The sequence below is a fragment of the Phyllobates terribilis genome, unplaced genomic scaffold (genome assembly GCF_046119375.1).
Source record: "Phyllobates terribilis strain yellow unplaced genomic scaffold, ASM4611937v1 Scaffold_5__5_contigs__length_657084704, whole genome shotgun sequence".
NCBI classification, from domain to species: domain Eukaryota; kingdom Metazoa; phylum Chordata; class Amphibia; order Anura; family Dendrobatidae; genus Phyllobates; species Phyllobates terribilis.
The window spans coordinates 82,884,595-83,426,952 of NW_027362765.1; the positions used below are offsets into that span (position 1 = coordinate 82,884,595).

The window sequence follows — 542,358 nt, forward strand, 5'->3', positions numbered from 1 at the left end:
AATGACGCCATCATTAGCGTCAGCATCCCACTTGTCTGTCTTTTGCAACGCTCTCTGCAGAGAATTAAAGAGGAGGCATTGCAGCCAGAGTATGATGAGATGGATCAAGAACTCGTAATGGGCGATTACACACAGCCCAGCCTCATCTCATCCCAACGTGCATTGGGGGACAATGAGGGAGAGAAGGAGGAGGAAGAACAGGAGCTGGTATCATGCGCTGTAGACGGTAGTACCTGTACAACTGTCATACAGTCGGTTCAGTGTGGATGGCCTGAGGACAGGGGGGAGGAGGAGGAGGAGAGCATGGCCAGTCGTCATCTTGGTGAGGACACGGAAATCTTGCCCGTTACCAGTCTGGCACGCATGGCTGACTTTATGTTACGCTGCCTTAACTGTGACCCTCGCGTTGCCAAAATGTTGGGTGACAGTCATTACTGGTTGGTGACACTTTTAGACCCCCGCTACAAGGAGAACTTTCACTTTCTTATTCTTGAGGTGGAGAGGTCTACAAAAATGGGGCAGTACCAGAAGGCCCTTGCTGCAGAACTGTTAAAAAAAATTCCCATCTGAACACGCTAGCGGCAGAGGTCACAGTTCGTTGACCAACCAAGGCGTACAGGCGAGAGAGACGCAACTCCAATCCAGCAGAGGCAGGGGAACACTGTCAACGTTCTGGGACAGTTTTCTGAGACCCGCCCAGCTTACAGGCCCTGAGGCATGGGGTACTCTCACAAGGAGTGGAAAGTTTCAAAAGATGGTGAGGGAGTACCTTGCGGACCGTACCAGCGTCCTCCGTGATTCTTCTGTGCCTTTTAATTATTGGGTATTCAAGCTGGACACTTGGAATGAACTCGCTCTGTACGCCTTAGAGGTCGTGGCCTGCCCTGCCGCTAGCGTGTTATCGGAGCGTGTTTTTAGTGCAGCTGGGGGAATTATAACTGATAAGCGCACTCGCCTGTCAACTGACAATGCTGACAAGCTGACCTTTATCAAAATGAACAAGGGCTGGATTGGGCCAGACTTCTCATCACCACCAAATGACAGCAGAGTAACATAAAATCAAATCCACTGTGTTATTTCGGGGAGGTGTATTCCCATGCACCGCTTCACACCCACACATGGGTATACACTTCCTCAATTCGGCTTTTTTTTGCTCTTCTCTTTATCCTCAGCCTCCAACACCACTATACAACCAGGGTGACCGTGGTCCGTGTTGCCAGTATTGCAAGTTCCTCCGTCCTAATTTTTGGCAGCTTTTGCTTGGAAGGCATAGGCAAAGACTATGGGAGACCCACTCCGCAATAATGGGAATAATGTTTTTAATATGCTGTACTGCAAGGCTCTTGTAAAGGGCATTAAAACCGTCTTGTTAAGCTACTGCAACCTCCACGTCTCTTCCAAGGGGCATTAAAACCGTCTTGTTAAGCTAATGCGACCTCCACCACTTTTCCAAGGGGCATTAAAACCGTCTTGTTAAGCTACTGCGACCTCCACGTCTCTTCCAAGGGGCATTTAAACCGTCTTGTTAAGCTACTGCAACCTCCACGTCTCTTCCAAGGGGCATTTAAACCGTCTTGTTAAGCTAATGCGACCTCCACCACGTTTCCAAGGGGCATTAAAACCGTCTTGTTAAGCTACTGCGACCTCCACCACTTTTCCAACGGGCATTAAAGCTGTCTTGTTAAGCTACTGTAACCTCCACCACTCTTCCAAGGTGCATTTAAACTGTCTTGTTAAGCTACTGCAACCTCTACGTCTCTTCCAAGGGCATTAAAACTGTATTGTTAAGCTAATGCGACTTCCACCACTTTTCCAAGGGGCATTAAAAACGTCTTGTTAACCTACTGCGACCTCCACGTCTCTTCCAAGGGGCATTTAAACCGTCTTGTTAAACTACTGCAACCTCCACGTCTCTTCCAAGGGGCATTAAAACCGTCTTGTTAAGCTACTGTAACCTCCACGTCTCTTCCAAGGGGCATTAAAACCGTCTTGTTAAGCTAATGCGACCTCCACCACTTTTCCAAGGGGCATTAAAACCGTCTTGTTAAGCTACTGCGACCTCCACGTCTCTTCCAAGGGGCATTTAAACCGTCTTGTTAAGCTACTGCAACCTCCACGTCTCTTCCAAGGGGCATTTAAACCGTCTTGTTAAGCTAATGCGACCTCCACCACTTTTCCAAGGGGCATTAAAACCGTCTTGTTAAGCTACTGCGACCTCCACCACTTTTCCAACGGGCATTAAAGCTGTCTTGTTAAGCTACTGTAACCTCCACCACTCTTCCAAGGGGCATTTAAACTGTCTTGTTAAGCTACTGCAACCTCTACGTCTCTTCCAAGGGGCATTAAAACTGTCTTGTTAAGCTAATGCGACTTCCACCACTTTTCCAAGGGGCATTAAAAACGTCTTGTTAACCTACTGCGACCTCCACGTCTCTTCCAAGGGGCATTTAAACCGTCTTGTTAAACTACTGCAACCTCCACGTCTCTTCCAAGGGGCATTAAAACCGTCTTGTTAAGCTAATGCGACCTCCACCACTTTTCCAAGGGGCATTAAAACAGTCTTGTTAAGCTACTGAGACCTCCACGTCTCTTCCAAGGGGCATTTAAACCATCTTGTTAAGCTACTGCAACCTCCACGTCTCTTCCAAGGGGCATTAAAACCGTCTTCTTAAGCTAATGCGACCTCCACCACTTTTCCAGGGGGCATTAAAACTGTCTTGTTAAGCTACTGCGACCTCCACGTCTCTTCCAAGGGGCATTTAAACTGTGTTATTAAGCTACTGCAACCTCCACGTCTCTTCCAAGGGGCATTAACACCATCTTGTTAAGCTAATGCGACCTCCACCACTTTTCCAAGGGGCATTAAAACCGTCTTGCTAAGCTACTGAGACCTCCACCACTTTTCCAAGGGGCATTAAAGCTGTCTTGTTAAGCTACTGTGACCTCCACCACTTTTCCAAGGGGCATTAAAGCTGTCTTGTTAAGCTACTGTGACCTCCACCACTCTTCCAAGGGGCATTAAAACCGTCTTGTTAAGCTACTGCGACCTCCACCGCTCTTCCAAGGGGCATTAAAACCGTGTTGTTAAGCTAATGCGACCTCCACCACTTTTTCCAGGGGCATTGATATTGTCTTTTTATTCCACTGCGACCTCCACGTCTCTTCCAAGGGGCATTAAAAGCATCTTGTTTAGCTACTGCGACCTCCACATCTCTTCCAAGGGGCATTTAAACCGTCTTGTTAAGCTACTGCAACCTCCACGTCTCCTCCAAGGGGCATTAAAGCTGTCTTGTTAAGCTACTGCGACCTCCACCACTTTTCCAAGGGGCATTAAAGCTGTCTTGTTAAGCTACTGTGACCTCCACCACTCTTCCAAGGGGCATTAAAACCGTCTTGTTAAGCAACTACGACCTCCACCGCTCTTGCAAGGGGCATAAAAACCATCTTGTTAAGCTAATGCGACCTCCACCACTTTTCCCAGGGGCATTCATATTGTCTTTTTATTCCACTGCGACCTCCACGTCTCTTCCAAGGGGCATTAAAACCGTCTTGTTAAGGTACTGCGACCTCCACCACTTTTCCAAGGGGCATTAAAACCATCTTGTTAAGCTACTGCAAGCTCCACCACTCTTCCAAGGGGCATTAAAACCGTCTTGTTAAGCTAATGCGACCTCCACTACTTTTCCAAGGGGCATTATAACCATCTTGTTAAGCTACTGCGACCTCCACCACTTTTCCAAGGGGCATTAAAGCTGTCTTGTTAAGCTACTGCGACCTCCACGTCTCTTCCAAGGGGCATTAAAGCTGTCTTGTTAAGCTAATGCGACCTCCACCACTTTTCCCAGGGGCATTGATATTGTCCTTTTATTCCACTGCGACCTCCACGTCTCGTCCAAGGGGCATTAAAACCGTCTTGTTTAGCTAATGCGACCTCCACCACTTTTCCAAGGGGCATTAAAACCGTCTTGTTAAGCTACTGCGACCTCCACGTCTCTTCCAAGGGGCATTTAAACCGTCTTGTTAAGCTACTGCAACCTCCACGTCTCTTCCAAGGGGCATTAAAACCGTCTTGTTAAGCTAATGCGACCTCCACCACTTTTCCAAGGGGCATTAAAACAGTCTTGTTAAGCTACTGCGACCTCCACCACTTTTCCAAGGGGCATTAAAACAGTCTTGTTAAGCTACTGAGACCTCCACGTCTCTTCCAAGGGGCATTTAAACCATCTTGTTAAGCTACTGCAACCTCCACGTCTCTTCGAGGGGGCATTAAACCGTCTTGTTAAGCTAATGCGACCTCCACCTCTTTTCCAGGGGGCATTAAAACCGTCTTGTTAAGCTACTGCGACCTCCACGTCTCTTCCAAGGGGCATTTAAACTGTGTTGTTAAGCTACTGCAACCTCCACGTCTCTTCCAAGGGGCATTAAAACCGTCTTGTTAAGCTAATGCGACCTCCACCACTTTTCCAAGGGGCATTTAAACCGTCTTGCTAAGCTACTGCGACCTCCACCACTTTTCCAAGGGGCATTAAAGCTGTCTTGTTAAGCTACTGTGACCTCCACCACTTTTCCAAGGGGCATTAAAGCCGTCTTGTTAAGCTACTGTGACCTCCACCACTCTTCCAAGGGGCATTAAAACCGTCTTGTTAAGCTACTGCAACCTCCACCGCTCTTCCAAGGGGCATTAAAACCGTGTTGTTAAGCTAATGCGACCTCCACCACTTTTCCCAGGGGCACTGATATTGTCTTTTTATTCCACTGCGACCTCCATGTCTCTTCCAAGGGGCATTAAAAGCATCTTGTTAAGCTACTGCGACCTCCACATCTCTTCCAAGGGGCATTTAAACCGTCTTGTTAAGCTACTGCAACCTCCACGTCTCCTCCAAGGGGCATTAAAGCTGTCTTGTTAAGCTACTGCGACCTCCACCACTTTTCCAAGGGGCATTAAAGCTGTCTTGTTAAGCTACTGTGACCTCCACTACTCTTCCAAGGGGCATTAAAACCATCTTGTTAAGCAACTACGACCTCCACCGCTCTTGCAAGGGGCATTAAAAATGTCTTGTTAAGCTAATGCGACCTCCACCACTTTTCCCAGGGGCATTGATATTGTCTTTTTATTCCACTGCGACCTCCACGTCTCTTCCAAGGGGCATTAAAAGCGTCTTATTAAGCTACTGCAACCTCCACGTCTCTTCCAAGGGGCATTAAAACCGTCTTGTTAAGCTACTGCGACCTCCACCACTTCTCCAAGGGGCATTAAAAGCGTCTTGTTAAGCTACTGTAACCTCCACCACTCTTCCAAGGAGCATTTAAACAGTCTTGTTAAGGTACTGCGACCTCCCCGTCTCTTCCAAGGGGCATTTAAACCATCTTGTTAAGCTACTGCAACCTCCACCACTCTTCCAAGGGGCATTAAAACCGCCTTGTTAAGCTAATGCGACCTCCACCACTTTTCCAAGGGGCATTATAACCATCTTGTTAAGCTACTGCGACCTCCACCACTTTTCCAAGGGGCATTAAAGCTGTCTTGTTAAGCTACTGCGACCTCCACCGCTTATACAAGGGGCATTAAAACTGTCTTGTTAAGCTACTGCGACCTCCACAACTTTTCCCAGGGGCATTGATGTTGTCTTTTTATTCCACTGCGACCTCCACGTCTCTTCCAAGGGGCATTAAAACAGTCTTGTTAAGCTAATGCGACCTCCACCACTTTTCCCATGGGCATTGATATTGTCCTTTCATTCCACTGCGACCTCCAAGTCTCGTCCAAGGGGCATTAAAACCGTCTTGTTAAGCTAATGCGACCTCCACCACTTTTCCAAGGGGCATTAAAACCGTCTTGTTAAGCTAATGCGACCTCCACGTCTCTTCCAAGGGGCATTTAAACCGTCTTGTTAAGCTACTGCAACCTCCACCGCTATTCCAAGGGGCATTAAAACTGTCTTGTTAAGCTAATGCGACCTCCACAACTTTTCCCAGGGGCATTGATGTTGTCTTTTTATTCCACTGCGACCTCCACGTCTCTTCCAAGGGGCATTAAAACCGTCTTGTTAAGCTAATGCAACCTCCACCACTTTTCCAAGGGGCATTAAAACCGTCTTGTTAAGCTACTGCGACCTCCACGTCTCTTCCAAGGGGCATTTAAACCGTGTTGTTAAGCTACTGCAACCTCCACGTCTCTTCCAAGGGGCATTAAAACCGTCTTGTTATGCTAATGCGACCTGCACCACTTTTCCCAGGGGCATTAAAGCCATCTTGCTAAGCTACTGCGACATCCACCACTCTTCCAAGGGGCATTAAAGCTGTCTTGTTAAGCTACTGTAACCTCCACCACTCTTCCAAGGGGCATTAGAACCGTCTTGTTAAGCTACTGCGACCTCCACCGCTCTTCCAAGGGGCATTAAAACTGTCTTGTTAAGCTACTGCGACCTCCACCGCTATTCCAAGGGGCATTAAAACTGTCTTGTTAAGCTAATGCGACCTCCACAACTTTTCCCAGGGGCATTGATATCTTTTTATTCCACTGCGACCTCCACGTCTCTTCCAAGGGGCATTAAAACCGTCTTGTTAAGCTAATGAGACCCCCACCACTTTTCCCAGGGGCATTGATATTGTCTTTTTATTCCAATGCAACCTCCACGTCTCTTCGAAGGGGCATTAAAATCGTCTTGTTAAGCTACTGTGACCGCCACCACTCTTCCAAGGGGCATTAAGACCGTCTTGTTAAGCTACTGCGACCTCCATGTCTCTTCCAAGGGGCATTTAAACCATCTTGTTAAGCTACTGCAACCTCCACGTCTCTTCTAAGGGGCATTAAAACCGTCTTGTTAAGCTAATTGGACCTTCACCACGTTTCCAAAGCGCATTAAAACCGTCTTGTTAAGCTACTGCGACCTCCACGGCTTTTCCAAGGGGCATTAAAGCTGTCTTGTTAAGCTAATGCGACCTCCACAACTTTTCCCAGGGGCATTGATATTGTCTTTTAATTCCACTGAGACCACCACGTCTCTTCCAAGGGGCATTAAAACCATCTTGTTAAGCTAATGCGACCTCCACCACTTTTCCCAGGGGCATTGATATTGTCTTTTTATTCCACTGCAACCTCCACGTCTCTTCCAAGGGGCATTAAAACCATGTTGTTAAGCTACTGTGTCCTCCACCACTCTTCCAAGGGGCATTAAGACCGTCTTGTTAAGCTAATTCGACCTCCACCACTTTTCCAAAGCGCATTAAAACCGTCTTGTTAAGCTACTGCAACCTCCACGGCTTTTCCAAGGGGCATTAAAGCTGTCTTGTTAAGCTACTGCGACCGCCACCGCTCTTCCAAGGGGCATTAAAACCGTCTTGTTAAGCTAATGCGACCTCCACCACTTTTCCCAGGGGCATTGATATTGTCTTTTAACTCCACTGAGACCACCACGTCTCCTCCAAGGGGCATTAAAACCATCTTTATAAGCTAATGAGACCTCCACCACTTTTCCCAGGGGCATTGATATTGTCTTTTTATTCCACTGCGACCTCCACATCTCTTCCATGGGGCATTAAAACCGTCTTGTTAAGCTACTGTGACCTCCACCACTCTTCCAAGGGGCATTAAAACCGTCTTGTTAAGCTACTGTGACCTCCACCACTCTTCCAAGGGGCATTAAAACCGCCTTGTTAAGCTAATGCGACCTCCACCACTTTTCCAAGGGGCATTAAAACAGTCTTGTTAAGCTACTGCGACCTCCACGTCTCTTCCAAGGGGCATTTAAACCATGTTGTTAAGCTACTGCAACCTCCACGTCTCTTCCAAGGGTCATTAAGACCGTCTTGTTAAGCTAATGCGACCTCCACCACTTTTCCAAGGGGCATTAAAACCGTCTTGTTAAGCTACTGCGACCTCCACGTCTCTTCCAAGGGGCATTTAAACTGTGTTGTTAAGCTACTGCAACCTCCACGTCTCTTCCAAGGTGCATTAAAACCGTCTTGTTAAGCTAATACGACCTCCACCACTTTTCCAAGGGGCATTAAAACAGTCTTGCTAAGCTACTGTGACCTCCACAACTTTTCCAAGGGGCATTAAAGCTGTCTTGTTAAGCTACTGTGACCTCCACCACTCTTCCAAGGGGCATTAAAACAGTCTTGTTCAGCTACTGCGACCTCCACCGCTCTTCCAAGGGGCATTTAAAACCGTGTTGTTAAGCTAATGCGACCTCCACCACTTTTCCCAGGGGCATTGATATTGTCTTTTTATTCCACTGCGACCTCCACGTCTCTTCCAAGGGGCATTAAAAGCATCTTGTTAAGCTACTGCGACCTCCACATCTCTTCCAAGGGGCATTTAAACCATCTTGTTAAGCTACTGCAACCTCCACGTCTCCTCCAAGGGGCATTAAAGCTGTCTTGTTAAGCTACTGCGACCTCCACCACTTTTCCAAGGGGCATTAAAGCTGTCTTGTTAAGCTACTGTGACCTCCACCACTCTTCCAAGGGGCATTAAAACCGTCTTGTTAAGCAACTACGACCTCCACCGCTCTTCCAAGGGGCATTAAAACCGTCTTGTTAAGCTAATGCGACCTCCACCACTTTTCCCAGGGGCATTGATATTGTCTTTTTATTCCACTGCGACCTCCACGTCTCTTCCAAGGGGCATTAAAAGCGTCTTATTAAGCTACTGCAACCTCCACGTCTCTTCCAAGGGGCATTAAAACCGTCTTGTTAAGCTACTGCGACCTCCACCACTTCTCCAAGGGGCATTAAAAGCGTCTTGTTAAGCTACTGTAACCTCCACCACTCTTCCAAAGGGCATTTAAACAGTCTTGTTAAGCTACTGCAACCTCCACGTCTCTTCCAAGGGGCATTAAAACAGTCTTGTTAAGCTACTGCGACCTCCACCACTTTTCCAAGGGGCATTAAAACAGTCTTGTTAAGCTACTGCGACCTCCACGTCTCTTCCAAGGGGCATTTAAACCATCTTGTTAAGCTACTGCAACCTCCACCACTCTTCCAAGGGGCATTAAAACCGTCTTGTTATGCTAATGCGACCTCCACCACTTTTCCCAGGGGCATTAAAACCATCTTGTTAAGCTACTGCGACCTCCACCACTTTTCCAAGGGGCATTAAAACTGTCTTGTTAAGCTACTGCGACCTCCACCGCTATTCCAAGGGGCATTAAAACTGTCTTGTTAAGCTAATGTGACCTCCACAACTTTTCCCAGGGGCATTGATGTCTTTTTATTCCACTGCGACCTCCACGTCTCTTCCAAGGGGCATTAAAACCGTCTTGTTAAGCTAATGCGACCTCCACCACTTTTCCCAGGGGCATTGATATTGTCTTTTTATTCCAATGCAACCTCCACGTCTCTTCGAAGGGGCATTAAACTCATCTTGTTAAGCTACTGTGACCTCCACCACTCTTCCAAGGGGCATTAAGACCGTCTTGTTAAGCTACTGCGACCTCCATGTCTCTTCCAAGGGGCATTTAAACCTTCTTGTTAAGCTACTGCAACCTCCACGTCTCTTCCAAGGGGCATTAAAACCGTCTTGTTAAGCTAATACGACCTCCACCACTTTTCCAAAGCGCATTAAAACCGTCTTGTTAAGCTACTGCGACCTCCACGGCTTTTCTCAGGGGCATTAAAGCTGTCTTGTTAAGCTACTGCGACCTCCACCGCTCTTCCAAGGGGCATTAAAACCGTCTTGTTAAGCTAATGCGACCTCCACCACTTTTCCCAGGGGCATTGATATTGTCTTTTAATTCCACTGAGACCACCACGTCTCTTCCAAGGGGCATTAAAACCATCTTGTTAAGCTAATGCGACCTCCACCACTTTTCCCAGGGGCATTGATATTGTCTTTTTATTCCACTGCAACCTCCACGTCTCTTCCAAGGGGCATTAAAACCATCTTGTTAAGCTACTGTGACCTCCACCACTCTTCCAAGGGGCATTGAGACCGTCTTGTTAAGCTAATTCGACCTCCACCACTTTTCCAAAGCGCATTAAAACCGTCTTGTTAAGCTACTGCGACCTCCACGGCTTTTCCAAGGGGCATTAAAGCTGTCTTGTTAAGCTACTGCGACTTCCACCGCTCTTCCAAGGGGCATTAAAACCGTCTTGTTAAGCTAATGCGACCTCCACCACTTTTCCCAGGGGCATTGATATTGTCTTTTAATTCCACTGAGACCACCACGTCTCCTCCAAGGGCCATTAAAACCATCTTGTTAAGCTAATGAGACCTCCACCACTTTTCCCAGGGGCATTGATATTGTCTTTTTATTCCACTGCGACCTCCACATCTCTTCGAAGGGGCATTAAAACCGTCTTGTTAAGCTACTGTGACCTCCACCACTCTTCCAAGGGGCATTAAAACCGTCTTGTTAAGCTACTGTGACCTCCACCACTCTTCCAAGGGGCATTAAAACCATCTTGTTAAGCTAATGCGACCTCCACCACTTTTCCGAGGGGCATTGATATTGTCTTTTTATTCCACTGCGACTTCCACCACTTTTCCAAGGGGCATTAAAACCGTCTTGTTAAGCTACTGCGACCTCCACCACTTTTTCAAGGGGCATTGATATTGTCTTTTTATTCCACTGCAAACTCCACCATTCTTCCAACGGGCATTGCATTTCCTCCTATTTTTAGTCAGCTTTTGCTTTTCAATGCATAGGCGAACACTAAGGGAGACCCACTTCCCAATAATGGGTAGAAGGTTTTTAGTACGCTGTAATCCACGTCTGTTTCAAGGGGCATTGCAGTTCCTCATAATTTTTGGAAAGCCTTCCATTCACTCCTTAGGCCAACAGTGCACAGGAGACCCAGTTGCTATAAATGGAAAAAACAGTTTAGTTAAGGCCCTCTGACCTCCATGTCACTTCCAAGGGGCATTGGAGTGCCTCAAAATTTTTGGTAGGCATTGCACTCACTGCATGCCCTATAACTGTGTAGCCGAACCTCTCCTTTTGGTACATATCCTACTAGACATGTGTGGTTGACTGGCCTGATATTGGTGTGAATGGTCCCTGTTTCTCCTGCTCTTTCTCCTTTGCCACCACCTCATCCATCATTCATCACCTGAAGATTTGTTTTAACAGGAGTCATAGAACTGGGATAGTAGCAGGAAAACATCCAGCAATCCTCGGAGGAGGTAGGATATGCGCTAAAACACTGACCACCTCAGGCCTAGCCTCTACTACATGCATGCACTTGCATTCCAAGAAAACAAAGCAGATGCTAACTTATATCATCATCATCATGCTCCTCACCTTGGCACTCTCAACTCCCCTGATGGAGAAGCCAGGGCCCACCGGAGGAGTCTGGTTCTCTGGCGGCTCGTCCAATGCTGCCGTAAAGCAGGCCGGGCTACGAAAAGTGTGGGGGGATGTTCCAAGGAGAAATAGGGGCGGCTGGGGACCCTTTATGGACACCCGGCCGCCCCCAGGCGGCTGGGGACCGTGTGTGGACACCCGGCCGCCCCCAGGCGGCTGGGGACCGTGTGTGGACACCCGGCCGCAGGGCGGCTGAGGACCGAGTATGGACACCCGGCCGCCCCCTGGCGGCTGGGGACCGAGTGTGGACACCCGGTCGCCGGGCGGCTGGGGACTGAGTATGGATACCTCGCTGCCGAAGCAGCCATGAGGTAGTGGCCAGCTTCGGCCTCCTCCAAATTAAAAGGCCCCATTTCAAGTGCAAGCAAGCTAGCAGTATGGTATTGCAGCCTGGGGGTGGGTGGGTGGCAGGCTGCATACTTGCGCTTGCATTGCAAGGAATGGGGGAGGTACAATTGAACACTGCCCTGGGATAAGGACTTGAACGGGGATAGTTGCAAGTCTGCATCTTCTCATGCGGAAAGGATCACTTCTGATGGGCACACTTTTAGGCAGTGACCTGGGTGTCAGAGATGCTTCCAGGGGTCTTCCCCATGCTGTTCCCATGTCTTTTCAGCACTGTATGCATGTGTCACACAGCAGATGGCCAGATAAGATTGTAAAATGTTAAAATGACATTTCCCAGTGAATGCATTTGTCACGGTTGAAATCAATACAAAAGTGCAAAAACGCATAAAAAATGCTACTTGTGAACATAGCCCAAGGTGTGGAGGAGTATTTTTGTTTTTGGTTATTTATTTTACCTTATACACAAGTCTTTACCCTGGAAAGGAAGTTCCTTAACATATTTCACAGGAAAACCGTTTCAGTTTCGTTTTTGAGCGTTTTATTGTGAGCCCGTTAAAGTGGGTTAATACTTCTGACCACGTTGTTGACAGCAGTGACCTGGGGGTCAGAAATGCTTCCTGGGGCGATGCCCATGCTGTCCCCATGTCTTTTGAGCAATGTCACTATCGTTTTGGGCACTTTTTCGGCTTTCTACAGACTGTCGGGGGTGCCGCCGCAAAAATGCTTGGGTCTCCCATAGACTAACATTGGGCTCGTTGCTCGGGTCGAGCACCCGAGGATCACGGCGAGCTCGGCTCGAGCTTCGAGCACCCGAGCATTTTAGTGCTCGCTCAACACTAATGGTAACCCATCAGTCTACTGCGATTGTGTCTCACATTATGACAGGATCCATCGGCCGCTGTGATTGTGTCTCACATTGTGACAGGAACCATCGGCCCCCACGATCGTGTCTCATATTGTGACAGAAACCATCGGCCCCCACGATCGTGTCTCACATTGTGACAGGAACCATAGGTCCCCATGATTGTGTCTCACGTTGTGACAGGAACCATAGGCCCCCATGATTGTGTCTCACATTGTGACAGGAACCATAGGTCCCCATGATTGTGTCTCACATTGTGACAGGAACCATAGGTCCCCATGATTGTGTCTCACATTGTGACAGGAACCATCGGCCCCCATGATTGTGTCTCACATTGTGACAGGAACCATCGGCCGCCACAATCGTGTCTCACATTGTGACAGAAACCATCGGCCCCCACAATCGTGTCTCACATTGTGACAGGAACCATCGGTCCCCATGATTGTGTCTTGCATTGTGACAGGAACCATCGGCCCCCACGATTGGGTCTCACATTGTGACAGGAACCATTGGCTCCCCATGATCGTGTCTCACATTGTGACAGGAACCATCGGCCCCCCACGATTGTGTCTCACATTGTGACAGGAACCATCGACCCACCACGATCGTGTCTCACATTGTGACAGGAACCATAGGTCCCCACGATCGTGTCTCACATTGTGACAGGAACCATCAGTCCCCAAGATCTTGTCTCACATTGTGACAGGAACCATCGGCCCCTCCACGATCATGCCTCACGTTGTGACAGGAACCATCGGCCCCCACGATCGTGTCTCACATTGTGACAAAAACATTAGCACCCTGTGATCGTATCTCACATTGTGACAAAAACCATCAATCCCCTGTGATCATGTCTCACATTATGGCAGGAACCAATGGTCACCCGTGGTCGTGTCTCACATTTTGACTGAAACTACCAGTTCCCTGCGATAGTGTCTGACATTGTGACAAGAACTAATGATCCCATGTGATCAGATCTTACATTGTGACAGGAACCATGGGTCCCCCATGATCGTGTCTCACATTGTGACAAAAACCACCGGTCCCCTGAGATCATGTCTCACATTATGAAAGGAACCACCGGTTTTGCGTGATCATGTCTCACATTGTGATAGGAACCATCGGTCCCCCATGAACATGTCCCTCATTATGACAAGTACCATTGGTCTCCCGCTATCGTGTCTTAAATTGTGGCAGGAACCATTGAAATCTCTCAATCGTGTATCATATTGTGGCAAGAACCATTGGACCCCCGCGATCATGTCTCGCATTGTGACAGGAACTATCGCTCCCCCGTGATCGTGTCTCACAGTGTGACAGGAACCATCAGCTATAACACTATGAATAAAATGGTTGTTTATACCGGAAGGGGCTTTGCACGCTGTGTAGAACCAGGGAACCCGTCAGCTTGGGAATCAGGAGGGACTTGAGCCGCTACTGAAATATTGTGATGATGGATTTCATGGTGGGTTTCCCCTTTAGCTCTGTTCACATCACATCAGAGATATATGTGAAGCCGGCTCCGGGTTTATGAATTCCCATGGATGACAGAGTCCCATTAGCCCTCTCTCCTCCTCCTTGACTTCCAAGACCTATACTTTATTATATTTTTCCGCCTCTAGAGTTGTATAGGGTCTTTTTGTTTTGTGGTACGAGCTGTCGTATTTATCATTAGTATTTTGGGGTCTATATGACTTTCTGATTACTTTTTATAGCATTTTTTTAGGGGGGGAAGCGTAATTGTCAAAATCCAGTTTGGCAATTTTGATTTTTTTTTTGTTTCAGAGTTCACCATATATTTTATTTATTCAGACAGTTACCCAATTTCATTGTTTTTTAGATTTTATTTACATTACGGAATAAAGAAGTGATATGAACTTTCACTTTGTTTTTAATTTTCTTTAAATATTTTTCATTGCTTTTTACACTATTTATGAGTCCCCCTAGGGGACTTGAACCTGGGATCACTTAAACAATACACTACAGTACTGTGATATTGCAGTGTATTGTACCCGGGGTCGGCCTTGGGTATACTGCCTGTGCAGAAGAGGATGCATTACCCTTGTGTCCCTCACCATCATCCAGTCTAGTATGGGCACCAGGGGGGCCTCTACACATATCACAAGGGTAATCAATGCGGGTAATAATGATTGCAATTTAGGGTGTGTTTTTTTTAAGAAAGTAGCCAACCTTTTTACTTTGACTAAACGAGGCATTATGAAGATAACCCATTGATATGAATGAGCACTATGTAATACTAATAATACTATGTAATACTACATTTTTCCTGTAGGGGTACTGCAGGAAAATTAAACACTGCCAAGCTTCCCCAGATTAGAGTTGATCGCTGGAGGTCTCAGCAGGGGGACACTTTGGGATCTACCTAATGTCATGTAACCCTTATACCATCTTGGGAACTGTCCAATATCCTGACTTGAACTGATCTCCAACCACATACAGTACCGCCACCTGGCGTCCAAACAAACCATATTGTCATTGTGTCTATTGCCACCTAGTGGCAATCATTGCAACTTCCTTTCCATTTTCTTCTACTTTGCTGTGAGGGCAGCACTCTCAGTCCTCTGAAAAGATGCAAATTAAAGGACACCAGTTTGTATTTGTTGGGGAGTAAATAATAGCATTTTTTGCAGATTTAGGAGCTTTGGCAGCCCCAGACTTCCAGATGCTGTATATGAAAGTTTTCTTCACACAGCGGTGGGTTGTCGAAGGTTTCACAGTGCTCCGTCCTCCCATTATTCAGGTCAGCGTCAACACATAAGGCCTGTCCACCGCCGCCCCCTGAAATGAAATATCACAGTACTCTACATTTTTCGTTTTTATAAAATTGAATGAAAAAATATGCAAGAAATGTAAATGTAACCAATCTAATAATCTCGCATGGAACAAAAATAGGAGCCATGGTAAATTATGGGTATGATCACACGGAGTAAACCCAGCAGGAATCCATGGCAGAAAGACAGGGTTTCTGCCGCAGATTTGCACTACGGTGATTCTGAATGAGCATTACTTCTATTCAATCGGGGCTACTCCGTTTACAGCTATCGAACACAGGTTTTTATGAGGAATTTTCCCTGGAAAATTGTTCAGTAAGTGACACTTACTAAGGCCCCCTTCATATGTCAGTGTCTCCTGCACGTATGGTGACTTACACATGTAGACCCATTTAATTCTATGGGACGGCACAGATGTCAGTGTGTTCACATGGACCATGTGTCCAACACGTAGACATGTCTGTTTTTTTCCTGGCAGCACGGACCGCAATACTTCCCGCACACGTGCACACTGATGACATTCGTGTGTCATCTGTGTGACACGTACCAGAATGAAATGCTCCAGCATCTGGGAAAAGCTACAGTTAGCGTTGTACCCAGGCGCCGGGTGCTGACTACAACTGTCATCATCCTCGCTTGGTCTCCCTGCGATCAGCGAGACCAGGTGACGCTGATGTACCTACTCCCCCTCCAACCTCCAACTGGCTGTTATTTACCACCCCTCAGGGCCAGCTACCACCTTCTTAGACCAATTCACCACCTATCTACTCCATTTCCTTTCCACGGACATCCCCACTATCATCATGGGTGACTTCAACATCCCCATCGACACTTCTCAATCATCTGTCTCTAAGCTTCTATCCATCGCTTCCTCCTTCGGCCTTGCTCAATGGTCTTCCGCAGTCACTCACAAGGATGGACACACACTGGACCTCATCTTAACCCGTCTCTGTTCCCTATCTAACCTATCTAACTAACCTCTCCCTCTTTCTGACCACAACTTACTCACATTCTCTTCCCTCTCCTTTCCAGGTCCGCAATCCCCCATCTAGAAAACTTGCACACCCTTGCAGAAATCTCAAACACCTTGACCTATACTCACTCTCTGAATCCCTTCTCCTTCTTACAGACATAAATTCCTTACACAATGCAGATGCTGCTGCTCCTGCTTTATATAACACCACAACAGCTGCAGCTCTCAATTTGGTCGCCCCCTCACACATACCAAAGCTTGCACAATCAACAGGCAACCCTGGCACACCAGCCTGACTAAAAAACTGAGAAGGGCTTCCAGAGTTGCTGAACGGAGATAGAAAAATTCCCACTCCAACGAGCACTTCATCACATTCAAACAGTCCATCACTACATTCAAGTCCACACTAACTGCAGCAAAACAAACCTACTTCTCATCGCTCATATCCTCCTTGTCTCACAACCCTAAAAAGCTATTCAAAATTTTCAATTCTCTCCTCCGTTCCCCGGCTCCCCCTCCCTCCCCACTCATTTCAGCTGAAGATTTTGCCTCATTCTTCAAGCAGAAGATTGACAACAGAAGGCAAAGCTTTAGCCATAAGTCCCCACAGCCCCTTCTCATAACTACGCGACTCTCCGCCTCCAAAACCAGCTTCTCCGCCATCAGGGAAGATCAACTTTCCTTTTTACTCTCCAAGTCACATCTCATCACCTGTGAACTTGACCCAATCCCGTCCCACCTCATCCCAAACCTCACTGCAGTCTTCATCTCAACTCTAACCCACCTCTTCAACCTGTCACTAACAACTGGCGTCTTCCCCTCATGCTTCAAACATGCCTCGATCACACCCATCCTGAAAAAGCCCTCCCTTGACCCATCCTCTCTGTCTAGCAAACGCCCCATCTCACTTCTCCCCTATGCCTCAAAACTACTGGAACAACACGTCCATTTTGAGCTGTCCTCCCACCTGTCCTCCTACTCCCTCTTTGACCGCTTACAATCTGGCTTCCGATCGCATGACTCCACTGAAACTGCCCTGACTAAAGTCACCAACGACCTAATGACTGCCAAATCCAAGCGACACTACTCTGTCCTCCTCCTCCTGGACCTGTCATCTGCCTTTGACACAGTGGACCATTCCCTCTTGCTACAGACTTTCTCAACTCTCGGTGTAACATACCTGGCGGCGTCCTTGCATGGTGGTCCATCTCCCACTGTGCAAGAGCGCGCACTTGATCTCCAATCCAAAATGTCTCTCTGGCTTCCCTCCATGCTGTCTGTTTGTGTCTGCTTCTGCTGCTTAAGGGCGGTGCCCGATCACTTCCTGCTTTTTGTACCTGCTGTGGGTCACACCCCTTGTGCGTCCTCAGCCTATTGCTGTCTGTCACCTGGTATATAGCTCAGCTGCTCCCATCTATCCCTGCCTGAGCATAGTGTTTCATTCAGTGTGTGCTTTCACTCTGAAGGTGCCAGGTCCCGTTCTTTGTCTCCTGCCTTTCGGTATCAGTTCCCGTGTCTGAGCTGAGTCCTGTCTTTGTCTCCTGCCTTGCGGTATCAGTTCCCGTGTCTGAACTGAGTCCTGTCTGTGTACTCTTACCTGCTGCCTTTCCTGGAGGCTGTATTTCCAGGCCTGTCTGTACACGCTCCTTGCCTGTTCGTCCCGCCTCTCTGGGGGCCGTATTCCCAGACCCGCTCCTGTGTCCCGCTGCAGTGTCGGTCTCGCCTGTACACTCAGTTCCAGTCTGTACTCTCTCCTATCTTTCATCTGTCTTTTCTCTATGTCCGTTCCTTTCCTTTTTCTGCAGAGTCTGAACTCGTACCTAACTCCTGCCTGTTGTCTCTGTACTCCCGTTTGTGAGTTTGTGGTCCACTCGCTACTTCACTGCAAGTACCCTGTGGGTGTCTGGCTCTGCCTTTCCCTTCCTGTCTGTTCCGTGTGAACAGAGCCCTGTCCCCCCTACTCAGCCTTGCCTGCTCTGACTCCTTTGCTCACCGCTCCGGCGGTTCTAGCCTGCTCTGACTCCTTTGCTCACCGCTCCGGCGGTTCTAGCCTGCTCTGACTCCTTTGCTCACCGCTCCGGCGGTTCTAGTCTGCTCTGACTCCTTTGCTCATCGCTCCGGCGGTTCTAGTCTGCTCTGACTCCTTTGCTTACCGCTCCGGCGGTTCTAGCCTGCTCTTACTCCTTTGCTCGCTGCTCCGGCAGCCTTGCTCCGCTCTGACCCTTTTGCTCGCTGCTCCGGCAGTCTCGCTCCACTCTCGCTCACCGCTCCAGGCGGCCTCGTCCTGCTTTACTCTTGCTCACTGCTCCGGCAGTCTCGCTCAGCTCTGACCCTTTGTTCACCGCTCCTGGCGGCCTTGTCCTGCTCTACTCTTGCTCACCACTCCAGGCGGCCTTGTCCTGCCCTGTTCTCGCTCACCTCTCTGGGCGGCCTTACTCTGCTGTGTTTGCCCGCCACATCTGTGGTTCTGTTCCTGAGTCCCAGTGTGTACTGGGTCCTATGCCGCCAGTGTCCCTACCTGCTAGTGCCTCCCTGTCTGCACTCTAGCTGTGCTTGCCTGTACCCCTCTGCCTGTATTGTTCCTGAGTCCCAGTGTGTACTGGGTCCTACCCCGCCTGTGTTCCTACCTGCTAGTGCCTCCCTGTCTGCACTCTAGCTGTGCTTGCCTGTACCCCCCTGCCTGCATACCCGCCTGCCTGCATACCAGTCGTGCCTGCCTATACCCACCAGTCTGTGTGCCAGCCTACCAGTCTGTTCCTGTATTCCCCTGTGTGGGTCAACAGCCGTGTCCGGGGTCTGTCCTGGAGTAGCACCTGGTCCCTCTGCTCGGTTCCTCCTTGGTGCACTGGCGTCGTATGCCGTCGTGCGACCCTGGTCGGATCGGGTGAATACCTAGTTAAGCCCCTCCAGGCATTCACTCTCCGGCACGGTCCAGTGGAATCACTACAATCACACGCACACGCCGCTCAGCCCGGGCGTGTGCATTACACTCGGCATCACAGATGCCCTATCTTGGATCTCCTCATACCTAACAGGCCGGACATTCAGCGTCTCCCACTCACACACCACCTCCTCATCTCGCCACCTATCTGTTGGTGTCCTCCAAAGCTCAGTTCTAGGACCCTGCACTCACACTTTCAGTATCACCTCTATGCTGATGACACACAGACCTACCCCTCTGGACCTGATATCAACTCCTTACTAACCAAAATCCCACAATGTCTGTTCGCTATTTCATCTTTCTCCTCCGCTAGATTCCTAAAACTTAATATGGATAAAACTGAATTCATCATCTTTCCACCATCTCACTCAACCCCCCCACCTGACCTATCTATCAAAGTCAATGGCTGTCCACTCTCCCCAGTCCCGCAAGCTCGCTGCCTCGGAGCAACCCTTGACTCTGATCTCCCCTTCGAACCACATATCCAAGCCCTTTCGACTTCATGCCGACTCCAACTCAAAAATATTTCCTGGATCCGCACATTCCTCAACCATGAATCCGAAAAACACTAGTGCATGCCCTCATCATCTCTTGCCTCGACTACTGCAACCTCCTGCTCTGTGGCTTCCTTCTACCACTCTCGCACCCCTGCAATCTATCCTAAACTCTGCTGCCTGACAAATCCACCTGTCTCCCCGCTATTCCCTGGCCTCTCCGCTCTGTCAATCCCTGCACTGGCTCCCCATTGCCCAGAGTCTCAAGTTCAAGACCCTAACCTTGGCATACAAAGCCATCCACCAACTGTCTCCTACATACATCTGTGATCTAGTATCCCGGTACTTACCTGCACGCAACCTTCGATCCTCACAGGATCTCCTTCTCTACTCCCCTCTTATCTCCTCTTCCCACAATCGCATACAAGATTTCTCCCGTGCTTCCCCCCTACTCTGGAACTCTCTACCCCAACACATCAGACTCTCGCCTACCGTGGAAACCTTCAAAAAGAACCTGAAGACCCACCTCTTCCAACCAGCCTACAACCTGCAATAACCCTCGCTCCACCATACCGCTGAACGACCAGCTGTTCCCTCACCTACTGTTTCCTCACCCTCCCCTTCTAGATTGTGAGCCCTTGTGGGCAGGGTCCTCGCTCCTCCTGTACCAGTTGGCGACTTGTTTTTGTTCAAACTATTGTACATGTTGTTTGCTATGTATACCCCTTTTTCACATGTAGAGCGCCATGGAATTAATGGCGCTATAATAATAAATAATAATAATGATGAATCGGGGCCGAAGTATATAAGAAAGTTACAGAACTTCTAATTATATGGTGATTGAACATCATTTACATCAAAATGGAGAAGCCCTTTAAGAAAAAAACACCACACAGCGATCCATCAGACTTATTAGATGCCCCGTCTTACCTATTATGAAGCCTTGGCTGTTTCCAGACATAAACATGGAGGCGGTTTTAGACGGTAGCTGGAAATGTCGGACAGAAAGGAATGGAGATAATCGGTTTGGATTTCCTTCCTCCGGGACAGTCAAGAAGTTTGTGGACTGGGAAGGACTGCTGGGAGCTGAGGTCATCGTAAGAGACCGATGTCGGGGGGTTGGTGAGAGTCGGGCCCCATGAGAGTAAGATCGGGGTCTAGAGCGTGGCGAAGGTGGAGGAGTCTTCACTATTTCTGGTTTCTTCACCACCACCCACTCATACCTCTCCATGTCTGGGCGAATCTGCAAAGAAAACAGACATGTTTACCCCATCCATAAGATGAGAGATAAATTGCTGATCGCTAAAGGTCTGACACCTGGGACCTCCAGAGATCCTGATTTTGGGAACCCTGAGAAATATGTTTGAACAGAGCAGAGGAGCAAATATTGGACCTCCACTCCATTCATTGCCTATGGGACTGCCAAAGAAAGCCCCTATGGATAGAGGATATTTTGGGGAATACCCAATTTAAGGTCTTTTAATTTTAAAGGACTGTTCACTTACAGTAAACACAAAGCATTCCCCGGTTCCAAAATATGAGGACACCTGTCCGCAGCTTTTCTTTCGTTCATTCCAGTCGGTGGAGAGGTAGGCGCCGCATACCTGAGAAGGAGAGGTGGGAGGGAGACATTATTATATATGGAGACTCTGAGATCACTGGCGTTTAGGTGGAGGGTTCCAGTTTAGGTTTTGCACAACCCCAGGGGTCTCGCTATTCTGATAGGTTGGGGTAAAATTCCCGTCTGGACATTGGTAAAAGATTTTGAAATGGGGTCGTTTAGATGCCGATGCACAGAAGAGCAAAAAGGAAAAATCCACCAAAATCATTAAAAGGCATACACCTTACTCCAGCTCTCCCCGGATCAAGGCTGGTTTACAAAACACCACTGTTGTTGAATAGGCCCACTAAGTCTTAACAAGAAGAAAATTGTGCAATATTTTTCTTTTTTTTTGCATGATGTTTGCCAAACAGTTGAAAAATTGGGAAACAAGAAGCCTTAGGCCAGAAAATGTCTATAATTTTTTGAGCAAATCTGCAGCTGCTCGTCGGAGGAGCAGGTTTTATTTTCTGACTTTATGACGGCATAAAAGTGCGCCAAATGTATTTATGGCTCACGCCTATCCAGAAATTTGGCACAATGATCAATTTTGTAGATGACGTATGCTAGAAATAAGAGTAGCTTTTTCTTATACTGTGATTAGGATTTTAATGGCCGTTGACCTCCCAATAGTCCTGGAGGTGAAAAAGTGCATGGAACCATCTCCAGTTTTTTACCCCATGGCTTTGTGCACACGACGTCGTTTAAAATCAGAAGAACCCAACGTGTTTTTAAAGGATAAAACTCTGGAGGTTTCTCCTGAATAATCTTTTGGGTCATTTTTTCCCTTTGGGTTTGTGAATTTATTTTTTTTTACTGCCGTGATTTTTTATTCCATTGAATAATGAAGAAACCGCTAAAGTTTTTTAAGCCACGATGCTCCAAAAAAATGTCCTATCATCTTCTGAGCTTTCCCATTGTAAAGTACAGAGCCTCTTCCGAGCGTAAAACCCCAGAAGAATGGACGTCGCTTCTTTTACCCCCTTGCCGTTTCTAGATCCCTGAAGAGGTTAAAAGACACTCAAAAGCCTGAATGTGTGAACAGCGTGTCATTTTTACATATAAAAACGTTCAAAAGAATGAACATTTCTAAGTTTTTCAGGCGGTTTCTACTTGAAAAATGACGTCTTGTTTACATAGTCTATAGCTATTTTTATGGGGGAGAGAGAATAACAGGTTTTCTACCTCGCTTGCAGTCGTCTTGATGAGCAGGACCGTGGGCTCCATCCCTTCACAATGAGAATAAAATCTGCAATCAGAGGCAAACACATAATAGGAGAAGCTGTGATTTTCTACAATTGTGACAATTTACATAATGATCCTCTTAAAGGGACCCCCCACATTTCTAAAGTAAGCAATGTTTAAGGGTTTACCCATATCCTTTCTGCTTACTGTACAAAGTCCAGCTCCAACTTCCATTCTTTCTCTATTTTTCCCATATGAACTTTATTTAGCTGGTCTGTACGATTACAGCGACGCCGCATATGTGTTTTTTTAAAAATATTTTATTGACTATAAAAAAAAGAAGAAAAAAAAAGGATTTTTCATATCTTCATAAATGGGTATTGTTGGATAGAGCTTATAAATACAAGAAATTTTGCAATTTACTGCTTATGAAAATTTTGAGATATTATATATTTTTTTCTGTTTACAGTTCGTTGCCTTGGAAACCGACCACCGCTGTCAGATGGTAAAACAGGTGCAGTGCTTAGAAGTTCATTTCTATTGAGCTTGTAAGCGCTGTTTTGCAGCTGGCCAGGATCACAGCAGCACGCGGTTACCTCCTAATCCCAGCCAGCAGCAGCTCAGTGCTTACAAGCTGTACAACAGTGGTAGTCAGTCTCCTAGGCACCAAGCTGTAAACAAAACAAAAGTCTTAATATCTTAAGAACGACTGCCAGTAAATTGCAAAAGTGCTTGATTTTACCAGCACTATTCGAAAATATATATATCTACAAAGATGGGATTAACCCTTTAAAGTAAAAATAAAAGTTTTGACTTGGAAAGCCATATTCTTTACTTTTCTGTCAATGGAGTTGTCATTTTTATTCCTCCCATTTTGGGGTACAAGCATTTTTTGGACAGTTAGGCAATTCTGGAATTTTTAAAAAATGTTTGTGATATTTTAATTAGTTCAGCTCATTCCAGTTGTGGCTTTTTTTTGCTACGTTTTTTTAATATTCTTTAGGGACCCGTATTAAGCTTGCAACAGCCATGACACCCCTTCTGCACCCCGCAATCACATCACATGTACTAATGAGATTACAGAGGGTCCAACCTTGTCTAACCGCCTCACTATTAAATGCAGCATCTAAGGGGTTAAGCTGTTGCATCCGGAACTGGTCTTAACCGTTGCAATTACAGGCTGGTGCCAGCTGTATAACACAGCTCAACTCCTACATCACATGTCTGGAAAGGGTTTGGATAAGACATTCCTACCACAAAAGCAGGACACGAGGAAATTCCTGCACTGAGTGTTCTCCTGTCAGCCCTGACCCTTTTATATTGACTAGTTGCAGCCACCACTAGGGGGTGCTCCCAGATTTAAACAGCAATTATCAAGTTCAATAAACGTGAGCTCCCTCTAGTGGTGTATAGTATAATATATCCAATTAGAAAATCAGACGTCCCCTTTATAAATAGAAAATACCTTATCATACCCTGCACTATGCATAAATCTGTACGCCAAGTGTTTGTTTAGCATGCTGTAACTGCTGCACGCTTGCTTTTTATACAGCAGGGAATTTTGGGTAGATTTGAAAACATTAAAGGAGCAAACTTTAAAAAAAAAAAAACCTTTAGCAGCTCATCTCCTCAATTTTCTGTTTCTCGGATACATACAAGCAATTTTGGGATTTATTCGGCTATTTTGTTTTGGGGATTGACCTTTGGAGCTTTGTATAAATTGTAAGAAAAATAGAAGACGCCTTAAGAATCCTGAACAAAAGGATTCCGGTCATATCAGTGCATTTAGTGCCCCCTGGTGGAGAAATTCAAAATTGCAGATTATGCCTGATAAATTTGTTTCCAGAAGTGTCTGGCAGCGGCTTTCTCCACTCTCCCCATCGAAAAACTTCAGAAAATGGAAATATTCTTCTATATATCCAGAGACCGATAACTTGTAATGACTAAATACTTCACACACAGCCAAGAATTTGCCACAATTGTAACCATTTTGGGCAATCTTTTGTTCTCCTGCCTGCCCTGACCCAGTTATACCCTTCTCCTTTGCTGATACTTGTTTAAAAAGTATATATTCGGAGGTTACAGAAGATTGTCTACACAAACCCTCAGCTGTGACCCATATTAGATTCAACCTCTGGATGTTAACACGCATGTTTCTATTCACTGACAATAAGCAGAGATCCTTAAAACAGTGAGGATTTGACCTACAAAGTTAATAATGTTTTTAGAAATTTTCCTGATACACCAATAGAACCCTTCTGTTTTAAATAATAGAGTGTTAGCTCCCGCCCCCCCCAAAATATATTGTAAATGTAACAAAAAATGTAATAAAAATTGTAAAAATAATAAAAGGCATTTCAATGAGTGTGCTTGTTATGCAAATAGATGAAGACTGACTCTCTGAAGGCTCTCGTCATGCTCGTGACATAGATCGGACCGAAAAGATCTCGCTAGTTATTGCAAATTCAAGTAGGGTGAAAAAAAATCTGCAATTCTGCCATTTTTTTTTTCTCTCTCTTTTTTTTACTTTTTACAGCGTTCATTATGCGGTAAAAATGATTCTCCGGGTCAGTATGATTACAGCCATACCAGACACACAGCACCCTTGCTCATCAGATGTGATGTAGATGCGATCAGTTGCGGAGTGGAACTTCACTGTATAGTGAACTGCACATTTACCGTTTGGCTTTTACAGGCTCTTAGTTTCCCTGCCCACTGAGTTTACTGACAATCCATCATTGAGCTCCTGATGAAGAATTTGTAACTTTTTTAATCTGTGGTTTTCTGAACTCCTCTGTGCTGATTTATGACCACATCAAAGTTCAGCTGAACCTTCGCGTGGTCATAAATCAACAGAGAGGAGCTCAGAGAACAAATGAGATAAAAGAGTTGCAAACTCAAGCTCGCTGATGGATTCTCAGCTAACTCATTTTGCAGCTAGCAATAGACAGTGCAACAACAAAGAGGCTCTAGAAGGAAAACGGTGCAAAATTTTTTATGAAACCCAATTGCAAAAAATATTCTTAGCCCAATATACATGCATTACCTTGAAGGTATCCATATCCTTTAAGCTTCAGGCTACAATCTATGTATGTTTTCTGATAGGGAGAGACCTTCCTGACTATATAATCATTGACTCCTAGTCTTCTGCTAGTCCTAGTCGTCTGATCTACATGTACACAGTGGTGCTGTCATGTCACAGGTAGCAGTTTTTGGTTATCTCCGCACTCGCAATGCTTACTACCAATAAAATACATAAAGCAGAATAGCTGGACAAGACGTCACCTTCCATTACACAATTACAGCCCCACATGCAAAAATACATTCAGCAATGTTCTGTCCTAATCCCTATTTCCTGACCTTGATAAATGTATTTTTGTTTGACTCCTGGCAGTGGAGTGGCAATAGATTAGCTGCATTTTAGACAAGCGGCTCAGCGAGAGGAACTCAGGCATTAAATTGCTTTTTTTCCTCATAGAGGGCTATCTCTAAAAGCAATGCTAAATAGGAAGCCTGGGGAAAAATGACTGGGTACAAATCGTGCTATTTTTGGGAAACTTTGAGCAGTCAGACCTAGGCTGCACCATTATAAAGACTTCCCTGCAACCTCAGGGTCAATCGAAGAGAGAAGGTGGGCTACATATCATATCCTATATCAGCATTACCTAGAACGATAGAGTGTTAAGAGGGTACCAAACATAATAATTAGTATATATGTACACTACAATAGATGAGCAATTCGATTTGTGCTGCCCTAGTCAAGCATCCAGTCCAGTCATACATGGCAGCCAGTCTTCACTTCTGCAGTTCCGGCACCCTCGGCCTGGGCGCCCATTGCACTTACCAGGTCCCGCGACCACATGACATACGTCGTGCTGTGACATCATGACGTTACGAAGCTTAGTTAGCTCCAGGGGCAGCCAGGCAGAAATGGAAATGAGCTACCATGGAGGACCGGATTGAACCCCAAGCCAGGGCAGAGTGAATTGAATAGCCCATCTCTAACTCGACCCATCCAATTAGTCTTCACTTCTGCACTTCCGGCACCCTCGGCCTAGGCGCCCATTGCACTTACCAGGCCCCACAACTCGACACATCCAATTAGAACATATTAGCAGCTCATGCCAAATTTGCAAATATTACAAGTTCCTATGGATAGGAAGAGTCAAAAGGTAGGGCCATCATACCCCATAAGACCCTAGTGGCCGCCTCTACGGTATGATTGCCCCTTGGCTCCATCTAGCCAGTCATGGTGATCGTTACCCTTTGTAGATGTTTGATTCGTGAATTTACCTTTGCAGACTATAGCCATGCTCCAGGGTAGAAAACAACAGAACAGGGGGGTACAGGGAGTAGCGTTCTGGAATCCATGACCACACCACCCTCATTTCATGGGCTGTTACGATTTCCGAGGTGAAGTTTGAGATGTCTACGGACATGTGAACCGGTTGCCTGTAAGAAAACAAGGCACAGTTATTGCCAAGTAAACGCTATGCCAATCTAAAAAAAGGTCAGTGTACATCTCTATCTAACTATACAATCCGCCATATCTAATGGGCCCATACTCTGTAAGGGTAATTACACTAATGAAAGGGCTGACACCTGTGCAACACACTAACGTGTTACCTAGATAACATTGGTAGAGGTCCACAAGCCGGGATCCTCAAAATGAAGGGGAGGCAGTAAGTACCCCCCCTTATCACTTACGTATGTGCTTCCAAAGATAGAATCCCCCTTTAAATATCCATTCACCTTCGTTGCATGACGGTGATCCCACTCTGTGACAAAGCCTTACTGTTGGCCATGTGTAGGAGCCAGATCTCCTTGTGGGAGAAAAGCCGAATGCTGAAGGCTTTTTCCAAGAGCTTCTCCACACAAACGTGGCTGGAGATGTTCTTGACGAATTCCTGGATGTCACATTTAATATCCTGCCCCTCATACTCAGCGTGGAGTTTGTACTGTTTGAGCAAGGCCAGAGCCACCCGGTACAGCACCTTGTTTCCCTCCAGAAGGAAGACGTCAAAGACCCTTACGACGTATTCAAAAGGCAAGTCTCCGAAGATCCACATCAACCAATCTGAGAAGACTTCTGATGAGTTTTCACAATGTGTGGTGACAAACTTATGGCCAGCTTGGCAATACTTTTTGGCTAGGTCACCAAAAGTCATGCTGGAGGCTTCGTAGGACAAGAAGCTTTGTTCCATGTAAGTCTTGTGTGGTTCTGTGCATGAAATTAGGCGGCAAGTCCTTTCGAAGCACTCTGCTTCATCTTCGCTGAAATGCATCAAGAGGGCCACCACAGCGGGCAACGCAGGGCAATATGTGATGTCCGGATACTGATCGCCAATGCATATGAGTATCTTCTTCACAGCAGTTTCACCTCGGACATTAAGGCAGTACATGGGCATAACACCACCATCCAAGAATTCAGGCAAGGGGTGATCATTTAGTCCACTTTGCCCAAAAAGGCGTTCAGACACATCATGAAAAACAGTTGTGGTAGGTGTAAATATCCGACAATTCATATTTTTAATAATTCGGTTGTAGGCTTGAGCCCGCAAGGCTCTATTTTCACCCCAAGTTCCTTCTCTTGCCATCTTCTTCAGCTCCTTCTGCAATTGAGGAAGTTCCACATGGGAAGTTTTCCGAGCTTCAGTCTTAGTTGGGAATTGGTCCAAGTCTACAAAGTGCCCACAGTCAGCGTAGGCATTGGTATTGATTTCCCAGACATCTTCATCTGGTGTAATTATCACCGGTGGTGCACAAGAAATACTCATTTCTGGGAAAGAAGGAGAACATGTTAGACGATGGTTAATCATTTAGTAATTGTTTTTAGTTTTTGATAGGTGGTTGCTACATTTTGCCCATGGAGCTGATGTAGTAGTACTGTCCCTAAAAAACAAAAAGTGCTAAATTCGCCAATATGTAACGTTATGTAAAGGGGTTATCTTGTGATGACCAGAGCCGTTCACTTTTGCATTGGAAGTGAAAGGTACCAATGACGTTGGGAGCCACACACCAGCCGAGACACGTGCTCTTTTGGCATGTGTGATCAGACACAAAAAATTCCAAAGGCAAATCTTCAAGCCTCTATACACGTTAGATTAATGTCGGGCGAACTTGCCAAGTTTGGTGGGATTGTCCAACCATATAGTATGTATGTGGGCCTTCCAAATCACCCCTACCATCTGTATGGGAGTACTACCGACTCTCCTGTGGCAGATGATATTGAGGAAAAAAAGGATTGGGAAAGTTGAATTATAACTCTTGACTGATTTGTTACCTTGGGAGATAAGCCAGAGATGTCTGACAGTGGTCTACTCCCCTTTTCCCATTGAAAACACATGCATGCTTGGTCAACCAAGCATGTGTATGGGGTGTTGGAAAGAATAGCTGTTGGCAAAAGGAGCATTCCGCCAAGAGCTATCTAAAGACCACCAAACACATTAGACTAAAGTTGCCTGAACCTGGTGGGACTCACCGACCATGTGATGTGTATGAGGGTCTTTCTAAGATTTCCTACACAAATGATGTCAGGGGATAGAAGGATAGGGCATGCTCAATTACAAAGCCTGATCCTTTTGTCTTCGTGGAAGACGATTTGCTTGTTTGGATAGTTAACGTTGGCCAATAAATCATAGTCATGTGCTGCCGACAACATGATGCTGTACTGGGACAGATGAAGCAATGACACAGTTGTGTCTGCCCGTGTTAACGGGTCAAAAATAAAGTTGACTAACACTCGTTTATGGGCAGAAATTGGCCGGTGTACGTGTTCTTTTAGACTTCCCCCAAGAGGAAATAAGAGATGATAGATATCTATGAGGACTGGCTCTATTTTCCATAAATACATGCACGGTTTCACGTACTGAAGCTTCTTTCCAAGTTGTCACTGTTTGTGTAGCTAAAGAGCGCAAGGTGTGACCCTCAAAAATAAACCTAGTGACCCATTAATAACTATGTGAATTACTTTGAAGTAAACAAGCCCTGTCCCATAAGTAACTCACAACAAATGTGCTACTGTTTATAGTGGATTTAAGGTCACATTTTGCCCTTGTTTTTGGAACAATGCAGTGACAGTATATATATACACTGCTCAAAAAAATAAAGGGAACACTCAAATAACACATCCTAGATCTGAATGAATGAAATATTCTCATTGAATACTTTGTTCTGTACAAAGTTGAATGTGCTGACAACAAAATCACACAAAAATAATCAATGGAAACCAAATTTATTAACTAATGGAGGCCTGGATTTGGAGTCACCCCGAAAATTAAAGTGGAAAAACACACTACAGGCTGATCCAACTTTGATGTAATGTCCTTAAAACAAGTCAAAATGAGTCTCAGTATTGTGTGTGGCCTCCACGTGCCTGTATGACCTCCCTACAACGCCTGGGCATGCTCCTGATGAGGTTGCGGATGGTCTCCTGTGGGATCTCCTCCCAGACCTGGACTAAAGCATCCGCCAACTCCTGGACAGTCTGTGGTGCAACGTGACGTTGGTGGATGGAGAGAGACATGATGTCCCAGATGTGCTCAATCGGATTCAGGTCTGGGGAACGGGCGGGCCAGTCCATAGCCTCAATGCCTTCATCTTGCAGGAACTGCTGACACACTCCAGCCACATGAGGTCTGGCATTGTCCTGCATTAGGAAGAACCCAGAGCCAACCGCACCAGCATATGGTCTCACAAGGGGTCTGAGGATCTTATCTCAGTACCTAATGGCAGTCAGGCTACCTCTGGCGAGCACATGGAGGGCTGTGCAGCCCTCCAAAGAAATGCCAAAGAACACCAGGATTGGCAAAGTTGCCACTGGCGCCCTGTGCTCTTCACAGATGAAGGCAGGTTCACACTGAGCACATGTGACAGACGTGACAGAGTCTGGAGACGCCGTGGAGAGCCATCTGCTGCCTGTGTGGCGCCCCTGAGGGTTCAGTCGCCACAGGGGTACTGCACCTCAGATAGAGGTGTGGTATCTCCTCTTCCACGTAAGGATGGAGCATCTCTCGGGACCCTACTTCATCACTCAACACTACACCACTCCTGTCCTGTAGGGGGCCTAAATGCACCGGGGTGCTGCCCCGGTCCGGGATAGAGGAGATGGGGGGAACCAAAGATAGGGGGAACCATCTAGTGGGTGAGGGTGGAGGACACACTTTTAGGAAGCACTTATTGATTCATATTTAATCTATGGCCATCTTAGGTTCAAGGTCTTTGATTGAGGGTCTTCTGTCAGGGTCCAGCAAGAGGCTGTAGCTGGCTGAAGATTCGCGGTCCTCGTACTCTGGCCTTGAGACGAGGAGCGGGTCAGAGTTAACCACTGTCTCTACCCGGTCAGGGTCCTGTCCTAAGAAGGTCTTGGAGGGGAGCAGAGGAGATAGGCTCCACAGGCAAAAGGATCCCAGGGGGATACGGACGGAGCGGAGTCGCCACCTGTATTCTTTACTCTGGCCTAGCCAGAGGGATTCCTGCTGCAAAAGGGGTAACCGGCCCCCGATATCTGACTTTGTTACTTCACGTCTCAGTCAGAAAAGCCCGGAGGCTTAGTGGATCCCAGGGGGATACGGACTGAGCGGAGTCACCACCTGTATCTCTCACACTGCGTTTATCCAGTGGGACCCGGCCTTACACCACGTTCATGCCACACACAGTCAGGAGAAGACTCAATGGGAGAACTTACAAAGGAGAGGAACACACACCAGCAGGGTCTCAACAGGTGCTACTGATCTACCTAGGAAGTGCTGAACCCCCTTCCCGGTGGCCTCAGTACGCCGTGTGTAGCAGAGAGAAGCTTTGCGGCTGAAAGTTCATCTAAAGTGAGTAAAGACCCGGATGACTTCATTCACCGCTTCCGCTTGTTTATTCCTGCGCGGCACTGCACCCACCATCCTTTCTCACACTGCCCTGAGGCCTGCTCCGCCTGCGGGGAGCCGTCCCATCTTAGCTGCCCCTAAAACCAGCCTCAGTGGACTGTTGCAGCGCTGGTGTCCTTCACCAGAAACCACAGGTGGCGTAGTCGAATAACCAATCATCCTTGAAAGCCCAATATTTTTATGTGACAGCCCTGGGCACGGATCGGGTCGAGGCCACGACTGCATCCCCCGCAACCCCTAAACTGACCCGGCTCCGTGTAACCCCACCGCTCAAGGAGGGCGAGGTATCACACCTGCAACATCCTTCATCATGACCAGTTTGGCAGTGGGTCAGTAATGGTGTGGGGTGGCATTTCTTTGGAGGGCCGCACAGCCCTCCATGTGCTCGCCAGAGGTAGCCTGACTGCCATTAGGCACCGAGATGAGATCCTCAGACCCCTTGTGAGCCCATTTGCTGGTGCGGTTGGCCCTGGGTTCCTCCTAATGCAGGACAATGCCAGACCTCATGTGGCTGGAGTGTGTCAGCAGTTCCTGCAAGATGAAGGCATTGAAGCTATGGACTGGTCCGCCCGTTCCCCAGACCTGAATCCGATTGAGCACATCTGGGACATCATCTCTCGCTCCATCCACCAACGTCACGTTGCACCACAGACTGTCCAGGAGTTGGCGGATGCTTTACTTCAGGTCTCGGAGGAGATCCCACAGGAGACCATCCGCAACCTCATCAGGAGCATGCCGAGGCGTTGTAGGGAGGTCATACAGGCACGTGGAGGCCACACACAATACTGAGCCTCATTTTGACTTGTTTTAAGGACATTACATCAAAGTTGGATCAGCCTGTAGTGTGTTTTTCCACTTTAATTTTGTGGGTGACTCCAAATCCAGGCCTCCATTGGTTAATAAATTTGATTTCCATTGATGATTTTTATGTGATTTTGTTGTCAGCACATTCAACTTTGTACAGAACAAAGTATTCAATGAGAGTATTTCATTAATTCAGATCTAGGATGTGTTATTTGAGTGTTCCCTTTATTATTTTGAGCAGTGTATATATATCTTTTCTCCTATTTTTTAAAAAAATTTCCTGTGTAGGTTTGGGTTTATTTCATAATCTATAATCCACCCACCAGGTGAGAAAATTGGAGGAGCACAGGTGAGACTAAAACATGTGGGATCCAGTGATCTGCGCAGCTTTAGTGTAGAACTTACATGTTCTACAGCAAAGAGCTCGTAAGAACTATGCTTCTTGCGCAGGAGACTGGTCACCGCTGATAGTCTGCAGAGGTGGCCTGTAACCTAGGCAATAAGCAGTAAACAATATGGATTTTCAGCAGGCTAATCCGCACGGAAAATCCGCAACATATCAACATACCATTAAAGGTAAAATCCCACTTCACTCATTATTCAATATGCCGGAAGCTGAGTTACTTGGAGATATTTGCTTGAGTTATCACACTTTATGATACTCTTACACCTTCATACTATGAACACTGCTGTTAACCCCTTAAATGCACTGCTGGTCTCTGTCAGTAGGATGTGATCCCAAGGGTGAGCCACTTCATGCACTCAGCACTCTTAACGCCCTCATTGTGGGGTGTCGATGGCTACCATCTTAGTACTCCCATGAAGCCCAGCCTGTGTCCTGTGCCTGTGATTCATAGGAGACCCTTTAGTTTTCCTACAATGCAGTAAATAGACAATCACAGGTTTGGGTCCCTAAAGGGGACTTAAAAAAAAAGTAAAAAAAAAAGTTTTAAAAATATAAGAAAATAAAAAAATATATATAAAAGGTCACAGTTTCCAAAGCGAAGAAATACAAAGTAAAAATATAAATAAATTTAGTATCACTGTATCAGTAAAATTACAATCTATCAAAACAGAAAATTATTTAACCAGTCTGGTAAATGTTGTAAAGCAAAATAATAAATAAAAATGCCAGATTTTAATTAATTTTTTTTAGTCACTGCGCCTCACACAAAAAATGGAATAAAAAATTATCAAAGTGTTGTATGTATCCCAAAATGGTACCAATTAAAGCATAAGTTTACCTCGCAAAAATAAAGCCATCATACAGCTTAATCAATGGAAAAATGGCGTCACTTTTTTTTATACAAATTTCAACTGTTTTTTTATCACTTACAGAGTTTGTCCAGTAAAGATAAGTTATCCCCTATAGATCAGTGGGTGTCCAGCCACTATCAGTAGAATGATAGTGCGCTTTTATCCCTGTTGGGATGGAACAGCAGTGCGCAAGTGCGACTGCCACTCTATTCATTCTCTATGGAGCTGGCGGAAAAAGAAGAGCGCAGCACTCAGCAGCCTTATAAGGAATGAATGGAGCGGCGGACGAGTATGAGCATTCTAATAGGGATAAAACTGCCCTGCTCTGCTGATCTGTGCAGGTTCCAGTGATCAGACCCCTGTAAGTTATCTCTCCTTCTTACATGGCAGGGACAGCACAGGGACAGCTGCACCAACTCTGCAGTGCAAAGCCCCCATCAAACATCTCCCTATATCTCAGCTTTCATGACCTCTTTGAGTGTATAAGATGAAAACAAAATGGAATATTGGGATTAAAGCTCAACCACTTCTGAAGTTTCCGCCTTCGAGGTGACTAACCCTTTAAATGCATATCAACTCTTAAAGTGACTAGATAATGATAGTAAATATTTCTTACCAAAATGAGGGGAGAACAAAACCGGCCTGGGTGCACCAATTGTACCAGTTTCCAGATGGGTGACAAGCAGCAGATATAAAGACTAAGGTCTCAGCTCACCTGTATATTATGAAGAGCAGGTGTCTTCTCCCCACCTCCAGTCGTCTGCCCACCCATCCGTCCGCCCACACAGGCCTTGTTTTCTGTTTTTACTGTAGATGAGCTGGGAGATTACTCTCATGCCTGGAGAGGAGAGAAGCAATCACTTCTCAAGGACACTTATCAGGAGCAAATTTCCTCCAGTACAAAAAACATCAACAGACATTAGTCACCTCCATAAACAGCAAATTTTACTATCCAACAACATCCATTTCTTTTTAAGGCGCTCACGCGTCCTGCCAGTGAAAGCAATAAAGTGATTTAAAGGGTAACTCTACATTCTGATACAACATTGGTTATAATTGATCGGGACCTGTCACGGTGTACATTTGTGAAGACGATAAGCTGAGAAGCTCCAAATTCCCAAGATGGTGAGGCGTAATTCAGTAACTCCAAGGTCTTGTACCTCTGGTCATTTACGTCAGATAGGTGTCAAACAAGTATTTGCTAGGCTGACAGCTATCACTCCTGCCACCACCCACACCAGCCCGCATTCAGGTGACTGCTACATTTTTCCAAGTGTGTAAGTACCGATTTTTCGTGTCTGGCGGCAGCAGTAAATCATGACAAATCTCTTCTGGAAAAAAAAGGATAGGGCATGCTGAAATTCAACTGCCTGAACCTTGTTTTTCCCCTTAAGCTTGATATCGAGAAAGAATGAGTAGGCCACACATAAGAAGGTCAAGCTGTACTACCAAATTTTGTGGCTTCAGCTGAGATTAAGGGGGTATTGATAGGGTCAAAGGATATTCCATAAAGGCCTGACACATGCGGCTACACGACACTGTGGATTGAGAGGTGGACGTGCTAACATAACATTCTGCATTCACTTCTAGAAGTTCCCAAAATTGCCCAAAAAAATAAAAAAACGTGGTTGACTTTTTAAAATTCCAGTAAAAGCAAATTGAGAAAGATGCACATGCGCAGCGAATTCTCGATTTTCAAGGGCGCGATACCCTCCGTACATGTACTTATTGGCTTGTACCATCTAAAAACAAAATGACTGAGAATGTTAAACAGCCCAATACTTCTTTCTTCCGACAAGCATGCTCAGCTTTTTTGAAACTCCCATGGAAGAGAACAGAGTAAGCTGTGCATGTGCAGCCACCTCCCCATTCCAAAATGCATTAGACCCTCTATACACATGCTTATTGGCTTTTCAGCTATAAGAATAAAATGATAGCGCATGTTGAAATCTATTTGTTTGATCCTTCATTCCTCCATCAAAAATGCTTGGTTAAATTTGGAACTCCTGTAGAAGGGAACAGAGAGCTGTGCATGTGCAGCCATTACCCCATTACCATGGGATCCTCTGTACACATGCATATTTACTTTTAACACCTAAGAACAAAATGACTGATCATGTTAAAATCTAACAGCTCAATCCTTCTTTCTTATGACAAGCTTGCTCAGCTATTTTGAAACTCTCATAGGAGAGAACAAAATAAGCTATGCATGTGCAGCCACTTCCCCATTTTCAAAATGCATTAGATCCTCTATACACATTCTAATTGGCTGTTCACCCCTAAGAATAAAATTATTTAGCATGTTGAAATCTATCTACTTGATCCTTCCTTACTCCATCAAAAATGTTCATCTATTTTTGAATCTCCTGTAGAAGAGAACAGAGAAAGCTGCGCATGTGCAGCCATCAAACTACTATGGATGGCACAAAACAGGACCTCATTCTAAAGATAGAACTAGCATCTATCAGATATTTATCACAAATGCACAGGATTTCCAAGGTGGGAATACCCTTTAAGGTGTGTACAGCCACACCTTAAAGGGGTAGCGATTGAGGCAACTGAATTTAGTAGCGCTTTCTGGGGTGCAGCAGGAACAGTCTAACTCGAGCCTTGGTGCATCAGGGGGCCCCAAAGACCATTTGCCACAGAAGAAGATGGCAGAATTATCTACTACACATGGTAGGGGTCCAGGATCCTCCCACCACCCGTGGATCGTACAGTGGCATGGACTTTTCATCGCTCACTAATGCCATAAATACACATCACAATTTTATAGTCAGTACCTTGAACTGGATCCAACGCCGCTTGTCACCAGTAATCGCATAAAGCACTATAAACTGTGATACTTAACAAGCAGTTAATTGTCAGCGAGCTGCCAGGTCTGGGCATCGGACGGGGAACCTGATGTCTGCCATTCCCTGGTATAATGCAGCCATTGTTACCCAGAGATTGTGCCTCCTTATTGTGACAGGAAACAAGACTTCTGTGCTCACACTTACTGTACCACATCATCCCCTGCTACATTCAGAAAATGTGCAGCCACCAGTTCTGTGAACTATAGCAAAGCGTAAAACAGATTGTAAGAGGGTTTCTAAGACTGAATCACACTGGATAGGCTTAGGTACGTGGCTGAACAGTCAGCATCTTGCATGATAAAACTAAATACAGTGGCCAAGACAATATCACACGTGATTCACGACACTTCTGGTCGGTATTAACTATATAGGAACACCCCACAAGACCTGCCATATACAGGGAACACTCCACAAGACCTGCCATATAATGGGAACAACCCACAAGACCTGCCGTATACTGGGAAAACCACACAAGACCTGCCGTATACCGGGAACACTCCACAAGACCTGCCGTATACCGGGAACACCCATCAAGACTTGCTGTATATCAGGAACACCCCAAAAGACCAGTCGTATACCGGGAACACCCCACAAGACCTGCCGTATACCGGGAACAGCCCACAAGACAAACCGTATACCGGGAACAGCCCACAAGACCTGCCGCATACCGGGAACACCCTACAAGACCTGCCGTATACCGGGAAAACCCTACAAGACCTGTCGTATACCGGGAACACCCACAAGACCTGCCGTATATCGGGAACACCCTACAAGACCTGTCGTATACCGGGAACACCCACAAGACCTGCCGTATACCGGGAACACCCTACAAGACCTGTTGTATACCGGGAACACCCACAAGACCTGCTGTATACCGGGAACACCCACAAGACCTGCCGTATACCAGGAACACCCCACAAGACCTGCCGTATACCGAGAACACCCCACAAGACCTGCCGTATACCGGGAACACTCCACAAGACCTGCCGTATACCGGGAACACCCAACAAGACTTGCTGTATATCAGGAACACCTCACAAGACCTGCCGTATACCGAGAACACCCCACAAGACCGGCCGTATACCGGGAACACTCCACAAGACCTGCCGTATACCGGGAACACCCAACAAGACTTGCTGTATATCAGGAACACCCCACAAGACCTGCCATATACCGAGAACACCCCACCAAACCTGCCGTGTACTGGGAACACCACACAAGACCTGCCGTATACCGGGAACACTCCACAAGACATGTCATATACCAGGAACACCCCACAAAACCTGTCTTATACCGGGAACATCAAACCAGACCTGCTGTGTACCGGAAACACCCCATAAGACCTGCCGTATACCGGAAACACTCCACAAGACCTGCCGTATACCGGGAACACCCCACAAGACCTACCGTATACTGGGAACACCCCACAAGACCTGCCGTATACCGGGAACACCCCACAAGACGTGCCATATACCGGAAACAACCCACAAGACCTGCCGTATACCCAGAACACCCCACAAGACCTGCCGTGTGCCGGAAACAACCCACAAGATCTGCCGTATACCGAGAACATCCCACAAGACCTGCCGTATACCGGGAACACCCCACACGACTTGCTGTATACCGGGAACACCCTACAAGACCTACCATATATCGGGAACACCCCACAAGACCTGCCGCATACTGGGAAAATCCAAAGACCTGCTGTATACCGGGAACACCCCACTAGACCTGCCGTTTACCGGGAGCGCCCCACAAGACCTGCTGTTTCCGGGAACACCCCACAAGACTTGCCGTATACCGGGAACAGCCCACAAGATAACCCATACACCGGGAACACCCCACAAGACCTGCCGTATACCGAGAACACCCTACAAGACCTGCCGTATACCGGGAACAGCCCACAAGACAAACCGTATACCGGGAACAGCCCACAAGACCTGCCACATACCGGGAACACCCTACAAGACCTGCCGTATACCGGGAACACCCTACAAGACCTGTCGTATACCGGGAACACCCACAAGACCTGCCGTATACCGGGAACACCCTACAAGACCTGTCGTATACCGGGAACACCCACAAGACCTGCCGTATACCGGGAACACCCTACAAGACCTGTCGTATACCGGGAACACCCACAAGACCTGCCGTATACCGGGAACACCCACAAGACCTGCCGTATACCAGGAACACCCCACAAGACCTGCCGTATACCGAGAACACCCCACCAGACCTGCCGTATACCGGGAACACTCCACAAGACCTGCCGTATACCGGGAACACTCCACAAGACCTGCTGTTACCGGAAACACCACAAAAAACATGCCGTATACTGGGAACACCAAACAAGACCTGCCGTATACCGGGAATACCACACAAGACCTGCCGTATACCGAGAACATCCCACAAGACCTGCCGTATACCGGGAACACCCCACACGACTTGCTGTATACCGGGAACACCCTACAAGACCTACCATATATCGGGAACACCCCACAAGACCTGCCGCATACTGGGAAAATCCAAAGACCTGCTGTATACCGGGAACACCCCACAAGACCTGCCGTTTACCGGGAGCGCCCCACAAGACCTGCTGTTTCCGGGAACACCCCACAAGACTTGCCGTATACCGGGAACAGCCCACAAGACAAGCCATACACCGGGAACACCCCACAAGACCTGCCGTATACCGAGAACACCCCACAAGACCTGCCTTATACCGGGAACACTCCACAAGACCTGCGGTATACCGGGAACACCCAACAAGACTTAGTGTATATCAGGAACACCCCACAAGACCTGCCATATACCGGGAAAACCCCACCAAACCTGCCGTGTACCGGGAACACCACTCAAGACCTGCCGTATACCGGGAACACTCCACAAGACATGCTGTATACCAGGAACACCCCACAAAACCTGTCATATACCGGGAACATCAAACCAGACCTGCTGTGTACCGGGAACACCCCATAAGACCTGCCGTATACCGGAAACACTCCACAAGACCTGCCGTATACCGGGAACACCCCACAAGACCTGCCGTATACTGGGAACACCCCACAAGACCTGCCCGATACCGGGAACACCCCACAAGACGTGCCATATACCGGAAACAACCCACAAGACCTGCCGTATAACCAGAACACCCCACAAGACCTGCCGTGTGCCGGGAACAACCCACAAGATCTGCCGTATACCGAGAACATCCCACAAGACCTGCCGTATACCGGGAACACCCCACACGACTTGCTGTATACCGGGAACACCCTACAAGACCTACCATATATCGGGAACACCCCACAAGACCTGCCGCATACTGGGAAAATCCAAAGACCTGCTGTATACCGGGAACACCCCACTAGACCTGCCGTTTAACGGGAGCGCCCCACAAGACCTGCTGTTTCCGGTAACACCCCACAAGACTTGCCGTAAACCGGGAACAGCCCACAAGACAAGCCATACACCGGGAACACCCCACAAGACCTGCCGTATACCGAGAACACCCCACAAGACCTGCCTTATACCGGGAACACTCCACAAGACCTGCCGTATACCGGGAACACCCAACAAGACTTGCTGTATATCAGGAACACCCCACAAGACCTGCCGTATACCGGGAACAACCCACAAGATCTGCCGTATACCGGGAACATCTCACAAGACTTGCCGTATACCGGGAACACCCCACAAGACCTGCTGTTACCGCGAACACCACAAAAAACATGCCGTATACTGGGAACACCAAACAAGACCTGCCGTATACCGGGAATACCACACAAGACCTGCCGTATACCGGGAACATCCCACAAGACCTGCCGTATACCGGGAACACCCCACACGACTTGCTGTATACCGGGAACACCCTACAAGACCTACCATATATCGGGAACACCCCACAAGACCTGCCGCATACTGGGAACATCCAAAGACCTGCCGTATACCGGGAACACGCCACAAGACCTGCCGTTTACCGGGAGCGCCCCACAAGACCTGCTGTTTCCAGGAACACCCCACAAGACTTGCCGTATACCGGAACAGCTCACAAGACAAGCCGTACACCGGGAACACCCCACAAGACCTGCCGTATACCGAGAACACCCCACAAGACCTGCCATATACCGGGAAAACCCCACCAAACCTACCGTGTACCGGGAACACCACACAAGACCTGCCGTATACCGGGAACACTCCACAAGACATGCCGTATACCAGGAACACCCCACAAAACCTGTCATATACCGGGAACATCCCACCAGACCTGCCGTACACCGGGAACACCCCATAAGACCTGCCGTATACCAGGAACACTCCACAAGACCTGCCGTATACCGGGAACACCCCACAAGACCTGCCGTATACCGGGAACACCCAACAAGTCCTGCCGTATACTGGAACACCCCACAAGACCTTCCGTACACCGGGAATATCTCACAAGACTTGCCGTATACCCGGAACACCCCACAAGAACTGCCGTATACCGGGAACAACCCACAAGACCTGTTGTATACGCGGAACACCCCACAAGACCTGCCGTATATCGGGAACAACCACAAGACCTGCCGCATACCGAGAACACCCCATAAGACCTGCCGTTACCGGGAACACCACAAAAGACCTGCCGTATACCGGGAACACTCCACAAGACCTGCTGTTACCGGGAACACCACAAAAAACATGCCGTATACTGGGAACACCAAACAAGACCTGCCGTATACCGGGAATACCACACAAGACCTGCCGTATACCGAGAACATCCCACAAGACCTGCCGTATACCGGGAACACCCCACACGACTTGCTGTATACCGGGCACACCCTACAAGACCTACCATATATCGGGAACACCCCACAAGACCTGCCGCATACTGGGAAAATCCAAAGACCTGCTGTATACCGGGAACACCCCACAAGACCTGCCGTTTACCGGGAGCGCCCCACAAGACCTGCTGTTTCCGGGAACACCCCACAAGACTTGCCGTATACCGGGAACAGCCCACAAGACAAGCCATACACCGGGAACACCCCACAAGACCTGTCGTATACCGAGAACACCCCACAAGACCTGCCTTATACCGGGAACACTCCACAAGACCTGCCGTATACCGGGAACACCCAACAAGACTTAGTGTATATCAGGAACACCCCACAAGACCTGCCATACACTGGGAAAACCCCACCAAACCTGCCGTGTACCGGGAACACTCCACAAGACATGCCGTATACCAGGAACACCCCACAAAACCTGTCATATACCGGGAACATCCCACCAGACCTGCCGTATACCGGGAACACCCCACAAGACCTGCCGTATACCGGGACCACCCAACAAGTCCTGCCGTATACTGGAACACCCCACAAGACCTTCCGTACACCGGGAACATCTCACAAGACTTGCCGTATACCCGGAACACCCCACAAGACCTGCCGTATACCGGGAACAACCCACAAGACCTGTTGTATACCCGGAACACCCCACAAGACCTGGCGTATATCGTGAACAACCCACAAGACCTGCCGCATACCGAGAACACCCCATAAGACCTGCCGTTACCGGGAACACCACAAAAGACCTGCCGTATACCGGGAACACTCCACAAGACCTGCTGTTACCGGGAACACCACAAAAAACATGCCGTATACTGGGAACACCAAACAAGACCTGCCGTATACCGGGAATACCACACAAGACCTGCCGTATAGCGAGAACATCCCACAAGACCTGCCGTATACCGGGAACACCCCACACGACTTGCTGTATACCGGGAACACCCTACAAGACCTACCATATATCGGGAACACCCCACAAGACCTGCCGCATACTGGGAAAATCTAAAGACCTGCTGTATACCGGGAACACCCCACTAGACCTGCCGTTTACCGGGAGCGCCCCACAAGACCTGCTGTTTCCGGGAACACCCCACAAGACTTGCCGTATACTGGGAACAGCCCACAAGACAAGCCATACACCGGGAACACCCCACAAGACCTGCCGTATACCGAGAACACCCCACAAGACCTGCCTTATACGGGGAACACTCCACAAGACCTGCCGTATACCGGGAACACCCAACAAGACTTGCTGTATATCAGGAACACTCCACAAGACCTGCCGTATACCGGGAACACCCAACAAGACTTGCTGTATATCAGGAACACCCCACAAGACCTGCCATATACCGGGAAAACCCCACCAAACCTGCCGTGTACCGGGAACACCACACAAGACCTGCCGTATACCGGGAACACTCCACAAGACATGCCGTATACCAGGAACACCCCACAAAACCTGTCATATACCGGGAACATCCCACCAGACCTGCCGTATACCGGGAACACACCATAAGACCTGCCGTATACCGGGAACACTCCAAAAGACCTGCCGTATACCGGGAACACTCCACAAGACCTGCCGCATACCGGGAACAATCCACAAGACCTGCTGTATACCCAGAACACCCCACAAGACCTGCCGTATACCGGAAACAACCCACAAGACCTCAAGTATACGGGGAACACCGCACAAGACCTGCCGTTACTGGGAACACCACAAAAGACCTGCCGTATACCGGGAACACTCCACAAGACCTGCCGTTACCGGGAACACCACAAAAGACCTGCCGTATACCAGGAACACCCCACAAGACCTGCCGTATACCGGGAACAACCCACAAGACCTGCCGTATACCCAGAACACCCCACAAGACCTGCCGTATACTGGGAACCACCCACAAGACCTGAAGTATACCGGGAACACCCAACAAGCCCTGCCGTTACCGGGAACACCACAAAAGACCTGCCGTATACCGGGAACACTCCACAAGACCTGCCTTTACCGGGAACACCACAAAAGACCTGCCATATACCGGGAACACCCCACAAGACCTGCCGTATACCGGGAACACCCTACAAGACCTTCCATATACCGGGAACACCCCACAAGACCTGCCGTATACTGGGAACATCCAAAGACCTGCTGTATACCGGGAACAACCCACAAGACCTGCCGTATAGCGGGAACACCCCACAAGAACTTCCATTTACCGAGAGCACCCCACAAGACCTGCCATTACCGGGAACACCCCACAAGACTTGCTGTATACCGGGAACACCCCACAAGACATGCCGTATACCGGGAACACCCCACAAGACCTGTCATATACCAGTAACACCCTACAAGACGTGTTGTATACCGGGCACACCCTACAAAACCTGTCGTATACCGGGAACACCCACAAGACCTGCCGTATACCGGGAACATCTCACAAGACTTGCCGTATACCGGGAACACCCCACAAGACCTGCCGTATACCGGGAACACCCCACAAGACCTGCCATACACCGGGAACATCTCTCAAGACTTGCCGTATACCGGGAACACCCCACAAGACCTGCCGTATACCGTGAACACCACACAAGACCTGCCGTATACCGGGAACACCCCACAAGACCTGCCGTATACCGGGAACACCCCACAAGACCTGCCGTATACCGGGAACACCCTACAAGACCTGCCGTATACCGGAAACACCCTACAAGACCTGTCGTATACCGGGAACACCCACAAGACCTGCCGTATAAAGGGAACAACCCACAAGACCTGCCGTATACCGGGAACACCCCACAAGACCTGTCGTATACCGGGAACACCCCACAAGACCTGCCGTATACCGCGCACACCCCACAAGACCTGTCGTATACCGGGAACACCTCACAAGACCTGCCGTATACCGGGAACATCCCACAAGACCTGCCGTATACCGGAAACACCCTACAAGACCTGTCGTATACCGGCAACACCCACAAGACCAGCCGTATAAAGGGAACAACCCACAAGACCTGCCGTATACCGGGAACACCCCACAAGACCTGCCGTATACCGGGAACACTCCACAAGACCTGCCGTATACCGGGAACACCCCACAAGACCTGCCGTATACCGCGCACACCCCACAAGACCTGCCGTATACCGGGAACACCTCACAAGACCTGCCGTATACCGGGAACACCCCACAAGACCTGCCGTATACTGGGAACACTCCACAAGACCTGCCGTATACCGGGAACACCCCACAAGACCTGCCGTATACCGGGAACACCCAACAAGACCTGCCGTATACCGGGAACACCTCACAAGACCTGCTGTATACCAGGAACACCTCACAAGACCTGCTGTATACCGGGAACACCCCACAAGACCTGCCGTACACCGGGAACACCCCACAAGACCTGCCGTATACCGCGAACACCCCACAAGACCTGCCGTATACCAGGAACACCCCACAAGACCTGCCGTATACCGGAAACAACCCACAAGACCTCAAGTATACGGGGAACACCGCACAAGACCTGCCGTTACTGGGAACACCACAAAAGACCTGCCGTATACCGGGAACACTCCACAAGACCTGCCGTTACCGGGAACACCACAAAAGACCTGCCGTATACCAGGAACACCCCACAAGACCTGCGGTTACCGGGAACACCACAAAAGACCTGCCGTATACCAGGAACACCCCACAAGACCTGCCGTATACCGGGAACAACCCACAAGACCTGCCGTATACCCAGAACACCCCACAAGACCTGCCGTATACCGGGAACACCCCACAAGACCAGTTGTATACCGGTAACACCCCACAAGACCTGTTGTATGCTGGGAATGATCCCAAGTCCTGCTGTTTTAGAGATGCAATGATTCATCTATACATCACAATTTGGCCCTTGTAATGGCTCCGATCCTTACATTAGCCCATTTTTCCTGATTAGGGTTAGGTACACAGCTCAGCAGACAGTATAACACAGGATAGGGTTAGATACACAGCTCAGCAGACAGTATCACACATGATAGGATTAGATACACAGCTCAGCAGACAGTATCACACATGATAGGATTAGATACACAGCTCAGCAGATAGTATCACACATGATAGGGTTAGATACACAGCTCAGCAGACAGTGTCATACATGATAGGGTTAGATACACAGCTCAGCAGACAGTATCACACAGGATAGGGTTAGATACACAGCTCAGCAGACAGTATCACACATTATAGGGTTAGATACACAGCTCAGCAGACAGTGTCATACATGATAGGGTTGGATACACAGCTCAGCAGACGGTATCACATATGATAGGGTTAGATACACAGCTCAGCAGACAGTATCACACATGATAGGGTTAGATACACAGCTCAGCAGACAGTGTCATACATGATAGGGTTAGATACACAGCTCAGCAGACAGTATCACACAGGATAGGGTTAGATACACAGCTCAGCAGACAGTATCACACATTATAGGGTTAGATACACAGCTCAGCAGACAGTGTCATACATGATAGGGTTAGATACACAGCTCAGTAGACGGTATCACATATGATAGGGTTAGATACACAGCTCAGCAGACAGTATCACACATGATAGGGTTAGATACACAGCTCAGCAGACAGTATCACACATGATAGGATTAGATACACGGCTCAGCAAACATTATCTTGAGTTAGATACACCGGTGCTTGATCTGTTGACACGTTCTGCCGCTCTGCACTTATTATGAGACATATTGGGACGTATTACTGGGGTACATAAAGTACAGACCAAAAGTTTGGACACACCTTCTCATTTAAAGATTTTTCTGTATTTTCATGACTATGAAAATTGTACTTTCACACTGAAGGCATCAAAACTATGAATTAACACATGTGGAATTATATACTTAACAAAAAAGTGCGAAACAACTGAAAATATGTCTTATATTCTAGGTTCTTCAAAGGAGCCACCTTTTGCTTTGATGACTGCTTTGCACACTCTTGGCATTCTCTTGATGAGCTTCAAGAGGTAGTCACGGGAAATGGTCTTCCAACAATCTTGAAGGAGTTCCCAGAGATGCTTAGCATTTGTTGGGCCTTTTGCCTTCACTCTGCGGTCCAGCTCACCCCAAACCATCTCGATTGGGTTCAGGTCTGGTGACTGTGGAGGCCAGGTCATCTGGCGTAGCACCCCATCACTCTCCTTCTTGGTCAAATAGCCCTTACACAGCCTGGAGGTGTGTTTAGGGTCATTGTCCTGTTGAAAAATAAATGATGGTCCAACTAAATGCAAACTGGATGGAATAGCATGCCGCTGCAAGATGCTGTGGTAGCCATGCTGGTCTAATGTCCATTCCTTGTGTTCTTTAGCCCAAACAAGTCTCTTCTGCTTGTTGCCTGTCCTTAGCAGTGGTTTCCTAGCAGCTATTTTACCATGAAGGCCTGCTGCACAAAGTCTCCTCTTAACAGTTGTTGAAGAGATGTGTCTGCTGCTAGAACTCTGTGTGGAATTGACCTGGTCTCTAATCTGAGCTGGTGTTAACCTGTGTTTTCTGAGGCTGGTGACTCGGATAAACTTATCCTCAGAAGCAGAGGTGACTCTTGGTCTTCTTTTCCTGGGGCAGTCCTCAGGTGAGCCAGTTTCTTTGTAGCGCTTGATGGTTTTTGCAACTGCAGTTGTGGACACTTTCAAAGTTTTCCCAATTTTTCGCACTGACTGACCTTCATTTCTTAAAGTAATGATGGCCACTCTATTTTCTTTACTTAGCTGATTTTTTCTTGTCATAATACAAATTCTAACAGTCTATTCAGTAGGACTATCAGCTGTGTATCCACCAGACTTCTGCACAACACAACTGATGGTCCCAACCCCATTTATAAGGCAAGAAATCCCATTTATTAAACCTGACAGGGCACACCTGTGAAGTGAAAACCATTTCCGGTGACTACCTCTTGAAGCTCATCAAGAGAATGCCAAGAGTGTGCAAAGCCGTCATCAAAGCAAAAGGTGGCTACTTTGAAGAACCTAGAATATAAGACATATTTTCAGTTGTTTCACACTTTTTTGTTAGGTATATAATTCCACATGTGGTAATTCATAGTTTTGATGCCTTCAGTGTGAATGTACAATTTTCATAGTCATGAAAATACAGAAAAATCTTTAAATGAGAAGGTGTGTCCAAACTTTTGGTCTGTACTGTACATTCTCTTTACATGTAGAGAATCTGTTAGCCATTAATGTGCCCCCTCTGTAGTGATGTCAGGGTTAACTTTATTACAGATCAGTTATGTCCAGTAATAATAACAGCAGTCTCCACGTGTCTGCCATGTTTGTTGTGTAAATTCCCCCGGGGGTGGCACATGACGTCGTCATCCTCCTTTCCATGTGCCCTCTGTGATTAGGGTCATATGACTGATCCTAATGTAAAACCAAAAATAAAGTTACCAGGTTAATTGGGTGTAATTCTGGGACTATATAGCTGTTGTAGAACTACAGATCCCAGCAGCACAGTCAGGAAGTATCAGCTCAAAGACACTGGACTCAGTGCATTCATTTGGCTGTTTGGGTATCCTGTAAAGATGGGGGTCCCCATGTCTAGATATGTCACCCTAGGACAGCCTTTCACTACTCGAATAGCGGGTCTAAGTAAAACTTCTGTGGCCTTTAGAAACAACATTCTAAATAAATTCAGACCCCAAACCAGACCCTTAAATTACTTTCAGACTCCCCCACCCTTCGAATATATATATTTACTGTATATCCTCTATAATAAAATCAGACCCTAAATATATTCAAAGCCCAATCCCGACTCCCTGAATATATTTTGATCCCCTATATTAAAATCAGACCCTAGGCCAAGCCCTAAATAAATATATTCAGACCCCAAACCAGACCATCTAAAAATATGATTATCAGAGTCCAGATTAGACCCCCTAAATTCATTTAAGACCCCTTAATTAAATTCAGAAACCTAAAATATAGTCAGAACTCCTATATGAATGTCAGACCCCAGACCAGGCTCTTATATTATTCCCAGACCCCAAAATCAATTTCAGACCCCCTAAATAGATTTATATTCTCAATATTAAAATCAGACCCCATATCCTTAATATATTTGGTCCCAAAACATATTTCAAGCTATTATATAAATGTCAGATCTTGAATATATTCCTCCCATATTAATTTGCTACTACAGAACAGACCTTATATTAATCTCAGACCCCCCAACTAGACCCTACAATTCATTTCAGACCTCAGACTCCCTAAATATATTCTGGCCCGCAATATTCATATAAAACTCTATAACAGACCCCTAAATTCAGCCCCAAGGCCAGAATCCTATACTATTATTAGTCACCAGACCCCTATATTAATATTAGACCCCTAGACAAGACTTTAGTATTAATATTAGACCCCAGACCAGACCCCTACATTAATATTAGATCCAGACCAGACCCCTATATTAATATTAGAACCAGACCAGACCCCTACATTAATATTAGATCCAGACCAGACCCCTATATTAATATTAGACCTCAGACTAGACCCCTATAATAATATGATGCCCCAGACTAGACTCCTATATTAATATGAGATCCCAGACTAGACTCCTATATTAATATGAGATCCCAGACTAGACTCCTATATTAATATGAGATCCAGACCAGACTCCTATATTAATATTAGACCCCAGACCAGACTCCTATATTAATATTAAACCCCAGACCAGACTCCTATATTAATATTAGATCCCAGACCAGACCCCTATAATAATATGAGGCCCCAGACCAGACTCCTATATTAATACGAGATCCCAGACCCCTATACATTCAGACTCCTAAAATGACTGCAGGCTAATGCTGAGCCCTCACAGGGACAATTAGGTGAAAATTAAATATTTATGGGTGACAGGGTAAAAATACGGGACCTCAGGGTAAACCAAAGTTACAAAATAGTGGGACCACCCATTTATGACATAAATCAATTTTAATCCCTTAAAACCATTCAACTTGATTTCTTAAAGGGACAGTTGGGGTAATTATTCTGCTTTTTGTCTTTTTCAATGTTATTCTATAATATCAAAGTGCACAGATAAAATAAAATACATCCACAAATAGAGTAGATATTACACGTACTGCCATGCAGCTGCAGTATATGCAGTATTCAAAGCCGCACAAAGAGCCGCACACAAAGCCGCACACAGCCAGCGCCATCAGGAAGGGAAGTACTAAATCTGCAGCAGAGCTGTGTATTCTACAGTAGAGGGCGCTAGTGTGTAGACTGTTTTGCGCTCACTCAGCCCCGACTGTTTTGACCTGCCCGGGTAACCGTACGTCACGTGATACAAACAGGAAGTGTCGCTCTTCTCTGCCGCTGCTATGGATCCTTGGTGGGTGCAGTATAATCCGGATCGTTGTTAATGTGAAGTGTTATGTATTATCCGTCTAGTACAACAAGTCCCAGTAATGCGTGCAAGTATGGTGCCCAGTAGTGTGCCAGGCTGGTAATAGTGATGGTGGGATCTGTCTAGTACCACTTTACAAAGGCTGTGTGTCATTATCCTCCACCCCTAGTGTCAGTGTCACTATCCTGTACCCCGAGTGTCAGCTTCGCTATCCTCCACCCCGAGTGTCAGTGTCACTATCCTGTACCCCGAGTGTCAGCTTCGCTATCCTCCACCCCGAGTGTCAGTGTCACTATCCTGTACCCCGAGTGTCAGCTTCGCTATCCTCCACCCCGAGTGTCAGTGTCACTATCCTGTACCCCGAGTGTCAGCTTCGCTATCCTCCACCCCGAGTGTCAGTGTCACTATCCTGTACCCCGAGTGTCAGCTTCGCTATCCTCCGCCCCGAGTGTCAGCGTCACTATCCTGTACCCCGAGTGTCGGCGTCGCTCTCCTCCGCCCCGAGTGTCAGCTTCGCTCTCCTCCGCCCCGAGTGTCGGCGTCGCTCTCCTCCGCCCCGAGTGTCGGCGTCGCTCTCCTCCGCCCCGAGTGTCGGCGTCGCTCTCCTCCGCCCCGAGTGTCGGCGTCGCTCTCCTCCGCCCCGAGTGTCGGCGTCGCTCTCCTCCGCCCCGAGTGTCGGCGTCGCTCTCCTCCGCCCCGAGTGTCGGCGTCGCTCTCCTCCGCCCCGAGTGTCGGCGTCGCTCTCCTCCGCCCCGAGTGTCGGCGTCGCTCTCCTCCGCCCCGAGTGTCGGCGTCGCTCTCCTCCGCCCCGAGTGCCGGCGTCGCTCTCCCGCGCCCCATTTTTTTCCAGTAAAATGATGGATGACATGAAATACCCCCATTTCCTTCAAGAATTCGTTATTTTGTTGTGAACTCAGAACACCCAATGGGATCCTAACCTTACAGAGGCCCTGTAGTGTTTGCTGTTCTCTTCCCGCTGCTTCTCTTTTTTTTTTTAATCCACCATATGGTTCCAGAGATATGGGCCTTATAATTTAGTGTTTAGTTTAATGTTTTTCCTAAGGGGATGTGGCTCACAAGCTTCTCTGGGGGCATGTGCTTTGCATTATTACCCTGTGGGTACTGCCCCTTTGTAAACATTACGGTACTGTATGAAAAGGCCGATATCCCTATAACGGTATGGCTGGTTTTAAAGAAAAATAAATAAATTAAAATAATAAAAAAAGTGCAAAAGCTGCCTACTTTTGACCATTGAGGCTCCATTCAGCTGATTGTTGGGGGCTGTCGGGTGTCGGACCCCCACTTATCTGATATTGATGACCTAATCAAAGCATGGGCCATCAATATCCTTGTAGTGATGTGTTAGGTCTGTTCACATTGTTACAGACTTTATATAGAGTTGTCATTCACTGACACCAAGCAGGGAGATTAACAATGGGATGATGTGAAAACACCAAATATTAGAAAGGTTTCCGAATGTTTGTTATATGATGATTAAGCTTCATTTAGAAAACAATGGACAATCCCTTTAAGGCAGCAGATGTCCTGTTTAATATAAACGTGTTGTGCGATATTTTTGCTCTTTTTTCCACTGTCCTCGCTCACTATTTATTGTGTACACATGATGGGAGGAATCGGACGCACCCACGAGTTTCCATGAATCGTCATGGGTAACACAAGTTATCAGTTCTTATTACGATGTCCCTCCTGTTCTGTAACCTGAAGACTACAGGGAAACAGAAAACCGTACTCGCCTTCCTGACCGGCACCGCTCCTTCATACTCAGCGCTCATGCCCAAGCCAGCATGTGGGCGCTGCAGCCAATCAGTAGCTGCTGATCAGCTGCAGTGTTCACCGAGCTAGGGAGATCGGGGGCGCAGTTTTCAGTTAAACACTCTTTCGCCTAGCAGCAATCACCCTCCCCCATAATATGTACTCTCATGCATGTGTTTTTGATGGAGAGGCAGAACAAAAGGATCAGGCATGCCGAGTACACACACATGATGGTCGTCCAGTTGTGCTAAAATTCTCGGCTTCATCCAACATTCATATGTATGGGTCACTTTAAACTTTACAGGGCCCCTCAACAAGAGAGGTAATCATGAATGATGAGCAGGTAATACCCCTCTATAGAATACGTTCATCAAATATTGAGGGTCCTGTGCCTTTAACACATGCACACTCAGAGTATGTGAAGTCTAAGTGGCTGATGAGGATTATATTTTGGTTGCAGGTTGTCTGCGTATGATTCCTCCTATCACCTCGCACAGGAAATTGCAGAGAAGATCCACGAGCGGAATCGCTTCGTGAGAAATGGAGAGAACCTAGTAAAGGTAAAAAGTTTTAAAGGGGAGCTCTGCAAACCAGAGCTGTTCTATATGGCCTAGAGTTGGGTGACCATTGAGTATCTCCATCATTATTGCTGAGGGTCTTTATGTTTTTTGTGTGCTTCTAATGACGTCCTCTCCTCAGTGTGGACGAGATATAGTAAAATGTCATTGATTTTGCTGCTATTGTAATAAGCTGTGGATTTTACTACTGAATATTCTTCTACACCCCCACCTTCTCTCCAGGGCTCTTTTTACACTTCTTTACTGTCTGTATTTGTCTTCCAGTAGCTCTAATGCTGTTGGTTGAGATGCACCTAATGACCCTGTCTAATAACACACACCCTTACGACATCCTCATTGATCCGACTGCCGGGTTGTAGCATAGCTCAGCTATGTTATGCTCGGCTCTGAGGATCTGACTGCTATCGGCTGCAGACGCACCTAATGAACCTGTCTAATTCATAAAAAAAACAGATGCACCTAATGACCCTGACTAATAAAACACTCTTACGGCATCATTAGACAGCCTGGTTGTAGCACAGCACCGCTATGTAATGCTCAGCTCTGAAGATCCCACTGATGCCAGCTGCCGATGCACCTAATGACTTTCTCTTAGTCATTAAAAAAAAGGATAACCCTGTGTAATAAAACAAGCTCACGCATCCTCATTACTGTGACAACTGCTTTGCTATGTAAGATAGAGGATGATCGTGTTGACTAGAGGAGACTGGAATATACAAGGGCACATAGTAAGTTAACTAGTTAATTCATACAATGTTTGTACAGCAACCAACACATTGATTATTTCATGTGGATATAGATTTTTTTAAGGAAAGACGTCTGTTGAAATTTTTTTATAAAATCATATTTGTACTAATAGCAATAATCAAGCAGAATAACTAGTTTACTACACGGCTGTCTCCCGTTTTTCTCCTCTCTCTTCTCTGTACCTTTCTATTTTCTGTGTCTTTTTGTTTTGTTCATTCTCTTTCTTTCCTCTCATTCTGTGATCACATCTTTCATTTATTTTCTTTCTTTCCTTTTCTATACTTTTTTTTATTTATTTATTTCCTTGTTTTTAGTTTTTCTTTACTTTTTATTCTTTTTCTCTACTTTATTCTTTCCTTTGTATTCTTTTGCTGTTTCTTTCTTTCTTTCCTTCCTTTTTCCTCCTCTGTATTTCGAGATCTATCCACAGTATCTCTACCAGGAAGCGCAGAGACTATCCACAGTATCTCTACCAGGTCTGCAGCACTAAGGAGAAGCAGGGTGCAATTTTTCTTTTTCTTTCTTTCTTTCTTTCTTTCTTTCTTTCTTTCTTTCTTTCTTTCTTTCTTTCTTTCTTTCTCTCTTTCTCTCTTTCTCTCTTTCTTTCTCTCTCTTTCTTTCTCTCTCTTTCTTTTTCTCTCTTTCTTTTTCTCTCTCTCTTTCTTTCTCTCTCTCTTTCTTTCTCTCTTTCTTTCTTTCTCTTTCTTTCTCTCTTTCTTTCTTTCTTTCTTTCTTTCTTTCTTTCTTTCTCTCTTTCTTTCTTTCTTTCTTTCTCTCTTTCTTTCTTTCTTTCTTTCTTTCTTTCTCTCTTTCTTTCTCTTTCTTTCTCTCTTTCTTTCTCTCTTTCTTTCTCTCTTTCTTTCTCTCTTTCTTTCTCTCTTTCTTTCTCTCTTTCTTTCTCTCTTTCTTTCTCTCTTTCTTTCTCTCTTTCTTTCTCTCTTTCTTTCTCTCTTTCTTTCTCTCTTTCTTTCTCTTTCTTTCTCTCTTTCTTTCTCCCTCTCTCTCTCTCTTTCTCGCGCTCTCTCTTTCTTTCTCACGCAGAGTGTGGGGCCTGAGGTACTAAGGAGAAGCAAAGTGCGATGGGGAAATGTAGTTTTAGCAGATTAAGCTACCACCCATTCAGCTCTTTGAAACTGGATTCACAGAGGAGCAGATGGAGATGAAAAAAGGATATACACAAAGCGAAAAAAAAATATGTTGGGCTTGTGCTATATATTAACAATTGTGCTATATATCTACTATATAATCGGCTTATCTCGTCTGTCTGTCCGTCCAGGAAATCCCGCGTCGCTGATTGGTCCGGCCGGACCAATAAGCGACGCGGGATTTCTGAACAAGATGGCGGCCGCTCCCCGGTCCTCCCTTCACACTTACTGTCGGGAGATCAGCGGCCCTAGCCGCTGATCTCCCGATGGTAGCCGCATGGAGGTCAGCGGCGATGCAGCCGGGAGATGACCGGTGCTAGCCGGTCATCTCCCGGCTTCTCGCAGCGGAAGTACCCGCACAGGCAGCGCCGCTCCCTGGTCCTCACTAACATGGTGCGCTGACTGGTCGCGGTCGCCGGCCGCGACCAATCAGCGATATTGGCGCGAAATTTAAAACACCGCTTTTCTGATTGGTCGTGGCCATCCGGCCGCGAGATGGCGGTGGATTTGAAACACGCAGGCCACCATCGGGAGATCAGCGGCGACGCAGCCGGGAGATGACCGGTGCTAGTCGGTCATCTCCCGGCTGCTCGCAGCAGAAGTACCCCGACCGGCGGCCTCACTCCCCGGTCCTCCCTTCACACTTGCCGCGTGATCAGCGATGTTGTCACAAGCAGTATTGACACCATGACGTAATTACAAAATTCATTAGGGGCCCCGGGGGGATACATTGGGGGGTTAATTTAAAGTAGCGCACAATCCATTTAAACACTGCTTCGCTGATTAGTCGCGCCCGGTCGGCCGCATACATATTCTAGAATACCCGATGCGTTAGAATCAGGCCACCATCTAGTTAACAATAATTATGCAGACACTGAGCTTCATAAAAAAATATTGCCATTGTGGGAATAATCTCTTAAGTGTTTATTTATTCAAAGCTTTTCTGACACTGATTTTTGGTGAATATTCTGCTGGGAAGTCAGCTTTGCTGTTCATACGGCCCTGGCGTTTTCTGAAAGTGCTTCACTGAGTGATGTGTGCCTCTCGCAGCAGAACTTAGAAGCTCACATGACTACACTGACGGGAAATTAAAATCTGTAGCAGTTCAGCAACTAAATTATTGGCTGGGACAATGGAGGCAGCATTTGCGGCAAGTGGTATTGTGACTGTGGAGCGTCTATATATATATATTTGGGAATTGCTATGTATGCGATTTCCTTCTAACTCCGTTTATTTCAGGCTCTGTTTGTTGTCTGGTTTTGCTTAATGCGTCATATGAAACAGTTCTAATGTGGTGACAACAGGTGAAATTCGATTAATTGCTGTAATTATAGTGGTTGGTGACTCGTCCTCCATAATTGCCTTGTTGTTGTTCTGAATCGAACACTCTATTAAATTTCTAATATACAGTGCATTGTGAAAGTATTTGGCCCCCTTGAACTTTTCTACCTTTTGCCACATTTCTGGCTTCAAACATAAAGATATAAAATTCTTATTTTTGGGGAAGAATCAACAAGTGGGACACAATCGTGAAGTGGAACGAAATTTATTGGATATTTTAAACTTTTTTAACAAATTAAAAACTGAAAAGTGGGGGAACCACTGACAGATACCACTGGAGAAGCAAGCTGTCGAGCAGCGCCCCTGCTTGGGGTCGGCAGCTTCAGCATTGCTCTGCGCATCAGTGGAGGAGCAGCTGTGGAGCAGGAGCGGCACCCCTGCATGGGGTTGCAGCTTCAGCGCCGCATGATACGGCGGCTTCCGGGCCCCATGTGGCTGCGTGCTTCCGGACTCTGTATGTAGCCGAGGGCGCGCCCCTGGTGGTCAAGTGACCGGACTAGGAAGTAGGACACTTTCTCACACGGAAGTAGTTTTAATAAAAAAAAAAAAAGTGGAGCAGGTGTTGCTATATAAGCTTCTATGCACCATTGCTCCAGGCTTCCAACTACTTCTGTCCCTGTCATAAAATGGAGACAGAAAGTGAGCAGCAGCATCAGCTTTAGCAGCCTCTACCTTCACCATCTCATCGGCTGCTTGGGAAGCCCCAGGAGGAGACACAATGCCCTCGAGTTACCGGTAAGACCCGGACCTCAGGAAGGCGAGGATCTGCAACCAGGTCCAGCCATCGTAGCTCCAGCAGGATGGACGAATCTGCTGCTTCCAGGGACGATCCTCCGGCTGAGAAAGGTCCTTCCTCCAAAACGGTACCAGCCCTTTGAGCCGTTTGGGTAAGTGATCTTCGAGAAAGTTCACTTAGTAATAGAGTGTCCCTTCTTCATGTCTATTCTTAATAGGGGAAGAAGTGTACCTCCAAATCAAAGCACAAGGAATGTGCATGATGTAAGGCCATATTGGCAAACTCATATCCCAAAAGGCTGTGCCAATCCTGTATTAACCAGACTTTGGCAGATGAGACCCCTAGTTTTGCCTCTGGGTTAAAAACTCAAGTCAATCAGAGATCAGCAAAGTCCTCTCTAAAAAAGTAAAGAGAAAAGAGGATACAGATTGTGAGATCTCCCCAGCCTCTGATGTCTCACTCTCATCGGCCTATGAGGTGGACTCTGATTCATCTTCTTCCTCCTTTAATAGTGGTGCAGAGCAACATTGTTTCCCTCTAAATGAAATTGACGGTCTGGTTAAAGCGGTCCGCTCAACTATGGGCATTACAGATACTAGACCATAAAAATCGGTCCAGGATGTTATGTTCAGATGACTGGGACAAAGAAAAAGAAGGTGTTTTCCGATTAATGATAAACTTCAGGATCTGATACATAGGGAATGGGAAAGACCGGAGAGAAAGGGCTCTCTTCCCCCTTCCTTTAAGCGGAAATACCCCTCTGAGGACTCAGCCTCTTCCTCCTTGGAGAAATCCCCAAAGCTAGATGTAGCTATAACAAAGGCATCTAGAAAATCATCTCTCCCCTTTGATGATATGGGGGCTCTTTAAGGACCCTTTGGACAGAAAAGCTGATACCTTTCTCAAAGGGACCTGGGAAACAACTGCTGGGGCTTCAAAGCCGGCGGTTGCTGCCACTTGTACGGTCAGGTCCTTGATGATATGGCTGGAACAGCTTGAGTCCCTAAAAAATAAGACATCCAGAAAAGAGATATTGTCCAACGTCCCACTCATGCAGCTTTCCTAGCGGACCCCTCTGCGGGATTGGTTAGGTTGGCAGAAACGTCGGCCGCCATGTCCAACGCAGCCCGTAGAGCCTTGTGGCTTAAGTGTTGGCTGAGAGATATACAGGCCAGAGCGAGACTGTGCTCTATACCATGTGAGGGGGAACATCTCTTTGGACCGGTTCTGGATAAAGTCTTAGATAAGGCAAGCGACACGAAAAAATGGTTCCCTAGCTTATCCATGCCTGCTTATAAACGTTCATTACGTAAAAGACATCTGAGAGATCAAGATAAATGGGAAGACCGCAGGCCAAAAGGTAGAGGGCTTCTGTTCGGTGGTTCTTCTACTCGGGGGCCCCGGAAGCCGAGTCACTTATTCAAAGCCCAGGTAGGGAGGAGACTGTTGGGCTTCTTGCCTGCCTGGACAAAAATTTCAGCCAGTAATTGGATCCTTAATCTGATAGGTTCGGGTCTGAGGTTCAAGTTCCAGTCGATTCCTCGTGGGAGATTCATCTTGACCCCGGTCCGTTCCTCAGTGTCAGAGCAACTGGCCCTACAAAAGAAGGTGCTGGACTTAGTTCATAAGGCAGTCCTGATGGAAGTCCCAGCATCCGAAAGAGGGCTGGGGTTCTACTTGCCTCTCTTCCTGGTTCCTAGGCCGGACGGCTCCTTCAGATGTATCATTAACTTAAAAACCCTTAATAAGTTCTTAATAATTCCCACCTTTAAATGGAGTCTTAAAGTTCAACAATAAAATTACTGTTTTCCGGCTGTTACATGGTAGTATTAGATTTGAAAGATGCTTATTACCATGTACCTATCCATGAGGAATACCAGAAATACCTTAGGGTGACCTTGGTCATGGATGGGGAAATTAAGCATTTAAAGTTTAGGGTCCTGCCGTGTGGTCTGGCCATAGCTCTCCATAGCTCTCCGGGTATTTACTAAATTTATAGCGGAGGTCATGGCTCATGTCAGGGAACGTGATATTTTAATTATCTCTTATCTAGATGATTTCTTGGTGGTGGGAAATTCTGCCTTCCAATAAACACCTAAAAGAGGTGATCACCATCTTAGAGAGTCTGGGCTGGGTGCTAAATTTTGAAAAATCTAGGTTAGTACCCTCAAAAGTTCAGCAGTTTTTAGGGATTATGCTTGATTCAGAATCTAAAGAATGTTACCTCCCGGAAGCTAAAAAAAACAAAAAATAAGGAATCAGGTGAAGAAAGCCGTAACAAATCCAGTCATGTCCCTTAGAGCAGCTATGTCCCTGTTGGGTACCCTGACATCATGTTTCCCAGGGGTTCTGTGGGCACAATACCACTCCAGGGTTCTACAGTGGGATGTGCTATATAATGAAGTTTCGCTTAAGAGACACCTGGAAGGAAAGATGTCCTTGTCACCCCGGTCACTAAAGTTCTTACAGTAGTGGGAGGATGAGGCGAACCTATCTCGAGGGGTTCCCTGGGTACTTAGAACCACTAGAACAATTACCACCGATGCGAGTCCCAATGGGTGGGGAGCTATGGGGGATATGGTAGCCCGCGGGACCTGGTCAGATAACGAAAAAGGTCTCTCCTCCAACGCAAAAGAACTGCTGGTGGTAGACAAAGCGGTTAATAATTTCTTAGTTTTCCTCCAGGGTCAGAATGTGAAGATCCTTTTGGATAATAGAGTTGTGGTGGCATACGTGAACCACCAGGGGGGTACATGGTCAAGATCGCTGATGAGAGTGACGGATCATTGCTTTCAGATCACGGAAAGTCATCTCCTTTCCTTGACGGCCCTCCATATAAAGGGGAAAAGAAAATACAAGAGCAGACAACTTAAGCCGCTATCCTCTGAGGCAGGGGGAATGGAAACTAAAACAAGACGTTTTCTCCCAAATAGTCAGAAGATGGGGGGCCTCCGGTGGTAGACCTGTTTGCCACAAGACCAAATTGGAAGACAAGGCTCTTCTGTTCCCTAAATCCCAGAGAAAATCCCCTGGCAGTGGATGCTCTCCTGATACCTTTGGATTTCAGCCTGGCCTATGCCTTTCCCCCGTTGGCTCTTCTTCCCATGGTCCTAAGAAAGATCAAGGAGGACAAGGCGAGGGTTCTGCTGATCGCACCATTTTGGCCCAGGAGACCCTGGTTCTCATGCCTGAGGAGCATGTCCATCTCCGATCCTTTGGTCCTGCCCGAGATTCCGGATCTCCTCTTCCAGGGTCCAATAGTCCATCTTCAAGCAACTGGTCTCCACCTGACGGTATGGAACTTGAAAGGTCACTGCTAAGTCAGAAAGGGTTTTCTCAAGGTCTAGTAGCTACCCTAATGCGTAGCAGAAAACCTGTTACGACTCAAATTTATGCCAGAACTTGGAAGAAGTTTTTGTCTTTTTCTGGATCTAGAGTTGATGAGGGGGTGCCAATAGGAAAGATTTTGGAGTTTTTACAAAAGAGTCTTGAACTGGGGTTACCCACCAGCACCCTAAGAGTTCAGGTTTCTGCCTTAGGCACCCTATATAGCTGTGATTTGACGGGTAACTTATTGGGTTTCTCGGTTCATTAAGGCAGCGTTTAGATTTAGACCCATCATTAGAAGCACCTTGGTTCCCTGGGATCTAAATTTGGTTCTTAAGACCTTGACTAGCTCACCCTTTTGAGCCAATAGAATCAGCAACCCTTAAATCCCTCTCCCTTAAGACAGCGCTGCTAATAGCTTTAACCTCGGCAAGGAGGATTAGTGACATTCAGGCCCTGTCTATGGCCTTGCCATTTACTCAAATCCAGGATCAGGTCTAAAAATCACTCTATCTCCCTAAGGTAGCTACTCGTTTCCACAGACTTCAGGAAGTAGTCCTACCCTCCTTCTGTCCTAATCCGAGTAACCAGAAAGAAGCAGAGTTACATACATTAGATGTGAGGAGATGTGTGGTTAGGTACCTTTGAGTTACCAAAGACTTTAGAAAAGATAGCTCATTATTTATATACTACCAAGGGGCTAGGAAAGGGTTTAAAGTCACAAAGTTCACCATAGCTAGATGGATTAGGGAGGCACTTCTCTAGCTTCTACATCTAACGACGAGGAAGTGCAAGAAGGGTCACTCCACCCGGGCTGTTGCGACCACCTGGGCGGAGAAGACAGGTGTCTCTATAGAAGACGTATGTAAGGCTGCTACTGGTCCTCTCCCTCTACATTCTATAGACACTATAGACTAGATATTGGTGTTTCGGCTGACCTCACCTTTGGGAGAAGAGTGCACCAGGCTGTGGTCCCTCCCTAGATTACCTCATCTCTGTAATTCTCTTGTGGTGCTGTCATGGTCGACCGATAAAGTCTTTAGTTACTTATCGGTAACGGGATTTTTTGGAGACCATGATAGCACCCTTATATTCCCTCCCTTCACATGGTGGGAGCACTCCCTGTTGATTAATTATAAATTCACACTTAATGGGTGTCGTGTGGTATGATAATTTTTTTGTGATTGTTAGCTGTGTTCATTAATCTGGCGGTACTCTCAATGCTCTGTAATCCAAACTGAGGCGGGAGAGAGGTGGCGCCCCTTTTAAGCCTGTAGGTTTCCTGTCCTTGGTGGGCAGATCCCCTTTTTCATTGTGCTGTCATGGTCTCCGAAAAATCCCGTTACCGGTAAGTAACTAAAGACTTTTTTGTTACAAAGCTCCGAACCAGGGGAGGAGTCCTGAGGAGATAATTTGCATATTCCCACTGCATTTTGGGGTAAGTGAAGAGTCTCCGCGAGCTCAAAGAACACTGGATTTTGGCTGTTGGAGCTGAAAAGAGGACATCGGTAAACCAGGGGAGGAGTCCTGAGGAGATAATTTGCATATTCCCACTGCATTTTGGGGTAAGTGAAGAGTCTCCGCGAGCTCAAAGAACACTGGATTTTGGCTGTTGGAGCTGAAAAGAGGACATCGGTAAACCAGGGGAGGAGTCCTGAGGAGATAATTTGCATATTCCCACTGCATTTTGGGGTAAGTGAAGAGTCTCCGCGAGCTCAAAGAACACTGGATTTTGGCTGTTGGAGCTGAAAAGAGGACATCGGTAAACCAGGGGAGGAGTCCTGAGGAGATAATTTGCATATTCCCACTGCATTTTGGGGTAAGTGAAGAGTCTCCGCGAGCTCAAAGAACACTGGATTTTGGCTGTTGGAGCTGAAAAGAGGACATCGGTAAACCAGGGGAGGAGTCCTGAGGAGATAATTTGCATATTCCCACTGCATTTTGGGGTAAGTGAAGAGTCTCCGCGAGCTCAAAGAACACTGGATTTTGGCTGTTGGAGCTGAAAAGAGGACATCGGTAAACCAGGGGAGGAGTCCTGAGGAGATAATTTGCATATTCCCACTGCATTTTGGGGTAAGTGAAGAGTCTCCGCGAGCTCAAAGAACACTGGATTTTGGCTGTTGGAGCTGAAAAGAGAACATCGGTAAACCAGGGGAGGAGTCCTGAGGAGATAATTTGCATATTCCCACTGCATTTTGGGGTAAGTGAAGAGTCTCCGCGAGCTCAAAGAACACTGGATTTTGGCTGTTGGAGCTGAAAAGAGGACATCGGTAAACCAGGGGAGGAGTCCTGAGGAGATAATTTGCATATTCCCACTGCATTTTGGGGTAAGTGAAGAGTCTCCGCGAGCTCAAAGAACACTGGATTTTGGCTGTTGGAGCTGAAAAGAGGACATCGCGCGCATTTTGAAGCTTTTTTTTTAAGCTTTTTTCACTGTTTTCAGAACATTAACAATAAGAACATGGAAGAGTCCAGGAGCCATTTGGTGAGCTGCATATCCTGCTACATGTTCACAGACTTGCCAGTGGAAAAGCCAGACTTCACATGCCAGAAATGCAAGCTTGTGTCCCTGTTGGAGGAAAAGTTGTGAAATCTAGAAGAGAGGTTAACTACCTTGAAAATCATTAAGGAAGGTGAAGAGTTCTTAGACAGAGCAGAATTATCTCTTCATGATTCAGAAAGAGAAGAAATTCGAACTGCACCTGACGAAACAGAGGAATGGAAACATGTGACCCACAGAAGCAGGAGGATCGAGAGGCAGTCAGCACCCATACTGCTCAGGAACCAGTACCAGGCTCTCACGCAGGAGAACCATGAAGAAATACAGCAAAATAAGACTTTGCCAGCAATGAATAACCTTGTAAGCCCTCAGAATCCTCCTGGATGGAGAAAGAAGAATGTTGTGAAGAAAAAACGGAGAGTGGTGGTCATGGGGGATTCCCTGTTAAGAGGAACAGAGGCCGCTATCTGCAGACCAGACATAACCTCAAGAGAAATATGCTGTCTTCCAGGAGCAAAAATTAAAGATGTGTCTGACAGGATATCAAGACTCTTCAGACCTACAGATCACTACCCATTCCTGCTAATACATGTGGGGACGAATGACACCGCAAGAAAGGACCTGGAAACCATCTGCAGTGACTTTGAAGACTTAGGCAAGAAAGTGAAAGAATTGGGAGCGCAGGTGGTCTTCTCATCCATCCTCCCAGTGGATGGCCATGGAACAATGAGGTGGAATAAGATTCTACAGGTGAACAACTGGCTACGTCGATGGTGCCGTCAACAAGGATTTGGATTTCTGGATCACGGAATGAATTACCTATACGATGGACTACTTGCTAGAGATGGGGTGCACCTTACGAAGACTGGAAAACATGTATTTGGAAGTCGCCTTGCTACACTCATCAGGAGAGCTTTAAACTAGAACAATGTGGGAAGGGAAGCAAAAGGCCAGAAAAAGCCATACAGCTGACAAATACTATTGAGATCTCTGCTACTGGAAGTGGAAAAGAAGAACAAAGACAAAAAAATCTAAATAATAAAAATATGGGAGGAAGAGAAACCAATCACAAACTAAAATGTTTTTATACAAATGCACAAAGCATGGGCAACAAACAAGGAGAATTGGAACTACTAATGCAGGAAAAGGAATATGATGTCATTGGAATCACTGAAACTTGGTGGGACGATACACATGATTGGAATAAAAGGCTAAAAGGATACAACTTATTTGCAAGAAACAGACTTGATAAACGAGGAGGAGGTGTTGCATTGTATGTTAGAAAAGCGTATATCTGCACAGAGATTGAAGCTTCAGAGACTGGGAGTTCTGTGGAAACTGTTTGGGTAAGAATACAAGGAGAGAACAACGGAAAGGACACCATTGTAGGCATTTACTACAGGCCACCTGGGCAAGCTGAAGATATGGATGAACTCTTTATGTATCAAATGACCAAGTTCTCCAAAAAATATGACGTAGTGGTCATGGGAGATTTCAACTATCCAGACATTTGTTGGGAATCTCTCTCAAGTAAAACTAACAGGTCAAGCAAATTCTTATCCTCTCTTGCTGACAACTTTATCTTCCAAAAGGTAGGGGAGAAAACAAGGGGATCTGCTACTTTGGATCTAATCCTTATAAACAGGGAGGAAATGGTTGAGGAGGTAAAGGTGGCTGGGACCCTAGGAGGCAGCGATCATGCTATTATAGAATTTTGGATAACTAGAGGAGCAAGACATGTGAAGACTCAAACTTCAAGGTTAGATTTTAGAAAGGCAGATTTTAAGAGACTCAGAAAGAGAATAGGAGGGATCCAATGGCTGGATGTCCTTAAGGACAAAAATGTCCAGGAAGGATGGGAAATTTTTAAAAATGAGATTCTCAAAGCACAATCGTTAACAATCCCGAAAAGTAGGAAGAATGGGAAGCATTTAAGGAAACCAGGATGGATGAACACAGAACTTAAACACATGCTAAAAAGAAAGAAAGAAATGTTTATTAAATGGAAAGAGGGAGGCATATCTAAAGAAGATTATAATGCAGTCTGCAGATCCTGCAGGGCACGTATCAGGTTAGCTAAAGCTGACAATGAATTAAGGCTTGCAAGAGATGTCAAAAGCAATAAAAAGGGATTTTGGGGGTATGTCAAAAGTAAAAGAAAAGTCAAAGATGCTATAGGATTTTTACAGGATGAAAATGGAGAAATGGTAAGAGAGGATGTTGAGAAAGCCGAACTTTTTAATTCCTATTTTGCATCTGTTTTCTCTCAGAAAGAAAATGTAACATCAACTGATCTTCACTGTCCTTTTAAAGGAATAGAGGAATCCAAGTTATCAGTAAACAGAAAGATTGTGAGGGAATATTTAGCTAACATAAATGAGTTCAAGTCTCCAGGTCCAGATGAATTACACCCCAGAGTACTGAAGGAGATTGTAGAAGAAATTTTAGAACCACTCTCCATAATCTTTGAAAATTCTTGGAGAACAGGAGAAGTCCCAGAAGACTGGAGAAGAGCAAATGTTGTTCCTATCTTCAAAAAGGGGAAGAAGGTGGACCCAGGGAACTATAGGCCGGTGAGTCTGACTTCTATACCAGGAAAGATCTTTGAACAAATTATTAAACAACATGTATGTAAGTACATGGATAAGAATGAAGTGATTAACCAGAGTCAGCATGGGTTTGTAACTAACAAGTCATGTCAGACTAACTTAATTTCCTTCTATGACAGAATCACTGACTGGGTGGATCAGGGAAATGCTGTAGATATAGTATATCTTGACTTCAGCAAAGCATTTGACAAAGTATCTCACATCATCCTTATTGAAAAAATGACCAAGTATGCAATGGACCAGGCAACTGTTAGGTGGATTCATAACTGGCTTAGTGATCGGACTCAAAGGGTGGTTGTAAATGGCTTCACATCCAGCTGGATGAATGTCTCAAGTGGGGTACCACAGGGCTCCGTCCTGGGACCTGTATTGTTCAACATCTTTATCAATGATTTAGATGAAGGAATTGAGGGTAAACTGATTAAATTTGCTGATGACACAAAGCTAGGAGGGATAGCTAATACTAGAGAAGAGAGAGAGAGAGGATTCAAAAAGACCTAAATAAACTGGAGCAGTGGGCAGCAACCAACAGAATGGTTTTTAACAGGGAAAAATGCAAAGTACTACATCTGGGCAATAAAAATGAAAAAAGCATATACAGAATGGGAGGAATAGAGCTAAGCAACAGTACATGTGAAAAAGACTTAGGTATACTAATAGATCATAGACTGAACATGAGTCAACAGTGTGATGCAGCAGCAAAAAAGGCAAATACAATTCTGGGATGTATTAACAGAAGCATACAGTCTAGATCACGTGAAGTCATTATCGGTCTTTACTCCTCTTTGGTCAGACCTCATCTGGAATACTGTGTACAGTTTTGGGCACCACATTTTAAAAAAGACATCGACAAACTGGAGCAAGTTCAGAGAAGAGCGACCAGAATGGTGACTGGTCTGCAAACCATGTCCTATGAGGAACGGTTGCAGGATTTGGGAATGTTTAGCTTGCAAAAAAGAAGACTGAGAGGAGACTTAATAGCTGTCTACAAATATGTCAAGGGCTGTCACATTGTAGAAGGATCATCTTTATTCTCATTTGCACAAGGAAAGACTAGAAGCAATGGGATGAAACTAAATGGGAGGAGACACAGATTAGATATTAGAAAAAACTTTTTGACAGTTAGGGTGATTAATGAGTGGAACAGGCTGCCACGAGAGGTGGTGAGTTCCCCTTCAATGGACGTCTTCAAACAGAGGCTGGACAGACATCTGTCTGAGATGATTTAGTGAATCCTGCTTTGAGCAGGGGGTTGGACCAGATGACCCAGGAGGTCCCTTCCAACTCTACCATTCTATGATTCTATGAACCCTCTGCAGAAATAAATAAAGCATGCTGTGCTACCTGCAGCCACCACCATGGGGAGCTCCCAGCACCACTCCTATATATTGTACTCTGAACAGTCTGCAGTGAATGAATGAGCTCCCTCTAGTGGTGGCTGCCTTGTTTATTTTTCTTTGTGTGTGTGTTGATTCAAAGTTGTGGTTTTTTTCTATTTATTTAACAATATTTTTTTCTCTTAATTTTTGCTTTTTTTTTTTTTTATTAGTCCTCCGTGGGGAGACTTGAGCATGCGCTGGTGTGATCACCTGTGCTATATATTGCAGCACATCATTATGGCGGTATATGGGCCACACGCCGAGAAGGGGTTAAATCCGCGCACATGGTAGTAGAGCGGTTAATGAATGATCTCCGTTGTGTGCTTTCTTCCCTATACACCCAATTACCGTCCCCTAGATATGATGTGATGCGGAGAAACACAAATCTGTAATTACCACTGTACTGAAAACATGGTCTCACAATCAGTCTACCCCTCCTCCCCCCACCTTCCTGTTAAAGGGATTGTCTGTTTTCTATAAATATCAGGAAAGGTTAATGACCTCCGAATATAAACAACAATAGTGTTTCCATTCACCGACAGCAAGCGGAGTTCTAGGGTAAGAAATTAAACAGGTGCTTATTATGGACCGTTGTTTTTTAGGGTACAGGCAGAGAGAGAGGGAGATGTACACACACAGTGTCAGGAGCATCTAGAGCGCTGATCAGTGGGACTACAGGTCCCAGCAGACCAGACTGGCATGCACACTAGATAGATATGGTACTGTTCAATAGTTTAGACCCAGCTGTTCATGCAATGGTTTTCCTTGTTCTTATTGGAATGTGCACATTGTAAATTCAGACTGGAGGCAGCAAAACCACAAAGGAACATGTATGGAATCACATGTGAAACAAACTAGAATAGGTTTACTCTGATGATGGCTTTACACCTCCTTGGCATTGTTATGAGCTTCATAAGATATTACCTGGAATGGCCTCCAACGAACATGTCTCCTCCTGAAGACTTAATTCATGGAAGCACCGGCAATCAGGTATGTTTTGCAGAGGCCGTGCTGGTACACAGCTCCATACATTGCTGAGCCCTATAACACAACTGTTCTAAGCCAGAATATGGCAAAAACCACTCAGCTAAGTAAAGAGGAACAAGAGTCAATCATTACTTTAAGACATAATTGTCAGTCAATTCAGAACATTGCTAGAATCTCTTAGGTTTCTTCAAGTGCAGTAATGGAAACATCAGGCACTTTGAAAGTGGTTCTCATGAGGACTGTCCCAGGAAAAGAAAGACCTTTGCTGCAGAGGATAAGTTCATCAGTTACCAGCCTCTGAAAACGCTAATTGTCAACACCTCGGATAATAGCCTTCATAAATTTATGCTCAGACATCAGGAAGCCAATGCATCTCTACATCAACTATCCATAGGAAACTGCTAGAAGCGGCCTTCATGGTCAAATTGTATCAATGAAGCCCCAACTGAGGACCACAAACACGAAGAAGATACTTATTTGGGCCAAACAACACAAGGACTGGACATTAGATCAGTGGAAATCTATATTGTGTTCTGAGGAGTCAAAATGTGCGATTCTTGGTACCAGCTGCCATGTCTGTGTGAGATGCAGAGAAGGTGAGCGGATGGTTTCTACATGTGTGGTGCCCACCGTGAAGCATGGATGGGAGGTTTGATAGTGTGAGGAACTTTGCTGGTGTCACTGATGCTGATTTATTCCAAATTCCCGGGACATTACCCAGCATGTCCATCACAGGAGTCTGCAGTGATGACATCCCATTTTCTGATCTGCTTCTCACGTGTTTCTTTACTCATTGTCTTCCTTTGTGCGTTTTGCTGCCTCCAGTCTGAATCTACAATGTGCACTTTCTAATGAGAACAAGGAAAACCATTGCATGAACACCTGTGTCCAAACTTTTGACTTATATATATTGTCAATGGCAATTATAATACCCATACATTATGACCAGAAGTGTTGTCCTGAGGATGCCTCACTCTGTCATCTGTCTTTATGAGCTTGTCTTGTAAACAGTCGTCCTGAGTGTTTGTAGTGACAACAGCGGCACTGGCGATCACCTGTAATCATCGTCTGTGGAAACTCCTGAGATTTATTACAAGTTTGTTTTTCCGCTGAAAATTTTTACATTTTTGTTGTTTGCACCACACGGGGTACAGAGGGGGGGCTGTGCGAAGGGAGTACATGACCCCTTCAGGGCACCAAGAGAAAACCTAGAGATGGCCTCCCCTCCGACCTCTCTAATTATGTGGCAGGTTAGATACACAACTCAGCAGATGGTATCACACAGGATAGGGTTAGATACACAGCTCAGCAGACAGTATCACACATGATAGGATTAGATACACGGCTCAGCAGACACTATCACACAGGATAGGGTTAGGTACACAGCTCAGCAGACAGTATCACACAGGATAGGGTTAGGTACACAGCTCAGCAGACAGTATCACACATGATAGGATTAGATACACAGCTCAGCAGACAGTATCACACAGGATAGGGTTAGATACATAGCTCTGCAGACAGTATCACACAGGATAGGATTAGATACACAGCTCTGCAGACAGTATCACACATGATAGGATTAGATACACAGCTCAGCAGACAGTATCACACATGATAGGGTTAGATACACAGCTCAGCAGACAGTATCACACATGATAGGGTTAGATACACAGCTCAGCAGACAGTATCACACAGGATAGGGTTAGATACACAGCTCAGCAGACAGTATCACACATGATAGGATTAGATACACAGCTCAGCAGACAGTATCACACATGATAGGGTTAGATACACAGCTCAGCAGACAGTATCACACATGATAGGATTAGATACACAGCTCAGCAGACAGTATCACACATGATAGGATTAGATACACAGCTCAGCAGACAGTATCACACATGATAGGATTAGATACACAGCTCAGCAGACAGTATCACACATGATAGGGTTAGATATACAGCTCAGCAGACAGTATCACACATGATAGGGTTAGATATACAGCTCAGCAGACAGTATCACACATGATAGGATTAGATATACAGCTCAGCAGACAGTATCACACATGATAGGATTAGATACACGGCTCAGCAGACAGTATCACACATGATAGGGTTAGATACACAGCTCAGCAGACAGTATCACACATGATAGGGTTAGATACACTTCTCAGCAGACAGTATCACACATGATAGGATTAGATACACAGCTCAGCAGACAGTATCACACATGATAGGGTTAGATACACAGCTCAGCAGACAGTATCATACATGATAGGGTTAGATACACAGCTCAGCAGACAGTATCATACATGATAGGGTTAGATACAGAGCTCAGCAGACAGTATCACACATGATAGGATTAGATACACAGCTCGGCAGACGGTATCACACATGATATGGTTAGATACACAGCTCAGCAGACAGTATCACACATGATAGGGTTAGATACACAGCTCAAAAGACGGTATCACACAGGATAGGGTTAGATACACAGCTCAGCAGACAGTATCACACAGGATAGGGTTAGATACACAGCTCAGCAGACAGTATCACACATGATAGGGTTAGATACACAGCTCAGCAGACAGTATCACACATGATAGGGTTAGATACACATCTCAGCAGACAGTATCACACATGATAGGGTTAGATACTCAGCTCAGCAGACAGAATCACACAGGATAGGGTTAGATACACAGCAGACAGTATCGTGCACAGTACCGCCTGTCCTTACATCACATGATAATAACCCGTCTTCTCTCCACAGATTAATGTGACGGTTCGGTCTCTTATGAAGCGGCTGAATGAGAACATCGGACTCCTGCGAGACTCTCTGCTGAGATCGGTCTCCTCACGGCAGATGTATCCTTCACTTTATCCGCCGTTCATGATGGGGACAAGCGGCACAATGGTTTCCTAATACATGTTACCCTCTACAGCAGTATCCATTACTACACACCCGCAATCCGCCAGAGTAGAAATCTGTGTTCGCCCATGAGACTGAGCCTCTGTGCACACAAATTATACTATTGTGGATATTTAAAGAGGATGTCCATTTCATGATTATTTTCCAGTATTAAAGGGTTTCCATCTCTATAGATGGATATTGTCGGATAGAGCTTGTAAAAACAAGGAATTTTGCAATTTGCTGCTTATTAAAATTTGCAAAGGTTATTGAGATATTAAAGGGCATATTAGTATACTGTATATCAGGGCTGAAAGGTGGTGACTGTATCTCATATGGGACAAACCTGGTGACAGGTTCCCTTTAACACTTTTCCTTTGTTTAAGGCTCGTTTCCTTGGAGACCGACAACTGTGTAGCTTGTAAGCACTGCAGTGAAGCTGGCAGGGATTAGGAGGGAACAGCGCGCTCCAGCCATCCTAGTCAGCTTCCAGACAGTGCTTACAAGCTGAATAGAAAAGAGCTTGTAAGCGCTGCACCTGCTCTGCTGCCTGGCAGCGGTGGTCGGCGGAAAACATTTTCAAAATTGTTTGTATTCCCAAACATAATTCATCTTGACGTGAAAGATGTGGGAAAAAAAAGGGTCATAAAATATTAACCCTTTTGCTTTTATTATGTAATAGATGCAAAAGATGTGATTTCTGTAATAAAACAAGCAAACAAAATCTATTTAGTAGAAGTCTATAGCAAACATGACTATAACATATTTGTTCAACCTGCATGATGAGGTACATGAGGAAAAAAAATAAATAAAAGCAACAAAAAAGAGAAATAAAATCAAAGATGGAATATTTTTCTGCACAGACGGTTAGAAACCGACTCCATGAGGGTGGTATGAGGGCCCGACGTCCACAGATGGGGGTTGTGCTCGCAGCCCAACACCGTGCAGGACGCTTTGCATTTGCCACAGAACACCAGGATTGGCAAAGTCGCCACTGGCCCCCTTTGCTCTTCACAGATGAAAGCAGGTTTACACTGAGCACATGTGACAGACGTGACAGAGTCTGAAGACGCCGTGCAGAGCGATCTGCTGCCTGTAACATCCTTCAGCATGAGCGGTTTGGCAGTGGGTCAGTAATGGTGTGGTGTGACATTTCTTTGGAGGGCCGCACAGCCCTCCATGTGCTCGCCAGAGGTAGCCTGACTGCCTTTAGGTACTGAGATGAGATCCTCAGACTCCTTGTGAGACCATGTGCTGGTGCGGTTGGCCCTGGGTTCCTCCTAATGCAGGACAATGCCAGACCTCATGTGGCTGGAGTGTGTCAGCAGTTCCTGCAAGATGAAGGCATTGAAGCTATGGACTGGCTCGCCCGTTCCCCAGACCTGAATCTGATTGAGCATATCTGGGACATCATGTCTCGCTCCATCCACCAACGTCACGTTGCACCACAGACTGTCCAGGAGTTGGCGGATGCTTTAGTCCAGGTCTGGGAGGAGATCCCACAGGAGACCATCCGCAACCTCATCAGGAGCATGCTGAAAGTGTAATAAGGTTATGAAGGGGGAGATTTATCAAACACTAAATTGCAGCCGCTTGTCTGGATCATCCTCCAATAAACCATGAATTAGACGTGGACGATAAGCTTTCCACCCAATAGATTTCAGGATTCGGATGATAGAAGCTCGTGAAATTCCCAATTCCAAAGAGGCTCTTCTGGTGGACTTTTTTGGACAGACTGTTTTGGGTCGACCAGTTTTTGGAGCATTAAGGATTGAGCCAGTGGCATTGAATTTGTCACAAATGCGGTAAATGGTTTGCCTCTTATGGCTTGAGTACCAAATGTTTCAACCCAATTTGCTCTAACGGTTTCAGCATTTTGAGATTTCCAATACTCTGTTAAAATCCATTTTCTTTGATCTGTATTTAAATTATTTGCCATTATGTGTTATCTGAATTATCTGAAAAGAAAACAGATTTGGGGGAGATCTATCTGTGAAAACTAGATCTGTGAAACTGGCTCAGTTGCCCTTAGCAACCAATCAGATTCCACCTTTCATTTTCCAAAGAGTCTGTGAGGAATGAAAAGTGGAATCTGATTGGTTGCTAAGGGCAACTGAGCCAGTTTCACTTTACACCATGTTTGATAAATCTCCCCCTTCATAACCTTATTACACTTTCTGTCCACCTACTTTTGGACCACCATATATACTAAATGAAAACCGGATGGAATAGCATGCCGCTGCAAGGTGCTGTGGTAGCCATGCTGGTTCAGTATGCCTTCAATTTTGAATAAATCCCCAACAGTGTCACCAGCAAAGCACCCCCACACCATCACACCTCCTCCTCCATGCTTCACGGTGGGAACGAGGCATGTAGAGTCCATCCGTTCACCTTTTCTGCGTCGCACAAAGACACGGTGGTTGGAGACAAAGATCTCAAATTTGGACTCATCAGACCAAAGCACAGATTTCTACTGGTCTAATGTCCATTCCTTGTGTTCTTTAGCCCAAACAAGTCTCTTCTGCTTGTTGCCTGTCCTTAGCAGTGGTTTCCTAGCAGCTATTTTACCATGAAGGCCAGCTGCAAAAAGTCTCCTCTTAACAGTTGTTGTATAGATGTGTCTGCTGCTAGAACTCTGTGTGGCATTGACCTGGTCTCTAATCTGAGCTGCTGTTAACCTGCGATTTCTGAGGCTGGTGACTCGGATAAACTTATCCTCAGAAGCAGAGGTGACTCTTGGTCTTCCTTTCCTGGGGCGGTCCTCATGTGAGCCAGTTTCTTTGTAGCTCTTGATGGTTTTTGCAACTGCACTTGGGGACACTTTCAAAGTTTTCCCAATTTTTCGGACTGACTGACCTTCATTTCTTAAAGTAATGATGGCCACTCTTTTTTCTTTACTTAGCTGCTTTTTTCTTGCCATAATACAAATTCTAACAGTCTATTCAGTAGGACTATCAGCTGTGTATCCACCAGACTTCTGTACAACGCAACTGATGGTCCCAACCCCATTTATAAGGCAAGAAATCCCACTTATTAAACCTGACAGGGCACACTTGTGAAGTGAAAACTATTTCCGGTGACTACCTCTTGAAGCTCATCAAGAGAATGGCAAGAGTGTGCAAAGCAGTCATCAAAGCAAAAGGTGGCTACTTTGAAGAACCTAGAATATAAGACATATTTTCAGTTGTTTCACACTTTTTTGTTAAGTATATAATTCCACATGTATTAATTCATAGTTTTGATGCCTTCAGTGTGAATGTACAATTTTCATAGTCAGGAAAATACAGAAAAATCTTTAAATGTGAAGCTGTGTCCAAACTTTTGGTCTGTGCTGTGTGTATATATATATATATATATATATATATATATATATATATATATATATATATATATATATATATAATATTTTATTGTATTCCCACAAAATAAGCCCTCACTCTCCACTGTATAAAATGGAAAAATAAGTTAAGATTCTCAGAATAAGCATAAAAAAAAACTACCTATATGCCGGTAAACATTCAGACTGACCCACCGTGAAATAAAATTTAACAATAAATGTATACCACACTGTGGCTGGCCTAAAAAGGAGACTCCTTATAAAAAAAAAAGGGAGGGGGAAAATTGAGTAGCAATTGGCTATTACTGTGTATAACCGCGTAGATCCTGCAGTCGCTATTGATTGTGGCATCTAAGGCGTAAATTGCAGTGATCAGAGTTCTCTCCTTTTTCCGTCACAGCCACTTCCACCCCATTATGATCCAGATTACTGCAGATTTCTGGCCTTAACCTAGATCCGGTGTAGCACACAGCTGGAGGGAGACCGGAGACAGACCCTCGTAGACGAGCTTCTCACCAAAGAGCGGCAGCTGCAGATGTCTTTCAAGTTTGAAGGCCCCGAACCCGACGTCATACGGTGAGAGATTGGGTCCGGGGACAAAGCATTTTTATTTTTTCAACATGTTTTGCTCGTAATATACTAGTAGTGTGGGGCTCGTTCACTTTCCTGTTTAGGCAAATCGACGAACCATGATGGGGACTGAACGGCTGCTAATAAGATAGTTCTGTCCTCCCCAACCGTACAGTACTTGTTCTCAGCAGCACAACAGCTGTGTGCACAGGACGATGCGACGTGCTGCTACCAGCCATCAGTTTTATACATGCACAAAAATACAATCGTCGGGGGATCATTCGATGGGTTATAGCCACCAGGTTTACATTAGCAGATAATTGGTAACAAGCTTTCCTGCAGGCAATCCAAAAAAGGTCTTAAAGGGGGGTATTCTCATCTCCAAGACCCTTTCTCAGTATGTAGTAGGTGTAATAATAATAATACTACTAGCAAATACGTCCAGTTAGAAATTTTAGTATAGTTCTTCAGATTCGCTATGTCACTGACCTCATGTGCAGGGCTTTACAGTAGCTTAGGTATCCATGGTTACGACCACTAAGAGCTTTCTAACTAAATAACTGTCACTATAGTGGTCGGAACCATGGATACCTAAGCTACTGTAAAGCCCTGTACATGGGGTAAGCGACATAGCGAATCAGAAGAACTATACTACATTTCTAATTGGAGATATTTGCGAATATTATTATTATTACACCTACTACATATGGGGATAGGATCTTGGAGATAGGAATACCCTTTTAAGGTTCACAAATCCTGGAGAGGTAATGAACAGTATCACACAGGATGGGATTAGATACCATGTCTCACAGACAGTATCACACAGGATGGGATTAGATACCGTGTCTCACAGGCAGTATCGCACAGGATGGCATTAGATACCGTGTCTCACAGGCAGTATCGCACAGGATGGGATTAGATACCGTGTCTCACAGGCAGTATCTCACAGGATGGGATTAGATACCGTGTCTCACAGACAGTATCACACAGGATGGGATTAGATACCATGTCTCACAGACAGTATCACACAGGATGGGATTAGATACCGTGTCTCACAGACAGTATCACACAGGATGGGATTAGATACAGTGTCTCACAGGCAGTATCGCACAGGATGGGATTAGATACAGTGTCTCACAGGCAGTATTGCACAGGATGGGATTAGATACAGTGTCTCACAGGCAGTATCGCACAGGATGGCATTAGATACCGTGTCTCACAGGCAGTATCGCACAGGATGGGATTAGATACCGTGTCTCACAGGCAGTATCGCACAGGATGGGATTAGATACCGTGTCTCACAGGCAGTATCGCACAGGATGGGATTAGATACCGTGTCTCACAGGCAGTATCGCACAGGATGGGATTAGATACCGTGTCTCACAGGCAGTATCGCACAGGATGGGATTACATACCGTGTCTCACAGGCAGTATCGCGCAGTATCGGATTAGATACCGTGTCTCGCAGGCAGTATCGCACAGGATGGGATTAGATACCGTGTCTCACAGGCAGTATCACACAGGATGGGATTACATACCGTGTCTCACAGGCAGTATCGGATTAGATACCGTGTCTCGCAGGCAGTATCGCACAGGATGGGGTTAGATACCGTGTCTCACAGGCAGTATCTCACAGGATGGGATTAGATACCATGTCTCACAGACAGTATCACACAGGATGGGATTAGATACCATGTCTCACAGACAGTATCGCACAGGATGGGATTAGATACCGTGTCTCACAGGCAGTATCGCACAGGATGGGATTAGATACCGTGTCTCACAGGCAGTATCGCACAGGACGGGATTAGATACCGTGTCTCACAGGCAGTATCGCACAGGATGGGATTACATACCGTGTCTCGCAGGCAGTATCGCGCAGTATCGGATTAGATACCGTGTCTCACAGGCAGTATCGCACAGGATGGGATTACATACCGTGTCTCGCAGGCAGTATCGCACAGGATGGGATTAGATACCGTGTCTCGCAGGCAGTATCGCACAGGATGGGATTAGATACCGTGTCTCACAGACAGTATCACACAGGATGGGATTACATACCGTGTCTCACAGGCAGTATCGGATTAGATACCGTGTCTCGCAGGCAGTATCGCACAGGATGGGATTAGATACCGTGTCTCACAGGCAGTATTTCACAGGATGGGATTAGATACCGTGTCTCACAGGCAGTATCGCACAGGATGGGATTAGATACCGTGTCTCGCAGGCAGTATCGCACAGGATGGGATTAGATACCGTGTCTCGCAGGCAGTATCGCACAGGATGGGATTAGATACCGTGTCTCACAGGCAGTATCTCACAGGATGGGATTACATACCTTGTCTCGCAGGCAGTATCGCGCAGTATCGGATTAGATACCGTGTCTCGCAGGCAGTATCGCACAGGATGGGATTAGATACTGTGTCTCGCAGGCAGTATTGCACAGGATGGGATTAGATACCGTGTCTTGCAGGCAGTATTGCACAGGATGGGATTAGATACTGTGTCTCACAGGCAGTATCGCACAGGATGGGATTAGATACCGTATCTCGCAGGCAGTATCGCACAGGATGGGATTAGATACCGTGTCTCGCAGGCAGTATCGCACAGGATGGGATTAGATACCGTGTCTCGCAGGCAGTATCGCACAGGATGGGATTAGATACCGTGTCTCGCAGGCAGTATCGCACAGGATGGGATTAGATACCGTGTCTCACAGGCAGTATCGCACAGGATGGGATTACATACCGTGTCTCGCAGGCAGTATCGCGCAGTATCGGATTAGATACCGTGTCTCGCAGGCAGTATCGCACAGGATGGGATTAGATACCGTGTCTCACAGGCAGTATCACACAGGATGGGATTACATACCGTGTCTCACAGGCAGTATCGCACAGAATGGGATTAGATACCGTGTCTCACAGGCAGTATTTCACAGGATGGGATTAGATACCGTGTCTCACAGGCAGTATCGCACAGGATGGGATTAGATACCGTGTCTCGCAGGCAGTATCGCACAGGATGGGATTAGATACTGTGTCTTGCAGGCAGTATCGTGCAGTATCAGATTAGATACCGTGTCTCGCAGGCAGTATCGCACAGGATGGGATTAGATACCGTGTCTCACAGGCAGTATCGTGCAGTATCGGATTAGATACCGTGTCTCGCAGGCAGTATCGCACAGGATGGGATTAGATACCGTGTCTCGCAGGCAGTATTGCACAGGATGGGATTAGATACCGTGTCTCACAGGCAGTATCACACAGGATGGGATTAGATACTGTGTCTCGCAGGCAGTATCGTGTAGTATCGGATTAGATACCGTGTCTCACAGGCTGTATCGCACAGGATGGGATTAGATACCGTGTCTCACAGGCAGTATCGCACTGGATGGGATTAGATACCGTGTCTCACAGGCAGTATCGGATTAGATACCGTGTCTCGCAGGCAGTATTGCACAGGATGGGATTAGATACCGTGTCTCGCAGGCAGTATTGCACAGGATGGGATTAGATACCATGTCTCACAGGCAGTATCGCACAGGATGGGATTAGATACAGTGTCTCACAGGCAGTATCGGATTAGATACCGTGTCTCGCAGGCAGTATCGCACACTGTATGTGCACACATAGCAGAACTGTTTCAGAAGTGTTTGTGAATTATCTGCTCCTCGCCTCCTGATAGACTATTTTTGCAGCTCGTTATTTCATCACAGTTTATCTCACAAAAATTGAAGAGTCGCAGAAATTTCTGCAGAAAATCAGCTTTTTGTGACTTTACCAATCATCCTTTGGTCAGACGCCCGTCCTGGGCGTCCATGTATTCCTATGGGCTGCGGCGTCGCCTCTCCAGGCAGCGACTGTCTAACCCTGGATGTCGCACGCTCTCTTATCCTCCTGTCTCTGCAGCGACATCTGCACGTCCCATTAGTTGTTCGCTGCAGATTTCACTCTTGCAAAGTGGCAGCAAAATTCTTAGTGACAAAATCTGCACAAAATCGTACCAATTTAGTTGCCATATACTGCAATACTAAGGAACAGCAAGATATAATGCAAGCGATCAAATGATTGCCGATCCCTATGTGGACTAAAATAACAAGTAAAAAGTAATTTATAAAAGTTTTTACCAATATTAAAAAAAGGAGGACTGGTAACGTTTCCAATCGCCCCCTTTTCCTAAAACGAAAATACATTTAACAAAGAAACATATGTGGTAAAAGTACGAACAATGAAAATATCCAATTCTTTAACCCATGCAGTAAATGCTGTAAGAAAAAAAAAATTAAAACCCCCAAATTTTTATTTTTCAGTCCGCGCGCCTCCCAAAAAATAACGCAATGAAAAGAGTTAACTGTCTTATGTGTGATAACATGGTTCTGTGATTAAGCTGCACTTCGCCATGCAAAAAACAAGCCCTCATACTAAAAAAGTTACGGATCTAAGAAAATGGTGACGAAACAAATTTTTTAATGTTTTTTTTGACCACTAAAGTATTCAAGATAACTATATAACTTTGGTATTATCATAATCGTAAGGCCTGAAGAATTGTGCCGCCAGGTAATTTTTAGCGCACATTGAAAATGGTAAAAACTGAGCACATAAAAGGGCTGAAATGCTTTTTTTTTTTTACTATTTCATTGATCTTGGATTTTTTTTTCTCCAATTTTCAGTCTATTAGATTTTAAAATGAATGGTCTGATTATTACAACTCATCCCACAATAAATCAGCCCTCCTGTGGCTATGTCGATGAACAAATTAGAAAAGTTATAGCACTTAGAAAAAGGGTAGGAAAAAAAAGAGAGCAAAATTAAAATTTGCCTAGTTGTGAAAGGGTTACATTTGCAGTATGTTTCAGACTTTACCCATTTTAATGTAGTCTGTATGAAATGGTTACTTGACGCATGTAGATTTTGCAGTGGCTTTGCATTTTCCGATGGATTTATTAGGCTGTGTGCCCACAATGCGTTTTTTAAGCGTTTTTGCGGCGGCAATTCCGCTGCAGAAATGCTTAAAAAAACGCATGGTAGAAGGTCTGCCATGTTCCCCAATGATAATCCGCATGTGCTGTGCACATGCTGCGGAAATTTACGCTGTGGATTATCATTGCGAAAAAATACGCAGCATTACCAGTTATTTTGCGGAAGCGCGGCGTTTCCGCCGCCATTGACTTGCATTGCAACGCATGGAATCGGCATCACTGCATCTATACATGCGGAATCCATGCGTTTCAATGTGCGGATGGTACCCGGGTTTGGAGAAGAGGCCTTCTGATGGCCCCCCGGTGTCCTTATCTTCGCTTGCCGGCAGATCGCAGTGGACTGAAGGACCTGCGCTGGCGTCATTTAGTCATGTGACAGCAGGTCCTTCAGTGTACCACGAGCTGCCGGCAAGCCAGGACGGAGCGAAGCAAGACTGCGGGGGCCATCAGAAGGTAAGTATAGATTTACTTTTTTATTTTTTTACCATTCTTAAGGTCACACTATATAAATCCATGCCGGTTGCATGGATTTATATAGTGTGACCAAGTTGTCAAGCACTTTCCATGTGATGCTAAAATCGCTTGGAAAGCGCTTGTCAACCCGCATGCGGAAATGCATGAGAAGAACGCTTCACATCCGCATGTCCCTGGCAGGAAAACGCATGTACAATCCGCATGTACAATCCGCATGTGCAATCCACATGTACAATCCGCATGCGTTTTCTTCTGCCAGGGAGATGCAGAAACGCTCAGGAAAAAATCCAAAGCATTTCTGCATCGTGGGCACATGGCCTTAATCTTTTTTTTGTTGTTGTTGTTTTTGCTTTTTACTGTGTGTAACTTCATTTACATTTATTCTGTGTGTATGATCTATATCTATCTATCGTACAGACCAAAAGTTTGGACACACCTTCTCACTTAAAGATTTTTCTGTATTTTCATTACTATGAAAATTGTACATTCACACTGAAGGCATCAAAACTATGAATTAACACATGTGGAATTATATACTTAACAAAAAAGTGCAAAACAACTGAAAGTATGTCTTATATTCTAGGTTCTTCAAAGTAGCCACCTTTTGCTTTGATGACTGCTTTGCACACTCTTGGCATTCTCTTGATGAGCTTCAAGAGGTAGTCACCGGAAATGGTCTTCCAACAATCTTGAAGGAGTTCCCAGAGATGCTTAGCACTTGTTGGCCCTTTTGCCTTCACTCTGCGGTCCAGCTCACCCCAAACCATCTCGATTGGGTTCAGGTCTGGTGACTGTGGAGGCCAGGTCATCTGGCGTAGCACCCCATCACTCTCCTTCTTGGTCAAATAGCCCTTACACAGCCTGGAGGTGTGTTTGGGGTCATTGTCCTGTTGAAAAATAAATGATGGTCCAACTAAACGCAAACCGGATGGAATAGCATGCCGCTGCAAGATGCTGTGGTAGCCATGCTGGTTCAGTATGCCTTCAATTTTGAATAAATCCCCAACAGTGTCACCAGCAAAGCACCCCCACACCATCACACCTCCTCCTCCATGCTTCACGGTGGGAAGCAGGCATGTAGAGTCCATCCGTTCACCTTTTCTGCATCGCACAAAGACACGGTGGTTGGAACCAAAGATCTCAAATTTGGACTCATCAGACCAAAGCACAGATTTCCACTGGTCTAATGTCCATTCCTTGTGTTCTTTAGCCCAAACAAGTCTCTTCTGCTTGTTGCCTGTCCTTAGCAGTGGTTTCCTAGCAGCTATTTTACCATGAAGGCCTGCTGCACAAAGTCTCCTCTTAACAGTTGTTGAAGAGATGTGTCTGCTGCTAGAACTCTGTGTGGCATTGACCTGGTCTCTAATCTGAGCTGCTGTTAACCTGCGATTTGTGAGGCTGGTGACTCGGATAAACTTATCCTCAGAAGCAGAGGTGACTCTTGGTCTTCCTTTCCTGGGGCGGTCCTCATGTGAGCCAGTTTCTTTGTAGCGCTTGATGGTTTTTGCAACTGCACTTGGACACTTTCAAAGTTTGCCCAATTTTTCGCACTGATTGACCTTCATTTCTTAAAGTAATGATGGCCACTCGTTTTACTTTACTTAGCTGCTTTTTTCTTGCCATCAGGGGTGGATTAAGAGTAGCAAGGGCCCCGGGCAGTTTAGAAGGCGCGGGCCCCCCCCTGGCGTGACGTCATTTAGTCATGTGACGGGTCACGCGACCGCTGACGTCGGCAGGCCTTCAGAAGGTAAGTATATATTTTTTATTTTTTACCATTCTTTTACGGTCACACTATATAAATCCATGCTGTTTGCATGGATTTATATAGTGTAACCAAGTTGTCAAGCACTTTCCAAGTGATGCTAAAATCGCTTGGAAAGCGCTTGTCAACCCGCATGCGGAAATGCAAGTGAAGAACGCTTCACATCCGCATGTCCCTGGCAGGAAAACGCATGTACAATCCGCATGTAAAATCCGCATGCGTTTCTTCTGCCAGGGAGATGCAGAAACGCTCAGGAAAAATCCGGAGCATTTTTGTATCGTGGGCACATAGCCTTACATTAATTGTATGACTCAATATTGAGCACACGTAGCCATCTATACACAGCGGGAGGCCTCACGTAGCCATCTATACACAGCGGGAGGCCTCACGTAGCCATCTATACACAGCGGGAGGCCTCACGTAGCCATCTATACACAGCGGGAGGCCGCACGTAGCCATCTATACACAGCGGGAGGCCGCACGTAGCCATCTATACACAACGGGAGGCCGCACGTAGCTATCTATACACAGCGGGAGGCCGCACGTAGCCATCTATACACAGCGGGAGGCCGCACGTAGCCATCTATACACAGCGGGAGGCCGCACGTAGCCATCTATACACAGCGGGAGGCCGCACGTAGCCATCTATACACAGCGGGAGGCCGCACGTAGCCATCTATACACAGCGGGAGGCCGCACGGCGCCATCTATACACAGCGGGAGGCCGCACGGCGCCATCTATACACAGCGGGAGGCCGCACGGCGCCCCCCCCAGAGACAATAGGAGGCCGCACGGCGCCATCTATACTCAGCGGGAGGCCGCACGTAGTCATCTATACACAGCGGGAGGCCGCACTTCGCCATCTATACATAGCGGGCGGCCGCACGGCGCCATCTATACATAGCGGGAGGCCGCACGGCGCCATCTATACATAGTGGGAGGCCGCACGGCGCCCCCCCCCCAGAGACAGCAGGAGGCCGCACGCAGTCACGCACACACACAAACATATACAGACATATACACACACGCATAAACACATTTGAAACACAAAAATACATATAAACAGACATCACACAATGATATCTGCCTGCACACACACACACACACACACACACACACACACACACACACACCATCCCCCGGCTCCATTCCTCCTGCCTGCTCTGACTTCTCCGTTGCAGCAGTGCAGGCCGGGTGCGAACTGCGTGACGTCACAGCTGGGAGACACGGGCGCGCACAGGGCCGTGTCTCCTAGCAGTGACGCGGCCGGGCGCGCACGGCGTGATGTCACAGCTAGGAGACACGGTCGCGTCTCCTAGCAGTGACGCGGCCGGGCGCACACGGCGTGACGTCACAGCTAGGAGACACGGCCGCGCACAGTGCCGTGTCTCCTAGCAGTGACGCGACCGGGCCAGCACAGGGAAGTTAACTGCTGCAGTGCTGGCCCGGCCGATGAAGAAGTAGTGGCGGCCGCTGCTGGGGGAGCGGTCCGGCGCCCCCCCTCCCGCCACTGCTACCGGTATGTCCCGCGGCGGCCTGCACATATGAGGGCAATCCGGCATTAGTCACCCCGCTCGGGGCCCCGGGCGGTAGCCCGGATTGCCCTCATTATAATCCGCCTATGCTTGCCATAATACAAATTCTAACAGTCTATTCAGTAGGACTGTCAGCTGTGTATCCACCAGACTTCTGCACAACACAACTGATGGTCCCAACCCCATTTATAAGGCAAGAAATCCCATTTATTAAACCTGACAGGGCACACCTGTGAAGTGAAAACCATTTCCGGTGACTACCTCTTGAAGCTCATCAAGAGAATGCCAAGAGTGTGCAAAGCCGTCATCAAAGCAAAAGGTGGCTACTTTGAAGAACCTAGAATATAAGACATATTTTCAGTTGTTTCACACTTTTTTGTTAAGTATGTAATTCCACATGTGTTAATTCATAGTTTTGATGCCTTCAGTGTGAATGTACAATTTTCATAGTCAGGAAAATACAGAAAAATCTTTAAATGAGAAGGTGTGTCCAAACTTTTAGTCTGTACTGTGTATATGTATGTGTATGTATATAGATAGATAGATAGATAGATAGAGATATATATAGATAGATAGATATAGATCATATATACTCATAAACATTGAAATTGCAACATCAAGAAGGAAAAGTAGCCACGAAAACTACTCCACTGTTCTTTCGTCACTTGCACATCTCGTCTATTGCCACTTCCCTAATTTTCTTCTGTGTCGCAATTTCAGTGTTGATATTGAGTTTCATGTGTTGCAATTACGTTTTTTTTTAATTCACATTTATTTCCTTTGAGTGTATTGGATCAACACAAAAAAACAGATAATAAAAGTCAAATTTTACATTATTTCACACCAAACCCTGAAAATGGGCCTGATAAAATTGTTGGCACCCTCAACTTAATATTTGGTTGCACACCATTTGGAATAAATAACTGCAATCAATCGCTTCCTATAATCATCAACAAGCTACTGACACCTCTCAGCTGGAATATTGGACCACTCTTCTTTTGTAAACTGCTCCAGGTCTCTCATATTTGAAGGGGCCTTCTCCCAACAGCAATTTTAACATCTCTCCCCAGGTGTTCAATAGGATTTAGACCAGACTTATTGCTGCCACTTCAGAACTCTTCAGCGTTTTCTTTCCACCCATTTCTGGGTGCTTCTTGAACTATTTTTGGGGTCATTGTCCTGCTGGGAGACCCATGGCCTAGGATGCAAGCCCAGCTTTCTGACACTGGGCACTACATTGCGACCCAAAGTCCTTTAGTAATATTCAGATTTAATGATGCCTTGCACACAGTCAAGGCACCCAGTTCCAGAGGCAGCAAAATAACCCTAAAACATCTAGGAACCGCCACTATATTTGACTGTAGATACTGTGTTATTTTCTTTGTAGGCCTCGTTCCGTTTTCACGGAAAACAGTAGAGTGATGTGCTTTACCAAAAAGCTCTATCTTGGTCTCATCTGTCCACAAGACTCTTTCCCAGAAGGATTTTGGCTTATTCACGTACATTTTGGCAAACTGCAGTGTAGCTTTTTTATGTCTTTGTGTCGGCAGCAGTGGGGTCTTCCTGCATCTTCTGCTATTGCGTTTTATTTCATTCAAATGTTGACGGATAGTTCACGCTGACACTGCACTCTGAGCCTGCAGGACAGCTTGAATTTCTTTGGAACTTGATTGGGTCTGCTTATCCACCATCCGGACTATCTTGTGTTGCAACCTTTCATCAATTTTTCTCTGTCGTCCACGTCCAGGGAGATTAGCTACAGTGCCATGGGTTGTAAACTTCTTGATTATGTTGCACACCATGTACAAAGGAACATGAAGATTTCTGGAGATGGACTTGTAACCTTGAGATTGTTGATATTTTTCAACAATTTGGGTTCTCAAGTCCTCAGACAGTTCTGTTCTCCATGCTTAATGTGGCATACGCATACACAGACTCACAATGCAAAGATTGATTCAACGTCTCCCCTCTTTATCTGGTTTTAGGTGTGATTTTCATATTGCCCACACCTGTTACTTGCCACCGATGAGTTTGAATGAGCAGCACATGCTTGAGACAAAGTTGTTTACCCACAATTTTGGAAAGATGCCAACAATTTTGTCCTGCCCATTTTGGGGGTTTTGTGTGAAATTATGTCTAATTTGCCTTTTTTCCTCTGTTTTTTTTTTTTGTGTTCCAAACACACACAAAGGAAATAAACGTGTATAACAAAACATGTAATTGCAATAATTTTCTGGGAGAAATACTTCATTTTCTGGAACAATTTCAAGGGTGCCAATACTTTCAGCCATGATTGTGTATATATATTGTGGAAATTAAGTATTTGATATAATGCTGATTTTGCAAGTTTTCCCACCTACAAAGAATGGAGAGGTCTGTAATGTTTATCGGACGTACACTTCAACTGTAAAAAAAATTCCAGAAAATCATATTGTTTGATTTTTACATAATTAATTCGCATTTTATTGCATGAAATAAGTATTTGATACTATAGAAAAACAGAACTTAATATTTGGTACAGAAACCTTTGTTTGCAATTAGAGAGGTCCGATTTTTATGTAGTTCTTGACCAAGTTTGCACACACTACAGCAGGGATTTTGGCCCACTCCTCCATACAGATCTTCTCCAGATCTTTCAGGTTTCGGGGCTGTCACTGGGCAATATTGAGTTTCAGCTCCCTCCAAAGATTTTCTATTGGGTTCAGGTCTGGAGACCGGATAGGCCACTCCAGGACCTTGAAATGCTTCTTATGGAGCCACTCCTTAGTTGCCCTGGCTGTGTGTTTCGGGTCACTGTCAAGCTGGAATACCCAGCAACGACCCATCTTTAAAGCGATTACTAAGGAAAGAAGGTTATTGGCCAAAATCTCTCGATGTATGACCCAATCCATCCTCTGTTCAATATGGTGCAATCGTCCTGTCCCCTTTGCAGAAAAGCACCCCCAAAGTATGATGTTTCCCCCGCCATGCTTCACGGTTGGGAAGGTGTTCTTGGGGTTGTACTCATCCTTCTTCTTCCTCCAAACATGGCGAGTGGAGTTGATACCAAAAAATTCTATTTTGGTCTTATCTGACCACATGACCTTCTCCCATGCCTGCTCTGGATCATCCAGATGGTCATTGGTAAACTTCAAACGGGCCTGGACATGTGCTGGCGTGAGCAGGGGGACCTTGCGTGCCCTGCAGGACAGCGTAGTGTGTTACTAATGGTAATGTTTGAGACTGTGGTCCCAGCTCTCTTCAGGTCATTGACCAGGTCCTCCCGTGTAGTCCTGGGCTAATTCTTGACCTTTTTCAGAATCAACCTTACCCCACGAGGCGAGATCTTGCATGGAGCCCCAGACTAAGGAAGATTGACAGTCATCTTGTGTTTTTTCCATTTTCTAATAATTGTGCCACCAGTTGTTACCTTCTCACCAAGCTGCTTGCATATTGTCCTGTAGCTCATCCCAGCCTTGTGTTGGTCTACAATTTTGTCCCTGGTGTCCTTAGACAGCTCTTTAGTCTTGAGCATGGTGGAGAGGTTGGCGTGTGATTGATTGAGTGTGTGGACAGGTGTCTTTTATACAGGTAATGAGTGCAGAGTAAGAGGGCTTCTGAAAGAAAAACTAACAGGTCTGTAAGAGCCAGAATTCTTGCTGGTTGGTAGATGATCAAATACTTATTTCATGCAATAAAATGCAAATTAATTATGTAAAAAATCATACAATGTGATTGTTCTGGTTTTTATTTTTAGATTCTGTCTCTCACAGTTGAAGTATACGTCCGATAAAAATTACAGACCCCTCCATTCTTTGTAGGTGGGAAACTTGCATAATCGGCAGTGTATCAAATACTTATTTTCCCCACTGAGTGCGTGTATGTATGTGTATATAATATGTAATAAGTTTGTGTGTGTGTATATGTGTATATATATATATATATATATATATATATATATATATATATATATATATATATATATATATAATGTATGTGTGTGTATACAGTACAGACCAAAAGTTTGGACACACCTCATTTAAAGATTTTTCTGTATTTTCATGACTATGAAAATTGTACATTCACACTGAAGGCATCAAAACTATGAATTAACACATGTGGAATTATATACTTAACAAAAAAGTGTGAAACAACTGAAAATATGTCTTATATTCTAGGTTCTTCAAAGTAGCCACCTTTTGCTTTGATGACTGCTTTTCACACTCTTGGCATTCTCTTGATGAGCTTCAAGAGGTAGTCACCGGAAATGGTTTTCACTTCACAGGTGTGCCCTGTCAGGTTTAATAAGTGGGATTTCTTGCCTTATAAATAGGGTTGGGACCATCAGTTGTGTTGTGCAGAAGTCTGGTGGATACACAGCTGATAGTCCTACTGAATAGACTGTTAGCTGCTTTTTTCTTGCCATAATAATACAAATTCTAAGTAAAGAAAAACGAGTGGCCATCATTACTTTAAGAAATGAAGGTCAGTTAATGCGAAAAATTGGGCAAACTTTGAAAGTGTCCCCAAGTGCAGTTGCAAAAACCATCAAGTGCTACAAAGAAACTGGCTCACATGAGGACCGCCTCAGGAAAGGAAGACCAAGAGTCACCTCTGCTTCTGAGGATAAGTTTATCCGAGTCACCAGCCTCAGAAATCGCAGGTTAACAGCAGCTCAGATTAGAGACCAGGTCAATGCCACACAGAGCTCTAGCAGCAGACACATCTCTTCAACAACTATTAAGAGGAGACTTTGTGCAGCAGGCCTTCATGGTAAAATAGCTGCTAGGAAACCACTGCTAAGGACAGGCAACAAGCAGAAGAGAGTTGTTTGGGCTAAAGAACACAAGGAATGGACATTAGACCAGTGGACAGGGGCGTACATAGAAATCATGGGGCCCCATAGCAGAAGCTCTAATTGGGCCCCGCCCCCCAAATAAATAAATAAATATGGACTATGGCCATGGAGAAGCGTGAATATGCATTCTCTTTAGTAGCAGGCACTGTCAGCAGGAGCTGCGGCTCAGCACTCCTCCGTGCCCACTACTAAAGAGAATGAATATTCCCTCTTCTCCACGCCCATTGGGAGTGGAGAAGAGGGAATATTAATTTCCCTTTAGCAGCGGGCACACATGATAGCTACTTCAGCGGCTACTGTGTGTGCTCCGCTCCACCGCAACCTCCCTCCCCTCACCACTATCCACCAATACAACTCGTCCCCCGCTGCTTGGGGCCCCTCGGCTCAGGGGCCCCATAGCAGTGGTGTTGTCTGCCGCCATTGGCTGTACGCCACTGCCAGTGGAAATCTGTGCTTTGTTCTGATGAGTCCAAATTTGAGATCTTTGGTTCCAACCACCGTGTCTTTGTGCGACGCAGAAAAGGTGAACGGATGGACTCTACATGCCTGCTTCCCACCGTGAAGCATGGAGGAGGAGGTGTAATGGTGTGGGGGGGGCTTTGCTGGTGACAATGTTGGGGATTTATTCAAAATTGAAGGCCTACTGAACCAGCATGGCTACCATAGCATCTTGCAGCGGCATGCTATTCCATCCGGTTTGCGTTTAGTTGGACCATAATTTATTTTTCAACAGGACAATGACCCCAAACACACCTCCAGGCTGTGTAAGGGCTATTTGACCAAGAACGAGAGTGATGGGGTGCTACGCCAGATGACCTGGCCTCCACAGTCACCAGACCTGAACCCAATTGAGATGTTTGGGGTGAGCTGGACCGCAGAGTGAAGGCAAAAGGGCCAACAAGTGCTAAGCATCTCTGGGAACGCCTTCAAGATTGTTGGAAGACCATTTCCGGTGACTACCTCTTGAAGCTCATCAAGAGAATGCCAAGAGTGTGCAAAGCAGTCATCAAAGCAAAAGGTGGCTACTTTGAAGAACCTAGAATATAAGACATATTTTCAGTTGTTTCACACTTTTTTGTTAAGTATATAATTCCACATGTGTTAATTCATAGTTTTGATGCCTTCAGTGTGAATGTTCAATTTTCAAAGTCATGAAAATACAGAAAAAACTTTAAATGAGAAGGTGTGTCCAAACTTTTGGTCTGCAGTGTGTGTGTGTGTGTGTGTGTGTGTGTGTGTGTGTGTGTGTGTGTGTGTGTGTGTGTATATATATATATATATATATATATATATATATATATATATATATATATATATATGTATATATATATATATATGTATATATATATATGTATATACATACATATATATATATATATATATATATATATATATACATAATGTGTATATTTCGTGTGTGTGTATATGTTGTGTGAACTTACTCTGGGCTTTTTGTATTATAAATATTATAAACCCTTATTTTTCCTGAGTATATGTCCTCGCCATTGTCTGGCCGTACACAGCATGGAACAACTATTTGACCGTCCAATTTAAGCCATTATGACTGCCAGTTTGAATAGGGCACAGGGGCAGAGGTAGCAGAGCGATGAATCCGCCCTTTCTTCTTATTTAAGAGCTGGAACATTCTGACTTCTGTTCCGGCCCTTCACGCCGTGTCCGTCAGCCCCTGTTCCCTGAGCTGACAGTTTCCGTCCCCCTTCCTCCCTCCATGTGACGATCTCTGTTACGCTTACTGCTCCGCTGATCATATGATGGTTCGGGTCCCAATGCCCACATCTTCTCTTCTGAAGAAATTTGGGAAATTAATCAGAGTTTATATTTGGTCATAACTCACTAACTCCCGCTCAGGCCTTGAAGACTTATCCTGGTCTGCGGGAGTCAAAATACTTATTTTCCGATGGAAATTTCACAACACAGCCTGGTAGAATATTGCTCTGGTTACTACCTAATCTGCAAGATGACAAAGGGACTTCTATCCATGTGAATCCTTATCCCCAAAAAGCTTCTCAGTTGTTGTTTTATGGTTGTTTTTTTTTAGTAAAATTCTTGTTTCCGAATACATGGTCGTGGCGTCATTTGCATGTGACGCCCACCTAATCATTGTACAGTGCCCACCTTCACAGCATCCAGATCTCCTAATGACAATGCCTTAGTCAGCTGGATAATGGTCGATCAGTAATGGTCTGAGGAACATGACAAAAAGATGAAAGTGATGATTTGTTTCTAAATTCCCAGATCTCAGACCAATCATCTGTGGGATGTGCTGGAAAAGCTAGTCCGATCCATGGAGGCCATAACAAGCAACTTATAGGATCTGTTGCCGGATACCTCAGGACATCAGAGGTTGTAGAGTCCAGATCAAGTGACAACACTAGGACTTGATTCTCCAGCACATCCCACAGATGATCTATGGGACTGAGATCAGTGGAGTTTGGAGACATGTCGTCGCCTCCATCTCTTTCTCATATTCCTCAGATTATTCCTGACCAACCATTATCCTGCTGAAAGAGGCACTGCCATTAGGGAATCCCACTCCCAGGATGGGGGCTTTGTACAATGGTTAGATAGGTGGTACATGTCACTGCCATATGCTGCCAGGACACAAGGTTTCCAGCAGAACATTGCCCCATAACTCTTCCTCCGCTGCTTGTCTTCTTCCCATACCGCATCCTGGTGGCATCTCCTCTCCAGGGGAAGTAACACACACGTACCCGGCTGTCCACATTATGGAAAACCTGATTCATCAGACCAGGATGCCTTCTTCCATTATGCCAAGGTCCACTTCAGATGAACGCGTGCCCACTGAAGGCAAGGGTTGTTATAGGCACTCTGACCGGGCGCTAGCTGCGATTCTCTGCATGTCCTAAGACCTTTCTATCATAGCTGCGATGTTCTGCTTGTCCCAACAACTTTCTATCATAGCAGCAATGCTCTGCATGCTTTACATTTTTCTATCATAGCTGCGATGCTCTGCATGTCCTGACATCTTTCTATCACAGCAGCAATGCTCTGCATGCTTTACATTTTTCTATCATAGCTGCGATGCTCTGCATGTCCTGACATCTTTCTATTGTAGATGTGACGCTCTGTGTCCCGATAAATTTCTATCCTAGCTGTGATGCTCTATGTCCTGACCTCTTTCTAGCCTAGCTGTGATGCTCTGTGTCCTGACACCTTTCTATTATAGGTGCGATGCTCTGCATCTCCTGAAACCTTTCTATCATAACACATTTATCAATATAATTTGAGGTACAGTTGCTTTTCTTTGGCATTGGACCTGGTAGGCACTTGTGCGCCTTAATTCCCCACACACATCAATAAGCTTCAGGTGTCCATGAACCTGTTTCTGAATGAATGTTTTTCCTTCCTTGGATCACTTTTTGTATGCACTAACTACTACATACTGTGAGCACCTTAGAAGACCCACCATGTACTGAGGGCACCCCACAAGATTTGCCAGATACCGGAAAGACCCCACAAAACCTGCTGGGTACCAGATAGACCCCACAAGACACACTTGATACTGGAAAGACCCCACAAGATCTGTCGTACAGCGGAAAGACCCCACAAGACCTGCCATACACCGGAAAGACCCTACAAGACCCGCCCGATACCGGACCACCCCACAAGACCTGCCGTACTGATGTATAATTTTTCACTGATGTGTGTTGGGCTGCTGTTGGCTTTCTTGTATTGGGTACAGTGGGCTCAGAGTGCAGCATACAGTTTGGGATCCCACAATGTCTCTCTCAGCCCCACGCCTGTACAACGCCATCCTTTTAAACAAGTGTGATAATTAGTTAAATCTGCTAGTGTAATCAGAAGCGATGTGCACAGTCCAGCGCACAGCCGTGATTTCAGGGGTTTAGGCGATTAAGTGAACGCAGGCAGTGGGTGGCTAATTGGATAATCTTTAATCTTCACACCAGTAAAAAAAAGCCGAGCCGGTCCGATCACAGGACACAGAGGAAGTTCTGCTTACCAAACATGTCAGGGAGATTACACTTTCCTGCAGAGATAATCGGGCTGTGTCTCTGCATCGGTATAAAAGAGGCGATCAGTAAGAGGTGACGATTGTCACTCATTTTTTTAATGAGTCGGAGTTAAAAGTGATTCAGTACAGGACAATACAATCCCCAGGGGTAGGCTAGCGGCTTACTGTCAAAGCTTCATGGACTGTAATCAGTAAGGTGTAAATGCTACCCAAACCTCTTTTTAGAAAGTTTGATACAGCTCAGTATACTTCTGAACACTGTGGGACCTGATAACAGCTGATCAGTGGGTGGGGGTTCAGGTAAGGTTAGGTTATCAATATCACAGTCCCTTTAAGTGTACAGGACAGCTAGCAGGACAGATAGTATAACCATAACTTACATGCCATAAAACAGAATGGCGCTTAACACTTTAGGTTAGGTGACTGCCACCTTACCTATATACATGCCAGGGAGCTACCCTTCATGGGCATGTCAGAGGATGACCATCAGTGCAGCTGAGTGATCCACCCCCCAATAGCATTGTGGCTCGGCTGCACCCTCCTGTGCATTGTACCTGTGAAGTCTGCTGTGCAGTGAGCTAAAACTCAAGAAAGAAGCAGTAGCACTAGGGATATTATGCAGCAGTACTAAGCAGTGTTGCTGTTAATCCAGCACTGGAGAGAGATCTAACATTTAATTGCAGGTGCATGAGGAAATTCTGTAGCAGCTGCATAAGGAAATTTTGTAGCACTACTGAGCAGTGTAGCTGTGAATCCAGCTATGTGGTGAGATAAAACACAAGAAAGAAGCAGCAGTGTTGATGACATTATACAGCAGTACTGAGCAATGGAGCTATGAATCCAGCACTGGGTGAAAGGGGGTTGAGATATTATACAGCAATACTAAGCAGTTTAGCTATGAATCCAGCATCAGAGTGAGATAAAACACTTACTGTGGATTTAATTACAGTACAAATGAATGAGATTTATACAAATCTCATAAACATGCAAGGGGAGGGGGAAGCATGCAGTAGATTTTCAGCTGATTTGCGACGTGATCACTGACAGAAAATTTTCATCATGTGCTGACTAATAAAAATTATTTACATAATGCATTTGTAGGACATTCTTTCTAGCAATCCTTAGTGTGGCCATCTGGCCAGTTCAGTATATATGGCTCTGCTCTTTTCTGATCATTCTTCATAAGTCCCTGTGATGGAGGTGTAACAGTAGGCATCGACCTTCAGATTAGAAAGGAGGAGGCAGGAGAGCCTCATTTCAGGAGACTTTTCAGGATAAGCTGCCATGCGCATGAACACGAGGAATAACTCTATCTCAGGCCATAAGATGGCTTGTATCCTGCACCTTTCATCAGTTTTCCCCTCTGAAGGCTCTGTGTCTAATTTCCAGTTGTATCTGAGCTAGTGGGTGAAGACTAGCTGTTATGATGATTTCCTTACTCAGTAGTCAAACAAATGAAAGATTCATGCTCTCCTTTCTCTCTATCTAGCACATTTTGAGAAGCAACAGCAGTGTGGAGAACATTATACAGCAGTAATGAACAGTGTAGCTGTAAATCTAGCACTGGATTGTGATAAATACAACAAAATAGCAATATGGAGGACATTATACAGCAGTACTGAGAAGTGCAGCTGTAAATTCAGCCCTTGGTTGTGATAAACATCTTCTTCAAAGCAGCATCTTGGAGGACTTGATACAACAGTACTGAGCAGTGTAGCTGTAAATCTAGCACTTGGTTGTGATAACTACCACGAAACAGCAGTATGGAGGACATTATACAGCAGTACTGAGCAGTGTAGCTGTAAATTCAGCACTTGGTTGTGATAACTACCATGAAACCGCAGTATGGAGGACATTATACAGCAGTATTGAGCAGTGTAGCTGTAAATTCAGCACTTGGTTGTGATAACTACTACAAAGCAGCAGGAATGAGGATATTGAACTGCAGTACTGAGCAGTGAAATAAAACATAGGAAGCAGCGTAGCAGTATTGAGTAGTGTAGTCGTAAGTGCAGCACTGGGGTAATATAAAACACTCAAAGTGGCAGCTTTGTAGATCATTTTAAATTATTTCTGAACAGTGTTGCTGTGAATGGAGGAGTGGGTGGGATAAAACATAGAAAGCAGCACAGCATGGAGGACATTATACAGTAGTACAGAGCAGTGCGGCTGTGAGTGGAGCACGGGGGAATGATAAAACATATTAGGAAGCAGTAGGATTTGTCTCTGTTTACTGTTTCCTCCTCTATATACTTCAATAGACATCTGTAATCCGATCCCTCAGTGAGCTTGCAGTCTGACATTTCTTGAGCAGGATACATTTTATCAACTTTTCCAGAAGAAATGGCTCATATGTGGAGAAAGACAAATATTTCTCAACAGATTTGTGGGTTTGGAAGGCAAAGTCTGTATATCTGAAGTCATAACCTAACCCGTGCTTCCTTTCTTCCCTGCATCCATCCCAGACGTTGTCCGAAATTTACAACACGGGCCCCCTGTGATCAAATAATGATATGTCTTACAATGGTGAAATTCAAAAGCGCATAAAAATTTGTATCAGCATTTTTTTCAGTGTTTTTGATGCCAAAATACGATGGGGTTCTTTTTTTCACAGAACTGTATAAAAGAGACAGAAGGACAGTGAAAAAAACGCACCAAAAATGCATAAAAAAAGCACCAAAGCTGCAAGAAAAATCCTGAACAAAATGCCCTTGAGGATCAGGTTTTGCTGCAGAAAATTGACTCCAAAAAAAACATGATGTGTGAACATAGCCTATATTTTTACATTAGGTTTTTGTACTTCCCAAAACTGATCAGTAGATGGCGCTATACACCACCTGATGGCACGTTATACTGCAGTGAATAGTCAGGGACGTCATCACTTTCCTGCCGCCATCCTCTGCTGGGCCTAATTTGCATCTTTTGACATTTCTAAATTGTTCGGCTTATGATATGTGGGAATGGAGCCTTAAAGGGGTTTTCTAGAAGAAGAAAATGTCATAAAATAATAATCAAAAAATATATATCAGAAAGTAATAGAAAAGGAGTCTGGCTTAGCTATTGAGCCAGACTCCTTCACATCCCGCTTTGACGTTGTGCCAACATATGATACTCTCCAAGCCGAAAGTGACTTGCAGTCAGGGCATGCTGGGACTTGTAGTTTTGCAAGAGCTGGTAAACACTGCTATAAATTAGGTCGTAATTTACCATTGCATTAATTTCTCCTTTTAATCTTTGACCAGGTCGAGTCTGATGGCCGGCGGTGGAGCTGCGGGATCTTCTCAGTACAATCCCTGGGTGTTGGAGGAGCCGGAGGAGACACGGGGTCTTGGGATTGGGGAGCTGAGGCAACAACAGCAGCGGATGATAGCAGGTAACCTGTGCCAGCACGTGACATCGGGGTCAATTTTGGACACATTCTTTGTGCCGATCCCACCGGGTAAAATTGATGGGTGTAGGGTAGAATATGCAGGACTCGAGATGAGGACATGAGAAGATTGCACAGTAATCATGCGGCTCTAGGACAAAGCAGATTTCTTGGGAGACTCTTCCCTTTAACATCAATGGTAGAAAAGAGACATTGCAAACAAACCTGTGTATTCTCCTGCAAATAAAACATCTGCACTTAAAACAAAAGCATTATTTTTGGTCACCCTCTTGTCTTTTCAGCCACAGTTCATGATGTACATGTAAAAGGGATTGTCTGGTATGCAGAACAGATGCACCCATCATATATGGACTCCCATAAAGCCCCCATACATACTAGATAGCTGTACGAGCTTCTCCCAACTACTATATCTCCCGACTTGCCCATACACACGGACTCTCAGCCAACTGCTCCTGTTCTCTCTATGCCCGCAGGATGAATCCTTATCTTTGCCGACATCGTTAGGCCTCCATACACATTTTATGTTCGGTCAAGCTGCTGAACTATTCCATGCATCCGTAAAACCGCAGCTCTAACGTATACTGGCCAGACAATGGCCAACAAGACACTTTTTGACTTCCGCTTGTTGAATGGGAGGTGTATGCAACATTAATAACATTGTCCAAGACTTCGATATTTATGACCTCTTCTTAGGCTCCCCCTTCAATGGGGCTGCTCAGATCACATACTGAGATGCAGTACCAAAAATGGCTGCTCCTCGCAGTATACTGAGCTGTCACCGGAACTGATCAGTGTGGGGGTGGATGACGGACCCCCACCAGATTTCATACTGATGACCTATCCGATCTCAGTACTGGATAACCCCTTTAAAATTGCACCGGTGACCACTTTGTAACATCCAGTTTTCACTTTCCTTCCTCGGCAGATGTGACGGGCAGATCTCCTATTCCCAGTGGGGAGCAGAAGTCTGAATTCTGCATTTCTCCTCCTGATTGCATCCATGTGTGATACCCTTTATAATGCCAGCCGATGCCAACGTCTATAGCAATCCAGCCTCTCACCACCCGTCCATCCTAATGGGCTTCAGGCGGGCTGAGCAGCGATCACCAACGCCCTTTTTTTTTTTTAAGGGCTGTCCACACCAATTATCAGACGATTTTCTGCGTGTAAGTACGCTCATACCGTAGCATTACAGAAAATTAGGCCTAATTTGTTGCAAACGTTTTCCCTGGGTCCAATTTCAAAAGAACAAAGCTGTCAGATCGACAAGATTACATGTTCTGGCAGTGCGAAAGCGTTCCTAGAAATCAGCCTGCAAAAGATTCTCCCCAGCCGTACGGCTCCACCGAGTGCTGCTCGCTGCTGGAGGTCCCGTAGTTATAGAAATAATCCTGCACTGCGGAAATTCACAGTGTTTGCTGATTTTTTTTTAGGTATTTCTAATTTTTTTTTTTTTTATTTGTCAATTTTATACATCTCTGATCCTTCTGGATTTTTGATCCCAGGGCAGCAGTAGCCTCTGCTTTCTTGTAGTGAGGTACTAGAAGACTAATTAAGAAAAGGAGGGAAAAATAAGACCCCCAGAGTTTTCTAATGCCGAGAAAATGTAATTAGCGCACATCTGGGCCTCTGCACACCGACACCGCAATGCCCTTGTGGTGTCTGGAATCCGCGGAGCTGTCCCAGATTAGGACTGAACGAATTGCTGTCTGGACAATCCATTGTAACCCTTTGTGTCCCGGGTTTCTAAACGTGTGCCGCGTCATATCAGCAAGTAATGCTAGGTAAATGCATAAAATACAACACTGCAGTACTTCTTGTATCAGTATGTTACATGATCCTCCACCCACATCCAGAGCTGCATTCAGAATTCTTCTGTGCAGACCGATACTCTCTGGAGGACTCGGCACATCTGTGAATTGCATTCATTTCAATAGGAACTGTGTAATACCTCACTTGACCTGTTGGGGAGCTGTAGAGAAACACTTGCACCTAGATTCACCAAAGATTTCAACTCATCGCTGGATCGTGCAATTACCCCAATTTCAGGACAACGTTCTACTAAAAAGGAGAAGAAACCCATAACCCTTTAGCACCATATGCTGGGCCTTTAAGAGAATATCCACCATTGGGAACATTTTTATTCTTTCGTTCTATGTATTTGGGGCTAAAAATCATTTTTGCAATTGGGTTTTTGTTAAAAACGTTGCACCATTTGGCTTTTACAGGCTCTCTGTTTCCCTTCACAATCAACTTTTGGTGTGGTCGGTGGTCATAAATCAGCTGAGAAGAGTTCACAAAGAGACAAATAAAAGAGTGATATGAGCTCACTGATGGATTTATAGTTAACTCATACTGCAGACAGCAATAGGTAGGCCATAGAAAGCAAACTGTGCAAGATTTGTAATGAAACCCCAATTTAAAAAAAAAATTTTTTTTATTCCCAAATACATGCATTTAGATGAAAAAATAAATAATAAATATAATAAAAAAAAGTCCCCAAAAAGCACTGTAAATGTACGCCATTGGGATGGATTAGTAGGAGCTGCACCCGCATCATCAGCGGATACCCAATAACCATTCTCAAAGCCAGCTTCGATCTTGGCCGGTTAACCCCTTAGATGCCGCCGTCAATACTGAACGTGGCTTCTAAGAAGTTAGAACTTGAAAGTAATTAATATCAGAAGTTCATACTTGTAATGTTACATGGACATTCTATGTCTGCCCACAGAACAAGATGCCGGCCTGGACGCCCTCTCGTCCATTATCACCCGCCAGAAGCAGATGGGATATGATATCGGAAATGAGCTGGATGATCAGAACGGTGAGTGACTAAGCGTCTCGGATTATAGCAGTAGGTAAATGGCCTCTCTTTGTGGTGTACTGACCTTATTTATGACACTTTGGACACTTTGCCTGCCTCATACATGACCTTTTCCACTAGTGATACTAATATTGTAATATGCCGCTCGCAATGATGGCTGCCTGGGCCCCAAAAATGACGAGCAGAAATGTTAAAAAAGAGCTCACCTGTCGAGGAGCATGGCAAAATACTGCAGTAATAGCAACAGTCCAAACAGTAGCCGACACTCACTTCTTCTTAAAAGAATTGCTTTATAGATCCAGTAGTATAAAAGGCCCAAAAGAATGGTTGAACACAACAGTACAAAAACTAAAAAGGCAGAAAAAAAATGTCCCCTGCGCTCCCAGGCAACATGTCTCAGACCCGCATGGTCCTTTCTCAAGGCTTGACAAAGGTCCAAAACAGTGATGGCGAACCTTTTAGAGACAGAGTGCCCAAACTGCAACTCAAAACCCACTTATTTATCGCCATGTGCCAACACCGCAATTTAACCTGAATATTGAGCTTTTAGTTTAGAAAAAACAACTAATACAAAGAGCAGGTGAGCGCAGTATAGAGCAGCCACGGGAAGGAGCAGGGGTATGAGACCGCAGAAATAAAGAATGTGCTCACCCCCATCTTCTTATATGCCACCATCCTTGTATATATGCTGCGCTCCCCCATCCTTGTATATATGCTGCCCTCCCCCCATCCTTGTATATATGCTGCGCTCCCCCATCCTTGTATATATGCTGCGCTCCCCCATCCTTGTATATATGCTGCGCTCCCCCATCCTTGTATATATGCTGCGCTCCCCCATCCTTGTATATATGCTGCCCTCCCCCATCCTTGTAAATATGCTGCCCTCCCCCCATCCTTGTATATATGCTGCCCTCCCCCCATCCTTGTATATATGCTGCCCTCCCCCCATCCTTGTATATATGCTGCCCTCCCCCCATCCTTGTATATATGCTGCCCTCCCCCCATCCTTGTATATATGTTGCGCTCCCCCATCCTTGTATATATGCTGGCCTCCCCCCATCCTTGTATATATGCTGCCCTCCCCCCATCCTTGTAAATATGCTGGCCTCCCCCCATCCTTGTATGTATGCTGCCCCCATCCTTGTAAATATGCTGGCCTCCCCCCATCCTTGTATGTATGCTGCCCTCATCCTTGTATATATGCTGCCCTCCCCCATCCTTGTATATATGCTGCCCTCATCCTTGTATATATGCTGCCCCCCCAATCCATGTATATATGCTGCCCTCCCCCCATCCTTGTATATATGCTGCCTTTCCCCCATCCTTGTATATATGCTGCCCTCCCCCCATCCTTGTATATATGCTGCCCTCCCCCCATCCTTGTATATATGCTGCCCTCCCCCCATCCTTGTATATATGCTGCCCTCCCCCCATCCTTGTATATATGCTGCCCTCCCCCCATCCTTGTATATATGCTGCCCTCCCCCCATCCTTGTATATATGCTGCCCTCCCCTCATCCTTGTATATATGCTGCCCTCCCCCCATCCTTGTATATATGCTGCCCTCCCCTCATCCTTGTATATATGCTGCCCTCCCCCCATCCTTGTATATATGTTACCCATCCCCCATCCTTGTATATATGCTGTCCTCTCCCCATCCTTGTATATATGCTGCCCTCCCCCATCCTTGTATATATGCTGCCCTCCCCCCATCCTTGTATATATGCTGCCCTCCCCCCATCCTTGTATATATGCTGCCCTCCCTCCATCCTTGTATATATGCTGCCCTCCCCTCATCCTTGTATATATGCTGCCCTCCCCCCATCCTTGTATATATGCTGCCCTCCCCCCATCCTTGTATATATGCTGCCCTCCCCCCATCCTTGTATATATGCTGCCCTCCCATTCTTGTATATATGCTGCCCTCCCCATCCTTGTATATATGCTGCCCTCCCCATCCTTGTATATATGCTGCCCCCCATCATTGTATATATGCTGCCCCCTATCCTTGTATATATGCTGCCCCCCATCCTTGTATATATGATGCCCTACCCTCATCCTTGTATATATGCTGCCCTACCCTCATCCTTGTATATATGCTGCCCCCATCCTTGTATATATGCTACCCTGCCCTCATCCTTGTATATATGCTGCCCTCCCCTCATTCTTGTATATATGCTGGCCCTCCCCTCAATCCTGGTATATATGCTGGCCCTCCCCTCAATCCTGGTATATATGCTGCCCTCCCCTCAATCTTGTATATATGCTCCCCCAATCCTTGTATATATGCTCCCACCAGTCCATGTATATATGCTCCCTCCACCAGTCCAAGTATATATACTCTCTCCCCCAGTCCATGTATAAATGCTCCCTCCCCCAGTCCATGTATATATGCTCCCTCCCCCAGTCCATGTATATATGCTCCCCCCCAGTCCATGTATATATGCTCCCCCCCAGTCCATGTATATATGCTCCCCCCCAGTCCATGTATATATTCTCCCTCCCCCAGTCCATGTATATATGCGCCTTCCCCCAGTCCATGTATATATGCTCCCCCCCAGTCCATGTATATATAATCCCCCCTTAGTCCATGCATATATGCCCCCCCAGTCCATGTATATATGCTCCCCCTTAGTCCATGCATATATATGCTCCCCCCCCCAGTCCATGTATATAAGCTCCCCCTTTAGTCCATGTATATAAGCTCCCCCTTTAGTCCATGTATATAAGCTCCCCCTTTAGTCCATGTATATAAGCTCCCCCTTTAGTCCATGTATATAAGCTCCCCCTTTAGTCCATGTATATAAGCTCCCCCCTTAGTCCATGCGTATATGCTCCCCTCTTAGTCGATGCATATGCTCCCCCCTTAGTCCTTGTATATATGCTGCCCTCCCCCCATCCTTGTATATATGCTGCCCTCCCCCCATCCTTGTATATATGCTGCCCTCCCCCCATCCTTGTATATATGCTGCCCTCCCCCCATCCTTGTATATATGCTGCCCTCCCCCCATCCTTGTATATATGCTGCCCTGCCCCATCCTTGGATATATGCTGCCCTGCCCTCATCCTTGGATATATGCTGCCCTCCCCCCATCCTTGGATATATGCTGCCCTCCCCCCATCCTTGGATATATGCTGCCCTCCCCCCATCCTTGTATATATGCTGCCCTCCCCCCATCCTTGTATATATGCTGCCCTCCCCCCATCCTTGTATATATGCTGCCCTCCCCCATCCTTGTATATATGCTGCCCTCCCCCCATCCTTGTATATATGCTGCCCTCCCCCCATCCTTGTATATATGCTGCCCTCCCCTCATCCTTGTATATATGCTGCCCTCCCCTCATCCTTGTATATATGCTGCCCTCCCCCCATCCTTGTATATATGCTGCCCTCCCCTCATCCTTCTATATATGCTGCCCTCCCCCCATCCTTGTATATATGTTACCCATCCCCCATCCTTGTATATATGCTGCCCTCTCCCCATCCTTGTATATATGCTGCCCTCTCCCCATCCTTGTATATATGCTGCCCTCTCCCCATCCTTGTATATATGCTGCCCTCCCCCCATCCTTGTATATATGCTGCCCTCCCCCCATCCTTGTATATATGCTGCCCTCCCCCCATCCTTGTATATATGCTGCCCTCCCCCAGTCCATGTATATATGCGCCCTCCCCCAGTCCATGTATATATGCACCCCCCCCGTCCATGTATATATGCTCCCCCTTAGTCCATGCATATATGCTCCCCCTTAGTCCATGCATATATATGCTCCCCCCAGTCCATGTATATAAGCTCCCCCTTTAGTCCATGTATATAAGCTCCCCCTTTAGTCCATGTATATAAGCTCCCCCCTTAGTCCATGCATATATGCTCCCCTCTTAGTCGATGCATATGCTCCCCCCTTAGTCCTTGTATATATGCTTCCCCCCCATCCTTGTATATATGCTGCCCTGCCCTCATCCTTGGATATATGCTGCCCTGCCCTCATCCTTGTATATATGCTGCCCTCCCCCCATCCTTGTATATATGCTGCCCTCCCCCCATCCTTGTATATATGCTGCCCTGCCCCATCCTTGGATATATGCTGCCCTGCCCTCATCCTTGGATATATGCTGCCCTGCCCTCATCCTTGGATATATGCTGCCCTGCCCCCATCCTTGTATATATGCTGCCCTCCCCCCATCCTTGTATATATGCTGCCCTCCCCCCATCCTTGTATATATGCTGCCCTCCCCCCATCCTTGTATATATGCTGCCCTCCCCCCATCCTTGTATATATGCTGCCCTCCCCCATCCTTGTATATATGCTGCCCTCCCCCCATCCTTGTATATATGCTGCCCTCCCCCCATCCTTGTATATATGCTGCCCTCCCCTCATCCTTCTATATATGCTGCCCTCCCCCCATCCTTGTATATATGCTGCCCTCCCCCCATCCTTGTATATATGCTGCCCTCCCCCCATCCTTGTATATATGCTGCCCTCCCCCCATCCTTGTATATATGCTGCCCTCCCCTCATCCTTGTATATATGCTGCCCTCTCCCCATCCTTGTATATATGCTGCCCTCTCCCCATCCTTGTATATATGCTGCCCTCCCCCCATCCTTGTATATATGCTGCCCTCCCCCCATCCTTGTATATATGCTGCCCTCCCCCCATCCTTGTATATATGCTGCCCTCCCCCAGTCCATGTATATATGCGCCCTCCCCCAGTCCATGTATATATGCACCCCCCCCAGTCCATGTATATATAATCCCCCCCTTAGTCGATGCATATATGCTCCCCCTTTAGTCCATGCATATATGCTCCCCCTTAGTCCATGCATATATATTCTCCCCCCAGTCCATGTATATAAGCTCCCCCTTTAGTCCATGTATATAAGCTCCCCCCTTAGTCCATGCATATGCTCCCCCCTTAGTCCTTGTATATATGCTTCCCCCCCATCCTTGTATATATGCTGCCCTGCCCTCATCCTTGGATATATGCTGCCCTGCCCTCATCCTTGTATATATGCTGCCCTGCCCCCATCCTTGTATATATGCTGCCCTGCCCCCATCCTTGTATATATGCTGCCCTCCCCTCATCCTTGTATATATGCTGTGCTCCCCCCATCCTTTTATATATGCTGCCCTCCCCCCATCCTTGTATATATGCTGCCCTCCCCCCATCCTTGTATATATGCTGCGCTCCCCCATCCTTGTATATATGCTGTGCTCCCCCCATCCTTGTATATATGCTGCCCTCCCCCCATCCTTGTATATATGCTGCCCTCCCCCCATCCATGTATATATGCTGCCCTCCCCCCATCCTTGTATATATGCTGCGCTCCCCCATCCTTGTATATAAGCTGCCCTACCCTCATCCTTGTATACAGTTGTGTGAAAAAGTTTGGGCACCCCTATTAATCTTAAGCTTAATGTTTTATAAAAATTGGTGTTTTTGCAACAGCTATTTCAGTTTGATATATGTAATAACTGTTGGACACAGTAATGTTTCTGCCTTGAAATGAGGTTTATTGTACTAAAAGAAAATGTGCAATCTGCATTCAAACAAAATTTGACAGGTGCATAAGTATGGGCACCTCACCAGAAAAGTGACATTAATATTTAGTAGATCCTCCTTTTGCAAAAATAACAGCCTCTAGTCGCTTCCTGTAGCTTTTAATGAGTTCCTGGATCCTGGATGAAGGTATTTTTGACCATTCCTCTTTACAAAACAATTCCAGTTCAGTTAAGTTTGATGGTCGCTGAGCATGGACAGCCCTCTTCAACTGATCCCACAGATATTCAATGATATTCAGGTCTGGGGACTGGGATGGCCATTCCAGAACATTGTAATTGTTCCTCTGCATGAATGCCTGAGTAGATTTGGAGCGGTGTTTTGGATCATTGTCTTGCTGAAAGATCCATCCCCTGTGTAACTTCAACTTTGTCACTGATTCTTGAACATTATGTCAAGAATCTGCTGATACTGAGTGGAATCCATGCGTCCCTCAACTTTAACAAGATTCCCGGTGCCGGCATTGGCCACACAGCCCCAAAGCATGATGGAACCTCCACCAAATTTTACTGTGGGTAGCAAGTGTTTTTCTTGGAATGCTGTGTTTTTTTGCCGCCATGTATAACGCCTTTTTCTATGACCAAACAACTCAATCTTGGTTTCATAAGTCCACAGGACCTTCTTCCAAAAAGAAATTGGCTTCTCCAAATGTGCTTTTGCATACCTCAGCCGACTCTGTTTGTGGCGTGCTTGCAGAAACGGCTTCTTTCGCATCACTCTCCCATACAGCTTCTCCTTGTGCAAAGTGCGTTGTATAGTTGACCGATGCACAGTGACACCATCTGCAGCAAGTTGATGCTGTAGCTCTCTGGAGGTGGTCTGAGGATTGTCCTTGACTGATCTCACCATTCTTCTTCTCTGCCTTTCTGATGTTTTTCTTGGCCTGCCACTTCTGGCCTTAACAAGAACTGTCCCTGTGTTCTTCCATTTCCTTACTATGTTCCTCACAGTGGAAACTGACAGGTTAAATCTCTGAGACAGCTTTTTGTATCCTTCCCCTGAACAACTATGTTGAATAATCTTTGTTTTCAGATCATTTGACAGTTGTTTTGAGGAGCCCATGATGCCACTCTTCAGAGGAGATTCAAACAGGAGAACAACTTGCAAGTGGTCACTTTAAGTAGCTTTTCTCATGATTGCATACACCTGGCTATGAAGTTCAAAGCTCAATGAGGTTACAAAACCAAAAAAAGTGCTTTAGTAAGTCAGTAAAAAGTAGGTAGGAGTATTTAAAACAAGAAAATAATAAGGGTGCCCATACTTATGCACCTGTCAAATTTTGTTTGAATGCAGATTGCACATTTTCTGTTAGTACAATAAACTTCATTTCAAGGCAGAAACATTACTGTGTCCAACAGTTATTACATATATCAAACTGAAATAGCTGTTGCAAAAACACCAATTTTTATAAAACATTAAGCTTAAGATTAATAGGGGTGCCCAAACTTTTTCATATAACTGTATATGCTGCCTTACCCTCATCCTTGTATATATGCTGCTCTCCCCCCATCCTTGTATATATGCTGCCCTCCCCCCATCCTTGTATATATGCTGCCCTCCCCCCATCCTTGTATATATGCTGCCCTCCCCCATCCTTGTATATATGCTGCCCTCCCCCCATCCTTGTATATATGCTGCCCTCCCCCATCCTTGTATATATGCTGCCCTCCCCACATCCTTGTATATATGCTGCCCTCCCTCCATCCTTGTATATATGCTGCCCTCCCTCCATCCTTGTATATAAGCTGCCCTACCCTCATCCTTGTATATATGCTGCCCTCCCCCCATCCTTGTATATATGCTGCCCTCCCCCCATCCTTGTATATATGCTGCCCTCCCCCCATCCTTGTATATATGCTGCCCTCCCCCCATCCTTGTATATATGCTGCCCTGCCCCATCCTTGGATATATGCTGCCCTCCGTCCATCCTTGTATATATGCTGCCCTCCGTCCATCCTTGTATATATGCTGCCCTCCGTCCATCCTTGTATATATGCTGACCCCCTCGTCCTTGTATATATGCTGCCCCCCCTCGTCCTTGTATATATGCTGCCCCCCCTCGTCCTTGTATATATGCTGCCCCCCCTCGTCCTTGTATATATGCTGCCCTCCCCTCGTCCTTGTATATATGCTGCGCTCCCCCATCCTTGTATATATGCTGCCCTACCCTCATCCTTGTATATATGCTGCCCTACCCTCATCCTTGTATATATGCTGCCCTGCCCTCATCCTTGTATATATGCTGCCCTGCCCCATCCTTGTATATATGCTGCCCCAATCCATGTATATATGCTCCCTCCCCCAGTCCAAGTATATATGCTCCCTCCCCCAGTCCATGTATATATGCTCCCTCCCCCAGTTCATTTATATATACTCCCTCCCCCAGTCCATGTATATATGCTCCCTCCCCCAGTCCATGTATATATGCTCCCCCCCCAGTCCATGTTTATATGCTCCCCCCCAGTCCATGTATATATGCTCCCCCCTTAGTCCATGCATATATATGCTCCTCCACAGTCCATGTATATAAGCTCCCCCCTTAGTCCATGCATATATGCTCCCCCCTTAGTCGATGCATATGCTCCCCCTTAGTCCTTGTATATATGCTGCCCCCCCATCCTTGTATATATGCTGCCCTGCCCTCATCCCTGTATATATGCTGCCCCCCCCTCGTCCTTGTATATATGCTGCCCTCCCCTCATCCTTGTATATATGCTACCCTCCCATCATTCTTGTATATATGCTCCCCTAATCCATGTATATATGCCTCCCAATCCTTGTATATATGCTCCCACCAGTCCATGTATATATGCTCCCTCCCCCAGTCCATGTATATATGCTCCCTCCCCCAGTCCATGTATATATGCTCCCTCCCCCAGTCCATGTATATATGCTCCCCCCAGTCCATGTATATATGCTCCCCCCAGTCCATGTATATATGCTCCCCCCTTAGTCCATGCATATATATGCTCCCCCTTAGTCCATGTATATAAGCTCCCCCCTTAGTCCATGTATATAAGATCCCCCCTTAGTCCATGCATATATGCTCCCCCCTTAGTCGATGCATATGCTCCCCCTTAGTCCTTGTATATATGCTGCCCCCCATCCTTGTATATATGCTGCCCCCCCATCCTTGTATATATGCTGCCCTACCCTCATCCTTGTATATATGCTGCCCTGCCCTCATCCTTGTATATATGCTGCCCTGCCCTCATCCTTGTATATATGCTGCCCTACCCTCATCCTTGTATATATGCTGCGCTCCCCCATCCTTGTATATATGCTGCCCTCCCCCCATCCTTGTATATATGCTGCCCCCCACTCGTCCTTGTATATATGCTGCCCTCCCCTCATCCTTGTATATATGCTGCCCTCCCCTCATCCTTGTATATATGCTGCCCTCCCCTCATCCTTGTATATATGCTGCGCTCCCCCATCCTTGTATATATGCTGCCCCCCCCATCCTTGTATATATGCTGCCCTACCCTCATCCTTGTATATATGCTGCGCTCCCCCCATCCTTGTATATATGCTGCCCTCCCCTCATCCTTGTATATATGCTGCGCTCCCCCATCCTTGTATATATGCTGCCCTCCCCTCATCCTTGTATATATGCTGCCCTCCCCTCATCCTTGTATATATGCTGCGCTCCCCCATCCTTGTATATATGCTGCCCTCCCCCCATCCTTGTATATATGCTGCGCTCCCCCATCCTTGTATATATGCTGCCCGCCCCTCGTCCTTGTATATATGCTGCCCCCCCCTCGTCCTTGTATATATGCTGCCCCCCCCTCGTCCTTGTATATATGCTGCCCTCCCCTCGTCCTTGTATATATGCTGCCCTGCCCTCGTCCTTGTATATATGCTGCCCTGCCCTCATCCTTGTATATATGCTGCCCTGCCCTCATCCTTGTATATATGCTGCCCTGCCCCATCCTTGTATATATGCTGCCCTGCCCCATCCTTGTATATATGCTGCCCTCCCCTCATCCTTGTATATATGCTGCCCTCCCCTCATCCTTGTATATATGCTGCCCTGCCCCCATCCTTGTATATATGCTGCCCTCCCCTCGTCCTTGTATATATGCTGCGCTCCCCCATCCTTGTATATATGCTGCCCTGCCCTCATCCTTGTATATATGCTGCCCTCCCCTCGTCCTTCTTTATATGCTGCCCTGCCCCATCCTTGTATATATGCTGCCCTCCCCTCATCCTTGTATATATGCTGCCCTACCCTCATCCTTGTATATATGCTGCCCTCCCCTCATCCTTGTATATATGCTGCCCTCCCCTCATCCTTGTATATATGCTGCCCTCCCCTCATCCTTGTATATATGCTGCCCTCCCCTCGTCCTTCTTTATATGCTGCCCTCCCCTCATCCTTGTATATATGCTGCCCTCCCCTCATCCTTGTATATATGCTGCCCTCCCCCCATCCTTGTATATATGCTGCCCTCCCCTCATCCTTGTATATATGCTGCCCTCCCCTCATCCTTGTATATATGCTGCGCTCCCCCATCCTTGTATATATGCTGCCCTCCCCTCATCCTTGTATATATGCTGCCCTCCCCTCATCCTTGTATATATGCTGCGCTCCCCCATCCTTGTATATATGCTGCCCCCCCCTCGTCCTTGTATATATGCTGCCCCCCCCTCGTCCTTGTATATATGCTGCCCCCCCCTCGTCCTTGTATATATGCTGCCCTCCCCTCGTCCTTGTATATATGCTGCCCTGCCCTCGTCCTTGTATATATGCTGCCCTCCCCTCATCCTTGTATATATGCTGCCCTGCCCTCATCCTTGTATATATGCTGCCCTCCCCTCGTCCTTCTTTATATGCTGCCCTGCCCCATCCTTGTATATATGCTGCCCTCCCCTCATCCTTGTATATATGCTGCCCTCCCCTCATCCTTGTATATATGCTGCCCTGCCCCCATCCTTGTATATATGCTGCCCTCCCCTCGTCCTTGTATATATGCTGCGCTCCCCCATCCTTGTATATATGCTGCCCTCCCCTCGTCCTTGTATATATGCTGCGCTCCCTCATCCTTGTATATATGCTGCCCTGCCCTCATCCTTGTATATATGCTGCCCTGCCCTCATCCTTGTATATATGCTGCCCTGCCCTCATCCTTGTATATATGCTGCCCTGCCCTCATCCTTGTATATATGCTGCCCTGCCCCATCCTTGTATATATGCTACCCTCCCCTCATCCTTGTATATATGCTGCGCTCCCCCATCCTTGTATATATGCTGCCCTGCCCTCATCCTTGTATATATGCTGCCCTGCCCTCATCCTTGTATATATGCTGCCCTCCCCTCGTCCTTCTTTATATGCTGCCCTGCCCCATCCTTGTATATATGCTGCCCTCCCCTCATCCTTGTATATATGCTGCCCTACCCTCATCCTTGTATATATGCTGCCCTCCCCTCATCCTTGTATATATGCTGCGCTCCCCCATCCTTGTATATATGCTGCCCTCCCCTCATCCTTGTATATATGCTGCCCTCCCCTCATCCTTGTATATATGCTGCGCTCCCCCATCCTTGTATATATGCTGCCCTCCCCTCATCCTTGTATATATGCCGCGCTCCCCCATCCTTGTATATATGCTGCCCTCCCCTCATCCTTGTATATATGCTGCCCTCCCCTCATCCTTGTATATATGCTGTGCTCCCCCATCCTTGTATATATGCTGCCCCCCCCTCGTCCTTGTATATATGCTGCCCCCCCCTCGTCCTTGTATATATGCTGCCCCCCCCTCGTCCTTGTATATATGCTGCCCTCCCCTCGTCCTTGTATATATGCTGCCCTGCCCTCGTCCTTGTATATATGCTGCCCTGCCCTCATCCTTGTATATATGCTGCCCTACCCTCATCCTTGTATATATGCTGCCCTGCCCTCATCCTTGTATATATGCTGCCCTCCCCTCGTCCTTCTTTATATGCTGCCCTGCCCCATCCTTGTATATATGCTGCCCTCCCCTCATCCTTGTATATATGCTGCCCTCCCCTCATCCTTGTATATATGCTGCCCTGCCCCCATCCTTGTATATATGCTGCCCTCCCCTCGTCCTTGTATATATGCTGCCCTCCCCTCGTCCTTGTATATATGCTGCCCTCCCCTCGTCCTTGTATATATGCTGCCCTCCCCTCATCCTTGTATATATGCTGCCCTGCCCCCATCCTTGTATATATGCTGCCCTCCCCTCGTCCTTGTATATATGCTGCCCTCCCCTCGTCCTTGTATATATGCTGCGCTCCCCCATCCTTGTATATATGCTGCCCTGCCCTCATCCTTGTATATATGCTGCCCTGCCCTCATCCTTGTATATATGCTGCCCTGCCCTCATCCTTGTATATATGCTGCCCTGCCCTCATCCTTGTATATATGCTGCCCTGCCCTCATCCTTGTATATATGCTGCCCTGCCCCATCCTTGTATATATGCTACCCTCCCCTCATCCTTGTATATATGCTGCGCTCCCTCATCCTTGTATATATGCTGCCCTGCCCTCATCCTTGTATATATGCTGCCCTCCCCTCATCCTTGTATATATGCTCCCCCCTTAGTCCATGCATATATATGCTCCTCCACAGTCCATGTATATAAGCTCCCCCCTTAGTCCATGTATATAAGCTCCCCCCTTAGTCCATGCATATATGCTCCCCCCTTAGTCGATGCATATGTTCCCCCTTAGTCCTTGTATATATGCTGCCCCCCCATCCTTGTATATATGCTGCCCCCCCATCCTTGTATATATGCTGCCCTGCCCTCATCCTTGTATATATGCTGCCCTGCCCTCGTCCTTGTATATATGCTGCGCTCCCCCATCCTTGTATATATGCTGCCCTGCCCTCATCCTTGTATATATGCTGCCCTGCCCTCATCCCTGTATATATACTGCCCTGCCCTCATCCCTGTATATATGCTGCCCCCCCCTCGTCCTTGTATATATGCTGCCCTCCCCTCATCCTTGTATATATGCTACCCTCCCATCATTCTTGTATATATGCTCCCCTAATCCATGTATATATGCCTCCCAATCCTTGTATATATGCTCCCACCAGTCCATGTATATATGCTCCCTCCCCCAGTCCATGTATATATGCTCCCTCCCCCAGTCCATGTATATATGCTCCCTCCCCCAGTCCATGTATATATGCTCCCTCCCCCAGTCCATGTATATATGCTCCCTCCCCCAGTCCATGTATATATGCTCCCTCCCCCAGTCTAAGTATATATGCTCCCTCCCCCAGTCTAAGTATATATGCTCCCTCCCCCAGTCCATGTATATATGCTCCCTCCCCCAGTCCATGTATATATGCTCCCCCCTTAGTCCATGTATATATGCTCCCCCCTTAGTCCATGCATATATATGCTCCCCCACAGTCCATGTATATAAGCTCCCCCCTTAGTCCATGTATATAAGCTCCCCCCTTAGTCCATGCATATATGCTCCCCCCTTAGTCGATGCATATGCTCCCCCTTAGTCCTTGTATATATGCTACCCCCCATCCTTGTATATATGCTGCCCCCCCATCCTTGTATATATGCTGCCCCCCCATCCTTGTATATATGCTGCCCTGCCCTCATCCTTGTATATATGCTGCCCTGCCCTCATCCTTGTATATATGCTGCCCTACCCTCATCCTTGTATATATGCTGCCCCCCACTCGTCCTTGTATATATGCTGCGCTCCCCTCGTCCTTGTATATATGCTGCCCTGCCCTCGTCCTTGTATATATGCTGCCCTGCCCTCATCCTTGTATATATGCTGCCCTCCCCTCGTCCTTCTTTATATGCTGCCCTGCCCCATCCTTGTATATATGCTGCCCTCCCCTCATCCTTGTATATATGCTGCCCTCCCCTCATCCTTGTATATATGCTGCCCTGCCCCCATCCTTGTATATATGCTGCCCTCCCCTCATCCTTGTATATATGCTGCCCTCCCCTCATCCTTGTATATATGCTGCCCTGCCCCCATCCTTGTATATATGCTGCCCTCCCCTCGTCCTTGTATATATGCTGCGCTCCCTCATCCTTGTATATATGCTGCCCTGCCCTCATCCTTGTATATATGCTGCCCTGCCCTCATCCTTGTATATATGCTGCCCTGCCCTCATCCTTGTATATATGCTGCCCTGCCCTCATCCTTGTATATATGCTGCCCTGCCCCATCCTTGTATATATGCTACCCTCCCCTCATCCTTGTATATATGCTGCGCTCCCCCATCCTTGTATATATGCTGCCCTGCCCTCATCCTTGTATATATGCTGCCCTGCCCTCATCCTTGTATATATGCTGCCCTCCCCTCGTCCTTCTTTATATGCTGCCCTGCCCCATCCTTGTATATATGCTGCCCTCCCCTCATCCTTGTATATATGCTGCCCTACCCTCATCCTTGTATATATGCTGCCCTCCCCTCATCCTTGTATATATGCTGCGCTCCCCCATCCTTGTATATATGCTGCCCTCCCCTCATCCTTGTATATATGCTGCCCTCCCCTCATCCTTGTATATATGCTGCGCTCCCCCATCCTTGTATATATGCTGCCCTCCCCTCATCCTTGTATATATGCTGCGCTCCCCCATCCTTGTATATATGCTGCCCTCCCCTCATCCTTGTATATATGCTGCCCTCCCCTCATCCTTGTATATATGCTGCCCTCCCCTCATCCTTGTATATATGCTGCCCTGCCCCCATCCTTGTATATATGCTGCCCTCCCCTCGTCCTTGTATATATGCTGCGCTCCCTCATCCTTGTATATATGCTGCCCTGCCCTCATCCTTGTATATATGCTGCCCTGCCCTCATCCTTGTATATATGCTGCCCTGCCCTCATCCTTGTATATATGCTGCCCTGCCCTCATCCTTGTATATATGCTGCCCTGCCCCATCCTTGTATATATGCTACCCTCCCCTCATCCTTGTATATATGCTGCGCTCCCCCATCCTTGTATATATGCTGCCCTGCCCTCATCCTTGTATATATGCTGCCCTGCCCTCATCCTTGTATATATGCTGCCCTCCCCTCGTCCTTCTTTATATGCTGCCCTGCCCCATCCTTGTATATATGCTGCCCTCCCCTCATCCTTGTATATATGCTGCCCTACCCTCATCCTTGTATATATGCTGCCCTCCCCTCATCCTTGTATATATGCTGCGCTCCCCCATCCTTGTATATATGCTGCCCTCCCCTCATCCTTGTATATATGCTGCCCTCCCCTCATCCTTGTATATATGCTGCGCTCCCCCATCCTTGTATATATGCTGCCCTCCCCTCATCCTTGTATATATGCTGCGCTCCCCCATCCTTGTATATATGCTGCCCTCCCCTCATCCTTGTATATATGCTGCCCTCCCCTCATCCTTGTATATATGCTGTGCTCCCCCATCCTTGTATATATGCTGCCCCCCCCTCGTCCTTGTATATATGCTGCCCCCCCCTCGTCCTTGTATATATGCTGCCCCCCCCTCGTCCTTGTATATATGCTGCCCTCCCCTCGTCCTTGTATATATGCTGCCCTGCCCTCGTCCTTGTATATATGCTGCCCTGCCCTCATCCTTGTATATATGCTGCCCTACCCTCATCCTTGTATATATGCTGCCCTACCCTCATCCTTGTATATATGCTGCCCTGCCCTCATCCTTGTATATATGCTGCCCTCCCCTCGTCCTTGTATATATGCTGCCCTCCCCTCGTCCTTGTATATATGCTGCCCTCCCCTCGTCCTTGTATATATGCTGCCCTCCCCTCATCCTTGTATATATGCTGCCCTCCCCTCATCCTTGTATATATGCTGCCCTCCCCTCGTCCTTGTATATATGCTGCCCTCCCCTCGTCCTTGTATATATGCTGCCCTCCCCTCGTCCTTGTATATATGCTGCGCTCCCCCATCCTTGTATATATGCTGCCCTGCCCTCATCCTTGTATATATGCTGCCCTGCCCTCATCCTTGTATATATGCTGCCCTGCCCTCATCCTTGTATATATGCTGCCCTGCCCTCATCCTTGTATATATGCTGCCCTGCCCTCATCCTTGTATATATGCTGCCCTGCCCTCATCCTTGTATATATGCTGCCCTCCCCTCATCCTTGTATATATGCTGCCCTGCCCCCATCCTTGTATATATGCTGCCCTCCCCTCGTCCTTGTATATATGCTGCCCTCCCCTCGTCCTTGTATATATGCTGCCCTCCCCTCGTCCTTGTATATATGCTGCCCTCCCCTCATCCTTGTATATATGCTGCCCTGCCCCCATCCTTGTATATATGCTGCCCTCCCCTCGTCCTTGTATATATGCTGCCCTCCCCTCGTCCTTGTATATATGCTGCGCTCCCCCATCCTTGTATATATGCTGCCCTGCCCTCATCCTTGTATATATGCTGCCCTGCCCTCATCCTTGTATATATGCTGCCCTGCCCTCATCCTTGTATATATGCTGCCCTGCCCTCATCCTTGTATATATGCTGCCCTGCCCTCATCCTTGTATATATGCTGCCCTGCCCCATCCTTGTATATATGCTACCCTCCCCTCATCCTTGTATATATGCTGCGCTCCCTCATCCTTGTATATATGCTGCCCTGCCCTCATCCTTGTATATATGCTGCCCTCCCCTCATCCTTGTATATATGCTCCCCCCTTAGTCCATGCATATATATGCTCCTCCACAGTCCATGTGTATAAGCTCCCCCCTTAGTCCATGTATATAAGCTCCCCCCTTAGTCCATGCATATATGCTCCCCCCTTAGTCGATGCATATGTTCCCCCTTAGTCCTTGTATATATGCTGCCCCCCCATCCTTGTATATATGCTGCCCCCCCATCCTTGTATATATGCTGCCCTGCCCTCATCCTTGTATATATGCTGCCCTGCCCCCATCCTTGTATATATGCTGCCCTGCCCTCATCCTTGTATATATGCTGCCCTGCCCTCATCCCTGTATATATACTGCCCTGCCCTCATCCCTGTATATATGCTGCCCCCCCCTCGTCCTTGTATATATGCTGCCCTCCCCTCATCCTTGTATATATGCTACCCTCCCATCATTCTTGTATATATGCTCCCCTAATCCATGTATATATGCCTCCCAATCCTTGTATATATGCTCCCACCAGTCCATGTATATATGCTCCCTCCCCCAGTCCATGTATATATGCTCCCTCCCCCAGTCCATGTATATATGCTCCCTCCCCCAGTCCATGTATATATGCTCCCTCCCCCAGTCCATGTATATATGCTCCCTCCCCCAGTCCATGTATATATGCTCCCTCCCCCAGTCCATGTATATATGCTCCCTCCCCCAGTCTAAGTATATATGCTCCCTCCCCCAGTCTAAGTATATATACTCCCTCCCCCAGTCCATGTATATATGCTCCCTCCCCCAGTCCATGTATATATGCTCCCCCCTTAGTCCATGTATATATGCTCCCCCCTTAGTCCATGCATATATATGCTCCCCCACAGTCCATGTATATAAGCTCCCCCCTTAGTCCATGTATATAAGCTCCCCCCTTAGTCCATGCATATATGCTCCCCCCTTAGTCGATGCATATGCTCCCCCTTAGTCCTTGTATATATGCTGCCCCCCCATCCTTGTATATATGCTGCCCCCCCATCCTTGTATATATGCTGCCCCCCCCATCCTTGTATATATGCTGCCCTGCCCTCATCCTTGTATATATGCTGCCCTGCCCTCATCCTTGTATATATGCTGCCCTACCCTCATCCTTGTATATATGCTGCCCCCCACTCGTCCTTGTATATATGCTGCGCTCCCCCATCCTTGTATATATGCTGCCCTGCCCTCATCCTTGTATATATGCTGCGCTCCCCCATCCTTGTATACATGCTGCCCTCCCCCCATCCTTGTATATATGCTGCCCTCCCCTCATCCTTGTATATATGCTGCGCTCCCTCATCCTTGTATATATGCTGCCCTCCCCTCATCCTTGTATATATGCTGCGCTCCCCCATCCTTGTATATATGCTGCCCTCCCCTCATCCTTGTATATATGCTGCCCTCCCCTCATCCTTGTATATATGCTGCGCTCCCTCATCCTTGTATATATGCTGCGCTCCCTCATCCTTGTATATATGCTGCCCTCCCCTCATCCTTGTATATATGCTGCGCTCCCCCATCCTTGTATATATGCTGGCCTCCCCCCATCCTTGTATATATGCTGCCCTCCCCTCATCCTTGTATATATGCTGCGCTCCCCCATCCTTGTATATATGCTGCCCCCCCTCGTCCTTGTATATATGCTGCCCTCCCCTCGTCCTTGTATATATGCTGCCCTCCCCTCGTCCTTGTATATATGCTGCCCTCCCCTCGTCCTTGTATATATGCTGCCCTGCCCTCATCCTTGTATATATGCTGCCCTGCCCTCATCCTTGTATATATGCTGCCCTCCCCTCGTCCTTCTTTATATGCTGCCCTGCCCCATCCTTGTATATATGCTGCCCTCCCCTCATCCTTGTATATATGCTGCCCTCCCCTCATCCTTGTATATATGCTGCCCTCCCCTCATCCTTGTATATATGCTGCCCTCCCCTCGTCCTTGTATATATGCTGCGCTCCCCCATCCTTGTATATATGCTGCCCTGCCCTCATCCTTGTATATATGCTGCCCTGCCCTCATCCTTGTATATATGCTGCCCTGCCCTCATCCTTGTATATATGCTGCCCTGCCCTCATCCTTGTATATATGCTGCCCTCCCCTCGTCCTTCTTTATATGCTGCCCTGCCCCATCCTTGTATATATGCTACCCTCCCCTCCTCCTTGTATATATGCTGCGCTCCCTCATCCTTGTATATATGCTGCGCTCCCTCATCCTTGTATATATGCTGCCCTGCCCTCATCCTTGTATATATGCTGCCCTGCCCTCGTCCTTGTATATATGCTGCCCTGCCCTCATCCTTGTATATATGCTACCCTCCCATCATTCTTGTATATATGCTCCCCCAATCCATGTATATATGCCTCCCAATCCTTGTATATATGCTCCCACCAGTCAATGTATATATGCTCCCTTCCCCAGTCCATGTATATATGCTCCCTCCCCCAGTCTAAGTGTATATGCTCCCTCCCCCAGTTCATTTATATATACTTCCTCCCCCAGTCCATGTATATATGCTCCCTCCCCCAGTCCATGTATATATGCTCCCCCCCAGTCCATGTATATATGCTCCCCCCCCAGTCCATGTATATATGCTCCCCCCTTAGTCCATGCATATATATGCTCCCCCACAGTCCATGTATATAAGCTCCCCCCTTAGTCCATGTATATAAGCTCCCCCCTTAGTCCATGCATATATGCTCCCCCCTTAGTCGATGCATATGCTCCCCCCTTAGTCCTTGTATATATGCTGCGCCTCCATCCTTGTATATATGCTGCCCCCCCATCCTTGTATATATGCTGCCCCCCCATCCTTGTATATATGCTGCTCCCCCATCCTTGTATATATGCTGCCCCCCCATTCTTGTATATATGCTGACCTGCCCTCATCCTTGTATATATGCTGCCCTACCCTCATCCTTGTATATATGCTGCCCTACCCTCATCCTTGTATATATGCTGCCCTACCCTCATCCTTGTATATATGCTGCCCTACCCTCATCCTTGTATATATGCTGCCCTCCCCTCGTCCTTGTATATATGCTGCCCTCCCCTCGTCCTTGTATATATGCTGCCCTGCCCCATCCTTGTATATATGCTGCCCTGCCCTCATCCTTGTATATATGCTGCCCTACCCTCATCCTTGTATATATGCTCCCCCAATCCATGTATATATGCCTCCCAATCCTTGTATATATGCTCCCACCAGTCCATGTATATATGCTGCCCTCCCCCAGTCCAAGTATATATGCTCCTTCCCCCAGTCCATTTATATATACTCCCTCCCCCAGTCCATGTATATATGCTCCCTCCCCCAATCCGTGTATATATGCTCACCCCCCAGTCCGTGTATATATGCTCACCCCCAGTCCATGTACATATGCCCCCCCAGTCCATGTATATATACTCCCTCCTTAGTCCATGCATATATGCTCCCCCCCAGTCCATGTATATAAGCTCCCCCCTTAGTCCATGCATATATGCTCCCCCCTTAGTCCATGTATATATGCTCCCCCCCAGTCCATGTATATATACTCCCCCCTTAGTCCATGCATATATGCTCCCCCCTTAGTCCATGCATATATGCTCCCCCCTTAGTCCATGTATATATGCTCCCCCCTTAGTCCATGCGTATATTCTCCCTCCCCAGTCCATGTACAGGACAGACCAAACATTTGGACACACCTTCTCATTTAAAGATTTTCCTGTATTTTCATGACTATGAAAATTGTACATTCACACTGAAGGCATCAAAACTATGAATTAACACATGTGGAATTATATACTTAACAAAAAAGTGTGAAACAATTGAAAATATGTCTTATATTCTAGGTTCTTCAAGGTAGCCACTTTTTGCTTTGATGACTGCTTTGCACACTCTTGGCATTCTCTTGATGAGCTTCAAGAGGTAGTCATCGGAAATGGTCTTCCAACAATCTTGAAGTAGTTCCCAGAGATGCTTAGCACTTGTTGGCCCTTTTGCCTTCACTCTGCGGTCCTGCTCACCCCAAACCATCTCGATTGGGTTCAGGTCTGGTGACTGTGGAGGCCAGGTCATCTGGCGTAGCACCCCATCACGCTCCTGCTTGGTCAAATAGCCCTTATACAGCCTGGAGGTGTGTTTGGGGTCATTGTCCTGTTGAAAAATAAATGATGGTCCAACTAAACGCAAACCGGATGGAATAACATGCCGCTGCAAGATGCTTTGGTAGCCATGCTGGTTCAGTATGCCTTCAATTTTGAATAAATCCCCAACAGTGTCACCAGCAAAGCACCCCCACACCATCACACCTCCTCCTCCATGCTTCACGGTGGGAACCAGGCATGTAGAGTCCATCCGTTCATCTTTTCTGCGTCGCACAAAGACACGGTGGTTGGAACCAAAGATCTCAAATTTGGACTCATCAGACCAAAGCACAGATTTCCACTCATCTAATGTCCATCCCTTGTGTTCTTTAGCCCAAACAAGTCTCTTCTGCTTGTTGCCTGTCCTTAGCAGTGGTTTCCTAGCAGCTATTTTACCATGAAGGCCTGCTGCACAAAGTCTCCTCTTAATAGTTGTTGTAGAGATGTGTCTGCTGCTAGAACTGTGTGTGGCATTGACCTGGTCTCTAATCTGAGCTGCTGTTAACCTGCGATTTCTGAGGCTGGTGACTCGGATAAACTTATCCTCAGAAGCAGAGGTGACTCTTGGTCTTCCTTTCCTGGGGCGGTCCTCATGTGAGCCAGTTTCTTTGTAGCGCTTGATGGTTTTTGCAACTGCACTTGGGGACACTTTCAAAGTTTGCCCAATTTTTTTGACTGACTGACCTTCATTTCTAAAAGTAATGATGGTCACTCGTTGTTCCTTACTTAGCTGCTTTTTTCTTTCCATAATACAAATTCTAACAGTCTATTTAGTAGGACTATCAGCTGTGTATCCACCTGACTTTTGCACAACACAACTGATTGTCCCAACCCCATTTATAAGGCAAGAAATCCCACTTATTATACCTGACAGGGCACACCTGTGAAGTGAAAACCATTTCCGGTGACTACCTCTTGAAGCTCATCAAGAGAATGCCAAGAGTGTGCAAAGCAGTCATCAAAACAAAAGGTGGCTACTTTGAAGAACCTAGAATATAAGACATATTTTCAATTGTTTCACACTTTTTTGTTAAGTATATAATTCCACATGTGATAATTCATAGTTTTGATGCCTTCAGTGTGAATGTACAATTTTCAAAGTCATGAAAATACAGAAAAATCTTTAAATGAGAAGATGTGTCCAAACTTTTGGTCTGTACTGTGTATATGCTCCCTCCCCCAGTCCATGTCCATGTGCCCCCCAGTCCTTGCATATATGCCCCCCCCCAGTCCATGTGTATATGCTCCCCCCAGCCTGCTAGCGCCCCTGTTCGTCGCATATTAAAAAAAAAAACCATAATAAACATTCCTACTCACCTTCCTTCCTCTCCCGCGCTGCGTCCTCTCCTGTAGCCGACAGCTGACTCCAGCGCCCTAGCGACTGGGGCGTATGATGTCACTGCCATGCGCCCTGTCGCTTGTATGCTGACGTCAGCTGCTAGCTGCTGGCCTCTGATTGGCCAGCAGCGTGTATTGCGGCGCACGGGCCTGGCAAGTTTGTGCGCTACACAATACACTTCAGCTAGATGTGCGTCCGAGAACCCACATCTAGCTGAAGTAGCGGTTCTGGTGTCGGCACTCAGCGGGGTAGAGTTCGCACCCGCCGGGTCCGATCCAGTAGCGCAAGTGCTGCGGCGATGGCGCGCGTGCCCACCGGGAGGCCTCTGCGTGCCCCCTCTGGCACGCGTGCCATAGGTTCGCCAGCACTGGTGTAAAACATGTTGCCTGAAAGCAGAAATATTGTCGCTCCCCTTTTCCCATTCAACAGGATATACAGAAGGTGTGGTCTTTGCTACATCCTAAAACATAACGGGGGCAAAACCCAGACACAAAGAAGGTATATGGTAAGAGCTAATGTTTAGGAAGAATTGCACTATCACTAATGCTTAACTCTTATCGTCCATAAGGGGCTCACTTTTCGATCGGATCACCATATTTACCAATAAGCAGCCAAAATTCGGATTCGCAAGTTCACTCAAATTTGGCCAGGAAATTAAATTTGCATTGAATTTATGTCTTCTTATTCTGTGGGGTGTAAGGCAGCGCTCAACATCATGCTGGGGGACACTCGCTGCATCGGGTCAATTAAAGCACACCAGCCACGTTGTCCAGTATTTCACAATCCGGCAGTTTATTACTCTTCATAACTGCTTATAACCGAGTCCCACTCAATGGCTCGCCAACATTTACACATATAATGTCCAGGAGCCTTTCAAGTGGCAGACAGGCCCACTTGGCTCCAGTTACAGTCTTCAGCAAAGTCACTTATATCAACGTCCATATAATGCAGTGTTTTACCTTTGCCGGGTTTTAGCTGCTTCAGACTTGTTCTGCTACCGCTGTGGCTTTACGGCTTCCCAGATGGGGGTCTCCTGCCCTCGTACCTTCAAAGGCTACTGGTATGTTTTCACACCTAACATCCAGCCTCTGCCTTCCAGGACTCGTGTCTTCCAAGCCTCTTGCCCTCCAAGGCTACTTGCATCGCTTACACATAAGGATCCAGCCTCTGCCTTTCAGGCTTCACTAGGCCTCACTCTCTAGCGGTGTCTCACACAGGAACAGGCCTCACGCGTTTCACACCTGTTTCAAAACTACCAGGGTTTATATATCTTCCAGTGCATACAGGACCTGTGCTGATGTCACAGTCATGTGATCAGTCACCTGAGGGGGAGGTACATGGTCAGCCAAAACACACCCTGGACCATTACAGTAATGCCGCAAGCCGCTGCATTACAGGGGTGATCAAAAAATATTAATACCTGCCAAATCCCTGGCCCTCACCTTGACCACAGAGCTGCACACTTGGTCTTTCTTGTCTAGTCTTCACTCTAGTCCACTGGTCTTCAAGCCATGGGCCCCATGGGGTCTTGTACACCTCTGGTTCAGACTAGGCTTCATAGCGACGTGACGTTGCGAGGTGGTGAAAACTGACCAGGGATCTGTGTGTTCAAGGTGAAGATCATGACAAGGAGAGGTGGTGGTGGTGTTGTTTATTTATTTTATAATTTACTTTTTTATGTATTTTTCATTTATTTATGTTTGTTCATTTATTTTTATTTTTTTTAACTTTATTTACTTGTTTTAACTCTCTTTCCAGCATTTTTGAATCTTGGTATGTCGTAATCACATGTTAATATGTGGGATTAAAAAAAAAACACTATTAAAATATCCTCCCACCTCAAAAAAAAACCACTTCGTATAAGATACATTTACTTGTACAAATAAACAAAAAAGTAGAAATAAAATAAAAAATAAAAAAGTTACTTCTGTGGTAATGCAACGGAGCAAAAATCAAGAAATGTAGTTGGTCATTGGGGGATAAGATCAGAAGCGCATGGAGCCGGACGCGTTGCTGAGTGATGGCAGCATAGGGGTTAACCCTCTGTAGTGGCTGGTATGATGTCATCGCCATGATGTCACTGGTTTATAGAGGAGAGATTCTCACCAGCTTCCTCGGATCCGTCTGCTCATTGCTTGGCCGCTTGCTCTTTTCTTGTCAAGTGGCTGATATTTGCAAGGTGCTTTGTCCTGCGCTGGGTCAAGCAGACAAGAAAACAAATCATTTCCTCGAGGAAGGGTGTTTTTTTTTCTTCTTTTTTTCTCGTACCCTGCCAAAAGCGACACATCTCTGAATGTAAATATTTGTCTCTTGTGAGAACCGCGCTCTGACTAAACAAACACTAAAAAGAGGCAGAGAAGATTCAATAAACGCTCGCGGGGGCCCACAAGACCCCTCCGGCTGATAGACGATGCAAAGATGCCAGTGTGGCAAGGTTACCAAGCTGTGGTCGAAACGAGATAATCAGAATACATAAATAGTAAGTTGGCATCTGTACGGGACCCTAAATATCAATGGGGTCCATATAATAGATCTGTAAACGTCCATCGGCCATGAGCTAGAGCTAGGACTCTATGTCGAAACCGGTGTAAAATCCGTCCTCATGTGGTTTTTTTTTTTTCTACTGAAAAATCTGGAATTCTGTGCTGAAACCACATTTGTCACGGAATTTGCCCCATCAAATAAGGAAAATCCATGGTGCGGATCTACGACACGTCAAAGTACAGAAATCCAAAGGAGAACTTCCCACATGTCGAAAATGCTGCATAGTTCATGAGAGAAATCCCACGGAAATTGACAAGAAATTCAGCAAATTTTCAATCTTGGCTATGGATGTCACTGTGAAATTTTCACCCTCTGCAATTCAAAGGGTGAAGTTCTCCACCTTCTTCACTTCAGATGTCATCGAGGTCCACAGTAAATACGTTCTGCAAGAATGTAGATTTAGGCTTTTGCTGTAGACTCGCTTGCATTTTTCCAGTTCTTAGTGTCGAGGGTGAATTCAGATGTGGCGGAATTCGCTGTGGATTTTACTTTCGCAGGTAAAATCCGCAGAAGATAACAACACGGGGCAAGTGGAAGAGGTTTTACAAACCTTATTTACATGTTTTGGACATTTTCCTTGAAGATTTGTGGTCATTTAGCAGTATAATGTCCATGTGATACATTTGGATTTTGCTAAGGATTTGTGGCAGCATCTGTAATAAAATTTTTCACTACGTGTGGATTTATCCTTATTCTTCCAGACCAGTCTTCCTTTATTACTTGCTTTCTTTAAGTTTGCTGATATGGGAGAAATATTTAGTCTCAGAGACACCCGATCTTCGTAGAAATGTGGATTCTTTTCTCTGTTCTGCGAAGCTCGTCCTTTTTACACTATGGCCGCCTGCAAAACTTAGGTAAAGGATTTTCATTCTAATTACGATTATCACCTGTCCACCTATGATTGCCAGGGGTCTAACCACTGGGACATGCACCATTCCCGAGTATGGGGTTTCCAAAGTCCCCATGGGCCACCACCCATTCACGTGTATGGAATTGATGAGAGGTGATAGTGTTACTCTCTAAAGAAGGTACCTTGTAAATTTTTCCTTAAATTTTGCTTCCAATCATATGCAAAAGATTAGATGTGACCCTTTCACATGGAGACTTGTGGCATTGAGTCATCCGACCTCGATCTTGTCCTCGGTCCCGCTCCCGTGAGTCATCCTTTTTGTTTATTAGAAGCGAGGCTTTGTGACTAACCGCTGCCCATAAACCGACCTTTACAGGGAAGCCGCTGTCCCCTCATTACCTTGATGATAAAATTTCCCCTCTCCATAATCGCAAACACAACCATGTTCCCTTTTGTTGCTCGGCTCGTTTTTTGACACGCCACAATTTTATGGTCACCATAAATGTTTATACGATGATTGAGCACTGAACGCTCACGGAGTTCCAGAATAAATGGGATGAGACAGAAGCTCAGGCAGGGAAAAAAACATGAGCAAAGGGGTCGATGAACGTTTACAACAGTTTGTTTCAGTCCCATTAAAGTTAATTTCCACCCAGAGTATTCACCAATCAGCCATAGTATTTATCCACCTATGTAGACTGCCCTTGTGCTCCCAACACCGCTTTGACACCTAAAGGCATGGACTGAAGAAAACCTCTTAAGATGTCCAGTGGTATCTGGCCCCAAGACATTAGCAGCATGCCCTGCCCTTTATGTCCAGCAATGCTCATAATCTTCATTCTAGTTCATCCCAAAGTTGTTGGATGGAGTTGAGGTCCGGGCTCTTTTTGGCCGGTCATGTTCTTCAAGCAAACTTCCCGAATCATGTCTGCATGGACTTTTGTGCACTGGGCACAGTCATGGGGAATAGAAAAGCGTCTTCTCCAAACTGTTCCACAAAGCTAGATGCTACAGTTGTCCATAATGTCTTGTGCTGAGGGATTAGGGTTTCCCTTCACTGGAACTAAGGGGCCGATGCCAAGATCATATCCTCACCCAAATTCTACAGTGGGCACAATGCAGACAGGCGGGTAACGTTCTCCTGGCATTCACCAAACCCAGACTCACCCATCGGACACCAGATAGAGAAGTGTGATCCATCACTGCACAGAACACGTTTCCTCCAGAGTCCAATGGTGGTGGCTTTACACCACTCCATTCGATGCTCGGCATTGTGCTTAGTGATGTACAGTTGCATGCAGCTGCTCGGCCACAAAGCTCCTGGCGAGGGCGCAGTGTTTGAGCTCATGTTAATAACAGAGGAGGTTTGGATTCTGCTGTTATGGGGTCAGCAGAGCGTTGGTGAATTTTCTGCTCCTCAGCACTCGGCCCACCGCTCTGTAACGTTACGTGATCTCCATTTTGAGGCTGAGTTGCTGCGGTTCCCTCCACTTCTCAATAATATCACTCACAGGTGATGGGGAAAGATTTAGGAGGAAGAAATGTCGTCAACTGACTTGTTATCCCGGTGGCTCCTATTACAGGACCGTGCTGGTATCAAGGAGCTCTACATCACCAGCCATTCTGTCACATGGTAGGAAAGGCAGTCGGCATGGTGGGGGACCGGATGTTAAAACCCCGGGGGGCATGGGGTCAGATTTTATACACTGGGGGCGAGGAATCAAATGTTATACACCGGGGGCGACGGAGTCGAATGTTAGACTGGTCACCACCGTGTTGGAGTGTCCTTGGAGGACAACCTTAGTCTCCAGTTGTTTGATTGAGTTCAATGAGAAAAATGTAGTTATTCATGCCCCCTGAGGTGCTGGTGCAGGAAAGTGAAACCTTTACTGCCAGGTTTTCTCACAAATTACTGCAGCCGTCAGACACCGTGATGATGAGCTCAACACAGGGTCTCTTTTTTTTTTTTTTTTTTTTTTTTTTTTCAAGAAAAGATTGTAGGTTTTAATAAATCTGGGGACTGTTTGTGTTCATTACGGCTCATTTATGCCGCTCCGTGAATTGACTAGTCTGCTTTTTGTAGACTGTGAAACTTGGGTCCCAGACAAGCCATGCAGCCCCCTTCACCCACTGTCTATAGCACAACAACTTTCCTCTTGGCAGAACTTCTTTGCGGCTCCTCAGGACCGAAAAACAAGTCAACCAGCGGTAAAGGTCGCAGTAGACGCGCCCAAGGCGTGCGGGAATCGACTCGTATAACGACAGGGGCAAAGAAGGTTCAGGCTACGGAGAAAATGGCATAGTCGAAGAAGAATGTCTGGCTCTGGGTCATGACGATTTGCAGCCACGCAAAAGGAAGAAGGGATTATTTGCAGATTGGGACGCTGTTTATAGGCGCAGAGATGAGAGCGGTTGTGATGACGTCTCAATGGCTTGTCGTGCGAGGTCACAGCGATGCTTTTTAAATTCCTCAGGCTCCCACTAACTGTGAAATTTTCGGGCGGGCCGGCGAGATAAACGCGTGTTGTACGTACCTCATTCACAGGCCTTGCATGCCTCCAGCACTAATAAGGTTGCCACTTGGCTTTGCATTAGACGGAGGAATCCGCCAGCTACACTTGCCACCTGGCTCGGCATTACCAGAGCAGATCCAGCATGTCAAAGTTTCACATCTGGACGGGAACATTTTTAAAGGTTTTTCTGTCAGGCAGGCCTCGGTTCTGCGTCTCTCATTACTTGCTGAGGTTCCCCCTTGAGAAAGTCTGGTTGTCGTTGGGACAGAATTAAAGAAAATAGAAAAAAAGAAAAAGCAGATCCAGCAAGGAAGAAGGAGCCATAATTTTTTTACAGTCCTGTCCTTTCTAACATGAAATGATTGGACAGGTCACACAATCGGTGCACTCTTCTGCTGAAATACTTTGCGTAGCTGGGGACGGCTCTTCAGAATTAAAGGGTTATATGCAAAGTCACAAGTTATTCCCTATCTGATCCCGAGATCGGGATTCTGGAACTGTAAGAATTCTGGAAGAATCGGGATCCTCTGCTGCAGCATCCTCGACCTCCGCTCCATTCATTGTCTATGGGACTATCGGAAATAGTCGATCACTGTACTAGGCAATTTTTGCCAGTGCCATAGACAATGAATGTTGAAGAGGCAGATTATTCGCAGCTGAATGGTAGAGCTGTAAATCTTTTGCTGTCTCAAAGTCACGATCTTAGGATCACTGGGAGTCCCCGCATTCGGAGCCCAAATGATCAGCAAGTTATCCTCTGTCCAGTGGTTTGGGGATAACTTGTAATTTTGGGAATAACCCTTTAAAGAATACTCATCTGTGAGCACTTTGTCTCATTTACATCATAATAGGTGGGAAGTATGTGTGAAGGGGCGTTTCATTAGTGTGAAAGGGTCCTAAGTCCCTCACCAATCGCTCGGTATACCCGCGATTAGTATGCAGCTCAGCAGATAACACAAATGGGGTACGGCTTTGTAGCCCATTTTTTCTATCAAATCCATACTCCACTCTGTGGGGGGGCTCTCAAGCATGAGCTACAGATCGGTGGGGGTGCAAGTTGTGGGACCCTACGTAAATCGCTCAATAGACCCCCCTCCAAACGTGCGCAGTTCAGCAGATAGGAGCGCATTGCCTTAAACGCCATGCAGGCAAGTCATCTCCCTACACACTCAGGGGTGTTGTCTTACCTTCTATGGGGACGAGTCGGGTTACCATCAAAGCCATTTCTTGGTTGACCAATCTCTTAGAAATGGGCAGATCTGGCTGATTGCCACTAAGATCCCGATGTGATCGGTGAGGGTACGACTTCCGAGACCCCACTGTTGGTAGTGTAGTGTTTCTTCCCCTCCACTGTTCTTACTACTTAGCAAGTATCCAGAGGTTGCTACATCATGTACATATTAGAGTTTGAGAACGCCAATGTGGAGGGAAGCGAGCGTAGAGCTAAACCAGAACTTATTCTCTATCAGATCATGAAGTGACTTTTTCTAGTGATGTGCCCTGATTTATAAGATGGGAATAACCCTGGGATGGGATGTCCTCAACACTTGACTCAATCAGCTGGACACCCTGTAGATTTCAGCTCCTGAAGCTAAATATATGACCCCACGGGACACTTATGCGACTAATCACTTCTCAACAAACCAGAAAACTGGAACTTACAAAGTCGAACGTTTCTTTCATCGGTACGGAAAGTCTCCTTTAATGTTTCATGGCGAATATAAAATGCTGCATAGGACCAGGGTTCATCACCGATGACATGTGGAAATACGCAGGTGCTGGTAGCGGGAATTCTGTTCTGTTTTTATGTTTGCCGTTGCTATGCTTAATCATCCTTTAATCATGTATCGCACAGCCCAGCCGCCCCAATAGTCTGGAATGTTTTTGTTTTTTTCCCCTATTGCCCATTATAGTCTGATTGCATGATCTGGATGTGACCTGCGACATCTATGAGCAAGGTTCCTTGGAAAAGTTTAGAAAATTCATCTAAATGAACCTAAAACATGACAGTCAGCTTTCAGATTAAGACTGCTACATAGTGAATATGCAGTGGCTTGTGAAAGTATTCACCCCCCTTTGCTTTTTACCTATTCTGTTACATTACAACCTGTAATGTACAGGCTGCAACACCATTAAGCAAGAGGCACCACTAACCAAACAACACCATGAAGACAAAGGAGATCTCCAAACAAGTCAGGGAAAAAGTTGTTGAGAAGTACAATTCAGGGTTGGGTTATAAAGAAAATATATATATATATATATATATATATATATATATATATATATATATATATATATATATATTCCAATTTCTGATGATCCCCCAGAGCACCATCTAATCCATTATCGTCAAATGGAAAGAACATGGTACCACAACAAACTTGCCAAGAGAGGGCTACCCACCAAGACTCTCAGCCCGGGCAAGGAGGGCATCAGAGAGGCAGACCAGAGACCAAAGGTAGCCCTGAAGGAGCTGCAGAGTTCCCAACCAGAGACTGGAGTATTTGTCCATATAACCACAATAATCTGTACACTCCATAGATGTGGCTTTTATGGAAGAGTGTGCAGAAAAAAAGCCTATTCTTACACACAAAAATTATAAGACTCATTTTGAGTTTGTCAAAAGACATGTGGGAGACTCCCCAAATGTATGGAAGAAGGTGCTGTGGTCAGATGAGACCAAAATTTAACTTTTTTGGCCACCAAGGTAAACGCTATGTATGCCACCAAACCAACACAGCTAATCACCCCAAGAACACCATCCTCACAGTGAAACATAGTGGTGGCAGCATCATTCTGTGGGGATGTTTTTCTGCATTAGGGACAGGGAAAATGGTTTGAGTAGAGGGGAAGATGGATGGTGCGAATTACAGAGATATTCTTAAGCAAAATCTGTTTGTCAGTGATTTGAGACTGGGATGGAGCTTCACCTTCCAACAAGACAATGACCCAAAGCATATTGCAAAAGCAACACTCGAGTGGTTTAAGGGGAAACGTGTAAATGTTTTGGAGTGGCCTAGTCAAAGCCCAGACCTTAATCCAATTGAGAATCTGTGATCAGACTTAAAGATTACTGTTCACCAGAGGAAACCATCTAACTTGAAGGAGCTGAAGCAGTTTTGCCTTGAGCAATGGGCAAAAATCCCAGTGGCAAGATGTGGAAAGCTCATAGAGACTTATCCAAAGTGACTTGCAGCTGTAATTGCTGCAAAAGTAGGCTCTATAAAGTACTAACTTTAGGGGGGTGAATAGTTATGCACACTGAAGTTTATAGTTATTTTGTCCTATATGTTGTTTGCTTCACAATGAAAAGAAAACCAAATATTCACAGTTGTAGGCTTGTTCTTTACATGAACTGATGCAAACCCTCAAAAAAACCTGTGAAATTCCAGGCTGTGAGGTAGCAAAGCACAAAAAATGCCAAGGTGGTGAATACTTTCGCAAGCCACTGTACTTACAGATCAGTGAGTGCTGCTCTGGAGTATAATACAGGATGTAACTCAGGATCAGTACAGGATAAGTAATATGATGTGTGTACACAGTGACTGCACCAGCAGAATAGTGAGCGCAGCTCTGCAGTATAATACAGGATGTAACTAAGGATCAGTACAGGATAAGTAATGTAATGTATGTACACAGTGACTGCACCAGCAGAATAGTGAGTGCAGCTCTGGAGTATAATACAGGATGTAACTCAGGATCAGTACAGGATAAGTAATGTAATGAATGTACACAGTGACTCCACCAGCAGAATAGTGAGTGCAGCTCTGGAGTATAATACAGGATGTAACTCAGGATCAGTACAGGATAAGTAATGTTATGTATGTACACAGTGACTGCACCAGCAGAATAGTGAGTGCAGCTCTGGAGTATAATACAGGATGTAACTCAGGATCAGTACAGGATAAGTAATGTAATGTATGTACACAGTGACTGCACCAGCAGAATAGTGAGTGCAGCTCTGGAGTATAATACAGGATGTAACTCAGGATCAGTATAGGATAAGTAATATAATGTATGTACACAGTGACTGCACCACCAGCAGAATAGTGAGTGCAGCTCTGGAGTATAATACAGGATGTAACTCAGGATCAGTACAGGATAAGTAATGTAATGTATGTGCACAGTGACTCCACCAGTAGAATAGTGAGTGCAGCTCTGGGGTATAATACAGGATGTAACTCGGGATCAGTACAGGATAAGTAATGTAATGTATGTACACAGTGACTGCACCAGCAGAATAGTGAGTGCAGCTCTGGAGTATAATAGAGGATGAAACTCAGGATCAGTACAGGATAAGTAATGTAATGTATGTACACAGTGACTGCACCAGCAGAATAGTGAGTGCAGCTCTGGAGTATAATACTGGATGTAACTCAGGATCAGTACACTATAAGTAATGTAATGTATGTACACACTGACTGCACCAGCAGAATAGTGAGTGCAGCTCTGGAGTATAGTACAGGATGTAACTCAGGATCAGTACAGGATATGCTGTGTAATGTATGTAAAGGGTTATTTCCATCTCCATAAATGGGTATGGTCTGATAGTGGTTGCAAATGCAAGCAATTTTGCAAGTTACCGCTTATTAAAATTTTCAGCCACTTTTGACACTTTTTTTTCTTATATTTCCAGCTAGTTTCCTTGACCGACCACCACTGCAAGACATTGTATTACAGCTGGCAAGGATAGCTTACAAGCTAGAAAGCAGCAGTGGTCGGTCTCCTAGGCAACGAGCTGTAAACAAGATGAAATTGTTAATCTTAAAAACGGCTACAAATTTTAATAAGCAGTAAATTGCAAAAGTGCTTCTTTTTGTTAGTGCTATCCGACAATCTCATCTGTGAAAATGGGAGAATAACCTTTTTAATCATTTTATGTGGGGCATACTTACATACAAACAGTGAAATGATCTTCAAAAGTGCACATACGTTTTAAATTTGGAACATAATGGAAATAATTCTTCATTGTGATGGCTTTATGAAGTACAATAGCGGAGAGATGAATTCCAAACCCAAGATGATTATAACCGCACCTTCCCTCTATGACTTCTTTTTTTGGTAGGTTTTTTATTTCTTTGCACAAGGTTTGCTTTATTAAAGCTCATGTCACCAAGAATTGATGTTTCCACTTTAGTTTTACTATTATCCAGCTGTCTCTGTCTGCGTACTTTTGCCAAAAGAGGTGCACAAGGAATGATTTGCTTTATTCTCAGATCCTTTTAAAGGCAAAACCTCAAAAACAAATTTCTTCTGTAAGGTTTAGTCGTAGTCAGCTTCTTTTTTTTGCCGCAGTTTTTCAACATCGCCGCAAAATTGGTGTTGTTTTTTTTAACAATTTTTTAAGCTCATGCGAAAAACCGTGATGTGTCTGCACCATGTGGACAAACTGATAATAATGAGGCTGTATTTTATTTATTTATAGCAGTTTTTTATGCTTTTTCAATTGCATGCAAAATATTTTATCTTAGTTTTTAGCAAAAAAAAAAAAAATCTGGTTGAGAGGTGATAAAAAGTGCAAAAGCTGTAACCAACGCCGCAACTGCAGCTTCACCTAATGTAGCAGTAGATGGAGCGATCAGCCTCTTACATTTAGGACCGTCAGTGCACTGTGAGTGTATGGATTCTTTGTCATAAAGGCTATAGATTCTTTACTGTACGAGCAGTGAGCCTGGATTCTTTACTGTACGAGCAGTGAGTATGGATTCTGTACTGTGAGTATTTAAGCTATGAATTCTTTACTGTTCAACCAATAAGACTATAGAATCTTTACCGTAAGAGCAATGAGCAATTAGACTAAGAATTCTTTACTGTACTAGCAGTACGTCTGGATTCTTAACTGTATGAGCAGTGAGGCTATGATTTATTTACTGTAAGAACAGTGAGACGATGATTTCTTTACCATAAGAGCCTACCATGAGACTATAAATTCTTTACTGTATGAGCAGTAAGTTTGAATGCTTTATTATATGAACAGTGAGACTGTGGATTCTTTGCTAAAAGAGCAGTGAGACAATGAATTATTTTCTGTAAGAGCAGTGAAATTATGGATTATATAGTTTACAAGACTATGGATTTTTTTATGGAGAGCAATGAGACTATGAACTCTTTACTGTACAACCAGTGAAACTGAATTCTTTACTGTACAAGCAGTGAGTCTGGATTCTTTACTGTACTAGTATTGAGACCAGGGCTGTGAAGTCTGTAAGGCAAACCTCCGACTCCTCAATTTCTCCTGACTACAACTCCACAGCACTGCCTCTTTACTGAGCATGTACATAAAGTGCAGCACAGATTCATCTCAACTAAAAACCGAGATCCTTAGATCAGGAACAGAACAGACGTTTATAGGACATTTCATAACTTTCCCAAATTATGAAAATAATGACAGCATGTACTACTGTACCCAATTTATTATATATTTTAGGAGTCTGAGTCGGTCCATTTTATACTGACTCTGACTCCACCAAAGTGGACTCCACAGCCCTGAACTGTGGATTCTTTGCTGTGAGAGCAGTGAAACTAAGGATTATTTACTGTATGAGCAGTGACCCTAGGCATCTGGAGGTATTCTTTGCAGTGAGAGCAGCAAGAGTATGGTTTCTTTACTGTAAAAGCAATGAAACTTGAATCTTTACTGTATGAAGGGGAACATGGATTCTTTACTGTATAAGTAGTGAAAACCATGGATGCTTTACTGCATGAGCAGTGAGACTGTGGATTCTTTACTGCATAAGCAGCGAGACTGTGGATTTCTTACAATACGACCAGTGAGACTGCGGATTCTTTACTGTATGAGCAGCGAGACTGTGGATTTCTTACAATACCCCCAGTGAGACACTGGATTCTTTACTGTACGAGCAGTGAGACTGTGGATTTTTTACTGTATGAGCAGCGAGACTGGATTTCTTACTATATGAGCAGCGAGTCTGTGGATTTCTTACTATACCAGCAGTGAGACTGTGGATTCTGTACTGTTCGAGCAGTGAGACACTGGATTCTTTACTGTACGAGCAGTGAGACTACGGTAGTACCTGGTACACAATGTTTTGATTGTTGATTCTCTAAACAAGTTCAAGGAGGACCTGGATGGTTTCTTGTAAAATGTAGTGTTATGGGTATTAGATTTCTCGGGATGGGGATCCACGGACTTATTTGGAGTGTGGAAGGACCTCTACCCTTGATATGGGGCAGATAACATCTGTCACATAGGTTTGTAGGCTGGACCCATAAGTAGGGAATTTGGCGACAGCTGGATACTAAACCCGTATTTTTTTTTAATCTATTACAACTGAACGCTTTGCATTTTCAGTACTTTTTTACCCCACTATTCTGTTTCACAGTCATTGTTTCCTGCGCCGTTGTATCATGGAATACTGCGACTTGGCATCCTCCTACTATTCTTTTTTTATTTTTCCAATCTCTGGCATCACCCGTTAAGTGCCCTTTTTTTCTGAGAACAATACAATGACATCGTGATACGATCCTTTCCTTGGCACCGGCTTGATGCAGCTCCTTATTACCTGGCACGGCGGAATCCCAGGAGACGGGCGCCCGACGAGGAGCTCGAGTAAGCCGCGGAGAAAGGAGAGCTGACCTTTTTAATTTTATAATACAACATACAAGTTGGAGAGCCGCGGCGGGGACAATGGCCCGCTCCGTCTAATGCGGCCGAAAATAGCAGATTTTGTTCCGTTGACAGCTCTCGTATTGAGGATTAGGCTCCGACTGATGCATTTTTAATAGACCCGCGGGTTGCCTTTCTGAACTTGAAGGAGTCCTTCCGGGCTGGTATTTCTCCCTCGCTGGGTGGTTTGGTGGCAATTGGATTATATATGTACAGATCACAGATGCTTGCTAATAAAAATCAGCAGCACTAATTGAACAAGCTTGGGGAGGAGGATTAAGGTAGCAAGAAGTGTAAAACTGCAGAATAGGATGATAGAGTAGTGATGTCACAGCCCTGTGACGGCTCTGATTATGACATCATTGATCGCGCTGTCCTGGGAATTATTTAGCAATGTCAAAGCTTTTAAGCATGTGTGACCCTAAAGCTGGACCATATGGAAAAGCAGAGAAACCGTGTTAAGGCAGATGATGTATGGTCCTCCGCCGTGCTTAACGCCACGTCTAGCAGGATGAGTAGGAGGGGAAGCACTTCTGAGAGCCATTTATGTTCTCTACCTATGGATTTGTCAAGCTGTGTAATAGCCCCTGTGTCATGGTGCCAGGGAAGTAGTGATCGATTTACCAAGCACCAGGGCTGAGAAGGGATTTCTTATTGTGTTATATTAGTTTAGTCGTTAATATCCAGGAAACCAGACACTAGGTGACGAGTGCAGGATAATGACACTGACACTTGGGGTTCAAGATGACATTGACACGTGGGGTACAGGATAATGACAATGACACTTGGGGTACAGGATAATGACAATGACACTTGGGATACAGGATAATGACGCTGACACTTGGGGTACAGGATAATGACAATGACACTTGGGGTACAGGATAATGACGCTGACACTTGGGGTACAGGATAATGACGCTGACACTTGAGGTTCAAGATGACACTGACACTTGGGGTACAGGATAATGACAATGACACTTGGGGTACAGGATAATGACAATGACACTTGGGATACAGGATAATGACGCTGACACTTGGGGTACAGGATAATGACGCTGACACTTGGGGTTCAAGATGACACTGACACTTGGGGTACAGGATAATGACAATGACACTTGGGGTACAGGATAATGACAATGACACTTGGGGTACAGGATAATGACGCTGACACTTGGGGTTCAAGATGACACTGACACTTGGGGTACAGGATAATGACAATGACACTTGGGGTACAGGATAATGACAATGACACTTGGGATACAGGATAATGACGCTGACACTTGGGGTACAGGATAATGACGCTGACACTTGGGGTACAGGATAATGACGCTGACACTTGGGGTACAGGATAATGACGCTGACACTTGGGGTACAGGATAATGACGCTGACACTTGGGGTTCAAGATGACACTGACACTTGGGGTACAGGATAATGACAATGACACTTGGGGTACAGGATAATGACAATGACACTTGGGATACAGGATAATGACGCTGACACTTGGGGTACAGGACAATGACACTTGGGGTACAGGACAATGACACTTGGGGTACAGGACAATGACACTTGGGGTACAGGATAATGACGCTGACACTTGGGGTACAGGATAATGACGCTGACACTTGGGGTACAGGATAATGACGCTGACACTTGGGGTACAGGATAATGACGCTGACACTTGGGGTACAGGATAATGACGCTGACACTTGGGGTACAGGATAATGACAATGACACTTGGGGTACATGATAATGACACTGACACTTGGGGTACAGGATAATGACACTGACACACTAGAGGTACAGGATAAGGGCGCTGACACTTGGGGTACAGGATACTAACACTTGGGGTACAGGATAATGACACTTGGATTACAGGATAATGACACTTGGATTACAGGATAATGACACTGACACTAGAGGTACAGGATACTGACACTTGGGGTACAGGATACTGACACTTGGGGTACAGGATACTGACACTTGGGGTACAGGATACTGACACTTGGGATTCAGGATACTGACACTTGGGATTCAGGATAATGACGCCGACACTCGGGCTACAGGATGATGACGCCGACCCTCGGGGTATAGGATAATGACACTGACTGTGGTCTTAACTAGATGACTTGACTATCACTACTGTAGTGAGGGGTCCCGGTTGTGGCTCCTTCCTCTGCTCTTTATGGTCACAGTCCTGAGATCTGCTGAGCTCGTCTTCTCACCGATTATTTCTTCCCACAGACTAAATTTCTGGGAACAATTCAGAGTATTTCTCTGTGTTTTATAGGGATCCTCTCTGAACATTAATCTGCACTATCCAGTCCTGCGCTACACACAGTTTTTTTGGCCGACTCTATGTGACCTGTACGCAGATCTTTAATGAGATTTTAATTAAAAAGTTTTTATTACACCCATAAATATGGGATAAATCAGTAGTATATTGTAAATCCCACGTGTAGAAAGGGGGTCAGTCTCACTGTAACCACAAGAGCGTTTCCTCAGGAAGGAGAATAGGTCTGGGATTTACGCTACTTTATTAGCGGCTCACAACTTTAATATTTTACAAGTTTGCTCAGAAGTTCAGTGTCAGCTGAAGCAAATCCTCTGTATCCTCCGCTCGCAGACACCTTGCTGCCTTTAATGAAAGCTTGGATTTGCGGCCATCATATTTTCTTTCCCACCGGTGGCTCGTAAACATCACCTGACAGCCCCAAACTCGTAACTTTTTGTCTGGGGGTCTCTCTGCGGGACAAAAAGTGAGGAAGCTGATGAATGATTTTGGAACTGTTTCCCAACAAGAATATTAATTACAATAGTGTAATCACATTGTCTATGACCTTTTTTTTTTTTACTTCTTTTTTTTGTTAATTTTCTGCTAAGTGGACATTTTAGGGGTCTAACCGCTGGAACCCCCAACAATCATGGAAATGAGGGTCACAAAGTTCTTTTTTATGAATGGAGCAGTAGTAAGCATGTGCGACCACCAATCCACATTCACTGTCCATAGGACTGGTGATCACACATATTAAGGGAATCATTTGGGGTCTCAACAGCCGCCCCCCAGCAGTTGAACATTTATTATTGGTGACACGTTTTGTCCCATGACCAATATTTATGTTAAATTGATTGACAGTAGTGATGAGCGAGTATGTTCGGTTAACACTTTCGGCGAGTATACTCGGGTGAGTACCAAGTATCTTCAGCATGCTTTGTGATATGTTTGAATCGCTCCCGTGTGCATGATTTGCGATTGTTTGACAGCTTTAATACATGTGAGGAATGCTTGAGGAATGCTTGTTTCTTAAGCATTCCTCACATGTATTAAAGCTTTCAAAGAAACAGGCATTCCTCACGTGTAATAAATCATGCACACGAGAGTGATTCAAACAGATCACTGAGCACACTGAAGATACTCGGTACTCGCCTGGGCATACTCGCCGAAAGGGTTAACCGAACATACTCGCTCATCACTAATTGACAGCTGAATTAGCTTATTTTGGCGGAGGTGGGGAGTTTGTCAACTATCTAACTTCTCCGACAAAAGAAGGATCAAACTTGTTGAATTCACCTTCCCCCCCCCCCCAATTCTTTTTTTTGTTCTTGGGAGGTAACCATCCCCGAGAGGTGTCCAACAGCTTCCCATTTATCTCTTCCCATAAAAAAATAATACATGCTCGCTCTGCTGAACATTATTATTTTAGCTTCCGCTAAAGCCAATCAGTCGTTGCGCACATGTCATACATGGAAGTGTTATCACTGAGGCCAATGACTGGCTGCAGCGGTCACGTGAATGATAGGCGGGATGTTACTTTTGCTGAACAGCGGGAGACTCAAGTGATAAGTAACCGCTCCGATCACACCGCACACTTGCAGGTTGGACTTGGTTGGGGAGTGAGGAGTAAGTTCTATTGCCAGACACCTTTTCTTATCTCCTGTAACTACAAAAAGTCTAATTTATATTAAGATCCAATCCTTTTCTTACCCTAAATCTTGCGTCTGGCAGTCAGGATCGGTCTGGAGGCTACGTCGAAGCTTCCCTTATATTCTTCTGACTTGTGCATTCACACCGGGGTCAATCCAGATTTGATTGACTTTTGGTCAGTTATTGACCCCTACGTTTAGGCGACGTGTTACTTATTATTTAATGGCCTTCAGCTCGATCTTGAGCAATGGCGACTTGATGGATGTAGGAAGATTGATCTTGTGCAAGCCTGGATAGGTCCACCAGGTTCTTCTCCACCAATATCTTGATTGTATCAAGCCATCGGCTTGCTGGTCTTCCTCTTCGTCTTCTTCCTTCTAGTCTTCCAACCATGATGTCCTTCTCCAGTGATTTCTCTCTACATATGATGTGTCCAGTAGGCAAGTCATAGCTTTCTGATCCTTGCTTCGTGTGACATATCTGGCTTGATTTTTTCCATACATGATTTGATTGTTCTTATTTCCATCCTTGGTTATTGTTAACATCCTTCTCCAGCACCACATTTCGAAGACATCTATTCTTCTTCTGTTTTGTTTCTTTACCGTCCTGGTTTTGCATCCACGTGTTACGTACCTGTCTCTATATACCTTCTGTATGCAATTGAGCCACATCAGAAACCACAAGAGATTTCCATAGACTTCATTCCTCAGGGCTGGATCCTCTGGAAAACCACTTAGCAAAGAGCGCTTGTGACGACACCACGTGATCCGAGCGTTATCCAAAGATCTGCTATTTTCTGAGTGGGTCAGACTAATTAACTTGTGTTTTACTGAGAGCTACTGCTGGAGGATTTATTTTTTTCCACAGGTTTGTGCCATTCCAGACCCCGGTGATTAAGGTTGGCTAAACGGCTCCCTGAGGCCTAAATATTTTAACATTTCTGACACGTTTCGAGCTCCGTTATGTCTGATTAACATCAGTTGTTTGTGTATATTAAGAGATGTTGGCGCTGCGTCTACGAAAAAAAATCCCAGGGAAATCTTCCATCAACTCACAAAGTTCACTTCTGTTACTAAGTAGAATTTTCAAGAGTCGTTTTCTTCCCGAAATGATAAACTTCCTACACCAAGACCAAGTCAGCTTGAAACTCCTTGGTACCAGATACATTTGTTATACTGTTGTGGTCAGTTTTTGTGTAAAAAGTTTTTAAACCATCAAAGTTCATAATCTTTTCTTCTCCAATTACGCTTAAAATACTTAAAGGGGTTGTCCAGGACATCCTCAAGAGTCATAGGTTTTTTCTTTCTTGGAGTGGATCTCACTTCTTAAGGGCGCAGTCAGAAGGCCGTATAACATTTGAACAACTCTTCCTATTCATTTCTATGGGAATTCTACTTGTGAGGTTTTGGAAAAACGACTAGTCAGGAAAAAAAACTGCATGCCACTTGATGGGATTCTCTCCAATCTACGCACTGTCAAAATAAAAGGTTGCAAAAAAAGAAAAGATGTTTCAGAAAAAAAAAAAATTTCTGCACTCTTCATAAAAACTTTGTAAAATAAAGCTTCTTTCTGAACATAGCCAAGAACCATGAAAGAGCGGTCTACCGATGGCCAGAAAGGAGTCTGGTTTGAGTTATACGAGACTATCGATGTAAGCGTTGCCATCTTTCCAGACGCGTCTTTACACTTGCATATGTGTCTCGAGTGATCATGCATGTGTTGTCAATGTTAGGAGGTCACTAGACTGTCACTGAGATCCATCATGGCGGACTTTTTCTTTTTTTTTTTTTTTTTTAAATTCACGATCTATAGATTTTTTTGGAAAAGAAACATAACAAGTAATGTGCTTGACAAGTAAACAGAAATACACAACCACTTCAATGTATATGAAATTACAGGAAATAAAATGTGTACTATGTAAAAGTTGCTAATTTATATAATCTGTAAAAGGGTAGATTAATTAATTTAATGGCCTTCAACTCGATCTCGAGCCATGACGACTTGGTGGATGAACAATCTGTAAGAAGATCAATCTTGTGCAAGCCTAGATGGGTCTAACTTGGTCTTCTCTGCCGTTTTCTTGACAGTATCAAGCCATCGGGTTGCTGGTCTTCTTGTTCGCCTTGATTGCTCTCTTCGTATGATGTGTCCAAAGTAGGCAAGTCATAGCTTTGTGATCCTTGCTTCCAGTGACATGTCTGGCTTGATTTGTTTGTTCTTCTTGCTGTAGGTGAGCAAAAAAGAGCAAAACAGTAAGGAGGACTCAAGGAGGACCAATATGTCAATGCCTGATAAGACCAAGATTACGATGAGGAAATTAATGATATATATTGGCAGGTGGAATATCGACAATATATTGATCTGTTAAGATGTGAAATAGGGACTAGTTAGGGATCATTTCAGAGTATTCTGATAGGGCAGGGAGGTGAGGAAAGCTTCCCAATGAAACCATTTGGTAGGGGTTGTAGAAATTTCTTCCCGCTTTTGAGCTATCAGTTTCTCCACACTATGAACTTTAGCAATTTCCGTAAACCATTCTTTTAAGGAAGAGGAGTCTGCTGATTTCCAGTGTTGAGGGATTATTGTTTTAGTCGCTTGAAGAAGATATCTTAATAAGGATTTTTTTGTAAGCCAATTTGGGCATAGAGAACATGTATAACAATATACCTTCAGGCGTCCGGGTCCTAGGGATTGTCACTCCTGTCACCTCCTGTGTAATCTTGAGAATTCCATCCCAAAAAGTGCCAAGAACCGGGCAGACTCAACATATATCCCAAAAAGTGCCAAGAACCGGGCAGACTCAACATATATTTGACATCGTTTCCCCGTGTGCACCACAACGCCAACACAGATTAGAAACTTCAGGAAACCACTTATACAGGGTAGAGGGGACTCTGTACCATCTTAAGACAATTTTATAACTTGTCTTCTGTAATTTAGTAGCTATTACTGACTTATGAGACAAAAATAAATATTTATCCCACTGATCTTTTGTAAATGTTTGAAGAAGTTCAGATTCCCAAGCCCTGCAGAATGGAGGTAGATCGTTCAGGTCTGAATCTATCGACAGTCTGCACACACCTGAGATGGCATGCGGGGGACCTGAGGGGGCAACACCCCACTTTTCAAAGGAGGATGTAGAACGAGCAGATTCCATGCGCTTATCTAGCGAAAAGTAAAAGTGCTTTAATTGAACATATTCAAAGTGAAGTCTTGTCTTATGAGGGTGATCTCCCAAGATAGTGAAGAGGGGTAGAAGCATACCCTCTGGGACCACTTGGTAGTCGCACAGAGGAGCCTTTTTCAAATTAATCAAGAAGGGAAAAGCACGGTGGAAACTCATCAGTTATAGGCATTAACAGGCCTTTCCGGTCAATCTGGATGCCTCTCGTACTTGGTACCTGACACTATAAGAAATCGGAATGTTATTTTGGGCTATACAGGGCCAGGTCCATGGTAGAGAGGCTACTGATATCAAGCAAATATATCCTCTGCAATACGAACCCAAAGCTTTGACTTGGAGCAGTATATCAAGTCTAGTATCCTCGCATGCGCGGCCACTAAATAATATCGGCGGTAGTAAGGCAGACTGACATCACCAGCGTCTTTAGGGCGAGTTAGAGTATTATTTCATATCCTCAGCCAACTTGTTGACCAAACCAACTGAAGATATGTTGAATTTTAACCCAGTAAAAGGAAGGCAGAAATATTTGGATGGTTTGCAGTAGCTATAACAGCCTGGGTAAGACTGTAATTTTTATTATATTAACCCTGCCAACCCTGGAGGATTCTCGTTTCCAGGAACTAAGATCTTCCTCTAACTTGGACAAAAATGAATGAAAGTTGAGAAGGAGCAACTTCAAAAAATCTGAAGGGATTTTGATGCCCAAGTAGTTAATATTGTTGTGTGGGGGCCACTTAAAGGTTAAATTGTTTTTTAAAGTGTTTGTTAATTGTTGGAGGAGGTAGATAATTAATGATTCATATTTAATGCTTCAGATTTGTCCATGTTTATCTTGAAGTTGGACCATTTGCCAAAGCGCGCCAATTCAGACATCAAAGAAGGGAGATATATATGAGGGTAATATAGATTAGTAGGTCATCGGCAAACATTTATATTCCTGACCTGTCATTTTAAGGCCGTATATGTCTGAATTGATCCATATAGCCTCCAGAAGATGTTCCATGATTCGTTATATATATCAGGGGGAAAAGGGGGCAGCCCTGCTGGGTGTCATTATTTATGGAAAAAGGTTCTGATAACGTACCATTGATTTTTAATTTCGCTGTCGGGGTTTGGTAGAGGGCAAGTATTTTGGATTTGAATATTGGACCCACATTGTAATGTTACAAAGTTTGGGAGAAGACCAGGAAATTCGGTCACAAGCCTTTGTGGCATCGAGGGACATTTGGTAATAAAAAACATCCAGAGACATCACGTCAACACAGATCTACATCTCTTACATTGATGAGAACACATTAAACTGGTCAGATGGGTTATCGCGTGCATATGAATAATTTCTTTGCCCTGTGGATGTGGCATCTTCTGAATTTATATAAAAAGGAGAGAAAAAGGGTATTTACCTAATTAGGATACAATCCAAACTTTGAACCCTCAACCACAACTTGTCAAACTTGAGCTGTCTTTATCCTTTCCATGCTCAAATTGACTTTCATCGTAATATATATCGACCTAAATATAAGCAACATTTGTCACTTATAACTTGTGATTTTCTATTTGTTCTCACATCCCTTTCAAATTTACTCTCCCAGCTCAAACCCTTTGCCTAAGTAGAGACCGTAAGACACAAAGAATTGCAATAGTCCCATATTTTGTAGAATTTTAATGAACAACCTGTGTTTTGGTATACTATCTTTTCGAATGGGATGATTGAGTTAACCAATGTGATCCAATATCGCAATGTTGGCTGTGTATTGCCCATCTATCTGAATGCCAACAATTTCCTGGCCAAAAGTAAGGTTTCTCTCAAAAAAATCTTAATATAATGTTCCCAGGCATCATCCTCCATTACCCCAAAAAGGCAAATCAAAGGATCACATGGAATTGGGATGGATACTAAGGAAGATAATAAAGAGGTTACTTCCTGACAGAAGGACCTAATAATGGAGCAGTCCCAAATTAAATGAATAAAGTCAGTATGACATCGTAAACATTCTGAATTAGAGGAACGCCCCATTTGATATAGTCTGAGGGGTGTGAGGTATCACTGATGAATAATATATAGCTCAATCAACTTATTATTGACGGAGGGGGAGACAAAGGACGGGGACTCCAAAACTTCCTCCCATTCCTCCTACCCCATATTCGGAATTAGAAGTCTCCACTTATATTTTGCTGGTAAAGGGTTCCGATCTAAGCCTGTTGATAGCAAGTATGTATACAAGCTGGATATAAGACCTTGTGGACCTTGAGATTTAAGTATTCCTATTAAGGGAAATGAGGAAATAGTTTGATTTATTTCTAGATTTTGTATAGTGAGATCTGAGCCCATTCTTAAGTTGGAGATACAGTACCTGAAGAATTGAGATCTTGGAACCTTGAATTTATTTTGCGCCTGTTCAGATGACATCAGTATAGACCTTTCATAAATGTCTCTTAACAAATAGACCCCACTAGCTATCCAAAAGGGGGCAGATGGATGTTCCATTAATGTCGCAAAATACCGATTTCCCCCATATAGGCATTTCAGCTATAACCTGTGTAAAGTCAATCCTTTTCTTTGCCTGTCTCCATACCGTTCTCGCCAATCTGTGTAGGGGTAACAACTTAATGGCAGTAGATTTATTCAATTCTAAAAAACCCAGTAAACAACCTGTGCCTAAAGCGTGTGCCAAGTGGTTCTCAGAATTCGGTAACTGGGAGTCAGGCATCGAACTATGGATCGCTTTTAGCTGACCTGCTAAATATTATAGATGGAAGTCAGGCAGAGCTGCTCCTCCCATATCTTTAGGCCCTTGAAGGGTAGATAACCGGGTTTAGCCTATTTGCTAATAATTTGGTGTATATTTTCAAGTCAACATTTGGAAGGGAAATTGGGCAATAGCTATTGCAAGAATGAGGGTCTTTTCCTGGTTAAGGGATCACTGTAAAATGTGCAGCTGTGAAGTGACGGGGGAATGTGGTGGAGTCTGAGACCTTAATCATCAGATGAGTCAGTAGTTCGGAAAAGCATTTTTAAAATTAGTATGTAAGGCCATCAGATCCTGGACTTTTGTTTCCAGGTAGGTCACCTATTATTTTTAGTAGTTCTTGGGAGGAAAAGGGTTCTTTTAAATCTTTTATTGTTTTGTCTTCCAACAGGAAGAGACAATTTGCATATTTTATTTTCTCAGAAGAGCATGCATGTCTTATAAGTCTCCTCACTCTGACATGCCAGGCTTGACTTGTCACTTTCCACAAGGAGAAACTTTACCTCTTACTCTCTCTCTCAGCTCTTGGGGTCTATTGTTGCGTAGGATTCTGTACCCATGATTGTGGTCTGTAAGTTGAATAATTTGGAATAGTAAGAGTGAAAAGAGCTCGCGATTTCAGGGGTCATGTTTACCATAGTCTTTTGGCTTTTTGATGCATGAAATGTGATTTTGCGCCAGTTTAGATCTCAAAGCATTAGCCAGCATTCACCCTCCTGGTTTATTTCCAAATTCATAGAATTTGCTATAACCAAGTTGAAGGAGAAGCCTGTGGGAAGTGTCTAATAGTTGTTTAGCTTCTAGTCTGGCTTTGAGAAGTTTCCTAAGGGTTGTTGTGGAAAGTGCTCATTTGTGAATCAACTCAAGTTTAGTAATTTTTTGGAGAGCTAATTTTTATGAATGTGCCCTATCCCTTTTGATCCTTGTTCCATGATTAATGAGAACACACTTAAGGGCTTCCCATTTGATTGTAGGTGACGTATCGATCTAAAATGAAATTGGGTACGGAATTTTGTATGTCGGATGTACAAATCGTGTCTAGAAGTAAAGAGTCGTTGAGCCTCCAGGACCATGTCGTTTTGGTAAGTGAGGACACTTTGAGAGAGTAGAATAGTGGTGCATGGTCTGACCACAAAATGTTGCCAATGATAGTATGTGAAAGCCAAGTCAAAGCGCTGAAGAAAAATATAGTCTAGACAATTGCTTACTGTTAAGGAGAAGATAAAACCCCATCTGGAATGTTTCTGTCTCTTAGAGGGTCCAGTAATGGTTTAAGTGCCGATCGTTGGGCCAGGGTATAGCGGGAGAGATCCGGCATAATTTGAAATGGCCAATTGATGTAGGAAAGATTTTGCTTTTTCTGTCCTGCTTGGGAGATTTATTCCTTGATGGTATAGGGATAGATTGCAGGTGCCCTTAGAGTGTCCTTCGGTCTACTAGGGATGCCAGTCTGTTGTCGTCCAACTGAGAGTGCATAAGGGGTAGAGGACCTCCAAAACAAAGCTGATTCTGCAGAGCATGGTGAAATTGCATTACAGGCTGTGCCAGTGGTAACCCCTCATCTGAAGATATAATATAGACGTGGTCAATTTGACAGGTTTCTGGGAATGTTGTGGATGATATAGAGGGAAGTGGGGGTGAGTAATTCCAAGAAGAGCCGTGGACCATCTTGCTGGAGAGTGGGGCTAGTACCCCAGCTGAGGGGAAGCTCAAGTTCCATAGAATGAGACAAGCTGGGTGGATTAATTCCCATGGTAAGGGATATTTGGGGTTGTGCAGTAGGTGGCCTTGTTGGAAGCCTGGAATATGGGGACAGTCCCAGGTCAGGGGAGTGAGACCCAGTAGTGTGTTTGGGGCTACCTAATAACAGTGCCATTTAATTGCATGTGGCACTTGAAGGAGAGGACTGCAAGAGGGGAATCACTTCCCTTGGCAAAAAGGGGTGATCAGTATGAGGGTGATCTCCTACCTCTATAGGGATTGTGGCCTTTCGCAGGGTGATGTTCGCTTGAGGTGGCAGTTGTAGGAAGATGCATGTTTGCAGCGTTGCACATGTAACTGATGCTCCTGATCCGCTCCGAGCATGTGGGGGTCGCCATCTGGAGGTGGTGTGGTATCCCTCCCCGATGGTGTCATTGTGGAGGGCAGATAGTGTCTTCCACAGGCAGGAGGGCCTATCCGGGCTGTCTCCCCAATCTTCTGTGTCGTAATGGGATCAGAGCCGGAGTCGAGCAGGGAGTAGTGGCCATCTTGCAGTAGTGTGGGGAGCCTCTCTGACATAGGCGATACTGATCTCTGAGGACTCCATCCCCGTGCAGGACCCAGGTGGACCTCCTCAGCTGATTGCCTAGTAAGGGATTCCCTCTAGGCATCTGGAGAGACGCTGAGTGAGGAACGGCGGCGGCAATCTTGTAATGGCGCGGATCCCTCTAATAATGTGGCTGTAATGGGAAACCGGGGGCCCCGCTCACTAGTGGGATCTGGGTGGGGTTCCCTGTTATGATGCATGAATGGGGAGTCCTGCGGGGCCGACTCAATGGTGCTCTGTATCACGGCTGGAACAGGAGTGGATGGCTTAATCCGGTGGCGTCTGGTGAGAGTATCCCCGGTCAAGGGCACATGAAAAAACGCCTCAATATCCCCGTGAGGGGAAGGAGCTCTTGATGTAGATTGAGTCTTGATCTTTTCGGCAGTGTTTTTTCCCATATTGGGTGAAGGATGTCTTTGATTATGTAGAGAGAGGCTGAGGAGCTAAAAGACACATGTCCTTACAGTTATGGCTAGCCACACACCCCCACCGGACTTTGATTTTTCTCGACACCGGCCATGAGGGTAGAGTCACGGCATCTCCATACTCGAGTCTCGCCTCATAGCCAGTGCGGCCAAGAACGTAGGAGATTGAGTCTGTTGAACTTGGTTTATGGTTTCTACACAGGAGAATCATTTTAGAAGGAAACTCTCAAAGAAAAGCGTAAAGTCTCATTTTAACCTGACGACCTAGCGCCTTGAATTTATGGAGCGTCGTCGGGCAATCTACAGTATCTGGAGCAGGTCAGATCTCCGAGAGCTGGAAATCTTCAAGAAAAGTCAGAAGTGGTTTTAGTACTTCTGTCTTCTCTTATGCTAACTACTTTGCTTAATGAGCGCCATGTAGTGAATAGAATTCCCATGCTCTTTTAGATCCTGTGATCACATTGTCAGGTGTCTGCCCAGTATAGCAAAGCTACTGGCTCTTAGTAGACCAAGAACAGATCTTCCAGTGACTTGTGTCACTGTAGGATGCTCAAGTTAAAGGGCGATTCATGCTGCACAATAGCAGCCAGGTATATTGTTCCTTGAAAAGCTACAGCCCGGTTCACAGCCGGAGACCAGACTAGTCCGACACCTCTCTTGGACAGCTTCTCCCAGCACTGCTCCTGATGATTGACAGGTCTCTCTCTATGTACACGCGAGCGAGAGACCTGTTAATCATTTGCAGTGTGGTGCTGAGAAGAGCTGGTGGGGTTGGCACTGGGCTAGTCTTGTCTCCAGCTATGGTCCCCGGTCGAATTATTCTTCTATGAAACACCAGAGCAGTCGTGCTACCCGCGGTTTGGAAAGCATGAAAAGCCTGACAGTGGAAATATGCACAATAAAGGAAAAAAAATATGTCCCTTAGAGATTTTTACTATCTCTGGAGGAGGGGGTCAAGAGACATAATAAATAAAAAAATATATATACAGATGCATCTCACTAAATTAGAATATCATCAAAAAGTTAATTTATTTTAGTTCTTCAATACAAAAAGTGAAACTCATTTACTATATAGAGTCATTACAAACAGAGTGATCTATTTCAAGTGTTTATTTCTGTTAAAGAAGTTGTCCAGTACTTTATATTACCCCCCCAATGTATCCTCCCGGGGCCCCTAAGGATTTTTGTAAATACCTTACGTTGCAGATACTGCCTGTGAGCGGCGCTATCCTTGGCCGCTCACAGGCATCACGTGACCCCGCGCTGACGTCACGAGAAGTGAGGCATGACTCAGCGCTGGGGTCCCCGCGGTGGCTTCTGGGTTGTGGGCGGGGTTACCCCCGTGTCACACCCAGCATCCACCGCGCACCGGGTGTGACGCGAGGGGTAACCCCACCCACAACCCAGCGTTCACCGTGGAACGCAGAAGACAGAGACCCCCGGCTGCTGCCAGCACTTGTGATGATGAAATCAGCGGATGTCAGAGCTGGCTGCAGCCGGGGGTCACGTGATGCCTGTGAGCGGCCAGTGATACTGCCTGTGGGTGGCGCTATCTGCAACGTAAGCTAATTACAAAAATCCTTAGTGGCCCTGGAGGGATACATTGGTGGGATAATATAAAGTACTGGACAACCCCTTTAATGTTGATGATTATGGCTTACAGCCAATGGAAACACAAGTCATTATCTCAGTAAATTAGAATACTCTATAACAACAGCTTGAAAAATGTTTTTAAAATCCGAAACATTGGCCTACTGAAATGTATGTTCAGTAAATGCACTCAATACTTGGTCGGGGCTCCTTTTGCATCAATTACTGCATCAATGCGGCATGGCATGGAGGCGATCAGCCTGTGGCACTGCTGAGGTGTTATGGAAGTCCAGGTTGCTTTGATAGTAGCCTTCAGCTCGTCTGCATTGTTGGGTCTGGTGTCTCTCATCTTCCTCTTGACAATACCACATAGATTCTCTATGGGGTTAAGGTCAGGCGAGTTTGCTGGCCAATCAAGCACAGTGATACTGTTGTTTTTAAACCAGGTATTGTTATTTTTGGCAGTGTGGACAGTTGCCAAGCCCTGCTGGAGATTAAAATTTCCATCTTCAAAAAGCTTGTCGGCAGAGGGGAAGCATGAAGTGCTCTAAAATTTCCTGGTAGATGGCTGCGCTGACTTTGACCTTGATAAAACACAGTGGACCTACACCAGCAGACAACATGGCTCCCCAAACCATCACTGATTGTGGAAACTTCACACTAGACCTCAAGCAGCTTGGATTGTGGCCTCTCCACTCTTCCTCCAGACTCTGGGACCTTGATTTCCAAATAAAAATTGGAACTCTGGGATCTTGTGGAGTGTGTCAATGACTGCCTTCTGGACATCTGTCAAGTCAGCAGTCTTCCCTATGATTGTGGAGCGCTTGCATTTTGGGGAGTCATTGAAATTTGCACTCCATGCTACTTTTTACAAAGTGTTGTGATCTACTCCATCTGCATGTTCTTATGCTAATATGCATCTCCGTTTCCCTTTCTCTCCTACGGTCGGTGCCGAGGAGGAGGAGAGCATTTTACCGAAAGGAGTTGTGGTGGCGGCATTGGACTCCGTTTTGGAGAATGGGATTCTGAAAGCTCAAGATGATGCTCCATCTAACACTCCCCATGGGAGGTTGTTCGTGCCTAGAGCCTTTAGGAGAGATTTGTTTGTGGAGTGTCATGAGTCTCGGTTGTCAGGTCATCCAGGAATTTCGGAGACTAAGAGACTTATCAGTCGCAGTTTTTGGTGGCCTGGATGGCAGAAGGAAGTCATCAAGTGGGTGCGTCAATGTACTGTGTGTGCTAGGTCAAAGGCTTCACATACTCCTGCTGCGGGGTTGCTTTGCCCTCTGGAGGTTCCTATTGCGCCTTGGACGCATCTCAGAATGGATTTTATTACTGATCTTCCTGTGTCCGAGGGTTTTACTGTCATCCGGGTGGTCGTGGACCGTTTTAGTGAGATGTGTCATTTGGTTTCATTCATTAAGTTGCCCTGTGCCAAGACACTCGCTAAGGTGTTTGTTAAGGAGATTGTCAAGCTCCATGGCGTTTCCACTGATATTGTTTCTGATAGAGGACTTCAGTTTGTGGCTCGCTTTTGACGTGCTTTTTGTGACAGGTTGGGAGTCCATTTGTCATTTTTGTCTGGGTATCATCCTGAGTCTAATGGACAGACTGAAAGAAAGAACCAGGATGTTGAACAGTTTTTGCGTTGTTTTGTGGCGGACAATCAAGAGGTGTGGTCTGAGTTTCTGTCTCTCGCAGAATTTGCTCTTAACAGTCATGCATCCTCCTCTGCTGGGTGTTCTCCTTTTTTTTGTTGTACTGGGAGACGTCCGTCTTTTGGTTCGTTCTCCAAATTGGGGTCGGCGGTGCCGGAGGAGGAGAATTTTTCCGGTGATTTGGAGAGCGTTTGGACTAATGTACGTTGCAACCTTCAAGAGGCTAACAAGAAGTCCAAGAAGTATTTTGACAGGAAACATAAGGAGGTTTTGTTTACTGTGGGTGACATGGTTTGGTTGTCCTCAAAGAACCTGCGGTTGAGGATTCCCTCTAAAAAAAATGGGTCCTAAGTTTGTGGGTCCATTTAAAGTTCTTCAGGTTGTTAACCTGTCTGCTGTTAGGTTGGATGTCCCTACTTTCTGGAAGATTAATCCTGTGTTTCATGTTTCCTTGTTTAAAAAGGCTGATGTGTCAGATAGGGATGCCACGGTCTCAGTTCCTCCTGTGGTGGAAGACGGCAAATATGAAATTTCTCGTATTTTGAATTATAGATGGCATAGAGGGAGATTACAGTATCTTGTCTCCTGGAAGGGTTTCGGTCCCGAAGACAACTCCTGGGTAAGGACGGATGATGTCTCCGCTCCTAGGCTTGTTAAAGCTTTCCACAAGAGGTTTCCGGATAGGCCTGGGCCTTTAAGATCCGGAGGATCCTCATAAAAGAACGGGTACTGTTAGAGCCCTCCTGTTTGTTTTTTCCATCTTGTGTTTTGCGGTCACGTGACCATCTGCCTTTATATTCCAGCTCCGCCCTTTTGACTGTGCTGGACTTCAGTGTTTGACTGTTTCTCTAGCCAGGTGCTTCTGTGCCTTTCTCTGTCAGTTCGTTTGGTCCTTCTGGGACCTCTAGTACTTTTTGTCTGTTTGTCTTTTTGTGTTCTGCAACACAAAAACAGATCTTCTCTGTTTAGGAGGTGTCCCATTTTTGTCCCAGTCCTTAGTTCTTTTAGGGACCCTTCCCCTTATGCTATAGGTCTTCGTACAGACTAGCCAAGGACTAATTTATAGAATAGCCGAGGACTAAGGCAGGTCTGTTCGCTAGGACCAGGCAGCCCGCTACTTCGTAGGGATTCAGCTTAGTTTTACTGTAGGGACAGTTTTCCTTTATCTTTCCTTAGTACATATTGCAGATCATAACACCCTCCACGTCTCCTGGTGTACTGGCCTGTCTCCTGGTAGCGCCTCCAGCCTCTGGACACTATGCTGACAGACACAGCAAACCTTGCCACAGCTCGCATTGATGTGCCATCCTGGATGAGCTGCTCTACCTGAGCAACTTCTGTGGGTTGTAGAGTCTGTCTCATGCTACCACGAGTGTGAAAGCACGAACAACACTCAAAAGTGACCAAAACATCAGCCAGAAAGCATTGGTACTGAGATGTGGTCTGTGGTTCCCACCTGCAGAACCACTCCTTTATTGAGTGTGTCTTGATAATTGCCAATAATTTCCATCTATTGTCTATTCCATTTGAACAACAGCATGTGAAATTGATTGTCAATCAGTGTTGCTTCCTAAGTGGACAGTTTGATTTCACAGAAGTTTGATTTACTTGAAGGTATATTCTGTTGTGTAAGTGTTTCCTTTATTTGTCTGAGCAGTGCATATACAGTACAGACCAAACGTTTGGACACACCTTCTCATTTAAAGATTTTTCTGTATTTTCATGACTATGAAAATTGTACATTCACACTGAAGGCATCAAAACTATGAATTAACACATGTGGAATTATATACTTAACAAAAAAGTGTGAAACAACTGAAAATATGTCTTATATTCTAGGTTCTTCAAAGTAGCCACCTTTTGCTTTGATGACTGCTTTGCACACTCTTGCCATTCTCTTGATGAGCTTCAAGAGGAAGTCACCGGAAATGTGTCTTCCAACAATCTTGAAGGAGTTCCCAGAGATGCTTAACACTTGTTGGCCCTTTTGCCTTCACTCTGCGGTCCAGCTCACCCCAAATCATCTCGATTGGGTTCAGGTCTGGTGACTGTGTAGGCCAGGTCATCTGGCGTAGCACCCCATCACTCTCCTTCTTGGTCAAATAGCCCTTACACAGCCTGGAGGTGTGTTTGGGGTCATTGTCCTGTTGAAAAATAAATGATGGTCCAACTAAACGCAAACCGGATGGAATAGCATGCCGCTGCAAGATGTTGTGGTAGCCATGCTGGTTCAGTATGCCTTCAATTTTGAATAAATCCCCAACAGTGTCACCAGCAAAGCATCTCCACACCATCACACCTCCTCCTCCATGCTTCACGGTGGGAACCAGGCATGTTGAGTCCATCCATTCACCTTTTCTGCGTCGCACAAAGACACGGTGGTTGGAACCAAAGATCTCAAATTTTGGACTCATCAGATGAAAGCACAGATTTCCACTGGTCTAATGTCCATTCCTTGTGTTCTTTAGCCCAAACAAGTCTCTTCTGCTTGTTGCTTGACCTTAGCAGTGGTTTCCTAGCAGCTATTTTACCATGAAGGCCTGCTGCACAGTCTCCTCTTAACAGTTGTTGAAGAGATGTGTCTGCTGCTAGAACTCTGTGTGGCATTGACCTGGTCTCTAATCTGAGCTGCTGTTAACCTGCGATTTCTGAGGCTGGTGACTCGGATAAACTTATCCTCAGAAGCAGAGGTGACTCTTGGTCTTCCTTTCCTGGGGCGGTCTTCATGTGAGCCAGTTTCTTTGTAGCGCTTGATGGTTTTTGCAACTGCACTTGGGGACACTTTCAAAGTTTTCCCAATTTTTCGGACTGACTGACCTTCATTTCTTAAAGTAATGATGGCCACTCATTTTTCTTTACTTAGCTGCTTTTTTCTTGCCATAATACAAATTCTAACAGTCTATTCAGTAGGACTATCAGCTGTGTATCCACCAGACTTCTGCACAACACAACTGATGGTCCCAAACCCATTTATAAGGCAATAAATCCCACTTATTAAACCTGACAGGGCACACCTGTGAAGCGAAAAACATTTCCGGTGACTACCTCTTGAAGCTCATCAAGGGAATGCCAAGAGTGTGCAAAGCAGTCATCAAAGCAAAAGGTGGCTACTTTGAAGAACCTAGAATATAAGACATATTTTCAGTTGTTTCACACTTTTTTGTTAAGTATATAATTCCACATGTGTTAATTCATAGTTTTGATGCCTTCAGTGTGAATGTACAATTTTCATAGTCATGAAAATACAGAAAAATCTTTAAATGAGAAGGTGTGTCCAAACTTTTGGTCTGTACTGTGTGTGTGTGTGTGTATATATATATATATATATATATATATATATATATATATATATATATATATATATATATATATATATAAATTTAGTTGATTATAGGTGGTTGCAGATTCCTAGAATTTGCAGATGTTTTTTTTTCCACATCGCAATGTTAGCTGCATTGTTTCAGCACAAATAAATAAAAGGCTCATCATATTTACATTTCTGGCCTATTGTGTTTCCAATGGGAGAGAGGGGCTACATGATTAATAATTACACATCATCGCGCGCTCTGCGGCAGCCCCAACACCAGGGCTCTTTAAATCAAAGGCCGTCAAACATTCCTTTGGTTAGGAAAACATGAGTCGGTGCCATTGCTGTAAATGAAAAGTCATAATTTTTCAATGAAGACCCTCCTGTATTTAACAGGTCAGGCTGTGTAGGACGAGGGTGAAAATTAAGTGTCCACAGATGTTCTGGAAATGCAGCTCAATTATATGTTCTTTTATTGGGTGCGTTATAGAAATGTAAGAAACGTAGAGAAAAAAAAATGTTAACAATTCACAAACCAAAGCTTGATTTTGCTTTTCAGTCTTAGAACATATGCCAGCAGGTGATTTCTTCTTTGGCGAAGACCAGGCCGGCAGGGTAGATGTCCTCAACAATACCAGGCTTAAATGATAAAGTCAACCTTAGACATTAATATTCTCTTTGGTCCTATGGAAGATGAAGATGTAGAAAAGAAGCGAGATTATGTGTGTTGATCTTAGTCATTGTTAGAAAGTCTTGACTCAAGTACTTAAACCATCTTGGCTCAATCTTTGGCACTTGCAGTTGTCTTCTTTGGAGAATTCCATTTAGCAAAAATAGTCTGATCCATTACCATGACCCATAATTTCTTTGAAGTGTGACCACAGGAGGAAAAAAGTTGTCCATCAAATGCATTTATGTGATCGGTACTCCAGAGCAGCACTCTTGACTGTAAGTTAAGACAATCAGTTGATCGTAAGCTAGCAATAAGTTCCAAGCTCTCAAGTATAGGCACACATTAAAGCAAATTTAAAGGGTTTTTCCTGATCTTCCTAAATGAGTATTGTCAGAGCTCGTTAATACAAGCAACTTTGCAATTTACTGCTTTTTAAAATTCCAGCTGTTTTTGAGTTAACACTTTTCTGTTGTTTAGAGCTCATTTCGTTGGAGACCAATCTCCGTTGTTAAACACCAAAGCGTGCTTAGTACTTACAAGATTTTTTGTATTGAGCTTGTAAGCGCTGTTTTGAAGCTGACCAGGATCGCTGGATGGTGTCATTGCCTCCTAATTCCGTCCAGCTTCAGTGCAGTGCTTTTAAGCTGAAAAGCAATGGTGGTCAGTATCCTAGGCAACAAGCCGTAAATAAAAGAGTTAATCTATCAAAAACGGCTGAAAATTTTTCTAAGCAGTGAATTGCAAAAGTACTATCCAACAATATCCATATGTGAAAATGGTAGTAATACCTTAAGGAGACCTGTTGATTGCCATTTTCTACTATTAATACATCATCTTTTTTTTAGCCTGATTATCAACGTATCTATTTCTGTTATTTATTTCCCATATCTATACAGTCATGGCCGAAAATGTTGGCAATCCTTGAAATTGTTCCAGAAAGTGAAAATATTGCAATTACATATGTTTTGTTATTCACGTGTTTATTTCCTTTGTGTGTATTGGACAACACAAAAAAAACTGAGAAAAAAAGGAAAATTGGACATAAATTCACACAAAACCCCAAAAATGGGCCGGGCAAAATTGGCACCTTTCCAAAATTGCGGGTAAACAACTTTGTTTCAAGCATGTGATGCTCGTTCAAACTCACCTGTGGCAAGTAACATGTGTGGGCAAAATGAAAGTCGCACCTGAAACCAGATAAAAAAGGGAGAAGTTGACTCAATCTTTTCATTATGTGTCTGTTGTGTGCCACACTAAGCATGGAGAACAAAAAGAGGAGAAGAGAACTGTCTGAGGACTTGAGAACCAACATTGTTGAAAAATATCATCAACCTCATGGTTACAAGTCTATCTGCAGAGATCTTGATGTACCTTTGTCCACGGTGCACAACATAATCAGGAAGTTTACAACCCATGGCACTGTTTCTAATCTCCCTGGACTTGGATGGCGGAGAAAAATTGATAAAAGATTGCAACACAGGATAGTCCGGATGGTAGATAAGCAGCCCTGATCAAGTTCCAAAGAAATTCAAGCTGTCCAGCAGGCTCAGGGTGCATCAGGATCAGCGCAAACTATATGTCGACATTTGAATGAAATGAAAGCTATGGCAAGAGACCCAGGAGGACCCCACTGCTGACACAAAGACATAACAAAGCTAGACTGAAGTTTGCCAAAATGTACATGAGTAAGCCAAAATCATTCTGGGAAGGCGTCTTGTGGACTGATGAGACCAAGATAGAACATTTTGGTAAAGCGGTTCATTCTCCTGTTTTACCATAAACAGAATGAGGCCTACGAAGAAAAGAACACAATACCTACAGTCAACTATGGTGGAGATTCAAAGATATTTTGGAGTTGTCTTGCTGCCACTGGCACTAGGTGCCTTGACTGTGTGCAAGACATCATTAAATCTGAAGATTACTCAAGGATTTTTGGTCGCAATGTAGTGTCCAATGCCAGAAACCTGGGTTTGCGAATCCTAGTTCATGGGTCTTCCAGCAGGACAATGACCACAAACATACTTCAAGAAGCACCCAGAAATGGGTGGAAACAAAGCGCTGGAGAGTTCTGAAGTGGCAGCAATGAGTCCAGATCTACATTCCGTTGAACACCTGGGGAGAGATTTTAAAATTGCTGTTGGGAGAAGACGCCTTCAAATATGAGACCTGGAGCAGTTTGCAAAAGAAGAGTGGTCCAAAATTCCATCTGAGAGGTGTAAGAAGCTTGTTGAGGGTTATAGGAAGCGAATGATTGCAGTTATTTATTCCAATTGGTGTGCAACCAAATATTAAGTTGAGGGTGCCAACAATTTTGTCCAGCTCATTTTTGGGGGTTTTGTGTGAAATTATGTGAAATTTGCCTTTTTTCTCTGTTTTTCTTTGTGTTGTTCCAATACACACAAAGGAATTAAACACGTGTATAACAAACTGTGTATATTTGCAATAATTTTCTGGGAGAAATACTTCATCTTCTGGAACAATTTCAAGGGTGCCAACACTTTCAGCCATGACTGTGTAAATCAATGGGTCCAAAATGAATATAGTCATAATCAGTATATCAAATCAAAAAATGACACCCCAAAACCAGAATACATGGTATGGTAATCAAACCATGACCGCTACAATTGTAATTAAAATTAGTGTTCATTATACAACAAAATTAACAATATTAAAATACACAAAGCAAGGTACCTCAGTTATGAGGGACAACAATTAGCTATGCCCTATTAACAATTGTAGCTCTAGAGATCAAGATACAGCTAAATACGTCTAATTGGAAGAGTTAATAAATATAATAAATAATAGCTCAAGTGGCATAAATCAGCAAACTACCAGTTCATTGATTGACATATAGAAATCATTCACTTAATCATTTAACCGGTTCCCGACCGCCCACTGTAGATAAACGTCGGCGCTTGCCGGGCTCTGTGCAGCGCCGACGTTTAAAAACGGTGGGTGGTCTCGCAGCGCTCAGGACCCCTAGGGTCCTGCAAGCGCTGCGATTCCGGTGCAGAGCGTTAGCTCTGACAGGGAACATCATCGGGACCTGATTAGATCAGGTCCCAGTGATGTTAACCCTTAGCTGTCTTCTATATGCTGTGATCTATAGTGATCACGGCATATAGGAGACAGCAGGAGGAGAGGGGGTCGTCAACTTACCTCTCCGAAGACCTCCGTGTCCTTCCAGGACCTGGGGTTGCTATGGCAGCTGGAGGTCACATGACCGCCTCCAGCTCTGCCATATATGGTGTCCTGTCTGGCTCAGCTGCAGCTGTAGCCAGACAGGAGACTCTGACTGAAACAGTCAGGGAAGATCTCATGTAATGTAATATATGTCTATTACATTACATGAGATCAGAGATCAGAAAAATAAAGATTAATGTCCCATACAGGGACTAAGTAAAAATGTGAAAAAAAGTAAAAAAAAAGTTTTTAAACTATTAATAAAAAAATCACAAAATAAATAAAAATAAATAAATAAAATATTAAACCAATAAATCCGTATATTTTTACAAAACCAAAAAAAGTACACATATTTGGTATCGCCGCGTCCGAAACAACCCGAGCTATAAAACTGTCACACTAATTAACTCCTTCTGTGCACACCGTAATAAAAATAAATAAAAAACGGAGCAAAAAAATATGCTTTTTCATCATATTGCCAAACAAAAAGTGGAAAAAAATGCGATCAAAAAACAAAATAGAAATAAAAATGGTACCACTGAAAACGTCATCTTGTTCCGCAAAAAAAAAGCCGCCATACAGCTCCATCAGCCGAAAAATAAAAAAGTTATAGCGCTCAGAATAAAGCAATGCAAAAAAAATATTTTTTTCTATAAAATAGTTTTATTGTGTTAAAACGCCAAAACATAAAAAAAATACAGTAAGTGTAGTATCGCTGTAAACGTACTGACCCGAAGAATAACGCTGCCTGATCACTTTTACCACACGCAGAACGGCATAAAAAAAAAACTCAAAAAACAATTCCTGAATTGTTTGTTTTTGTTAATTTTACCTCCCAAAAAACGGAATAGAAAGCGATCAAAAAATGTCACGTCCCCAAAAATGGTACCAATAAAAATGTCAACTCGTCCCGCAAAAAACAAGCCGTCACATGACTCTGTCGGCCGAAATATGGAAAAATTATAGCTCTCAAAATATGGTGATGCAAAAACTAGATTTTGCAAAAAAAGCGTCTTTTAGTGTGTGACAGCTGTCAGTCATAAAAACCCGATATCAATCTGGTATCTCTGTAATCACACCGACCCGAAGAATAAAGTAATCTAATCAGTTATATCACACTAGGAACGGCGTAAAAAATAAATAAAACCAATTCTTCACCTGCTACTGATTTGTTTATTATGTCCCCAAAGATCCCAGTAAGGCTCTGCCCACATTTATCCTGTGCTCTGCGCTGAGCACTTACACCAGAGTTTCCGTGTAAATCTCTGAAATACATGATTCAGCCGGAACCCATGACGGAAGATTCCCTGTAATGAGACAGATATAGGCCACTGTGGACGCCGTCTAGCCTGGGATCCCACGGTGTCATTTGTTTTAGGCGTGCATAAAAGTGCGGTTGGCCACAGTTTTGTGCACTTCTGAAAAAAAGGACACCGCTACACAGAGGCCAGACGGTGTCCAGAGTAACTCTGCTGCCTCATTACAGTGAATGGATCCTGCAGGGGTTTCATCTGAATTACATCACTTGGAAATTTAGATGGAAACCCCGATGTAAGTGCTCAGCCTAGAGCGCCGGATAAATGTTACGTAAAATGTTCCCAATAAAAGCTTCAACTCAGTCCTCAAAAAAAGCTAGTCCCCACTCAGGTCCGTCATCTGTTAAAAATATAAGGGACTTCCAAGTTACTGGTAGCAGAAAGGCTCTGGAAAAGCAAAATGACCCTTGCCCCCCAAAAGAAATTCAGAAAATTTTGTGCTCCCAAATCCAAATGCCTATTCTACAATAATTTGTTCTCCAATTGTCAAATAGCACTCCGTCCCCCCCAGATCTCACCGTATGGCTAAGCGGTACGATACAGCCACATATGGGGTATTGACACTTTTAGAAGAAATTGTGTGACACATTTCGGCACCATTTTTACCCATTGCCCTGTGTGAAAATGTAAAATCTGAGGGTAAAACATTTTTTTGTGGTAAAAATATAATTATGATTTTTTCACTGCCCAATGGTATAAATTTAAAAATTAAAAATACTCACTACTTCCCTAGATGAATTCCTTGAGAGGTGTAGTTTACAAAATGGGGTCATTTGTGGAGGTTTCTGCTGTTTTGGCATGTCAGCGACTCTTCAAATGTGACATGGTGTCTGCTGCCTATCCCAGCCAACATAGCGCTCCTTTCTCTTCCGAACCCTGCCGTACACCAAAGCAGTGGTTTTCCCCCACATATGGGGTATCGGCGTACTCAGGAGAAATTGTACAACAAATTTCATGGTGCAATTTCTCCGGTTATCCTTATGATAATGCAAAATTAGGGGATGAAAAACATTTTTTATGGGAAAAATGTGAAAATTTTATTTTCACGGCTCAATATTATAAACTTCTGTGAAGCAGCTGGGGGTGCAAGGTGCTCACCACACATCTAGATAAGTTCCCTAAGGGGTCTAGTTTCCAAAATGGTGGCACTTGTGGGGGGTTTCCGCTGTTTAGACACATTAGGGGCTCCACAAATGTGACATGGCGTCCGCTAATTATTCAAATAAATTTTACATTCAAAAAGTCAAATGGCGCTCCTTCCCTTTCAAACCCTGCCATGCGCCCAAACAGTAATTTGCCTCCGCATATGGGGTATCAGCGTGTTCAGGAGAAATTGCACAACAAATTTCATGGTGCAATTTATCCTATTACCCTTATGATAATGCAAAATTAAGGGATGAAAAACGGTTTTGTGGGAAAAATGTGAAAATTTTATTTTTACAGCTCAATATTATAAACTTCTGTGAAGCACCTTGGGGTTCAAGGTGCTCACCACACATCTAGATAAGTTCCCTAAGGGGTCTAGTTTCCAAAATGGTGTCACTTGTGGGGGGTTTCCACTGTTTAGGCACATCAGGAGCTCTCCAAACGCAACATGGCGTTTGCTAATTATTCAGACAAATTTTACATTCAAAAAGTCTAATGGCGCTCCTTCCCTTCCGAGCCCTGCCGTGCGCCCAAACAGTGGTTTTCCCTCACATATGGGGTATCAGCACGCTCAAGAGAAATTGCACAAAAAATTTTGGGGTCCATTTTTTTCCTGTTACCCCTGTGAAATTAAAAAAAATTGGGTCTAAAGTAACATTTTTGTGAAAAAAGTTAAATGTTAATTTTTTTCTTCCACATTCCAAAAATTTCTGTGAAGCACCTGAAGGGTTAATAAAGTTCTTGAATGTGGTTTTGAGCACCTTGAGGGGTGCAGTTTTTAGAACGGTGTCACTTTTGGGTATTTTCTGTCATAAAGACCCCTCAAAGTGACTTCAAATATGATGTGGTCCCTAAAAAAATGTTTTTGTAAATTTTGTTGGAAAAATGAGAAATCGCTGGTCAACTTTTAACCCTTATAGCTCCCTAACAAAAAAAAATTTTGGTTCCAAAATTGTGCTGATGTAAAGTAAACATGTGGGAAATGTTATTTATTAAGTATTTTGTGTGACATATTTCTCTGATTTAAGGGCTTAAAAATTCAAAGTTTGAAAATTGCAAAATTTTCAAAATTTTCGCCAAATTTCCGATTTTTTCACAAATAAACGCATGTGATATCAAAGAAATTTTACCACTATCATGAAGTACAATATGTCACGAAAAAACAATCTCAGAATCAGGGGGATCCGTTGAAGCGTTCCAGAGTAATTGCTTCATAAAGTGACAGTGGTCAGAATTGAAAAAATTGGCCCGGTCACGAAGGCAAAAACAGGCTCTGGTGCGAAGTGGTTAATCCATATGGTAATAACTACTATGGGATCCACGGACTGAATAGAATAAAGTGCAAGGTGCAAACAGTACCAGTATAGGATAGAAAAATTCTCAAAACCAAATACAATTGGTACGGCCCAGAAATTTGGACCCTAGAAAAAGTAGAATATAGCACTCCAACAATATGTTGTGTATGAATACCCAGAAATAACCATACATTACCTGTGATAATGGAAGAGCTCTGTTTAGGGCATGCATTTCGTGAACACTTCCTCAGGCGGCCTGAGGAAGTGTTCACGAAACGCTCTTCGGGGTTGAGGGACGCGTGCATGACCTAAACAGAGCTCTTCCATTATCACAGGTAATGTATGGTTATTTCTGGGTATTCATACACAACATATTGTTGGAGTGCTACATTCTACTTTTTCTAGGGTCCAAATTTCTGGGCCGTACCAATTGTATTTGGTTTTGATAATTTTTCTATCCTATACTGGTACTGTTTGCACCTTGCACTTTATTCTATTCAGCCCATGGATCCCATAGTAGTTATTACCATATGGATTAAATGATTATGTGAATGATTTCTATATGTCAATCATTGGACTGGTAGTTTGCTGATTTATGCCAATTTTGTTGTATAATAAACACTAATTTTAATTACAATTGTAGTGGTCATGGTTCGATTACCCCACCATGTATTCTGGTTTTGGGGTGTCATTTTTTGATGTGAATGACTGTATGCCTGCTTAGCCATCCCATATGTTCTCCGTACATTAATAACTCAAGACTGGTCGGCTGTGTGAATTTCTCTTTGTGTCAAGTCCCATGTCTCTGCCCTTCACCCATCTGCGGTTCACTCACGTTAACACCTCATATGTCCCTTCTGGGCTTAGCGTTGCTGAAAACAATATAATTCTGTCCCGTTTTAGGCCAAAGTCGTGAGAATGTTAATAAAAGACTTATTAAAGAGGGAGGGTGTGTGCGGGGAGCGTTACCTAGAAATATTTAGGAGGGGTAAAAAAAAAAAAAGAAAAAGTAAAACGGTTCCATTCCTAAATGTCTCAGATCCGAAAAGGGCAATTTGACATATTCAAAATATTTTTTGGGGGGGTTATATGAAAAGATTGTTAATCCTAGTCATTCTGGGGATCCCACTGGGCCATTACTGTTGTTCTTGGCCGATGTTACAACACTGAGTCATTGACTCCCATGGTGGTAATGTTTTAAGATGTGGGGTTTTTTTAGTCTTAACCCGGGGACACTTGTCAGTGTATGAGTCTTACTCATCTACCCCTGGGAACCCTGGAAAAGAAGACAGGTGAGTTAGTCAGATTCTGCACCACTACGAGCTATATATCAGCCGTCATGTGAATTACCAGTGTTGGCCGAGGAGTCGGACAACAGAATTTATGTACATTAAAATAAAATATGAATTTGTCAAAGGAGAAAGATCTGTCTAGCAGTGAGGACATTGTAGAGCCACATTCTTGGCCTTGAAGGGTAACCATCGTTTTCATTTTTATTTCAGAAATCAATAGTACACATGAAAATAAGCAACTTTGTAAAATATCTTATCAGAGAAATTTGCTTCTTTCTCCTCCTGGATTGATTTTTCACACTCAATTCATGGGTAAAATCTGTATTCCGTAAAGACAGACTTTCTCATTACCGAGGTAGGAGATGACAGTTGGTGCTTTAAAAATTATATGAAGGGGAGGAGCTAGAGTTCTCATGAAATGACAGTTACAGTTCTCCATAGAACTGTATGAGCACCAACTGCTATCACAGACTTAAGACAGATATTTACCTGTGAATTGAAAATTTTGAGACTGAACATTTAGACCAGGAGGAGAAAGAAGCAGATATCTCAGATTAAGATATTTAAAAAAAAAAAAAAAGTCTTATTTTCACCTTTACTATTGACTTATGTAAAAATAAAGTTAAGATGACGGCTACTTTAATTGAGTAACAGATTCTCCTTGAACAAAGGTTGTTTTCTTTTGGTGGAACAGACTGAGACAATGTATCTCCAGAAACGAGACTGTCAGGAATAACTCAGATGTTCAGTTCACTCGAATTGACACAATAGCAGTTTTATACGTTAAGAATAAAATTTTTCAGAACAAAAGGTTATTTCCATCGCTAGATTATGCCACCACTTTAAAAGTGGCGGGGGTTCTTTCTTGGGATAATCAATATAGGTCACAGCATTCCTTTAGTACTGTATACACTTCTAATGTATGGCTGTATCGAGAACTGCAGCTGGCCCTATTCTCTTGAGTTTCCGGTGCAAGGATGGCTGGCCAACTGCTGTGAAGGGGGGAACCAGCGATATGGTCCATTCATCCTCAAGATCAATGGGGGTTGATGAAAATTTAACATAAATCCAATACCACATAGCCAATTTTCCGGAGTGTTACTCATAAAGTAGTTGTATGGATCGCATGAAAGTGCTCCATAAGAGGCCATCCATCTGAGCTTCTGTAGTAACCTATAAGGATGTGAATTATATACTGTATGTCCTACATATCTCATCATGATTCTCTGCCACATAACTGGTTTGGCATCTTCTGGAAAGTCAGATTCGTTATCTAAATATTTAGACAGATTATATTGTTCTGAACAAACAAATCAATTTTGGAACAAATCAAACCAGACACGTCACTGGAAGCAAAGATCACCAAGCTAGCAATTGCCAACTTTGGACACATCATACGGAGAGAGCAATCACTGGAGAAGGACATCATGGTCGGAAGAATAGAAGGAACAAGGCGAAGAGGAAGACCAGCAACCCGATTGCTTGATATTATCAAGATAAAGGCCGAGATGACCCTGGTGGACCTACTGTATCTATGCTTGCACATAATCGATCTTTCTACAGAGAGCGTTCATCCATCAAGTCGCCATGGCTTGGGATCGAGCTGAAGGCAGCTAAATAATAATAATATATTGTTCTAAAAAGATCGAAGACCCAAGCGTAAAATCCCACAGAAATTTCCAATATGAATATAAGTCCACTGTCTAACTTGCCTGCCACGGACTTAGAGATTCTGACTCCGCTACCCTTGCTGTGCCCATGTTTCTAATAACTTAAAGAGGATCTATCTATCTATCCATGTTGAGCTCCATGAGATAAAAGGAGACCAAGATATAACCCTTTATCAAATATATATATATAGTCAAAGGGGTAGTGTTTCTCCTTGTGGAGAGTGACATACCGGCTCTGGCACGTCAAGGTAAGGAGGCTTATTTGCCATGCAGTGCTCCTCTGGGAAATTAATATGCAAATTGCCTCTTCAGAGAGGAAGAGAACTTGAACTCTATAGTGTCACCTATTGGAAGCAGCGATCCTACTAGTCACTATTGACCCTTTAACGAGTCTTGCAATATGACTTAGGATAAAAGCCAAATCATAATCTCAATTTCAAGACAGTGTTTTGGGATGTTGGCCCTTGTTAGTGCAAAGTATGAGAACTGATTTGGCTAGGTGAGAGGCTCTGGACTGAGGTCTAAGGGTTAATGTTTCTCCATGTGGAGAGTGACATACCAGCTCTGGCATACTAAGGTATAGTGGCTTATTCTTTAAAGGGTACATTTTTTGTACTTTTCTCAAAAGGGATTGGTCCACTTTTAAAAAAAAAAAAAAAAAAAAAAAAGTGGTGAGATGCAGTTCCATAGACGACACATGCCTTCACAGAATTTCAGATTGTAATTGGGACCTCAGGTCCACTTTTTTGCTCTGATAAGACGTCTCTTTTCTTAAAGGGGCCTTGGGAGGTCTGTCACGAGGCTAATTTTGACACTAAATAGACAGATGCTTGACATATGGAGACCTTTCATATTAGATCTCTATTTTGCCTACCAATGTATCTTGTTTATGACTGCATGGGCAACGGTTTTCCTCATAAACCATCAGTGAACCACCAAAGTTCTCCATCCATGTACTTCCTTGGTGCTGAGAGGTTGGGCATAATCCTAAAGTTTCTCCTCCAGTCTCTAAAATAGAATATGCAGTCTATAGACCCAGCAACTTCCCAGCCCACACGATCAACAGGCTACGAAACATATTGTTTAGCTGCGAAACATTTCTTCGTCATCTTCTGCAGCTCCTCCATCTTTGAAGGACTCCTTTAGACTCTCCTGGCAAGCAAGGAGAGGAGAACCAATTCTTCATTTCCCTTGGAGAGTGCACTGGGAGTTTGATCCGACCCCCAGAATAAATAACATTTTTTGACAACCTCTAAGCAGTTGGGAAGAGCTTTTTGGTTGGGAGGAAGGAGACGTGGGTCTGTTGTTAATGGCACCTGCAAAGCTATGAGCGTCTTTATGAGTTTTAATAGGTGATTAATCATGATTTTTGTCAAATTTTTTGCATGTCTTTATTTCTTGGCTTGTCCTTGTATTCTATTAAAACATAAATCCCCGTGTTCCCACCATGCTTAGGAACACAAGGAACCCACCCGGTCTGGTCCAGATGTCATCCTGTTTAGTCCCACATGCCCAAAAGTTTTACGGAAGCATCCAAGGTCACTGAACTGAATTCTTCATCCCCGCGCTCACTAGGGGAGCAAATTTATTGTGCTGTCAGAGACGTGACTGCCTCGTTTCTGCTGGAGCTATGTCTTTTTGGCAAGTTATTACAGTGGCATAAAACGAGTGTGCTTCGTTGTGGCTACAATAGGTGTTCATAAATTCAGTCCGAGATTGGAATGGCTTCATCCCAGAGTCGGGGTTGTCATTGAGGAGGACTAGGTTAAAAATGTTCTGTTTTCTGAAACGTAAAGTTGAAGCAACGCTTTTGTCCGATACAAGGTAATGGATGATCAATTAGAACCCATCAATCATTTTTCCCACCCCTTGTGCGCTTGCTAATCAGCAATTGATCGTGGTCTCCATGTTTGGAATTACCGCTCAGATCAGACATAGGCCCCAATTCATCGTTGCCTTTGCGTCTGTTTTTTGTTTAGTTTTGTGTGTTTTTGCGCTTTTTTTGTTTGCTCGCAATTAATAATTGTATTTGCGCCTTTTTTTTTAAGTCTACTTTGTATGTACTTGCCTGTTTTTCTTTGTTTTCCGCTTTGTGGATGGAGTTTGGCTATTCTAGATGTTTTCAGTACAAATGCAGCGATACCGAACTTGTCACCATTTTCTGAGACTAATTTACTTTATTGTTTTCATTGATGGCTTGTTTTTTTTTTTTGCGTATAGAATTGTTGGTTTTATTGATGCCATTTTGCAGTAAGTACGATGTTTTGATTTATTTTTATTGCATTTTTTTAGAACGTGGGGAGAGTGCGGCCACTGAAAGAAATGCAATTTTTGTGGCATATTAATATATATATTTACTTTTTACTTTTTTGTGTTTAATGTATGGTTAAAATATAACTTTTTTATTGGACTTTTATGGATGTGACAATACTGAGTGTTTGTTTTGTTTTTAAATGGGAAAAAGAGGGTGGTTTAAACTTTTATATTATATATTATATATATATATATATATATATATATATATATATATATATATATATATATATATATATATATATATATATATATATAATATTTTAAACTTTTTTTAAAAATAGCTTTTTTCTGTTTTTTTTATTTGTCCTATTAGGGGAATTGAACCTTCGATCACTTGAATGCTCATATTATCTCCTACAATACTACAGGCTGGGTTTAATAGGAGACCAACATGGCAGCCATGGGGGCTTTCAGCACATCCCCGACTACCATGATAAGCCATCGGCGCCCTACAATCGATTTGAAGGGGGCCATTGTTTGCCAGTGCACCCACACTCATTGCCACCTTAGCCATTTAAAGGCAGATGTCAGTGATTGACGGCGGGATCTAAATGGTAAAATGGCAACGATCAGAGCTTGTTCCGGTCACTGCTGTAATATGCAAGTTCTGGCTTTGTGATAAAGACTGTTTTTTCCCTATACTGTGTGTAGAGAGCACGTTTACAATCGACAACAGATGGAACAGGGCAACCACAACTCGCCAGTATCGAGGACTGATCAGGAGGGGACTCCTCAGTTAGGCTATTGATGTTGGCTAGGGTCTCTCTCACTATTCGATGTACAAACAACCAGTGTGCATGAGGGTCTTCCGACTTATTTGTTGGAACATGCAGGAACAAGCAATCCTTTCATTCCCGCCTGAGATGAGTTGCCGCCAGAGGTGTAGGCTATGCTTAACTGATACCGAGTGTACACGTGGGTCAAAAAAAAATTCTGTATGTGTCAGGTGTATGAGGCTCTTTTTATAAACTGCGTGTGTATTCACCCTTAGGATTATTCAGAATTTTCCTGGAGTCCTTGTCTGAAAGGGAAAAAAAACTTAAAAATGAGTTTACATTTCTGCGCAGTGTTTAGTTACAGCTTGAGACTGACAGCTTCCCCCCTTCTATCCCAGTCTCACCTGTAGACCTGGCACGGATCTGCAAACCAGCGTCTGAAGACAAATGGCACTGTTCACGGGGAAAACCCCTCACTGTTAAATAAGCATATCCAGAAAGGCCAAGCAGCAGAAGCGAGCATAGCCATAGATCATAGCTTTATAACACTAAAATGTGTGACCTGCATGTAAGTTGCAGCCATTTATCAGCAGGCCCGCTTAGAAATATAGCAACCTGCTTGTCACCTAGAAGATGCCCTGTCTCCTGTATGCTTTACGTGCCTGATCTATGTTCCCAGGCAAAAAGCCGTCCCCCAGCGGCCATATTTGTCTGCCTGCGTCCTGATATTGATGGAGCGAGTCCTAGAGAACAGACCTGACATTGTGGGGGCTTTTTGTTGCAATGTAAATATGGCCACTTTAAAGCAATGTGGTTTATTCTGCCGTTTCTCAAAATCTTTTGGCCACCCAGGGGCCCATTTCCTTTCACTTGGCTGGTCACAAGGCACTAAAATGCTATTCCAGGGGCCCCATAGATTAGTTACATGCTCAGAATTGCTGACTGATGACACTAGCATTCTTCTTACCACGGAAAATCCTCACAGAATTCCCAAGTAATTGCAAATAATTTCCATTCCAAGATGGTTCATGGTGGATATTGATATGAGGTTAAAGGGGTGATACGGCATATGAAAAAAATCAGCAAAAAGTATAAAATAACACAAAAACAATGCTCCCCTATCCCATCCCCTGCCGCCCCAGCGTAGAAGCTTTGGTGGTCCCACCAGTGGCTGTTTACAAGCAACCGGTTTGTGAGCACTGGAGACCCATCAGTGGTTTCATTGACTACTTACCATACTACTGTCATGGTGTCAGTACTCCTGCACATGACCATTGGAGACATATTGGCTTTTATCGATCACTCGTCGGCTGTAGAGATGAACAGATAGATTCGCGGGACCCGGGTCCATCATCCAGGTCAGGTTTACTTAGTGGCTAGGTAGGAGGCCCACAAATCTCTTGTCTTCTGGGGTTCCTGGCACAGCATTTGATTTGTCAGGGCAGGCGCGACTTCAGCTGTAGAGCTGAGCGGATAGATTCGTGGGACTCCAGTCCATTGTCCAGGTCAGTGGTACCTGGGGCCTAGACAGGAGGGCCCACGAATCTCTTACCTTTCGGTGTCCTCGGCGCAGCATTTGATTTGTCCGGGCAGGCGCGGCATTATCTGTGCGACATGATGTACAGATGACGTCGTGTACCCTGGCTAATCATGTCGGGGACGGCGGAAGGTAAGAGATTCTTGGCCCTCCTGTTCAGCCACCAGTTACCACTGACCTGGACGATGGACTGGAGTCCCGCGAATGTATCCGCTCATCTCTACAGCTGACGTCACGCCTGTCCATACAAATCAAATACTGCGTCGGGAACGCGGGAAGGTAAGAGATTCTTGGCCCTCTTGTCTAGCCACCAGGTACCACTGACCTGGACGATGGACTGGAGTCCCGCGAATCTATCCGCTCATCTCTACAGCTGACGTCACGCCTGTCCATACAAATCAGATACTGCGTCGGGAACGCAGGAAGGTAAGAGATTCGTGGGCCTCCCACTTAGCCACCAGGTACCACTGACCTGGACAATGGACTGGAGTCCCGCGAATCTATCCGCTCATCTTTAGTTAGCTGCTTTTAAACAAAGACTGGGCGGTTGCTGGTGTTTCTGAGCTGGATGGTTAGAGAAGTGAGTATTTCCTTTTTAAGGTTTTTTTTTAAATCACACCCACTGGTTCTTAAGACCCTTTGCTGGCCCCACCGTTACTAATATAACCTCACCTCTCCATAATGGAACAAGAGAGTCAAAACCCTTTTTTTGTGCCTCCTCTTCCTGTCCTTTGAAGGAGGGAATGACCTCATGTCTCTTTGTGTTTCTACCTCATTTACAAGTGTTTTTGTACCTGTACAGATTTACGTTGTCCATGCGGGATGGTAAATGGGTCGTCCTGAGCCGGGCCCACATTTAGAAGTAAGCCCATTGTTTAGCCAATCCGTAGGCCAGATTACATGTAGCATCATGTACCTAAGTCTTTTGGATAACTTCTTTTTTTTTTTTCCAGATGTTATCCTGTTTTATCAGTTCAGTGACATTATCCTGAGGTGTTTAATTGTGGAAATGAGCAATAACTTTCTTTTTCGGAATTACTTTTTCCATGATACTCTCATTTTTTACTTGTTCGGACTGTATTTTATGTAGTGATTTAGTTTTGGTTTCCTGCCTTTATAAGTGCCACAAAGTTCTACATATTACTCCGTATCGTTTTATGCAGATGACGTCTTCCATCCCTTGGATTTATTAGCTTTCCTCGGCAACCTTTTCTATTTCACTGCTGTGATGTGAGATGAAGGTTGAACAATGGTCCATGCCAGTAACATGCCACTTTCCCAAATTACTTTTCCTGTACTTTCATAATTCTGCACCACTATGTTAAGATTATCTTCATTTCCTTTTTTTTTTCTTTTCTCCTCTTCCTCCCTACCCCATTTTCTCTTTTCCTTTGTTTGGTTGCCTTTCCTTTCCCTTCATCCCTTTCCTGAACCCTTATCCCCTATACTGTAAAAATCCCCTAATAAATAGAATTTTGAAACATAATTCTGCACCAGCAGAATAGTGAGTGCAGCTCTGGAGTATAATACAGGATGTAACTCAGGATCAGTACAGGATAAGTAATGTAATGTATGTACACAGTGACTCCACCAGCAGAATAGTGAGTGCAGCTCTGGAGTATAATACAGGATGTAACTCAGGATCAGTACAATAAGTGATGTAATGTATGTACACAGTGACTGCACCAGCAGAATAGTGAGTGCAGCTCTGGGGTATAATACAGGATGTAACTCAGGATCAGTACAGGATAAGTAATGTAATGTATGTACACAGTGACTGCACCAGCAGAATAGTGAGTGCAGCTCTGGAGTATAATACAGGATGTAACTCAGGATCAGTACAGGATAAGTAATGTAATGTATGTACACACTCACTGCACCAGCAGAATAGTGAGTGCAGCTCTGGGGTATAATGCAAGATGTAACTCAGGATCAGTACAGGATAAGTAATGTAATGTATGTACACAGTGACTCCACCAGCGGACTAGTGAGTGCAGCTCTGGAGTATAATACAGGATGTAACTCAGGATCAGTACAGGATAAGTAATGTAATGTATGTACACACTCACTGCACCAGCAGAATAGTGAGTGCAGCTCTGGGGTATAATGCAAGATGTAACTCAGGATCAGTACAGGATAAGTAATGTAATGTATGTACACAGTGACTCCACCAGCGGACTAGTGAGTGCAGCTCTGGGGTATAATACAGGATGTAACTCAGGATCAGTACAGGATAAGTAATGTAATGTATGTACACAGTGACTGCACCAGCAGAATAGTGAGTGCAGCTCTGGAATATAATACAGGATGTAACTCAGGATCAGTACAGGATAAGTAATGTAATGTATGTACACAGTGACTGCACCAGCAGAATAGTGAGTGCAGCTCTGGAATATAATACAGGATGTAACTCAGGATCAGTACAGGATAAGTAATGTAATGTATGTACACACTGACTCCACCAGCAGAATAGTGAGTGCAGCTCTGGAGTATAATACAGGATGTAACTCAGGATCAGTACAGGATAAGTAATGTAATATACAGTACAGACCAAAAGTTTGGACACACCTTCTCATTTAAAGATTTTTCTGTATTTTCATGACTATGAAAATTGTACATTCACACTGAAGGCATCAAAACTATGAATTAACACATGTGGAATTATATAGTTAACAAAAAAGTGTGAAATAACTGAAAATATGTCTTATATTCTAGGTTCTTCAAAGTGGCCACCTTTTGCTTTGATGACTGATTTGCACACTCTTGGCATTCTCTTGATGAGCTTCAAGAGGTAGTCACCGGAAATGGTTTTCACTTCACAGGTGTGCCTTGTCAGGTTTAATAAGTGGGATTTCTTGCCTTATAAATGGGGTTGGGACCATCAGTTGTGTTGTGCAGAACTCTGGTGGATACACAGCTGATAGTCCTACTGAATAGGCTGTTAAAATTTGTATTATGGCAAGAAAAAAGCAGCTAAGTAAAGAAAAAGGAGTGGCCATCATTACTTTAAGAAATGAAGGTCAGTCAGTCCGAAAAATTGGGAAAACTTTGAAAGTGTCCCCAAGTGCAGTTGCAAAAACCATCAATCGCTACAAGGAAACTGGCTCACATGAGGACCGCCCCAGGAAAGGAAGACCAAGAGTCACCTCTGCTTCTGATGATAAGTTTATCCGAGTCACCAGCCTCAGAAATCGCAGGTTAACAGCAGCTCAGATTAGAGACCAGGTCAATGCCACACAGAGTTCTAGCAGCAGACACATCTCTTCAAAAACTATTAAAAGGAGACTTTGTGCAGCAGGCCTTCATGGTAAAATAATTGCTTGGAAACCACTGCTAAGGACAGGCAACAAGCAGAAGAGACTTGTTTGGGCTAAAGAACACAAGAAATGGACATTAGACCAGTGGAAATCTGTGCTTTGGTCTGATGAGTCCAAATTTGAGATCTTTGGTTCCAACCACCGTGTCTTTGTGCAACGCAGAAAAGGTGAACGGATGGACTCTACATGCCTGGTTCCCACCGTGAAGCATGGAGGAGGAGGTGTAATGGTGTGGGGGTGCTTTGCTGGTGACACTGTTGGGGATTTATTCAAAATTGAAGGCATACTCAACCAGCATGGCTACCACAGCATCTTGCAGCGGCATGCTACTCCATCCAGTTTGCATTTAGTTGGACCATCATTTATTTTTCAACAGGACAATGACCCCAAACACACCTCCAGGCTGAGTAAGGGCTATTTGACCAAGAGGGAGAGTGATGGGGTGCTACGCCAGATGACCTGGCCTCCACAGTCACCAGACCTGAACCCAATCGAGATGGTTTGGGGTGAGCTGGACCGCAGAGTGAAGGCAAAAGGGCAAACAAGTGCTAAGCATCTCTGGGAACTCCTTCAAGATTGTTGGAAGACCATTTCCGGTGACTACCTCTTGAAGCTCATCAAGAGAATGCCAAGAGTGTGCAAAGCAGTCATCAAAGCAAAAGGTGGCTACTTTGAAGTACCTAGAATATAAGACATATTTTCAGTTGTTTCACACTTTTTGTTAAGTATATAATTCCACATGTGTTAATTCATAGTTTTGATGCCTTCAGTGTGAATGTACAATTTCCATAGTCAAGAAAATACAGAAAAATCTTTAAATGAGAAGGTGTGTCCAAACTTTTGGTCTGTACTGTATGTACACAGTGACTCCACCAGCAGAATAGTGAGTGCAGCTCTGGAGTATAATACAGGCGGTAACTCAGGATCAGTACAGGATAAGTAATGTAATGTATGTACACACTGACTCCACCAGCAGAATAGTGAGTGCAGCTCTGGAGTATAATACAGGATGTAACTCAGGATCAGTACAGGATAAGTAATGTAATGTATGTACACAGTGACTCCACCAGCAGAATAGTGAGTACAGCTCTGGAGAATAATACAGGATGTAACTCAGGATCAGTACAGGATAAGTAATGTAATGTATGTACACAGTGACTGCACCAGCAGAATAGTGAGTGGAGCTCTGGAGTATAATACAGGATGTAACTCAGGATCAGTACAGGTTAAGTAATGTAATGTATGTACACAGTGACTGCACCAGCAGAATAGTGAGTGCAGCTCTGGAGTATAATACAAGATGTAACTCAGGATCAGTACAGGATAAGTAATATAATGTATGTACACAGTGACTGCACCAGCAGAATAGTGAGTGCAGCTCTGGAGTATAATACAATGTCTTTACAAAATGACTTAACTCTTATGTGTAATGTAAAGTATAGTTTGCAGTCATGTTGGAAAGTAAAATGGTAATAGCGTCTCTTTCGATTTACCGCAGTGAATATCATTCTCTGGGAAACATTTTTGATGCTTCCTCTCTGTTTTGAAAATATGAATTAATATGCGCTCCAGGATGGAACAGCTTGAAAGGAGTGAATGTTGTTTATTGAGATATTTTTCAAAGTTAGTAAACTGTGCCAGGTGGTCTCCATCACTGAAACAAACCAAAAAATGAGAAGTAGAAAAGCAAAAATAAACACATATCTGTACAGCTTACGGTCACCTCTCTTCCACTGTGTTATGAGCCAGATCCATATTTGGTTAACCCCTCGTGAGGCTTTGTGGGAATTGGGAATAGATGTGCCGACGCCCTTTCATATGGTCTCCAGCGATGGTACCCGGTTTGCATTTATAACCGGTGTCCAAAAAGACAACACAGTGGTCGTATTTTTGCTCTTGACAGTACTTGTTTTTTGTCTCATCTGGACTGCCACTTTCACAATTGCATTACATGCCTTTCCATTAGTACATCTTTTACCCAAATTGTTCCCTTTTATAATAGTGCCGTATCATGTTATTGGGGCATTTAACTCTATCTGCTTTGCAATTTATAAGAATGTCTGAATCAGAAATGCGTGTCTGCTAATAGGGGGGTTTGGACAGACGTGCAGCATCTGCTCCCCAGCCCTCCATCTTCCCTCTTTTTGCAGTAAGACACTGATGGACAGTCCTGAGCCCACAGCAGGAACTCATTACAGAGGATTCATCATGCCTGACACCACGTAATTCGTCATCCTCAATGTGCTAAAATAGTCCTGGCGGTCTGCAGGAGACCCCTCGCAGTTCCTGAGCATTCCTCCTTACCTAAGCTAGCAATCGTGATATGTAAATAGCATTTCCCAGGAGCCTTCTCTCCTGGCTTTATTTGCATATGATCCTTAGAGAGTCCAGGTCAACACTCTCCCTAACTCTTTTCACATGTGCCAGAACCCAAAATTGTTCACAGAAGTGTTGCCGTACAGGTCACCCTATAAGTCATTCATGTATTGGCCTGTACCAAAGACCTGCAGTCTAATCCAAAATATCGATTGATAGTAATCCTCTCCCATCTCGCTCTTGCTTCATTTCCCTTATGTTCTTTGATTTCATCCCATCTGGTTCTGTCACATAGGTCCATTGCAATAACCCCATTTCAAGAGATTGATACAGAAAAGAGACAGAGATCCATGTGGGTCCGGTATTCGGAGATCGGACATTGGTGGCATTTCCTAGAGATCTCCCACTATTTGTCTTTGAGAAGTTGATCTTCCTACATTTACCCTAGTAGTTAACATGGACATGATAGTGGGGTGTCCTTTGCATGGGAACCCACCATGAGCCTGGAGAAAGATTTAGTGCATACATGTATTGTATAGACGGCCATTAATTAGTACAGCCAAACGTGGCTTCCCATGGCCATAAGAGTTGACCGCTTCTGTGGCTAGCAGACCTTGACCATAGATGAGGAGCTAAATGACTGGTCAGCTAACATGCAAACTGGGGTTGTCTCCATAAGACTAGCAAATCTTATAGCAGTAACCTTTTTGATAATCCCTTTTTCAAATGGAGCCCCCATTACAATCAGTGGATCGCCAAGGGTGATCAAGCTATAATGTGACTTTCAGATTGTGCAGCCAAAATTGCTTTAAGATCAAATTTCCATACAAGCGAATGGAGTTATAATTCGACCCCTAGGATAGCAGGACTTAGACAAGCAAGTTGTAAAATTTCCATCCGGGTCCACTTTTTTTGCGACTTGTTGGGGGTCAGTGTGACCCTATTCATTGGTGTGACCAAAAATACCTTTTAGCCTCAACCATAATGAACCATAATCGTCTGCGGACACCACAGAAATGTACACATCTCCCTCTGGTGATGCTTCAGGGGACATATTGCACAATATTTATTGGATTCATTGGGCAACTATGGCCTTGCCAGATACTCCAAATATCAAGAGATGGTGGCTTTGAAAGCTATGGAATAAATTCTCAATTGATTTGTGCCATGCTTTTTCCTTTGTAGCAAAGTGTATGTAATCCCATATTAAAGCAATTCCTCAGTAAATATCTATACCCACTATATTTCAGCACTTGAAGTTCGAAAGGGCACTTGGCTTGGCGCGGTGGCGCACACACTTTCCTAACTAATACATGTAATACTGGAACGAGCCCAGTTCTGCCGGAGAATCTTTCTTGACCGTGGGTGGGTGGCATGCTCCTAATTTTGGCAATCAGACATTTTGTGGTATTTACAGATCTCCGTCAGTGGTCTAAATTACCTCACTGCCCCCGGCCCCACTGTTTCCACATGGTGGTAAGAATTATAGGGTTAGCGTTCCCGAACACACACAAACACACGCACGCGTTCATTCCCCGCCCGCACCGCCACTGTATGAACACATATTCCTGGGCAGATCTGCTGAGCTTATTCTCCTGGAATTAATTGGCACTCAAACAAGATTTCTTACCTTTCTTGCATAAACCCCGTCCCCTTCTTCTAGGCACCTACTGCTTGCCAGATGTTTCTAAAACTAAACAAATGGGACTCGGAGGCTGACGTGATTAACCTTGCAGGATTTTGCAAGAACTCGACTATGTTTTGTAATCGGGTCGAGTAGCCATAACTTTAGCACTTTTCTGTGACCGTGAGGTTGGGATGGTGCCGCAGTGTCGGACTGGGGTGCCAAGGGCCCACCAGTAGCCAACTCTAGGGCCCCACTTTTTTCAGCTACATGCAAATGTGACATCCTCAATCACACATTTATATAACAATGTACTGGGTAGATTGTTAAATGAATAAGATGTTGCTTTTATCTGTACATAGTGATTCAAGTATATACTGCCAAGTACTGCTCATAAAAGAGAGTGGTGGCCCACCGGAGGATTCTCCTGTCCTCCTGTGGGCCAGTCCAAGTCTTGGTGGTGGTAACTCGAAGGAGTCTAGATGATTATTCTCAATGAGGAAAAGTCTTCGCCCCAATGCTCAGGACCAGCATCCACGTTTCATCATCCTATCACTTCCCACTTGCCCACCAGGGACATAGACGTGTCACCCACTTCCCGGAGAGCCAGCTTGAATACTTTCGTGGCCACTCTGGGTAATAATGATTCCTAAGGACTGCCCCAGTCCCTTTTAATTCTCTTAATCATTTTAGATGTAATATGATGGGTTATATGTATATACATTATATATTCTTACAGTCCTCAATCCACAGCGCTCCATTCAATCGCCCCCACCAGCTCCACAAAGGTGAAAATCTGTCAGCTCGCCTGGCCGTCCCATCCCAGAAGGTTTTTTTCGGCATTAACACAGAGATCAGAGCGACCGGGTGACAGTTTTATGACTAGCAGGCACTGTGCTCATTATTTTCCAATGAATAACATGTGCTCTCCCCTCTCCTCGCTCTGAAAGCAGGACATTTGCTATGGAATATTCATAGGTGAAAAATGCCGACCCTGACAACCGCTCAAGATGTTTCTGATTTAAAGAATCTGCAGGAAAAAAAAAAAGAAAAGAAAAAAAAGTGGGAAATTGCTTTACATACATAGGAGAATGTGAATGCATAGATTACACGTGTATATTATCTCATGACTTGATTTTGCAAATCTCTGACAAAATGGTGTCAAGCAAAGGAGATTGATATCAGCTGTCGATTGCCGCACCAATTCGCATTATAGAAATACTATAGGAATTCTGTCATAACTTAGGTATGTCGCTGGGAAATTGCACATGTTTACAAAGGAAATATACTTTTGCTATATATAGGGTCTGGCATACTTCGATAATTTCAAACACATAAATTTTGTAAAAAACAAGCAGTGGGAGTCTTACAATTCCCAGCCCAGACAAAATACCTGCTGTAACAGTCCCAAAACAACTGCACCTATATATGATAATGTAACCCTTACAACCTACTTATATAACCTGAAGATATCCACAGAGGGATGAGTCCAGCAGAATCCTGCAACCCTAGTTATAAGAATGTAACTGCTATAATTCTGCCTCTTTTGTACAAGAATACTACTACTATAATACTGCTCTTATATACAAGGCTGTAACTACTATAATACTACCTCTATCTACAAGAATATAGCTATTATAATACTGCCCCTATGTACAAGAATATAACTACTATAATACTGGGTGTGTGAACTCGGGCAGTGAATGGAGAGGCACGTTAGGAGTGTGCACGCTCCTTTGCAAGGTATTCAGTTAAGGGATCCTCCTCTCAGCAGGATCACGATGTGTGACCTCAATAAACACTATTACATCATGTGCATTCTGCACTATGCCATCAACAGTAACTCCTTCAGCACAGTTGTTTCCAGCACTAGTGAAATTAAGCAGCGCTATAGTGCCAACTCTTGAAACCCATGCTACATGCACACACTCTATGCTACATACACACACACACTGTGCTACATACACACGCATAATCTGTGCTCCACACAATCCTTTTCAGTTTCTCCATGACCATCCCGGAATGGAGGAGCTTTGGTCACGTGACCATGATGTCGTCGAAGTTCCCACCATACTTCTAACATCAGAGACTGCACAGATAATGCAGGACTGGTATTATCAGTGTGATTTCTGATTTTGAAGGGTAGAGATACACGTGCTTCTCACAAAATTAGAATATCCTCAAAAAGTTAATTTATTTCAGTTCTTCAATACAAAAAGTGAAACTCATATATTATATAGAGTCATTACAAACAGAGCAATCTATTTCAAGTGTTTATTTCCGTTAATGTTGATGATTATGGCTTACAGCCAATGAAAACACATAAGTCATTATCTCAGTAAATTAGAATACTTTATAACAACAGCTTGAAAAATGTTTTTAAAATCCGAAATGTTGGCCTACTGAGATGTATGTTCAGTAAATGCACTCAATACTTGGTCGGGGCTCCTTTTGCTTCAATTACTTCATCAATGCGGCGTGGCATGGAGGCGATCAGCCTGTGGCACTGCTGAGGTGTTATGGAAGCCCAGGTTGCTTTGATAGCAGCCTTCAGCTCGTCTGCATTGTTGGGTCTGGTGTCTCTCATCTTCCTCTTGACAATACCCCATAGATTCTCTACGGGGTTAAGGTCAGGCGAGTTTTCTGGCCAATCTAGCACAGTGATACTGTTGTTTGTAAACCAGGTATTGGTACTTTTGGCAGTGTGGACAGGTGCCAAGTCCTGCTGGAGAATGAAATTTCCATCTCCAAAAAGCTTGTTGGCAGAGGGAAGCATGAAGTGCTCTAAAATTTCCTGGTAGACGGCTGCACTGACCTTGGTCTTGATAAAACACAGTGGACCTACATCAGCAGATGACATGGCTCCCCAAACCATCACTGATTGTGGAAACTTCACACTAGACCTCAAGCAGCTTGGATTGTGGCCTCTCCACTCTTCCTCCAGACTCTGGGACCTTGATTTCCAAATGAAATGCAAAATTTACTTTCATCTGAAAACAACACCTTGGACCACTGAGCAACAGTCAGGGTCTTTTTCTCCTTGGCCCAGATAAGACACTTCTGGCGTTGTCTATTGGTCATGAGTGGCTTGACACAATGAATGCGACACTTGTCCTGGATACGTCTGTGTGTGGTGGCTCTTGAAGCAATGACTCCAGCAGCAGTCCACTCCTTGTGAATCTCCCCCAAATTTTTGAATGGCCTTTTCTTAACAATCCTTTCAAGGCTGCGGTTATCCCGGTTGCTTGTGCACCTTTTCCTACCACACTTTTTCCTTCCACTCAACTTTCCATTAATATACTTGGATACAGTCCTCTGTGAACAGCCAGCTTTTTCAGCAATGACCTTTTATGGCTTACCCTCCTTGTGGAGTGTGTCAATGACTGCCTTCTGGACATCTGTCAAGTCAGCAGTCTTCCCCATGGTTTTGGAGCCTACTGAAACAGACCAAGGGACCTTTTGAAACACTTAGGAAGCCTTTGCAGGTGTTTTTTGTTAGCTATTCTAATTTACTGAGATAATGACTGTTGTGTTTTCATTGGCTGTAAGCCATAATCATCAACATTAACAGAAATAAACACTTGAAGTAGATCACTCTGTTTGTAATGACTCTATATAATCTGAGGTTAACTTTTTGTATTCAAGAACTGAAATAAAATAACTTTTTGATGATATTCTAATTTTGTGGTAAGCACCTGTAGGTGGAAACCAGGTAGGTGGGAAGGTGCACTGAATTGTTTGGCCATGCCAAGGGAGCACTGAGCGCCTGTGCTTGGTTTGAACAGTCATTGTGTGCTCCCTTTAAAGTCTGTTACCATGTTGACACTTAAGTCATTAGTTGAGCTTTGTTTACAAAACATTCCATTTTTAAATGAAGATTCTGGATTGTTGTGTAATTTTTTTGTGCATTGGAGAAATAAGAGGCTCTGACGGTGAACAATGCTGTTAATCTATGTGTTTGGTCTTGAGATGCTGACTAGACACCCTATAAAAGACTTTTATGATCCAGAGGATGCTCCTTTAGTACATGTGCCGTTAATCATTTGCTTGCTTGCACAGAGGGTCGAGTCCGGCGGACCCATGCATCCCTTTTATTTGCCATCCATAGGTATCCAAATTATGAACCAATGAGAATTTAATTGTTCAATTGCTAAGTCTGTCTGAAAAAAAAATGCCACCTAGAAATGCCGTGTCTTTTTAGCTTTTTCGACTCATCTCGTTATGTAGAAACCATTCAGTCTCATCATTTAGCTTCGTATTTGAGTTGACTTTGTAATGGAGGGAGTGAATAGATACCAAAACATACTTTTTTTTTTTTTACATGCCCTACTGCTTTATTCATTTTTCCCTTAATGGAAGTTGTTTGAGAAAAGAGCGGTTGGGCTGAAGGATGTCAACATGCCTGATCGTTTTGCTCTCAATGGAGATAAAAAGCTTCCTATTCTTAATACACAGATGCTAGAACGAGGGAGTTGGAAGGGAAAATCAAGCGTTCGACCATCAGCTTTCTAAATCTTTTCAGATTTGGAGCATTTTATCGGGCAGTGACATGTAGGTGAAGTGCACAGACCAGCAATTCAACGAGGTTCTTAGAGCTTTCAGCAAATATTTACTCCCACTTTAACTTTCAGCTCCTCAGCTGCTAAGGTCAACTCTTCCTCTTGGATGACACTTGAAGTGGAAGCCAGTATCCGTATTCATGGCAGCTTGCGTAGGAGGGTTTTCCATATTCCAAAACCCCATTACAAGCCAGGAGATTGCGTCTGCCAGAACCTATGCCCTTTTCCGAATAACTCGCATCAAAGGCTCGGTGACTAAGACGAGAGATTTCATGCAGGGCTGAATCTTTGTAGGAGCCCTAAATCACGTCTGGGGGTCTGTTTAACTCTCCATCACCTCAGGCGGAAAGAGCAGCGTATGTTAGCAGGTGGCAGGAATATGGCACAGAGATGACATTTTGGGGTGTGATTGAATGGTTGTCATATTGTCTGATTTAAAGCAAACGTGTGACATTTCATCACAGTTTGTAATGGGGTTGTATTAGGATTCTTGGTTGAAGGAGTCTGCTTTTGCACTTTTCATCCCATGTGAAAAATTCTTTGTTTCTTTTCCCTCAAATTCTAGTTGGGTGACAACTAATATGACCACCATGAAAGCATAAGGACTGTCCTACTCCTCTAGATACATGAACAGTTCTGGTCATCAATTGTAAATGATATAATTCATTTTCTAATATGTTGCCTTTGAGTCCAATTGGTAAAAGAACATTGTTAAGAGATATGTAAACTCATATTTTAGCCCTTTTAAAAAGAATTGTGACAGGTGCTTTTTGCCAAGTCTCAAGTTTAAGATGGCCCATGATATCACATCTCAAGTGATGTCACCGGCCCTCCCTAGATAATGACACCCCCTTTCTGATTTCTTCAGTGTGTCTTACTGTATAATTTCCATTCTGTAACATCACAAATCCTCCACAAATAAAAACACCCTTCACTTTGTGATATCATTAGCCATCCCTCATAACCAGAAATCTCACATTCTGGCATCACCAGCCATCCCTCATCGCCACACTCCTCACCGCCACACTCCTCACTGTGTAACATCAAAATCCATCCATGATGACCACACTTTTCACTCTTTGACATCACCAGCCATCCCTGATAACCACACTCCTAAATCTGTGACATCACGAGCCATCCTTGATAACCACACTCCTAACTCTGTAACATCACCAGCCATCCCTGATAACCACACCCATCTCTCTGTGACATCACCAGCCATCCCTGATTACTACACTCATCACTTTGTGACATCACCACTCATCCCTTGTAAACACACTTTTCACTCTGTGACATCACCAGCCTTCCCTGATAACCACACTCCTAACTCTGTGAGATCTCCAGCCACCCCTGATAACCACACTCCTAACTCTGTGACATCACCAGCCATCCCTTGTAAACACACTTTTCACTCTGTGACATCACCAGCCATCCTTGATAACCACACTCCTTACTCTGTGACATCACCAGCCATCCCTCATAACCACACTCCTTACTCTGTGAAATCACAAGCCATCCCTGATAACCACACTCCTAACTCTGTGACATCACCAGCCATCCCTGATAACCACACTCCTAACTCTGTGACATCACCAGCCATCCCTGATAACCACACTCCTAACTCTGTGACATCACCAGCCATCCCTGATAACCACACTCCTTACTCTGTGACATCACGAGCCATCCCTGATAACCACACTCCTTACTCTGTGACATCACCAGCCACCCCTGATACCCACACTCCATACTCTGTGACATCACCAGCCATCCCTGATAACCACACTCCATACTTTGTGACATCACCAGCCATCCCTTGTAAACACACTTTTCACTCTGTGACATCACCAGCCATCCCTGATAACCACACTCCTAACTCTGTGACATCACCAGCCATCCCTGATAACCACACTCCTGACTCTGTGACATCATCACCCATCCCTGATAACCACACTCCTGACTCTGTGACATCACCAGCCATCCCTGATAACCACACTCCTAACTCTGTGACATCACCAGTCATCCCTGATAACCACACTCCTAACTCTGTGACATCACCAGTCATCCCTGATAACCATACTCCTAACTCTGTGACATCACCAGCCATCCCTGATAACCACACTCCTTACTCTTTGACATCACCAGCCATCCCTGATAACCACACTCCTAACTCTGTAAAATCACCAGCCATCCCTGATAACCACACTCCTAACTGTGTGACATCACCAGCCATCCCTCATAACCACACTCCTTACTCTGAAATCACCACCCATCCCTTGTAAACACACTTTCCACTCTGTGACATCACCAGCCATCCCTGATAACCACACTCTTTGCTCTGTGACATCACCAGCCATCCCTGATAACCACACTCCATACTCTGTGACATCACCACCCATCCCTTGTAAACACAGTTTTCACTCTGTGACATCACCAGCCATCCCTGATAACCACACTCCATACTCTGTGACATCACTACCCATCCCTGATAACCACACTCCTGACTCTGTGACATCACCAGCCATCCCTGATAACCACACTCCTTACTCTGTGACATCGCCAGCCATCCCTGATAACCACACTCCTTACTCTGTGACATCACCACCCATCCCTTGTAAACACAGTTTTCACTCTGTGACATCACCAGCCATCCCTGATAACCACACTTCTTACTCTGTGACATCACCAGCCATCCCTGATAACCACACTCCTAACTCTGTGACATCACCAGCCATCCCTGATAACCACACTCCTAACTCTGTGACATCACCAGCCATCCCTGATAACCACACTCCTAACTCTGTGACATCACCAGCCATCCCTGATAACCACACTCCTTACTCTGTGACATCACGAGCCATCCCTGATAACCACACTCCTTACTCTGTGACATCACCAGCCACCCCTGATACCCACACTCCATACTCTGTGACATCACCAGCCATCCCTGATAACCACACTCCATACTCTGTGACATCACCAGCCATCCCTTGTAAACACACTTTTCACTCTGTGACATCACCAGCCATCCCTGATAACCACACTCCTAACTCTGTGACATCACCAGCCATCCCTGATAACCACACTCCTGACTCTGTGACATCACCACCCATCCCTGATAACCACACTCCTGACTCTGTGACATCACCAGCCATCCCTGATAACCACACTCCTAACTCTGTGACATCACCAGTCATCCCTGATAACCACACTCCTAACTCTGTGACATCACCAGTCATCCCTGATAACCATACTCCTAACTCTGTGACATCACCAGCCATCCCTGATAACCACACTCCTTACTCTTTGACATCACCAGCCATCCCTGATAACCACACTCCTAACTCTGTAAAATCACCAGCCATCCCTGATAACCACACTCCTAACTGTGTGACATCACCAGCCATCCCTCATAACCACACTCCTTACTCTGTGAAATCACCACCCATCCCTTGTAAACACACTTTCCACTCTGTGACATCACCAGCCATCCCTGATGTCACAGAGCAAAGAGTGTGGTTATCAGGGATGGCTGGTGATGTCACAGAGCAAAGAGTGTGGTTATCACCAGCCATCCCTGATAACCACACTCCATACTCTGTGACATCACCACCCATCCCTTGTAAACACACTTTTCACTCTGACATCACCAGCCATCCCTGATAACCACACTCCATAGTCTGTGACATCACTACCCATCCCTGATAACCACACTCCTGACTCTGTGACATCACCAGCCATCCCTGATAACCACACTCCTTACTCTGTGACATCGCCAGCCATCCCTGATAACCACACTCCTTACTCTGTGAGATCACCACCCATCCCTTGTAAACACACTTTTCACTCTGACATCACCAGCCATCCCTGATAACCACACTCCATACTCTGTGACATCACCAGCCATCCCTGATAACCACACTCCTAACTCTGTGACATCATCAGTAGAGATGAGCGTTGTTCGACTCGAACTGTTCGCCAATCTCAAATTCGAGCGGGCGGTGTTCGAGCCGTTCGGCGAACACGAACGATTTGAGAAAAATTCGGCTGTTCGAGGTTATGTTCGATAACTGTTCGTGCACCAAAATCATAACTGGATTTTTTCTCAGTAATGATGAAAATTAATGTTAATACGCAGTTTGAGTGTACAGCGGGGCGGGGGGAGGGGCAGGGGATGGATCTCTGCAGGAATAATGAAGATCTCCATTTTTTTTTTCTCTTTCCCGCATTTACAGTGGGGAGGTACAATCTGTCAGTCTATCAGCAGCGCACACACGGAGCGAAGTGCTTTTTTTCACACAAGCAAGGGCATGTGTCATTGGCAGTGTATGTCACATGTCCTTGCCCTATAAGACCCAGCCATTTTCCCCATCGCCACCATTTTCTCACTGCTGCAGCTGCGTATTAGACGGCACCGCTGTTGCTGTGTGCGCTATACCTTGTTAATTTCAAGCCAATTTTCGCACAAATCTACAGATAGCTTGGGAGTAGGGAATAGTTGTGATTGCAGTCCTTTTAAGGACTACGTTACATCATTTCCTACGACTTTTATCAGGCTGGTCTGTGCTCTTAAATAGATAGGTTGTGGGAGTAAAGACTAATTGTAATTGCAGTACTTTTCAGGACTAAGTTACATCAGTTCCTATCAGTTTTTGCCAGGCAGGTCTGTGCCAGTGCTGTACAAGTTTTTTTCACAGCATTTGGCTAAATCTAGCAAAGCTAATCCTTTTTGGCCTATTGCAGAGTGTGTTAGTCAGTGGAGTAGCCTATCTGTGTAGCAAGATACACCACCTGTGTATAGAATACCAATTTTTTTACTGCACCTAGTGAAGTAAAACCTTTTGGGCATAGCATCATTCTATTAGTCCATCTATACTGACCTCCATCAGGTTGCAAACTGAATATAATTTTTTTCTGCATCTAGCTCTGAAAAAATATTTGGGCTTCTAGCAGTGTGTGGGACTTGTTCTACTAGTCCATCTATACTGACCTCCATCAGGTTGCAAATTAAAAATAATTTTTTGTCTGCATCTAGCTCTGAAAAAATATTTGGTCTTGTAGCAGTGTGTGGGACTTGTTCTATTAGTCCATCTATACTGACCTCCATTAGGTTGCAAATTGAATATAATTTTTTTCTGCATCTAACCCAGCCAATAGTTTTGGCCTAATACCACAGTTTGGCCACTCAGCTCTGCTCGGTTCCCATCCATTGTTTTTTTGTGCAAACAACTCCAGAGTTGTGAATTAGTTAACCACCAAAATTAGTGGAAAAAGGCCTGCTGCTGGTGGAAAGGGGAATAGGCGTGTTGGGAAGGGGAAAAAAGGTTGTGTCCGTGGGGTAGGTGTTAAAGCAACAGTAACATCTGCAGAAGAAAGACCATCTTCCAGCCAAACTAAAATGTCTACTTCTTTTAGCGGACAATGTGATAAGATCCCTTTCTTACGGCCACGCCAATCGCTACAAATTCCAGATGAGGCACAAAAACAGCAGGGGCTTCAACGGATATCAAGTGTTCCTTTAAGTGGGCTCTCCTACACATCAACTTCAAATTCACAAACACTCTAGTCCTCAAAGGTGTCACCCCAATCGCACTTGCTTCCTCACAGCTCCCAAATCTCCAGCTGCCCGTCTGAGTATGAGGTAGAACAGATGGTTGAGTCTGCAGAGCTGTTTACTCATACTATAGCCTGGGAATCAGAGGTCGACTCCAGCGCTTCTGTGAATCCAGACGAGGAAATGATCTGCACTGATGCCCAGAATCTTTATGAGTCGGATCCAGGACCAGACGCAGAAGGTTCTGACCATAATGTAGACCCTCATTCCCAAACTGTAACTCCTGTTGGTGGAGACAATGAGGAAGACGATGATGAGACTCAAATACCTGATTGGAGCGACAACTTTAGTTTTTTGTCAGGGCAGGAACAGGTTGGCTCTGAGGACGACGGGTGTGATAACGCACAGGGTGATGATGATGAGGTTGGAGATCCCACTTACTGTCAACCCACAGTCAGCCAAGAGATGAGGTCAGCAGAGGAGGTGGAGGAGGATGCTAGTGACGACGAGGTCAGGTTGCGCCTTCCTGGACAGAGACGTAGTACTGGAAGCACGTCAACAACTGCATCCTCAAACACAACTCTGCCTCTCACCACAAGTCGTGGTGGCTCTTCAGGTCGCATGGGTGCTAAGCCTTGCATAGCCTGGGCATTTTTTCAGATCGATAAAGATGACCCAACTCGTGTTATCTGTAACATTTGTCAGCAAAAGCTAAGTAGAGGCCAAAAAATACATGTCCGTCTGCATCTTCCTCACAGACCGGCAGTTTGCCGGGGACACCCTTATCAACCCCGTCTAAGCACAATAGCCAGCCCTTGGTCCCTCAGATGTGGACAAGTAAAAGACCATTTCCTCCTAGCCATGAGAAAGCTAAGAGGTTGAATTTCACCATCTGCAAGCTCTTGGCTACAGAAATGTTGCCTTTCCGCCTGGTGGACACAGAGGATTTTCGAGACCTTATGTCCGTCGCAGTGCCCCAGTACCAGTCGGTACTACTTCTCAAAGAAAGGTGTGCCTGCGCTCCACCAGCATGTCGCACACAACATCACCGCTTCTTTGAGAAACTCTGTGTGTGACAGGGTGCATTTCACCACAGACACTTGGACGAGTAGGCATGGACAGGGGCGTTACATGTCGCTGACTGGGCACTGGGTAACTATGGTGACAGCAGGACAAGGGGCTGCTGTCCAAGTCTTGCCGTCCCCACGAGTTGTGCGTCAATCCTCTTTATCTCGAAGTTCCTCCACTGCTTCTGCCTCCTCAACCTCCTCTCGGTCCTCCACCTGCACCCAAAGCCTGTCTGGTCATGCCACAAGCTTTCTAACTGCGCAGAAGGGATCCTGCAGACCTCCTTACTATGCTGGCAGTAGGGCTCAACATCATCAGGCGGTTTTTACTTTGAAATGTCTGGGAAATGTGAGTCACACAGCTGAGGAGTTGTGGTCAGCTCTGGAGAACCAATTTCATGAATGGTTGTCTCCACTGGACCTGAAACCAGGGAAGGCCGTGTGCGACAATGCTGCAAACCTGGGTGCGGCCCTTCGCCGGGGCAATGTCACACACGTGCCTTGTATGGCTCACGTGTTGAACCTGGTTGTCCAGCAATTTTTAGCCCACTATCCCGGACTAGATGGCCTTCTGCAGAGGGCACGTTCGCTGTGTGCTCACTTCCGCCGTTCGCATCCCGCAGCTCAGTGACTTACATCTCTACAGAAGTCGTTGGGCCTGCCACTTCACCGGCTAAAATGCGATGTGCCTACCCGGTGGAATTCAACTCTGCACATGTTGCAGCGACTGTGGCAGCACCGACAAGCCCTGGTGCAATACGTTCTGACGTATAGCCTGGGCCAACGAGATCCAGAGGTGGGGCAAATCACGCTGGAGGAGTGGTCTCAGATCAGGGACCTATGCACCCTTCTGCACAGTTTTGAAATGGCGACGAAGATGTTTAGTGCTGACGATGCCATTATCAGCATGACTATTCCGGTGATTTACATACTGGAGCACATGTTAAACAGAATTCGGAGTCAGGTGGTGGCACAAGAGGAGGTGGAGGAAGTAGAGAAGGAGGAGTTGTATGCGGAAGGGCTAACATCTGCAAGGTCCAGACGGTCGGCAGCACCAAGGCGGCAGGCATGTGAGGGTGGGGGAGATGGTTTTACCAGGGCGCATGGTAGCAGCCAAACTAGTGAGGAAGGTGCAGGAGCCCAGGAAGAAGTGGAGGACGAACTGATGGAAGAGTCATCAGATGAGGGAGACCTTGATCACATTTCTGTTGTGCGAGGTTGGGGGGAGAGGACAGAGGAAGGAAGCATGATTGTTTCCTCGCCACCAACACAACAGGGACTTGGTGCTCCTGGATGCGCAACACACATGAGTGCCTTCTTGCTGCACTACCTGCAACATGACGCTCGAATTGTGAGAATTAGAAATAATCCTGACTACTGGGTTGCCACACTGTTAGATCCCCGGTACAAAAGTAAATTTGCAGAAATTATTCCTGCCATAGAAAGGGATGCACGCATGCAGGAGTATCAGCAGAGACTGTTGCAGAATCTTACATGTGCTTTTCCACAAAACACCAGTGGTGCACGTAGTGAATCTCACAGTTCCAACTTGCCAACCGTGGGACCGTCGAGTGTTCAGCACTCAAACCGTAACAGAACCACAGTATCTGCTGGTAACATCAATTTTGCGGAATCATTTCACCACTTTTTTAGCCCATCCTTTGCAAGGCCACAGGAGACAAGAAGTCTGACACATAGTCAACGCCTAGAGACGATGGTACAGGAGTATCTCCATTAAACATTGAAGCCATGACTGTGTCACTGGACCCTTGCTCTTTTTGGGCTTCCAATCTGGATAAATGGCCGGAGCTAGCCACTTACGCCTTGGAGATCTTGTCATGCCCCGCAGCCAGCGTTCTGTCTGAACGTGTGTTCAGCGCTGCTGGTGGTGTGCTGACAGATGAGCGCACGCGGCTCTCCACTGATAATGTAGACAGACTCACGTTCATAAAGTTGAACAAATCATGGATCCGAAACGACTTTTCTACCCCTGTGTCATCCTGGGGAGAGTAAAAGCTTGATGATTGGTTAAAATCACCTCACCAACCGTTTTAAGCTTTCAAATTACTAATCATGTTTATCTGTATCTTGGCTGGAAAATAATTTGGGCTTTGTAGCAGTGTGCAGCACTGATTCTATTAGGCCATCTATAATAAGCTCCACCAGATTTAAAATTACTAATCATGTTTATCTGTATCTTGGCTGGAAAATAATTTGGCTTTGTAGCAGTGTGCAGTACTGATTCTATTAGGCCATCTATACTAAGCTCCACCAGATTTAAAATTAATAATAATTTTTAGCTGCATCTAGCCCGGAAAATAATTTTGGGGCTCTGAGATGCGCAAGACACATAAGTGCCTTCTTGCTGCACTACCTGCAACATGACCCTCATATTGTCAGAATTCGAAGTAATCCTGACTACTGGGTTGCCACACTCTTAGATCCCCCAAACTTTTCGATCAACCTTTTCATTTTAATAAAGACCAAAAAAATGGTCATTTTTGAAATTATAAGCATTAGCAGGTTATTAGAAACTGAAATCAAACAGTTTTCAACTCAAAACTTTATTCTAGGTGATGTTACATTTTCACATAGGACCCCTTGTTCGAAAGGAGCTTCTGAACTCTCTCGTCCATTGAATTTGTCAGGTTTTGGATGGTTTCTGCTTCAATTGTTTTGCATGAGGACAGAATACCCTCCCAGAGCTGTTGCTTAGATGTGAACTGCCTCCCGCCATCATAGACACTCCTTTTGATGATGCTCCAGAGGTTCTGAATGGGGTAGAGGTCAGGGGAGCATGGGGGTCACACCATAAGTTTGTCCCCTTTTATGCCCATATCAGCCAGAGATGCAGATGTTTTATGTGCAGCATTATCATGCATAAAAATGATCTTGCTGTGGAATACACGGTTCTTCTTCTTGAACCATGGGAGGAAGTGCTGTTTGAGAAACTCCACATACATTATGGAGTTCATCTTTACCCCTTCAGCGATCCTAAAGGGGCCGACAATCTCTCTCCCCATGATTCCAGCCCAAAACATTACTCCACCTCCTCCTTGTTGGCGCTGTAGCCGTGTTTGCGTGGGGTGTCCATCAACCAGCCATCCTCCACTCCATCCATCTGGACCATCGAGCGTTGCACGGCACTCATCCGTGAACAAAACAGTTTTGAAATCAGTCTTCATGTAATGTTTGGCCCACTGGAGCCGTTTCTGCTTGTGTGAAGTGGATAGAGGAGGTCGACAGGATGGCGTATGCACAGCTGCCAACCTCTGAAGGACCCTGCATCTTGTTGTTCGGGGGATGTTGGAGGCACCAGCAGCTTCAAAAACTTGTCTGCTGCTGTGACAAGGCTTTTTTGCCGCTGCTCTTTTAACCTGACGTAATTGCCTGTAGGAAAGAGTCCTGAATTTGCCCTTATCAGCACGCACACGTGTGTACTGTGAATCAGCTACATACTTCTTGATTGCCAAGACACTTCATCCTAATCATCGCACAATGTTGATTGTAGTCATGCCTTGACCTAAACACTCCACAATTTGTTGCTTCTCAGCAGCCGACACATCCTTTTTCTTTCCCATTTTGGCAGAAAATGTAGGCTGCTTAATAATGTGGGACAGCCTTCTTAAGTAGTCTTGCCTTTCATTGGACACACCTGCCAAACTAATTAGCACAGGTGTCTGCAATTGCTTACAGTGATATAAAGAGCCCTGACACACATCACCATCAGTGAGTTTAACTGACAAACAAACAAATTCTTCCCTTATCACTCCTAAACACTTTTTGCATAATAATTTGGAACACCGTGTACATTTGCTTTTCCACAAAACACCAGTGGTTCACGTAGTGAATCTTACAGTTCTAACTTGCCAACCGTGATCTGTATGGAGTTGTTCAATAAAGGGCCCAAAATTAATATAACATAGATGGGAGAGGTCTCTATGAATAGGAATTCCTAAGTATTTGATACCCTGTGAGGGCCAGGCAAAGGGAAAGTTGGACTGGATGGAATCCTGTATGGATTTGGGGAGGGAGACATCGAGGGCCTCAGACTTCGCTGCATTGATTTTAAAATTTTACCATGTAACAAAGTGATCTATTTCAGCCATAACAGCATGGATGGATATATGTGATTGAGTGATATATACTAGGACATCATCAGCAAATAGAGAGCACTTGTACTCGGTGCCTCCCACCTCAATCCACCTAATATTGGGGTTATGGCGAATTGATGAGAAGCAGGTGCTCCGTCACTAGGATGTATAAGAGAGGGGACAGAGGACATCCCTGCCTTGTCCCATTGGTGATTGTGAAAGGTGATGAAAATGTTCTGATGCACCCTCTGGGCCTTGGGACACCCGGAGCCGGACCCTTTTTGGTGGATGCTGGTGGTTGTAGTCTCCGTGGCGGCGACCCGGTTCCGTGGCTCAGGGCGGTCAAACCAGTGGCGGAACTATTTATGTGGTTTTGATGTTTAACCACTTCGCGCCAGAGCCTGTTTTTGCCTTCGTGACCGGGCCAATTTTTTCAATTCTGACCACTGTCACTTTATGAAGTAATTACTCTGGAACGCTTCAACGTATTCCCCTGATTCTGAGACTGTTTTTTCATGACATATTGTACTTCATGATAGTGGTAAAATTTCTTCCATATAACTTGCGTTTATTTGTGAAAAAATCGGAAATTTGGCGAAAATTTAGAAAATTTTGCAATTTTCAAACTTTGAATTTTCATGCCCTTAAATCAGAGAGATATGTCACACAAAATAGTTAATAAATAACATTTCCCACATGTCTACTTTACATCAGCACAATTTTGGAACCAAAATTTTTTTTTGTTAGGGAGCTATAAGGGTTAAAAGTTGACCAGCGATTTCTCATTTTTCCAACAAAATTTACAAAAACATTTTTTTAGGGACCACATCATATTTGAAGTCACTTTGAGGGGTCTTTATGACAGAAAATACCCAAAAGTGACACCATTCTAAAAACTGCACCCCTCAAGGTGCTCAAAACCACATTCAAGAACTTTATTAACCCTTCAGGTGCTTCACAGGAATTTTTGGAACGTGGAAAAAAAAAATTAACATTTAACTTTTTTCACAAAAATGTTACTTTAGACCCAATTTTTTTTATTTTCACAGGGGTTACAGGAAAAAATGGACCCCAAATTTTTTTGTGCAATTTCTCTTGAGCGTGCTGATACCCCATATGTGGTGGAAAACCACTGTTTGAGCGCACTGCAGGGTTCGGAAGGGAAGGAGCGCCATTAGACTTTTTGAATGTAAAATTTGTCTGAATAATTAGCAGACACCATGTTGCGTTTGGAGAGCTCCTGATGTGCCTAAACAGTGGAAACCCCCCACAAGTGACACCATTTTGGAAACTAGACCCCTTAGGGAACTTATCTAGATGTGTGGTGAGGACCTTGAACCCCAAGGTGCTTCACAGAAGTTTATAATATTGAGCTGTAAAAATAAAATTTTCACATTTTTCCCACAAAACCGTTTTTCATCCCTTAATTTTGCATTATCATAAGGGTAATAGGATAAATTGCACCATGAAATTTGTTGTGCAATTTCTCCTGAACACGCTGATACCCCATATGTGGAGGCAAATTACTGTTTGGGCGCATGGCAGGGTTTGAAAAGGAAGGAGCGCCATTTGACTTTTTGAATGTAAAATTTGTTTGAATAATTAGCAGACGCCATGTCGCATTTGGGGAGCCCCTAATGTGACTAAACAGTGGAAACCCCCCACAAGTGCCACCATTTTGGAAACTAGACCCCTTAGGGAACTTATCTAGATGTGTGGTAAGCACCTCGCACCCCCAGCTGCTTCACAGAAGTTTATAATATTGAGCCGTAAAAATAAAATTTTCACATTTTTCCCACAAAACCGTTTTTCATCCCTTAATTTTGCATTATCATAAGGGTAATAGGATGAATTGCACCATGAAATTTGTTGTGCAATTTCTCCTGAACACGCTGATACCCCATATGTGGAGGCAAATTACTGTTTGGGCGCATGGCAGGGTTTGAAAGGGAAGGAGCGCCATTTGACTTTTTGAATGTAAAATTTGTTTGAATAATTAGCAGACGCCATGTCGCATTTGGGGAGCCCCTAATGTGACTAAACAGTGGAAACCCCCCACAAGTGCCACCATTTTGGAAACTAGACCCCTTAGGGAACTTATCTAGATGTGTGGTGAGCACCTCGCACCCCCAGCTGCTTCACAGAAGTTTATAATATTGAGCCGTAAAAATAAAATTTTCACATTTTTCCCACAAAACCGTTTTTCATCCCTTAATTTTGCATTATCATAAGGGTAATAGGATGAATTGCACCATGAAATTTGTTGTGCAATTTCTCCTGAACACGCTGATACCCCATATGTGGAGGCAAATTACTGTTTGGGCGCATGGCGGGGTTTGAAAGGGAAGGAGCGCCATTTGACTTTTTGAATGTAAAATTTGTTTGAATAATTAGCAGACGCCATGTCGCATTTGGGGAGCCCCTAATGTGACTAAACAGTGGAAACCCCCCACAAGTGCCACCATTTTGGAAACTAGACCCCTTAGGGAACTTATCTAGATGTGTGGTGAGCACCTCGCACCCCCAGCTGCTTCACAGAAGTTTATAATATTGAGCCGTAAAAATAAAATTTTCACATTTTTCCCACAAAACCGTTTTTCATCCCTTAATTTTGCATTATCATAAGGGTAATAGGATAAATTGCACCATGAAATTTGTTGTGCAATTTCTCCTGAACACGCTGATACCCCATATGTGGAGGCAAATTACTGTTTGAGCGCATGGCAGGGTTTGAAAGCGAAGGAGCGCCATTTGACTTTTTGAATGTAAAATTTGTTTGAATAATTAGCAGACGCCATGTCGCATTTGGGGAGCCCCTAATGTGACTAAACAGTGGAAACCCCCCACAAGTGCCACCATTTTGGAAACTAGACCCCTTAGGGAACTTATCTAGATGTGTGGTGAGCACCTCGCACCCCCAGCTGCTTCACAGAAGTTTATAATATTGAGCCGTGAAAATAAAATTTTCACATTTTTCCCATAAAAAATGTTTTTCATCCCCTAATTTTGCATTATCATAAGGATAACCGGAGAAATTGCACCATGAAATTTGTTGTACAATTTCTCCTTAGTACGCCGATACCCCATATGTGGGGGAAAACCACTGCTTTGGTGTACGGCAGGGTTCGGAAGAGAAAGGAGCGCTATGTTGGCTGGGATAGGCAGCAGACACCATGTCACATTTGAAGAGTCGCTGACATGCCAAAACAGCAGAAACCTCCACAAATGACCCCATTTTGTAAACTACACCTCTCAAGGAATTCATCTAGGGAAGTAGTGAGTATTTTTTAATTTTTAAATTTATACCATTGGGCAGTGAAAAAATCATAATTATATTTTTACCACAAAAAAATGTTTTACCCTTCAGATTTTACATTTTCACACAGGGCAATGGGTAAAAATGGTGCCGAAATGTGTCACACAATTTCTTCTAAAAGTGTCAATACCCCATATGTGGCTGTATCGTACCGCTTAGCCATACGGTGAGATCTGGGGGGGACGGAGTGCTATTTGACAATTGGAGAACAAATTATTGTAGAATAGGCATTTGGATTTGGAGCACAAAATTTTCTGAATTTCTTTTGGGGGGCAAGGGTCATTTTGCTTTTCCAGAGCCTTTCTGCTACCAGTAACTTGGAAGTCCCTTATATTTTTAACAGATGACGGACCTGAGTGGGGACTAGCTTTTTTTGAGGACTGAGTTGAAGCTTTTATTGGGAACATTTTACGTAACATTTATCCGGCGCTCTAGGCTGAGCACTTACATCGGGGTTTCCATCTAAATTTCCAAGTGATGTAATTCAGATGAAACCCCTGCAGGATCCATTCACTGTAATGAGGCAGCAGAGTTACTCTGGACACCGTCTGGCCTCTGTGTAGCGGTGTCCTTTTTTTCAGAAGTGCACAAAACTGTGGCCAACCGCACTTTTATGCACGCCTAAAACAAATGACACCGTGGGATCCCAGGCTAGACGGCGTCCACAGTGGCCTATATCTGTCTCATTACAGGGAATCTTCCGTCATGGGTTCCGGCTGAATCATGTATTTCAGAGATTTACACGGAAACTCTGGTGTAAGTGCTCAGCGCAGAGCACAGGATAAATGTGGGCAGAGCCTTACTGGGATCTTTGGGGACATAATAAACAAATCAGTAGCAGGTGAAGAATTGGTTTTATTTATTTTTTACGCCGTTCCTAGTGTGATATAACTGATTAGATTACTTTATTCTTCGGGTCGGTGTGATTACAGAGATACCAGATTGATATCGGGTTTTTATGACTGACAGCTGTCACACACTAAAAGACGCTTTTTTTGCAAAATCTAGTTTTTGCATCACCATATTTTGAGAGCTATAATTTTTCCATATTTCGGCCGACAGAGTCATGTGACGGCTTGTTTTTTGCGGGACGAGTTGAAATTTTTATTGGTACCATTTTTGGGGACGTGACATTTTTTGATCGCTTTCTATTCCGTTTTTTGGGAGGTAAAATTAACAAAAACAAACAATTCAGGAATTGTTTTTTGAGTTTTTTTTTTATGCCGTTCTGCGTGTGGTAAAAGTGATCAGGCAGCATTATTCTTCGGGTCAGTACGTTTACAGCGATACTACACTTACTGTATTTTTTTATGTTTTGGCGCTTTTACACAATAAAACTATTTTATAGAAAAAAATATTTTTTTTGCATTGCTTTATTCTGAGCGCTATAACTTTTTTATTTTTCGGCTGATAGAGCTGTATGGCGGCTTTTTTTTTGCGTAACAAGATGACGTTTTCAGTGGTACCATTTTTATTTCTATTTTGTTTTTTGATCGCATTTTTTTCCACTTTTTGTTTGGCAATATGATGAAAAAGCATATTTTTTTGCTCCGTTTTTTATTTATTTTTATTACGGTGTGCACAGAAGAAGTTAATTAGTGTGACAGTTTTATAGCTCGGGTTGTTTCGGACGCGGCGATACCAAATATGTGTACTTTTTTTGGTTTTGTAAAAATATACTTATTTATTGGTTTAATATTTTATTTATTTATTTTTATTTATTTTGTGATTTTTTTATTAATAGTTTAAAAACTTTTTTTTTACTTTTTTTCACATTTTTTCTTAGTCCCTGTATGGGACATTAATTTTTATTTTTCTGATCTCTGATCTCATGTAATGTAATAGACATATATTACATTACATGAGATCTTCCCTGACTGTTTCAGTCAGTCTCCTGTCTGGCTACAGCTGCAGCTGAGCCAGACAGGACACCATATATGGCAGAGCTGGAGGCGGTCATGTGACCTCCAGCTGCCATAGCAACCCCAGGTCCTGGAAGGACTCGGAGGTCTTCGGAGAGGTAAGTTGACGACCCCCTCTCCTCCTGCTGTCTCCTATATGCCGAGATCACTATAGATCACAGCATATAGAAGACAGCTAAGGGTTAACATCACTGGGACCTGATCTAATCAGGTCCCGATGATGTTCCCTGTCAGAGCTAACGCTCTGCACCGGAATCGCAGCGCTTGCAGGACCCTGGGGGTCCTGAGCGCTGCGAGACCACCCACCGTTTTTAAACGTCGGCGCTGCACAGAGCCCGGAAAGCGCCGACGTTTATCTACAGTGGGCGGTCGGGAACCGGTTAAATGTCCGACTACGCCACCCGTGGATTGCGGTCAGAGTGAACCGCCGCTCCAGGGCAGACCGCTGAGGCTGGTGTTGTGGGTGCAGCAGAGCGTAGCATAACTCCCCACGGGAGGAGTATAGCCTCAGGGTAGTGTATGCGGAGGATGGGGGTGATGGTGCAGGGCAGCAGCAGTAACGACACGGAGTCAGTGATGCAGTCCAGGGCCTTTACTCACAGTTCTTATTATCCAGACCACGTCTGCAGGTAACGGCTGCCCACGTCGTACTCACTAAGACTGGAAGAGAAAAGGTTTCAGCACCAGCATAGGAAGGGGTTTTTTACGGTAAGAGCAGTGAGAATATGGAATTCACTGAGTGAGGAGATGGTAATGTCGGATTCACTACACCAGTTCAAGCGGGGACTGGATGCATTTCTAGATACCAGGCAGATTTCAGCATATACTTAAAAATAAAATAAAATAGTAGGTTGATACAGGGATTTATTCTGACTGCTGGTTTCAGAGTTGGGAGGGAATTTTTCCTCAGGTGAAGATTGGCCAAATCATTTGGGGTTTTTGCCCTCCTCTGGATCAACTTTAGCAATTACAGAACTAACAGGTCGAACTTGATGGACGCAAGTCTTTATTCGGCTTTACAAACTATATTACTATGTACTGTGCTCACCAGGTGAGGGGCTCAGACAACTCCCAGATAACTTTGGAGCGCTTCACATGACCCCCTTTGTGTGTCCTTTGTCTGGCCTTTCTTACCAACCCTTCTGTCCGGCTGCCTCGGGCCTCCTCTTGGTAAACTTGGCGCCAGTTTCCCTGACCCTATGTGGTGCCTTCCTAGCGGGTGTAGCGAGGGGCTGCGCCACATAAAATGTCACAGCCTCCGGTTTCTAGCTGAGGTTCGTTTCCTGCCTCCACTAGTTTCGGGGACCGGTCTCCCCCTTTGGCCTGACCCCTCCACGCAGGTGGATTCGGGCGTGCGGTGGCGACTCGCCCGTCCGCACCCCTGGGATCCCTTCGTTCCTCGTTCCTGGAGCCTTCTCCGCTCCTCTTCCTTCCTTCTCCCTCTTCCAGGCCTGGGCCTCTGTTACTAGGCCCGCCTCCGGAGCAGAGCTCATGCAGAGCCCCTGCTCCCTGTCACTTCTGCTCAGACTTCTCTGCACTGAACTAAGATGGTGCCCACCTTTTATACTCCCTTCTCAATGCACCCAGGAACTGCTTCCTCCCTGCTCCTGCACTACAGGGTTCCCCTTCCTCAGTGTTCCCTCCCCCCACTCCAGCCAGGGACAGGGACTGTCGTGCCCATCTCAGGGGCATATTGGTCGCCCTGCCCCACGGCAATGTGGTGTAATGCATGCAGGTGTCGGGTCCTGATCCACACTCCATCCTTACCTGAGAGTGAGAGATCACACCTCTGGGTGAGGTGCAATACCTCTGTAGCAACCGAGCCCTCAGGGTGCTACAGTTCCATTTATCTTCAGCCTAGGTGACTTATTGCGATACAGGGCCGTGATTTTGGCTATAAAAGGGTCCCCTAGACCCCTTCCCCAAGCTTTTTAAGAGAACCATATATGGCGTGCCAGGAGACTCTATGGAATGCTTTCTCAGCATCTAATTACAAATTTTTAACTGCATCTAGCCCAGGAAATACTTTGTGCCTAGTAGCAGTGTCTGCTAGTCAGCGGATTATCCCGGCTGTTAAGCAAGCTACACCACCTGTAGTTTGGACACTTAATTTTTTCAAAGGAAATGCTTCGGGACCACGGGATACTCAGTGAAGAGCATCAGGAGGCACCCCAAGGCATAGGGGCTGGGACTGGCAGTAGGATGCCTTGCGGTGGACAGCCGAGCTCGATCCTTATAAAAGCTTTTTAACTGCAGCAGCTTTAGTGGACGCTACTGGAGCTGGAATTACGCGGCTGCTGGCATGAGACTTGCCCTCCAATAGATCCTTGTAAATGGATTTAAAGTGTATTCATTCAAATTAGAGAGACAATTTAAATTAAAAAGCTTAGAGCTGCCTCCACCACAGGGGGGCTCGCTCGACCCACCAGCGGACAGGCACCAGTATTGGGAGAGGGGGACTGGCCGTCAGGGTTCACCGCGGCTCTGGCACAAACCCGGCGAAACGGAGGTGGCACGGGCAGGAGCCGGCTGGCCGTGTCGGCTTCTCACTTTTTGGATTTTAGAAGGGCATGACATGCCTATATCCGTGTCTCCCCCTCCTTTTACTCCTCCACCTCTTTTCTTTTCGCATGACTATATGTACTTGTCACTTTTCCATGTGTTAGTTGTGTCTTCTGAGCAGTTTGTCAGCTTTTGGACACCTTTTGAAGGTGTTTTCTATGTGTTTCTATGTGTTTTTGTTTGCCTGCCATTGGTTTTAACGGTGTTTGAAGGTGTTCGACGAACCGAACTCGAACACTACGGGGGTGGCTCAACACTAATCATCAGCCATCCCTGATAACCACACTCCTTACTCTGTGACATCACCAGCCAACCTTTATAACCACACTCCTTACTCTGTGACGTCACCAGCCATCCCTGATAATCACACTCCTTACTCTGTGACATCACCAGCCATCCCTGATAACCACACTCCTTACTCTGTGACATCACCAGTCATCCCTGATAACCATACTCCTAACTCTGTGACATCACCAGTCATCCCTGATAACCACACTCCTAACTCTGTGACATCACCAGTCATCCCTGATAACCATACTCCTAACTCTGTGACATCACCAGCCATCCCTGATAACCACACTCCTTACTCTGTGACATCACCAGCCATCCCTGATAACCACACTCCTTACTCTGTGACATCACCACCCATCCCTTGTAAACACACTTTTCACTCTGTGACATCACCAGCCATCCCTGATAACCACACTCTTTGCTCTGTGACATCACCAGCTATCCCTGATAACCACACCCATCACTTTGTGACATCACCACCCATCCCTTGTAAACACAGTTTTCACTCTGTGACATCACCAGCCATCCCTGATAACCACACTCCTTACTCTGTGACATCACCAGCCATCCTTGATAACCACACTCCTTACTCTGTGACATCACCAGCCATCCTTGATAACCACACTCCTTACTCAGTGACATTATCATCCATCCCTGATAACCACTCTCTTCAATCTGTGACATCACCAGCCATCCCTGATAACCTCACTCCTAACTCTGTGACATCACCAGCCATCCCTGATAACCACACTCCTAACTCTGTGACATCACCAGCCATCCCTGATAACCACACTCCTAACTCTGTGACATCACTAGACAACCCCATAAAATCACACTCCTTTTTGCTTGATCTTCTTGAAATACTCTATCTTGTAATGGAGTTGTACATGATCAGAATGCCCTGGTTGCTTCCTTCCAGAAACCTCTGCTACATCTTTTCACGGGTTGTGTGTCGTATTGCAACTCATATGTATTTACTTAAATGGAGCTGTGTTGCAATACCAGACACAACATCACATCTCCGGGGACATTTTTCTAGTGTGTCCCTATATTTTCTGACGTTCTCCTAGTGCTATCTGCTTCTAGAAACTCTGGATGACTTTATCCTCTTCCCTTCTGGCTTTTGATACCATACAGCATCAGGATGTAATTTGCAGCAGGGACACAAGGTCCTGTCTCTGGACGGCGTAAGAACTAAGCAGAGCAGTGTAATGGGCTGAACAGGCGACGAGTCTGGGGTCTGAGATTTATTCAGGGGTCTAATATTAATACAAGAGATTACAATATATTTTGAGCATATGTGTTCTGAAATTTATTGGGGGTCTGCACTGGGGTCTCTTATTAATAGAGAGGTCTGGTTTGGAGTCCGTTATTAATAGAGAGGTCTGGTTTGGAGTCCGTTATTAATAGAGAGGTCTGGTTTGGAGTCCTTTATTAATAGAGAGGTCTGGTTTGGAGTCCGTTTTAAAGGAGGGGTCTGATTTGGGGTCTGTTATCATTAGAGGGGTCTGGTTTGGGGTTTGTTTTCAATAGAATGGTCTGATTTGTGGTCTGTTTTTAATAGAGGGGTCTGCTATTAATACAAGGGGTCTGTTTTGGCGTCCATTATTAAGAGTGGTCTGGTCTGGGGTCCGTTGTTAATGGAGGTGTCTGGTATGAGGTCTGGTATTGATAGAGGGGTCTGGTTTGGAGTTTGATATTAATAGAGTGGTCTGGTATGCGATCTGTTTTCAATAGAGGGGTCTGGTTTGGGGTCGGTTTTCAATACAGGGGTCTGTTTTTAATAGTGGGGTCTATTATTAATGGAGGGGTCTTGTTTGAGGTCCATTATTAATGGAGGGGCTGGTTTGGGGTCCGTTATTAAAGGAGGGGTCTGGTTTGGGGCTTGTTATTAATGGAGGGGTCTCGTTTGAGGTCCGTTATTAAAGGAGGGGTCTGGTTTAGGATCTGTTATTAATATGGTGAATTGCAATAAATTTAGCACTGTTTACTGACGTACAATTAAGGAGTCTTGGAAAGCTGGCGGACTGACCATTGATATCCATTTTCACCTTGCTTTTCCCAGAATAGTATGTAATACTATTAACCTTTTCTTGCACCGTTACCTACCATCTGGGTTTGGAAGCAGATGAGTTAAGCCGTTCATAGAGACGCGGCGCAGAGTTTTCTTTCACACCCGCGCTGGAAAAAAAGCTCTCAATGGAAAGTGAAGGCAAAAAAAGGGTCAATTACATATCTATATCATTGTTAGGTGTTGCAAAGAAGAGCTTAACCTCCAACGCACTTAATTTCTCTTCCTACTTTTTTTATTTTCATATATATATATATTTTTTTTCTTCTGCAGAGGGGAAAATCTGAGAATCTAAGAGTTGTGGGAGGTCAATCGCGGATCCTCAAACGGTGGAAATTAAATAGCAATGAGTACAAAAATATATCGGTAACCACAGACCATTGACAAGACAAATAGATTTTCAGGGAGAAATTACACTCTGTTTTTCCTGTAACATTGTGTAGTGTTATGATACAGGAATTGACAGATTTTTCCACATGGAAGACTTGTGATCATTTGCTCCAAATTAGGAACATAAATATCTCCATGTTTTTTCTTCTTCCTTTACCTCTTTACAATGTATTGCAGAAGTGTTGAAGCTGGACAGGACAGATGTGCCGATGGATTTTTGAAGCCCAGGCTGCTGTTTTTTTCCACTTTATTAACGGCGTACGTAGGACTGCAGCCTGTTACATTGCACCCATCTAAAATTTGATGTGCTATTAGGCTTTTACGACTATTACGTGCAGATCCCAGGATGAGGCTCTCCAGACGCAAACACAGATCGCTGCGAAAAAAAAGAACGTGCATGCACACTTAGCTTTCATTGAAAATCAAAGCCGCTAAGGATGTCCATATATCCAGAACTTTTTAATGCATCTAATACACAATAATGAAGCAATTTTGCAACTTTTCTTAAATAAAAAAATCTCACACCGTTTTATGTCCGCAGCTAGTATGCAAACGTATAAATCCCTATGGTTACATATGCAAACAAGGCTGTTTAGTGTAATCCTGGTGTCCTAGACCCTACTATATACAAACATACAATTGGTAGTATGGTAAAGCATGGGCGTATGATTGCAGGATCAGACTATGCCAGGTTTGGTTGTAGAACGTAGTCATGGAGAATTAATTGGTCTGTAGACATATAGGATATTCTTGCTCAAGATTAAAAGGCATTATCCAACCTATAAAAAAAGAATCCTGTGGCAGGAATCTTTTTCAAATAATGAGGCACATGTACTCAGTTACTTACTGGGTTGAGCGCAAGTGCACTTCGGTGCTGTCTACTAGGGCAGGAAATGTTCTTGGGTCACCTGATCACCCAGATCTATGATTAGCTGCAGCAGTGTGAAGACGTTCCCTTCCTGTCACCTGACTGCTACACCACTTGTTGACCTCAGGTGACAAAAAAAACAGGACACCGTTGCTTCTTGACCTGGTGGAGAGCACCAAAGTGGCCTGTCTGTGTTCACGACGGTTACAGCCGATAGTATGCCGAGTTTTATTATTTTAAAGCATCCCTGCCGATAGGAATTTTTTCTTTTACAGGCTTGACAACCCCTTGGGAGTTGTCCAAGATCTTGAAAACTGGCCAAATGTCAGGGAATGTGATAAAATAACTTCCGGTAATGCTCATAATCAGCTGTCCTGCAGGGATGACCTTTCGACTACCTGCATTTGACCGTTGTAGACAATTTCTGGACCTTAGTGGTGACCCTAGAAAGGTCAGCATATGACAAGTGATTGGCCGCAGCAGTGATGTGAGTGTAATTGGAATGTCATCCCTGGAAGATCAGTAAGTGGTCACACTCCCAGCTCCTTTGCCAATGAGTTGATTGAATGGGCCACTGCTCATTGGCACCACCAGACAAAGCCGTTACCGAATGCACGGAGTTGTGCTTGGTCAGTTCTAATATGGTACGATGTAGAACAAATATGCCACAAGTACAGGACAACCTGTGACAAACATGTAGGTAAAATATTGTCCTACACAGACCATAGCTGGTGCAGTTTCCCATCCTAGAGCCCCTCATACACAGTAGATAGCTGTTGGCAGAGCATTTGTTGAGCCGATATTTCAGCCTGCAACTCTTTCCTGACTCCTCCAGGCACAGAACACTCTGCTCTGCTGAGCGCTCTCGTGTTCTCTATGACAAAGTCGATGCCATACCCCTCTGGCAGTGGCTTGTTTCGCCGAGAACAAAGGTATCGGCAGTCCGAAATTGGACATGCAGGATTTTTACCTCCCCTGACATCAAGAGTAGAGACAGGAAGCCCCCATGCTCATTAGACTGTCGGCCAATATTGGCTGGTTCAGTTAGTCTCATATGTATGGGGGCATTAACCGAATTTGCTGGACAGCGATGTGCCTACTACTTTTGGTTTTCGATCCCAAGGAAAGACAAAAAAATAGTAGTGATAGGATTTCAGATGATGGGACAGTTTCCACATAGTTGAGGAGATCCTTAGCTCAGATTTATCTGAAAGAATTTGCCCTTTATATGAGACCGGAGAATAAAGCAACATTTTTATCCTAAAGTTTACTGCAGAAAAAGGTTTTGGATCTTTATCGTGCCATGTGGCCTGGTCGGCTGCTCAGAGACGGCAAGTATCAATATTTGGGAGATGATCAAGAAGATTAATGCAGTTTTGAGTCCTGCCGAGGTGGAAAGTACGACCTAAAGGGTTCACTGGAAGGTGACTGAGTCAGTTCTATAAATTTCTTCTTTTTTGGGTTGAAACGACGAGACGATGAGTAGAAGAGTGTCCTGCGTGCTTTCCGTTGGCTCCAATGTACTAGTGGGGTGTTTTTTCTTTTTTCTTTCCTGCTTATCCCAGCCAGCGACTTGGAAGAGCCAATTTAAGTGGGGTTGTTATTGTTTAAGTTGCCAGGTTTAGCTACTTATATTGACCTTTTCATTGCCACTGGTATGCTTATATTTTGGGGGCTTTCTATCGCTGCAATACAGGTATATTTGATGTCAATGCAAAAGGTGTCATGTAAATTAAAAAGAAGCCTTCGTCCGATAAGTGAAATAAGCATGCCTCACTTGTAGACTGTGTATGAATGCCCAAGTGGGCCCTGTCACATACAGCCGAAAGTGATGCCTTGGGGAGCTGCTAAGTTTATGGTGTCACTGATACAGTACCCACAAACGCGTGTTTATTTTTGCGGGTGGAGCATCATTGAAGGTAGGTGCAGCATAGGACACGGGTGGAGCATTGTATTCGGGTGGAGCATTGGAGACATTGCAGCACACCATGGGGATTGTACCTTAAAAGTTGCAACAGAGCCCCCTAAATTCGCTACCTGCTAAACCCAGAGACTGAAGAGGGCATTGCAGAAGTGACTCTTAGAGAGCATTGCCTAATAATGTGACTCCTTTTTACAACCCAACCCCCCTCTCCACAATTGTAACTGCTGGTGTGACATCTTCAATAACTGACTGCTGCCAGCTATTCTTGTCGACTCCCCTATACACATGTTCTCTTGCCTCGACCAACCATGCATGTGTTTGAAGTAAGAAGAAAGCTTCGAGCTTGTTTGAACCCAACATACCAAGTCCTTCTTTTTCCTGACATTGTGATCAAGTTACTTCTATTTGCTCCTACCAAAATCACGAGGTCCGGAAGATGCTCATCCAGTGTGTATGCACCACAGGATGGCTATTTATGGCAAGGTCACATCCAGAATCACTCTTTTTGCAACCGTGGAAATTGCCCCTTCAGAGAGGAAGAGGACTAGAACTCCATAGTGCTACCTGTTGGATGCAGCAATACTACAAGTCACTATCAACCCTTTAACAAGCCTTGCAATATGACTTAGGATAAAAGCCAAATCAGAATTTCAGTTTGCAGACACAGTGTTTCGGGCTGTTGGCCCTCATCAGTGCAAAGTATGAGATCTGATTTGGCTAGGTGAGAGGATCTGGACTGAGGTCTAAGGGGTAACATTTCTCCTTATAGAGAGTGACATACCGGCCCTGCCATGCCAATGTAAAGAGGCTTATTCGCCTTGCAATGCTCCTCAGGGAAATTAAATATAAAAATTGCCTCTTCAGAGAGGAAGAGAACAAAACTCTATAGGGCCACCTGTTGGAAGAAGTGATCCTACAAGTCACTATCTACCTTTTAACGAGCCTTGCAACCTGCAACTTTAACAAGTACGTTTAATTCAATTGCAAGATGTGTCATTGACCAAAAGAGAAGCTTTTACCCAATGAGATGGAATTAGTCACCTGGACTTGCCTTGCTTGCAGATGATCTAGTGAATGTCAAACCAAAAGTTGGAATATAACTCACGAAACTCTCTCCCGAAGTGCCAGTGAAAGACTGAAAAGGACATTTCCAAAACGCATCTCTTCTCCTTTCGACAGTGTTGATGGGGTCCTGAAACTGTAAATGTCAGGATGTACTATAAAAAAAATCATTCTGTCATTAGGATTATGTTTTTCTTATCAGTTACCCATGGAGTAAATCCACATATCAACCGTGGTTTAAGATTAAAACTTGATGGTTTTTAGGATTATTTACAATTTTTCTCTCTGGTTTCCCTGCAATTCAGTTATAGGGATCTGTCATCTGGATGGCTAATTGTGATAGGACGTTTTTGCAGATGAATCATGGACAACTTCTTTTGAATGTTTGGAATTTTTGTCTTTACTCATTGTTTTTATGGAGCGCTAAGTTTTGGTTAGCAATTTTGCCAAACTTGAAAATTTTGAGTGCTAATGTTTGTGAGCATTTTTTTATGGTTGGTGATCTCCTGTAGGATTATGGTTTGATCTTGACAAGATATGAGCAACTTCGTTGAGACCTGGAGGATATTGCTCTGCATTTGATTTTTACTGATGACTACACAATTTATATTTTGATTATGGCTCATGGTTTCTCCCTTCATTGTATTTGTTCTGGTGGTCTCAGACAGGACTGGTTTATGACTGTTGGTGTTACACACCCTTCCCGGTATCTTGGGCTGCGCTTCTTTACCGTGGGTCCACTGCTTTCCACTGTTCTCCCTAAACCTATTTAAGGCCTATTTAGACAAACACTTGTGTCTTGGGATTGAGACTCTAGTGTTCCATGTTTGGTTTGCTCCATTACCTTTGCTTGCTGTGTTTTCAACTCGCATTCATCCCTGCTGGATTCCACTCCATCCGTCCTGCTGCTCCTGAGATTCCTGTGTGTGCCAAGTCCTTGCAGCTCACGTGCCTTCCAGCTTGCTACATCGTCACCCGGGGTTTGTGTGGCCACCTGGACCTAGGACTCTGAAGATCCACCAGACTGGTGAGCCTATCAGATGCTTTCTACCAACACTGGAGTATGGTTGATAGTTTCTGCTAGCACTGGAATTTTTTCTGGTGGTCTCAGTCAGGATTGGTTTATGACTGTTGGTTTCTATCAGCACTGGAGTATGACTGATGGTTTATCCTAGTGTTGGATTATTTCTGGAGCTCTCGGCCAGGACTGGTTTATGACAGATGGTTTCTGCAAGCACTCGTGTATGGTTGATGTTTTATCCTAGCACTCGCTTATTTCTGGTGGTATTTCCAAGCACTGGCTTATGACTCATGTTCTCTGCCAGCGCTGGATTATCACTGATGGTTTCTTTTAGTATTGGATTATTTCTCATGGTCTCTTGCATCTGTTTTCTCCCTGCACTTGATTCTGATTGATGGCCTTATACATCACTAGATTTTAACTATTGGTTTCTTCCAGCACAAAATTATTATTTTTCTTTTTAAATCTCTCCGAGAACCTGATTAATTGCTGGTTTCTACCAGTACTGTATTATAAGCAATGGTGTCACCTGGCACTGGATTATGGGTCATGGTTTTTCCTGATACTGGATTATTTCTGATGGTCACTCAGCACTGGAATGACACTAATGGTCTTTTTAGAGGATTTTTTTTTAGTTCTCGATTATTCTGATGGCCTCTCCCAGCACTGGATTATGAGGGATGAGTCTTTTTCAGCATTGGATTATGACTGATGTTTTTTTTTCCCCAAAACTGGATTATGATTGATGGTCACTGTGAACTCAAAATTATCGCTGTCTCTGCTGGATTATGACCTGATAAGGAAAAGAATCAATAAAGCTGTTATAATCTATAATTTGCCAATATGTTATGTTAGCTGTCATAAACCAGTTATGTACCAGCTTTATAAAATCATGTTTTGATGACTTCAATTAATGCAACCAGTTAGGGCTGTAGACATCCTTGGAATGTTCTGTAAGATATTATCCTCTAGATAAGATGTACCACGGAGACCTTGTCTTGACGTATTTGAGATTCAGATGGAAGCAGGTCCTTGAAAACGAAATAATTGTTTCGATTTTGTTTAACCAAATTGTGTGACAGAATTTTGAACTTTTTTGAGGACAAAATCAGACTTTTTTTTTTTCACTATAGTATTGAGTCTCCATACTCATATTTCTTCTCTTTATTTGTTCCTTTTTAATTGTAAATTTTATTCTAAATACATTTCCTTTTTATTCGAATGGCCTGTGAAGAATCAGATCTTTTGCGAGGAAATACAGATTTCCATATCAGACCGACAGGGTCTTCGCTTTATACTAAAATTATAACCGGTGATTTCTTCTTGCACGGTTTCCACCACACATGAACATGTAGAAGATCTCTGTGGTGGAACACAACCTGCTAGATCCCCATTGGTTTATAACCAGCATTTAGCCAAAGTATGGATATTTTGCTGGATAATCCACTCGTACGCCATGACTATTGCACCTATTACTATATTTTTATTGGGCATGTTAGGAATACGCGTGCGGTAACACTTGACTTATCAGGTAATGGCTAATGAAAACTAATGGCCTTACCTTGTCCCTTTTCAAGTCTTGTGTTAAATACACCTCGTTTAACTACTCAGCAATCCTTAATAACCCTGTAAATCCGATATACGGCGGCCAAACTGATCCTCAAAAGAGATTAATCTCCACTCTCCTTGTAAACGTCTCCTAATAATGTAACCGGCCTGATCTGCCATTAAAAAGCCGAGGGCTGCTTACTCTCGTTAAAAGAAGGAAAGAAAGATTTAGACTCTTATCTGCCTCTTGTCTGGCTTTAGGTCTCTACTGGAAATGGAGCTATAAAAATCTCCCATAAAACCCTACCCCGGTGACTTCTTTTTCATACGATCTGTAACACTAATCTCTTGGCACGTGTCTACAAGGCTTTTGTGGTGTTTTTTTTTCTGCCTACAGAATCCTCCCCTCACCCAGCTAGGATTTGTTTTATGGCTTGTTTTTTTTACGTACAGTCTTTAACGACTTGTTTTCATTATTTACTTCTTTCGGAAAGGCTCGTTTGGGATTGGGCGCTTCGGCTTAACGTCATAGTTTTCTTCCTGAACATTCCTCCTACCCTTACCATTGTATTCAAGATCAACGCAATTCAAAAAGTCATCCAGAAATAATGAATATAATTTATTAAAATATCGGCACCATATACCGCAGCTCTTTACAAATAAGAGGACGTGCAATCAAAATCAGCCATAACAGTGTAAGAAAATGCCATGATGACCCCACAGTGCTTCCCACACAGTATGATGTCCCCATATTACCCCCACATTGTATGATACCTTCGCACTGTCTTTCCACACATTAGGATGCACCCACAGTAACCCAACACTATATGATGCCCTCAAAGTGCTACCCATACGGTATGATGCCCCCAGAGGACCCCCATATTATATGATGCCCTCACGGTGCCTGACTACACTGTATGATGACTACCCATACAGTATGATGTCCCCATATCAACCCCACACTGTATGATAACTTCTCACTGTCTTCCCACACATTAGGATGCACACACAGTAACCCCAAACTATATGATGCCCTCAGTGTCTGCCTACACTGTATGATGTCCTGACAGTACTACCCATACGGTATGATGTCCCTATAGTACCCCCACACTGTATGATACCTTCACACTGTCTTCCCACACATTAGGATGCACCCACAGTAACCCAACACTATATGATGCCCTCAAAGTGCTACCCATACGGTATGATGCCCCCAGAGGACCCCCATATTATATGATGCCCTCACAGTTCTCCCAACACATTATTATGCCCATACAGTACCTGAACACAGTATGCTGCCCCCACAGTGCTCACCACACTGTATGATGCCCCCATATTGTATGATGCCCTCATAGTGCCTCAACACACATTCTGATGCCCCCATAGTACCCCCACATTGTATGATGCTTTCACAGTGGTCCCCACACAGTATGATGCCCCACAGTGCATCCTCCAAATGTATTATGTCTTCACAGTGCTCCCCACACAGTATCATGCTCCCTCAGTACCCCTAAACTGCATGATGCTTTCACAGTGCCCCCTATGCAGTATGATGCCCTCATAGTGCCTCCCCACCTAGTATGATGCCTTCAAATTGCTACCCACACAGTTTGATGTTCCCACAGTACCCACAAACAATGATACCCTCACAGTGCCCCCCCCCCACAGTATGGTGCCTCCAAAGTACCCCCATAAAGTATGACGCCCCCACAGTACCCCCACACAGCAATATCCCGTCAGTGCTCCCGACACAATATGATGTCCTTACTGCTCCCCACACAATATGATGCCTTCACATTGTTCCCCACACATTATGATGCACTCACAGTGCTTCACCACAGTATGAAGCCCTCACAGTGCTTCCCTCCCACAGCATGATTCCCCCACAGTACCCCAACACAGTATGATGCCCCCTCAGTACCACCACACAAAATGATGCCCCCTCAGTACTACCAAACAGTATGATACCGTCAGTGTGTCCCACACAATATAATGCCCTCACAGTGCCTCCCCACAGATTATGATGCTCTGGCAGTTCTTTCCTACTGAGAGTATGATGCTCCTCAGTGCCAATCCCCCATAGTATGAGCCCCTCGCCGTATGCACTGAATAATGCACAGGCTAAATAAGAAAAAAAATACTCACCTAGCCTCATTCCCATAATGAGCTGCTCCATTTCTGTGTATGGCTCTGTACAGCAGGCGTGACTTAATCACACCTGCTGTGCCGAGACTCAGACACAGAGGCTGAATGTTAGAGCGGGCAGTTTATGGCTCCCTCCACCACCCTTGTAGTCACCTGTATCTGCATCCTGAGGATGCAGATATAGTGGAAATCTGGACATACCACCGATATTTGGAGACAGCAGAACAGCTTCCCAAATTCGGGAATGTCCCAGCTATCTCAATAGATGTTGCTGAAGATTGCCTTCTTCCTTTCATCTCTGTTCACACTGGCAGCACTATTGTCTTGCAACCCTGGGGTCCTGGGTTCGAATCCAACCAAGGGCAAGACTTGCAAGGAGTTTGGCTGTTCTCCCCGTGTTTGCATGGGTTTTCTCCGAGTACTTCGATGATCCCCCGCATTCTGCCAATGCTGCGCTATATAATAAATATATACACATATAAATACACATTATATAGTTTGTGGATTGTATACATTATCTATTATCTATTCCTTAACTGCCACAGCATGTCTGTCTTTAAAGTTTATACCTATACATACAGATGTGCGGTATTTAATTTAGCGAAGGAGTGTGGTAGGCCGCCTCTGCAGCGCACCGGCAGAACAGATGGTGTTATTGTAAGTGAAGGTTCTCTTTCTTTCTCTTTTTTTTTTTTTTTTAATTGCCTTCGTTAGGCACCTGTATTCCTGGTCTACAAATATTTTCATTCAGTGTGTAAGTGTTTCTAAACGCCCGCATGGGATTCTTATGGGGTGTATGTCATCTGATTAGAGAAACGAGCTGTGACCCCTTCTCAGAAAGCGAGGCCTTCCTGCCAAAGCAAGGCATAGGGATCCCTGGGAAATGGAAATTTTGCTTTGGATTTTTTCAGAATTTTATAATTTTTTATACGATTATTGAAATAAGAATTTGCTCTTTTCGTCCAGTGATCGGCTGTGTGGGATGTATGAATAACATAAGAATAAAAGTTTTGGTAAATGGGACTCAAGTAACTGATCATTTCGACTGTGGTCATACTCAGTACTTGATCCTAGGAGGTCAGCTATGGAGAAGTTTACATAATCCTTCTGTTTTGAGCGATCCTATTGGGAACAGTGCCCGTTTACATGGGACAATAATTGACCAAATGAGTGTTTTGTAAAAATTCTCTTCCCCAATCATTCGGTTGTGGAAAACGTGGTTGATTGCATCTTTATTGCGGTCTCAAAAAATGTTCATTGTAGACATCACATCGCATCGGCTACACACAACTCATGTTAGCGATCCATCGTCTATATTCATTTTGCATCAGCCCAAGTTAAAGGACCTTTTATTGTGGCCTCATAAAACGACTCCTATACCGCAGACCCAACAACCTTCTGGGCTGATAAAGCTGGCCATATATTTTAGACAACCATCCTCGAATGCAGTTTCTGCCAAACCCCCATACAAATGCACAATCCTCTTCCCGGAGTATTCAGTCATGGCCAAAAGTGTTGGCACCCTTGAAATTGTTCCAGAAAATGAAGTGTTGCTCCCAGAAAATTATTGCAATTATACAAGTTTTGTTATGCACATGTTTATTTCCTTTGTGTGTATTGGAACAACACACAAAAAAAAGCGAAAAAAAAGGCAAATTGGACATAATTTCACACAAAAAAAAAAAAATGGGCAGGACAAAATTGTTGGCACCTTTCCAAAATTGTGGGTAGACAACTTTGTTTCAAGCATGTGATGCTCGTTCAAACTCACCTGTGGCAAGTAACAGGTGTGATTTACATATTGCTCACACCTGAAACCAGATAAAAAAGGGGGAAAGTTGACTCAATCTTTGCATTGTGTGTGTGTTGTGTGCCACACTAAGCATGGAGAACAGAAAGAGGAGAAACAAAATTGTTGTAACTTTTACAAGTCACAAGTCCATCTCCAGAGATCTTGATGTTCCTTTGTCCATGGTGCACCACATAATCAAGAAGTTTACTACCCAAAGGAAATAAACGTGTGTATAGCAAGACATGTGTAATTGCAATAATTTTCTGGGAGAAATACTCTATTTTCTGGAACAGGGTGCCAACACTTTTGACCATGACTGTACATGTATTTTCAAAGAGGGGGTGTTAATTAGCTCCTGCCAGACATCTTTGTGAATAAAAGATGGGGCACGTTGAAATCCAGCTACTGATTCTGCCGTCAGAACACCATCATACACATTAGATGTTTGGCCGGTCCCACCGAAATCCACAGGTTTGGCTAATTTTCATGTAATGCCTTTCGGTGATCGCTAGGGGTTCCCGAAAGCGGGGCTCTGCAGAGCTCAAATGAATGGGTTGAGCATGCACACCTCTGAGCCATTCATTGACTATAGGACTGCCGGAAATGGCTGAGCTCTTTACACTACTATCTCTATCAGTCCCATAGATGATGAATTGCTCAGAGGTACAAATGCATAACCTACTTTCAGTTGGGGCTTTGCAGAGCTTGGTCCTTGCCAAGTTATCCATCTTTTCATTTTGGGAAAACCACTTTAATATTCCATTTCACTCATCACGGTCACTTGTAATTGCCGAGGAAAGCTCTACACGACCACTAACCTCTGTATGAGAAGTGCCCAGTCAAATGAATGGGAGGCCAGAAAATATTTTTGCGTGGTGTCCACCAGAGGCAGAGCTGTATGTGTGTGTATGTATAATAAATAAATATATAAATATATATATATATATACAGTACAGACCAAAAGTTTGGACACACCTTCTCATTTAAAGATTTTTCTGTATTTTCATGACTATGAAAATTGTACATTCACACTGAAGGCATCAAAACTATGAATTAACAAATGTGGAATTATATACTTAACAAAAAAAGTGTGAAACAGCTGAAAATATATCTTATATTCTAGGTTCTTCAAAGTAGCCACCTTTTGCTTTGATGACTGCTTTGCACACTCTTGGCATTCTCTTGATGAGCTTCAACAGGTAGTCACCGGAAATGGTTTTCACTTCACAGGTGTGCCCAGTCAGGTTTAATAAGTGGGATTTCTTGCCTTATAAATGGGGATGGGACCATCAGTTGTGTTGTGCAGAAGTCTGGTGGATACACAGCTGATAGTCCTACTGAATAGACTGTTAAAATTTGTATTATGGCAAGAAAAAAGCAGCTAAGTAAAGAAAAACGAGTGGCCATCATTACTTTAAGAAATGAAGGTCAGTCAGTCCGAAAAATTGGGCAAACTTTGAAAGTGTCCCCAAGTGCAGTTGCAAAAACCAACAAGCGCTACAAAGAAACTGGCTCACATGAGGACCACCCCAGGAAAGGAAGACCAAGAGTCACCTCTGCTTCTGAGGATAAGTTTATCCGAGTCACCAGCCTCAGAAATCGCAGGTTAACAGCAGCTCAGATTAGAGACCAGGTCAATGCCACACAGAGTTCTAGCAGCTGACACATCTCTACAACAACTGTTAAGAGGAGACTTTGTGCAACAGGCCTTCATGGTAAAATAGCTGCTAGGAAACCACTGATAAGGATAGGCAGCAAGCAGAAGAGACTTGTTTGGGCTAAAGAACACAAGGAATGGACATTAGACCAGTGGAAATCTGTGCTTTGGTCTGATGAGTCCAAATTTGAGATCTTTGGTTCCAACCACCGTGTCTTTGTGTGACGCAGAAAGGGTGAACGGATGGACTCTACATGCCTGGTTCCCACCGTGAAGCATGGAGGAGGAGGTGTGATGGTGTGGGGGTGATTTGCTGGTGACACTGTTGGGGAATTATTCAAAATTGAAGGCATACTGAACCAGCATGGCTACCACAGCATCTTGCAGCGGCATGCTATTCCATCCGGTTTGTGTTTAGTTCGACCATCATTTATTTTTCAACAGGACAATGACCCCAAACACACCTCCAGGCTGTGTAAGGGCTATTTGACCAAGAAGGAGAGTGATGGGGTGCTAGGCCAGATGACCTGGCCTCCACAGTCACCAGACCTGAACCCAATCGAGATGGTTTGGGGTGAGCTGGACCGCAGAGTGAAGGCAAAAGGGCCAGTAAGTGCTCAGCATCTCTGGGAACTCCTTCAAGATTGTTGGAAGACTATTTCCGGTGACTACCTCTTGAAGCTCATCAAGAGAATGCCAAGAGTGTGCAAAGCAGTCATCAAAGCAAAAGTTGGCTACTTTGAAGAACCTGGAATATAAGACATATTTTCAGTTGTTTCACACTTTTTTGTTAAGTATATAATTCCACATGTGTTAATTCACAGTTTTGTTGCCTTCAGTGTGAAATGTACAATTTTCATAGTCATGAAAATACAGAAAAAATCTTTAAATGAGAAGGTGTGTCCAAACTTTTGGTCTGTGCTGTATATATATATATATATATATTAGTGTGTGTGTTTTCAAGGAACTAAAAAGTATTTTGCAAAGAATATTTAAAAAGTCCTAAAAGCATAAAATGAGCGAATAATGTTCATACACCCGACCTTCAAGGAAACATAAGTCGTAAAAAGCAATTTGCAATTGGCCGCAGCGGTTTATTTATGTAAGGTTTGGTTCCAGCGAGTATCGTGTTTACAGATCGTGGTTTTCCTGTTATAAAGCGCATTTCTACAGTCATATAAAATGCTAATTGGGTTTTCCTACCAGAACCAAAAATATGTATGTAAATGTGGTGAGCAGTGAAATAGCAACACTAGTGGCAAACGTGAGAACAGAGGTGGCTTCATAGTAAAAATCAAAAACCCCATCATCACAGGGTGCTGCACTTGGGCAACCCCAATTGGTGCTTCATTGAATCTTTAACTACCCCATACCCACCTTTTTATTGGGAAAAACCTAGTCCAGAGGCTCCTAGAAAAGTGTCCTTAAACTAGTCTTATGAGCCACGTGTGGTTCTCCAGCTTACCTAGTGCCAGATCCAGGGGTGTAGCCTGGGTCGGGGGTGTCATGGGGGCAATTGCCCAGGGTGTAAAATTCTTAGGAGCACAACATTTCAAAAGAAAAAAATAAAATTGATATTGCTAGTGCTGAACATCCAGGGCAAATGCCTCAGGCTGCTGGCCGGATGCCTCGGATGGCCACAGGACAGCGATAAAGATGGATCCTGTTCTAGATACAGGCAGGACGGGCTGATGTCACTGCATTATGCCACCTGTTGTGGCCCGCTCTATGTGTCGGGAAGAAAAGGACTTAGTCGCTTCAATTAGGGGAGTGTAAACTTTACTATTGTAGAGGGTAGCACAAAGTTGGCATTATTATTTTCGGATGAATACTCAGGGGCTTCATTACGTTTTAAAAGGGCACTGGGAGGCATTGATACTTGCATTTTGCAAATTTGCAGTGAGAAATAAGTATTTGATCCCCTACAAACCATTGAGTTCTGGCTCCTACAGACCAGTTAGACGCTCCTAATCAACTTGTTACCTGCATTAAAGACAGGTGTCTTACATAATCACCTGTATAAAAGACTCCTGTCCACAGACTCAATTAATCAGTCAGACTCTAACCTCTACAACATGGGCAAGACCAAAGAGCTTTCTAAGGATGTCAGGGACAAGATCATAGACCTGCACAAAGCTGGAATGGGCTACAAAACCATAAGTAAGACACTGGGTGAGAAGGAGACCACTGTTGGTGCAATAGTAAGAAAATGGATTAAATAGAAAATGACTGTCAATCGACATTGATCTGGGGCACCATGCAAAATCTTACCTCGTGGGGTATCCTTGATCATGAGGAAGGTGAGAGATCAGCCTAAAACTACACTGGGTGAATTTGTTAATGATCTCAAGGCAGCTGGGACCACAGTCACCAAGAAAACCAGTGGTAACACATTACGCCTTAAAGGTTTAAAATCCTGCAGAGCCCGCAAGGTCCCCCTGCTCAAGAAGGCACATGTGCAGGCCCATCTGAAGTTTGCCAATGAACACTTGGATGATTCTGTGAGTTATTGAGAGAAGGTGCTGTGGTCAGATGAGACAAAAATTGAGCTCTTTGACATTAACTCAACTTGCTGTGCTTGGAGGAAGAAGAAGGAGGAGTACAACCCTAAGAACATCGTCCCAACTGTGATGCATGGTGGGGGAAAATTATACTTTGTGGGTGCTTTTTTGCAAAGGGGACATGACGACTGCACCGTACTGAAGGGAAGATGGATGGGGTCATGTATCGCGAGTAAGAGCATTGAAGATGGGTTGTGGCTTGGTCTTCCAGCAAGACAATGACCCAAAACATACAGCCAAGGCAACAAAGGAGTGGCTGAAAAAGAAGCACATTAAGGTCATGGAGTGGCCTAGCCAGTCTCCAGACCTTAATCCCATAGAAAACTTATGGAGGAAGTTGAAGCTCTGAGTTGCCAAGCGACAGCCTTAAAATCTTAATGATTTAGAGATGATTTGCAAAGAGGAGTGGACCAAAATTCCTCCTGACATGTGCGCAACACTCATCATAAACTACAAAAAACGTCTGATTGCTGTGCTTGCCAACAAGGGTTTTGACACCATGTATTAAGTGTTGTTTGCCACAGGGATCAAATACTTATTTCTCACTGCAAAATGCAAAAAAAAAATTATCAAATTTTTACTATGTGATTTTCTTGATTTTTTGGGGGGATATTTTATCTTTCAATGTTAAAATGAACCTACCCTTAAAATTATAGACTGTTCATGTCTTTGTCAGAGGGCAAACTTACAAAAACAGCAAGGGATTAAATACTTATTTCCCCCACTGTATGTTCAATATAACTGGACAGTAATTGTTCACAGAAAGATCTTCATGTAATGGCTTAATGATCCATATGCAGTCAAGAACCAGTGACCATCAGATGGAAGTTTTGAACACCGCTGACTTCTTTTCTGGTGTCTGCCTTTTGTTATGGCTGAAATCATCTGTTTCAATCAAGTCTGGATTAATGTGTATGGCCGCCATCCTGCTGTCGTCACATACCTGTCCTATTCATTCGCAGGTGCTGACCTTCTGATGTGGAAGTGAGCCTCACTAGAAAATCCCTTTAATGTGTCCACAGACCTGAGATGGCTATTAGGTATTCTCCCAACTCCCCCAATCATGTCTTCTCTATTAGAAAACCGCTACCACACGCCTCCAGGGGCGGCTTATATAGCAGGACAAGAAAACAGTCAAGAGATCGAAGTCAAGCTAACCCAATGAGAATAGTCGAGCGTCCCTCATACCCTTTGTTTGTTCAGCCAGGCCTACAAAAATTACAATTTTGGATGAATTTAATGTGAATAGAGTCTTAGGGAACTCATCCTAGTAGAATTCCTTCCCCTTCCAATAAGTCAGATGACTACATAGCGAGAATCCCTCTTACCCCACTGATGGATATAAGGTTGTGCCCAGTCTGGGTGGGCCACACATTTCCCGTCTGTCATCAAACTCTACAATTCCTTGTTGAGTTGGTACAAACATTGGGCAACAACAACTCTTCAAGGAGCGACACTGACATTAATATGCACGAGTGACCTTTCTTCATTTTTGGAGATGGGATAGATGATGCATATATTTTGCACCTGCAGAATCCTTTGCCCTCGCACAGTACAGGTTCTGGAGCCCATTTGCAGCAAGGTATATTGTTGTGTTTAGCCGGAGTCGTGCTGGAGTCATGTCAGTGCTGGGGAGGAGGTAGATGACACGGCATAGAATAGACGAGCATTCCTCCTCCCCTCCTCCTGTGCTTTCCATCCCTTTCTTCTCGTGCCAAAACCTTGGATTGTGTAACTTCCTTGGTTAACGGTCAAACGCAACAACTCCATCGGGGCACATCTGACACACCAGCAAACTCTGCAGTGAGTCAAAGCAAACTTCCATCTGTGTTCCTGGGTACGTTCAGCGCCAGGGAGAAAAACAGATTTACAAGCACATCTTATCCTGCGTATTATCCTTCATTATAGCATATTTAACTGGTGGATACACAAGTTAAAAAGACACCTGCCACCCTCCATTCTTCATCGCATTTGTACGTCGACTCCATCCTGGCATCCTACAAAGCTAATATGACCAATAATGCCTACCAGGACACACAAATGTGCTTTTCTCCTGGGACTATACACCATTCTTCTCATGAATTGCAATGACTGGACCATTGGGCTCATCCAAATAGGGACATTTTGCAGAAAATCGAAATGCGGGTAATCATCGAAGAAGTCATTTTTTACTTTATGCTAAATAACAATGGGATTTGTAGCAATAAGGCTAAGTGCACCTAGTCTAAGTGTCCATTTACAAGAAAGAACCAGTGGTGCTAAATCGGTAAATATTATCAGTTTGGCGGTCGTTTAATAGCCAGACCGCGGTAAGCAATGCGCACTGAGCGATCTATAAGAGATTGTTCAGTGTGCATAGGCTGCCCGATTTCTCGGCAGCACGAGTCTTGTTTACAGAGGATGATGTGCTGCCGAGAACGATGATTTTTAAGCTTACTTAATAAATCAATTCACCTAACGACCAAGCGTTTTGCTCTTGCAGCAAAAATGCACCTGAACGGTAATATTCCCATAGGCCTTCATTTGACAGACGGAGTCAAAAAGTGTGTTCTTTTAGGCTCCATCTGGCCGGTAAGCATTTGCATACGATTTGGAAATCTCAACAGGACTGCGTTTTTCTACGCAGAGAACCAACGCAAAAAAATATTATTTTTTTTTTTTTTTACAAAGGATCCCCATATTGGTCTGATGCCTAGGCATTCATCTAGACCAGGGACGTCAAACTCAAATACACAGAGGCCAAAATTAAAAACTTGGACAAAGTCGCAGGCCAACCTTGATATTTATTTAAAAAAAAAGTCTACAATTGAGGAAGTTTTTCCTTATCCTCAAATATAATGATGAAACTTTTCATTTGGAAACTTAATTCGTTTGTCCCACTAACAAAGTACATTATAATTAATAGATCTTAGAATAAAAGTAGCACATAATCACAAATGGGGCATACTGGAATAATATAATATGTTGTTATATAAGAGCAGTAAAAGCATATGGCCCAATAGCCTAATTTAAATATGTAATAAGCTATAAAGAACCTTGAATTAATAAATAATACAGATAATAAAGTATGATTCCAACAAAAGTGCGCCCCAAACACAGTATGATACCCTCACAGTGAATTACTCCACATGCACAGTATGATGACCCTACTGACCCCCCCCCCAGCAAAGTATGGTAATCCATCACAGTATGATGTCCCAACTGTGATCCCACACAATATTCCATACTGTATAATGGGCCCTACACAGTCCTCCATACTGGATAATGGGCCACACATAGTCCTCCATACTAGATAATGGGCCACACATAGTCCTCCATACTAGATAATGGGCCACACATAGTCCTTCATACAGTATAATGGCCCCATATAGTGCTCCATACAGTATAATTGGCCCCATATAGTCCTCCATACAGCATAATGGCCCCACATAGTCCTCCATACTGGATATTGGGCCATACATCGTCCTCCATACAGTATAATGGCCCCACATAGTCCTCCATACAGTATAATGGGCCCCACCTAGTCCTCGATACAGTATAATGGCCCCACCTAGTCCTCGATACAGTATAATGGCCCCACCTAGTCCTCCATACAGTATAATGGCCCCACATAGTCCTTCATACAGTATAATGGGCCCCACATAGTTCTCCATACAGTATAATGGGCCCCACATAGTTCTCCATACAGTATAATGGGCCCCACATAGTCCTCCATACAGTATAATGGGCCCCACCTAGTCCTCCATACAGTATAATGGCCCCACCTAGTCCTCCATACAGTATAGTGGGCCCCACATAGTCCTCCATAAAGTATAATGGGCCCTACATAGTCCTCCATTCAGTATAATGGGCCCCACATAGTCCTCCATGCAGTATAATGGGCCCCACATAGTCCTTCATACAGTATAATGGGCCCCGCATAGTCCTTCATACAGTATAATGGGCCCCACATAGTCCTTCATACAGTATAATGGGCCCCACATAGTCCTTCATACAGTATAATGGGCCCCACATAGTCCTTCATACAGTATAATGGGCCCCGCATAGTCCTTCATACAGTATAATGGGCCCCACATAGTCCTTCATACAGTATAATGGGCCCCGCATAGTCCTTCATACAGTATAATGGGCCCCACATAGTCCTTCATACAGTATAATGGGCCCCGCATAGTCCTTCATACAGTATAATGGGCCCCACATAGTCCTTCATATAGTTTAATGGGCCCCACATAGTCCTCCATACAGTATAATGGCCCCACATAGTCCTCCATCCAAATAATGGGCCCCACATAGTCCTCCATACAGGATAATGGGCCCCACATAGTCCTTCATACAGACTAATGTGCCCCACCTAGTCCTCCATACAGTATAATGGGCCTCACATAGTCCTCCATACAGTATAATGGGCCTCACATAGTCCCCGGCATCGCGGGCCAAATATAATCACCCTGCGGGCCAGAGTTTGACATGTGTGATCTATACTGTGGCCACTGTCGAATCTGTTGATTGTATGCACCCAACAGTGGCCAAAAAAACAGCGTGCCCCTAACTTAAGCTGTCCATCAGTAACAACAAGAGGACCTACTTGAAAATCCCTTTTAAGGCTACTAGTCTACTGCGCCATTCGAATCCTTTTTTTTTTTTTTTTGTGGCATACTGGCAATTAAAATCCCACACTCCTCGCCCTGAGGGAAAGGGTACAAGTATGCGGCCCGGCCATACTCTACCATGTCAGACTGCTCTGTGCGAGCTGTAAATACCCAGGCGAGATAGCAGAAGTGGCGTCTGACAGCGAGTGCTCCGGGTCTGCATGTAGTACAAGCTATTCCTGCCTCCCCACAGCTCCTTATCTCCTCCGTACAGCACATGCTTTTAATTACAAGACCTGTTATCCACCGCCAGATAACTGCGAGAGGATAGTCCAAATACTTCTCCTTGTAAATATAGCCTTTGCCTGCGCCGCCGCCGTGTAACTGGGACCGTCCACCACATCTGGAAGAGAGCGCGTTCCAGTAACATTAAGGAGTAGTATTTAAGTTGGCACATCCGAGCCGTGGTATATGCCAATTGGTAATAGCTCTTGGACGCCCTTAAATCCTCCTTGAACTATTCCCATAAGAAATCATTCAATTAAATGTGGCCAGAATTTAACCCCCGGCAAGCCGCGTTTCGAAAACAGCAGTCGACATGTATTACAATGCTAAACCCCCCCTCCCTACGCCTTGGCTGGTCGTCAGGGTAGCGACAGTGGGGTCCTGTTCGTCATTTTTAGATTTCAGCATTTTGTCACTAGTCATCAGCATCACCGAAAAAAAAGAACAACAAAAAGCATATTGGCACCGAAGAGCGAAAAATAAGCCTTTTTTTTAAAATATGCTGTTAAAAGTAGAAAAAAAACTGAGGACAAGTCACTGCCCTTAACAAAACCAGCACATTTATCTCCTAAAATACTTTGTGCTGCTGGGAGGAGCCTTCTGCCATGTGTTTGCAATGCTCTACATATCATGTCACATAGAACCCAGTTTGCACTAGAGATGATGGGTCACTACATCTCACCAACATCAGCCCACTCCTCTGCTTAGATACTCTGTGCTGCTGGATGTATTATACTCCTTTCACTATGAAACTCTCATTCTGCTACCTCCCACGTGCCTCCTTTCTACTCCATCTATAATGATACTGTCACATACAGCCCGGTCCGCACTACAAATGGACCGGTCACTGCCTCCTGCCACATCAGCTCACTTGCCATTGGAAGTTTGACAGCCACCTAAAAGCTTCCCCTTATCAAAGAGGTTCTGAATAAGCTAAGGGTTGTGTCCATGCAGCAGCTTGGAAGTCAACAAAAGGCCTCCAGGGATGTTGGCAGGTAAGAAGCGCTTCTCAGAGGTCCCGAAATACTGACCAGGGTCCTGCTCATCGATTCTCTCATCTGTAGTACAAGCAAATATAAGAAGCTTTGTATTATATCTTATTAGAGAAGTATGATGCTTTCTTCCTCTTCCCCTTCTTTTGCCTCTGAATCTCATAATTTACTCTAAAAACAACTAAAATGCAAGATGAACTTTTAGCTCACTGAGGTATCATGTTACATGCTGCCCAGAGAAGTCTATGGAAAGCAGGGGAAGGGTTGATCGAGTAAGAGAGAGTCTGAAAGACACACAGGCGTTGCTGCTGCTTTCCAGTAAGTGTTCTTTCTCTTCTCAGTGCTGGATTTACAGTTACAATGCTCAGTACTGATGTATAATGTCTTTCAAGGCTCTGCTATTGTTTCCGAGTAAATATTTTATCATTCTCTAGTGCTACATTCACAGCTACACTGCTTCATACCTCCCAACCTTTCAAGAAGTAAAAGTAGGGACAGATCATGCGGCACACACAGCATGCCACGGCAAGATGTTAGGCCATGCCCTTAGCTACATCCATCTATTTATATTATTACTATAATTAATATAATATGATAAATATAATATATTTGAGAGGTACTGTATCTCTGTGTACCAATACAATGTGCCTGTAAAGAAGTGAAGCATGTAGAGATGTAGCCACAGAAAATTCTCCTATCGGCAATACAGCCTGTGACTTACAGCTTAGGCTGCTGCCTGACATGATAGATGGTGTGAGTTTGAATTCCAGAGAAGACCAGATATCAAGGAAAGCAGAGAATTAACGTATTTGTAATGTTGTGCAGAGCACAGACATATGCCGGCACTAAGAAGCTGAGCAATCACAGCAGCATGTACGGCCATGACAAGTCTGACTTCAGCTGAGGACACTTCTCCCTCAACATAGGACTATCCCGCATGATCTGGGACAGTTGGGAGGTGTAGTGCTGCATAATTTCCTTCATGCTGTTCTTGCTGTCTAATATTTATCTCGCTCTAATGTTGGAGTCACAGCTACACTGCTCAGTGTTGCTGTATGATGTTTTCCAATCAAATAGTGTGCTGCATAGATCCACCCTTTATCTCAGAGACAACTGACAATTAAGCCTGCAGGTATTCTTTAAAGGAACTGAAAACAGCAATACGTGAAAAAAAAATTGTTACATTCACTCCGCTAGGTGCTAGGTTCAGATAGGGGCGAGACAGGTTACATGAATTCTTTGGAATCCTAGGGGAACCGTTACTCAGGGCGACCATAGACCATGTGCTGCTGCTTCTCTCAGGCACACAGGGGTATTGACCCTCAGGCACAGAAACAAGATTCCTCATAAACGGTAGAACAGTAGCATTTAATAAGAAGCCGTGCAGAAAGTGCAAGTTAAGTCTTATGAGCAACAGGCTCCAGTGACAAACAGTACAGTTTCCTTAGCAGCACAGCAGTTCACAGTCTTCCCAGTAGTACAGGACAGCACAGTTCTAATGCAAAGGCACATTAATGAACATTCTTTACAGCACAGTGAGATGAGGGGGAGGGAGGGTTTGCTGAGGGAGATGATCCCTGTGACACCATTCCTTCCAGTCCTTATCTTTCTGCCTGACAATACTCTGCACTACTAGTTCACGAACTCTACCTGACCTGTGCTTAGCTTCACTCCTGACTTGAATCCTTTTCACTTGCAGGGGCACTTCTGTGAGATACAGAACACACACACCACCTTTCTCTTTGGCTCCATCCAGACATTAAACAACTTCCCTTCTCCTGTGACTGTGTTAACCCCTCTAGTTGCTGGATGCTTCTGGAGCACAACACTTCCTGTCTCATGTGCTTGTGTTACTTCTAATAGTTGCTGGATTCTTTTAAAGCAACAGCGCTACTTCTGCATGTCACAATATATATAAAGTCTTTAAGTCCATTTGTTAGACCTTTTCCAAGAACCTGAATCCTTTAGTATTTGAGTAGAAATCCAGAGGAAAGTCTTGGCCCTTTCAGTTTTTGGTTTTCTCCACATTTGACTGCTATGTCTGAAAAGACATGGTTTAATAAAGGGGTTGGTTGTGCTCAATATCAATTACAGTTAAAACAAGAGGGTAAAGCATAAACCCTGATCCTTTTCTCAGATATCATGTTCTTATAGTCTCTGCGCTCAGTAGAAGAAGGGGGAAATAAGACAGATTCCTCCGGAAAAATAAAGGAGACAACGGAAGTTATTTTTATTTCCGTTTTAACCACTTTTATTGGAGTTTGATGAAGAACTTAATCATGATGCAAGATACTTTTATTGCTTTTTTTCACCTTCAGCTTCCCTTTAACATCTGATTTAATTTTTATTTTTTTTTTATCCACGCATGTACATTTATTGATGTGATAGGTTGACTTTTACATCCAGTAGATGTCAGTGTTGTTACTTTTGGTTTAGTCTTACTCTTCACCTTTAGTACATGTGGAAAAAAAAGATCTCAAACAGGAAGATTCAGATAGATCGACATCACTGTGATCAACTTTGGACCAGTCGGATATAAAAATGGCCCATCTTAGGGAAAAAAATCCTAAAATAAAAAATTATGCGGACGTCCCCTTTTTTATATTCTTATTTTGTTTTTTGTTTTTCTCTTTTTTTTTTTTTTTTTTTTTTAGTACCGAGCACCTTAACTCTAGTAACATGACAGTGAGGGGCTTGTCCTACCATGGTATATGGTAATTACCATGGTAGGACTCTGTCTTCATCGTCAATCAACAAGCTCAGCATAGCACCGGGCGGGGAGAAGTGAAACTGAGCCATGGACTGCAAGTGCGCGAATACACGTACCAGTGCACTTGCAGTCTAATTTGCATATCTATAAAAAGATGAATTTAACTGAAATAAAGCAACAGATCGTGACAAAAAAAAACTATGATTGCAGTTGTTGCACACTGCCCCGCCGTGCACATACTCTGAATGCCTACTGAAATGTTGCTGACCTTTAAGGCCCCCCATTTAGATAAATATTTGTATGAACCCGGACTCCTGACTTTCCTCCGATAGATAATGTTTGGGGTGAGATGAGGTTTAGATGCTTTAAATTCAGATAAGCTGCTGCCAGAAGAGTATTTTCTTTGACCATTGATAACCAGGATTGTTTGGAAAGATTTTATTTTTACTAGTATTGAAAGGGATAGCGGTTTTTCTTTTTTCTTCTTCTTCTTCTCTGTGGCTTTATATAAAAAAACAAACCCCTGGAAACAGACACAGTATTGGATGATCAATAACGGTGCCCAGTGGCGCCCATTGACTTTCAGCGTGGCCCATTGAGTTCGGACATGGGGTCCGTCGTTTTGCCGGAATAGAAAACCTATGCTGCATTATTTTTTCCATCACATATGATGGCGTCTGCAATGGTGGCTTCTATACAGATGTGGCTATCAGTGCTGCTGTGAGGCTCTGCTGAAAGGCGGAGAGGGCTCACATAGGGGAGGAACATATGTGGCAAAACCAGCCCCCTTATTGGCATTGGTGAATGAATGCTGTCAGACTCGCTAATTGGGGCATGTCATAAACACAAATGCACAATATTATAATCCCAATTATCAAACCCCGCCCTGGAGCGCCCACATGACCCACGTGAGAGGTTCGTTTGAGGGACAGTCCAGTGGAAAATGGACCAACTGGAAGGCATGGTAAACGTAAAGAGAGCTCCCTCCAAAGAAAACCTGATGACGTCTTTTATAGAAGAATCTGTAGAGTATCTAAAAACTAGCCAAATCTGCGCCCATGTTTGGCTGATATGAGTTATTTAGCTTTTTAGCTGATGGGGCATTGCCTTAAAAGTAAAAGTAAGTCTCCTTACCGAGTTGGATCCCTTCTATGAGAACATGTGTCCCACCCTGGGATTGAAGAACATGTCAAACATCTAAATGAATCACGTTAATCCTTACATTCCTAAAAAGAACTGCCTTTATAAGAAATCTCATGACATAATAGTCTTTTGTGCCACCTGCCCACCGTCTGACATAGTGAGCTATTATGGGCACTTTTGGGTCACCCACAAAATAATCACCCCTGCCTTGTGCTCAGTTATGTCGTTTTTTTTTTTGTTTTTTTTAATGAATTCTCCTCTTACGGCCCCGGAGCTATTAAATGTCTAGTAAAAACATTCTCACAAATGATAGAGTTATCAGCGCCGCATATATACTTCACAGTCTCCGAGCTGAAGCCATTTTGGCACGCGACACAAAGCAGCCGGGACGAGCACTGAAAACTTTTGCGAGGTTGAATAATTACTGAGCTGAAGTCGTACAACCAAATATTTTCACTTGATGTATCCTGAACTCGCTCATGAATAATAATTAATTCCCAGTCCTGAAAGGAAAACAGTTAAAATAATATGTATATAACATTGTGTGTCTAATTTATTGCATATGTTGGCACCGGGAGAATGAGCCAGTATTTGGAGTGGTGCTGTGCCGTGCCCTGGGAGTGTTAATATGGTGGTCTTGGCCCGGATCCATACAATACACTTAGCATACGGCATATTAGTATTGGAAGCCATGCGCGATGTATCCTTCTACCACCATATTATATAAGCATGTCGCTCATTACCACTTTTATTTTCTTATAGAAGTCACTGGTCTGTCAGGAGTAATTTTCTGGAGTTTCAGTTTTCGGTCACTCCGTAGGGCCAACCAACCATATTTTAGGTCAAAGCAAACTCTCTAAACCACCTTCCAGGCAACAAGGCATCATGGTTTGTACTCATCTACCATTTAAAATTATTTTTTGGGGGGTTGATTTTTTAAGGGAACAGAGCTGCAGTGTAAAGGTTGGCAAGAAATAGAGCAGCAACCAGATCCTCTAATGAATATGTAGGTAGTGTATGTTTCAGACTACCACCGATGCCAATAGGCATTGTACCTAAGAAGAAGCCATTGACGCACAAGGGAGCCAAGAATTAAAAATAGCCTAAAAGTAGAATAGAGTAGATAAAAATAATAAAACACTTCTTCCAGTCGACCCCTCCTTTATCTCTCTATGATTCAACCCATTTTAAGAACTCTGTCAACAGTCTTCTCCATTGCCAGCTTGTTCCTACACCTGGGATTTCTGCTTATCACTTGGCTCTGTGTCTGGTTTACGCTCCTGGTTCGTATCTGGTTACCAGGCACGGTTATCACTTCGACTTCTGGTTTGACTCCTTGGCTTTGTTTATAATACTAATAATCTTTATACTTATACAACGACAACATATTCCGCAGTTCTTTACTATTCAGACAATTTACAGACATTTTGGGCACTGTCCCCATTGGGGCTCACAATCTATATTCCCTATCAGTATGTCTTTGGAGTGTGGGAGGAAACTGGAGAGCCCTGAGGAAACCCACGCAATCACTGGGAGAACATACAAACTCCTTGCAGATGTTGTCCTTGGTGGGATTTGAACCCTGGAACCCAGCTCTGCAAGGCTTCTGTGCTAACCACTGAACCATCGTGCTTATGAACTCCAATTACCGTCTGTTCAATCTGGTACTATTGCTGATTGCTCCACAGGCTAAGAGCATGTGCTGCGTTTTACTAACTTCATTCTGGTGTAATTTGTACTTCCATTCAGAAGATACAATTTATGGGACCATGACATGGTGACCTTTATTAAGATTCAAACCTCCTCAAGGAGGTCAATGGAGAAGACCAGGGGTCGATTGTACTCTGTACCTTGGCTTAATGAGCCTCAGTCTGCTCGTGGTATAATGAGTCCAATAAGTCCACTTATTGGTACTGCCATATCAACAAACCATAAGACACTTCGTAATATATCTTCAAAGAAATTTTCTTCTTTCTCCTCTTATGAGTCACTTCTTCCCACTGCTTCTGGAACTCATCATTCACTCTGAAATACCGCTTAAGTCTGTCCTGCTCAAGACAAGACAGCTCGCTAAGGGATTAGACTTCAGCTGCCTATTGAAGTCAATGGTTAAAGTAGGGGGAAAGAAGAACAGATTGATAGAGACACAGCCATATACAGACCCATACTGCTGCTTTATGTAAATGTTTTGTCACCCAGTTCTGGGTTAACAGCTACACTGCTGAGTATTGCGGGATAATCTTCTCCTTGTGGCTGCATTCTAGTCATTGGTTTATCTCACCAGAGTGCTTGACTCAGAGAAACTGCACAGTACTACTGTATAATGTCTTCTATGCTTCTGCCTTTTATTAAGTGTTTTATCTCACAACAGAGCTGGATTCACAGTTACACCGTCCAGTACTGCTGTATATTTTTGTTCATGTGTATGTTTCTCAACATGTACTACATGAAGACAGGAGAGTTGGAATCTCCCTTGTCTGTGTGTACTGAGCATGGGACACATTGTACACAAGTCCCAAAACACTAGCAAGCAAGGCAGCTGAAAATTAGAGATAAAGCCCAAAGTGAAGAAAAATGCGGGATTCAAGTCATGTACACACAGGACTTCTTATTCTGTAAAGTCTCCTGAAATACGAGGAGCACTAATTTTTCAATATGGCTGATCAAGCACAGTAATGCTTTGAGCAGTGGTTATGTAATGTCATTTTTATTATTATTATTTATCATTTATACCTCTTGCAAGATTGGACTTTGGACTATGAAGAGTTCTGGCCCAAAGCAGGCAATTAAGATATTGTTTGACATATTTGGGAAGACATGAATCTTGAAAATATCTGTGTAAAGAAAAAAAAAACAACCTGCCTTGGGGTTTTACACTGAACCCGTCAAATCATTTTTTATTTTTTTTTCTAAGAAAAGCACAGCTGCCGTGACAGACATATGTAACACGTTCCAGCGGATTGTGGCAATCAGAATAGGGGGAAATTGTGTAATCCGAGCAGTGAGAACAACATTCATAAAACATCCATGTATTGGAATGGGAATAGCTGGCACGGTGGTGAGAAATGGAATACAAATTTACCCTGCCAGTCAATCACGTCACATTCACATGTTCCCGTCCATCAGTAAATCCAGATCTCTCCAATCCATGGGATTTGCCAATCATCCGGCATTAACTACTCCACGGAAATAGATCCTATTTCTTAATTCATCTGAGCTCAGATTGGGGAGATTGCGACAGTGGCGGTGGTCATGGGAGCACTGCTGGTGGAAACAATGTTATCTAAGAATTCCGTGGTGGTCTTATTACACGATATGTACTCTTTTATTAGCTAACTTATTTTTTTTTGTAGCAAATAACAATATATATATATTTTTCTAATGTCCCGGTACTGCACGGAGATTATCACTGACATCAACCTCATCACAATTTTTAACACACTAGGAGACCAATTACCTTTTCTGGAAAATGCTCACTGGTTATTTAATTGCCCTTACTAGATCGTTCGGCAGAGTAGATAGGCTGCCATTATTCTCAGCAGCGCAGGTCCAGCTTACATACAGCGATGTGCTGAAGGATGATTTTTTTGTGCATACCAAAAGATAATTCGACTCGAAGAACTGGCGTTTTACATTATTGCAGTGTAAATGTTCCTTTACTTATTGGCCTAAGGGGTAACGTGTCTCATTGTGGAGAGTTAGGAGACGTATAGGCCATGCAATGCTCCGCTGGGAATTTAAATATTCAAATTGTTTCTACAGACAGGAAGTGGACATGAACTCTTGTGCCACATATTGTAAGCTGCAATCCTACACATCAGTATCAACCCTTCAAGGAGCCTTGCCATATGATTTAGGATAAAAGCCAAGCCAGAATCTCAATTTGCAGATGAGTATTTCAGGCTGTTGACCTTCCTCAGTGCAAAAAATTAGATCTGATTTGGCTATATAAGAGGCCTTTGACTGAAGTCTAAGGGTAATGTTTCTCCTTGTGGAGAGTGACATGCCTAACATGCAAGTGTAAGGAGACTTATAGGCTATGCAGTGCTCCTCTGGGATTGGTACTTCCAATAGGTGGCACTAGAGTTCACGTCCTTTTCCTCTCTCAAGGTAATTTGCATATTTAATTTCTCAGAGAAGCATTGCATAGCCTATAAGTTTCCTTACACTGGCATGTCTGGCATGTTACTCTCCACAAGGAGAGACATTACCCCTTAGACACCAGTCAAAGGCCTCTCGTACAGCCAAATCAGATATCATGCTTTCCACTGAGGAGGGGTAACACCTCGAAACACTCGTCTGCAAGTTCAGATTCTTATTTGGCTTTTATCCTAAGTCATGTGATAAGGCTCGTTAAAGGGTCGGTATTGACCTTTAAGATTGCTACTTCCAATAGGTGGCACTAGAGTTCAAGTCCTCTTCCTCTCTGAAGAGGTAATTTTCATATTTACTTATAGGCAGTGCACCATGGGAAAAGAAAAAGTATGTTCTTTAGTAGAGTTGGTGCAAATTGATTGACAGCGCCCTTTCCATCACATCAGTAATCAGTGGTCACTGGACTGGGCCTTGAGAACTGTTTCCTACCACACATCATCTGTGGCTCTTCTTTTGATTAGTAAGGCTGACACGACATGAAATGATGAGGTCGCAGTCGGCCGACTAATCAAAAGAAGAGCCGCTGATGCCGGGATGTAAGAATCGGTACTTCTCTTTTGGAGAACTAGTTTGTAAACACTGCAAAATGGGAAATATGAAGTGAAAATCTGCTGCAAATCCACCTTTTAAATAAGTTTGATTTTTAGATTAGATAATGGGTTCTTGTTTAAGGACTTTATATGTGTTTAGATGAGATGGAGGGTCTAGTCTATGGACCCTCTCAGGGAAAAGTTGATGTAATCCATAAATTCTTTCTTTTTTTGTTGGACAAGTTTCTGACATCTACCTTTTTTTCTACGCTTCTGTAATATTTTTTAAGCAGATTTCTGGTTTGTTTTTTTTCTGTATCATAATCTTCAAGTATGACAGCACAAATCACTACAGGGCCCGACAGCCAAGAAGGAGGCTTCCATATTCCCCACAGGGGACAAGTAGAAGAGTTTTTAGAAATGATAACAGGCGGAGTATGCAAACCTTGTAACTTTCTTGAAGCGCATTTAGAGCGAAGATCGTCGACTTGAAGCCTGTCCTGCGGCCACATTTTGTGAAAACCAAATGTATTTTTAAGATTGCCACTTCCATGATGTTGGATACTTAAAGAGAAAGTAGCAGAATTTAATATCTGGTTGGGTGGTGAACTAACTAGGTAGACTAAAACTTTGAGCCTCTTAGCAAAGCTTTGAACAAAACTAGGCTAAAACATAAAAGCTTTGCTCTTCTTGTCCCGTGTACGCACCTGATGACTTCTTTTTATAGCTGGGACAAAACTAGGTTACCATATCCATCTCATGAAGTTATGAAGGTATTGTTTTGTCACAAAGGCGCCCAAGACTTCATAGAAAAGCATAGTCAGCGTCTTGTTCTCATTAATTTTTTTGGTGGTGCTGTCAATTTGGTGTTGAATATTATTAAATGCCAGATCTTGATCCAGGTCTGTCACATTGCAAATAGCCAACACCTCCTAATTTGGAAAGAACCAAATTTTCCAAAGCCACTGATCTCCATCCCGTTGCTCCACATGGAAAATTATTCTCCAACCCAGTCTTTGTCCAGGACTGGGAAAATCCGCCAAATACGAAGCACCCATCGTTTTGTGCATGTGCGACACAACAAAGTGTAAAGTGATGAGGTCTATCACAAGCCTTCACTAAAAGAAAATGAAGGGTTCCTACAAGCTATCCACCACCTTCTGCTCCAGAATACCTCATGGACAGTCTCACTTTCATGAAACTTAGGCAAAGCCTCTCTTCCTCCTCAGAGTTTCCAACAGGAGCTGAAATCAAGATTTTAGCTTCCTTCACCCGAAGAGGAAGTTTGGGTTGCAAGGGGGAGGGCGAAGAACCTCCCTTGACCTGAGGAGTGACATCCTATAAGGACACTATACCCTGAAAAATGTCCTTGTGACAAACATGCAGTCAACATACAATAAATAAAATAAGAATGCAATTTTTTTTGAAAGCCTGTGATGTAAAAGTGCAGAAGGATGCAGTCAAGCACAAGCCATCTCCTAGTGAAAGGCCTTCAACAAATGTTTTCCTATCCCTCCAGACCAGGTAGTCTCTCATTGCCGTAGCTAAGACAGAGCCCATCTTGCTTCCAACCAAGAGCCGATATATTTTTGCTCCTTGTTATTACACAGTAGAGTTCTGTTTTCTAGGGTCTTTAATACAATTCTTAGAAATTGCTGAGATCCAGTTGGTGTAATGCTCCTTGGAGAAAAAAAAAAGTATGATGGTGAGACCTCTCTTTCTACTTTTCATACATTTGGGATCTCCCCAAGGAGAACCAGCACCTTCCAAGTTTTTCCGAAGTGAAGGCCTAATGTTCAGATGTTAGAATGTCTTCCTGCATTGACCGGCCTTGTAACAATATACTGAAAATATATTTTGGTCTTTCTCACCGGATACATTTATTTATTCAACACACCCCGGCATAGAAGAAAGGGAATCGAAAATGGTTAACTACTGCAAATCAAATCCAGCCTTCGCATTTACTGATAGGGTTAATCCTTGAGCTCCAGGCTGCGGGTATGGTTAGTATTGTGAACAGCGGAATACCTAGGTGATGAGAAGTTTTCAGCCTGAAGGGCCTTTTGCACATCCAAAGACGTAAATAGGAAAACACTCAGAGCTTGACGCAGAGACCAAGACGAGCGACCTGGGCGGGCCGCGTCATCATAATCATACTTGTGCGATGATAGATATACCCTCAGAGATTGGGATAAAAGAACATTTTCTCATATTATCCGCTCCTGGGAAAGTTATGTGGCAACCAATATGGCTACTAAAAGGGAGGGGGAATATATCACTTCATAACTTCTGTTTTCCACCAAATCGAAATAGTATAATTTTGGAGTGAAAAAAAATCCTGTTTTTGTGCAATTCAACATACAGCGACCACTTAATCCACTTGGACGCACTATTGTTGCGCAGTGCATTGTGGGTCCGTCTGGCATCACAAAGGTTAAGAACACTACATGGTCGCCCCCTCCGCTTTCCCAAGTCTCTTTCCTCTTCTGAATATACAGAATTTCTGGTGTGATTTATTTGGATTGCATTGAACTAATCCTCTTATTATTGAAAGCAATACATTTCAGAGCCGAATGTTAACCTCTCCTTATTTGGCCTCTGAAATTTGCTTGGGGTTTTATTATTTGGAGATCGCTCTTCATACTGATGAGAATTTCGAGTTTTATGAAGGTTTTTTTTTCTATAGTTACATTTAAGTGAACATTTGGGCATTTGTTGGTTGGTATGACCAAATTCACATGGAGGATCCCATTGCTCGTCGGCAAGCTCGTAAACATTACACTAATAACTGGAAAAATGATTGTTACTTAAGATTTATTTTATGTTGTCTATAAAGCACCTACATGTACCACAGCGCTGTACGATGCTTCATCTATCAGTATATACAAAGAATGAAGGTGGAATTTTTATAAACCTGAGGAAGAGCTTTCGAAACATTAGTTGGTTGTATAAGAACTGCATAGAAGTGACTGGCAGCCAATCACTTTCGAAATCTTGTGATTAGTGGGGGTCGGAGCTCATGGACCTTCATTAATCAAAACATGTTATTCATCATGATCCTCTTTCTCCAAAAGAAAATCATAGTGGAGTAGAATGAATACAAGGGGTGGGACTCATAACAAAAATCAAAAAGGCCACAGATAAGGATACCAAGCTTTGCCAAACAGGACACGAAGAGCCTTTTTTTCGTCGCCTCCTCTCCATGACCCTTGGGCCAATTCGCCCACCCCTTGTTTGTTCCTTCAGAGAAGGTAGCCCTAACCCATGGGGATGAGACCAGCCATGATTGGACCCTTTCTCTCCATACAGGTACAATGGTACATACGTACTTTTTCCTCATTGATGCAAGGATGCCGGTAATTAGGCCATTGTAGGGCATCTACACTGTGTACACACAATCTACACTGTATACACAGCATGATGGCTCAGTGGTTAGCACTGCAGCCTTGCAGTGCTGGGGTCCTGGGTTCAAATCTCACCAAGGACAACATCTGCAAGGAGTTTGTATGTTCTCCCTGTGTTTGTGTGGGTTTCCTCTGGGTTCTCCGGTTTCCTCCCACATCCCAAAGACATACTGATAGGGAATTTAGATTGTGAGCCCCAATGGGGACAGTGATAATGATGTCTGTGAAGCGTTGTGGAATTCATGGCGCTATATAAGCGAGCAAAAATAAATAATAATCTTATACCAGCTACCCACACGGGTAAACTAATAACCGTTATGTCATGTAAACGTTTTTTCTCCCCTTTTATTATTTATAGACATCATCGACGACCTGACAAACCTTGTAGAAAATACCGACACAAAGGTCCGTAATCAGACAAGACATGTGAAGCTGGTGGACAAGAAATCTGGATCATGTGGTAAGTCATCCCCATATCTTGGACCTTTGTATCACAAACGTGAAGTTCTGGCCTCCTTAAGGAGATATTAGAAAATTGTCACACAAGTGATTTCCATAGTTGGATGTTCACTTAATGAATTAAAAATGGTTTTGTCACCAGATTTCACAATACACAAGCTGCATACATTATTGCATAGATTATATAGACCTGATGAGACTGGTGTGCTTGCTTTGAAAATCTTATGTCAGTATAGCTGTATAATCCACATATTAAGATGAGCATTTTATGGGACCAGCTAAACAGTGAGAGAGGGCAGGATATCCAAATGTATTAAATTTTTGCCCACCCAGCTTGAGTGACTACCAGATTGTACTGAACTGTGTGAGATCTCAGCAGCAAAAGGAGCAGTCAGTCAGACTTGATGGGGGAGTCCATCAGTAGCAGGGAGGAGGAACACTGAGGCACGGTCAATTAGGATAGGTGGGTGGAGATCCATAAGTAGGAGAGAGGAGAGACACTGAAGAGTAGTAATTCAGAATAGATGGGGGGGGTGATTCATCGGGAGGAGAGACACTGAGGAACTGTAATTCAGAATAGCTGGGGTGGGGGGGATTCATCAGTAGGAGGGAGGAAGGACACTTATGAGCTATCCATCAGGATAGTTGGGGGGGAGATTCATCAGGAGGAGGGACACTGAGGAACTGTGATTCAGAATAGCTGCGGGAAGATTCATCAATAGGAGGGAGGAGGGTCACTGAGGAACTGTGATTCAGAATAGCTGCGGAGAGATTCATCAGTAAGAGGGATGAGGGACACTGAGGAGCTGGGATTCAGAATAGCTGGGGAGGAGATCCGTCAGTAGGAGCAGGGGAGGGACACTGAGGAGCTATCCATCAAGATAGGTGGGGGGAGATTCATCAGTAGGAGGGAGGAGGGTCACTGAGGAACTGTGATTCAGAATAGCTAGGGGGGAAATTCATCTGGAGGAGGGAGGAGGTACTCTGAGGAACTGTGTTTCAGAGTAGCTGGGGAGGAGATTCATCAGTAGGAGGGAGGAGGGATTCTGAGGAGCTGTGAATCAGGATAGGTAGGCTGAGATTGAGTTAAACTTTCATTAGGATTATCCAGGCATTTTGACATGGAATTTCATCAGCCTTGATAGGTTGAATAGATCTATTTAATAATGTTTGCAGTTTGTATTGTGAAATTTGGTGACAGACCCCCTTTAAAGGGAATCTGTCAGCAGGATTTCACCCCCTCCCCCCAAACTATTTATACGCTTATATAGCTCTTTCAAAGACAAGTCCAGCAATACATTTACATGGCCAGTCCGTTCCTTTATTCCTGAGAAATCAGAGTCTTAATTAATATGCAAATGAGGCTGAAGAGATATGGTAGAGCTGAAGCCTCTGTCACTCCAGCTCTATTCCCTGCCCAGCTCCACCTCCTCCTGTTTGAATGACAGCCTCTATGATGTGTGACTTCAGGCAAATGAGCTGTCTGTCAAGCAGAGGATGGCATCGCTGGGCAGGGAATAGAGCTGGAGTGACAGAGGCTTCAGATCTACAAATAGCTCTTCAGCCTTATTTGCATATTATTTCAATCACTCAGGAATGGAGGAACAAGACTGGACATGCAACTTATTGTTGGACTTGTTCTTGAAAGAGCTACATGCACATATAAATAGTTTTTGGGGTGAAATCCTGCTGTCAGATTCCATTTAATGAGTAGACCTTGTTTTTTGCAAGAGAAAGATGTTTTTTTATTTCTTTTTTTCCAAATATTAAAATATAGAAAAAAAAATAACTTTGGACTTTTTATTTATTTATTTTTTTAGATTAGGTTAACTTGGTTGTGTGGACGGCCAAAAATAAATATTTTTATTTTATTTTATTCAATGTATCCCAAGAAAATGTTTCTTTATAACCAGTAAGGGTTTATTTTTATTTAATTGCAGACTTTTATATGTATATTTTATTTTTATTACGTTTTTGTATTATTTTTTTTATTTCATTTCTATTAGGGGATTACTACTTTATATCACAATGTATCAACTTGCTCCTGTATAAGAGACCTATGCATCTGTGGAAGTCTACGGGGCTGACGGCACAGATGGCCCCCATATCATGTCAATGTCCTACTTGGAGTCCATGCTAAGTTACCAGGGCCGACACTACAGGGGTCCCCCAGTCCCAATATTGTCAGTGTAAAACCTGGCGATCGGAGGACAAAAAGCCCTTTAATGCATAAATCGTTATGTTTGTAAGGTCTCACAGAACAAGCTGCATACAGTCAGACTGTACATAATAGTATATGGCATAGTTCAGCGGACAGGGACCACGGAGTATTTTACAGGGGAAGGGGGTGGATTTATGTTTTTTTTTTTCTTGAATCAGGTTGCCAGGTGTTTGAACACTAGCCAGAAATCAGCGGGACACCCCCCCCCCTCCTTTCCTATACCTCACTCTATAGTCTACTACCCCTCCCCCATTATTCTGCTTTGAAGAATCATTTTGCTCACAATTTTACATTATTGCCTTCATTTAACCCTGTCTGGGTCATTTACAGTAGTCTTTTTTTTTTCCGTAGCGTCTGGGGTGCATTTATGAAGTTCTGCTGAATAATGGACACACACTATATAGCATAATACCCTAGCTACTGCAGAACCTCATTGAAAAGGAATGCTTTTGGTAACATGGATAGGTTGAGCGTTGCTAATATATAAGGTTCCCTTCGCAATGTAGAGGAGCACCATGGTGAACGCTAAACCCGGAGCTTGTATTATGGGTGCTCTTAATTTAAAAGGGTTACCTTTCTCGTTTTGCCGATCGGTGAGGATCCCAGCAGTTGGACCCCTGCCAGTAAGTATGTTATCACCTATTCTGCGATAGGTGATAACTTGCTTTCACCGACAACCCCTTTAAAGGGAGTCTGCCTCTTCTTACTGTACCTCCAGGTAGAGTACTCTGCGAGAAATCTGTCTTTTATCCCATGCCCAGTAGCTGGTTTTGAGCCTGACTCATTCTCAGACCCTAATTGGGAATCCCTGCCCTGCATGCTTGGTCTTGGTTGACTCTCTCATTTCTTGTCACTCTCTTCAACAGTAAACTATCACGCAATTCTGTGCGTGCACCACATACTTGTGCTGTCTCCTCGGGAGATGATGTTTCCTGGTACAAGGAGAGCACTGCAGTTAATGAGTCCAGTGGATAGTCCTATTCAGTGATTGACGTCTTCCCTGTATGAAAGAGATAGCTGTCAATCACTGAGTAGGACTGCCGTCTGGACTCTCATGGATACAAACACCAGGGACCTCAATGAGTAAAATACAAGTTATAATTCTGCTCAGCTTCTCCTTCTCTATAACCTGAAGATGTTCCTTGACTTTTATGGGAAGTGTGTTGTGAGCATGCTCTGTTATCTGTGCAGAGGTCATTGTATGGAGAAAGGGATGAGGTGATTGGAGACCATCATCTCTGTGAATGGTGAATCCCTTTTCCGCTATATATTGGTGTTACCTGTCATCGTAATCATGCTTTGGATAATGAGATGGCTCCCTTACATCTATGGGAAAGTATTGTGGGCATGCACTTTGATCTGTACAGAGGTTATTGTGCAGGGAGGGAGGAGGAGGTAAGCTCTGACCATCATGTATTTTGAAATTGAGCATTCTGTATTATCTGTCCTTATAATCCTGTCTGTAATGATAAACAGACAACTTCTGAGACGTGATCTTTACAGAACAGGAAGTGTCAACCTATTATGAAGCTGTAAAAACTGCAAGATTTCAAGATTTTTATTTTTTTTTTAAATATGCAGAACAGCTTGTGAAATTAAAAAATAAAACAAAACTTCACTAAAAATTCTGGAAAAAGAAAATCAGTTTAATAATCAGTCATTTTTGCAGCCACATTTCCGTTAAGGAACGCTTTTTCAGCATCCTGTTATTACAACGTCTATATTAAAAAATAGTAAAAAAAGAAAGGTTTTGACGTCTTTTCCCAATTATACGAACATAAAAGTGGGGAAAACTTAGGCAAAGATATTAGGTGCCTGCATATTCGTGAAGCTTGACTATACTGTATTTCATTATAAGAAATTCATAAGTTGGGCGTCCGATATGAAAGGGTTTGGAAAATCACAAGCAGGTCCCATTCCGAAGAAAAGTCTGTGATTACTTCCAGATTGTAGAGAGATACCTTATTCCAGGCTTCCAGAAGAGCGATTGGGTGGACAAATTATCAAACCCGCTACAAAGTTGTTGTTTTTTTTATTGGTATTGATACGCAATATTTAACAAACCCCACAAAAAACCCATACAGAGCACTGATTAGTAATTATAGCGGTGGAAGCCAGCGCCATCTGCAAAGTCCGATCACTTGTTTTCACTGTTTAGTGTTTCAGTAGTCCTTTTGTTCATTTTTATTTTTTTTTACGTTCAAGATATATCAGCAGAATATTTCATAACTATCTGATAGATTCTGGTCTCACCCCTTGGATCCAAACCTATGTCTAGAATTGGGGACACCTGACTAAATGAAGAAGTGGCTGGAATTATGGAAAACAGCACAAGATAGACATAAATGGGACTTACTGAACCAGTTTAGCTCCCTTTCACATCTACGTAAATTGTTATTACGGTCACAAATAATAATAGAAGAAGGTATCTGTCGTCCCTTTACTCAGTCCACAAACCCCCGATACCTTATTTTCTCAATTTAAGGTCCCCTGTATGTCTATCGTCACTTGCTGTTTTTATGTGCTTCCAACACTTCCACCTGGAGACGTGTCAATTCATAGCACTTTTGCCAATGGTTAATACCACCCCACAGCTCACCTCCACCTTCTCCACGTGTCACTGTTGGTCAAGCGATCAGTCAGAACAGGATGATTTCTTCAGGCCACTCCCCTTTTTGTGATGTCATCGCTCACTGTGCCGCTTGCTTAGTCCTACGCCCTTATATGGCTCAACGTGACTGATGACATCCCGCTCATTGCACAGACAGGAAATGGCTGTCCAGAACGTTACAGGAAGTGAGGAGATGAAGGTCTCTTTGGTACAGAAAGTTTATCAACCATGTTAAACATTTTGGTAAGCTACTTGAGGTTACTAATAAACGCTATGTCTGGAAAACCCTTTTAAGGGATCAGGATGGCGCAGTGTACTTTTGGCTATTTCCGTAATCCCACAACCTAGTTATTCATGTGTGTGGCTGGAAGATATCGGGGCAACCTTCCCCAAGGTTCTAAAGATAGGACTCGCAACTGTCAGACATATATGGATTAAACAATATCTATGCCATTAATATCAAAGATGAAAATACCTCTTTGAGCTTTTTGAGTACTGGCCCAGTGAACTAAAAATTTCCCATATTAGCATTGCTTTTATTAGGGAAATTCATTTGGATTTTAGTAAAGCATCCTTTAAAACGGCCCCTCATCACAGACTTTGAACCAGCAGGGAATTCTTGAGAGATTTGAGCTCCGAAGACTGCAGACTTATGAATGTTCCAACGAAAAATCTCACATTAACAGAACCTTTACGCTTATGGACCACTTTTCCATTTTGACTACACAAATCCTTATTAGTTTGCACAGCAATGATCACATTGAAGATAGATATTGGCGTGACTTTCACATTCCCATGGCAAGAAGTTCTAAATTGTACATTTCTGAACACAAACTGAGAAACTTTGAGCCATTTCCAAGGAATTCTCAGGGGCAGTACCACCAAGTCCCTTAGATAGACTAGTCATTTATCACTACAAGCATGTTTAAATGGATTTTCACGGGGGATAAGATACACTCAGACCACCCAAATATGTTTTGGACAACTCCGCCATCTCTCTGTAAGGTCACTGAAGACAACTCTGTTACATCAGTGAATCCGGCATGCAATTTTTTTTGTCTTTCTCCTCAGAAAAAGATAGGTAATATGGCTTGAAGTGAATTTATTGATTTCACACGAACCCAATAAACCTTTTTTCTTCCTTCCGTTAACCGTTCTCACCCTGATTTTGCACACTTTGTTTCACATGGGTGAGTTCTTTTGTGAGCCGAAAACACCAGGGGCAAGCGTTGAGGAATCTTAAAGCCAAGTAATACGTGTTCTTGCTGGTCACTGAAGGATTAGCGCGGAAGACCCTCCATTTCAAGAGAGAGAGTCCAGCTCCTTACAACCCTAGAGTGGACAGGGTTTCAGAAGGCTAAGTGGATTAAGGCACCAATTTGTTAAGTTTCCTTTGATTCAGGACAGATCAAGGTCACTTATCCCAGTTGGAGATCAAGGTCAGAGAAGGAGGGTGGTGGCTTTCAAATGCCAAGACAAACCAAGCATCCTACAATGGCATTGTTATTGCCCTCCCTGGGTGGCCCCTACTTTGGAGACATTAGGATATTGGGATTCAAAAGACTAACAATATGTTTCTGAGGGAACCACTGGGAACCGGCCCAAAATAGATGGCTAACAGGAGACAAGCCAGCCAGGGAAGCATAACCAAAGAGGTCAGGAAGTTCTCCTTAAGACTAGTTTGATCACGGGGACTTCAAACCCCTATATTTTTTTTTTCTTTATTTCCACAGTTAAGACGCCTAAGCGGTTTTCATGGACGACTTAGCCGAACACTTGTGTCTTTGTTACCCTCCAACATTGGGTAATCAATGGAGAAGTCTTTCTTTGCCTGTTGACTTATCTGCTTTCTCAAGAATGTGTTGAGAAGGTTGCTTAAAGTCACTCATTTTCTGAAACTTAAATTATGCAAGATATAGTATTCACTATGTAAAATCCCAATTGGGAGGGCCTTGGGAAATAATATAAAGGACAATTGATGTTTGCATCGTCTTGTCAAGGATATGGTGGTGGGCCCTAGATGTCTCTATTTCTGTGCTAGTACAAATATATAAATTCCATATTTTCTATTAAAAGGCTTTGTTTTTTTTCTTAATGTGAACCTCTGCTAAGAAACACACAAATATAGAATGTAACAGTATATGTTATCTGTATCATTGGATAGTAACAGCTTTTCTAATACTGCTTTCCTCCTCACATGTACGAGAAAATAACTACTATAATACTACCCACTATGAACAAGGAAATAACTACTATTATACTTTCCCTTCTGTACAAGAATAAAGCTACTTTAAAGGGAACCTGTCACCAGGTTTGCCTCATATGAGATAAGACCACCACCTAACATCCCTCATATACAGTATACTAATATGACGTATATGTGCTCCTCATCCGGACTGCAACAAAAGAAAAACACCTTTTATTATACTCACCTGCGGGTCCGAGGGGCGTCGTTGGCCTTGGTCCGGCACCTCCCTTCTTCTTTCGATGCCGTCCTCCTTCTGTGCGTCGTGTAAATGATGCGTCCCTACATCATCCACACAGGGTCCCTGGCATCACGCTCCTGCGCAGGCATACTTCTCTGCCCTGTTGAGGGCAGAGCAAAGTACTGCATTGTGCATGCGCCGGGAAAGGTCAAAGAGCCCTGGCGCATGCCAAATGAAGGCTTATGCCGAAACGTGCATAGGGGCTGGCAGCACTATCACCCACAAATAGGTACTGTGTATGCTTTCATTACTTAGCCTCGACTATGCGCTGAGTTAGCAGGTTGTCTTGCAGGTCACTAATTTACCAGATTAGATCTCTATGTGACCATTTCTTCCTAGCTATGGTTGTATTGTAGCATTTCTATGGTAGTTTGGGATACCCAGGTGACAGATTATGTGTTAGACATTGTAGGGGTATTTCAAAACTTTGATACAACTTCTTTGTATTAAGAATATAACTACTGTAATACTGCCCCCTATGTACAAGAATAGAACTATTCTAATACTGCCCCTACGTACAAGTATATAACTATTCTAATACTGCCCCCTATGTACAAGAATATAACTACTGTAATACTGACCCTATGTACAAGAATATAACTACTATAATACTGACCCTATGTACAAGAATATAACTACTATAATACTGCCCCCTATGTACAAGAATATAACTACTATAATACTGCCTCCTATGTACAAGAATATAACTACTATAATACTGCTCCTATGTACAAGAATATAACTACTATAATACTGCCCCTATATATAAGAATATAACTACTATAATACTGCCCCTATATACAAGAATATAACTACTATAATACTGCCCTTATGTACAAGAATATAACTACTATAATACTGCTCCTATATACAAGAATATAACTACTATAATACTGCTCCTATGTACAAGAATATAACTACTATAATACTGCCCCCTATGTACAAGAATATAAGTACTATAATACTGCCTCCTATGTACAAGAATATAACTACTATAATACAGCTCCTATGTACAAGAATATAACTACTATAATACTGCCCCTATATATAAGAATATAACTACTATAATACTGCCCCTATATACAAGAATATAACTACTATAATACTGCCCTTATGTACAAGAATATAACTACTATAATACTGCCCCCTATATGCAAGAATATAACTACTATAATACTGACCCCCTATATACAAGAATATAACTACTATAATACTGCCCTTATGTACAAGAATATAACTACTATAATACTGCCCCCTATATGCAAGAATATAACTACTATAATACTGCCCCCTATATACAAGAATATAACTACTATAATACTGCCCTTATGTACAAGAATATAACTACTATAATACTGCTCCTATATACAAGAATATAACTACTATAATACTGCCCCTATATACAAGAATATAACTACTATAATACTGCTCCTATGTACAAGAATATAACTACTATAATACTGCTCCTATATACAAGAATATAACTACTATAATACTGCTCCTATGTACAAGAATATAACTACTATAATACTGCTCCTATGTACAAGAATATAACTACTATAATACTGCCCCTATATACAAGAATATAACTACTATAATACTGCCCCTATATACAAGAATATAACTACTATAATACTGCCCCTATGTACAAGAATATAACTACTATAATACTGCCCCTATATACAAGAATATAACTACTATAATACTGCTCCTATGTACAAGAATATAACTACTATAATACTGCTTCCTATGTACAAGAATATAACTACTATAATACTGCCCCTATGTACAAGAATATAACTACTATAATACTGTCCCCTATATACAAGAATATAACTACTATAATACTGCCCCTATGTACAAGAATATAACTACTATAATACTGCCCCTATATACAAGAATATAACTACTATAATACTGCTCCTATGTACAAGAATATAACTACTATAATACTGCTTCCTATGTACAAGAATATAACTACTATAATACTGCCCCTATGTACAAGAATATAACTACTATAATGCTGTCCCCTATGTACAAGAATATAACTACTATAATACTGCCCCCTATGTACAAGAAAATAACTACTATAATACTGCCCCTATGTACAAGAATATAACTACTATAATACTGTCCCTATGTATAAGAATATAACTACTATAATACTGCCTCCTATGTACAAGAATATAACTACTATAGTACTGCCTCTATGTGCAAGAATATAACTACTATAATACTGCCCCCTATGTACAAGAATATAACTACTATAATACTGCTCCCTATGTACAAGAATATAACTACTATAATACTGCCCCCTATGTACAAGAATATAACTACTATAATACTGCCCCCTGTGTACAAGAATATAACTACTATAATGCTGCCCCCTGTGTACAAGAATATAACTATTATAATACTGCTCCTATGTACAAGAATATAACTACTATAATACTGCCCCTAAGTACAAGAATATAACTACTATAATACTGCCCCTATGTACAAGAATATAACTACTATAATACTGCCCCTAAGTACAAGAATATAACTACTATAATACTGCCCCTATGTACAAGAATATAACTACTATAATACTGCCCCCTATGTACAAGAATATAACTACTATAATACTGTCCCCTGTGTACAAGAATATAACTATTATAATACTGCTCCTATGTACAAGAATATAACTACTATAATACTGCCCCCTATGTACAAGAATATAACTACTATAATACTGTCCCCTGTGTACAAGAATATAACTATTATAATACTGCTCCTATGTACAAGAATATAACTACTATAATACTGCTCCCTATGTACAAGAATATAACTACTATAATACTGTCCCTATGTACAAGAATAAAACTACTATAATACTGTCCCTATGTACAAGAATAAAACTACTATAATACTGTCCCTATGTACAAGAATAAAACTACTATAATACTGCCCCCTATGTACAAGAATATAACTACTATAATGCTGCCCCTATGTACAAGAATATAACTACTATAATACTGCCCCCATGTACAAGAATATAACTACTATAATACTGCCCCCTATGTACAAGAATATAACTACTATAATACTGCTCCTTATAAATATAGAAATGGATACAGAATTTTACAGAGTTGCTTTTAAGCCAAACATCTAGATAATCTAATATACTCTAGCCAGTGGAAAGATAATGTTCATCTGGTAAATTCTGCGTAGCCTATGATGTGGACTGTGTGTGTATGTGCATTAATTTTGATTTTCATTATTAATGCAATATCTTGCCTAAAAAGTGACTTCATAATATTAAGCGTTTTCTGGCTTGGTTAGCGCTGGGACACTGGGGTACGAATCTTGTGCAGAACACATCACATAATCCAGGTTCTGTGCATAGCCAGAAGCTTGTAGGCATTAGCACCTAATTTTAGGATATATTGACCAATCCACTTAATGTAACAGACGAGAAATGTAAATGCCCTGATGATGAAGCAGACTGAAAACACTTGAATCTGGATCTTTCCTGTTCTGAGTTGTGTTAAGTCACAAGCACAATACAAGATTAAGAAAATGTTTTGCAAGACTAGGGTTACACTCCGTTGTATAAAGTGTAGCTCTGATTTTTCAACCAAATTTTGCAGTTTAAATCTGATTTCTGCGGTTTTCATTACTTTTTTATCCATGTACACTACCGTTCAAAAGTTTGGGGTCACCCAGACAATTTTGTGTTTTCCATGAAAACTCATGCTTTTATTTATCAAATGAGTTGCAAAATGATTAGAAAATATAGTCCAGACATTGACAAGGTTAGAAATAATGGTTTTTATTTGAAAGAATAATTTTCTCCTTCAAACTTTGCTTTCATCAAAGAATGGTCCCTTTGCAGCAATTCCAGCATTGCAGACCTTTGGCATTCTAGCTGTTAATTTGCTGAGGTAATCTTGAGAAATTTCCCCCCATGCTTCCTGAAGCCCCTCCCACAAGTTGGATTGGCTTGATGGGCACTTTTTCCGTACCATATGGTCAAGCTGCTCCCACAACAGCTCAATGGGGTTGGGATCTGGTGACTGCGCTGGCCACTCCATTACAGATAAAATACCAGCTGCCTGCTTCTTCCCTAAATAGTTCATGCATAGTTTGGAGGTGTGCTTTGGGTCATTGTCCTGTTGTAGGATGAAATTGGCTCCAATCAAGCGCTGTCCACAGGGTATGGCATGGCGTTGCAAAATGGAGGATAGCCTTCCTTATTCAAAATCCCATTTACCTTGTACAAATCTCCCACTTTGCCAGCACTAAAGCAACCCCAGACCATCACATTACCTCCACCATGCTTGACAGATGGCGTCATTCACTCTTCCAGCATCTTTACGGTTGTTCTGCGTCTCACAAATGTTCTTCTGTGTGATCCAAACACCTCAAACTTTGATTCGTCTGTCCATAAACCTTTTTTCCAATCTTCCTCTGTCCAATGTCTGTGTTCTTTTGCCCATATTAATCTTTTCCTTTTATTAGCCAGTCTCAGATATGGCTTTTTCTTTGCCACTTTGCCCTGAAGGCCAGCATCCCGAAGTCGCCTCTTCACTGTAGACTTTGACACTGGCTTTTTGCGTGTACTATTTAATGAAGCTGCCAGTTGAGGAGCTGTGAGGCATCGATTTCTCAAACTAGAGACTCTAATGTACTCGTCTTGTTGCTCAGTTGTGCAGCGGGGCCTCCCACTTCTCTTTCTACTCTGGTTAGAGCCTGTTTGTGCTCTCCTCTGAAGGGAGTAGTACACACCGTTGTAGGAAATCTTCAGTTTCTTGCCAATTTCTCACATGGAATAGCCTTCATTTCTTAGAACAAGAATAGACTGTCGAGTTTCACATGAAAGTTCTCTTTTTCTGGCCATTTTGAGAGTTTCATAGAACAAACAAATGTAATGCTCCAGATTCTCAACTAGCTCAATGGAAGGTCAATTTTAGAGCTTCTCAAATCAGCCAAACCGTTTTCAGCTGGGCTAACATACTTGTGCAAGGGTTTTCTAGGGTTTTCTAAACATCCATTAGCCTTCTTACACAGTTAGCAAACACAATGTACCATTAAAACACTGGAGTGGTGGTTGTTGGAAATGGGCCTCTATACACCTATGTAGATATTGCAATATAAACAAGACGTTTGCAGCTAGAATAGTCATTTACCACATTAACAATGTATAGAGTGTATTTCTGATTCATTTAATGTTCGCTTCATTGAAAAAAAATTTGCTTTTCTTTCAAAAATAATTACATTTCTAAATGACGCCAAACTTTTGAACAGTAGTGTATGTAACTGATTCTAGCCCGAGCACCACAATTTGAAATCTACGCCAGTTATGAGCTAATGTAGATTTCTGCTATGATTTACTCCACTTTTTAGTGTAAATTATCGTGGATCTGTCAAGCCTCTGCTAGCCTTCTCCCTTTCTACTAAGCCTCACCCACCTTCTAGAAAAGTAGCAGAACTGGCACAAAAGTATAGATAGTCTAAAAATGTATATGGTTGACCCTACCTGCCAATCATCTAATGTAAATCTCTTCCCTTACAGACCAGAGGACTGAAGGACATTGCATGTTAAATTGAAGTACCCAAGGAATATGCACTGCAGGCAGAGGTGTTTGGCAGCAGCTTACTTCCTTCTCCTGATTCTGAATCCATGTTTTTTGCTTAATAGATTGACCAAGTCTGTGCACCACAATTCGAAATCTACGATAGTTATGATATACTGTAGATTATTGCTACAATTTTCTCCACTTTCTGGTGTAAATTATATAGTGCATCTGTCTAGCCTTTCTTATCCTTCTCCCTTCTACTAAACCTCACCCACCTTTTAGAAAAGCAGCAGCACAGATAGTCTCAAAATATTGAATTAATATATTTTTAATAAATGTTTTATTCGCCAAAATGTTTAAACTAGTTCGATAAGTGATGAATCAGCTCTTAAATCAATTATTATTCCCTTCTCTCAAATTTATAGTTAAAGTTACATCAGGGTTTTTTTCTGACATAGAAAACAATGGGAAACATTTTGCTCAAGCCACAATTGTGCACACATTTTGATGGTTTGCATGGTGATGAGTTCAACAGAGTCTTGCCAGAATTACTATAATTTATGCCAGAAAGTGGCATAAAATATCACGGAAATCATGTCCATTTTTGTCACAAGTGCAGTCCAATTGTACTAAAATATGTGCGCTTCCTAATTAACCCACCAGATAACTTTTGTATTAAGACCAGAGTTGAAACAGCCGGTCTTGATAACCATTGCAACACACCGCTATACATTTTTGCAGACATCATTCCCAGCATCCTAGTGAAGAGCCATTTTTCATTGACTTGACGGGTAAATTATATTGGAAGGTTTTAATGTCATCTCCATAAGTAACGCGCCCTCCTTGAAGTGATCGTGTTCTGGTAGATTGCTAAAATTTAAGGTGCAGAACATTGGGGCTTGCAACAAATGCTGAACAGCCCCCTCCGTCAGAACAAAGGTTCATCTCTGGCATCCGTAACTAATTACAGCATCCTCTTTTTACTGGACTGGGAGTAATAAATCTACATTCACTGTATATTGCGATCTTGCACAATGATTTCACTCATGCCTAGGAATCTTTCGCAAAAGAGGTCACCACCGTTCTTGCAGCTGAGTCCTAAACTTCATACACCCTCCGAGAAAGATAATTTGATCCTTAAACGATGTTGGCTCTTATTTAAAAGAGATTGTCTTGATTTCATTATGGTCTTAGAGTCTGGATTTAGGCTTAAAGGTGTTGTCTGACTCCTCAATTAGACACTAAAAATTATCCAATTTTGTATTTTTATTTTTCAGTAGATGGAGACTTTTTTTTAATTCTTTTAGTTTAGTGTGCTCATAGAATGCCAAAATAAAGTAAGAAACTACAGCTACTGTGATGCAAGAGTGCACAGCATGTGAGCTCTGTATGTTCTCCTATTGGGATCTTTCCCTCCCTTATTGGGATCTTTCCCTCCCCTATGTGAATCTTTCCCTCCCCTGTTGGGCTCTTTCCCTCCCCTGTTGGGCTCTTTCCCTCCCCTGTTGGGCTCTTTCCCTCCCCTGTTGGGCTCTTTCCCTCCCCTGTTGGGCTCTTTCCCTCCCCTGTTGGGCTCTTTCCCTCCCCTGTTGGGCTCTTTCCCTCCCCTGTTGGGCTCTTTCCCTCCCCTGTTTGGCTCTTTCCCTCCCCTGTTTGGCTCTTTCCTTTCCCTATTGGGCTCTTTCCCTCCCCTATTTGGCTCACGTATTGAACTCTTCTCCTTCATTCTTGCCGATCCTCCCTCCATTAAGCTTGTTTATACATCTTCCACTGACTGCATTCGAGTCAGCTCCCCAAACTTCATGTCTTTTCATGATATTCTGTACATCGGAGGATGAGCTTCCAGAAGGAAAACCATCACTTCCTGTGAAACATCATCACTTTCTGTAAAACTGTGGAGGGCCATGTAAATGGATCTTGAAATTGGAGAGCTGAGGAGTCTTTCAACTGTATGTTCTTCACAAAAATTGACACAGTAGGCTAAAAAAAAAATAATTGGACAAGCTCTTTAACCATAAAGATCTGGTGGACTGTGCTCCTTTGGCTCCCAAGCATCAAGGTCAAAAGATTTTTGACCTAGTGGAATTTTTAGTTTGAGTTCATAATTAAGATATAGAAATTTGGCGTGATGTAAATAGAGTGGCAATTTTGGTAGAAGTTAAAAAAAGAAAAAAAATTCTAAATGAGTAGAAACAAAAATTTCTGAACGTCCATTCCGATTGGGTTGAAAGCACACATTTTATGTGCATTTTTTTGATGGTAGCAACTTTTTACATGAGCTCATGCTTTGTTCCGGATGAAAGGATGGTGTAGGGGCATTAACAACTGCCTTGATTGTCCATCTTCAAGCCAATTATTGCATTGTTCTAAGGGATATTAGTTTTTCTTGCAGAGATGGAGTCCGTGTAAGGAGTCCTTACATTCAGTGCTCCTTAAGCAGGAAGAAAATGGTCTCTCTAGTGCCACTTGTAGGTGGCTACCCTCTAAGTCAATGTCTGACCCTTTGGATTGTTAACAGTGCAGATCAGTTCACCAGCAAGAATCAGGGATTGACCATGCATTCTTTAACACATAGGGCCTTTTAGGGAACATACATGTAATTGATAGAGCTGTAAAACAGGCAACAGATCCTAAAAATCTTTTTCAATCTCCCCGCTGCCTTGATTTCTCAGTCCCTGCCTTCTCAATTTCTCAATGGTTATAATTTTACAATGGGCAGTGAGCTGATTGATAAGCTCACGCCCGAAGAAGTTATACCAAGGGAAGACCTAGAGCTAGGTGTCGCAGAGAGACATTGTACTTAGCAGAAATAGGTTGTAGGGAGAGTTGAAGAAGAAAAGCGTGGTTATAACAGGTGTTAATGCGCAAGTGTAAAGTTTTATGTCGTGTCAGGCTCTCGTTTCAAGGCCATCGTGGAGTGTAGGATATTAGCCTTCGATGCTCATGTTTTCGAACTATGCTAGTGCTCTCATGATGGTGGAGAGAGACAAAACATAAATAACGGGTCCCAGTTCTCCCAATCTCCCCCTGCGCAGCCCCAACTAAAGTGTCTCACACCAGCTTTATTTGCCTAATAAACCAAGTCTTCAATAGCATAGGAAATGCCTCCATTTTTCTGCCAAAGACGCCTAGTAACAGCCAAACAGATAGCCTCCAGCCTGCGCCAAATGAACAACAACATGAAGGACCACGGGATATCGCCCTTCATTCCACGTCCCGCTACCCATGACAGCAGGGAGTCTTTATTTGAAGATCCCAGACCCTAGAGTCACTGCCCTATTGTTATCCCCTTCGAGGGCTTCCAGCAAAAGGAAATTAATGTATTCCAGAGATCAGCTATTTGTTTCCCCTGCAAGCCTGGTTCATCTCACCCCTCTCTCCCTTTTCATCCACTTTATTTGCAGAGGAGAGGACGAGGGGGTGTCTGGGAGTTAGTGTATAATGAATGCTGGGCACAAGGGGTGGAGGGTTGGGGAGGGTGCGAGAGATAAATCACCCAGGCGACCGGGAACAAGCTCTATCCATTCCTTGGACTTTATACCCGATTGGTTTCATGTATAGAAGTCTCAAAAGGTTTCTTGTAGACCCTTGCTGTGCTGGAAGAGGTCAGCACCGTGGGAGCTCTGGTGTCTGCCTACAGATTTGTAGACTGGGATGCAAGATCTTGCAATCTATTTTCAGTCCAGAAACGCTCATTGAGGTCATTTGTTGAAATGATCAATGATCTGATAATGTTTTGAGGAGTGTACAGCACGTCAATAAATATTAATTTGTGGGTTCCTTGGCATAACTGGTTTAAAAAGGGTTTGTTGTGTATATCTTGTTGAGGTAAAGTTCCATGTTACGTTTTTGCCGTACTTCTAGCATGTAGACCCCCAGAAAGCTCCTGAGGTACACGATAAAGTGTCAATAAGGTTGTATTGCCCGGTATACTTCAAACAAGTGTCCTTTTGTCCTTTATCTGGTTGTTATAGGTTTATATGTTTCATAAAGTTCATATTTCATGCGTTGCAGCTCTTAATGGATCAGAGCAAGCACTTGGAGCGTTATGGATTAGGTTTCAGTGGCGGAGTATCTTCAACCAAGTCTGAGAAATTAGTCTCTATTGAAATGCATTGGCTGGAATGCCAGCCTGACAAATTTTGATTTGGGTCAATATCATGTGGATATTCCATTAATTTATTCATATTGGTGGCTGGGGTTGTGTTTGAGAAGGGTCGATGAGGGCCGGGCTCTAGCACCAATGAAAAAATGCTGAAACATAACTTTTACTGTACAATTAAAAATATGGTGAGAAAAAGAAAAGGTAAAGATTAAGGATCCAGAAGCTTGCGCGTTTTGGGATTCATAGCTGTGAATAAGGTTGCTAACCCGAAACGCGAAAGCTTATAGCTCCATAATCTTTTTTTTTTTCTGTTTTTGCTTTAATTCACCATGTTTTTATTTGTGCAGTAAAAGTTATGTTTTAATATTTTCATATTGGTGCTGGAGCCCAGTCCTCATGGACCGTTCTTTTATTTCTGACCTAGATACCAGCCTGGTGTGTTCCTACACTCCTTTCACCACACCCTGACCAAGCAAAGGTCTACCAGGGTTCCTATGTGAATACAAGTAGTTTTCACACTAAATAGTGTTCCTTGGAAGGTGAGATGATTACTACTTTTTCTCCTTCCCTTTTATTCAGCATACAATTACATTCTTGAGTTAGTGACTTGATAGAGCAAAAAAAAATTCCATAATAGAAATTACCTGCTATTTTTTTATAGCTTGATTCCTGAAGTGTTGCAAACCCGGGACCTTGTTTGATTTCGCATTTGTCTATATCTTTTTAGGGAATTTTGAGGAAAATCTCTCTGTGGTCTATTAGGCCTATCTACCTATCAAAGAGATCATGCATGTCCAAATATGGAGTTCGAAACATTTAATTAGCTTTTTTTAAAATAAACTTTCCATAAAAATATTACAGGTTGCAAAAGAAGTTGAACTGTTGAAGATTTTCATTCACCTTGAGGAAGGTATTGGATAAATCCTTCTCGACAGCAGTTCAACTTCTGTCAATCAATAGGGGCAAATAACTATAGGTCCAAATTCCTTACCTTACATGCGATTCCTACCCAACTTATGCTGCATTGTTTTTGGTCCGTGTGCGCAACAGACCATACTGATGTGAGTGGTCCGATTAATTCAGCGACCTTATTAAGCATGGCCTTAATAATTAGTCATTCGAATTAAAAAACAAACTTACCAGTGATCAAGTTTGTTTCAGGGTGGCTTGATGTTAATTTTGGATTTATGCTTTCATGGCCATCTTGTGGTTTTATTTTGGAACGGAGGCTAAATTCCTGCTACGCAACGTTCAATCTTACTGGCACTGGACCCAAAGTTGACAACTTCGATTGGAACCCATTCAGGTTGTTCTTTTACTTCTACCCAAGATTAAATATAGAAGAGAACGATCCTTCCCCGAATCGGTGGTTGATGGGACAATTTCAATACCATTTATGAGTAATTTTTACTCTTACTGATCGCATCCTTTCATATATACAATTATTTGGAAAACCTCTTTATCGGGATGGAGGCATCTGACAAGGGGATTCTGATAAAGTACATTAAATCGGAAATGATTCCCTCCAGAGGTCTTTCACCAAACCTTCGGGTAATGTTTTCACCGCGTCCAGGCACCCTTTAATGAGTTGGATTTTGCTCAAGGGTTTGGCTTCACAAGGGGTGAGTGTATGAGATGCAGACTATCGAATGGTAAAAGCAGACAAGGAACCTCATTGTTTTCCTCTACCTTGGACGAGATATTGAGAGGGTCCTTGAGTCTCCATCCTGGTCGTAATACTTCGGTACTAGAACCAGCATTTGTCAGATTGAGGCTCGGCTCTTTCTCCTCGAGGGTGCTCAGTGACAAAAAGCGGGGTGCTTGTCATAAAAGGATCTTGGACTCTATTATGCCTTCTATCGTGAAAGCCTAAAGCTTTTTGGTGCCATTAGTTTCTTTTTAAGCAGCATTAGGAGGCCGTGGTGGATATAATGATTTAACTGTTTTATGCATGATGGAATTTAGGTCCAGCGTAGCATATTTTTTGAGACCAGAAAAGAACAGTATATTATGATCACCAGTACAGTAAGCCATAATATGGAGCAATGTGACCGATGCCTGTAAAATAGGACATATATCAGGTGCTCTATTAACGCTGGGCACATTTGTACTCCGCTTACTGCCCCTTAATTGTTGACTCTAAGGACAGAAAATTACTACTTTGCTCCCTGAATTTATTAGAAATGTGAAGAAGCTATGGCCACATGGTAGCATGGCACAAGGCTTTTTTGGTAAAGATGGGGTACTACATAAGAATATTGGTAATGGTTGAATTATTGTAGGGGAGTATTCATCCAAAAGCTTAAAATAGGGCATCTAACCAAGTACCCGTAAATTCTAAGATCTCTCAAAGTGGTTTTCCTTCTAAATATATTCCTATACAATGGTGGGATGACATGCTTTGGTACTTATGCAATGCTAATCCAACTTTGAACTAAGCGAGTAACTATAGATTTACAGATATCCCTGGTACCAGTACTTCCTGACAATTTAATTGTTTGAACCACATTAATTTATTATATACAGTTAGGTCCAAATATATTTGGACAGTGACCGAATCTTTGTGATTTCAGCACTGCATTCCACAATTTTCTATTAAAAATTAAACAACTGAGATGCACATGAAGTGGAGACTTTCAGGTTTAATTAAAGGGGTTGAACAAAAATATCCTGAAAAACGTTAAGGAATTGCAACCATTTTCTACAATTTCAGGGGCTCAAAAGTAATTGGACCAATTTAACTTTTATCATAAATAAAATGTTAATTTTTAATACTTTGCAGAGAATCCTTTGCAGGCAATGACTGCCTGAACACTGGAAGCCATGGACGTCACCAAACGCTGGGTTTGTGATGCTTTGCCGCCTTTACTGCAGCTGGCTTCAGTTGTTTCTTGTTTTGTGGGACTTTCTGCTTTAAGTTTTGTCTTAAGCATGTGAAATGCCGCTCAATGGGGTTGGTATCTGGTAATTGACTCTGCCATTGCAGAATATTCCACTTATTTGCTTTAAAAAACTCCTGGGTTGCTTTCGCAGTATGTTTTGGGACATTGAATGGCGCTTCATAGTACAGATGTATTATCAACCTTGCTGCATTTGGTTGAATCTGAGCAGAAAGTATCACCCTGTGCATTTCAGAATTAATTCGACTGCTTCTGTCTTCAGTCACATCATCTGTAAAAACTAGTGACCCAGTGCCATTGGAAACTATGCATGTCCAAGCCATCACACTGCCTCCACCATGTTTTACAGATGATGTGGTATGCTTTGGATCATGAGCAGCTCCAAGTCTTTTCCATACTTTCTTCTTCCCATCATTCTGGTACAGGTTGATCTTAGTTTCATCTGTCCAAAGAATGCTTTTCCAGAACTGGGTTTGCTTCCTTAGATGTTTTTTTTGGCAAAGTCTAATCTGGACTTTCTATTTTTAAGGCTGATTATTGGTTTGCAACTTGTGGTGAACCCTCTGTATTTGCTCTCATGAAGGTATGCTCTTTACGGTAGACTTAGATACTGAAACACCTACTTTCTGGAGAGTGTTCTTCACTTGGGTGGATGTTGTGAAGGGGTTTTTCTTCACCGTGGAAAGGATTTTGCGATCATCTACCAATGTTGTCTTCCGTGGACGTCCAGGCCTTTTTGAGTTCCCAAGCTCATCAATGCACTCTTTTTTTTTTTTTTTGCAGAATGTACCACCAAACTGTTGATTTGGCCACTCCTAACATTTCTGGTATCTTTCTGATAGATTTCTTCTTTTTTTACAGCTTAATGATGGTCTGTTTCTTCTTCATTGAGCGCTCTTTTGACCGCAAGTTGTGGGCTCACGGCAACAGCTTCCAAATGCAAATACCACACCTAGAATCATCTCCAGACCTTTTACCTGCTTAATTGATGATGGATTGATGAGGGAAGAGCCCATGCAGCCCATTAAAGGGCTTTTGAGATAATTGTCTAATTAATTTTGGTCCCTTTAAAAAGAGACAGCTACTTATTAAAGAGCAGTAATTCCTAAATCCTTACTCCTTTACTAATTAAACCTGAGAGTCTGCACTTTAAGCCCATATTGATTATTTAATTATATCTTGAATATATTTTGGTAAACATGCCAAAATTTGTGTCACTGTCCAAATATTTCTGGACCTAACTGTATTTAATTGTCAAGCAGTAGATCGCTAGAGTTTTATAATTTACCCATGACTTTAACAAGTCAACCTTTTCTTGAAGCTCGTATGGTTGTTGCTGTGCCCATGAACACTAGACCTTTTGTACATTTAATTTGGAAGATGGGAAGGGGGGGTGCAGTCACAAATCGGATAAGTCTATTTGATTAAAAACTGGTGCTCATGATAACTAATATGCTGCATTCACGCGTTGCCGGTGAAAAATTGCACCAAAAATGACGTTTTTTCCATGTTCGGCTCCTTAATCTTATTACATACAGCTGCTCTGTATATTGTACTGCAATGTCCACTTCTGAGACGCAAGTTGTGAAATTTCCCGCATGTGTCACATGAAGAGCTACACGGACTAATTTCCATAAAAATACAAATCAGGATTTCTCAACAATGGTGGGACAGACCAAGACCAAAGAGGTATCATTGGAACTGTGGCACACTAACCTATACAGCACAGGTTGCTAACATCTTATACCGGATATCTCGGGACACTTCAGAGGTCTTGATCAGTTTAGGTCTCGAAGGTGACCAACACCAAACCAGGAAAGTGGTGTATACAGGCATAAAAAAATTAATTGTGATATGATGCAAAGAAATGACTTATTTCATAAATCTTCCCCACTTCCCCCGCCCCATGAGTTAGTATCTTTGTGTTCCAGCCATTGCACACATTGACCTTTTCTGCGCTTAGATTTTGTATGTAATGTATAAAATATGTATGTAAATATAATTACACTTCATTTTAGATGCCCCCACAAGTCTGTGCTCGCCGCCAGGCAGTATATACATCTCACGGAATTTGCCGAAGTAGTGACCCTCTTTTAAAAGAAAAAATACCAGTGAAAATAATTTTTGTTATAATATTGGTCTGGAATTTGTTAATTGCTGCAGGGAGTGACAGTGATGGGCTTGATTTCTTTAAGACTGGAAAATGAAGGCAATTTCCTAAGGGAAGATACAGGCTGCAAAAAAAAAAGAGTTTGAGGGGTGTGATATGTCTTATTTTATCTATGTACATAAGTGCACAGACATGTATCAATATTTTATTAGACTCCCATGTTGCACACAGCAAATTTTAGGAAATAGAATTGCTTTCCTCACAAATTTTTAATTTGGATCTTGGATTTAGATTTAGATTTTGGACGTTTCTCCTTGTGGAGAGTGACAAGCCAAAGCCAAGCCTGGCATGTCATAGTGAGGAGACGTATAAGCCATGCATGCTCCTCTGGGAAATGAAATATGCAAATTGTCTTTTCAGAAAGGAAGAGGACTAGAACTCCAGCACCACCTATTGGAAGCAGCGATCCTAAAAGTCAATATCGACTCTTTAACGAGCCTTGCAATATGACTTGGGATAAAAACCGAACCAGAATCTCAATTTGCAGACACAGTGTTTCTGGGTGCTGCCCCTCATCGGTGCAAAGTATGAGATCTGATTTGGCTAGGTGAGCGACTCTGAACTGGGGATTTAAGGGGTAACGTTTCTCCTTGTGGAGAGTGACAAGCCAAGCCTGGCATGTCAGAATGAGGAGATGAATACGCCATGCTTGCTCCTCTGGGAAATTAAATAGGCAAATTGTCTCTTCAGTTTGCATATTAAATTTAGATTTGCACAGAGTCCAATCCACTGCAAAATTGACATTCATGAGTGAAAATCTGTGGCAATTCACCAGCTACTGAATATGTGCCAGAATTTTTCCACCGTGGATCTGGTCACAATTCCAAAGCAAAAATTTGTATATGTTAATTGTGGGCTTTGGTACAGGTTCTCAGCAGGTTTCTTCCATTTACATTGAAGTGGGTGAAAATCAACAAAATAAATTGACTTGTTCCAAATATTAAATTACGCCGCGTGCTTTAATTTTTGCATTGGTTTTTGTGTTATTGATTCTTTTTCATTTCAATGTATTTTGGTGCAAATCTGCAGTAAATTCAAAACTTTTGAATCTGTCAATTACATTTTTTTTCTCCTCTAAACTCATTTTAGCTTCAGAGCTACGCACTTTCGGGTCAAACTGTTAGAATGAGCGAACTGATTTTTAGCCCTAAATAAATGCACCTATTTAAAAAAACAATTGACCCCAAACCTCTCCGGAAATAATTTTTATTACCTTCCCCTTCGTTTCTCTTTTTTTTTTATTCTCTTCTCATCTACATCCTCATGTGACAAAAAACACAAGTAAGTCACAGATATTCCCCTTCTTCCCGGAGCCGGTAAGACCGCCGCGAGCCTGTACATCTGCTCTGTCCCACCTGGAGCTATGTACAGTTAATGACACTAATATCTCTTCAAATAAACCGCCGTCACATTCTTCGCTGGTTGATTTGTGGTTAAAATCACTGAAAGGGTAATTGTCCCTCCATGTGTGTGTATATTTGGGGGAAGGAGTTGTGCTGTAACGTCCTGACAAATCCTTGTAGAAAAAAAAGAAACCCACAAGGGCACAAGTCCCTTCACTATGTTTTCATGCACTCTGCTTCGTATTATACAAGGGTCGTCCCAGCCCCCTCCTTTCTCGCCCATTTTTCAGGGTCTTGAATGAATTGTCTTATGTTTTGCTGCTAGGGGAAAGTTTGACAAGGGAATCGCCTTGTCTTCCCCTCCTTTCCAGACAATATAGGGCAGGCGGGTTACCAATAGCTGTGTGTGGGCCTAAGGTCTGTATGATTATAATTAACCCACTGCACAGCTAAGATGGGCCTTCAGCACCATGTAACGTGATATAACACAGGACTAAAAAAAATAAAAATACCATATATCTTGTGTTATCTGTGCTCAAGGTAATAAACCCACCACCTTTCACCCCAATGTTGTCCCTTACGGTTCTGGAATGTGATGGTTTATTGTGGATCCAAGTAATTTATTTTTCCGCACTCTTAATTCCAGGGCAGAAACAGGGTTTACAGTACATAACAATCGTTTAGCAATAAATAGCCAGGTACAAAACAAATATAACTAAACATGGCCAAGTGACAGATGGGAGAGAAGACCCTGCCCACAAGGGCTTACGACCTGCAAGGGAAGGGGGAAGGATACAGGAGAGAAGGATAAAAGCTGCCAGTATTGCCGATTGTAGGCTTCTTGGAAAAGGTGGGTTACGTTTGAAGGCTTCGAAAGTCTGGAAAAATCTGAGCAGGTTCCAAAATACGGTGGGAGACTGGAGAAATTTTGGAGACGTTTGTGTGAGGTTGACACGAGAGAGCAGAGAAGAAGGTCTTGTGAAAACTGGAGATGGTACATGGGGAGGTAGCTGGAAATTAGGTCTCAAGATGTATAGACAAGACAAGTTATGTATTAGAGGTAATTTAGGCCATAGATGTATGGAGGAGACAAGTTATGGACGACTGCATAAGTCATTGTTAGTATTTCGAAATGTATTCTCTGGGAAGTGAGGAGCCAGTGAAGGGATTGGAAGATGGTAGAGTCAGAAAGAAGAGTAACTTGGGGAGAGATGAATTAATCAAGCAGCAGAGGATGGATTCAAAGAGTCCTAGGTACAGTGGGGGAAATAAGTATTTGATCCCTTGCTGTTTTTGTAAGTTTGCCCACTGACAAAGACATGAACAGTCTATAATTTTAAGGGTAGGTTAATTTTAACATTGAGAGATAGAATATCCAAAAAAAATCAAGAAAATCACATTGTATAAATTAGATACTTTTTTTGCATTTTGCAGTGAGAAATAAGTATTTGATCCCCTCCAAACCATTATGATTTCTGGCTCCTACATACCAGTTAGACGCTCCTAATCAACTACCTACATTAAAGACAGCTGTCTTACATAGTTACCTGTGTAAACAATTCCTGTCCACAGACTCAATTAATCAGTCAGACTCTAACCTCTACAACATGGGCAAGACCAAAGAGCTTTCTAAGGATGTCAAGGACAAGATCATAGACCTGCACAAAGCTGGAATGGGCTACAAAACCATAAGTAAGACGTTGGGTGAAAAGGAGACAACTGTTGGTGCAATGGTAAGAAAATGGAAGAAATACAAAATGACTGTCAATCGACATGGATCTGGGGCACCATGCAAAATCTCACCTTGTGGGGTATCCTTGATCATGAGGAAGGTGAGAGATCAGCCTAAAACTATACAAGGGGAACTTGTTAATGATCTCAAGGCAGCTGGGACCACAGTCACCAGGAAAACCATTGGTAACGCATTACGCCTTAAAGGTTTAAAATCCTGCAGAGCCCGCAAGGTCCCCCTGCTCAAGAAGGCACATGTGCAGGCCCGTCTGAAGTTTGCCAATGAACACCTGGATGATTCTGTGAGTTATTGAGAGAAGGTGCTGTGGTCAAATGAGACAAAAATTTAGCTCTTTGGCATTAACTCAACTCGCCGTGTTTGGAGGAAGAAGAAGGACGAGTACAATCCTAAGAACATTGTCCAAACCGTGAAGCATGGTGGGGGAAACATTATACTTTGGGTGTTCTTTTCTGCAAAGGGGACATGACGACTGCACCGTACTGAAGGGAAGATGGATGGGGTCATGTATAGCGAGATTTTGGCCAACAACCTCCTTCCCTCAGTAATAGCATTGAGGATGGGTCGTGGCTGGGTTTTCCAGCAAGACAATGACCCAAAACATGCAGCCAAGGCAACAAAGGAGTGGCTCAAAAAGAAGCACAGTAAGGTCATGGAGTGGCCTAGCCAGTCTCCAGACCTTAATCCCATAGAAAACTTATGGAGGGAGTTGAAGCTCTGAGTTGCCAAGCGACAGCTTCAAAATCGTAATGATTTAGAGATGAGTAGACCAAAATTCCTCCTGACATGTGAGCAAACCTCATCATTGACTACCAAAAAACGTCTGACTGCTGTGCTTGCAAACAAGGGTTTTGCCACCAAGTAGTGTTGTTTGCCAGAGGGATCAAATACTTAATTCTCACTGCAAAATGCAAAAAAAGTATCTAATTTATACAATGTGATTTTCTTGATTTTTTTTTGGGATATTCTATCTCTCAATGTTAAAATTAACCTACCCTTAAAATTATAGACTGTTCATATCTTTGTCAGTGGGCAAACTTACAAAAACAGCAAGGGATCAAATACTTATTTCCCCCACTGTAGGTGGTCACAGAGAAGGATGTTACAGCAGTCAAGATGATAATGAGGGCTTTGCACTAGCATTTTTGTTGGTTCAAAGTTGAGAAAAGAGCAAATTACAAAATGTGTTGGAGTTGGAGGATGCAGGAGGTGGTGAAGGTTTGATTGTTAGGTTTAAAGGACAGAGCAGTCAAGCTTTCCAAAGCGGCATCAGACATGGGAGACTGGAGAAATTCTGGAGCTGTCAATACTGATTAAGTCTGGTGGGGGATTTGAGCAAGGTGGGAGAGACAATGAATTCAGAAAGTGGGAGGAGAATGTGTTGAGGAGGAGTGGGAGGAGAATGGCCAATAAACACTCTGGAAATTTAGACAACGGAGTGCATTTAAAGAGTGAACTGTGTCACACAAAAAAATTGCACAGGGATGCTATCTATCGCAGCCCACTGCCAAAGGAACAGGGCCCACAATAATGCTTTCTTCCAGAAGGCCTGCGAGGGATTTGTGATCTCCCCTCGCCAGAGCTTAGGGAGAGCCAGTCATGCTCCAAAGATTCAACTAGAGTGCCACCCCAGTGGAACCAAGATCTGTCTTCATGCCGCTTTTGGGCATAAATAGTTTTGAAAGCCATTGAATCACGTGAGCTGTCACTCACCAAAGGGTACTGATGAATTACAGTGGGGGACCAGGATAGAGCCTTGAGGGACACCAACAGATGATGGTAAATAGTGATCATAGAAGTTTTATCATGACAAAGAAGGACCTGCAGGTCAGTAGCTTCTAAAAGTATGTTCACATCTTCAGGATGTCCCTATTTAACAGAGGAACAGTAGCAGAGATCAGAAGCCGCAGTTGTGTCAGTGGATCCTCATAAGTATGAGCCCCAATTTCTGAACAGATGAGAAAAATAACCATGATTTTTTTTTTCTGGGGCCCAGACAAGAATCTGCAGATTTCTTTCTGGAGAATGTAATTAGCCTGTAAAATACCTTGTTCACTTTCAAAAGGTGTAGAAGGATTTGATAATTATCCTCTGAATGTGTGAATAACTCGGCTAAGAAATTTCAGAACTTTGTGAAATATATTTGGTTACACTTCTGGACCCCATACACAACAGGCAGGTCTCCGTCATACCGGAGTCAGATATAAGCTTTTACTGGCCAGGAGATTTAGGCAATTCACAAGTAGTGTTGAGCCACCCCCGTAGTGTTCGAGTTCGGTTCGGTTCGTCGAACACCCGTGTGTTCGCCGAACTGTTCGTCGAACTGTTCGTCGAACACCTTCGAACACCGTTAAAACCAATGGCAGGCAAACAAAAACACATAGAAACACATAGAAAACACCTTCAAAGGTGTCCAAAAGCTGACAAACTGCTCAGAAGACACAACTAACACATGGAAAAGTGACAAGTACATATAGTCATGCGAAAAGAAAAGAGGTGGAGGAGTAAAAGGAGGGGGAGACACAGATATAGGCATGTCATGCCCTTCTAAAATCCAAAAAGTGAGAAGCCGAGACGGCCAGTCCGCTCCTGCCCGTGCCACCTCCGTGTCGCCGGGTTTGTGCCAGAGCCGCGGTGAACCCTGACGGCCAGCCCCCCTCTCCCAATACTGGTGCCTGTCCGCTGGTGGGTCGAGAGAGCCCCCCTGTGGTGGAGGCAGCTCTAAGCTTTTTAATTTAAATTGTCCCTCTAATTTGAATGAATACACTTTAAATCCATTTACAAGGATCTATTGGAGGGCAAGTCTCATGCCAGCAGCCGCGTAATTCCAGCTCCAGTAGCGTCCACTAAAGCTGCTGCAGTTAAAAAGCTTTTATAAGGATCGAGCTCGGCTGTCCACCGCAAGGCATCCTAGTGCCAGTCCCAGCCCCTATGCCTTGGGGTGCCTCCTGATGCTCTTCACTAAGTATCCCGTGGTCCCGAAGCATTTCCTTTGAAAAAATTAAGTGTCCAAACTACAGGTGGTGTAGCTTGCTTAACAGCCGGGATAATCCGCTGACTAGCAGACACTGCTACTAGGCACAAAGTATTTCCTGGGCTAGATGCAGTTAAAAATTTGTAAGTAGATACTCTCGTTGGATGCTGAGAAAGCATTCCATAGAGTCTCCTGGCACGCCATATATGATTCTCTTAAAAAGCTTGGGGTAGGGGTCTAGGGGACCCTTTTATAGCCAAAGTCACGGCCCTGTATCACAATACGTCACCTAGGCTGAAGATAAATGGAACTGTAGCACCGAGGGCTCGGTTGCTACAGACGTATTGCACCTCACCCAGAGGTGTGATATCTCACTCTCAGATAAGGATGGAGTGTGGATCAGGACCCGACACCTGCATGCATTACACCACATTGCCGTGGGGCAGGGCGACCAATATGCCCCTGAGATGGGCACGACAGTTCCTGTCCCTGGCTGGAGTGGGGGGAGGGAACACTGAGGAAGGGGAACCCTGCAGTGCAGGAGCAGGGAGGAAGCAGTTCCTGGGTGCATTGAGAAGGGAGTATAAAAGGTGGGCACCATCTTAGTTCAGTGCAGAGAAGTCTGAGCAGAAGTGGCAGGGAGCAGGGGCTCTGCATGAGCTCTGCTCCGGAGGCGGGCCTAGTAACAGAGGCCCAGGCCTGCAAGAGGGAGAAGGAAGGAAGAGGAGCGGAGAAGGCTCCAGGAACGAGGAATGAAGGGATCCCAGGGGTGCGGACGGGCGAGTCGCCACCGCACGCCCGAATCCACCTGCGTGGAGGGGTCAGGCCAAAGGGGGAGACCGGTCCCCGAACTAGTGGAGGCAGGAAACGACCCTCAGCTAGAAACCGGAGGCTCTGACATTTTATGTGGCGCAGCCCCTTGCTCCACCCGCTAGGAAGGCACCACATAGGGTCAGGGAAACTGGCGCCAAGTTTACCAAGAGGAGGCCCGAGGCAGCCGGACAGAAGTGTTGGTAAGAAAGGCCAGACAAAGGACACACAAAGGGGGTCCTGTGAAGCGCTCCAAAGTTATCTGGGAGTTGTCTGAGCCCCTCACCTGGTGAGCACAGTACGACGTGGGCAGCCGTTACCTGCAGACGTGGTCTGGATAATAAGAACTGTGAGTAAAGGCCCTGAACTGCATCACTGACTCCGTGTCGTTACTGCTGCTGCCCTGCACCATCACCCCCATCCTCCGCATACACTGCCCTGAGGCTATACTCCTCCCGTGGGGAGTTATGCTACGCTCTGCTGCACCCACAACACCAGCCTTAGCGGTCTGCCCTGTAGCGGCGGTTCACTCTGACCGCAATCCACGGGTGGCGTAGTCGGACATTTAAACATCAAAACCACATAAATAGTTCCGCCACTGGTTTGACCGCCCTGAGCCACGGAACCGGATCGCCGCCACGAAGACTACAACCACCAGCATCCACCAAAAAGGGTCCGGCTCCGGGTGTCCCAAGGCCCAGGGGGTGCGTCAGAACATTTTCATCACCTTTCACAATCACCAATGGGACAAGGCAGGGATGTCCTCTGTCCCCTCTCTTATACATCCTAGTGACGGAGCACCTGCTCTCATCAATTCGCCATAACCCCAATATTAGGTGGATTGAGGTGGGAGGCACCGAGTACAAGTGCTCTCTATTTGCTGATGATGTCCTAGTATATATCACTCAATCACATATATCCATCCCTGCTGTTATGGCTGAAATAGATCACTTTGTTACATGGTAAAATTTTAAAATCAATGCAGCCCTCGATGTCTCCCTCCCTAAATCCATATAGGATTCCATCCAGTCCAACTTTCCCTTTGCCTGGCCCTCACAGGGTATCAAATACTTAGGAATTCCTATTCATAGAGACCTCTCCCATCTATGTTATCTTAATTTTGGGCCCTTTATTGAACAATTCCATACAGACCACGGTTGGCAAGTTAGAACTGTAAGATTCACTACGTGAACCACTGGTGTTTTGTGGAAAAGCACATGTACACCGCGTTCCAAATTATTATGCAAAAAGTGTTTAGGAGTGATAAGGGAAGAATTTGTTTGTTTGTCAGTTAAACTCATTGATGGTGATGTGTGTCAGGGCTCTTTATATCACTGTAAGCAATTGCAGACACCTGTGCTAATTAGTTTGGCAGGTGTGTCCAATGAAAGGCAAGACTACTTAAGAAGGCTCTCTCACATTATTAAGCAGCCTACATTTTCTGCCAAAATGGGAAAGAAAAAGGATGTGTCGGCTGCTGAGAAGCAACAAATTGTGGAGTGTTTAGGTCAAGGCATGACTACAATCAACATTGTGCGATGATCAGGATGAAGTGTCTTGGCAATCAAGAAGTATGTAGCTGATTCACAGTACACACGTGTGCGTGCTGATAAGGGCAAATTGAGGACTCTTTCCTACAGGCAATTACGTCAGGTTGAAACAGCAGCGGCAAAAAAGCCTTGTCATAGCAGCAGACAAGTTTTTGAAGCTGCTTGTGCCTCCAACGTCCCCCGAACAACAAGATGCAGGGTCCTTCAGAGGTTTGCAGCTGTGCATATGCCATCCTGTCGACCTCCTCTATCCACTTCACACAAGCAGAAACGGCTCCAGTGGGCCAAACATTACATGAAGACTGATTTCAAAACTGTTTTGTTCACGGATGAGTGCCGTGCAGCGCTCGATGGTCCAGATGAATGGAGTGGAGGATGGCTGGTTGATGGACACCCCACGCAAACACGGCTACAGCGCCAACAAGGAGGAGGTGGAGTAATGTTTTGGGCTGGAATCATGGGGAGAGAGATTGTCGGCCCCTTTAGGATCCCTGAAGGCGCTAAAGATGAACTCCATAATGTATGTGGATTTTCTCAAACAGCACTTCCTGCCATGGTTCAAGAAGAAGAACCGTGTATTTCACAGCAAGATCATTTTTCTGCATGATAATGCACCATCTCATGCTGCACATAAAACATCTGCATCTCTGGCTGATATGGGCATAAAAGGGGACAAACTTATGGTGTGACCCCCATGCTCCCCTGACCTCTACCCCATTCAGAACCTTTGGAGCATCATTAAAAGGAGTGTCTATGATGGCGGGAGGCAGTTCACATCTAAGCAACAGCTCTGGGAGGGTATTCTGTCCTCATGCAAAACAATTGAAGCAGAAACCATCCAAAACCTGACAAATTCAATGGACGAGAGAGTTCAGAAGCTCCTTTCGAACAAGGGGTCCTATGTGAAAATGTAACATCACCTAGAATAAAGTTTTGAGTTGAAAACTGTTTGATTTCAGTTTCTAACAACCTGCTAATGCTTATAATTTCAAAAATGACCATTTTTTTGGTCTTTATTAAAATGAAAAGGTTGATCGAAAAGTTTGGGGGATCTAAGAGTGTGGCAACCCAGTAGTCATGATTACTTCGAATTCTGACAATATGAGGGTCATGCTGCAGGTAGTGCAGCAAGAAGGCACTTATGTGTCTTGTGCATCTCGGAGCCCCAAAATTATTTTCCGGGCTAGATGCAGCTAAAAATCATTTTTAATTTTAAATCTGGTGAAGCTTATTATAGATGGCCTAATAGGATCAGTGCTGCACACTGCTACAAAGCCCAAATTATTTTCCAGTCAAGATACAGATAAACATGATTAGTAATTTGAAAGCTTAAAACGGTTGGTAGGGTGATTTTAACCAATCATCAAGCTTTTACTCTCCCCAGGATGACACAGGGGTAGAAAAGTCGTTTCGGATCCATGATTTGTTCATCTTTATGAACGTGAGTCTGTCTACATTATCAGTGGAGAGCCGCGTGCGCTCATCTGTCAGCACACCACCAGCAGCGCTGAACACACGTTCAGACAGAACGCTGGCTGCGGGGCATGACAAGATCTCCAAGGCGTAAGTGGCTAGCTCCGGCCATTTATCCAGATTGGAAGCCCAAAAAGAGCAAGGGTCCAGTGACACAGTCGTGGCTTCAATGTTTACTTGGAGATACTCCTGTACCATCGTCTCTAGGCGTTGACTATGTGTCAGACTTCTTGTCTCCTGTGGCCTTGCAAAGGATGGGCTAAAAAAGTGGTGAAATGATTCCGCAAAATTGATGTTACCAGCAGATACTGTGGTTCTGTTACGGTTTGAGTGCTGAACACTTGACGGTCCCACGGTTGGCAAGTTGGAACTGTGAGATTCACTACGTGCACCACTGGTATTTTGTGGAAAAGCACATGTAAGATTCTGCAACAGTCTCTGCTGATACTCCTGCATGCGTGCATCCCTTTCTATGGCAGGAATAATTTCTGCAAATTTACTTTTGTACCGGGGATCTAACAGTGTGGCAACCCAGTAGTCAGGATTATTTCTAATTCTCACAATTCGAGGGTCATGTTGCAGGTAGTGCAGCAAGAAGGCACTCATGTGTGTTGCGCATCCAGGAGCACCAAGTCCCTGTTGTGTTGGTGGCGAGGTAGCAATCATGCTTCCTTCCTCTGTCCTCTCCCCCCAACCTCGCACAACAGAAATGTGATCAAGGTCTCCCTCATCTGATGAGTCTTCCATCAGTTCGTCCTCCACTTCTTCCTGGGCTCCTGCACCTTCCTCACTAGTTTGGCTGCTACCATGCGCCCTGGTAAAATCATCTCCCCCACCCTCACATGCCTGCCGCCTTGGTGCTGCCGACCGTCTGGACCTTGCAGATGTTAGCCCTTCCGCATACAACTCCTCCTCCTCTACTTCCTCCACCTCCTCTTGTGCCACCACCTGACTCCGAATTCTGTTTAACATGTGCTCCAGCATGTAAATCACCGGAATAGTCATGCTGATAATGGCATCGTCAGCACTAAACATCTTCGTCGCCATTTCAAAACTGTGCAGAAGGGTGCATAGGTCCCTGATCTGAGACCACTCCTCCAGCGTGATTTGCCCCACCTCTGAATCTCGTTGGCCCAGGCTATACGTCAGAACGTATTGCACCAGGCTTGTCGGTGCTGCCACAGTCGCTGCAACATGTGCAGAGTTGAATTCCACCGGGTAGGCACATCGCATTTTAGCCGGTGAAGTGGCAGGCCCAACGACTTCTGTAGAGATGTAAGTCGCTGAGCTGCGGGATGCGAACGGCGGAAGTGAGCACACAGCGACCGTGCCCTCTGCAGAAGGCCATCTAGTCTGGGATAGTGGGCTAAAAATTGCTGGACAACCAGGTTCAACACGTGAGCCATACAAGGCACGTGTGTGACATTGCCCCGGCGAAGGGCCGCACCCAGGTTTGCAGCATTGTCGCACACGGCCTTCCCTGGTTTCAGGTCCAGTGGAGACAACCATTCATGAAATTGGTTCTCCAGAGCTGACCACAACTCCTCAGCTGTGTGACTCACATTTCCCAGACATTTCAATGTAAAAACCGCCTGATGACGTTGAGCCCTACTGCCAGCATAGTAAGGAGGTGTGCAGGATCCCTTCTGCGCAGTTAGAAAGCTTGTGGCATGACCAGACAGGCTTTGGGTGCAGGTGGAAGACCGAGAGGAGGTTGAGGAGGCAGAAGCAGTGGAGGAAAAATGACATAAAGAGGATTGACGCACAACTCGTGGGGACGGCAAGACTTGGACAGCAGCCCCTTGTCCTGCTGTCACCATAGTTACCCAGTGCCCAGTCAGCGACATGTAACGCCCCTGTCCATGCCTACTCGTCCAAGTGTCTGTGGTGAAATGCACCCTGTCACACACAGAGTTTCTCAAAGAAGCGGTGATGTTGTGTGCGACATGCTGGTGGAGCGCAGGCACACCTTTCTTTGAGAAGTAGTGCCGACTGGGCATCTGGTACTGGGGCACTGCGACGGACATAAGGTCTCGAAAATCCTCTGTGTCCACCAGGCGGAAAGGCAGCATTTCTGTAGCCAAGAGCTTGCAGATGGTGAAATTCAACCTCTTAGCTTTCTCATGGCTAGGAGGAAATGGTCTTTTACTTGTCCACATCTGAGGGACCGAGGGCTGGCTATTGTGCTTAGACGGGGTTGATAAGGGTGTCCCCGGCAAACTGCCGGTCTGTGAGGAAGATGCAGGCGGACATGTTAGGTTGCCTTGATCCAAAGGTGGTGCTATCGATGTCGGACAGCGCTCAAGACCAGCTGGTGTTACCACCTCCAAAGAAAATGATGACCTGCCAATCACGCTGGCTGTTGCGGGTAAAGAGGTGGCAGGTCTGCGCCCCAAAACAGGTGTGACTGCTGTCCCCCCAGTCACAGAGGATGAAGAGGCCGCGGATGCACAAGATATGGCAGACGGTGGTTGGCCCGGCCGGCTAGACCGCATTGTAGCACACTGAGCTTCCCACTGCAACTTATGCTTCATGTCCATGTGCCGGTTCATGCATGAAGTACTCAAACTATGTATTTTTTGGCCTCTACTTAGCTTTTGCTGACAAATGTTACAGATAACACGAGTTGGGTCATCTTTATCGATCTGAAAAAATGCCCAGGCTATGCAAGGCTTAGCACCCATGCGACCTGAAGAGCCACCACGACTTGTGGTGAGAGGCAGAGTTGTGTTTGAGGATGCAGTTGTTGACGTGCTTCCAGTACTACGTCTCTGTCCAGGAAGGCGCAACCTGACCTCGTCGTCACTAGCATCTTCCTCCACCTCCTCTGCTGACCTCATCTCTTGGCTGACTGTGGGTTGACAGTAAGTGGGATCTCCGACCTCATCATCATCACCCTGTGCGTTATCACACCCGTCGTCCTCAGAGCCAACCTGTTCCTGCCCTGACAAAAAACTAAAGTTGTCGCTCCAATCAGGTATTTGAGTCTTATCATCGTCTTCCTCATTGTCTCCACCAACAGGATTTACAGTTTGGGAATGAGGGTCTACATTATGGTCAGAACCTTCTGCGTCTGGTCCTGGATCCGACTCATAAAGATTCTGGGCATCAGTGCAGATCATTTCCTCGTCTGGATTCACAGAAGCGCTGGAGTCGACCTCTGATTCCCAGGCTATAGTATGAGTAAACAGCTCTGCAGACTCAACCATCTGTTCTACCTCATACTCAGACGGGCAGCTGGAGATTTGGGAGCTGTGAGGAAGCAAGTGCGATTTGGGTGACACCTTTGAGGACTGGAGTATTTGTGATGTTGAAGTTGATGTGGAGGAGAGCCCACTTAAAGGAGCACTTGATATCCGTTGAAGCACCTGCTGTTTTTGTGCCTCATCTGGAATTTGTAGCGATTGCCGTGGCCGTAAGAAAGGGATCTTATCACATTGTCCGCTAAAAGAAGTAGACATTTTAGTTTGGCTGGAAGATGGTCTTTCTTCTGCACCTACCCCACGGACACAACCTTTTTTCCCCTTCCCAACACGCCTATTCCCCTTTCCACCAGCAGCAGGCCTTTTTCCACTCATTTTGGTGGTTAACTAATTCACAACTCTGGAGTTGTTTGCACAAAAAAACAATGGATGGTAACCGAGCAGAGCTGAGTGGCCAAACTGTGGTATTAGGCCAAAACTATTGGCTGGGTTAGATGCAGAAAAAAATTATTTTTAATTTGCAACCTGCTGGAGGTCAGTATAGAAGGACTAATAGAACAAGTCCCACACACTGCTAGAAGCCCAAATATTTTTTCAGAGCTAAATGAAGAAAAAAATTATTTTTAATTTGCAACCTGATGGAGGTCAGTATAGATGGACTAATAGACCAAGTCCCACACACTGCTAGAAGCCCAAATATTTTTTCAGAGCTAGATGCAGAAAAAAATTATATTCAGTTTGCAACCTGATGGACGTCAGTATAGATGGACTAATAGAATGATGCTATGCCCAAAAGATTTTACTTCACTAGGTGCAGTAAAAAAATTGGTATTCTATACACAGGTGGTATATCTTGCAACACAGATAGGCTACTCCACTGACTAACACACTCTGCAATAGGCCAAAAAGGATTAGCTTTGCTAGATTCAGCCAAATGCTGTGAAAAAAACTTGCACAGCACTGGCACAGACCTGCCTGGCAAAAACTGATAGGAACTGATGTAACCTAGTCCTGAAAAGGACTGCAATTACAATTAGTCTTTACTCCCACAATCTATCTATTTAAGAGCACAGACCTCCCTGATAAAAGTCGTAGGAAATGCTGTAACCTAGTCCTTAAAAGGACTGCAATCACAACTATTCCCTACTCCCAAGCTATCTGTATATTTGTGCGAAAATTGGCTTGAAATTAACAAGGTATAGCGCACACAGCAACAGCGGTGCCGTCTAACACGCAGCTGCAGCAGTGAGAAAATGGTGGCGACGGGGAAAATGGCTTGGTCTTATAGGGCAAGGACATGTGACATACACTGCCAATCACACATGCCCTTGCTTGTGTGAAAAAAAGCACTTCGCGCTGCTGATAGGCTGACAGATTGCACCTCCCCACTGCAAATGCGGGAAAGAGAAAAAAAAATGGAGATCTTCATTGTTCCTGCAGAGATCCATCCCCTGCCCCTCCCCCCACCCCGCTGTACACTCAAACTGCGTATTAACATTAATTTTCATCATTACTGAGAAAAAATTCAGTTATGATTTTGGTGCACGAACAGTTATCGAACATAACCTCGAACAGCCGAATTTTTCTCAAATTGTTCGTGTTCGCCGACCGGCTCGAACACCTGCCCAAAACAGCTCGAATTTGAGATTGGCGAACAGTTCGAGTAGAACAACGCTCATCTCTATTCACAAGCAACCTCAGTGTTTCTCTATAGCAGTAAAAATGTGGGCAACGTTATCAAGAATCGTAACATGGACCATCATTTGGTAAACATTGAATTTTCGGTAATGCTAGGATTTTACAATGGCTTGGTCGTGCTCAAAACTTTTTGTCCTGTACTAGTAATAGTGGCATTGCTCCATAGTGCCACATAATATCACCGCTAAAATGTGGGTTAGCTAACTGATTCATTACCACAGACCATGTCTCCTTCAACATTTTTTCCCATTGAAACCACTGTTGCATTCTGTAATATTTGCTTGTTTAAATCCTATATAATAATGCCTGCGCCATATAGTGACAGGTGTTCTTTAAGAAAAGTTCAGCTAGAAAAATTTTACACTTTATTTTAAGATGATGCTGACTCGGCCAGGAGACAAAATTAGGTCCGGTCACTTGAGGTTAAAGCAGTGGAAATATTAAAGGCGGAGTATAATCACGAGAGCGGCACTTTTCTGTCCGTAGTTCTATTCCTATACCTCTAGCCTGCCCTTTTTTTGTCCGCCTTGTTTCTCCTCTAAATCCATTCGTGGCCAAGGAAGAAATGAAATCCAGACCTTTTGTGGTTTTGCTGACATTTGAACACAGTGCTAACAAGTCGCCGAGCATCAGGTTGACATTTTTCCGTCCATCTTGTGGTTAGAACACAAACTCTCCGCACAGCACCGAGCACAGAGTCCAGCTGAGAATTCAGGGCAAGGATATAACAGCAGACACATGCAAGGCAGAGAATAACACAGTGTATGTTCATGGCGGTTCATTCTTGTTTCTGATTTCTTCAAGTTTGGTAGCAACCTGATGGTCATTAGAGACCGTAGACAGGGCTGCCACCAGGAATTTCAGGGCCCCATTTTGGAAAAATGTTCAGGCCCCCTTGAGACTCTGCCTCCACCCCTCGAACCTTCCACAGTCCCCCGCCACCCCCACTCTTGGAAAAACTCCTTTCTGAACCACGTCCTCCCCAATCACACATTAACCGTTCCCATTGAACACCATATCACATACATAGCCATCAGCTTTTGTTTTGGCCAAAAGAATTTTTAAGTCGCCACCACGACAAGGAGACTCTTTTGGCTAGGCCCTACTCTACTCTAACCTATTAAACATGTCTTAAAATATCCAATACTCTTTTAGGTATATTTTTATTTATTTTTCTTTCAGGGAATGTGTTGCATACATTTTTTAAAATGACCAATAATATCACATACAAGGGATAAATACTGCCACACCATTACCTGACCACATATTACCAACAGACAGTGACCGAATAATACCACTTATAGGGGACAAATACCACCATACCATGGCCAGACCACATGTTACCACCAGACAGTGACCGAATAATACCACATACAAGGGACAAAATATTGTCACACCAGGGCCAGACCACATATTACCACCACATAGTGACCAAATAATACCACATGCAAGGAACAAATACCGCCACACCATCACCAGACCACACATTGCCACCACATAGTGACCGAATATTACAATATTGATCATTAATAAAAAAAACCACAATACTAAGTGCCATTACCACCACCAGTGGCAATATACACAGGAGCTCTGTACATAGTGTCTGTGTACAGATAATACAGTGATCCCCAGTGACATTATACACAGGAGCCTCGGTACATACTGTTAGTGTACAGGTAATACAGGGATTGCCAGTGACATTATACACAGGAGCTCCCCACTAACTATAAATAGCCATTTTCCCCACCTAATAAATACATGAATTAACTAGAACCTGTACTCTTTCCCCCAGTTCATTACCAGTCACAGTCCTGCATCCTCAACGCCCCCCACTCTCCATCTCCCGCTCCCCAAATTCATTATATTTGCATGCACCTCTCCACCCCAATTGATTGTCATGTCTCTCTCCCACCTCCACCCTCTGTTCATTATCAACTGCTCTCCGCCACATTCAATACATTATTTACTCCCCCCACCCTCAAAATTCATCACTATTTGCTCTCTCCACCCTCCACCTTCAATTCATTTGTAGTCCCCCGTCCCTTCCCCTCAATTCATTTGCAGTCCCCCCCTCACTTCATCATTTGCAGTCCCTTTCCCTGTCACGCCAGGTGTGAGTGCAACACAGAGGGGAAAGGGGGAAGGGGTGACCTCCTAATCTGGACTAGCGTCACCCTGTCTCCTCCCTCCTCAGTTGTTGCCGATCACGTGCCTCGCCCTACTATCCCTGGCGTAAGGCTATAGCTGGGAAAGGAAGGAGATGAGCACTAGTCAACCTCCGCTAGCACTCTAAAGACAAAGGGGACAGGGGAAGAAAACACAGGGGAATTACAACTTAGCTTTAGAAGAAACTCCAACAGGGCACAGGGCCTCAAGACTCCAAAGAGGACGTGATGCTACTTCAGCCAAGTTCCAAGTAGGAATCAGTATAACCAACGACGCCCACCTAGACACACCAGGTATATATACAGCCAGACTAAAGGGAGATAGTCACTGGGTCCTAAACACAGCCTCCTATCTAGGCAGCTGTCTGCATTGACAAACGTGGTGATCTCCTGTAATCCACAGCAGGGCGACTGTCTGTCACCTCTGACACACCCGTGACACTCCCCCATTTCATTCTTTGCAGTCCCCCTCTGCCCCCACTTCATCATTTGCAGTCACACTCCCCCCCTTCATCATTTGCAGTCCCCCTCTGCCTTCCCATTTCATCATTTGCAGTCCCCCTCCCCCATTTTATTATTTTTATTAAGAAAAAAAAAGTTTTTCAAACTTGCCTCACTTACGATCCCCTGCAGGCGCGGCTCCGCGTCTGGTCTTGGCAGCGGCCAGTTGCGTGCTTACATGACGGTTTGTACGCGCCTTTACCTAACCAGAAGTCCAGAAAAGGCGGAGGGAGGTGGAGTTGCACAGCTGTTCAGGTTTGACGGCCGTGGAGCTCTGGGAAAGCTCGCAGCGCTCCAGCGCACAGCACTTTGTTACACCCTGGGGCCCGGTGAGCAGTAGCACAATAGGGGGACCCTGACTGGGTACGGGGTCCCCCTCTGTACTTCTGCTCACTGGGCCCCACACAGCAGTAATGGCAGTATTGCCCTGTTGGTGGACCTGACTGTAGCATACGGTCATACATTCCCTCTCCACCACAGAGGTTGCCACACAATGGAGTGCTTCTGACATTTGTAGGTACTGTACTACCTGCAAAGTATGATCATGTGACTAAGATGTACAAGTATATAACTGCTATAATAGTACCCCCTATGTACAAAAATATAACTACTATAATACTGCTCCTATGTAATAGAATATAACTACTATAATACTGTTCTTATGTTCAAGAATATAACTGCTATAATACTGGCCCCTATGTACAGGAATATGCTATAATACTGCCCCTATGTACAAGAATATAACTACTATAATACTGCCCCTATGTACAAGAATATAACTACTATAATACTGCTCCCTATGTACAAGAATATAACTACTATAATACTGCTCCCTATGTACAAGAATATAACTACTATAATACTGCTTCTATGTACAAAAATATAACTACCATAATACTGCTCCTATGCACAAGAATATACAGTACAGACCAAAAGTTTGGACACACCTTCTCATTTAAAGATTTTTCTGTATTTTCATGACTATGAAAATTGTACATTCACACTGAAGGCATCAAAACTATGAATTAACACATGTGGAATTATATACTTAACAAAAAAGTGTGAAACAACTGAAAATATGTCTTATATTCTAGGTTCTTCAAAGTAGCCACCTTTTGCTTTGATGACTGCTTTGCACACTCTTGGCATTCTCTTGATTGAGCTTCAAGAGGTAGTCACCGGAAATGGTTTCCACTTCACAGGTGTGCCCTGTCAGGTTTAATAAGTGGGATTTCTTGCCTTATAAATGGGGTTGGGACCATCAGTTGTGTTGTGCAGAAGTCTGGTGGATACACAGCTGATAGTCCTACTGAGTAGACTGTTAGAATTTTTATTATGGCAAGAAAAAAGCAGCTAAGTAAAGAAAAACGAGTGGCCATCATTACTTTAAGAAATGAAGGTCAGTCAGTGCGAAAAATTGGGCAAACTTTGAAAGTGTCCCCAAGTGCAGTTGCAAAAACCATCAAGCGCTACAAAGAAACTGGCTCACATGAGGACCGCTCCAGGAAAGGAAGACCAAGAGTCACCTCTGCTTCTGAGGATAAGTTTATCCGAGTCACCAGCCTCAGAAATCGCAGGTTAACAGCAGCTCAGATTAGAGACCAGGTCAATGCCACACACAGTTCTAGCAGCAGACACATCTCTTCAACAACTGTTAAGAGGAGGCTGTGCAGCAGGCCTTCATGGTAAAATAGCTGCTAGGAAACCACTGCTAAGGACAGGCAACAAGCAGAAGAGACTTGTTTGGGCTAAAGAACACAAGGAATGGACATTAGACCAGTGGAAATCTGTGCTTTGGTCTGATGAGTCCAAATTTGAGATCTTTGGTTCCAACCACCGTGTCTTTGTGCGACGCATAAAAGGTGAACGGATGGACTCTACATGCCTGGTTCCCACCGTGAAGCATGGAGGAGGAGGTGTGATGGTGTGGGGGTGCTTTGCTGGTGACAGTGTTGGGGATTTTTTCAAAATTGAAGGCATACTGAATCAGCATGGCTGCCACAGCATATTGCAGCGGCATGCTATTCCATCCAGTTTGCGTTTAGTTGGACCATCATTTATTTTTCAACAGGACAATGACCCCAAACACACTTCCCGGCTGTGTAAGGGCTATTTGACCAAGAAGGCGAGTGATGGGGTGCTACGCCAGATGACCTGGCCTCCACAGTCACCAGACCTGAACCCAATCGAGATGGTTTGGGGTGAGCTGGAACGCAGAGTGAAGGCAAAAGGGCCAACAAGTGCTAAGCATCTCTGGGAACTTCTTCAAGATTGCTGGAAGACCATTTCCGGTGACTACCTCTTGAAGCTCATCAAGAGAATGCCAAGAGTGTGCAAAGCAGTCATCAAAGCAAAAGGTGGCTACTTTGAAGAACCTAGAATATAAGACATATTTTCAGTTGTTTCACACTTTTTTGTTAAGTATATAATTCCACATGTGTTAATTCATAGTTTTGATGCCTTCAGTGTGAATGTACAATTTTCATAGTCATGAAAATACAGAAAAATCTTTAAATTAGGTGTGTCCAAACTTTTGGTCTGTACTGTAGCTACTATAATACTGCCCTCTATGTACAAGAATATAACTACTATAATACTGCTCCTAGGTACAAGAACATAACTACTATAATACTGCCCCCTATGTACAAGAATATAACTACTATAATACTGCCCCTATGTACAAGAATATAACTACTATAATACTGCCCTTATGTACAAGAATATAACTACTATAATACAGCTCCCTATGTACAAGAATATAACTACTATAATACTGCCCCTATGTACAAGAATATAACTGCTATAATACTGTCCCATATGTATAAGAATATAACTACTATAATACTGCCCCTATGTGCAAGAATATAACTACTATAATACTGCCCCCTATGTACAAGAATATAACTACTATAATACTGCCCCTATGTACAAGAATATAACTACTATAATACTGCCCCCTATGTACAAGAATATAACTACTATAATACTGCCCCCTATGTACAAGAATATAACTACTATAATACTGCCCCTATGTACAAGAATATAACTACTATAATACTGCCCCTATGTACAAGAATATAACTGCTATAATACTGCCCCTATGTAGAACAATAGAACTACTATAATACTGCCCCTATGTAGAACAATAGAACTACTATAATACTGCCCCTATGTACAAGAATAGAACTACTATAATACTGCCCCTATGTACAAGAATATAACTACTATAATACTGCCCCTATGTACATAATATAACTACTATAATAGTGAAAGATGAAAGACATGAGAATTTTCAGATCCGATAGTGTTTGCACTTTAAGTAAACCTGTGTTTGTGAGCAGTTGTTGTTACGGTACATTATTTGTGAAGGGCACAAGCTCCTTATTCTAGCGCCAGCAGCACATAATAGTTGTTACACAGCTGGCTGATTTTTTTGCCCATTTCTTCCTTTGTATGCAGCTTGTGCCAGATCTGCAGTCCAGTAACTGAGAGGTTCATAGCTCTTAAATGAACGATTATGACCTGGGAGCCTGGAGCAGGACGGCACTGGGGAAACATGCTGGATGTAACACTTAGCTCATATCCCCTGCACCAACAGATGCCACTTTTAACCCTCCCATTCCCAATTGAACCAAAAGCTGTCATAAGATGACAAGCTCATAAACACAGGGAAGAAACCATCCCTGCACAGAGATCAGTATCACACAACAGACCCTCCGTATGGTGTTACCTGGCAAATTAGGAACTGACTGTATGATACCCTGAAATAAATAAATAAGTCTACCTAAGATTTCTTTCCCGAGTATCCTCCTGTGATTACATGGTTGTTGGCAACTTGGAAGTGAACACAGCACTTGCTGCTTGTACATGGAGCGGAAACATAGGGACTTTGTGTTGCAAAGTTTTGTTGGAAATTACTAAATTAAAAGTAGATGCAAAAATGTAAAAAAGGTAAGATAATAAATAGCCTATATTTTTAGGACATACCGTAGGATTTGTAAACTGATCCAGTAGGATTTCAGTGTTTTTTCAGTTTTCTCATGACAACACTTTGTGTAATGCAGACCTGGGCAAACATCTATCCCTTGGATGTTCCTGTCCGGCTCACGAATTGGGACAGCCAAAAGGCTTGAAACGTTGGTGTACTGCCCATGAGTAAAGGGAGCTCAGTGGAAACTGTGATTACCTTCGCCTGGCATCTCCATTTTAACAATGGTGGAACAGAGAGCCGTCGGCTCCCTGTTCCACCATTCAGCCTGTTTCTGAGTCTCATTGCAGCAGGCGTGATGACATCACTAGATCTCACCTGCTGTACGGAGTCTCAATCCACACACTGTACAGGCGAAGCAGCGCACCAGGAGAACGGGGATAAGTAGTATTTGTGGGGAGGGTTTTCATTCTCCATTAGTACGTTGTGGGGTGGGACATGGGAGAGTCTGGGGGTATCATATTCTGTGTCTGGCTATGGGGACAGGATACTGTGTGGGGAGTTGTGGGGATCATTATACTATATGGCAGTTAATACTGTTTTGGGAACTGTGGGGGATTATGTTGTTTAGGAAGCTGTAGTGTTTATCCTACTGATTGTGTTGGAGGGTTTTGGGAACATCATACTTTTTGGGGTATTGTGATGGTTATAATACTGTCTGTGGGGGCATTATACTGTGTGAGGCATTATGCTGTGGGGGCATCATACTATTTGAGGCAGCTGAATACAGATTTTATCCCTGAATTGAATCTAGCGGGAAAAAGAAAAATTTAGCAAATGTTCTTATCTTCAATTCTACTATTAATTTTTAAAATAAAATTTAAATGGCTGTTACTCTTAAACCACTTCTGGACTGCCCACAGCATTTAAATGTCCAGTCTGTCTGCATATTACTCTGTAATGACGTTCTAAAATGAGGAGCTAGCTGTCCGACAGTGCTAGATTTCCCATGGAGAAGGCAGAGGTGGTTTATTACCATCTCTGCTTTCCTGTTCACTGTATACTCAGCACTGATGATCACTGTATATTCAGATTAGGAAGTGCTGCCAACGCTTCCTCCTCCAGACCCAGCGATCAACTGATGGCTGGGTAATAAGAGGGAGCAGGAGCAGGTGGGGTCTAACCTACCCAGATTAACACTTAAGTGAAGCCAGAATAGTGAATTTACTCTGTAACTGGGGCTAATATAACAGCCATAGTTACGGGGGAAATTAGTAACTGTGGCTGGTATATTAGCCCCAGTTACAGAGTATAATATAGAAAAATATTAGAGAAATAAAATTTAAAAAAGTAAAAGAGAATAAATATAAAATAAATAAATAAAAAATAAGAGGAAAAAATGGCAGAGAAATATGAAAAATTGTTTACATTTTTTAATGCCTCCCCCCTCTCTTGTAACTGGGGCTAATATACCAGCCACAGTTTCAGAGGAAATTGGATATTATAAAAATTGTATTTCAATTTTTTTAATTCCCCAAAAAAAGGGTTTAATGACCATATAGCGGGGAGGGGTGGCCCAACATATCAAATAAAAAAAAATCTTTTTAAAAAGCAGGAAAAAAATAAATGAGAAGAAAACGAAATCCACTGGTAGTACGAACCATTGTAATTGCTAGCTCCACCCCGTCGAAAAATAACAACTTGTATCCAATATCTGAAAATAGCTGTTACAGGAAGAGGAATACTATTTTTAAAATGTATTTTATTGGTACTTTGTGGTCAGAAAAAAAATGTGAAAAACACACATTTTCTTTTTTTTCTTTATATTTTTTCCCAAATATTAGCAAAAAAAGATATAAAAAATAAACCTCATGTATCATGAAAAAAAAGAGGGAAGAATTAATTGAATATCCTAAACGTGAATTATGGGTTAATGTAAGGAAGGTCTCTGCTCAGGATCCCCACCTGTTGTCCAAAGTGGAAAGTGGTCTTTCTTTTTCTCTCTCTGGAGGACATGTCATGTCCTACGACCTGTTGATATGAATGGACAGTGTGTGTGTAATGCTTATGTTCACCTGTGGGGTTGCTGCAAGAAGTTTGTACACTTTCTGAGAAAGGAAATAGGTTAAAAAATAGTGTAGCTCAACAGAGTGCCCAATCATCGGCCATAATCAGCTGGTCAAGCAATACACATGTAGTTTCAGCTGGCAATGGCCGAATAAGAAATTATGTAACTTAAACTGCTGATCACCCAGCACATGATTAATGAAGCACTCCCATCAAAATTTTTATTCTCTTAATATATTGCAATCATCATATTATATAGCACTGTGTACTTACAATTGCTCATTTTGCCCTTCTACTTAGTTAATTCTTCTCTTTTCCATAAGGTCTGTGACATTACGTGAGTCCTCATTAGAACTACAATTCTACATTACTGCAAAGTTCCTCTGGCAGTGGGGAAGGGTGGAACAGCTGCATCTGGAGTTGAAGAGGGGGGTGACTCCTGCAGGGAAAAAAGACCTCCCGTTTTTACATAGAGCTTAGAACGATTCAGCTCATCTGTTTTCAGTCACGTGATGTCATAGACCTAATGGAAAAGAGAAGAATAAGCTGGGTAGAAAGGCAAAATGAGCAATTGTAAGTACAGAATGCTATATAACATGATGATTGCAATTTATTAAGAGGATAAAAACTTTGATAGGAGTGTTTCTGTAAGAAAACTTTATTAACATTTTATGTTTACGATATTTTCTGCATTTTACACTTATCCATTAGGCACCATTTATGTGAGCGCATATATCACTACAGTAGTATACAGTCTCATACACCGGGAAATGCTTCCAATCTAAGGCTCTAGTGTAATTTGAACAGAGCCTTTATCTTTTTTTAGGAATTTTTCCATGAAAAACTAAGTTTCTGGGTTCCCCTCCAGTTCCCAATTCAAGTTTCCAGAGAACTGGCTAAGCACTAGCACAGTAGGTTGGAGAAAAACAGTTGCCCGGTCGGAGTGGCTACTTTTCCACTAGGCACCACACGTTTGGGAAGAGTGGAGATCCCTGAGTCATTCCTCCACCTGAAGAAACAGCAGCAAAAAAGGGGTTTTCAAAAACCGGTCACCACTCAATAAAGGTAATATGAAGCAAATAAAGTAGTGAGAGAGGTTAAAACATAACCTTTAATTAATACATAGGTAAAAAAGATATAAAATGTCACTAGGACCTAAAATCCAGTTAATGCCTGCCAATGGTAGTAAAACAAAGCTACCTATCATAAATATGTACTCGTTATAAACAGGAATTTATATGGCATGAACACCAAATGTATCCCACCTGTATATTTAACAAGACAGTGGCAAGAAAAATGATAGAACTGTCAATAACACATCTCAATAAGCGTGCAACATATCCGACGACCAGTGATTTTTTTGTGAGGGTTCAAACTTAATGTAATATTGGAACAGTCTCACCATGCACGTTGTCGGTTCATGCTTCCTTAGCAGGACAGCTCACTATAGTGGGGCATCGGCACCTCTTCGGCCGCCATCCACATATGGAACACCACTCCCAACGCGTTTCATCACCTCAGTAGCTCGTCAGGGGAGAAAGGGGTGTCTGTCGCCAAGCCTATCATACAGGCGGCTCACTTTACAGATGATCCTGTCATCCTTTTTATATCTGCCCGCGTTCCCTAATCACGCGGACGCGTCACTTCTGGTTCCGGCTACCTCACATCTTGTATGAGGAACGCAAGTGCCGGCCGTGACACGCAAGCGATACATCCGGTCCGCGCGTCACAAGGCCGCGCGCAACCCAGATGATGCATAAAAAAGGAGTGACCGCATCATGTGGGATAGGTACTGCCCACATGATGGAAGGGGTGGGAACCCGGCAAAACTATCGTGCGGTAACCATCCTCACTCCAGCCAGGAGGCGTTAACGTGCAACCATGCATATAAAGGAACCAGCTCCAGTTACATACCACATGCAGTATACTGTCACTCCCCTCTAAAGGTGTATCCCCAAACACGACAGTTTCTTCCCACCAGCCCAGGTACAAGTTGGCATACAAAGGGGCACAAGGACTCCCCATCGCCGTACCCCTGAGCTGGTGGAAGTACTTACCGCCGAAAAGGAAGACATTTTTTGTCAGACAGAATTGAAGGGCCTCCAGAAGAAACGTGTTGTGTCTACCAAAGTGCCTACCCCTCCCACTGAGAAAAAACTGAACAGCCTCCAAACCCCTCTCATGTGGTATTGAGGAGTACAATGATTCTATATCAATACTAGCTAGTAGGACATCAGTGTCTACAACCATATTTTCCAGTCTTCGAAGAAGATCATTGGTGTCTCCGATGAACGAGTTGAGACCAGTCACGAAAGGTCTGAGGACCTTATCAAGGTACACACCCAGGTTTTGAGTAAGAAAGGGTGGGGGAACATCAACGAGATATTGCCCTTAAAAGGGACACCCCCTTAGCAAGGCATGTTAACAATGCACCTTCAGGCTGTGTGGATGTGGTACGGTTTTTGGGGATTGATAAGATAATTGCCCCACCGAGCGGGGGGGGGGGATTGGGACAAATTGATTCTCCAGAGAGAGACCAAGTGGATCTATAAGTTACAAACAATGGCTCCACATGGTCTGAATGAACAATTGTCCTTTAGATCTTTCCTTTGAATGTAGGGTTTAATAGGGATAGGAGTGTAGGGAGAGCCGCCGCGTAGTGGGGGCGCCAATTGCGCAGGTGTTTTAGGGTGCCAACCTCCACTGATAGGTAGGGATGATTTTGCTAGTACCTTACTAGGGAATGTTAGTTCTTTTCCATCTCCTTTCCCTTAGTTGTGGTCCCTGCTCTTGTCTCCCCTGTCCTTGCTTCCCATCCATTGGTGCTTTCTTTTGGGCAGGATGTGTGCTCATGATTTTATTGCCTTTTGACTGCTGACTTTTTTTGACCTGTGATGATTCTCAGCCATTGACCGCCTGGGGACAATGTAGCGTTGTTTATACTGCGCTGCATGTGGTATGTAACTGGAGGTGGTTCCTTTATATGCATGTTTGCAAGGAAACGCCTCCTGGCTGGAGTGAGGATGGTTACCGCACGATAGTTTTGCCGGGTTCCCACCCCTTACATCGTGTGGGCAGTACCTATCCCACATGATGCGGTCACTCCTTCTTTATGCATCATCTGGCTTGCGCGCGGCCTTGTGACGCGCGCAACGGATGTATCGCTTGCGTGTCACGGCCGGCACTTGCATTCCACATACCGGATGTGAGGTAGCCGGAACCTGAAGTGACGCGTCCGCGTGATTAGGGCGCGCGGACAGATATAAAAAGGATGAAAGGATCATCTGTAAAATGAGCCTCCTGTATGATAGGCTTGGCGACAGACACCCCTTTCTCCCCTGATGAGCTACTGAGGTGATGAAACGCGTTGGGAGTGGTGTTCCATATGTGGATGGCGGCCGAAGAGGTGCCGATGCCCCACTATAGTGAGCTGTCCTGCTAAGGAAGCATGAACCGACAACGTGCATGATGAGGCTGTTCCAATATTATATTAAGTCTGAACCCTCACAAAAAATCACTGGTCGTCGGATATGTTGCACGCTTATTGAGATGTGTTATTGACAGCTCTATCATTTTTCTTGCCACTGTCTTGTTAAATATACAGGTGGGATACATATGGTGTTCATGCCATATAAATTCCTGTTTATAACGAGTACATATTTATGATAGGTAGCTTTGTTTTACTACCATTGGCAGGCATTAACTGGATTTTAGGTCCTAGTGACGTTTTATATCTTTTTTACCTATGTATTCATTAAAGGTTATGTTTTAACCTCTCTTACTACTTTATTTGCTTCACATTCCTCCACCTGTCAGACATTTGTCTCATCTAGTTGATTTAGCATTAATTTCAGTCCTCAGGAAAACTACCCTTAGCACCTTGGACTTTCGAGATTTCTCCCAGAAGAAGCTATTCCCCCTCTTGGGTCAGTTCACACTTTGCACATGTTGGGGTTGTCTCAGCTTCTTATTGTGGCCCTCTGATGGGATGTCGCTTTCCACTGCCCAGAACTTTGCCACGTTGAGAGTAGAGTTGAGCAAAAAGATTTGCAGGACCCTAGTCCCGCCGCCATATCAGCAGTAAGTAGTGTTGAGCGAGCATGCCTGACACTGCTCGGTACTCACCCGAGCATCTGACTACTCGGGATGTTCGCCGAGCACCGAGCATTTTCGGGTTACTCGGGCAGGAGCTCAGGTCTCCGCCCTTCATGTTGGGCGCTCTTTAAAGAGCCAATGAACATGCAGGGATTGTCAGCCAGTCACTGTAATTCCGCAGCCATGTTGGTTGTGGGCATTACAGTGATTGGCTGGCCGCACAGCGTCACCTTGAGTATTTAAAACCGGGGCGCCGCCATCTTGGACACAGTCACTCCGGATCAGAAAGTGTAGGGAGAGTGCTGCTGAGCTAGGGAGAGATTTATACTGCGAAATAGGTAGTGTAGGGTCTCTAAAGCCTACAAAATCAAACAAACAGTCCTTCTGAGGACTAATATCCATCCCAGGTAGGCTGTATAGGAGACGCAGTGGTTATACCAACAAACACTGCATTACAGTCCTGTGTGCTGCAGCTGCTCAAATTGCTAGACTTAGCCCCAGGTCTCAGGGGCCAGGAAAAATCCTTTTTTTTTTCATCTAAAACCTCTTTTCTTTTTTTTTTTTCCCCTCAGTCAGACTGTACAAATACCCATCTTATTAACCTTTTGGTAAATCCCCCCCCCCCCCCCCAAAAAAAATAAATAAAAATTGAGTGTGTCTGTGAGTGTTCAGACACAAATATATCTGTTTAAAAGAGTCTGGTTTCGGCCAGATAACTAGAACTGTAGTTTTGCAGTTCCACGGTTCAAATCTCTGTATTATCTACTTTTTTGCATTTTTTCCATTAAAAAAAACAGTTTGAGTGTCTCGCTGACTGTTCAGACACAAATATATCTGTTTAAAAGATTCTGGTGTAGGCCAGTGAACTAGAACTGTGGTTTTCCTCTTCCACGGTTCAAATCTCCTTTTTGTTACCCTTTCGCCATTGATAGTGCGAGTGTAAGCTATTTTACTTCATTTACAATGGGCAAGGCGCATGGCAAGGGACGTGGAACTGGACGTTCTGGTGATGGTGCGTGCAGAGGATGGGGCCGCGGCCAAGGTGAAAATGTGCCTCAACCAACAGCCACATCTTCTCGCTCCCACTTCTTGACCGAATTACTATGGAAGCACACAACAACACCACTATTACAAACTTATCAGTGTGAACAGGTTATTAATTGGATAGCTGATAATACTTCCAGTCACCTGGGCACCACCACCTCCGGTCTGTCTTCCACACGGTCAAGTCTTAGTAGCTGTGAGTCTTGACCGCATACTCCTCCTCACCCTGATGCTCCTTCCTCCCACCATGCCGAGTGTCGTCAGACAGCAAATGATCCCACACTTGGACACTCTGAAGAGCTGTTCACTGGTCCATTTCCATATTTGGGCCCCTCGCCTGCTCCGCTTGAAGTGGTAAAAGAGGAGATCCCATGTAGCGATGGCCAAATATTTGAACAGCCACGGCCACAGGAAGGCGACGCTGGCAATTTGTCACAAGAGGTGGACGATGACGAGACACAATTGCCACGAAGTGAGGAGGAGGACCGTGGTGCGGAAGTGGAAGAGGAGGAGGTGGTGGATGATCTAATAACTGACCCAACGTGGCAGGAGGACACACAGAGCGAGGCCAGCAGCACACAGGGGGAGGGAGGCAGAGTACCCCAAGAGGCAGGAAGAAGCAGTGTGGTGGCCGCAGACAGAAGGCAGGCAACCGGTAGGTCTTCCAGAGTCTGGAATTTTTTTAAAGACTCTGCTGATAACCCCAAAAAGGCCATTTGTACCACCTGCCAGGCCAGCATCAGCAGGGGTGACAAAACTATCAGCCTGACCACCACCAGCATGATCAGGCACATGTCAGCAAAGCTCCCGACTTTGTGGGGCGAACCCCAGGGTCCACGACCAGTGTCAGCGGGTGTCACCACTGCTTCTTCCGCTGTTGTGCGTGTAAGAGAACCCCCTGTTGTGTGTGCAAGGCTATCCCCTGTCCATACTGCATGCAAAGATGCCCCATCCTCTCAGTCTTGACTTGTTATGGCAGTTTCTCAAGAAACAGCATCAACGTCCATGTCCCACCGCAGCGTTCAATTGTCCATATCCCAGACCTTTGAACGAAAGCGCAAATTCGCAGCCAACGCCCCACAGGCCACAGTCCTAAATTCGCACATTTCACGACTGCTTGCGTTGGAAATGCTGCCTTTTAGGCTGGTGGAGACGGAATCCTTCGCAACCTTATGGCGGTGGCCGTCCCTCGGTTCTCGGTCCCCAGCCGACACTATTTTGCCCGGTGTGCCATCCCCCCACTACACAAGCACGTGTCCCAAAACATCTGCCGTGCCCTCAACAACGCAGTTACTGGGAGAGTCCACCTGACAACGGACATGTGGACAAGTGCTTGTGGCCAGGGACGGTACATCTCCCTGACGGCACACTGGGTAAACATAGTGGAAGCTGGGACCTAGTCGGACCTTGGGACGGAACACATCCTCCCCACACTGAGGATTGCGGGCCCTATGTCAGTCAGAGTTGCCCCCACAGTGTACAGCTCCTGCGCATCATCCTCCTCCTCCTCCTCATGTTCAGCCTCCATCTCCGATATCACCACATCAGTTACAAGCTGGAAGCACTGCAGTACTGGCTCAGCCAAGCAGCAACAGGCTGTGCTGAAACTCATAAGCTTAGGTGATAAACCTCACACTGCTTGTGAGTTGTGGACAGCTGTGAAAGCAGGCAGATCTGTGGCTGAGACCGCTGAACCTACATCCAGGCATGGTCGTGTGTTACAATGGCCGTAACCTGGTGGCGGCTCTGAGGCGAGGCGAGATCATACACGTTCCATGCCTGGCTCATGTGCTTAACCTCGTGGTTCAGCGGTTTCTTAAATCGTACCCCGAGTTGCCAGATCTGCTCGTCAAAGTACGCCGCCTGTCAGCTCATTTTCGGAAGTCGGCTACAGCTTCCGCCGCCCTTGCTGTGTTGCAGCAGCGTTTGCATCTTCCGGCACACCGACTGGTGTGTGATGTCCCCACATATTGGAGCTCTACCCTTCACATGTTGCAAAGGATTTGTGAGCAGAAGAGAGCAGTTGTGGAGTACCAGCTGCAACAAGGCCGTCGATATTCAGGTCAGACTCCACACATAAGACCTCAGGAGTGGACCTGGATGTCTGACATATGTACCATCCTGACAAACTTTGAGGAGTCCACCAAGATGGTGAGTGGCGATGACGCCATCATTAGCATCAGCATCCCATTTGTCTGTCTTTTGCAACGCTCTCTCCAGAGAATTAAAAAGGAGGCATTGCAGCCAGAGTATGATGAGATGGATCAAGAAGCCGTAGCGGGCGATTACACACAGCCCAGTCTCATCTCATCCCAACGTGCATTGGGGGATAATGAGGGAGAGGGAGAGGAGGAGGAGGAGGAAGAACAGGAGCTGGTATCATGCGCTGTAGACGGTAGTACCTGTACAACTGTCATACCGTCGGTTCAGCTTGGGTGGCCTGAGGACAAGGGGGAGGGGGAGGAGGAGGAGGAGAGCATGGTCAGTCATCATCTTGGTGTGGACACGTAAGTCTTGCCTGTTACCAGTCTGGCACGCATGGCTGACTTTGTTACGCTGCCTTAACCATGACCCTCGCGTTGTCAAAATGTTGGGTGACAGTCATTACTGGTCGGTGACACTTTTAGACCCCCGCTACAAGGAGAACTTTCACTCTCTTATTCCTGAGGTGGAGAGGTCTACAAAAATGGAGCAGTACCAGAAGGCCCTTGCTGCAGAACTGTTAAAAAAAATTCCCATCTGAACACGCTAGTGGCAGAGGTCACAGTTCGTTGCCCAACCAAGGTATACAGGCGAGAGAGACGCAACTCCAATCCAGCAGTGGCAGGGGAGCACTGTCAACATTCTGGGACAGTTTTCTGAGACCCGCCCAGCTTACAGGCCCTGAAGTGCGGGGTACTCTCACAAGGAGTGGAAAGTTTCAAAAGATGGTGAGGGAGTACCTTGCCGACCATACCAGCGACCTCCGTGATTCCTCTGTGCCTTTTAATTATTGGGTATCCAAGCTGGACACTTGAAATGAACTCGCTCTGTACGCCTTGGAGGTCCTGGCCTGCCCTGCCGCTAGCGTGTTATCGGAGCGTGTTTTTAGTGCCGCTGGGGGAATTCTAACTGATAAGCGCACTCGCCTGTCAACTGACAATGCTGACAAGCTGACCCTTATCAAAATGAACAAGGGCTGGATTGGGCCAGACTTCTCATCACCACCAAATGACAGCAGAGTAACATAAAGTCAAATCCACTGTGTTATTTCGGGAGGTGTATTCCCATGCACCGCTTCACACCCACACATGGGTATACGCTTCCTCATTTCGGCTGTTTTTTGCTCTTCTCCTTATCCTCAGCCTCCACCACCACTATACCACCAGGGTGACCGTGGTCCATGTTGCCAGCATTGCAAGTTCCTCTGTCCTAATTTTTGGCAGATTTTGCTTGGAAGACATAGGCAAAGACTATTGGAGACCCACTCCCCAATAATGGGAATAATGTTTTTAATATGCTGTACTGCATGGCTCTTGTAAGGGGCATTGCAAGTTCCTCCGTCCTATTTTTTGGCAGCTTTTGCTTGGAAGGCATAGGCAAAGACTATGGGAGACCCACTCCCCAATGATGGGAATAATGTTTTTAATTTGCTGTACTGCATGGCTCTTGTAAGGGGCATTAAAATCGTCTTGTTAAACCACTCTGAACTCCACATCTCTTCCAAGGGCCATTGAAATGTTGTTTTTAATTACCTCTAACCTCCATGACTCTTCCAACGGGCATTGCATTTCTTCCTAATTTTAGTCAGCTTTTGCTTTTCAATGCATAGGCGAACACTAAGGGAGACCCACTCCCCAATAATGGGTAGAATGTTTTTAGTACGCTGTAATCCACATCTGTTTCAAGGGGCATTGCAGTTCCTCATAATTTTTGGAAAGCCTTCCATTCACTGCTTAGGCCAACAGTGTACAGGAGACCCAGTTGCTATAAATGGAAAAAACGGTTCAGTTAAGGCCCTCTGACCTCCATGTCACTTCCAAGGGGCATTGGAGTGCCTCGAAATTTTTGGTAGGCATTGCACTCACTATATGCCCTATAACTGTGTAGTCGAACCGCTCCTTTTGGTACAGAAACATATCCTACAAGACATGTGTGGTTGATTGGCCTGATATTGATGTGAATGGTCCCTGTTCCTCCTGCTCTTTCTCCTTTGCCACCACCTCATCCATCATTCATCACCTGAAGCTTTGTTTTAGCAGGAGTCATAGAACTGGTATAGTAGCAGGAAAACATCCAGCAATCCTCGGAGGAGGTAGGATATGCGCTAAAACACTGACCACCTCAGGCCTTGCTGCTACTACCTACATGCGCTTGCATTCCAAGGAACAGAAAGCTAAGGAGATGGATGGCCTCATGATCATGAATAATTTACTCGTTGTGTAGGAGGCCGACCACTGCTGCTGTCTACCTTCTGAACTTTGTGTTGAAGCCTGATTGACCCAGGACCCGCAATCCTCTATGTCTGGAAGACGTGTTGCATCCCAGTGTCCAACTGTTCCCGGCTAACACAATATTAACCCAGTGTGAAGGCGTCAGTGAGATGGACCATCCCTGGCCATATTCACTTGTCCACGTGTTTGTGGTTAGGCTGTCCTTCCCACTAAATGCTATGGGGAGGGCACAGGTAATGTTTTGGTATGCGCGCTTGTGAATAAGGCGCACCGGGACAAATAGGGGCGGCTGGGGACTGAGTATGGACACCCGGCCACCCCCTGGCGCCTGGGGACCAAGCGTGGACACCCGTCCGCAGGGCGGCTGGGGACTGAGTATGGATACCAGGTCGCCGATGCAGCCATGACGTGGTGGCCAGATTCCACCTCCACATGCCTAAAAGGCCCAGTTTCAAGTGCAAGCAAGCAGTATGGTATAGCACATAAACTATTGAGCCGAACTGGCCAAATTATACAATTTGTATCAAAAAAATATATAATATATATTGGGAACTCCAATTAAAGACAATCAACCTACAGAGAACATGGAGTAAATTCCCACTCAAACAACAGAGTATTAATAATTAAAAACACATATTTATTCGATCGTTTAAAATATACATACAAAAGTGACAAAAAAATATACATATACAGATAGTAAGTCATTCGGGGTAGGGGTCATACAACAGAGCCACAAAAATACTCAATCTTTATGCCCATCATATAATAGTATATATGAAATAGATAGGGTAATATCCAGCAATAAATAGAAGAATAGTAAGGTGTCTAAGATTTGGTAGGGAATATCACAAAAAACACCCATAGAGTAGTATCTATAGGTAATTGGTTACCTGATAGAATCCCCCCCAAACACATATAGGGTCTAATGGGTTAAAAATACCATCGTGTTTAAGTCAAAGGGGCTTACCCATGTGAGCAATAAAGATTAGCATGCGACTCTGAAAAGCCCCAGTATGGTATAGCAGCCTGGGGGGGGGGGGTGGCAGGCTGCATACTTGCGCTTGCATTGCAAGGAATGGGGGAGTTACAATTGAACACTGCCCTGGGACAAGGACTTGAACGGGGATAGTTGCAAGTCTACAACGACAGATGCAGGGCGGGAGGCATCTTCGCATGTGCCATGAACAGGGGGTTGGCGTACACACACTACAGCGGAATAGGCTGTCCTTCCCACTAAATGCACTGGGTAGGGCACAGGTAATTTTTTGGTATGCCGCTTGTGTATAAGGCGCATCGGGACAAATAGGGGCGGCTGGGGACTGAGTGTGGACACCAGGCCGCCGGGCGGCTGGGGACTGAGTATGGATACCAGGCCGCCGGCGCAGCCATGACATGGTGGCCGGCGTCTGCCTCCACAAGCCTAAAAGGCCTCATTTCAAGTGCAAGCAAGCTAGCAGTATGGTATTGCAGTCTGGGGGTGGGTGGGTGGCAGACTGCACAATTACGCCTGAATTCCAAGAAAACAAAGCCGATGCTAACTTCTATCATCATCATCATGCTCCTCACCTTGGCACTCTCAACTCCCCTGATGGAGAAGCCAGGGCCTACCGGAGGAGTCTGGTTGTCTGGTGGGCTCGTCCAATGCTGCCCTAAAGCAGGCCAGGCTAAGAAAAGTGTGGGGAAGGTTACCGGGACAAATAGTGGCGGCTGGGGTCTGAGTATGGAGACCTCGCTGCCGAAGCAGCCATGAGGTAGTGGCCAGCTTCGGCCTCCTCCAAACTAAAAGGCCCCATTTCAAGTGCAAGCTAGCAGTATAGTATTGCAGCCTGCGGGTGGGTGGGTGGTTGGCTGCGTATTTGTGCTTGCATTGCAATGAATGGGGGAGGTAAAATTGAACACTGCCCTGGGACAAGGACTTGCACGGGGATAGTTGCAAGCCTGCATCTTCTGATGCGACAATGATCACTTCTGATTGGCACACTTTTAGGCAGTGACGTGGGTGTCAGAGGTGCTTCCAGGGGTCTTCCCCATGCTGTTCCCATGTCTTTTCAGCACTGTATGCATGTGTCACACAGCACATGGCCAGATAAGGTTTTAAAATGTTAAAATTACATTTCCCAGTGAATGCATTTGTCACTGTTGAAAGCCATACAAAAGTGCAAAAACGCATAAAAAATGCTACTTGTGAACATAACCCAAGGTGTAGAGGAGTATTTTTATTTTTTGGTTATTTATTTTACCTTATACACAAGTCTTTACCCTGGAAAGGATGTTCCTTAACATATTTCACAGGAAAACAGTTTCAGTTTCGTTTTTGAACGTTTTATTGTGAGCCCGTAAAAGTGGCTTAATACTTCTGACCACGTTGTTGACAGCAGTGACCTGGGGGTCAGAAATGCTTCCTGGGGCGATCCTCATGTTGTCCCCATGTCATTTGAGCACTGTCACTATCGTTTTGGGCACTTTTTAGGCTTTCTACAGACTGCCGGGGGTGCCGCCTCAAAAATGCTCGGGTCTCCCATAGACTAACACTGCGATCGTTGCTTAAGTCGAGCACCCGAGTATCACGGTGAGCTCGGCCTGAGCTTCGAGCACCCGAGCATTTTAGTGCTCGCTCAACACTAGCAGTCAGTGGTCGCCAAGGTAGAGCCCTGCGAATTGCCTCCTACCTCTTGGGATCCCCGTTGCCATTATTGATTGGCAGGCCTAGCACAACATCATCGATTCTTGGTAGCCTCCTGGACCAATTTTTTTTCCTGTCTTTTCATTATGTCATCATCGATTCGATGTGACATACACATGACATCAGAAGAGGCGCAGAAGAGATTTGGAGGTCTCTGGTCCGGTGGCCATGAATTACCAATGTTGCTGCTGGACCAACTCTAAGCGTATAAAAATTTTGGTAATTTTCTACAAGTCTACTAAATTGTCAATCCCGCCACTGACTCCCATCTCTTCTTGGAAAATTGTTGTATTAACTTGGGGAAAAAAAAGAGGGTTAAGTCCCTTTTTCCCCCCATTAAACCCTCTTCCCCTTGTTAAAAACCCATTAGTGAGGCCCCTTAATTGATACCATATTCTCCACACTTGGATAGAGCGACACCTCGGAGTGCTCCTTCACGGTAAATCAGCGGAGCCACAGCGCTGAACGCTCCAGACTTGTGCTTCTAGGCGGCCGATACACAAGGGAGACTGTCAGAACAAGACATATTTATGACGGGCTTTTTTGTTCACACACTACTTGAATGGGTGCCAGGATCTGAAGCAGGTTCTCAGCCGCACAGCGAGCCGGGGAGCTGACAGTGTAAATACCACCATGCCAGGGAGACAGGCCCTGAATCTCACAGTGACAGGCCACAATCGCTGCCTTTGTGCACACATGAGAAAGCCCTTGTAAGTTTAGTGCTGTTGTTATCCTGATATATTCCATAATCTGTGGCCATTGCCCTTTGTTGCCGGTGGTCTCTCGAGCATCGTGATGGTTAATGTTACCATGGAGCGCGACGAACACAACCGAAAAAATGTTATAATGGGGAAAAAGTTCACATGAGATAATGGAGAGGAGAGAAGAGTGGGGATGACATAATAAAGGAAATATTAATTTATATTATATAACATACAAATGTGCTGGATCTTTATGGCTAGACTGATTTATCTATATCTATCTGTCTATCTATTGGTCAATCTACAGTGGATAAAAAAAAAGTCTACCCAAGCCTGGTAAAATGCCAGTTTTTTTTTTCTTGTAAAAAAAAATAAAACCAAGAAGAATCATTTCAGGACTTTTTCCACCTTTAATGTCTCCCATAATCTGTACAAATCCATTGAAAAATAAACTGAAATATTTTTGGGTGGAAAATAAAAAACTAAAATAATGTGGTTGCATAAATATGTTCAACCTTTGTTGAAGTCCCCTTTGAATTTAGTCCCTGGGGACTATCAGCATGGCAAATCTACAATTGGCAATCTTTGCCCTTTCTTCCTTGCAGTACCTCCAGATTTGTCAGATTGCGAGGACATCTCCTGTGTACAGTGCCCTCTTCATGTCACCCATAGATTTGACTTCAGGTCTGGGCTCTAACTGGACAATTCCAAAACTCTGATGTTCTTCTGGAGAAGCCATTCTATTTTTGCTTTGCAGGTTGTTTAGGGTCATTGTCGTGCAGAAAGGTGAAATTCCTCTTCATCTTCAGTTTTTTAGCAGAGGTCTGAAGGTTTTTTTGTACAATTGACTGATATTTGGAACTGTTCATAATTGTCTCCACCGTTACTAAAGCCCTAGTACCAGGCCAGCTGCCGAAAAGCAGTCCCAAAGCATAATGTTACTTCCACCATGCTTTACTGTGGGTATGGTGTTCTTTTGGTGATGAGCATTGTTGGCTTTGCGCCAAACATAACTTTTGGAATTATGGCCAGAAAGTTTCATATTGGCCTCAGCAGGCCATAACAAATTTTCTCCATGTTTTTAGCAGACTTGATGTAGGTTTTGGCAGCAAAACCTAGCCTGGCTTGGATCTTTTTCTTTGTAAGAAAAGGCTTCCATCTTGCCACCTTACACCCAAGGCCAGACATATGAAGAATATGGGAGATTGTTGTCACATGCTGGACACAACTAGTACGTACCAGAATTTCCTGCAGCTCCTTTAATGTTGCTGTAGGCTCTTGGTAGCCTCCTGGACCAATTTTTTTTCCTGTCTTTTCATTAAGTTTTGACAAATGGCCAGTACTAGGTAATGTCACTTTTGTGGCAAATTCAAACCACTTATTGATTATGTCTCCACAGTTTTCCATGGTTTATGTAATGCCTTGGAAACATTTTTGTACCCTTCTCCTGACTGATATCTTTCAACAATGAGATCGCTGTGCTGTGTTGTAAGCCATTTACGGACCATGGCTTTTGCTGTAAAATGCAACTAAGAAAATGTCAGGAAAATCCAATTAGAACAGCAAAACTTTATACAGGGTTAATCAGAATCGCTATAAATGATGTCCCTCTTCTATGACCACATATCTGAATGGTGGTTACACCAATGGTTGCACTAGGGGTAAGGTCCTAATATTACCACTAAACACTTCCAATTCCCATACGATTCCAGATGCAATTGATAATTTGTCTTGTTGGGACACCCCATGATCCACCTGAATTTCTTCCACTATGCCGTGCAGTCCCTGCTCTGTAATAACACAGTGCACCTGGAAGGCGTTCATAAAGCATTAACTCTTAAAACCATGCCATTCATTGGGGTCCTTGCCACAAAAACCTTTTCATCCTAAGGACAAGCATGTGTTACATCCATTTCCAGCCTATGCCTCAAAGTTGGTGTCTTTCCCTATTTATCTTGCTGTTTTTCCACTGAACTGAGCCTTGAAATATTCATCTGAATAATATTCATCTTTGCCAGATCCCAGGCTTGGGGGGATTTTGTTTTGCCCTCTTTTGCTGTAATTCTCCTTTTTTTTTCTGTATGAGCGACTGTTCTTTTAGATTTGTGGATGAAGGGAAGAGGTGGGTTGTAGTTAGTTGACGGATATTAAAGTATGAAATCATAAGCCCCTTTTAATAAACTTTCTGCGGCTCCTTTATTGAAAAACATGGTGTGTGTAGGATGAAGATTAGGTTGGAGGTGCAAAAAAAAAAAATCCTCAAAGTATTCTCAAAATAAAGCTATATATTACACGGCACCCATTCATCTTAATTGAAGACTGTCATTTATAAGCTGAGCAATGTCTGTTAGAGAAGGATTATCTATCTAGGTCCTAAGAATAGGTCATCAATATGTTGTGCCTGGACAACCCCTTTAAAATCTATGTGCACAGAGGTTTTTGTTTGCTGTAAATAATGCTGTTAATAAGTAGGAAAGCACATGAAGAGGAAAAATCTGCAGCATTGAAGCCTTGCTAATTTTTGCACTAATGAAGAAAGCATTAACAACAGATCTCAAATGCAGTCTATATTTCACATATTCCTCGCATTCAGCATGTATTAGTGGAAGAGACTCACATTCAGAATTTATTCCAGGAATGGACACACAGACCTCACATCCAGCCTATATTACTAGGAGAGACACACAGATCTCACATCCAGCATCTGTTACTGGGAAATGACACAGACCTCAAATCCAGCCTGTATTACTGGGCGAGACACACAGACTTCGCATCCAGCCTATATTACTGGGAGAGACACACAGACCTCACATCCAGCCTATATTACTGGGAGAGACACACATACCTCATATCCAGCCTATATTACTAGGAAAGACACACAGATCTCACATCCAGCCTATATTACAGAGAGAGACACACACACAGCTCATATCCTGGCTATATTACTGGGAGGGACACACAGGCCTCACATCCAGCCTATATTACTGGGAGGGACACACGGCCTCACATCCAGCCTATATTGCTGGGAGGGACATACAGATTTCACATCCAGCCTAGAGCACTGATAAGAATATTCATCCAGCAGACACTGACAAGCAAAAGGGTAACAATGTTTTGAACTTTTGACTGTCAGGCTCCATATCTCACCATCCACTACTGCTTCCAACGTGAGACTACCATCTGTGTGTCTCTCTCAGTAATATAGGTTGGATGTGAGGTCTGTCTCTCTCTCCCAGTAATATAGGCTAGATGTGAGGTCTGTGTCTCTCTCCCAGTAATATAGGCTAGATGTGAGGTCTGTGTCTCTCACAGTAATATAGGCTAGATGTGAGGTCTGTGTGTCTCTCCCAGTAATATAGACTGGATGTGAGGTCTGTGTGTCTCTCACAGTAATATAGGCTAGATGTGAGGTCTGTGTGTCTCTCCCAGTAATATAGACTGGATGTGAGGTCTGTGTCTCTTTCCCACTAATATAGGCTTGATGTGAGGTGAAGTCTGCATGTCTCTCCCAGTAATATAAACTGGATGTGAGGTCTGCATGTCTCTCCCAGTAATATAGGCTAGATGTGAGCTCTGTGTGTCTCCCAGTAATATAGGCTAGATGTGAGCTCTGTGTGTCTCCCAGTAATTTAGGCTGGATGTGAGGTCTGTGTGTCTCTTTCCCAGTAATATAGGCTAGATGTGAGCTCTGTGTCTCTTTCCCAGTAATATAGGCTAGATGTGAGGTCTGTGTGTTTCTCCCAGTAATATAGGCTCGATGTGAGGTCTGTGTCTCTCTCCCAGTAATATAGGCTGGATGTGAGGTCTGTGTGTCTCTCCCAGTAATATAGGCTAGATGTGAGCTCTGTGTGTCTCCCAGTAATATAGGCTGGATGTGAGGTCTGTGTGTCTATTTCCCAGTAATATAGGCTAGATGTGAGGTCTGTGTGTTTCTCCCAGTAATATAGGCTCGATGTGAGGTCTGTGTCTCTCTCCCAGTAATATAGGCTGGATGTGAGGTCTGTGTGTCTCTCCCAGTAATATAGGCTAGATGTGAGCTCTGTGTGTCTCCCAGTAATATAGGCTGGATGTGAGGTCTGTGTGTCTATTTCCCAGTAATATAGGCTAGATGTGAGCTCTGTGTCTCTTTCCCAATAATATAGGCTAGATGTGAGGTCTGTGTCTCTCTCCCAGTAATATAGGCTGGATGTGAGGTCTGTGTGTCTCTCCCAGTAATATAGGCTCGATGTGAGGTCTGTGTCTCTCTCCCAGTAATATAGGCTGGATGTGAGGACTGTGTCTCTCCCAGTAATATAGGCTCGATGTAAGGTCTGTGTGTCTCTCCCAGTAATATAGGCTAGATATGAGGTCTGCATGTCTCTCCCAGTAATGTTGGCTGGATGTGAGGTCTGTGTGTCTCTCCCAGTAATATAGGCTGGATGTGAGTTCTGTGTGTCTTTCCCAGTACTTGGGAAGACACATGTGGAAAGATTAGTACCCCTCTTTTCCCCAGGTACTGAGTGCATCTTGTAGGGTCTTGTTAAAGGAATAGACCAGAAAAGGACGAGGGTGGAACAGCTCTATTAATGTATCTTCTGTGGATATATGACCCCAGCTATGCTCGTGACATCATTAGAAGGTCACTTATGCTCATTGTATCCATCCCCGATCATAAAGATCTGCAGATTTTCCCAGGAGCTGCGGTACACAGGCCGTGGAATTGTAGTAATTGGGCGCGTAATCACAACAGGACGCAAACGTGGCCAGGCCGGGGAATGTAGCAGAAGGAATGTACGGGACGGATCCCGAACCACCCCCCAATTCTCCGCTGCCACCTGTTTTGTGGGTGGAGAAGCTACAGATTATGGGCCAGAGTCTTCTAAATTACCAAAAAGTCATAAATTACTAGTGAAGCGTCCGGCGTGGAGTGCGGCTTACATGTATGACATGCTGGGTCAGTGACACCCTAATGACAGCTATAGCCGCCGTCACTCAGCTTTTCCTTGATGGGGTGAAAGCTAAAAGATAAATAAAAAATGTAGAATTACTGTATTATGTGGGATATGCTTCGTAAATCCTTCAAGATAATTCTGCGGTCAAACAGGTCTTATTGTGATAACACTTTCTTTTCTCCTGTTCTTGCAGCAATGATGGTGGTTATTGTTCTACTTCTCATCGCTATAGTAGTTGTTGCTGTTTGGCCAACGAAATGACCGTAAAGGCAAGTCCCGTATTCTCCGGAAACCAGCACGTTGGCGCCTGGCGTTGTGTCCTGACGGTCCGGTAAGAGGCTGCAAGACACGGACTGTTTCTTCCCCTGGTTGCACAGTAATGGACGGACTCATGTACACCAATTTAACACTGGCATTCGCTTCTTCTTTTTCTACACTTCACCAATGACTAACACAAAATAAAGCCATGTTTTAGGAGCTTGTGAATAAGGCCATGTCTCATTTTGTGATATTTTCGCTTCATGTTCAAAGGAAATCTGGCAGTGATTGGGTTACAGTCCGGTCCCTTCCCAGCACTGCAATAACTGTAGTACATTACAGAAAATTATATACGGAGTGTATATAAATATTCACAGGCGCTCCAGACCAACGCCCATCCATTCTCAGACCTGCGTGACACCGGGATACCTGAAAACAGCTGTTCTCAAACGACCGAGCAGATCTCGCTTCACTCTGGATTAAGCCAAGGAAAGGGGGGAAGGATGTCCACCAATATACATGAGATTACATATCAAATTGTTGTACAGAAGCTCAATCACTTCATAATTACTTTATTACATTACTTTTCTGATCCTGTGCTGATTCTGAGTTACATCCTGTATTATACTCCAGAGCTGCACTCACTATTCTGCTGGTGGAGTCACTGTGTACATACATTACATTACTTATCCTGTACTGATCCTGAGTTACATCCTGTATTATACCCCAGAGCTGATCTCACTATTCTGCTGGTGCAGTCACTGTGTACATATATTACATTACTTATCCTGTACTGATCCTGAGTTACATCCTGTATTATACTCCAGAGCTGCACTCACTATTCTGCTGGTGCAGTCACTGTGTACATACATTACATTACTTATCCTGTACTGATCCTGAGTTACATCATGTATTATACTCCAGAGCTGCACTCATTATTCTGCTGGTGCAGTCACTGTGTACATACATTACATTACTTATCCTGTACTGATCCTGAGTTACATCCTGTATTATACTCCAGAGCTGCACTCACTATTCTGCTGGTGCAGTCACTGTGTACATACATTACATTACTTATCCTGTACTGATCCTGAGTTACATCATGTATTATACTCCAGAGCTGCACTCACTATTCTGCTGGTGCAGTCACTGTGTACATACATTACATTACTTATCCTGTACTGATCCTGAGTTACATCCTGTATTATACTCCAGAGCGGCACTCACTATTCTGCTGGTGCAGTCACTGTGTACATACATTACATTACTTATCCTGTACTGATCCTGAGTTATATCCTGTATTATACTCCAGAGCGGCACTCACTATTCTGCTGGTGCAGTCACTGTGTACATACATTACATTACTTATCCTGTACTGATCCTGAGTTACATCCTGTATTATATTCCAGAGCTGCACTCACTATTCTGCTGGTGCAGTCACTGTACATACATTACATTACTTATCCTGTACTGATCCTGAGTTACATCCTGTATTATATTCCAGAGCTGCACTCACTATTCTGCTGGTGCAGTCACTGTGTACATTACTTATCCTGTACTGATCCTGAGTTACATCCTGTATTATACCCCAGAGCTGCACTCACTATTCTTCTGGTGGAGTCACTGTGTACATACATTACATTACTTATCCTGTACTGATCCTGAGTTACATCATGTATTATACTCCAGAGCTGCACTCATTATTCTGCTGGTGCAGTCACTGTGTACATACATTACATTACTTATCCTGTACTGATCCTGAGTTACATCCTGTATTATACTCCAGAGCTGCACTCACTATTCTGCTGGTGCAGTCACTGTGTACATATATTACATTACTTATCCTGTACTGATCCTGAGTTACATCCTGTATTATACTCCAGAGCTGCACTCACTATTCTGCTGGTGGAGTCACTGTGTACATACAGTGGGGAAAAAAAGTATTTAGTCAGCCACCAATTGTGCAAGTTCTCCCACTTAAAAAGATGAGAGAGGCCTGTAATTGACATCATAGGTAGACCTCAACTATGAGAGACAAAATGAGAAAACAAATCCTGAAAATCACATTGTCTGATTTGGAATGAAGTTTTTTTCAAATTTTGGTGGAAAATAAGTATTTGGTCAATTACAAACCAGCAAGATTTCTGGCTCTCACAGACCTGTAACTTCTTCTTTAAGAGGCTCCTCTGTCCTCCACTCATTACCTGTAGTACTGGCACCTGTTTGAACTTGTTATCAGTATAAAAGACACCTGTCCGCAACCTCAAACAGTCACACTCCAAACTCCACTATGGTGAAGACCAAAGAGCTGTCGAAGGACACCAGAAGCGAAATTGTAGCCCTGCACCAGGCTGGGAAGACTGAATCTACAATAGGCAAGCAGCTTGGTGTGAAGAAATCAACTGTGGGAGCAATAATTAGAAGATGGAAGACATACAAGACTACTGATAATCTCCGTCGATCTGAGGCTCCACACAAGATCTCACCCCGGGGGTCAAAATGATCAAAAGAACGGTGAGCAAAAATCCCAGAACCACACGGGGGACCTAGTGAATGACCTGCAGAGAGCTGGGACCAACGTTACACAGGCTACCATCAGTAACACACTACATCGCCAGGGACTCAGATCCTGCAGTGCCAGATGTGTCCCCCTGCTTAAGCCATTACATGTCCGGGCCCGTCTGAAGTTTGCTAGAGAGCATTTGGATGATCCAGAAGAGTATTGGGAGAATGTCATATGGTCAGATGAAACCAAAGTAAAACTGTTTGGTAGAAACATAACTCGTCGTGTTTGGAGGAGAAAGAATGCTGAGTTGCATCCAAAGAACACCATACCTACTGTGAAGCATGGGGGTGGCAACATCATGCTTTGGGGCTGTTACTCTGCCAAGGGACCAGGACGACTCATCCGTGTACATGAAAAAATGAATGGGGGCCATGAATCGTGAGATTTTGAGTGCAAACCTCCTACCATCAGCAAGGGCATTGAAGATGAAACGTGGCTGGGTCTTTCAGCATGACAATGATCCCAAGCACACCGCCAGGGCAACGAAGGAGTGGCTTCATAAGAAGCATTTCAAGGTCCTGGAGTGGCCTAGCCAGTCTCCAGATCTAAACCCTATAGAAAATCTTTGGAGGGAGTTGAAAGTCCGTGTTGCCCAACGACAGCCCCAAAACATCACTGCTCTAGAGGAAATCTGCATGGAGGAATGGGCCAACATACCAGCAACAGTGTGTGCCAACCTTGTGAAGACTTACAGAAAACTTTTGACCTCTGTCATTGCTAACAAAGGATATACAGGGTGGGCCATTTATATGGATACACCTAAATTAAATGGGAATGGTTGGTGATATCAACTTCCTATTTGTGGCACATTAGTTTATTGGAGGGGGAAAACTTTTCCAGATGGGTGGTGACCATGGCGGCCATTTTGAAGTTGGCCATTTTGGATCCAACTTTACTTTTTTCAATGGGAAGACCGTCATGTGACACATCAAACTTATTGAGAATTTCATAAGACAAAACAATGGTGTGCTTGGTTTGAAACAACGGATACTGGAAGCCTGTGCTAGCATTTCTTCTGCGGTGTTGCTATCAGTGTGTCAAGAGTGGGAGAAGAGGGTTGCATTGCCAATCCAACACAATGGGCAGCACTTTGAACACATTTTATAAGTGGTCATAAACTTGTAAAAAACTCATGAAAGAATAAAGTTACGTTAAAACCAAGCACACCATTGTTTTTCTTATGAAATTCTCAATAAGTTTGATGTGTCACATGACCCTCTTCCCTTTTGAAAAAAATAAAGTTGGATCCAAAATGGCCGACTTCAAAATGGCCACCATGGTGACCACCCATCTGGAAAAGTTTTCCCCCTCCCATATACTAATGTGCCACAAACAGGAAGTTGATATCACCAACCATGCCCATTTAATTTAGGTGTATCCATATAAATGGCCCACCCTGTATAACAAAGTATTGAGATGAACTTTTGTAATTGACCAAATACTTATTTTACACCAAAATTTGAAAAAAAAAATCTTTCCAGATGTCACTGTGTACATACATTACGTTACTTATCCCTTACTGATCCTGAGTTACATCCTGTATTATACTCCAGAGCTGCACTCACTATTCTGCTGGTGGAGTCACTGTGTACATACATTACATTACTTATCCTGTACTGATCCTGAGTTACATCCTGTATTATACATCAGAGCTGCACTCACTATTCTGCTGGTGCAGTCACTGTGTACATACATTACATTACTTATCCTGTACTGATCCTGAGTTACATCCTGTATTATACTCCAGAGCTGCACTCACTATTCTGCTTGTGGAGTCACTGTGTACATACATCACATTACTTATCCTGTACTGATCCTGAGTTACATCCTGTATTAAACTCCAGAGCTGCACTCACTATTCTGCTGGTGCAGTCACTGTGTATATACATTACTTTACTTATCCCGTACTGATCCTGAGTTACATCCTGTATTATACCCCAGAGCTGCACTCGCTATTCTGCTTGTGGAGTCACTGTGTACATACATTACATTACTTATCCTGTACTGATCCTGAGTTACATCCTGTATTAAACTCCAGAGCTGCACTCACTATTCTGTTGGTGCAGTCACTGTGTACATACATTACTTTACTTATCCCGTACTGATCCTGAGTTACATCCTGTATTATACTCCAGATCTGCACTCACTATTCTGCTGGTGCTGTCACTGTGTACATACATTACATTACTGATCCTGTACTGATCCTGAGTTACATCCTGTATTATACTCCAGAGCTGCACTCACTATTCTGCTGATGCAGTCACTGTGTACATACATTACATTACTTATCCTGTACTGATCCTGACTAACATCCTGTATTATACTCCAGAGCTGCACTCACTATTCTGCTGGTGGAGTCACTGTGTACATACATTACATTACTTATCCTGTACTGATCCTGAGTTACATCCTGTATTATACTCCAGAGGTGCACTCACTATTCTGCTGGAGCAGTCACTGTGTACATACATTACATTACTTATCCTGTACTGATCCTGAGTTACATCCTGTATTATACTCCAGAGCTGCACTCACTATTCTGCTGGTGCAGTCACTGTACATACATTACATTACTTATCCTGTACTGATTCTTAGTTACATCCTGTATTATACTCCAGAGCTGCACTCACTATTCTGCTGGTGGAGTCACTGTGTGCATACATTACTTATCCTGTACTGCTCCTGAGTTACATCCTGTATTATACTCCAGAGCTGCACTCACTATTCTGCTGGTGCAGTCACTGTGTACATACATTACATTACTTATCCTGTACTGATCCTGAGTCACATCCTGTATTATATTCCAGAGCTGCACTCACTATTCTGCTGGTGCAGTCACTGTGTACATACATTACATTACTTATCCTGTTCTGATCCTGAGTTACATCCTGTATTATACTCCAGAGCTGCACTCACTATTCTGCTGGAGCAGTCACTGTGTACATACATTACATTACTTATCCTGTACTGATCCTGAGTTACATCCTGTATTATACTCCAGAGCTGCACTCACTATTCTGCTGGTGCAGTCACTGTGTACATACATCACATTACTTATCCTGTACTGATCCTGAGTTACATCCTGTATTAAACTCCAGAGCTGCACTCACTATTCTGTTGGTGCAGTCACTGTGTACATACATTACTTTACTTATCCCGTACTGATCCTGAGTTACATCCTGTATTATACTCCAGATCTGCACTCACTATTCTGCTGGTGCTGTCACTGTGTACATACATTACATTACTGATCCTGTACTGATCCTGAGTTACATCCTGTATTATACTCCAGAGCTGCACTCACTATTCTGCTGGTGCAGTCACTGTGTACATACATTACATTACTTATCCTGTACTGATCCTGACTAACATCCTGTATTATACTCCAGAGCTGCACTCACTATTCTGCTGGTAGAGTCACTGTGTACATACATTACATTACTTATCCTGTACTGATCCTGAGTTACATCCTGTATTATACTCCAGAGGTGCACTCACTATTCTGCTGGAGCAGTCACTGTGTACATACATTACATTACTTATCCTGTACTGATCCTGAGTTACATCCTGTATTATACTCCAGAGCTGCACTCACTATTCTGCTGGTGCAGTCACTGTGTACATACATTACATTACTTATCCTGTACTGAGCCTGAGTTACATCCTGTATTATACTTCAGAGCTGCACTCACTATTCTGCTGGTGCAGTCACTGTGTACATACATTACATTACTTATCCTGTACTGATCCTGAGTTACATCCTGTATTATACTCCAGAGCTGCACTCACTATTCTGCTGGTGCAGTCACTGTGTACATACATTACATTACTTATCCTGTACTGATCCTGAGTTACATCCTGTATTATACTCCAGAGCTGCACTCACTATTCTGCTGGTGCAGTCACTGTGTACATACATTACATTACTGATCCTGTACTGATCCTGAGTTACATCCTGTATTATACTCCAGAGCTGCACTCACTATTCTGCTGGTGCAGTCACTGTGTACATACATTACATTACTTATCCTGTACTGATCCTGAGTTACATCCTGTATTATACTCCAGAGCTGCACTCACTATTCTGCTGGTGCAGTCACTGTGTACATACATTACATTACTGATCCTGTACTGATCCTGAGTTACATCCTGTATTATACTCCAGAGCTGCACTCACTATTCTGCTGGTGCAGTCACTGTGTACATACATTACATTACTTATCCTGTACTGATCCTGAGTATAATCCAGAGCTGCACTCCCTATTCTGCTGATGTATTTACAATTCTGCAAATTTTAGAGCTGAAATCTCCTAGCTTGTCTTGATTGTTCATTGTCTATTCGGCGCTTTCTCTGGAAAAATGGTGTTAATGAAAGTGTTTTTACCCCAGAATATGTGCAGTAACATGATGTAAGGATTGTCCCCTGCATTGTCGGAGTTCAGCTCTGCTTTCCATGGCATGGCTGATATAAGCTGGCTTAATCGTTTTTAGTGATTTTTAAATTCTGCTCAGAAAAAAGTCAGATTCTTAAACACCCTCCTGACTCCATAGAAAATCATCTCTCGGCTTATTAACAAACGTCTTATTCAAGACCGAACACTATTGTGTCATGTGACCTGTCTACACCTGCTGATTGGCTGCCTTATGTAGGGGAGGGGCTTACAATACCTATATACGTTACTTCTATACTTGTTTTTACCTACTTTCTATGGGAATGGGAGCCGAGTAGTAAGAGCGTGGACACATGACAAGACGTAACGAGACGCACCGAGAGCCTCGCTTCACCCCCAAGAAAACAATTTGTAAGAATAGTGGTTTTCCCAAAGGCTCAGGTTCTTTGAGTGCTTCCATATGGCGGCACATCGCAGGCAATTTATAAGCATCCACACTCATTTCTCAACAATCTTCAGATGACAAATCCAACGCCCGTGAAATGAAAAACCTGTTGTGAAAAAAATGATTGCGGGGGAGGGGAGGTTATAAGAGAAGTGTTTAAAGATGGAGACAAAATTATAAGCAGCAGCGCACGCCAGATACCCGAATATAATGTCCGCAACGCTCACTGCAGAGCGGGATCATGTGTAATAATGCCATGTAACGATAATGGTCTCCAGATCTATCTACCCATCTAATCTATCCATTTACAGTGGATATACAGTGGATCTAAAAAGTCTACACCCCCTCTCCCCCCGTTAATATACCAAATTTTTACCATGTGAAAAAAAAATCATACCAAGAAGATATTTTTCTACCTTTAAAGGAGTTGTCCACTACTTTATATTCTCCCCTGCCACCGATAGCACCGCTCACAGGTATTATCAGCAATAGAAGGTATTTACAAGAAGTCTTAGGGGCCCCAGGGGGATACATTGTGTGTGGGGGGGGGGGGGGGGGGCACATAAAGTAGTGGACAACTTCTTTAATGTCACTCATAATGTGTACAAATCCGTTGAGAAACAAACTGAAATCAATATGAGGAGGACAAAAAAAATAGCAAAACTAAAATAATGTGGTTGCATAAGTGTGAACAGCCTTATAATTGGGGATAGGGTTGTGTTCAGAATTAGCCAGTCACATTTAAGCTCATGTTATATAGTAGTCAGTACACAGCTGCCATTTCCTTAGTTACATTTTACAGTATAAGTCGTGGTCTGTAAACAGCTTACAACACAGCAAAGGAACCTCATTGCTGATAGTTATGTCAGGAGAAGTTTACAAACAAAATATCCAAGGCATTAGATATAGCATGGAACAATGCCAAGATGTCATTAAGAAGAGGTTTACATTTCGGTTATCAGTGACATTATCTAGAACTGGACTTCCCTCCAAAACTGATTAAACGGCAAGAAGAAAATTGCTCCGGAGGCTGCCAAGAGGCCTACAGCAACATTAAAGGATCTGCCGGTATTTCTGACAAGTACTAGTTGTGTACTGCTTGTGACAACAATTTATTGTATTCTTCATATGTCTGGTCTGTGGAGTAAGGTGTCAAAATTGATATCTATCTAATCTATCTATCCCTAATACTTAAAGAGAACCTGTCAGCACATATTTGTATATGGAAGTTGTGCTATTACTGTGCAATTGTTTGTCCACCAATAAAACTACTACCTTTTTTTTTTTTTACAGATCTAATATATGAGTTATTTGAAATCTAGATAGAAGCCGTGTGCACATTACTCAGGAAGTGACAATGTACTTGGAGGAAGCAGGCCAAGTCCACCGACACGGCCCCAGTGCACCTCTTGTCTGATTTGCATATGGCTTTTATGTTGCATTTCTCATGACTGGCACTTCAGCTTTCTGCATAAAAGTTATGAATTATATTTGTTTTGGGGGACAAGCACCTATTCAGCCATACCACTTCTTCCATATGTAAAAGCCTACTGACTTGTTTCCTTTCAAGCAGATTTCACAATACAGATTACATAAATGTTTGAGTAGACCTGATGAAGCTGTTGTGTTTATTTTGAAAATCCATTTCAAGATGACTGTTTAATCCTGAGCAGTTTTTGAGTCTAGGTAAAAAGTGTGAGAGAGTTCATGAGCCCAATTGTAATCAGTCTCCACCACCCAGCCTTATTGGCCATTTAGTCTACCTTCCCAGTCTGACTGACTGCTGCAGCTTATACTGAATAGTATGAGATCTCAGCAAAAGAAGGGAGGAGGAGGGACCTTGAAGAGATGCCAGTCAAGCTAGGTCGGGGGGAGATTCAGTAAGGAACAGGAAAATGAGTCAATCAGATCAGATGGGCAGTAATTCAGCAGGGAGGAAGGGCACTGAGGAGCTGTCATTCCAGTTGTTTGGTGGAGACTTTGTAGCAGGAGAGACACCGAAGAGCTGTCCATCAGACTAGGTGGGTGGAGATTTAGCAGGGAGGAGAGACACTGAGTAGCTGTAAGTGGAGATTCATCAGTAGCTGGGAGGAAGGACACTTAGGTGCTGTCAATCAGATCAGATGGGCAATAATTCAGCAGGGAGGAAGGGGACTGACGAGCTATCATTCCAGTTGTTTGGGTGGAGACTCTGCAGCAGGAGAGACTCTGCAGCAGGAGAGACTCTGCAGCAGGAGAGACTCTGCAGCAGGAGTGACTCTGCAGCAGGAGTGACTCTGCAGCAGGAGTGACTCTGCAGCAGGAGTGACTCTGCAGCAGGAGTGACTCTGCAGCAGGAGTGACTCTGCAGCAGGAGTGACTCTGCAGCAGGAGAGACTCTGAAGCAGGAGAGACACTGAAGAGCTGTCTATCCGACTAGGTGGGGGGAGATTCAGCAGGGAGGAGGGACACCCAGTAGCTGTAAGTGGAGATTCATCAGTAGTAGGAAGGAAGGACACGAGCTGTCAATCGGGATAGATGGGTGAAGATAGTTAAACTTTCATGTTCAGATAGATTATACAGCCACAATTATTGCAATTCCTATTTGATGGCTTAAAGAGAACCTGTCACATTGTTCGTGTCATCCAATCTGTGGACATATTGGTATAGAGAAGGAAAAACGGAGCAGAAGGATATACAGTGGGTACGGAAAGTGTTCAGACCCCTTTAAATATTTCACTCTTTGTTTCAATGCAGCCATTTGGTGAATTCTAAAAAGTTCATTTTTTTTCTCATTAAAGTACACTCTGCACCCCATCTTGACTGAAAAAAAAGAAATGTAGATTTTTTTCACATTTATTAAAAAAGAAAAACTGAAATATCACATGATCATAAGTATTCAGACCCTTTGCTCAGACACTCATATTTAAGTCACATGCTGTCCATTTCCATGAGATCCTCCTTGAGATGCTTCTACTCCTTCATTGGAGTCCAGCTGTGTTTAATTAAATTGATAGGACATTGTTTGGAAAGGCACACACCTGTCTATGTAAGACCTCACAGCCCGCAGTGCATGTCAGACCAAATGAGAATCATGAGCTCAAAGGAACTGCCCGAGAAGCTCAGAGACAGAATTGTGGCAAGGCACAGATCTGTCCAAGGTTACAAAATAATTTCTGCATTACTCAAGGTTCCTAAGAGCACAGTGGCCTCCATAATCCTTAAATGGAAGAAGTTTTGGGCCACCAGAAGTCTTCCTAGACCTGGCCTTCCAGCCAAACTGAGCAATCGTGGGAGAAGAGCCTTGGTAAGAGAGGTAAAGAAGAACCCCAAGATCACTGTGGTTGAGCTCCAGAGATGCAGTAGGGAGATGGGAGAAAGTTCCACAAAGTCAACTATCACTGCAGCCCTCCACCAGTCGGGCTTTTATGGCAAAGTGACCCGACGGAAGCCTCTCCTCAGTGCAAGACATATGAAAGCCCGCATAGAGTTTGCTCAAAAACGCATGAAGGACTCCCAGACTATGAGAAATAAGATTCTCTGGTCTGATGAGACGAAGATAGAACTTTTTGGTGATAATTCTAAGCGATATGTGTGGAGAAAACCAGGCACTGCTCATCACCTGCCCAATACAATCCCAACAGTGAAACATGGTGGTGGCAGCATCATGCTATGGGGGTGTTTTTCAGCTGCAGGGACAGGACGACTGGTTGCAATTGAAGGAAACATGAATGTGGACATGTACAGAGATATCCTGAATGAAAACCTCTTCCAGAGTGTTCTGGACCTCAGACTTGGCCGAAGGTTCACCTTCCAACAAGACAATGACCCTAAGCACACAGCTAAAATAACAAAGGAGTGGCTTCAGAACAACTATGTGACCATTCTTGACTGGCCCAGCCAGAGCCCTGACCTAAACTCAATTGAACATCTCTGGAGAGACCTGAAAATGGCTGTCCACCAACGTTCACCATCCAACCTGACGGAACTGGAGAGGATCTGCAAGGAAGAATGGCAGAGGATCCCCAAATCCAGGTGTGAAAAACTTGTTGCATCGTTCCCAAGAAGACTCATGGCTGTACTAGCTCAAAATGGTGCTTCTACTCAATACTGAGCAAAGGGTCTGAATACTTATGACCATGTGATATTTCAGTTTTTCTTTTTTAATAAATTTGCAAAAAACTCTACATTTCTGTTTTTTTTCCAGTCAAGATGGGGTGCAGAGTGTACTTTAATGAGAAAAAAAATTAACTTTTTAGAATTTACCAAATGGCTGCAATGAAACAAAGAGTGAAAAATTTAAAGGGGTCTGAATACTTTCCGTACCCACTGTATAGGTTAATTGGAAAAGATTCAATATAATTTGTACTTTATTCATTGAATTCCCAGGTGTTTGTATATATAAGTCATGTGGGCGGTCCCTGTAAGTGATTGACAGCTATGTCTGCATGCACAATCACACAGGGAGGACTGTCAATCACTGATACGACCGCCCACTGGACTCCTGTATATGCAAACACCAGGGAATTCAATGAATAAAATACAAGGTTTACTGAAATATTTCCACAAAAATACCCATTAATCTGATCATCTCCTCCTGCTCTATAACGTCCTGCCTGCAGATTAGGCATGACTGGTTCCCTTTAATGTACGTTACTGTCAAAATATTATTATTTATTGTTATGAGACTGGTCAGAATTCGGAGATGGGATGATCTTCTATTTAGCCTCATAGGCTGTAGCGGAGTTTGAGGGCCCCCGGATAGAGGGGCCTGAGTGTGATTTCATTCCCCATTGCGATGCCATTGACTAGAGACTGTTCTGTTCCCCCCGCATCTTCCCACACACAGCGGCTCAGCCTTAAGAGTCTTCTACAGTCATATGTTCTAATTAAAGCCGGCACCGATTATAATAAAACAAAAGGCTTCTAATTGAGTTCTCAGCCTATGTTATGTCCAGCGCCGGTGGAGTGTCTCATCGTATAGAACTCGCCCTTTGTGTGATACGTTTCGCTGTATATCTCCAGCACAACACGAGGACAGCGGCCAAAAGATGATTATTTTGGCGCCGTAAAAAGTTAATTAAACTCTGACACTTTTGTCTACTCTGGAGATGTTTTGTAAAAGATAAGACAGAATCCTGGCAGCGTCTTCAGACGGAGCATGAAAACCTGATGTTCTCCTCTTGTGCACTGTTCTGGTAAACACACGGGGACCGCGGAGATCAGGAGATTTTCTAGAGTGACTCCCATTTGCGATGGATCTTCAAGCCAAGTTACAGATGGCTTCTGTATTAAATTTATGTGACGCAGGATGCAGCTTTTATATAACATCTTCCATAGATAGACACATAACTACGTCTGTCTCTTAAGCTGGTCATACACATTAGATGGCTGTCAGCTGATGCTATCTCGGTTGACTCTGCCATAAACACGAGCGGTCGTTCGGCCCAGCGCTCCAGTGTTCTCTATGAAAAAGCTGCCAACCCACACGTCGGCCGGAGACTTATCTCAGGGAGAACATTATGATCGACAGTCTGAAATCGAACACGTATAATCAACATCTCTCGTCCAGAGCCCCCATACACATTAGACCATTGGCCGAACCCATTGATATCGGCGGATTTGGCCAACATCAAGGTGCCCATACAATCTTAGAATTTTCGGCTGATTCCTCCAACACCTATTTTTCCCACCTCTGGTGGTGGCTTATCTCTTCTGGGAACAAAAGGATTGAGCATGGTGAAATTGAACAGCCTGATTCTTGTCAAGGAGTGGGTGAAATGGTCGATATCTATTGTGTATGAGGATCTCACGACTCTTCCACAACAGAGATGTTGGGAGAGAGAAGAATCTGAGTAGCTTTAATTGTTTTGTTTCTGCTGGAGAGAAGTCTTTGTTCTCTATTCCCTTTGAAATCATGTGAATTTGGCTGGTATTATGAAATATGGAGACATCTGTTTAATCTGATGGCTTCCATGTCAATTTATGACAGGTGTGGGTCTGAACACGCTGAGCAGCTACATAAAGTGTAAGGTCCAGAATGGATGATAAAAGTACAACTGCTGGAATCCTCAGCGACCCCGAGAGTTTCCTATTCAACTGTAGGAATGAAGTTTTGGTGCACAGGTGGGATCACAGCTCCGTTCACTTCATTGTGATTAATGGTTTGGATATCTCCGTCAGTCCCATTGACGTGAATGGACAGTTTGCCATAGGTGACATTGGGACTCCCATTTTCGTGATCGAGGGACTCCCAGCTATCATACATTTATCACCCATTGTATACATGTGTATTAAGCTGGAGGTTTATCTCTTTGTGGAAGAAATGGTTCGGAGGTTGATGTTCTTCATGCCCCACATCCTCCTATCCCCCAACAGCATCTGCCAGAGGAGAGTTGGGCGGCCTCATACACATCCCATGGTCATCCGATCCCGCCAACATACAGTAGTGTTCAAAGTAATAGCAGTCCAATATGACTACCCAGATTAATCACTGTTTTTGGTATAAATTATATTACCACATGTCAAACAATTTGCCAGTTGGTGCAGTAGATTCTAAGAAAACCAACAGACTCCGCATTCATGATCTGCATGTTTTTGAGTCTGTGTATTTGAATATTTAATTGAAAGGGGGTGTGTTCAAAATAATAGCAGGGTGGAGTACAATTAGTGAGGTCAATCATTCTGTGAAGAAACAGGTGTGAATCAAGTGGCCCTTATTTAAGGATGAAGTCAGCACATGTTGTACATGCATTTCTCCTTGAAAGCCTGAGAAATATGGGTCGTTTGAGACATTGTTCAAAAGAACAGCGTACTTCGATTAAAAAGTTGATTGGAGAGGGAAAAACTTACAAAGAAGTGCAGACAATGATAGGCTGTTCAGCTAAAATGATCTCCAATGCTTTAAAATGGAAAGCAAAACCAGAGAGACGTGGAAGAAAACAGAAGAAGATTACCATTCCAATGGATCGAAGAATGGCAAAGGCTCAGCCAATGATCAGCTCCAGGATAATCAAAGACAGTCTCAGGTTACCTGTGAGTACTGTGTCATTTAAAAGACGCTTGTGTGAAGCTAATCTCTTAGCAAGAAGTCCCCGCAAAGTCCCACTGTTAAAAAAAAGACATGTACTGAAGCGGATACAATTTGCCAAAGAAAACATCAACTGGCCTAAAGAGAAATGGATAAACATTTTGTGGACTGATGAAAGTAAAATTGTTCTTTTTGGGTCCAAGGGCCGCAAACAGTTCATCAGGCGACCCCTAAACTCTGCATTCAAGCCACAGTACACTCTGAAGACAGTGAAGCACGTTGGTGCAAGCATCATGATATGGGCATGTTTCTCTTACTATGGTGCCGGACCTATTTACCGCATACCAGGGATCATGGAAAAGTTTGCATATATTAAAATACTTGAAGAGATCATGTTGCCTTACGCTGAAGAGGATATGCCCTTGAAATATGTGTTTCAACAAGACAACGACCCTAAACACACCAGTAAACAAGCAAAATCTTGATTCCAGTCCAACAGGTTGGTTATGGAGTGGCCAGCCCAATACCCGGACCTTAATGTGATAGAACACTTGTGGGGTGACATCAAAAATGCCGTTTGAGGCAAAGCCAACAAATGCCAAAAAATTGTGGGATGTAGTCAAAGCATCCTGGGCTGGAATAACAGTTGACAGGTGCCAGAAGTTGGTTGACTCTATGCAACTTAGATGTGAAGCAGTTCTAAAAAACTGTGGGTTTACAACTAAATTAGTGATTCACAGGAATACTAAATCCTCAAAAAAAGAGTACATATTGTGAGTTTGTAAAGACAAATGCAGACACTGCTATTTTTTAGAACAGCCAAATGTTCATTTTTTGTTATTTTCTGTAAAGTAGTTAAAAATTATATACCGTATTTTTCAGACTATAAGACGCACTTTTATCCTCCAAAATATTGGAGGAAAGTGGGGGGTGCGTCTTATAGTCCTATATATATATATATATATATATATATATATATATATATATATATATATATATATATATATATATATAGTACAGACCAAAAGTTTGGACACACCTCATTTAAAGATTTTTCTGTATTTTCACAACTATGAAAATTGTACATTCACACTGAAGGCATCAAAACTATGAATTAACACATGTGGAATTATATACTTAACAAAAAAGTGTGAAACAACTGAAAATATGTCTTATATTCTAGGTTCTTCAAAGTAGCCACCTTTTGCTTTGATGACTGCTTTGCACACTCTTGGCATTCTCTTGATGAGCTTCAAGAGGTAGTCACCGGAAATGGTCTTCCAACAATCTTGAAGGAGTCCCCAGAGATGCTTAGCACTTGTTGGCCCTTTTGCCTTCACTCTGCGGTCCAGCTCACCCCAAACCATCTCGATTGGGTTCAGGTCTGGTGACTGTGGAGGCCAGGTCATCTGGCGTAGCACCCCATCACTCTCCTTCTTAGTCAAATAGCCCTTACACAGCCTGGAGGTGTGTTTGGGGTCATTGTCCTGTTGAAAAATAAATGATGGTCCAACTAAACGCAAACCGGATGGAATAGCATGCCGCTGCAAGATGCTGTGGTAGCCATGCTGGTTCAGTATGCCTTAAATTTTGAATAAATCCCCAACAGTGTCACCAGCAAAGCACCCCCACACCATCACACCTCCTCCTCCATGCTTCACGGTGGGAACCAGGCATGTACAGTCATGGCCAAAAGTTTTGAGAATGACACCAAAATTATATTTTCACATGATCTGCTGGCCTCTGGTTTTTATTAGTGTTTGTCTGATGTTTATATCACATACAGAAATATAATTGCAATCATATTATGAGTACCAATAGGTTATTTTGACAGTTAAAATGAGTTAATGCAGCAAGTCAATATTTGCAGTGTTGCCCCTTCTTCTTCAAGACCTCTGTAATTCTCCCTGGCATGCTCTCAATCAACTTTTGGACCAAATCCTGACTGATAGCAGTCCATTTTTGCATAATCAATGCTTGCATTTTGCCAGAATTTGTTGGTTTTTGTTTGTCCACCCGTCTCTTGATGATTGACCACAAGTTCTCAATGGGATTAAGATCTGGGGAGTTTCCAGGCCATGGACCCAAAATCTCTGTTTTGTTCCATGAGCCATTTAGTTATCACCTTTGCTTTATGGCAAGGTGCTCCATCATGCTGGAAAAGGCATTGTTGGGCGCCAAACTGCTCTTGGATGGTTGGGAGAAGTTGCTCTTGGAGGACATTCTGGTACCATTCTTTATTCATGGCTGTGTTTTTAGGCAAGACTGTGAGTGAGCCGATTCCCTTAGCTGAGAAGCAACCCCACACATGAATGGTTTCAGGATGCTTTACAGTTGGCATGAGACAAGACTGGTGGTAGCGCTCACCTCTTCTTCTCCGAATAAGCTGTTTTCCAGATGTCCCAAACAATCGAAAAGGGGATTCATCAGAGAAAATGACTTTGCCCCAGTCCTCAGCAGTCCACTCCCTGTACCTTTTGCAGAATATCAGTCGGTCCCTGATGTTTTTTCTGGAGAGAAGTGACGACTTTGCTGCCCTCCTTGAAACCAGCCCTTGCTCAAAGAGTCTCCGCCTCACAGTGTGTGCAGAAGCACTCACACCAGCCTGCTGCCATTCCTGAGCAAGCTCTTCACTGCTGGTAGTCCGATCCCGCAGCTGAAACAGTTTTAAGATACGGTCCTGGCGCTTGCTGGTCTTTCTTGGGCGCCCTGGAGCCTTTTTGACAACAATGGAAGCTCTCTCCTTGAAGTTCTTGATGATGCGATAGATTGTTGACTGAGGTGCAATCTTTGTAGCTGCGATATTCTTCCCTGTTAGGCCATTTTTGTGCAGTGCAATGATGGCTGCACGTGTTTCATTAGAGATAACCATGGTTAACTGAAGAGAAACAATGATACCAAGAACCAGCCTCCTTTTAAAGTGTCCAGTGATGTCATTCTTACTTAATCATGACTGATTGATCGCCAGCCCTGTCCTCATCAACACCCACACCTGTGTTAATGGATCAATCACTAAAACGATGTTAGCTGCTCCTTTTAAGGCAGGACTGCAATGATGTTGAAATGTGTTTTGGGGGTTAAAGTTCATTTTCTGGGCAAATATTGACTTTGCAAGTACAGTAATTGCTGTTAAGCTGATCACTCTTTGACATTCAGGAGTATATGCAAATTGCCATTACAAAAAATGAAGCAGTAAACTTTGGAAAAATTACTATTTGTCTCATTCTCAATACTTTTGGCCATGACTGTAGAGTCCATCTGTTCACCTTTTCTGCGTCGCACAAAGACACAGTGGTTGGAACCAAATATCTCAAATTTGGACTCATCAGACCAAAGGATAGATTTCCACTGGTCTAATGTCCATTGCCTGTGTTCTTTAGCCCAAACAAGTCTCTTCTGCTTGTTGCCTGTCCTTAGCAGTGGTTTCCTAGCAGCTATTTTACCATGAAGGCCTGCTGCACAAAGTCTCCTCTTAACAGTTGTTGTAGAGATGTGTCTGCTGCTAGAACTCTGTGTGGCATTGACCTGGTCTCTAATCTGAACTGCTGTTAACCTGCAATTTCTGAGGCTGGTGACTCGGATAAACTTATCCTCAGAAGCAGAGGTGACTCTTGGTCTTCCTTTCCTGGGGCGGTCCTAATGTGAGCCAGTTTCTTTGTAGCGTTTGATGGTTTTTGCAACTGCACTTGGGGACACATTCAAAGTTTGCCCAATTTCTCAGACTGACCGACCTTCATTTCTTAAAGTAATGATGGCCACTCGTTTTTCTTTACTTAGCTGCTTTTTTCTTGCCATAATACAAATTCTAACAGTCTATTCAGTAGGACTATCAGCTGTGCATCCACCTGACTTCTGCACAACACAACTGATGGTCCCAACCCCATTTATAAGGCAGGAAATACCACTTATTAAACCTGACAGGGCACACCTGTGAAGTGGAAACCATTTCCGGTGACTACCTCTTGAAGCTCACCAAGAGAATGCCAAGAGTGTGCAAAGCAGTCATCAAAGCAAAAGGTGGCTACTTTGAAGAACCTAGAATATAAGACATATTTTCAGTTGTTTCACACTTTTTTGTTAAGTATATAATTCCACATGTGTTAATTCATAGTTTTGATGCCTTCAGTGTGAATGTACAATTTTCATAGTCATGAAAATACAGAAAAATCTTTAAATGAGAAGGTGTGTCCAAACTTTTGGTCTGTACTGTATATGTATGTGTGTGTATATGTGTGTATATATATATATATATATATATATATATATATATAATATAGCTGTGGCGGAGGAGCGGGGCACAGGAGGCAGTAGCCTGCTGCTGCATCCTACACTGTGCCCGCTGCTAAAGAAAATGAATATTCAATGCTCCCCATGCCCATGAGCATGGGAAGCAGTGAATATTAATTTTTCTTAATAGCGCGCACACTGTACTTACAGCGCGGCTCTTGGTATGTATGGCACCTTTCATCCTGGTTTGTGTGGCCCCGCTCATCCCTCTTCCTGGTATGTATGGCTCCCTTCATCCCTCATCCTGGTATGTAGGGCACCCTTCATCCCTCATCCTGGTATGCTTTGCACCCCTCATCCTGGTATGCTTGGCATCAGGCCTGGAATGATAATCTGGCCCACCGGGCATTTTCCCGGTGGACCGCAGATGTGTGCATGTATAGTGGGCCGGGGGGCCCATTTTTCCGGCCGCTGGCCCCTTAAATCTGAAGGCACGGCCGGGATTAGGGGCGCCCTGCGCGCGCACGCAGGGTTCAGTATTTGAACCGATACATGTGTTGCACATAAGAGAACGCTGATGTTTGCACGTCAGCGTTCTCTGTGGGAGGAGAGAGCGCGCTCCTCTCTCTCGCCTTTCCAACGCCTGCTGCAGCTGTTGGTGCAGCGCAGCGGCTTACCGAATCAGTGAGGGGAGTCGGAGATCTCTGCTCCTACCTGTGTGCCAGGCCCGGTGAGTGCTGTGTGGCAGCCAGTGTGAAAAAGATGTTTGTTTTTAAATATTTAATGATTCCCTAAGCCTTCCCTGGTGCAGAACTGGCTTGGGGGGGGGGGAGCTTTCTTATGGGGTTGGGGGCTTACTTATGGGACTGGGAGCTTGCTTATGGGGTTGGGGGCTTACTTATGAGGCTGGGAGCTTACGTATGAGGCTGGGGGCTTACTTATGAGGCTGGGGGCTTACTTATGAGGCTGGGGGCTTACTTATGAGGCTGGGGGCTTACTTATGTGGCTGGGGGCTTACTTATGGGGCTGGGGGATTACTTATAGGGCTGAGGGCTTGCTTGTGGGGCTGGGGGCTTGCTTGTGGGGCTGGGGTCTTACTTCTGGGGCAGGGGGCTTACTTCTGGGGCTGGGGACTTCTGGGGCTGAGGGCTTGCTTATGGGGCTGGGGGCTTACTTATAAGGCTGAGAGCTGACCTCTAAGGGCTTACTTATGGGGCTGGGGCTGGGTGCTGACCTCTGGGGGCTTGCTTCTGGGGTTGGGTCTTGACCTCTGACTTCTGGGGCTGGGGGCTTACTTATGGGGCTGACTGCTTACTTCTGGGACTGGGGCCTGACTTCTGACTTATGGGGCTGGGGGCTGACCTCTGGTGCTGGGGGCTTGCTTGTGGGGCTGTATATATACACTGCACAGTACCACTTCTCCTGTCCTCTGTATATATACTGCACAGAACCACTTCTCCTGTCCTGTATATATTCACTGTACAGTACCACTCCTCCTGTCCTGTATATATACACTGCACAGTACCACTCCTCCTGTCCTGTATATATACTCTGCACAGTACCACTTCTCCTGTCCTGTATATATACACTGCGCAGTACCACTCCTCCTGTCCTGTATATACACTGCACAGTACTACTTCTCCTGTCCTTTATATATACACTGCACAGTACTACTTCTCCTATCCTTTATATATACACTGTACAGTACCACTCCTCCTGTCCTGTATATACACACTGCACAGTACCACTCCTCCTGTCCTGTATATATACACTGCACAGTACCACTCCTCCTGTCCTGTATATGCACTGCACAGTACCACTCCTCCTGTCCTGTATATATACACTGCAAAGTACCACTCCTACTGTCCTGTATATATACACTGCACAGTACCACTCCTCCTGTCCTGTATATATACAGTGCCTACAAGTAGTATTCAACCCCCTGCAGATTTAGCTGGTTTGATAAGATGCAAATAAGTTAGAGCCTTCAAACTGCAAACGAGAGTAGGTTTTATGACCAGAAGCATAAATCTTACAAACCAAAAAGTTATGTTGCTCAGTTGAATTTTATTAAATTTTAAACATAAAAGTGTGGGTCAATTATTATACAACCCCTATGTTTAATATTTTGTGGAATAACCCTTGTTTGCAATTACAGCTAATAATCGTCTTTTATAAGACCTGATCAGGCCGGCACAGGTCTGTGGAGTTATCTTGGCCCACTCCTCCATGCAGATCTTCTCCAAGTTATCTAGGTTCTTTGGGTGTCTCATGTGGACTTTATTCTTGAGCTCCTTCCACAAGTTTTCAATTGGGTTAAGGTCAGGAGACTGACTAGGCCACTCCAACACCTTGACTTTTTCCCTCTTGAACCAGGCCTTGGTTTTCTTGGCTGTGTGCTTTGGGTCGTTGTCTTGTTGGAAGATGAAATTACGACCCATCTTAAGATCCTTGATGGAGGAGCGGAGGTTCTTGGCCAAAATCTCCAGGTAGGCCGTGCTATCCATCTTCCCATGGATGCGGAACAGATGGCCAGGCCCCTTGGCAGAGAAACAGCCCCACAGCATGATGCTGCCACCACCATGCTTGACTGTAGGGATGGTATTCTTGGGGTCGTATGCAGTGCCATCCAGTCTCCAAACGTCATGTGTGTGGTTGGCACCAAAGATCTCGATCTTGGTCTCATCAGACCATAGAACCTTGAACCAGTCTGTCACAGAGTCCTCCAAGTGATCATGAGCAAACTGTAGACGAGCCTTGACATGACGCTTTGAAAGTAAAGGTACCTTACGGGCTCGTCTGGAACGGAGACCATTGCGGTGGAGTACGTTACTTATGGTATTGACTGAAACCAATGTCCCCACTGCCATGAGATCTTCCCGGAGCTGCTTCCTTGTTGTCCTTGGGTTAGCCTTGACTCTTCGGACAAGCCTGGCCTCGGCACGGGAGGACACTTTCAAAGGCTGTCCTGGCCGTGGAAGGCTAACAGTAGTTCCATAAGCCTTCCACTTACGGATGATGCTCCCAACAGTGGAGACAGGTAGGCCCAACTCCTTGGAAAGGGTTTTGTACCCCTTGCCAGCCTTGTGACCCTCCACGATCTTGTCTCTGATGGCCTTGGAATGCTCCTTTGTCTTTCCCATGTTGACCATGTCTGAGTGCTGTTCACAAGTTTGGGGAGGGTCTTAAATAGTCAGAAAAGGCTGGCAAAAGAGATCTTTAATCCACACATGTGAAGCTCATTATTCTTGGTGCCTGAACTACTTCTTAATACTTTTGGGGGACCAAACAGAATTCTTGTGGTTTGAGGGGTTGAATAATAAATGACACTCTGAATTAACTTTTAACGTTTTAAAAAAAAAAAAAAAAAAAAAAAATTTGCTGCAGTGCATTTCCCACTTCCAGGCTGATCTACAGTACAAATGTCACAATGCCAAGTTAATTCCGCATGTGTCAACCAGCTAAATCTGCAGGGGGTTGAATACTACTTGTAGGCACTGTACACTGCACAGTACCACTTCTCCTGTCCTGTATATATACACTGCACAGTACCACTCCTACTGTCCTGTATATATACACTGCACAGTACCACTCCTCCTGTCCTGTATATATACACTGCAAAGTACCACTCCTACTGTCCTGTATATATACACTGCACAGTACCACTCCTCTTGTCCTGTATATATACACTGCACAGTACCACTTCTCCTGTCCTGTATATATACACTGCACAGTACCATTCCTCCTGACCTGTATATACATTGTACAATACCACTCCTCCTGTCCTGTATATATATACACTGCACAGTACCACTCCTCCTGTCCTGTGTATATATACACTGCACAGTACCACTCCTCCTGTCCTGTGTATATATACACTGCACGGTACCACTCCTCCTGTCCTGTATATATACACTGCACGGTACCACTTCTCCTGTCCTGTATATATACACTGCACGGTACCTCTCCTCCTGTCCTGTCTATATATACACTGCACAGTACCAAGTCTCCTGTTATGTATTTATACACTGCATTGTACCACTCCTCCTGTCCTGTATATATACACTGTACAGTACCACTTCTCCTGTCCTGTATATATACACTGTACAGTACCACTCCTCCTGTCCTGTATATACACTGCACAGTACCACTCCTCCTGTCCTGTACATATATACTACACAGTACCACTCCTCCTGTCCTGTATATATACACTGCATAGTACCACTCATACTGTCCTGTATATATATATATATATATATATATATATACTGCACAGTACCACTCCTCCTGTCCTATATATGTATATATATATGTGTGTGTGTGTATAAATATATATATATATATATATATATATATATTTACACTGCACGGTACCACTTCTCCTGTCCTGTATATATACACTGCACAGTGCCACTCCTCCTGTCCTGTATATAAACTTCACAGTACCACTCCTCCTGTCCTATATATATATATACACTGCACAGTACCACTTCTCCAGTCCTGTTGTCGGAGAGGTGTCAATATTGGTATAGTATTTTCAATATTACTATGGCCAAATAAAAATAAATATTGGAAAATCTGTTTAAATGGATTATCCTAAGTAATCCCCTCTCCTCTGGATAGGGGATAACTCTCCAATCGCTGGAGATCCGACTGTTGGGACCTCCATGATCCCGAGAATCGGAGCTCTGTAGAGCACTATGTAAATGGAACTGTGGCCAATCATACGCACTGTGGCGCCATCCACATGTGGCTCTTCAAATAACTCCTTTTAGGAGAGTGAGGGGCAGGACAAAGTAAAGCAAAATTCACTGATCGGGGTAATGAGTGTTAGGGTACCTGCACACGATCAGTAATTGCTGCGGATTGCACACAGCACACTTGTGCTGCGTGCAATCTGCAGCGGCTGGATGTTAGAGCTTAGTGGATGGGATTTGCAGAAATCCCATGTCCACTATGCGTCTCTGTGCACCTGCGGATCACCCGCGGACACGGATATGTGGCGCGTCTTTCCAGACCGGAGCATGTCCATTTCTCTTGCGGAGACACTAGCCTCCGCAAGAGAAATTATATCAGTGCAATGTATAGGATGCGGTGAATCCGCATGGTTCAATGAACACATGTGGATTCACCTGCGTGCAGTGCTTTGGACGCAGCATAAAGTATACTGCGTTCAAAGCGCTGCCAATACCGACCGTGTTCACATACCCTTATAGTATGTGGGCTGGTGGTTTTTTTTTGGCAGGGCTGCTTTTTTGACCCAGTCTGGCCCTGCTTGGCACCTCTTGATCCCCATCATGCTGCACAAAAAAAGTAAACAATTATACTCACCTCATCTCTGCACCACCGCTGCGTCCTGCTCTTCTGCCGACAGGGATCTCACTGTGTGAGCCGCGCATGGCGTAACTGCCATGCGCCCTCAGACTGTGAGATGCTCTGCCAGAATAGTCACTGCTCCCCACGCCAGGACTGTGTGCTTGGGGAGCAATGACCATTCACTCACCTTAATAGCGCGCACACTGTACCCGCAGTGCGGCTCCTGCAGCGGCTCTGCGGTCTGTGTGCCCGCTATTAGAGACCATGAATATTCACTACAGCTCACTCCCATGGGTTGTAGTGAATATTCATGGTCTTTAATGGCGGGCATACGTGACCGCCGGCTGCAGCAGGAGCCACGCTGCGGGTACGGTGTGCGCGCTATTAAGGAGAGTGAATGGTCACTGCTCCCCACGCACACAGTCCCAGTGACTATTCCGGCACAGCATCTTACAGTGTGAGGGCGCATGGCTTACACAGTGAGATCCCTGTCTGCAACAGAGCAGGATGCAGCGCTGGAGGAGAGCATAATTGTTTTTTTTTGTGTGATGCATCATGGGGATCAGGGGGTTCCAAGCATACCAGGATGGAGGGGTGCCAAGCATACCAGAAAGAGGGATGAGGGGGGCCATATACATACCAGGATGAGGGATGAAGGGTGCCATACATATCAGGATGGGAATGATGGGGGGCATGCATACCAGGATGAAGGGGGCAATACATACCAGGAAGAGGGATGAGGGGTGCCATACATACCAGGATTAGGGATGAATGGGGCCATACATACCAGGATGAAGGGTGCCATACATACCAAGAAGAGGGATGAGGGGTGCGATACATACTAGGAAAAGGGATGAGTGGGGCCATACATACCAGGATTAGGGATGAATGGGGCCATTCATACCAGGAAGAGAGATGAGGTGTGCATACATACCAGGAAGAGGAATGAGGCGGGCCATACATACCAGGATGAGGGATGAAGGGTGCCATACATATCAGGATGAGGGATGAAGGGTGCCATATATACCAGGATGGGGATGATGGGGGGCATGCATACCAGGATGAAGGGGGCAATACATACCAGGAAGAGGGATGAGGGGTGCCATACATACCAGGATTAGGGATGAATGGGGCCATACATACCAGGATGAAGGGTGCCATACATACCAAGAAGAGGGATGAGGGGTGCCATACATACTAGGAAGAGGGATGAGGGGGGCCATACATACCAGGATTAGGGATGAATGGTGCCATTCATACCAGGAAGAGAGATGAGGTGTGCATACATACCAGGATGAGGGATGAAGGGGGCCATACATACCAGGATGAGGGATGAAGGGTGCCATACATATCAGGATGGGGATGATGGGGGGCATGCATACCAGGATGAAGGGGGCAATACATACCAGGAAGAGGGATGAGGGGTGCCATACATACCAGGATTAGGGATGAATGGGGCCATACATACCAGGATGAAGGGTGCCATACATACCAAGAAGAGGGATGAGGGGTGCCATACATACTAGGAAAAGGGATGAGGGGGGCCATACATACCAGGATTTGGGATGAATGGGGCCATTCATACCAGGAAGAGAGATGAGGTGTGCATACATACCAGGAAGAGGAATGAGGCGGGCCATACATACCAGGATGAGGGATAAAGGGTGCCATACATATCAGGATGAGGGATGAAGGGTGCCATATATACCAGGATGGGGATGATGGGGGGCATGCATACCAGGATGAAGGGGGCAATACATACCAGGAAGAGGGATGAGGGGTGCCATACATACCAGGATTAGGGATGAATGGGGCCATACATACCAGGATGAAGGGTGCCATACATACCAAGAAGAGGGATGAGGGGTGCCATACATACTAGGAAGAGGGATGAGGGGGGCCATACATACCAGGATTAGGGATGAATGGGGCCATTCATACCAGGAAGAGAGATGAGGTGTGCATACATACCAGGATGAGGGATGAAGGGGGCCATACATACCAGGATGAAGGGGTCCATACATACCAGGAAGAGGGATGAGGGGTGCCATACATACCAGGAAGAGGGATGAGGGGGCCATACATACCAGGATGGTGATGAGGGGGCATACATACCAGGATGAAGGGTGCAATACATACCAGGAAGAGGGATGAATGGGGCCATACATACCAGGATTAGGGATGAATGGGGCCATACATACCAGGAAGAGGGATGAGGGGGCCATACATACCAGGAAGAGGGATGAGGCGGGCCATGCATACCAGGATGAAGGGTGCAATACATACCAGGAAGAGGGATGAGGAGTGCCATACATACCAGGATTAGGGATGAATGGGGCCATACATACCAGGAAGAGGGATGAGGCGGGCCATACATATCAGGATGAGGGATGAAGGGGGCCATACATACCAGGAAGAGGGATAAGGGGGCCATACATACCAGGATTAGGGATGAATGGGGCCATACATACCAGGAAGAGAGATGAGGTGTTCATACATACCAGGAAGAGGGATGAGGCGGGCCATACATACCAGGATGAGGGATGAAGGGGGCCATACATACCAGGAAGAGGGATGAGGGGGCCATACATACCAGGATGGTGATGAGGGGGGGCATACATGCCAGGATGAAGGGTGCAATACATACCAGGAAGAGGGATGAATGGGGCCATACATACCAGGATTAGGGATGAATGGGGCCATACATACCAGGAAGAGGGATGAGGTTTGCATACATACCAGGAAGAGGAACGAGGTGGGCCATACATACCAGGATGAGGGATGAAGGGGGCCATACATACCAGGATGAAAGGTGCAATACATACCAGGAAGAGGGATGAGGGGGGGTCATGCATACCTGGATGGGGATGAGGGCCATGTATAACAGGAAGGAGGGGGCCATATATACCAGGATGGGGGATATTAACAGAATTGGGGGACATTACCCCTATAACAGTGTCAGCAGCAGACCCCCTCCCCCTTAACAGGGCATTATGACCAAATTTTTTACTTACATTTTTTTTTCTATTTTCCTCCTCTAAAACCTAGGTGCATCTTATGGTCCGGTGCATCTTATAGTCCGAAAAATACGATACATTTTTCTTCATGAATTAGAAAATAGTATGTAATGTTCCCAATGCATGGAAATAAAAACTAGTATAAAGATTTTTTGCGTAACTCATGTTTTTGAACACACTGCTATTATTTTGAACACTACTGTATACTTGTAACTTGTATACTTGTAACCTTGAGATTGTTGATATTGTTCAACAATTTTGGTTCTCAAGTCCTCGTGAAGTTCTCTTCTCTTCTTTCTGCTCTCCATGCTTAGTGTGGCACACAGAAACACAATGCAAAGATTGAGTCACCTTCTCCCCTTTTTATCTGGTTTCAGGTGTGATTTTCATATTGCCCCCACCTGTTACTTGCCACAGGTGAGTTTGAACAAGCATCACATGCTTGAAACAAAGTTGTTTACCCACATTTTTGGAAAGGTTCCAACAATTTTGTCCTGGCCATTTTTGGGGTTTGGTGTGAAATGAAGTCTAATTTGCCGTTTTTTTGTGGTGTTCCACTACATACAGAGGAAATATACACGTGTATAACAAAACATATACTTGCAATAATTTTCTGGGAGAAATACTTAATTTTCTGGAACAATTTCAAGGGTGCCAACACTTTTCGCCATGACTGAACATGTATCGCCAGCTGAAGGTATACAGGGCCTCTATGGAGGGGGACGAGGGTTCAGTTTGGACATGGTCCTTTATGGAAACCAGGCACCATATATACCGACTTGTTACAATCTTTTTTCAGACCCGTAAATGGGGACATGGCAAGATGATCCCAGTATAGCAACACAAATACAAATAAGATTCATGTAGAGTGGATAGGAAACCATTTTTAATACATGGTATCCCCTCCCTCATATGTTGCTTCTCCATGAAATAATAAGACACGGCTTATGGGTTTAAAGAAAAGTTTAATTAACCAGTTGCTGATTTAGTCCTAACAAGTGGGTGTTTCAGTTACAAAGTTTCCACCTACACAATACGTCATAGAAAATCCACACCTTTTTTTTCACGTGTCATTAAATATATTCATATATAATAAACACAATATATTAGTATGAAAACAAAAAAATAAAATAAAAAAAAACATTAAATCAGACCATCCCCCCCTTTCTGCGGGCTCGTATATAATGTGATACAGGCTGGTATAACATTCTGATGAGACATTTGTATCTTCTCATGGTTGGTACCGAGTGGTTGTTGGTGTCCGATGTGGAATTTATGGTTACCTTATATATCGGATATCACATTGGGGTTGTTCACCCTGTTGGGCCAGGTCAGTCCAGATCTTCATTAACCTTCAGTTCCGTGGCTAAGAAACATTTATTTTTTACAGGAGGAAGTCGCCCATGCCTTAAACACTTGGTAAATGCTACGTCCCCGTTATTCAGATCATCCATTTTGCTGACGATTTTTCCTCCCACACAAATTTGGAAGGAAACAAATGTACATCTGCCCTGTGTGACCATACCCTAAAGATGCTGTTCACTCCCTCCTTCTTGGAAATGTTAATTTCAAATTTTTTTATAAAAATCTAATCTACAAATTGATTTAGAGGAGCACACATGGCTTATAAGTCTCCTCACTCTCACATTTACGTTGGAAAAGAGAAGGCTTAGGGGAGACCTCATAAACATGTATAAATACATCAGGGGGCAGTACAGAGATCTCTCCCATGACCTGTTTATACCAAGGATGGTGACAAAGACGAGGGGGCACACTATGCGTCTGGAGGAAAGGAGGTTCCTGCACCAGCGTAGAAGGGGATTCTTTACGGTCAGAGCCGTGAGACTCTGGAACTCTCTGGGAGAGGAAGTGGTGATGTCCAACTCACTTAATGAGTTCAAGAGAGGCCTGGACGCCTTTCTTGAGAACAATAAAATTACATCTTATGCTTAATTAATCCAGGGATTTAATCTGACTGCCAGATTGGTGTCGGGAAGTGAATTTTTCCTCAATGATGTAAATTGGCCTATACCGCATGGTTTTTTTTTGCCTTCCCCTGGATCAACGCTGCGGAATAGCTGCAGTGCACAAGAAATAGGCTGAACTGGATGGACGCTTGTCTTTTTTCGGCCTTATAAACTATGTAACTTATAAACTATGTAACTATGCCAGGCTTGGCTTGAGACTCTCCACAAGGAGAAATGTTACCCCTTAGACCTTAGATAAAATCTACAAATACAAAAAAAAAATGGACAAACACAATATGGAAGGGGTTTTCTTCAGTCTATGAATTCCAGGATCCCTTTCTCTAAACCAATTTAGTCGGGATTCAGTCTCAAATCTACAAGAAGAATGGAGTCCCTCATTTTCAGCAAACTACATTAAAGAGAGTCTCTTTCTGGAGGACCAAGCACATCCATGGATTCTATGGGCAGCCCTTTGACTCAAGTTGGGGGGGCATGCAATGCTTTACTTCCCCTGTGGTGGTGCTACAGGGGAATAAACAGTTGTTCTCCTTGCACATTACAAGTGATTATTGAAGGTCCCTGCTGAAGATCCCTCATCTTATTTTGGAAGACCTTTTTAACAAAAAGAGATTCAGACAGAAATCAGTGGTTGGGGGCTGTTATTTTGCAGCAAAGGGAGACCGCTGATCTAGAGATGGTCATAGGAGACTTTGCTCAACCCCATAGAGGTCAATGTAAAATACCTTTATTAGGAAGTTTCGTGTAACGGTCACATGACCTCTTCAGTTCGCGTTGGTATTGACTGTGTATGATAGTGCAGTGTTCACATCTACGTTGGGGTCTCCTTTGCAGATTCAGCAATGCATGTAACTCTGTATTTACCATCAAAACAATGGATACCTCGGCAGGACCCCATAATAAGGGCCAACATATACATTAGATCGTTCATCCGACAGCTATCCCTCCTGAATCCCCCATACACAGGAAAGCTTAGCTTGGCCACAAGCCAGAGAAAGCCACTGCCAGACATTTCTGGCGGCAGCCTATTTCCAGAGAGAAGAAAAGGATTGGCCGATGAAATTCAGCAGGACTTATCATTCAGGAGAGTCAAGAGGTCCCCATATACCCATTAGACTATCCTGCTAATATTGTCGGGTTTGGGTGACATTGGTATACTGTTAAATGTATTTGTTGGATGTGATACCCGAGGCATACCTGTTGAATATGCCACTGTATAAGTATAGGGTGCCTATGTTACCCACTGACTCCAATTGTAAAAAAAAGTACACCTTGCAGGATGCTTCTATTCAGCAAAAAAAAAAATAAGGGTCAACCCATTATTGCATTTGCGCAGCTTTTTTGTCTAGTTTTTGGTGTTTTTAAGTCTGTATGTGATTTGCACCAAATTCCTTTTTTAATTTGTGCCTTTTTCATTTCCTATTTTGTACACTTTTTTTATGTTCACTATTTTGATCATGGTTTTTGTTTTCCAGATCTTTGTGACCCATTCGTCAATTGCAACTTTTTAAAGTCTCAAAGGTTTTGTGCTGATGCGCTTCACTTCTTCGTCCATGGAGTGATTTTTTTATTTTTGTATGCCAGATATTTTTTGCACAAATATTAAGAGTTGTGTGCTACTTTTTAACTGTACATGTGACATTTTGCTCGTTAAAAGGCACAATAAAAGTTGAAGCCAAAAAACTAAAGAGCAAGTTTGGTTTTGCTCAAAATTTTTAAATCCTCCTTGTGCCCTTTCACAATATTTGGTGCAAGAAATGACAATGAAGACAAAAAAATTACAATTAAACCAAATAATGAATCGGGAGCTAAGGTTAATGATGTATTCGAGCCCATCAAAGGATAAAACCACAGTTTTCCCAATGTATACAGCAAACATAGGGCTCAAATGCAATGTGAACACGACCTAAGTCAGTGGTTCCATTGGGCACTGTGGCTATCTGTCACATGAAGGAGTTAGTACTTACCCAACAGTGGAGGGATCTATGATTGTTGGGGGGTAGGACCTAGGGTTAATAAGATATAGCACATATAAAAGACTTGCCTCGAAAGACAGGCCGTTCCCCTCTCCGTGTGGTCACCGGTGACGTGCAGCTTATATTTAGCAAGTCCTGTAATGTTATCTCAAGTGAGAAAATCTCCCTTAATCCAATGTTATTTCACAGTGTTGATACATCATCCCGAAACACAGGACTCCGCTCGATAAGCCAGGCCCTTGAAGTAACAAAGGATTAGGGCAGATTTTCTCCCTCAAAACAGAATTTCACCACTTGATTAATCTGCAGCTTGGGTTCTGTATCAGCCGGCGGTCCGCTCACTTAGTAAAAGGCGCCGTAAACCCTCTGACAGTCAACGATACATCTACGCCAGTGGTTCTCCAGATGTCGGGAAACTACAACTGCCTGCAAGCTCTGATAGACTGTGGCATGGTAGTAGTTGCTTGCAGATCATTACCAAGATTTGGTTATTTCTTTTCATGATACTGTGACCACTGGATGACGCTCTTCTGCAGTTTTTGGTTACTGATTAGATATTCAATCAATATTTGATCAATGGAGGTCTTACTGCCTAGAACAAAGTAGGCTGCAGTGTTCAATAAAGCAGATTGGCCTCTTTTCCTGAAACATTGCCAGTACCCAAGGAGTACATTAAACAGTTTCTCAATACTTTCTGCTAAAATTGGACACATCGGTAAGAGTTAACACCTGTACCCTTATAAATGGGGGATTGATCTATGACCCTCCCGCGCACATTTCTGTTCATAAAGTGAATGACATTCGGCAAACATCATTTCCAGCTAACTGCTGCTGCTGCTCCCCGTCACACACCCTCCTCCTGGATCCCAAATCCAGACTTCCGATATCCTACCGGGACACCTGCCTTTTTAAAAAATGTTTGTTTTCATTGCGTGAGGCACTCGTGCCAGCTGAGATCATGTATGTCAATATTAGTACCTGCTGCCCAGCTCGGGAAATGTCAGCCTTCCAAAATCTTAACCCCCTGAAAACCTTGACTGGCTCGAAACACCTTCTATATGATAAATCTTGTTATTTTGTAGTTTTCCTATAAAGTAATAGTTAGAAAAATATATAATTTTTGTTTTTTAAATTGAGCCTGTCCAACTATCCAAGGATTTCCACCCTTACATGGGGTTTTCCTAATCAGAAAAAAACTCTTTAATATTGCAGCAGAATAAATGATCTGGTCGTGCTCCTATTTTCCTTTGAGGAAGGCTTGTCTGAAAAGATGATTTTCCCCATAGTGGTCAAAATGGATTATATGGCCAATCACCTGCTGCTAAACATCTCTTATGATGGCTTATCTCCCATGAGAGAAAATTAAAAAAAAAGAAAAAAAGAATTGGGCATGTTGATATTCGACATGCGCAATCCTTCTATCAAGACTATAAACCATTAGATGGTCATGAGTTCCTGGAAATAATTGAGATTCGCCTGATATTAACTCACATAAGAGAAAATATTACTAAACACTCGTGACCCAGTTTAAGGCTCATGGGTCATTGTTCAATGCGCCATTTTGCCCCTATTATAGGGGTCAGATCTAAAATTCGACATGCCCAATTCTTCTTTCAAGACTATAAACCATTAGATGGTCATCATGTCCTAGAAATAATTGTCAGGTTCGTCCGACATTAAAGGAGTTGTCCACTACTTGAACAACCCCTGTTCATAGCCCTTGCTTGGGCCCCATAAAATAATAAAGCTAATATTCACCTCTCGTGCTGGCACCATTCCCTCGGTGTCGGCCCTTGTGGTCACGGGACCTCAGTGCTGCTATTGTGACATGTGACGCCGGTGCCCAATCAGCATTGGCGTCACTGTCCCGGCCTGTTGGCGAATTGAACATGAAGAGGAAGTCCAAGATCAGCTGCAGCCCGGACTTCCTCTTCATGTTTGATTTATCCAAAAACGGAGACAGTGACGCCAGCACTGATTGGGCTCCATTGTCATGTGTCACAAAACCAGCACGGCAGCCCCAGGACCACGAGTGCCGACACCGCGGGAAGGGCGCCAGCACAGGAGGGAGTATGAGCTTTATTATTTTATCGGGGCCAAACATTTTGATCAAGAAGGGGTTGTCTTAGTATTGGACAACCCTTTTAATCCCCATAAGAGAAAATATTACTAAAAACTAGCGACCCAGTTTAAGGCTCTCGGATCCTTCTTCAATGCGCCATTTTGTCCCTTTTTGTGTTGTCCTATCTGTCAGAGCTAGATTCTTACGCCTTGGTCAAGCTAGATTTTACGGTAGTCACCACTCAGCATCGAGTACAGAGTTAAAAAGATGGAGTCTGTTGCTCATAATCCCGTAATTGCAAGATAATGTTATTTCATTGAAAAACAAGTTGTCTTGTGTCAATACCGCCACACAAGTCCTCACCAGCTCATAACACATGTAACTTCAACAAATTAATCCATTTACTGAAACCACAGGCACAGGCGTTACTTGTGCCCTTGTGAGAAGAGCTCCGTGTTTAACTTCTGACCTCTGAACGGATGCACCGCAGGGTAATCCTCTCCAATTAACTGGGCAAATAGAGCATCTGAAGTCCAGGAAAAGGTATTTAAGAGTGGTTTCCAGGACATGCGGGCAAGTATTACTGTAAGAGGGTCCGTGCTTTGACCCTTACTGAGGAGATGAAACCATAACCTGCGGTAATTATCTCTCATTTGCCGCTAGAAATGTTCTTCTGAACTTCTGAAAGTTACGGAAATTTTTGTATTCTTCCGATGGTTCTCCTTCTAATGTTCAGTATTTTTGAGACGTCCTGGAAAGGTACAGAAGGTTATTCCAAAATCCATCACACATCCTGACCCCACCACTCCAAACAACCAGATCCTGTCCCTGTGCCAAGACAAATTCCAATTAACTCTGCCATGATCTTTTGCTTTGAAAGGGGAATTTAGGTCTAGTATTTACGCATAAAAAGGAAATTTACAAGGCAGATTTTTCTTAATAGCAGGTTATATTTAGTCCATAGTGCCAAACTCTACCCTTATAACCTCCTCCCATATTTAAAGTGTCCCTTGTTCTCCGCTTTGTTATTCTATATGTTGAATCCGATGAGGTCACTAAATATTTGGCATGATTCAATCGATTGGATTAGCCATTTACAATATGGATGCCTGGAAATTAAGAAAAATGTCCATGTTGCATTCCACGGAAAAGTGAGAAATATAGGGGATGTGGTTCAGTCACTGAAACTCTTCAGTTTGGGTATCGAAGAAGCTGAGAACATAATACCCCAACCTGTAAGATCTTCTGACATGTGGGAGGAGGATTTAGCTTTTTTGCCCCCTTGGTATAATTGCAAATTCATTTATTAATGCTTGAAAATACTTTTCCCATAGACATAGGGCACAGTAGTAGTATGGGGCACACGAAGTGGCTTCCAATATAAGACAGAAATTTTCAATCACTGGCTGCCAAAATAACTCCAAGTTGTGAAGATAATGTATGTGAAAGTAGCAATTGTACTCCATTGATCAATAAAATAAGGGGATATCCCCCTTAAGTCTATACATCAGTCTGAAGTTTATGGAGAAGAGTGCCATAACCAACTTGCTTTAACCATTGGTGGTCCCCACATATTATACCTGTTTACATCCCCCATATACATTAAAGAAACTTGGTCAAACTTGCCGATTTTGGCCGGAATGGATGACAATCTTATCTTAGTGGCAACCATTGACTTTCCCCTGACAAATGAGGTCTGGGGAGGGGGCAATAAAATTTTACTGCCTGATCGTTTTGTTCTCCTCAAAGATAGGCAACCACCGAGCTTGCATGTTGGGAGAGAACTCTTGTCAGATGAATGAGCAAATGCTGTATGAGGTTCATAGGGCCCTCGATAAATATTACTGATGGGGGGAAAAAAGGGTTTGGCCCTATAGTTTCTGACGATAAATCTACAAGCCAGATTCCAGAGAGAACTTTCTGGTACACAGCGGATTCCAAAATAGATTAAAAAAAATTGTCCATATTGCCAACAAAAAATAATCATCGTCCATGTTTTATTTTTGGCAGCGCTCTTCGATCTTAACTCTGGTTGTTCGACCGAGAATGTCAGTGTTCGTGGTCAATGACTTTGACATGTTTTAATTCCCTAATGTAACCTGGCGGAAATCGTGCTACCAATTAAGAACAAAGCGGTTCTTGAAGAGCGAGACATGTCATGAGACTTTCCCAACAAATCCGCAGGAGATTATTTCCAGATTTCCATTTTGTAGACCATGACTATGGAAGACATGTGTGCAGTAGACATAACCATGACTGTTCTTAGTTGTCGGATCACTGTGGGACGTTTCCATTTATTCGTTTGCTTAATGAATTTCCACTGTCTGCATCTTATCACCATTCACAGCCACCAACAAACAATCCAACCATTAAATGATACCTAATGTCTCTTCTCGACAGAACCTAGGCTCTATTACGTGGCTGTTTTTTTTACTGTGTCCCTTCTGCGTACATTTTTACATTTTTATTCCGAAACTGGAATGGAACCAAATATTGTTTTGCTTTCCCTTTATTGGGGACACAAATAACAGTCCCTTAGCGATGTCCTCAGTTCCTTGTATATTCATAAGCAAAATAGTGGCTGTCGACAGGTTCACTATGGATGTGCCCAGTTATACATCACTAAATCTAACTTTCAGTTAATCATGTGCCACAGGGGCTTAACATTGATAATGAAACCCCTCTAAAAAGGAGCATATTAAAAACACAAAAAAATACACGTGTCCTGGACCTCTGGGTCTAAACACAAGCTACATGAACTCCATATATATTTTTTTTCTTAAATCAGTATATATATAATAATCTCTGCTGACAAGTTTACTTTAATCCCCTCCCACCCCAGTCCTGACCGGCTAATACTGTCAATCCTGTATGCAACGCTATATACAGGGTGAAGGGGTAATGGGGGGGGGGAGTTATTAAACATATACAAAAACACAACATAAAAGAAAAAGTTATTTCAATGATTTACATACTTAAAATGTTAGGATTCGCATTTTTTTTTTTACAAATTAATCTTTTTTTTTTTTCCCTAGGTTTTTTTTTATACCTAGCAGTCAGCACCTATTGGAAAAGATTAAAAAAAAATGCTGGGTGGGGATGCGGAGGTGCAGAAATGACCAAAAATCAAGAATAGTTATGCTTTTTAACCCTTTTGTTGTTGCCTGGTTGCAGTGTGGCGATCAACAAAAATATTCCCCGCCTTCAGGGGTGTTTTTACCTGTTACTAAACTGCTAGGAGGGGTTGTCTATCCCCATTCCATCTCAATGGAAAAGAAGCCAGAGGGCTTTGACTTTGCAGAACGTGAGAAATGTTTTTACAATTAATGACTCACAACGTAGGAGATACTGAACAGGTGCAAATTTCACAGCTTGCATGGCCATAAATCTCTTCGCAACAACTCTTTCGCCTCCCCCCACCCGCCCCAAGCCCAATCCGAGCCCCCTTCCCTTCTCGTCTCTCTCGTTCCTTCTGTCTGTCCTGTCATCTGGTGTCTGTGAATCAACACTACATATTAGGTGCAAACGCATCAGTTCCATAATTAAAAGTGACCCTCCCTTGTCCTCTTTTTATCAACGACCAGCTTCGATAAGCGAGTTTTTAGCCTCCTTTCCGGGAAAATATTGAAAAAAAAAAAATTCTACTCAAAAAAAACCTATCTGCTCCAGACTCTACAGCAAGCAGCAATTACGGTCCTCCCTCACTCGTCTACATAACTCTGGATTCTCCTTCGAGGGCCCTCAGTCTTCTAAGCCTCTAGGCTTTCTTGCACTTTCCTTTTTTTTCTCGCTGTTGGAATTTTCTCAGCCTTCTTGCCCATGTGTCCCTCCATTGTATGACCAAGCTGGTCTTGTCTGCCACCACCCCGTTTTGGTCAGGTAAGTCCTCGTCGTTGCCCAGGAGCAGATACTTCTTCATAGGCTTGAGTTTTGGACATTTGCAGGCGATGTCTTTGGAACGGATCCAAAGGTTTTGGTCGCCTCGACGGATTCGATTGGTTCCTTGTTTATAGACCGATATGACATTGACTGTGAATTTCCACCAATCTCCTACTTTGTCCGCCTTCAAGATGTGAATCTGAATCGCTGGAAGAGAAGAGAGACTAGTACATTAGTCACTGAGCCAGGCTAGATGAAATGCAATATAGTAATGGCAGAAATGACAAATTTGGTCATTTTTGGAAGATACAATTTAGGGCACAAAGCTTCTTCACATCTCCGTTCACCTCTTAATATATGCCGAACATTTTTCCTACATGACAGCACTCCCAGCTTCTGTGATTGCACTGCAAATGTCATCTCCTGTACGCCACCCATGACAGATGACCTTGTGTTCATAACAGTGTTAATACTGAACCGAGTGCCAAAGGACCATGTATGTTTTTGTGTTCACAGCAATGACATCTCCCCTCTCTTGCCTTCATAATCACAAGTATCAGGACACCATTTCAATAATGGATGCTCCTAAACTTTATTTTCAGGGCTTTATTATTGCATGAAGGAGCAGTATTATAGTAGTTATATTCTTGTACATAGGAGCAGTATTATAGTAGTTATATTTTTGTACATAGGGTGCAGTATTATAGTAGTTATATTCTTGTACATAAGAGGCAGTATTATAGTAGTTATATTCTTGTACATGGAGGGCAGTATTATAGTAGTTATATTCTTGTACATGGAGGGCAGTATTATAGTAGTTATATTCTTGTACATAGGAGCAGTATTATAGTAGCTATATTCTTGTATATAGGAGCAGTATTATAGTAGTTATATTCTTATACATAGGGGCAGTATTATAGTAGTTATATTCTTATACATAGGGGCAGTATTATAGTAGTTATATTCTTATACATAGGAGCAGTATTATAGTAGTTATATTCTTGTACATAGGGGCAGTATTATAGTAGTTATATTCTTATACATAGGGTCAGTATTATAGTAGTTATATTCTTGTACATAGGAGCAGTATTATAGTAGTTATATTCTTGTACTGTACATAGGGGCCAGTATTATAGTAGTTAGTCTTGTACATAGGAGCAGTATTATAGTAGCTATATTCTTGTACATAGGGGCAGTATTATAGTAGTTATATTATTGTACATAGGAGCAGTATTATAGTAGTTATATTCTTGTACATAGGGGCAGTATTATAGTAGTTATATTCTTGTACATAGGGACAGTATTATAGTAGTTATATTCTTGTACATAGGGGCAGTATTATAGTAGTTATATTCTTGTACATAGGGACAGTATTATAGTAGTGATATTCTTGTACATAGGGGCCAGTATTATAGTAGTTATATTCTTGTACTGTAGATAGGGGCCAGTATTATAGTAGTTAGTCTTGTACATAGGAGCAGTATTATAGTAGTTATATTCTTGTACATAGGGGCAGTATTATAGTAGTTATATTCTTGTACATAGGGGCAGTATTATAGTAGTTATATTCTTGTACATAGGGGTAGTATTATAGTAGTTATATTCTTGTACATAGGGGCAGTATTATAGTAGTTATATTCTTGTACATAAGGACAGTATTATAGTAGTTATATTCTTGTACATAGGGACAGTATTATAGTAGTGATATTCTTGTACATAGGGGCCAGTATTATAGTAGTTATATTCTTGTACTGTAGATAGGGGCCAGTATTATAGTAGTTAGTCTTGTACATAGGAGCAGTATTATAGTAGTTATATTCTTGTACATAGGGGCAGTATTATAGTAGTTATATTCTTGTACATAGGGGCAGTATTATAGTAGTTATATTCTTGTACATAGGGGTAGTATTATAGTAGTTATATTCTTGTACATAGGGGCAGTATTATAGTAGTTATATTCTTGTACATAAGGACAGTATTATAGTAGTTATATTCTTGTACATAGGGGTAGTATTATAGTAGTTATATTCTTGTACATAGGGGGCAGTATTATAGTAGTTATATTCTTGTACATAGGGGCAGTATTATAGTAGTTATATTCTTGTACATAAGAGGCAGTATTATAGTAGTTATATTCTTGTACATGGAGGGCAGTATTATAGTAGTTATATTCTTGTACATAGAGGCAGTATTACAGTAGTTATATTCTTGTACATAGGAGCAGTATTATAGTATCTATATTCTTGTATATAGGAGCAGTATTATAGTAGTTATATTCTTATACATAGGGGCAGTATTATAGTAGTTATATTCTTATACATAGGGGCAGTATTATAGTAGTTATATTCTTATACATAGGAGCAGTATTATAGTAGTTATATTCTTGTACATAGGGGCAGTATTATAGTAGTTATATTCTTATACATAGGGTTAGTATTATAGTAGTTATATTCTTGTACATAGGAGCAGTATTATAGTAGTTATATTCTTGTACTGCACATAGGGGCCAGTATTATAGTAGTTAGTCTTGTACATAGGAGCAGTATTATAGTAGCTATATTCTTGTACATAGGGGCAGTATTATAGTAGTTATATTATTGTACATAGGAGCAGTATTATAGTAGTTATATTCTTGTACATAGGGGCAGTATTATAGTAGTTATATTCTTGTACATAAGGACAGTATTATAGTAGTTATATTCTTGTACATAGGGACAGTATTATAGTAGTGATATTCTTGTACATAGGGGCCAGTATTATAGTAGTTATATTCTTGTACTGTAGATAGGGGCCAGTATTATAGTAGTTAGTCTTGTACATAGGAGCAGTATTATAGTAGTTATATTCTTGTACATAGGGGCAGTATTATAGTAGTTATATTCTTGTACATAGGGGAAGTATTATAGTAGTTATATTCTTGTACATAGGGGTAATATTATAGTAGTTATATTCTTGTACATAGGGGCAGTATTATAGTAGTTATATTCTTGTACATAAGGACAGTATTATAGTAGTTATATTCTTGTACATAGGAGCAGTATTATAGTAGTTATATTCTTGTACATAGGAGCAGTATTATAGTAGTTATATTCTTGTACATAGGGGCAGTATTATAGTAGTTATATTCTTGTACATAGGGACAGTATTATAGTAGTTATATTCTTGTACATAGGGGCAGTATTATAGTAGTTATATTCTTGTACATAGGGACAGTATTATAGTAGTGATATTCTTGTACTGTAGATAGGGGCCAGTATTATAGTAGTTATATTCTTGTACTGTAGATAGGGGCCAGTATTATAGTAGTTAGTCTTGTACATAGGAGCAGTATTATAGTAGTTATATTCTTGTACATAGGGGCAGTATTATAGTAGTTATATTCTTGTACATAGGGGCAGTATTATAGTAGTTATATTCTTGTACATAGGGGTAGTATTATAGTAGTTATATTCTTGTACATAGGGGCAGTATTATAGTAGTTATATTCTTGTACATAAGGACAGTATTATAGTAGTTATATTCTTGTACACAGGGGGGCAGTATTATAGTAGTTATATTCTTGTACACAGGGGGGCAGTATTATAGTAGTTATATTCTTGTACACAGGGGGCAGTGTTATAGTATTTATATTCTTGTACACAGGGGGGCAGTATTATAGCAGTTATATTCTTGAACACAGGGGGGCAGTATTATAGTAGTTATATTCTTGTACACAGGGGGCAGTATTATAGCAGTTATATTCTTGAACACAGGGGGGCAGTATTATAGTAGTTATATTCTTGTACACAGGGGGCAGTATTATAGCAGTTATATTCTTGAACACAGGGGGACAGTATTATAGTAGTTATATTCATGTACACAGGGGGCAGTATTATAGCAGTTATATTCTTGAACACAGGGGGGCAGTATTATAGTAGTTATATTTTGGTACATAGGGGTACTTGTACTTGTACCTACAGAACATACACAAAGGGGTAAAATTTGTTACAAAACAATAAAAACACCACAATTTCAGCCGATTGCAAAAGGAAAAATTGCAAAACCAAAAACATATTCTCCAACACCAGTAGGGATTGTAAAAGAAAGTCACAAATTATGGTGCAAGCCATTTTTGTGGAATATGTAGTAACTTACTAGTTTATTATACTCTTCTACAAAAATTGTCAAATTATAGTGCAACCTTACACCAGCCCATGAGTGGCAGAGATTTGTTATGGAATATAAGGTGTTTCTTAGTCCAGCGCTCTTTTAATTAAATAATCATTTAATAATAATAATCTCCCCATTGTGTGAACAGGTAGTTATCTATGTATATGGTAGGGATATATTGTCTAGGTTTAGGATGCACCCATCCCACCAATAGTCAGTGATTCTTAGAAATAGTTGCCTGACTTGTCCAGATGAGAAGATCCAGCCACCACTATAACTGGATCCGTAACAGGAGGATTTAGTGACCGTCACTTCGGCAGCCAGTCCGCGCAGGAACGCAAGAACCTTCTAGCTTCCCGCTGGGGGGAGGGAGCAAGACACCTTTGGAAAAATCAACATTCTCAATCCTAAAGTCTTCCAGAATTTCTTATTTCACCTTCCAGCTGTGAAAACATGAGTGCAGGCTGTGGATGTGTCACCGGCTGGGGAGGGGGGTACACGTGCTCCTGAAACGCCTATGGTACCAGCCCCACCACACACAACATTCAACCACCAGGTTACTCTATACAGAAGCCTCTGCTTATTGGGGAACTAACATTCCCAGCAAGTCTCAAATGCTTCCCCCCTACAAAAGATAAACTTGACTTCAAGTTGAGTTACTCACGCATGTAAGCCTATGTTCATACTGAGTTTTTTAGATGAATGTTGATCACACCTGTCGATTTTAGTGGGATCACCTGGCCATGTAGTGTGTATGAGGAGTGTCCTAACGCTGCCCTGAAAACAAATGTTGCAGAAAAGAAGGATTGGACATGCTGGATTTAAACATGCCCGATCCTCTGTTCTCTAGCAGTGATGAGTGCAAAGGCTCGTTACTCGAGTATGCCTAGCGTGGTCGGGTATGCATCGAGTATCGCAGGTGCTTGAGTGACATGTTCGAGTCCCCGCGGCTGCTGTTAGACAGACAAAATATACGGGGATTGCCCGTGTTTGTCAGGCAATCCCTGCATGTTTTGTTATCACCAGGGGAGTGCGGAAGCTACTTATCTGCCTCTCCCCATGAAGAACACATGCACGCTCGGCCGAGCCCAGTGTGAGCAGAGGGGGATCTGGAGAAATAGTCGTCTAAGATGTATGCCCCCCATAGTCTGCATCGGGTCAGATTCCCACCTTTTAACCTGTGCTTTCAAGGTTTACTCCAAACCATACCAAGTGACCGAGCTGTAATGGACAATGGAATGGAGTAATGGAGCTGCCTGTGGGCAACAGTGGCGCTGTATCTGTGTGCGGAGGGGCTAGACGGTAAAATCTCAGGCTAAATCTTTCTGGGGTAACGGTCAGCAAGCAGGACACAGACTCCATGCCAGTTTGATATGTTTTGCTTCATATTAACGTTCACCAGATCAGGAAACCTTTTTGGCAGAGGATCTATGTTCTGGATGTCTTTCCGGTTCGTGTAGACCACTGGTGTCAAAGTCTGGCCCGTGGACCAGATCTGGCCTGCAGGGTGGTTATATTTGGCCCACGACACCAGAACCACTATATATAGGACTATGTGAGGCCCATTATGTTGTATGAAGGACTATGTGGGGCCTATTATTCTGTATGGAAGACTGTGGTGCCCATTAAACTGTATAGAGGACTATATGAGACCCATTATACTGGATGGAGGACTACGTGGGGCCTATTATTCTGTATGTAGGACAATGTGGGGCCTATTATTCTGTATGGAGGGCTGTGAGGGGCCCATTATTCTGTATGGAGGACTATGTGGCGCCCATTATACTGTATAGAGGACTATGTGGGGCCTATTATTCTGTATGGGGGGCCATTATTCTGTATGGAGGACTATGTGGGGCCCATTATTCTGTATGGGGGGCCCATTAGTCTGTATGGAGGACAATGTGAGGCAGGAGTGTACATAGAAATCATGGGGCCCTTAGCAGAAGTTCTAATTGGGCCTCCCCTACCCCCCCAAAAAAAGTAAAAACCAAAAATGAAATAATTGTCGGGGTCTCAGAAGAGCAGATCTCACAACTTTCCGGCCTTTACATAGTAATTTTCCTCCTGCTGAAGTCCTAGATTCCTCTTTCATTGCCCCCATAAAAAGTATGATGCCAACAAAAGTGCCCCCATAATGAATTCCTCCACATGCACAGTATAATGACCGTACTGTACCCCACCTCAACTCCCAAGGCAAAGTATGGTGACCACAACACAGTATGATCCCCCAACTGTTAACTCCACACAGTCCTCCATGCAGTATAATGGGCCTACATACAGTATAATGGCCCGCACTAGCCCTCCAAACAGTAAGATGGCCCCCACACAAACCTTCACACTGTATACTTGCTTGCACACAGTATAATGGCCCCACATAACCCTCCAAATATGATAATGGCCCCACATAGCCTTCAATATAGTATAATGCACCTCCCATGGTCCTCCTGCAATAAAATGGACCCCCCCATGGCCCTTCACGCAATATTATGCACCCCCCATGGACCTCCACACAGTATAATGCACTCCCATGGTCCTCCATACAGTATAATGCACCCCCATGGCCCTCCTTACATTATAATGCACCCCCATGGCCCTCCATACAGTATAATGCACCCCAATGGTCCTCCACACAATGTAATGCGGCCCCCATGGTCCTCCATACGGTATAATGCACCCCCATGGTCCTCCATACAGTATAATGCACCCCCATGGTCCTCCACACAATGTAATGCGGCCCCCATGGTCCTCCATACAGCATAGTGCAGCCCCCATAGGGTATAGTGCGGACCCCATAGGGCATAGTGCAGCCACAGTCCTCCAGTAATATGGGCACCACATTTAAATAAATAAATTCACACTTACTGCTCCTCGTTCCCCCGCTGCTTTGGCCTCTGCAACGCATCTCATCAGCTCCACTGCCTAACCCAGCGTAGCGTGATGAAGTGACGTCATCGCTCCGCTGCATCAGACCCAGAGGGGGAATGATGGGAGAGGGAGTGTCACATGACGTTCCTTCCTCCATCATTGCCTTCAACTGTATTGGCATGTGTCGATACAGTTGAATGCGGGTCGGGGCGTGGTGCTGGCTGTGCGAGGGGTGGGGCCGATGCAGGCACTGATATCGGGCCCCCCCCCCCGGCTCACGGGCCCCATAGCAGTTGCATGGTCTGCCGCCAGTGGCGGTACGCCAGTGATGTGAGTCCCATTATTATGTATGGAGGACTATGTGAAGCCATTATACTGTATGGAAGACTATGTAAGGCCATTATTCTGTATGGGGGACTATGTAAGGCCATTATTCTGTATGGATGACTATATGGGGCCATTATACTGTATGGATGACTATGTGGGGCCCACTATTCTGTATGGAGGACTATATGGGGCCATTATACTGTATGGAGGACTATGTGGGGCCCATTATTCTGTATGGAGGACTATGTGGGGCCCATTATTCTGTATGGAGGACTATATGGGACCATTATACTATATGGAGGACTATGTGGGGCCCATTATTCTGTATATAGGACTATGTGGGGCACATTATACTGTATGGAGGACTATGTGGGGCCTATTATACTGTATGGAGGACTATGTGAGGCCATTATTCTGTATAGAGGACTATATGGGGCCATTATACTGTATGGAGGACTATGTGGGGCCCATTATACTGTATGGAGGACTATGTGGGGCCCATTATTCTGTATGGAGGACTATCTGAGGCCATTATTCTGTATGGAGGACTCTGTTGGGCCATTATACTGTATGGAGAACTATGTGGCGCCCCCTATTCTGTATGGAGGACTATGCGGGGCCTATTATTCTGTAAGGAGGACTATGTGGGGCCCATTATACTGTATACTGGTTAGCCCTCGACTTTGTCCAAGTTTTTCATTTTGGCCCTCTGTGTGTTTGAGTTTGACATCCCTGGTGAAGACCATTTCCAGATCTCCGCTCTCTGTCTGTGAATAGCAGGATACTGGTTGACTCGGAGCAACGTGCCACGCACTTGTTTTATAATCGGAACTGAATATGAAGAAGAATTTTTCCATTCAATGACAGCAAGCAGACATTGTGAGAACTGTAAGGAATTTGTACCATGAAGATGGGGCAGAGTACGGACCCAACTTTTTAACCCTTTCTACAGCCCTGGATGACATACGGCAGATATATCATCGGGGTATAAATTCCCCTTCTACAGGGACAGGACACGCGGTAGAGGCCAAGCTTTTGCTGCTTCTTGTGGCTTTCCTTTCATCTCTGTTCCTCTTGGATAGGACCCTCACCCGCGTCCCTCTGCAGCTTGGCAGCACCTCGGCCCCCCTGCCACTTCCAGGCCGCGATACCATTTGTAAGCGGGGCGTAGCTGCATGGCCTATCCTTCTAGAATCCCCCCTCCACCCTTCCAGTCTCTCTGGGAAAGTTGGCAGCTCCCGCTTCCCCTCCATACAAAGCCGTGCCCTTCCAAGCCACAGAGATCAGACACCAGCGGATTAACCGTCCGTTCAGGAAAAGGAGCCCTCACGCTGAGGTGAAATAGCTGCGGTTTGTAAGTGAGCGGACGTATTAAATGGAGCAGCAGGCGTCCCCTCAGATGCCCATTTGCCGATTGTCAAGCACCCCCCGCCGGGCGGCAGAATGCGGCACGTCAGGATTTTTTACTCTCCTCTTTCTGCAGCCGCGCAGGACGCAGGCGCTTTTTCTTGTCAGTACGCGGTGGCGGCGGGCCAAGGCCTTGTACAGAAAAGCTTGTCTTCTCATCTGCACCCAAGGAGGAAGAGTAAGGGCAGAGCGCACAGCGGGAGAAACTAAATAGTCGTCTCCGGTGCCCACTGCGCTCTCCAAACCCCTCGCTCCGAGCAAAGGGGGCAGCAGCGGATTACAGCTCCATTTTCGATGCACCATCCGTACTTTAAAGATCTCTATGAGGGATCTCACATGAGACATAAGTTGTCGCCACAGCAGATCCCGCCGCGTCGTGAGAATGTGGGCGGTGACATGCAAAGTGGGGCATTCATTCAATCGCAATTGTGGTTTTGTTTTTTTTCCCCCAATAATGCTCCATTATCCCATCGGGCACCAATTAGTATGCAAATCCTAAAATGGTCTTGTTTCTGGAAAGCTACTTAAACTTCACGTCCTTCTGTATTAGGCCATACATCTCATTTGTGAGGAGACCACAAGTGCATTGCTTCTCCCAGTTCCTCAGGACTACTGATGGGGGCACCATGGAAATGTGGGGGATCACTGCTCCAGAATAAAACAAAGGATATGGACACCAGCAGGGCTTTTTTTTTTTACTTAAATGCATGTATTTTGGGTTAAAAATCATTTTTTCCAATTGGATTATAATTTTTTTTTTCCTGCACATTGCAGGCTGCTGAATTTGAGTTAACTGAGAATCTGTGAGTGAGCTCCTTCTGCTATGTCTGTTTTTCAGCTCCTCTCTGCTTATTATGACCGCAACAATCTTCAGTTCAGCTGTGTCAAACTGAGGAACATTGGACCCCGCAGAGGACTTGATTCTGAGGGCCTAACTTACATCTATACAAAATCAATGCATTGTCATTAAAGGGATTTTTCAGACCTGGACTAATTTTCATCAGGCACTGGATCAAATGGTATAACTGTAAGATACACAATGTTAGGATTCAGCTCTTCTTACTCATTCGATTGGTTATCACGTGATTGCTCAGATACTATTGAAATCCAGATGGTGGCGCCGGGTTATCCCCTACTCAAGAGCCCCATAGCAGCTGCAAGGTCTGTGCTGTAGACTTCTCTGATGGAGAAGTCAGGGCCCACCGGAGGATTCTCCGGTTTTCCGGTTGGCCAGTCCAATCCTGGCCATAAATCAGCACAGCTCAGGAAAAGTCAGATACAATTCTCGATCAGAAGGAGCTCACTGACCGATTCCTCAGTTAACTCCTTCTGCAGTCAGCAATAGGCAAAACAAAGGCTATAGAGAGCATATTTTTAGCAAAAAATACTTGCATTTAAAAGAAACCTGAGAGCTGATTCATACTGCCCGAGCCACGAGCAGCATGAATCAGACACTGGTTCTGTCATTTCAGGCAGCAATGTTTTACTCTGAGATGTTGTGAAATATAATAGCCGTCCGGGGACTATGCCACTCAGGTGATTAGTCAAGGAGTCCAGCCCCAGCATCTATACCCTGAATCATCTGCCGTGTGCACTTATTGATCTCCCATCTGAGCAGCATAAAGTAGGGACAAAGACCCTGATTCCAGTGATGTCACCTACTGGGCTTCTAGCTGTCGTTTTGATTATACACTGTTTTATCTGCTGCTGCAGCTCTGATAGTATTCTCAATGATAAACTCTCGCTATGAAGACTTCAATATTCATGAGCACCCCCCCACTGTTTGGCAGCTTTCTGCCTATGCACAGTGTAGGTAGAAAGTTGTTAATCTCTGGTATCTGTGGGGTTAGACGGAGTTCAGCACTGCGAGGACGGTGATATTATCAAAACTACAGCGAGGAGCTCAGTAAGTGACACATCACTGGAATCAGGGTCTTTGCTCCTACTTTATGCTGGTCAGATGGGAGATCGATAAGTGAACCCTGCAGATGATTCGGGGTGAAGACGCTGGGGCTGGACTCCTTGACTAATCACCTGAGTGGCATCTGAGCCCAGTAAGTGACCCAGCACTAGAATCAGGGTCTCTGTCCGTATTTTATGCTGATTTTGGATTGGGAAGATTAAACCTGGTGACAGATTCCCTTTAGGGTCACTGCACACATTACAGATTCCGCAACTGAAAATGGGTTCCGTTCATCTAATTGTGAGTGTGCCAGATAAATGGGAACGTGTCAGAACTTTCTGCAACAAAATCTGCATCAAGTACACGCAGTGTGCATTGACCCTTAAAGTTACTGGGTTTTCACATTTTTATTATGCACCTCTTGGGAATCTGACATCAAAACTGCCATGCCGGGCACGTATGCTGGATCTTGACAGCTGGCTCTGAATTCCCGCGCCTGCACAATAATCCTTTTTGGGCTGCCCCTCTTCTTCCAGGAGTGTCCACCCACGCGGCCGATCATATGCAATGGAGCCACAGTGAACCACGATCATGCGATGAAGCGTGTCAATCATCTAGATGTAGGCGGCATTGCTGCCCAAAGTCATGAATCCGCTGGACTTCTTCATTGTCGGGGATAATTACCAAACGGCACAGGTCACTATTGATAATGGGCCACTACTATGATTTAGTAACTGTACATAAAAACGGATGTGACAGATTGTCCCCCATACAAAAAAATAAACCATTATGGAATTCACAGCTCCTCTATTCACGATCCTCACCTCTTGGCAAGAGTGTAAAATGGAGGACCTGTCCTGTCCTGCATCATCCAGATGAGGAATTGATTCAAGTAGGCATAGTGTAATTCTTCATTTAGCCTGTGGTGGCGCTGCAGGGAAATTGAACCCCTTGTTTATTGGGGACCCTTCCAAGAAGTAGCAATTGTCCAAAGTGAAGTCCTCCTCACACCAACGTCAACCATGAACCATAGCGGAGAGTGGCTGTGAAGACTAACTCTTACTCTGGAGGAGCCATCATGCATGGACGGTACTAATGGTGCTGTATACTTTACTTTAAACTGCTGATGAGTTTTCACAGGGTTTACAGGCAATCATTGGGGTTCCCAACAGCAGAACATTGTGTAATCGTCGTAGAAATGGCACCTTATAACAATAAGCGATTGTCCATATTGGACCGGTCTAGATGGACTATTGCAGCCACTTATGTTTGCAGCGTTTCAAAGAAAACGTACCTTGGAGAGCCGACAGCTTCTCCCCACCCGATTCCTTTGGACTCATGGGTGTCTCCTTATATGTGTGCATAGAGAGAGACCTGTCAGTCATAGGAATCTGGGTGGGGAGATGCGACCAAGGACCGGCTGAGACATTTAGGCCCCAATTCCCTAAAACTGGTATTTTCTACACCAATTTTAATGAAGGTGAGCGCTGGGGTAAGATGTGTCGAATTCTTTAAGAAGCATGAGCTTCTTAAAGGGAAAATGTCACATGAAAAAAATGCTATTAACCTGCAGATATGGGGTTAATATGCAGATTAATAGCGTTTTGAACTGCCCGGCGCCGGCACTTAGACCTCTCGAAACGTTATTCCTCCCAGTAGCGTTTGGGTTTCAGTTACGGGGGTGGCACTGGTGCTGGTTCAGTCTTCGCTCAGTGCATAGAGCGTGGCGGCTGTAACCGCGCTCCCAGCACTCACTGACAGCCGGCCCTACTGCTGAGTCGCTGTCAGTCAGTGCCGGAGGTGCGGTTACAGCTGTCGCTTACAATACACAGCGGTGAGTGAACCCGTGCCGGCACAGCACCTGTAACTAAAACCCAAATGCTACCGGGAAAAATAAAGTTTAGTTTCTCCTGGCAGCAGGGGTCTATATGCTGGTGCCGGGCCGATTCAGCCCACTATTAACCTTCAAATTAACCCCATATCTGCAGATTAATAGCGTTTTTCACATCATTTGACCTCTTCTAGTTAATGAAAATCAGCTTATTTTTCAAATCCTGTTCCCCACCACCAGAATCCTACTCTAGTCCCCGGGGCTGGCATACATTTTTATCCCGCTGTAAATCATGATGAATTTGTTTTGTGCATTGCATTTGGCCACGCCATATCCCGCCCGAGCATGCCCATTGTTCAAAAAAGTGAAAAACGTAAAAAAAAACTCCCAAAGTGGCAACATTTTTTGCACAACTTTGAGTTACGCAAACATTTTGGGACATTTCAAATAGCTTTATGCCAGAATAATTCTGGCAGAAACTGCTTGTTAAAGTCGGCGCCATAGTCCCCCCCGACTGACTGATCATGGTATGTTTACACCGCAACGTTTCAGAATAAAAACCAGACGGTTGCGATAGTTCAGCCGTGCTTCGAATGGCATGAAGACAGTGTGTTGGGTTAATAGTGCTGCACTTGGATGATGGATTCTGCTATCTCGATGTTCTCCCCATAGGTCACCATGTATATGTGAAGATTATAGATCTGACATTATATATTGGTGATATACGGATAAAAATAATAATATTCTTCAATTCCACCAATTTGGTGGAAGATGATTGCCTAACGTTGAGCTCTTTCAGATTGTACAGATTTGGGATTACTCACCGTAATCCTTCTTGCAGTACTTTTTCATGTTGATCTTCAGTTTTCCTTTTGATGCCTTGCAGTAGGTGTCACAGTCTGTGGGGAGAGAGAAATCCCGATCAATACCGAGTGCTAGATGTGTATAGGTCAATCTATATAATCTCATAATTAATAACCTTTTCTCCAGTGGACGGACGTCATGGGTTGGTCATAATTGGGGTAAACTTACACCAGTAATATTTAGCCAATATTCTTAAAAATTTCTAGAATAAATGCTCTATTTCTGGCCGGATAAATGAGACCATTCCTATTCCCCATACCAAGTTTTTGTGAATGGCATCTTGCCTGTCGCCTAGCATCCGATGCTTCTCAATTAGCTTGTGTGCCTGATAATGGATGACTGCTCCCACCAGGGCCAACGCCTCTCATTAACCCCGCAGCTCAGAAACAAGCGAAGTTCAGCTCAGTGCACATTATCTGCCTATTATTCTGCTTGAGCAAGATTGATTGGAGGACAAATCACCACAAATAAACCATGTAATTAGATTAGGCCTCATTATTGTTTTCAGATCCCCCACCTTCAAGTCTTCTCCTAGCTGGGAGGTTCGAATTTGACTGAAGGAGAGGAGAAAATGAGATATGACTATACTTTAATAGCTGTGATTTTTCATAGAATCATAATGAAAAAATCAAAAAGATGGAAAAAATAAAAATTGTGCAAAATATGAAATGACATATGAGTGCAGTGGCAGGATGTATATAACCTGTTCAGCAGCCGTACGTCAGGGGTGGACATACTGTATGAGGCCTATGAGGGAGGATCATTATTTAATGGCCTTCAGATGGATCTCGAGCCATGGCGACTTGATGGATGAACGCTCTGTAGGAAGATCGATCTTGTGCAAGCCTAGATAGTTACATCAGGGTCTTCTCTGCCGTTATCTTGATAGTATCAAGCCTGGGGTTCCTGGTTTTTCTCTTCTGGTTTCTTCTATTCTTCCTTCTCCAGTGCTTGCTCTCTTCGAATGATGTGTCAAAAGTAGGCAAGTCATAGCTTGGTGATCCTTGCTTCGAGTGACATGTTGCTCCTGATTTTTTCCAAGATTGATCGGTTTGTTCTTCTTGCCATTCAGGGTATTGATAACATCCTTCTCTAGCACCACATTTCCCCATGATTGTGGAGCCTACTGAAACAGACTAAGGGACCTTTTTAAACGGAAGCCTTTGCAGGTGTTTTTTGTTAATTATTCTAATTTACTGAGATAATGACTTTTGTGTTTTCATTTGCTGTAAGCCGTAATCATCAACATTAACAGAAATAAACACTTGAAATAGATCACTCTGTTTGTAATGACTCTATATAATATGAGTTTCACTTTTTGTATTGAAGAACTGAAATAAATTAACTTTTTGATGATATTCTAATTTAGTGAGATGCACCTGTACATGTTTGGCAAAATGACCTGACAGAGGGGAAGGCCCCAGACACAAGTACTGCATAGGGGCCCTTTTCTGTCAGAGCCCGGCCCTGCAATACGCAGTGCGTTATGTAGAGGGGAGACAGGGAGCCGCAGGCAATCAGAAGGAAGGCACAAGCAGAACTTGTGGACATCTCAATGACCCATCCATGATGGTAAATCGCCTTCTCATCTCTGATCGCTGTACTGAAAAAATGCAGGAGCAAGGTGTGTAAAGTTGGGTGGTCTGGGTGCTTGATGGGAATCTGGACTCCCAGAATTATCACAAAAATCTGAAGAATTTTTTCTTTATGTACCAGCATTTAAATTCTACACAATTAAAGCTCCTTTTTCTTCTTTTTCTCCCCTCGTCAGATCTTTGTAGTGTGCAGACATGGTGCTCTGTATTGTGATAAACTCTCATTTTGGCAATCAAACAATGGTGAGAGATGGAAGCAATTAACAGAACGACGTGTCTTTAAGTCAAGGCCAAAAAGATTGAAAAAAAGAAAAGAAAAAAGAAGCAAAACACTCTTGGCCGGTATTTGCAATACAGAGGGAAAAAAATGTATAACATTTCAATGTAGTGGCTATTTTTATACCCCATAATTCAGCTTGTTGACGTGTGGGATGAAATCAAGAAATTTATGAGCTGAAATAATAAAAAGTGTTGTCAGGAAAGTAAAATAAATCGATGGATTATTGTCTTTTAGTTTTTTATTGTACGATGACTAATGAAAAGAAAAGATAAATAATAGCATTTGTTCTTGGACAAAAACCTATTGTAAAAATTTTGCTAATTGAATCTGTAGCCGTTTTTATTAATTCTGATGCCCCGTGAGACTCGAGAATCTCAAGTGTCTGTTAGAAAGGTGTCACGGGTGTGTCAGAAGTGACAGTCGCCCTGCAGTTGGTGGCAGGGGATCTCTACGTTTGGCATTACAGACACCTTCTTAGAGGCTGTCTCTCTAGGACCCAGTGGCTACCTTCCTCTGGCTAATTAACACCCTGGCCTGGGTGTATAAATACCTGCTGTCTGCTAGAGGGAGGTGCCAGCGATACTCAGAATACCCTTTGTGAAGGCTCGGAGCAAGTGCATTACTTCATCCTCTCTGGAGCTATGAGGACGGGTGTTCATCTTTCTGAAGTAGACTAAAGGCTAAGTTATCTTCCCTTGTTTGTTCCCCCTTGTTGTCTGTAGTGGTCAGTGGGGATCGACTAGCTCTCCTCCCCCTCCCTTCCCTAGCCAGGGCCAAACACCAGGGAAAGACAGGGAGAGATTCGCATGCGGCGATTGGTGAAGAACCAATATAGGGACGTGAGTGGAGACAGGGTGATACTAGATCAGCCTAGGAGGTCTCCTCCCCCCCCTTTCCCTAGAGTCTGGGCTCCCTATCCCTCTTCCCTTTGTGTTGCACTAAGTCTTTCCCACACCTTGCGTAACAAAAGGATTACGGTGGTCAGATGTATCAGTCCCAGCAATTCTTATTCCACAACATGCTCCAGTAATTGTCTTTAGCTGATAATGGTTTCGGTATCAAGTCGATACCTGGACACTTCAGTAGTTCCAATTTTCAAAATCCTTCATTAATGTTGGGTTCTTGCGCTTAATATCCTTTGACTCTACAAGAAAAACACTCTTGGTGGAGAATCATCAAACACGTGAAAAAAGAATAAAATAATATTCACTCCTCTGAATTCCCAAAAACCTTGAGATGAAGGAACAATAAATAAAGCATCCTGGCCAAACCAGCCAGATGACATATCGAAGCTTTTTCTTTTCTTAGATGTACCCAGAATAGTGACAAACACAATTATGGTGGGAAAATGGACAATATCAACCAAAATGATTCTTCCTCGAGTGGAAACGTTAGAACAAATGATCACTTTTGGCCGACCGATCACCGACCATCATCTTCTCAAGTCAGCTGAAAGATCTTAATTCCACGAACGATCTTTAGATATAAGAACATTCCCTTAAAGATTGTTTTTTCAATCGACACCTGGTGTCAGTCAACATGTATGGCCAAGTTTAACGACTGGAACATATATCAGCATAAGGGAAGAGTCAGACGGCATATAACTCAGACAAGAATGTCAACGCAATGCTCGGACTGGTCGGCGGCTCTCCCGACCCGAGCATGACAGCATGTATTTCTATGCAGCTGTCACACTCAGGTCGGGAGAGCCGGCGGCCAGTCCGTGCATTGCGTTGCGATCCTCGTCCGAGTTATATGGCCGTCTGACTCTTCCCTAAAGATCATTAATTCAATGGTTCTTCGGCCATCCAACTACTCTCACCCCATGGATATGGGCACCATTAGCTGAAAAATATCAACATGATATGGAAAAAAAACACCTAAAGATCCAAAAGAAGACCAGATCCTCTTGAGTAACAAGATCAGCTTGGTCACCGTCACTGTCACATATAGCAAATATTTTAAAAAAATATTCTAAATCCACTTGATCCAGGGAACTAGTCTGATTGCCGTATGTGGAGTTGGAAAGGAATTTTTCCCCTAATATGGGGCAATCTACCTTTTGTGGGGTTTTTGCCTTTGTTTGCATCAACCTGTTAAGGTATGGGTTGAAGTCGATGGACTTACGTGTACCTTCAATCTTAAAAACTATGAAACTAAATTGCCAAATTTTGAGGTTAAGCCATAGTTGTCTCAATGTGTATTTTATTGAAGTATTTGCAATTGAAGTATTATGAGGTGCTGGACTAGCTACTAGGAAAAAAAAAGTTGCAAAATCTGCTGCCTCTGATTGATACATGTCCTCAATAATAGCTTGAAGAAAATAATGAGAGATTTCATCATTCAAATAAGTAACCCATTGTTAATTTTAGAGAAGGACACCCCCCTCCCTCCGAACAAAGCATCCTTATAGAAGGACAAGGCTGTGTCCTCCACCTCCGGTGGTCTCTTTCACCTATAGCCTAAAACCCCCCTGAGACTTCTGATTCTTCCTATTGTCAGGAATGGCCCATTGTTCATTTGTGCCATTCAGGGTCAGATTGTGTCAAACAGGAAGAATCAATGAATCCTTTGGCTCTTTTTGTATAGGATGTGTATGGACAGAGTGGATGTATAGAATTAACACCATTTACTCATAAAATTTAGATGCGAGGTCCATAGTGTCATAAGTCGGTGGCTTGCTTTCGGGACAATGGAGCACCTTGAGGATCATTAGAGACGAGGAGTTGTTGAATAATTTAGGATCTGTTGGAAATAGAGTTTAGAAAAGCATTATCAAGCACAAAACTAGCAACCCCCACCGGATCGTTTCATCTTCTGCCTTTGTCGTAATTGAAATAAACATGAATCTCAGCTGATCGCGAAGAATAGCAGAAAAAAGTGTGATCATCAGCAGTGATAGGCGAGCGTGCTCAGCACTGCGGAGCATCACGTGGTGCTCGAGTCCACGTAAGAAGCTAATTTGAATCATCTGAGCCGTGTGCCGCACTGAAGCTGGGTAGGGTCCTCCAGAAAAATGCTCAGGTTTCCCATTCATTTCTACTATGCTCGCTACTCGAGTAGAGCCCGTCCGTGCGTCCGACTTGCTCCATTCAAGTACTGAGCACTCGAGCATTTCAGTGCTTGATCATCACTAATCCTTAGCATTCTACTTGTGTCACCCAATAATGACCAAGTACCGCAGTCACTGAGCGGTAGCCTTGCACAAAGGCACGACTGCAGGTGACATCGATCCCTAGAGCAGCAGAGCCCTGAGAGAAAGCACACGGAGCTTTATTCTGCACGCATTCTCAGGCACTTACACAGAGCTCCAGCTCTGCACTGAGCAAGTAATTGAATGTAATGAAATGCAAGCGGAGAGAGAATTACTAATACTCAATGGAATCCTACAACCTCTGCCAAGAAAACAGCTCTTCGCGAACCCAACACTGCACTCCGTCCTGGATGGGGAGGCAGCCTGCGGCACGGATGGGACGTTATCTGCCTCCATCAAAAACTGAGGAGCCCACGACGGACTGGGGGAAGAGGCAACTCAAACAGTCCTTACTAAGTAAAGTGGAGAAAAGGCTGATATTTAAAGTGGTTGTCCACCTTTGGGGAATCATTTTTACTCAAAGGCTAAAAATAATTTTTCCTATTGGGTTTCATTAAAATTTTTGCCATGTTTGGTTTTTATAGGCCATTTGTTTCCTGACACATTCAACTTTGATGTGGTCATAAATCGGAGGAGCTCAGAAAAGGCAGATAAGAGTTACACACTCTCCATCAGAGAGTCACAGTGAGCTCACTGATGGATTCTTAGATAACTTATTCTGCAGCAGAAGGCAAATGGTACAAAATTTTAATGAAACCCAATTTCAAAAATGATTTTTAGCCTCAAATACATAAGTATAAAAAGAAATTGTCAAGAAAGGAGGACAACCCCTTTAAGTTATACACATTGTGGATTTTGTCTAGCTGAGACCACTGTGAGCACTATTTCAGTGTCTTGGCAGTGCTTAAAGGGGTTGTCCATGATTTGAAAAATTTGGCTGTTTTCTTTCAAAAATAGCACCATTCCTGTTCATGGGTGGAATTGCAGCCCATTCATGTTAATGGAGCAGAGCTACAATACGGCACATCTCCTTTATAACAGGTCTCTTTACACAGGGAGGACTACGTGTGACACATAATACGTCACTTGATACCAATAGTGGAGAATTAGGGTGACACGGCCCTGACTGCTCATTCATACGGTATTGACAGGTGATCTCTTGTTGACAGTGTCGCGGATTAATGGCGGTACGTTTAGATAGTTAGGCGCATTCCCCGATCAAACAAGCGCCTCAGGCAGCATCATCCTCCACATGCAGGCGTCACTCAGGGCTCAGCTCCAGATTGTCTCTTTAATCCTCTGAGATGTTTCATGGATTAACAAGAAAACGTTTCTCCAGGAGAGGAGTCACTGCCTCTATACAGCCACATGTGATAGTGCGGCATCAGGTCAATGCATGGCCACACTTCATGTCAAGCTGTTGGATCTTTACATGCCTTGCTCATTTTTTCTCCACCGTGTGTGATACAATCAGCTCAGTCACGGTATCTAAGCCGATACTGTCTGCTGAGCTGAGTATCTAATCCTAACATGCATGATACTGCCTGCTGAGCTGTGTATCTAATCCTATCCTGTGTGATACTGTCTGCTGAGCTGTGTATCTAATCCTATCATGTGTGATACTGTCTGCTGAGCCGTGTATCTAAGCCTATCATGTGTGATACTGTCTGCTGAGCTGTGTATCTAATCCTATCATGTGTGATACTGTCTGCTGAGCCGTGTATCTAACCCTATCATGTGCGATACTGTCTGCTGAGCTGTGTATCTAATCCTATCATGTGTGATACTGTCTGCTGAGCCGTGTATCTAAGCCTATCATGTGTGATACTGTCTGCTGAGCTGTGTATCTAATCCTATCATGTGTGATACTGTCTGCTGAGCCGTGTATCTAATCCTATCATGTGTGATACTGTCTGCTGAGCTGTGTATCTAATCCTATCCTGTGTGATACAGTCAGCTGAGCCGTGTATCTAATTCTATCATGTGTGATACTGTCTGCTGAGCTGTGTATCTAACCCTATCATGTGTGATACTGTCTGCTGAGCTGTGTATCTAATCCTATCATGTGTGATTCTGTCTGCTGAGCTGTGTATCTAACCCTATCATGTGTGATACTGTCTGCTGAGCTGTGTATCTAATCCTATCCTGTGTGATACTGTGTGCTGAGCCGTGTATCTAACCCTATCATGTGTGATACTGTCTGCTGAGCTGTGTATCTAATCCTATCCTGTGTGATACTGTCTGCTGAGCTGTGTATCTAACCCTATCATGTGTGATACTGTCTCCTGAGATATGTATCTAATCTTATCACGTGTGATACTGTCTGCTGAGCTGTGTATCTAATCCTATCATGTGTGATACTGTCTGCTGAGCTGTGTATCTAACCCTATCATGTGTGATACTGTCCGCTGAGCTGTGTATCTAACCCTATCATGTGTGATACTGTCTGCTGAGTTGTGTATCTAATCCTGTCATGTGTGATACTGTCTGCTGAGTTGTGTATCTAACCCTATCCAGTGTGATACTGTCTGCTGAGCTGTGTATCTAACCCTATCATGTGTGATACTGTCTGCTGACCTGTGTATCTAACCCTATCCTGTGTGATACTGTCTGCTGAGCTGTGTATCTAACCCTATCCTGTGTGATACTGTCTGCTGAGCTGTGTATCTAATCTTATCATGTGTGATACTGTCTGCTGATATCTGTATGTAATCCTATCATGTGTGATACTGTCTGCTGAGCTGTGTATCTAATCCTATCATGTGTGATACTGTCTGCTGACCTGTGTATCTAAACCTATCCTGTGTGATACTGTCTGCTGAGCTGTGTATCTAATCCTATCCTGTGTGATACTGTATGCTGAGTTGTGTATCTAACCCTATCCTGTGTGATACTGTCTGCTGAGCTGTGTATCTAAGCCTATCCTGTGTGATACTGTCTACTGAGCTGTGTATCTAAGCCTATCATGAGTGATACTGTCTGCTGATCTGTGTATCTAATCATATCCTGTGTGATACTGTCTGCTGAGCTGTGTATCTAACCCTATCCTGTGTGATACTGTCTGCCGAGCTGTGTATCTAACCCTATCCAGTGCGATACTGTCTGCTGAGCTGTGTATCTAAGCCTATCCTGTGTGATACTGTATGCTGAGCTGTGTATCTAAGCCTATCCTGTGTGATACTGTCTGCTGAGCTGTGTATCTCAGCCTATCATGTGTGATACTGTCTGCTGAGCTGTTTATCTAAGCCTATCCTGTGTGATACTGTCTGCTGAGCTGTGTATCTAAGCCTATCCTGTGTGATACTGTCTACTGAGCTGTGCATCTAAGCCTATCATGAGTGATACTGTCTGCTGATCTGTGTATCTAATCCTATCATGTGTGATACTGTCTGCTGAGCTGTGTATCTAATCCTATTATGTGTGATACTGTCTGCTGAGCTGTGTATCTAACCCTATCCTGTGTGATACTGTCTGCTGAGCTGTGTATCTAACCCTATCCTGTGTTATACTATCTGCTGAGCTGTGTATCTAATCATATCCTGTGTGATACTGTCTGCTGAGCTGTGTATCTAACCCTATCCTGTGTGATACTGTCTGCCGAGCTGTGTATCTAACCCTATCCAGTGCGATACTGTCTGCTGAGCTGTGTATCTAAGCCTATCCTGTGTGATACTGTCTGCTGAGCTGTGTATCTAGCCCTATCCTATGTGATACTGTATGCTGAGCTGTGTATCTAAGCCTATCCTGTGTGATACTGTCTGCTGAGCTGTGTAGCTAAGCCTATCCTGTGTGATACTGTATGCTGAGCTGTGTATCTAAGCCTATCCTGTGTGATACTGTCTGCCGAGCTGTGTATCTAACCCTATCATGTGTGTTACTGTCTGCTGAGCTGTGTATCTAAGCTTATCCTGTGTGATACTGTATGCTGAGCTGTGTATCTAAGCCTATCCTGTGTGATACTGTATGCTGAGCTGTGTATCTAATCCTATCATGTGTGATACTGTCTGCTGAGCTGTGTATCTAACCCTATCATGTGTGATACTGTCTGCTGAGCTGTGTATCTAACCCTATCATGTGTGATACTGTCTGCTGAGCTGTGTATCTAACCCTATCCTGTGTGATATTGTCTGCTGAGCTGTGTATCTAATCCTATCCTGTGTGATACTGTGTGCTGAGTCGTGTATCTAACCCTATCCTGTGTGATACTGTCTGCTGAGCTGTGTATGTAACCCTATCCTGTGTGATACTGTCTGCTGAGTTGTGTATCTAACCCTATCATGTGTGATACTGTCTGCTGAGCTGTGTATCTAACCCTATCCTGTGTGATACTGTCTGCTGAGTTGTGTATCTAACCCTATCATGTGTGATACTGTCTGCTGAGCTGTGTATCTAATCCTATCCTGTGTGATACTGTCTGCTGAGCTGTGTATCTAATCCTATCCTGTGTGATACTGTCTGCTGAGTTGTGTATCTAACCCTATCATTTGTGATACTTTCTGCTGATCTGTGTATCTAATCATATCCTGTGTGATACTGTAATACTGAGCTGTGTATCTAATCTTATGTCTGAAACTGTTTGCTGAGCTGTGTATCTAAGCCTTTTATGTGTGCTACCATCTCTGGCAGCCACATGGCGGTACATTGGAGCCACATGCTGGGAACGCTCCGGTCTCATGAGCTATGTACATGAGCCAGGCTTGACGCTGGGTACATGGGGAGGCAGTCGGGGGTCACACGGCAGTTTTGGTTGTACCGTGGGTATTGGGGGGGTACACGCATTTTTCCCCGTTGTGTCATGATCACACAGAATTGATCCATTGTTTATTGATGTTGCATCTCGTCCATTATCAGCTGTAGGCTGTCACACAGACAGGTTCTTAATGTCTCCTGATTGTCAGCTAATCCACGTGTTATCTCCCCAGTGTCAGGAGGCTGCGGCGTATGAGGGGCTGCGACCCATAGCAGGCAGGTCCCAACATGAGCAACAATTCAAAGCAGCAGTATACATATATACCACACATGGAAGACAGAGCTTGTCCGCTCATGAACCGCAGAATCTCCAAACCCTGTGTGGCCCCTGTGTCCGGGGCTATGTGTAGAACAGGATTTTTGCAATTTTGTGGGTCAGTTTAGAAGAATTATTTGAGTATTGTGCATAGCAGTGGTATGATATATGATGCACTATATGGCGATATTTATGCTCTGTATGGCCATATTTTTCATGCTTTATGTAGCAGTATAATGTGGGCACTGCATTGTGAAACTATTTTTCCACTGTATGGCGGTATCATTTGTGCACTGTATGGCAGAATTTATGCTCTGCATAGTGGTATAATTTATGCACTCTATGAAGCAATTATTTATGCACCATATAGCAGTATTTATGCTCTGCCTAATGGTATAATTTATGCACTCTATGAAGCAATTATTTATGCACCATATGGCAGTATTATTTCTGCACTGTATGACAGTAATGTTTGGTGAAATGAATGCAGCGCATGGAGGGAATTATTTATGCTCTACATCTGAGTATAATTTATGCACTGTATGGCAGTATTATTTATGTATTGTCTGGCGGAATTATTTATGCAATGCATGGCAGTATTTGTCCTCTGCATCTGGGTATAATTTATGTACTGTATGACAGCATTATTTTTGCACTGTATGACAGTATTTATGTACTTTTGTGATGGGATTATTTATGCACTGTATGGTGGTAAAATATTACTACACTGTGGCTCACTTTAATCTTAAGAACATTATTTGGGCACGCCATTACTTGCAGGGTGGGCGCCTGTCAGTCATAGGGAGCTTAAGCAATCAACCCTGATTACTGGATATCTCCGCTGTATTCCTCGGCTCGGGGTGAGTACTTGGGCCCTTCTGATTATGGATTTTCCGGGTGTAGTGTCCAGCCTGTCTAAACTGTGTCTATATCTTGTCTAAATCACGTAATGAATGTGGTGCGAAGTGTAAATAAGATGATGGTTTTTTGGCACAAATAAAGGCAGATTTCTGGCGCATGTCTGCCACATTGTGTGTACGGCGCTGCGGAATATTTCAGGGCTATATAAATAATAATGTAGGAAAAAAAAGGGAAAAAAAATGTTTTTACCCTTTTTAGTGTGTAATCAAGACTCCTAAATGTTTGGGTCAAGACCGAAGAGAAAAATCAGTGAACTGCGCTAACCACAGCTGGATGACAGGCTGGAGGCCGCGCAGCCCCTTGTTTATGTGCAGATTCTTCTGTAATTCGGTTTATGTGATTAACAAAATATTTACCTGAATTTGATTCAAAAATCCATTTTTTCTTCTTTTCTGCACATGAAAATGATTTCACGGCAATTAAAGAACCGGCTGACTTTGTGATTTCCAAAAATGTGTCTGCATATGACCGGGTGAATGTTATCACCTGGCTCTATGTGACCGGAAACAGGATGAAAAGCTCCAGAAGCGAAATAAAGACATTTACAACGCACAATTCACGGGACTATTTTTTTTTCTTCTTAAATGCATGTATTTTTGGCTAAAAAAAAATTTCTGCAATTGGGTTTCATTAAAAATTTTGCTTCTTACAGGCTCTTCTGTTTTTCTGTGCTGTGGCTGCACAGTGAGTTAACTGAGGATCTGACAGTGAGTTCCTTCTGTAGGGGAATTTGTAACTCTTTTATCTGTCTCTTTCTGAACTCCTCTGTGTTGATTTATGACCACATCAAAGTTAAGCTGAACTTTCATGTGGTCCTAAATCAGCACAGAGGAGTTCAGAAGACCGATAAAAGGGTTAGAAACTCCACAGCACAAGCTCACTGATGAATTCAAAGTTAAAGGGGTTTTCTCATCTTCCATCCTGCCTCTCAGCTTCCTGCGTGTAGGGGGGCAGTGCGCTCATGAAAATTGTCAAACCACTGGTCTGAACTGTGCACTCTCGGATGCCTCGGAGGAGCGCGAGGACACAAAAGCTGGCTGTATCTTGCTCCTTGTCGAGGAAACTGGCTACTTCTGAAAGGCTGCAGAGGTGGCCGGTAACCTAAGCAATGAGCAGTAAGCTATACAATTAAAAATCCTTTTTTTCTTGAGAACGGAGAGGATTTTTAACAAGGGGTAAATTGCAAACTTGTTTTTTACCCATTTAACAGGATGAGAAAAACCCTTTTAACTCGTTCTGCAGCCGGCGATGTGCAACAATGGGAATCAATGAGTCTGTAAAATGCCAAATGGGGCAAACCCAAAAATAAATGTCCCCACCTATGATGTCCATATCCTTTAAGAAATGTACAGGATCCAATATGGCAGCTCAATGAAAAGTTTTAAACATTCCACCATCCATCTGGGACACAAAATGTTTAATCATCCTAAGGCTATGTTCCCACAATGGACTTTTTGGTGAGTTTTTGTGCTGTGTATTTTTGGAAAAATGCAAGTATTTTACTTAATGGGTGTAGAAAATCTGCAACATCAAAAGTTCATCATGGGAACGTAGCCTAAAACTGATCGTCCACCCCGTAAAGTGCAGAACTTACCGGCTGGTTCCTCTGTGCTGCTGGCCGCCGTCGTTGGAGGAGCCACCGGTATCTCTATGGAAGCAAAAGCGGGTGTTCAGGAGAGAGAAGAAGACAGACACCATTATTAACATCTCTATACGGCACAAGGGAAATTCTGCAGTTTGTGTAAATATCAGCGGTTAGTCTTCCCTATGAGTACGAGCATGACTACAGAAGCGAGCCGGGAGGGGGGCGGTGTCTGCGGCATTAATGGAAGCAGGGGGTGCGGTAAATCGCCAGGAAGTTACAGGGACATAGAAGGGACAGGGAGTCAAAGGAAAGGGATTCTAAGAATTTGGCCAAAGAATGAGATTTTCTAAAATCTTTACAATTATTGTCTTCTATTTCAGTAAAATAAAGGGAATTCCCTGTAGTGTAATCATCATACAATGAAAAGTTTTGCATCTTTTCTGTTTTGCTTAAAAGGGGTATTCCCATCTCCAAGATACTATCCCAATATGTAGTAGGTGTAATAATATGAATATTAACAAATACCTTCAATTAGAAATGTAGTATAGTTCTTCTGATTCGCCATGTCACTTACCCTGTGTGCAGGGCATTGCAGTAGCTTAGGAATCCATGGTTACGACCACTCATGTAGTAACAGTTAGTTGTTAGTGGACTTAACCATGGATACCTAAGCTACTACAATGCCCTGCACATGGGGTAAGCGACACAGCGAATCAGAAGAACTATACTACATTTCTAATTGAAGGTATTTGTTAATATTATTATTACTACACCTACTACATATTGGGAAAGGATCTTGGAGATGGGAATACCCCTTTAATGTCACGTGGTTCTCAAAATCTCTGCTGGCCGGTAGTGAATATGGACATTCGTTCCTGCAGAGATCTTGGAAGTGGTGCAGAAATTTTCATTCCACAATGATGACATTTTGTTGACATGAAGCAGTGGAGCAGTATGACATGACGACGTGTGGCTGACGGGTGGTTACAGCTCCTCACATCCGCAGGGTCCAGCACTCGCTCCTCCTTAGGCCTCGTTCAGACGTTGATAATTTTTCTCGTACGTGTAATAAAGTCAGAGTTTGGACTGTGTGTCCGTTTTTATCATCGATGATTCATTAGTGATTTTCTCGTATGGCAAAAAAAAACTAATTTGCAAATGTTCTCCTGCCCATTACACTGCAAAATATGGACGGCACACGGCCGGCAATGTGCGCTGTCCGGACCCATAGACTTGTATGTGTGACGCTGATCAATATCGGAGGTGTGATCAGCGGCACAGATTATATAGGGTAGGTGTTCTACAAATTAAAAACCCGGCTAGAAGACGTACGTGGAAACAGACGTCTGAACGAGACCTTATTGTTAGTAATGTTTGGTAGTTAAAGGAGCAGAACCATCTAATCAGCCACACATGGACCTGTCCCTGATCAAACTGGAGGCGGCCATTGTGTGTCCTGGGCTAACAGCCATTCATTCACAAAGAACCTCAGAGATGCTGTATCTAGGCTTATCATGTGTGATACTGTCTGTTGAGCTGTGTATCTAAACCTATCGTGATACTGTCTGCTCAACTTGTGTATCTAACTTTATCATACCTGATACGGTCTGCTGAGCTGTGTATCTAAGCCTATCATATGAAATACTATCTGCTGACATGGAGTATCCAAGTCTGTCATGTGTGATACTAACTTCTGAGTCGTGTATCTAAGCCTAACTTGTGTTATGCTGTCTGCTGAGCTGTAGTACCCAAATCTGCTCAGCTGTTGTATCGAAGTCTATCATGATGTCTGCTGCCCTTCAGAATCTAAACCGATCATACACGTGAAACCGTGTATCTAAGTTTATTAAATGTGATAACATCGGTTAAGCTGCTGTATCTAAGTCTAATATATACACAATACTGTTTGCTGAGCTGGTGTATCTAAGCTTAACATATGTGATACTGTCTGCTGATCTACTGTATCTAAGCCTATCATATGTGATACTGTCTTGTTGATCTGCTGTATCTAAGCCTGTCATATACAATACTGTTTGTTGAACTGCTGCATCTAATTATCTTATATGTGATACAGTTTATGGAGCTGGAGTATCTAAGCCTATCATATTTCATACTATCTGTTGAGCTGCTGTATCTAAGTCTGTAATATGTGATACTGTTGAGCTGCTGAGTTGCTTTATCTACGCCTATCATAGGTGATGCTTTCTGTTGAGGTGCTGTATCTAAACCTATAGTGTGATACTTTCAGCTGAGCTGCAGTATCTAAGACTATCGTGTGACCCAGTCTTTGAACTGTTGTATCTAAGCCTATCATATGTGATACTGGCTGATGAGTTGGTTTATCTACGCCTATCATAGGTGATACTTTCTGTTGAGGTGCTGTATCTAAGCCTATCATGTGACACAGTCTTTGAACTGCTGTATCTAAGCCGTTCATGTGTGATACTGGCTTGTGAGTTGCTTTATCTCCACCTATCATATGTGATGCTTTCTGTTGAGCTGCTGTATCTAAGCCTATCGTGTGATACTGTTTGTTGAGCTGCTGTATCTAAGCCTGTTTGTGATACCGTCTGTTGAGGTTCTGTATCTAAGCCTATGATGTTTGGTCGCATATTTCCAGGCACGATGGCCCTTGCTGGCTCGGACTATCACATGACATGGCCGCTCCCATTATATGTACGGGTCAGGACCACTCATATTCAGTGCAGTGCGATACAAGCAGCTAAGATTTCCAGCATACACCTGGTTAATAGCATTAGGTTATAGGACGGCCATTGTACCCCGGAGTACACGGCCGCCCGCCGAGTAACAAAACATGTAACAGTGACAACACATACTTATGCAGGGGGCAATGGGAGAGCGGCTCTGTTGGTAACCCTTGGCACATCGATTGCACGTTATACCAGTCACACCATCTTTGCAAGGACATTGCCCTGTGGTCTGATTACAGGTTTTGCCGGCCGCACCAACCGGATGGCAGTCGCAGGCTGCGGGGTGGAACAGAGGAGAAGGGGTTGGAAAACAGCACAAGGTCAGAAAGCAAAAACTACAACCACATTACAGAGCGACACTGAGATCTGCCGGGGAGGGCGCGGGGTGGGAGCCGGGGCACAGCAGAGGGTATATCTACCATGCAAGCCTTCTACTGAAGCATGAGATCAGAGAGTAATAAGATGCCACGTTGTGGGCTCAGCCCATGTATGTAATACAGCTCACTAGTCCAGCTAAGGTGGTACCATCGCTTCACGCCAGGCACCCGTCTCAGTAATTAATAAGCTGCGTTTATAACTGGTGATCCTGCCCAAAAAATAGCCGTCTGCCCCCATATGGCTGACTAATGCATTATAAATGAATCTTACCACTTGAGGACATGTGATGAGAGACCGTGAACCTCCAGCAAGCGAGTAGGGGTGAGTGGGACCATGTGCAAAACCACCACCAGCAAGAGAGTAGGGGAGAGAGGGACAATGTGCAAAACCGCACACCAGTCCCGGTACTCAAAGAAGAAAAACAGCAGCGCTCCAAATGTGCAGAAAAGTGCAGCAGGGTAACGGTGGGGGGGGTTACAGGACTCATTTTTTTTTTAATTCAGAGCGCTGATATTTTTCTAGTTGTTATTGATAGGACTGTACGGTGGAGGACCTTGTGATATGCTCCTCTGAAGAAAGCCACACACTATTGCATTTTTCTTTTTTTTTCCCGGTATAATACTTTTATCACCCGTCCTAGTCTGCATGGCCCAGGGACCACCACAACTTATCCTCTCTCCATGGCCCAGGTGCTATCACTACCTGCCCTATCTCCATGGCCCGGGGACTACCACAATCTGTCCCATCTCTCTGGCCCAGGGACTACCACAACCTATCATATCTCCAAGGCCCATGTGCTTCCACTACCTGTCCTATTGACCATGGCCCAAGGACTACCACAATCTGTCCTATCTCCATAACCCAAAAACGACCACAACCTGTCCTATCTCCATTGCCCAAAGACTACCACAACCTGTCCTATCTCCATTGCCCAAAGACTACCACAACCTGTGCTAGATTTGTGGTCCAGAGACTACCACAACCTGTCCTATCTTTGTGGTCTAGGGACTACCACTGCTTGTCCTGTGTCCAGGGTCTACCACAACCTGTCTCATCTCCATGGCCCAGGAACTACTACACTACTACAACCTGCCTTAGGCACTATGGCTCAGGGACTACTCCAATATATGCTGCACTCCTGCCACCAGAACAATATTTCCTATAGATCACCCATGAGGGTGCGGATGGCCAATGTGGTCAACATTGAATTTAGGAAACTTCTCGAAATGATGTTCCTTGAACCCCTAAAGTTGTGTTCGTAACACTGCAAGAGGTATTCGAAAAGCGATGTCTGGAATCTGATTGGTTCTTTTGAACAGCCAATTGCTCTGATGAATACTTCTAGATCTAGATGATGCCATTGGGAAGGCAAGGGTTAACAGTGAGCAGCTTCCATTATAAAAGGGTTTTGTCTCCATTGTCAGCACATTCACCTCCGGTCATATGAGGAGGCGAAATGCAGAAAATCAGAGCGATGTTTCAATGGGTGACTAATAAGAGCGATCTACCTCACTATAACCTGAGAGGCAGCGCGCGGAGAGAGCGAGCGTGTGTACATAACCTAATCCCCGTCACTGCTCTCCTCGCACAAAAGGAGCTCAACGAGGTTTTACGAGCATGTATAATGCCAAATGAAAATGTCAGGAAAGCCACCGCTCCATGCGTCACCCATGACAGCCCCCTGTTACCTAACCGAGCGCCGCTTACTAGTGCGGAGACTACGAATATTACTCAAAATGTTACTCTCTTTCCGCAAACCAAGTGAAAGAAAACGGATTCATGGTAAATGAAGAGTTCCGCAACTTTCTAATACTGTTTCTTTGAACTGCTCACCATTTTTAATATCTCTGCTTGCTGTAAGGGAAAGGAAACATCCGTGTGAACCTGGCAGTGTCTGGATATGAAAAAGACAGCAAGCAGAGGTCTTAAAGTTGGTGAAATCCAAAGTACACTAAAAAGCTACAAAACATTTCATCATACGATGATTATTCATCATCTGTCCCCTGCGTTCCCGATCCTCTGGAATGTCTCCCTGGGAGGGAAGAGGTTAAAGCACCTGCCTTATAGCACAGGTGCAATGTGAATTTGTGCTTACATATAACACCTGGCATGTCACCCGCTATACATTTCTCACACAGGAACATGCTGAAAGGTCACGCTATATATATGCGTGTGTGTGTATTTGTATCTGTATATACATATATATATATATATATATATCTCACTGAGCGCCGGAAAAAAACAAATATCGGTGGCTTCGAAAAAAACATGGGAGTGTATCCGACGAAAGGACAAAGATTTGGAGAAGGAGGGTAGTTAAGACAATGCTGCATCTTTATCAAGATTACATGCAATGGCCTCCGTGTATGAAGGCAGCTTATATATGTGTGTGTATGTATATGTGTATGTATGTATGTATATATATATATAATATTATATACAGTACAGACCAAAAGTTTGGACACACCTTCTCATTTAAAGATTTTTCTGCATTTTCATGACTATGAAAATTGTACATTCACACTGAAGGCATCAAAACTATGAATTAACACATGTGGAATTATATACTTAACAAAAAAGTGTGAAACAACTGAAAATATGACTTATATTCTAGGTTCTTCAAAGTAGCCACCTTTTGCTTTGATGACTGCTTTGCACACTCTTGGCATTCTCTTGATGAGCTTCAAGAAGTAATCACCGGAAATGGTTTCCACTTCACAGGTGTGCCCTGTCAGGTTTAATAAGTGGGATTTCTTGCCTTATAAATGGGGTTGGGACCATCAGCTGTGTTGTGCAGAAGTCTGGTGGATACACAGCTGATAGTCCTACTGAATAGACTGTTAGCTGCTTTTTTCTTGCCATAATACAAATTCTAAGTAAAGAAAAAAGAGTGGCCATCATTACTTTAAGAAATGAAAGTCAGTCAGTCTGAAAAATTGGGCAAACTTTGAATGTGTCCCCAAGTGCAGTTGCAAAAACGATCAAGCGCTACAAAGAAACTGGCTCACATGAGGACCGCCCCAGGAAAGGAAGACCAAGAGTCACCTCTGCTTCTGAGGATAAGTTTATCCGAGTCACCAGACTCAGAAATCGCAGGTTAACAGCAGCTCAGATTAGAGACCAAGTCAATACCACACAGAGTTCTAGCAGCAGACACATCTCTTCAACAACTGTTAAGAGGAGACTTTGTGCAGCAGGCCTTCATGGTAAAATAGCTGCTAGGAAACCACTGCTAAGGACAGGCAACAAGCAGAAGAGACTTGTTTGGGCTAAAGAACACAAGGAATGGACATTAGACCAGTGGAAATCTGTGCTTTGGTCTGATGAGTCCAAATTTGAGATCTTTGGTTCCAACCACCGTGTCTTTGTGGGACGCAAAAAAGGTGAACGGATGGACTCTACATGCCTGGTTGCCACCGTGAAGCATGAAGGAGGAGGTGTGATGGTGTGGGGGTGCTTTGCTGGTGACACTGTTGAGGATTTATTCAAAATTGAAGGCATACTGAACCAGCATGGCTACCACAGCATCTTGCAGCGGCATGCTATTCCATCTGGTTTGCGTTTAGTTGTACCATCATTTATTTTTCAACAGGACAATGACCCCAAACACACCTCCAGGCTGTGTAAGGGCTATTTGACCAAGAAGGAGAGTGATGGGGTGCTACGCCAGATAACCTGGCCTCCACAGTCACCAGACCTGAACCCAATCAAGATGGTTTGGGGTGAGCTGGACCGCAGAGTGAAGGGAAAAGGGCCAAAAAGTGCTAAGCATCTCTGGGAACTCCTTCAAGATTGTTGGAAGACCATTTCTGGTGACTACCTCTTGAAGCTCATCAATAGAATGCCAAGAGTGTGCAAAGCAGTCATCAAAGCAAAAGGTGGCTACTTTTAAGAACCTAGAATATAAGACATATTTTCAATTGTTTCACACTTTTTTGTTAAGTATATAATTCCACATGTGTTAATTCATAGTTTTGATGCCTTCAGTGTGAATGTACAATTTTCATAGTCATGAAAAATCTTTAAATGAGAAGGTGTGTCCAAACTTTTGGTCTGTACTGTGTGTATATATATATATATATATATATATATATATATATATATATATATATATCTATCGATATAAATAGATACATGTATAGGTCTATACAGTACTGGTGAAATGTCTTGACACATCTGTTCATGCAGTGCTTTTCCTTGTTTTTATTGGGATGTGCACATTGAAGATTCAGACTGAAGGCAGCAAAACCACAAGGGGAATTAGGTGTAAAGAGAGACTTGTGAAACAAACAGAACCTGCGTTACATCTCATATTTCTTGGAGGGCCCCCCACACATTTTACTCTGATGACTGCTTTACACCCCCTTTCTCTCTAGCAGTTTCATCAGGTCGTCACCAAGAATGGCTTCCACCAGTCCACCAGTTCTGAAGTCTCATCCCAAACAGTCTCCATTTGGTTGAGGTTGGGTGATTGTGGACATCTTTCCTTCTTGGTCATATAGCCCTCACATAGACTGGAGGTGTTTTGGATCGTTGTCCTGCTGCAACACAAATTATGTTCCCACTTAATGCAGACCAGATGGGATGGTGTCGCTGCAGAATGCTGTGGTGGCCATGCTGGAGAATGTGCCGGGAATTTGGAATAAATCACTAACAGTGTCACCAGCAAAGCGCCCCCCACACCATCACACCTCCCCTCCATGTTTCATGGTGGGCACCACACATGTAGAAACCATCCATTCACCTTCTTTGTGTCTCGCACAGACATGGCAGCTGGTACCAAAAATCTCAAATTTTAACTCCTCAGACTACAGCACAGATTTTCACTGATATAATGTCCATTCATTGTACTGCTTGGCCCAAACAAGTATCTTCTTCGTGTTTGTGGTCCTTAGTAGTGGCTTAATTGCAGCAATTTGACCATAAAGGCCGCTTTTCACAGTCTCCTCTGAACAGTTGATGTTGAAATTTGTCTGCTACTTGATGTCTATGCATCATTTATGAGAGCTATTATCTGAGGTGCTGTCAATTTTGCATTTTCAGAGGCTGGTAACTGATGAACTTATCTTCTGCAGCAGAGGTCATTCTCGGTCTTCCTTTCCTGGGGTGAAAATTTGATGAGGATACCTTCCAAGTTCTAGCAATGTTCCGATTGACTGAACTTCATGTCTTAGAAGTAACGATGGACAGCTTTTTCTCTTTACCTAGTTAAGTGGTTCTTGCCATATTCTGGCTTAGTACAGTTGTGGAATGGGGCTCAGTTTTTTATGGAGCTGTGCACCGTCACGGCCTCTGCAAAACTTGCCTGATGGTCACAAACACTTTCTGAAGGCCGACGATTCCACAAACGAACGAACAGTCCAGCTGATGACCTAATGAATCTGCTAGAGACAATGCCAAGGGGTATAAAGCTGACATTAAAGGAAAAGGGGAGTTCTCTGCGGAATCTAAGGTGTAACACATAATCTGGTGTGTTTCTTTACTCCTTTTTTTTTCAGATGTGCTCCTTTGCTGCCTTCAGTCTGAATCTATAATGTGCAAATTCAAATAAGAACAGGGAAAACCATTGCATGAATAGGTGGTTTCTCCAGATTTGTGACCGGAGACAAGATGATGTCCTTCTTAATTTGATAGAATTGTCTATTAAGCTCTAGTCATTCTGAAGGCACACGTGGGACATCTCTGTGCTCCTGTACTGTCCGGAGAGTGAAGGGTTACCCGGGTAAACCTGGAGGATTTGTTTTGGCCAGGTGGATTAAAGCTATCAAAACCCTTCTATTGAGATAGGACAATGAAAGAGCACAGGGACTGCCGGAAACTGGATTCCTCACACGTCCGCGGCACTGGAGAATCGCAAGGCTTTCCGATATTAATAGGAGACGCCTGGGTACATTATTAAGAGGCTTTTCGTGCCAGACCGGGGTGACCGCTGACATAAAGGCTGGGCATGTAGGGGTCGTCCCTTTTGAGTTTACATGCTGGATTTCATTTCAGTATTGTCCCACGAGCCTGAAACATAATATGGTTGAGATTAATCCGAGGAAGGAATCATAATAAACTCACCTTCCCTGCACTAATACGTAAGATGATGAACGCAACAGACTCTAGGACTGTGGCAGGCTCATAAGTGTCACCCATAGGATGATTAATAGAACGACAGCACTAGTCAATTGGTATAATAGCCTGGCACTGCCACCCTATGAGTGACGGTAGTAGTGAAGGTTTTGCACCACTGCCGGCCAAAGGGCTAGATGTGACTTCATAGTCTTCTCCTGCACTTGTGGGAACAGCCTCACCTCAGGCGGACAACACCTGCATCCACATACCCAGGTGCCCCCTCCTCCCTTCATTCTCTGAAGTGTTTGCAAGTGGCTTAACCTGCCTGTTCCCCTCCACCCTCCCTCCAATCTGCCCCAAAAATATGTCTGGGACCATTCCTCAAAGCATCCAGCCTTTGTATCAAAATCTACACCCTCCCCCTCACCTTCCCTTTTCTCCAGGTCTGCTTAACCTGTTCAATGCGTCCCACTGTCCCTTGGTATGCACACCTGTGCCGGGCTCCCGAGGGGGTGGCGCAGCCCCATACACTAAATATTAACCTCTTTCTCTGTCACTGGAATTTAACAATTTGGCTGCCAGCTTGTGATTCCATCTAGCTGCCAGAGAAGAAAGGGTTAAAAATCAAAATAAGGGGACGTCCAGATCCGTGAAGATAAAAAACGAGCGCCGACCAGCCAATTCTCAAGCATATATAGAAAGTTTTTCCAAACTTTTTAGGGTATGAGCACACTGGACTCACATGGTGGAGAATCCGCTGCAGATTTTATAAGGATAATGTGACAGCCTGTGGATATCAAAATCTGTCAGAGTCAATTTTTACTGAATTTTTCTGAAGTTTCAATCTGATCCACAATACTAATACCGTATATAGTGTCCGTGAACTGTGTGCTCTTTATCGTAGGGCTCCTTTACCAAGGCAGATAAATTGCTCCTAATTAGGGCTGATCGATGAAATAGGAAGTTGATTGGTGGTCATTAACCAATTCAGGATGGAGTTCATTTTCCTCCTTTCCTGACCAATTTTTAGGTTTTATTTTATAAATGAGCTTTTGATTTCTCTATAAAAAAAAAAAATCTCATTCAGATTTTCAAATAATTTTTGCCTTTCCATTTTGGAACACATGGGCCTTTATTTTTATAATATATATTTTTTTTGCTTCCAATGTAAAGAAATATAGAAAATACATGTCTATTTTTTTCGCTTTTTTTTTTCTGTACGACCACAAAGAACTACTAAAATATTTTAAATTCTGTTCCCCTTTCTGTATAAATTGTTTTTATACATTGGACATCTTTTTTTCTCATCGAAGACATTTTAGCATATGAATACATTGTTTTTATTGCTCATTTCCCCTGTAACTGGGGCTGGTATATTAGCTCCAGTTACAAGGAAAATTCAGCTCCCTTTTTGCATAGCAGAACTGACTGAGTCTCACAGGAACCAGCAGCTCCTACTCTCTTTTCACGCTCAGCAATCTCATGATTACTGGGTCACTGTGAGTGCTTTCTATTCTGTATACACAAGTGCTGGTTCAGTGCTACTTATACAACGATCAAGAAGGCAGACATGGTAATAAAAAATGTTTACCTTCTGTGTCTGACAGCTTCCTGAGCCCGCAGCTGCACAACGTCCTGCAAGCTGCTTACTACTCTGCACTGACATTTTTAGAACATCAGTGCAGAGTAAAGTGTGGACAACCTGGACAAATAAATTCTGGAACCAGTTAATGACCATCTTGACCTAACAATAATCAGGATGAAATAAGGGAAAAGTATTATCGTTCATTTTTGTGAAGGGGATATGGTGCGGACCAATGATAATTCTTAGGTCACATTCCCACATGCAATAACACTGTGTTTTTTCCTCTTCGTTAATCTTATTTCTTTTCTATTTTTACTGCGCTTTCTGCTTTTTGATGCAGCTTTTTATGCTTTAAGAGTACATATGTTGTTATTCTGCACCTACAAACACTATTGCGCTATTAAAGTGCATTTTTTTCTCGCTCCCTATAGAAGCCTATAGTGGAAAAAAAATACACCAACAAAGCACAGTTTAACAGCGCCTTTAAAAGCATAGTGGGCAGGAGTTTTAATAAAATCATATCCACTTTGCTTGCACTGCACATAAAAACGCAGCAGAAAATACAGCTATAAACAAAAAGGGACAAGCCCCACAAAGAATCCCTCACTAGTAAGTCTTAAAATATAACTTTTATTTTTTGCTCAATTAAAATTACTGCCTGGGGAGTCACCAAGTTTTTAACAGAATTGGATAATCACACACTATAGCACATGTCCCCCCAACATGCTTTACCCTGCAGTAATTTTAATTGAGCAAAAAATAAAAGTTACATTTTATTACTTATTAGTAAGGGATTCTTTGTGGGGCTATTCCTCTAAAGTCAATCCTTTCCCTTTTTATTGTTAGAAAATGCAGCGCAACGAAGGAAAATTGTCTTAAACTGGTATAAAGGGTTGCAATCAGACAACATGGAGTATTTGCTTTTCTGGCGGCTGATTGCAGGGCAGGCGTATACAGGGCATCGAGATGTAACATTCGGCAGATCATCGGCTTTCACTAAATATTCTGATGTTTTACACAATAATCTCCTTTAAGAAGCCCATATCTGTCTGTAATCCTACTGCAGGGAGAACCTCCAGATTTTGCTTTGAGGGGAATATGCTATGAACTGGAAGTGGCAGTCAACTGGGGGGTTACTACATGTCAGGAAACAATGGATCTGGAGACGAGTCCAAAGAAAACCATCAATGACTTGATTACTCTGACCAACAGCTCAACCATTATGGTGGACGGTGAATCTGATTTCTCACCTTAAGACATAGAATATAAGTCTATTTTGCCCGGTCACTGGAATGACTACCATGTGCAAACTTATTGGCCCTGTAAAGATGAAATATAGGAGTGCTGTAGCTATAAGAAGCGAGTCTCTCACCCAACTCCTTTGAAACAAGAATCATCCTCTTTGGCGTCTGGGCATGAAGAAGTTGTATATCACCACTCTCAGGTTAGGGCATACTTCCCGTATGCCCTGGATTGGCACCACCACCTTGAGTGCCAGCAGAAGTGATTTTCACACATCATTTCCGCTGGGCCAACAAGCACTAAAAAGGGAAATGTAACCGACATCCTTCCAGCTGTCATGACTGAGAGTGTTCCTGACTGCCACTTTTGGGAGACCCCCATCCACTCACCCGCTAGATCCGAGTTATTACGGCACGTGTACAATGTCATTAATGTAACAGAGCTATTTCACAAACAGGTTTTCTTACAAAGAATGTGACTATTCAGGCGCGGCCATGCATAAAACACACAATGATGTCATTTGCGGTCTGAGGTCATCGCAAAAATCCTTCTCGCGTATAGAACATTTTTCTCTATAGGCAGAACTTGGCTTCCCTCACCTTTACAAGCCTTTCTGTGGGTTATGGGCTTGGTCATGTCCCGGTAGTAGCCCTCTTTGCAGTAGTGGCAGTGCCGGCCGGCCGTGTTATGCCGGCAATTTAAGCAGACCCCTCCGCTCCGGCGACCTGACAGCTTGAAGAGCTCCATGTTGAAACGGCAGCGGCGAGCATGCAGGTTACAGTTGCAGGCTGGAAAAAAAGGAAAAAGGCAGAGAGAAGCATGTTATACTGGTTACCACCATGAACACAAGCAGGAGTCACCAGGAACCTAGAACATGGTTCGATGGCGAAGACAGACACTAATGTAGCAGATAGACTGTGTATTAACCAAAGCCTTTATGCTTCTAATGCAGCAAAAAAGAAGTCTTGCTTTCAGGGTTGGCATTGTAGGGATCATTCCTGGATGATTTTAAAAAAAACAAAGAATAAAACTAGGACGCATCAAAAAATATCTTATATCAAAGCCTCATCCAGTTGTTCATAACACGGCCAAATGACCCATATCCCCCCGAGGTTCAAGTGAACAGATTTTCCAATCCCTGTAGTATTTCTGATCTAACTTTGGTTCCCTTGTATCAAGGTTCATACATTCAATGCTTACTCCCTAATCTGGACATGTTTTAAAGAGTCATTCCCAGAAAGATAAGATAGGGGATAACTTGCTGAAAGCAACTTGCTGGGACCTACAATGATCCTAAGAATTGGGCTCTGCAGTCGTGTCTGGAGTGGAGCGGAAGTGTGCATGCTCGATTTTCAGGCTCCGCTTTCTCCAGCATTCCCACTGACAATGAACGGAGCAGAGGTCGAGAATGTGCACTTCCGCTCCACTCCAGACAGGCTGCAAATCCCAATTCTACAGACAGGGGCCTTTTTGGAATAACCCTTTACAATATGCCCAGATTAGGCCCATCTTAATAAAGCCTATCACACTTGTGTATTACTGATCCATATGCATTCTATATTTTTTTTTATTGAAAGAAATGTTTCCAATACATGTAAACACTTTTTTTTCAGTATGCAGGTACTAGGTATATACAGAATTCAATGGACTGAATAAAAAAAAAAAAATTATATACATTAAAATATATATACAGTACAGACCAAAAGTTTGGACACACCTTCTCATTTAAAGATTTTTCTGTATTTTCATGACTATGAAAATTGTACATTCACACTGAAGGCATCAAAACTATGAATTAACACATGTGGAATTATATATACCTAACAAAAAAGTGTGAAACAACTGAAAATATGTCTTATATTCTAGGTTCTTCAAAGTAGCCACCTTTTGCTTTGATGACTGCTTTGCACACTCTTGGCATTCTCTTGATGAGCTTCAAGAGGTAGTCACCGGAAATGGTTTTCACTTCACAGGTGTGCCCTGTCAGGTTTAATAAGTGGGATTTCTTGCCTTATAAATGGGGTTGGGACCATCAGTTGTGTTGTGCAGAAGTCAGGTGGATACACAGCTGATAGTCCTTCTGAATAGACTGTTAGAATTTGTATTATGGCAAGACAAAAAGCAGCTAAGTAAAGAAAAATAAGTGGCCATCATTACTTTAAGAAATAAAGGTCAGTCAGTCCGAAAAATTGGGCAAACTTTGAAAGTGTCCCCAAGTGCAGTTGCAAAAATCATCAAGCGCTACAAAGAAACTGGCTCACATGAGGACCGCCCCAGGAAAGGAAGACCAAGAGTCACCTCTGCTTCTGAGGATAAGTTTATCTGAGTGAAGGCAAAAGGGCCAACAAGTGCTAAGCATCTCTGGGAACTCCTTCAAGATTGTTGGAAGACCATTTCCGGTGACTACCTCTTGAAGCTCATCAAGAGAATGCCAAGAGTGTGCAAAGCAGTCATCAAAGCAAAAGGTGGCTACTTTGAAGAACCTAGAATATAAGACATATTTTCAGTTGTTTCACACTTTTTGTTAAGTATATAATTCCACATGTGTTAATTCATAGATTTGATGCCTTCAGTGTGAATGTACAATTTTCATAGTCATGAAAATACAGAAAAATCTTTAAATGAGAAGGTGTGTCCAAACTTTTGGTCTGTACTGTGTGTGTGTGTGTGTGTGTGTGTGTGTGTGTGTGTGTGTGTGTGTGTGTGTGTGTGTGTGTGTGTGTGTGTGTGTATGTATATATATATATATATATATATATATACACACATACATACACACACACACACATACGTTCCATGTTTGTTTTGTTCACACTTGCATTTTCTTTTTTATTTTATCATCTGTATTTCTGCAACATAATACACAAAATGCAAGAAAAGAAGAAATGCAAATAAAAATAGAAATGAGCTATCCCATAGTAGGGATCAAAAGTAATGCAATATTGAAACAAAAATAACAATATTTTGATATGCAAGCGTGAACTCAGACAGAAGGGTGTCCCTGTGCAAGAACACTATTTGGGCTTTTTGCCACCATTAGCTCATCATAATGTACCCCTTTATGTATGTGTCACAGAAGCTGTTCACTGTTTTGGAGGTGGAGATGGAAGTTGGCCCCCTTCCCACCGGGGCTCCTATGAGGTGCCACCAATGTTATGTCCTCCCATGTGTAAATGAGCTCCAAGGTTAGGGTCCATCAGTAGTATTACAACACACTACTTATGATCCCGGCATTTCAATGTTGTCCATCCTTTTGTATGCACATGTGAGGTTCCCAACGAGGTCCCCAAAACTTATCACAAGACCCAAATTAAGCAAATAAATTGATATTTTCACTTTCGCTTTAAAGGTTGCTCCATAATATTGACTGCTGTGGCTGGTCACTTATTGATTGCTTCCTAACATGTGAATTAAACTTTGATAATCATAAAGGTCATTGATCTACAAAAGATGTGAGTAGTAACATGGGGGTGACTCCAATGCGTGTACAATGAAAAATTACCAGGACCATAAAAATTGACACTCCCATCCATCGAAAGATCTCAAGAGAAAGCCTTGAAATATGTTCCAGAAAGTAGACCCTGGGGACAGTGGTAGAAGGTACAATTGTGCCAAATGCATCATTCCAGGTAGTATTTGGAGACAAATGGTCCTCAATGATGAATGACACTTTTTCGACCACCAGTATGATTGTGTGAGGAATGTCAAACCCTCACCTATACAACCTCTGAGGCAATTGTCATGATGAATGATGAGGAAAGGGACATTGAGAGAAGTGTTTGTAAAGTTCTGCTTTGATGCCTAAAGTCCTACAAATATTTAGTGGGGTCGCTGCTTGTGAACATCCAGCGACAGGAATTTCTTGTGTCTGACAAGGATCCACTGTCACAACAATCCAGTCCTGATGATGGCCTCCTGACAAGTCCGATGACGAGCCGATAGGAGGGTGGGCGAGACGCTGCCTGATGTTGACAGTCTGATGAGTGAGGACTTGTCTGGAGACACAGAAAGAGTGTCTGAAGAAAGGACATTACTCAATAGATGATCTCCAGGGTGTCAGCGGAGGGGAGAGGTGTCAGATTTGAATGCATTCTTTTTTTGGAAAAGACTTTAGACCTTTTTATAGCACAGGCCTATGGAATCTGAACTTCAAGAGTGATTCTCGGGAGAGGGAGATGGGTCACTGTTCATTATCAAGGACGGGCGAAGTCCAGCTCTCGTTCAAATTCCTATACTTCTTACATTTTTTTCTTTTTCTATTAAAACCTATTTTTACTGGGTTTTTAAGTTAATTGTGAGCACCCCAGACCCGACCATTGTATGTTACATTGTTTCTGTGCCTATAATAACCCACTTGAGTTTATAAATGTCTGTTGTCACCACTTTGGAACTAAACAACCCCATGGACATGTATTTAGTCTAGACAAAGAAAAAAAAAAATAAGTAAAAAATAAACTTTCAAGGGATCCAAATTTGTTTCACAAATACTTTTTGGTTAAAAATGTCTTTTATTGTTCCCAAATTTAAATGGATAATGACGTCTTGTTTTATAAAGTGTTACCCAAAATGCAACTAAGTAAGAAGCTTTTTAGCTTCACTAAGTCTAAGGGATAGATTAGAATTGATTTTTTTCTGTGTCCTTTTTACCTTCGGACTGGGCTGCCACCATATATTTTTAAGCCCCTTCCACCATTGTCAATAAATAAAATATCAAATTGTATTTCTATAACTTAAATTGAACTCACCATCGGGCTCTATGTGAAAAAACTGTATATACCAGCAGTGAATTAACCATACACAAATACATAGCATTAGTGAATAAATAGCTCCTATAAATATATACCAGCAGCAAATAAATGGCTCCTACAAATATATACAGTGACATGTAAAAGTTTGGGCACCCCTGGTCAAAATTACTGTTATTGTGAACAGTTAAGCAAATTGAAGATGAAATTATCTTTAAAAGGCCTAAAGTTAAAGATAACACATTTCCTTTGAATTTTAGGCAAAAAATAATACACTGCTCAAAAAAATAAAGGGAACACCTAAACAACAGAATATAACTCCAAGTAAATCAAATTTCTGTGAAATCAAACTGTCCACTTAGGAAGCAACACTGATTGACAATCAATTTCACATGCTGTTGTGCAAATGGAATAGACAATAGATGGAAATTATTGGCAATTATCAAGACACACTCAATAAAGGAGTGGTTCTGCAGGTGGGGACCACAGACCACATCTCAGTACCAATGCTTATTGGCTGATGTTTTGGTCACTTTTGAATGTTGGTTGTGCTTTCACACTCGTGGTAGCATGAGACGGACTCTACAACCCACAGAAGTTGCTCAGGTAGTGCAGCTCATTCAAGATGGCACATCAATGTGAGCTGTGGCAAGAAGGTTTGCTGTGTCTGTCAGCGTAGTGTCCAGAGGCTGGAGGTGCTACCAGAAGACGTGGAGGGGGCCGTGGGAGGGCAACAACCCAGCAGCAGGACCTCTACCTCCGCTTTTGTGCAAGGAGGAACAGGAGGAGCACTGTCAGAGCCCTGCAAAATGACCTCCAGCAGGCCACAAATGTGCATGTGTCTGCACAAACGGTTAGAAACCGACTCCATGAGGGTGGTATGAGGGCCCGACTTCCACAGATGGGGGTTGTGATTACAGCCCAACACCGTGCAGGATGCTTGGCATTTGCCACAGAACACCAGGATTGGCAAAGTCACCACTGGCGCCCTGTGCTCTTCACAGATGAAAGCAGGTTCACACTGAGCACATGTGACAGACGTGACAGAGTCTGGAGATGCCGTGGAGAGCGATCTGCTGCATGCAACATCCTTCAGCATGACGGGTTTGGCAGTCGGTCAGTAATGGTGTGGGGTGGCATTTCTTTGGAGGGCCGCACAGCCCTCCATGTGCTCGCCAGAGGTAGCCTGACTGCCATTAGGTACCGAGATGAGATCCTCAGACCCTTTGTGAGACCATATGCTGGTGCAGTTGGCCCTGGGTTCCTCCTAATGCAGGACAGTGTCAGACCTCATGTGGCTGAAGTGTGTCAGCAGTTCCTGCAAGATGAAGGCATTAAAGCTGTAGTGCCGGCGTCCCTGCCCTCTGCTAGGCAAGGACGCTGCTCCCCTCACCGCTCAGCGCTCTGCTGTCAGCGCGCGCTCCTTCCCGGCGTCCTCCTCCCGCTCTGCTCTCAGCGCGCGCTCCTTCCCGGCCCCTGTGCTTAGGGCGCGCGCGCTCCCCTCCTCTTAAAGGGGCCGCGCGCGCCGTCCTAAGGAGTCCCCGGCCAATGGCCGGAGGACTTCATCATATATAAGGCACCTCCTCCAAAATGGAGGTGCCCGAGCAATGTTGTTTGCACCTGTGTCTCACCTGTGCTTCAGCCCTCAGGTCCCGTTGCCAGTTACCTGCCAGTTACCTGTCAGATTCCTGCCTGATTACTTGCTACCTGTCTGCTTGCCTGAGGTCCGACGGTCTGCCTTACAACTCCGGTCAGTCTGTCTATGGACCAGCTTGCCCGCTCACCTGGGAGCGCTTCTCCGTTACCTGCCTGCTTGCCAGCCCGGAGGCTCCGCTGTCACGTGCTGTGACCACCAGCTACTCCAGACTCTTGCCCGCTCACCTGGGAGCGCTTCTCCGCTACCTGCCTGCTTGCCAGCCCGGAGGCTCCGCTGTCACGTGCTGTGACCACCAGCTACTCCAGACTCTTGCCCGCTCACCTGGGAGCGCTTCTCCGCTACCTGCCTGCTTGCCTGCCCGGAGGCTCCGCTGTCACGTGCTGTGACCACCAGCTATTCCTGAGACTCTTGCCCGCTCACCTGGGAGCGCTTCTCCGTTACCTGCCTGCTTGCCTACCTGGAGGCTCCGCCGTCACGTGCTGTGACCACCTGCTATTCCAGAGACTCTCGCTTGCTCACCTGGGAGCACACATTCTTCATCTGCCTTGCTAGCCTACCTGGAGGTTCAGCCATCACAGGTCGTACCTACCCTTTATCCAGAGACTGCCCCGATCACTTGCCGTGTCCTCCTGCCCGTACACCCAGAGACTGTCCTGGTCACCTCCTGTGACTACCTGCCTGGTCGCCACCCGCTCCCTTACAAGGACCGCCCCCTTGTATTGTAGCCCAGAGGTTCCGCCTCCCAGACCCATTACAGTTTGCTCGAGCCATGGAACCCGGTGGCACCCAAGCTCCCTCGCTCTCGGACCTCTGTCTTGAACTGTCCCGTCAGAGGTCCCAACAGGAGTCCATCCTGGGTCACCTGCGGAATGTCAATACTCGCCTGAACACTCTGTCTGATCCACCAACAACCTCCGCCAGTGCCATATCTTGCAATCCGGCAGCTCCGCTGCCCACTAATACCATGGTATCCTACCCCGGACCCCGGCTTTCTGCACCTCCTCGCTTCGGAGGCGACTCCGTCCAGGCTCGGGGCTTCTTAAATCAGTGCACCCTGCACTTTGAACTTTTGTCCCACCAGTTTAACTCCGACCAGGCCAAAATTGCCTTCATCATGTCCCATCTCACCGGGGAGGCCCTGGCCTGGCTAAATCCTCTATGGGAGAGAGGAGACCCCCTGGTGTCCAACTTGCCTGCTTTTCTCACGGCTTTCCGGAAAGTCTTCGACGAACCCGGACGGAAGACCTCATCTGCATCATCGTTGCTACGCCTCTGTCAGGAGAGTCTCACCGTGGGCCAATATGCCATACGGTTCCGTACCCTTGCCTCGGAGCTGGCCTGGGATAACGACGCTCTGGTTTCCGTCTTCTGGGAGGGTCTGTCCGGCCGTATTAAAGATGAACTTGCCGGTCGGGACATTCCTACCACTCTCGATGACTTAATAACTCTTGCCACCCGGATTGACCTACGGTTCCAGGAGCGTGCCAGAGAGGTCACCTGTGAGAGGAGGTTACCACGTCTAGCTCCTACTTTTCAGAAACCCGTCACTCCTTCTGTCTCTAACCAGGTACACCCTCCTGAGCCTATGCAGGTCGACCAGACCAAGATGGTCAAGACCCGTCAGGACTTACGCCGTGCCGAGGGGACCTGCTTCTACTGTGGCAGTAAGGAGCACCGGATCCGTGCCTGCCCGGAGAGGTCGGGAAACGCCTGTGTCTAGGTTCGCTCAGAGAGGTCCACCTAGACAAGAATAAATCCTCTCCATCCCTGCTGTTGTCAGTTTCAATCGTCTACGGGGAGAACCGTTATTTCGAACTAGCCCAACTGGACTCTGGAGCAGCCGGGAATCTTATTTCACAGTCCCTGGTAGAGAAATACCGCATCCCCACCAAACCTCTGGCTGTACCCTTGTCTGTGGCTGCCGTGGATGGGGGGCTCTTACCACGCCCCATCCAACTCATCACCGAATCCATTACTCTGCAGGTGGGAATGCTGCATTCTGAAAGTATCTCCTTTCATGTTCTGCCTGGACTCTCTCACGCCCTCTTGCTAGGTCTGCCTTGGCTCCAGAAACATGCACCCGTGCTTGACTGGCAAACCGGAGAAGTCCTTCGCTGGGGACAAGACTGTCATAAGACCTGCCTGGTTCCCGTCCATCCCGTCCGTTCCTCTCCTACCCCAGCTAATCTACCTGGACTTCCAATTCCTTATTGGTCTTATGCTGATGTCTTTAATAAAAAGGAGGCAGAGACATTACCCCCTCATAGACCATACGACTGTCCCATCGACCTGTTACCCGGTACTACTCCTCCCCGTGGGCGTATTTATCCTTTATCCGCTGCTGAGACCCGGTCGATGTCCGAATATATTGAGGAGAATCTGGCCAGGGGATTCATCCGGAAATCTACCTCCCCGGCGGGAGCAGGCTTCTTTTTCGTCAAAAAGAAGGACGGCTCTCTCCGTCCCTGTATAGACTATAGAGGCCTAAACCAGATCACGGTGAAGAATAAGTACCCCCTTCCGCTCATTCCAGAATTATTTGATCGTCTGAGGGGGGCTAGAATCTTCACCAAACTAGACCTCCGTGGGGCGTACAACCTGGTTCGTATCCGTCAAGGAGATGAATGGAAGACGGCATTCAACACCCGGGACGGCCACTATGAATACCTGGTAATGCCCTTTGGTCTCTGTAACGCTCCTGCCGTCTTTCAAGAGTTGGTCAATGACATCTTCCGAGACCTTCTCTACTCCTGCGTAGTGGTGTACCTGGACGACATCTTGGTCTTCTCTCCGGATCTCCAGACTCACCGGAGGGACGTTCGTCAGGTCCTGCTCAGGCTCAGGCAGAATCACCTCTTCGCTAAATACGAGAAGTGCCTCTTTGAGCAGACCTCGCTTCCGTTTTTGGGCTACATTATTTCTCAGACCGGCCTACGAATGGATCCAGAGAAACTGTCTGCCATCGAGAAATGGCCCCGACCGGAGGGGTTGAAGGCCATTCAGCGGTTCCTGGGCTTCGCCAACTACTACCGCCTCTTCATACCACACTTCTCTTCCCGGACTGCCCCAATTTCCGCGCTCACCCGTAAGGGTACTAATCCCAAAGAGTGGCCGCCCGAAGCAGAAGAAGCCTTTCTTTCCTTAAAACAGGCCTTCTCTTCCGCCCCGGTGCTGCATCGCCCGGACGGCAACAAGCAGTTCTTCCTGGAAGTGGACGCCTCCTCCTCTGGAGCTGGAGCGGTACTTACTCAAAAATCTTCTTCCGGGAGGATGGTAACTTGCGGCTTCTTCTCTAAACTCTTCTCCTCCTCAGAGCGCAATTATTCCATAGGAGATCGAGAGTTATTGGCCATCAAACTGGCATTGGAGGAGTGGCGTTACCTGCTTGAGGGGGCTCTTCACCCGGTAATAATTTACACTGACCACAAGAACTTGGCTTACCTCCAGCATGCCCAGAGACTTAACCCGCGCCAAGCCCGGTGGTCCTTGTTTTTTGCTCGTTTTGATTTTGTCCTTCATTTTCGCCCGGCTGACAAAAACGTCAAGGCGGACGCCTTGTCTCGATCCTTTCTGGTATCTGATCTCGAGGAAGATCCGAAACACATCATCGATCCCGCCAGAGTAATGCAGGTGGCTCCCGTGAGTCTAAATCGTCTCCCTCCCGGAAAGACGTTCGTATCAGTACCTGATCGGGAGAAGATCCTTCACTGGGGTCACTCATCTAAACTGGCTGGCCACGCTGGTCAGAAGAAGACCCTCCAGCTTATTTCCCGGCACTACTGGTGGCCTACCCTGCACAAGGATGTAATAGACTTTGTTTCTGCCTGTGTGTCCTGCGCCCGCAACAAGGTTCCGAGACATCTGCCAGCCGGTCGCCTCCTTCCGCTCCCAGTACCTGCTGCCCCCTGGCAGCATATTGCAATGGACTTCATAACTGACCTCCCACTCTCTGCCGGTTGTACGGTCATTTGGGTGGTCGCTGACCGCTTCTCCAAGATGGCTCATTTCGTTCCTCTGCCAGGCCTCCCGTCTGCACCCGAGCTAGCTAGAGACTTTATTCGTCACATCTTCCGTCTTCATGGCCTGCCCCTCCACATCGTGTCGGATCGTGGGGTACAGTTCACCTCACGCTTCTGGAGAGCCACTTGTAAACTACTAGACGTCACCCTGGACTTCTCTTCCGCTTACCACCCACAGTCCAATGGTCAAGTGGAGCGGATCAATCAGAACCTGACCAGTTACCTCCGGCACTTCGTTAATGCCCACCATTCTGACTGGGTGGATCTCCTACCATGGGCCGAGTTCTCTTACAATAATCACGAGAGCGAATCCTCCTCCAAATCCCCGTTTTTTGTAGTCTTTGGTCAGCATCCTCGGATTCCTTTTCCTGTCTCCACCTCGGTGGACAACCCGGCTGCGGAATCTCTCGTTAGCAAATTTTCCTCCATTTGGGAGAGTACCCGATCCGCACTCCTTCAGTCGTCCGAGCGGATGAAAAGACACGCTGACAAAAAACGCCTGGATCCTCCTCAATTTCGTCCAGGAGATAAGGTCTGGCTCTCATCTAAATATGTTCGACTCAAGATACCCTCTTACAAGTTAGGGCCTCGGTTCATCGGACCTCTGGAGGTCACCAGTCAGATCAACCCGGTGGCCTATAAATTGAAACTCCCGGCCAACTTACGGATCCCTAACTCCTTCCATGTATCTCTCCTCAAACCTGTGGTACTTAACTCTTTTTCCAAGTCTACAGGTACGCCTCCTGCTCCGGTTTCTGCTGAGGACGAGTTTGAGGTAGAGAACATTCTTGCCACCAAAAGGGTAAGAGGAAAGACCTTTTTTCTGGTAGATTGGAAGGGGTTTGGTCCTGAGGAGAGAACGTGGGAGCCCCGGGAGAACATCCATGCCCCTCTCATCCTAGCTAAATTTCTGTCTGGCCTAAAAAAGGGGGGGCCTAAAGGGGGGGGTACTGTAGTGCTGGCGTCCCTGCCCTCTGCTAGGCAGGGACGCTGCTCCCCTCACCGCTCTGCCCCGTGCCCGGCGTCCCTCTCCCGCTCTGCTGTCAGCGCGCGCTCCTTCCCGGCGTCCTCCTCCCGCTCTGCCCTCAGCGCGCGCTCCTTCCCGGCCCCTGTGCTTAGGGCGCGCGCGCTCCCCTCCTCTTAAAGGGGCCGCGCGCGCCGTCCTAAGGAGTCCCCGGCCAATGGCCGGAGGACTTCATCATATATAAGGCACCTCCTCCAAAATGGAGGTGCCCGAGCAATGTTGTTTGCACCTGTGTCTCACCTGTGCTTCAGCCCTCAGGTCCCGTTGCCAGTTACCTGCCAGTTACCTGTCAGATTCCTGCCTGATTACTTGCTACCTGTCTGCTTGCCTGAGGTCCGACGGTCTGCCTTACAACTCCGGTCAGTCTGTCTATGGACCAGCTTGCCCGCTCACCTGGGAGCGCTTCTCCGTTACCTGCCTGCTTGCCAGCCCGGAGGCTCCGCTGTCACGTGCTGTGACCACCAGCTACTCCAGACTCTTGCCCGCTCACCTGGGAGCGCTTCTCCGCTACCTGCCTGCTTGCCAGCCCGGAGGCTCCGCTGTCACGTGCTGTGACCACCAGCTACTCCAGACTCTTGCCCGCTCACCTGGGAGCGCTTCTCCGCTACCTGCCTGCTTGCCTGCCCGGAGGCTCCGCTGTCACGTGCTGTGACCACCAGCTATTCCTGAGACTCTTGCCCGCTCACCTGGGAGCGCTTCTCCGTTACCTGCCTGCTTGCCTACCTGGAGGCTCCGCCGTCACGTGCTGTGACCACCTGCTATTCCAGAGACTCTCGCTTGCTCACCTGGGAGCACACATTCTTCATCTGCCTTGCTAGCCTACCTGGAGGTTCAGCCATCACAGGTCGTACCTACCCTTTATCCAGAGACTGCCCCGATCACTTGCCGTGTCCTCCTGCCCGTACACCCAGAGACTGTCCTGGTCACCTCCTGTGACTACCTGCCTGGTCGCCACCCGCTCCCTTACAAGGACCGCCCCCTTGTATTGTAGCCCAGAGGTTCCGCCTCCCAGACCCGTTACAAAAGCTATGGACAGGCCCGCCCATTCCCCAGACCTGAATCCGATTGAGCACATCTGGGACATCATGTCTCGCTCCATCCACCAACGTCATGTTGCACCACAGACTGTCCAGGAGTTGGCGGATGCTTTAGTCCAGGTCTGGGAGGAGATCCCACAGGAGACCATCCGCAACCTCAACAGGAGCATGCCTAGGCATTGTAGGGAGGTCATACAGGCACGTGGAGGCCACACACAATACTGAGATTCATTTTGACTTGTTTTAAGGACATTACATCAAAGTTGGATCAGCCTGTAGTGTGTTTTTCCACTTTAATTTTGGGGGTGACTCCAAATCCAGGCCTCAATTGGTTAATAAATTTGATTTCCATTGATGATTTTTGTGTGATTTTGTTGTCCGCACATTCAACTTTGTACAGAACAAAGTATTCAATGAGAATATTTCATTCATTCAGATCTAGGATGTGTTATTTGAGTGTTCCCTTCATTTTTTTGAGCAGTGTTTATAGTTTCATCTTTTACATTTTAAAAATTACAAAAAGGAAAATGGGCTGATGCAAAAGCTTGGGAACCCTGCATGGTTAGCCCCTAGCAGCACCCCATTTTGAAAGTATCAGGGGGTTTGCCTCTCTAGCAGTCCTATGAAAGCAGCTCTCACTGAAATGTTGCTTAGCCTTCCAGGCCTTATTTTGACCTCCACTGTTCCTGTTAACAGCCATTTCTTAATTACATTTCGAACTGAGGAAAGGGCAACTTGAAAATGCTTTTATATCTTCTTATAGCCTTCTCCTGCTTTGTGGGCCTCCACCATTTTCATTTTCAGAGTGCTAGGCAGCAGCTTAGAAGACCACATGGGTGCAGTTTTTTGGCACAAGGTTAGAGGAGGTTGGGTTTTTATAAAGCTGGGAAATTTGCATCACCTGGCCTTTCCTAACAATGATGGTGAACAAGCCATAACACTAGCTGGCTAATTAAGGTATGAAACCTTAGTCAAAGTTATCTGAGCACACTCCAACAAGCTGTGATACTTTCAAGAGGGGGTGCTACTAGGTACTAACCATGCAGGGTGCCAAAACTTTTGCATTGGCCTTTTTTCCTTTTTGTAATTTTTAAAATGTAAAAGATAAAAATATATATTATTTTTTGCCTAAAATATAAAGGAAATGTGTCATCTTTAACTTACTTGCTTAACTGTTCCCAATAACAGTAATTTTGACCAGGGGTGCCCAAGCTTTTATATGCCACTGTACCAGCAGCGAATAACCGGCACCTATAAATATATACCAGCAGGGAATAAACGGCTTCTATAAATATATACCATCAGAACTGTCAGATAAACTGCAGATGGAGCTGCATTATGACAGATGTAGTCCTGGTGGGGCCTCTTTATTTTGTGAAATGGCTGTGCCCTGTTCAGAAGTACTAGCAGCACTGCCATGATGGTGACCCTGCGCCAGGACTCTGGGGGAAAGATTGATCGGAGATATTGGATTTGATCATGGATTTTTTGTTCTCGCAGGAGATAAGCTGCCAGAAGAGTCTGTCATTGGCTTTCTGCAATCTCTGTATTTCTGCATGTTGGGTCATTTGGGCAGCACAGTGGCTCAGTGGTTAGCACTGTTGCTTTGCAGTGCTGTGGTCCTGGGTTCCAAGGACACTAAGGACATCTCCAAGGAGTGGGTTCGCGTGGGTTTCCTCTGGTTTCCCAAACTCCAAAGACATACTGGTAGGGAATTTAGATTATGAGCCCCAATGGGGACAGTGATAATGATGTCTGTAAAGCGCTGCGGAATATGGTTGCGCTATATAAGCAAATCATAAATAAATAATAAATATGAGGAACATCTGTAGCTTTCTTGTGTATATGAGATATGAATGTGACAATAATATGGTACCTAAAATTATTATTAGTAATTTTTTTACTATGTTCTGTCCCCTTTCATATCCTGCAGATTAGTGTGGGTCTCTGTCACTGATTGCTCAAAAGAACTGCTCAGAACTACTCAGCTCCGACAAAAGCACCCGCACCGCCAGTACACCATCCTGTGCGCATGATCATGAAGGAGCATGCGTCACCCTCCATTGTAGATTGTGTGTGTGTGTTCCACAAGTCTCAAAAAGCTTCATTGAAGATAGCCGTATAATGCATTGACACCTCGGTACCTCACTCACTCCTTACTGCAGTGCCACCCAGGGGCCAGGAGACCCCCATTCTGCCCACACATCTGGATCCCAAAGATGGCCACACAGGGCATCATCACTATTCATGTAAGACCATGCTACGTGCCACCACTCTTCTCTCCAACATGGAACATAAGTAGTTACATGATGACCAAATGATTGCGGGCCCTTATGTGGCCCCCAGATTTCAAGTTGTGCACCCCTGCTCTCAAATCAATTTCACATTTAACTTACCCCTTTATAAAAACTACACACAGACATGGCCAGGATGCGACTAAGGGGCAGAATCAATGTCACTGTGCCCTCTGTAGTCTGCATGGTTCCTTGACAAGACGCTAGACCAGCAGGATTCTGAACAATATGTTCTTCTGAACGTTCAATATGGTGGCACAATAACTTGTAACGTTACAGACAGAATAAAAGTTTTAAAACTATGTGCAGCCTTTCTTCCCTGTCTGTCTGTGTCGGCGTACTTCAGCTCACATCACCAGGAATCTAGAGTTGAACTTCGCTCGCTCTGACAGTCTGCTCGCTCTGACAGTCTGCTCGCTCTGACAGTCCGCTCGCTCTGACAATCCGCTCGCTCTGACAGTCCGCTCGCTCTGACAGTCCGCTCGCTCTGACAGTCCGCTCGCTCCTGGTTTTCTGCCCACACTACAGATCAGGCCCTAACCTACTCTTGGTGCCTCACTTAGATGGTCTCCACCTAAATTACTCCTCCAGGCCCTCACCCGCAAGACACACTTGTCTCTACTTGGCAGTAACCTTCTGGACTTCCAAATTTGGCTCCTGCCTTTTTCCCACTCCTGGCTCGCTAGATGCCCCTAGCTGCTTGCCTGCACTTGGCTGTCTTCGCCCATTTTTCGGCAACTTGGGAAGCGTCTCTGAAACAGCTTCCCTTTCGATCTAGCACATCTCGTTAGGACCCCTTTGGTCAGCGCTGGTTCTGCCCGTGATATTGGCGGCTCCTCGTATCGGCAAAGTACACTGACTGGTTCCAAATCTTATCTTCTCTCCTGCTTCATCACCAACATGGGGATAAAATAAGAATATGGTTTACGGGAAGGACGGTTTTAGTCCAAAACAACAGAACAATAATAACTCTACCCTCTTAAAACTTGTTGTGGAGAAGAAATAGTTACTCATGATGCATCGCAGAATAATCTGCCTGCCGCCAAAGTGGAAACCAGTGACACCCGTTTTGGGGTGAAGGCTCCTGGGTTGTCAGGCTGACTAGTTTGTGTATCAGACCAGTTGAATGGCTTTGTTCCAAATTCAATCACCATGTAACACGAGCCGCAGTGAATGCTCCCCAAAGAACGCAAATCTCAGTGCAAAATAACATCCCATAAATCACCTCGGCCTGTACGCTGCTCGTCTGACAACCCCACCATCATGAGGGAGAAAAGAAATGGAAAAGGAACCGAGAGGATTCATGTACTCCATTCAGAGCTGTAACATGTCGAAAAATTCATTGTGGAAAACAAAAAGTTTTTCTTGTTAATTTTTTGCCAAGTTATAATTTGAGAAGTTTCTGGCTCGGGTCCCGTGGCCGTGTCGTGCTCTGCTTTGTCATATGAACACCATTCACCTCGTTGTCCCCATTTTAACTGGATTATGTTGCTGTCTGTCCTTCCCAAAGGCAACTGACTTTTTATTATTTTTTTTATTCCTTAAAAAGTGAAAAAAATATTTTCTATCTTTAAAAAAAAACATGACCCTACTAGACTGCAGACATGTATGTAATACCCAACATGCAGGATACAGAAAGAAGATGCCAGGTGAGGGCAAACACAGACATTGCCTGACAACGGTGAAGCTTTGCCGGGGCGCACCGACACCAGCCCTACCTGTCCCTGCTTCCTGTACATGTATCCCCATGGTCCTTCAGCTCCACAACAATCACACCTCCCACTCCTGAGGGCCATCTCTGCTCCCTGCAGGGCAAATTATATCTTATCGCTTCAATGAATCCTTCCTGGCAAATCGCAGAATGTTCCCTGAGCGCCAACACTTATCATGTTAAAAACATATAGAAATCCTGCAAACTCCCAGGACATATCTCTGTATCGTATATACACCGCGTCTTTAGTTACACTTGTTTTTTTATTTTGTTATATTTCTTAATGGATTAATTCACCTTTCATTTCCATTTTACATGTTACATATAGTTGAGGCACATTATACATTACTGATCCTGAGTTACATCCTGTATTAGGGTATGTGCACACAATCAGTGTTCGCTGCGGACTGGACGCAGTACACTTGCGCTGCGTGCAATCCACAGTGGCCGGATGTCACAGCATAATGGATGGGATTTATACAAATCCCATGCCCACTATGCGTCTGCGGCACACCCGCAGAGACGGACATGCAGCGCGTCTTCACAGACCGCAGCATGTCTATTTCTTTTGCGGATACGCTGGTCTCCGCAAGAGAAATTCTACCACCTCAATGTATCGGATGCGGTGGACGCAGGTGAATCTGCATGTGTTCAATGAACATCAGTATGCTGCGTTCAAAGCACTGCCAAAAAAGGATCGTGTGCACATACCCTTATGCTCACTCACTATTCTGCTGGTGGAGTCACTGTGTACATACATTACATTACTTATCCTGTACTGATCCTGAGTTATATCCTGTATTATACTCCAGAGCTGCACTCACTATTCTGCTGGTGCAGTCACTGTGTACATACATTACAGTCATGGCCAAAAGTTTTGAGAATGACACCAAAATTATATTTTCACATGATCTGCTGGCCTCTGGTTTTTATTAGTGTTTGTCTGATGTTTATATCACATACAGAAATATAATTGCAATCATATTATGAGTACCAATAGGTTATATTGACAGTTAGAATGAGTTAATGCAGCAAGTCAATATTTGCAGTGTTGCCCCTTCTTCTTCAAGACCTCTGTAATTCTCCCTGGCATGCTCTCAATCAACTTTTGGACCAAATCCTGACTGATAGCAGTCCATTCTTGCATAATCAATGCTTGCATTTTGCCAGAATTTGTTGGTTTTTGTTTGTCCACCCGTCTCTTGATGGTTGACCACAAGTTCTCAATGGGATTAAGATCTGGGGAGTTTCCAGGCCATGGACCCAAAATCTCTGTGTTTTGTTCCATGAGCCATTTAGTTATCACCTTTGCTTTATGGCAAGGTGCTCCATCATGCTGGAAAAGGCATTGTTGGGTGCCAAACTGCTCTTGGACAGTTGGGAGAAGTTGCTCTTGGAGGACATTCTGGTACCATTCTTTATTCATGGCTGTGTTTTTAGGCAAGACTGTGAGTGAGCCGATTCCCTTGGCTGAGAAGCAACCCCACACATGAATGGTTTCAGGATGCTTTACAGTTGGCATGAGACAAGACTGGTGGTAGCGCTCACCTCTTCTTCTCCGAATAAGCTGTTTTCCAGATGTCCCAAACAATCGAAAAGGGGATTCATCAGAGAAAATGACTTTGCTCCAGTCCTCAGCAGTCCACTCCCTGTACCTTTTGCAGAATATCAGTCGGTCCCTGATGTTTTTTCTGGAGAGAAGTGGCTTCTTTGCTGCCCTCCTTGAAACCAGCCCTTGCTCAAAGAGTCTCCGCCTCACAGTGCGTGCAGAAGCACTCACACCAGCCTGCTGCCATTCCTGAGCAAGCTCGGCACTGCTGGTAGTCCGATCCCACAGCTGAAACAGTTTTAAGATACGGTCCTGGCGCTTGCTGGTCTTTCTTGGGCGCCCTGGAGCCTTTTTGACAACAATGGAAGCTCTCTCCTTGAAGTTCTTGATGATGCGATAGATTGTTGACTGAGGTGCAATCTTTGTAGCTGCGATACTCTTCCCTGTTAGGCCATTTTTGTGCAGTGCAATGATGGCTGCACATGTTTCTTTAGAGATAACCATGGTTAACTGAAGAGAAACAATGATACCAAGAACCAGCCTCCTTTTAAAGTGTCCAGTGATGTCATTCTTACTTAATCATGACTGATTGATCGCCAGCCCTGTCCTCATCAACACCCACACCTGTGTTAATGGATCAATCACTAAAACGATGTTAGCTGCTCCTTTTAAGGCAGGACTGCAATGATGTTGAAATGTGTTTTGGGGGTTAAAGTTCATTTTCTGGGCAAATATTGACTTTGCAAGTACAGTAATTGCTGTTAAGCTGATCACTCTTTGACATTCAGGAGTATATGCAAATTGCCATTACAAAAAATGAAGCAGTAAACTTTGGAAAAATTACTTTTTGTCTCATTCTCAATACTTTTGGCCATGACTGTACATTACTTATCCTGTACTGATCCTGAGTTATATCCTGTATTATACTCCAGAGCTGCACTCACTATTCTGCTGGTGCAGTCACTGTGTACATACATTACATTATTTATCCTGTACTGATCCTGAACTACATCCTGTATTATACCCCAGAGCTGCACTCACTATTCCGCTGGTGGAGTCACTGTGTACATACATTATATTACTTATCCTGTACTGATCCTGAGTTACATCCTGTATTATACCCCAGAGCTGCACTCACTATTCTGCTGGTGCAGTCACTGTGTACATACATTACATTACTTATCCTGTACTGATCCTGAGTTACATCCTGTATTGTACTCCAGAGCTGCACTCACTATTCTGCTGGTGCAGTCACTGTGTACATACATTACATTACTTATCCTGTACTGATCCTGAGTTACATCCTGTATTATACTCCAGAGCTGCACTCACTATTCTGCTGGTGCAGTCAGTGTGTACATACATTACATTACTTATCCTGTACTGATCCTGAGTTATATCCTGTATTATACTCCAGAGCTGCACTCACTATTCTGCTGGTGCAGTCACTGTGTACATACATTACATTATTTATCCTGTACTGATCCTGAACTACATCCTGTATTATACCCCAGAGCTGCACTCACTATTCCGCTGGTGGAGTCACTGTGTACATACATTATATTACTTATCCTGTACTGATCCTGAGTTACATCCTGTATTATACCCCAGAGCTGCACTCACTATTCTGCTGGTGCAGTCACTGTGTACATACATTACATTACTTATCCTGTACTGATCCTGAGTTACATCCTGTATTGTACTCCAGAGCTGCACTCACTATTCTGCTGGTGCAGTCACTGTGTACATACAGTACAGACCAAAAGTTTGGACACACCTTCTCATTTAAAGATTTTTCTGTATTTTCATGACTATGAAAATTGTATATTCACATTGAAGGCATCAAAACAATGAATTACCACATGTGGAATTATATACTTAACAAAAAAGTGTGAAACAACTGAAAATATGTCTTATATTCTAGGTTCTTCACAGTAGCCACTTTTTGCTTTGATGACTGCTTTGCACACTCTTGGCATTCTCTTGATGAGCTTCAAGAGGTAGTCACCCGAAATGGTCTTCCAACAATCTTGAAGGAGTTCCCAGAGATGCTTAGCACTTGTTGGCCCTTTTGCATTCACTCTGCGGTCCAGCTCACCCCAAACCATCTCGATTGGGTTCAGGTCTGGTGACTGTGGAGGCCAGGTCATCTGGCGTAGCACCCCATCAATCTCTTTCTTGGTCAAATAGCCCTTACACAGCCTGGAGGTGTGTTTGGTGTCATTATCCTGCTGAAAAATAAATGATGGTCCAACTAAACGCGAACTGGATGGAATAGCATGCCGCTGCAAGATGCTGTGGTAGCCATGCTGGTTCAGTATGCCTTCAATTTTGAATAAATCCCCAACAGTGTCACCAGCAAAGCACCCCCACACCATCACACCTCCTCCTCCATGCTTCACGGTGGGAACCAGTCATGTAGAGTCCATCCGTTCACCTTTTCTGCGCCGCACAAAGACACGGTGGTTGGAACAAAAGATCTCAAATTTGGACTCATCAGACCAAAGAACAGATTTCCATTGGTCTAATGTCCATTCCTTGTGTTCTTTAGCCCAAACAAGTCTCTTCTGCTTGTTGCCTGTCCTTAGCAGTGGTTTCCTAGCAGCTATTTTACCATGAAGGCCTGCTGCACAAAGTCTCCTCTTAACAGTTGTTGCAGAGATGTGTCTGCTGCTAGAACTCTGTGCGGCATTGACCTGGTCTCTAATCTGAGCTAGTGTTAACCTGCGATTTCTGAGGCTGGTGACTCGGATAAACTTATCCTCAGAAGCAGAGGTGACTCTTGGTCTTCCTTTCCTGGAGCGGTCCTCATGTGAGCCAGTTTCTTTGTAGCGCTTGATGGTTTTTGCAACTGCACTTGGGGACACTTTCAAAGTTTTCCCAATTTTTCGCACTGACTAACCTTCATTTCTTAAAGTAATGATGGCCACTCGTTTTTCTTTACTTAGCTGCTTTTTTCTTGCCATAATACAAATTCTAACAGTCTATTCAGTAGGAATATCAGCTGTGTATCCACCAGACTTCTGCACAACACAACTGATGCTCCCAACCCTATTTTTAAGGCAAAAAATCCCACTTATTAAACCTGACAGGGCACACATGTGAAGTGAAAACCATTTCCAGTGACTACCTCTTTAAGCTCATCAAGTGAATGCCAAGAGTGTGCAAAGCAGTCATCAAAGCAAAAGGTGGCTACTTTGAAGAACCTAGAATATAAGACATATTTTCAGTTGTTTCACACTTTTTTGTTAACTATATAATTCCACGTGTTAATTCATAGTTTTGATGCCTTCAGTGTGAATGTACAATTTTCATAGTCATGAAAATACAGAAAAATCTTTAAATGAGAAGGTGTGTCCAAACTTTTGGTCTGTACTGTACATTACATTACTTATCCTGTACTGATCCTGAGCTACATCCTGTATTATACCCCAGAGCTGCACTCACTATTCTGCTGGTGCAGTCACTGTGTACATACATTACATTACTTATACTGTACTGATCCTGAGTTACATCATGTATTATACTCCAGAGCTGCACTCACTATTCTACTGGTGCAGTTACTGTGTACATACATTACATTACTTATCCTGTACTAATCCTGAGTTACATCCTGTATTATACCCCAGAGCTGCACTCACTATTCTGCTGGAGAACTCTTATCTAAATAGAAAAATGAATAGAAAAATCCTCCAACCTAGAACACATCACTCCCTGTCTAGACTATGATGCTCTGCAGCTCAGCTCCCCAAATAAACTTCCCTAACCTGGGTGATTCCCCTTTATTGTGGTGACCATCGCTTTGACAACTACCAGAATAGGGTCGACACTTTATTAAAAAAAAAAATTGGCTAAATTTGTTATTTTAATAAATCTAAACCTACAATAATGTAGTGTGAACAGAACCCAAGATTATTGCCTCTTCCTTTAAGCTCTTGCGGCTGATTAGGCTAATATGATTTTTTTTTTTTAAGAAATATGTGAAATTTCCCTATAGGACGGAAACAGGGAGAAATGGGGTCAATCTTTGGTCTCTAATGTCAGGACCATGGACAGTGGATCAGAACATTGAAGAGCATTTCCCACTTAAAGAAAGGCACAGTTAACATGGTTCCTCTACAGGTCCCCGCTGGACTCTCGACTGGCAAATAGTACAAGATGAGACCTGGGCAAAGTGCGGCCCGCGAGCCACATCCGGCCCTCTGGCTGTTCCAGTCCGGTTTACGGACGAAGACAGCCAAAGGGCTGCATCATGGGGACGCCGTCTCCCGGACTAGACTGATAGACCATTCAGGTTAGTAAGAAAGCTGCCCACCTCTCCCTATTCATACTGTACTCGTGACCAATCACTGTGCCCCTGGACGCCCAGCGTGCCTTGTGCACATCCCCTTTAATTTTAGGATTTTGCCTTGCACGTTCTAAGCTGCCCCATTCAGCACAGCCTCATCCACTTTGATCAGACAATCGTGACATTGTTGTCGCTGGAAGTGAACACCTTTTTTATTGCTCTTTGTTGGGTATCGGAATTACACACCTTTTAGAGATTGTCTTTGTTTTGTGCACCTGGAAAGCGGAAACTGATGCCAGAACAATCGCCCCCACATGGCAAAGACTTAGCTGTGGGCAAAACCGCAAGCTTCTGGATACGGGAAGATGGGATCAATCCTGGCCAACTTGCTGTGGGCATCCTATGGAGGACATAGCCAGTGGAGACGTCATTATGACACCAAAACTTCTTTAAACTCAAGGGATTAAGTCATCATCCCTCTAAAATTTTAAAGGGGTTTTCCACAAATTGTAAGTTTTCCCTTATCCAATGGATCGGGAATAATTTTCTGATCACTGTAAGGTCTGGGGGTACTGATGGGACCCATAGTGATCCAAAGATTCTTTATGTATGACACTGCCACAAAACGCTGACTGCCTCACTCCACTATCAATGGAGCGGAGGTTGAGCATTTGCAAAATCCTGTTCTCGGGCTCGCTCCAAGTCCCAGTTGTCAACAAGTGCCCTATATGGGTATAAGATGATTTTGGGAAAATCCCTTTACACTCTGTTCTATTTTGCATCACTTTACAGCCTGCAGTGTAAAGCATGGAGATTGCCACGACTGCATTTAGCTCCATTTTTAGTACTCCTTAGTAAATAGTTTTTTATTTGCTCTAACATATTGATGACTTCTGAGTTGGCTGGAGTGTCGATTCTCCCTATCTTACGCATTGTCTCAGAGCCACCCCCACCCACCACCAACTAAGGCCCTTGCCAGCGCTAATTGACGACCCATGTTCACTTTTGCTTAAACCAGGAAAATCCCTTTTTGAGAAAGACGGAGCATGCATAGCCTTGGGTGGTAGGGATGCTTGTAACAATGGAGCGCTTCATGGCAGCCTGACTACCGTGTGTCACAATAAGGGAGTTTTTTCCCTTTTCTTTTTGACGCAGACACCACTTATCATTATGAAACGTCTGTCAGCGAACATCATAGGCCTGTCAGATGAATGAGCGAAGCCTGGAAATTGTACAATACATACAATTTTATGTCAGGTTTTATGTTTAAGGAAGGTTAAATGGAACCTGCTACTTGGCTGTATCAATGGATAAATAGTGCCGTTACCCTCTGCCTCGAAAACACTAAAGTAGACAAATCCCCCGGGTCCGGATGGCACACACCCCGAGTACTGGAGGTGAGGACTCCATAATAGCAGGGTCTGTACCACAGACTTAGTGCATAGAAAATGTGGTGCCAAATTTTGCAGGCAACATTTTTGAGGGTTTTCTAGGAGATGCTATCCTGGAGTATCTCGATAAGAATAATCTCATGGCCTAACATCAACATGGATTTATGAGGGATCGGTCCGGTTAGACAGATCTGATCAGCTTCTATAAGGAGGTAAGTTCCAGACAGGCGCAAGGCAACACCATGGATGCTGCCTATATGGACTTTTAAAAGGTGTTTAATACAGTGCCACATAAAAGGTTGGCATAAAAAATTAGAGTAATGGGACTAGGGGAAAATATTTGTAACTGGATTAACAGTGATAGGAAATAGAGGTTGGGTTTTAATGGAACATACTATGATTGGGTCACAGATAACAGTGTAATACCAAAGGGGTCAGTATTGGGCCTTCTTCTTTATAATCTACTTATTAATTATCTTGTAGCTGGCGGCTTGGGTTTAGAAATGGCATTTGAAGCTTAATGTAGATAAATGTATGTTTATGCACTTGTGCAAAGGAAATAAAATGTAAAATTATTTACTAGATGGTAAAACCGTCAATGAAAAAGACTTGGGCGTATGGGTGGATGGTAAACTCCACTTTAGTGAGCATCCACTGCCAAGGCAAATAAATGAATGGGATATATTAAAAGAGGCCTATGTTCCTCACAACAGGAACATAGTTTTGCCTATACAAGACACTAGTGCCTGCAATGGGGACAAGGGGCATCCTCTACATCAAGAGGAAAGAAGGTTTAATCGTAATCACAGATGCAGATTCTTTACTGTAAGAACTGTGAGATTATGGATTCTTTACTGTATGAGCAGAAAAAATATGGATTCTTTACTGTAAGAGCAGTGACATTATAGGTTATTTACTGTACGAGCAGTGAGACTATTGGAATCTCTGCCGCATGATGTAGCAATACTTGATTCACTAAAAAAGTACAAGGAGGGCCGGGAGGATTTTATGGAAAGGCAAATTGTCAGATAAAGTGTTCTTTTCCATGAGTATTTTTAGTTATGTTAGTATAGTTGTGGTCACTTGACACATCTCACTGTAACAGTCACTCCTAGAGGTCCAGGGGGCGGCACTAATTTCTGTCTCACTTACTGGCACTATATGACTGGGGTATTTAGCATTCTACACTGAAACAAGGCCCCAATGAAGATCTGGAGACCAATCATATGAAAAGAGGTTTTCAAAACCCAGTGAAAAATGTTGTCACAGGTCTTCTTAACCTGCAGAAGAAGCTGAGAGAATACTCAGTGTTCAGAAGGGTTGGTTCCATCAGTGGAGCCCCCAACTGGAGTGAGTGATGTCAGGGACAGACCCCATATAATGCAGCCCCTCTGCTGTTTGCTCTTCCCATCCGCTCGGTGTGATGCCCGTATTTCCCAGGTATCGCCCTTGTCAGGCCGCATTAGTGAGATGACTGCACCCTGTGGGTTCATACAGAGAGACAGGAGGTCGGAGGCCCCTCAGTCACCGCACACATCTCCCCGTGGCTGGAAATCCGATTTGTTTCATTAAAATAGAAGCCAGAAGAAGGAGAGATGATATCTGTGGGTTTTACACTTCTGGGTTATTGACACCTGAACCGAATACCAGAAACGCTTCCCAAATGGAGCATGGTGCCCACAACTGGCACCGCACACCAGGCCGCTAGGAAAGGAGGTGGCTGAACCTGAGTATCTAAGCCTACCCTGTGTGATACTGTCTGCAGAGCTGTGTATGTATGCCTCTCACATATATGTGATCTATATGATCAACTAGTGTATCTAAGTCTTTCCTGTGTGATACTGTCTACATAGCCGACCATATGTAACGCTGCTGTATCTAACCCCACCATGTGCTCAGCCCTAGTATAGAAGTCTATTACATGTATTACTGCTGAGCCTGTGTATCTAAGCCTATTATATGCGATACTACCTACTAATAGAGTTATCTAATCCTATCATGTGTGTTAGTTTGCTGAGCTGTGTATCTAATCCTATCATGTGTGTTAGTTTGCTGAGCTGTGTATCTAACCCTATCATGTGTGATACTGTCTGCTGAGCTGTGTATCTAACCCTATCATGTGTGATACTGTCTGCTGAGCTGTGTATCTGATCCCATCCTGTGATACTGTCTGCTGAGCTGTGTATCTAACCCTATCATGTGTGATACTGTCTGCTGAGCTGTGTATCTAACCCTATCCTGTGTGATACTGTCTGCTGAGCTGTGTATCTAATCCTATCATGTGTGATACTGTCTGCTGAGCTGTGTATCTAACCCTATCCTGTGTGATACTGTCTGCTGAGCTGTGTATCTAATCCTATCATGTGTGATACTGTCTGCTGAGCTGTGTATCTAACCCTATCCTGTGTGATACTGTCTGCTGAGCTGTGTATCTAATCCTATCATGTGTGATACTGTCTGCTGAGCTGTGTATCTAACCCTATCCTGTGTGATACTGTCTGCTGAGCTGTGTATCTAACCCTATCATGTGTGATACTGTCTGCTGAGCTGTGTACCTAACCCTATCCTGTGTGATACTGTCTGCTGAGCCGTGTATCTAACCCTATCCTGTGTGATACTGTCTGCTGAGCTGTGTATCTAACCCTATCCTGTGTGATACTGTCTGCTGAGCTGTGTATCTAACCCTATCCTGTGTGATACTGTCTGCTGAGCTGTGTATCTAATCCTATCATGTGTGATACTGTCTGCTGAGCTGTGTATCTAATCCTATCATGTGTGATACTGTCTGCTGAGCTGTGTATCTAACCCTATCATGTGTGATACTGTCTGCTGAGCTGTGTATCTAATCCTATCATGTGTGATACTGTCTGCTGAGCTGTGTATCTAACCCTATCATGTGTGATACTGTCTGCTGAGCTGTGTATCTAACCCTATCATGTGTGATACTGTCTGCTGAGCTGTGTATCTAACCCTATCATGTGTGATACTGTCTGCTGAGCTGTGTATCTAATCCTATCATGTGTGATACTGTCTGCTGAGCTGTGTATCTAACCCTATCCTGTGTGATACTGTCTGCTGAGCTGTGTATCTAACCCTATCATGTGTGATGATGTAGACTAAACAGTGTATCTAAACCTCTCATGGGTGATACTGTCTGCTAAACTGCTTTATCTAATCCTTTTAGATGTGATGCTCTATGCTTAACTTTGTATCTAAATCTATCTACTACTGTATCTAATAATGCATCTAAGCCTCTCATGATTAATAATCTTCGGAGCTACTGCTGTATCTAATCCTATCATGTGTGATACTGTCTGCTGAGCTGTGTATCTAAGCCTATGATGTGTGATAAAGTATGCTCAGCTGCTGTATCTAAGCCTACGATGTGTGATACTGTCTGCTGAGTTGGTGTATCTAAACTTGTGTGATATGTCTGCCGGGCTGGTGCATCTAAGTCTCTCATAAGTGACACTGTGTGCTGAGCTGTGTATCTAATCCTATCATATGCGATACACCTTCTGTGGCAGTCTTCTTCCAGTCCTCTAATAATGTCCACAGCATCCGGCACGTTACAGCCGGATATCGGTGCCGGTTTCGGCTTTGGTTCGGGGAAGCGCTGTCGGTGTCTGGCACAATATGTGATATTATTATTATATGGCGGCACAAATGTACGGCCCCATCTTTTATTACTGGTAACCAGACAATGGCGAGTGATGCAAATCTCCAAGAGGGGCACAAGCCCCTGCCTCCATTCCCTGTTCACCAGGTGTAAGTAATATCAGGAGGAAGGAGGTCACCTTGGTTAAACAAATACATGATCTGCAGAGGTGTAAATGGCCTGGCTGCTTAGCAAAACGTTCAGGCCCCGGTCACCATCTTGCAGCTCCAGTTAATTAACTGTGCAGATATCTCCAGGGACCCCCCTAGCGGCCACCCCCCCCCCCATGGCCCACAATGTTAACCCCTCACTAAGCTCCCCGCTCCCTATCTGCATAATAAACAGGAGCTTTACCTCCTCCATCCAGTGTATACAGCAGAGACATAATCAACGCCTCTCTGGTCCCAAGAGCTTACCATCTATTCCAGGCGCCTCATGTACACAAGGGGGAAAGGAACGGACAAACCTTGAAAAGTGCACACTCCTCGTGGAGAACTGCTAGGCCCAGTTTGGGATATAAAACCCTTCAATATCAGTGGACATTGTGTATGGGGGCACTGCGCCTTAGTATATGTCCTATAGAAACGTCAGAAGAACGTCACGTAGGGATGAGCGCTCGGTACACTACCCGCACTCTTGATGCTTCCCTGTTACTTCCCCTACTCCATCATTGTACAGAACCCCTAAAAATTTCAGAGTTTAATCCAGACGGCCTCATAATTACAAACCCAGTCCACACCTCCACGTTTACAGACCCTATTGTTCACAGACCCCAGACCATACCCCAAATTATCTCTTTGCAGAGCATACCAGACTGCCAAAAATCCAGACTTCCATCCAGATCGCCTAAAAATTACATACCCGGAACAGACACCGCTGGTTTACACAGCACTCCTGTTTAAATATCCTGTTTTACAAACCCAAAAAGTGACCTCTTAACTCACAGACCCCAGGCCATTCCCCAAACTAACCTCCTAAAAATCACAAAGCCATAACACATTAAAATTTCAGACTGCCAAATTAAAAAATCTGGGTTTCAGTCCAGACTGCCTAAAAATTACAAACCCAGACCAGACCCCCAGCTTACAGACCCCCATTTAAATATACTGTTGAACAGACTATTTTTCACAGACCCCAGAACATACCCCAAACTACCCCTTTGGAGACCTCAGAGCCGACCACACTGCCAAAAAATTAAAGTCCAGACCGCCTAAAAATTACAAACCCAGACCAGACAATGCAGGTTTGCAGACCTCTCCTGTTTAAATATTCCTTTTTACTGACCCAGAAATGGAACCATTTATTCACAGGCCCCAGACCGTACCCCAATCTACCCCTTTACAGACCTCACACCAGATGTTTACATTCTCCCCGTTCTTGGTCATAGGGCCGGCCACTCAGGTTGGGGATGTGGTCTGTAGCGGCACCCTGGAGAATCAGAACAGAAACACGGGAATTGGGTATGTGGGGCACCCTGGAGGAGATTTGCCAGAAGGTCTCCACTATTTCCAGGAAAAGCAGGAGCATGTATGAATCCTAAAAGTCATGCAAAAATCCTTAAGTGAAGGTAGACGGATGATCTGATCCTTACAACTGCTCCTCACTGTAGAAGACAGATATCGGAGGCTGATCCGTTAGCAGGAAGCACGGGGCCAGTTTCCAGCAGAAACCCCATGAATGAGTGTTTTGATGTGTGACACGCAGACTTTGGGAAGACCACTAAGAGCTTGATCCTGCACTAATGTCAAAGACTTTGCTACACAAACATGAGGTAAACCACTAAATCTCATAGAAAAACCACTTTTTGGAAGGACTTGGCTCCCCTCCTCACTGCAGGAAGCTGGAGCGAGATGGAGAGAGAAGGCGAACGGGGGCTCCTGCCTCAGCCCCAATAAGGGCCAGAGTTAAGGGAGACCACAGGTTTATAGGGTCCCTGTCGATTTTCTGCGGAAATAACAATCAGATTGTCTGCTTCGTGTATCAGAGTTTCATCAGTTTTCCTCATATGCAAAAAATAAAATAACCTGATGGCGGTTTTTCAATCATCTCCTATCACACAAACATGGAGATAGGAAAGCACTAGGGTGCAACTAAAATGGCATCAGTGAGCTGACCCATACGGTCCGATTCATTATTTGTGGGGGATTTAAGTCCTTTTTTCTTTTCTTTTCGTGGTATTTGTTGACATTTTTCGAAATAGTGCGCGCGGTTCATGAATCAAAACTGTTCTGTTCTTTTTTTTATCTTCTACCTTTTTTGCACTTTTTTAGAGAAATACAGTTTAAGGCTCCGCTAAAAAGTTGCAAAAATTTCAGGCGTACATAAAATTGCTCCGGTGGGGGGGAATGGATATATTTGCACACAAAAAAAAAATAGGAAAAAGTCGCAATTGATGAATGGGCCGTAAACATCTAGAAAACTAAAACCGTGCCCACAATAGCGAACACATGTAACAGATTTCTTAAAAGGCGCAATTTAAACGAATTTAAAACCACCAAAAACTAGAAAAAAGTGTCAAATGCAAAAATAAATCGGGCCCATAGACTTGAATGGGTAAGTTTAATCTCGACTAGGCTCAAAAACTGACTTTTTGCAGACACACAGATGTTCATGTTTCCACGAAAAGCCTCAAAGACTAGAATAGGTGAGAGTCCTGTCCGTGAAAAACATGGATGGTACTCGTATGTGAAAAATGGATGTCTGAATGAGGCCTTATCCTGGTAACCATCTCTTATAAATGAAGGGAGAGTGAAAGGCCCCTTTGCATCCCCTATGTGCAGGGATGGTGGTCTGGGGTAGGGGGCTGGCAGGTAACAGGGACTGAGGAATGCCTGTACTCTGTGCCAGAGACTCCCCGCAGCTCTGCCCTGGAAGCCTCACTAACCTCTGGCCTCTAATCACATCCCTTAACAGGGCAGTGACAGCTTTATGATGGGGGAAATCAATCAGTGGCCAGTGCTCATTGTCACAGTGACATATGGGGCCATCAGCTGGTTCAACTGGTAAAACCTCACCACACGCTGGGCCTTTCACTCTTGGGTGGGATTGACATTCTGGAAAAGGGGCTTTATGTCCCCGAGTTGCACTCTACAGAACGTCGGTCAGTATAATAATGGCACAGACACAACTGTCCCATAAACTCTACAATGTCAGCCCATGTACCAAGGGAGAGAAGAAATGTAAAGCAAATAATGGGGTACAACACGCAGGACAGCAAGACATCACAGGGACCCCTGTAGCAAGAATCGAAAGAGTGATCAGTTTAGAGTGGTCTGCTCAGCTCACAGAGATAGTCAAACAGTTATACCAAGCTTTTGGTCTGGACCAATTTTTAGCTAAGCCAGCCCCCTTCTCTGTCATAGATGAAGTGAAAAAGGAAGGGGCTATTAAAATGAGCTAGACAGCCAGCCCCCGTCATCAACTTGGAGGAGAAGAAGATGAAGCTACCTTTCTGTGTCGGAATGAAAAATTGGGACCAAAATCTATCATATATATGGATGGACACAATGCATGTATCCTAGACGCAGCCTATGCCCTTCCCATGGGGCATCTCTGCTCAGGTTGGCTCTACCCCTCATGGGCAGAGTGACCGTGCAATGGGTAGCTCCTCGGGGGAAGTGCCACACCTGGCAGTTTTAAGACAGTTGCATGTGTTTTCTTGATACATCCGGGCAAAAAAAATAAAGTGATAATTTAGGATCGATTGCTTTAAAAGGAGGGGATTATGCGACCACCCTGCTAACTCTATCAGAGGTGCACTGGAGAGACTCTTCCCTCCTCCCCATCACCCGACTCGCAGGGTTCAGAGCTTTTTTTCTTAAAATTGTTGACAACACAAAGTCTCCCCCCTCCACATGCCAAACTCTTGGGAAAGCAGGAAGTGAGGTTTGGCACAACTCGCCGGCTGCCTCGTACAGGTTAATCTGATTTGAGGGGAAAACTAATTGCCTTGGACTGGGTCTCTAAAGACATATTTGACATTTTTCTCGGGTAGCTTTTTTTGTCTTTTGTTTCTCCTTCCTTTTTGTCTGCCGCCTCTTCCAAAGTTAGAATACATATTTACAAGGACACGGTGGGGGGAGAGGCAACGAGAAAAGGGGAGCACCCCAAATCCTTCTTATTGAAGATGTCGGGACTTAAATCCGGAAGATCGACCACTTGACGTCTAAGTGTCTCGGAAATGTTGTGCGGAAAGATTGATGCTTTCGATAGCTATGTACTCTCTGGTCTGTTAACCCTTCCATCACTGGTTGCTCATCCATTCCTAACCGTAAAATTAGAGCAAAATGTGCATCGCACTTATACCCGTACGTCCGTTTTACTACTATACAAGAGAACCAAAAATGATAAATATGTCCGACAGGCGAAAGTAAAGGCTTCCGGTGACAGACCCATCACTTTCAGCTCCCTGCAATGAACACAAGCCCTTCCAAATCCTCACTTTCGCGGACAATTTGTAGAGAAGTATGTCAAGCATTTGACCCAATGAAAAGCCATCAGTAGGTTGCAATCAGCATATATGGGGTCTATGGTATGAGGTGGTCTTCAGTCGGAAACACTGGCATACCTGCTATGGAGGCTGATAGACGGGTCTGACCCTAAGGTTTCTTTCCTCCAAGTGCCAATCCCAATTTGTAAGAAAGAGAAAAGATATTTTAGCGTTCGGTCTATAGGTTTACTACTACCCTACTTGGAGAAGGGAAAGTTTCATTATGACAACGCAGAAGTATCAGTGCTGGTTAGGTGAGGTTGGATGGGCTCGAAGGTTCAGTGATAGCTGCAGGTACTCGTTGATGGCTGTAACTATGACCTGGTGCATATGTGGTATGTGAAGGGAGGAATGGGATGTCCTAAGACCCCCTTGTGCATTTGAGAAAAGTTAACCAAACCCATCAAATGTAGTGAAACTTGAAAACTATCTTATGTCTTAGGGGGCCTCCCGACTCTCCCCCAGCAGATGTAGGCGGAAAGATGATAAGGGTGTGCTTAATTCCCACTCAAAACTCCGCACTGCATGGCTAACAATACATATAATACAGGCAGGTGCTGCCCCACCCAAAAGCGCAAAGCAGCAAAAGACCGACCAGAACCTGTAAAGAAATCTCTCAACTACCTCCATTATCCATCAGAGAAATTCTGGAAGAAATTCACAACTCCCTTTCATATGCTAAACAGATTGTACCCGAGCCTGTGTGCAAAGCCAGAATATGACCCCTGCAAGAGGCCGATGATGCCCCCCAAGACTGCACAAAGGTTAATTGGAAAATATGAATATGATGGGGAAATCCTGGGACATGAAAATGTATGGCCAGCAGCTGGTTTACATTTGCAGCATTGTCTTCAGGTCTTGCGAACATATAAGGACTAAAGGATTTATCTTCTATATCCTTTAGTGTGTGTGTGTATGTCTGTGTATATATATATATATATATATATATATATATATATATATATATATATCAGTACAGACCAAAAGTTTGGACACCTTCTCATTTAAAGATTTTTCTGTATTTTCATGACTATGAAAATTGTACATTCACACTGAAGGCATCAAAACTATGAATTAACACATGTGGAATTATATAATTAACAAAAAAGTGTGAAACAACTGAAAATATGTCTTATATTCTAGGTTCTTCAAAGTAGCCACCTTTTGCTTTGATGACTGCTTTGCACACTCTTGGCATTCTCTTGATGAGCTTCAAGAGGTAGTCACCGGAAATGGTCTTCCAACAATCTTGAAGGAGTTCCCAGAGATGCTTAGCACTTGTTGGCCCTTTTGCCTTCACTCTGCGGTCCAGCTCACCCCAAACCATCTCGATTGGGTTCAGGTCTGGTGACTGTGGAGGCCAGGTCATCTGGCGTAGCACCCCATCACTCTCCTTCTTGGTCAAATAGCCCTTACACAGCCTAGAGGTGTGTTTGGGGTCATTGTCCTGTTGAAAAATAAATGATGGTCCAACTAAACGCAAACCGGATGTAATAGCATGCAGCTGCAAGATGCTGTTGTAGCCATGCTGGTTCAGTATGCCTTCAATTTTGAATAAATCCCCAACAGTGTCACCAGCAAAGCACCCCCACACCATCACACCTCCTCCTCCATGCTTCATGGTGGGAACCAGGCATGTAGAGTCCATCCGTTCACCTTTTCTGCATCGCACAAAGACACGGTGGTTGGAACCAAAGATCTCAAATTTGGACTCATCAGACCAAAGCACAGATTTCCACTGGTCTAATGTCCATTCCTTGTGTTCTTTAGCCCAAACAAGTCTCTTCTGCTTGTTGCCTGTCCTTAGCAGTGGTTTCCTAGCAGCTATTTTACCATGAAGGCCTGCTGCACAAAGTCTCCTCTTAACAGTTGTTGTAGAGATGTGTCTGCTGCTAGAACTCTGTGTGGCATTGACCTGGTCTCTAATCTGAGCTGCTGTTAACCTGCGATTTCTGAGGCTGGTGACTCGGATAAACTTATCCTCAGAAGCAGAGGTGACTCTTGGTCTTCCTTTCCTGGGGCGGTCCTCATGTGAGCCAGTTTCTTTGTAACGCTTGATGGGGACACTTTCAAAGTTTTCCCAATTTTTTGGACTGACTGACCTTCATTTCTTAAAGTAATGATGGCCACTCGTTGTTCTTTACTTAGCTGCTTTTTTCTTGCCATAATCCAAATTCTAATAGTCTATTCAGTAGGACTATCAGCTGTGTTTTCACCAGACTTCTGCACAACACAACTGATGGTCCCAACCCCATTTATCAGGCAAGAAATCCCACTTATTAAACCTGACAGGGCACACCTGTGAAGTGAAAACCATTTCCGGTGACTACCTCTTGAAGCTCATCAAGAGAATGCCAAGAGTGTGCAAAGCAGTCATCAAAGCAAAAGGTGGCTACTTTGAAGAACCTAGAATATAAGACATATTTTCAGTTGTTTCACACTTATTTGTTAAGTATATAATGCCACATGTGTTAATTCATAGTTTTGATGCCTTCAGTGTGAATGTACAATTTTCATAGTCATGAAAATACAGAAAAATCTTTAAATGAGAAGGTGTTTCCAAACTTTTGGTCTGTACTGTGTATGTATGTATATATATATATATATATATATATATATGTATATATATATATATATATATACACACACACACACACATAATATATGTGTATATACATACATACATACATACATACACACGCACACGTTGCCCTAGAAAAAAAAACAGCTCCGCATCAGACTGCATGTAGCATGTGTTTTCAATGGGGAGAGGAGAATAAGCTGCTGCACGGCAGTGTCTTGTCTCTCTTGAAAAAAAAAAAAGAATTTGACGTTTTTTATGCAGCCAAAATCTGCTCTCTTGACTTTTTTGCTGTGTTTGTTTTGCAGCTTTTTTGGGTGTGGATTACAGGTGTGATTTTTCTTACAGTACATGTTTACTAAAGTTAATTTTATTCACCAAAAACGCTACAAGAGTGCAGCAAAACCTGTTTGCTGCATTTTTGGGGGTGTTTTTTGCAGTGTTTCTTCACTTTCTCATTGCTTTTTATGGGTGAAAAAAGGCTGCAAAAACGTTGAAAGAATTGACATGCTGCAGATTTAAAAAAAATGCTGAAGTTCTCAAATTCAGCCAGGAAAAAAAAAAGCATGTGCATGATATTTCTGAATTCTCAAAGCAGTTTCTTATTTGCATAGAAAAAGCTGCACAATAACGCTGGCAAAAAGCACTGAGTGTGAACATAGTCTTCGGTTATCACTGAGTATTTGGTGAGTTTTTGATGCTGCAGATTTCTATAAATCCCATCCACTTTGCTGGAATATGTTTTTTTGGGCATCAAAAATATGCAACGTCAAAAACTCATGGTGGGAATTTCACCTTATTCTGGACACCCCATATGCGACAGTACAAGAATTTCTGCCACAATCAGGGGATTTAGTTGGATGCAGCAGCCACCAGCCCTTGTACATAGCAGCCCGTAGTGTTCGTCTTGCAGGAGAGATGAAGAGATTATAGATTATTACTGTATTATAAAATCATCAAATGAACATCTGGGCTGTGTCAACAGAGAAAACTCCACATAAAAGGTTTTCCCGGAGCTCCCGTGTTGTATTCTGACATGTGGTTACATAAAGGCCCTTTGTGGCTGGGTCAGGTCCCGGCTCAGGTGTGCACCCGGCTGCTCCAACGTCCCGGGTCTCGGCTGGAGCGCGAGAAAATGTCCAGATTTAATTGTCAGGTTAGAGCCATAGAAATGCAGCGATTTTTTTTTTCATCCTGATTTACAGGTGAAGCAGAGTTTAGTAAAATATGACTTCCAGGATCATTTTTCATTACAAATTTTATATTTCTTAACGTGTTCTAATTGTTTTTTTTGTTTGTTTTTTTAATGCGGATCATGTGATTTGGGATCATTCGTTAGCCCCCCAACTACCATGACAATGCATTGGCACTCTGCCTTCTGGGGGGTAATGAGCCGATGTAGGGAATCACTGTTCTCTCTCTAACCACTTAGATGCCAAAGGAGCTATTGACCGCGGCATCTAAAGGGGTAAACTGCTGAGATCGGTGTTAACTCTATTCGACGCAGTTTCGGCTGATCTTGTGGGTGAAGTAGAGTACCCACAAAATCAGTATGATGTATAGATCATTCATAGAGTAAATCTCACTCTTTATAGTTGATTTTGTCATTGCGTACTATGGGGTTAACGAAAACCCATCAGTTCTCCTGATATCTATTTTAGTAAAAACTTGAATCTTTCAAGGAAAAAAAAACAATTTCCTAGTAGTAATTTCTTAATACAATTGACTACAAAACGTTACGCCAGCCTGTGCTTAGATCAAAATAACCGGCCTGACTCCCAGGCCTCCTGACCTGAGCTAACTACCTGATATAAGTCTATGAGACCCTATGGTCGGGTCGAGCCTCCCCATGTGAGCCCAGACGGTATGAAACTGGCCTAACACTTAGGCAGTTAGCTCAGGTGAGGAGACCCTACGGTCGGGCCGAGCCTTCCCATGTGAGCCCGGATGGTATGAAACTGGCCTAACAGTTAGGCAGTTAGCTCAGGTCAGGAGACCCTACAGTCAGGCCGAGCCTTCCCATGTGAGCCCAGATGGTATGAAACTGGCCTAACACTTAGTTAGGCAATTAGCTCAGGTCAGGAGACCCTACGGTCAGGTAAAGCCTTCCCATGTGAGCCCGGACGGTATTAAACTGGCCTAACAGTTAGGCAGTTAGCTCAGGTCAGGAGACCCTACAGTAGGGCCTAGCATTCCCATCCAAACATCGACCATGCTTTTCGGATGTGTGAAAGCTGCCTTATCAGTAAGGGGTAATCAATAATCAGCCAATCAGTACTGCCAGTGTCAGACACTATAGGGACACACCCCCTTGACAAAAATAATTTTAACACCTACTTCTTAATTTTTCCAGGGGGAATTAATGGAGGAACAGCACAACACAGCGTTCCAAGAAAAGATGCTCCAGAATTGGCATTTCATGGAGAATACAATTATCTACTGGAGCAGACATGTCAGGAGACCTCTTAAAGTTGTGACAACATCTCTGGGCTCCATCGAGCTGATGGCTTTTACTGGGATCATAAATAGTAGAGATTTTGTTTCTCCTAAATTAGGGCTGCGCTGATCTCTATCTTCCTGAGAATCAGGATTGCGATTAAACAAGTCTGAGATCTGTAAAGTCACAATGAGCGTCAGCTTTGTCCGGTCCATGACCCATAGAAAACATTTATGACAGAAAAGGGCAGATGGATCAGGTATTAGGATGACTAAGCTGTGCAGTGTGTAAGTGAATCTATGAAGTGACAGGTCGGTGGTCCCGTGGTGTATGTGTGGGGGCGAGAGGTGACAAATGCTCCCCCAGGGTCCATGTGTGAAATGTCGCCCTAACGCTGTGTGAGCAGTGTGGGAGGAGAGGAAATCTTTCATTGGCATTACTCTCACATCACCTGTCCTGTCCGTCTTCACTCACTGATGCTGGCAGCAAATTCACAGCCTGGATCATCTAACCCAGCCATGAAGGAAATCTCGATGATCGGCTCTATCAGGTACAATGATAGATCACTGCCATTGCATGATATCTTCACCTCACCATCAATCTGTCTGATGCAACCATGAGCCGATGCTCCTGACTCAATGATGAACCAGTCCTGTACAGTCATAAGGGTATTTTCGTACCACAGAGATGGCCACGGCAGTGGTCCCACTTATCCTGACCACTGCGCAGGGTATGCAATGAATTAGTAGCCCAGAAGTTGCCAAGAACCAGGCCCAAAAGCTGTGCCACTGTACATGGAATAAATAGCTACTGAGGAGTGTGAAAAAAACACATGAACTTTCTGTACCATGATATGGGGATATCAGCTATTTCTGGGGGTTATTTAAGCTTCCAAAAATAAAAGTACACCTTTGGGCTATCAAGGTACCAAATAACGGACTATTCCGACTGCTGGGAGTTTAGTTCCTGCCACTCCATCGCCAAACCCGGCAGACTAGCTCATATTACAAAAGCGACCATGTATTCTTTGAAACTGTGAGGACATGCTATCTTCACCCAAGTTCAAAAATTAGTACACAATGATCGCTAACTATTCTCCCAGAGAAGGGAACACAAACAAGACTTTCTCCATCCTTCCAAAAAAGAAGGCCACAGCACGGGTCAAGAACAGAAGAGCCCATCCTGCCCCCAGTTTCCACCTAGGTTGGTACCCCAGGGTCAACTGAAAGTTAAGGCCCACTTACACATTAGACTAATGTCGGCCTAATCCACCTATATCAACAGGTTTGGCCGGCAGTCTAATGTGTATGGGGGTGACAGACGACTGACGTCAATCACGTATGACCAATTTTGGATTGCTGATCGCATTGTTTTCCTGGAGATAAGCTGCCGGTCGATGAGTCAGTTGGCGGCTTTTTCAAGGAGGATACAAGAGCTCGGCCGACTTGGCTTTCGAAGTATTGTTCGGCCGACAGCCATATAATGAGTATGGCTGGCTGTACAGTCTAGAGGGGCGACAATAAGCGCTGTAAAAAAAACTCCTCTGAAACACAAAAGCCCAAATTTTGTGAACATCTAGATTAGCTCGATGCAGTAGACTTGTTATAAGACTGTTGTGGAGAGAAGCCCACCCAACGCTTACACGGTCATAGACTCTAGATATACACTTTGCAATGCAGACTAAAGCAATAGGCAATAAGCTGGGATTTGTCAGCCTCCTCCGGTGTCCTGTCACCCCACAGTGAGCTCCACCATGCACTCCTCAGTGATTTCAGTGATTTACGGCTTCAGGTACATCAAGACACTGGACCTAGTCCTCATTTCGGCAGAGGTATGCTTGGCTCCTTCAGTCTGGTGGCTTGCTGCCAGAAAATATCTAGATGTTTAGAACTGTTCGACCGCTGTGTTACCTCAAAGGATTTGGGCTGAATTAACTCCTTTGTAGACATTCTCGAGCAATAGTTGCAACAAATTACTGATGATGCATGAAACTTTCTTATTGTCACTGAAAGCCTAATAATCATAGATTATACAGGGAAAAGAAAAGTATCTGCCCGCCTGGACTTTCTACATGTTTTATTGATACAGGTCAACAGAAAAAGGAACAAGAGTAACCGAAGAACTATTCACCCTCAGTACAATTATGGGGAGTTCTGACGTCTATATTGATAAGTCTGTGTCCTCTCCTCATTCTGTAGACGTTTGTCAATTATGATGAGGCTTGAGCCCTGATTTGTCAGTAAAGGATAACAATGTTGCTTTTAAGCCATTTCTGTACCGCTTGGGCTTTATACAGTGGCATGCAAAAGTTTGGGCACCCCTAGTCAAAATTATTGTTATTGGGAACAGTTAAGCAAGTTGAAGATGAAATGATCTCTAAAAGGGCTAAAGTTGAAGATTATACATTTACTTTGTATTTTAGGGAAATAGATATATAGTCATTTTTTACATTTTAAAAATTACAAAAAGGAAAATGGGCAAGTTTGGGCACCCTTGGAGATTCGTGTGCTCAGATAACTTTGACCCAGGTTTCAGACCTTAATTAGCCTGTTAGGGTTATGACTTGTTCACTATCATCATTAGGAAAGGCCAGGTGATGCAAATTTCCCAGTTTTATAAAACCCAGCCTCCTCTAATGTTGTACCAAAAAACTGCAGCCATAGGTTCTTCTAAACAGCTGCCTAGCACTATGAAAATTAAATGGTGGAAGTCCACAAAGCAGGAAAAGGCTACAAGAAGATAGCAAAGCGTTTTCAAGTTGCCCTTTCCTCAGTTCGAAATATAATTAAGAAATGGCAGTGAACAGGAACAGTGGAGGTCAAGATAAGATCTGGAAGACCAAGCAAAATTTCAGTGAGAGCTGCTCATAGGATTGCTGGAGAGGCAACTCAGAACTCCGTGACTGCAAAAGACCTTCAGAAAGATTTATCAGACTCTGGCGTTGTGGTACATTGTTCTACTATTCAGAGACACCTGCACAAATATGGCCTGTATGGAAGAGTCATCAGAAGAAAACCTCTCCTGAGTCTTCACCATAAAATTCAGTTTCAGAAGTATGCAAAGAACATCTAAACATGCCTGATGCATTTTGGAAACAAGTCCTGTGTGGACCGGTGAGGTTAAAATAGAACTCTTTGGCCACAGTAATCAAAGGTATATTTGGAGAAAAAAGGACACAGAATTTTAGAGAAAGAATATCTCGCCAACCATTAAGCATGGGGGTGGATCAGTCATGCTTTGGGGTGTGTTGCAGCCAATGGCACGGGGAACATTTCACAGGTAGAGGGAAGAATGGATTAAATTAAATTTCAACAAATTCTTCATGTAAACATAACACCATCTGTAAAAAAGCTGAAGTTGAAAAGATGATGGCTTCTACAAACGGATAATGATCCTAAACACACGTCAAAATCTACAATAACTACCTCAAAAGGCGCAAGCTGAAGGTTGTACAATGGCCCTCACAATCCCCTGATCTGAACATCATTGAAAATCTGTGGTTAGATCTCAAAATAGCAGTGCATGCAAGACGACCCAGGAATCTCACAGAACTGGAAGAATTTTCCAAGGAAGAATGGATGAAAATCCCTCAAACAAGAATTGAAACACTCTTGGCAGGCTACAAAAAGCATTTACAAGCTGTGAAATTTTCAAAATGGGGTGCTAATAGGTACTATCCATGCAGGGTGCCAAAACTTTAGCATCGGCCCATTTTCCTTTTTGTAATTTGTAAAATGTAAAAAAAATGACGATTTTAACTTCAGCCCTTTTAGAGATCATTTCATCTTCAACTTGCTTAACTGTTCACAATAACAGAAATTTTGACCAGGGGTGCGCAAACTTTTACATGCCACTGTATATTGCGTAGTCGCTGGAAAAATAAATTGATTTCCGAGATGCAGTTCTTTTGCAGACTGCAGCAGGTTTTCAAAATATTCTGTTGCATTGTAACCCTTACTTTGAGGCTATGTTCACATGAATGTATTTTTAGTTCGTGGGAAAAAACTGATATCACACTGACAGCACTCACACCAAGTTATTCAATTGGGTGGTTCTGATCACTGCATGGAAAAAAATTGCTGCAGAACTAATCTCCTCCGTATTTCAGATGAGACTCGCCTATTCAAGTCTATGGGTGCGTAAAAAAAAAAAATCTGATCCCATAAAGATCAACCATATAGGATCTGATTTATCCAGATGTATCTCAATTCCTAAAGGGAACCTGTCACCTCGGAAAATTGCTATTTACCTCCAGATATTGGCTTAATCTGCAAGTAGGTACGTTACCATACTTCCAAAGCCTTAATAAAAGTGTGGCTACTGGGAGAAAATGAGCTTATTTTCTCCTGGGAGCTGCAGGCTTTCAGTCATGGGTGTGGCTAAATTCACCTTTCACTATTAAGACTCTGGTAGCTGCATTTATAGAGCTTGAACTCCAAGAGAGTCGTCTTTTTGGCAGATGTGTTGCCGATATTGGAAAAACTTGGTTGACTACACTTTTCAATGCAGAGTCATTCTGAACTGTATGTTTTGTAAGGAGCATATGCCACACAAAAAATTCTCTTCGGAGGGCAGGTGAGCTCCACCTTCCACAGGCAGGGAAAGTTCTGTTTTTTTAGATATGGCTGCAGAAAAACTTTCTCTGGACGGCTGAGCATCCCTTTAATGTGATAATACCAATTAGTGTAAACCCGATACAGTCCTCGAATAGATGTCGTAGCCCAACTACAAAGAGCGCTGATATCTGAGCCACATAGCAGCAACTTAACTCGCTGAACGGGGTACGATCCTCCAGATATTAAAGCCTAATTACTCCTTAGATGGTTTTTCAGTCTCCCTGACCCTAATATTTAACCAGCCCCAATATTTTGTCCCCATCACCAGATGGCCATCCCAACTGCGTTGCTGGTGATCACCGTGCAGTGGTTGCAGCTTACAGTGCAGGGATGCTCTAAAAAGAGCTAATGGACTTGATTAAAGTGCATCCTGCTATCCCTTTAAGACACTTCAATACATGTCTCGGTGATCCGCAGGACAAAATACTCCCAGGCATCTCCTCCCGCTTCACTACTGAGCTGTGAGTGTCAGCCCCGCTACATCTCTGACAGATGACATTGGTGTTTATTCACCGCTGTTCTATACCACTTGTTCTCAATGGAGCTGACAGCGGCCATCTGTTTCTCCCTCAACGCTGATCGCTGATTTGCCAGATGAAGAATCATTATGAAACTGAAGGAAAATGGGTAAAAAAATGCATTCCTATACAACAGAAAGACTGGAAAGATAATATTCACAAAATGTCATAATGCCCAAATAGTAAATTCATATTGCACAATTTCTTGGTGTACATTGGCGCTAGATGCCAGTGCTGAATCCGGGGTCGCCTCCATAGGAATGCATTTAGTGGCTTAAAGGGGTTGTCTAGTGATAGCCTACTGATCGGTGGGTGTCCCGCAAAGATTGGTAGAAAAGGGAACTTTTATTCCGAACTGAGAATTTTTATCCCCGTTACTGGGTGGTGTGGCTGGTTGTATGCCTGACTGCTGTTCCATTCATTCCCCATGGGGCTTCTGGAAAAAGTGGAGCGCAAAGCTCAGCGGCCCTATAGAAAAGTAATGCAGAGCAGGTCACACATACGTATTCTTACGGGCAAAAAAAAAACTTCCCTGTTCTGCTGATCACTGCAGATAGGTGATAACTTGCTATAACCTGACAACCCATGACAACTCTGACATGCTACAAAAATCAAGTTGCTTGTGATCTAGTGCTAAAAGTCTGATTTTCTCCGTAAGTGATCAATCATAAGTACTGCTTCAAATTGGGTCCAAATGATGGTAAAACTTGCTATCGCATAAGCTTCGTGTCTGCTAAGCCGCAATGTTTCTCTAGCAAGGTCGCAGTGTATTGGACTAGTTATGATAAGGCTACAAGCCATATCTGGCTGCAATGCCGGCCTGAAGCTTCGGGTTAGGTCCATACTAAGTCTTCCATGTTAGGCTTCCTACTAACTAGAGTAAAGGTGGAAAGCCACATATATTAGATGATAAAGTCAGATGTAGACCTGTCTGGTCACGGACGATCTACTCTACCAAAAGATACTATAAAAATATCACTTCTTGGACATGTCAATTTTTTAAAAATTTTTAATGGCTCGGCAGTAAAAGTGGCAGTGACAAAGTTGTAAATGTGAGCGCACGTCCGCTATAAATATTTTATGGACACTGTAAGATCTAAACGGCCTGTGGGACAGCAACGAAAGACGTCCATAAACTTTTATGTACTGTACATGTCTTTTCCTTTCTCGTGTTAGAGCGATAGACGTGAGCCGAGCCAAACATCAATTCTTTTTTTTTTTTTATAGGAGCAAATTGAAAATGTTCCAACGCATTTTGGATCTTTATCAAACAGGAGCGATCGATCGCTTTACTTATAGAAAAAATGGTGCTCTGAAACAAAATTAGAGTGCGCTGTGAGGCATTTGTCCACCATTAACTTTTCTTGAAATGCGTTAATTTCCATCCATATCGCATCACAAGAAGTTCCCACCCAACCCCCATTTTTGTTTAATATCTTGTGACGGATATTTGGGCATATGTCAGAAATATTAATTAAGGACACATCTTTATCATCTGACATATTCCAGAATGGGGCACATAAACCACCAACCTTTGATTAGTATGGATCATCATCCACAATGGGCAGATACCACGCGTTTTGGTCGAGGGCTTCATAGGGCTCTGAATACGGTGATGATTTTTTTCTCAGGCAATACTGTAAATCTCTAGGCAATTTTACACAACAATTAGGTCATTAGTGACAGCGATGTTTTAATGATTTGCAGGTGGATGTTACGAAGCCGTAATTTGCGGGACGACAATAATGAATACAGCTTGTGAAACGTAACCGTAAAACAACATCGCACCCATTGGGGAGGCTGGACTGTAAATTAGGAATATACAATTCACATTGGTGGTCAGTTAGACAAAAAAAAATATATATATATATATATATATATATATATATATATATATATATATATATATACACAGTCATATGAAAAAGTTTGGGCACCCCTATTAATCTTAAGCTTAATGTTTTATAAAAATTGGTGTTTTTGCAACAGCTATTTCAGTTTGATATATGTAATAACTGTTGGATACAGTAATGTTTCTGCCTTGAAATGAGGTTTATTGTACTAACAGAAAATGTGCAATCTGCATTCAAACAAAATTTGACAGGTGCATAAGTATGGGCACCTCACCAGAAAAGTGACATTAATATTTAGTAGATCCTCCTTTTGCAAAAATAACAGCCTCTAGTCGCTTCCTGCAGCTTTTAATGAGTTCCTGGATCCTGGATGAAGGTATTTTTGACCATTCCTCTTTACAAAACAATTCCAGTTCAGTTAAGTTTGATGGTCGCCGAGCATGGACAGCCTCTTCAAATGATCCCACAGATGTTCAATGATATTCAGGTCTGGGGACTGGGATGGCCATTCCAGAACATTGTAATTGTTCCTCTGCATGAATGCCTGAGTAGATTTGGAGCGGTGTTTTGGATCATTGTCTTGCTGAAAGATCCATCCACTGCGTAACTTCAACTTTATCACTGATTCTTGAACACTATTGCCAAGAATCTGCTGATACTGAGTGGAATCCATGCGTCCCTCAACTTTAACAAGATTCCCAGTGCCGGCATTGACCACACAGCCCCAAAGCATGATGGAACCTCCACCAAATTTTACTGTGGGTAGCAAGTGTTTTTCTTGGAATGCTGTGTTTTTTTGCCACCATGCATAATGCCTTTTTGTATGACCAAACAACTCAATCTTGGTTTCATCAGTCCACAGGACCTTCTTCCAAAAAGAAATAGGCTTCTTCAAATGTGCTTTTGCATACCTCAGCCGACTCTGTTTGTGCGTACTTGCAGAAACGGCTTCTTTCGCATCACTCTCCCATACAGCTTCTCCTTGTGCAAAGTGCGTTGTATAGTTGACCGATGCACAGTGACACCATCTGCAGCAAGTTGATGCTGCAGCTCTCTGGAGGTGGTCTGAGGATTGTCCTTGACTGATCTCACCATTCTTCTTCTCTGCCTTTCTGATGTTTTTCTTGTCCTGACACTTCTGGCCTTAACAAGAACTGTCCCTATGTTCTTCCATTTCCTTACTATGTTCCTCACAGTGGAAACTGACAGGTTAAATCTCTGAGACAGCTTTTTGTATCCTTCCCCTGAACAACTATGTTGAATAATCTTTGCTTTCAGATCATTTGACAGTTGTTTTGAGGAGCCCATGATGCCACTCTTCAGAGGAGATTCAAACAGGAGAACAACTTGCAAGTGGCCACTTTAAGTAGCTTTTCTCATGATTGCATACACCTGGCTATAAAGTTCAAAGCTCAATGAGGTTACAAAACCAAAAAAAGTGCTTTAGTAAGTCAGTAAAAAGTAGGCAGGAGTATTTAAAACAAGAAAATGATAAGGGTGCCCATACTTATGCACCGGTCAAATTTTGTTTGAATGCAGATTGCACATTTTCTGTTAGCACAATAAACCTCATTTCAAGGCAGAAACATTACTGTGTCCAACAGTTATTACATATATCAAACTGAAATAGCTGTTGCAAAAACACCAATTTTTATAAAACATTAAGCTTAAGATTAATAGGGGTGCCCAAACTTTTTCATATGACTGTATATATAATATATTAAAATAAAAAGGAAAAATACCCCTATAAAGATAAAGAAGAATAAAAGCAAAAAAGTGTAAATGAGATATTAAGCTTCTACTGACCACAGGACTGAACACAATGCACATCGCAAAGGGTCCACAATATAATATGATCTATTTGTACAGTATAGAAAATACTTAAAAACACCTATATAAAATGCCGTAAAGGATAAGGTGTGGGAGACTGTGCATAAAAAGCGTATCCGAGTCTCTATGATGCTAATATACAGATCTAGTAATAATAATAAAAAAAATCTTCTAGAATTAGGTTCAGAATGGAAAATTTAATTCATAAAAAGGTCCCAAAGTGGCCTACAACTCACTTGGTAAAAATACTAAAAGAAAAAAAAAAAGTAAAAAGGTCACTTCCGATCCCTCTTGACTAATAGCTTCCTCTTCTTTCTCATAATCACGGTTCATGGCTCAGGGAATTTCTTATTAAAAGATTATAACGGCGAGGCCGGGCCGATTCTGCCTCCTGATTAATGTGTCTAGTGAATTCTTTACTTTAAATAAAGTTTTAAATAACTAAAAAAATAAAAAAAATAAAAAAACAACAAATAAATAAAAAATATATATATTAAAAAGTTGTGGCACCAATTTTTTTTTCTCACTATCATTTTAGTGCAAAGAAATAAAAAATGAATATAAGGAATTCTATATTTTCATTAAAAGAGTGAATTCTGATTATATATATATATATATACATATACACACACACACACATACACATATATATAAAAATCTTCAATTTGTCAGTACATTAAATATAATTTCTTGGGGGATTATATTGCTAGGAGTCACTTTGAAATCTGATCTGTATGGTAAATGGTTGAGCATTTCCCTGCTTTGCTTTCTGTCTACGGAAATAACAGAATTTGGGAAAGTGCAGGTATCTGACTTATTATCCGACGGAACTGGAAGAATTTTTTTTCTTTTTCCTAATTTTGGTTGAAATATTCTAGGAGTTAGAAAAAAATTTTTTTTTTTAAAAAGGCACTTTCACTATTTACCAAGTGGAATACATTATATATATATATAATATAAAAAATCTTTATTTATTTTTTCTAAGAACTGCTCCGACAGTTCTCCGACAGAAATTAGAAGGAAACGCAAGGAGGCCATGTAACAAGGATTAACATTACCCAAAGGAAAAGTCTCAGCAGGCATCAAAATAAAACCAATTATCTGCTGTGTGGAAATGAGTATAAGTAGCATATTATATCTCATATCTGTCTATCTCATATCTATCTACTGTATCTATTTCATATGTATCTACTGTATTTATCTCATATCTGTCCATCCATCTATCTCTCTACCCAGCTATGGATCCTCTATCAATCATTTATCGATCTATATAAATCCAAAAAATGGGGGGCAGCGATCCAAGGTCAGATGGTGAGAAAACGGATTTTAATCAGTCTATGCAGGGGCTGCTTAAAATCCGTTGTTTTCACCATCTGACCTTGGATCGCTGCCCCCATTTTTTGGATTTTTATAAAAGAGGTTTTGGTGATAACCTTCGGGGCTTTCCGCCCATTTTTTAAAAAATGCTGCTTTTATGTTTCTTTCTGGATCTATATATTATCCATCTCTGTATCCTCATATCTCTCTATCGTCTGCCTCCCTCATTTCATATAATGGAAGTAAATAAGTTTTGGACTGGAAATTGACAAGAAATTGAATATATTTTCTAAAACCGGATGAGACAAATTATCACAAAGTACAAGTATTCTTTCTAAAGCGATATCCTATCGGAGTTTATTAGTCTTTTTCGCCATGGTTCAGTACCGGACAGTATACTTTTATATGGTCGTGTCTGCCTTTACTAAGTCTTTGCTGCAATATAAACCCAACTCAGTCAGGCAATAAAAGGTATCACTTGCACTGCAATTTTCTCCATGGGCTCATTAACTAATTAACTAACCATGGAGCAATTCCAGGAGAAATTGCAGCTGTCCAGGCAGCGTTTTAAAAGTGAGTTTGGGCCAAATTTCGAGAATCGGTCGCGTGTTGACAGGGATAAAAAGATTCGCTCTGACATCACTGGGAAATTGAATAGGAAGACATTCAATGAAATTTAATTTTCTCCTGAGCTGCAAAACACAAGATAAGGAGCCAGACGAGGATCACGATAACCGGAATCAGAGTCTGAAATTAGACTGTAATTCTGTGTTTTTTTGTTTCTTTTTTTGCCAGCAAGTAACCAAGAGCAAATATTAGATCTTTGTCATATGTTTAAGTTGTGAGGGCTATTTCATCTATGCCACAATGTATAAGCAATAACCATTAATCTGCACTTTGTTAAAGTCACAAAGGCTGCAAAGGTAACAAACCGGCAAAGGTCAACAAACCGACAAAGACAAGAAAAAAAGGTCACACGGACTATCAAGTCCCTTTCTGTATCCAAGCCTATGGAATTCCAGGACACAGAGGCAAAGCAACCCAGAGTGTCACAAAGAAGTGACACAACTTTGTGCACTTGTCCTTTTACCACTTTCAGCGCTCTCTATGACCCAACCGATCGAACAGCAAGTTGTGTCTACTCACCCACACACTCATTGGCTTCTCTTGCCGTCGCTCGTTGCCAAGGTCTGTCGTAGTGGAAAGGTTTGCAGCGGTCGCACTCCGGTCCAGCAGTGTTGTGCTTGCAGTCGCACACCAGGTTGTCGTCTCTGTCCTTGACACATCTCGAGGCATGTCCATTGCACTTACACCGACCCCCAACTTGTAGGTCGGAAACGGCATAAAAATAAGAGTCTCTGGCCAATTCTGAGTCGTCTTCATTCTCATCCCCAAAGGTGTGAAGACGGCTGAACACAACCTTGATGTCCGTGGCTGTCACCCAGTCTTGAAGGACTGGAGAGTTGTCAAAGTCATGTGCAGAGGGTCTACCATCCAAGGTGCTGAAGGCTATCAAGCCTCCAGAGAGAGGGTGCATATCTGTATGAGAGTCTGTGCAAATGGCCTCTTGCTCGTTTTGCTTAGTAATGACTGCTTTATTGGGTTTGTTGTACATTTTTCTACATTGGGTTGAGTAGAACTGAAATGGTACCCAAGATTTCCCATGGTCCATAGACTTGAAGATGGCCATGGATTCCGGTCTCGGAGAACAGAACTGGAGACTCACATAGGTCACCTCAAATTTTTTTCCTAGTGACAAGGTTAGGGTGACGTTCAGAGGATTCTGAATAAAGTTCTCCGACTGCCAGCAGGTGAGGTTGTGGGGGTTATTGAGATCGGTTAAAAAAGAGGGTGGATGAGCTTTTTTAGGGTCCGTGGCATTGCAAAAATGACAGTTCCTGAATCTATCCTCCCCTTTCTCCGTCACCACACAATACCTTGATGGGTTCTTCCCGCAGGTGCTTGACACTTTGACTTCCTTCCCAAAAGCGGAGTTTACAAAGTCCGGAATACATCTCCTAGGGTTGCCATTCTCATCGTAGCACGGATCAGGCTGTGTTGTCTGGATGGAAAACATATTCATCCCATATCCTCCTCTACTTTCTTGAGCGGTACAGGACAAAGAAACTAGCAGGAACAGCAAAAAGTGCCCTCTCAGCATCATCTTCGAGTCAGCTTAACCCTGCCTTGACCACAGATCCTTCCACTGGCCTGTACTCCTAGCAAAAAACGAAGGCAAACACAGAAAGAAAAAAAAAAGAAAAAAAATGATAATATAAAATATTTTAGTCACCTAGGAGTTACTAAAAACAGATGGTAAAAATAGCTGAAATAGACTAGCAACCAAAATCAAACAGAGATGACATCATTTAGCAGAAAGGATCCAAAAGAAGAAGAAAAAAAAAAAGTTACAATTTCAAAGACATCCTGCAAAAGTTTTTATCTGCAAAAGCGAGAGTGATATAAAACAAAGCTAAACGACAACATAAAAGTCCTGTCCAATTGAAGAAAAAAATAAAAATAAATAGATAAATAAAAAATGTATAAAAACACAAACTGGATGTATATGAGGGCTTTAGAATGGAATGGATATGTTACACCTTCTTTTGCTAAAGGGAAGGTTCTTACCTAGCATTCTGCAATTAAAGAGTAATTATAGAAAAAAAATGCACTACCTTTAGAATTAAATTAAGAGATGGAGAAAATAGGGGCTAAAAAAAAGTTTAAAAAGTAAAAATTGCACTAATTAAAAAAATAAAGAAGTTGAGACTGATAGTTTGGTGGCTGCTCAGGGCAGGCTGTTGCAGCATGGGGCAGCTGAGCTTTGGAGGCTGAGGATGATGAGAAGAGTCAGCCAATCTGCAGAGTGAATCCTCACATCCTTCTGCACAGATGAGAAGTTTTTGGTGACTGTCTCTCCCTGTCTTGCTATAGAAAGTGAATGAAGCTCTCAGGCTGTTTGGCTTGAGGTCATCTCAAGGAATGACATTGCATTAGGGGGAATTACAACGACACCCACTGGTAGAAGAACATTGGGCAGGGGAGGCTGCAAGCAACTGATTCACATAAAGAAGAAGAGGAGGGGAGAAGAGGTGAAAAAAAAGAAGAGGTGGGGGGGGAGTGAGGCTGGCAGTGAGTAAAGAAAGGGAGGCTTGCTTTCGCCAAGGGAAAGTGTGAGACAGAAGGGGACAGGGAGAGCCTACAGATAAGGTGAGCACCAAAAGTGAAGGATCAACTCCAGTTTGCAAAGCAACTAGGAAAAAAAAAAGGTGAGAAGTGATGGGGCAGACAGAAAAAGGGCTGAGAAAATCTCAAAGGAAGAAGTTACAGTACAGGATTTAAAGAAAGAAGATTTGGCAACAGAAAAGGAAAGAGTTAATGCCGGCGAGGCAGCAGTTCTCTATGATTTGGTGGAGGTTGCGGGCGCTGCAACCTGTTGAGAAGAATGACTGGGGCTGTCTCAGTAGAGATTGCAGGCATCTTACCAGGAGCTGTGACTATCTTAGTAGAGGCCATAGGCATTAGAAGCTGTGTCTGTCTTGGGAGAGGCGGCATGGAATAAGGATTTGTCCCTCTTGGTGGAGGCTGGATGGAGAGAGGTGGAGTAGTTACTGGTAAGGTTGGGGCTGCTGATCTTCATAGTGTCTCCAGGGTTCTGCCTGCTCTTTACTGACTTGTGCATTTATTTCCTGCATGGATATGAGGAGGTGTCAATCATGACGGAGGCTGGAGGCAAAGGGGGCTGCTTCTTGCAATGAGGCAGGGACTGTAAGCAAGGTCTGTCTTGACAACAAATTAAGTGACATGAAGTCGTAGGTGGTAAGAGATTGCATGGCATGAGCGGTGACCCATTAGGTCATTACGGTGACTGATGTATGAATCTTCCTATGTTTTGGGCTATATATTTCATTTTTTGCAAGGACAAAGTGGGCATGTACCCGAAATGCTGGGTGGTGGTGCCAAAAAGCCAAGGTATTTCAGATACATGTCTGAAGGCTGTAAGCTAAACCTTTGCCCCGCCACAAAAAAATCCTAGCTGCACCTCTGCTTTGTGAGTGTCTATCTTGTAAGAGACTGTTGACTAATGAGTGTCTGGTGTATTGAAGAGAGTGTCCATCGTGTTAGAGACTACAGGGCTATGGTAGTGACTGTTCTTTACGAGACGGATGGAAATCTCACCTGTGCTGTACGGAAACTAAAAATGTGGGGGAGGTTATACTCATACCACAGTTGCATTCACACATCAAAGTCCCCAACTCGTTCAGGTTCATATTCTCGTCCGTAGGAGTCAGTATTATTGCTACAGTGGCCTGTAATCATGACACCCCCTTTCCGGCCCCAGCAGAAGGTGACAAAAAAAATGTAAAAAATCACGCAACAGAATAAAAAAATAAAATAAAATTGGTGACCCATCTTGAGCTAAGAAGACACAAGTGCCCATACACAAGATAAAAGTCATCTGAAGCGGGCAACTTAGACCATTTTGACTAACCATCATATGAAAATAATAAGTGAATGATCTTTTGTGATGGCCAACAGCAGACTGCCAAAAAATATGTTTTGTTTAGTTGGATTCTTTCACCGAAACTCTGTCCTGTGTGAATGACTGCCCACATGTAGATGATCATCTGCCATTCCGTAAGCCTGGTGGTTGAATCGTCCACACTATTGATGTTACGTACGATTGATTAGCCACTATACTAGACTTATGTGTGTGGTCAGCTTAATAGTGAACCAACATATCACCATAACGTTCAAGACAGGAGGAACATGTGGGCCACCTGCAAAAAATGTTTGAATTTTAGAGATCCTCAGGGGTGGTAATGTGCATCTATATCTTGTACGCTCTTTCTCGGGGTACAGGATTTCTGCAAGTTGTAAAGCTTAAAAGGTGGGATGTCCCATTGAAATCTGTGGTAGATGAGACATATTGAAATTCTCAGATGGTTCAGGGTACTTGGAGACGACTAGCTAATCAAAGATTTTCTATCAATTTTTTTTCTTGGAAATTGAACACTTAGGTGTCAGCACACTATATTGCTACATAAGTACCCATCCAATGATGAATTAGATATACAGCAATATATACAGAATTATACATATCATATAGATCCTTTTACCTGTGCAACAGGGAAGAGCAGTCGCTGGGATACTAAATTCCCTGCAGTTGATCTCCCTGACTATTTTGGCACATCATGGCAGCACCTCACTCTCTTTTCAGAAAATATACTGTACGTGTTATTAATGGTGCCTGTATTCTCACAATGTATGATTTTCACTCTTCAGTAGAGGCCTCCATGTCTGCTTATACTATAAGGGATTATAACAAGTGTCTTGCTTGAGAGGGTAAAAAATGGGTCTCCTAATTCGGAAAAGAATGAAAAAGGGTGCTTATTAAAAGGAGAAGCCAAAACGGGAACGTCGATCTTAACAGAGAGTAGGGACTTTGTCACTCCTAGATGAGAGTGTAGGGACCTTGCCTGCCTCCAGAAGAGAGAAAACAGGTAGCCAGCTAAGGTGGCCTCCCTATTTCAATGAGAGTCTATAAGATTAGCGTTCATTTCTAGGGGAGAGTGGAAGGAGCCGGTCTGTTACAAGAATGTGCAGGGAGATTGCCCACTCTTAAAAGAGAGATAGCAGGGAGTCTTCTTATCCCAAGGAGAGAGTAAAGAGCTTATTAAAAGAATCCTATCTCTTGAGAAGCCACAAAGAGACTTAGAAGGAAGCCAAACATTTCGGATGAATGTTGCCCAAACTCGCAGATTTTAGGCGCACTGGCCAACCATCCAATGTGAATGATGTCCTGACTCTCCTCTAATGGAAAAAGTCTAGAAAATAAAAAAAGGGCCAGGCATGTTGAATTTCAACATGCCCAATCCTTTTGTTCTTAAGTTATTGCCATAAAAGTATGGCAGCAGCTGAGAATTGATGAAAACTTGGCAAAGCTGAGCATGAAGTTTTATGGGGATGGAGTAAGAGGGAAAAGCTTTTCACCCATGGCTATCTAAGGTGCATTGTCAGCTTATCCTTCAAAAATAGAGTAGGGAGCCTGCCCATCTACCAAGCGTAGGGATCTTCACTATCCTTAGGATGGAGTGTGGGGAGACTCTTTATCCTTAGGACATAGTATAGAAAGCCCCTCTATCGCAAACACAAAGTATAGAGAGTCACTCTGCCCATTCTAAGTGAGGCCATCTATCACGGGAGAAGCATTAAAAAAGGGTATTTGTACGATTCTATAAGGTACACACTATAAGAGAGAGGATACCATACTGATTGCTGGGGGTCATATGGATGGGACCCCCCAACGATCTAGAGAATAGGGCTGTGCAGAGCCCTCATCCATTATCTTGAGACTGTCAGAAATAGCCATGCTATCGCCATAAGTCCAATAGGCATGTGCACCTTCTCACCATTCAGAGAATTCAAATCTCTGCAGAGCTCTGTTCTCGAGATGACTGGAGGTCCCAGCAGTCAGACCCCCTGCAATCAAGAAATTTGGGAAGGAGATGACCTTCTTAAAGAGGTATTCTCCCAATTCATAGTTATTTATCAAAGTGGTTGTAAAAAATACATATGTTCTTACCGAAAGTTATAGAAATGATAATATCTTGGTTCACCACTAGACAAGTATTCAGCGAGGTGTGGGTTAGTCAGAGAGGATCCATAGGCCGTGGATTATCTTTGTTGGATAAACTGTTCTCTTTGTGTATGGTATGTTCTACCAGAGGCTGTAAGAAGTGTCTGTCCTGGGAGAGTCTTACAGATATTTGCACTCACTCGACTTGTCTACCTGGGGAAAATAGACTTGCAAATTCCTGACATAATTGTGACCACTACTGACATGTTTCCAGATTTCTGAAGTCTCATCGGAGTAAGTCTACTGTGCAAAAAAACACCTATTCTAGCCTCTAACAAATTTTATATTTCCTTTTTTTTTTTTTAAAGGAATTTCATTTTTCTGCAAATTGTTTTTGACAGATAAATACATATGTTGGATTCATATATTGACTATCCCTTTTAGAAAAAAAAACAACAACTATAACCGAGTGTAATTAAAATAAAGTAATAAAAATGCAATTTTGTCATATTTAGATTTTTGTATAATAAATATTGTAAAACCGAAAAGTATGGCGACAGAATGAGAAGAGCTGCGATGTACAGAAAAAGTCCATGGCACCCGGTATAGTCAAATGCAAGTTAAGTTTAGCATTGTGTATAACTATTCCTCAATTCTTTCATCAGAAGTAAGAGATGTTTCCGTCCTCCATGACATTGGTCCCTTGGTCACACGTAGAGCGGACCTCTGACCACAGCCGGGGCAATGTATATTGCAAGGATCGAAACATCGGCAGTTGAGCATTGCATCAATCTGATTAATAATTGACAAATATTTATATGCGACAATTAAATTAATGTCCATCTGACCTGACTGAGCACCCTAGATGTTTTCCTATGGTCACTTTGGATTTTAATATCCTTTCTAAGGGCAACACTACTACACTGCAAGAGAACAACAGCATCTACACATTCAGATACTAAAGACTCCCCATACACATTAGACTGACGTCAGGAGAGCCCGCGGATATCGGAGGGCTCGGACAACACTGTCTAAAGACCTCCTGACTCTCCCCCAACAGATGATGTAGAGTGGAAATGAGGATCTCGCATGTTTGATTTCAAATTGCTGCTCTTTTTGTTCTCGGCAAGATAAGTTGTCGCCAGAGGAGTCAGGTAGCGGCTCTCATGGAGAATACAGGAGCGGTTGGCTATAACAAAAGAATAGGTTCAGCGAAATTGTAATTTATCAATCAAAAACAGGATCTTTCCTATGTACATTTTGTTCACCAACATGTCAGAGCAGATTATCAAAAAATTCTTAACGCACTTGTGCAAATTGGCAAAGGATCGGCCACCGATCAGTCCAAACTTCTCTAGATTCAGCAGACCATGCCCTAAAATTTCCAACATGACTGATCACAATTTTTGGCAACCAGAACTTTAAAACAATGGTCACAATTAGCCTGGCCATAGGGAGTCTTTCAGGGCAAAATGACGTTCTGAAAAAGCACATCTCTGAGGCACCATCCGTCAGTAGATCTGGCCAACCAGCTCTTCATTGTTTGATGATTCTGGTCCATTAAACAATGAAGTGGGGGAGGAGCGGGGAAGCCAGATTTACTGATGGATGGGCTCTGGACTGCCCACGATGCACCAAGCAACTCATTTGCATATTAATTTAAAGATTGTTTTCTCAAAAAAGTAACCCACAAAATTTGTAACTACAGGAATGCATTTTATCAGGGAAAGCTGCCCTATATAAATGTGAGCTTACTTAATTTTGCCACGACAAATGTCTTTAAGAAGCTTAAAAAAAACCTCATTATTTAAGATCTATGGTTGATTAGAAAGAGTCAAAGGACCCGGGTCCAGTAGCCACATCGATTTGTGTCCACACGGAACTGGAGCCTTGTGAACATCCTCCTACCTGATGGCATCCCTGGTTCCTCTTCTGGTTAGTAACCTCGGCATTATTGCGGTATGAAGAATGCATGACATCACACCAGATCTACTAATCTTGCATAGACGAGGAGATGTTGGTAGGTAAGAAAGGGTTCAAATGGCTTTAGTATGGTGGCTATGGACAACTAATAACATTAGTTTATCACATGAGGCAATCTTAAGGAGCTTGATATAAATAATAAAATATAGCATCACAATTTAGGTGTCAAATTTTTGAAAAATGTCAATATCAATTTACATGATTTTTAATATTTTTTGATACATACAGTACAGACCAAAAGTTTGGACACACCTTCTCATTTAAAGATTTTTCTGCATTTTCATGACTGAAAATTGTACAATTACACTGAAGGCGTCAAAACTATGAATTAACACATGTGGAATTATATATACTTAACAAAACAGTGTGAAACAACTGAAAATATGTCTTATATTCTAGGTTCTTCAAAGTAGCCACCTTTTGCTTTGATGACTGCTTTGCACACTCTTGGCATTCTCTTGATGAGCTTCACAGGTGTGCCCTGTCAGGTTTAATAAGTGGGATTTCTTGCCTTATAAATGGGGTTGGGACCATCTGTTGTGTTGTGCAGAAGTCAGGTGGATACACAGCTGATAGTCCTACTGAATAGACTGTTAGCTGCTTTTTTCTTGCCATAATACAAATTCTAAGTAAAGAAAAACGAGTGGCCATCAATACTTTAAGAAATGAAGGTCAGTCAGTGCGAAAAATTGGGCAAACTTTGAATGTGTCCCCAAGTGCAGTTGCAAAAACCATCAAGCGCTACAAAGAAACTGGCTCACATGAGGACCGACCCAGGAAAGGAAGACCAAGAGTCACCTCTGCTTCTGAGGATAAGTTTATCCCAGTCACCAGCCTCAGAAATCGCAGGTTAACAGCAGCTCAGATTAGAGACCAGGTCAATGCCACACAGAGTTCTAGCAGCAGACACATCTCTACAACAACTGTTAAGAGGAGACTTTGTGCAGCAGGCCTTCATGGTAAAATAGCTGCTAGGAAACCACTGCTAAGGACAGGCAACAAGCAGAAGAGACTTGTTTGGGCTAAAGAACACAAGGAATGGACATTAAACCAGTGGAAATCTGTGTTTTGGTCTGATGAGTCCAAATTTGAGATTTTTGGTTCCAACCACCGTGTCTTTGTGCGACGCAGAAAAGGTGAACGGATGGACTCTACATGCCTGGTTCCCACCGTGAAGCATGGAGGAGGAGGTGTGATGGTGTGGGGGTACTTTGCTGGTGACACTGTTGGGGATTTATTCAAAATTGAAGGCATACTGAACCAGCATGGCTATTCCATCCGGTTTGCGTTTAGTTGGACCATCATTTATTTTTCAACAGGACAATGACCCCAAACACACCTCCAGGCTGTGTATGGGCTATTTGACCAAGAGGGAGAGTGATGGGGTGCTACGCCAGATGACCTGGCCTCCACAGTCGCCAGACCTGAACCCAATCGAGATGGTTTGGGGTGAGCTGGACCGCAGAGTGAAGGCAAAAGGGCCAACAAGTGCTAAGCATCTCTAGGAACTCCTTCAAGATTGTTGGAAGACCATTTCCGGTGACTACCTCTTGAAGCTCATCAAGAGAATGCCAAGAGTTGCAGTCATCAAAGCAAAAGGTGGCTACTTTGAAGAACCTAGAATATAAGACACATTTTCAGTTGTTTCACACTTTTTTGTAAAGTATATAATTTCACATGTGTTAATTCATAGTTTTGATGCCTTCAGTGTGAATGTACAATTTTCATAGTCATGAAAATACAGAAAAATCTTTAAATGAGAAGGTGTGTCCAAACTTTTGGTCCGTACTATATATATAATAAAAGTATAGTAATTTATTACCAAAAGATTCTTCGCTTTGTAAAAAATTGTGACTTTCTGCTTCTGGATATTTAATAAAATGAAATTGCAATGGTCCGCCGAACGATCAGACAGTTCTCCAATGTCCCCAGCTTTTGGGATCCAAAGGTCCATCAGAAGACAAACCCATTTGGAGCACATTGCTTCTCCGTAGAACCTATTTATTATGAATCACAACTAACTTATTAGATCTTATTGATATGTGCTGTCTGTACGATGTAATAATACATGAACATGAACTTGTGTATCGAGAGAGGTTGGTCTCGAGGATCTTCCGTCTGGGCAGAATTTTTTACATAAATCTTTTCAAAGCTAAAACAATAAAAACAGACACTTTCATCACCTCTAAACTGGTAAAAATGTATTAAGCAGAAGCCTCACTGCCATGATTACCCCTTCTGGTACATTTCCATAAGCATTTTATGCCAGATACATCGATGACGTTTCTTCTAGTTCCGATCTGGGTGTTTCAATGGATACAACACAATGGACATATTGAAAAGGGAAAAAAAAAGGGGGAATTATATCCCAACTAATCAAAGGATGTGAAGGAAGCAGATTATGCAAATAATATAATGATAGCCTGTAGTCTTAATGAGGCAGGGGGAGTTATCAATCCTTCCTGCTGGTCAAACCCAACCCAACTGTGAAAATGCAATGGAGAAAATTTAAAAAGAAAAATAAGTTTTTAAAACCCACTGGGAAGCAAAACTCACTGACTGGTGTTAAAGTGGTCACAGGCCCCTGTGAGAAATCTGTTGGGATGTGACCATTGTATAAATGACACTGCAACCTATCTATAAATGGCGGCCACAATATATATATATATATATATATATATATATATATATATATGTAGGATTTTCCATCGCTGCTTCTCGATGTGGCATTTGGGGCAAGAGGGACCCGAAAATATGATTTTTATTGCCTGAGTGGCGCCAGGTATCGGCAGTCAATATCTGACTTGATTGAATGTGAATGTTAACAAAGGAGTAAGGATACAGTCACTATAATAGATGACAATAACTATAATTACTGATTGCCACCTAATCGGCTATCAGGCTATTAGGGCACTGTTAAACACCAGCTAATAGTAAATGTAACTATTACTAGTGATATAATTTGGTCAGCCCTTAATATTGTAAGAAATCAGAGGACAACATAAAGACAAACACTAATCAGTCTGTTATTGGGTATTTTACTGCTACAGTGATTTGGGGTAAAAAAGCAAATATTAATAGCGTAGTATGTCTTTTTAATGATGCAATACTTTTAGAAATATTACTGGTAAAAGCGATCTAGTTAAGAATAATTACCGTTGGTGTAACAGGACGATGACACTGACACTTGGGTTACAAGATAATGACACTGATACTTGGGATACAGAATAATAATAATGACATTTGGGGTACAGAATAATGATACGGATACTTGGGGTACAGGATAATGACGCTGACACTTGGGGTACAGGATAATGGCGCTGACACTTGGGGTTCAGGATAATGACGCTGACACTTGGGGCACAGGATAATGATGCTGACACTTGGGGCACAGGATAATGACACTGACACTTGGGGTACAGGATAATGACGCTGACACTTGGGGTTCAGGATAATGACGCTGACACTTGGGGTTCAGGATAATGACGCTGACACTTGGGGTACAGGATAATGACACTGACACTTGGGGTACAGGATAATGTCGCTGACACTTGGGGTACAGGATAATGACGCTGACACTTGGGGCACAGGATAATGACACTGACACTTGGGGTACAGGATAATGACACTGACACTTGGGGTACAGGATAATGACGCTGACACTTGGGGTACAGGATAATGACGCTGACACTTGGGGCACAGGATAATGACGCTGACACTTGGGGCACAGGATAATGACGCTGACACTTGGGGTTCAGGATAATGACGCTGACACTTGGGGCACAGGATAATGACGCTGACACTTGGGGCACAGGATAATGACAGACTAACAATTGGGGTACAGGATAATGACACTGACACTTGGGGTACAGGATGATGACACTGACACTTGGGGTACAGGACATTTGTGATCGCTTTGCATAAATTAACATTGAGCTGTTGATATATTTATATGATATTTTTACTTTTTCAGTATCATTGTCAGCCCGTGAGAGGTTAACGCGGCTGAACTGATGCGTAAACAGAAAGTGTTGCCGGATTAGGGTTCTCCTTTTATTTTTGTCACCAAGTCAGTTTCTTTGTGCTCTCCCCTATCCAGGAGAAGATTGATTGGAGACCTTTCAAAACACCTTTACAAATCCCTGTCTTATCAGCGGATCTGGGAAGACTTTGAAATCCTTAGCACACATGCAGGCAAAGAAAACAGCACCCGGGGATAAGTGGGAGAAAAAAAATGAAAAGTTATGCGGCACTCAGCACCCAAACACCTTTTTGGAATCCATTTTCTCACCCCTTCTCCCTTTCACTTAACTGCAAGGGGCTGATAGACCCTCATTAGCAGGTCAGCCCTATTTCCACACTTTAGCAGCCCTGCCTTTTTACTTCCAAACTGTCAGTTAAAGCAAAAAGACTATAATCAGCACTAAAGGGGGACGGGAGAACAAACAAGCGCTGGATCAAGCGGAATCATTTGGAAATGGGGGTCTATGCTAATGTGCCCCCTCTCCTTTCTGAATGGCTGCCCCTGCCGAATTCCTAAACACTGAGCTGCGAAAAAAAAATCCTTTAGCTGTTGCAAATCGAATTAGTGTCTGATTAATCTGCTCCCAGCTTTGGTAAACCAGTGGGGTGTCTTTGGCAAGTGCAGCGTCCTTCCCCCTCCTCTCGGCGCAGCACTAATTCCCCCTCTTACCCCCTCTTAGCGTAGCAGGACGCCCCATTCACACAGACAGTTCACTGCAGGATGAATTTGTTAAACTGCTGCTGCGAAACAGCCTATAAAACGCTTTAATGATCTGGAAACCCTCTTGCCTGTGGTCGTGTTGTGTGTATGTATGTGTGTGTGTGTCTGGGGGAAGGGGTGAGGGGACATTATGCATCCAAATGAAGCATTTTTTCAGAGTGATGCAATGTTGCTCTGCAATGGTTTACGTATAGAGATGCAAACCAGAGGGGTGGCCTTCATGGGAGCAATATGATATAATACCGCATAATATAGGCATGATATAGTATCGCACCCTAGTGCAGGCCCTTGACAGCACCCTCCACTAAATCAACCCATATCGGGGCTGTAACAGAGGAAGGATCCTGAACCCAAAACTGTTGGTGGGAAAGAAGGGTGGTGAGAATAGCGATCACCTAAAATGTACCCAACTCAAGAAGTAGCATTGTGCACCTAATCGTGATAACATTGTATCTCTCTAAAGGTTGGTACAATTCACAGTAGTGTTCTCATCAACAGCACATGAATACCCGTTTTTCAGGAACCCCAGAGTCATGAACGTGGAGCCAAAAAGAAACTTGAATTACCCGGTAACATCTAAACCTGCATCGAAAGTGCCGAGAGGCATGCATGACCAGTGGGTATTTTGCACGTGTCCTATTCCAATGAAGAGGACAATTGTACGATACCTGTTGAGCGTGCATGCTTCTCGACAGGTGTGCGAACCATATCGTCATTGGCACCGCTGTATGACACCCCTTTAATCAGCCACCAACATTTACATAGTAACATAGTTTTTAAGGTTGAAGGAAGACTAAGTCCATCTAGTTCAACCCATAGCCTAACATGTTGATCCAGAGGAAGGCAAAAAAAAACCATGTGGCAACACTAAGCTCCACATTGGGGAAAAAAAATTCCTTCCCGACTCCATACGACAATCAGACTAGTTCCCTGGATCAATGCCCTATCAAGGAATCTAGTATATATAACCTGTAATATTATACTTTTCAAGAAAGGCATCCATGCTCTTCTTAAATTTTAACGAATCACTCATTACAACATCATGCGGCAGAGAGTTCCATAGTCTCACTGCTCTTACAGTAAAGAATCCCCGTCTGTGATTATGATTAAACCTTCTTTCCTCCAGACGTAGAAGATGCCCCCTTGTCCCTGTCTCAGGCCTCAGAGTAAAAAGATCAGTAGACAGGTCTTTGTACTGCCCCCTCATATACTTGTACATAGTAATAAGATCACTCCTAAGCCTTCTTTTTTCCACAGTAAATAACCCCAAGTGTAATAACCTGTCTTTGTATTGCAGACCCCCCAGTCCTCTAATAACCTTGGTCGCTCTTCTCTGCACCCGCTCTAGTTCAGCTATGTCTTTCTTATACACCGGAGACCAGAACTGTATACAGTATTCTAAGTGTGGTCGCACTAGTGACTTGTATAGAGGTAAAATTATGTTCTCCTCATGAGCATCTCTGCCTCTTTAATGCATCCCATTATTTTATTTGCCTTTGCAGCAGCTGCCTGACACTAGCCACTAAACGTGAGCTTGTCGTCCACCAATACACCCAGGTCTTTTTTAGTTACAGTTTTGCCCAGTGTTTTACAATTAAGGATATAATTATACATTTTATTTCCTCTGCCCAAGTGCATTACCTTACATTTATCCCCATTAAAGCTCATTTGCCATTTATCAGCCCAAGCTTCTAGTTTACATAGATCCTCCTGTAATATAAAATTGCCCTCCTCTGTATTGATTACCCTGCAGAGTTTAGTGTCATCTGCAAATATTGAAATATTACTCTGTATGCTCCCTACAAGGTCATTAATAAATATGTTACACTGCCGGTTAGTGGAGTGTAACAGAACCATTCTCAATTCTATATTTTTTGATGAGATGAACAAATCAATTTGCAGAAACCTGGTCAGTAGTCCATGGCCACCTGTTTTCATTAGTCATTCTGATGACTTCTCACAGCGCCTACAGGAGAGGTGCCAGGGATTCTAGCAGGTAGATAGGAGGGAGATTGCAGAGCCCCTGTCCGGCGGCCATGGACTACTGACCAGGGCCCTTCAATCGATTGGCTCATCTCTCATATTTTTGCAAAACCTGATATATAGCCTGTCCACTGGACTCCTAAGCCCATAATGAGCGGAGATGACATTTAGTATGTTACAAGTTCAAAGCAGGGGCAGACATATCAGTGGGGCAACCAGGGGCCCAGAAGGTAAGGGGTCCACATCTACCTCCAAAACAGGTGGAATTGTGCATTTTGATGAGTTATTAGACTGCAAAGGGCCCATGTACTGTCCGTTCACAGGGGCCCTCTCCTGTCTGTTACCATCACTGCCACAAAACTATCAATCTGCTCAACTCATCCTGCTCTATGACATGATTCCAGTAGACTGGCTAGCATTTTCATGGTGACATGTTCCTCTTACAAGTGCTTCTCACTAAATTAGAATATAATCAAAAAGTTAATTTATTTCAGTTCTTCAATACAAAAAGCGAAACTCATATATTATATAGAGTCATTACAAACAGAGTGATCTATTTCAAGTGTTTATTTCTGTTAATGATGATTATGGCTTACAGCCAATGAAAACCCAAAAGTCATTATCTCAGTAAATTAGAATAATTAACAAAAACACCTGCAAAGGCTTCTGATGCTTTTAAAAAGGTCCCTTAGTCTGTGTCAGCACTCAGCAGGCTCCGCAATCATGGAGAAGACTGCTGACTTGACAGATGTCCAGAAGGCAGTTATTGACACACTCCACAAGGAGGGCAAGCCACAAAAGGTCATTGCTAAAGAAGCTGGCTGTTCACAGAGTGCTTGTCACAGGTGTGTCAGAGGTGACAGACAGTCGCCCTGCAGTTGGTTGCAGGAGATCTCTACGTTTGGCATTACAAACATCTTCTTAGAGGCTAGCTGTCTCTAGGACCCAGCGGCTACCTCCCTCTGGCTAATTAGCTCCCTGGCCTGGGTGTATAAATACCTGTTGTGTCTGAGAGGGAGGTGCCGGCAATATTCATTACTGCGTGTGAGGCTTTAGCAAGAGCAGTATTTCGTCCTCTGGAGCTTGAGGTCGTGTGCACATTTGCTTGGAGTCATCTAAAGCTAAGCAATTTCCCCCTGTTTGTCTACCCTTGTTGTCTATAGAGTTTAGTGGAGATTGATTAGTGCTCATCTCCTTCCTTCCCTAGCCTTAGCCATACGCCAGGGAAAATCAGGGCGAGGCACGCGTACGGCGATTGGTGAAGAGCCAATATACAGAAGGTAGTTGAGACAGGGTGACACTAGACCATACTAGGAGGTCTCCACTCCCCCCTTTCCCTAGTGTCTGGGCTCCCTTCCCCTCTTTCCTCTGTGTTACACAAAGTCTTCCCACACCTTGCGTGACATCATCGTCAAGAATGCACTGGCATGTCACCGTTCTTCGGTGCATACGGTTATCACCCACAGTTTGGTACCTTTGTTAAAAGGCTGCCGCACACAGCACGCAGAGAGTATGGCAGAGGTTTAATTCAAGATTTGGTTTCTCCACGCAGGGAGTGTAAATTTAAGTAACACAACAATAAAACAGTAAAATCGGACAATAAACGATTGTGGTTTAACTATAACACGGAAAGGATGAACAATACGGCGCAGTCCCAAAAGTTCAGTCTGAATAAGAGAAGGTAGATTACTGAAGGCTTGCACTTATCTGTCCTTTAGCGATAACTACGTCCGTCTTCAGACACTCACTCCGGATGGTGTCCATTTTCTGGTGGCAGTGGGCGGTCTCGGGTCTCACCCACTGGGCCCCCAGTACTTTTGACCACACGACAGCGGTCACGACTCCTTTAAGAGCCGTAGCAAGCTCCTCCGGCGTACAACAAACTGCGTTAGGATCACTTATCCCTGGTGCGTCCTCACCCGTAGGTCACCGTCAGATGTCTGGAAAACTGTAGTGATGCAGGTAACTGAATGATCACTTTCTGTAGGCCCGGTACAGACCGCACGCCTCTTGTTTTGCGGCAAGCTGTGTCACCCGTTCTTCCGTCACCGCAGACAGCTCAGCACGTCTCTATTTCACCGAGGTCAGGGCAGCACATCTCTCTCTCGTTGTCGGCAGGTCAGACTGTTTCTCCTCAACTGCTGGTCTGCTCTCCACAACCAACTGACTCTTTCGCGCAAGCCCAGACACCTGACTTCCTCGCTTCCGTCCCTCTCCTCTGTCCCTCAGCACTGTCCAGGAAGTCCCCCGTGCACTCTTAATCCCATCCCCTGGCAACACTGGGCAGGACCCTGGCAGTTCCGGCGCCGGAGCTCTGCACCTGTCCCTAGGCAAGTCTTCCTTTTCACACTCCCGCTCCCTTTGAGCTCTCCATTCCACGGGCGAGAGTTTTTTCACCAGGCGCTCACACTCTCTGACCTCTTGAATGATACGTTGCCAGATGAACTGATCCTGATTGTAGCGGATAGGCGGCACACCAGCCGTGGATCATTCGGACTGGCGTAACACAGTTGGAGCGCAGGGTACTTGAGAGTCGCTGGGGTTCCCAACTTTGCCCGGCCCAGCCTGACGGAGCGGTGGGCCCTCCTCTCTCGTGTGGGAAGCTGTGGGCGATGTGAGACTGGGGATCGCAGCCACTATCGTCTCTTCCTCCTCATCATCGTAGATGGGCGCACTGGGTGTGGGATCTCTCGTCCTTGTGCTGAGTTCTTCCTTCTTTTCCCCATCGCTAGACAAACATGGCCGTAACATGCTTCGATAAAAGATTCTAGTTGGAGCTGCTTCTTCTCCCTCAGGCTGAACCTCATACACCGGTCCTTCAGAACTAACTCTCCGTTTCACTCGATATGGGGTCGACTCCCACTGTCTACTCAGCTTGCCCCAGGGTCTCTTGTCCCGTACCAACACCCGTTCTCCCGATTTAAGGGCTGTCCCCCGAAGTGGTGGCGTTTCATGGTGCTTATGTTCCTTAAACTTCTGCTGCACCAACCTCCAAAGAGTCTGCAACCGGTGCCGATGCTCCTGGACCCAGGTAGATGGGCCCGTCCGGGGCCAGTCCTCCACGGGATCTAGTTCGAGCTCGGTGATCTCCCTACCCTTTTGTCTGAACAGCAGGGTGTAGGGGGTGAACCCTGTGGCACTATGTACCCGGTTATTATAACCAACACCAGCTCGGCCACAAACTCCGGCCAGCGTACCTTCCGATCTTCTTCCATGGTTCGAAGCATCTGGATCAAAGTTCTGTTGAAGCGTTCACAGGACCCAATCCCTTGCAGGTGGTAAGTGGTGGTCCTAGACTTCTCGATCTTGTATATCCGGTGCAGCTCCTCCATCACCCGTCCTTGGAAACAAGCTCCTTGACCGGAGTGAATTCTCTTCAGACAGCCATAGACCCTGATGAAGTCCCAACAGATAGCCTGGGCAGCAGATTCAGCTGTCTGAACCCTGGTCGGAGTTACCACCACGAATTTCGTGAAGTGGTCGGTCATGACCAGGCAATGTCCATACCCGAGATGCGCCGGCCCGATGGTCAGGTAGTTGATCATCAACACCTCTAAGGGCGCAGCCGTCACAATGGTCTGGACGGGGGCCCGCTGCTCTGGGGTTTTAACCAACTCACAACTCCGGCACTTCTGGCAGACGTTCTCCACTGTAACTCTTAGCTGGGGGTGGTACACCAGTCTCTGCAGCCACTGGAAGGTCTTTTCGGGTCCAAAGTGTGCTCCCCGCTCGTGTGCTTCCTTGGCCAGTGTCCCGATCACACTCTCTGGAACCACTACTTGCCAAGTGGGGCCGAACTCCCGTACCAACTGGACCCGCCTGTACAACAAGCCATCCTACAGGCTCAGTCTCTCCCACTGCCGCAGCATCTTCAGCCCCTCTGGCGTCAGGGTCCCCCTTTCTTCACGGTTAGGAACTTGTTTCAAAGCCACCCACTGTCGCAACCGCGCAATCTCTCCATCCATTTGCTGTATCCGTACCCACTTGCCCCTGGGCCGCCCCAACACGTGTCCTTCTTTCACTTCCCCGATCTGTCCCTGCGTAGTGGACAACGGGCTGCCAACCCTCCGGAAGCTGGGCACCTCTTCGGCCTCCAGTTCTTCGTCTCGGTCATGGTGCACATGGGTCACCCTGGAGAGGGCATCAGCATGCGTGTTTTCAGCCCTAGGCCGGTAGGTGATCTTATACCGGTGCCGAGCGATGCGAGCCACCCATCGTTGTTCCAGGGCTCCCAACTTCGGGTTCTCCAGATGAGCGAACACTTCAGACCCGGACAAGTACTCCGCAAACTTTTCTGTCATTGCCCACACTAGGGCCAACAATTCCAGTTTAAAGGAGCTGTAATTGTCTGGGTTCTTCTCCGAGTCTCGGAGGGAGCGACTCGCATATGCCATCACCCGCTCACTCCCCTCCTGCTCCTGCGACAGCATGGCCCTTAGACCAAGGAGACTTCCATCAGTGTGAAGAACGAAGGGCTGAGAAAAGTCCATGTAGGCCAGTATGGGAGCTTCCGTCAGGGCCATCTTCAAGGCCCTGAAGGCCTCCTCCTGTTCTCTTCCCCATTTCACTGTTCGATTTTTCGAGCCCGCAGGTATCCCTTGAAGGAGCTCCAGTAGCGGATTAGCGATGCGCGTGAAATTTTTCACGAATCTGCGGTAACACCCTGCAAGTCCTAGGAAGGCCCACACGTCCTTTACAGTCTTCGGGGTGGGCCACTCTTGAACGGCGGCCAGTTTCTCCCGAGTGGGCCTGACTCCTTCACCGGAGACCGTGTGCCCGAGGTACTCAACCTGCTTGCGGAATATATGACATTTTTGTGACTTCACCTTCAGGCCGTGATTTCGAAGGCGACTCAAGACTTGCTCCAGTCGTCGTAGATGTTCCTGGAAGGTAGACGCATAGACGATGATATCATCGAGGTAGATCAGTGTAGCGTCAAAGTTCAGATCGCCTAAACATCTCTCCATCAAGTTTTGAAAGGTCCCGGGAGCGTTGGTTAGGCCAAAAGGCATCCGATTAAACTCGAAGAGTCCCATGGGCAACACGAATGCTGTCTTGGCGCGGTCGTGTTCAGCCACTGGCACTTGCCAGTATCCGCTGGCCAGATCCAGGGAGGAGAAGTATTTCGCCTTGCCTAGGGCGGATAGAGACTCTTCGATCCTGGGTAAAGGGTACGAGTCTCTTACGGTGCAAGCATTTAGCCGCCTGTAGTCCACACAGAATCGTAGGGTTCCATCCTTCTTCCTGACCAGGACGATTGGAGCCGCCCACGGGCTCTGGCTTTCCTGAATCACCCCGTTCTGTATCATATGGGCCAGCATTTCCTTCACCTCCTGGTACATTTGCGGGGATATCTGTCTATACCGTTCCCGTACCGGAGCAGCATTTCCCATAGGGATCTCATAGGTGATGGCCTCGGTACATCCAAAGTCGTCCTCATGTCGGGCAAAGACGTCCTGGTACCGTCCCAGCATCTCTTCGACCTGGTGCACCTGTTCCGTCGTGAGCCGTGTCAAATCAGCACGCATCTGTTCTAGGATCCTTCGACCGCCCTTAGTCTGAGGTCGAGGAGACCCCGATCGTACGGTGATCGCCAGGGTCCAGGGATCCCCCCTTACGGCTGACAATTGTATCACATCTGGCGGTTTCAGCTGTTCTGGTATACCCAGGATCTGGGCTATTTCGGTCCTGGCGGGAAGAATGAGCTCACTCGGATTCAGGTTCACGCATCGTACCACCACGTTTCCCTTATGGACGGTAGCCAAGGTCCGCGCTACCAATAGACCCGGAGGCATCTTGTCCACGGTGGTTGACTCGATCTGAATCTCTACCCCTTCTAGTGGGGTGCAGGCTCGGACGGGCAAAGTGAGGACTTTCTGTCCTGGTGGTAAGGTGAGGGTGTTGGTGGCGGGTATTATCACCTTTCCCAGAACTTTTCCCCCACTCGAGGTCTCTTGCACCTGGGCAACCCTGATCAGCTGCTGGAGGGCCTTCCTTTGAGGAGTTCTAGAGTTCCACCACCCTAGCGTGAGCTCTTGTGGTTCCCTAATCAGGATCTGCCCGATTTCCTTCAGCACGTTCATACCGAGGGTCACTGGTGGTCCTGGGCCAGCATCTCCGCCTGTCAGGACGACTCCTTTTCTTCCCACATCTTGTCCGCACACCCGGATGTGTAACCACACTACTCCTGTGACCGGAATGGGCAGTTGGTTAGCGGCTGTGAGCTTTATCAAGCGACCCCCTTCATTTCGTGCCATCTCTGGGTACCGCTGACGGAAATAAGTTTCTCCCATGGTGGTCACTTGAGATCCCGTGTCGATCAAGCAGTGAACCACCCGTCTGCCAAGCTTGGCCCACACTGTCGGGCTCATGGATATTAAGTCTTCGGGACTCACTGCGTTCCTCCGCTCCGGGTTGCGTCCCTCACACCCGGAGCCCGTCAGTTTAATGGCTGCCGGGACAGAGGCCTTCCTCGACTGACACAGCTCCTGGCGTAATGCCCCATGCCCCCAAAATTCCAACACGTTGGTCCCCTGTCTGCAGGGGGTCGTCGGACCACCCGATTGCGCTCTGTTCCAACCCGGGGTCTGGGCTCGTCCTTTACTTCGCCCGGGGGTCTCGGGTCAACTGTCTCGGCTCTCACTGATTGACCCACTCGAATATTGTACCACTCTTCTCGCATTTCTTGGATCTCCCGCCGCATCTCTCGGGCCCATTCTGGTTCGGCCGTGGGCGACGGGGGCACTGCATTGCCCTGGATCATCCCTGCCAGGGTCACTAGCCCCATCTCCTGTTCCCTCACGCGGGCCTCAGCCCCTGCTTCCAGAAATGTCATATGCGGGTTGGTGCGCAAGCGCTCTAGCGAGGCCTGTCTCAGCTGCGCTTCTCTGAGGCCGGCTACAAACTGGTCCCTAAGTACTAGGTCCGGGGGCCCCACTCCCACGTCTTCTAGGTTCGTTTTCCTAGTGATGTAAGGGTACACACTCTGTAGGGCGTTGACATATTGGGTCACAGTCTCCCCCTCCCTTTGTACCTGTTGGAACAGTCGCATCTTTAACTCTGCCACATTAGTAGGGTCCCCATGCATTTCTTCTAGGATCCGTACCAGCTTTTCCACCGTATTTCGGTCAGTGGGGGAACGAAACATTACTGACTGTCGAGCTTCTCCTTCTAAAGCCAGCAAAGCTATCTCTGTTTGTATATCGGGGTCATTGGGTGCATCCGTAACATGCTCTTAACCCGTCCTACCCAATCCCACAGCATCATGTTGTCTCCGGTAAACTTTGGGAGATTATTCAACATAGGGGTAGGCTAGCTGTAGGGGCTCTCACGCTGGCCTGCTCTGCCATGCCTGCAACTGCGTCTGGGGACGACATCCTGCCGACTACGCCAAATGTTAAAAGGCTCGGATGCCGCACACAGCACGCAGAGAGTATGGCAGAGGTTTAATTCAAGATTTGGTTTCTCCACGCAGGGAGTGTAAATTTAAGTAACACAACAATAAAACAGTAAAATCGGACAATAAATGATTGTGGTTTAACTATAACACGGAAAGGATGAACAATACGGCGCAGTCCCAAAAGTTCAGGCTGAATAAGAGAAGGTAGATTACTGGAGGCTTGCACTTATCTGTCCTTTAGCGATAACTACTGTACGTCCGTCTTCAGACACTCACTCCGGAGGGTGTCCGTTTTCTGGCGGCAGTGGGCGGTCTCGGGTCTCACCCACTGGGCCCCCAGTCCTTTTGACCACACGACAGCGGTCACGACTCCTTTAAGAGCCGTAGCAAGCTCCTCCGGCGTACAACTGCGTTAGGATCACTAATCCCGGGTGCGTCCTCACCCGTAGGTCACCGTCAGATGTCTGGAAAACTGTGGTGATGCAGGTAACTGAACGATCACTTTCTGTAGGCCCGGTACAGACCGCACGCCTCTTGTTTTGCGGCAAGCTGTGTCACCCGTTCGTCCGTCACCGCAGACAGGTCAGCACATCTCTATTTCACCGAGGACAGGGCAGCACGTCTCTCTCTCGTTGTCGGTAGGTCAGACTGTTTTTCCCCAACTGCCGGTCTGCTCTCCACAACTAACTGTCTCTTTCGCGCGAGCCCAGACACCTGACTTTCTCTCTTCCGTCCCTCTCCTCTGTCCCTCAGCACTGTCCAGGAAGTCCCTCGTGCACTCTTAATCCCGTCCCCTGGCAACACTGGGCAGGACCCTGGCAGTTTCGGCGCCGGAGCTCCGCACCTGTCCCTAGGCAAGTCTTCCTTCTTACACCTTTAGTGGGGGAGGAGCTTCAGGAGTTCCTGAGGAGTAACGGTTTGCTTCATCGCTCTCCTCGGTATGGCACGGTGTGTTGAGTAATTTAAAGATCATGGGAGACGGGTATAAAGATCATGGGAGACGGGTATAAACGTATGGCTGACAGAAAAAGTTTGCCAGGTCCGGACTTGAATGTGAATGACTTTGTGTGGTTGTCTACCAGGAATATAAGATTGAAAGTTCCTTCTTGGAAGCTGGGACCTAGGTTTATTGATCCCTATAAAATAACCGCCGTCATTAACCCAGCAGCGTTTCGTCTTGAACTTCCTCAGGACCTTAAAGTCCACAACGTGTTTCATAGGAGGTCCTCACCTAAAAAATATATGTGGAACGTCTTGAGACCTCGTCTCTACCACTGCCCCCAGTAATGGTTGATGGTAATTTGGAGTTTCAGATTTCGAGCATTGAAGATTCTCGTCTCCAACGTCGTTCTCTACAATACTTGGTGCACTGGAAAGGCTATGGTCCAGAGGAGAGGATGTGGGTTTCAGCATCAGAGGTGAATGCACCCAGATTGGTTCGCTCATTTCACATCTCTTTTCCTGAGAAACTCGATCCTGAGGCCACTCATAGAGGTGGGGGGTCTCGCGTGTGTCAGAGGTGACAGACAGTCGCCCTGCAGTTGGTTGCAGGAGATTTGGCATTACAAACAACTTCCTAGAGGCTGGCTGTCTCTAGGACCCAGCGGCTACGTCCCTCTGGCTAATTAGCTCCCTGGCATGAGTATATAAATACCTGGTGTGTCTGAGAGGGAGGTGCCGGCGATATTCATTACTACTTGTGAGGCTTTAACAAGAACAGTACTTTGTCCTCTCTGGAGCTTGACGCCGTGTGCGCATTTGTTTGGTGTCGTCTAAAGCTAAGCCATTTCCCCCTGTTTGTCTACCCTTGTTGTCTATAGAGTTTAGTGGAGATTGACTAGTGCTCATATCCTTCCTTCCCTAGCCTTAGCCATACGCCAGGGAAAGTCAGGGCGAGGCACGCGTGCGGCGATTGGTGAAGAGCCAATATAGGGACGGTAGTTGAGACAGGGTGATACTAGGCCAGACTAGGAGGTCTCCACTCCCCCCTTTCCCTAGTGTCTGAGCTCCCTTTCCCTCTTCCCTCTGTGTTGCACTAAGTCTTTCACACACCTTGCGTGGCAGTGCTGTATCCAAGCATATTAATGGAAAGTTGAGTGGAAGGAAAAATTGTGGTAAAAAAAGGTGCACAAGCAACCAGGATAACCGCAGCCTTGAAAGGATTGTTAAGAAAAGGCCATTCAAAAATTTGGGGGAGATTCACAAGGAGTGGACTGCTGCTGGAGACATTGCTTCAAGAGACACCACACACAGACGTATCCAGGACAAGTGTCGCATTCATTGTGTCAAGCCACTCATGACCAATAGACAACGCCAAAAGCATCTTACCTGGACCAAGGAGAAAAAAACCTGAACTGTTGCTCAGCGGTCCAAGGTGTTGTTTTCAGATGAAAGTAAATTTTGCATTTCATTTGGAAATGAGAGTCCCAGAGTCTGGAGGAAGAGTGGAGAGGCCACAATCCAAGCTGCTTGAGGTCTAGTGTGAAGTTTCTACAATCAGTGATGGTTTGGGGAGCCCTGTCATCTGCTGGTGTAGGTCCACTGTGTTTTATCAAGACTTGCAGCCGTCTACCAGGAAATTTTAGAGCACTTCATGCTTCCCTCCGCCGACAAGCTTTTTGGAGATGGAAATTTCATTCTCCAGCAGGACTTGGCACCTGTCCACACTGCCAAAATTACCAGTTCCTGGTTTAAGAACAACAGTATCACTGTGCTTGATTGGCCAGCAAACTCGCCGGACCTTAACCCCATAGAGAATCTATGGGGTATTGTCAAGAGGAAGATGAGAGACACCAGACCCAACAATGTAGACGAGCTGAAGGCTGCTATCAAAGCAACCTGGACTTCCATAAAACCTCAGCAGTGCCACAGGCTGATCGCCTCCATGCCACGCCACATTGATGCAGTAATTGATGCAAAAGGAGCCCCGACCAAGTATTGAGTGCATTTACTGAACATACATTTCAGTAGGCCAACATTTCGGATTTTAAAAACATTTTTCAAAATGTTGTTATAACGTATTCTAATCGACTGAGATAATGACTTTTGTATTTTCATTGACTGTAAACCATAATCATCAACATTAACAGAAATAAAACACTTGAAATAGATCGCTCTGTTTGTAATGACTCTATATAATATACGAGTTTCACTTTTTGTATTGAAGAACTGAAATAAATTAACTTTTTGATGATATTCTAATTTAGTGAGAAGCACTTGTAACACTTTGGCGACTTGCGCGTCATCCCTATGTATGCTGCACGTGAGTTGGCTATATTATACAGCTGGCGCCCAAGAGCAACTTCCGTTAAATTTTACCGCACAATGAACACCCTAAATACAAAATATACTAAACCCTAAAAAACAATGGTGAAATTGCTTCTCTGGGAATATTTTTGTCCCATTTTACAGTACATTATATGGTGAAGTGAATGGTGTCATTCAAAACTAGAACTTTTCATGCAAACAAAAACCAAATACAAGCCCCTGTAAGACTATGTTAGAAAAATTGTTATGACTCTTGGAAGGTGATGAGGAGAAAAAAAACAAACGTGCAAAAATGAAAGATGGCCACATATCCAAAAGGGTAAAGATAAAAGAAGAAAAATTTGGGGAAATAAATTGTGAACGGGATTGAAAAAAAAATAGAGCCGTTTGCAGTCGTAGAAAGAAGTTTTAACATTTGAGTTAGAATCCGTATGAATCGAGAAGATACAGTAATGGATAAGTGGGGGCACATAAGTTGATAGAAAAGGTTGGTTTGGGGTCTACTTGGGCACAGTGGATTACTTTATCTCCGTCCACACAAGTTTTTATTACTTATTGAACTTTGTATAAATTTGGCCTTTCCTGAGCGAACAGAGAATTGCTCTTTCCGGCGGGACATTAAGTCTTATCTTCAAATGACAACCTGGCTCCCGAGTGAATATGTTTCTGTCACTTTCCCCAGCAGCTTCTCCTCAAAGTATCCCCTACTTTCCACGGATTTATTCAATCACGTTGTGTGCCCTGAACTCTGGATCCCTCTGGCCGCGGCCTTATCTCATATATGCCACATAGAAGTGGAATCGTCAAGTCAAAAACTTGGATGAATAAAGACAAGGAGATGTTGACAGCTCCATTATTGACTGACGTGTGACGTAAAGAGCCCTGTTTTGTAAAAATGGTTACAGAAGAAATTGAAAATCATTGCAAAATTCATAGGGGTTTTTTTGGTTACAAAAAAATAAAAAAATTCTGTCCATTTAGGTATAAAAGTACATTAAGTAGAGCAGCAGATACACATTAAAGCAGGTGGCTACTTTTAACCCCATCGTGGTGCCAAATATGCTAATCTTTATTGCTTTATTTTTAATGGGGCTTTTACAAATTTTTATACTTTTTTCATACTTTTGAAACTTTTTTGTTTTTATTGCAATCATTTGATTTCTTGTTTTTTATACTGCCATACCATCATAGAAAATGATGCTGTCCTATGAAGCCTCGGCTGAGATGGCAGGAATGGGGGTCTTTCGAAGCCGCTAGTCGCTGTGAATACCCATCTGCAACTCCAAATTGCATAGCGAGGGGCCATGACCCCCGTTGCGCCAACAATTCTGTCATTTAAATGCCGCTGTTAAATGTTAAACAGCAGCGATTGGAGCTAGCACCAGTCGCTGTATCAGGCTGGTAACAAGTACGGTGCGGACTCAACTCCTGAGCCAGCATATTTTGTGGCCTGATGTTGTGCTGCATTTGTTGATCTCTTACATGGTCATGATCCCCCTGCTTTGACCTCACCGACCAGTCAGTGATGGCATCTTAATACTATACATACAGTGGTGGCCAAAAGTATTGGCACCCCTGCAATTCTGTCAGATAATACTCAGTTTCTTCCTGAAAATGATTGCAATCACAAATTCTTTGGTATTATTATGTTCATTTAATTTGCTTGCAAGGAAAAAACACAAAAGAGAATGAAGCAAAAATCAAATCATTGATCATTTCACACAAAACTCCAAAAATGGGCCAGACAAAAGTATTGGCACTCTCAGCCTAATACTTGGTTGCACAACCTTTAGCCAAAATAACTGCGAACAACCGCTTCCGGTAACCATCAGTGAGTTTCTTACAATGCTCTGCTGGAATTGTAGACAATTCTTCTTTGGCAAACTGCTCCAGGTCCCTGATATTTGAAGGGTGCCTTCTCCAAACTGCCATTTTAAGATCTTTCCACAGGTGTTCTATGGGATTCAGGTCTGGACTCATTGCTGGCCACCTTAGAAGTCTCCAGTGCTTTCTCTCAAACCATTTTATAGTGCTTTTGGAAGTGTGTTTTGGGTCATTGTCCTGCTGGAAGCTTTCCCACAGTGGGCCCTACATTATGCTGCAAAATGTGTTGGTAGTCTTCAGACTTCATAATGCCATGCACACGGTCAAGCAGTCCAGTGCCAGAGGCAGCAAAGCAACCCCAAAACATCAGGGAACCTCCGCCATGTTTGACTGTAGGGACCGTGTTCTTTTCTTTGAATGCCTCTTTTTTTTTCCTGTACACTCTATGTTGATGCTTTTTCCCAAAAAGCTCTACTTTTGTCTCATCTGACCAGAGAACATTCTTCCAAAACGTTTTAGGCTTTCTCAGGTAAGTTTTGGGAAACTCCAGCCTGGCTTTTTTATGTCTCAGGGTAAGAAGTGGGGTCTTCCTGGGAATCCTACCATACAGTCCCTTTTCATTCAGACGCCGATGGATAGTACGGGTTGACACTTTTGTACCCTCAGATTGCAGGGCAGCTTGAACTTGTTTGGATGTTAGTTGAGCTTCTTTATCCACCATCCGCACAATCTTGCGTTGAAATCTCTCGTCAATTTTTCTTTTCCGTCCACATCTAGGGAGGTTAGCCACAGTGCCATGGGCTTTAAACTTCTTGATGACACTGCGCACGGAAGACACAGGAACATTAAGGTCTTTGGAGAAGGACTTGTAGCCTTGAGATTGCTCATGCTTCCTCACAATTTGGTTTCTCAAGTCTTCAGACAGTTCTTTGGTCTTCTTTCTTTTCTCCATGCTCAATGTGGTACACACAAGGACACAGGACAGAGGTTGAGTCAACTTTAATCCATGTTAAAACACAAAGAAAAACTGAGTGTACAGCATATAAAAAGAGACTATATTAATAGAAGTATAAATACACAATATTATCAATATAATGAATAAATACAAGAGGGAGACAGTACAGAACCACGGGGGCACATAGCAGCTAACCACAGCTAGCCAATATGGTAGAATGGTATAAGAGAGAATAAGGGGAGGGGGGAGGGAGCGACCCAAGACAACATGTGCACAAAGTGGCAAGATAGGAGAGGCATCTATAGAAGGATGTCAAGCATTAAATAATGATGGGTATGTGTCCCATATTTCCCCCAAATGGGGGCAGAATAGATAAAGACCATAATACAGGATGCACTCACCAAAAAGGCCACCAAGGGGCGCTAGAGGAGGGGGTCAGGGAACACGGCAGGAGCAAACCAATGTGGGAGAGCCTTTTTGTGACATATATGGTGCGTTTTTGTCCTGTGCCTCTTTTCGAGTGACAGTCCCCACAGTTTCCCTTTGCTAACATGTGGGAACAAATCTTGTTATTCTGATTATATGTTTATGCTTTGCATGCTCTCCTGTGGCCCCTCCTGTACATATGTTTTCATGGTTGTGAGCCCCTTTTGCTTCTGGTGTTTTTATTCTTAATTGTATTACTTTATTTTTTAATTCTTTTCTTATTTTTTCTTAATTTTTCCTCTTTGTGTATACATAGTTCTCCTTTCTGTGGACCCTATATTTATTGTGAAGCCCGCTTCCTATGATATCCTCCCTCTCGCTGACAAAAATCGGAGATAAGGAAATGGACGGATTACTGACATCTTCGGATACTGTTTTCAGATTGCCTTTATATCATGGACACTTCTACCTCCTCCCTTTTTATATATGCATCTATTATTCCCATGTATTTCAATTGGTATAATTGTATTCATCTATATATGCTTTATGTGACATCGCTCACACTTGATGAGGATGTGATTATGGATATGTGGACATGGACATTTTGGTATACATATCTGATCTTCCTGCCTGGCGGTGCGCATGCTCGGGGCTACTCGCCTTCCTGGCTTCCCAGGCGTCTGTCTCCATGGTGTCGGCGCTACCCCGTACTTTGCTCTTCAGCACTTCCGGGTTCGTGCCGACGTCATGACGGGCGTTTTGGGGGCGGGACGGCCTGACGATCCCCGCGCATGCGCCGCTCACGCCTTCCGGTTTCGCAGCCATCTCCTTCCGGCTAAAGCGTTCACATGTGATCCCTTTTTGGGGGGATATTTAAAAAGACGCCGGTGCTTTCACTGCTATGCCTCTTGACAAAGCAAACCTGCGAAACGTGCGTCGAGGCCCGCAGGTCCCACATTGGTTTGCTCCTGCCGTGTTCCCTGACCCCCTCCTCTAGCACCCCTTGGTGGCCTTTTTGGTGAGTGCATCCTGTATTATGGTCTTTATCTATTCTGCCCCCATTTGGGGGAAATATGGGACACATACCCATCATTATTTAATGCTTGACATCCTTCTATAGATGCCTCTCCTATCTTGCCACTTTGTGCACATGTTGTCTTGGGTCGCTCCCTCCCCCCTCCCCTTATTCTCTCTTATACCATTCTACCATATTGGCTAGCTGTGGTTAGCTGCTATGTGCCCCCGTGGTTCTGTACTGTCTCCCTCTTGTATTTATTCATTATATTGATAATATTGTGTATTTATACTTCTATTAATAAAGTCTCTTTTTATATGCTGTACACTCAGTTTTTCTTTGTGTTTTTACATTTATCTTGAGTAAGCAAAAATTTTTTTCACGACTATGGGGTGTGAGTTGTGGTTCTTCCGCACTCCATACTCGTGATCTCTATTATGCTGGCCGAAGTGTTTTCTATATCTTTTAATCCATGTTAACTGGCTGCAAGTGTGATTTAGTTCTTGCCAACACCTGTTAGGTGCCACAGGTAAGTTACAGGTGCTGTTAATTACACGAATTAGAGAAGCATCACATGATTTTTCAAACAGTGCCAATACTTTTGTCCACCCCCTTTTTTAGGTTTGGTGTGGAATTATATCCAATTTGGCTTTAGGACAATTCTTTGTGTTTTTTCATTGAAGACAAATTAAATGAAGATAATAATACCAAAGAATTTGTGATTGCAATCATTTTCAGTAAGAAACTGAGTATTATCTGACAGCATTGCAGGGGTGCCAATACTTTTGGCCACCACTGTATATACAAGAAACATACCAATATATGGAATTTTATAGTGGAAAGAAGGCGAGAGACAAGCACTTTCTGAGCGTAGTAGGTTAAAAATATAAAAGCAATTGTAAAGAACGTTCTCACCTGGCAAAGTTGTGCAAATTGCACTATAATAGCATATTCCAGTGGGAGCAGCCAACCCGGAATACTGTGAAACTTTCCTCCCAGCAGGGCTTGATAAATTAAACAGACCAGATGAAGGGTGCTGCCGTCATGGAATGGGGGCAATGGATCCAATGAGGACTAATAAAGCACAAGCCCACAAGCTCAGCTGCAGCTCTGATTTTTTAAGACTGCTGAGTCAGAGCTGATCCTTTGCTTCAGCTGGGATTGAGCAGCTTGTGCTTTATCCGTCCTCATTGGAACCATTGCCCCATTCCCTTCGGACGGCAGCACCCTTCATCTGGTTTCTACACTATATATAAAAGTTACTAATACACTTTTATTTTCAAATGTTCCACTATCTCCAGATAACGTCCTCGCTTCTGGGTCCTGGCAGTTCCATCTTTGATCCTAGGCTCGAAACAGGATGGAATGTTTTTACTACAACTATGTGTAAAGGGGGCTGTGCATCAACTGTGGCAAAGAAGGGGGCTGCCTGACCGCTATGTATCAGTTGTGACAAAGAAGGGGGCTGCCTGCTATGTATCAACTGTGACAAAGAAGGGGGCTGCCTGCTATGTGTCAACTGTGACAAAGAAGGGGGCTGTCTGCTATGTATCAACTGTGACAAAGAAGGGGGTAGTCTGACCAGTATTCATCAATTGTGACAAAGAAGGGAGCTGTCTGACTGCTGTGCATCAACTGTGACAAAGAAGGAGCCTGACTGACCACTATTCATCAACTGTGACAAAGAAGGGGGCTGTCTACTTTCCATCAACTGTGACAAAGAAGGGGGCTGTCTGACTGCTGTGCATCAACTGTGACAAAGAAGGGGCCTGACTGACCACTATTCATCAACTGTGACAAAGAAGGGGGCTGTCTGCTTTGCATCAACTGTGACAAAGAAGGGGGCTGTCTGACTGCTGTACATCAACTGTGACAAAGAAGGGGGCTGTCTGACTGCTGTGCAACAACTGTGACAAAGAAGGGGCCTGTCTGACTGCTGTGCATCAACTGTGTCAAAGAAGGAGGCGGTCTGACTGCTGTGCATCAACTGTGACAAAGAAGGGGCCTGCGATGAGTGCTGTGCATCAACTGTGACAAAGAAGGGGCCTGCGATGACTGCTGTGCATCAACTGTGACAAAGAAGGGGCCTGCGATGACTGCTGTGCATCAACTGTGACAAAGAAGGGGGCTGTCTGACCACTATTCATCAATTGCAACAAAGAAGGGGCCTGGCTGACTGCTGTGCATCAACTATGACAAAGAAGGTGTCTGTCTGATCACTATGCATCAACTGTGAAAAAAAGAAAGGACCTGGCTGACTACTGTGCATCAACTGAGACAAAGAAAGGGGCTGCCTGACTGCTGTGCATCAATTGTGACAAAGAAGGAGGCCGGCTGTCCACTATGTATCAACTGTGACAAATAAGGGGGCTGGCTGTCTACTATGTATCAACTGTGGCAAAGGAGGCTAGCTGTCCACTATGTATCAACTGTGACAAAGAAGGGGTCTGGATATCCACTATGTATCAACTGTGGCAAAGAAGGAGGAGGCTGGCTGTCCACTATGAATCAACTGTGACAAAGAAGGGGTCTGGCTGACCACTATGCATCAACTGTGACAAAGAAGGGGGCTGGCAGACCGCGATGCAGCAATTGTGACAAGGGGGCTGGCTAAACGCCATGTATGACCTATGACAAACAAGCGGACTGGCAGACAGCTATGCATCAACTGTGACAAAGAAGGAGCCTGGCTGACCGCTATGTTTCAACTGTGACAAAGAACGGGGCTGGCTGTCCACTTTATATCAACTGTGATAAAGAACTGGGCTGGCTGACTGCTGTGTATCAACTGTGACAAAGGGCTTGGTTGACTGCTATGTATCAACTGTGACAAAGAAGGGGCCTGGCCGACCGCTATGTTTCGACTGTGACAAAGAAGATGGCTGGCTCACCGCTATGTATCAACTGTGACAAAGAACAGGGCTGGCTGACCGCTATGTATCAACTGTGATAAAGAAGGGGGCTGTCTGACTGCTATGTTTCAACTGTGAATAAGCAGTGGCCTGTCTGACTGCTGTGCATCAACTGTGACAAAGAAGGGGGCGGGGCAGACCGCTATGCATCAAATATGAATAAGAAGAGGCCTGGCGGACACTTGTGCATCAACTGTGACAAAGAAGGAGGCTGGCTGACCTCCATGTATGAACTGTGACAAAGAAGGGGACTGGCTGATGGCTGTGCATCAACTGTGACAAAGAAGGGGCCTGGCTGACTGCTGTGCATCAACTGTGAAAAAGAAGGGGGTTGACTGACGGCTATGCATCAATTGTGACAGAGAAGGGGCCTGGCTGATTGCTGAGAATTGACTGTGACACATAGCGGACAGACAGTATCCTTTATCAACTGTGACAGAGAAAGGGGCTGTTTTTTTATTGAAATGAGTAAGTCAGCCAGTCCCGTTGCATAGAGCAGTGGTGACTTTCTGACAGAAGCTGCTGGGCCTCGGGATGTGGGTCAATATCGGGAGAGAGGTGGACATCTGGAAATAAATGTATATTAATAAATTTTAGATATCTGAAGTAGCAACACAGCTGAACAAATAACCCCTTTAAGACTGGGACACCCCTTTAAATGAAACTAGAAACAAGGTTTCATGACAATTATTGTGATGTGATGGGACCAGTTGTTATTTTTACAGTTCACAGAAAAGCATTGTTGAGCTTAATGTTTTCATTGAAAAGAAGTAAAGACTAAATTGGTCATCACCTTTTCCAGCTGTCAGGACAACTATGACCTCTGGCCGGTGACGGAGTGTAGAGGTAATTCTACAATCAAAGATACTGTCTCCATAAAATGAATGAGAAGAGAAACGTGTGCACCTGTGGTCAGAAGACCGTCCTCATCTTATAGACAGTCCTGCAGAAACGGCCGAAGCAACAGTGACATCTACAGAGAGGGAGAAAGTATCACACCCAAAGTGTGGAGAGCGTAAGAGCATCAGACACAGATATAGCAGGAAACAGCCGCCCAACAATACTGGAAGGACAGAGGGAAGAAAACCACTGTTTTACACCCGCCATACCCTGCTCTACAACATATCACACTGAATTGGTTAAATCTCTTAGAATATTGCCATTATCCTCCACGTTAAGTGTCAGTGACATTATCCCGTACCCCAAGTGTCAGTGTCATTGTCCTTTACCCCAAGTGTCAGTGCCATTATCCTGTACCCCAAGTGTCAGTATCATTATCCTGTACCCCAAGTGTCAGTGTCATTATCCTCCACCCCAAGTGTCAGTATCATTATCCTCCACCCCAAGTGTCAGTGTCATTATCCTGTACTCCAAGTGTCAGTGCCATTATCCTGTACCCCAAGTGTCAGTGCCATTATCCTGTATCCCAAGTGTCAGTATCATTATCCTGTACCCCAAGTGTCAGTGTCATTATCCTCCACCCCAAGTGTCAGTGTCATTATCCTTTGCCCAAAGTGTCAACATCATTACCTTGTACCCCAAGTGTGAGTGTCATTATCCTGTATCCCAAGTGTGAGTGTCATTATCCTGTATCCCAAGTGTTGGTGTCATTATCCTGTACCTCAAGTATCAGTTTCATTATCCTGTACCCCAAGTGTCAGTGTCATTATCCTCCACCCCAAGTGTCAGTGTCATTATCCTTTGCCCAAAGTGTCAGTGTCATTATACTGTACCCTAATTGTCAGTGTCATTATCCTGTACCCCAAGTGTCAGTGTCATTATTCTGCTCCTCAAGTGTCAATGTCATTATCCTGCACCCCAAGTGTCAGTGTTATTATTCTGTAACCCTATTGTCAGTGTTATTATCCTGTACCCCTAGTGTCAGTGTTATTATCCTGTACCCCTAGTGTCAGTGTCATTATCCTGTACCCCAAGTGTCAGTGTCACTACCCTGCACCCCAATTGTCAGTGCCATTATCCTGTACCCCAGTGTCAGTATCATTATCCTGTACCCCAAGTGTCAGTGTCATTATCTTCCACCCCAAGTGTCAGTGTCATTATCCTTCACCCCAAGTGTCATTGTCCTGTACCCCAAGTATAAGCGTCATTATCCTGTACCCCAAGTGTCAGTATTATTATCCTGTACCCCAAGTGTCAGTGTCATTATCTTGTACATCAAATGTCAGTGTAATTATCCTGTACCTCATGTGTCAGTGCCATTATCCTGTACCCCAAGTGTCATTATCCTTTGCCCAAATGGCAGTGTCATTGTCCTGTACCCCAAGTGTCATTGTTCTGTACCCCAAGTGCAGGGGCGGACATACCGCCGATGCAGCTGCACTGGGACCCGGAGGTGGAGGCATGCACTTGCAGGGCGGCTAATAATGAGGGCAATCCGGCCTGCTTCTCGGAGCCCGAGGCTCTGGGGTGCCCATGGCCAGATTGCACTCATTGTGTGCGGGGGCAGGGAGCGATCCCTGCAGCTCTGCTGCTGACAGAAGGAAAATAGCAGGGGAGCGGAGCTGAGGGATCCGTCCTCTGCTTCCTGCCCGGCACTTTCTCCCTGACACAGGCTTGCGCGGCTTGATGACGTTATCATGTAGCTCGGGCCTGTTTCAGAGAGAAAGTTGCCGGCAACGACAATGCTGCGGGGGAACGAGCAGCAGAGAGGTGAGTGTTGTTGTTTTTTTGCTTGTTTTTTTACTAATACACTGGGGAGAGGTCCAGGACAATGAAGGGTGGTGGGGGAGACAATGATGGGGGAAATAACAATGATGGGAATGAGGGAGAACAATGATGAAGGGGGGGAAACAATGATGGAGGTGGGGGAGAACAATGATGGAGGTGTGAAGAGCAATGATGAGGTGGGGAGAGCAATGATGGGGATGGGAAGAACAATGGTGGGGATGGGGAGAACAATGATGGGGATGGGGGAGAGCAATGATGGGGAAGGGGAGAACAATGATGGAGGTGGGGAAGAACAATGATGGGGATGGGGAGAGTAATGATAGAGGTGGGGGAGAGCAATGATGGGGATGGGGAGAACAATGATGGAGATGGGGAGAACAATGATGGGGATGAGGAGAACAATGACGGAGATGGGGGAGAACAATTATGGGGATGGGGAGAGCAATGATGGAGGTGGGGAGAGCAATGATGGAGGTGGGGGAGAGCAATGATGGAGTGGGGAAAACAATGATGGGGTGGGGAAGAACAATGATGGAGGTGGGGGAGAGCAATGATGGGAGTGGTGGGGGGAGAGCAATGATGGGAGAGAATATGGAGGTGGAAGAGCAATGATGGAGGTGGGGAGAGCAATGATGGGGATGGGGAGAGCAATGATGGGGATGGGGAGAGCAATGATGGGGAGAACAATGATGGGGATGGGGAGAGCAATGATGGAGGTGGGGGAGAGAAATGATGGAGGTCGGGAGAGCAATGATGGAGGTGGGGGAGAACAATGATGGGGGTAGGAAAAGCAATGATGGAGGTGGGGAGAGCAAATATGGAGGTGGGGGAGAGTAATGTTGGGGATGTGGGAGAGCAATGATGGGGATGGGGAAAGCAATGATGGGAATGGGGGAGAGCAATGTTTGTTGATGGGGACGAGGACAAAGATGGGGATGAGGAAGAACAATGATGGGGATGGGGAGAGCAATGATGGGGAGAACAATGATGGGGATGGGGAGAGCAATGATGGAGGTGGGGGAGAGAAATGATGGAGGTGGGGAGAGCAATGATGGAGGTCGGGAGAGCAATGATGGAGGTGGGGAGAACAATGATGGGGATAGGAAAAGCAATGATGGAGGTGGGGACAGCAATGATGGAGGTGGGGGAGAGCAATGTTTGTTGATGAGGAAGAACAATGATGGGGATGGGGGAGAGCAATGATGCGGAGAACAATGATGGGGATGGGGAGAGCAATGATGTAGGTGGGGGAGAAAAATGATGGAGGTGGGGAGAGCAATGATGAGGTCGGGAGAGCAATGATGGAGGTGGGGAGAACAATGATGGGGTAGGAAAAGCAATGATGGAGGTGGGGACAGTAATGATGGAGGTGGGGGATAGTAATGTTGGGGATGGGGAAGAGGACGATGATGGAGATGAGGAAGAACAATGATGGAGTGGGGGAGAGCAATGATGAGCAGAACAATGATGGAGGTGGGGGAGAACAATGATGGAGGTGGGGGAGAGCAATGATGGAGTGGGGGAGAGCAATGATGGGGAGAACAATTATGGGGTGGGGCAGAACAATGATGTAGGTGGGGGAGAGCAATGATGGAGAGGGGAGAGCAATGATAGGGAGAACAATGATGGGGTGGGGCAGAACAATGATGGAGGTGGGGGAGAGCAATGATGGGAATGAGAGAGAACAATGATGAGGTGAGGGAGAGCAATGATGGGAGAGAACATGGAGGTAGAAGAGCAATGATGGAGGTGGGGAGAGCAATGATGGGGATGGGGAGAGCAATGATGGGGATGGGGGAGAGCAATGATGGGGAGAACAATGATTGAGGTTGGGGAGAACAATGATGGGGATGGGGAGAGCAATGATGGAGGTGGGGGAGAGAAATGATGGCGGTCGGGAGAGCAATGATGGAGGTGGGGAGAACAATGATGGGGGTAGGAAAATCAATGATGGAGGTGTGGAGAGCAAATATGGAGGTGGGAGGGAGTAATTTGGGGATGGGGAGAGCAATGATGGGGATGGGGAAAGCAATGATGGGAATGGGGGAGAGCAATGTTTGTTGATGAGGAAGAACAATGATGGGGATGGGGGAGAGCAATGATGCGGAGAACAATGATGGGGATGGGGAGAGCAATGATGTAGGTGGGGGAGAAAAATGATGGAGGTGGGGAGAGCAATGATGAGGTCGGGAGAGCAATGATGGAGGTGGGGAGAACAATGATGGGGTAGGAAAAGCAATGATGGAGGTGGGGACAGTAATGATGGAGGTGGGGGAGAGTAATGTTGGGGATGGGGAAGAGGACGATGATGGAGATGAGGAAGAACAATGATGGAGTGGGGGAGAGCAATGATGAGCAGAACAATGACGGAGGTGGGGGAAACCAATGATGGAGTGGGGGAGAGCAATGATGGGGAGAACAATGATGGAGGTTGGGGAGAGCAATGATGGAGTGGGGTAGAGCAATGATGGTGAGAACAATGATGGGGTGAGGGAGAACAAAGATGGAGGTGGGAAGAGCAATGATGGAGGTGGGGAGAGCAATGCTGGGGATGGGGGACAGCAATGATGGGGATGGGGGAGATGACAATGATGGAGGTGGGGGAGATGACAATGATGGATATACACTGCTCAAAAAAATAAAGGGAACACTCAAATAACACATCCTAGATCTGAATGAATGAAATATTCTCAATGAATAATTTGTTCTGTACAAAGTTGAATATGCTGACAAAATCACACAAAAATAATCAATGGAAATCTAATTTATTAACCAATTGAGGCCTGGATTTGCAGTCACCCCCAAAATTAAAGTGGAAAAACACACTACAGGCTGATCCAACTTTGATGTAATGTCCTTAAAACAAATCAAAATGAGGCTCAGTATTGTGTGTGGCCTCCACGTGCCTGTATGACCTCCCTACAACGCCTGGGCATGCTCCTGATGAGGTTGCGGATGGTCTCCAGTGGGATCTCCTCCCAGACCTGGACTAAAGCATCCGCCAACTCCTGGACAGTCTGTGGTGCAACGTGACGTTGGTGGATGGAGCGAGACATAATGTCCCAGATGTGCTCAATCGGATTCAGGTCTGGGGAACGGATGGGCCAGTCCATAGCTTCAATGCCTTCATCTTGCAGGAACTGCTGACACACTCCAGCCACATGAGGTCTGGCATTGTCCTGCATTAGGAGGAACCCGGGGCCAACCGCACCAGCATATGATCTCACAAAGAGTCTGAGGAGCTCATCTCGGTACCTAATGGCAGTCAGGCTACCTCTGGCGAGCACATGGAGGGCTGTGTGGCCCTCCAAAGAAATGCCACTCCACACCATTACTGACCCACTGCCAAACCAGTCATGCTGAAGTATGTTGCAGGCTGCAGATCGCTCTCCACGGCATCTCCAGACTCTGCCAAGTCTGTCACATGTGCTCAGTGTGAACCTGCTTTCATCTGTGAAGAGCACAGGGCGCCAGTGGCGACTTTGCCAATCCTTGTGTTCTGTGGCAAATGCCAAGCGTCCTGTACAGTGTTGGGCTGTGAGCACAACCCCCATCTGTGGACGTCGGGCCCTCATACCACCCTCATGGAGTCGGTTTCTAACCGTTTGTACAGACACATGCACATTTGTGGCCTGCTGGAGGTCATTTTGCAGGGCTCTGACAGTGCTCCTCCTGTTCCTCCTTGCACAAAAGCGGAGGTAGCGGTCCTGCTGCTGGGTTGTTGCCCTCCTACGGCCCCCTCCACGTCTCCTGGTGTACTGGCCTGTCTCCTGGTAGCTACTCCAGCCTCTGGACACTGCGATGACAGACACAGCAAACCTTCTTGCCACAGCTCGTATTGATGTGCCATCCTGGATGAGCTGCACTACTTGAGCAACTTCTGTGGGTTGTAGAGTCCGTCTCATGCTACCACGAGTGTGAAAGCACAACCAACAATCAAAAGTGACCAAAACATCAGCCAGAAAGCATTGGTACTGAGATGTGGTCTGTGGTCCCCACCTGCAGAACCACTCCTTTATTGAGTGTGTCTTGATAATTGCCAATAATTTCCATCTATTGTCTATTCCATTTGCACAACAGCATGTGAAATTGATTGTCAATCAGTGTTATTTCCTAAGTGGACAGTTTGATTTCACAGAAGTTTGATTTACTTGGAGTTATATTCTGTTGTTTAAGTGTTCCCTTTATTTTTTTGAGCAGTGTATTTTGATTGGTGCGTGGCTAATAGTATATTGATGGTGGGGTACATATCTGTATTCAGGGGCGCAGTGCAGGGGAGACATGTATGTATACAATATATGTGACCTTGTTATTTTTAGGGCTGCCGTGATCATCGTGAAAAGATGAGTCGTGGATGGGAGATGTTGACATGAAGGTCTGACCAGATGGAGAAGAAGTAGCAGAAACCGACTCTAATCAGATGAGATGTCAGCGGTAAGTGCCTGGATGTAAATATTATATTGTATCTGCACTGTATGACTTGGAGTGATAATGTTATCTGTAAAATCCCTTAGGCTGTATTCTCACATTTGTGTGAAAAGTCTGTGAGCTGCCAGATTTTTTTTATTGAACGTCACACGGACTCGTAGAGTTTTCTGGGTCCATTCACACATCCGTGAAAATCACGGATCTGAGAATGAGGGTCAGAGAATGTCCTGTTCTGATCCGATTTTGAGGATCAGAATAGGACATGCTCAATGCGTCTGTAAAAGCGGGCAGCACACCGACACTGCACACAGATAAAGGAATGTAGCCTTATTATGTATAGCATAGTCCCTTAGTATATAGTGTACTCATTTATTATGAAAAGCGCCATTCTTAATTACATAGTTTCATCTTTTATTATGTATAACACCATCCCTTATTACATACCATCCTCTCTAGTTATATACAGTTATATGAAAAAGTTTGGGCACCCCAATTAATCTTAAGCTTAATGTTTTTTAAAAATTGGTGTTTTTGCAACAGCTATTTCAGTTTGATATATGTAATAACTGTTGGACACAGTAATGTTTCTGCCTTGAAATGAGGTTTATTGTACTAACAGAAAATGTGCAATCTGCATTCAAACAAAATTTGACAGGTGCATAAGTATGGGCACCTCACCAGAAAAGTGACATTAATATTTAGTAGATCCTCCTTTTGCAAAAATAACAGCCTCTAGTCGCTTCCTGTGGCTTTTAATTAGTTCCTGGATCCTGGATGAAGGTATTTTTGACCATTCCTCTTTACAAAACAATTCCAGTTCAGTTAAGTTTGATGGTCGCCGAGCATGGACAGCCCTCTTCAAATGATCCCACAGATGTTCAATGATATTCAGGTCTGGGGATTGGGATGGCCATTCCAGAACATTGTAATTGTTCCTCTGCATGAATGCCTGAGTAGATTTGGAGCGGTGTTTTGGATCATTGTCTTGCTGAAAGATCCATCCCCTGCGTAACTTCAACTTTATCACTGATTCTTGAACATTATTGGCAAGAATCTGCTGATACTGAGTGGAATCCATGCGTCCCTCAACTTTAACAAGATTCCCAGTGCCGGCATTGGCCACACAGCCCCAAAGCATAATGGAACCTCACCAAATTTTACTGTGGGTAGCAAGTGTTTTTCTTGGAATGCTGTGTTTTTTTGCCGCCATGCATAACGCCTTTTTGTATGACCAAACAACTCAATCTTGGTTTCATCAGTCCACAGGACCTTCTTCCAAAAAGAAATTGGCTTCTCCAAATGTGCTTTTGCATACCTCATCCGACTCTGTTTGTGGCGTGCTTGCAGAAACGGCTTCTTTCGCATCACTCTCCCATACATCTTCTCCTTGTGCAAAGTGCATTGTATAGTTGACCGATGCACAGTGACACGATCTGCAGCAAGTTGATGCTGCTGCTCTCTGGAGGTGGTCTGAGGATTGTCCTTGACTGATCTCACCATTCTTCTTCTCTACCTTTCTGATGTTTTTCTTGGCCTGCCACTTCTGGCCTTAACAAGAACTGTCCCTGTGTTTTTCCATTTCCTTACTATGTTCCTCACAGTGGAAACTGACAAGTGAAATCTCTGAGACAGCTTTCTGTATCCTTCCCCTGAACAACTATGTTGAATAATCTTTGTTTTCAGATCATTTGACAGTTGTTTTGAGGAGCCCATGATGTCACTCTTCAGAGGAGATTCAAACAGGAGAACAACTTGCAAGTGGCCACTTTAAGTAGCTTTTCTCATGATTGCATACACCTGGCTATGAAGTTCAAAGCTCAATGAGGTTACAAAACCAAAAAAAGTGCTTTAGTACGTCAGTAAAAAGTAGGTAGGAGTATCTAAAACAAGAAAATGATAAGGGTGCCCATACTTATGCACCTGTCAAATTTTGTTTGAATGCAGATTGCACTTTTTCTGTTAGTACAATAAACCTCATTTCAAGGCAGAAACATTACTGTGTCCAACAGTTATTACATATATCAAACAGAAATAGCTGTTGCAAAAACACCAATTTTTATAAAACATTAAGCTTAAGATTAATAGGGGTGCCCAAACTTTTTCATATAACTGTATGGTGCTGTCTCTTATTATATAGCTTCCTCTGCTGTTATTTACAGTGCTGTCCCTTACATAGCGTATTCTTGTTATTTTTGTCAGTCACAGCGCCCTCTACTATTATATAGTCATTAGATATAAAATGACTACTGATGGATGAGCTGGTGAGGCAGCATCTGAGCATAAGAGCAGTCCATCAGTCTCCTCCATCAGAAAAGAAGCGGAACAGGAGACCCCTGGCTGCAGCCGCAAATAGTCGTGACGTAAGCGGAAGCAAGAGCCGGCTGCAGCCGGGGGTCACGTGCTGCCTGTGCGCAGTCAGCGATAGCTTTGTCTCCATAAAGGAGGGGGGCCCAGACACATTTCTTGCACAGGGGCCCCAAGCTGTTAGTGTCATTATCCTGTACCCCAAGTGTCAGTGTCCTGTATCCCAAGTATCAGCGTCATTGTCCTATACCCAGAGTGTCAGTGTCATTATCCTGTACCCCAAGTATCAGCGTCATTATCCTGTACCCCAAGTGTCAGTGTCATTATCCTGTACCCCAAGTATCAGCATCATTATCCTGTACCCCAAGTGTCAGTGTCATTATCCTGTACCCCAAGTGTCAGTGTCATTATCCTGTACACCAAGTGTCAGTGTCATTATCCTGCACCCCAAGTGTCAGTGTCATTATCCTGTACCCCAAATGTCAGTGTCATTATCCTACACCCCAAGCGTCAGTGTCACTATCCTACACCCCAAGTGTCAGTGTCATTATCCTGTACCCCAAGTGTCAGTGTCATTATCCTACACCCCAAGTGTCAGTGTCACTATCCTACACCCCAAGTGTCAGTGTCATTATCCTGTACCCCAAGTGTCAGTGTCATTATCCTGTACCCCAAGTGTCAGTGTCATTATCCTGCACCCCAGGTATCAGTATGTAAATTGCTTTGTTCACCTGTGACATCTAGTTTTGAAACTTATCACACATGTATTTGTCCAAAAATTCCAAACTCATGATGATGCCACTGTGGCAGATAAATCTTAATACAGTATTAATAATCTGAGCCTTTGCGCCGCTGAGTCTTATTTGCTTGAATTCTATTCTCTCTAACAGTTTTGTTTTGCAGAAGTCGTCACGAGTGTCCGGTTCATGTTCCTTCAGACTCCACACAAAAGTCTGTGTCATTATCCAGTATCCCAAGTGTCAGTGCCCATATCCTGCACCTCAAGTGTCAGTGTCATTATCCCGTACCCCAAGTGTCAGCATCATTATCCTCCACCCCAAGTGTCAGTGTCATTATCCTACACCCCAAGTGTCAGCATCATTATCCTGTACCCCAAGTGTCAGTGTCATTATCCAGTATCCAAAGTGCGTGTCATTATCCGGTACCCCAAGTGTCAGCATCATTATCCGGTACCCCAAGTGTCAGCATCATTATCCTGTATCCCAAGTGTCAGCGTCATTATCCTGTACCAGAAGTGTCAGCGTCAATATCCTCCACCCCAAGTGTCAGTGTCATTATCCTGTATCCCAAGTGTCAGCGTCATTATCCTGTACCAGAAGTGTCAGCGTCAATATCCTCCACCCCAAGTGTCAGTATCATTATCCTGTACCCCAAGTGTCAGTGTCAATATCCTGTACCCCAAGTGTCAGCATCATTATCCTGTATCCCAAGTGTCGATGTCATTATCCTGTACCCCAAGTGTCAGTGTCATTACCTTGTACCCCTAGTGTCAGTATCATTATCCTGTACCCCAAGTGTCAGTGTCATTATCCTGTACACCAAGTGTCAAGTGTCAATATCATCCACCCCAAATGACAGTGTCAATATCCTGCACCCCAAGTGTCATTGTCCTGTATCCCAAGTGTCATTATCCTGTACCCCAAGTGTAAGTGTCATTATCCTCCACCCCAAGTGTCGGTGTCATTATCCTGTACCCCAAGTGTCAGCGTCATCCTGTATCCCAATTGTCAGCGTCACTATCCTGTACCCCAAGTGTCAGTGTCATTACCTTGTACCCCAACTGCCAGTATCATTATCCTGTACCCCAAGTGTCAGTGTCATTATCCTGTACACCAAGTGTCAGTGTCAATATCCTCCACCCCAAGTGTCATTATCCTGTACACCAAGTGTCAGTGTCATTATCCTGTATCCCAAGTGTATCATTATCCTGTACCCCAAGTGACAATGTCAATATCCTGTACCCCAAGTATCATTGTCCTGTATCCCAAGTGTCATTATCCTGTATCCCAAGTGTCATTATCCTGTACCCCAAGTGTAAGTGTCATTATCCTCCACCCCAAGTGTCAGTGTCATTATTCTGTACCCCAAGTGTCAGTGTCATTATCCTGTACCCCAAGTATCAGTATGTAAATTGATTTGTTCACCTGTGGCACCTAGTTTTGAAACTTAACACACATGTATTTGTCCAAAAATTCCAAACTCATGATGATGCCACTGTCATTGTGCACACAAAAGTCAGTGTCATTATCCAGTATCCCAAGTGTCAGTGCCATTATCCTGCACCTCAAGTGTTGGTGTCATTATCCTGTACCCCAAGTGTCGGTGGCATTATCCTGTACCCCAAGTGTCGGTGGCATTATCCTGTACCCCAAGTGTCTGTGTCATTATCCTCCACCCCAAGTGTCAGTGTCATTATCCTCCACCCCAAGTGTCGGTGTCATTATCCTGTACCCCAAGTGTCAGTGTTATTATCCTGTACCCCAAGTGTCAGTGTCATTATCCTGTACCCCAAGTGTCAGCATCATTATCCGGTATCCCAAGTGTCAGCATCATTATTCTTTATCCCAAGTGTCGATGTCATTATCCTGTATCCCAATTGTCGGTGTCATTATCCTGTACCCCAAGTGTCAGTGTCATTACCTTGTACCCCAAGTGTCAGTATCATTATCCTGTACCCCAAGTGTCAGTGTCATTATCCTGTACACCAAGTGTCAAGTGTCAATATCCTCCATCCCAAATGACAGTGTCAATATCCTGTAACCCAAGTGTCATTATCCTGTACCCCAAGTGTAAGTGTCATTATCCTGCACCCCAAGTGTCAGTGTCATTATCCTGTACCCCAAGTGTCAGCGTCATCCTGTATCCCAATTGTCAGCGTCACTATCCTGTACCCCAAGTGTCAGTGTCATTACCTTGTACCCCAACTGTCAGTATCATTATCCTGTACACCAAGTGTCAGTGTCATTATCCTGTACACCAAGTGTCAGTGTCAATATCCTCCACCCCAAGTGTATCATTATCCTGTACCCCAAGTAACAGTATCAATATCCTGTACCCCAAGTGTCATTGTCCTGTATCCCAAGTGTCATTATCCTGTATCCCAAGTGTCATTATCCTGTACCCCAATTGTAAGTGTCATTATCCTCCACCCCAAGTGTCGGTGTCATTATCTGGAACCCCAAGTGTCAGCGTCATTATCCTGTACCCCAAGTGTCAGCGTCACTATACTGTACCCCAAGTGTCAGTCATTATCCTCCACCCCAAGTATCGGTGTCATTATCCTGTTCCCCAAGTGTCGGTGTCATTATCCTCCACCCCAAGAGTCGGTGTCATTATCCTCCACCCCAGGTGTTGGTGTCATTATCCTATACCCCAAGTGTCAGTGTTATTATCCTGTACCCAAAGTGTCAGTGTTATTATCCTGTACCCCAAATGTCAGTGTCAATATCCTGTGCCCCAAGTGTATTATTGTCCTGTACCCCAAGTGTCATTGTCCTGTTGTCACGCACAGTGTAGGAAAGACAAAGTGCGACACGAAGGTATGAGCGGAAGGGAGCCCAGACACTAGGGAAAGGGGGAAGTGGAGACCTCCTAGGCTGATCTGCAATTACCCTGTCTCCCCCTACCATCCCTATATTGGTTCCTCACCAATCGCCGCACAGGAACCTATCCCTGTATTTCCCTAGCGCTTGGCCCTTGATAAGGAAGGGGGGAATGAGCGCTAGTCGATCCCCACTGACAGCTAAAGACAGCAAGGGGAGATAGACATGGGAGAAGTAGCTTAGCTTGAGTCGACTTCAGAGAGATGGCACACACGTCCTCTTAGCACCAGAGAGGAAGTAAGAACTGCACTTGCTCCAAGCCTTCACAAGGGGTCATGTGAATATCACCGACACCTCTGTGTAGCATGCAGGAAGTATTTAAACACGCAGGCCTGATTGTCAATTAGAGCAGGAGGGAGGTAGCCGCTGGGTCGTAGAGTGAGACAGCTAAGAAGGTGTATGTAATGCCAAACGAAGGGATCTCCTGCAACCAACTGCAGGGTGACTGTCTCACATCTGACACACCCGTGACAGTACCCCTTCCTCTACAAGTGGCCTCTGGACACTCAGGACCAGGTTTCTCAGGATAAGAGGCGTGAAATGAATGAACCAACCTGGGAGCGTTCACCCCTGATATTATAACCCACATCCTCTCTTCTGGACTATAACCCTTCCAGTGCACCAAGTATTGTAGGGAACAATGTTGGAGACGAAAATCTACAATCCTCGAAATATGAAACTCAAGATTATCATCAACCATTACGGGGGCGGTGGTAGGGATGAGGGCTCAAGAGTTTCCACATATTTCTTGAGTAAGGACCTGTGGAAAACATTGTGGACCTTAAGGGCCTGAAGAAGCTCAAGACGAAACGCTGCTGGGTTAATGACGGTGGTTATTTTATAGGGACCAATAAACCTAGGTCCCAGCTTTCAATCTTATATTCCTGGTAGACAACTACAAAAAATCATTCACATTCAGGTCCGGACCTGGCTAGCGTTTTCTGACAGCCATACTTTTATACCTGTCTCCCCTGATCTTTAAATTACTCAGGACCCCCCGCCACATCGAGGAGAGCGACGAAGCAAAACGATCTTCCTCATGAACTCCTGAAGCTCCTCCCCCACTAAAGGAACCAAATTGTGGGTGGTAACTGTATACACCAAAGAACGGTGACCTGCCAGTGGATTCTTGATGATGATTATTAATGGCAAATTCTGCCAGCGGTAAGTAGGATGCCCAATCTTCCTGATTTTCGGAGACGAAACACCTAAGGTAGGTCTCCAAATTCTGACTGACACGCTCGGTCTGTCCATTCGACTGAGGTTGGAAGGCAGAGGAAAAGGACAGCGGCACCCCCAGTCAATAACAGAATGCCCTCCAGAACTTGGAAACAAACTGGGTCCCCCGATCTGACACCACATCGGAGGAAACCTTGTGAAGCTTCACAATCTCATTTATGAACACCTGAGCAAGTGTCTTGGCATTAGGAAGTGCAGGTAATGCGACGAAGTGAACCATTTTACTGAACCTATCTACAACCACCAAAACCACCGTTTTGCCTGCAGAAACCGGTAGGTCAGTAACAAAACCCATGGCCTACTAAGGATAGGTAGAGGAAGAAGAGTACCAGATGGATGGGTATGTGAAACCTTAGAACACGCGCAAATACTACAAGCAGATACGTGTTCAATCACATCCCGATGCAACCCTGGCCACCAAAAACTACGAGAGAGGAGGTCCGTGGTTGCCTTACCACCTGGATGACCAGCAAGCACAGAATTATGATGTTCCTTAATTACTTTGCGGCGCAGATTAGATGGTACAAAGATGGTACAATTAGATGGTACAAAGGGCAGGGGACAGGAGTGTCCCCCTGAGCCTCCAACACCTCACCCTCCAGTTCAGGATATAATGCCGAAATGACTACCCCTTTCTGTAGTATGGGGGCAAGGTTCTCACCGCCAGCAGGGAAGCTCCGGGACAAAGCATCAGCCTTGACATTTTTGACCCCTGGACGAAAAGTGACAACAAAATTGAACCTAGTAAAAAACAGGGACCATCTGGCTTGCCTAGGGTTTGGCTGACTGGAGATATGACAGGTTCTTATGGTCAGTAATAACAGTAATAGGATGGACAGCCCCTTCCAACCAATGTTGCCATTCTTCGAACACCAATTTGATAGCCAAAAGTTCCCTATTACCCACGTCATAATTTCTCTCAGCTGAACACAATTTTTTAGAAAAGAAGGAGCACGGACACCATTTACTAAGGGACGGACCCTGAGACAACACAGCCCAACCCCCACATCCGACGCATCAACTTCCACAATAAAAGGTTGGGAAACATCGGGTTGACTGAGTATAGGTGCAGTGGCAAAATAATTCTTTAAGGAAGAAAAGCCTGGAGAGAGGCATCCAACCTTTTAAAAAAATCAGACCCATTCTTAGTCATGTCAGTAAGGGGTTTCACAATTACTGAGTAATTTTGGATGAATTTCTGGCAAAAATTAGTAAAGCCTAGAAAATGTTGTAGCGCCTTCAGGTTCTCGGGACGGTCCCAATCAAGAACTGCACGGACCTTCTTCGGATCCATCCAAAAACCCGAAGATGACAACAAGTACCCCAAAAACTGAACCTCCTGAACGGCGAAAACACTTTTTTCCAGTTTAGCATAAAGTTTGTTACCCCTTAATATCTGGAGCACCTGTTTAACATGCCCCCGATGTGTCTCAAAATCAGGTGAGTAAACCAAAATATCGTCCAGATAGACCACCACAAACCTCCCCACAAAATGATGGAAAATATCATTTATGAAATGCTAGAATACTGCAGGTGCATTGGTCAAACTGAAAGGCAAAACCAGACTCTCAAAATGCCCTTCAGGGGTATTGAACGCTGTTTTCCATTCGTCCCCTTCTCTGATTCTAACCAGATTGTAGGCTCCCCTTAAATCCAACTTGGAGTATACCTTAGCAACTACAACCTGGCTGAACAAATCAGGAATCAGAGGCAGAGGGTATGGATCTTGGATAGTAATTTGATTTAATTCCTGGAAATCTAAACAGGGACGTAGACCGTCATCTTTTTTCTTCACAAAGAAGAACCCTGCCGCTACAGGTGGAGATGAGGGCTTAATGTGTCCCTTCTCCAGACTCTCCGCAATGAAATCCTTGTCTGTAAGGGCCAGAAAGATTATACAGTCTGGACTTCGGTAGTTTAGCTCCGGGCGTCAGGTTAATAGGACAGTTACAGTGCATTGTGAAAGTATTTGGCCCCCTTGAACTTTTCTATCTTTTGCCACATTTCTGGCTTCAAACATAAAGATATAAAATTCAAATTTTTTTGGGAAGTGGAAGGAAATTTATTGGATATTTTAAACTTTTTGAACAAATTAAAAACTGAAAAGTGGGGCGTGCAATATTATTCGGCCCCCTTGAGTTAATACTTTGTAGCGCCACCTTTTGCTGCGATTACAGCTGCAAGTCACTTGGGGTATGTCTCTATCAGTTTTGCACATCGAGAGGCTGAAATTCTTGCCCATTCTTCCTTGCAAAACAGCTCGAGCTCAGTGAGGTTGGATGGAGGGTGTTTGTGAACAGCAGTTTTCAGCTCTTTCCACAGATTCTCGATTGGATTCAGGTCTGGACTTTGACTTGGCCATTCTAACACCTGGATACGTTTATTTTTGAACCATTCCATTGTAGATTTTGCTTTATGTTTGGGATCATTGTCTTGTTGGAAGATAAATCTCTGTCCCAGTCTCAGGTCTTTTGCAGACTCCAAAAGGTTTTCTTCCAGAATGGTCCTGTATTTGGCTCCTTCCATCTTTCCATCAATTTTAACCATCTTCCCTGTCCCTGCTGAAGAAAAGCAGGCCCAAACCATGATGCTGCCACCACTATGTTTGACAGTGGGGATGGTGTTTTGAGGGTGATGAGCTGTGTTGCTTTTACGCCAAACATATCGTTTTGCATTGTGGCCAAAAAGTTTGATTTTGGTTTCATCTGACCAGAGCACCTTATTCCACATGTTTGGTGTGTCTCCCAGGTGGCTTGTGGCAAACTTCAAACGAGACTTTTTATGGATATCTTTGAGAAATGGCTTTCTTCTTGCCACTCTTCCATAAAGGCCAGATTTGTGCAGTGTACGACTGATTGTTGACCTATGGACAGACTCTTCCACCTCAGCTGTAGATCTCTGCAGTTCATCCAGAGTGATCATGGGCCTCTTGGCTGCATCTCTGATCAGTCTTCTCCTTGTTCGAGATGAAAGTTTAGAGGGGCGGCCGGGTCTTGGTAGATTTGCAGTGGTCTGATACTCCTTCCATTTCAATATGATTGCTTGCACAGTGCTCCTTGAGATGTTTAAAACTTGGGAAATCTTTTTGTATCCAAATCCGGCTTTAAACTTCGCCACAACAGTATCTCGTACCTGCCTGGTGTGTTCCTTGGTCTTCATGATGCTCTCTGCACTTGAAACAGAACCCTGAGACTATCACAGAGCAGGTGCATTTATACGGAGACTTGATTACACACAGGTGGATTCTATTTATCATTACCAGTCATTTAGGACAATGTTGGATCATTCAGAGATCCTCACTGAACTTCTGCACTGAAAGTAAAGGGGCCGAATAATATTGCACGCCCCACTTTTCAGTTTTTAATTTGTTAAAAAAGTTTAAAATATCCAATAAATTTCGTTCCACTTCACGATTGTGTCCCACTTGTTGTTGATTCTTCCCAAAAAAGTTAGAATTTTATATCTTTATGTTTGAAGCCAGAAATGTGGCAAAAGGTAGAAAAGTTCAAGGGGGCAAAATACTTTCACAATGCACTGTATAAGCACGATGAGGAGGCAAATCCTGACACCCCCTCTCAGAAAAAACGTCCTCAAAACCAGACAGAAAAGCAGGTAATATTTCCGTAGCGTCAGTAGCAAGGGAAATATCTAAACAGTTCTCATGGCAGTAATCTCCCCATTCAATAATCTCCCCGATTTGCCAATCTACCAACGGATTATGTTTCACCAGCCCAAAACAGTTGGGGTGGGAAGACTGTCCAAGACATAGCAAGGAATTATTTCACAATGAACCAACCCCACCCTCAGTTTTACATTATGTACAATGTGAATAAATGCTTTCTGTGTAAGTGGCGCTGAGTCGATGGCGAAGACAGAAATAGGTTTATCTAAAGTACAGCAAGCAATACCATGAGTTTTCACAAACTCAGCATCAACCATGCTGACTCCGGCTCCACTGTCAACCACAGAAATTTTCTCAGTTTTGCTCTCTAGCACCACCTTTGCTGTCAGGACAAACCAGGAACTGGAGGTTGGCAACAAATGCGCCCCTTGCTTATCCAACTCCAGACTACCAAGAGTTAATAGAGTCTCTTTTTGTTTAGGAATTGAAGGACAGGTCCCAATAAAATGTCCCTTTTTCCCACACAAAAAAAAACATACGCCTTGTTTCTTACGAATCTCCGGCTTCTAAGGGCTGAGTCATTCCATTTAGAATCTGTTGCCCATCTACGGAATTCAGAACTGTACGTCTCCACTGACCGATTCCCCTGCTGAAGGCGACGTAGCCTAGACTTGGTCAGGGTCATCATAGATGAGGGCCAGAGCCCCAAAAAAAACCTCTACAGACTGGAGACAAACCGAATCCTGCGGTATAGAAAACGCCTACGATTGAGGATATCCCTCCAGTACAGACATCATAATTCAAACCCATTGCTCCTCATTTCCGGCGGAGCAAGGACAAAGTTTAAAATACAATTTGCAGGCCTCTTTGAATACAAAAAACTTGTCCCTACCTCCTGAAAACCTGTCTGGGAGGGCAACCTTGTAGCTGCTGATGCTGTTGCTGAACCTCACAGTGGAGGTCATTCACCTCCAGAGACAGACTGCGCAGCCGCTCTGCAAGCTCTGCAACTGAACCCATACCATGGGAGAAAGGAGAAAAAAAACACCCAAAAAATAAAAACACACAAACCCAAGTGTCAGGTTTTGTTTTTTTGTCTTTTTTTCTCAAAATGTACACAGCTGGTGATAATGTCACGCACAGTGTAGGAAAGACAAAGTGCGACAAGAAGGGATGAGGGGAAGGGAGCCCAGACACTAGGAAAAGGGGGAAGTGGAGATCTCCTAGGCTGATCTGCAATCACTCTGTCTCCCCCTACTGTCCCTATATTGGTTCCTCACCAATCGCCGCACAGGAACCTATCCCTGTATTTGCCTAGCGCTTGGCCCTGGATAGGGAAGGGGGGATGAGTGCTAGTTGATCCCCACTAACAACTAAAGACAGCAAGGAGAGACAGACATGGGGGAAATAGCTTAGCTTGAGTCAGCTTCAGAGAGATGGCACACACATCCTCTTAGCACCAGAGAGGAAGAACTGCACTTGCTCCAAGCCTTCACAAGGGGTCATGTGAATATCACAGCCACCTCTGTGTAGCAACCAGGAAGTATTTAAACACCCAGGCCTGATTGTCAATTAGAGCTGAAGGGAGGTAGCCGCTGGGTCCTAAAGTGAGACAGCCAAGAAGGTGTCTGTAATGGCAAACAAAGGGATCTCTTGCAACCAACTGCAGGGCGACTGTCTGTCACATCTGACACACCCGTGACACCTGTATCCCAAGTGTCATTGTCCTGTACCCCAAGTGTCATTGTCCTGTATCCCAAGTGGCAGTGTCCTGTACCCCAAGTGGCAGTGTCAATATCCTGTACCCCAAGTGTTTCGTTGTCCTTTACCCCAAGTGTCATTGTCCTGTACCCCAAGTGTCAGTGTCATTTTCCTGTATCCCAAGTGTTCAGTTCATTATCCTGTACCCCAAGTGTCAGTCATTATCCTCCACCCCAAGTGTCAGTGTCATCGTCCTGTACTCCAAGTGTCAGTGTCATTGTCCTTTACCTCAAGTGTCAGTGTCATTATCGTGTACCCCAAGTGTCAGTGTCATTGTCCTGTACCCCAAGTGTCAGTGTCATTATCGTGTACCCCAAGTGTCAGTGTCATTGTCCTGTACCCCAAGTGTCAGCGTCATTATCCTGTACTCCAAGTGTCAGCGTCATTATCCTGTACTCCAAGTGTCAGTGTCATTGTCCTGTACCTCAAGTGTCAGTGTCATTATCGTGTACCCCAAGTGTCAGTGTCATTGTCCTGTACCCCAAGTGTCAGTGTCATTGTCCTGTACCCCAAGTGTCAGTGTCATATTCGTGTACCCCAAGTGTCAGTGTCAATATTCTGTGCCCTAAGTGTACCATTGTCCCATACCCCAAGTGTCATTGTCCTGTACCCCAAGTGCCAGTGTCATTACCCTGTACCCCAAGTGTCGGTGTCATTATCCTGTACCCCAAGTGTCAGTGTCATTATCCTGCACCCCAGGTATCAGTATGTAAATTGCTTTGTTCACCTGTGACATCTAGTTTTGAAACTTATCACACATGTATTTGTCCAAAAATTCCAAACTCATGATGATGCCACTGTGGCAGATAAATCTTAATACAGTATTAATAATCTGAGCCTTTGCGCCGCTGAGTCTTATTTGCTTGAATTCTATTCTCTCTAACAGTTTTGTTTTGCAGAAGTCGTCACGAGTGTCCGGTTCATGTTCCCGCAGACTCCACACAAAAGAATCTAAATATATTCAAATAGCAGCCCTGATTTATTGGTCACAGCGTAGCGCAGGGCTTAGTCAGAAGAGAGCGGCTGAGAAAGGGTTACTCCACATGGGGTCACCTCCACAGCCCGCTCTTTGTCTCTTTAGATGTCAGGCACTACAATTTTAATTAATTGCCGTGCCTCTGAATCAGCAGCACGAAGAGTGGGCAGCCTCCGGTTCTGCCCATTACTATACCGCTGAGAGGTGGAGGAGGCTCGGCATTATCCAGAGAGCGCTCAGCCGAGCCCACCTCCCCATTTACATCCAGTCCTGTTACTGAAACAAATGCCTCATTGGGGGGCTTCTAATCTGTATTTTACACTTTCTTTTCCTAATTAGTCCTTCTTGTAACGAGAAGGCTACAAAAGAAACTGGATTTGGCTCCGATGCCTGAGAAGGAACAGAGGCCGCGATAGAGTTTATGCATCGTGCGGGTGATTGCCGCCAGATGTGCCATTAAATGTTCTTAATTAATCTGTCTCATTAATTATCTGCCTTTGTTTTAAGGGAACATATAAAAGATGGGATGTAGAATAAATAACGGTGTAAATATCAAGGGAAATTTCTATCCTAAAATTGTCATAAAGTGTTAAAATACTCGACTGGGTGGCAACCAATATGGCTGTCATGATAGTTTCCACAGAAGTCGATCACCATCTTTTCCACACTCCAGCATTGGGGATGCAGTACGGTGATGACTGCATAGTTTATGGGAGTGTGGGACTTATATATCCCGAGGATTATGCTCCTCTGCCCCCTCCACATGCGTCAGAGCCGCAGCTTGGCTAGGTCGTATTAGCTGCTACATGGAAGTACAAGATCAGCAGAAAGTGAGTGCGGCTCAATGACCAGGGAAAAAAAAGAAAAATAGACCAGTTCTGAATCCAGTGGGTTTGGTGTGCTATACCACTGTCCTGGGAGGTCAGCAGCATGTCTACCTGTAACTGCTTAGGACGCAAGTATAAGTGAATATAGTGGTGGAGCAGGGAGACTTAGCTCCCTGCTCCACCATTTATCGGTGCTGCCTGAGGCTCTGGAAAGGAGGTGTGATAACGCATAGTCTATGGGAGTGTGGGACTCACATACCCAGAGGATTAGGCTCCTCTGCCCCCTGCACATGTGTCAGAGCCGAAGCTTGGCTAGGACATATTAGATGCCGCATGGAAGCACAAGACCAGCAGAAAGTGAGTGCGGCTCAATGACCAGGGAGGAAAAGTAGACTATAAATTATGCAGGTATCCCAACCGTTCTGGATCCAGTGGGTTTGAGGTGCTGTACCACTGTAATGGGAGGTCAGCAACAGATCTCACTTTTACCTATAGCTGCTTAGGACGCCAGTACAAGTGAATATAGTGGTGGCGCATGGGAGACTTCGTTTCCTGCTCCACCATTTATTGATGCTGCCTGAGGCTCTGCACAGGAGGCGTGATAACGTCACTACATCCCACCTGCTGCATAGGGAGCAGACAACACAGAGCAGAGATCTACTCTGGTCATGGCATGAGCAGGGCAAGGTGAGATTTTGTATTTATTTTCCAGTGGAGCAAAGGAGAAGGGGCACTATGGGGGGAATGATACTGTGAAGGGGTATCATATAGTGTGGGGTCACCGTGGGGGCTTCATAATGTGTTGGTAAGGAAGCAATGGGGGTATCAAACTGAGTGGAGGCCATAGAAGGGATATTAAACTGTGTGGAAACACTAAGGCGTTTCATTAAGGACATTATTACTGTGTGGCAAAGGATTGGTTAGGGTCAGCAGTGTGGCTTGGCTGCAAAAAAACCCTGCTACGCTTCGCCACACGTGCCGCAATAACGTCCCCTCTTCAATATTCATCAGATTTGGCTAATACTATCAGTACAGCCGGTTTCACACTGCGTTTTCCAATATGCACCGATAAAGTCCCAGGTCCATTTATAGGCCTCTATTCAGGAGACCAAAAAAGTGTGTATATGGCCTCCATCGCGTTCCAATGCGGCATAAAATAGTGCCGTCCTGCTGTGCTCTGCCATGCGAGGCGCAGTAGGACGCTATAGGAAGGACCTACTACAAATTTGGCCTATGAATCCCTATTAATATAAATATAACCGCACTTTACGGTCTTTTCACAATGATTTGTGCTCTTTTGTCACCGCATACAGGCTGCTGCCGCCGCTGACAAGTGTATCGAGTATCACTGGGGATAACGTGATGACGGATTTACATATAAACACAGATTAGTATCTTGGCATGTGTTAATGCGGTGCAGCCATCACCTCACACTCCACGGTGACGATGGAGAATAGAACCGACGACGGCGACCTCTGCTGGTCACTAGTGGTAATTACACACACTAATAAAAATGTATCTGTTTCGCACACTTTTTATCACTTTTCATTCAATTATTTTTCATTTATTTCACATATTGTGACTCGCATGAGGTCATAAAAGACCTCTGGGGGCCTTTCAATATTTGCATAAAGGGAAAATCAGGTAAAAAAAGGAAAAATAATTGGGGCTGTAAATTATTCCCAGTTTCAGTTGAAATTCAGCCTCCTGTCTGCTTAGTAAAGCTGACAAGGCCTTCTAGGACTCGGCAGCTCTGGCGCCCTCCTTACACCCAGCGATCACATGATCACTGGGTCTGGAAGAGGAAGCACAGTCAGTGCTTATTCAGCTGTGTATACAGTGATTGAGAAGGCAGAAACAGTAATTAATAGTGTTGAGCAAGCATGCTGGACACTGCTTGGTAATCGCCCGAGCATCTCACTACTCGGGATGTTCGGCAAGCACCGAGCATTTTCGGGTTACTCGGGCGGGAGCTTGGGTCTCCGCCCTGCATATTTGGCGCTCTTTACAGAGCCAATGAACATGCAGGGATTGCCAGCCAGTCACTGTAATGCCACAGCCATGTTGGTTGTGGGCATTACAGTGATTGGCTGGCCGCACAGTGTCACCTCGAGTATTTAAAACCGGGCGCCGCCATCTTGGACACAGTCGCTCCGGATCAGACAGTGTAGGGAGAGTGCTGCTGAGCTAGGGAGAGATTTATACTGCGAAATAGGTAGTGTAGGGTCTCTAAAGCCTGCAAAATCAAACAAACAGTCCTTCTGAGGACTAATATCCATCCCAGATATCAGGCAGGCAGGCTGTATAGTAGACGCAGTGGTTATACCAACAAACACTGCATTACAGTCCTGTGTGCTGCTGCTGCTCAAATTGCTAGACTTAGCCCCAGGTCTCAGGGGCCAGGAAAAAATCCTTTTTTTTTCATCTAAATCCTCTATTTTTTTTTTCCTCAGTCAGACTGTACAAATACCCATCTTATTAACCTTTTGGTATTTCCCCCCCCCCAAAAAAAAAACCTGAGTGTGTCGGTGAGTGTTCAGACACAAATACTGTATATCTGTTTAAAAGAGTCTGGTTTCGGCCAGATAACTAGAACTGTGGTTTTGCAGTTCCATGGTTCAAATCTCTGTATTATCCGCTTTTTTACCTTTTTTCCATTAAAAAAAACTGTTTGAGTGTCTCGCTGACTGTTCAGACACAAATATATCTATTTAAAAAAGTCTGGTATACGCCAGGAAATTAGAACTGTGGTTTTCCTCTTCCACGGTTAAAATCTGGGTGTTATCCACCTTTTTGCCTTTTTTCCATAAAAAAAACCCAGTTTGAGTGTCTCGGTGACTGTTCAGACACAAATATATCTATTTAAAAAAGTCTGGTATATGCCAGGAAATTAGAACTGTGGTTTTCCTCTTCCACTGTTCAAATCTGGGTGTTATCCGCCTTTTTGCCTTTTTTCCATAAAAAAAAAAGTTTGAATGTCTCGCTGACTGTTCAGACACAAATATATCAGTTTAAAAGATTCTGGTGTAGGCCAGAGAACTAGAATTGTGGTTTTCCTCTTCCACGGTTCAAATCTGGGTGTTATCCACCTTTTTGCCTTTTTTACATAAAAAAAACAGTTTGAGTGTCTCGCTGACTGTTCAAACACAAATATATCTGTTTAAAAGATTCTGGTGTAGGCCAGAGAACTAGAACTGTGGTTTTCCTCTTCCACGGTTCTAATCTCCTTTTTATTACCATTTTGCCATTGATAGTGCAAGTGTAAGCTATTTTACTTCATTTACAATGGGCAAGGCGCGTGGCAAGGGACGTGGAACTGGACGTTCTGGTGATGGTGCGTGCAGAGGATGGGGCCGTGGCCAAGGTGAAAATGTGCCACAACCAACAGCCACATCTTCTCGCTCCCAGTTCAAAACCGAATTACTAGGGAAGCACACAACAACACCACTATTACAAACTTATCAGTGTGAACAGGTTATTAATTGGATAGCTGATAATACTTCCAGTCACCTGGGCACCACCACCTCCGGTCTGTCTTCCACACGGTCAAGTCTTAGTAGCTGTGAGTCTTGACCGCATAGTCCTCCTCACCCTGATGCTCCTTCCTCCCACCATGCCGAGTGTCGTCAGACAGCAAATGATCCCACACTTGGACACTCTGAAGAGCTGTTCACTGGTCCATTTCCATATTTGGGCCCCTCGCCTGCTCCGCTTGAAGTGGTGGAAGATGAGATCCCATGTAGCAATGGCCAAATATTTGAACAGCCACGGCCACAGGAAGGCGACGCTGGCAATTTGTCACAAGAGGTGGACGATAACGAGACACAACTGCCACGAAGTGAGGAGGAGGACCGTGGTGCGGAAGTGGAAGAGGAGGAGGTGGTGGATGATCTAGTAACTGACCCAACGTGGCAGGAGGACACGCAGAGTGAGGCCAGCAGCACACAGGGGGAGGGAGGCAGAGTACCCCAACAGGCAGGAAGAAGCAGTGTTTTGTGGCCGCAGACAGAAGGCGGGCAACCGTTCCCCGTAACAACAACACGACGGACGTTGCCAGTACAACCGGTAGGTCTTCCAGAGTCTAGAATTTTTTTAAAGACTCTGCTGATAATCCCAAAAAGGCCATTTGTACCACCTGCCAGGCCAGCATCAGCAGGGGTGACAAAACTACCAGCCTGACCACCACCAGCATGATCAGGCACATGTCAGCAAAGCACCCGACTTTGTGGGGCAAACCCCAGGGTCCACGACCAGTGTCAGCGGGTGTCACCACTGCTTCTTCCGCTGTTGTGCGTGTAAGGCTATGTGCACACGCATGCGGATTGTACATGCGTTTTCCTGCCAGGGACATGCGGAAATGGAGCGGTTACCCACTGACATTTCCGCATGCGGATTGACAAGCGCTTTCCAAGCGATTAGCATCACTTGGAAAGTGCTTGTGACAACTAGGTCACACTATATAAATCCATGCAAACAGCATGGATTTATATAGTGTGACCCGAGAGAGTGGTAAAAATAAAAAATAAATGTATACTTACCCTCCGATGGCCCCCGGTGTCCCGCTCACCCCGTTCTCCCTTGCCGGCAACATTGAATTGAAAGACCTGCCGACGTCAGCGTCACGTGACCCGTCACATGACTCTGACGTCAGCGCAGGTCCTTCAACTCACTGCAAAGTGCCGGGAACCAAGCAGGAGCGGTGCGCGGGCCGACAGAAGGTAAGTATACATTTATTTTTTATTTTATTCTTTTTTTACAGATTTTTTAATGGTACCTGGGTGTGGAGGAGAGTCTCCTCTCCTCCACACCCGGGTACCATCCGCACATTAGAACGCGTGGATTACGCATCTACATATACAGTGATGCGTAATCCATGCGGTCAAATGCAAGTCAATGGCGGCGAAAATGCCGCGTTTCCACAAAATTAATGGACATGCTGCGGATTTTTGAGCGCAGCATGGGCACAGCACATGCGGATTATCATTGGGGAACATTGCTGCCCTTCTACCATGTGTTTTTAATGCGTTTTTAATGCGTTTCCGCAGCTGCAAAAATGAGGTGGAAACGCATTAAAAACGCATCGTGTGCACACAGCCTAAGAGAACCCCCCGTTGTGCTTACAAGGCAATCCCCTGTCCATACTGCATGCAAAGATGCCCCCTCCTCTCAGTCTTCACTTGTTATGGCAGTTTCTCAAGAAACAGCATCAAAGTCCACGTCCACGACCCACCAATTGTCCATATCCCAGACCTTTGAACGAAAGCGCAAATTCGCAGCCAACGCCCCACAGGCCTAAATTAGCACATTTCACGACTGCTTGCGTTGGAAATGCTGCCTTTTAGGCTGGTGGAGACGGAATCCTTCCGCAACCTTATGGCGGTGGCCGTCCCTCGGCACTCGGTCCCCAGCCGACACTATTTTGCCCGGGGTGCCATCCCCGCACTACACAAGCACGTGTCCCAAAACATCTGCCGTGCCCTCAACAACGCAGTTATTGGGAGAGTCCACCTGACAACGGACACGTGGACAAGTGCTTGTGGCCAGGGACGGTACATCTCCCTGACGGCACAGTGGGTAAACATAGTGGAAGCCGGGAACCAGTTGGACCTTGGGACGGAACACATCCTCCCCACACCGAGGATTGCGGGCCCTATGTCAGTCAGAGTTGTCTCCACAGTGTACAGCTCCTGCGCATCATCCTCCTCCTCCTCCTCATGTTCAGCCTCCATCTCAGATATCACCACATCAGTTACAAGCCGGAAGCACTGCAGTACTGCCTCAGCCAAGTGGCAACAGGCTGTGCTGAAACTCATAAGCTTAGGTGATAAATCTCACACTGCTTGTGAGTTGTGGACAGCTGTGAAAGAGCAGGCAGATCTGTGGCTGAGACCGCTGAACCTACATCCAGGCATGGTCGTGTGTGACAATGGCCGTAACCTGGTGGCGGCTCTGAGGCGAGGCGAGATCACACACGTACCATGCCTGGCTCATGTGCTTAACCTCGTGGTTCAGCGGTTTCTTAAATCGTACCCCGAGTTGCCAGATCTGCTCGTCAAAGTACGCCGCCTGTCAGCTCATTTTCGGAAGTCGGCTACAACTTCTGCCGCCCTTGCTGTGTTGCAGCAGTGTTTGCAGCTTCCGGCACATCGACTGGAACTCTACCCTCCACATGTTGCAGAAGAGAGCAGTTGTGGAGTACCAGCTGCAACAAGGCCGTCGATATTCAGGTCAGACTCCACACATAAGACCTCAGGAGTGGACCTGGATGTCTGACTTATGTACCATCCTGACAAACTTTGAGGAGTCCACGAAGATGGTGAGTGGCGATGACGCCATCATTAGCGTCAGCATCCCACTTGTCTGTCTTTTGCAATGCTCTCTGCAGAGAATTAAAGAGGAGGCATTGCAGCCAGAGTATGATGAGATGGATCAAGAAGCCGTAGCGGGCGATTACACACAGCCCAGCCTCATCTCATCCCAACGTGCATTGGGGGACAATGAGGGAGAGGAGGAGGAGGAGGAGGAAGAACAGGAGATGGTATCATGCGCTGTAGACGGTAGTACCTGTACAACTGTCATACCGTCGGTTCAGCGTGGGTGGCCTGAGGACAGGAGGGGGGGGGAGGAGGAGGAGGAGAGCATGGTCAGTCGTCATCTTGGTGAGGACACGGAAATCTTGCCCGTTACCAGTCTGGCACGCATGCCTGACTTTATGTTACGCTGCCTTAACCGTGACACTCGCGTTGTCAAAGTGTTGGGTGACAGTCATTACTGGTTGGTGACACTTTTAGACCTCTGCTACAAGGAGAACTTTCACTCTCTTATTCCTGAGGTGGAGAGGTCTACAAAAATGGGGCAGTACCAGAAGGCCCTTGCTGCAGAACTGTTAAAAAAATTCCCATCTGAACACACTAGTGGCAGAGGTCACAGTTCGTTGCCCAACCAAGGCGTACAGGCGAAAGAGACGCAACTCCAATCCAGCAGAGGCAGGGGAACACTGTCAACGTTCTGGGACAGTTTTCTGAGACCCGCCCAGCTTACAGGAGTGGAAAGTTTCAAAAGATGGTGAGGGAGTACCTTGCCGACCGTACCAGCGTCCTCCGTGATTCCTCTGTGCCTTTTAATTATTGGGTATCCAAGCTGGACACTTGGAATGAACTCGCTCTGTACGCCTTGGAGGTCCTGGCCTGCCCTGCCGCTAGCGTGCTATCGGAGCGTGTTTTTAGTGCCGCTGGGGGAATTATAACTGATAAGCGCACTCGCCTGTCAAGTGACAATGCTGACAAGCTGACCCTTATCAAAATGAACAAGGGCTGGATTGGGCCAGACTTATCATCACCACCAAATGACAGCAGAGTAACATAAAGTCAAATCCACTGTGTTATTTTGTGAGGTGTATTCCCATGCACCGCTTGACACCCACACATGGGTATACGCTTCCTCATTTCGGCTGTTTTTTGCTCTTCTCCTTATCCTCAGCCTCCACCACCACTATACCACCAGAGTGACCGTGGTCCGTGTTGCCAGCATTGCAAGTTCCTCCGTCCTAATTTTTGGCAGCTTTTGCTTGGAAGGCATAGGCAAAGACTATGGGAGACCCACTCCCCAATAATGGGAATAATGTTTTTAATATGCTGTACTGCATGACTCTTGTAAGGGGCATTGCAAATTCCTCCGCCCTAATTTTTGGCAGCTTTTGCTTGGAAGGCATAGGCAAAGACTATGGGAGACCCACTCCCCAATAATGGGAATAATGTTTTTAATATGCTGTACTGCATGGCTCTTGTAAGGGGCATTGCAAGTTCCTCCGTCCTAATTTTTGGCAGCTTTTCCTTGGAAGGCATAGGCAAAGACTATAGGAGACCCACTCCCCATTAATGGGAATAATGTTTTTAATATGCTGTACTGCATGGCTCTTGTAAGGGGCATTGCAAGTTCCTCCGTCCTAATTTTTGGCAGCTTTTGCTTGGAAGGCATAGGCAAAGACTATGGGAGACCCACTCCCCAATAATGGCAATAATGTTTTTCATATGCTGTACTGCATGGCTCTTGTAAGGGGCATTGCAAGTTCCTCCGTCCTAATTTTTGGCAGCTTTTGCTTGGAAGGCATAGGCAAAGACTATGGGAGACCCACTCCCCAATAATGGGAATAATGTTTTTAATATGCTGTACTGCATGGCTCTTGTAAGAGGCATTAAAATCGTCTTGCTAAGCTACTGTGACCTCCACGTCTCTTCCAAGGGTCATTGATATTGTCTTTTTATTCCACTGGGACCTCCACGTCTCTTCCAAGGGGCATTGATATTGTCTTTTTATTCCACTGCGACCTCCACCACTTTTCCAAGGGGCATTAAAACCGTCTTGTTAAGCTACTGTGACCTCCATGTCTCTTCCACGGGGCATTGATATTGTCTTTTTATTCCACTGTAACCTCCACCACTCTTCCAAGGGGCATTAAAACCGTCTTGTTAAGCTACTGTGACCTCCACATCTCTTCCAAGGGGCATTAAAACCGTCTTGTTAAACCACTTTGAACTCAATAGCTCTTCCAAGGGTCATTGAAATGTTGTTTTTAATTACCTCTAACCTCCATGACTCTTCCAATGGGCATTGCATTTCCTCCTAATTTTAGTCAGCTTTTGCTTTTCAATGCATAGGCGAACACTAAGGGAGACCCACTCCCCAATAATGGGTAGAAGGTTTTTAGTACGCTGTAATCCACGTCTGTTTCAAGGGGCATTGCAGTTCCTCATAATTTTTGGAAAGCCTTCCATTCACTGCTTAGGCCAACAGTGTACAGGAGACCCAGTTGCTATAAATGGAAAAAACGGTTTAGTTAAGGCCCTCTGACCTCCATGTCACTTCCAAGGGGCATTGGAGTGCCTCGAAATTTTTGTTAGGCATTGCACTCACTGTATGCCCTATAACTGTGTAGCCGAACCGCTCCTTTTGGTACAGAAACATATCCTACAAGACATGTGTGGTTGACTGGCCTGATATTGATGTGAATGGTCTCTGTTCCTCCTGCTGTTTCTCCTTTGCCACCACCTCATTCATCACCTGAAGCTTTGTTTTAACGGGTGTCATAGAACTGGGATAGTAGCAGGATATACGCCAAAACGCTGACCACCTCAGGCCTAGCCGCTACTACATACATTAGCTTGCATTCCAAGGAACAGAAAGCTAAGGAGATGGATGGCCTCATGATCATGAATAATTTACTCGTTGTGTAGGAGGCCGACCACTGCTGCTGTCTACCTTCTGAACTTTGTGTTGAAGCCTGATTGACCCAGGACCCGCAATCCTCTATGTCTGGAGGACGTGTTGCATCCCAGTGTTCAACTGTGTCCCGGCTTCCACAATATTAAACCAGTGTGAAGGTGTCAGTGAGATGGACCATCCCTGGCCACATTCACTTGTCCACGTGTTTGTGGTTAGGCTGTCCTTCCTACTAAATGCACTGGGGAGGGCACAGGTAATGTTTTGGTATGCGCGCTTGTGTGTAAGGCGCACCGGGACAAATAGGGGCGGCTGGGGACCGTTTATGGACACCCGGCCGCGGGGCGGCTGGGGACCGACTATGGACACCAGGCCGCCGACGCAGCCATGACATGGTGGCCAGATTCCGCCTCCACATGCCTAAAAGGCCCAATTTCAAGTGCAAGCAAGCAAGCAGTATGATATTGCAGCCTGCATACTTGTGCTTGCATTGCAAGGAATGGGGGAGGTACAATTGAACACTGCCCTGGAACAAGGACTTGAACGGGGATAGTTGCAAGTCTGCAACGACAGGTGCAGGGCGGAAGGCATCTTCGCATGTGCCATGAACAGGGGGTTGGCCTGCACATACTACAGAGGAATAGGCTGTCCGTCCCATTAAATGCACTGGGGAGGGCACAGGTAATGTTTTGGTATGCGCACTTGTGTATAAGGCGCACCGGGACAAATAGGGGCGGCCGGGGACCGAGTGTGGACACCCAGCCGCCGGGCGGCTGGGGACTGAGTATAGATACCAGGCCGCCAACGCAGCCATGACATGGTGGCCGGTGTCTGCCTCCACAAGCCTAAAAGGCCTCATTTCAAGTGCAAGCAAGCTAGCAGTATGGTATTGCAGCCTGGGGGTGGGTGGGTGGCGGGCTGCACACTTACGCTTGCATTCCAAGAAAACAAAGCAGATGCTAACTTCTATCATCATCATCATGCTCCTCACCTTGGCACTCTCAACTCCCCTGATGGAGAAGCCAGGGCCCACCGGAGGAGTCTGGTTGTCTGGTGGGCTCATCCAATGCTGCCCTAAAGCAGGCCAGGCTAAGAAAAGTGTGGGGAAGGTTACCGGGACAAATAGTGGCGGCTGGGGACTGGGTATGAAGACCTCGCTGCCGAAGCAGCCATGAGGTAGTGGCCAGCTTCGGCCTCCTCCAAACTAAAAGGCCCCATTTCAAGTGCAAGCTAGCAGTATAGTATTGCAGCCTGCGGGTGGGTGGGTGTTTGGCTGCATATTTGCGCTTGCATTGCAAGGAATGGGGGAGGTACAATTGAACACTGCCCTGGGACAAGGACTTGCATGGGGATAGTTGCAAGTCTGCATCTTCTGATGCGGCAAGGATCACTTCTCATGGGCACACTTTTAGGCAGTGACCTGGGTGTCAGAGATGCTTCCAGGGGTCTTCCCCATGCTGTTCCCATGTCTTTTCAGCACTGTATGCATGTGTCACACAGCACATGGCCAGATAAGGTTGTAAAATGTTAAAATTACATTTCCTGGTGAATGCATTTGTCACGGTTGAAAGCAATACAAAAGTGCAAAAACGCATAAAAAATTCTACTCGTGAACATAGCCCAAGGTGAGGAGGAGTATTTTTGTTTTGTGTTATTTATTTTACCTTATACACAAGTCTTTACCCTGGAGAGGATGTTCCTTAACATATTTCACAGGAAAACCGTTTCAGTTTCGTTTTTGAACGTTTTATTGTGAGCCTGTAAAAGTGTCTCTGACCACGTTGTTGACAGCAGTTACCTGGGGGTCAGAAATGCTTCCTAGGGCGATCCCCATGCTGTCCCCATGTCATTTGAGCACTGTCACTATCGTTTTGGGCACTTTTTAGGCTTTCTACAGACTGCCGGGGGTGCCGCCGCAAAAATGCTTGGGTCTCCCATAGACTAACATTGGGCTCATTGCTCGGGTCGAGCACCCGAGTATCACGGTGAGCTCGGCCCGAGCTTCGAGCACCCGAGCATTTTAGTGCTCACTCAACACTATTGAAGACCTGAAATAAATTAACTTTTTGATGATATTCTAATTTAGTGAGATGCACCTGTATCTTACTTGCTCATTTAGTTATAGAGGTGTTGCTTTCTTTATTCAGTCCGGCTTGTTGCAGCCCTCTCAATTTGAATTGCGCCGACGTCACATGAAGAGTAGTGATGAGCGAGCATGCTCGCCACTGCTCGGTACTGGCCCGAGCATCTCAGTACTTGAGATGCTCAGAGCTCGCCGAGTACTTTCGAGATACTCGTTCGGGAGCTTGGGTCCCCGTCCTGCATGTTTGGCGCTATTTAGAGCACTAATCATGCAGGGGTTGTCTGCCACTCACTGTAATGTCACAGTCATGGTGGTTGTGGCATTACAGTGATTGCCCAAATCGATGGGAACAGTGCTCACAGTGAAACATGAAAAACGGCAATTCATCACCTGCATACACCGGTACCCGACAATTTAGAACATGTCAGTCACATATATAATAAGTACAGTGACAGTGTTTGTTACTGTACTTGTCATTTAGTGTTAAAATAAAGGATTTATTAAAAAAAAATTGGCATGGGGTTCCCTGTAATTTTAGTCTCTAGCGGAGGTTAAGCAGACGGCTGGGGCAGATGTTTGAAGCCTGGGAAGGGGGTAATACCCACGGAGCTTCCCAGGCTACTAATATCAGCCCCCAGCTGAATACCTAGCCTTCACTAGCTATTAAAACGGGGGACCCCAAAAAAAATGACGTGGGGTCCCCCCTATTTTAATAGCTAGCAAAGGCTAGGCAGACAGCTGGGGGCTGATATTAATAGCCCAGGAAGGGTGCCATGAATATTGGCCCCCTCCCAGGCTAGAAACACCAGCCATCAGTCGCCCCAGAAATGGCGCATCCATAGGATGTGCCAATTCTGGCACTTAGCCTCACTCTTCCCACTGCCCTGTAGCTGTGGCAGTGGGGTAATAGGGTTGGGGTTGTCTATAAGACACCCCCATTACTAACCCCATAGTAAAAGTTAAAAAAAAACACAAACACCCAGAATAAAGTCCTTTAATTAAAATAAAGACACAATTCTTTAATGTTCTAAATTAAACTCTACTTACCGTCACGCCCATTCCAGCTGAAGCCAATGATCTACTGCAATAAAAGTAAAATAATAAACCAACCTCATCCTTACCTTAGCTTCTCAGTGTCTGCGGCATGGCAAGCTGGATGGCAGCGTTCTGCTGCGATCCAGCCTGTCATGTCAATGTAGCAGAGCTGAAGCCATCCTGGGAACCATGGAAAGGTAAGGATGAGGTTGGTTTATTATTTTACTTTTATTGCAGGAGATCGTTGGCTTCAGCTGGAATGGGCGTGACGGTAAGTAGAGTTTATTCTGGGTGTTTGTGTTTTTTTTTAACTTTCACTATGGGGTTAGTAATGGGGGTGTCTTATAGACGCCTCTCCATTACTAACCTGGGCTTGATGACATTATAAGCTGACATCAACCCCAACCCTATTACCCCACTGCCACCGCTACAGGGCAGTGGGAAGAGTGAGGCTAAGTGCCAGAATTGGGCATAATATGGATGCACCATTTCTGGGGCGGCTGACGGCTGGTGTTTCTAGCCTGGGAGAGGGCCAATATTCATGGCACCCTTCCTGGGCTATTAATATCAGCCCCCAGCTGTCTGCCTAGCCTTTGCTAGCTATTAAAATAGGGGGGACCTCACGTCATTTTTTTTTGGGTCCCCCATTTTAATAGTAAAGGCTAGGTATTCAGCTGGGGGCTGATATTAGTAGCCTGGGAAGCTCCATGGGTATTATCCCCTTCCCAGGCTTCAAACATCTGCCCCAGCCATCTGCTTAACCTCCGCTAGAGACTAAAATTGCGGGGAACCCCACGCTAATTTTTTTTTTAATAAATCCTTTATTTTATCACTAAATGACAAGTACAGTAACCAACACTGTCACTGTACTTATTATATATGTGACTGACATGTTTCTATCTATCTAATCTATGTGTGATGCTCTATTCTTTCTGTTCTAAATTGTCGGGTACCAGTGTATGCTGCTGATGAACTGCCGGACGGATTTTTTAAAGAGATGGGTGCATGAAAATCGGTTTTTCATGCATCCTCCTATATACCCTGCCTGCCTGTCTGCCTATATATTCTGCCTGCCTGACGTTTAATTGAGCACTGTTCCCATCGATTTGGGCAATTTTGACCTTCTGCAGACTGCCGGGGGGGACCGCCAGAAAAATATTCGAGTTTCCCATAGACTTACATTGGGCTCGTTGCTCGGGTCGAGCACCCGAGTGTTCCAATGTGCTCGACCCGAGCTTCGAGCACCCGAGCATTTTAGTGCTCGCTCATCACTAGTAATTAACCATCTCTGCCTTCTCTATAGGGAATCTGACTGTGTAAGCCATCCGATCCTGGCTCCAGGAGCTGCTCTACTATGCAGTGATGTCACTGCAGATTAAAATACGGACCATCCTGACGTTTATAGTCTTATGGAAGTAGTTAGTCAGGTTTAGGCTTCTGGTCTTGCTGCGTTACTGTTGGAAGTTCCATGTAAGCTTCGGTGACTGGCCTTATATAAGTTACGAGATAAAAGTTTAGTAGATACATTACATACACTGACGAGCAAAAGGGGAACAATGTTTTAAACTTTTGACTTTCAGGCTCCATATCTCACCATCTACTACTGCTTTGAATGTGAGACTACCATAATTTTATAGACAACAATCTTGGCTATCTCATACAGAAATTTGACTTGCAGCTATTTAGCATATGATTAGTTATGTAGATTCTTGTCATGTCACTGCATTGTTACTGTTTTGCTCCTAAAAATCAAAATTTAAATTTTTATTAGTATTTTGTAAATCCACCTTTGCCTTTCAACGCTGCCTGAGTCCTTCTGGTCATGCTCTTGATCAGATTCAAACATGTCTCAACTGAAATCTGATTCCAGGTCTCTTCTACACGTTCCCAAATTTGGTGCATACTGGTCGACTCACTTGGGTATGTATACAGCTTTTTCTTCAACTCTACCCACAAGTGTTCGATTGGGTTGAGGTCTGGGGACTGTCGGGGCCAATTCAGCACCTCTACTTCATTGTCATTGAACCATTTCTTTGCCAATCTCGATGTATGCTTAGGGTCCTTGCCCTGCTGGAACACTATGTTGTCCTTTTCATACCCATAGTACTCGAGTATACGAAGTAACTTGTCTTGTAGGACACTCACATATAGCTCAGCACTGAGACCTCCATCGCTCCTGGTCAAGTATCCAACGCCTTTGAAATATCCCCATATCATCAGGCTTCCTCCACCGAACTTTACAGTTCCTTCAATTTCTTGATCCGTTAGCCCCTTTTTCCCTTGTTTCTTCCAGACCCATTTGCACCCATCAGAGCCTAGTCTATTGACTTTCATCTCATCGCTCCAAATCACCCATTTCCAATCTTCTACTGTCCACTTTTCGTACTTTTTTGCAAACTCTAGCCGACGCTTCTTATTATGATATTGTAGTTGAGGCTTCTTCTTCACCTTTTTTCAGGCCACAATTCCAGACTTGTGTAACAAGCATCGCATGGACGTCTGTGTTCTCACTATTAGAAAGCATACGAGCCACATCCACTGCCATGTTTGTAGCCAGAACTGATCATGTGATGAGCCGACTTGCTGACTTGTTTGTCTGGACGTCCTCCTCTTGGCTTTAGAATGGATGGACAGACTTCACTTTGTATTCTTCCAGCTGTCATGGCACTCACATGATGCAATTTGGCAATGTTCTTGGCCGAGAGACAGCTATCGATGAGCTGGATGATGCTGTTTCTCTTTTCTTGGGAAATCGTCTTCATGGCTGCTCCTCGACGTGAACCAGTGACCTTTCCCTTGGGAATCATCCTAATAACATACTGAGCTATTAGGGAATGTGAGAACAGGTTGTATTTTGTAGTATACAGGAAAGAAAAAGATTTTTCCACCCTAGGAGCAAAACAGTAACAATGCAGTGACATGACAAGAATCTGCATAACTTAATCATATGCTAAATCGTTGCAAGTCAAATTTATTTATGAGAAAGCCAAGATGATTGTCTATAAAATGATGGTAGTCTCATGTTCGAAGCAGTAGTGGATGGTGAGATATGGAGCCTGAAAGGAAGAAGCAGTGCTGGAGCACAGGAGTTCAAGAGAACAGCAGCTCTGGAGCGCCGGACCACAGGAAAAAAAGTAACACAGTGTACGGCTCATAACACAGTTGCGTCCGGCACTCCAGTGCTACTATTCTTCAGGGCTCCAATAGCAGGAAAGGTTGCGGTGACTACGGAGTTCTCAGCGTGGTCATGCGAAACAAATCTCGTCTCAGGAGAACACCTTGAGCCAGGCTGCACCTGTGACTTTCTCTTTGGACATTTGTCTTTTCCCCTCTATGACGTGACTATTTTGTTTGGCCAGCATCATACAGGAGAAAAAGCAAACGCCCACAGACAAGTTATGTGGCATGAGGCCCAGTTGGTTGAAGGGAAAATTTGCATTAATGGGGGCTTAACTTTTGAACAAGGGGGCACAGAAAAAAAAGACGGCTCCAGAATCAGCAGCACCCATTGGAGGAGGTACTCAGTTTAAATTAAAAAAAATCAAGTGAAAAGTCCTTTTTAAAGGGAATCTGTAAGAACGATCTGTCACCCCAGTTTAAATGGTCATGTTGATATCTGAAAATAATGTTATTCATACAATTACTGATGCAATCTGTTGATCCCTGATTGAAATATTGCTGTTTTAATTTATATGCAAACTAGCTATTGAACCCATTCTACGCCCTGATGGTGAGCATTTTTATTGGTATATGCTCTCCCATGCTGGTATGTGCTGCCCCTGTGGCGCCCAGCTGCGCTTGGAGGCACAGATCCTAGAGGGGTGCATTAACGGATTCCTCCACAAGAGGCCCCCACAGCATACACACACCTCCACCTTCCACCTCAGACCACCAGAGGGAGCCCGTTAGGGATATAAATAGGGAAGGTGGAGTTAGGCAGTTGAGTTCCTCTGAAGAGTTCCTGCAGTAGTGAAGCCTGAGGAAGGTCAGTCTGCAGTGGAGCTCAGTCTAGTTTAGAGAACTCAGCTAGTAGTTCAGCAGTGGAGCACGAGGCTCCTGCTAGCTAGATTCAGGGGGCTCAGTTAGAGCTTAAAGTGTGCCGACGCCATAAGAGCGGTAGAAGAAGCAGCCAGCTAGCTTCTAGTGTGTATAGCCTAGTGGGGGCCCCGAGTAGGCCGAAGGCTAGGGGAGTGAGTAGCATAGGGGGCAGAGGAGCTGTACAAGCTCACCCCAGAAAACATATACCGGACACCGGGTCCACGTCGACAGGGCCGTATATCCCCCTGTAGAGACAACCAGAGACCCCTGGAAGACTTCAAGTCCCAGGAACACCCAAGAGCTGATACGTAACAGAGCCAGGAGTCACGGAGGCCCCGCAAGCTGGGAGAGCGTACTCCAAGAGAAGGCCCTACCACAAAGTCAGTCGATGCAGGACAGCGACAAAGTTAGGCCTAGCTCCAGGCAGGTCAGAAACTTACCACACAAAGGCAAGAAACAGGAGGCCCTATACCCGCTCACTGGGGAGGATCCTGATATGCACCCTTCACCCTACAGTGCTCCGGGATGTGCCTGAATCTCCATCAGTAAAAGGTACTGAAGTGACTATCGTGTCTGTCTCTGCTCTTGCTCCGACCCGGCTGGGTCACATCTGTCCTGCATCCTTACATCCCCGCTGCCCTGAGACCTAGCTCCACCTGTGGGGAGCTATACCACGCAAGCTGCCTAAACACCGGCCTCAGTGGGCTGCCGCAGCACTGGTGATCCTCACCAGACACCACAGGTGGCGTCACAAACTTTTATATAATTATCCATTCCCCCCCTTTTAAAGAGAGGCCCAGGGTACGGGCCTGGGAGCCGACCACCGCGACAAACCCCCAGAGTCAGGCCACAACTGTTAGAACTCTCCTGTTGTTTTTTTTCTAGTTTGCTGGTCACATGACCTTTTTTGCCTATTTAATCCGGCTCCGCCCTCCTGGCCTTGCTGGACTTCATTGTAATTACTACTCTTGAGCTAGCTTGGTGCTCTGTTACCTTTCTCTGTTAGTTTTGCTAGGTCTTCTGACCTCTATGTTCTATGTTGTGTGTTTGTCTTTTACTGCTACAATTTCTGCTAGGAGGTGTCCAACTTTATCCCAGTCCCTAGTTCTTGTAGGGATCCCTCCCTTGCATCTATAGGTCTTCGTACAGACTAGCTGAGGACTTTAGCGGGTCTGATCGCAGGATCAGGTTCCCCGTTACATCGTAGGGATCGAGTTTAGTTCTATTGTAGGGACAGATCTCCTGTCTTTCCTTAGTGCTTGTAGCAGATCATAACAACAACAAGGCCCGGGCGCCGAGTCATCCCCATCCCCTGGGCTACACACCCCCCTCCTGGTATTTATGCTGCCCCCATCCTGTCCCCACCATCCTATCCTGGTATGCATGGCAACCCTCATCCCCATCCTGGTATGCTTCGCACCCCTCACCCCCAATCCTGGTATGCATGGCACCCCTCACCCCCAATCCTGGTATGCATGGCACCCCTCAACCCCAATCCTGGAAGGCATGGCACCACTCAAGACCAATCCTGGTAGGCATGGCACCCCTCATCCCCAATCCTTGTTTGCATGGCACCCCTCAACTCCAATCTTGGTATGCGTGGCACCCCTCATCCTCAATCCTGGTATGTGTGGTACTCCTCATTCCTATGCTGGTATGTGTGGTACTCCTCATCCCTATCCTGGTATGCATGGTACCCCATCCCTCATCCCTATCCTGGTATGTATGGTATCCTTCATCCTGGTATGCATGGCACCCCTCATCCCCAATCCTGGTATGCATGGCACCCCTCATCCCCAATCCCGGTATGCATGGCACCCCTCATCCCCAATCCCGGTATGCACGGCACCCCTCATCCCCAATCCCATTATGCATGGCACCCCTCGTCCCCAATCCCGGTATGCATGGCACCCCTCATCCCCAATCCTGGTATGCATGGCTCCCTCATCCCCAATCCTGGTATGCATGGCACCCCTCATCCCCAATCCTGGTATGCATGGCACCCCTTATCCCCAATCCTGGTATGCATGGCACTCTGCATCCCCAATCCTGGTATGCATGGCTCCCTCATCCCCAATCCTGGTATGCATAGCACTCTTCATCCGTATCCTGGTATGCATGGCACTCCTCATCCCTATCCTGGTATGCATAGGCCCCTCATCCCCAATCCTGGTATACATGGTACCCCTCATCCCTAGAATCATAGAATCATAGAATGGTAGAGTTGGAAGGGACCTCCTGGGTCATCTGGTCCAACCCCCTGCTCAAAGCAGGATTCACTAAATCATCTCAGACAGATGTCTGTCCAGCCTCTGTTTGAAGACGTCCATTGAAGGGGAACTCACCACCTCTCGTGGCAGCCTGTTCCACTCATTAATCACCCTAACTGTCAAAAAGTTTTTTCTAATATCTAATCTGTGTCTCCTCCCATTTAGTTTCATCCCATTGCTTCTAGTCTTTCCTTGTGCAAATGAGAATAAAGATGATCCTTCTACAATGTGACAGCCCTTGACATATTTGTAGACAGCTATTAAGTCTCCTCTCAGTCTTCTTTTTTGCAAGCTAAACATTCCCAAATCCTGCAACCGTTCCTCATAGGACATGGTTTACAGACCAGTCACCATTCTGGTGGCTCTTCTCTGAACTTGCTCCAGTTTGTCGATGTCTTTTTTAAAATGTGGTGCCCAAAACTGTACATAGTATTCCAGATGAGGTCTGACCAAAGAGGAGTAAAGACCGATAATGACTTCACGTGATCTAGACTGTATGCTTCTGTTAATACATCCCAGAATTGTATTTGCCTTTTTTGCTGCTGCATCACACTGTTGACTCATGTTCAGTCTATGATCTATTAGTATACCTAAGTCTTTTTCACATGTACTGTTGCTTAGCTCTTTTCCTCACATTCTGTATATGCTTTTTTCATTTTTATTGCCCAGATGTAGTACTTTGCATTTTTCCCTGTTAAAAACCATTCTGTTGGTTGCTGCCCACTGCTCCAGTTTATTTAGGTCTTTTTGAATCCTCTCTCTCTCTTCTCTAGTATTAGCTATCCCTCCTATCTTTGTGTCATCAGCAAATTTAATCAGTTTACCCTCAATTCCTTCATCTAAATCATTGATAAAGATGTTGAACAATACAGGTCCCAGGACAGAGCCCTGTGGTACCCCACTTGAGACATTCATCCAGCTGGATGTGAAGCCATTTACAACCACCCTTTGAGTCCGATCACTAAGCCAGTTATGAATCCACCTAACAGTTGCCTGGTCCATTGCATACTTGGTCATTTTTTCAATAAGGATGGTGTGAGATACTTTGTCAAATGCTTTGCTGAAGTCAAGATATACTATATCTACAGCATTTCCCTGATCCACCCAGTCAGTGATTCTGTCATAGAAGGAAATTAAGTTAGTCTGACATGACTTGTTAGTTACAAACCCATGCTGACTCTGGTTAATCACTTCATTCTTATCCATGTACTTACATACATGTTGTTTAATAATTTGTTCAAAGATCTTTCCTGGTATAGAAGTCAGACTCACCGGCCTATAGTTCCCTGGGTCCACCTTCTTCCCCTTTTTGAAGATAGGAACAACATTTGCTCTTCTCCAGTCTTCTGGGACTTCTCCTGTTCTCCAAGAATTTTCAAAGATTATGGAGAGTGGTTCTAAAATTTCTTCTACGATCTCCTTCAGTACTCTGGGGTGTAATTCATCTGGACCTGGAGACTTGAACTCATTTATGTTAGCTAAATATTCCCTCACAATCTTTCTGTTTACAGATAACTTGGATTCCTCTATTCCTTTAAAAGGACAGTGAAGATCAGTTGATGTTACATTTTCTTTCTGAGAGAAAACAGATGCAAAATAGGAGTTAAAAAGTTCGGCCTTCTCAACATCCTCTCTTACCATTTCTCCATTTTCATCCTGTAAAAATCCTATAGCATCTTTGACTTTTCTTTTACTTTTGACATACCCCCAAAATCCTTTTTTATTGCTTTTGACATCTCTTGCAAGCCTTAATTCATTGTCAGCTTTAGCTAACCTGATACGTGCCCTGCAGGATCTGCAGACTGCATTATAATCTTCTTTAGATATGCCTCCCTCTTTCCATTTAATAAACATTTCTTTCTTTCTTTTTAGCATGTGTTTAAGTTCTGTGTTCATCCATCCTGGCTTCCTTAAATGCTTCCCATTCTTCCTACTTTTCGGGATTGTTAACGATTGTGCTTTGAGAATCTCATTTTTAAAAATTTCCCATCCTTCCTGGACATTTTTGTCCTTAAGGACATCCAGCCATTGGATCCCTCCTATTCTCTTTCTGAGTCTCTTAAAATCTGCCTTTCTAAAATCTAACCTTGAAGTTTGAGTCTTCACATGTCTTGCTCCTCTAGTTATCCAAAATTCTATAATAGCATGATCGCTGCCTCCTAGGGTCCCAGCCACCTTTACCTCCTCAACCATTTCCTCCCTGTTTATAAGGATTAGATCCAAAGTAGCAGATCCCCTTGTTTTCTCCCCTACCTTTTGGAAGATAAAGTTGTCAGCAAGAGAGGATAAGAATTTGCTTGACCTGTTAGTTTTACTTGAGAGAGATTCCCAACAGATGTCTGGATAGTTGAAATCTCCCATGACCACTACGTCATATTTTTTGGAGAACTTGGTCATTCGATACATAAAGAGTTCATCCATATCTTCAGCTTGCCCAGGTGGCCTGTAGTAAATGCCTACAATGGTGTCCTTTCCGTTGTTCTCTCCTTGTATTCTTACCCAAACAGTTTCCACAGAACTCCCAGTCTCTGAAGCTTCAATCTCTGTGCAGATATACGCTTTTCTAACATACAATGCGACACCTCCTCCTCGTTTATCAAGTCTGTTTCTTGCAAATAAGTTGTATCCTTTTAGCCTTTTATTCCAATCATGTGTATCGTCCCACCAAGTTTCAGTGATTCCAATGACATCATATTTCTTTTCCTGCATTAGTAGTTCCAATTCTCCTTGTTTGTTGCCCAAGCTTTGTGCATTTGTATAAAAACATTTTAGTTTGTGATTGGTTTCTCTTCCTCCCATATTTTTATTATTTAAATTGTTTTGTCTTTGTTCTTCCTTTCCACTTCCAGTAGCAGAGATCTCAATAGTATACCTATTCTGGTATGTATGGTACCCCTCATCCTGGTATGCATGGCACCCCTCATCCTGGTATGCATGGCACCCCTCATCCCAATTCTGGTTTGTATGGCCTCCTCATCCCAGAAACCTAGTATGCATGGCACCCAATGCCTCATCCTAGGATGCATGGCACCCCTCATCCTTATCCTGGTATGCATGGTACCCCTCATTCTGGTATGCATGGCACCCCATCCCTCATCCTGGTATGTATGGTACATCTCATCCCTATTCTGGTTTGCATGGCACCCCTCACCCCTCATCCTGGTATGCATGGTCCCCTCACCCCCCAATCCTGGTATGCATGGTCCCCTCACCCCCCAATCCTGGTATGTGTGGTAACCCTCATCCCACAATCCTGGTATGTGTGGCCCCTTCACCCCCCAATCCTGATATGTGTGGCCCCCTCATCCCTTTCACGCTGTACACACATACAAAAAAAATAAACACTTATACTCACCTTGCTTCCCTGTGCTCCAGCGCTTCAGTGTCCTGTTCTGCCGGAGGCTGAAGGAGAAGTGTGGCACCGGAGTACGCGAGTGCCGATACCGCGCTGTCCGGCTCCATTTTGCTGAAGACACACTGCAAATGTGTCTTCAGTAAAATGGCGCCGGATAGTGCAATGCGCATGTGTGGCGCCCCTGAGGGTTCAGTCGCCACAGAGGTACTGCATCTCACCCAGGGGTGTGGTACCTCACTCTCAGGTAAGGATAGAGTGCTGCCTGGGACCCTAACACCTGCATCCAACACTACACTATTCCAGACCAGCTGCAGGGGCAAGATGTGTCGCGCTTCCTGCTGAGCCCTGACCCTGGTTGGAGTGGGGGGGGGACCAAAGTAGGGGGAACCATGTAGTGGGTGTGGGTGGAGGACTTAGATCAGGGGAGCACTTGTTAGAAGTGATATAAAAGAGGGAACCATCTTAGAAAGACAAGGCATTCTGAGAGGAGAAGTAGTGGGAGCAGGAGCTCTGCTCGGGAGGAGGGCCTAGCAGAGAGGCCCAAGACTGAGAAGGAGAGGAGGAAGGAGAGAGGAGCAGGAGAAAGGTTCCAGAGATGTAAAAGGGATCCCAGGGGTACGGGCAGTGCTGGAGGCCATCCGTACGCCCGAATCTGCCAGGCGGTGGAGGGATCGAGCCGCAGAGGGACCGGCCCCTAATCAGTGAGAATTACAAAGTTCAACTGGAAACCGGAGGCTTCTGTACTTTCAGGGTGCAGTTGCCACATCCGCTCTCAAGTCGCCAAAAAGGTAACCACATAGGATCCAGGGAACTCCAGGTTGCCCAGAAAGATCCGAGGATACCGGCTTGGGACATTGTTTGGCGAGGCGCAGGGCAAGAAGGGTGAGGGCCAGCGCAGAAAGATGGCTGAGAAGGTCATATAGAACGGGGTCCTGTCAGGCACTCTTGAAACACCTGGGAGTTTGCTGAATCCCTGCCCGGTGAACGCAGCACGACGTGGGAAGTTATAATCTGCAGTTGTAACCAGGAGCAAAGAGAGAACTGTGAGTAAATCCGGAAGACAGCACCCCACTGTCTCTGTGAAATTATTGCTGCGCCATCACCCCCTGCACTACACTGCACCTCGAGTGCTACTTCCATAACAGCAACATCTACATTGCCCTGGAGCTAAGCTCTACCTGTGGATAGCTCAACCAACTCCGCTGCATTTACACCAGCTCCAGAGGACCTGCTCCGCAGCAGCAGCTCCATATAGCCGCATACCACAGGTGGCGTCACGAACTGTATATAAGAACTTTAATTCCCCTGTAAATATTCCCCTTTTGATTGACTGCCCTGGGACACGGACTGGGTCACCGCCACTGTGACATCTCTCCTAGCAACGACCGGCCCGGCACCAAGTACCCCACGGCCCAGGGGGCGCGTCACATGCGCCGATCCGACGCCTCACTCCTGCCCCAGTCTCCGGCGAAGAGAGGCGCCGTGGCAACGCTCCTCCTGGTCAGGTAAGTATGTAAGTATGGCGCCGGAGATCGCCGTGTGCGTTCAGTGTCTACGCATACTGTGATCTCTGGCGCCATACACTCCTCTTACCTGTAACGGCTGGATGCGGTCTTCTGTCTGGAGCCAGACTGCGCGTTGCACATGCGCAGTCTATAAAGGTTTCAGACAGAGACACGCATCCCCGGTTATATTATAGATGAGGCTTAAGTGCTCTGAGAGTGTCTAAGCACTTTTCAAGCCACTGCCTCTGATCTATTCCCCACCAGCCCCACTTTCTTCTGCTTGAATGACAGCTCACTGGCTTGACAGCACAGTTAAGGGAATAGAGCCAGGGAGGTTAGAGCTTGGTAAGTGCTTTGACACTCCCAGAGCCCTTAAACCTCATTTGCATATGAATAAAAACAGATATTTTTCAGGCAGGGAGCAATAGATCGACGGGGATGGATCATTAGGACATATTCCTTCCTTTTAAGGCGCCTTAACAGATTCACGTTTATTTTTATGTACAGGCAATGAACACATTAGCCCAATTCATTATTTGGGGGGGGGGGGGGTTATTTTTTTTTTTTATGGTATTCATTTCCGTTTATAGCAGCCAATTCTTCAAAATGGCACAAGCCATTGAATGAATTTTTTGCAAAATCAAAAATTTTTTATCTTTTTGGCATCTTTCAGAGCAAAATGTCTCACTGCACTCTAACACTTGTACAAAAATGTATGACAATTTTGTGTTTTCCATGAAAACTCATACTTTTATTTATCGAATGAGTTGCAAAATGATTAGTAAATATAGTCCAGACATTGACAAGGTTATAAATAATGATTTTTATTTGAAAGAATAATTTTCTCCTTCAAACTTTGCTTTCGTCAAAGAATGGTCCCTTTGCAGCAATTACAGAATTGCAGACCTTTGGCATTCTAGCTGTTAATTTGCTGAGGTAATCTTGAGAAATTAGACCCCCATGCTTCCTGAAGCCCCTCCCACAAGTTGGATTGGCTTGATGGGCACTTTTTGCGTACCATACAGTCAAGCTGCTCCCACAACAGCTCAATGGGGTTGGGATCTGGTGACTGCGCTGGCCACTCCATTACAGATAGAATACCAGCTGCCTGCTTCTTCCCTAAATAGTTCATGCATAGTTTGGAGGTGTGCTTTGGGTCATTGTCCTGTTGTAGGATGAAATTGGCTCCAAACAAGCGCTGTCCACAGGGTATGGCATGGCGTTGCAAAATGGAGTGATAGCCTTCCTTATTCAAAATCCCATTTACCTTGTACAAATCTCCCACTTTACCAGCACCAAAGCAACCCCAGACCATCACATTACCTCCACCATGCTTGACAGATGGCGTCAGGCATTCTTCCAGCATCTTTTCAGTTGTTCTGCGTCTCACAAATGTTCTTCTGTGTTATCCAAACACCTCAAACTTTGATTCGTCTGCCCATAAAACTTTTTTCCAATCTTCCTCTGTCCAATGTCTGTGTTCTTTTGCCCATATTAATTTTTTCCTTTTATTAGCCAGTCTCAGATATGGCTTTTTCTTTGCCACTTTGCCCTGAAGGCCAGCATCCCGGAGTCGCCTCTTCACTGTAGACGTTGACACTGGCGTTTTGCGTGTACTATTTAATGAAGCTGCCAGCTGAGGAGCTGTGAGGCGTCGATTTCTCAAACTAGAGACTCTAATGTACTTGTCTTGTTGCTCAGTTGTGCAGCGGGGCCTCCCACTTGTCTTTCTACTCGGGTTAGAGCATGTTTGTGCTCTCCTCTGAAGAGAGTAGTGACGCGCCCCCAGGGCCGTGGGGTACTCGGCAGCCGGGCCTCTGTGGATGCCGGCGTGGGATATCACGGTGGCTGGCCTGGTCCGTGGCCCCGGGCGGTCAACAAAAAGGGGAATTATTTATAGGGGATTTGTAAAGTTCGTGACGCCACCTGTGGAAGGCGGCTAAAGGGAGCCTCCGCTGCGGAGCAGTCCTCTGAGGCAGATGTTAGGGCAGCTTATGATGGAACGGCTCCCCGCAGGTGGAGAGGGCCTCAGGACAGCGTGGGAGAATGGATGGTGGTACAGGTGAGAGACGGCCAGGACGGTACAGGGAGAAATGACAGACACTCACACGGGGGTTCGCTTCGGTACCTTTACTGGTGTAGATGCAGGTATGGTCCAGGGTACTCGGTACGCAGGGTGCACTTCTGGACTCTCCCCAGTGAGCGGGTATAGGGCCTCCTGATCCGTTGTTTCCACTTGCTAAGCTTCTGACCTGCCTGGAGCTAGGCCTGGTTTTGTTATTGTCTCTCTTTCTCTGTTGCACCTGCTGACCTGGTGGTAGGGCCTTCTCTTGGAGATCACTCTCCCTGGACGCTGGGGCCTCCGTGACTCCTAGCCCTGGTACAATAGTCAGCGTTGATCGACCAGGGACTTGTAGTCCTCCAGGTATCCGGTGGTCCCTACTGGGTATAAAGGGTTCCTGTAGGCGCGGACCCGGTGTCCGGTGTATAGTTTGGGGTGAGCCTGGTACGCTCCTCTGCCCCCTCAACTCCTCTCTCCTTTCCTCCTTGCCATCGGCCACACTCAGGGCCCTCACTGGGCTTCAACTCGTGCTGTAGGCCTTGGCTTGCCTAAGCACTGCAGCCAGCGTGCTGCCTCTTCACTGGTCTAAGTGCCAGCACACTCTCTGAACTAACTTCTGACTCTGCACTGAGCTGCCTGGCTCCACCCTCCATATTTATATCCCTAACGGGCTCCCTCTGCTGGTCTGAGGTGGTAGGGTGGAGGTGTGTGAATGTGTGAGGGCCTCTTGTGGAGAAGTCCATCCATGCACCCTACTGGATTCTGTGGCACCCGTGTGCAGCAGGGCGCCACAGTAGTACACACCGTTGTAGGAAATCTTCAGTTTCTTGGCAATTTCTCGCATGGAATATCCTTCATTTCTAAGAACAAGAATAGACTGTCGAGTTTCACATGAAAGTTCTCTTTTTCTGGCCATTTTGAGAGTTTCATAGAACAAACAAATCTAATGCTCCAGATCCTCAACTAGCTCAAAGGAAGGTCAATTTTAAAGCTTATCAAATCAGCCAAACCGTTTTCAGCTGGGCTAACGTACTTGTGCAAGGGTTTTCTAGGGTTTTCTAAACATCCATTAGCCTTCTTACACAGTTAGCAAACACAATGTACCATTAAAACACTGGAGTGGTGGTTGTTGGAAATGGGCCTCTATACACCTATGTAGATATTGCAATAAAAACAAGACGTTTGCAGCTAGAATAGTCATTTACCACATTAACAATGTATAGAGTGTATTTCTGATTCATTTAATGTTAGCTTCATTGACAAAAAATGTGCTTTTCTTTCAAAAATAGTGACATTTCTAAATGAGCCCAAACTTTTGAACGGTAGTGTATATATATATATACAGTACAGACCAAAAGTTTGGACACTCATTTAAAGATTTTTCTGTATTTTCATGACTATGAAAATTGTACATTCACACTGAAGGCATCAAAACTATGAATTAACACGTGGAATTATATACTTAACAAAAAAGTGTGAAACAACTGAAAATATGTCTTATATTCTAGGTTCTTCAAAGTAGCCACCTTTTGCTTTGATGACTGCTTTGCACACTCTTGGCTTTCTCCTGATGAGCTTCAAGAGGTAGTCACCGGAAATGGTCTTTCAACAATCTTGAAGGAGTTCCCAGAGATGCTTAGCACTTGTTGGCCCTTTTGCCTTCACTCTGCGGTCCAGCTCACCCCAAACCATCTGGATTGGGTTCAGGTCTGGTGACTGTGGAGGCCAGGTCATCTGGCGTAGCACCCCATCACTTTCCTTCTTGGTCAAATAGCCCTTACACAGCCTGGAGGTGTGTTTGGGGTCATTGTCCTGTTGAAAAATAAATGATGGTCCAACTAAACGCAAACCGGATGGAATAGCATGCCGCTGAAAGATGCTGTGGTAGCCATGCTGGTTCAGTATGCCTTAAATTTTGAATAAATCCCCAACAGTGTCACCAGCAAAGCACCCCCACACCATCACACCTCCTCCTCCATGCTTCACGGTGGGAACCAGGCATGTAGAGTCCATCCGTTAACCTTTTCTGTGTCACACAAAGACACGGTGGTTGGAACCAAAGATCTCAAATTTGGACTCATCAGACCAAAGCACAGATTTCCACTGGTCTAATGTCCATTCCTTGTGTTCTTTAGCCCAAACTTGTCTCTTCTGCTTGTTGCCTGTCCTTACCATGAAGGCCTGCTGCACAAAGTCTCCTCTTAACAGTTGTTGTAGAGATGTGTCTGCTGCTAGAACTCTGTGTGGCATTGACCTGGTCTCTAATCTGAGCTGCTGTTAACCTGCGATTTCTGAGACTGGTGACTCGGATAAACTTATCCTCAGAAGCAGAGGTGACTCTCGGTCTTCCTTTTCTGGGGTGGTCCTCATGTGAGCCAGTTTCTTTGTAGCGCTTGATGGTTTTTGCAATTGCACTTGGGGACACTTTTAAAGTTTGCCCAATTTTTCACACTGACTGACCTTCATTTCTTAAAGTAATGATGGCCACTCGTTTTTCTTTACTTAGCTGCTTTTTTCTTGCCATAATACAAATTCTAACAGTCTATTCAGTAGGACTATCAGCTGCGTATCCACCTGACTTCTGCACAACACAACTGATGGTCCCAACCCCATTTATAAGGCAAGAAATCCCACTTATTAAACCTGACAGGGCACACCTGTGAAGTGAAAACCATTTCCGGTGACTACCTCATCAAGAGAATGCCAAGAGTGTGCAAAGCAGTCATCAAAGCAAAAGGTGGCTACTTTGAAAAACCTAGAATATAAGACATATTTTCAGTTGTTTCACACTTTTTTGTTAAGTATATAATTCCACATGTGTTAATTCATAGTTTTGATGCTTTCAGTGTGAATGTACAATTGTCAGTCATGAAAATACAGAAAAATCTTTAAATGAGAAGGTGTGTCCAAACTTTTGGTGTGTACTGTATATATATGTATATATGTATATATATATATATATATATATATATATATATATATATATATCACTCCTGGAGGGAAACGGCGTTGAAGTAGAGCATATTTGTGCAAAAATGTTGTGACATTTTAAAAAGTTGCAAATAATGAATCGGCCGTAAACAAACCCACTATGGCGAATAGAGCAAAAAATAGCACAAAAACAGACAAGCAGAAAACCGACTTCAAAATAGGCGCAACTTAAAAGAAGACAAAAAGAAACCAAAAAATGTACAAATATGAATTGGGCTCAAGATGCCTGCATCAGTCATTTTTTGTCCAAATTCTGAATAAAAAATAAATAAAAAGACATAAAATGTATACTGACCAATATTTATCCTGCATGGTCTATGGTAAAAGAAGCTGGGGGAGAGGTGTTATTTCTTAATAAAAACAATGATGGACCATAGCCAAAGCAGTTCTACTTTCTTTTGTTTTCTTTCTTTTTCATTTTCAATTTTTTTTCAAGTTTTTATTTTGTCTGATGTTATTTTTTTATTATTTTATTATATTTTCTTTTTTTTTTATTTTGTATTGTTATGTCCCTCAATCTGTTAATCCTTGTTCAGACGATGTGGGGGAATCCTCCTACATCTCACTCTCTCTCCTTTGCCAGTCCCTTAATATTCAGCCTGAATTAGATGGAAAACCAAGTGATTTGACCTTTGTTCTGCCCCGATTTCCAGACTGAAAGGGCCTTTAATGATTTTAATATTGATACGACAAAAGCTACCAGACAACTTTGTCTTGGGGGTAACAATGTTGTCTGAAAGGACGGGGTGTAGAAAGGCGCGAATGTCACTTTCTGTTGATCTGGTGGATGGTTTTCTTGTTTTATTCGTCTTTTTGTAGGAGGGGAGTCGTTTTCACATCATGTGCGGACCCTCGGAGCTCCCTCTCGGGCCCAAAATTAACCAATGTGACCTCTTTGGCGGAGGAGCAGTGGAGGAGTGGGAGAAAGACTTAAGTGAAAAATTTCACTGGACTGGTAGGGTACATCTATGGGTTTATAGAATATATTTGAACACTTCTAAACAATATACAGAATAAACAAAGCAATAAACAAAAAAAATACAAAAGATGGTGTCCTTCGACTGTGGCAAAATAGAAAAACATAAAAAATGGTTCTTAGCCCTTTTTAATTTAACTTTCAGCCAAGAGTTGAATTTAGAAGGACTCGGCTTTTAATTAAGTTTATAATTAAACTCGGGAACCATTTTTAATCACTGGTCCTGTTATAAAAGCGCTATGCAATCACTGAGGATTCGTAAGGCAGGGATCACATTTGCACTAGGCTTCCTTCACACGTAGGGCAGTATTTATCATCTGTGGGGTTTTTTGCTTTTTTGGTATTCGTTGACGTTTTTGCCCCAAATTCCATTCATTTTTACGCAAAACCAAAAATAAAATTTTTGTCCTTGACCATTTTTTGCGAGTTTTTAGCACAAAAAGTCGCATATTCCGCTGAAATGCTGCCAAAAATGTTCACAAAAATTTCAGATGTACATACAAATGTTTGCAAATTTTAAAAAGTCGCAATTGATGAATCAGGTGAAAGCAGCTGGAACTGCAAACCCTGTCTACAATAACAGACATAAAAACAAGCAAACAGGAGAACACTTATAATATGAACTTTGAAAAAAGGCACATGCAAAAAGAAAAATGAGACACAAGTGAAAAATGGACGAAGACCAACAAAAAAGGGAAAAAAAAGGCAAAAATGCAACAATTAATTGAGACCATAGTTTCTTTTTTGCTTGCTTGTACAAAATGTTCAAATGCATAGTGGACTTTGATGTGACATCTGGTCATATAAAAACATTAAAAAAAAAACCTCACTCCATGGTGCAGATTCATAAAACAGTTTTTTGTCAGAATTGTGGCATAAAACTGTTTGAAATGTTGCAGAATTTTTGCATCCTTACTCTTGTTCAGGCCAGCTGTTACACACACGCCGCCTAAGTTCAGATAGGGGCGAGACCGGTTACATGAATTTGTTGGAATCCTGGGGGAACCTTTACTCAGGGCGACCATAGACCATGTGCTGCAGCTTCTCTCAGGCACACGATAGATTCAGTTGCTGACCAGACACATTTGAGTCTTCATAAACGGTAGAACAGTAACATTTAATGAGGCACGGCCAGTGCAATGCAAATTTCTCTTTGAGCAACAGGCTCCAGTAATAACAGTACAGTCTACTTTGCAGCACAGCAGTACACAGTCTATTATCCGGTAGCACAGTACAGCACAGTTTTAATGCATAGACAACCACAGGCTTTTCCTTCACAATGACTCAATAGTACACAACATTCTTTATCCTGCAGGAGATGGAGGGGGGGAAGGGTGTGATGAGGGAGAGGATCTCTGACGGGCTTCTTTCCAGTCCTTATCTTCCTGGCCAATAATACTCCACCCTGTTAGCTCAGGGAGTCTAACAGACCTTTGTTTAGCTTCCCTGCTGACCTGAATTATGTTCCCTTGCCTTCTGTGAGATACAGATCATAAGTCACCTTTCTCTTCGGCTCCAGCCAGACAGTAAACAACTTTGCCACAATCTCCCTGGGTCTTCTAAAACACTCCCCTTCTCCTGTGACTGTGTTAACCCCTCTAGTTGCTGGATGCTTCTGGAGCACAACACTTCCTGTCTCCTGTGCTTGTGTTACTTCTAATAGTTTCTGAATGCTTTTAAAGCAACAGCACTACTTCTGCATGTCACACAGCTCCACCAACTTTTTGAAAAGTTCACACAGTTTTTTGAGGAAGAGGCATCATTGAACATGTCCAACAAGTTTAGCATAATTTACTCCACAAAAGTAGCATAAATTACAAGAGAAATGTGCTCAGTCCTCACTTGGAGCACATTTCTTCCTGAATGCACTTGGGCACCAAATCATCAAGATCCGCTCTTGGCATCTCCCTTTGCTATTGCCGACTAATGACATCCCAGAAGTGCTTGACAGGAGACAAGTCTGAAAACACTGCAGCTGTGGTAGCACGTTTAGGCCACGTAGGCTGCTCACAGTAGCACAAGCAACATATGGCCTGGCGTTGTCATGTTGAAAAACAGCTCCTGGGAGACTTTGAAGAAATAGCTTCTTCTTGGCATTGCCCATGTAGCCTCCAGATGAAGACCAGAAAATGGAATGGAATAATAGAGGCTGGAATGGAGGTTTATCCTCTTTAGTGATGAGTCTCACTTTTGTCTTGGATGCAATGATCGCTGGAGATTGGTCAGGAGACAACGTGGGCAATGCCGTGAAGAGGCATTCAAGGGAACATCACTCCAGTCCTACTTCCAGGATTATGGGTTGCTATAATGTGCAGTAGTAAGGCCCCTCTAGTCTTCATTCCAGGGGCACTAATAACTCAATGTTACATTGATTTTGTCGTGGCACCAGTGGTGCGACCATTTCTACAAAGTGTCCCAGGTGCATTCAGCACAGCAGAACATTCCTCAGACGACTGTAGAGAGATGGACAAGAGAGACTAAGTAACTGTAAGCAAACACCACTCCCTGCTGTAACAAACTGAAAGTGAAACAAAGAATTATGATAGCAGGAACCAAATGTTGTGTAGCAGATTGGCAGGGGGAGATACTTTGTATGTTGGACCTGATCATGTGACCCAGAGGGTTTCCTGGGTACAAAGGCCCTGTGTGCCAGATTGCAGAGGCTTTTGGCGCCAAGAGAGCGCAGGGTGCGGATGTGCACCAGGGAAGATGCTGCAACCAGAGATTTTGGCGCCAAGCTGCAGAGTGGAGTAGACGCGCTCCAGAGGGACAGCAGAGCCCAGCGTGACAGGCCGCATCCGGAAGGCTGCGCTGCACCAGAGTTGGACATCGCCTGAGAGGTTCCGCACTCCTCAGAGAAGCCCCCCTGAGCCCTGCACATGTTGGTCAGAGTCAGGACCTGCGCACCACACTGAGTACGTTTCCAGGATCCGACGACACCTGTCAAGGGCCGAGGTGTGGACCCCCTTCCGCCAAGTGCGACAGACTACCGTTGACGGTCAAGCCAAGAAGAGTTGAGAGAGGACCGCGACAGGAAAGACGCGCCAGCAGCAGCGGAGGAATTGCGCCAATGAACAGAATCGTCACTTACAACTCTCTCCTACGGTACAGGTGACAGTTGAGATTAGGATCTCAAGTTGGGTGGGGGCTGTTTGGTGCGAGAGAGGCTAAACGGGATCTGATAGACTTTATCTGGAAGAGACTTGCGGCCTAGCGGGAAGAACCGGTGACCCCCGCTAGGGCACATAAAGAGAAAGGGAACTCACGTGGTGTCTCCCACGACTGGGTGCACCACACTGTTGCAAAGAACTGTACTGTTATTCACTGAAATATTTCTCATTGCTATTCCAAGTTGCTGTTTATTAACCTTGCTACTAACCCCCTTTGTAGAATAGTGGCTCTACATATAAAGTGGTTATATCAACCCCTGACTGTTCTTGTCTTGTGTCTCTGTGCATTGCATTCCGGCACCTCATTACATTTGGCGTAGTTGGCAGGATGCAACACTATGCTTAGTAATATACCAAAATTTATGGGTGACAATGTATTGATGTGGAATTGGGTTAAACGTCTGAAAAGTATGTTAAGCATGTACCCCATGACACCCGCTTTACAGACAGAGTTAGCCTTGTTGACTTTGGACAGAGAGTCTTGACGGATGGTCATATTCAGGCAACCACAGGACCGTGATACGGCAGATAAGGTGGTCAAGATTTTCGAGGACATGCATGGTGACACGACTGATTTAGGTGATTTACGCACTTGCCTCTTTCGTCGCATCCATAGAGAGGGGGAGGCATTCACTCAATACGTGAACGCTCTGCAGGAAGTGATGGCAAAGATCACCAAGAAAAATGGCAGTAAATATGTAGGAGTAGGCGCCCTGGATGAAGTATTGAAAGATCAGTTGGTTGCAGGTCTGAGAGACCCTTACCTTAGGCAGGCCCTGAAGGAACACCTTCATTATAATCCTAACATGAGCTTCCTCGAGGTCCGAGCAGAAGCTAGAGTCCGAGAGCAAGATGCCCCGACTTTATCAGGTATGGTCCAAATGAGAAGTTACCACCTTGGGGGGCACTCGATATTGAGCCAGACTTGGCCCATGAATTACGGCAGGAAATGCGAGAAATTAGAGGAGAACTACAGAGCATAAAAGAGGCAATTGCTGATACCTCTAATCCCATACACCGGGGTGATTTATGGAAGGAAATGTGAGAAATTAAAGGTGAGATCCTGAACATAAGAAAAAGCCATGCAGCTGCCCCAGAATCTCATCCTCTATCCGGGGATGAGGAAAGATTGCAGAGTGGGTATCCCTCTCCTGGAGGACAGCGATACAGACTGAAGTGCCCACCAGGCAGGCGCAGAATTGAGTGTTGGAACTGCAGAAAAATGGGACACATGTCGAGGAGTTGCCCTATGCGAGACAGCCAACGACGAAGAATTGCCCACTCTTGCAACCGTCATGCCTTCTGGAGAGAGGGCCGCACCGGGAGGAGTTGGTCCTTGGAGAGGAATGCCTGCCCCCATAGTATGGAGTGGAGAGAGAAGGTCCGCCCGTTGCAGAGTGACCAGAGAGGATGGACGGAGACCTGGAGAAAACGGAATGGTGAGCAGAGAAGAAACTCACCCAGAGCAAGGCAGATCTGTGGCACAGGACGCCAAGAAGTGAGGGAGACGGCGTCATTTTCCTGCAGGGAGGTGTCTGTAGTTCCCTGGAGCATGGAAGCAACTCAAGTGGAGCCGGTGTGCATCACAGAAGTTGACGATGATGGCAGCCCCAGAGAACAGGCGGAGGTAGGACTCACGCCTATTGCACAGTCAGGTGTTAGGGACACCATGCTAACGCAGCTGAAGGAAGTACCGTGTACAAAGGTGTCATGCCGTGTTCTGGATGGCTGTGGGGCTGGAGAGACACAAGGCCTCTAGCCTGATGGTGAAGTGCCGTCCAATGACTTAGTGGAGGAGGTCACTGAGCCCCATGGAGAAGAGTCAGACGTCGAACTTCCGCACGAGGTACCTGAAGTTCTGAGTACACCTGGCAAGAAAATTCAAGAGGGGTCTTGAAGGACTCAGTGTGTCTACGCTGGCATCCTGCCCATGAGATACTCACGGAATGATTTCCTCTGGCAAAACGTAGTGCAAGAGAGGAAGGAATGGGCTTGAAAACTGTGTGCATCTGGTCTGTCCCTGAAGAACTTTAAGGGGTATAGAGACTCTTCTCGCCTGAGGACTGGCGAGTTTAAAGAGGGGAGGAATGTAGAGAGATGGACAAGAGAGACTAAGTAACTGTAAGCAAACACCACCCCCTGCTGGAGCAAACTGAAAGTGAAACAAAGAATTGTGTTAGCAGGAACCAAATGTTGTGTAGCAGATTGGCAGGGGGAGAGACTTTGTATGCTGGACTTGATCATGTGACCCAGAGAGTTTCCTGGGTATAAAGGCCCTGTGTGCCAGATTGCAGGGGCTTTTGGCGCCAAGAGAGCGCGGGGTGCGGATGTGCACTGGGGAAGACACTGCAGCCAGAGATTTTAGCGCCAAGCTGCAGAGTGGAACGGACATGCTCCAGAGGGACAGCAGAGCCCAGTGCGACAGGCCCCAGCCGGAGGGCTGCGCTACACCAGAGTTGGACATCGCCTGAGAGGCTCCGCACTCCTCACAGAAGCCCCCCTGAGCCCTGCACATGTTGCTCAGAGTCAGGACCTGCGCCCCACACTGATTAAGTTCCCAGGATCCGACGACACCTGTCAAGAGCCGAGGTGTGGACCCCCTTCCCCCAAGCGTGAGAGACTACCGTCGACTGTCAAGCCGAGAAGAGCTGAGAGAGGACCGCGACAGGAAAGATGCGCCAGCAGCAGCTGAGGAACCGCGCAAGTGAACAGAGCCGTCACTTCCAACTCTCACCTACGGTACAGGGGACAGTTGGGATTGGGATCTCAGGCAGGGTGAGGGCCGTTTGGTGTGTGGGAGGCTAAACGAGATCTGATAGACTTTATATGGAAGAGACTTGTGACCTAGCGGGAAGAACCTATGACCCCCGCTAGGGCCATATAAAGAGAAAGAGAACTCACGTGGTGTCTCCCACGACTGGGTGCATCACACTGTTGCTAAGAACTGTACTGTTATTCACTGAAATATTTCTCATTGCTATTCCAAGTTGCTGTTTATTAACCTTGCTACTAACTCCCTTTGTAGAATAGTTGTTAAACATATAAAGTGGTTATATCAACCCCTGACTGTTCTCGTCTTGTGTCTCTGTGCGTTGCATTACGGCACCTGCATTACACGACTATTAATAACCTCACTGATAGCAGCCGAGGCTGTAAGTGCAGGGATTTCTGCACGTGGCGCTCAACCAGACTGAATAAATTCAGAAGTTTTGAAAATTTTGCTTCCATTTTCCATCAATTTGCAGATCAGTAACATGTCTGTCCATCCTGTGATTTCCATAATTCCATGACTTTTGCTTTTTTGGTACTGTAATTTCAATTTTGAGGAGCGTATTTAACTACATGTTTAGCATAATAGGGTTAATCTTCATGTTAATAGCGTTAAGAAAGAACCTGTTGTAATGAAAGTGCACCACCTGGGAGGAAATTAACCTTATTTCTCCTGTGAGCCGCCAGCTTTCAGTCATGCAGGTGTGGCGGCGCGGCTACAGTCACCCCACACAGAGTGGCTGTAAGCATGCCCTGGTACTGACTGAGAGTCGGTTCTACACTGATGCACTGCAGAGCCAGCTGTCAGTCAAAGTACTGGGGTGTGCTTACAGCCGACGCTCACAGATGACAGGAGCCACGCAGACATGCCTGTATGACTGAAAGCCGGTGGCTCCCAGGAGAGATAAAATTAATTTTCTCCCGAGTGTCACACTTTCAGTACTACCTCTGGGCACCTTCATAATGCTATTAACCTGCAGATCAACCCTATATCAACAGGTTAATAGCATTATCGGACCCCATAGGTTTGCTTTAAATGCAGCAGATTTTCTGCACAAAAATATACAGAGGAAAAAACACAGCATTTACGTCCCTTATGGAATTCAGGCATTATCGTGGGAACCTGATTAATTGGAAAGGTTACCACAGGGGATCACTGTCCCATCCGAATATCATTACTGCCAACACAGTTAGCAAAAACAACACTGACTCACCCGTGTCCCTTCCCCTTTGCAGCTCGGACTGTGCAGGGATCAGCCATATTGAGGAGGGGGATGCGGCTCCGACTTGTGCTGGAATCCAGTTACACAGGTAATAATATATTGTCAGCTAAAATCGGAAACTTACATTCATTCTCCGTGGGAGGTTCCAATTGTCACTTGCCCGTAATTAAGTCATTGCTGGTAAATAGTAATGCCGGACTAAGTATTTCTTTTTTTTTTCTTGAGTGAATGGTGTAATTTAATCCCTATTCACATGAATGGAAGCAAAGTGCCATTTGAAAAGTTAATGTCAAGAGACCTACGTGATAGAGCAGTCACCCAACTAGATGTTCGGCCAGACCACATATCGCCCTAGAGGCACCTGTACACAGAACACACCTTGATAGGTAGATTTTAGTTTTCGGCTATGGCTGGATTTCAAGAGAAGATTTATAGCCTATGTTCACACAGAGTGAAAAATCCACATCTAAAAAAAACATTTTCTAAAAAGACACATGGTTTTTGGTGCGATTTTATAAAAACATTTTTATGTCTTTTTTTTCATCTTGTTTTTTTCATCCAGTAATATAGGTGTGTTTTTTATTAAACCTCGCCAAAAAGAGGCGATAAAAAAACAACAAAAAAATGCAATTTACAGGCAAAAAAAGCACCAAAGAATTGACATGACGCATTAAAAACGTGCAGAAAAATACAGCATGTGCAACCAACAGGAGCATCTTCCAATTCAATTTGAAGCTTTTTTTTTCATATGGATTTTGATGCAGAATGTAAGCAAAAAAATGCATAAAACCTCTCTGTGTGAACATATTCATAAATGGAGAATGATTGCCGGTATGTATGTCTCCAGGAATGCTAAGTGATGACCAATATGGCTCAGAAGTTTAAGGGCTTGTTCAAACGAGAATATTATACAGACGTGCGCTTGACATACACCCATTATAGCCAATGTGACAGTGCATATGGCCAATTTTCCACGCGGTTGAGGTTTGCGTGGGAAAAATCAGAGTGTCATCAGAGTTTCAGCAGAGTGTCATCAGAGTTTCAGCAGAGTGTCGTCAGAGTTTCAGCAGAGTGTCGTCAGAGTGTCAGCAGAGTTTCAGCAGAGTGTCATCAGAGTTTCAGCAGAGTGTCGTCAGAGTTTCAGCAGAGTGTCGTCAGAGTGTCAGCAGAATTTCAGCAGAGTGTCGTCAGAGTTTCAGCAGAGTGTCAGCAGAGTTTCAGCAGAGTGTCATCAGAGTTTCAGCAGAGTGTCATCAGAGTTTCAGCAGAGTTTCAGCAGAGTGTCGTCAGAGTGTCAGCAGAGTTTCAGCAGAGTGTCATCAGAGTTTCAGCAGAGTGTCGTCAGAGTTTCAGCAGAGTGTCGTCAGAGTGTCGTCAGAGTGTCAGCAGAGTTTCAGCAGAGTGTCGTCAGAGTTTCAGCAGAGTGTCAGCAGAGTTTCAGCAGAGTGTCAGCAGAGTTTCAGCAGAGTGTCAGCAGAGTTTCAGCAGAGTTTGGTTCAATTTTCATAAGTTTTTCTTGGATGAGAAAAAAAAAAGTCTCTCTACCTTCTCCTATTTATCAGACTGTGAAAACCCGACAGTACACAAATTGTATCTGATTGCTGACTAGTTCTTTGACGGACCCATGTTCACATGTGCATTTTTGTTGGACGGAGACATGTCCGATTTTCATCCTATTCTTGGATCAATCTCACCTATGCAAGTCAATGGGTCCGTGAAAAAAAATTTCACAGTCAGTTTGATATCACAAAGTTGAAAAACCTTCATAGTTTTTTTTTTCAAGAGAAAAATTGGTGAAACTCTGTAAAAATTGAAACAATTATCGAACTCAGATAAAACTGATCAAAAAAACACTGATTACCATTTTTTTTTGCCTACAGGAAAAAAAACTGATGTCTGAATGAGCCCTTAAGAATATTTTGAACTAGTACAATATCAAGTTGAATGTTTTTTTATTATTATTGTAGATATTTTTGTATTATATTTTATTTATCTTTTTGTGTTTTTATTAGTTTGTTATCTTTTATTTATATTTTTCTTATTTTCACTATTTCATTACATCTTATTTATATTTTTCGTCTTTTTATTTCATTACATTTTATTCATATTTTTCGTCTTTTTATTAACATTTTATTTCCATTTTTCATATTTTTATTAATTCATTACATTCATTGATTATTTTTTTTTATATTTTTTGTATTTTTATTATATCATTACATTTTATTCATATTTTTCGTATTCTCATTATTTCATTATATATTATTTGTTATCGTGTTTTCTTATTTCATTACATTTCACTTGTGTTTTTGTGTTTTTATTATATCATTACATTTTATTCATATTTTTCATGTTTTTATTACCTTATTACGTTTTATTTATTTTTTTGTATTAAATATGTTTTATTTATATTATATGTATGTATATATATATATATTGTTTTTTTAAAGGATTTGATGCATTGGTTTTCATTTGAATAGGGCAAAAAAATATTAATAAACCCCCCAAAAATTTATATATATATATATATTTTTTTTTTTTTTAAAAAAAAGGGCAAAAAACTGCTAAAAATATTAATAAACCAATATATATATATATATATATATATATATATATATATATATATATATATATTTAAAGGGCAAGAAACTGCTAAAAATATTAATAAACCAAAAGAAAAAAGGAAAAAAAATATATATATATATTTATTTATTTTGTTAAAGGATTTCATGCATTGGTTTTCATTTGATTAGGGCAAAAATTAATAAATTAGTAAAAATATTAATAAACAAAAAAAATCCTAATTTTTATATATATATTAATTTGCTTATTTTTAAAGGATTTCATGCATTGGTTTCATTGGTTTTCATTATAAAATGGAAAGACTGAACAGTTTAGGGCAAAAGTTGCTAAAAATAATAAAAAAATAAAATTGACATATATATATATATATATATATATATATATATATATATATATCCATACAAAAATAGCCCATATGGCTCTCTTGAGAAAGGTCCACAATTTTGGACCGAAACGTTGCCGTATGGGCTATTAAACATCATCACTTTATTTTACTCTGTGTGCTGCCTCCGTTTTTGCATGGATTTTTAAAGGACTGGTATGTACCTGGGGGGCTTTTTTTGCACCAAAAATATTTTTTGTGCTGTTTCCTATTTTTTTAGTTTTTATATATACTGTATATATATATATATATATATATATATATATATATATATATATATATGAAATATAAATGATATATAAAACACAGGCAATGGTAATAATTTCATGTTAGCAACATAGAAATTAATTACCATAAAAGTCAGACCTGTCTGAAATGTTATTCCCTTCCCTTGCATTTTTTGCTTTCCAATTGCAAATATAAATATTAGTAATTTCATGGAAATTTCAATATATACCGTAAAGTATAATTATTCCGTAAAGTATTATTATGTCAGTGTTGGGCATAAATAACACAAACACCTTACGTCGTTTAAAATAATAATAAAAATAAATAAAATTCTGATTTTCACGTTCACAACTCGCATCCATTTAGATTATTTTTTTGCGCAGAGAAAGCGTAACCTATCTCCGCAATATTAAATACCAGATACGATAATATATCATTTAGATTTTTTTCCCCTGCGCACAACAGAAAAGGAGATCATGATAAAAACGCTATTATTTTTTCTTATCCTGGCCCAGCAAGTGAAAAAAAAATGTACGTTTTGTGGAAATCCTGGTATGAGACCGTTTTGGGCTGTTTCATTTGGAGAGTGACAGCTCTATTCAATTGTCGGCAAATAGCATTTTGTGTGTCTCTCTGGGGCTTTTTTCCTGAAGATTAGCCTGTGGGGGATGAATGGTGAGCATTATTCCAACCACTTGGTATTCTGAAATGCCAAAATAATTACCAGGGACTAATTCAAAGCATTTAGTAGTCGCAAAAAAAAAAAAAAAGCAAATAAAAAGCAAGAAAAAAAAAAGCTTTTATTTAAGAAAAAAAAAGGTACTTTTTTCCTTTTTGATTAAAAAATATCTTTGGTCATACGCTCCTTTTTTGCTATAATATGGTCCTATGAAGACACGATGGGAATGATCGGGGCGTATCGGGAATGGCGCGGAGGTGCGAGGTGACAAATAGCTCATTTTCTTACCTTCTGTGACTTTTTTTTTTGAGTCTCCCCTCACAAGATACCAAGTGATGTTACATCAAGAAGTTCCTTCCAAAATCTGCAGCCACGTGTTGCGGGGAGCGTCGTCCCTTGTGTTTTCCACCTGCTGTGGGTCTGGGTGTGACATTCCTGAGTGCTGGTAAGGGGTATCCAAGCTTTAGGAGGGGTGTGGAGAGCGAAGGGGGGCAGCGGCCTGAAGTGGCACTCTGCCTCAGACGGACAGGGGTGTTTGGGGGGGATTTCATGGTTCTGTGCTTCCCAAAGAGTCTGAATCGAGAGAATAAGAGAAGGATCAGCTGCTCCTGTGTGCACAGGGACGAAAGAAAAAAAAATAAGCTTTTACAGTAGGAACAAGCCGCAAAATAAGACGTGTTTATTTTCCACCCAGATTTACCCAATTACCCTCTGGAAATATAAACGTCATCATTCGCAGAAAAGATACAAAAGTATTACACATCACAAATATTTAGATTCGAGTCTTCAGTGGTCGATAGCTTTTAATGGCTAGCTGAATAAATGGTAACAAATTGGCAGGTTACACAGTACAAAGATATCAATTTATCCTTACACATCGCAGACATCGAAAATGTGGATTTAAAAATAAAAAATGCGCCCAAACGATTATCATATTTCATTCATTATTACTTAGGGCTCGTTCACATTCAGTGTTTTTTTTATCCATGAGGATAAAATGCAGCGTTTTAAAGGAACAGGAAAATGAATGAGATTTCTATAAAGTCAGTCACATGGTGCTATTTTTTTTACCTTGTGTTTTTTTTTTTTTTACTTTTTTTGCATTGATTTATTTTCTGCTTAAAAACACTACATGTCAATCCTATCGTCGTTTTTGCTGCAGCGTTTTCTCATTGGGATCAAAAGTCTTGAGAAAGGTTCTCAACAGAACCGAAACATTGCTGAGCCCCAATGGGCTATTAAATCACAGTTTTTCCAAAATTCTTGATGGAGTGCTGCTTTAATTTTTTTTATCTATCTATCTATCTATCTATCCCATATCTATCTATCCTTCTATCTATCTATCTATTATCTATCTATCTATCTATCTATCTATCTATCCTTCTATCTATCTATCTATCTATCTATATATCCCATATCTATCTATCCTTCTATCTATTATCTATCTATCTATCTATCTATCTATCCTTCTATCTATCTATCTATGCTTCTATCTATCTATCTATCTATCTCATATCTATCTATTATCTATTTATCTATCTATCTAATATCAAATCAAATGGCTTTATTGGCAGGACTAAGTACATGTTAGCATTGCCAAAGCAAGTAGTAAAATAATGTGGGGATGGGTATAGGGACACATCCAGGGTGGGGTATCTGGGCCCATGACATATCAGGCTCCTCTTAGTCTGTGGCAGGCACTGACATATTGCGCTGCAATGGCCACTGTACTTTCCTCTTCCCCCAGTAGTATAGGCAGTTTCTCTTCCTCCTCCATGGAGGTGAAGTCTGGGAGGAGGTCGGACAGTCTCATGAAGTGAGTGTCCCTCACTGCGGAGTACTTGGGGCACCTCAGCAAGAAGTGGGCCTCATCCTCCACGGCCTCCTGGGGACACTGCTGGCAGAGTCTGCTCTCTTGGGGCATGTAGTTCTGTCGGTGCCGCCCGGATTCGATGAGTAGACTGTGGGTGCTCAGTCTTTACCGGCTCAAGATCTGTCGCTCTTTGGGGTTTTCTAGTTTCTCTAGACATGGGGCCAGTTTGTATTCCCTCTATAGGTTCTGGTATATCATCAGTTTCTGTGATTTGGTAATGTCGTTCTCCAGACAGGGGCTGGCTCCAGGTTTTTGTGGCCCCTTTAACACATACGACGATTCATGAGGCACAGATACCGCAGAGAAATATATATATAGTACAATGCAAAGATTTCACTTCTTACTTTACATGAGGGATATCTATAGTAAATTCTACAATTGCTCAGAAACCTGCGAATCCTCGCAGTGCACAGTGCAGACCGGACAGTATAGTCCTGCATACAGTATTATGGGCACCACATAGTGCTCCATACAGTATTATGGGCACCATGTATTGCTCCATGCAGAATACTGGTCCCCATATAATGCTCCATACAGGATACTGGCCCCCATATAACGCTCCATACAGGATACTGGCCCCCATATAATGCTCCATACAGGATACTGGCCCCATATAACGCTCCATAGAGGATACTGACACCCTTAAAAAGCTCCATACAGAATACTGGCCCCCACATAATTCCCCATGCAGGATGTCACCTCTCCCCCCCAAAATAATGCCCCATGCAGGAAGTCACCTCTCCCTCCCATATAATGCCCCATGCAGGATGTCACCCCCCCCCCCCATATAATGCCCCATGCAGGATATCACCTCTCCCCCCCATATAATGTCCCATGCAGGATGTCACCTCTCCCCCCCATATAATGCCCCATGCAGGATATCACCTCTCCCCCCCATATAATGCCCCATGCAGGATGTCACCCCCCCATATAATGCCCCATGCAGGATGTCACCTCTCCCCCCCATATAATGCCCCATGCAGGATGTCACCTCTCCCCCCATATAATGCCCCATGCAGGATGTCACCTCTCCCCCACATATAATGCCCCAGGCAGGATGTCACTTCTCTCCCTCATATAATGCCCCAGGCAGAATGTCACCTCCCCCCCACACCCCATATAATGCCCCATTCAGGATGTCGCCTCTCCCCCCCATATAATGCCCCATGCAGGATGTCACTTGTCCCCCCCATACAATGCCCCATGCAGGATGTCCCTCCCCCCCACGTAATGACCCATGCAGGATGTCACTTGTTCTCCCCAGCCCATATAATGCCCCATGCGGGATGTCACCCCCCCATATAATGCCCCATGTAGGATGTCACTTGTTCCCCCCCATATAATGCCCCATGCAGGATGTCACGTTTTCCCCCCTCATCATATAATGCCCCATGCAGGATGTCACTTGTCCCCCCCCCCCACCATATAATGCCCCATGCCTCCATACATATATATAAAAAAAATCAAATACTCACCTCACTTCTCACCTATTGCTGCTGCTCTGGACTCCAGCGTCGCCGGCGTCTTCCCGCTCTGCGCTGCCTGTGACGGTTCAGGAGAGAGCGTGGTGTAAAGACGGCACTGCACCCTCTGATCTGACACGTCACAGTGCAGGAGCTGTGGAAAGACCGGAGCTGCTGCGGAGGCACAGGTAGAGGTAAGTATTGTGCCGGGGCCCTGAGCAAGCGGGGGGGGAGTGTGCACTGACACCGGCATTGCACCACTCACGGGTCCCTTAGCGCTCTGGGGTGCCCGACGGTGAGTTGGTCCCCCCGCCTGCTCAGGGCCCCGGAACTTGCCCGGGTGCGCCAGGTGCTGTCGCTGGCCCTGCCTCCAGACACTGATATATACCTCTTTGCCTTTGTGTGCTATCTTCCGGATATCACCATTTGTCAGGCCATGCAGGTTGGTGGCTTGGTCAGCCTTGTTTGGGGTGTTTTGTGCTCCTGGGGCTTCCTGGTGCATCTATCTATCTATCTATCTATCTATCTATCTATCTATCTATCCCATATCTATCTATCTATCTCTATCAATATATCTCTCTATATAACTGTCATTTCTATCTATTTATCTATCTCATATCTATCAACATATATCTATCTATAGTATATATTTATCTATCTATCTGATTATCTATCTCCTATCTATCTATCTACCTAACATCTACAATGGAAATTCCAATTGGACTCTCGGTAACAAATGCCTTCATATCTCTATCACTATTATTTCTGGTAAAAAGCCAGTCACCATAATAAAAACCTGACAGTCTTTGGGTTTTTCAGGTTCCATTGGTGCCCAGTGTATGACGGATTCTGTTTTCCCTCGCTGCCATTCTTCTACTCCAGAGCAAAAAAAGAAAAACATAAAATTGAATAGCACAGATGTGAACGATTTTAGGGCTATGTTCACACAAAAAGGTTTTTAATGTGGATTTTGTAGCAGATTCTGTCCTACAATCAACATGAAAAAAAAATGCTTAAGATAAGCCTCCTGTTCATTTCAATGGGAATACACGTCTGTCGTGCACTTGGTGCTGTTTTTCTCCATGGTGTTATTGGAAAAGAAGGAGCGTGTCAATTCTTGAGTCGTTTTGGTTTGAAAAAAAATAAAAAGCTCTAAATTTGAAGACTCAATCACCTGAAGCAGCGAAAAATGCACTAAACACAAAAACAGAAAAACAAAATCCCACACCAAAAATTCATAAAAATGTAGCTTTTAAACCTTTATCTTTTTTTGTGAGTGGGCGTACCCTTACACGCTTACCCCTATGCTCACTCTAGAAGCTGCCATTAAGTCTGTATAAATGAAGGGGCTGTCCGCTAGTTTGCTATGGATGAAGCACGGAGGCTCCTGATGGATCTTACTTGCTGAAATCATTGATGTGACACACGGCCGCAGAATGCCGACATCCATAGTGGGGTGGGGACCCATTTTAAACAATTTTTTTTTCTTATATAGTTTTTGGGGGTTCAGGAAATAAAGGGGCCTCTATATGGTTCCTGCTGGAGATGGTGGTCCATGACAGTAGTGGAAGAAGTGCCCATTCCCTTATAGGGGAGGAGGATGTTATTAATCACTGCTCTCACTGTTATGCTGTGACTGTAGAGAACCAATAAAGAAGAGATGGGGCCTGCAGATCGGATGGGTCTTTAATCATGGTGGTATGAACTGCTCTGATTGCACAAGATACTTTATTGGTGGTGTCCAATATATGAATTCTGTAGCATTGGTGGTCTATGGGCCAAGCAGGGGTACGGCACTGGTTACAATGGTTACCGTCTCTGCCCTTCCCCCCATATAGCTATGTCACTACCATATACAGTGGTGGCCAAAAGTATTGGCACCCCTGCAATTCTGTCAGATAATACTCAGTTTCTTACTGAAAATGATTGCAATCACAAATTCTTTGGTATTATTATCTTCATTTAATTTGTCTTCAATGAAAAAACACAAAAAGAATTGTCCTAAAGCCAAATTGGATACAATTCCACACCAAACCTAAAAAAGGGGGTGGACAAAAGTATTGGCACTGTTTGAAAAATAATGTGATGCTTCTCGAATTCGTGAAATTAACAGCACCTGTAACTTACCTGTGGCACCTAACAGGTGTTGGCAATAACTAAATCACACTTGCAGCCAGTTAACATGGATTAAAGTTGACTCAACCTCTGTCCTGTGTCCTTGTGTGTACCACATTGAGCATGGAGAAAAGAAAGAAGACCAAAGAACTGTCTGAGGACTTGAGAAACCAAATTGTGAGGAAGCATGAGCAATCTCAAGGCTACAAGTCCATCTCCAAAGACCTGAATGTTCCTGTGTCTTCCGTGCGGTGTCATCAAGAAGTTTAAAGCCCATGGCACTGTGGCTAACCTCCCTAGATGTGGACGGAAAAGAAAAATTGATGAGAGATTTCAACGCAAGATTGTGCGGATGGTGGATAAAGAACCTCGACTAGCATCCAAACAAGTTCAAGCTGCCCTGCAGTCCGAGGGTACAACAGTGTCAACCCGTACTATCCGTCGGCGTCTGAATGAAAAGGGACTGTATGGTAGGATACCCAGGAAGACCCCACTTCTTACCCCGAGACATAAAAAAGCCAGGCTGGAGTTTGCCAAAACTTACCTGAGAAAGCCTAAAACATTTTGGAAGAATGTTCTCTGGTCAGATGAGACAAAAGTAGAGCTTTTTGGGAAAAAGAATCAACATAGAGTGTACAGGAAAAAAAAAGAGGCATTCAAAGAAAAGAACACGGTCCCTACAGTCAAACATGGCGGAGGTTCCCTGATGTTTTGGGGTTGCTTTGCTGCCTCTGGCACTGGACTGCTTGACCGTGTGCATGGCATTATGAAGTCTGAAGACTACCAACAAATTTTGCAGCATAATGTAGGGCCCAGTGTGAGAAAGCTGGGTCTCCCTCAGAGGTCATGGGTCTTCCAGCAGGACAATGACCCAAAACACACTTCCAAAAGCATTATAAAATGGTTTGAGAGAAAGCACTGGAGACTTCTAAGGTGGCCAGCAATGAGTCCAGACCTGAATCCCATAGAACACCTGTGGAGAGATCTCAAAATGGAAGTTTGGAGAAGGCACCCTTCAAATATCAGGGACCTGGAGCAGTTTGCCAAAGAAGAATGGTCTACAATTCCAGCAGAGCATTGTAAGAAACTCATTGATGGTTACCGGAAGCGGTTGTTCGCAGTTATTTTGGCTAAAGGTTGTGCAACCAAGTATTAGACTGAGGGTGCCAATACTCTTGTCTGGCCCATTTTTGGAGTTTTGTGTGAAATGATCAATGATTTGATTTTTGCTTCATTCTCTTTTGTGTTTTTTCCTTGCAAGCAAATTAAATGAAGAGAATAATACCAAAGAATTTGTGATTGCAATCATTTTCAGGAAGAAACTGAGTATTATCTGACAGAATTGCAGGGGTGCCAATACTTTTGGCCACCACTGTATAATGAGCACAGTCTGTAGTGATAATAATAAAAAGGTTATCTGTGCCGCCATTTTTTTTAATACAAACTCCATCTTTACGCTGGACTACAGTGCCACCTAGTGGAAACTCACAGAACTGGCAGTGCTTAAAGCATATTAATAGAGAATAGTAAAACAAAGCGTATTCAATATTAAGATGGGGGTATAGACTGTACAATGCCATTCCAAAGCCAAGACATCAAGAATTTTCTTTTGGGCAGCCAATCAGAAATCAGGAAATCTCCTTTTTTTAATGGCCGCACACAGAATCTTATGTGGTCTCAGGGGTAGGTTTAGAGCTTTATAGTGCAAAATATATTTGTGCAATAGTTATGCTAATTAATAAGATGATGGAAAGTGGGTGGGGCATTGCAGGAGGGGTGTGGCCAAAAGTCAAATAAATTTATGACATTTTAAGACATAAAATGCTGCAAAAGGCGTCTGCCGAATAGCAGGAATCAATGCAATTTTATATGAAGCATAGATACAACACATGCGTAAAACTGGTAATAACTTGTCAGCGAGGTTCACAGTGGTCTGAGAGTTAGAGGTTGTCTGGGATTAGAAAAACATGGCTGCCTTCTTCCAGAAACAGACGCCTGTCCTTGGGTTGCCCTGGTATTGCAGTTTAGCTCTGCTGAAATGATCTGCAATACCGTGCAAAACCTATAGACAGGGGTGGTGCTGTTTTTGGAAGAAAGACATGGTTTTTTTTAACTCTGTACAACCCTTATTACAGGGAATCTGTCACTGGGTTTTTGCTCTCCAATCTGAGATGAGCATTTTGTAGGGGCTGTTATTTTGATAGAATCACAGTTTTCTCTACTGCAGATCTAGCACAGAATGCTGAGCTGTGTATAACCCTGCCCACACCACTAATTGGCAGCTGTTCACACTGCATAGGCAGAAAGCTGCCAATCAGTTGTGGGGGCGAGGTTATACAGAGCTCATGAATATGGAGGACTACCTGGCAGCAGTTTAACTTATCCTCTAATGATAACCTCCTGTGGATAAATCAGTGATTTTATTGAAACTACAGCAAGCAGCCCAGTAAGTGACACATAACTGGAATCAGGGTCTCTTTCTCTATATTATGCTGCTCTCAGATTAAGAAGTGAAAACCTGGTGAAAGATTCCCTTTAACTTGAAATATAATACAAAAATGATGCCTTTTTTTGGTACAGTACACAAAACTCACCACAAGAGGGAGCCATACATCTAGAACATGCACTTGTAACCACATTTGCGGCATTCTTAACTGGTCAAAGAAGCACTCCCAACTATTTATTTTTACCTATTCCCGTCTATCTATCTATGTAGTGTAGGTGTATTACTATACTTACCAATCGCTGTTTTTCCCGGTTTCCAGAGCCTCTTCTAGATCTAGGTGACTAGCAAAGAAGGGCAACGCTCAAGAGCACTAGAAGAGGACCGGAGCAATGCTGGGAACTGGGGGAGACGGTGATTGGTAAGTATATTAACGCCCCAACCCTACATTACATAGACAGGATTAGTAAAAAAAAAAATGGTTGAGAGCGAAGGTAAAGATCCCACCCACTGTGCTAGCTATCGTCCAATTTCGTTATTAAACGCAGACATTAAATTATGGGCAAAAATTCTGGCCAAGAGGCTAGAGGATGTACTTCCATATATAATTAATCAAGATCAGGCGGGATTTCTCAGAGGGAGAGAAGGAAAAGATAATTCTATTAAAATTATACACGCCATCTCTTATGCTAGGAGTAGGGGGATCCCCCTGACTTTGCTGTCCACAGACGCGGAGAAGGGGTTTGACAGAGTCAGTTGGCGCTTTTTAGCTTACACTTTAGAAAAATTTGCCTTCCCGCCAGTTTTTGTGAACGCCGTCCTCTCGCTATACTCCCTCAGCTCGTGTTAGAATTAATGGCACACTGTCATAGAGTTTCGATATTCAAAATGGGACGCGGCAGGGGTGCCCCCTCTCTCCTTCCCTCTTCATCCTTCTTATGGAGGCGCTTATACAGAAATTCAGACAAGATCCAGATGTCCAGGGGATTAAAATCAAAAATATGAAGTTGTTGGCTGCGGTGTTCGCAGATGATCTCCTCCTAATGTTATCTAATCCCGTGGTAGACTTCTAACGATATTAGAACAATTTGGGGAAATATCAAACTTCAAAATTAACCTCGAAAAGTCTGAGGCTCTTAACATTTTGACTCCTTTAAGCGACGCAAAATTACTCCAGATAACTGCATCCTTCAAATGGCCAGAGGTCAGTATCAAATACTTAGGAGTGCGGATTACTAATAATCCCGACCTTTTATACTATAGGAACTTTATGCCTCTTATTGAGAAAATTAAATCACTCCTTAGAACATATGATAATCCCTTGTTATCTTGGAAAGGTAGAAAAAATGTAGTCAAAGCGTATATCCTCCCCAAAGTTATTTATCACATGAATATGCTCCCTATAAATCTTCCTTTAGCCTTCTTTTCCTCAGTAAAACAGGTCCTATCCCAATACATTTGGAAGTATAAAAAAATCTAGACTTTCTCATAAAATCCTAACCCTACCTAATCATAAGGGGGCTATTGGCCTTCCTAGTGTCCTAAACTATTACAAAGCAATCCACTTAAATAGATGGCTCAAATTAGCCAGTGCATCCAAGAGAGGGGAAGCCTCAGACATTGATCTTCTACTCCTGTGTGTCACCCACATTATTTCGATGTTTAAATCTAAATTCCCTGGTGCGGGAGGAGGTTCATGGGTGGACATGCTATGTAAACTCTCGTTCCCTTTTCCTAAAGGAATATCGAAGATATATAACCATATGATCCTGCCTCAGTCCTTCCAAAAACCTTCCTTTATATACTCTTGGGAAAAGGAACTTAACATCTCTTTGGCGGATGAAGAAGTCTAATCCATTCTTACTAATTCTCACGGATTCTGCAGGTGCATATCTTTGCAAGAGAATTCGTACAAAATATTAACACGGTGGTATAGAACGCCAGAACTATTATGCCATTATGGATTGTCTGACTCTAACCTTTGCTGGAGATGTAAAGCAGGGGTGGGGAACATGCCCCATAAATTTTGGTACTGCCCTAATATTAGACCTTTCTGGGTTAAAATAGAGGAGACGTGGAAAGACCTAGGTTTGATAAGGGGTCCCTTGTCCCCGAAAGAAGTCTTACTATCCTGACCATCTCAAAAATTTAAACCTAATAAACATGATCTGCTCCCTCAGCTGTTCGGGGCGGCGAAATACCTGATCCCTCTGCACTGCTTGCAGTTACACCCCCCACTCACGTTGAGTGGTTGAATAAGGTTGACATGATTAGGCGGTTGGAGGAGCTCACTAGTTGGGAGACTTCCCGGCATTCCCATTTTCTTGAGGTTTGGTATCCCTGGAAACCTACCTTTAGCGGTTTTGTGGGTTAAAAATAACTACTACTTATTCTGTCATATCTTGAGTAGCACCCCCTCCTTCCCATTACTGTTTATCTCCTACCTCATTCAGGTTGTTTATTAATTTTGCCAACGCGCCGCACCACACATAACTTTGTTTTGGTATGTGATGTCTCTCATACATTATGCTCCCTTGCATTAATTCTTTTCTGATACTTTATTCAGATATTATTCATTTCCCTAGCTTAGGTCTCTAGTTGTCTAGGTATACTAGGGTTAGTTTTGTATTTGTCTTATTATATATTGTTTCAAGTGCTTTGATTTGTTCCATAGAGATACTATTGTCTTTTTATTGATATTGTTATGATATCTCAATTTCCTAGTCTATAATTCTATATGTCGCACTGATGTCATTTGTTTATGTTCTATTTACTTAAATAATGCTTAAAAAAAAAAATGGTTGAGAGCGCAACGCTGCCGCTACAGAGTACTGCAGGTCAGTTCTGATTCTCTTGAATAGGAGCTGTTCTGCAGTACCTGGCAGCGGCCGCTAAGCTACACATTGAATGGAGCTGTGCAGTACAGCATTGTTGAATGTGTTTGAATTCGGCAGCATCTTGTATTACCTGATCATGGGGGTGCCTACGTATAGGTTATCAATATATTCTGACCGACAACACATTTAACCCGACCAAGCATAACTGTATGTCCTGTGCTGGGGTAACCATGTGTGGAGAGGGCTCAGGTGCTGAGCTCCCTCCACACATGGCCGATGTCGGCTGTATTCCATAGCTGTCATCTGGCTGAACCATTTAGTTGGTGCCATGCCGCTGTCAGTCACTCTCAGCAGCATTTACCTCTTTCCCGGTGCACATGCACGCCAGCTCCAATTTGCCCCCCACCCCCGTGACGCGATTTTGAAGCACCGTTGTTGCTATCTTGGTACTCCTCTCAAGCTCAGCTTAGAGCTTCAAAGGAGACCTCCGTTTATACTACATACTGTAATACTGTGTTATATAGTATGTGATCAGACAACCGCAGGTTACATAAATAAAGTAAAAAAATAAAATAAAAAATCTGAGCTCACTATTAAAAATAAAGAAATTAAAAAAATAAAAATTAGTATAAGAGATCAGAAAACCGTAGGTTGAACAAATAAAAAAAAAAATTCAAAGTCCACCATTAAAAATAAATAAGTTAAAAAAATAAAAATGTTTCGTATGGCCGCATCCATAAATGTCCGGTCTATGAAAATATAAGATTAATTGACCCAATCGATAAAGGCCGTAAAGAGAAAAAAACCTCTGAACCCCAGAAATACATTCTTTTTTTTTGGTCACCATATTTCCCTAAATAAATACAGTAAAAAGTGATCAAATTGTTTTATAGATTCCAAAATGTAATCATTAGATATGTCATCTCTCATTGTAAAAAACAAGCTGTCACACAGCTCCATCTAGTGAAAAATTAAAAAAATTATGGGCCTCGGAAAATGGAGAAACAAACCAAAAATGTTATTTTTACCTACTTCTACAATTACTTTCACTACTTAAATTAAAAAAAAAATCAATAAATGTTTGGCATCGCTGTAATCTTATTGACCTGGAGAATCAGGTCACCAGGTAAAAACAAAACCTAAAAAACAATGGCGTAATTGCATTTTTTTTAGCATTTCCTCCCACTAGAAATTTTTTCTCAAATTTTTCAGTACATTTAATGGGAAAAAGAATGGTGTCATTAAAAACTACAATACGTCCCACAAAAAACGAGCCTTCACAGAGCGATATTGGCAGAAAAATAAAAATTGTATGCCTCTTGGAAGAAGAGTAAGGAAAAAAATAAAATCACCAAAATGAAAACTTGTCGTGTCCTGAAGAGGCTAAGTTATCTATACACACACCTCATTCATGACCAGGTGATTTTTTGTGCTTTTGTTTTTTCCCTCCTCTTCTTCCAAGAACCATAGCTTTTTTTCATTGTTCCATCAACATAGCCACATGAGGACTTGTTTTTTGCAGGACAACTTGTAGTTTTGAATGACACCATTCACTTTATTATATAATGTCTGGAAAATGGAAGAAAAATTCAAATTTCGCAGTGAAATGGTGAAAAAAATGCAATTCTGCCACTTTTTTTAAGCTTTGTTTTTATGGCATACATTGTGCTCATAAACTTGATTCTCCAGGGCAGTAAGATTACGGCAATACTAATCGTACGGATTTTTTTATTTTTTTTTTTATCATATTTTAGTTATTACAAATTTTCAGAACATTGTATACAAAATTGCGGTCACCATTTTCTGAGACCTGAAACCTTTTTTTACATTTTTTTGTTGGTGGAGGTGTGTGAGGGCTTGTATTTTGTGTGCTGAGCTGACTTTGTTTTATTATTTTGGGGTCAATATGATGTTTTTTTTTCTTTCTTAACTGTATCGTCAGGGGGGATGGGATTGCAATTCTGATGTTTTGATTTTATTTTCACTCTACACAGGGTTCACAGTATGGATAATTAACATTATATTTTCATAGATACCAAATATGCTTATTTTTTATATTTATTTTTTTTTAACTAGTAAATTAGGGGTAACTCAAGCTTTTATTGTTTTAATTTTTTTTTTTTTCACTTTATTTTTCTTCATCTTTATTTTTTTGGGCCTTTTTAGGGGACTTGATCCTGTGATTACTTGATCGTTTGTACTATATAGTGCACCGTCACAAGTCACAAGGGAGTTAAAATAATGAACAACACCTTTAATATACATCAATCATCTAAGGCTTCCACAATCCTCAGATATCAGTCCCACTTTCGATTTGTACCCAGCATGTTTTTGTGTTGGTACAGGTACATCTTTAGAGTGGTGTAGGGGGCTGGCGGACATCCCAGTGCAATAGCTAAGCCAGGCCCATGCATAAAGAGAAAAGGGGATTGGCTTAGCTATTGAAAAGCGCCTGCCCAAGAGCTTCCTCCATCTTAAGACCTCAATATCCCCTTGAGACAATTCTCAGCAGGTGTTAACAGTAGCATTAAACATTGACAATCTTGAGAACCCCCATCTGAACACTTATTTGGTCACTGTATAGCACAATTATTTGTGCAGCGAGTGGTAATTTTTGAGTACTTTGTGGCACTGTTATTTCAGCACTGTCAGGGTAATATGCCCTGAAAATATATATTGTTTATATTGTTGGATTCTTCTTTTTTTTTTGCTAAACTATAAAATAGGCTTACAAAAACAACCCTATTATTAAAAATTAACCTTTAATCAAAATTAACCAAAGGATAATAGTACCTGTTGATATATAGCAATATTGTTATAACTTCATAGATATGACCACTTCCAGGTAACCTGCCCAGCTACCACCGTACATATATACCTATATGCAACACTAAGCCAGTACACTCAGTACGGGTACAGGTATACAGGTAGTTTCAGTAAGTACGGTTAGGTCCATATATATTTGGACAGAGACAACATTTTTCTAATTTTGGTTCTAGACATTACCACAGTGAATTTTAAGCAAAACAATTCAGATGCAGTTGAAGTTCAGACTTTCAGCTTTCATTTGAGGGTATCCACATTAAAATTGGATGAAGGGTTTAGGAGTTTCAGCTCCTTAACATGTGCCACCCTGTTTTTAAAGGGACCAAAAGTAATTGGACAGATTAAATAATTGTAAATAAAATCTTCATTTCTAGTACTTGGTTGAAAACCCTTTGTTGGCTATGACTGCCTGAAGTCTTGAACTCATGGACATCACCAGACGCTGTGTTTCCTCCTTTTTGATGCTCTGCCAGGCCTTCACTGCGGTGGTTTTCAGTTGCTGTTTGTTTGTGGGCCTTTCTGTCTGAAGTTTAGTCTTTAACAAGTGAAATGCATGCTCAATTGGGTTGAGATCAGGTGACTGACTTGGTCATTCAAGACTATTCCACTTCTTTGCTTTAATAAAGTCCTGGGTTGCTTTGGCTTTATGTTTTGGGTCATTGTCCATCTGTAGTATGAAACGACGACCAATCAGTTTGGCTGCATTTGGCTGGATCTGAGCACACAGTATGGCTCTGAATACATCAGAAATTCATTCGGCTGCTTCTGTCCTGTGTCACATCATCAATAAACACTAGTGACCCAGTGCCACTGGCAGCCATGCATGCCCAAGCCATCATACTGCCTCCGCCGTGTTTTACAGATGATGTGGTATGCTTTGGATCATGAGCTGTACCACGCCTTCGCCATACTTTTCTCTTTCCATCATTCTGGTAGAGGTTGATCTTGGTTTCATCTGTCCAAAGAATGTTCTTCCAGAACTGTGCTGGCTTTTTTAGATGTTTTTTAGCAAAGTCCAGTCTAGCCATTTTATTCTTGATGCTTATGAGTGGCTTGCACCGTGCAGTGAACCCTCTGTATTTACTTTCATGCAGTCTTCTCTTTATGGTAGATTTGGATATTGATACGCCTACCTCCTGGAGAGTGTTGTTCACTTGGTTGGCTGTTGTGAAGGGGTTTCTCTTCACCATGGAGATTATTCTGCGATCATCCACCACTGTTGTCTTCCGTTGGCTCCCAGGTTCTTTTGCATTGATGAGTCCACCAGTGCTTTCTTTCTTTCTCAGGATGTACCAAACTGTAGATTTTGCCACTCCTAATATTGTAGCAATTTCTCGGATGGGTTATTTCTGTTTTTGCAGCTTAAGGATGGCTTGTTTCACCTGCATGGAGAGCTCCTTTGACCGCATGTTTACTTCACAGCAAAACCTTCCATAAGCAAGCACCACACCTCAAATCAACTCCAGGCCTTTTATCTGCTTAATTGAGAATGACATAACGAAGGGATTGCCCACACCTGTCCATGAAATAGCCTTGGAGTCAATTGTCCTATTACTTTTGGTCCCTTTAAAAACAGGGTGGCACATGTTAAGGAGCTGAAACTCCTAAACCCTTCATCCAATTTTAATGTGGATTCCCTCAAATGAAAGCTGAAAGTCTGAACTTCAACTGCATCTGAATTGTTTTGTTTAAAATTCATTGTGGTAATGTCTAGAACCAAAATTAGAAAAATGTTCTCTCTGTCCAAATATATATGGACCTAACTGTATATGCAAATCTTGGATTGCTCTCCTTTACTTACTGATTACTGTACAATATCTTAAAGGAGCACTCCATGTGTATATCCTGCAATATTTCTTATATTTAGTGATACAGTAATCGTTGATTTCTGTCCATCTTGGCTAGGGATATAATAGGGCAGCCTTGGGTCAAGGCGACGTCCGAGCGGGGGCACCAGTCTCGTTTACAATCCTTAGGGTGCCTACCCCCACAGTTAGGAAGGAATATAATAGGTTAACGTTGGGACAGAACACCCTTCCATCACGTTAGGTAGATATCTAAGTGTTTTTGCACTGTTTTACTTTATGCACTGCACTTTAGTTGTTTGTCTTTGGTCCGTGTTTACATGAACATTTTTTATGTTACCGATTAAAGGTTAATTTTTAATAATAGGGTTTTTTTCGTAAGCCTGACTTATACCCTTTAATATAGATTCATTGATGTGATCTGATCTAAACTATAAAATATATGCATCAAAATACAAGTCGTCCCTCTGCTCCTCCTTACACTGTACACTGTTCTGTACACTGAGCGCCCTTGAGTGGTGGCTCTATGTCAGGAAGCAGCAGAAGCTCACTTGTAACATGAAAACCTATAGATAAAAACCTAGAAGACATTGTGGATCATGGCTGGTGCGAGCTGTTATCGAGAGCAACATCTGTAAAAAAAAAAAAAAAAAAAGACTAAGAATAAGCCCATGTGCACACTGCGGGTTATAGACGTTGGCGTACCCCTATAGCTTTTGAAGTAGAAGATGTTTCAGGAAAACGCCGGCGGTGTAGCATCTTATTTGACGTCTTTTTTGACTGTTTTTTTCATATATAAAATAGTGGCGCCTTCCAGGTATAGCAGTCTGGTCATTTCTTTTAGCCACACTTTAACCCTTCAGGACCAGGCCATTTTTTCATTGTTTGAGCTGTTTTTCTTTCCTCTCCTTGCGCACATTCACGATTTGAATGCAGAAAATTCCTTAAGGTTTCTGCATCTCTTGGCAGGAAAAATGCTGAATAAAAAACGTGTTTTTTGCAGCGATTTTGATGCGGTTTTGTACAGCATTGAATGCTTTTTGGAGCTAAATAAAGATATTTGAAAAAAGAAACATGGGATATCGCTTTAACCCTTGGATTACCTTCAGACCTGGGGTGAGTATATTGGTTAATTTAAATGATTAAAGAATGTGTCTGTTGTATTTCAAATAAAGTTTTTACTCTCAGTGTGTGTGTTTATTTAACTTTTTACTTAGGTTTAGTAATGAGAGGGTCTGATTGACACCTTTTCATCACTAAACAAAGGGCTAGATGTCAGCTAATCCCATAAACCTTAATCTCATTAGCATTCCCATTCATGTAATTTCCGGGACAGATGACAGCTGCTATTTTTAGCCTAGGAAGGTGCCATTAGGCAAATATGTTCCCTTAATAACAGCTCAAAGCTGTTTGTTTAGCCGCTACATCCCCACAATCAGCAACCAGCAGCGCTTTGGACGCAGTGTATTTTAGCTGCGTCCAAAACGCTGTGTTCTAATGCTGCACTTTTGTTGTCAGTACATGCGGATCCACTGCATATAATGACATTTCAATCGTTCAAAATCTGCAGCGGAGATTAGCGTGTCCACTACAGAAATTGACATGCTGCGGGTGAGTTTGGGTACGTGCCCACGATCAGGAGCTTTAGTGGGTTTGAAGCTGCTTATTTATGCATTGTCAAACCCGCAGCGTCCAGATGTTACAGCATAGTGGATGGGAGTTCTAGAAATCCCAAGTCCACTATGCGTGCATCTGAGGCTGCAGATCACCCGCGGACACTGACATGTGGCATGTCTTTCAGGACTGTAGCATGTCAAATTATCTTGTGGAGTCGCTAGTCTCCGCAACAGAAATTGGACCACTAGAATGTATTGAATGCGGTAAATCCGCATGATTCAGTGAACACATGTGGATTTACCTGCGTTCAATAAAACGCAGCATTTTGGACGCAGCAAAAATATGCTTCGACTGCACATAGCCTAAAATTTAAAAAATGGCGTCGGCTCCTGCGTCATTTTCATAACCAGTAGAGGGAAAGCTAACCACTGGGAGCTGATATTAGTAGCTGGGTAAGGGGCCACTAGCCAAAAATGTTCCCTGGCTATTAATAACAGCCCACAGCTGTTTGCTTAGCCTTTACTGGCTAGATTACAGAGGGACTCTAGAAAAAAATTGACGTAGGGTCCCCTTATAAAATCTAACAAGAAAAGGCTAAACAGACAGCTGCAGGCTGATATTAATAGCCAGGGAAGGGGCCATGGATCCTGGCCTCCTCCACGGTATTACGCTCACGCCCGGACTGTTTGGCGTGAGCGTGGTTAGTAGTCCCACTGGGCCACGAACCGAGGAGTACCTGGAGGGGCATGACTAGGGGCCTCAACAGATCCGACCACGAACGCATGGCGGCTTAATCGGGAGGGACACATGGTCAGAAAAAAGGCTGTCAAACTTCTAATAGTGTGCATTGCAGCAGGTACGTGTTCACACTATTAGAAGTTTGACAGCCTTTTTTCTGACCATGTGTCCCTCCCATTCAGTCACAGGTGGTTTTAACTAGCTCTACCAGCCCATACATTGTAGGTTAAAAGCCCAAGCAGAGACATATTGTCCATACAGGCTTACAGCCCAAGAGTGGCATATCCAGTGGTAGCGTAGCGTAGTTTCCCATCATACGAAGGTGACCTTGTCGTGGTTGATGGGCACACATAAATTGGCCAAATTATGTGCAAAAAACCTTCATTTTTCAAAGTGACATTAGTCTAGATACAATATTTCTTATATATTCATGTATGGAGTGCCGAAGTTCTTTTTGCAATTGAGTGGGGTAATAAGGCTGGGGTTCATGTCAGCCTTGTATTGGCGGCTGACATGAAGTCCAGGTTAGTAATGGAGGGCGTCTATAAGACACCACCATGACTAACCCCGTAGTAAGGTTTTTGATGTTTTTTCAAATAAAGACACGGCCAGAATAAAGTCTTCTATTTAAATAAAATTCCACACGGTTTTAATCTTTTATTCAAAAATAAAAAACACTATATACTCCCCTAACGCCCAATCCCCAAAGCCCTCGTCTGCTGTAAAAAAAACAAAACTAAAAAACAACCATATTCCTCACCTTTCCGCTGTCATGCCGTAGTCCCAGTGTCCCATGATGATCCTGGTCACTCCTGCAGCAGCCACATCAGCAATCACTGATGTGCCTGTTGTAGAAGACATGACTATACACTGACAGGAGTGTAATAACTCCTGTCAGTGTACATTGACACTAGCCACCATATTGCGACCCAAAATCTGTTAGTCTTCAGATTTCATGATGCCTTGTACACAGTAAAGGCACCCAGTGATAAAAAGGCAGCAAAAGAACTCAAAAAAATCTTTGAACCTCCACAATGTTTGACTGTAGGTATTGTGTTCTTTTCTTTGTAGGCCTCATTCTGTCAGTTTTTCGGTAAACAGTAGAATTATGTGCTTCCTCAAAAAGCTCTATCTGGGTCTCATCTGTCCACAAGACACAAGGATTTTGGCTTACTCACGTACATTTTGGAAAACTGCAGTCTAGCTTTTTTATGTCTCTGTGTCAGCAGTGGAGTACTTCTGGGTCTCCAGCCTTAACGTTTCATATCATTCAAATGTCAACAGATAGTTTGCGCTGACCCTGATGCACCCTGAGCTTGCAGGAAAGCTTACATTTTTTGGAACTTGATTGGGGCTACTTATCCATTATCAAAACTATCCAGTACTGGAACCTTTCATCAAATTTTCTCTGCCATCCAGGGAGAGTAGCTACAGTGCCATGGGTTGTAAACTTCTTTTGGTTCTCAAGTCCTCAGACAGTTCTTTTCTCCTCTTTCTGTTCTCCATGCTTAGTGTGGCACACACAGATACACAATGCAAAGATTAAGTCAACTTCTCCCCTTTTTATCTGCTTTCAGGTGTGATTTTCATACTGCCCACACCTGTAATTGCCATAGGTCAGTTTGAACGAGCATCACATGCTTGAAACAAAGTTATTCACCCACAATTTTGGAAAGGTGCCAACAATTTTGTCCAGCCCATTTTTGGGGTTTTGTGTGAAATTATGTCCAAATTGCCTATTTTTCTGTTTTTTTTTTGTGTTGTTACAATAGACACTAAGGAAATAAACATGTATATAACTAAATATGTGTAATTGTAATACTTTTCTGGGATAAATACTTCATTTTCTGGAACAATTTCTAGGGTGCCAACACTTTCAGCCATGATTGTATTTGATGTCCCTATAATCGTAAACAACACAGTGATCAGATTGAGATCAGTAAATGGTGTAAAAAAATGTTGTGATTGATTTTTTTCTCTATTAAACCCATAAAAAATGCAATAAAAATGTAACACTGAGGTCGTGTTCACACGTAGTGTCCATGCTGCGTGTTTTCTACTGCTTTTTTTCTGCGTGTCTTCTGCAGGTATCCGCACCACACGATAAGAATTACAATCCTCTCTGATTATTGTGTGTTTGCTACGTTTCTTTTATGCATTTTCCCCCTTATTTGATTAATATTATGGTGCAGATCTGAATTTGTGTTTATAATCCTTTCTTAATACTACATAAAAGCTTTGATTTTGTGCTTAAAAATGTAAAAGTGTTTGTTTTTTTTAACCTGTGTTTTTTTCTGGCTCCACATAGAAACTTATAGAGAAAAAAAGCTCCAAAATCGCACAGTTTGGCAGCATCTTTAGACGAACTGAGGGCGCAGTTTTCATGAAATCACATCCAGTTTGCATGGGTATTTGGCCATGTTCACATGTAGCGCAAATGCTGCGTTTTTTTTGCTGCTTTTTTTGCACAGAAATTCTGCTGTGTTTAACTGTCCGAGCAAAGTGGATGTGAAAACTGAGCCCCCTGTGCGACTAGGGACCCTGCTGAACAGTGCGGTTTTGGTGCTGTTATTTTAGAGGCTTCTATGTTGAGCCTAAAAACACATGTAAAATAGTGCAGTCACTATTTTAAGTGTAGAATCAAAACTTTTCTGTACTATAAAAAACACTTAAAAACGTGGCTTCACATCTGCACCAAAAATGCATCAAATAAGGGGGAAAAGACAAAAAAAATGCAGCAATAATGCTGCAGAAAAGCCCTCCAAAGTATTTCTGCAACGTGTGATCACTGCCTTACAGACACAAAGCCAGATGTCATAAAGTGAAGCTACATGAAGATGAGAAAGTTCTGGCTGCTACGACTGTGAATGAACAAAAAATAAATCCCCAGATCCCAACTAGAGATGAGCAGGACACACAGATGATGTCGCATTGCCCTCGCTAACCAAAGGCTGCTCTGGAGACGCCGGTAGGTAAGAGATTTGCGGGTCTCCCAGTACAGTCGCCCGGTACAACGGACCTGGACAGAGTCCCGTGAATCATCTCTAGTCCCAACCATCCTGGATACAGCGGATAGTCCTGGATTTACCTTATAGGTGACATCTCCTCTGATTGAAGTTCTTCTTATCCTTTTCTTCTTTATCTGGTCCCGATGCTATAGCTCGTCTCCTTCTTCACCAGTCTTCAGCAGCACATGCCGACATAGTGACCTTAAAAATAAAAAGTGTTGTTATGATGCGGTCTGAACAAAAGTAGCTGCCCATGCCGTGCACTAAAATAATTACTTCTCACTGTGCACTCTGCCCAAAAAGTGACACTCACACTGTCCCTCTTTATGATTCATGGCCTCCTCTCCTATAAAATATTGTTTAAGACGAGCCCCCTGGGCCGTGTGTGCACGTGTGTGGGATACCCGGAGCTGGGTCTATGGGGGTTGTAGTCTCCGTGGCGGCGACCCCGTCCCGTGGCTCAGGGTGGTCAAACCAGTGGCAGTTTTTTATAGGTTTTAGGTTAATTGTCTGACTACGCCACCCGTGCATTGTGGTCAGGGTGTACCGCCGCTGCGAGGCAGACCGCTGAGGCTGGCGTTGTATGCGCAGCAGAGAATGGGATGACTCCCCATGGGAGGAGTATAGCCTCAGGGCAGTGAGTGTGGATGATGGGAGTGATGGTGCACGAGCGCAGCAGGAACGACTCAGAGGCTTTACAGTGCAGTTCAGGGTCTTTACTGGTGATGATAAGGCAGACCCTCCCGGGAGTACTGGCTAGCATAAGAGGCCTGGTCAGTCTGTGAGCAAACAGGGGTTCCCCTGGCCAGGTGGAGTTGTAGGCCTCCCCGTCTGTCTGCACTCTTCCTGGCTACCTTGCTGTAAGCGAGTGGAAGTAGCCCACGTCCCTGAGTGTACCGTGTAGTGCTCACCCGTATGGCTGGTGGCTTGGGGCCTTCTGATAGCCTCCGCTCCTCGATGGCGGTGCTGGTCCCTTGCTCGTGACTGAGCCTCCGGGCTTCTATGGCCAGAGGACCTGGAATCCCCTGCCGGCTGGTTTCTGCTGCTGGACTTAAAGATCCTTGCAGCCTCGGACTCCGGTTCTTAGATTCTTCTGCCAGGGCGAGCTCTGCTTAGCTCCAGCCCCTGGTCTTCAGCTACAGAGCTCCTAGCTGTCACTTTCCCTGTGTCTGGAACTAATTCCAGGCTCTGACTGTCTAACCCCGCCCCAGACCCAGTTTATAAGGGCAGATTCCTCCCCTCTCAGGACTGGGCAGGAGGTGTTGCATGTTTGAGGGCTCCTGACCAGGAAACCTCCCACTTGCTCTCAGACGTAATATTTCTATTACTGTGGTAACCAGACCCCTGGGGTGCCACATTCCCCCCTAGTAAATTTTAGTACTCCGGGACTAAACACATTTTTAAGAAAACACAAATACAGGGTATAACAATAACATAACATATGTACAAGGACATTTTGTCTTTAAGGTCACGGCGCTTCCGTAACCGGGTGTCCATATCACCCAAGGTGAAGTTTTAGAGTAGGGAACCTGTCCAAAGCAAACCCCAAAAGTTGGCCCTGGGCGTGGCTGCAAGGCGAAGCTAACTACTTTGGACCACATAGGGCCACGCCAGACAGGTTTTCCTTCCGTGGCCGTCTTCGCAAGAGGCACCAAGTGCAACTATCTACAATGTAGTTCCGGTTATTCAGCGTCCATAACCTGTCAGTCCAAATAAACCTGAAGGGTAACTAGAGAAACATAATTAATAAACAGGCAACAAACATAAACCATTTTCAACATTTGCAGTTTACAGGTAAATTCACATTACAGTTTAGATTCTCCAGCGAGCGGGCATCTGTCCTCTACTGCTCCTGGTGGACCTACGTAACCCACTATCTGGTTCTGCACTACAGGGTGTAGGAGGTGTTGTGGGAGGCCTGGCAGCTTTCTGCGTACTCTTTGGCTTACTAGGGGCAAGGCAGGCTCTCTACTAGCAGAGGGTTGATTCTCCTGGGCTGCTGGTATGGATTCTTCTGCCTCCTGGGCCGGCTGCTCTTCTGACACTACCTGTTCTTCTGTAGGCCCTTGAGGGGCTGGCTGGAGAAAGGTGAGGACGGGTACCACGATAGCGTTGTTGATGTGTGTCCAGGACTGGGGAAAGTCTCCGAGTACTGTACTGATCATTTCTTCCCTTTCCTCTGCGGGTTGAGGGTTCTCTTGATCTTCGTCAGTGCTTTGCAGCTGCTCGGGACACTTTTTCAGGTGGTCTCTGGAGACAATGGCTGTGGTTTCTCCTCCATCCTTACTGATTATACAGACTTTTGGATTGTCATGGCTTGAGGGCAGTACAGTGTACGGGTCCTTCTCCCACTGGTCGTGTAACTTGTGGAGCCGCCTCTTTCTCTTCAAGACCTGCTCTCCAGGTACCAGGGGAACAGCGGGAGCATGCTGGTTATAAGTCTTCTCTTGCCTTTCTCTTGCTTGAGACAGACTTCGCTCGACGCTCTCCTGTACTTTCCGATACTGCTGCTGCCGTTCTGTATCCCAGTCTGCTTCTGGCGAGGTGTCCTCAGGCGTCAGGACTCCCATATCCAGGTCAATAGGCAGCTTACCAGGTCTTGCTCTCATTAGGTAAGCCGGGGTACAGTTGGTGGAACCTACGGGGATGTGATTATACAAGTCCACCAGATCAGGCAGTTTTTCAGGCCACAGACCGCGTTCTTCCAGGGGCAACGTTTTTAGCAAGTCTATCACCACCTGGTTCATTTTCTCACATAGTCCGTTGGTCTGAGGGTGATAAGGCGTTGTTCTTATCTTCCTGCAGCCATACAGATTGCAGAACTCTTGGAAGACCTCCGCTTCGAAGGCTGGTCCTTGGTCTGTCAGCACTTGCTCCGGATACCCGTGTGGACGGCAGAAGTGCAGCTGGAAGGCTCTGGCTGCTGTTTGAGCCGTTAAGTCTTTGACAGGGACCACCACCAGGAACCGGGAGTAGTGATCTACGATGGTGAGGGCGTAGACGTACCCAGATTTGCTTGGAGCCAGTTTCACATGGTCCAGGGCTACCAGTTCCAGTGGCTGCCTGGTGATGATGGGCTGCAGGGGAGTCTTCTGGCTGGCACGGTCCTTCCTTCTTAGGTTGCACGGGCCACAGTCTCTACACCACCTCTCGATGGCTCCTCTCATGCCTACCCAGTAGAACCATCCACGCAACAGGAACTCCAGCTTCTTCCATCCAAAGTGTCCTGCTCCATCGTGGTATGCCTCCAGAACCATAGCCGCGTCTCGTCGTGGGACCACTACCTGCCAAGTCAGCTCATGTGTTCGAGAGTTGACCATTCTCCGGCACAGCTTCTCCTTGTAAAGAAACAGCTTACTTTTCTCTTTCCACAGTTGCTTGGTCTCCTCCGGAGCATCTGGGTCAAGACGGGCATCAGCCTGTATCAGCATTTCCTTCACCAGACGGACTGCAGGATCACTGTCTTGTGTCTCCGCCCAGCTGTAGTGGGGTAAGGGATTGAACATAGCAGAGCGCCTGTCCCTTACACGGTGGGAATACAGGGTAATCCCATGACGGTGGAACGCAGGGAGTTCGACTTCTTCCAATTCTTCTGGATCTTCCCCTACGTTCGGTAAGTTTGGCATTCTGGACAGAGCATCCGCGTTGGCATTTGAGCGTCCCGCCCGGTATTTGATGGTGAATTCATAGTTGGACAGGCGGGCCATCCATCTCTGCTCCAGGGCACCAAGCCTTGTAGTGTCCAGGTGTGTTAACGGGTTGTTATCCGTGTACACGGTGAACTTGGAAGAGGCAAGGTAATGCTTGAAACATTTGGTCACTGCCCACACCACTGCCAGGAACTCTAGCTTGAATGAGCTATAATTCTCAGGGTTTCTCTCTGTGGGCCGTAGTTTTCGGCTGGCGTAAGCGATTAACCGTTCTTTCCCCTGCTGGATCTGGGACAGTACGGCTCCTAGCCCGATGTTGCTCGCGTCCGTGTGGAGGATAAAGGGCTGGCCGTAGTCAGGGTACGCCAGGATTTCATCCCCCGTGAGGGCCATCTTCAACTGGCGGAAGGACTCGGCTGAGGTGCGGGTATCAAAAGTGTCTTTCAGACGGGCCAAGATCTCCTTTACGGTCTCCTTGTCCCTGACTGACCAGGACTTTACTTCACGCTGGGCTGCGCCGGTTAACTGGCCTATCAATATGCTCACTTTCTGTCCCTCAGTCAGGGGGTATACTTTAAATAGGCTATACAGTCTCTCTTTAAAGTCGCTTAGGGTATGCGACTCCCCTGAGTATTGGGGCAGCCAGGCCGCTCCGGGGATGTATGGCATTGTGAACGGCATTACTGCGGCAGTGGCCGCGCTGGTGGTAGAGGGTCCCTCCGTGTCCGATATCTTCCTCCCCCCTAGTTAAGTGTGGCCTACCTTCCGTCGATCCTCTTCCGTAGGCCGCGGCTCCGCTGGTGCTGCTCCGGGCGAGGACCTTGCGTCGCGTCCTGGTGACGTCAGCGTCGCTCTCTCTCCTTCCAGGACCTTGCGCAGCGTCGATGCGTAGGGTGGGGCTTCAGGTCTCGCACGGTTTGGACGTCCACGCCCCTCTTCTTCCCGCGCGGCGTCCTGAAGATGGCGTCCGATGGCGGGAAAACGGCTGAAGACGGCGGGAAACGACTGAAGATGGCGGGAGACGACTGAAGATGGCGGGAAACGGCTCCGGATGGCGGGAAACTTCACTCAAGTCTTTTTCAGGCACGCAATAACCGTTTGTGGCGGGTTGGTCACAATCCTGCCGACTACGCCAAAAGTTGACGCGCCCCCTGGGCCATGTGTGCACGAGTGTGGGATACCCGGAGCCGGGTCTCTGGGGGGTTGTAGTCTCCGTGGCAGCGACCCGGTCCCGTGGCTCAGGGTGGTCAAACCAGTGGCAGTCTTAGGTTTTAGGTTAATTGTCCGACTACGCCACCCGTGGATTGCGGTCAAGGTGTACCGCCGCTGCGAGGCAGACCGCTGAGGCTGGTGTTGTATGCGCAGCAGAGAATGGGATGACTCCCCACGGGAGGAGTATAGCCTCAGGGCAGTGAGTGTGGATGATGGGAGTGATGGTGCACGAGCGCAGCAGGAACGACTCAGAGGCTTTACAGTGCAGTTCAGGGTCTTTACTGGTGATGATAAGGCAGACCCTCCCGGGAGTACTGGCTAGCATAAGAGGCCTGGTCAGTCTGTGAGCAAACAGGAGTTCCCCTGGCCAGGTGGAGTTGTAGGCCTCCCCGTCTGTCTGCACTCTTCCTGGCTACCTTGCTGTAAGCGAGTGGAAGTAGCCCACATCCCTGAGTGTACCGTGTAGTGCTCACCCGTATGGCTGGTGGCTTGGGGCCTTCTGATAGCCTCCGCTCCTCGATGGCGGTGCTGGTCCCTTGCTCGTGACTGAGCCTCCGGGCTTCTATGGCCAGAGGACCTGGAATCCCCTGCCGGCTGGTTTCTGCTGCTGGACTTAAAGATCTTTGCAGCCTCGGACTCCGGTGTCCGGTTCTTAGATTCTTCTGCCAGGGCGAGCTCTGCTTAGCTCCAGCCCCTGGTCTTCAGCTCCTGCTCCTACAGAGCTCCTAGCTGTCACTTTCCCTGTGTCTGGAACTAATTCCAGGCTCTGATTGTCTAACCCCGCCCCAGACCCAGTTTATAAGGGCAGATTCCTCCCCTCCCAGGACTGGGCAGGAGGTGTTGCATGTTTGAGGGCTCCTGACCAGGAAACCTCCCACTTGCTCTCAGACGTAATATTTCTATTACTGTGGTAACCAGACCCCTGGGGTGCCACATTTACATACCGTCTCCCCTTATATATTATAATGCCACCCCATCCCTCCCCATGAACTATGGCTCCCACACTGTCCTTCCTTATGAACAATAACTGTAAAAACATCCCCCCTCATCAACTATGACCTTTACACTGCTTGCCCTACACACTGTGCCTGCGTTATGAACGATAGTCTCCAAACTGTCCCCATCTTCAGTGCCCCTCCCCACAATGCTCCCTCTCCATACTATGCCCCCCATCACTCTGTACTCCCTCCATACTGTTTACTCAATAAATACCACTCCCCCTCACTGTCTACAATAAAAAATTCTTATATCTTTAGATCCACTAAGGAGTGCTTACCTTTCCCTCCTTTGTGGCGCTCTATCACATACAGTCTGCACCCCATGTACAGTGCATATACATCCTGCACCCCAATATTCTCCCTACATACAGCCTGCCCTCCAATGCCCCCCCACATACAGCTTGCACCCTCATGTACTCCCTACATACAGCTTGCACTCCAATGTCCCCCCACATATAGCCTGCACCCCTATGTAGCCCCTAAATACAGCCTGCTCTCCAGTGTCCCCCCACATACATCCTGCACCCCCATATTTACCCCCCACATACAGCCTGCACCCCATCATGTACCCCCAGACTGATAGATCTCAGTTTCTTTGTTTCTCATTTGTTCCTGAATTTCTTTGGATCGGAGCATGATGTCTAGCTTTTGAGGATCGTTTTGTCTACTTAACTTTGTCAGGCAGGTTGTATTTAAGTGATTTATTGATTGAGAACAGGTGTGGCAGTAATCAGGCCTGTGTGTGGCTATCAAAATTGAACTTGCTTCCTAAAGATGTGATAAACCACAGTTAATTTATGTTTTAAGGGGGGCAATCACTTTTTCACACAGGGCCCTGTAGGTTTGGATTTCTTTTTCCCTTAATAATAAAGACATTAATTTAAAAACTGCATTTTGTGTTTACTTGTGTTATCTTTGTCTACTATGTAAATTCGTTTTGTGATATGAAACATTTAAGTGTGACAAACATGCAAAAGAATAAGAAATCAGAAAGGGGGCAAACACTTTTTCACATCACAGTATATCATACTGAGTGTGAAATAAACACACTGGGTAAATTTTTTTTTGTATCCTGGGTGGAAAACATTCTAACAGGATAACATTCTCTAGAGGTTACATCAAGGCAGCCATAAATCAATGTCCCCTGGTGACTGAGAATACCTGTGACGGAGCTGAAGGAACAGGCATGGGCCTGCTATAGAGGCTGCAGCACCACAAGGTGCTGCGGGGAAGAGGATGATAGACTGTGTGTTCTGTGCACCACCACATTTCACCCTCCTCTGACTGCAGAGGGTCTAAAGGGGAAAAATTCTCCTTATGGAAAGTGGCAAGACCGCGTAAGGAGACTCATAGGCCACGCAATGCTTCTCTGGGTATTTAAATGTGCAAATGGCCTTTTCAGACAGGGAAAAGGAAAGGCGCCCTGGAGCCACCTATTTATTCACTTGACGCTCCAGCAGCTCAATAATCAAATTATGTAATTCCTTCCCAGCTCTATGTGTGGGACAGCAGGTCTGGGTACTTTATGAAGTTGTTATGTTAGCACTATATTGCACATTTTGGATTTCTGCAGTGTACGGTAGTATTTTGTGATTCTTTTATGTGTATTGCACAGTTATGTGTATTGTGTATGGTGGTATAGTTTGGGTACTTTATAGCATTAATATTTATGCAGTAAATTATTTGTGCACTGTATTACACACATATTTGTGGAGTGGATGGTAGTGTTTTCTAGGCATTTTGTGGCATATGTATTCATTCACTGTATTGCCCAGCGTTAAACAGTTTCTTTACTCTCAAGTGGAGACAGAGCTTCAGATCACTGAGGGGTCAGGTTACATATCCTGCCCATATTAATCTGTGGAGAGAGAGGGGCAGACGGAAGGGAGATACATCAGAGAAAGTGTTGCTGTTTATAGCACCACTCCAGCATATTTTTTTTATTTCAGGGCTGGAGTGGTGCCACTATCTTCAGCTGTTCCGGCGCCGCTTCGGCCACCTTCTGACTGAGAAGAAGTCACAGTTAACGGTTACAAGCTCTCATTATAAGCCTATGAAAGCCTCGTTCTGGCTCTCATAGACTTACATTTAGATGTGACTCAGGGATCACTCCAGCAAATACTGGAGCGATCCGACAGGTCACAAACTGCTGGAGACAGACCGGAACGGTGCTGATAAAAGATGAAGATAGTGGCTGGCAAGTATAATACTAGGGGCAGGGAACTTAGATTTGTGGCACCACTTCAGCACAGCAATAAAAAAAATGCTGGCGTGGTGCTTTAATAAGTGTTTTATATCATTGTTATAATGGATTCACAGCTACACTGCTCAGTGCTGCTGTATAATGTCCTCTATTCTGCTTCTGTTTCTGGGGTTGTGCTACAATGAGGTAGGGGAGCAGACTCTCCTCTTTTCTGAGAACTTTGAGAAACTTCATAGCAGCTAGTCTACAGAGACAACTGAAAATTAAAGATGGAGCGTGCGGAGAGGAATTATACATTCATATAATGCCCAGAAATAGTGCCAATCCTAATTTATGAAAATGACAGCCCGTTCTGAAAAGTCATCTGAAATGACAGGTACATATGAGATATCCTATAAATGTGGGTCCCACCTCTGAGATCCGCATCCATTTCAGCCA

General features: G+C 44.3%; 3 protein-coding genes across 9 annotated transcripts; 1 reads left to right on the forward strand and 2 right to left on the reverse strand.

Moving 5' to 3' along the window:
* Positions 1–11,807: 11,807 nt before the first annotated feature.
* LOC141272121 (TBC1 domain family member 24-like) lies at positions 11,808–34,298 on the reverse strand. 2 transcript variants are annotated; one of them, XM_073682455.1, is made up of 7 exons: positions 34,160–34,298; positions 27,257–28,283; positions 26,798–26,956; positions 22,505–22,568; positions 21,225–21,323; positions 20,650–20,962; positions 11,808–15,318 (listed from the first exon to the last, which is right to left on the reverse strand). In XM_073682455.1, exons 2-7 carry the CDS (start codon positions 28,279–28,281, stop codon positions 15,173–15,175), a joined length of 1,806 nt encoding a protein of 601 aa, XP_073538556.1. In that variant the 5' UTR covers positions 28,282–28,283; positions 34,160–34,298; the 3' UTR covers positions 11,808–15,172. The 2 variants fall into 2 exon arrangements, with proteins under 2 accessions (XP_073538556.1, XP_073538555.1); XM_073682454.1 differs by having other exon boundaries at positions 11,811–15,318; positions 34,061–34,271.
* Positions 34,299–49,382: 15,084 nt separating this feature from the next.
* Positions 49,383–296,554, forward strand: STX8 (syntaxin 8). 2 transcript variants are annotated; one of them, XM_073680981.1, is made up of 8 exons: positions 49,383–49,501; positions 51,750–51,849; positions 69,405–69,499; positions 73,345–73,455; positions 94,294–94,424; positions 97,171–97,263; positions 232,561–232,662; positions 296,258–296,554. In XM_073680981.1, the coding sequence occupies exons 1-8, from the start codon at positions 49,491–49,493 to the stop codon at positions 296,323–296,325; spliced, it is 711 nt and encodes a 236-aa protein (XP_073537082.1). In that variant the 5' UTR covers positions 49,383–49,490; the 3' UTR covers positions 296,326–296,554. The 2 variants fall into 2 exon arrangements, with proteins under 2 accessions (XP_073537082.1, XP_073537083.1); XM_073680982.1 differs by lacking the exon at positions 296,258–296,554 and adding an exon at positions 245,537–245,893.
* A 31,866-nt stretch (positions 296,555–328,420) lies between these two features.
* NTN1 (netrin 1) lies at positions 328,421–513,601 on the reverse strand. 5 transcript variants are annotated; one of them, XM_073682459.1, is made up of 7 exons: positions 513,421–513,601; positions 419,158–420,230; positions 371,597–371,785; positions 361,862–362,011; positions 359,034–359,087; positions 346,505–346,579; positions 328,421–333,402 (listed from the first exon to the last, which is right to left on the reverse strand). In XM_073682459.1, the coding sequence occupies exons 2-7, from the start codon at positions 420,173–420,175 to the stop codon at positions 333,074–333,076; spliced, it is 1,815 nt and encodes a 604-aa protein (XP_073538560.1). In that variant the 5' UTR covers positions 420,176–420,230; positions 513,421–513,601; the 3' UTR covers positions 328,421–333,073. The 5 variants fall into 5 exon arrangements, with proteins under 5 accessions (XP_073538560.1, XP_073538559.1, XP_073538558.1 ...); XM_073682458.1 differs by lacking the exon at positions 513,421–513,601 and adding an exon at positions 421,497–421,700; XM_073682457.1 differs by lacking the exon at positions 513,421–513,601 and adding an exon at positions 420,687–421,031.
* Positions 513,602–542,358: the final 28,757 nt, after the last annotated feature.

Bases quoted from the DNA above. Each gene is read 5' to 3' on its own strand.
- LOC141272121 (XM_073682455.1), bottom strand. From the start codon at position 28,281: ATGAGTATTTCTTGTGCACCACCGGTGATAATTACACCAGATGAAGAT. The intron at 21,324-22,504 runs GTAGAAAACCTG...TCTCCTTCTCAG, and splicing joins TCAAGACGACTGCAAGCGAG to GTATGCGGCGCCTACCTCTC. The intron at 20,963-21,224 runs GTAAGTGAACAG...TTTTCTTTGCAG, and splicing joins GGGAATGCTTTGTGTTTACT to ATTCGCCCAGACATGGAGAG.
- STX8 (XM_073680981.1), top strand. The intron at 69,500-73,344 runs GTATCCTTCACT...GATCCGGTGTAG, and splicing joins TCGGTCTCCTCACGGCAGAT to CACACAGCTGGAGGGAGACC. The intron at 94,425-97,170 runs GTAACCTGTGCC...GTCTGCCCACAG, and splicing joins ACAGCAGCGGATGATAGCAG to AACAAGATGCCGGCCTGGAC.
- NTN1 (XM_073682459.1), bottom strand. From the start codon at position 420,175: ATGATGCTGAGAGGGCACTTTTTGCTGTTCCTGCTAGTTTCTTTGTCC. The intron at 359,088-361,861 runs GTATGTGTTGTC...TTGCTTCCATAG, and splicing joins TCCCATTGCCCCCTGCATAA to AGATACCGGTGGCTCCTCCA. The intron at 346,580-359,033 runs GTAAGTTCTGCA...CTCTCCCCACAG, and splicing joins CAGCACAGAGGAACCAGCCG to ACTGTGACACCTACTGCAAG.